This window comes from Myxine glutinosa, chromosome 5, assembly GCF_964187855.1.
Source record: "Myxine glutinosa chromosome 5, kmMyxGlut1.1, whole genome shotgun sequence".
Classification (NCBI taxonomy): domain Eukaryota; kingdom Metazoa; phylum Chordata; class Myxini; order Myxiniformes; family Myxinidae; genus Myxine; species Myxine glutinosa.
This window is the reverse complement of record NC_136265.1, coordinates 183,907,164-184,483,879: the sequence shown is the minus strand read 5'-3', so window position 1 is coordinate 184,483,879 and position 576,716 is coordinate 183,907,164. Positions and strand designations below refer to the sequence as shown.

The window sequence follows — 576,716 nt, the reverse complement described above, 5'->3', positions numbered from 1 at the left end:
TGCTTCCCAGATCTGTAAACAGTTTGACGCTATGACGTCATTTGATGACGTCATGACGAAAAAACGGAATTTTCATGAAAAATTATTTCCTCAGTTCTCATCAAAATCTTTCAATATTTCATGTGCGTTGGTCATGAAGACATACTATTCACCATACGAAATTATTAAGGTCAAGGTCAAATGGCAAGATACGGTTCACCCTGTGGGTGACATATGTTCATTTTTATCTTGCCAAAACGAAGTTTTTGCAAGATGTATTAGTCAGCTTGTATGTTTGTTTTTTATCTTGCCAAAACGAAGTTTTTGCAAGATGTATTAGTCAGCTTGTATGTTTGTTTTTTATCTTGCCAAAACGAAGTTTTTGCAAGATGTATTAGTCAGCTTGTATGTTTGTTTTTTTGTTTGTTTTTTTGTTTTTTTGTTTTTTTGTTTGTGGTTAATCATTTTTTTCCCACGTTTAGATCACTCTGTAGACCACAGTTATTATTGGAAACTCCTGTAACTTCGCATATCAGAGTCCTATAGAGATACCCTTCAGCACACAAAATTTTGAAGGTCAAGGTCAAAGGTCAAGGTCACTTTGTGGTCAATCATGGAGGTCGACGAAACCCTTATTTTTTGAGTAACTTTGATCGGATCGTCTCCAAACTTCATGGGAATCTAGTATATGGTCCGGCGCTCAGCTGATTAGTTTTTGGTGGCGATCGGCCTTGACCTTCATGGTTAGCGCTGGAGGTCGAAAATAATTGACCCCAAGGTCAAATGTTGAAACCCTTATTTTTTGAGTAACTTTGATCGGATCGTCTCCAAACTTCATGGGAATCTAGTATATGGTCCGGCGCTCAGCTGATTAGTTTTTGGTGGCGATCGGCCTTGACCTTCATGGTTAGCGCTGGAGGTCGAAAATTATTGACCCCAAGGTCAAATGTTGAAATCGTAGGTACCATATCTTCGCATGTAACTTCGCATATCAGAGTCCTATAGAGATACCCTTCAGCACACAAAATTTTGAAGGTCAAGGTCAAAGGTCAAGGTCACTTTGTGGTCAATCATGGAGGTCGACGAAACCCTTATTTTTTGAGTAACTTTGATCGGATCGTCTCCAAACTTCATGGGAATCTAGTATATGGTCCGGCGCTCAGCTGATTAGTTTTTGGTGGCGATCGGCCTTGACCTTCATGGTTAGCGCTGGAGGTCGAAAATTATTGACCCCAAGGTCAAATGTTGAAACCCTTATTTTTTGAGTAACTTTGATCGGATCGTCTCCAAACTTCATGGGAATCTAGTATATGGTCCGGCGCTCAGCTGATTAGTTTTTGGTGGCGATCGGCCTTGACCTTCATGGTTAGCGCTGGAGGTCGAAAATTATTGACCCCAAGGTCAAATGTTGAAATCGTAGGTACCATATCGAGTAATACCTCATATGAATGCCCTTGATGAGTGCTTCCCAGATCTGTAAACAGTTTGACGCTATGACGTCATTTGATGACGTCATGACGAAAAAACGGAATTTTCATGAAACAATTATTTCCTCAGTTCTCATCAAAATCTTTCAATATCTCGTGGGCAGACATTCCTCAAAGAGTCGCTTCTAGTGGATAGCAGTTCTGTTCACCTCAGTGTGACCTGAAGCAAGTCACTCATGTTCACATTTTGGCAAGATACGGTTCACCCTGTGGGTGACATATGTTTTTATTATTTTGTTTTTTTGTTTGTGGTTAATCATTTTTTTTTCACGTTTAGATCACTCTGTAAACCACAGTTATTATTGGAAACTCCTGTAACTTCGCATATCAGAGTCCTATAGAGATACCCTTCAGCACACAAAATTTTGAAGGTCAAGGTCAAAGGTCAAGGTCACTTTGCGGTCAATCATGGAGGTCAACGAAACCCTTATTTTTTGAGTAACTTTGATCTTATGATCTCCAAACTTGGTGGGTATATAGGGTGTGGTATGACGCTCAGCTGATTAGTTTTTGGTGTCGATCGGCCTTGACCTTCAAGGTCATTTTGAAGGTCATTCAATTTTGACCAAAAGGTGAAATTTTCAAGTTTCAGTTACCATATCGAGTAGTACCTCAAATTGAAGCCCTTGTTGAGTGCTTTCCAAACATATAACTAGTTTGACAATGTGACGTCATTTGACGGCGTTATGACGAAAAAACTGCACTTTTCATGTATATTGTTACAGACGTGGCTTGGATGTTATTTACCGAGCGGTTTTATGGTATGACCACGTCTGCACAAGTTACCCGATTGTGCCCGAACGTTGACTAGTCGCGCGATGCTGGCTCAATAAGAAAAAGAAGACACCCGGCTGGATTACAATAACACAATACGACACCAAGGTTTCGATTCTCAAGACCTCCGGAGGAGATTATATTCGTACGGAAAGGTCAGATTACAGGGGCTAGAAGTATAATCACAGAAAGACAGGCACTTAGACACACTCTTATATTAACCCCGGACAGACGACAGACAAACGGGACAACGGCTGACTCACACGGGGGTTTGATGGCTAGGAAAGGCAGGTATCGATGGCTCCAGGTCCTCCTGGGCTCGGGGCAGGGTACAGTACGGTCCGGTCCGGTCCAAAGATGCGGGGAGGTATCGTCGCGCTGGGGGTGGCGGTGGCTTCTCTCTCCAAGCTGAGGCGCATCTCACGTCACATCCGGCGCGGGGCCGCGTATATCCGGCGGGGAGTGACACGCCCTCGGCTCGTTAGCTCCGCCCCAGATGGAATCGGCATGTTGCTTCTCATTGGGTGCGTGGGGGGGTTACTGGCTCCGCCCCTGACGAGGAGCTGACAGCCAGCCCCTTCGGGGTAACGCCGTGGAGCGCATGGTCATGGCGGGTAACCGAGCCGGTGTGAGGACGCACACTCCCCGCCCCTCTGTTGTTGTAGTCGTAGTTGTAGTTGTAATTGTTGTTGTAGTTGTTGTTGTAGTTGTAATTGTTGTTGTAGTTGTTGTTATTGTTGTTGTTTGGGGAAGAAGATGGGAGGAGGTATGGGAAAGGTCCTAAACTCACTACTGATGCCATATAATCACATTCTGGTGCAACGAAGAGTCATAATTAATGGAAACGAGGCCTTAACTGACATAGATTAAGAATAACTAGGAAGATGTCCGAAAGTTGTCTACGTGTGGTGCGGTGGACCTGGGCACGACATTTAATGGGGGAATAAGGGGAAGGTCGGCTCTACTGATTGTTATTTACATGCAATGGGACTAGGGAATGGGGGATTGGGGAAAGTTGGGGAGTATTGGAGAAAATAGGGGAATATTTACAAGCGGATATGGAGGCCAAATTCCATATTCGCAACATTGCACCCTTCTCTACCCTCGGGGCGTCCCGACCCGATAAATTTTTACCTACTTTAGTGTGGCACGCAATGTAGTTCCCTCTACTATTAACTCTACCCTGAGTGCGACAGTTTTACAGATATTCACAAATGAGTAAATATGTCCCCCTGCGACGTTGCACCCTTCTCCTCACAGAAACACACCCACAGGATAACCGAATCCGGAAAGAATCCTCAAACTAAACATACAGCCGGTAGGGAGCATTATTTACAAGACTACGCTGCTATTTACACTACGATCCAGGACCTGTTTTTGGAGGAACACATGCAGATGTTATGCATAGAGAGAGAGCGCGCTTGCCAACATCGATACACCAACCCACGAGTGCTCTGTGGCCGACGGCCTTTAATAACGTGCAGAGCACCCTTCCCGAGCATCAACAGCACCACCCCACCACCAATCGGTGCAGTCACCATTGTTCATTGGAATAAAAATAAATTCGACAACCCCTAACCCTGCAGGTGTCTCTTGCTCTTCTTGTGGTGCACTTGGTGGTGTTAACTATTAGTGGTTCACCTGTATGGCATAGGTGCCACGTTGATCCATAGGTCCATCCCCGGGTGGTGCTTGGCCGCAAACGAACTGCGGTCCATTGTGGGTGGCCACAAACATTGCGGTCCATATGGTGTATCGATCCCGGCAGCAAACAGCGAAAGTGCAGGCCCACAACTGCGCAGCCAGCACCTCTCTCTCCTCTCTCTCTACCCCAACGCCAGATCCTCGGAGGTGGGAGACAAAAGAAGCAGACAAGTGAGTAAGGTGGTAAGGGCGCAAAAGTGCACGCAATGTAAGGTGATGCACACTGGGGGCACATGGGAACCAGGTGAGACAGGTACGTTCCTATCGTACGCCCCCCCCCCACCAGGTAACCTACATGGCCCCTCCCTTACCCCTTACTGTATCCACACAACACAACACTACCCATAAACATCTACTTTACAAATCAACAAACATCCCTACTGTCTTCCCCGTTCCTCCCATATACCAAATTCGTCTTCTCTCCCTCCTAACCAATCAAATTTGCCATTTTCAACTCAACATCAAAATTTGCCATTACCAATTCATCATCAGTCCCTCCTAGGGAGGGAGAGATGGAATCACCCCAATGTCTCATCCACGTCGTGATGCGTCTCACAAATCCTCACAGCAATCCTTACTTCTGCACAAAACAAAGGAAACACAGGTGTGGAGTCATCATCATCACCTCAGGTAAGTGGCTGCGTATGGTGCGACAGGTTCATTAATCCTAACTATTTCCTAAATGACTTTAACAACTTTACACTACCCGGGGTCTTTCTCCGGCCAAACCATTGGCCCTCTTACACTATGGGTTCTAAAAACCAATTCCCATTGGCCAAACTGTGGTGCTCTTCAATTTGGGGTTTCACTCCCCCGATTCATCTCCCGGTGCCCTCGTACAATTTCTGGGCTGCGGCGTGTACCTCTCCCAGTGGGTCTACCCACCTGCACACCTCCACCACTGCAGTTGCCTCCGAGCTTACCTGCTCCTTGCCCTAACCTAACTACCTGGGGAAGGCCCTCTGGCGCTCTCCCCACTCGGTGCCCTCTCTGGCACTGGGCTACCCGATCCACACCCGGGATCCTCAGGCACCCACTCACAACTACCGGCTCCCAGAGCCCACCTGCGGCCTCACCTGGCCGACATCCTCACAGTGGTGGAGTGCCCAACCAACTACACACACTAACAGGCTACACGCCCAGCCATTTCCACAACACTAATGCACCCATCCACAACACCATTCTGCAACCGCACCACAAATGCCAATATCCAACCACAATTTACCTGTACCCTCTACCTAACACTTACACTACCCGCCCCGGGTACTCGTGAAAGGGGTCCACTCTTCCCCCATCCACACCTTCGCACCATGCACACCACTCCGTACCACTTACTCCAACTCTCTCCACACACCTGTACTTGCACACCTGTGCTCTCACACCTGGTGCCACCTGCACCCTTCTCTCCCCAACCGCATTCGCGCTGATCCACAACACTCACTACTCATACACTGCTCCACACACCTGTCCAATTGCACACCTGTGCAATCACACCTGTTCCATCCTCACACACACGGCATCATCTCAGCTAACTACTCCCTTCTGAAACTTGCGCTTCCCAGTCGTCCCTTTAAACTATTGCGCTCCCACGTCATTATCATCCATACTAATCTACCTGCGTCCCCACTACAGGTATCAGTCACTAACTAAACTTAACGTCACCTAATGTCATCTTCGCTAGATCCCTACAATATAACCTAACCCACCCGGGCTAGTTTTCACTGCCATACACCCCATAAACTATTGCTCCTTTGCCCCCCACCTGTGAGGGATGGTGGATTTGCCATCCCACCACATCGGGGGTCTCTCACTACCAATTTTTCACATCAAATTTCAACAAATCAAAAAATTTGGCCAATCACTGCCCATCATCTGCCAATCACTACTGCCAATCCTTTGCCAATCCTCAAATTTTGTTTTTCTCTAATTTTGGGTCCAAAACACTAACCTCATCACCCAGTCTACTCACTAATACCTCTCGGTGCGCCAATCCCTGTCCAAAGCCCGGTTTCGTAAAGCCAAGCAATGGATGCTGGTTGTTTTGTGCCAGCGGCTGGATGCGTCCAGCACTCGGTGCAGGGAAGGAGGTTTACCCGGGCCGAGATCCCACGCACCATCTCGGCACGGAGCCATCCAATGTCCCGATCTCGACCTGCCGGCACGTCTCAACAAAACGTGGTCGCCATAACGACCCTTCCTATCGGGCTGCCAGCTCCGCCTAGTGGAGCCTGGACGCGGCCGTTCAAAGCGAGGCCCGGCACGCACCGAGGGCCTGCTTCGGCTAAAAGTCGCTCTAACCTCTAACCCGTGTAACGTCGATGCTTCACCTGGACGCTTACACCCCGCAGCCCGTTCCTTGCTCACACATCCAGCTGTGCCCATGCTCCTCGTACCCTTCCTTACACACCCAGGTACACCCATTCCACTCACAGCCTTGGTCACACACCTGACCACCGAACACTTTGGCACACATCCGTTGGTAGCACACCACACCAACACACCTCTTCGCGCCCCCTCCTCTGTCACCTCCTCTGTGACAATCACAGGTGTGCCCTCATTCGCACACCCATCCACGTGCCTCACCACCAACTCCAGCGTGCATTCCCACTCACGCTCTACCATTCCAGGTGTGCATCCTTCCATCCCAGGTGTACATCCTCGCTCACCTGTCACAACCAACTCACGCTCCTTGTCACTCTCACTACTCTCACTACTCTCACCTCCACTCGTGACAACGCACTCACCCTTACTCTTGACAGCACACTCTTTCTCCATGCACCTGTCCGTCACACACCTTTCTCGCGCACACTCTCCCGTTACACCCTCTGTAACACTCACCACAGGTGGACACTCTTCCTTACTTCTGACAGCGCACTCTTTCCTCATGCACCTGTCGGTCACACACCTTTCTCGCGCACACTCTCCCGTTACACCCTCTGTAACACTCACCACAGGTGGACACTCTTCCTTACTTCTGACAGCGCACTCTTTCCTCATGCACCTGTCGGTCACACACCTTTCTCGCGCACACTCTCCCGTTACACCCTCTGTAACACTCACCACAGGTGGACACTCTTCCTTACTTCTGACAGCGCACTCTTTCCTCATGCACCTGTCCGTCACACACCTTTCTCGCGCACACTCCTGCGCACACTCTCCCGTCACACCCTCTGTAACACTCACCACACCGCGCTCCCATGTGCTCCCTCGCACACACGCTACGACCGACTCACTCTCGCCAGCACACTCACTCCTTGGTACACACTTTTTCCTCACACACCCCAGAGTCGGACTTTCTTGCACACCCCCTTTTTCGCACACCAGACCTTTCGCACACTTCACCAGTGGCCTCTCACGAACACCCGGGTCCATCTCGACCCCCAAGCTCATTAAATCCCCTGGCGCATCATACGCACGACCATATTGGTCACCACTTACACCGGGTCCTCCTTCTCTTCGCTTCTCCTCCATCACCTGCGAATCCCTCATCCGGTTAATGAGCACATCATCACGATCCAAACACAGACTTTGGACCAATTCTTTTATCTCCTCTTTTATCTCTTGCTTATCCCCTCTCCGTCGCTTCTTAATTTCGCTCATCCCTTCTTCCACTTCTTCTAATTTGTGCTTCACCTCTTTTATTCCCCGGTACGTCTCCTCAAGCTCGTCCTCCAAGGCTACCTTGACCGTTTCCATGTGCGTCCTCACCTGCCGGTCCTTCGTCTCCATTACCTCTATCACCTCGTCCAACCTCGTCGTCAGTCCCTCACGTACCATCTGACATTCCCTCTTCGTCGCCACCAAGTCATCTTTTAGTTCTCTCTGTGTCGCTTTTAAACCTCCTATTACCGCAGTGTTCCTTTGAACCTGCTCCACTAACTCCGTCTGTCCCACCGTCAGCTGCTCCACCTCCTGCGTCAGGTCCTCTATGCCCCCTTGCAATTTTACAGTCCCCTTTCTCACCTCCTTCTCCATGTGCTCCTTACAGTGCCTCACCTCCTCGCGCACTCCTCCGACCTCCTCACTCACTCCTCCTCTGATCTGCTCTCCCATCACTTGCATCTCCTTCCCAGATGCCACCCTCATCTGCTCCATTTCCTCCCTGTGAGCATCCAGTTTGGTTTCTACCCCCATTCTGACCCCCTCTATCTGCTGCTCCATTTGTTTAACTTCCCTTTCCGCTTGGTCCCTCATGTCCCTCAATTTGCCTTCCATACTGTTTTCTAACCCCTCTAACCCATTTTTCACTCCCTCTATCTGATTCTCCTGGGCAGCCATTCTATTTTCTACCCCCGTTAACCCATGTTTCACCTCTTTTATCCCGTTGTCTAACCCCTCAAAATTATTGTCTAACTTCCCAAATTTCTTGTCTAACTCCTCAAAATTATTGTCTAACCCCTCACTGGTACCCCTCGCTTCGTCCCTCATTACCCCCATTTGGCCCTCTAATCGCCCACTATCAACCCTCATTTGCTCACTCTGAGCATCCATCCGGTTCCCCATTACCCCCATACTGCTTTTCAAACCTCTAATTTGGTCTCCCAATTGCTCACTATTCTTTTCCATTCGCTCGTTAGTCTGGGCCATAAGGGCCTTTATTTGCAAAAAAAACAAGTCCAAATCCACCAGGGGCGATGTCACGGTCGCCGGCGCGGTGACCAGCGAGGCGCCATTTCGCGCGTCTGCTACTTCGTGCGTGACGGCGCTATTTTGCGAACCTGCCGCCCTCACTGCTTCGCTCTCCTCTTGTCCCTCAATTTGGTCCTGGATCGACCCTACCTCACTCTCCTTTACCGGACCCCAGCCGTCTTGACCCGCCATAGCGCGACTTTCAAAATTCGGTTTTTATTTTTATTTTCGTAAAACAAATTCAAATTTCGCCGTTATAATTTCGCGCGGGAAACGCGCTCCGAATCGATTCTACTTGTTACCAATTTGGGCCTAATAAATTTAGTCCCGGGTTCGAATTCCACTCCTCGACACCAATTGTTACAGACGTGGCTTGGATGTTATTTACCGAGCGGTTTTATGGTATGACCACGTCTGCACAAGTTACCCGATTGTGCCCGAACGTTGACTAGTCGCGCGATGCTGGCTCAATAAGAAAAAGAAGACACCCGGCTGGATTACAATAACACAATACGACACCAAGGTTTCGATTCTCAAGACCTCCGGAGGAGATTATATTCGTACGGAAAGGTCAGATTACAGGGGCTAGAAGTATAATCACAGAAAGACAGGCACTTAGACACACTCTTATATTAACCCCGGACAGACGACAGACAAACGGGACAACGGCTGACTCACACGGGGGTTTGATGGCTAGGAAAGGCAGGTATCGATGGCTCCAGGTCCTCCTGGGCTCGGGGCAGGGTACAGTACGGTCCGGTCCGGTCCAAAGATGCGGGGAGGTATCGTCGCGCTGGGGGTGGCGGTGGCTTCTCTCTCCAAGCTGAGGCGCATCTCACGTCACATCCGGCGCGGGGCCGCGTATATCCGGCGGGGAGTGACACGCCCTCGGCTCGTTAGCTCCGCCCCAGATGGAATCGGCACGTTGCTTCTCATTGGGTGCGTGGGGGGGTTACTGGCTCCGCCCCTGACGAGGAGCTGACAGCCAGCCCCTTCGGGGTAACGCCGTGGAGCGCATGGTCATGGCGGGTAACCGAGCCGGTGTGAGGACGCACACTCCCCGCCCCTCTGTTGTTGTAGTCGTAGTTGTAGTTGTAATTGTTGTTGTAGTTGTTGTTGTAGTTGTAATTGTTGTTGTAGTTGTTGTTATTGTTGTTGTTTGGGGAAGAAGATGGGAGGAGGTATGGGAAAGGTCCTAAACTCACTACTGATGCCATATAATCACATTCTGGTGCAACGAAGAGTCATAATTAATGGAAACGAGGCCTTAACTGACATAGATTAAGAATAACTAGGAAGATGTCCGAAAGTTGTCTACGTGTGGTGCGGTGGACCTGGGCACGACATTTAATGGGGGAATAAGGGGAAGGTCGGCTCTACTGATTGTTATTTACATGCAATGGGACTAGGGAATGGGGGATTGGGGAAAGTTGGGGAGTATTGGAGAAAATAGGGGAATATTTACAAGCGGATATGGAGGCCAAATTCCATATTCGCAACAATATTGTATTGCTTTAGTTCGCATTGTTTAGGTCACTCTGTAGAGCACAGTTCCCTTTGGAAACTCTTGTAAGTTCGCATATCAGAGTCTTTTAGAGATACCCTTTAGCACACAAAATTATGAAGGTCAAGGTCAAAGGTCAAGGTCACTTTGCGGCCAATCATGGAGGTCGACGAAACACTAATTTTTTGAGTAACTTTGATCGGATCGTCTCCAAACTTCATGGGAATCTAGTATATGGTCCGGCGCTCAGCTGATTAGTTTTTGGTGGCGATCGGCCTTGACCTTCATGGTTAGCGCTGGAGGTCGAAAATTATTGACCCCAAGGTCAAATTTTGAAATCGTAGGTACCATATCGAGTAATACCTCATATGAATGCCCTTGATGAGTGCTTCCCAGATCTGTAAACAGTTTGACGCTATGACGTCATTTGATGACGTCATGACGAAAAAACGGAATTTTCATGAAAAAATTATTTCCTCAGTTCTCATCAAAATCTTTCAATATTTCATGTGCGTTGGTCATGAAGACATACTATTCACCATACGAAATTATTAAGGTCAAGGTCAAAGGTCAAGGTCACTTTGCGGTCAATCATGGAGGTCAACAAAACCCTTATTTTTTGAGTAACTTTGATCTTATGATCTCCAACCTTGGTGGGTATATAGGGTGTGGTATGGCGCTCAGCTGATTAGTTTTTGGTGTCGTTCGGCCTTGACCTTCAAGGTCATTTTGAAGGTCATTCAATTTTGACCAAAAGGTAAAATAGACAGATGCAGGGGCAAGATACGGTTCACCCTGTGGGTGACATATGTTTATTTGTTTGTTTTTTTATCTTGCCAAAACGAAGTTTTTGCAAGATGTATTAGTCAGCTTGTATGTTTGTTTTTTTGTTTGTTATCTTGCCAAAACGAAGTTTTTGCAAGATGTATTAGTCAGCTTGTATGTTTGTTTTTTTGTTTGTTTTTTTTTTTGTTTTTTTGTTTGTGGTTAATCATTTTTTTTCCACGTTTAGATCACTCTGTAGACCACAGTTATTATTGGAAACTCCTGTAACTTCGCATATCAGAGTCCTATAGAGATACCCTTCAGCACCCAAAATTTTGAAGGTCAAGGTCAAAGGTCAAGGTCACTTTGTGGTCAATCATGGAGGTCGACGAAACCCTTATTTTTTGAGTAACTTTGATCGGATCGTCTCCAAACTTCATGGGAATCTAGTATATGGTCCGGCGCTCAGCTGATTAGTTTTTGGTGGCGATCGGCCTTGACCTTCATGGTTAGCGCTGGAGGTCGAAAATTATTGACCCCAAGGTCAAATGTTGAAATCGTTATTTTTTGAGTAACTTTGATCGGATCGTCTCCAAACTTCATGGGAATCTAGTATATGGTCCGGCGCTCAGCTGATTAGTTTTTTGTGGCGATCGGCCTTGACCTTCATGGTTAGCGCTGGAGGTCGACCTTGACCTTTGACCTTGACCTTCAGATCACTCTGTAGACCACAGTTATTATTGGAAACTCCTGTAACTTCGCATATCAGAGTCCTATAGAGATACCCTTCAGCACACAAAATTTTGAAGGTCAAGGTCAAAGGTCAAGGTCACTTTGTGGTCAATCATGGAGGTCGACGAAACCCTTATTTTTTGAGTAACTTTGATCGGATCGTCTCCAAACTTCATGGGAATCTAGTATATGGTCCGGCGCTCAGCTGATTAGTTTTTGGTGGCGATCGGCCTTGACCTTCATGGTTAGCGCTGGAGGTCGAAAATTATTGACCCCAAGGTCAAATGTTGAAATCGTTATTTTTTGAGTAACTTTGATCGGATCGTCTCCAAACTTCATGGGAATCTAGTATATGGTCCGGCGCTCAGCTGATTAGTTTTTGGTGGCGATCGGCCTTGACCTTCATGGTTAGCGCTGGAGGTCGAAAATTATTGACCCCAAGGTCAAATTTTGAAATCGTAGGTACCATATCGAGTAATACCTCATATGAATGCCCTTGATGAGTGCTTCCCAGATCTGTAAACAGTTTGACGCTATGACGTCATTTGATGACGTCATGACGAAAAAACGGAATTTTCATGAAAAAATTATTTCCTCAGTTCTCATCAAAATCTTTCAATATCTCGTGGGCAGACATTCCTCAAAGAGTCGCTTCTAGTGGATAGCAGTTCTGTTCACCTCAGTGTGACCTGAAGCAAGTCACTCATGTTCACATTTTGGCAAGATACGGTTCACCCTGTGGGTGACATAGGTTTATTTTTTTGTTTTTTTGTTTTTTTGTTTGTGGTTAATCATTTTTTTTCCACGTTTAGATCACTCTGTAGACCACAGTTATTATTGGAAACTCCTGTAACTTCGCATATCAGAGTCCTATAGAGATACCCTTCAGCACACAAAATTTTGAAGGTCAAGGTCAAAGGTCAAGGTCACTTTGTGGTCAATCATGGAGGTGGACGAAACCCTTATTTTTTGAGTAACTTTGATCGGATCGTCTCCAAACTTCATGGGAATCTAGTATATGGTCCGGCGCTCAGCTGATTAGTTTTTGGTGGCGATCGGCCTTGACCTTCATGGTTAGCGCTGGAGGTCGAAAATTATTGACCCCAAGGTCAAATGTTGAAACCCTTATTTTTTGAGTAACTTTGATCGGATCGTCTCCAAACTTCATGGGAATCTAGTATATGGTCCGGCGCTCAGCTGATTAGTTTTTGGTGGCGATCGGCCTTGACCTTCATGGTTAGCGCTGGAGGTCGAAAATTATTGACCCCAAGGTCAAATGTTGAAATCGTAGGTACCATATCTTCGCATATCTTCGCATGTAACTTCGCATATCAGAGTCCTATAGAGATACCCTTCAGCACACAAAATTTTGAAGGTCAAGGTCAAAGGTCAAGGTCACTTTGTGGTCAATCATGGAGGTCGACGAAACCCTTATTTTTTGAGTAACTTTGATCGGATCGTCTCCAAACTTCATGGGAATCTAGTATATGGTCCGGCGCTCAGCTGATTAGTTTTTGGTGGCGATCGGCCTTGACCTTCATGGTTAGCGCTGGAGGTCGAAAATTATTGACCCCAAGGTCAAATGTTGAAACCCTTATTTTTTTAGTAACTTTGATCGGATCGTCTCCAAACTTCATGGGAATCTAGTATATGGTCCGGCGCTCAGCTGATTAGTTTTTGGTGGCGATCGGCCTTGACCTTCATGGTTAGCGCTGGAGGTCGAAAATTATTGACCCCAAGGTCAAATGTTGAAATCGTTATTTTTTGAGTAACTTTGATCGGATCGTCTCCAAACTTCATGGGAATCTAGTTTATGGTCCGGCGCTCAGCTGATTAGTTTTTGGTGGCGATCGGCCTTGACCTTCATGGTTAGCGCTGGAGGTCGAAAATTATTGACCCCAAGGTCAAATGTTGAAATCGTTATTTTTTGAGTAACTTTGATCGGATCGTCTCCAAACTTCATGGGAATCTAGTATATGGTCCGGCGCTCAGCTGATTAGTTTTTGGTGGCGATCGGCCTTGACCTTCATGGTTAGCGCTGGAGGTCGAAAATTATTGACCCCAAGGTCAAATTTTGAAATCGTAGGTACCATATCGAGTAATACCTCATATGAATGCCCTTGATGAGTGCTTCCCAGATCTGTAAACAGTTTGACGCTATGACGTCATTTGATGACGTCATGACGAAAAAACGGAATTTTCATGAAAAAATTATTTCCTCAGTTCTCATCAAAATCTTTCAATATCTCGTGGGCAGACATTCCTCAAAGAGTCGCTTCTAGTGGATAGCAGTTCTGTTCACCTCAGTGTGACCTGAAGCAAGTCACTCATGTTCACATTTTGGCAAGATACGGTTCACCCTGTGGGTGACATAGGTTTATTTGTTTGTTTTTTTGTTTTTTATCTTGCCAAAACGAAGTTTTTGCTAGATGTATCAGTCAGCTTGTATGTTTGTTTGTTTGTTTGTTTTTTTGTTTGTGGTTAATCATTTTTTTTTCACGTTTAGATCACTCTGTAGACCACAGTTATTATTGGAAACTCCTGTAACTTCGCATATCAGAGTCCTATAGAGATACCCTTCAGCACACAAAATTTTGAAGGTCAAGGTCAAAGGTCAAGGTCACTTTGCGGTCAATCATGGAGGTCAACGAAACCCTTATTTTTTGAGTAACTTTGATCGGATCGTCTCCAAACTTCATGGGAATCTAGTATATGGTCCGGCGCTCAGCTGATTAGTTTTTGGTGGCGATCGGCCTTGACCTTCAAGGTCATTTTGAAGGTCATTCAATTCGGTCAATCATGGAGGTCAACGAAACCCTTATTTTTTGAGTAACTTTGATCTTATGATCTCCAAACTTGGTGGGTATATAGGGTGTGGTATGGCGCTCAGCTGATTAGTTTTTGGTGTCGATCGGCCTTGACCTTCAAGGTCATTTTGAAGGTCATTCAATTTTGACCAAAAGGTAAAATTTTCAAGTTTCAGTTACCATATTTACCACAGTTATTATTGGAAACTCCTGTAACTTCGCATATCAGAGTCCTATAGAGATACCCTTCAGCACACAAAATTTTGAAGGTCAAGGTCAAAGGTCAAGGTCACTTTGCGGTCAATCATGGAGGTCAACGAAACCCTTATTTTTTGAGTAACTTTGATCTTATGATCTCCAAACTTGGTGGGTATATAGGGTGTGGTATGGCGCTCAGCTGATTAGTTTTTGGTGTCGATCGGCCTTGACCTTCAAGGTCATTTTGAAGGTCATTCAATTGGGTCAATCATGGAGGTCAACGAAACCCTTATTTTTTGAGTAACTTTGATCTTATGATCTCCAAACTTGGTGGGTATATAGGGTGTGGTATGGCGCTCAGCTGATTAGTTTTTGGTGTCGATCGGCCTTGACCTTCAAGGTCATTTTGAAGGTCATTCAATTTTGACCAAAAGGTAAAATTTTCAAGTTTCAGTTACCATATCGAGTAGTACCTCAAAGTGAAGCCCTTGTTGAGTGCTTTCCAAACATATAACTAGTTTGACAATGTGACGTCATTTGACGGCGTTATGACGAAAAAACTGCACTTTTCATGTATATTGTATTGCTTTAGTTCGCATTGTTTAGGTCACTCTGTAGAGCACAGTTCCCTTTGGAAACTCTTGTAAGTTTGCATATCAGAGTCTTTTAGAGATACCCTTTAGCACACAAAATTATGAAGGTCAAGGTCAAAGGTCAAGGTCACTTGGCAAGATACGGTTCACCCTGTGGGTGACATATGTTTATTTTGTTTGTTTTTTTGTTTTTTTGTTTGTGGTTAATCATTTTTTTTCACGTTTAGATCACTCTGTAGACCACAGTTATTATTGGAAACTCCTGTAACTTCGCATATCAGAGTCCTATAGAGATACCCTTCAGCACACAAAATTTTGAAGGTCAAGGTCAAAGGTCAAGGTCACTTTGTGGTCAATCATGGAGGTCGACGAAACCCTTATTTTTTGAGTAACTTTGATCGGATCGTCTCCAAACTTCATGGGAATCTAGTATATGGTCCGGCGCTCAGCTGATTAGTTTTTGGTGGCGATCGGCCTTGACCTTCATGGTTAGCGCTGGAGGTCGAAAATTATTGACCCCAAGGTCAAATTACGAAACCCTTATTTTTTGAGTAACTTTGATCTTATGATCTCCAAACTTGGTGGGTATATAGGGTGTGGTATGGCGCTCAGTTGATTAGTTTTTGGTGTCGATCGGCCTTGACCTTCAAGATCATTTTGAAGGTCATTCAATTTTGACCAAAAGGTAAAATTTTCAAGTTTCAGTTACCATATCGAGTCATTGGAAACTCCTGTAACTTCGCATATCAGAGTCCTATAGAGATACCCTTCAGCACACAAAATTTTGAAGGTCAAGGTCAAAGGTCAAGGTCACTTTGTGGTCAATCATGGAGGTCGACGAAACACTAATTTTCTGAGTAACTTTGATCGGATCGTCTCCAAACTTCATGGGTATCTAGTATATGGTCCGGCGCTCAGCTGATTAGTTTTTGGTGGCGATCGGCCTTGACCTTCATGGTTAGCGCTGGAGGTCGAAAATTATTGACCCCAAGGTCAAATTACGAAACCCTTATTTTTTGAGTAACTTTGATCTTATGATCTCCAAACTTGGTGGGTATATAGGGTGTGGTATGGCGCTCAGTTGATTAGTTTTTGGTGTCAATCGGCCTTGACCTTCAAGGTCATTTTGAAGGTCATTCAATTTTGACCAAAAGGTAAAATTTTCAAGTTTCAGTTACCATATCGAGTAGTACCTCAAATTGAAGCCCTTGTTGAGTGCTTTCCAAACATATAACTAGTTTGACAATGTGACGTCATTTGACGGCGTTATGATGAAAAAACTGCACTTTTCATGTATATTGTATTGCTTTAGTTCGCATTGTTTAGGTCACTCTGTAGAGCACAGTTCCCTTCTGGAAACTCTTGTAAGTTCGCATATCAGAGTCTTTTAGAGATACCCTTTAGCACACAAAATTTTGAAGGTCAAGGTCACTTTGCGGTCAATTTGTCAAGGCAAGATACGGTTCACCCTGTGGGTGAGTTTTATTATCTTGCCAAAACGAAGTTTTTGCTAGATGTATCAGTCAGCTTGTATGTTTGTTTGTTTGTTTGTTTTTTTGTTTGTGGTTAATCATTTTTTTTTCACGTTTAGATCACTCTGTAGACCACAGTTATTATTGGAAACTCCTGTAACTTCGCATATCAGAGTCCTATAGAGATACCCTTCAGCACACAAAATTTTGAAGGTCAAGGTCAAAGGTCAAGGTCACTTTGCGGTCAATCATGGAGGTCAACGAAACCCTTATTTTTTGAGTAACTTTGATCGGATCGTCTCCAAACTTCATGGGAATCTAGTATATGGTCCGGCGCTCAGCTGATTAGTTTTTGGTGGCGATCGGCCTTGACCTTCAAGGTCATTTTGAAGGTCATTCAATTGGGTCAATCATGGAGGTCAACGAAACCCTTATTTTTTGAGTAACTTTGATCTTATGATCTCCAAACTTGGTGGGTATATAGGGTGTGGTATGGCGCTCAGCTGATTAGTTTTTGGTGTCGATCGGCCTTGACCTTCAAGGTCATTTTGAAGGTCATTCAATTTTGACCAAAAGGTAAAATTTTCAAGTTTCAGTTACCATATCGAGTAGTACCTCAAATTGAAGCCCTTGTTGAGTGCTTTCCAAACATATAACTAGTTTGACAATGTGACGTCATTTGACGGCGTTATGACGAAAAAACTGCACTTTTCATGTATATTGTATTGCTTTAGTTCGCATTGTTTAGGTCACTCTGTAGAGCACAGTTCCCTTTGGAAACTCTTGTAAGTTCGCATATCAGAGTCTTTTAGAGATACCCTTTAGCACACAAAATTATGAAGGTCAAGGTCAAAGGTCAAGGTCACTTGGCAAGATACGGTTCACCCTGTGGGTGACATATGTTTATTTTGTTTGTTTTTTTGTTTGTGGTTAATCATTTTTTTTTCACGTTTAGATCACTCTGTAGACCACAGTTATTATTGGAAACTCCTGTAACTTCGCATATCAGAGTCCTATAGAGATACCCTTCAGCACACAAAATTTTGAAGGTCAAGGTCAAAGGTCAAGGTCACTTTGCGGTCAATCATGGAGGTCAACGAAACCCTTATTTTTTGAGTAACTTTGATCTTATGATCTCCAAACTTGGTGGGTATATAGGGTGTGGTATGGCGCTCAGCTGATTAGTTTTTGGTGTCGATCGGCCTTGACCTTCAAGGTCATTTTGAAGGTCATTCATTTGTTTGTGGTTAATCATTTTTTTTCACGTTTAGATCACTCTGTAGACCACAGTTATTATTGGAAACTCCTGTAACTTCGCATATCAGAGTCCTATAGAGATACCCTTCAGCACACAAAATTTTGAAGGTCAAGGTCAAAGGTCAAGGTCACTTTGTGGTCAATCATGGAGGTCGACGAAACACTAATTTTTTGAGTAACTTTGATCGGATCGTCTCCAAACTTCATGGGAATCTAGTATATGGTCCGGCGCTCAGCTGATTAGTTTTTGGTGGCGATCGGCCTTGACCTTCATGGTTAGCGCTGGAGGTCGAAAATTATTGACCCCAAGGTCAAATTTTGAAATCGTAGGTACCATATCGAGTAATACCTCATATGAATGCCCTTGATGAGTGCTTCCCAGATCTGTAAACAGTTTGACGCTATGACGTCATTTGATGACGTCATGACGAAAAAACGGAATTTTCATGAAAAAATTATTTCCTCAGTTCTCATCAAAATCTTTCAATATTTCATGTGCGTTGGTCATGAAGACATACTATTCACCATACGAAATTATTAAGGTCAAGGTCAAATGGCAAGATACGGTTCACCCTGTGGGTGACATATGTTCATTTGTTTGTTTTTTTGTTTTTTTGTTTGTGGTTAATCATTTTTTTTCACGTTTAGATCACTCTGAAGACCACAGTTATTATTGGAAACTCCTGTAACTTCGCATATCAGAGTCCTATAGAGATACCCTTCAGCACACAAAAATTTGAAGGTCAAGGTCAAAGGTCAAGGTCACTTTGTGGTCAATCATGGAGGTCGACGAAACCCTTATTTTTTGAGTAACTTTGATCGGATCGTCTCCAAACTTCATGGGAATCTAGTATATGGTCCGGCGCTCAGCTGATTAGTTTTTGGTGGCGATCGGCCTTGACCTTCATGGTTAGCGCTGGAGGTCGAAAATTATTGACCCCAAGGTCAAATGTTGAAACCCTTATTTTTTGAGTAACTTTGATCGGATCGTCTCCAAACTTCATGGGAATCTAGTATATGGTCCGGCGCTCAGCTGATTAGTTTTTGGTGGCGATCGGCCTTGACCTTCATGGTTAGCGCTGGAGGTCGAAAATTATTGACCCCAAGGTCAAATGTTGAAATCGTAGGTACCATATCTTCGCATATCTTCGCATGTAACTTCGCATATCAGAGTCCTATAGAGATACCCTTCAGCACACAAAATTTTGAAGGTCAAGGTCAAAGGTCAAGGTCACTTTGTGGTCAATCATGGAGGTCGACGAAACCCTTATTTTTTGAGTAACTTTGATCGGATCGTCTCCAAACTTCATGGGAATCTAGTATATGGTCCGGCGCTCAGCTGATTAGTTTTTGGTGGCGATCGGCCTTGACCTTCATGGTTAGCGCTGGAGGTCGAAAATTATTGACCCCAAGGTCAAATGTTGAAACCCTTATTTTTTGAGTAACTTTGATCGGATCGTCTCCAAACTTCATGGGAATCTAGTATATGGTCCGGCGCTCAGCTGATTAGTTTTTGGTGGCGATCGGCCTTGACCTTCATGGTTAGCGCTGGAGGTCGAAAATTATTGACCCCAAGGTCAAATGTTGAAATCGTAGGTACCATATCGAGTAATACCTCATATGAATGCCCTTGATGAGTGCTTCCCAGATCTGTAAACAGTTTGACGCTATGACGTCATTTGATGACGTCATGACGAAAAAACGGAATTTTCATGAAACAATTATTTCCTCAGTTCTCATCAAAATCTTTCAATATCTCGTGGGCAGACATTCCTCAAAGAGTCGCTTCTAGTGGATAGCAGTTCTGTTCACCTCAGTGTGACCTGAAGCAAGTCACTCATGTTCACATTTTGGCAAGATACGGTTCACCCTGTGGGTGACATATGTTTTTATTATTTTGTTTTTTTGTTTGTGGTTAATCATTTTTTTTTCACGTTTAGATCACTCTGTAGACCACAGTTATTATTGGAAACTCCTGTAACTTCGCATATCAGAGTCCTATAGAGATACCCTTCAGCACACAAAATTTTGAAGGTCAAGGTCAAAGGTCAAGGTCACTTTGCGGTCAATCATGGAGGTCAACAAAACCCTTATTTTTTGAGTAACTTTGATCTTATGATCTCCAAACTTGGTGGGTATATAGGGTGTGGTATGGCGCTCAGCTGATTAGTTTTTGGTGTCGATCGGCCTTGACCTTCAAGGTCATTTTGAAGGTCATTCAATTTTGACCAAAAGGTAAAATTTTCAAGTTTCAGTTACCATATCGAGTAGTACCTCAAATTGAAGCCCTTGTTGAGTGCTTTCCAAACATATAACTAGTTTGACAATGTGACGTCATTTGACGGCGTTATGACGAAAAAACTGCACTTTTCATGTATATTGTATTGCTTTAGTTCGCATTGTTTAGGTCACTCTGTAGAGCACAGTTCCCTTTGGAAACTCTTGTAAGTTCGCATATCAGAGTCTTTTAGAGATACCCTTTAGCACACAAAATTATGAAGGTCAAGGTCAAAGGTCAAGGTCACTTTGCGGCCAATCATGGAGGTCGACGAAACACTAATTTTTTGAGTAACTTTGATCGGATCGTCTCCAAACTTCATGGGAATCTAGTATATGGTCCGGCGCTCAGCTGATTAGTTTTTGGTGGCGATCGGCCTTGACCTTCATGGTTAGCACTGGAGGTCGAAAATTATTGACCCCAAGGTCAAATTTTGAAATCGTAGGTACCATATCGAGTAATACCTCATATGAATGCCCTTGATGAGTGCTTCCCAGATCTGTAAACAGTTTGACGCTATGACGTCATTTGATGACGTCATGACGAAAAAACGGAATTTTCATGAAAAAATTATTTCCTCAGTTCTCATCAAAATCTTTCAATATTTCATGTGCGTTGGTCATGAAGACATACTATTCACCATACGAAATTATTAAGGTCAAGGTCAAAGGTCAAGGTCACTTTGCGGTCAATCATGGAGTTCAACGAAACCCTTATTTTTTGAGTAACTTTGATCTTATGATCTCCAACCTTGGTGGGTATATAGGGTGTGGTATGGCGCTCAGCTGATTAGTTTTTGGTGTCGATCGGCCTTGACCTTCAAGGTCATTTTGAAGGTCATTCAATTTTGACCAAAAGGTAAAATAGACAGATGCAGGGGCAAGATACGGTTCACCCTGTGGGTGACATATGTTTATTTGTTATCTTGCCAAAACGAAGTTTTTGCTAGATGTATCAGTCAGCTTGTATGTTTGTTTGTTTGTTTGTTTTTTTGTTTGTGGTTAATCATTTTTTTTTCACGTTTAGATCACTCTGTAGACCACAGTTATTATTGGAAACTCCTGTAACTTCGCATATCAGAGTCCTATAGAGATACCCTTCAGCACACAAAATTTTGAAGGTCAAGGTCAAAGGTCAAGGTCACTTTGCGGTCAATCATGGAGGTCAACGAAACCCTTATTTTTTGAGTAACTTTGATCGGATCGTCTCCAAACTTCATGGGAATCTAGTATATGGTCCGGCGCTCAGCTGATTAGTTTTTGGTGGCGATCGGCCTTGACCTTCAAGGTCATTTTGAAGGTCATTCAATTGGGTCAATCATGGAGGTCAACGAAACCCTTATTTTTTGAGTAACTTTGATCTTATGATCTCCAAACTTGGTGGGTATATAGGGTGTGGTATGGCGCTCAGCTGATTAGTTTTTGGTGTCGATCGGCCTTGACCTTCAAGGTCATTTTGAAGGTCATTCAATTTTGACCAAAAGGTAAAATTTTCAAGTTTCAGTTACCATATTTACCACAGTTATTATTGGAAACTCCTGTAACTTCGCATATCAGAGTCCTATAGAGATACCCTTCAGCACACAAAATTTTGAAGGTCAAGGTCAAAGGTCAAGGTCACTTTGCGGTCAATCATGGAGGTCAACGAAACCCTTATTTTTTGAGTAACTTTCATCTTATGATCTCCAACCTTAGTGGGTATATAGGGTGTGGTATGGCGCTCAGCTGATTAGGTTTTGGTGTCGATCGGCCTTGACCTTCAAGGTCATTTTGAAGGTCATTCAATTGGGTCAATCATGGAGGTCAACGAAACCCTTATTTTTTGAGTAACTTTGATCTTATGATCTCCAAACTTGGTGGGTATATAGGGTGTGGTATGGCGCTCAGCTGATTAGTTTTTGGTGTCGATCGGCCTTGACCTTCAAGGTCATTTTGAAGGTCATTCAATTTTGACCAAAAGGTAAAATTTTCAAGTTTCAGTTACCATATCGAGTAGTACCTCAAATTGAAGCCCTTGTTGAGTGCTTTCCAAACATATAACTAGTTTGACAATGTGACGTCATTTGACGGCGTTATGACGAAAAAACTGCACTTTTCATGTATATTGTATTGCTTTAGTTCGCATTGTTTAGGTCACTCTGTAGAGCACAGTTCCCTTTGGAAACTCTTGTAAGTTCGCATATCAGAGTCTTTTAGAGATACCCTTTAGCACACAAAATTATGAAGGTCAAGGTCAAAGGTCAAGGTCACTTGGCAAGATACGGTTCACCCTGTGGGTGACATATGTTTATTTTTTTGTTTGTGGTTAATCATTTTTTTTTCACGTTTAGATCACTCTGTAGACCACAGTTATTATTGGAAACTCCTGTAACTTCGCATATCAGAGTCCTATAGAGATACCCTTCAGCACACAAAATTTTGAAGGTCAAGGTCAAAGGTCAAGGTCACTTTGCGGTCAATCATGGAGGTCAACGAAACCCTTATTTTTTGAGTAACTTTGATCGGATCGTCTCCAAACTTCATGGGAATCTAGTATATGGTCCGGCGCTCAGCTGATTAGTTTTTGGTGGCGATCGGCCTTGACCTTCATGGTTAGCGCTGGAGGTCGAAAATTATTGACCCCAAGGTCAAATTTTGAAATCGTAGGTACCATATCGAGTAATACCTCATATGAATGCCCTTGATGAGTGCTTCCCAGATCTGTAAACAGTTTGACGCTATGACGTCATTTGATGACGTCATGACGAAAAAACGGAATTTTCACATTTTGGCAAGATACGGTTCACCCTGTGGGTGACATATGTTTATTTTATTATTGCTGTGTAATGAATTGTTGTAAAATGTCACCCTCCTTCCTGCAATTGTTGTTGTATAAAGGTCAAAGGGCGTTCCCGTAGTTAATTCCATAAAGCATACACGCAGGACACCATATCTCCCTGTTCAGTAGTTATATCCTTATTATGTGTATTAGTGTAAGGCTGTGTCTTCCATTAATTTGACACTCCATTGCACTGCATTAAATAAAGTAGATCCCTCCGACATGGCATCTTCAAAATGCCAGGTTTGCCAGGTTTGCTGCAATTGCCAACTGCATTTGGGCGGTTTTCTTCATTCGCCATTGCTGCCCTTTGGCTGGGGCTAGCTCGAATCGCCCCAAAACCACCATTGGCCACGAGGTAAGGTCGGGGAAGAAAGGCGTGTCTCCACCTCGTCATAGAGGGGAGGAGTGAACCAGCCCTTGCCGACCAACACAGAACGAGGGGTTGGCTTTAGAGTGCGGAGAAAGAACGTTTGGGGGAGGTTCGCGAAAGGGTCAAGGGTGGGGCTTATATAACCCGAGGAAGACGCCCCCAGAGAGAGTCGAGGAGGGAGGAGATCAGATCACCGACAAGCAAAAAGAGAGTCCTGAGAGTTTGTGAGAGAGGGAGAGAGGACCCGTCACGCCAGACCCCCCACCAGCAGCGTTGGCTCCACCAAGCAGCTCCGACCCGTTACCCCGCGCACACGACAGGATCGGTGGCATCGGCGGCCGTCGAGGTCCAGCCCGACGTCCCGTGCGGGATCAAGCTACAGCCAGCTCCGTGCCTTCCTCCCCCTCCAGCCACCCACCTCATTCCAGCCAATCCACTCTGCAATTCCCCGTGTGAGTCCGTCTTTGTTTGTTCTGTCCAGGGTATAAGTTAAGCCTGTTTAGATAAGCTAGCAAATTTCACTGTGTCACCTTTCCTCTTCTGTATTTTATTTTCTTATCCTTCCTTCTTCCTTGGTTTCTTTCAATTGTGTAAATAGTAAATAAATCATATTTGTATTTCTTACCCTTTGCCTTTCTTTCTTCTTTACATCCTTCGTTTTAGTCTTTTCCCCATTGAATATCTGTGGCGCGATTCGGCCAACGTTCAGGAATCGGGTTAGTCGGGGTAACTGTTCGGGCGCGGCGGCCATCCGCTCGGCAAACAACATCCTCGCCGCGGTCCCGTAACAATATATATATAGAGAATTAGAGAGAGAGAGAGACAGCGAGAGACAGAGAGACAGAGAGAGAGAGACAGAGAGAGAGACAGAGACAGAGAGAAAGAGACAGACAGAGACAGAGACAGAGAGACAGACAGAGACAGAGAGACAGACAGAGACCGATATATATAGAGACAGCGATATATAGAGATAGTAACAATATATATATAGAGAATTAGAGAGAGAGAGAGACAGCGAGAGACAGAGAGACAGAGAGAGAGACAGAGACAGAGAGAAAGAGACAGACAGAGACAGAGACAGAGAGACAGACAGAGACAGAGAGACAGACAGAGACAGAGAGACAGACAGAGACAGAGAGACAGACAGAGACAGAGAGACAGACAGAGACAGAGAGACATACAGAGACAGAGAGAGAGACAGACAGAGAGAGAGACAGACAGAGAGAGAGACAGACAGACAGAGAGGGACAGACAGAGAGAGACAGACAGAGAGAGACAGACAGACAGACAGAGAGAGAGAGACACACACACACAAAGAGGTATGAAGCAATCCTTATAGTTCTTCATCATTTTGAACACTTTTAGCTTGTTCACACGAGGAACACACACTGTTCATCACACCAAATGGAAAAATACTGAAAATATTTCCTCAACCTGCAAATCTTTTAACTAAAAGCATCATAAAACTGTCAGAAAAATCGCAGTTTGGCAGGGTTGGGAAACTGGGGATTCTCAATAATACCCCGTCCAAACTTCAGCTCAAGGAACTGGCGATGGTTGTTGGGCACGTTCGCTTGAATTCCAGCGAATCCGAGCTTGTCAAGGGGCACCAGGAAACTCTCGGGAAAGGCTCGATCTTGGGGATGGCTTTTTATCCAGGACTCTCGGATCATTAGGCCATTGTGGGGGTAGAATGGCCAGAGGTCAACATGGAGACGATTTGTGTGGCTGTAGTGAACACGGTAAAAATCACCCTCTCTTGCCTTCTCCCACAGAAAGCCTTGCTCGTCTTCCACTGCATTCGATGCTAAGGGACAGAGGGAAAAAACAGAGGGCATTGACTTTGGATCATGCTCAGCTGCACCACTGATCAAAAATGTTTAAAGCCCTTTGCACCCACAACTTAATAAAGTTACACATTATCATTTAATTAAACCCACAGAGGAAAAGAGACAGAGAAAAGAGACCATGGGCAAGGTGAGTGAAAGCAGATAAATCAAGTCAGTTAGGAAGGAGAAGATAATCATTCAAGATAATCTTTTCGTTGCCATATTGCAGATGCAATAGGAGATCTTTTTCATATAGGAGATATTTCATATAGTTGCCATATAGGAGATCTTTTTCGGCATTAGATGTAAAGGGGCTTGTACTATTATCCAAAGCCATTGTAAGCCCAACACTGGAGTACTGCAATATAGTTTGCTCACCTTTTTACGAGAAAGATGAAGATTGCCTCGAGAAGGTGCCACAAAGAACTACTAGATGGTTACCAGAACTTCATAAAATGGAGTATCCAGATAGACCTTTTCTAGGTAGTAGGTTGTAGACAGCAACCGCCCAGGGTGGTACTGCCGTCCTGACTTAGGAGCGTTAAAGTGGTGCCCGGAACCATCTTACACTCTCCATATCAGGATTGCTGGTCTTACTTTCTGTCACACATTCTACAGCTACCAGGCTAGCTTCAGTCTCTCTCACAAACAAACATCATACACTTTTCTTCTCTTTTATTTAATTAAGGCCTGGCCTTGATGAGGGCGAAACAGTCCGTGCCTGGAGCCTCCAACATTAAAAAAAATAAAAAAAATATGAGGGCACTTTGTCTATCCACTCTTGCATAAAGATGAAGTAGAGCAAAGATTTTTTATTTTTTTTTCAGAGAATTGGATAATGTGGACTATAAGAGGTTTTTCACAATAGAGGCGTCGACCAGGACAAGAGGGCATTCACTCAAGCTGAATAAGTTTTATTTTAAGACTTAAATCAGAGTGTGCCTTTTCTGTCCTTTGTATAAATAATTGAAATTGTCTCTTCCTAGTCATGTGATCGAGTCTGGCACGTGAAATCAGTTTAAGTCTGCTCTTGAGAAGCATTGGTTTGACCATCCCTTGAAGTTTAACCCCTATATTAGAGTTTAAGACACTGTTAAGTTTAAGACACCAGGGGCACATAAGCTACGCTTTACGTCTCAAAATCCAGTAATCCAGTAAAAGGCAAAATGCTACAAAGCAAACAGGAAATTATTGCACCCTCTGCAACACAACATAAACTAGAGCAGCACTCGATAGAGCACATCCCTCCACCAGGCTGAACAGTTTACGTTTTGTATCCCACCGATAGGCCAGATCTATATTCGGACTTGAACCAAAATATAATCGGCTTGTTATTGTCGCTGAACCAACTCAACCACCTAGTTTTGTTATAATCTGTCCACAACTGTTTGAAATATCATGATGTATATAGTTTTTAGTCCTTTCATTCAATGGTGAAGAATCACTTTAAAATTAATAAGACCGATGTAGTCTAAAAACGGCTTAGCCAGGCTTGGATCTGCTGTCACCCTGTCATGTGACCAGAACCTCAGCTCTGATTGGTGGATGTTTGTGAGGGACATACATACACCGGACGGACAGACGAACACTGTTCCAGACCAAATGGCATTGCCCTACGGGCTACGCCGAAAAAATATGGCTGCCGATCCACGTGACCGATGACTTATCCAATTTTTTTTTCTCAACCAATTTATCGCTAGATAATGCTCAAGAAATTTCATACTGATCGGATCAGGTTTTGTACTTGTCGATTTATGATGTCATAATGAAGGCACCGATGACATCACTAACATACGTCGTTCCCCATGTACTTTAAAATGAGCCACCTTTCAATTTTTCCATGGAGCAATTTTGAAGATAGAGTTGCAAAGTTTTTCGGTTTTTCCAAGATGGCGCCCATACCACGTGACCTATAATGTCATAATTATGATTAAAATTTTCTACAGGAGGAAGTGCTCCTCTGGTGAAACTTTGTGTCAATTAGACCAACGAATATGAAATGAATGAATTATCCTTTTAAGGCCATTTTCCCCGCTAGAGCGGGGGTTAGCCTTGCGGGCCCCATGACAATCATGGTTCCTTGTTTGAGACAATGTTTTTATGGCCGGATGCCCTTCCTGATGCCAAAGCTTGGTCATGCTCTTACGATGCGCAGGGATACGGTGTACCGTTTCTAAATCGGGGTACACACCGGGATCATTCATCCCAGCAAGCTGGTGCTCAATTTGCCGACCTCGGAAGGATGACAGGCTGAGTCAACCCCCCTGGTGTTAATTCAACGGATTGACCGGGATTCGAACTCAGGATCCTGGGATCCCAAGCCGGCACCCTAACCGCTAAGCCAACACCAGTCAATTAGACCAACGGTTGCAGATAAAATGAATTTTAAAGGGAAGAAACCCACAAAATGCCAGTGAAAGGGCCATACATACATACAGTCATGTGAAAAAGTAAGTACACCCCATGTAAAGTTTTGACTTTTTCAACATATTTCAACAAACAGCTATTTGATCTTCATTTCAACATTATTGATAGATAAAGGTGATATAATATAACAAATATCATGAAACATTTACATTTTGTAGTCCATTGTATAATTTAAATAAACATAAATGCAAATTTCGCATGTGGAAAAAGTAAGTACACCCCTACATTTATCACTACTTCAAATACCTAAAATTAGAATCAGGTGCACCAGCTCAGGTGCAAATGATTAGAACATCGTTAGAGAGGATCTTGGAGGAAACTGTCTTATTTAAACCTCAGACATTTAGTTTGGTTTGCTCTTTGTTGTTGAAGTGTGCGGCATCACCATGTCTAGATCAAAACAGCTCTCTGAGGCCTTCAGAAAGAAGGTTATAGATGCCTACGAGTCTGGGGAGGGATTTAAAAAGATCTCCAAACAATTTGAAATCAATCATTCGACTGTCCGGAAGATCACCTACAAGTGGAGAAGATTCCAAACAACTGCCATCTTGTTCAGGCCAGGCTGCCCCAGCAAGTTCAGCCCGAGAGCAGACCGCAAGATGCTGAAAGAGGTCTCTAAGAACCCCAGAATGTCATCACGGGACCTACAGGTAGCTTTTGCCACTGTTGATGTCAAAGTGCACGAGTCTACCATTAGAGAGAGGCTGCACAAATTTGATCTACATGGGAGGTGTGCCAGGAGGAAACCTTTGCTGTCCAGAAAGAACATCAGGGCAAGACTAATGTTTGCCAATGAACACCTAGGCAAAGACCAGCACTTCTGAAACAATGTGCTCTGGACAGATGAGTCAAAGGTAGAGCTATTTGGCCACAGTACCAGAAGACATGTTTGGCGAAAACCAAAGACAACATTTGACCACAAGAACCTGATACCATCTGTAAAGCATGGTGGTGGAAATATTATGGTTTGGGGCAGCTTTGCTGCATCAGGGCCTTGGCAGCTCACCATCATATACTGAAACGCAAAATAAACTTACCACCTTTGAAACCTTTAAATATCAACAATAACACTGCGTGTAGTAAATGTGTGAACTTATTTGTGGACAATAGTGTCCTCACTGTCAGACAAAACGGTCACGGATGGTCACTTGAACCTTCAATGGTCACTTCATAGCACAGCTGTTGAACAGCCGTTTTGACTGTCAGTGATTAGCCAAGGGGTACGGGATGATTTTAATGAGCTGCACGTGATGTCTTGATATTGGCTTTAAAAAGGCCAGTGCAAAATGGGCATTTCAATCAACATGCCACGATTGTCAAGGGATCAACGGCAGCGTGCCCTGGGCATGCTGCAAGGCAGACTGAGCCTTACCACTTGTTTGAAATGTAATAAAATTGTAACAGTTCAAAATAAAACAAACCAACAATTGCTAATTGAAACATTGGCATTTTATTGATGACATGTCAAGTTTTTGACCAAGATACACAATCTCATCAGTTTGTTCTACAGTACAGAACAGCACAGGGTGCAATGTCAGTCCCCTTTCAAAAGCGTGTGTGGCCACCATTGTTTTGGATACAGGCAGTGCATCGTCGGCGTATACTGCCTACCAGTCTTTGGATGGATTGCTGCTGGATTCTGTCACACTCAGTCCTCAATGTCTGAAGCAGCTCTGCCCGTGTCCTGGCCCTGCCAACTTCTACGTGTCTCCCAAGCTCATCCCACAGGTGCTCTATGGGATTCAGGTCAGGGGAGAGCGCAGGCCACTGCATGGTGTTGATGTTCTCGCCTTGGAGAAATGCAGTGGTAAAGCGAGCAGCATGGGGACGAGCGTTGTCATGCTGAAAGGTTCTCAGTTCTGGGTGGTCTAGCAGGAATGGCAGCAGATGAGGTCGCAGGATGTTATCCACATACCGCTGGGTGTTAAGATTCCCATCCACAACCACCAGTGGCGTCCTGTACCGGCCTGATATGGCGGCCCACACCATCACACTTGGGCCACCCCACCTGTTGGCTTGACGCACGCAACAATCGGCATATCGCTCGCCAGTTCTTCTCCAGACACGCTCACGCCCATCAGGACTGTCCACACAGAACCTTGACTCATCGCTGAAAGCGACCTCGTTCCACTGCGCCAAGGTCCACCGCTAATGCTGCTGGCACCATCTCTGTCGGCTGCGGCGACGGGCAGCCGTCATCACGGGGCCTCTGTGTGGTCTTCTGTCAGTCAGACCATAGTCATGCAGTCGTCTTCGTGCAGTATCATTGGAGATCCGTGGGTTTGCACGCCCCGGAGTTTCTGCCGCAGTGCGGGATGCTGGACGGAATCGATCCCGCAGGTGACTTCGGACCATCTGCCTGTCCTGCCTTGCAGTGGTGACTCTTGACCTCCCTGATCGAGGTCTGTCATCTGCAGAGTTGTGGAGGGTGTCTCTGTCCACCAGGGCCGATATCGTCTGGTGTGAACAGCCAAGGCGACGTGCCACCTCACGGTAGCTCAGTCCGCCTTGCAGCATGCCCAGGGCACGCTGCCGTTGATCCCTTGACAATCGTGGCATGTTGATTGAAATGCCCATTTTGCACTGGCCTTTTTAAAGCCAATATCAAGACATCACGTGCAGCTCATTAAAATCATCCCGTACCCCTTGGCTAATCACTGACAGTCAAAACGGCTGTTCAACAGCTGTGCTATGAAGTGACCATTGAAGGTTCAAGTGACCATCCGTGACCGTTTTGTCTGACAGTGAGGACACTATTGTCCAAAAATAAGTTCACACATTTACTACACGCAGTGTTATTGTTGATATTTAAAGGTTTCAAAGGTGGTAAGTTTGTTTTGCGTTTCAGTATAGAATCCACTATGAATTCTTCATTGTACCAGAGGGTGCTTGAGGATAATGTGAGGCCATCTGTCAGAAAGTTGAAGCTCAACCGAAGGTGGACCTTGCAACATGACAATGACGCTAAACATACCAGTAAATCCACCAAGGAATGGCTGAAAAGAAAGAAATGGAGGGTTCTGGAATGGCCAAGTCAAAGCCTGGATCTAAATCCCATCGAGATGTTGTGGGGGGATTTGAAACGAGCTGTGCATGCAAGAAACCCCTCAAACATCGCACAGCTGAAAGAATTCTGCATGGAGGAGTGGGCAAAAATTTCTCCCAGTCGAGGTCAGAGACTGGTAGACAGTTATAAGAAACGCCTACTTGAGGTTGTTTCTGCCAAAGGGGGCAATACCACCTATTAGAGCCAAGGGTGGACTTACTTTTTCCACATGCAAAATTTGCATTTATATTTATTTAAATTATACAATGGACTACAAAATGTAAATGTTTCATGATATTTGTTATATTATATCACCTTTATCTATTAATATTGTTGAAATGAAGATCAAGTAGCTGTATGTTGAAATATGTTGAAAAAGTCAAAACTTTACATGGGGTGCACTTACTTGTACTTACTTTTTCACGTGACTGTACATACATACATACACATACATACATCAGACGGAGAGACAGCCAAACGCTGTTCCAGACAGGCCCGTAGGTAAAAAATTTTTATCGTATCGGGATCTGTATTCATATCTTCCCCAAAATAGAATCAATTTGTCCTCGTCAGATATCCAGCCTGTCCACCAAGTTTTGACCAAATAAATCCACAACTTTGAGATATCCTGCTTTGTATCATTTTTGGCCCTGTTACTCAATGCTGAAGAATCACTTTAAATTATAGTATCCAGATCTGGATCTTCACCAAAATCTAATCATTTCGTCCTTGTTACACACTCAACCTCTCCACCAAATTTCGTCCAAATCCATCCACAACCTTTTGAGATATCCTGTTCACAAACAGACAGACAGACAGACAGCGGTGAAAACAGAATTTCCACCCACCTTTGGTGGTGGAGGTAATTAATAACTGCCCACTACAGTATTGGGGTCTGATAAATGTCAATGTCGACTTAATGTCTTGTTGGGCTGGACCAGTTCACTCCAGGGAGGACCTTCAACTCCTTACTCAAGTCATGAGGACCTACTCCAATTGAGGAGTGGTCTAATTGTATGACCACGCATTCTGACCTTTGGGAGTTAGGATTGTGTTTCATTGACAATGTACTTCAGCCTTTGGGCTGAGGTGTATGTGTATGCTCATGGAACAGACTTGTTGGTCTGTGTACTTTGGCCATGGGGTTGAAGTACACGTCCCAAGTTCTGTTTTAACATTTGTTTTACCTTTTTATATTAAAAAAGGCATCTTAACAAGGGGAACCTACTCCAACTGAGGAGGTCATATTGCATGACCATACAATCTGGCCCTTTGGGGTTAAGATGTTTGTGTTTGATGTGTGTGTTCATGAGGAAGGCCAACAAGCCCGAAAAATGTGTCTTGTAGATGTTCCCTCTGGTCTGGTCTAAATGCGGTGGACTGGTCTAAATTGTCGTCCTGGAATAGGGTACAGTACAATCCTATGGAGACGTAGGGAGCTGTCGCTCTACTAAGCTCATGACTAACTAAGTGGAGCTGCTGATGCAACTGTTTAGCAAGAAGAGCCTTTTTAAAATGGCTGTTCCCAGAATTGTTTTGTGCACCACAGGCAGGTTAAAGTGTGGTAGGTATTTCCTGTTGGTCAATAGTTGGTGTTGTGCTTACTTCCTGGTACCCACTACATGACTACAGTAATAGGGCCTACAGTAATGGGGGCAAAGGCTTTTGAGATATCAAGGCCTACAACAAAGTATTCCCCAAAGTCTCGCAGAGAAGAGGCCCAGACATTCGTAATGTAAGAAAGGATATCACCTGTAGATCTTGCCTTGCGAAAGCCATATTGATGGTCAGATAGAAGACTGTGAGATTCAAGATGCTTGAGGAAATGGGAAATGAGAAGACATTTAAAGACTTTGGAAATAGAAGAAGTCAGAGCAATAGGATGGAAAGTTGGAAGGGTTTGAATGATCACCCTTCTTTAAAATAGGCTGCACTAAGGCACGTTTCCAGGAAAAAGGAAAAGTTTGGGTTTTTAAACAAAAAATAAACAAACAATAAACAAGCAAGCACAGGTACAAGTTCTGAAGCACACTCCTTCAAGACATGAGGAGGAATGCCATCTTGTCTGTACGCCTTGCTTGTGTCCCGAGAGAGGAGTACTTTTGCGACTGCATGGAAAGAGATTATAAGGAGGGGCATAGGATTGGTAAGGGGTGCTTCAGAGGGAGATGGAATGTTAGTCATCCAGTGTGGAATTAGAGGAGAAAAGAGACCAAAAAGAGTTGCTTTATCAGTCGGAGAGACAGCTATAGCATCACCAGAACAGAACAGTGAAGGAAAGGTGGAGTGACAGAAGTTGTTGGAGATACTTTTAGCTGAGGACCAGAAAGATCTTAGTGGAAGAAGATGAGAGGTTGTCGCATTTCTTTTGGACAAAGGAATGCCTCACCTCACGAATAACATATTTGCAATGATTTCTGATGGATATGAAAGCTGAATGCGAGTCAGGAAGAAGAGTATTTCCATATCCGATGTGCCGCATCTCTTGCACAAATCTTTCATATACACACAACACACACACACACACACATATATATATATATATATATATATATATATATATATATATATATATATATGTATATATATATATATATATATATATATATATAAACTTCCATTTTTTTTTGAAGTAAGAAAGGAATGTTAAGAAGTATTTCAGGACAGCGCTGAATTTCATTTATTTCTGCATGGTTATCTATCATCATCCCTCCACAACAATGACAATTCTTTTCATTTACTGCCAGGACTATAACCACAAAGAAAGTAGTTAAAGAATGCATACCTGCACGCTGCAATAGTAAATGCTTCTTCACATCCTCAAGGTAGATGCCTACATCAACATCATAGTCCCAAGGTATGATGTCACCATGTCGTGCGGCACCCAGAAGGCTGCCACCTTCAAGCCAATAACGTACACCAGCTGCTTCAAGCTGTGCAATCACATGATGCGTAGTGCTACGGAGTGCATGCAGGCAACATGGCGGGGTCCATCGCCCAGCATACAAATACGATGGCATGTCGTCCAGCACGGTACCAAAACAGCGTGCCGTCACCTTTGAACAACCATACCAATGTTCACGCCCATCTGCTCCATTCACCTGTGAGAAAGACAGAAGTTCAATGCTATCTTTAATCTTTATCCTCTTGGACACATACTATGACGTGCATTTATACCGAGTCATGAAGCAAAAACACACAAACACACAAAAACACACACACAAACACACAAAAACACACACACACAAACACAAAAACACAAAAACACACACAAACACACACACACAAAAACACACACACTTCTGTGTTTTTGTTGTGCAGTCATTGTTGTGCAGTATGCGCGTAGCTTTTAAAATGTCATGCCTTTGCCCTTTTTTTTGCGGATACATGATCAAGGCCAATGGAAGAGCTCAAGCAGAATCGAAGTGAGAGCGAGATCAAGGGAAGGGAGAGAAGGATACATAGGGTGAGAACAGGCTGCACATAAGCTGAATGAAACACAGCAAGAGGAAGGAGAAAGCGGGGATGAGGCAGAAAAGGAACAAACAAGCGAACAACTAACAAAGAAAAACAAGTGAGGGAGAATGGGGAAAGCACAATAACCTGGAAAAGGAGTACTTGGGAATGGGGTCATTTGGTGGAGAATAAATCATGAGTATCGATGGGGGATGACCCGAGATAATGGTCAACAGTTGTCCTGAAGCCCTGGATAAAGAATGGGACTGAATAGACTCGGGAAGTTGGTTCCACAGACGTTAAAGGTGAGTCTGGATTTTGAGAGATTAACAAGAACAAGAAAGTTACTGGCAAAGGGTTACACCTGAGCTCAATGGAGCAGTTTCCACTGTGGGCTGGTACCTCAGCATCACATCCGTCTCTCCTGGATTATGTTGAATATAAAGCTGACAGAATTATTGGATTATCCCACAATTAAACCGAAGCACAAGGTCCGTCACTCTCACATCGAAGACAGGGCAGTGGTCTCCGTTTTCTACCGCCCATTCTGGGGACCTTTCTTCAATACTGCTGCCTCTGCTCCCTCAGTACTCAGACCCCCCATATATACCCCAGATATCATGCCTTCTTCCAGTACCCCACTCCTGGTTAAATTTCGAAAATTCAGGCTGGCTGAAAACCTCAGATCGATCATATTTTGACTAGGGCCCATTAATCTTCACGTCATACCAGGTATCCAGGGGTCCAAAGTCCCCTGTGCACTCCGACCACCATTTTGTTGTCGGAGACATTAAAATCCCGGCCTATTGTCGGCCACCAAAGTCGCCATCGAAGAGGTTTGACATTGAATCGCTTCTAGATGACTCAAAGGCATCTTTAAAGCCAAGGCCGAGGAAGATCTTGAATGATTTTATTGTATGTTGGCAAATGACACTGAAGAAGGGTTCCTAAATAACAATTTGCATTCAACATATCGGGCAATTAAGCACATGCCCGGCACTTTGCAATATGGATGCAGCGACACACTAATCACAAGGATCGACGGCACTTCATCCAAGACAATGGAATTAACGCTGGTCACTACAATACCGTGCTCAATCATCTGCCAGCAACTCCACGTCCTGATCTCGCCGCACAGGCAACAGCTGCCACTCCAACACTGGCCATTTCCTCAGACACCCCCCACTGTGGTAGAGGTACGTCATACCATCAGGAAGCTTCGGAATGGCCGTGCCTTGGGGTTAGACAGCATTCCCCCAGAGCTACTCAAGTGTGCAGAGGTCCTGATCAGCCTGGCCAGCGATTTCCATGAACTCTTCCAGAAGGTATGGGCCTCAGGTACAGTCCACAATCCTAACAGCTCGGAGGGATGGCCTACTTTTTTCATTGTACAAAAAGAAGAGACCCTGCAATCAATGCAGCAGTTATCGACCCATTTCACTGTTGTCAGTCACTGGAAAGGTGTTTAGTCAAACGTATTCGCCTGGAACCTTTACCCACCCGTCGACACCACCCACAACAGTCTGGCTTCACGAAGGTCTACTTATGGATGCTGTGCTCATTCTCAGGCTTTTGTCTGAACTCTATCGTGACTTTGCAACACCGCTTTACGTTGCCTTTACCTGCATGGCTGAAACTGCAGAACTTTTCAAAAAAACAAAAACTCCTTTCTTTGTAGGGATGTCTGGGGGTATTTTCCCCTGGAATTCTTTTTGATAAATTGATGTCAAAATATGTATTTTGGAGGTTATCTTGTCCAAATTGTAACAAATATACTACGCAAATAAAAAAAGTTATTTTTTTATGTTTCACCTGAGCATCCATTGTTGGGAAAATTATTTTCCGTTAGTACAGCATTTTATTATAATGAATGAAATGAATCCTGAATACCACATACCTTTCCAGGACTTTTGATACACTGGAGGACCCGTTGGTCCAAATTTTCATTGGTCTTCACGGCCTTGGAACATGCCTACCTGCTGTAGTGCTTGAGCATGAGCTCACCTTTCACCAAACCCTGATATGATTGGGCCAAGGTTGGAGGATTATACGTTTGTAATTATTATTGCCAAATGGTACTACTATTATTGTTGTTCATATTATTTGTAACAATTAAAAAATTATTTGTCATAATATTATCATTTTTTTTGGTTTTGTAATCATAATGCCATGCTGTGCTCTATACACCTTAACATGGCGTGGGTTTAGAAACATGGGAATTCTTCCGGAATATTTGTAGTTAATGATCCTAATCAACTCAGGAGATCATGACGATCATTTTGGTGTATCACATTCCACATCAGATATCTCCAATAGAACTCCACAAAAAAACAAAAAACAAACAAAAAAAACAAAAAACAAACAAAAAAAACAACAACATGCCTCCCTCTCCTTCTTCCCCTTAAGTTAAGATGTATTGGTCTCGTATCGATGTGCTCATAAACCAACAGACATTATCGGGTTTTGTATTTGTGTACAGCAGAATTACATCTTTACTTCGTGTGATGTAAAGACGGCACTTTGGTATTTCCCTTGGAGTTCATAAGAGGGAATGGTGATATGAAACTCCAACAATGGACGTTATTTTTGAAATTTACTGACGTGGACAGACATCTGATCACGTACATTGCAAACTTTTGTACCCAGAAAACTGACACAAATTTACAGAGTTAATCAGCACGAAAATACAGAAGCCTCCGTATGGGTCGTACAAAAATACGGAGTTTCATGCCACATGGAAGGAGTTTCACCCATGCATCAAAATCAAGGCCGCCTTTGACCCAATGGATCGGAGCACTCTGTGGAAGGCCCTGGAAGCAGCTGGAACTTTTTCATTTTTGCTCCATCTCATCTGGCACCTGCACGAGAACACTCCATCAAGGGTACACATCGGAAGTGACGTCTCCGGTTCTTTTCCTCACCACTTTGGGTGGCCGCCAAGGCTGCATCCTCGCTCCAGCTCTATTTTGTTGTGCCATCGACTGGATACTGAGCCAGTGTAAAGGAGACCTTGGAATAACTTTTGGCGGTGCACTCTTTACGGATCTTGACTATGCCGATGATGCGGCATTGTTCCTAGGAATGCCCGACCAATGGCCAACGTCGTTAGAGGTTTGAGGAAGAGGTCGGGAAAATGGGAATGCACATTTCCTGGCCAAAAACCAAGGTTGAAAACATAGGTCCCGACCCACCTCTGACACCAGTCATCGTCGCGGGCCAGACCATTGCAGCAGCGGAGTGGTCCAAATACCGTGGATGTGATGTGGACTTTACGGGCTATTCCTCACCTGTCATTCACTGATGTATGGGCCCTGCCTCATCAACTTTTGGTCAGCTGAACCATGTGTGGCGAAATACACGACTTAGTCCATCAACAAATCTCAGAGTAGACACTACTTGTATATTGCAAATGCTCCTGTATGTGTCTGAAACCTGGCCGTTGATCGTAGAGAATGGACAAAAACTCCAGGCCCTCCACATGATGTGCAAGCGTCATCCTTGGAGTCCAATGGTTTGACTTTGTCACCAACACGACAATATCACACAGCACCGGTCTCGATGACATTCGGCAACACCATTCCGCATAGGCGCCACTCCCTTTTTGGGCACCTTCGGAGACTGCTAGACAACACATCCGCACAAATTGCCCTCAAATTAAGCATCGACGTCCACGGAGAAACCAACCCTGGTCCAGACTTGAAAAGGATCAGAGGCCGCCATGGCAGCAACTGGGTACATCACCTTGAGATAGACCACAAGACACATGCACAACAGTTGTGGCAGTATGCATTTGACAGGATAGAGTGGGTGGCTCGATGCCCCTGTGCTGGATTCGGAGTAATGATGATGATTATGCAAACCTCGACTTATATTCCTCGCTTCCTGAGGCTGTACCGTCTCATTCTTCACTCCAGAGCTCGAAGCAAGCAGTACACCGCCAGCTCTGGTCATCACAGATTCTGTCCCATGACCTTTATTATACACCCATTAACATTTGCTAACCCGGCCATCTTACTTGCTAGTTTTAGTGTTTTCTCCCCTACTCCTCATCTTCTTTTTCTGCTTGTTCATTCCCTCGACGTTTGTCCCATTGTCAGTTTTACCTTGCTTTTCCATGAGCCTCACTACTGTAAAGAAAAACAACAAAATAAAGATTTTATGAGAACCTCTGTCACACCATAATTGTTACTCCCAGGAATAAACTAAGCGATTCTGGAAGTGAAGATTTACACTTCAATTTAATAATTATGACGTTCGTTGATGTGAAACAATCGGGCCAATGGGAGTTTGGCAAGCCAGCTGTGTGAAGGCAATATCTGGATGCTCATGTCCATCAGAATAACCTCAATTTACCCATGCATGGACGAACAGAAGTGAGCTAGATGAAACAAATAATTGAAAATACAGAAACACATTTATCAGGGTAGAGGTCATAAAACAAAATCACAAGATCCGAAAAGCAAGTGTGCCAATCTAACGCCCTTCGCACAAACTTTCGCCTATCTTCACTCTATGCCTAATCAGACAAATTGTTACATACAGGGAAAAGAGGGTGAAGGGAAAGGAAAAGTAATTCAGGATGGACACAGATGAATTCTTGGGCAGAACTCAGATGGGCATGACTTGCCAGAGTTTCGCTCTGTCGCACAGCACAAATCCGTTATTCCCGGACTCATGCCGAGCAGTGCGGAGATCAGCACTTTGTGGGTGATATGCACCCAATTGTGGGGACATCTGCACCCAATTGTAGGGAGATCTGCACCCAATTGAACACTGTATGGACCCACAATTGACACGGAGCTCTTTGCTTCTCAAAGTTGCCAGCACAACAACACAGCACACGGAGCTCTTACTCCAGAGAATGCCCAGCTGAACTAAACGCTGGCCAATCAGAGCTGTACAATTAAAACGTCACTGCGTGGCCATCCCTCTTTCTCATTGGTCACCGCACATCGAAGTTAAAGTTCAAAGCTGATTGGGTTCCAGCTGCAGATGAGCATTTAAAACCAATTGAACACATGTGACTGAAGCAACCAATGGGTGTATGACCGAGTCAAAACATCATGAGGAGGTACATGGCTGTTCAAGCCAACCACAACAATTCGGTCAGACATTCGTCCGATTAAAAACTGCCCAATAAGAGTAGGAAGACCTGGATAGGAAGGACAAAGAAAGCAGTTATTGAAGCCTGACTGAATATATTTAACCATGGAAAAACACTATTCATACAGATACAACTAGAACGGCACTCGGTGGAGCGCATACTTCTGCCAGGCTGAACAGTTTACGTTTTGTATCCCACTGATAGGGCGGATTTGGATCCGGATGTGACAAACATCGAATTGGCTTGTTGTCACCTAACCAACTCGTCCACGTCGTTTTGTCATAATCCGTCCACAACTTTGTGAAATATCACCCAATGGTGAATAATCACTTAGAGAAACTTAAAAACTCGTATCCAGATCGTATTCGGATCTTCACCAAAATGGAATCAATTCTTCCTTGTCACACACCCAACCTCTCCACCGAGTTTCGTCCGAATCCGTCCACAAGTTTTTGAGGTAGCCTGATACATCCGCTCAACACATATATATATACACAGTGCGTATCAAAAAAAAAGGTAATCCGAATTCAAGGGGTTAATATGCAAAGGTTATTAATTTTGACAATTTACATGTGGTTTACTAATTAAGAGGAGATCCTCAGCTTTCCATCGATACCTTCCATGCATCATTGCTGTCACACATGACCGAGTACATGTTCATTGAAAATGACAAGTTCAAATCGCATTTTTACAAGTTTAGCTAATCAATGCAAATCAGGATAATTGGTGCAAAATGAACGTCAGATGTGAACTTTTCTCAGGAATGATTGGCCTTTATGCACCCACACCTTCAACATGTCCACCTCCCCTTTCAACACAAAGCTCACAGCGGCGGAGCATGCCCTTAACTGCTCGTCTCACCATAGCCGGGTCATTGCGCAAAGCATCCACTTCATGTCGAATACGGCCCTGCAATTCGTCAAGATCACGGGGAGGAGTTACGAACACCTTGTTCTTTAAATGTCCCCAAAGGAAATAATCACATGGTGTGAGGTCAGGTGATCTTGGTGGCCATTCCACTGCATGGTTGAGGGCGATGACTCGGTCTCCAAAGAGTTCCCTCAGTCGATCTCGGACAGTGATGAGACGATGTGCTGGGGCGCCGTCTTGGGCCCACCAGAGATATCTTTAGACACCACGAACCTGTCGCTCAAAGTTCTCCTCCAGCATTTTCAATGAACATGTACTTGGTCATGTGTGACAGCAATGATGCATGAAAGGCATCAATGGAAAGATGAGGATCTCCTCATAATTGGTAAACCACATGTATATTTCAAACTAAATAACCTTTGCATATTAACCCCTTGAATTCGGATTACCTTTTTATTGATACGGACTGTATGTATATGTATGTATGCATGTATGCATGTATGTATGCATGTATGCATGTATGCATGTATGTATGCATGTATGCATGTATGCATGCATGTATGCATGTGTGTATATATATATATATATATATTTTGGCCCTATTTCGCAATGGTGAAGAATCGTTTTTGAAAATTCTACGAGCCACATCCGAATCCGGATCTTCACCAAAATCAAATAATTTTGTGCTTGTCACACACCCAACCTCTCTGCCAAATTCCATCCGAAACCGTCCACAACTATCTGAGATATCTTGTTCACAGACAGACATGGGTGAAAACATAACCTTCGGTGGCAGAGGTAACGAGTGTTTCAGCAAGAATCAACAGCGATTGGTCCAGAAACCCTCTGCCGTGACCCTCCTTCAGATCGGCAGTCTGCAGCCTCCTCACTCTCTGCAGACCTGGACAAAATCACAGACTGGTCAAACAAGTGGCACATGTCTTTCGATCCTGACAAATCTCACACTCTTACTATGTCTCTCCGAAAAGACCGACTGGACAACCCTCCCATCTACTTTCTGAACAATCCTCTCCAAGACGTTGTGTCACTCAAGCTTTTGGGTCTCACTTTCTGCCATGATCTTTCCTGGGAAAACCACATTTCCAAGCTGGCCTCCAAAGCCAGTCGCCGACTGGGCATCCTTCGTCGTGCGAAGTCCTTCCTTGGCAGGAATACTGTTCAATTGGCTCAATGGAATACTGTTCTCCCCTCTGGGCCGGTGCTCCTGCCTCACACCTAGCTCGGCTTCACCCTGTTGAAACCAAAGCTTTCAGAATTATTGGAATCTCCCGCGATGAAGCTAACTCTGCGGGCCTTTTACTCAGTCATCGCAGGCAGGTTGGTGGTATTTATGTCTTCTACCGACTCCTCTCAGGCCTATCTCCCACAGATCCGTCTGTGCTCTGTCCCCCAAATAGTTCTACAGGTCACACAAGATATTCCTGCAACCCTCTTATGGTTAAACTGCCAAAATCAAGACTCTCTATTCACCTCCACTCTTTAATTCCTCTTTTCTCCTGCCTCTGGAACAAACTCCCTCACTCTCTTCAATCCCACTCCTCCCCCCAGATCTTTAAAACAGCTGTTCACCACCATCTGTTATCTTCCCCCATCCAAAACGTTGGTATTTTCTACCCCCGTTAATTCACCCCAGATCCACTTTTTTGAAATACCGACTTCTTTCCTGGAAGTCCGAGCAGTGTCCATGTGTTTTATACCTCTCCCACCCCTCCCCCCTTCCCATGCCTCCTCCCCCCAAGCCCTCTCCCTCCCACAGATCTCCCGATGTCCCTGCTCTCAAATGTTGTACTTGTGTGTCCTCCCTCTCTCCCCCCCATCTTGTCTCCCACTCCCTTTGTCATATGTTTTATGTGTCAGTTTGTGTTTTTGTGATTAATGTTAGGTCCTACACGAGCCTCGATCTTGTATATAAAGAATAATAAAATTTAAAAAAACATTCTACAGGAGGAGGCGCTCCCATGGTACAAATGTTGTGTCAATCGGGGCAATGTTTGCCGAGAAAATGAATTTTTAGAATGCACACGCATGCAGTATGGGACATATCCGAATGCCTAACCCTGCTTTTTCGCTTCGCGAGCGCAGGGTAATAACCAGTGTGGTTCTAGACCATGCCAAACACTGACTGACCTAACCGCTTCCTGCCAGTACGAGAGTAAAGGTCACCACATGGTTTAATACAACGATTGTTGGTTTGTGTTGGCGGTAATCACCTGGATTGTGGTTACAAACTTCTGGGTGGATATCTCATCCTGAGCCCTATCACATCGATTGCAAACCAAACAGGAAAGAACATATTAGCCTAGGGCAACATTTATTTATGATCCATGAACTCCATTAGGTTTTAAACTCGAGTTGATGTTGGTTTTTGTATTAGCTGAAAAAGATATTTCGATCAAAGCCATTTTGAGGGAAGAAAGCAGAAATCTGAAAACTAGCACAGGTCAGGCACATCTGCCGAACACCACACAGATTTGGTAGAGCATTCCTTTATGATATCCTATTGCACAATTTGCATTATAAATACTTGTTTCCCATTTGTGCTCGAGATTTTATCAGCCACCCTTCATACCAGGTGAATGCCAAGGCGCTGATGCATCTTGTGCAAGCGTTCTCGATGCAGGGCCTCCGCTTTGAAACGAAAATGTGGCACGGTGTTCAGCGCAGATGGAGCCATCGTGAAAGTCACGTCTGGAAGGAGGCGTACACGCATTCCACGCATCGCTGTCTGCAGAAATAGTGCCGAAGAGTGAGGCCGTAGCCAAGGTTGAGTCAGGTTCAACAAATCCTGGGAAAGGGAAGGCAAAAAAGAATGACATCCTTTTATTTAAAGCTGAGATAATTACAAAATACAAATGTAGATTTGTCCAGTGTCCATGTGTTTTATACCTCATCCTTCCCATGCCTCCTCCTCCCAAGCCCTCTCCCTCCCACAGATCTTCCGTTGTCCCTGTTTCTCTGCTATTGTACTTGTGTGCTTCCCTCTCTTGTCTCCCACTCCCTTTATTGTATGTTTTGTGTCTCCGTTTTTTTTTTTGTGATTGATGTTAGCTCTTACAAGAGCCTCGATCTTGTATACAAAAATAATAATAATAATAATAATAACTAGAACGGGCACTCGGTAGAGCGCATACCTTCGCCGCAGCTACTGTTCTGTACTTGGTAAAAAGACGATTTTGACCTTTTCGTGACCTTGACCTTGACCTTTGACCCGATTGCTCCCAAAATCTAAACAAATGTGTCCCGTATAATAACCAATCATCCCACCAAATTTCATGCAATTCGGTTGAATACTTTTTGAGTTATGCGAATAACATACACACACACACACAGACATACAAATAAATACACAGCGATCAAAACATAACCTTCCGCTTTTGCGAAGGTAATAACTAGAACTGCCACTTTAAAACTGCTGGCAGTGATGACCGGTTTACTCGCACCCACTTTTGATGCAACCCCACTGTTGATACAACCCCACTTTTGATACAACCCCACTTGTGATACAACCCCACTTTCATTGGACATGCTTTGACACAACCCCCTTGGATACAACCCCGACACACACACACACACACACACACACACACACACACACACACACACACACACACACACACATACCCTACCCCCTCCCACACACACACCCACACCCCTGCCCCCACACGCACACCCCTCCAAACACACACACACACACACACACACCCACACATCCCTCCCCCCCCCCCCCACACACACACACACCCACACACACACACACACACACACATCCCTCCCCCCCCCACACACACACACATCCCTCCCCCCCCCCACACACACACACATCCCTCCCCCCACACACACACACACATCCCCCCTACACACAACCCCACTTGTGATACAACCCCACTTTCATTGGACATGCTTTGACACAACCCCCTTGGATACAACCCCGACACACACACACACACACACACCCACACACACACACACACACACCCACACCCATCCCCCCACATGCACACCCCTCCACACACACACACACCAATCCCCCCCCCTCCACATACACAAACACACCCCACCCCCAACACACACACACACACACACACACACACACACACACACACACACACACACACACACACACACACACACACACACACACACACACACACACACACACACACACACACACACATCCACACCCCTCCCTCCACACACCCACACATATCCACACAAATTTTGCACACTTGTTACTCTTCATGACTTCTACTAGAGTATGAAGTTTCACGTCGATCAATAAAGCGATTCAAGAGATATCCATAAAATTAAAAAAATTCGTTTCATTAACGATATCTGCCAAACCACGTGACCTATCGCAAATTCTAAAATGACATTTTAGTAGACTGACATGCTGAACAGATCTGTGAAGTTTCTCCTCGATTGGATCAAAAATGAGGGAGGAGCTACGTTTTAAAGGTTCATGCTTTAAACCGTCATAACTCTGAAACCATGTGTCGGATGATGTCGTGCTCGCTGACTTTTTTGTTCGTCATGGGCATGCGATTCTGCTTGCAAAGTTTGGCCTCGATCTGCTCAGCCGTTGCAGAGAAAAAGGGTTTTTCGTGTGTTCACGAAAAACAATATGGCGGCTGAACCACGTGACCTACGACGTCATATTTACCATTAAAATATTCTACAGACCGAGTCCCTCCTATGGTGAAAATTTTATCTCAATCGGCCCTATTATTGCAGAGAAAATGTTTTTTAAAGGAAATTAAAACTTAAAATGGCAATAGCACTCACTGTGAGACGTGGCCTGGCAGGACAAAATGGTGTGTTTCTTCTTCTTTCAACAATAAAGACTTATAGCTTCGCGACCGTACATCCAATCATCTTGAAATTTTGCACACTTGTTACTCTTCATGACTTCTACTACAGTATGAAGTTTCACGTCGATCAATAAAGCGATTCAAGAGATATCCATTAAAAAAGAAAAGTTCGTTTAATTAACGATATCTGCCAAACCACGTGACCTATCGCAAATTCTAAAATGACATTTTAGTAGACTGACATGCTGAACAGATCTGTGAATTTTCTCCTCGATTGGATCAAAAATGAAGGAGCAGCTAGGTTTTAAATGATCATGCTTAAAAACGTCATAACTCTGAAACCATGTGTCGGATGATGTCGTGCTCACTGACTTTTTTGTTCGTCATGAGTATGCGATGCCGCTTGCAAAGTTTGGCCTCGATCTGTTCAGCCGTTGCAGAGAAAAAGCGGTTTTCGTGTTTTCACGAAAAACAATATGGCTGCCGAACCACGTGACCTACGACGTCATATTTACCATTAAAATATTCTACAGACCGAGTCCCTCCTATGGTGAAAATTTTATCTCAATCGGCCCTATTATTGCAGAGAAAATGTTTTTTAAAGGAAATTAAAACTTAAAATGGCAATAGCACTCACTGTGAGACGTGGCCTGGCAGGACAAAATGGTGTGTTTCTTCTTCTTTCAACAATAAAGACTTATAGCTTCGCGACCGTACATCCAATCATCTTGAAATTTTGCACACTTGTTACTCTTCATGACTTCTACTACAGTATGAAGTTTCACGTCGATCAATAAAGCGATTCAAGAGATATCCATAAAAAAAAAAATTCGTTTAATTAACGATATCTGCCAAACCACGTGACCTATCGCAAATTCTAAAATGACATTTTAGTAGACTGACATGCTGAACAGATCTGTGAATTTTCTCCTCGATTGGATCAAAAATGAGGGAGGAGCTCGGTTTTAAAGGTTCATGCTTAAAAACGTCATAACTCTGAAACCATGTGTCGGATGATGTCGTGCTCCCTGACTTTTTTGTTCGTCATGGGTATGCGATTCTGCTTGCAAAGTTTGGCCTCGATCTTTTCACCCGTTGCAGAGAAAAAGGGATTTTCGTGTTTTCACGAAAAACAAGATGGCGGCCGAACCACGTGACCTGCGACGTCATAATTACCATTATAATATTCTACAGACCGAGTCCCTCCTATGGTGAAAATTTTATCTCAATCGGCCCTATTATTGCAGAGAAAATGTTTTTTAAAGGAAATTAAAACTGAAAATGGCAATCGCACTGATGTCGGATGATGTCGTGGCCTGGGAGGACAAAATGGTGTGTTTCTTCTTCTTTCAACAATAAAGACTTTAGCTTCGCGACCGTACATCCAATCATCTTGAAATTTTGCACACTTGTTCCACCCGATGAGAGCTACATTGCATTAAAAATTCAAGTCGATCCATGCGGTGGTTCAAGAGTTACAAGCTTTTTAAAATTTAACTTCCATTATTTATTGCGGCCAAACCATGTGACTTATTAAAACGTCTCAAGTAACGATGAAACAACCCCCCATGAGGAACATTTGTGTAAAGTTTCCACTCGATATCTCCACAAATTATGGAGGTGATTCCATTTCTAGTTTGAAATTTTAAAACGTCATAACTCTGAAACCACGTGTCGGATGACGTCGTGCTCGCTGACATTTTTGTTCGTCATGGGTATGCGAATATGCATGCCAAGTTTGGGCTCGATCCGTTCAGCCGTGCGGAGAAAAAGGGTTTTTTGTGTTTTTTCACGGAAAACAAGATGGCGGCCGAACCATGTGACGTATGACTTCGAAAATTTTCGCATTCTGAGTTTTTTTTAACTAAGCATCTGGGAAAAAAATCCCATTTTCGGGGGAGAAAATTTTTTGTTTGACGAATTCTTACCTCTTAACGTTAGCATTTTTAATATACTCGATACACATGTCTTTTGTTCCCATTGAAGAGTTCTTTAGAATGAGCCATTCCTCAAATTTTTCCATTGAGCCGTTGCGGAGATACAGAGGGGAAAAGTTGAATTTGTTTTACAAGATGGCGCCCACACCACGTGACCTATGACGTCATAATTAGCATGAAAAAATTCGAGGAGCCAAGAGGATCATTTGATGAAAATTTCCTGTCAATCCGACCAGCGGTTGCTGAGAACATTAATTATGAAGTTTTCGGAGGTGCAAAATAGGGCGGAAGAATAATAATAATAAGAAAAACTCTAGCAGTAATAATAGGTTACTCTCCATTTATGGAGAGTAAACCTAATAATAAACAATCCTGATAGCTTCAACATAAAGGATACGTAACATGAACCCGTGACTTTTTATCCGTTTATGGAAATCAATGAAGACACATGTAAAGTATTATGAAACCATTTACATCGATTCCATTGCAATGGCACAAATTGCAATAGCATGAGAAACGGGCTTGAAAATGTGTCAGTAGGAAAAACCCAGAACGAAACACAGTCAAATGCACAGATTCATATTCTATGCTGACAAACTTGCTCAACCAAATGTTAACAGGTGTGTGCTAACTACCGTGAGGATGAAGGTGAAGCGATGTTTCGTGAGCCCTTCGTTATATTCTCTACTTCTCTTCAGATTTTTTCAAGCAGTACCTGAGTTCGTAGGAGGACTACAGCGTCACCATCTATAGCCTCACAATCCAAGACTCCAGCAGCCTCTCTGTATTCGGCTGTCCACTCTCGCACCTTTACCTGGCAGACAAATAATCAAATTCAGTTGCAAAATGTAGGGATTCTAGAAAAGTGAAAGGGGGTAGGTGAAGTTCAGTATCACCCTAAAACACTTTCATGAGGAGGGGAAAGGGAAAAAAAATAATCACACAACTGAAACACAGAGTTTTGGTAAAACAAAATTCGGATACAAGTAGAAAACGAGCTATTAAGATTCACAATGTAACAACATGTATTCCGCAAATGATAAAGTCCTGCAGTGTGATGTGGGGGACCAAATGGATAAGATCAATGTGCGAGGACAAGACCAATCTAATTACCTCCACCACCAAAGGTGGATGGAGGTTGTTTTTTTTTTGTTTTTTTGTATACAGGATCGAGGCTCGTGAACGAACTAACATTTATCACACAAAAAAAATCAGACACACAAAACATATAATAAGGGTAGCAGTAGACAAGATGGGGAGAGAAGGGGAAGCACAAACACAACATTTCAGAGCAGGGACATCGGGATATCTGTGGGAGAAAGAGGGCTTGGGGGGAGGCGGCGTGGGAGGGGGGGGGGGGGGGGGGAGAAGTATAAAACACAAGGACACTGCAAGGACTTCCAGGAAAGAAGTCGGTATTTCAAAAAAGTGGATCTGGGGTGAAATTAGCGGGGGTAGAAAAGATCAAGGTTTTGGATGGGGGAAGATAAGAGATGGTGGTGAACAGCTGTTTTAAAGACCTGGAGGGTGGAGTGGGATTGAAGAGAGTGAGGGAGTTTGTTCCAGAGGCAGGAGAAAAGAGGAATGAAGGAGTGAAGGTGAGCAGAGAGTCTTGATTTTGGCAGATTAACCATAAGAGGGTTGCAGGCAGATCTTGTGCGACTTGTAGGAATATTTTGGTTTTCACCCCTGTCTGCCTGTTTGTCTGTCCGTCCGTTCGTGAACAAGATATCTCAAAAAGTTGTGGACGGATTGAGACGAAATTTGGCAAAGAGGTAGTGTGTGTGACAAGGACGAAATGGTTAGATTTTGGTGAAGATCCAGATGCGGATCCGGCTACTGGAATTTTTTGTGATGCTTCACCATTGAGTGATATGCCCAAAAACGATACATAGCAGGATATCTCAGAGTTGTGGACGGATTTGGACGAAACCTGTTGCACAGGTTGGGTGTGTGACCAGAACTAATCGTTTCGATTTTGGTGAAGATCTGAATATGGATTCGGCTACAAGACTTATTTAATTTCTAAGTGATTCTTCACCATTGAGATCGGATACAACAACAACCACCTTTAGAGGCCATTTTTCCCCGCAAAGCGGGGGTTGGCCTTTTTCGGGAACCGTGGTTGTTGTTGTTTTTCGGTCCCCTTTTTGAAGCAATGTTTTACGGCCGGATGCCCTTCCTGACGCCAACCCTTTCTGCCGCCTTTAACGACAAACAGGGAATTACCAGTGAACTGGTACTCAATTAGCCGACCTCGGAAGGATGACAGGCTGAGTCAACCCCCCTGGCGTTAATTCAGCGATCGACCGGGATTCGAACCCAGGATCCTAGGATCCCAAGCCGGCACCCTAGCCGCTAGCCCAACACCAGGGTCGGATGAAAAGCGATATATAACATGAGGTTTTAAAAAGTTATGGAGGAGTTAGTTCGGTGACAAGAACAACCCGATTAGATTTTGGTTCAGGTCCGAATCCAGATCCGGCCTATCAGTGGGATACAAAACGTAAACTGTTCACCAGGTGGAGGTATATGCTCTCCACTGAGTGCCGTTCTAGTTGACATAATTAATTGAACTATTGTCAGCAGATTGCAGCATATATTTTGTGAAACTAACACAATGAATTGTTGTCCTCAGTAAGGAGAGATTTTCCAAGATTTCATAATTGAGGGAGTTTGGAATTTTAGAAACCTTCCTACCTCAAGCCAGAGTTGTGGCAACAAAAGCTCTCAGCATTTTTGGAATCTCCTAAGACGAGGCCGAAGCACAGTGCCTGTTGCTTTCAAATCGCAGAAAGGTTGGTGGTCCCCCGACCCTCCCCAGCAACAACACAGTGGACGAGTTCTTCCAGTAACACCCTCCGAGTTAATCTTGCAAAATTCAGACCAAGGTAACCTCCCACCTTTGTGCCATTATTTTCCTGTCGTTGGAAACACCAACCAGAAACCATTCTTTCCCACTCTTACCTCCAGGGCTTCAAGCAGGCAGTGCACTATGCTCGTGTCATTCCCCCATACTTACCGATGATCTTTATTTCCCACATTAACCCTTCCGAACCTAACCCTCTTACTTGCCGATTTCAGAGATTCCTCTTCATATATATATCTCCTCTCTCTGGTCTCTGTATTTATTCCCTTACTGGTGATTTCAATTGCTGGTCTGCTGCCAGACTGTCAATTTAACCATGCCCTTCCTACTGAAACTGTCAATTTAACCATGCCTTGCTCTTGAGGAAAAAAAAAAACGCCTAAAAAACAAACAGGTGGAGACTTCTGGCAACTTATTTTAATGGCTGGAAAAACAATGTTTCATAACAGTCAATTCCCACCATCTGAAGCTTTATGCACACTTGATTCAAACTCTGGAACTTTGAAAACCAAATTAGCTTCAGTGACCACCCATAAGCCTTTTTCCAAAGGGTAAAATGATCCCTTGAGGTATATCTTGGCACTTGGCTGTGGCTCCATCCCTTCCTTTCCTCCACTAGTTGTGAGTGTCAGCTGAGTGAAATCATGCTCATGATAACCGTTTACTGCAGCACTCGACAAAAAAGCAGATCCATCAAACATCATTCGCCCATGCCCCGTCCCGACTTATGCCTGCCCTTCCGTTGCTTTCTTGTAGCTGTGTCTCCTTCCTTCTCCTTCCTTCCTTCCTGCTTCTCCTAGCTATGTATGCAAAGCTCCATTTTGTATCTTTTGAACTTCTTTTCAGTATTCATCTTAATGCATAACTGTCTTATTTGTAAGGAGCAAAGGTACCCGGCATTGCTGGGCAACGCAGAGTCGCTTCGTTGACAGGAATATTAACAGAGGGGGAGACAGAGAAGGGGAGGGGGAGAGAAAGGAGGGAGGAAAAGGTGAGTTAAAATGAGGGTGTGAGGCCATCGGGTAATGTACGTAAAAAATATAAACAAAGCGCGGTCTCCTGTATCGCCTTGGCTTGCAAAAGCAGCATGCGGAGTGCACTCCCATTAATCATCTTCAAAAAATGAGCGAGTACATTTACCCAAACATCGCGTTTTCATTCATGCACTTCCTTGGTGTTCCCTTAATGTAAATGCAAAGTTTGGGACCGCTAGTTTTCATGGTTTTGGAGTTATGGAGGAGGCACACTGATACACATTGCCTTTTATTATTGTAGATTTTATCAGCACCAACACCGTCGTGGTTTCCATGTTCCAAACAGCTGAATCCCCACTATCTACCTATCTCGAAGATGGGGATTCATCTCGATACGAGTGTGACAAATTCACTGCGGCTCTCTGCTCATTTGGAATGAAATTAGATGCTGTTCTGACAAATGGAACGCGTCCTTCAACCTTGGCAAATCACTGTCTCACACTGTTGCTCCAGAAGAATCATCACATTAATCCATCCGTTTCCACAGCAAGCCACTGGAAGAGGTTAACCACTGGAGCTGGTGAAGCATCATGAACTTCTACGCTTGAAACATCAGCTAAGCCATTTCCTGTTCTGACCATCTAGCAAAGTTGGCCTCCAAAGCCAGTCACAGATTAGGCACTGTCTGTTGTTCCAAGTCAATCCTTGGAAAAAAAAAATCAGAACTATTCAACATCATACAAAGCCTTTGTCCATAGCTCATTGGAATAATGTTCCTCCCAATGGGCTAATTCTCCCACATCACAACTGCCTCTTGAGGAAGTATTCTGTGCAATTAAAGCTCTCGACAATGTTGGCATCTCCTGCATTAAAGCACAAGCACACAGGTTGTACGCCTCTTTTTCTAGCACCTCTCCACTGGTCTTGCACCCTCTTCAGTCCAGCTCTCAATTATCCCCAGCTCCACCAGCAATCTCTTCCTGGTTATCTCACAAAACCCAGGCCCAACTCCACTCATCTGTTAAACTTTTCTCCTGTTTGCAAACCAGAAATGGTTCAATCCTACCGTCCCCTCCAGGGCTTTAAGCAAGTATAACAGCACCATCCTTCTTACTTACTTGCAGATTGCCGAGTTTCATCCACTCCTCGCCTCGTTTTCTGTTTGTTTATTCCATTGCTTGTATCACCCACCTAATATTTCACTGCCCCACTGTCAGTATGCTGCCTGTTTGCCCTGTCACCTCACTCGTTCATGACCCTAAACTCTGTTTTTAAACAACAAGACCAAAAATCTAAGTGGCGTAGCCTGTCTTGTAAAATATTATAAACCACAAACACACATGATTAGCTTTTTAAACAGTCGCTAATGCTGTTTATAACATTAAATAAATAAATTTGGAGGAATCCCGACATCCATGAGGTAAGTTCTACTTACAGAACCGAGCAAAGATCTACTGCAATTTATATACCCCACAAGGGTTGGAGGTGTGCTCATTTACCAAGCAGCTAGCTAGTGCTTGCCAACCCAGCCGTTCCTTAAGGGTTTTAAATGGAGTTCTTGCTCGAATGCTTTAAACACTTGGCGATCTCTCCACAAGAAACTTGGTAAATGAACACACACCCAATGTTCTTGAGACCCGACCATAGATCGACTGTAATCTACATACCCCAAAGAGGAATGACCTTTCCTGCCACTCTCAAAATGAGCGGGTGTTTACGCCGGCCGTAATGACATCATATACGTAATGACGAAGCATGAAGGCCGGACACAAAACTTCCGCTACTTTAATATATATATAGATAGGATATACATATATTTAACCTCCAGTATCGTTGCAGTCACTACAAAGGGATTAGTGTTACAATTAGATTTACTATAATAATAACGTTACGTTTTACGCATACGTAAACGCATACGTTACGTTATGTAAACGCATATGTTACGCATAACGTTACTATTACGAAAATTATATTATTGTTTAAAAACCAAGGTGAATTCCTTACTTAAATCCATTAACTTTCCATTCATGACATTGGGATTAACGTGTTATGGTTATATTTACTATAATATTATTATTATTACGAAAACGATACTACTGAAACGATACCACTGCATGAAGAAACTTGGATTTAATTTGTCCGAAGCGGACGGTGAGTCATAACGCCTAAGGCCTATACATATCGTATTGTTGGAAGAGCCGTAACGCCGATGCTTTTGATATTTGATGGTCATTTTAACAATCAGTTCGTTTGTGTTTCACACTGAATGAAAACCTTATAGGTAGAGCATGCCGATTGTGATATATGACAGGTTCGACGATATGTTCGAAATATAAATCAAAATGGCGGTGCATGGAGTCAGCTGCAGCACCGCCGTAATGACATCAGACGTAATCACATCACCCTGTCATGTGACCATATTCTCAGCTCTGTTTGGTATACGTTTGAGGGGACATACATGCATACATACAGACCGACCGACAAACACGGTTCTAGACGGCTCTGCCCGATGGACTACGCCGTAAAAATTGAGGTGAAAAGGGTGCATATATAAGAAAGACTGGGGGTAGATCTAGAAATAGATAAAGGGAGTATAAAAGGAAGGAAAAATTCAGACAATGGATAAACAAGGAAGAATTACAGAGGCGTATTACCAAAAAAGAAGTGAGGGTTGAGGTTCATAAGCAAGCAAAATGAGGGGAGGGGGGGGGCAGGGAGGGGTCAATGCATCAGCAAGGAAGGATGACAGGGACAAGAGCATCACAGAAGGAAAGGGACGGTGTACAAGTAAAAAAGAAAGAGAGGTGACAAAAGACGTATGGGAGACATAGAGGCCTACTGGCAAAGTGGCATGGGTGGGGTGGAGTGGGGGGAGAGGGGAAATCATGAGATTGCCAAAGCAAAGCCAAAAATACAAGGACTGACCTTAAGGTGTATGCAGTGTCCTGGCCGCTCAGATAAGACAGGAGCAGCCACAGCAAACACTCTTCCACCTAAGTGTTGTAGCATCTGCTCCATGTATTCCAGCTGTGCAGCTGTGGTGACGTGCACTCCATCTGGAGCTAGCAGCACAAATGCAGAGGTCAACAGCAGTTCTGGCCGTGATTGGCAGCTAGACGTGCCAGGTAAGCCAGCTAGACATGAAAGAGAAGTGCCAGGCTGGGGAAGTCGCAAAGGTGGGTACGGAAGTTTATCCGAGACCACAAGCACAGAGCCTCCAGGACGAGCACGAAGGAAGGAAGCCGCAGTGTCTGGTACACCATTGGCAAAGTCTTCAAATTCACGCAACACAAGAGTAGTTCCAATCGCAGTCTTAGATGGGCCGCAGTATGGAAACCATGCACCTAGAGTTCCAGCATGGCCATCCTTATTGTGCTTTCCACTTATAGAATACATTACAGCAAGGTTTACAGCAATGGCAATCAACAGAATCCATTGCAATCTGGACAGCCTCATGCTTGTAATAGTCTCAGGCCACTCAAGAAATCACACCAATTAAAAAAACAAAAAACATTTCTTCAAGGATTGACCTTTATAGCAGAAAAAAATTGGGGAAAGAGTCATGTGGAATATAACATTACGAGCACAATTCCTTCACTACTTAACGGTGTTGAGACGATCGCACAATAACGTATGAAAGAAAATTGAGATATTATACTGCGATAGAGAAAGTAAGACTTTCAAATGTCAAGAAATTAGATATCTTGACTCCCTTTGTAGATTTCACTAGACATAGTGTCCAATGTTTATAGCACAGGATAATAATTTGTATTTTTAACTTTCAACTGATGGTAATGTAGGCATTTCTGACGCATGTGCAGAATGTCAGATGTTGGTGTGTTTTACGCATGTCACTTCTCTCTCGAGGTTTGATCCATCTGGTGCAATAATGAGAGGATGCGTGCATTGTTCGTTTCCAGCACTTGGCCACCCATCACCGTTTCCTCCAGGATCACGTGCACTTTATCCAAGTGGAATAATATCTTTGGATCATGTCAAGAACTGCACCAGACACCATGAATGTTTTTTTTTTTTTACATACCACCTCCTAGTACGAGAAAGAAGTACCAATTTCTGGCCAACTTGCAAAGCATACTAATTGGAATGGGTGATGACGACAACGACAACAACATATTATTAATACAGTATCTACAAGGTGTTTCTATTGAAGTACAAGGAGCTGATACTCTACGCCCCCCCCCCCCCCGCCTTTTGGGTGGCATTAAGAATAGACCTGTGGAATATGAAAGCGAAATCTTGAATGGGTTTTGAAATATCACGAATACAAGCCAAGTTACCAAGATGGTTGCCCTGGCAACATAATTCAGCCAATCACAGCTGTGATCTAATCAGGTTGAGATAATGTCATGAGGAATAGATATCTGCAATACAAAAGCCAAACGTTCAATGCTTTTTGAAATATCACGTGCAAAGTACATGGACGGATGATCGGTCAGTCTGACCGAGCTCATTTCAATGACCCTTGGATCTTGTTGAATGACCAACCTTGTTGGAGGGGCGGGGGACAATGACTAAATTCATTCCGACAAACACCAAGTTGTATCAACACGTTAAAGGAGCAGACAATAACAGGGCTAAGTAGGTCAAATGTCGTCAGTGACATAATTAATGAAATGGGTCAAATAGATCCAGCTTTACTTAGGTCAGTGTGATCTAGTTTGCACAAAGGCTTCTAGAACAGAACACATTTGAAGGTAAGAACGGAGATGAAAATACTAAGGAAAATCGGATCAGGATAGGTCAGTGCGACCTAGTTTCCAAAAGGATTTGTGTGACAACTAAAGTGTGTTTGCGTGTTAAAAGGCATAAATAGAAAAGGAAAAAAACAAAAACAAGAAACTTGACCGATGTTGCCCGATCTCTCTCTGACTGTTAAAATATGCTTCTCAAGGGTTCTGTGGCTTGATAGCATTTCCAAATTAGCATCCAAATCCTGCAAAGTAGTGGTCATTTTACGTTAGGCATCCCCTACACACCACATCCCATAACTCAAGCTTTATAAACTTTCAACATGTTCTCTTTGCGAACCCACCCCTAACCATCCTTGCTCTTTCTCTTCCTCTTTCCCCCACCTATTTCTCCCTCACCCCTCTCCCTCTCTCCCACCCCTCTCCCTCTCTCCCACCCCTCTCCCTCTCTCCCACCCCTCTCCCCACCTTTTTTTTTCTTTCTTTCTCTTTCTCTCTCTCTCTCTCTCGCCATCTGCTGGCTGTTGGTGTGTTGGGTGCGGTGTCATGGCGGCTGCTCGCTTCGTATTGTGAGTGCTCTGTCTTGGCTGTTTGTCCTACTCCCTCCTCCCCCATTTCGCTCCTTCATGTCCTTGTTTCTATTTGTAAAGCTTCCCTGTGTTTCCCCTTCTATGTTGAGACGAGAGAGAGCGCCATAGAGCACACTTATCGTGCAGGTTAAAGTAATCGTCGTTTTTGGGCGGTTCCCTGTTGTTTTTTTCCGCCGACTTATTTTCTTCACTTCAAACCTTTTTTCTCGCTTATATTTCCTTAGTTTGTTTTTTTAACGCTCCTTTTCCCTAAGCTGGGAAAGTTGGAGTGCATTACTAACTTCCTCTTCCCGAGCTGGGAGGACGGGGTCGAGCCTCGTGTGTTCAAACATGGCGGCTGCTCATTCGCAGCGATATGCAGCGTTTGAGCGATTATCACGCGAGCATGGCATTGCGTGTTCTCCACCGGAGGGTATTACAGTAGAAGCCATTGTTCTCGCAAGCGGGAACATGATCGGATTTGATAAGGTACGTGCGGAGTCGCGTATGAACAAATGGGTTATCGTGTTTGTGTCCGATGTAGAGCACGTTGCTCTCATCGTACAACAAGGTTTGTCCCTCGACTCCGGACACTTTGTTATGGTTTATCCCTTGGATACTCCTGCTCAGGAAGTGGTTATTTCAAATGTACCACCATTCCTGGATAGCGATACCATTCTTGCAGCGCTGCAGTGATATGGGCAATGTGTGTCCCCATTAATAATGCTCCCTCTGGGCTGCAAGGATGAACGTGTCAGTCATGTGATGAGTTTCCGTAAACAGGTTTTTATGGTTCTCAAAAAGGAATATCCCTCCTTGAATGTTGCTTTAAAATTCACTACAAATGGTCACGATTACCAAGCATACATCACCACCGACACCCTAAAGTGCTTTGGTTGTGGTGCAGTGGGACACATGAAACGGTTTTTCCGCCATCAGAAGGAACAGCCTAACATGGTTGAAACGGGTAACAATGACTCACAGATTAATGTTAACGTTTCCTGCTCGACAAATGTGCAGGATAAACCAGGTAAACAAGTGGCCACACCCCCTCCCATTGAACCAATGGACAGCGCAAATGAGGGGTTTGTTACCGTTTCTAAAGTTAAAAAACTTAAATCGGCTTTAAGAAGTGCGTCACCTTCTGGGAAAAGGCAAATCAGTGAAAACTCCATCACTGGAATTCAATGTGATAACAGGTTTGCCTTATTAGAGGAAAAGGATACCTCCACTAGTACAAACATTATCAAGGAAAAAGTGGATTCTAATTTTCTAATTTTCCAATCCCAGTGAGTGTTCCTGATCCCTCAGACAGGGTCATCTCACACGAGGATGTTCATTGTACAGCTTCCTCCTGTCAATCGCAAGAGGAAAAGCACCTAAAATCTCCTCCTAAAAAAGGAATAAATGAGGAAAATAAGGGCACAGAGAGAATAAAAGAGGATAATTGAAATCTACTGAAGGAGAGTGACATCCATGAACCGAGCATCGTGGTCATGTCACAAACATGCTTGGAGTCCCCCACCTCGCATCCCGAAGAAGCTTCAAATGCGACTCCGGCACAAAACGTTCCTGAAGAAGTTTCTTTTATTGAAACTGAGCAATCATGTGATGTGCGCCAGGAAGCTGAAACACCAATTGATTCCCCATATGAGGAATCTGATGGTGAGGGTCAAGAGGAGTCCTCTCAGATTCTAAAGGCTGTAAATAGCCCTTCGGATGACGAGCTTCGGGACTTTATTAGAGATTCCTATCGGAAAAGGAACATTGACCTGAAAGATCATTTCCCCGATCTTCAGGTGTTGATTTTTTAATTGAAGGAAATTGTGCGTAACCCTGACACTCCAAATTTCACTGATGCTCAGAAGCACCAGTTAAGAAAAATGATCCAGAAAGCTCGGCAGGAGCTTCGTAAATGAGGTCCCTATAGGTTTTTTGATCTATTTAGTTATTTATCGTCTTTCTTTTTCCGAAAGAATGAGTGTTAGTTTTGGCAGTCTAAGCATTATATTAACGGTGGTGCTAGTTTAGAACGCAAAGTTCAGGTAAAAGATCTGACCCGGCGTTTGCACCTGGATGTCTTGTTGCTGCAAGAAACGCATGGAGATCTGAATGGCCAAGCCCAGTGGAGAAGACTAATGAAGGGCCAGTGGTTCTTCAGTGATATCAATTGTCTCACTGCTGGAATTGCTTTCTTTATCTCCTCCTCATTAACACTCTCACAAGTTCAATTTAATGAAATAATTCCCGAACATCTGGCTTGTCTTCAATTCACTGCCAATAATCAAACCTTTGTTTTTGTAAACATTTATGCTCCCTGTAAGAATGCTGAAAGGCACAACTTTTTTCTAAAGCTAGAGGATTTTCTGAGTACAATTGACTTAAATTGCTCTTTTATAATGAGTGGCGACTTCAACTGCACTCTTGACCCTGCATTAGATAGAAACAGTGCGGAGCCACATCCTAGATCTGCCAAACCCTTGGAGAAAATCATCAAGTCGACGGGATTAATAGATGTCTGGCGTATTCAACACCCTATGCAACGGCAGTTCACTTGGTCTAGATGTACGTCTCAGATACACACTCTAGCCAGGTTAGACAGAATTTATGTCAATACTGTAATACTTGACAAGATATTGAAATCTGATATCGTGCCTTCTCTTTTCTCTGATCACCTGGCTGTAACTTTGCCCTTTAAGCTTGCTCTGCAGCAACATGGCAGTCCATATTGGAAGTTCAATGTCATGTTGCTGGAAAATGCTGCTTTTTGTGAAGCTTTCAAAGTGTTTTGGATTAGCCTCAAAGAAAGAAAGATTAATTTTAATAACCCGATATTATGGTGGGACTACGCAAAGGCACAGATCGCTGTCTTTTGTCAACAGTTTAATTATTTCTCTTCTTTTAGTGTAAAAAGGGAGAGGTTCACACTAGAAAAGGAAATAATGAAGTTGCAAACGGATGTGGCAAATAGCCCCAATAGAACAAATAATTAATCATTTGCTTATGGAAAAGAAGACTCTACTAAACAACCTAGTCGAATACCAAGCAAAAGGTGCAATAGTCCGTCTACGGATGGATCAGCTATATAATTTAGATGCACCGACCAAATTTTTCTTCCATTTTGATAAAAAGACTACCAATCAAAGGCAAATTGAAACTTTAAAGCTCTCAACTGGGAACACTGTGACGTCACAAGATAATATAAAGAGGGAGGTTTATAACTTATTTTCAGGCTTGTTTATGGCAAATGATGTTGACGATGGCTCAATAAGTTATTTCACATCTGACTTACCCATGCTAAGTGCTGCTCAAAGGGATCAGCCTGGCTCCTTACTTTCCTTGGAAGAGCTTACACTTTCCCTTGCTTCTTTACCTACAGGTAAATCTCCTGGATTGGACGGCCTCCCAATAGAGTTTTATAAATCCTTTTAACCCTTATTAGGCCCAGAACTATTGGAGGTCTTTACTAGTTCATTACGTTGTGGTGACTTGCCGATGAGCTGCCGAAGAGCAGTAATTAGTTTATTACCAAAGAAAGGAGATCCTCAGCTCATTGATAATTGGCGTCCAATCTCTCTTCTAACTTCAGATTATAAAAAAGTTCTAGCTCGACGCATCACCCCACTTCTAGTCATTGATTCAAAGTGATCAGTCTTTTTGTATCCCTAACCGACAGATACACGATAACATTTTTTGATTAAGAGATCTTTGGAATGTGTGCAAAATAAAAAATGACAATCTTGGTTTGATTGTGCTTGACCAAGAGAAGGCTTTTGACCGCGTAAGTCATGTATATCTTTTCAAGGTCCTAGAATGTTTTGGACTTGGTCCTGTTTTTCTCTCCATGGTAAAACTGTTCTATAATGACATTTCCTCAATACTCAGAGTAACCTCTGAACTGACTTCACCTGTAAAGGTTGGAAGGGGTATCCGGCAGGGATGTCCTTTATCCTGTATTCTGTACTCTTTAACCATTGAGCCTCTTTTCATCAAAGTCCGCAGCATCTTAACCGGATGCAGAAATTTGCTCACAAGACTTGTGAAAGTCTCTGCATATGCTGACGATATTTGTGTCATCGTACATAATAGCGATGAGATCAAGAAACTGGTGGACTGCTTGGACTACTATGGTTTAGCTTCTTCAGCTTTGGTAAACTGGAACAAGTGCCAGGCGATGTGGATGGGCCCATGCCAGCTGCCTATGCCTGTACTTCCGAAACACCTCACCTGGTCCCTCAACGGAATGAAGTACCTTGGTGTTTTCATCGGTGATGCAGCAACACAAGCGAAAAATTGGGAGGGTCTCGCTGACTCTCTCGAACAAAAGCTGCGGAAATGGAAAGGGTTGCTGGCTTTGCTTTCATACTGGGGACGAGTCCTGGTCATCAACAATCTAGCAGCATCTATACTGTGGCACAGAATCAAAGCCATTCCACCTCCTGAACACTTTCTGCTGAATATACAGAAGACAATAATAAACTTCTTCTGGAGTGGAAAACATTGGCTTTGTCCAGAGATCTTGAATCTTCCCTTAGAGGAAGGCGGGCATGGTCTTGTGGACATCGTATGCAGGGCAATGGTTTTGGCATTGCCTCAATCTGGCAGCTTCTCTATGGTTCATCAGACCTAGCCTGGAGGTCCACTGCTCTCCTTCTCCTCCGTCAAGCCGGCATGCTAGACTATTCATCTGGTCTATTCATCTTGTCTATTCCTAATGAACATGAAATGTATCGATCTGTCCTTGCTTCCACCATTTTACAATATAATTTTAAATGCTTGGCGTGTTTTCATGGTCGACCGTGATTATGTTTCCTACACCAAAGAGATGTTTTTCAGTGAGCCTCTTTTCTACAACTCTCTTTTCAAAAGAATAAGAACGGAACGCTCCTTTGTTGATTATTTTGTTCAGAATGGTGTCCACAGCGTTGCTGATCTAATGATTGACAACAAGAGATGGTTAAGTGCTGCAGCACTTGCGAATAAAGTTGGCATGCGATCTAACCGCATAATATCTGCTGTACTATGTGAAATACTTAACGTATACCGCAGAGTTAAGGTGCACTGGGAGCAATATCATCGCACTGGTGATGGCCCAAGTGTTTGTGAGCCAAGCCTCTGTTTCCCAAATTTAGAAGTCACCCCCACTGTAATGAATTCTGGTACAATAATAAAATATTTACCAAAAATACGTTTTGGATCTGCAGGTCTGGAAAATCGTGTTATATACCAGGCCTGCGTCAAAGCAATCCGGCCCTCCTTCGGAAGGTGGCAGTTGAGGAAGTGACACAATTGCTTGCCTACAGAATACCCCTTCCAACCTAAATGGAAAGCCTATTATCATGTACTTATTCCGAAGAAAACTGCCGACCTGTCGTGGAGGTTGGCACATTGGATATTACCCACTAATAAGCTCTTACATGTTTTTTCTCCTGAAATATCTGATCATTGTCCCTTCTGTGGTGCTCTTGAGACCTTGTCACATGCTTATGTTGAATGTGCACGCTTGATTCCTTTATTTGTTTTGCTTCATGAAATGTGCACAAAGCTTTCTTTAAACTTTACCATGAATTCTTTTATTTTTGGCTTTGTCTCCAACACACACCCAATAGAAGTGGTTCTAGCGAACTTTCTCGTTGCCACGGCAAATAAATCAATATATCGCATGAGAAAAATGCAAATTGCAAATCCTTTAAGATGTGCAGATAACCACCCGGCCTGTTTCAAAGGACTTGTATTTGCCCGTATTAAAATGGAATTTTGTTTTTACACATCTATGGATAAAGTACTGATCTTTAAAAGCATATGGGCATTGAATAATGTGCTTTGCTCTGTGCAAAATGGTGTGTTGATCACTCCTCGAACATAATATGAATTTTTGTGAGGAGCAAAACACTTAATTATTTTCTTGTTTCTTTTCTTGATGTACTAATGGTCTTCATGTAAATGTTCCCTTTAAAATGGTTTTGCTTGTCTTTTTACATTTGATTTGTGAAATGATTTGTGAAATGGTTTTATTTATACTTTTACAAAATATACTTTTTGATATTTTTGTAATAAAAGGATGTAAAAGTCAAAGTCTCTCTCTCTCTCTTTCTTTCTTTCTTTCTCTAACCCTCTCCCTCTCTAACCCTCTCCCTCTTCCCCACCCCTCTGTCTCTCCTCCAATTTCCCCCTCCACTCCCTCCCCTTCTCTCAATGGTGAATTCTCGTATCTATATCTACATTTCATATTACACAGGTCTATTCAATTTCTCGTATCTATATCTACATCCAGATTTGCCTCTTCACCAAAATCTAATCATTTCATCCTTGTTACACACCCAACCTGTCCACCAAATTTAATCTGAATTAGGCTATGAGCCAAGGGGGTTGGTCGGTACCATACAGATTGAGTAAGGCTCATTGTGATTTTTAGCAAGATATATGTCCCTAGATATGAAAAAAAAGTGATAGCAGTGTATAACTCTCGGCCATCTCTGTGTTATCACCCGAAATATTATTATACGCCCGCTTCGCTTCGCCAAAAAATGTGATATTTGCTAAAATTGGAATAAATATATGTTTTTAAGGACCACAGAGTGCCAATAATTTGCATACTGGATGCCAACTAATATAGCAATAGAAAGTAGAACATTTGTGGGGGTTATTTATCAAAATATTGATATTGTTGCGGATATGAGATTGGCCTCCATCCATATCCGCTTGTAAATATTCCCCTATTTCTCCAATACTTCCCAACTATCCCCAATCCCCCATTCCCTAGTCCCATTGTCTGTAAACAACACTCTGTAGACCCGACCTTCCCCTATTTCCCCCATTAAATGTCGCATCCAGGTCCACCGCATCTCACATAGATAACTATAGGACATCTTGCTAGTTATTCTTCGTCTATGTCAGTTAAGGACTCGTTTCCATTAATTCTGACTCTTCGTTGCACCAGAATGTGATTGTATGGCACCGTTAGAAAGTTTAGGACCTCCCAATACCTCCCCGCAGCTCTTCCTCATGGTACAACAACAACAACAACAACAGCGGCGGCGGCGCGGGGAGTGTGCGTCCTCACTCCAGCTTGGTTAGCCGCCATTGAACATGTGCTCCGACGGGGTTACCACGCAGGGGCTCGCTGTCAGCTCCTCGTCAAGGGCGGAGCCCGGTAACCCCCCGCACCCAATAGAAGCGGCGGACCGATCCCATCTGGGGCGGGGCCAACGAGCCGAGGGCGTGTCACTCCCCGCTGAGCATGCGCAGGAAGAGGGAGGTGACGTCAGATGCGCCCTCAGCTTGGAGAGAGAAGACGCCACCTCCGAGCGCTGAAATACCTCCCCGCATCTCTGGACCGGACCGTGTTGATTCTGCCCCTGAGCCAAGGTGCACCTTGTGCTATCGACTGCCTGTCCTTCCTTGCCATCAATCCCTGTGTAAGTCAGTCTTGTCCCGTTTGTCTGTGGTCTGTCGGGGATAGATAAGACTGTGTCTAAGTGCCCATCTTTTCTGTGCTTTACCTCTTACCCTGTAATCTACCCCTTTTCTGCATCACCAATTATATCCTCCTCCGGAGGTCTTGAGAACTGTACCCCTTGTGTCGTTTCATTTATCCCAGCCGTTGTGTCCTTTCCATCATTGATTTAGCGTAGCGCGATTCGGCCAACGTTCGAGTGGAATCGGGTGAGTTGGGCGGGATCGGGTTCTAATCGGGGAGTAACTGTTCGGACGCGGTAATACACCACCGCTCGGTAAACTAACATCTAAAACCGCGTCTGTAACAATATAATGACAAAAAATATGTTAAATTTAGTGAAAAAGTGGTCGAAATCGCTTCGAGTTCAGAATTCACATTGTACATTTTTGTCAATATTTCAAAAATGAAAACTCCCAGAGTAACATTTGACCCCTCAAAATCTTCGCAAGGAACCACTGCATTGGAATATATCATTACTTTGTAATATGGTGGTTGTTTGGGGCACATATTTTGGCAAAGTTCAAAATATGTTCAACCATACCCCCTAATTTTGATATTTTGGAACGAAACATAGCTTTTGAACATTTTAGGTTTATTCGTCTACTACTTTTGGTATCTCAGTGTAATTTTTGGTATTAGCTAGTATCCTAAAGTAGGTTTGTAACATCAGCTACATTATATTTCACAATGCATGCAAACTTGCTCCACACTCTAGGTTTATCATGATCTCTCGAACAAATACGCCTTGTTATTATACAGTATTATTACCAATCAATTTTTAACACAATTGACACAGATTACAGGCATTTAAAACACATACTAAATAATGCTTATAAATTGAACCTATCCTTTTATGCATCGGGCTGCTTTAAATTACAATGAACGTCATACATATTATACTTAAATCACTTAACAGAAATTAAATGTCTGAAATGACATCACGAAAGTGTCCCTCCCTTTAGATGCGCAGCATATTTGGCTCAGAATCCGTATTCTTGCTCCTCGTCAGATGGATCATCCTCGTCGAGGCTGTCGTCGTCTGGCCCGACAGACAATGGCTGATTGTCGCAGGCGGCAAGTTTACACATGTCTGTACATTTCAGTCCATTGGCAATGCAGACACAACTTGGTAGCTTGCAGCTCCTGGAACAATTACAGGCCAACAAATCCAGAAGAGCCTGAGGTGCTGCCTGTCCACTCATCCAGTCCACAGCCAGAGTTGTTCCATCCTGATCATCCCATTTCCATCCTTTTCCAACAGGACTGGGGGTCATTGGGTGTCTCTGAAGGCTTCGTTTCCAAATTGCTGCCTGGTAATTGGCCCGCTGTACGTGTTTTCGGAAGCAGTCATTGCATGGAGGCAATTGGTGGCTCTCAATCCCGCCCTTCTTTGCACAGAATAGATGGTATCGAAGGCTATTAAGTTCCTTTGTACCAGACTTGGATGCATATAGGAGGCATGTGAAATTCTCCAGCTTATCCATAAGCTCTTCGGCCACATTCCATTCTTTTCCCAACTGGGCGAACGTTTCTTGGACCTCTTTGCTAGACCTAAGCAGTTTAAGCGCTCCGAGTTTGCCTTTGCCGGCAAATGTGCTGACAGTGTCGCAACCTGTGTAAGCATGCATCCCTATAAGTCCATGACAAACATCTGCGCCCACTGAAGCTGCAATTTTGGTAATGTCAATGATTCGTTTCCGTTCTTTGGTGCCACATTTCTGGAACAATTTTGATGCAATTTGAGTATGAAACGCCAACGCCATGATGAATACGTCAGTGTCCTCGGAGCTGATTACAACTGCTGGATATCCAGTCTGTGCAGCATGAGCAGCGTGAAGGAAGAGTCGACCATCTGCTTCCTCATGTGTACTTTGCAGCTCAAGCACCTCCTGGTGTCCTTCCGTGGTGATTTTGTAACACTTGTCTTCAGTTGTTACAAATAAGACCTTTCCATTCAGATGCTTGGTGTAATCTGGTTTCCTCCATTCGCTCACCAGAAATGAAATGAGGCTAGACTTATTCCCAACATGGGCCAAGAAGCTTCTCCATTGCCTTAAAATTTGCAATGCTGTGATGTCCTGAAGCTTAAGTCCAAGTTCCTCTCCTCTGGCGAGCCTTTCACAGTTCTTGATGGATGTATCTTGGTAGGTGTCGAAGACGATGTCGATCCTGTCACTAGTGCTGCCATCTTTCAGTGCCATCGACAAAACAAACTGGGCAATTTCCCCAAAGTTGACGATCCCCTTTCACCTTCTGGATTATGCTCATTCCATCTATTATGGTTGCAGAATGATCAGGAAGTTGGTCAGCAGGGGCTACATTATTTTGTAGATAACTAGCAAGAGCAGCCTTGTTGGTTTTACGGTGGAGACCTTCTGGGGTTGCCAGTGCCCATGGTAACGGACCAAGAGGATGGGATAGTACATCAGCCATCTGCAGATTTCGTCCCTGTGCCATCACAATGATGCGACCAAACAATGCTCTGTCAGCTTGAAGAATCACGGATCTGCCACTCATTTTGACTTGTTTCTTCTTGCATAAATTACTGAAGGTTTTCAGTTTGTTCATTTTCATTGGATCATGAAAGCGTTTGATTGGTGGGTCCGTCTCGAGTCTCTCAGTTTTGAAGTTTGTGTAGCATTCAACTCCAATGTCTCTGGCATTCTTCACATCCGAGCAGATATCTTCGGGGGCTTTTTTTGCTGTCGAGATACTGATAAGTTCGCGAGCTTCTTCAAATGGATTTACCCAGCTCTTCACCAGATGTACGATTGTCGAAACAGCATCCTCATCTTTCCTCACACGCGTTTTGTGCAGGTCAGCATGTGGAAAATTTGATCCCTGTTCTTGTACCATTTCCCTCATCTGACCAAGAAAGGCACTCCTGTGTTCTGCAGTAATGTAATAGCGCTTGACTGCTCCTGATTTCAGACTAAACCTTGTTGTGCCTCCTGGGGTCTGTGTATCCTTGTTCACAGTGACTTCAGTCGTTTGGTCAACGGGAATGCGTCCAAATGTATTGTGACTGGATAGTTCAACAGAGAACGAACCACCCAAGAAGGCCTGGTACACAGCTGGATGATTGGCTGCCAGATTGGTCATCTCAGCATAATACGCTGTTAGGTATCGTGCATAGTTAAATCTGTCGTAGGCAAAACACCAGGGGATCATGTTGTGGATAGCAGAGAGATGCAAGAGCCAATTTCCTTCTCGAGCAGCACGCAGCAGGGCAAGCAAGACGTTTTCAACAATGTCCACATAAGACATCCAAAAGGCTGAGAGTTCTCCATTTTCATTGCGAAGATGGTCTAAGAATTCGTTCCAGGTGGTGACTAACTCCGTGTATTTGACGTTTGCCAGAAGACTGTCAAATTTCTGTTGACACAAATGTTCGACCAAATCACTCACTTCTTCTGACACAGACGCTATGTTGTGCTTTTCTTCTGGTTTGCTTCTCTCAACCCATGGAATGAATACCTCCCATGCTAGTCTCATGAATGCTTCATACACAGACTTGTGCACATACACTGCGCGGTTGTACATCTTCCCAGAAAACACACTGGCAAGTGAGCCTTCCGCTGTGAGGTTTGTTTCTATGCACAGGTCCCGGAGACCAGCATCTTGAAAACGAGCTCCTAGAATTGCGAGTATATTGCCGACTGTATGGAAAGTGCCCAGACGGAGAATGATTCGTGAATACTTGTCAGTGTGTTTCCAGGTGATTTCGGCTGCCTTAGCGTATAAGGCCTGGCCCAACACTACGACAATCTCCCCTAACTGTAGTGCCTTCCTCACAAGTTCTGACTGGTTCAATATTTCAGCGACTGTGGTCAATTCCGTAGCTGGAGCATTGATCGTGGGCATATAACCAACAACATCCTTTGAGACTGTCAGAGAATCTCTGGTGTTGATATTGAAACCTGTCCAGCTTGGTATGCGTTGCTTCTCTGCGTCGGCCATTCGAGCAAGTATCCAGATGAGGTTTTTGTTCGTAGCTGTGTACTCTGTTACTATGCTTGTGTCTGTTGTGAGCAACTGTGGTCCAACGCGCTGTCCAGCAATGTATTGTTACAGACACGACTTTGATGTTAAGGTGGGCCGAGCGGAATGGCCGTCGTGTCCGCACAAATTACCCGATTGTACTCGAACGTCGACGAAGCCGCGCTACGCTGGCTCAATAGGAAAGAGAAGACACCCGGCTGGGTTATAATGACACAATACGACACCAGGGGTTCAGTTCTCAAGACCTCCGGAGGAGGTTATATTAAGGCGGAAGGTTAGATTACAACTACAAGAGGTACATCATAGGAAGACAGGCACTTAGACACAACCTTATATTATTCCCGACAGACCACAGAGAAACAGGACAAAAACTGACTCACACGGGGATTGATGGCAAGGAAAGCGGGTATTCGATGGCCAGCACAAGGTGCACCTTGTGCTCAGGGACAGGATGGCGCGGCCCAAAAGATGCAGGAGGTCTCTCAGCGCTCGAGGTGGCGTCTTGTCGTCTCAAGCTGGGGGCGCATCTGACGTCACGTCTGGCAAGCGGCTGCGTATATCCGGCGGGGAGTGACACGCCCTCGGCTCGTTAGCTCCGCCCTTGACGAGGAGCTGACAGCCAGCCCCTTCGTGGTAACCCCGTGGGGCGCATGGATAATGGCGGCTAACCGAGCCGGAGGGAGGACGCACACTCCCCGCGCGCGCCGTTGTTGTAGTTGTTGTTGTAGCTGTAGTTGTTGTTGTTGTTGTTGTAGCTGTAGTTGTTGTTGCTGTAGTTGTTGTTGTTGTTGTTGTAGCTGTAGTTGTTGTTGTTGTTGTTGTAGCTGTAGTTGTTGTTGTTGTTGTTGTTTGGGGAAGAAGATGGGAGGAGGTATGGGAAGGTCCTAAACTCACTACTGGTGCCATATAATCACATTCTGGTGCAACGAAGAGTCATAATTAATGGAAACGAGGCCTTAACTGACATAGATTAAGAATAACTAGGAAGATGTCCGAAAGTTGTCTACGTGTGGTGCGGTGGACCTGGGCACGACATTTAATGGGGGAATAAGGGGAAGGTCGGCTCTACTGATTGTTATTTACATGCAATGGGACTAGGGAATGGGGGACTGGGGAAAGTTGGGGAGTATTGGAGAAAATAGGGGAATATTTACAAGCGGATATGGAGGCCAAATTCCATATTCGCAACATTGCACCCTTCTCTACCCTCGGGGCGTCCCGACCCGATAAATTTTTACCTACTTTAGTGTGGCACGCAATGTAGTTCCCTCTACTATTAACTCTACCCTGAGTGCGACAGTTTTACAGATATTCACAAATGAGTAAATATGTCCCCCTGCGACGTTGCACCCTTCTCCTCACAGAAACACACCCACAGGATAACCAAATCCGGAAAGAATTCTCAAACTAAACATACAGCCGGTAGGGAGCATTATTTACAAGACTATGCTGCTATTTACACTACGATCCAGGACCTGTTTTTGGAGGAACACATGCAGATGTTATGCATAGAGAGAGCGCGCTTGCCAGCATCGATACACCAACCCACGAGTGCTCTGTGGCCGACGGCCTTTAATAACGTGCAGAGCACCCTTCCCGAGCATCAAAAGCACCACCCCACCACCAATCGGTGCAGTCACCATTGTTCATTGGAATAAAAATAAATTCGACAACCCCTAACCCTGCAGGTGTCTCTTGCTCTTCTTGTGGTGCACTTGGTGTTAATTAACAGTGGTTCACCTTTATGGCATAGGTGCCACGTTGACCCATAGGTCCTTCCACGGGTGGTGCTTGGCCGCAAAAGAGCTGCGGTCCATTGTGGGTGGCCACAAACATTGCGGTCCATATGGTGTATCGATCCCGGCAGCAAACAGCGAAAGTGCAGGCCCACAACTGCGCAGCCAGCACCTCTCTCTCCTCTCTCTCTACCCCAAAGCCAGATCCTCGGAGGTGGGAGACAAAAGAAGAAACAAGTGAGTAAGGTGGTAAGGGCGCAAAAGTGCACGCAATGTAAGGTGATGCACACTGGGGGCACATGGGAACCAGGTGAGACAGGTACGTTCCTATCGTACGCCCCCCCCCCACCAGGTAACCTACATGGCCCCTCCCTTACCCCTTACTGTATCCACACAACACAACACTACCCATAAACATCTACTTTACAAATCAACAAACATCCCTACTGTCTTCCCCGTTCCTCCCATATACCAAATTCGTCTTCTCTCCCTCCTAACCAATCAAATTTGCCATTTTCAACTCAACATCATAATTTGCCATCACCAATTCATCATCAGTCCCTCCTAGGGAGGGAGAGATGGAATCACTCCAATGTCTCATCCACGTCGTGATGCGTCTCACAAATCCACACAGCGATTCATCTCCTGCAACAAAACAAAGAAAACACAGGTGTGGAGTCATCATCATCACCTCAGGTAAGTGGCTGCGTATGGTGCGACAGGTTCATCAATCCTAACTATCTCCTAAATGACTTTAACAACTTTACACTACCCGGGGTCTTTCTCCGGCCAAACCATTGGCCCTCTTACACTATGGGTTCTAAAAACCAATTCCCATTGGCCAAACTGTGGTGCTCTTCAATTTGGGGTCTCACTCCCCCGATTCATCTCCCGGTGCCCTCGTACAATTTCTGGGCTGCGACGTGTACCTCTCCCAGTGGGTCTACCCACCTGCACACCTCCACCACTGCAGTTGCCTCCGAGCTTACCTGCTCCTTACCCTAACCTAACTACCAGGGGAAGGCCCTCTGGCTCTCTCCCCACTCCGTGCCCTCTCTGGCACTGGGCTGCCCGATCCACACCCGGGATCCTCAGGCACCCACTCACAACTACCGGCTCCCAGAGCCCACCTGCGGCCTCACCTGGCCGACATCCTCACAGTGGTGGAGTGCCCAACCAACTACACACACTAACAGGCTACACGCCCAGCCATTTCCACAACACTAATGCACCCATCCACAACACCATTCTGCAACCGCACCACAAATGCCAATATCCAACCACAATTTACCTGTACCCTCTACCTAACACTTACACTACCCGCCCCGGGTACTCGTGAAAGGGGTCCACTCTTCCCCCATCCACACCTTCGCACCATGCACACCACTCCGTACCACTCACTCCAACTCTCTCCACACACCTGTACCTGCACACCTGTGCTCTCACACCTGGTGCCACCTGCACCCTTCTCTCCCCAAGCGCATTCGCGCTGATCCACACACTCACTACTCATACACTGCTCCACACACCTGTCCAATTGCACACCTGTGCAATCACACCTGTTCAATTCTCACAAACACGGCATCATCTCAGCTAACTACTCCCTTCTGAAACTTGCGCTTCCCAGTCGTCCCTTTAAACTATTACGCTCCCTCGTCATTATCATCCACACTAATCTACCTGCGTCCCCACTACAGGTATCAGTCACTACCTAACCTTATCGTCACCTAATGTCAATCCTCGCTAGATCCCTACACACCATATCCTAACCCACCCGGGCTAGTTTTCACTGCCATACACCCCCATAAGCTATAGCGCATTTGCCCCACCTGTGAGGGATGGTGGATTTGCCATCCCACCACATCGGGGGTCTCTCACTACCAATTTTGCACATCAAATTTCAACAAATTAAAAATTTGCCAATCACTGCCCATCATCTGCCAATCACTACTGCCAATCCCTTGCCAATCATCAAATTTTGTTTTTCTCTAATTTTGGGTCCAAAACACTAACCTCATCACCCAGTCGACTCACTAATACCTCTCGGTGCGCCACTCCCTGTCCAAAGCCCGGCTTCGTGAAGCCAAGCAATGGATGCTGGTTGTTTTGTGCCAGCGGCTGGATGCGTCCAGCACTCGGTGCAGGGAAGGAGGTTTACCCGGGCCGAGATCCCACGCACCATCTCGGCACGGAACCATCCAATGTCCCGATCTCGACCTGCCGGCACGTCTCAACAAAACGTGGTCGCCATAACGACCCTTCCTATCGGGCTGCCAGCTCCGCCTAGTGGAGCCTGGACGCGGCCGTTCAAAGCGAGGCCCGGCACGCACCGAGGGCCTGCTTCGGCTAAAAGTCGCTCTAACCTCTAACCCGTGTAACGTCGATGCTTCACCTGGACGCTTACACCCCGCAGCCCGTTCCTTGCTCACACATCCAGCTGTGCCCATGCTCCTCGTACCCTTCCTTACACACCCAGGTACACCCATTCCACTCACAGCCTTGGTCACACACCTGACCACCGAACACTTTGGCACACATTCGTTGCTCGCACACCTCACCAATACACCTCTTCGCGCCCCCTCCTCGGTCACCTCCTCTGTGACAATCACAGGTGTGCCCTCATTCGCACACCCAACCACGTGCCTCACCACCAACTCCAGCGTGCATTCCCACTCACGCTCTACCATTCCAGGTGTGCATCCTTCCATCCCAGGTGTACATCCTCGCTCACCTGTCACAACTAACTCACGCTCCATGTCACTCTCACTACTTTCACCTCCACTCGTGACAACGCACTCACCCTTACTCTTGACAGCACACTCTTTCCTCATGCACCTGTCCGTCACACACCTTTCTCGCGCACACTCTCCCGTCACACCCTCTGCAACACTCACCACACCGCGCTTCCACGTGCTCCCTCGCACACGCGCTACGACCGACTCACTCTCGCCAGCACACTCACTCCTTGGCACACACTTTTTCCTCACACACCCCAGAGTCGGACTTTCTTGCACACCTCCATTTTCGCACACCAGACCTGTCGCACACTTCACCCACGGCCTCTCACGAACACCCGGGTCCATCTCGACCCCCAAGCTCCTTAAATCCCCTGGCGCATCATACGCACGACCATATTGGTCACCACTTACACCGGGTCCTCTTCCTCTTCGCTTCTCCTCCATCACCTGCGAATCCCTCATCCGGTTAATGAGCACATCATCACGATCCAAACACAGACTTTGGACCAATTCTTTTATCTCCTCTTTTATCTCTTTCTTATCCCCTCTCCGTCGCTTCTTAATTTCGCTCATCCCTTCTTCCACTTCTTCTAATTTGTGCTTCACCTCTTTTATTCCCCGGTACGTCTCCTCAAGCTCATCCTCTAAGGCTACCTTGACCGTTTCCAGGTGCGTCCTCACCTGCCGGTCCTTCGTCTCCATTACCTCTATCACCTCGTCCAACCTCGTTGTCAGTCCCTCACGTACCATCTGACATTCCCTCTTTGTCGCTATCAAGTCGTTTTTTATGTCGTTTTGTGTCGCTTTCAACCCTCCTAATACCGCAGTGTTCCTTTGAACCTGCTCCACTAACTCCGTCTGTCCCACCGTCAGCTGCTCCACCTCCTGCGTCAGGTCCTCTATGCCCCCTTGTAACTTTACAGTCCCCTTTCTCACCTCCTTCTCCATGTGCTCCTTACAGTGCCTCACCTCCTCGCGCACTCCTCCGACCTCCTCACTCACTCCTCTTCTGATCTCCTCTCCCATCACTTGCATCTCCTGCCCAGATGCCACCCTCATCTGCTCCATTTCCTCCCTGTGAGCATCCAGTTTGGTTTCTACCCCCATTCTGACCCCCTCTATCTGCTGCTCCATTTGTTTAACTTCCCTTTCCGCTTGGTCCCTCATGTCCCTCAATTTGCCTTCCATACTGTTTTCTAACCCCTCTAACCCATTTTTCACTCCCTCTATCTGATTCTCCTGGGCAGCCATTCTATTTTCTACCCCCTCTAACCCCTTTTGCATCCCTTCCATTTGATTCTCTTGAGCGGCCATTCTGTTTTCTACCCCCATTAACCCATTTCTCACCTCTTTTATCCCATTGTCTAACCCCTCAAAATTTTTGTCTACCTTCTCACCAGTACCCCTCGCTTCGTCCCTCATTACCCCCATTTGGTTTCCCAACCGCTCACTATCAGCCCTCATTCCCACCATTTGTTCCATAAGGGCCCTCATTTGCAGGAGGAAAAGGTTCGAATCCACCAGGGGCGCTGCCGCGGGCGTGGACGCCGTGGCCACCTCGTGCGTGACAACGCTATTTTGCGACCCTGCCGCCCTCACTGCTTCGCTCTCCTCCTGTCCCTCATGTCCCTCAATTTGGTCCTGGACCGACCCTGCTTCACTCTCCCCTACCGGACCCCAGCCGTCTTGATCCGCCATAGCGCGACTTGCAAAATTCGAGTTTCGTAAAACAAATCCAATTTTTTTTTTTTTCGTTATAATTTCGTCGAGCGCAGTACGCGCTCCGAATCGATTTTCCCTCCCAAAATTTGGGCCTAACTAATTTAGTCCCGGGTCCGAATCCAACTCCTCGACACCAATTGTTACAGACACGACTTTGATGTTAAGGTGGGCCGAGCGGAATGGCCGTCGTGTCCGCACAAATTACCCGATTGTACTCGAACGTCGACGAAGCCGCGCTACGCTGGCTCAATAGGAAAGAGAAGACACCCGGCTGGGTTATAATGACACAATACGACACCAGGGGTTCAGTTCTCAAGACCTCCGGAGGAGGTTATATTAAGGCGGAAGGTTAGATTACAACTACAAGAGGTACATCATAGGAAGACAGGCACTTAGACACAACCTTATATTATTCCCGACAGACCACAGAGAAACAGGACAAAAACTGACTCACACGGGGATTGATGGCAAGGAAAGCGGGTATTCGATGGCCAGCACAAGGTGCACCTTGTGCTCAGGGACAGGATGGCGCGGCCCAAAAGATGCAGGAGGTCTCTCAGCGCTCGAGGTGGCGTCTTGTCGTCTCAAGCTGGGGGCGCATCTGACGTCACGTCCGGCAAGCGGCTGCGTATATCCGGCGGGGAGTGACACGCCCTCGGCTCGTTAGCTCCGCCCTTGACGAGGAGCTGACAGCCAGCCCCTTCGTGGTAACCCCGTGGGGCGCATGGATAATGGCGGCTAACCGAGCCGGAGGGAGGACGCACACTCCCCGCGCGCGCCGTTGTTGTAGTTGTTGTTGTAGCTGTAGTTGTTGTTGTTGTTGTTGTTGTAGCTGTAGTTGTTGTTGCTGTAGTTGTTGTTGTTGTTGTTGTAGCTGTAGTTGTTGTTGTTGTTGTTGTAGCTGTAGTTGTTGTTGTTGTTGTTGTTTGGGGAAGAAGATGGGAGGAGGTATGGGAAGGTCCTAAACTCACTACTGGTGCCATATAATCACATTCTGGTGCAACGAAGAGTCATAATTAATGGAAACGAGGCCTTAACTGACATAGATTAAGAATAACTAGGAAGATGTCCGAAAGTTGTCTACGTGTGGTGCGGTGGACCTGGGCACGACATTTAATGGGGGAATAAGGGGAAGGTCGGCTCTACTGATTGTTATTTACATGCAATGGGACTAGGGAATGGGGGACTGGGGAAAGTTGGGGAGTATTGGAGAAAATAGGGGAATATTTACAAGCGGATATGGAGGCCAAATTCCATATTCGCAACAGTATGTTGTCAATTCGTGATCAGAGACATCCAAAGATCTTTGCTTTTTCTTGGCTATCTCAGGAAGCGCTTGTTTCGGAAGATGTGGTCCATAAACTCTGGCCTGTACCACGATACCATTCACACGATGTGTGATGTTCCCTTTCCACTCAATGTTTCTTCCAATCTATCAATGTTGTCCCATGCCAAGTTGGTAAACACGTATGGTTGAATACTTGTTGGTATGAGTGTCTGCTGATTTAGATTAGCTGCGAGCTTCTGTAAGCACAAGGCTGTGTCATTTTCTTCCAACTGAGAGTAAGATATCCCATGGCCTAATCTGTTCAACGTCCGTATCAACTCCGTATTCCCAGTGAGTGTTTTAACCATGGATGGAAGCAGTATATGTTTTGGTGGCTTCTGCATACCACATGTCACTGCATATACCACATCTTGACTGAAGGATTCCGTGAGCATTGTTACTCTCCGTGAAGGGTGTTTGTGTTCTGGATCACCAGTTAGTAGACCGATCAGAAACCGTCGAAGATATTCTGGTGCAGTGAATGATTCCTTCTCCACGTCGGACGGGTGATACGGCCAGGTTGTTGTTTTTTCCTCGTCCTTTATTGTTGCTCTCAAAAATGATGATGACTGATCAATGATCTTCGAGATATTTGTTGATTTATCTTTCCAAGTTTTCAGCTCCCTTTCCATATCGCAATACTCACTTTTTTTTTTTTTTTTTTTTTTTTTTTTGTATACTGAATCGAGGCTCGTGAAAGAGCTAACATTTACTAGACAAACAAAACACACAAAAAGCGGGAGCGGAAAACAAGATGGGGAGAGAAGGTGAAGCACACAAAACATTTGAGAGCAGGGAGATGTGTGGAAGGGAGAGGGCTTGGGGGGAGGAGGCATGGGAAGGGGGGGGGGGTGGGGTGGAGGGAGAAGTATAAAACACAAGGACACCAATGACTTCCAGGACAGAAGTTGGTATTTCAAAAAAGTGGAATTGGGGTGAAATTAGCGGGGGTAGAAAAGATCAAGGATTTGGATGGGGGAAGATAAGAGATGGTGGTGAACAGCTGTTTTAAAGACCTGGAGGGTGGAGTGGGATTGAGGAGAGTGAGGGAGTTTGTTCCAGAGGCGGGAGAAAAGAGGAATGAAAGAGTGAAGGTGAGCAAAGAGTCTTGATTTTGGCAGTTTGACCATAAGAGGGTTGCAGGCAGATCTTGTGCGACCTGTAGGAATATTTGCGGGACAGAGCCCAGAGAGAGCTGGGGGGGGCAAGGCCAGAGAGGAGTCGGTAGAAGATGGAAAGACCACCAACCTGCCTGCGGTGAGTGAGTGAGAGGCCCTTGGAGTTAGCTTCATCGCGGGAGATTCCAATGATTCTGAATGCTTTGGTTTCAACAGCGTGAAGACGAGCTAGGTGTGAGGCAGGAGCACCAGCCCAGAGGGGAGAGCAGTATTCCATTGAGCTGCGGATGAAAGCCTTGTATGTGGTGAGGAGCTCAGGTGTGCCAAGGCAGGACTTCGCACGACGGAGGATGCCCAGTCGGCGACTGGCTTTGGAGGCCAGATTTGAAATGTGGTTTTCCCAGGAAAGATCATGGCAGATAGAGAGACCCAAAAGCTTGAGTGACAGAACTTCTTGGAGAGGATTATTCAGAAAGTGGATGGGAGGGTTGTCCAGTCGGTCTTTTCGGAGAGAAGGGTCAAGTGACGATATATTGCATTGTTATGCAATCAGGTACAACAACAAGTTTTCCTTTTGTGTCAGCAAAAATCTGAATACAGTCTCCCAACTCCTGTTCCAATTTCCGACGGAGATGTTTCTTGGTGGATTCTGTTAGACTATGTATGCCTCTGGCAGACATCATCGTTCGCAGTTTCTCTGTAAGCGTTGTAACTCTGACAATTTGCTTGTTGGGAATGATATCAGTTCGTATATAATGAAACAGTTCTGCATATGATTCGTCTTGCTTTTCGAGATAAATATCATTCTCCTGAGAAGGAGCAGGCTCTGTATCGAGACCAGGTGCTGGCCTTGTGTAGTCCCTGTAGCAGGAAGCATGATAATGTGCTTCAGCAGCAACTATGTCCCTACTCGTTATGGCTAAAATCTTGGTGTCACACCTGCGGATTGCACAAGCTCGAAGCTTCTAGTCCGATCTTAACTCCACAGATTGGACTAGTTTTTCCCGAGTTGACGTTCCCTTGTATCTCTTGACATTTTCGCAGAAAATGCATGTGTAGTCATAGATGCGTGATTCTGATGAGGATCGTCTTGCCGGTCGCTTAACATTGGAACACCCAGCAACAGCTTCCTCTGTTGAGCTTGAATCTGTTTTACGTTTAAGGGCTTCCAGATCTCTCTTCATCGTGAAAATGCTTCTACATTTCCTATGGTAGAAGATCACTGGAATCTCCTTGTCTGTCACCGATTTAGCGATGTCAAGTATAGGGGAGTGATCTCTTACTTGAGCAGCATTTATTAGGGTTTTCCATGATTCAAAACTGTGTGGACTGGTAAGTTGTTCATTTGGATCAATACTCAGTGATTCCTTGTGAATAATACAATGTCTTCCAGTTGGCACTTCGGCCTCATCTCTGGTTTGTTCTTCCATTGCGATTGTACTAGCAATACTGGGCAAGCACTAACACCACCACCACCACCACATTACCTGGAATGACAAAAGGAAATAACAATTTAGTTGGGTAATACAGATGCAAATACAGTAATGTTTAACCCTTTAGCACCTATAATATTGTTACGGACACGACTTATTAAGATGTTATGCTGGGCCGAGCGGAATGGCCGCCGTGTTCGCACAAGTTACCCGATTATACTCGAACGTTGGCCGAATCGCGCTACGCTAGATCAATGAAGGAAAGGACACAACGGCTGGGTTAAATGACACGACACCAGGGGTACAGTTCTCAAGACCTCCGGAGGAGGATATAATATGGGATATGCAGAACGTTTAGATTACACGGCACAAGAGGTACAGCACAGAAAGGTGGGCACTTATACATGGTCTTATCTTATTCCCGACAGACCACAGACAAACGGGACAAGACTGACTCACACAGGGATTGATGGCAAGGAAGGGCAGAATCGATGGCTCAAGGTGCACCTTGGCTCAGGGGCAGAATCGACCCGGTTCGGTCCAAAGATGCGGGTAGGTATCGTCGCGCTGGAGGTGGCGTCCGTTCTTCTTCGTAGCTGAGGCGCATCTGACGTCACCTCCGTCTTCCTGCGCATATCCAGCGGGGAGTGACACGCCCTCGGCTCGTTAGCTCCGCCCCAGATGGAATCGGTCCGCCGCTTCTTATTGGGTGCGGGGGGTTACCGGGCTCCGCCCTTGACGAGGAGCTGACAGTCAGCCCCTGAGTGGTAACCCCGTCGGAGCACATGGTCAATGGCGGCTAACCAAGCCGGAGTGAGGACGCGCACTCCCCGCGCCGCTGTTGTTGTTGTTGGTGTTGTTGTTTCATGAGGAAGAGATGCGGGGAGGTATTGGGAGGTCCTAAACTTACTACTGGTGCCATACAATCACATTATGGTGCAACGAAGAGTCAGAATTAATGGAAACGAGTCCTTAACTGACATAGACTAAGAATAACTAGCAAGATGTCCTATAGTTGTCTACGTGAGATGCGGTGAACCTGGGCACGACATTTAATGGGGGAAAAAGGGGAAGGTCGGGGCTACAGAGTGTTGTTTACAGACAATGGGACTAGGGAATCGGGGATTGGGGATAGTTGGGGAGTATTGGGGAAATAGGGGAATATTTACAAGCGGATATGGATGGAGGCCAAATCCCATATCCGCAACAATATCAAAATTAGGGGGTATGGTTGAACATATTTTGAACTTTACCAAAATATGTGCCCCAAACAACCACCATATTACAAAGTAATGATATATTCCAATGCAGTGGTTCCTTGCGAAGATTTTGAGGGGTCAAATGTTACTCTGGGAGTTTTCATTTTTGAAATATTGACAAAAATGTACAATGTGAATTCTGAACTCGAAGCGATTTCGACCACTTTTTCACTAAATTTAACATATTTTTTGTCATTATATCAAAGATTTGATAAATAACCCCCACAAATGTTCTATATTTCTATTACTATATTAGTTGGCATCCAGTATGCAAATTATTGGCACTCTGTGGTCCTTAAAAACATATCTATCTATAATTCCAGTAATCTCTGTGTGTGTGTGTGTGTCTGTGTGTGTGTATGCGACCGCTGTTTCTCGACAACTACCGGTCCGATATACTTGAAACTTGCCAGGTATATTGCTGGGGACCCGAGGATGTGCCTTTTCAAGGTTTCATATTAATCGGAGAAGTAGTTACCGAGCTATGGCGATTTCTTTACCAAACTCCGCAAGCCGTTCGCTTTGGACCAAACCATTTCATGTAAATAGAGGGGGGGGGGGGGGGGGGATTGTCACCGTACTCGCAAGCCGTTCGCTTTGGACCAAACCATTTCATGTAAATAGAGGGGGGGGGGGGGGTTGTCACCGTACTCGCAAGCCGTCCGCTTTGGCTTTGCGAATGGACCAAACCATTTCATGTAAATAGAGGGGGGGGATATAATTTTGTACGGGCATGCCCTAGTCTATCTATAATTCCAGTAATCTCTGTGTGTCTGTGTGTGTGTCTGTGTGTATGCGACCGCTGTTTCTCCACAACTACCGGTCCGATATACTTGAAACTTGCCAGGTATATTGCTGGGGACCCGAGGATGTGCCTTTTCAAGGTTTCATATTAATCGGAGAAGTAGTTACCGAGCTATGTCCAAAAAACGATTCAACCAATCAGAGAGCAGCGAGTTATCACGTGTGCCGAACGTGGCGAACAGACTCTGCCTCGGACGGCACATTTGAGAGCGTATTCATTTATTTCACGTTGGCAAACTATGTTGCCGCTATGTTGGCGTTAAACTATGTTTTAAAACTAATTAAAACTAATTTGCGATTCTTTCGCATTCCTGCGCGTTTGTGCACGCTATGGCGATTTCTTTACCAAACTCCGCAAGCCGTTCGCTTTGGACCAAACCATTTCATGTAAATAGAGGGGGGGGGGGGATTGTCACCGTACTCGCAAGCCGTTCGCTTTGGACCAAACCATTTCATGTAAATAGAGGGGGGGGGGGGGGGGGATTGTCACCGTACTCGCAAGCCGTTCGCTTTGGACCAAACCATTTCATGTAAATAGAGGGGGGGGATTGTCACCGTACTCGCAAGCCGTTCGCTTTGGCTTTGCGAATGGACCAAACCATTTCATGTAAATAGAGGGGGGGGGGATATAATTTTAGATATATATATAGTACGGGCATGCAGTAGTTTATTCCAATTTTAGCAAATATCACATTTTTTGGCAAAGCGAAGCGGGCGTATAATAATATTTCGGGTGATAACACAGAGATGGCCGAGAGTTATACACTGCTATCACTTTTTTTTCATATCTAGGGACATATATCTTGCTAAAAATCACAATGAGCCTTACTCCATCTGTATGGTACCGACCGGTCAATTTGGGGGGTCTGGCTCATAGCCTAAATCCGTCCACAACTTTTTTGAGATACCAGGCTCACAGATAAACAACAGACACAGACAGGGGTGAAAACATAACCTCCATCCACCTTCGGTGATGGAGGTAATAAACTGCATGAAGTGATGTAGTTTAGAACTTCCTGATCATTGGATACACGTGTAAGCTTACTATATTACTTCACAATAAAGACTTTATTTTCAATGCAACAAATTATCATATAAAACTGTCATCTTGCAAAAGAAAAAAAACTTCAAATCTCTACCATGAAGAAAGCAAATCTTAAATTGCCCACAAATGTTCAAAAGTGTCACGCACACACTATCAAATAAAGTATTACAAATGGCATAAAAAGACAAACTCTTCGAGCCATTCACAGGCAGACAGAGCAGATCCTGCTGCTCACTACAGCCCACAGCATAACAGATTATACTGCAGTGACTTTGGTACGAAAACTTTCCATTACCCTGCAGCGCAGACAACTCAAGAAACAGAAGAATACTAAACACCAATCAGAATGTTGTCTCCTATCTACGTATCCATTATACCTCAGCTTGTAAATAACTTAAGCTATAATGTCCTTCAGAATCAACTGTTAATTACGCAAAAAATATGGATTGCTCACTCTGCCCCTCCCCTTCCCCACCCCACTTCCTGTCCGTTATATGCTTATGCAAGTCTCTTCTCTTCTATCCCCTCAAAGCTCTCTTTCAAAAAAAATTCCTTCCCTTACTTTCCTTCCCTTACTTAATTTATTAAATTACTTAATTTACTTAATTAAATTAATTCCTTCCTTCCCTTACACTTCATCACTCCCTTACTTTCCCAAAATGTGCTCTCCTCCTCCCATTCTCATTTACAATTTTACCAACACCTCTTCCCTCACTTGACTTATAATTAAATGTCTCGTAAATGTATCTCTCTTAGTTAGCATTGTTCTATCAATCCATTTCAAAAACACTCGTCAGTCCTGAAATACATAAGCTGCCAGACCCTCTAGTTTCTCCAGACCAGATTATCTCGATGAAGGATACATCAAGTTCGCACTGCGGGAGGGGAGTAATTTTGGTTGACAAGAAAAGCAGGCAAAATCAATCAATCACAACACACACTACATAGTCAAGGATAACAAGAAAAGTACGCAAATTAATCATTCAGCATGTCCAATTTCAAATCAACCGGAAGGTATCATAACAAACAAGGCAATGCCACAACATCAAAGCACTCACCACACGGTTGAAGTACTTGTCCAGCGTTTCAACAAAGTTTTGAATCAGTTCATAAATTGCCAGTTCATTCTAAAAAAACAAAAATGCATCACAAGTAAAGAAAAGTTTGCATGACAAATAATTAATACATGCAAATCAATGACATCTGAAGAATTGGTTAACTCAATAGTTGTCATTGTTAAAGTGCTAAAACATTAACCCTTCTGCAGTTCCACCAACTTTGAGCCACCTGTCATTATATGACCAACGAGATCAACACTCGGTAGAGCGCATACCTCCACCAGGCTGATTAGTTTACAATTTGCATATCACTGATAGGCCGGATCTAGTTTCGGATCTTCACCAAAATCAAATCAATTCGACCTTGTCACACACCCAATCTGTCCACCAAATTTTGTCCGAATCCATCCATAAACTTTTTGAGATATCGTGCTATATATCGTTTTTAGTCCAATCACTCAATAGTGAATAATCACTCAAAAAATTATAGTTTCTGGATCCGAATTCGGATCTTCACCAAAATTGAATCAATTAGTCTTTGTGACACACCCAACGTGTCCACCAAGTATCGTCCGAATCCGTCCACAATGTTTTGAGATATCCTGCACACAAAGACAAACAGACAGGTGAAAAACCTAACCTCTGTCCAACATCGGTGGGCGGTAGCAATAAGTTACTGTCGTAATACTACTTCATAAGTTGTAATATAACCCATTGAAGCTGAGGACACAGGGTCTCTCTACACTTTTGAAAAGTACCTGTACATTGGGAAAGAAAGAAATGTGCGCATGTGTTTACAATCCAGTAGAGGGAGTCAAGTAACTGAATGAAGGAGCATAGCAAATTTTTTTAAATAAAAGACATATCGGAGTAGGGGGTGTCACACAATGAATGAGTATTGGAGGACAAGATGTACGTACAAAAGAACAATTACAATATAATGAATCGGCCAGTCTATAACATATATCTAGATTCTGTACACTTGTTAAAATCTAAAATAGATTTGTTACAAAAATCTCCATATCATTGTATAATACAAAAACAGCATCATATGAAAACTTTAAACATAGGAGGGACTCCCCATTGAGAATATTTTATTGCTAACTCTGACATCATAGGTCACGTGGTATGGATTAAAGGGAAAAAAAAAAATTCCATGTTGGATTAAAGGAAAAAAATTGGACATTTTCTAATGTCATCAACTCTCCATGGGATACATAGGGTGACGACGATGATGTCATCAGTGAAGTGATATTACAGCCAAACTTGGTTGAATTGAAATCTTTATCCGATAAATCGGAAACGTCATATATCTGATCTATGACCCGATGTGAGTGAAGAATTATATTTATGACGTTCATAACCAATGCCAAGAAACTGACATAATAGTTGATACGGGTATACGGGCCACAATAGCAGTGGCCCATAATAGTAGCGTGCTCAGTTAACGATAGTATTTTTGTTCAGAATGAACACGCAAGGCGAGACTGTGCTCTGCAGGTGCCGTTCCAGTTTTTACAAGCTATATATTTGTTCAGAAAACATCTGCAAAAACTCACCTATCTGGCTCGCTTTATCTTTCTACCACTTAAAATTTGGATCAAGTTTCAGCACAAAAAAGAAAAAATGCTGAAATCTGCTGCACAGATCTGCAATTTTTAAGTTGACAGGATTCCAATTATTAATCTAATGGATCAAAAGTTTTCTCTGGGAAGGGGAGTGGGGGCAGGGAGAAGAAAATCATGGACCTGCTTTGCAATTCATTTTATAAAAATGCATACGAAAGTCTAAATATCTTTTTTCTTCTTCTCTTTAACAGAGCAAAACCAGCCAGCACTGTGTTACTCAGCAGGTTTCGGGAAACAACCAAATGCCGACACTATGGAAACAGTACAGTACACATATACCACTTACTGGACACAATGCAGCGCAGTTTCCAATGGCCTACTCTTACTAATTTTCTTGTGCTACTATCCTAAAATACATCCCCACTCACAGTAGTTTATTTCTAAAGAACACCTTTACAACAAGGAAAACCAGGTTTATTTATGACAGCACCAAGGGGTGTCTTGTGTATTCTTTTGTCAAGACAATTCCACTACCAACTTAATTCTCATGTCAACATTAGAAATAGGCGTTAAAAGGCCTCAACGCCCAAACAGTGAAACTTTGGATTGGCACCTGACCTCTGCTTCCACTTACTTCAAATTTAGTAGTCACATTATTTCCAAAATTTTCCTTTATTCCGTACTAGCTGAAGTATATGGCATTGCCTGGGCAATTCAATGAAATATGTATTTTAAATATTTCCTGCATGACAAATTGGGGAATGTTGGCCTTATGGTTTCGTACGAATTACCGATCGTGAGCGTTCCAAAATGCTATTGGACCGCTTTCCCTTCTTTTTGTTAATTTTATTAAAAATAAAAATAAAAATAACAACTTCAACATACGATCTTCATAAAACATATTAATAGATCGCTCCCAGGAAAAAGCCAGGAAGTGTATAAACAACATACTCACTTGAGGCCTGACCAGGGAGGTGTTATAATAAACCTGTGTCAAGAAATCTTTTTTCACAACAGGCACACGTGTAAACACTATAACAATTAAATTTGTGTTGACAACAAATGACAAAAACCTCAACATACGATCTTCACAATACATATTACTTGATCGCTGCCAGAGAAAAACCCAGGCAGTGTACAAGCACAAGATCCGATCAAGGCTTGAAGGCCAATAATCTAGTTTTATCTGGGATCAATCTTTTTTAAATCAGAATATGGTGCTCAACATTGGGAGCCGTTGGTGAGGTATGTGGATGGACAAAAGGACCACCGAGGCACTCGGAAACATGGTGGTGGGATGATGAAGTTGGAAAGAGGATTGACGAGAAGAGGAAGAAGTTCAAGGAGTGGCAGAAGGCGAAGGGTATGGGAGCAGAAACAGCAGAGCATGAAAGTTATAAGGCAGCCAAGAAGGCTGCAAATAAAGAGGTAGCAAAGGCGCAAGAGGCATGTAGGAAAATGTTCGGAGAACGCTTGGATTCGGAAGAGGGTCAGAGAGCAGTATTCAGGATTGCAAAGCAGATAGCAAAAGAGAGGTGTGATGTGATGGGGGTGAGTTGCTTGAAGGATGAAGTGGGACAAATCGTTGTGGACACAGATGGAATTAAAGGAAGATGGAAAAGATATATGGAAATGCTGTTGAATACAGAGAATGAATGGGATGGCAACATAGAGAGTAACCCAGTTTTAGGACCGGAAAGAGAAGACAACTGAGAAGGAAGTTGAGGAAGCGATAAAAGCAATGAAGAGCAGAAAAGCGGGAGGGCCGATGGGAGTTGTGGGAGATATGTTGAAGGCAGCAGGAAGTTGGGGTGTGAAGAGAATGACAGAGATCTGTAATCTGGCGGTGAAACAAGGCCGCATTCCAGTGGATTGGGAATTGAGTACCCTCGTCCCTCTAACAAGGGGAAAGGTGACCCTCTAGAGCAGGGGTCGGCAACCTTAGGCACGCGTGCCACCATTGGCACGCGGCAGCGTAATAATTGGCACACTGGCGAAAGCAGTGCCCTCTCCGCTGCATGCCAAATCACCTCTTGAACAGCCATTGGCTGTTGCGCGTGTTGCACTATAACAGTATTCCGGTGTGATTGTGCAGGGTGATGAGGTAGATGGATCAGAGCAGAGTCAACATTCCAATTCCAAATTGTTTTAGTGGAATAATAATCAAAGATGAACAACATGAGATGCCGGCCTGGCGCATTCAAACACAATATTCGCGGCAACCGGATGTGCTGTAAGAACAGTGGTGTTGTTCACAGCAGATGGTCCGAGGCTGCATCTCCACTCATTATTATTATTCGGACTGGTTTCTGAGTTTTAATATTAATCTCATCATTATTCCGAATTGTATAATAATCGCAGATGTAAAACAGGAGATGCAGGCTTGGTGCCTCCCGATACGCCGTTCGCGGCAACCTGAGGTGCTGTAAGAGCGACTGTGCGTTAACACCCGGTGGTCAGCGGCTGCATCTCCACTCTTTGTTATCATTCAGGCTGCCTTCTGCGTTTTAATATTAATCTCGTCATTATTTTGAGTTTTTTTATTGGGTGGTCATAATGAAAATGGGGGTAGTAGTTTTTCTCGTAACAGGCGGCCTGACTTATTTAGTTTGATTGACGGTACGGCCTCCCGCTCACATTTCCCACAGGAATTGCAGTGAAGCGGTTCAGGTTCGGTAGATGTTCGGTAAATGTTTCTTTAAAATGTTGTTGCTATGCATGTAGCCTATATGGATGGAATAAAATTCCATGTCTGTTGGAAATATTTTATTGATGTGGTGTCATAATTAAACTTAATGTTAAACTTAATGTTGATATGGCACACTAATTAAGAAGAACATTTCAAACTGGCACTTCATGTCAAAAAGGTTGCCGACCCCTGCTCTAGAGTGTGGCTCGTACCGAGCGATAAAGTTATTGGAGCATGGAATGAAGGTATTGGAAAGGGTGTTGGAGAGGAGGATAAGGAAGAAAGTGAAGATCGACGAAATGCAGTTTGGATTGATGCCAAGAAGAGGAACGACAGACGCGCTTTTTATTGTGAGGCAGTTGCAGGAGAAGTACATGGAGAAGAGGAAGAAGTTGTTTCTTGGGTTTGTTGATCTGGAGAAAGCATTCGATAGGGTTCCACGCAAAGTATTGACATGGGCAATGAGGAAGTTAGGAGTGGAGGAATGGTTGATCAGAGTAGTGATGGCAATGTACAAAAGAGCGCGCACAGCTGTAAGGACGAAGGACGGGAACAGTGGTGAGTTTGAGGTGAAGGTGGGAGTGCATCATGGGTCGGTACTAAGTCCACTACTATTTGTAGCTGTGATGGAGGTGCTGGCTCAGAACGTAAAGGAGGGTTTACCGTGGGAGTTGTTGTATGCAGATGATCTGGTGTTGATTGCAGAAAGTATGGATGGACTGAAGGAAAAGATGAACAAGTGGAAGGAATGCATGGAGACAAAAGGTCTGAAGGTGAATATCGGAAAGACGAAGGTGATGGCAAGTGGTAAAGCATGTGGTGAGGTGGAAAGAACTGGGAAGTGGCCCTATGCTGTGTGCAGGAAGGGTGTCGGAGTGAACTCCATTCAATGTACAATGTGCGTTGAGTGGGTTCATCAAAAATGTAATGGTCTGAGAGGGTCATTAACCAGTGTGGCAGCTACATTCAAATGTAAGGTGTGCACAGAGGGAGCTGCAGATGGAGGAAATGTTGAGTTGGATCTTGGAGACGGCGTGAAGCTGGAAGGTGTGAAAACATTTTGCTACCTCGGAGACATGCTGAATGGAGAAGGTGGATCAGACTCGGCAACGGTTGCTAGAGTGAGATGTGCATGGAAGTTTCGGGAACTGAGTGGCGTGCTGATGAGGAGGGGAGTGTCGTTGAAGCTGAAGGGAAAGGTGTATGCTGCATGTGTGAGAAGTGTTATGATTTATGGGAGCGAGACATGGGTAATGAACGTAGAGCAGCAACGAAGGTTGGAAAGGGTGGAAATGCGAATGGTTCGATTGATGTGCGGAGTATCGTTGAGAGAGAGGAAGACAAATGATGAATTGCGAAAAATGATGGGAATAGTGCCTGTGATTGATGCTGTGAAGAGGAACAGGTTGAGATGGTTTGGTCATGTGTTGAGGAAGGATGAAAGTGACTGGTTGAGAAGAGTGATGGAAATGAATGTAGAAGGAAGTAGAGGACGGGGAAGACTGAGAAAGACTTGGCTAAAGATGGTGGAGGAAGAAATGCGGGCAAGGGGGTTTAACAAGGAGAGATGCAGAAAATAAGGCAAGATGGAGAAGATCGTCATGGGGACCGCAAGGCTAACCCCCGCTCTAGCAGGGAAAATGGCCTTAAAATGCATGTTGTTGTGTTGTTGTTGTATAGTGCTCGACATTTCTCTGGATGAAAGAGGAGGCCATGCAAAGTTAGGTTTCACTGGTTCCTTTGGGTCCAAATGCATAAATGAACAAACAAACATTCTTCTTTGTATATTCGACACAGTATTATAAAAAAAACTGAAAATCTATTTCTTTCCATCTGGATATTATTGCACAAATCCTCTAATGCTTAAATCAAAGGAATACTAAAACTCGGTTAATGTTCTTGTAATGCCACATTTATATGACTGCAATTCACTATTAGCAGATTTATGAATTCATACAACTGAAAGCATCAATTCCCATTTTGTGAAAGGAAAACTGGATTTCAGAATTTTTTGGCAAAATTTGTTTCCAAAAATGAAACTGAATAACACAGAATTGTAACAAAATAATCTTCTATCTATTTACTGATGACTTCACCCTTTGTCACAACATGCCCCATTCTTCAGATAGGCAGGCAGAAGCCTCTTCCCTCTCTTCAGACCTTGGTAGAATCATAAGCTGGTCAAACACTTGGAATAGGTCTTTCAATCCTGATAAATCTTTCTCTTTCTCCAAGGATCGTCTGGCAAAAAGCTCCGTTATACTTCATAAATAATCCTCTTGAAGAAGTTCAATCACTCAAACTCCTGGGTCTCACTATCAGCCATGATCCTTCTTGGGTAAGCCACATTTACAAGTTGGTCTCCAAAGCCATCTGCTGACTGGGCATCCTCGGCCATCCATCCTTGGCACACCTGAACTCGTATCCACCTATAAATCCTTCATCCGCAGCATGATGGGCTACTACTCTCCACTCTGGGCTGGTGCACCTGCCTCACACTTTGCTCAGATTGTTGCCATGGAAACAAAGGCATTCAAGTTAATTTCAATCTCCCATGATAAACTGAGTCTATGGGACTATCACTGCCATCACAGACAAGTTGGTTTTATATCTTGTTGAAGATACTGGATACTAGAATTTTAAAGTGATTCATCCCATTGAGGGAGCAGGCCGAAAACATGTGACTGATAACAAACAAACTGAAGAAGCTCGACGTGAATATTGCAACAAATGTTAGTCCTGTGTGTTGTCAGACCTCGTCTTCATCGATGCCAACAATGCAAACAACAGAGGCGTAGCAGCGAAAAATTAGACGAAAATTTTTGTATTCCACAAACGAACACTGAAAGAGAAGATGTGAAAAACAAAATCATTTCACGGTCCCACCAAAAATTGCACGAATAACAGGCAGGCATCATAATTGGCAAAAAAAAAAACAAAAAAAAAAACAACACAAGGAGTAATTTAACACATTAAATCAGAAAATTAGGCATGGAAAGGAAGGAGAAAAGCGGTGGAGAGGATATCGAAAAAAAATTTGGCTAATATATTCACTACGGTGGATTCGGGCAACTCCCGGGAGTGTTTGTGGGCCCCAAAAAAGTTTTTTTTTAATTTTTTTTTTTATGGGTACATAGATAAATGTGTGAAAACTGCAAATGCCAACACATGACGTGGTTATCCCTGCACAGAGAGCAGGATCTCCCAAAAATCCATTTTTTTTTCTTCCCCCATAGATTAGCCATCGCAGCAAATATTGGTATTTCCATCAGCGAAGATACGGGTCTTATATTCTAGTATATACAGACTTGGCATTTAATATGGAATATTTTTTTCTTCTTGACTTGAATTTACTTTCTGAACTCAGTATATCAATCTGGTGTTTCTTTTACCCTTCGGTGATGTCTTTGTTTATGTCACTGATTGTCTTTCGCAGCAAGAAGTCAATAACAGGATTATATCACAGGTGGCGTGACAAAATGTAAGGACAGGTACATTTGACGATTGGCTTCACAATCGGGTATATAAGGGTTGTTGCGTTCTGTATTAGTGGAAAACAACTGCTGCACGTCTACAAAAGTTATTGCCACTTCCTCTGGAGATGGTCCGTCAACTTGACAATGCTGTTTGTCATGGAGTGGTGGCTTTACGAAATTCTGGCATGAAACAGCGTGCTATTGCTCGGCAGTATGGCATCACTCAAGGTGAGGTGTCAAAGATCCTGAAACGAAATGCTCAGAGGGGTGTCCCTACTCCAATACCGAGGCCAGGACGTCCACGCAGAACCACAAGGAGAGATGATCGCCAGCTGCACCGGTTAGTCCGCAATGGCCGTACCAAGTCAGCTAATCGGCTTAGGGCTGAGTGGCAGCAACTGACAAATGTGCCTGTATCCAGAAGGCTAGTCAACCAACGACTGGTTCAAGCAGGCTATCGTGTCAGGCATCCCCTGGGAAAGCCACGCCTGACCAGACAACACAGCCAGCGCCGATTGCAGTGGGCCAGAGAGCACCGTCAATGGCAGCCAGGACACTGGAATCACGTGACCTTCAGTGACGAGTCTAAATTTCTGGTCTATCGTCAAGATGGCCGCGTCCGAGTGCGCAGACAAGTGCATGAGGCCCACAATGAAGATTGTATAGTGCCAAGAGTCCAAGCTGGAGGTGGTGGGGTGACCGTTTGGGCTGCTTTTCATGCAGGGGGCAAAACTGACCTGGTTGTTCTGAATGGAAACCTGAACCAGTTCAAGGACAGGGTCATTCTGGAAGAAACATTGCTTCCATTTGCTCGTGCAGCCTTTCGAGGAAACTTTGTCTTCCAAGATGACAATGCACGGCTTCATCATGCTCGCATGATCCAACACTTTCTTGCTGACCGTGGTGTAGAGCATATTGAGTGGCCTGCCATGTCCCCGGATATGAATCCGATAGAGAACTTGTGGGCAGAATTAACGCGTCAAATCGACAACTTGGACCAGCAGCCTACCTCTGTGCGGGAATTGCAGCAGACTATTGTCACTGCATGGCAAGCGATTCCTGTCCAAACCTTGGCAAATCTCGTGAACAGCATGCCTCGACGTGTACGTGCTCTCCTGAATGCTTGTGGGGGTTACACGAAGTACTGAACTGTAAGTTTACTGTCCGTAATCCCAGTCATAATTGAGCTTTTGTTTTCGTTGAATTTTTTTTTGGCTAATGTGCAAAATAAAGAGATACTTCTGGAAAACGTACAGGTGTTTAACACAGTACTGTCTGTGAATTGAGTTCGATATCAGTTTACATCACTTTCAAGGATCAATTTATTTGCTTCGAAATGTCAAATGTGGTTTTTGTTTCTTTTAAAGGTCACATTAACAAAATCTAGAATAATTTCAACATAATTCCAATGAACTTTTGGTTCTAAGTCATCTTGAAAAGTAAGTTCACCCCCACAAAAAATATATTCCATATTAAATGCCAAGTCTGTATTAAAGAAGGGTGATCGGTCAAACGCTTCCAACTACCACCCTAATTATCTGACTTCTTCTATTTCCAAATTCTTTGAATGACTTCTCATTTACCATTTCCTCAAGCATCTTGAATCTCAGTCTTCAATCTGACCATCAATATGGCTTTCACAAGGCAAGATCTACCGGTGATATCCTTTCTTACATTCCGAATGTCTGGGTCTCTTCTCTGAGAGACTTTGAGGAATCCTTTGTTGTAGGAATGTAGGCCTTGATATCTGAAAAACCTTTGACAGAGTTTAACATCAGGGTCTGATATCCAAGCTTCCCTCTTTCACTCTACTCTCTCGTATCGACCATTCTCTTCGTCCGCTCTCTCTATGTAATTGTTGATGGTGGGTCATTCCATGTCAAATCATCAAAGAATCTGCCGTCATCTCTCAGATTTTTGTAAAACTTTGGGAACCAATTGGGACCCATGAAAAACAGCTAGAACTCAAATATTTTTGCTAACAGCCTCTTAATTAGTGAGATACAGGTTAACGAACTTTGGACTAATTAGCGCGATGTCGTGAATTCAAATGGCCATATCTCTAAAAGTATAACACCTAGAGAGCTGGTTTTGGTGTCATTTTAAAGGTATTTTCATGCCCTATAAATTTGTCTGGGCAACATTTTCCTACCTCCAATCACAAAAAAGTTATCACAAAATATAAACTTCAATCGTGAATCCAAAAAAAATGTATCCTTCAAATTTCCTCAAATACATCCCAGATGTACCTTATGATGTCAAGAAGCTTCCACATAAGTTTTGTGATGGGCACTCCAATAGTTTCTGAGATATGAGCAATAATGTACATGTACGTATGGCATATAGGTTCGAAAATCAGCATTTGTAATGTATTATACAATCATTCTAACCTAGCCATGACAGGGAACACAGGGAACAACCATCAATTGCTTTGAAGTATCATATACTTTCATTTTCAACTGGGCCTGAGGGGAATTCTCATCTGGGGAATTCCAACTGGGATTTCCCATGTGGGTAATTCGAGGTGATGCAACTTTCACAGTCTAAGATCCCCAGGGAAAGTCCAAGTTGGCTTAGTGTAATGCTTAGGCCTGCCACCAACAGAAATTGGCAGTTCACTTCTGAAGGAGCTGCAGAAAAATGACGACTGCCAAGGAAAAGTTCATCTTGAAGCAGAAATCCTGCTGCAATCCCTTTGGAGCTCATGAAAAACCAAAGTCGTCTGGCTTGAGAGCTGTTAGCCAAAAAGCCATAGCCGCTCATCCAAGCCTCAAACTGCAAAGTGCACAGAAAATCTGTACCCAGTGTCGTAAGAAACTGGCAAAAAGACAACCAGGTGTGGTAGAGACTCAGAGTGAAATACCATTACCAGTGACCAGCAGCGCTATTAGCAGTAGTGAGGACAATGATGGTGGAGGTGAATCACCAATACCAGGCAGGTCAGGGGAGTTTGAATTTCATTCTCCTGAAATGGAACTGAATACACTGAATGAGTCTTTGGGATTGATTGGAGAATCACCTATTCCAAAAAAGAGACTTGCTGCAGATAAATATGTGAAATCCAAAACCAAGAAAATCGGTGACACTGTGAAGAAAAAATTGGAAATCGCGACAGGATTGCCATCTAACAAACTCCAGGATGCAGGACAGGAGATGATAGAACAACTCAAGCACAAGTTTGAATCAACGACCAAGAAAAGTGAACAAGTGCAGGTGCTGACTGTTCTGCCAAAAAGCTGGACAATTGCTGAGATCACAGAGGAGTTTGATGTGTCAAGCTACATGGCTAGGAAAGCAAAGGCATTGGTCAGAGAACAAGGAATTCTCACCATGCCTAACCCAAAGACGGGAAAAGCGATTTCAAAGGAAATTGAGGAAAAGGTCAGGGAATTCTACTTGTCAGAGACCATAAGCAGACAAATGCCTGGCATGAAAGACTTTGTTTCTGTTCTAGTCAATGGGAAAAAGCAACATATGCAAAAACATTTAGTGCTATGTAATCTGAAGGAAGCATATGAGCTTTTCAAGGAGGCCCATCCGAATGTAAAGATTGGATTTTCAAAATTTGCTGAACTCCGTCCAAGGCAGTGTGTTCTAGCAGGATCAAGTGGAACACACTCAGTCTGTGTTTGCACAACACATCAAAATGTAAAGCTCATGTTCGCTGGAGCAAAACTGGATTCTGTGACTGGTGGTGAGTTTAAAGACTACAGTCACTGTCTTGCAGCTATTCAGTGCAACCCACCTCGCATTGAGTGTTTTTTTGGCAAGTGTTCAGAGTGTCCCGGAATGGCGGGTCTTCGAGATAAGCTTGAAACATATATGCAAGACAACATGATCGACCAGGTGCAGTATAAACAGTGGACATCAACTGATCGGTCGAACCTTGAGACGAAAGTTCAGACAGTTGCTGACTTTCTGGATTCTTTCCAAAGCAGCCTTCAGAAACTGTTACCACACAGTTTCATTGCCAAACAGCAGTCGCGTTACCTACAGAATCTGAAGAATACACTTGAGCCTGGTGTGTTCCTGGTCATTGCAGACTTTGCGGAGAACTATAGTTTTGTAGTTCAGGATGCATCTCAGTCATTCCATTGGAACAACCTGCAGGCCACAATCCACCCGTTTGTGTGCTACTATCGGCAAAGCATGCAAGATAAAACTCCTGAACACATAAATTTTGCCATCATATCAGAATGTAACATTCATGATACCGTGGCAGTTCATCTGTTCCAAAAACTGTTCCTTCAATTCCTAACCACCAAATTTGGACAGCGCCCTAAAAAGGTTTGCTACTTCTCCGACGGATGTGCAGCCCAGTACAAGAATCGGAAGAACTTCAGCAATTTATGCCTCCATGAAGAGGATTTCGGTGTCCCAGCTGAATGGCACTTTTTTGCTACGTCGCATGGGAAGGGACCATCTGATGGAGTTGGCGGGACAATTAAGCGGTTAGCAGCTAAAGCCAGTCTCCAACGACCATATGATCAACAGATCATCACTCCTCGCCAACTTTTTGAATTTGCTGATTCAGAGATTGCAAATGTCAACTGCCAGTTTGCAACAGCAGAACAGTATGAACAAGAATCAAAACTACTCAAAGCAAGATTCGAAGAGACCCGCACAATCCCAGGTACACTAAAGCTACATTGCTTTGTTCCTGTGTCTAAGGAAAAAGTCACAGTTCGAGCCTTTTGGTTCTCAGCCGAAGAACGAAAGGAACATGTGAAACTTACACCTGGGATGATCGATCACAATGTCTCAGCCATAACTGGTTATGTTACAGTGGATTATGATGGTCACTGGTGGGTTGCATGTGTCATGGAACATACCCCAGAGAGGCATGAGGTGGATGTTAAGTTCCTCCATCCACATGGACCATCCCCATCATATACATTTCCGGAACCATCAGACCCTCTCACTATTGACTACCAGGATGTGCTTACTACTGTTGAACCAACCACTGCAACTGGAAGGACATATTGTATTTCCAAGAAGGAAAACAAGTGCTGCTGGTGCTGCATTGAAGAGGAAAGTGAAAGCCTAAGTCAGGTTAGTGAACACTGTGTACTTGAACTCACTTATTGATTGTATAATACATTACAAATGCTGATTTTCGAACCTATATGCCATACGTACATGTACATTATTGCTCATATCTCAGAAACTATTGGAGTGCCCATCACAAAATTTATGTGGAAGCTTCTTGACATCATAAGGTACCCCTGGGATGAATTTGAGGAAATTTGAAGGATACATTTTTTGGGGATTCACAATTGAAGTTTATATTTTGTGATAACTTTTTTGTGGTTGGAGGTAGGAAAATGTTGCCCAGACAAATTCATAGGGCATGAAAATACCTTTAAAATGACACCAAAACCAGCTCTCTAGGTGTTATACTTTTAGAGATATGGCCATTTGAATTCGCGACGTCGCGCTAATTAGTCCAAAGTTCGTTAGTCTGTATCTCACTAATTAAGAGGCTGTTAGCAAAAATATTTGAGTTCTTGCCGTTTTTCATGGGTCCCAATTGGTTCCCAAAGTTTTACAAAAATCTGAGAGATGACGGCAGATTCTTTGATGATTTGACATGGAATGAGTATGGTTCAACATCTTCTTCCTTCCCTATCAACAGCGGTGTCCCTCAGCGTTCTGCCCTGTCTCCTGCTGTGCTGCTGATGCAGTGCCACCACTATCAGCCACCTCGTACTCATTTTGCCACCCAAGGAAGGACGACAGGCTGAGTTAAACCACCTGGAGTTAATTCAATGACATGACAGGAGCTCAAACTCAATGATGGAAGGAAGAGGAGCAGGGTGGAAGAAGAGTTGCAGGGTGTAAGAAGAGTTGCAGGGTGGAAGAAGAGTTGCAGGGTGGAAGAAGAGTTGCAGGGTGGAAGAAGAGTTGCAGGGTGGAAGAAGAGTTGCAGGGTTGAAGAAGAGTTGCAGGGTGGAAGAAGAGTTGCAGGGTGGAAGAAGAGTTGCAGGGTGGATGAAGAGTTGCAGGGTGGATGAAGAGTTGCAGGGTGGATGAAGAGTTGCAGGGTGGAAGAAGAGTTGCAGGGTGGATGAAGAGTTGCAGGGTGGATGAAGAGTTGCAGGGTGGATGAAGAGTTGCAGGGTGGATGAAGAGTTGCAGGGTGGATGAAGAGTTGCAGGGTGGATGAAGAGTTGCAGGATGGATGAAGAGTTGCAGGGTGGATGAAGAGTTGCAGGATGGATGAAGAGTTGCAGGGTGGATGAAGAGTTGTAGGGTGGATGAAGAGTTGCAGGGTGGATGAAGAGTTGCAGGGTGGATGAAGAGTTGCAGGGTGGAAGAAGAGTTGCAGGGTGGATGAAGAGTTGCAGGGTGGATGAAGAGTTGCAGGGTGGATGAAGAGTTGCAGGATGGATGAAGAGTTGCAGGGTGGATGAAGAGTTGCAGGGTGGATGAAGAGTTGCAGGGTGGATGAAGAGTTGCAGGGTGGATGAAGAGTTGCAGGGTGGAAGAAGAGTTGCAGGGGGGAAGATCTGCAGGGTGGAAGAAGAGTTGCAGGGTGGAAGAAGAGTTGCAGGGTGGAAGAAGAGTTGCAGGGTGGAAGAGCTGCAGGGTGGAAGAGCTGCAGGGTGGAAGAAGAGTTGCAGGGTGGAAGAAGATCTGCAGGGTGGAAGAAGAGTTGCAGGGTGGAAGAAGAGTTGCAGGGTGGAAGAAGAGTTGCAGGGTGGATGAAGAGTTGCAGGGTGGATGAAGAGTTGCAGGGTGGATGAAGAGTTGCAGGGTGGATGAAGAGTTGCAGGGTGGAAGAAGAGTTGCAGGGGAGAAGATCTGCAGGGTGAAAGAAGAGTTGCAGGGTGGAAGAAGAGTTGCAGGGTGGAAGAAGAGTTGCAGGGTGGAAGAGCTGCAGGGTGGAAGAGGAGCAGTGTTGAAACGTAAGTGAGGAATGAAGAGATTATTTGTCTTGGTTTGGTGTTTAAAACAAAACGTTCAGGTTGTGAAAGGGAAGCAAAGAATAATAAAAGGTATAAACACGAAAGCTGCAAAAACAGGTACTTTCAATGACAGCATTCCACAAGCTTGTTCTACGTTGGACAAAAGTTACGCAAATACAATAACCGTTTCCTTTTACAAAAATAAAGTAACCGTGATTTAAATAAATTAATAAATAACCGAATCAGCGAACAGGTAAACGACGCTTTTTACCTGCCTGGGAGGCCGAGCCAAGCACACAGTGACAACGTCTTTCTCCAAAGCCGCTCGCTTGTTCTCCTCCACAAATTCAAAATACCGAGTCAATCTCGTCTGTCCTTGTCGATTTACTACAAACCAAAACTTCATCATATTAACAAAATCGAGCGCCACTGAAATGGAATTTAGGCCACAAAATCAGCATCACAATTCACAACCCTCACGTGATTATATTCTTCTTCTTCCTCCGCTATTGAGCATGGCTGTTAGGCTCTATATACGCCACGCGCTAAATAAACGCAAGTGCCGGCAGGTTTTGTATCGTTTGAGCCGTTTATTTGACGAATTTTAAAACCTATTTTGCAGAGTCGAGGTCTGAGGGTGCTTATGGTACAGTAGGCATATAAACCAAGTCATCGTACAGTGGAAAATGTCTCTCGAACAGTGATCCAAATGGCGTTGTATAAAGAGGTGTTCCAACTTGCGGGGACCTTACACCGCTCGCAAGGCTCTGCAGGGTGACATTGATACTGATACCCTATCCGATGTAAACAGAGTTTAGACCGAGGTAGGTAGCCTGTCAGATATGACGAAAATGGAGAGAATCAATAAATAATAATTGATTGATTAATTGTGTAATTAAAATAAATAAATAATAATCGTAAAATAATTAATTTCTTAATCAATTGGTTAATAGAATACTTAAACCACCACTGTTTCATCCGAATCTGTAACTTTTTTGAAAATTCAGTAATTAATCGAATAATTAAATAATTAATCGAATAATCAATTAATCAAAAACACCCTTTACAGCCAAGTCATTGGGATGAAAATTTTAAAAATTCCACTTAATTTGTTGACCTTTGGCCTATGTTGGCCTCAATAATAATTGGTGGTTGAATTCATTGACCTGATATGCAAATCGTCTTCAAATTTCAAATCAATTGGATGAAAATTGAGGAATTTAGCAATTCCACCTGTTGTTGACCTTTGGCCTATATTGATCTTTTTGGCTTAATGTGACCTCAAAAATAATTGGTGGTTGAATTCATTGACCTGATGTGCAAATAGTCTTCAAATTGCAAATCAATTGGATGAAAATTGAGGATTTAAAAAAAATTGACAAGTTTATTGACCTTTGGCCTATGTTGGCCTTTTGACCTCAAAATCAATAGGCTTCTTCCTTATGGCCTACTCTACCATTTGGTGAATTTTCGTAAAGATTGGTTTAAAATTGTGACCTGTAGGTGATTGACATACAGACAGACAGACAAAAAGACAAACAGGCAAAACAAACAAACTGAATATCGCACAAGACCAACCAATATACTTGGAAAATCTTCGATTTCCGAAAGTAACAAGAAGGCGTCAGGCAGTAGCCTGTCATGTATGATGAAAATTGTCACTATCACCATAACTTTGACCTATATAGTCAAATAACATTGACAGCCTCACTTTTTACGGCATAGCCCATAGGGCAAAGCCGTCCAGAACAGTGTTTTTCCGTCCATAAGTATGTATGTATGTCCCCTCAAACGTATACCAATCTGAGCTGAGGATCTGGTCACATGACAGGGTGATGTGATGACGGCGGTACGGCAGCTGACTCCGCACACTCCGCCATTTTTATTCCAATTTCGTTCAGGCCGAACATATCGTCGAACCTGTCATATATCACAATTGCCATGCCCTACCTTTACGTTTTTCATTCAGTGTAAAACACAAACAAACCGATTGTTAAAATGACCATGAAGTATCGAAAGCATCGGCGTTACTGCTCTTCCAACAACACGGTTTGATTGATTAATAAATTGATTAATTAACATATAATAATAGATTAATATAATTAACGTATAGGCCTTAGGCTTCATGCCTCACCTTCGGACCGCTTCATACAAATTAAGCCCAGGTTTCTTAATACAGTCGTGTATCGTTTCAGTAGTATCGTTTTCGTAATAATAATAATAATAATATTATAGCAAATATAACCATAACACTTTAATCCCAATGTCGTGAATGGAAGTTTAAAGGATTGAAGCGGTGTATGGTTCATGAATCAAAGATAAGCGGTGTATCCGCGGAAGTAAGGAATTAACCTTGGTTTTTACAGCGTAACGCATCGGGCAGAGCCGTCGAGAACAGTATTTGTCCGTCTGTATGTATCTATGTCCGCTCAAACGTTTAAATCAGAGCTGTCCCCCTGGACATATTTTGTGCCTTCAATACGGTCTGGCACCCCGTCCTGCAAAACAAACTCTCCTCGTATGGTATCCATAGAAACCTCCACGCATGGCTTGCAGACTTCCTTTCTGGTCGCAGTCAACATGTGGCCCTGAATGGAATTCTCTCATCTCCCGTTCCTGTCCAGGCTGGAGTTCCCCAAGCCAGAGTTCTGGGCCCTGTGCTTTTTCTGGTCTTCATCAATGATCTCTCTGACTCTCTTGAAAATCCTCTCTACCTCTTTGCTGACGACTCCACTCTCTGCCGCTCCACACCTCATCCCTCAGATCGGCAGGCCTCTTCCCTCTCTGCAGACCTGGACAATATCACAAACTGGTCAAACAAGTGGAACATGTCTTTCAATCCTGACAGATCTCACATTCTCACTTTGTCTCTCCGAAAAGACCGTCTGGACAACACTCCCATCTACTTTCTGAACAATCCTCTCCAAGAAGTTCTGTCACTCAAGCTTTTGCGTCTCACTATCTGCCATGATCTTTCCTGGGAAAACCACATTTCCAAGCTGGCCTCCAAAGCCAGTCGCCGACTGGGCATCCTCCATTGTGCGAAGTCCTTTCTCGGCACTTCTGAGCTCCTCACCACATACAAAGCTTTCATCCGCAGCCCAATGGAATACTGCTCTCCCCTCTGGGCTGGTGATCCTGCCTCACACTTAGCTCAGCTTCACGCGGTTGAAACCAAAGCATTCAGGATCATTGGAATATCCCGCGATGAATCTTATTCTGAGGGCCTTTGTCTCTCACACTGCAGGCAGGTAGGTGGTCCTTCTGTCTTCTACCGACTCCTCTTCGGCCTTGCCCCCCCTCCCTGTTCTGTCTGTGCCTTGTCCCCCAAATATTCCTGCAGGGCACACAAGATCTGCCAGCAACCCTCTTCTGGTGAAACTGCCAAAATGAAGACTCTTTGCTCACCTTCACTCCTTCATTCCTCTTTTCTCCCGCCTTTGGAACAAACCCCCACACTCTCTTCAATCCCTCTCCCCCTTCCAGGTCTTTAAAACAGCTGTTCACCTCCATCTCTTATCTTCCCCCATCCAAAACCTTGATATTTTCTACCTCCGTTAAAACACCCCAAATCCGCCTCCTTAAATCCCAATTTGGTTTCCCATCTCCATTTGTATGGCTGCCTGTAGCTGCACAATGAGGGCCTGCATATCCATCCCTCCCATTTGCGCAGCGGGCACGGCCCTCGTCGCCATGTGCGAGGCGCCGCCATTTTGTTCGCCTGCAACCCCCACTGCTGCATCCTCATTAATCTCCTCTTCCATTCCCCCCAATTCTTCCCGGGGGTCCTGGGCCATTAATTCTTCATTTATTTCTACCCCCACCGGCATCCGATCGCCTTGGCTATCCATGGCACAATTCAAATTTAGGTGTTAATAAAATTTCGGCCGCTCGTAATTTTGACCAAATTTTGTCCAAAAGATAAGAAAATTTGGTTCGGGTCCCAAATCCCACTCCTGACACCAATTGTTGCGGATCTCAGAAACGTCGGCTCTCCCCTTATCAAGAGGGGGTTAATCCCCTTGTCCTTTATCTGGCCGACGCGATCCTGGAAGTTATAATTATAACGTTCCTTCCGGTCGGTGGTAAATAGGGTTGTTGGTCGAATTTAGTCCTATTACCTAAGTACTACCACCGACCGTGAAGCAAGGAAATATCTCCCGCCCGAATCACGGATATCAGGTGGAAACGCCGAGCGGATAGCGATCCGCGATCCGAGCTGTTAACAAGGACTAACCCGATTATAGCGGTTCCTAATCGTGCCACGTTTACCCAATGGAGAAAAGACTAGGACGATCGGATTAAGAGGAAACCAGAAAGAAGAAGGCAATTTATTAACAATGTACATATTAACAACGGTACGTACTGTTCGCTCCCGTGCGGTGACCGTGCTGTGCACTATGTACGTTAATAGTTGATGTGGGAATCACACCATATACGGATATCGGGTTCCCTCTCCAAGCGCGAACATGAATGAGGCGCCGAATGACATCCTCCAAACACGTTTTCCTGCTCCATCTGGTTGTATATAAATTGTAAACAAACGGACTCCTCGTGACTTTCGGAACTATGTTTTACATTTTGAACTCCGTGCTACGTATTAACGTCATGACGTTTACAAACTGTCCATCCGGTGTAACATTTGTGTAATTACTAATCACCTCACAGTAAATAAATCCGTATTAGTAATTATGCGTCTGCCGGCTGTGTAAATATCTTGTGTTATCAAATTGTTTTGTGAATATTCGAACAAAATGAACATAATGAATATCATGAGGTAATACGGAGATCGCCCATGATTGGCCGAATTTTAACAGATATAACGCAATGACGTAATTACGTATCGGTCAGATCCAGATGTCTCGCGCCCACGAAGGTATATAATGATTCTATTTATAACTCCGTGGGTAGGGTGGACATTGTATTGGTTCTTCAAAAGAATGCTGATTCAGATCTATTCAAAAAAGTTTTTATTGAACAGCCACAAGGCCCAAGTCGCCATTGGTCCGGACCAGACGACTCGAAGGGAAACAAGACCGGAAGTCAAACAGCGGCGTAGCCGGGCTTGTAAAATATTATGAACCACAAACACACATGATTAGCTTTTTAAACACTCTCTAATGCTGTTTATAACATTAAACAAAGAAATTTGGAGGAATCCAGACATCCGTGAGGTAAATTTTACTTGCAAAACTGAGCGAAGATCTACTGTGATCTATGTACACCACATGGGTTGGGTACGTACCGTTTTGTTGGAAAAGATGTAACGCCGATGCTTTCGATATTTTATGGTCATTTTAACAATCGGTTTGTTTGTGTTTCACACTGAATGAAAAACGTAGAGGTAGAGCATGGCGATTGTGATATATGACAGGTTCGACGATATGTTCGGCATGAACGGCATATAAATCAAAATGGCGGTGCCTGGAGAGTCAGCCGCCGTGCAGCCGTAATGACATCACCCATTCATGTGACCAGATTCTCACCTCTGATTGCTATACGTTTTTTTGGATACAGAATCGAGGCTCGTCATGTAAGAGCTAACACATTGTACATCAAAACATGCACAGACACATAAAACATGCAATTAAAGCGCGGCGTTACGCGCGCTGCTTGCGAGCAAGGAGGAAGCGGACAAGCGGTAACTTATAAGCGTCTTTATTTCAGGAGCTCACTGTAACACTGGCGCGCTCCGGGCTGCGCGCCCGGTGTATATCATGAGGCCACGCCTACCCCTCGGGCGTGGCCACCGCCCACTTGGTGCGCAGAATGATGTCACCACGCCAGTGGGCTTTTGTGTCCGCCACACGCGCCCCCCCAGAATTCCCGCGCACCTGGAGGGCCAGTTTGCGGGGCAGACGAATGACCCGGCCGAAGCGCCCCCTGGCGATCGGCGGCGTCCGGGGTGCAGGGATGCCAGGTGGGATGCCCCTGGCTGCCCCTGGGATGGGTGCAGGACCGGGGGGCGGCGTGGCGGCGGGGCTGGGTGGTGCCGGGGGTCCGCCCGCAGGGGGGCGGCCCCGACGTGGGGGTCGGGCCACTGGCGGTGGATGGTCCACGTCGAGGTGGGCCGGCTTGAGGCGGTCTACCGAAACGCGGTCAGGAGTACCGCCGATGTCCAGGGTGAAGTGCTTCGCCCCGGTCTCCAGCACGCGGAAAGGCCCGTCGTACGGGGGCCGCAGTGGTGTCCGGTGGGCATCGTGGCGGACGAAGACGTACTCCGCCGTGCGAAGCTCCGGGGCGACGTGCGTCGGTGGGTGCCCATGGCATGCCGTTGGCACCGGGGCGAACCTCTGGGCGGTCTCTTGCAGAGCGGAGCGCTGCTGTGCCGCGGACCATGGTGCCGTGGAGTCGGGGAGGAACTCGCCCGGCACCCGCAGCGGTTGCCCGAAGACCAACTCCGCCGCGGATGCGCGCAGGTCCTCCTTGGGCGCCGTCCGGAGGCCCAGCAGGACCCAGGGGAGCCTGTCGACCCAGCCGCCGTCGCGGAGGGTGGCCCGGAGAGCGGCCTTCAATGAGCGGTGAAATCGCTCACACAGGCCGTTAGCCTGGGGGTGGTAGGCCGTGGTTCGGTGCAGCCGGACCCCGAGCCCCTGCGCGACCGCCCCCCAGAGCTCCGAGGTGAACTGGGGGACGCGGTCGGACGAGATGTCTGAGGGGGCGCCGAACCGGGCGACCCAGGTGGCGATGAAAGCCTGCGCGACATCGGCCGCCGTTGTCGACGCCAAGGGCACGGCCTCCGGCCACCGGGTGGTGCGGTCCACCATGGTGAGGACGTAGGTGAAACCCCGCGAGGGGGGCAGAGGTCCCACCAGGTCCACGTGGACGTGGTCAAACCGGCGTTCCGGCACCGTGAACGGGGCTAACGGGGCCTGGGTGTGCCGGTGCACCTTGGCGCGCTGGCACGCGAGGCACGTCCTGGCCCAGCCGCAGACGGCCTTCCGGAGGCCATGCCAGACGAACTTGTCGGCGATCAGCCTTTGGGAGGCCCTCGCGCCCGGGTGGGACAGGCCGTGGATGGCGTCAAACACCTGGTGCTGCCAGCCCGCAGGCACGATGGGGCGAGGACGCCCGAGGGAGACGTCGCACAAGAGGGCCGCGCCCGCGCCGTCGATCGCCCCCTCGGTGACGCGGAGGCCCGTGATGGCGGTCCGCAAGGCCTGGACGTCGGGGTCAGCGGCCTGGTCCGCTGCCATCCGGGCATAGTCGATGCCGAGGTGGACTGCGTGGGCGACGGCCCGGGAAAGGCAATCCGCCACCGGGTTGTCCTTCCCCGCGACGTGCTGGATGTCCGTCGTGTACTCAGACACGGCCGAGAGGTGACGCTGCTGCCGGGCCGACCACGGCTCGGTGACCTTGCCCATCGCGAAGATCATCGGCTTGTGGTCGACGAAGGCAGTGAATGCACGGCCCTCGAGCAGATAGCGGAAGTGCCTGACCGCCAAGTGAAGCCCGAGCAACTCGCGGTCGAAGGTACTGTAACGGCGTTCGGGCGGGCGAAGCTGCCGGCTAAAGAACGCCAGCGGTTGCCAAGCTCCACGCACCCATTGCTCGTGCACCGCGCCCACCACGTAGTCCGAGGCATCGGTGGTGAGGGTGATCGGTGCATCGGGCGCCGGGTGCGCGAGCATGGTGGCGTTAGCCAAGGCGAGCTTCGCGCCCGTGAACGCCGTGTCCATCTGGTCGGTCCAGGTAACGTCGCCTTTGCCCGGCTTACCTCGGAGAGCTTCGTGCAGGGGGCGCAGGAGCTGGGCGATACGGGGAAGGAACCGATGGTAAAAGTTCACCATGCCCAGGAACTCCTGCAGCCCTCTGATCGTGCGGGGGTGCGGAAACCCCTTCACCGCCTCCACCTTGGCCGGCAGGGGGACGGCTCCGTGCCTGGTGACACGGTGCCCCAGAAAATCGATTATGGTGGCGCCGAACTGGCACTTTGCGGGGTTCACAATCAGGCCATGCTGGCCCAGGCGTTCGAAGAGCGTGCGGAGGTGGCGTAGGTGCTCTTCGCGGGACGCGCTGGCGACGAGGATATCGTCCAGGTCGACGTAGACAAAATCCAAGTCACGCAGGACGCTGTCCATCAGTCGCTGGAACGCCTGAGCTGCATTCTTCAGACCGAAGGGCATGCGCAGGAACTCGAAGAGTCCGAATGGCGTGATGACCGCCGTCTTCGGGACGTCCTCCGGCCTGACGGGGACCTGATGGTAGCCGCGTATGAGGTCCACCTTCGAGAAGAAGGACATGCCTGCCAAACGGGCGGAAAAGTCCTGAATGTGGGGGACGGGGTAGCGGTCGGGAGTCGTGGCGTCATTGAGACGGCGATAGTCCCCGCACGGTCGCCATCCCCCGCCGGGCTTCGGCACGATGTGCAGCGCCGACGCCCAAGCGCTCTCTGAGCGCCGAACGATGCCGAGTCGCTCCAGGGTAGCGAACCCCGCTTTTGCCACCGCCAGCTTCGTCGGCTCGAGGCGGCGTGCCCGGGCGTAGACCGGTGGCCCGACGGTGGGGATGTGATGGGCCACCCCGTGCTTGACGGCCCCTGCCGAGAAGGTGGGCCGCGTGAGGGCCGGGAAGCCGGCAAGGAGGCGGGTGAATGCGTCCGCTGCCGGAAGCGTACAGACCAACGTGGCCGGAACCGAACCGTTCGGCAAGCCGCTTGGCAAGCCGCTCGTTGAGCTGGGCAACGCACAAGCGAGCGAGCTGAACGTCTCGGCCTGGACAAGACGTCTGCGCTTGACGTCGACCAGGAGCCCATTAGCGCACAGGAAGTCCGCGCCAAGCAGTGCCATGGGCACGTCGGCGGTGACGAACGTCCATCAGAAAACCTGCCCTCCGAACCGCAGAGAGAGGCAGCGTTTTCCGTACGTACGGATGGGCGTCCCGTTCGCAGCAAGCAGCGCGGGGCCCCCACCCGCGGCGTGCTTGTCTGACGTGCCGGCGGGAACGACACTCACCTGCGCTCCCATGTCGCACAGGTAACGGCGCCCGGAGAAGGTGTCCGTTATGAACAGCAGGCTGCTCGAACGGCCGGCGCTCATCGCCACTATTGAGCGCCGGCCCAGGCGTTTCCCGACCTGTTGAAGGAGCATGGCGGATGACACTGCCGAGCTTCGTGGCCGAACTTGGTGTGGAACCAGCACCAGGTGGTGGAGCTGGAGGAGCGCGGCTGGCTCCGCCAGGCCGGTGGAGTTGGCGGGTTTCCCCGCGGTGGCGGTTTTCGCCGCGGCGGTGGGCGGGGCGTGGCGGCGGTCACGAGGTGCGTATCAGCATGCTGCGTATGCTGTATAAGCTGATGCTGTGGATCAGCAGCATCAGCAGCAGCATCAGCAGCATCAGCCACGAGGGCCGTGACGGCCACGCCGACTCTCGCCCGCGTGTCCGAAGCGGCGTAGTACTTGTCCGCCTCGGCTGCTAATGCTCGGGGTTCCGTTAGCCCGGTCCCGGTCAACGCGAGGCGAACCTGCGCTGGAAGTTGCCGACGGAAAAGCGCCCGGAATAGAGAACCGGGGGCTTCGTCGCCCAACAGTGACAGCATATGGTCCATTCGGACCGACGGGCGCGTCTCACCGAGCTCGGGGAGATCCAGGAGGCGGTCGGCCCGTGCGTCGTCCGTGAGGCCGAACGTGGCTAGGAGTAGCCGCTTGAGTGCCTCGTACTTGTGGCCGTCCGGTGGGTGGCGAAGGACGGACACAACTCGAGCGGCCGTGCCGGGCCCGAGGGAGGCGACGACGTGGCAATAGCGCGTGTCATCGCCGGTGAGGCGCCGAAGCTGAAATTGGGCTTCGGCCTGGACGAACCAGACTTCGGCCTGAGCCTCCCAAAATTCGGGAAGTTTGATGAAGTTGGCCATGGCAATGGCGTCGCGTGTGGAAGGTTCGCTCTGGCAGATCCAACGTCAAGGGGGTCACCAGTAAAGCGCGGCGTTACGCGCGCTGCTTGCGAGCAAGGAGGAAGCGGACAAGCAGCAACTTATAAGCGTCTTTATTTCAGGAGCTCACTGTAACACTGGCGCGCTCCGGGCTGCACGCCCGGTGTATATCATGAGGCCACGCCTACCCCTCGGGCGTGGCCACCGCCCACTTGGTGCGTGGAATGATGTCACCACGCCAGTGGGCTTTTGTGTCAGCCACACAATGAAGGGAGCGGGAGACAAGAGGGGAGAGAGGGAAGCACACAAGCAGAACAAAAGAAGAGAACAGGGACGTCGGTAAATCTGTGGAAGGGGGAAGGCTGGGGGAGGAGGGTGGGGTACATGGGATAAAGCAAATGAACACTTCTAGGAATTTCAGGAAAAAGTGTGCGAGAAAGGATTTTTCGCGCGCTTGGGATCCCAGCGTCACCCGGGCGCTTGCGGAAGGTCCGTGGTGCGCTGTATGAAAGGAAATGGCGTGCGTGTGAAAAAAAGTGTGCACCGAAGAGTGAGTGTGAAACAGAGTGTGATAGGGAGAGTGAGTGTGACACAGAGTGTGAGTTGGTTGTGGAGAGTGTTGAGGATGCACACCGGAGATGGATGGAAAGAGTGTGCGAGAGTGCACACCAGAGTTGGTTGTGGAGAGTGTGCGGGGATGCACACCCTAGCAGGTGAGTGGGTATGTGCAAGAGTGCACACCCGTGAGTGTTATGGAGTACGTAACGGGAGAGTGTGCACCGGGATGTGCGCGGGAGGAGTGCATAATGGGGTGTGTGGAAGAAAGGTGTGTAACAGAGTGTGTGAATAGAATGAGTGCGCAAGAATGTGTGCGAGAGAAGTGCGTAACGGAGTGTATGGGATGTGCGAGTGAGATACGGGTCACGTATGGATGTGAGAATGCGACTCGAGCATCGACGCTGACCGGGGTAGCGCTTAGGCAGACGTACAGCCGACGCGAGCTCTCGGGGCGTGGTGTTCTTTGTGTGCTGCGGGGGCCGGCGGGGATCGTTGCCGCGGCGCTTTTGCATAGAGCGCCGTGCACGATTCGGGCCGGGTCCCGCCCTGTATGGTCGGTGCCACGCCTTCGCGGGCAAGGCGATTGGCACGATTCTGGGGGAGGTCGGCCGGGTCGGACCTTCGCCCCCTGGTGGGCGCGGTGCTCCGACCGGGGGAGGTTGGGTCATCGGGCCGGAGACCGAACGGCTCCGCGCCGGGATGGCACCTGGATCCTCGGTCCGAGTATGCCTCCTCCCCAGAATCGAAAATGCCGGACGGACCCAACCAACAGGAGACTGACCATCCGTATACATTGCTCGGCTTTGCGAAGCCGAGCTGAAATGAGAATGCATTTCCACCCCAAGAGGCTCAGAGTAGTGAACGAATAGAAATGGTGATGGCGAATGGTAGTTTTACCATTCACATTACTACGTTGGGGCGCATGAGCAGTAGTTTATGGGGTTTGGCGGTGTGAACTAGCCAGGGAGGGCTAGGATAATGTTGACTAGGCTAGGATAATTTAGAAAGATGACCATAGGTGACTTGAGAGTTAAGTAGTGACTTTGTACAAGTAGCGGGACGTAGAGAGATTAGGTGGATGATAACGACGAGGGATGTGCTCAGTGTAAAGGGAAGACGGGGAGAGCACAAGTGTTAGAGGGAAGGAGTTAGCTAGATGATGCTGTGTGTGTGTAATTGTGGGAACCACCGTTTGCATGGGCTTGAAATGAGGCATTGTGAATGTGAGTCTTGGTGGTGCTGGTGAGCAAATGAGGAATTGAGAGTGTGTGTGTGTGTGTGTGTGTGTGTGTGTGTGTGTGTGTGTGTGTGTGTGTGTGTGTGTGTGTGTGTGTGTGTGAGTGTGGAAGTGTATGAGTGGAGTATTGAGGATGTGTGTAATTGTGTATTAAGTGCATTGGCTTGCATGGTGTGCAAGTGGAGAATGCTTGTATGGAATAAATGGTGTGGAGTGAGTAGTGTGGAATGAGTGGAGTGGGGTGCATGGTGCGAAGGAGTGAATGGGGGGAGGATGGACCCCTTCACGAATACCCGGGGAGGGTAGTTTAAAGTTAGGTAGAGGGAGTAGGTAACATTTGTTGGATATTGACATCTGTGGTGCGGGTGGTGGAAAGTAGTGTTTTTGTTGGGTGCATGAGTATGTGGAATGGCTGGGCGTGTGGCTTAATTGGTACGTATGGTTAAATGAGCACTCCGCCACTGATAGTCTGTCGGCCAGGTGAGGCCGCAGGTAGGCTCTGGGAGCCAGGTAGAGTTCAGTTAGAGTTCAGCGGAGCCCGAGGATCCTAAGGAGAGAACCCAGGTAGCCCAATGCCAGCAGGGGCATTAGGGGGTAAGAGCCAAGGAGGGCCTTCCCCAGTTAGGTCGTGTGAAGGAGCTAGGTAAGCTCGGGTGGAAACTTCAGTGGCGGAGATGCGCAGGTAGGTAGACCTGCTGGTAGAGCCACACGACCCAGCCCCGAAATTGTGCGAGGGCACAGATGGAAAAAATGGGGGAGTGAGACCCCAAATTGGGAGAGCACCACAGTATGGTCAATGGGAATTGGTTGTTAGAACCACATAGAGTAAAGATGGCCAATGGATTGGCAGGGCAAGACCCCGGGTAGAGTAAAGAGTTAATGTCAATTAGAGTATAGTTCGGAGAAAATCTCTTCACACCATCCCCATCCACTCACCGAGGTGATAGGACTCCACACCAGGTTTTGGCAAATATTTGGAAGGTGAAGACGCATCATGATGGAGTTTGACATTGTATGAAATTCCATCCCTTCCTTCTTGGGAGGGATTGGGGACGAATTTGGTTTAGGGGAGATATGGGGGATGAGACAGTAGAGACGGAATTTGTGAATTTGTAAATTGTGTAAATATGGGGAAGGGCAAGGGTAGAGTAGGTGACATGGGGGGTGACGAACGAGTAGGGACGAGCTTTCTCAGCTCGCTCTCCAGCGCCCCTCATGTCACATTACCTTGTTTGATGTGTACCCTTGCGCCCTTGCACCCCGCTAACCTCTGCTTTGTCTTCCTTCCCCACTCATGGACCTATGGTATTTTGTGCGAGGGGAGTGTGCAGGTGCCCTGAGCGGTGCGGCCGCACTTTTGCTGCCTGCACCCTGCCTGCCTGCACTGATACACCATATGGACCACACGTTCTGTGGCCTGGCACCTTTGGACCACACGTTCTGTGGCCTGGCACCTTTGCTGGAGCAGACCATTGCTGCCAGAGGTATCTTGCTTGCGGACCACTGTTCTTAAGTGGCGCACATGCCATGCAGGCGGACCACCTACGCTGGCCCTGCTGGCTATAAATAAAAAAGCGGACGCGGGTTGTGCCCTTTTTTATTAATTAACATCAAGTAAGAAGAAAATGCAACCAGGATCCATCGGCCCAGCAGTCAAGACAAGCACAAGGCGTCATCCAGAATTATTGAAATGTGATGACTGCATTTTTTTTTGATGATGGTGCTTTGTGTGCATTTTATTATTTAGGTGCATATGGGTATATGGTGTATTGGTGCAGTGCATTGCAATTGGCATTTCCTCTTATCAAAATCTCTCTTCTTTTTCCCACAAAAGACAGGTCCTGGGTTGTAGTGTAATTAATTAATTAGTGTCTTGTAAATAACATGCTCCCCACCGGCTTAAATGTTTAGTTTGACAATAATTCCGTAATTCGGTTAATTGTGGGCGTGGGTCGGTTAGATAGGACACAACGCAGCAGGTGGGACATATCTAGTGTTAAAACTGTCGCACTCAGGGTGAGGTTAAATGTAGAGGGAAACTACACCGAAGTGTCACATGTCGTGTAAAAGTCGTCCTGACCCAGGTTTCGGCTCGGGGGGGGGGGGGGGGGGGGGCTGGCAAAAGGAGGGGTGCAGTGTTGCGGTTTTGAGAACCCACACAGATAACATCATTAAAGGTTAAAGGTTGCACGCCATAGATAGGCCACAAGCAACACGTAGGTCACCATAGGACGTGTTATTTCATAGTACGTGTTTAGATAAGGCCATTCCCAATAGTTGCATCTGCATTGCGTCAAACAAATAAGAGTAGGCCCCTTTCATTCATTTTGGCAGCCTCCCTTCATCGACGCCATGAAGTGCTCTCCTGTCTGAGCCCCATCGGCCCTCCCAATTTGGTACGCTCCTTTGCCAGCAGCCTTCGCTGCCCTTGGGCTCGCTCAACCCAGCCAAAAGCCACGAGGTGAAGCCCGGAAAAAGGGGGCGGAGCGCCAGGATGGAGGTGCGGCCACGTCAACCAGCCATCAGGGCGGAGCCGGTAAGCCAACACCAGCCAACCAGGGCTGAGGTGAGGTCGCCTGACCGGGCGTGGTTTGGGCTTCCAGAGCGTTCGCTGGCTTGGGTTATAAAAGCGCGCACGCAAAGCCCTTTGGGAGGACTCGAGAGTATATGCGCTTTACCAAGAGAAGGACTGTGCAGAGAGGACTGCCTGAGCGAACGCGCATAAAAGAGGACTTGTTGGAAGGTTGGCTTATTGAGGACTTATGAGAAGGACTCGCTGGGGGAAAGTTGACATTAATGAAGGACTCGGAGAGCGCGCTAAAGAACTCGTGTTATGAGCTTTGATTGAGGCGGCTGCTTTGGGAGGACGTGTGCGAAAAGCGCTACATATCACCGCCAGTATACCAACCTTTCCCCGTCACTATAATTGTCCGCCACGCGCTTACGCTATGTGGAGAGCTGTCTGCTGTCCACCTTCATCGCCTGGTACGGGTCAAGGACCGGAGCCGGACCGGAGCCTGAATGCCATCGCCGGACCTTCCACCCTACCATCTGCATCCCCGCGTGAGTCTGAAGTCTGAGACCAAATCTGAGAGCGATCGGGCCAGTGTCCAGGGAATAGAATAAGACTGTTTAAGACTGCCCTGTGTACTGTTCCTTCCTCTTCCTTGTACATTCCTTTCTTTTCCTCTTCTTTGTACATTGTTAATAAATTGCCTTGTTCTTTCTGGTTTCCTCTTGTCGTAGTCTTTTCTCCATTGGGTAAATGTGGCACGATTAGGAACCGCTATAATCGGGTTAGTCCTTGTTAACAGCTCGGATCGCAGATCGCTATCCGCTCGGCATTTCCACCTGATATCCGTGATTCGGGCGGGAGATATTTCCTTGCTTCACGGTCGGTGGTAGTACTTAGGTAATAGGACTACATTCGATCAACAACCCTATTTACCACTGACCGGAAGGAACGTTATAACCCCCAGGATCGTGTCAGCCAGATAAAGGACAAGGGGATTAACCCCCTCTTGATAAGGGGAGAGCCGACGTTTCTGAGATCCGCAACAATATTGTTACGGAACCCGACGTCGGCCTATGGTTCCCCTTCGAGGGGGGATTAAGCCCCTCGTCTGTTACTGACCGACGTGGTCCCGGGGGTTTGACGCCACGCCCGGTCGGTGCTGGATAGGGTTTTAGGCCCACAAGTCCTATGACCTAAATACCAGCGCTTCCCGGTATGCGAAGGAACACCCCCCGCTCACGGCCGCAGCGTAATGGATGTTGCGCCGAGCGAAGCGAACCGCGGCGTGAGCCGTTTACCAAGACGAGACCCGATCCTGAAACGTTGGCCAAATCGTGTCACAGATATTCAATGAGGGAAAAGACAATGACGACACGGATGTGAAGAAGAGGAAGACGAAGGCAAAAAGGTTTGAACTACGACTATTATTTATTACTATTTACAGGACCAAAAGAATCCAAGGAAGAAGGAAAGATAATAAAATAATGACAGAAGGAATCAAGGAGACACAGTGAAATGCTAGCTTATCTACACAGGCTTAACTTATACCCCAAGACAGAACAAACAAAGACGGACTCACACGAATGGGGAATTTGGAGGCAGGAATGATTGGAAGGAGGAATGGGAAGGTTCAGCTGGGGCAGATGGTTCGGGCTTGATCCCGCACGGGACGTCGGGCTGGACCTCGACGGCCACCGATGCCACCGCAATCTGGTTCCCGCGGGGTAACGGGTCGAAGCTGCCTGGTGGAGTCAAACTGCTGGTGGAGCCAACTGCTGGTGGAGCCAAACTGCTGGTAGAGCCAAACTGCTGGTGGAGCCAACTTCTTAACGGGCGCAACTCTCCGTGGGGATCCCTTCCTCTGCCTTTACCAAGCTCGTCTGGACTCTTCTCTCAAACGCAACAACCTTGGACTCCCACTCATAACTCAACCACCTTCGACTCCTTGCGCAACTCCTAGGCTTCCGCACGCGCTTATATCGCCCTCGGGCGCTCAAGCCGCCGGCCTCCAGGACACGCCCATCGGTGAGGTCGCCTCGGCCCTGATTGGTGGGCACGGGCTCTCTGGCTCCACCCTTGATGACGATCGGCGGGCCACGCCCTGGATTCGGCGGCTCCTCCCCCTTCTTCTCCGAGCCCACCTCGTGGCTAATGGAGTCGCGGTGAAAACCACCCAGCAGCTGCGGCGAATGCAGTTGGCAATCGAGGCTTTGGGAATGGGGCTTTGGGAATAAAAAGGGGCTCTATCTATTTGAATTCGGTGCAATGGAGTGTCAATTAATGGAAACCAAAGCCTTAGCCTAATTCACAGAATAAGGAAATAACTACCAACAAGCAGGGAATCTATGATTGGCTAAACGTGATTGTATATGACCTAACTACGGGACGCCCTTTGACCTTTATACACAACAACTGGAGGAAGGAGGGTCCACAATAAAAGAATAAAAAAACACAATCCTCATATCCACAACAATATATATTGTTGCGGAGATGAGGACTGTATTTTTTTGATTGTGTGCTGTATTATTATTATTATTGTTTATTCTGCGCCCCCTGCCTCCGGAGCTGTGTAAAGGTGAAAGGGCATCCAATAATTAGTCCACAAGCATACACGTCAGCCAAAGAATAGAATATCCCTGTTTGATAGTTATCTCTTATTCTGTGTTTTAGGGTAAGGCTGTGTCTCCCATTAATTGAAGTACTCCATTGCACCAGTGAAAGAGAATAGATCCCCTTTCATTCCCATCCCCAAAATCTCCATTTCCTTTCACATCCCCTTTCGTCATTGCCAAGCCTCGATTGCCCATATTACCTCCCCTCCAAAACCACCATTGAACATGTGCTCGGCTCGGAGAAGAAAGGCGTGCCCGCCCGTCGTCATCAAGGGCGGAGCCAGAGGGTCGCACGACCAACCAGGGCCGAGGTGAGCACGCCGATGGGCGTGTCCAAAAGGCCGGCGGCTTAATCGCTGGAGGCGCTATAAAGGCGCGCGCGCAAGAAGTTGCGAGCAGAGCTGAGTTGTGTGGTCTTGGTCAGTTGGTTGCGTTGGTTGCGGTGAGGAGTCGGTGGTGGTGGTCAGTTGGTTGCGTTGGTTGCGGTGAGGAGTCGGTGGTAAAGAGTGAGCGGACCAAGAAAGAGTTGGGGGTGTGGACCAGACGAGTCGGACAAGGCCTGGCAAAGCACGCGACGTCCACAGCAGCCACAACAGCAGCTTGGGGGCCTGAACGGCGGTTTGGAGCAGGGCCGTGAAGGAACGGCGGCTGCTAAACACGCCGGTTGTGCTGCAGGACCCCCTTGGACCTTCCTCTCCCTCCAGCCATCCACCTCCTGCCTTTCCACCCTTCTTGTGTACGTGAGTTTGTTTTGTTTGTTCTGTCCCTGGGTTAATTAAGTCTGTATAAGTTAATAATTGCACTGTGTCTCTGATCCTTCTGTATATTATTTTATTATCTTTCCTTCTCCTTGGTTACTTTGAGCATGTAAATAGTAGGAATAAATTTAGTAGTATTTCCAACCTTTTTGTCTTCTTCTTCTTCTTCTTCTTCACATCCGTGTCGCCTTTGTCTTTTCCCTATTGAATAGCCGCGGTGCGATCCGGCCAACGTTTGGGTGAAATCGGGTTCTAATCGGGGAGTAACTGTTCGGTCGCGGTTGGACCATCCGCTCGGCCCATCATAACATCTAAACCGCGATCAGTAACAATTGGTGTCTGGGAGTGAGATTCGGGGCCCGAACCAAATTTTTAAAACATCTAAAAAAAAAAATTTGGTCAAAATTTGGAGCGGTGAAATTTGTTTTGTTTTACAAAAACCCGAATTTTGAAATCGCGCCATGGCTGGTCAAGGCGATCGGATGCCGGTGGGTGAGCTAGAGATAGACGGGGTGGAATCGACCCAGGACCTCGGGGAAATGTATATGGAGGATGTGGTTGAGGGGGTATCAGATGCACAAAATGGCGTCCTCGCGCACGTGGGTGTAGCGGCACCAAATTTAGCCGCGCCCGTGGTCGCGGCAGCCGAGCCAGAGATGCCAATGAATTTGGACCTGTTTATGAAACAGATGATGGCCTTTATGGTAAAAACAGACGATAATTTCAAAGGGATGGAAAACAGGATAGGGGGCCAAATGGGACAAATGGGAAACCGGATGGAGGCTCAGAGTGAGCAATTGGGGGTAATGAGGGACGAAGCGAGGGGTTCCGGTGAGGGATTAAAACATGGGTTAACGGGGGTGGAAAATAGAATGGCTGCCCAGGAGAATCAGTTAGAGGGGGTGAAAAATGGGTTAACGGGGTTAGAAAACAGGATGGAAGGCAAATTGCGGGAGATAGGGGAGCAATCCGCCCGAGAAATTAAACAAATGGGAGAGCAGATAGAGGAGGTAAAAATCGGGGTAGAAACCAAATTGGATGCTCAGAGGGATGAATTGGGACAGATGAGGGTGGCATCTACAAAGGAGATGGAGGAGATGAAAGAGGAGATACGACGAGGTGTGAGTGAGGAGGTCTCGGGGCTACGCGAGGAGGTAAAGCGAGGTGAGAAGCGTATGGAGAAAGAGGTGAGAAATGGGACGGCAAAGTTACAAGGGGGAATAGAAGATCTGACGGAGGAGGTGGAACAGCTGACGGAGGGACAAAAAGAACTAGTGGAGCAGGTTCAAAAGAACACTGCGGTACTAGGAGGGTTAAAGGCGACACAAAAAGAAATTAAAAACGAATTAATAGCGACACAGAAGCAATGTCAGATGGTACGTGAGGAACTGACAATGAGGGTGGACGAGGTGACAGAGATAATGGAGACAAAGGACCGGCAGGTGAGGATGCACATAGAGACGGTCACGGTAGCCTTAGAGGACGAACTTGAGGAGACGCACCGAGAAATAAAAGAGGTTAAACAAAAATTAGAGGAAGTGGAAGAAGAGGTGAGTGAAATTAAGAAGAGACGGACAGAAACTAAGAGAGAAATCCAGGAGGAGGTAATGGAATTGGTACAAGGTCGGTGCTCAACTCATAATGTGCTGCTCACTAACCAAATAAAGAGTTTGCAGGTGGCAAAAGAGGTGCGGAGACGAGGTGCCAAGGTGAGTGGCGAAATATTCGGCAATGTATATGATGTGAGGAAAGCTTCAGTCGGCTTGGGGGTTGATTTAGACCCGGGTGTTCGTGAGAGGCCGTTGGTGAAGTGTGTGACAGGTCAGGTGTGCGAAAAAAGAGGTGTGCAAGAATGTCCGACCATGGGGTGTGTGAGAAAAAAGTGCGCGCCGACTAGAGAGTGTGCCGTCAAGAGTGAGTTGGTCGAAGCGCGTGTGCGAGGGGGTACATGGAAGCGCGGTGTGGTAAGTGTTACGGAGGAAGTAACGAAAAAGTGTGCGCGAGAGGATGCGCGAGAAAGGTGTGTAACGGACAGGTGCATGGGGAAAGAGTGCGCTGTCGAGAGTAAGGGTGAGTGCGCTGTCAAGAATGGAGGTGAAAGTAGTGAGAGTGACAAGGAGCGTGAGTTGGTTGTGACAGGTGAGCGAGGATGTACACCTGGAATGGAAGGATGCACACCTGGAATGGTAGAGCGTGTGTGGGAATGCACACTTGAGTTGGTCGTGAGGCACGTGGTTGGGTGTGCGAGTGAGAACACCCCTGTGATAGTCACAGAGGAGGTGACCGAGGAGGGGGCGCGAAGAGGTGTGTTGGTGAGGTGTGCGAGCGACGAATGTGTGCCAAGGTGTTCGGTGGTCAGGTGTGTGACCAGGTCGGTGAGCGGAATGAGTGTACCGAGGTGTGTAAGGAAAGGTACGAGGAGCATGGGAACAGCTGGAGGTATGAGCAAGAAAGGGGTAGCGTATGCGTGTAAGAATCCAGGTGAGGCATCGACGGTAACCGGGTTCGAGGTTAGAACGACTTATAGCCGAATCGGGCCCTCGGTGCGTGCCGGGCTTCGCGTGCCGCGAGAACCAGCGGGGATCCGAGCCGCGGCGGGTTCGAAAGGACCGCCGTACGCAATCCACGCTGGGCCTCGCTTGGAACGGCCGCGTCCGGGCTCCACTAGACGGAGCGGGCAGCCCGATAGGAAGGGCCGTCATGGCGACCACTTTTTGTTGAGACGTGCCTGCAGGTCGAGATCGGGACATTGGATGGCTCCACGCCGAGGTGGTGCATGGGATCTCGGCCCGGGTAAGCCCCCGTCCCTGCCCCGAATGCGGGACGTATCCAGCCGCTGGCACAAAACAACCCGCGTTCATTGCTCGGCTGTACGAAGCCGGGCTGTAGACGTGAATTGGCGCACCGAGAGGATCTAATAAGTAGACGGGTGATGAGGTTAGTGTTTTGGACCCAAAATTAGAAAAAGGCGAAATTTGATGATTGGTACGGTGATTGGCAGATGATTGGCAGAATTTTTGATTGGTTGGATTTAGGTGTGCGAAATTGATAGTAGGACCTCCCCGATGTGGTGGGATAGCAAATCCACCATCCCTCACGGGTGGTGGGGCAAATGCGCTATAGCTTATGGGGTGTATGGCAGTGGAAACTAGCCCGGGTGGGTTAGGTTATATTGTGTGTAGGGATCTAGCGAAGATGACATTAGGTGACGTTAAGGTTAGTTAGTGACAAGGATACCTGTAGTGGGGACGCAGGTAGATTAGCGTGGATGATAATGACGTGGGAGCGCAATAGTTTAAAGGGACGACTGGGAAGCGCAAGTTTCAGAGGGGAGTAGTTAGCTGAGATGATGCCGTGTGTGTGAGGATTGAACAGGTGTGATTGCACAGGTGTGCAACTGAACAGGTGTATGGAGCAGTGTATGAGGGAGTAGTGGTGATTGCGTGTTGTGCTGACCAAATGGTCTAGGAAGAGGAGGAGGGTGCAGGTGGCACCAGGTATGATTGCACAGGTGTGCAACGACAGGTGAATGGAGGACAGGTGTATGGAATAAATGGTATGGAGTATTGGAATGGATGGTCGTGGAGTGAGTATGGTGGAAATTGTGGAGTGGAGTGGATGGTGCGGAGGTGTGAATGGGGGAAGAGTGGACCCCCATCACGAATACCCGGGGCGGGTAGTGTAAGTGTTAGGTAGAGGGTATAGGTAAATTGTGGTTGGATATTGGCATCTGTGGTGCGGGTGAAAGAATGGTCTTTGGATGGGTGCATTAGTGTTGTGGAAATGGCTGGGCGTGTAGCCTGATAGTGTGTGTCGTTGGTATGGGCACTCCACCACTGTGAGGATGTCGGCCAGGTGAGGCCGCAGGTGGGCTCTGGGAGCCGGTAGTTGTGGATGGGGCCCGAGGATCCGGAGGACGGACCCGGGTAGCCCAGTGCCAGAGGGCACCAAGGGGTGACAGATCCAGGAGGGGCCTTCCCAAAGTAGATAGGTTAGGTTAAGGAGCAGGTAAGCTCGGGTGGCAACTACAGTGGTGGAGGTGTGCAGGTGGGTAGACCTGCTGGGAGAGCTACACGTCACAGCCCAGAAATTGTGCAAGGGCACCGGGAGATGAATCGGGGGAGTGAGACCCCAAATTGAGAACCACCACAGTTTGGTCAATGGGAATTTGGTTTTTAGAACCCATAGTGTAAGTTGGCCAATGGATTGGCAGGGAAAGACCCCGGGTAGTGTAAAGTGTGTTAAAATCATTTAGAGGATAGTTAGGATGAAGGATCTCCTCGCACCATCTGCATCCACTCACCTGAGATGAAGTAACTCCACACCATGCCAGGTTGTTTTTATTATTTTGATGCAAATGTTTGGATTGTGAGATGCATCATGACGTGGGTGTGACATTGTGCTTTGTGTTCCATCTCTTCCTCCTTATGAGGATTGATGATAAATTTGGTGATGGCAAATTTTGGATAGAGGGATTGTGGTGACTAATTTGGTATAGGGGAAATATGGGGAAGACGTGACAGTAGTGACGAATTTGTAAATGGGTAGATTTTGTAAATATGGGGTAAGGGCAAGAGTAGTGTAGGTGACAGGGGGGTGACGTACGGTAGGGACGAGCTTTCTCACTTCGCCCTCCGTACGCATTTCGCCTTGCATTGCCTTATTGATGTGTACCCTTGTGACCTTACCCCTCGCTCATTGGTCTTTCCCCTTTTGTCTCCCACATGACCTGTGCGCCATTGGGTGCCGAGGGGAGCGTGCGTGGGTCGGCCATTGTGCGCCCGAAATTCCCAGAACCAGCTGTCTGCATCGATGCACCACATTATGGACCACATGTCTGTGGCCGAGCACCACCTATGGACCCCATGGGTTGGGGCATGGCCCCTCTGCTGGAACCGGCCATGAGGGCCCGAAATCTTGCTGGCAGACCTTGGCCACAGGGCACCGATGCCCCACAGGTGAACCACACGTAGTCGGCCCCTGTGGGCCATAAATAAAATAAAAACGGACACGTTAGGTGCATTCCTTTATTGCAAATAGGCCGCCAGTAAGAAAATGAAAGAATGACATCTGGAAGAACAAATAATAATAATAACCAGCAGAGGGAGCCGAAGAGCAAGAGATCACCTGCAGGGTTAGGGGTTGTTGATTTATTTTTTATTCTTGAACACTGATGAACTATGGTGACTGCACCGATTGGTGCTTGGGTGTGTATTGGTGCGTTTTTGGGTGCTTTCATGGTGCATTGATGCAGAGCAGACTGTCTCCCCCCCCCAGAAAGAACAATCACAGGTCCTGGGTTAGTCTTGTAAATAAAAGTAGCGTCAAGTGTAAATAATGCTCCCCACCGTCAGTGTATAGTTTGAAGACCATTCCGCAATTCGGTTAACTGTGGCCGTAAGTCTGTTAGGCAGGGTGCAATGGAGCAGCGGGACACATTTATTTATGTTTTAAAACTGTCGCACTCAGGGTCAGGTTAAAAGTAGAGGGAACTACACCTACGTGTCACACTAAATAAAAGTTGTAGGCCCGGCACGTGCCTAAGAGGAGGAGGGTGCAGTGTTGCGGAGATGAGGACTGTATTTTTTTGATTGTGTGCTGTATTATTATTATTATTGTTTATTCTGTGCCCCCTGCCTCCGGAGCTGTGTAAAGGTGAAAGGGCATCCAATAATTAGTCCACAAGCATACACGTCAGCCAAAGAATAGAATATCCCTGTTTGATAGTTATCTCTTATTCTGTGTTTTAGGGTAAGGCTGTGTCTCCCATTAATTGAAGTACTCCATTGCACCAGTGAAAGAGAATAGATCCCCTTTCATTCCCATCCCCAAAATCTCCATTTCCTTTCACATCCCCTTTCGTCATTGCCAAGCCTCGATTGCCCATATTACCTCCCCTCCAAAACCACCATTGAACATGTGCTCGGCTCGGAGAAGAAAGGCGTGCCCGCCCGTCGTCATCAAGGGCGGAGCCAGAGGGTCGCACGACCAACCAGGGCCGAGGTGAGCACCCCGATGGGCGTGTCCAAAAGGCCGGCGGCTTAATCGCTGGAGGCGCTATAAAGGCGCGCGCGCAAGAAGTTGCGAGCAGAGCTGAGTTGTGTGGTCTTGGTCAGTTGGTTGCGTTGGTTGCGGTGAGGAGTCGGTGGTGGTGGTCAGTTGGTTGCGTTGGTTGCGGTGAGGAGTCGGTGGTAAAGAGTGAGCGGACCAAGAAAGAGTTGGGGGTGTGGACCAGACGAGTCGGACAAGGCCTGGCAAAGCACGCGACGTCCACAGCAGCCACAACAGCAGCTTGGGGGCCTGAACGGCGGTTTGGAGCAGGGCCGTGAAGGAACGGCGGCTGCTAAACACGCCGGTTGTGCTGCAGGACCCCCTTGGACCTTCCTCTCCCTCCAGCCATCCACCTCCTGCCTTTCCACCCTTCTTGTGTACGTGAGTTTGTTTTGTTTGTTCTGTCCCTGGGTTAATTAAGTCTGTATAAGTTAATAATTGCACTGTGTCTCTGATCCTTCTGTATATTATTTTATTATCTTTCCTTCTCCTTGGTTACTTTGAGCATGTAAATAGTAGGAATAAATTTAGTAGTATTTCCAACCTTTTTGTCTTCTTCTTCTTCTTCTTCTTCACATCCGTGTCGCCTTTGTCTTTTCCCTATTGAATAGCCGCGGTGCGATCCGGCCAACGTTTGGGTGAAATCGGGTTCTAATCGGGGAGTAACTGTTCGGTCGCGGTTGGACCATCCGCTCGGCCCATCATAACATCTAAACCGCGATCAGTAACAATATATATATATATATATATATATATATATATATATATATATATATATATATATATATATATATATATATATATATATATATATATATATATATATATATGTAAATAAATATATATATATATATATACATATATATATTGTTACGGTCCGCGGATAAGGATGTTGTTTGCCGAGCGGATGGCACCGCGGCCGAACAGTTTTCCCCGACTAAACCCGATTCCCGAACGTTGGCCGGATCGCGCCACAGATATTCAATTTGGAAACCTCTAAAGCGACCGAATGTAAAGAGGAAGAAGAAGACATACAGAAGAGTAACGGGATTTATTATTTACATACACAAACAAAAGGAGCAGTCAAGGTTATATACAGGGAACATGGAAAAAGCAGGTGACACAGTGAAAATACTAGCTTATCTAAACTGGCTTAATTAATACCCCAAGCCAGAACAAACGAAGACGACTCACACGGGGAATGATGATAGGAATGGCGGAGGTGGATGGCTTGGAAGGGGGAGGCCGGTCCACGGATACCGCAGCACAATCGGCGCGTTTGGCAGCCGCCGTTCCTTTTCGGTCCTGCTCAAAACGTCCGTCCAGGCCCCAAGCTGCTGTGGCTGCAGTTTCGGTGGCTCAAGCTGCTGTTGATGCAGCCGCGGTGGCTCAAGCTGCTCTCTTCAGGGATCCCTTACTCAACTCTCTTCTCGGTGATCTCTTCGCCGCAACTCTTGTCATGGATCTCTCTCACGGCTTCCGCGCGCGCTCTTTTATATCGCCGCGGGCAAATCAAGCCGCCGGCCTCCCGGACACGCCCATCGGTGAGCTCCTTCGGCCCTGATTGGTGGGCACAGCCCTCTGGCTCCGCCCTTGATGACGAGGTCCAGACCCGCCCTTCTTCCCCAACCTTGCCTCGTGGCCAATGGTGGTTGAAGAAAACCGCCCAAAATGCAGTTGGCCATTGAAATGAAATGAAAGGGGATCTACTCTTATTTCACTTGGTGCAATGGAGTATTTAAATTAATGGGAGACACAGCCTTACCCTAACACACATAATAAGGATATAAGCTACTGAACAAGGGTATTATAGTGTCCTTCAATGTATGCTTTATGGAATTAACTACCGGAACGCCCTTTGACCTTTATACAACAGACTGGAGGCAGGAAGGCGATATTTTACAACAATTTACGATACAATAAAAACACAATAAAAAAAACACAATCCTCATATCCACAACAATATATATATATATATATATATATATATATATATATATATATATATATATACACATATATATATATGTAATTTTTGTAAAGCCTAAGAAATTGTAAAATATGAGCATAAAAGTATTATGGTAAACAAAATGTCTAAGAGTTAAGGTATATGTGAGCAAAATTCCATGATTGTACAAATGTTTTGTAAGATTGATTTATATATATATATATATATATATATATATATATATATATATATATATATATATATATATATATATATATATATATATATTTGTGGTTTTTAGAACCCTCACTTTGTAAATAGTTCTTGTAAATATCCCATCATTTAAAAGGTTAAAGGTTGCACCCTTAATTAGTCCATATGCAACACGTAGGCCACCATAGGAACTTTAGTTATTTCCTTATTATGTGTTTTAGTTAAGGCCGTGTTTCCAATAGTTGAATCTGCGTTGCATCAATCAAATAAGGAGTAGGCCCTTTCGTTCATTTTGCAGCCGCTCTCTCCAAGCTACGCCATTATGCACCCCTTCAGTCGAGGCTTGTCTCTCCCCAAATTGTCACGTGGTTTGATTAGCAGCGTTCGCTGCATTGAGCCTTCGTCGCCGCCTTAGCGCTCGCTCCAAACGCCATTGGACATGCGGTCTCAGGCCGAGGAAAAAGGGGGCGGGACACAAGAACGAGGTGTGGCCACGTCAACTCACCATCAAGGGCGGAGCCGGTGAGCCCTCACCAACCAACCAGGGGAGAGGTGAGCTCACTGGCGGGCGTGGTTTGATGAAGCGCGCATTGATCTGTGAGCGCATTATGTAAGCACATGCGCCAAGCCCTTTGAAGGATTGCGCCACGGACTGCTGATTGTATAGGACTGTGCCACGGACTGCTGATTGTATAGGACTGCGTGGAGAGAGCTCGATTACCACGGACTTGGGGACTTGAGGAACTGCGTGAGGGAGCTCGTTTGATACGAACTGCCTTTGATACGAACTGCCCTTTTATACGAACTGCCTTTGATAAGAACATTGATCGGGAGAGAGAGAGAGAGCGTTGGCACAAAATACGTATTACGTACGCCGCATCCCAGTTCCCCCGATATCTGTAAGGTCCGCTCGCGGTGAACGACAACGACGCGCTGCCGGCCTGCTGCCTTTGTCCATCACGGCACGAGTCGAGACCGGACGAGGAGCCTGGACATCTGCTTGGACCTTCCTCCCCTACCAGCTACCATCCCGTGTGAGTGTGTCTGTTTGTCCTGGGGTTGTTAAGTTAAGACTGTATCGGTAAGCCTGCCCTGTGTCCTGCTTCTTCTTCTGCCTCATGTATATTCCTTTCGTTTCCTCTTGTTTCGCTTGTAAATAATTAATAAACCCACTCTTTGTTCTTCCTATTTTCTGGGTTTCCTCTTATTCGATCGCTTTCGTCTTTTCCCAATTGAGTACCTGTGGCACGATTTGGAAACCGCTCAGAATCGGGTTTAGTCATTTGTTAACGGCTCGGACCGCGGATTGCTAACCGCTCGGCATTTACCATCACGTCCGTGGTTCGGGCAGGAGTTATTTCCCTGCTTTACGGCCGGGTTAGTAAGTAGGTATTTGGGACTTAATTGACCAATGACCCTAGCTAATACCAACCGGAAGGAGCGTTATAACTTCTAAGGACTCGGGTCGGTCAGTCACGGACAAGGGGATTAACCCCCCCTTGATAAGGGGAGCGCCGACCCCCGATTCTGCAACAATATATATATATATATATATTTGGAAAAGTAACAGCTAAGATACTTGAATATCTGTTTATTGAATTGAAAATTGAGAAAGCAATAATCATGATGTAAATAATACAGACACCCATATGGTGGCTTGCTTAAAAGCTTTGGTGACAGTGTGTCTGAACAAAATAACTAACCATGAAATGGTGCTGAGAGAGGAACCAAAGGGGAACTCAGATGAGGAAGACCTCTATGGTGACTTGGATAAAGAGATAATACAACTGAATCAAATAATGATACAGATAGATGGCACAGATTCAGAATGATAAGATAAAAGGATGTTATGTATTGTGCCGGTCTTATAAGATCAGTGAACTAATATCACCAATGTTTGAAACCAGGAAAACTGATGTAACTTCAGGCACCATTAAATTAATTTTTTTAAAACACGATTGTAGAAATTGTTGAATAACCCCGAAGTTAAAAAAAAAAAAAAAGTGGGGAATATCTATGATAATGAATACATTATGCATAGTTGATTGGAGCTAGGTATTCCTGTTTGTGATTTTAACCATTATTAATGAATTATTTTAAACTACAAACGGTACCCGCCTTACGGGCGGGGCTTCAATTGGGAAGCCCAAATGAAAAGGAAAAATATCAGAAATTGAAGGCTTTTATTTAAAACGATTCACATAAACATCCGTTAAATCATATCACACGCAAATCATCAAAATCTAAACAGTACATGGCGCCCATTTTGATAAAAGATTGAATTCTGCAAAACGGAGGCGGCCGCTACACGTCTTTCTCAGTCGCACGATTATGTGTGAAGAGTGCGCGCCGAATCTGTAACACAGAAGCGGCCGCTACACCTGTTTCTCAGTCGCTTTGCACACGCTGCCGTGTTACTTCGGAGCTGCACGTTTATATACAGACTTGGCATTTAATATGGAATATTTTTTTTTGTGGGGGTGAACTTACTTTTCAAGATGACTTAGAACCAAAAGTTCATTGGAATTATGTTGAAATTATTCTAGATCTTGTTAATGTGACCTTTAAAAGAAACAAAAACCACATTTGACATTTCGAAGCATATAAATTGATCCTTGAAAGTGATGTAAATTGATATCGAACTCAATTCACGGACAGTACTGTGTTAAACTTCTGTGCGTTTTTCAGAAGTATCTCTTTATTTTGCACATTAACCAATAATTTTTTAAAATTAAAACCAAAGTTAAATTACGACTGGGATTACGGACAGTAAAATTACAGTTCAGTACTTCGTGTAACCCCCACGAGCATTCAGGAGAGCACGTACACGTTGACGCATGCTGTTCACGAGATTTGCCAAGGTTTGGACAGGAATCGCTTGCCATGCAGTTGCAATAGCCTGCTGCAATTCACGCACAGAGGCAGGCTGCTGGTCCAAGTTGTCGATTTGACGCGTTAATTCTGCCCACAAGTTCTCTATCGGATTCATATCCGGGGACATGTCAGGCCACTCCATATGCTCTACACCACGGTCAGCAAGAAAGTGTTGGATCATGCGAGCACGATGAGGCCGTGCATTGTCATCTTGGAAGACAAAGTTTCCTCGAAAGGCTGCACGAACAAATGGAAGCAATATTTCTTCCAGAATGGCCCTGTGCTTGAACTGGTTCAGGTTTCCATTCAGAACAACTAGGTCAGTTTTCCCCCCTGCATGAAAAGCAGCCCAAACGGTCACCCCACCACCTCCAGCTTGGACTCTTGGCAGTATACAATCTTCGTTGTAGGCTTCATGCACTTGTCTGCACACTCGGACGCGGCCATATTGACGATAGACCAGAAATCTAGATTCGTCACTGAAGATCACGTGATTCCAGTGTCCTGGCTGCCATTGACGGTGCTCTCTGGCCCACTGCAATCGGCGCTGGCGGTGTTGTCTGGTCAGACGTGGCTTTCTTAGGGGACGCCTTGCACAATAGCCTGCTTGAACCAGTCATTGGTTGACTCGCCTTCTGAATACAGGCACATTTGTCAGTTGCTGCCACTCAGCCCTAAGCCGATTAGCTGACTTGGTACGGCCATTGCGGACTAACCGGTGCAGCTGGCGATCATCCCTCCTTGTGGTTCTGCGGGGACGTCCTCACCTCGGTACTGCGGGGACACCCCTCTGAGCATTTCGTTTCAGGATCTTTGACATCTGACCTTGAGTGATGCCATACTGCCGAGCAATAGCACGCTGTTTCATGCCGGAATTTCGTAAAGCCACCACTAAATGACAAACAGCATTGTCGAGTTGACGGACCATCTCCAGGGGAAGCGGCAATAACCTTTGTAGACGTGCAGCAGTTGTTTTCCACTAATACAGAACACAACAACCCTTATATACCCGATTGTGAAGCCAATCGTCAAATGTACCTGTCCGTACATTTTGTCAAGCCACCTGTGATATAATCCTGTTATTGACTTCTTGCTGCGACAGACAATCAGTGACATGGTTCTTTTAACAAAGAAATCACCGAAGCGTAAAAGAAACTCACCAGATTGATATACCGAGTTCAGAAAGTAAACCCAAGTCAAGAAAAAAAAAAAAATTCCATATTAAATGCCAAGTCTGTAGAAAGAGTTCGTCAGGAGTAGATATACTCTCTCCTGGTACTTAGAATTTCAACAAAAGCCACATCACTGTTCATATCGTTAAATATAATTCCATCGTGTTTGGAAAAACTGGAAAATTGGAAAACCTGGAAAAATTGGAAAAACAACATAGCCTATTTTACTCCAGGGGGTCTGAGGATTACCCACCCAAAATATCGTTGCGATCGGTTCAGCCATTTTTGGGGTACCTTCGAACGGACGGACAGACAGACAGACGGACGGATGGACATTTGGTGAATTATAGAAAGATGCATGAGTTAAGCATTTGTGAGATATATGAAGGACTCATTTTATACCTGTTTGGTAATAATAAAAGGAAAATTGTTGATATAGAAGGTAAGATAGTGATTACATTCCTCATTGATTTGTATGACAAGGACCACATAATTTTAAATTGTCAAATAATGAATCAGAAGGTTGGAGATATCTGAGTTAAACACATCTGGTGTTTTGTCATTATAAATATACATTTGATGTTGGACCTTATGTCTTTGTGATATATATGAAACTATAATCTTTGAATGTGTCAAAGGAAAACAGCAAACTGTTGAATATGAAGCTGTAATAACATAAACATGATCAGTTAGAGCACGGTAAGTTAATGTTAAGGTGTACTCACTCTATCTGATTCAGAGTGTATCGAGAGCAGATTCAGATATGGAAATGGAAAGACCAGCTTAAATGAAGTGATACCTGCATTGGGAAGAGCTACGAGCAGTAAATCTGGCCAAAGAAGGGGTTAATTTGGCATACACATCCCTCCGAAGTATGGCAAAGGTACCATCCTCTGGAAGATTTGGAGAAATGATGTTCACCATCACCACGGGGGTCATGTGACCTTTCGTCTGAACCACACTGTTATGCATGAGCTAAGAGTGACCACCTGCTTCAGTTCAGTGCCTGGAAGACCCATTGAGGCAGCTGCCAAATGGGAATTCATGTCAACAGTCAAGGGCATTTCTACTCCTACTGGATGCTTGGGCTGGATGTCATTACTCCATCGACGACCAAGGAACCAAGTCCTTGCTTTCCCTTGTCCTTGCTTAGCTCTTTCACGAGCCTCGATTCAGTATACAAAAAATCAGGCCCACACCTGGCATCGTTTGCATGACCAAGCAACATCTCATCTGCACCATCTGCCCACTCACGCTGTGTGAAAAGGCAGATCAACTGCAATTGGATGACAGCCTTGGTCAAGGTAATTGTTGTTTAAATTAATTGCTTCATTCAAACAAAAACAAAAAATGAGAAAATGTAGAAATATCAAGACTTCTACAAGCCAGGAGTAGGCGAGTTATCACAGGCATTCAAATTCAAACCTGTCCCTGGTCCTCTTAATTCATAAAATGTATTGCAATGACAATAAACTTGAATGAATTGTTAATGAGATAGAAATAGTTTAGTTCTTTGATGAATCTTAATAATACTATGCTGTAGTTCATAATGATCTTGTAGAGAAGGAGTAATTATATTATCAAGATGTGTGTATTTCTGTGTATTACAAACTTCGGAATTCAAGAGTATAACTCAGACTTTGGTGTGACTCGACGATTGACTCGTGATGGAAATATATACATATCTTTCATGAGCAAACACTAAGTTAGGGATAAGGTTTGTGAAACAACGACAAAACTTCTTCTCTCATCAAGTTACCACTGAGAAGATAATGGCTGTCAAGGTTTCTGAGCCCCCGATCAATTCCCTCCCGACTTCTTGCTTCCTAATCAGTGATCCCCGTCCCCAAGATCTACCCCTCCCTAATCCCTTATCAGAATCCCGCGCCCCCCGATTTCCTCCCCCTTACCCCCTCCTACTGTGAAGACCCAATCATCATTCCCCTATTGTTCTGAATGATATAAATTGAGCTAAGTTCGCTCAATCGGGGAAGAATGCTCATTTCGACCCGGGTCCTGTGCTGTGAGAGTTTGATATATATACACAAAGAATTAAGTTAAGCACCCCTACACAACGAATTAAGGTAAGCACCCCCTAATATATATTCTTTGTGTATATGTATACATTGGCATATATTCTAAGGTATGTGAGATCAAATAATGATTGGTATGACATTAGCAATTATCCATTGATGAAATTGAGTGATCAAAGTGAAAAAAAGTGATTGGTTGAGTCAGTGATCCGATCACGTGGGTCCTACACACGTTATTGACGCAAAGATCGCTAGAGGTCTTCTCAGAACAATGACTGTACGTTAGAAAACATAAACGTCATCCACACTGTCCGTGATGGACCTATAGCTCCATACTTAAATTGAGGTGAGAATATGCCTAAAATTCCCAAAAAATTTCACCTTAAATTATTCAGAATAAAATATTGAAAACGGCATGATTGTTATGTTTTTATGTGACCATAATATCACTTCTCCAGAAAATATAGCAATATCATGGGTATATTACACTGTTTTGACGACAACAAACTTGTAATGTGCGAGGTTGTAAAAAAACGGGGGGGGGGGGGGGGGGTGCTTAACTTAATTCTTTGTGTATATATAATGTATTTCTGTTGTAACCGAATGAGTATTTTCCCAGTGTTATTAAAATATTTACAAGTGTTCATGGCTTTGTTTATGCACACAAACCTGTTCTTCAACAACATCTTGGACCCCTGAGTGTTTTTAGACCATTTGCACATCCTTCAGAGATTAGACCCTTTCAATCCCTTCGGACTACTATGGTGTGGACTATCTTTGGAACATACTCTTTTGAGTTCAGACCTTGCGATCATCTAAAACATTTGAGGTGCACACCACGCAAGTATATAGTGTCTCCTTGCAAAATACAGACCATGCTTTTTTCAGCAAGCAATTCGCAAACGTGACCCAGCCAATGGGTGAGTCGAGTAATCTGCTCGGTTTTCACTTAAAGGGTGCAAAGCTTCATTTTGTAAACATTGTCATAAAATCATGCTTTTCAATCCAAGTAATTTGCACTCGTCAATGGCTCGGATTGGTGCTGCCCTGCCGAGAGATCTTTTATTTTTTCGACAAACTTCATAGTTTTTGGTAAACCCTCATGGTTTGTCAATGACAAATTTTTCAATAAGCTTACATTATTACAGATCATCAATGATCTCTCTGACTCTCTTGAAAATCCTCTCTATCTCTTTGCTGATGACTCTACTCTCTGTCGCTCCATTCTTCATCCCTCAGATCGGCAGTCTGCAGCCTCCTCGCTCTCTGCAGACCTGGACAAAATCACAGACTGGGCAAACAAGTGGAACGTGTCTTTCAATCCTGACAAATCTCACACTCTTACGATGTCTCTCCGAAAAGACCGACTGGACAACCCTCCCATCCACTTTCTGAATAATCCTCTCCAAGAAGTTCTGTCACTCAAGCTTTTGGGTCTCACTATCTGCCATGATCTTTCCTGTGAAAATCACATTTCAAATCTGGCCTCCAAAGCCAGTCGCCGACTGGGCATCCTCCGTCGTGCGAAGTCCTTCCTCGGCACACCTGAGCTCCTCACCACATACAAGGCTTTCATCCGCAGCTCAATGGAATACTGCTCTCCCCTCTGGGCTGGTGCACCTGCCTCACACATAGCTCGTCTTCACGCTGTTGAAACCAAAACGTTCAGAATCATTGGAATCTCCCGCGATGAAGCTAACTCCAAGGGCCTTTCACTCACTCACCGCAGGCAGGTTGGTGGTCTTTCCGTCTTCTACCGACTCCTCTCTGGCCTTGCCCCCCCAGCTCTCTCTGGGCTCTGTCCAGCAAATATTCCTACAGGTCGCACAAGATCTGCCTGCAACCCTCTTATGGTTAAACTGCCAAAATCAACTCTCTGCTCACCTTCACTCCTTCATTCCTCTTTTCTCCCGCCTCTGGAACAAACTCCCTCACTCTCTTCAATCCCACTCCACCCTCCCGGTCTTTAAAACAGCTGATCACCACCATCTCTTATCTTCCCCCATCCAAAACCTTGATCTTTTCTATCCCCGCTAATTTCACCCCAATTCCACTTTTTTGAAATACCAACTTCTGTCCTGGAAGTCCTTGGTGTCCTTGTGTTTGATACTTCTGCCACCCCCCTCCCCCCAAGCCCTCTCCCTCCCACACATCTCCCTGCTCTTAAATGTTGTGTGCCCTCAAATGTTTGTGTGCTTCCCCTTCTCTTGTCTTCCACTCCCTCTTTTTATATATTTTGTTTGTCTGGTTGATTTGTTTGTGAAATAAATGTCAGCTCTTTCACGAGCCTCGATTCAGTATACAAAAAAAAAAAAAAAAAAAAAAATTTTCTTTTTGTATCTCATGCCTGGATATATAGACTTAGAATGACTCATACCCAAATAAGAATATTTTGTGGCAACTCAGCTACAGGCATTCTCTAAAATTGTTGCCTTGTGTTGTTGCAGCAAGGGCTCATGATCAAATCACAAACACACTACAAGTTAACAATTGAAGGACATGTGGCTTTATTGTCCGTTTATACGCACCTTGACGGGTATTCAGGGGAATGCACACCACGTGCTATCAAACATACAGATCACACACACAGCAATGTGTGTGTATAAGGCAGGATATGGCCAGCAGCCATTCAACAACATTCTCATTGCAAAAAATCAGGATCCCCAAAATGCAAACAGCCACTTCATGTTTGTCATATTTATGATGCAAAAACAAAACAGGACAAAATTGTGCATCAAGTTCAAATATATTTCCACAATCATGTACATGGTTCCATGAATAGGTAACTTCAAACTTCATCCTAGGAAACATTTGGGGTATGGGAGCGGGGAGGAGGGAGGGGGAAAAGGGGGAGGGGGCGAGTGAGAAAGTGGGAGAGAAGATCAAAGTTTCATCGCAAAAAAAAAAGCTCTTAGGTGAGAATGCAACTGCTTCGCTGAAATATTCACAGAAGATGTGCATTTGGTGATAAAATGACCAAATTTTGTGGGCAACTTGAGTCATGTGTAATACCTAATGTATAGTCATGTATACTTAAAGGGTTGCCCTACACCTCGCAAATAAAATATATTTACTTCTGCATGCAGCTGTATGAATCAAATTGACACCCCTTTATTTGAACTTTTCTAGAGCATTACTTGGTTCCTCCGAAGAACACAAGGGTAGTCCAGCATGCCCAGGAGATTTTTTGAATGTCCCTTATTTTATATTGTTTGGCATTTTCTACAAGCTATGGATTGTCCCTTCTTTGTTATAGTTTGCAACATGGCACATAGCATATAAAGGGGCTTTTTCTATGTCCCTGGCATTTTTCTGAAGAAGATATATATATATAAATAATTTTAAAGGAAAAACTATGACACTTAGGTGGAATTTGTTTTGAAAGCCATTAATTAGGTGTATTAACCAATGTATATGCCAAGTTTGAGCTAGTTTCAATGTATAGCCTTTGAGATATGAGCACCAACACATTTTGGGCGGATGGACGGACAGACACAATCGTGAATCCGAGGATTTTCTTAATAAAACTCAAGAATGCGGAAGCAGACGTTGCTGAAATTTGGAACATATTACCTCGACGTACAAAGTATTTACTGGTGAAATTTGCAGCTGATTTCATCCAGTAGAAGCTGAGAAACGTATTTTCACTTCCCATGTTAAAGCTGCATACAGAGAAACGATCCCTTATACACGACATGACCAAAAGTATGTGGACAACCAAACATCACACATCTCATTCCAAAATCATGGGAATTAATATGAAGTTGGTCCACCCCTTTGCTGCGATAACAGCCTCCACTCTTCTCGGAAGGCTTTCCACTAGATGTTGGAACATTGCTGCGGGGATTTGCTTCCATTCAGCCACAAGAGCATTCGTGAGGTCGGGCACTGATGTTGGGCGATTAGGCCTGGCTCGCTTTCAGCGTTCCAATTCATCCCAAAGGTGATTGATGGGGTTGAGCTCAGGGCTCTGTGCAGGCCAGTCAAGTTCTTGCACACTGATCTCGACAAACCATTTCTGTATGGACCTCACTTTGTGCACGGGGGCATTGTAATGCGGAAACAGGAAAGGGCCGTCCCCAAACTGTTGCCACAAAGTTGGAAGCACACAGTCGTCTAGAATGTCATTGTATGCTGTAGCGTTAGGATTTCCCTTCACTGGAACTAAGGGGACGAGCCCAAACCATGAAAAACAGCCCCAGACCATTATTCCTCCTCCACCAAACTTTACAGTCGGCACTCTGCATTCAGGCAGGTGGCGTTCTCCTGGCATCCGCCAAACCCAGATTCGTGCATTGGACTGCCAGATGGTGAAGCGTGATTCATCACTCCAGAGAACGCATTTCCACTGCTCCAGAGTCCAATGGCAGAGAGCTTTACACCACTCTAGCCGACGCTTGGCATTGCGCATGGTGATCTTAGGCTTGTGTGCGGCTGCTCAGCCATGAAAACCCATTTCATGAAGCTCCCGACGAACAGTTGTTGTGCTGACGTTGCTTCCAGAGGCAGTTTGGAACTCAGTAGTGAGTGTTGCAACCGAGGACAGACGATTTTTACATGCTTCAGCACTCAGCAGTGCCGTTCTGTGAGCTTGTGGGGCCTACCACTTAGCGGCTGAGCTGTTGTTGCTCCCAGACGTTTGCATTTCACAATAATATCACTTACAGTTGACCGAGTCAGCTCTAGCAGGGCAGAAATTTGACGAACTGACTTGTTGGAAAGGTGGCATCCTATGACGGTGCCACGTTGAAAGTCACTGAGCTATTAAGTACAGCCCATTCTCCTGCCAATGTTTGTCTATGGAGATGGCATGGCTGTTTGCTTGATTATATATACCTGTCAGCAATGGGTGTGGTTGAAACAGCTGAATCCACTAATTAGAAGGGGTGTCCGCATACTTTTGGTCATGTAGTTTATAAAGGGAGGAACGCTTTGTGCCTCTTTTAATTACAAATTGTTTTTTTTTCTTATTCTTGTATTACAACTTTATTTTGCTGGCTCTTATTGAAATTTGGGATATTTTATGAAATTATGCTATTTGAGACAATCTCTAAAAATATTTATAATTTCCTTTTGAAGTCTTTGTTGATTTCAACATTAAAATATTCGATATAATATTTTATGTGGGTTTATAAAATGCAAACTCATCAACATAGCTTATTTTTCCTCATGTGCATCTAAAATTATTAATTGCATCTTCAAAACCTCAAAAAATAACATTCCCAAGAAAACAACAAATTGATATAATAAATACACAAACATACCTCATCTAGATAAGATACATTTGGATCTTCACCGTCGTGATCATCATCATCATCATCATCATCATGATCATCATCATCATCATCATCAACATCTTCACTGCCATCTTCACTTTCCTCCTCGTATTCACACTCCGCCGTCCAAGTGGCATCACTCTCACATGCCTCCCGCTCCTCCAGCCCATTAGATCTGCAAATAAATAAAATTCCACTTTCCACTTCTCCGACTAATGTTTCAATTAATGATAAAAAGCTTAATAGATGGGTGAAAATGTAAACTGCCATGACGTTTTAAAATGCATTTTGCAAGGAAAAAGGATTTACAAAAAAAAAAAAAAAAATTGGACAGGGACTGAAACTGAGCAAAGTTAGCAGCATCCAGATTTCCTTCCACTCACAGCTGCCTGACTACCTCCAAGCATGCACAAAGAGGAAGGTGCAGGTTTTTTTCTTTTTTTGCGTATGAGAAATTACATATAGCTCACAGATCTAAGACTAAGTGGGTAGAGGAGTGGCAGCTGAAACCTGAATAACATGCAGGTTCCTCTTGATTCCATCTTTGCTCTTTACTTATTCGGGTTCCTTCTGATGACTCCACTGTAGTATTTGGTCTTCTGTTTGATTAAGTCGGTCTTTTGAGTTTTATTACGCAAAATCCAATGAATAAAAAAAGACAGAGGTTACGGGTCTTTGGCAGTCCAACTGAGTGTTACTTGAATTTGTCCTCTATAAATGTCCCCACTTCGTCCGTACCAGTTACCAGCGCACTCCTGCAATGCTAGTTTTTAGTACAATAAACTTATACTCTCCTCCTTTAGCCTGAGATAATGCATAAAACAAATGCACAATGTTATGGCAGTTGGCAGTTATTACAGGTAAGGTGACACATCTTGGCCTTTGTCATGCATGAAATGATCAAACAGTGTGCCAGAATTATCACATGACATGTATTTTATCCTGGCCTGCAGTTGGTGCCGTTCAGTTCTTTTTTCTCATTGCCGTCCTGTTGCTCCAAAATATCTCCATTGGCTTGTACACCGATGCGGAAGTCCTGTGGAAAACCGAAGGTGAAATCAGCATCAGATAAAAGATCACAATTGACACCAATGATAGGAAAATTGGACAGGGACTGAAAGAGCTCATCTCTCATGTTGAACATGCTTGCCTCTGAGCTCATCTCTTGGGTTTGACTTTCAATTTTTTGGGGATTTTTCATGAAAGTTATGATCAGTTTCATGAATGCAAAATAAATTGTAATAAATACGTACAAATACAACATTTCGAGACACAATAACATTTAAATAACTACACATCTGCGATCACAAAGCGATTGCCCTAGGGTAAGCCTCTCCTGGCTTACCTTTGGCGATTACCTGTGACTTAGCCTTGGCCCACAATCCAATGATGGCATATTTTGTTTGGACTGCCCTGTGACCTTGACCTTCGACATTAAGGGATGGAGTGTAAATGAAGAAAATTGTGTAGTCATCTACAATCTATCCATAAAACTCAACATCATGAAAATCGGTGGAAAATTATTCAGGTGGTTTTTATTAATTAGGTCACAATCTGAAAAAAAAAGGTCAAGGACACCAATCAAATATCAGGTGCACAACTTCAGTGCAAGAACACTATTATGATGCAAGAACATCTTCAAAGCCTAAGAGGTCTTTGAGAGTCCATATTGGCAATATTGAGCGATGACAAATAATTTGTTATTTTTTCAGGCCGCTATTTGACTTTGACCTTTAACTCGGAGGGAATAGGAGGTTGGGGGGAGGGGAGGGAGGTGACATGACAACTGACCTAATCGTAGTTCACCCTGCAAGGCTTTTAATCACCCGACGGGTTATCATTCTGGAATTCTCCGAGTAAAGATATACGTTACTACATTTTGCGATGCTCTTTGTGGTTGTGAGATATTCATACCCCTTCTGCAACTGCGGTACCCCGAATGCCTGTGCTACTGGTATTTTCCAACTGAATGTGGAGGGATTGACTCCACCTAAAAGGAAGTGCTGCTTAAAATAGCCTCATCTCGTGATATGCTCATCATCCTCCTTCAAGGAGTGCACACATGTGATGAAAGTAAAGATACTCTCTCAGGCTACCAACTGGCTGCTTTCACCCCCAGTTGACATCATGTCATGGCCTCGCAACCTATGTAAAGTATACCGTCACTGATGTCAAAGTTGTGTCTGCGTCACACCGTGATGCTCAACTCCATTGGCACACAATCTACGTTCAGGGCTTTAATGTTTCCAACATGTATAAGCCACCCCGACTCCTCCTCCACATCAAGCATTTGCACCTCGTTACTTCTCCAATATTCATTGCTAGTGATTTAAATTGCCCACATACTGAATGGGGATATAACTACTCATCAACTGACGGTGAAACCTTGTGTGATTGGGACTCCCAATCTGACCTCCAGTTGCTTTTTATAGATGATAACCTACGACTTTCTACTCAAGCTGCTGCGGAAGCCACACCAACCCTGATCTTGCCTGGTAGAAGGGTAACTCCTCACCCACCTCTCAAAGGACCGTGTTTCTCAAACCCTCACCACCGGCGGTTCACATCAAGTATGCTCCCACTTCTACTACTTTACCTGCTAAGCATCGGAACTTCAGAAAAGCTGATTGGGGAATGTAATACAATCTAACAACAAAAGCAGTAGTCACCCTCCCTGCTCCTGACTCTGAGGACGTTGATGTGTACTTGTCTGCCTTTTGCCAATCGATCCTGGCAATTTCCAAGAGGTGCATCTTCACGGCCATTGAAAGTATGTATACATTCCTGGATGGGATCCTGAATGTGAGCATTTGCACAACGCTGTCAAGACTGCTACACGAACAATGAAGAGGTGAGCGCTGCTGCTTCCTAACTTAGGTCTAGACTAGATGACGCCTGCAGATCCAGATGGCAGGAAGCAGTATCAACCATTGACTTGACTCACTCCAGTGGATCTAGTGGCCGTGGATTTGCTGTGGACTTCAGTACAGAGGAATTCAAGTTTGCCCTGGAAAGGCTGAAACGTGGGAAAAGCAACCAGACATGATTACATTAATGTAGAGCAGTTGAAGAATTCCAGGTCTTGCTGATTACTCTGGCATAAGTGCTTCACGTCTTACTGCCTTTCCTCACTCAGGATTCCAAAGCTCTGGAAGAGGGCCAAAGTTGCAGCCTCCCAAAAAGCCAATAAGCCCAGAGACATCCTAAAGAGTTGCAGGCCTATATTAAACGTTGTTCATTCATTGTTTAAGGTACTTGGGAGGCTTATCCTTATCAGGATAGAACCACTTGTTGAGGTAGAAAAGAATCATAGCACTGAAGATCGGATTGAGCTGGAATTGACATTATGGAGACCGACTTTGATTCAAACCAGAAATGTGGGGTGTCTTCTTCGCCTCGTCTTCAGCATATGACACTATGACAGTCTGGCGCCGTGATCTGCTGCTAAACCTACACGAGATACGACGGGACCACCACCTAGTCCACTTTAGCCAGTCTTGATCTCCAACCGCTGCTTCAGTGTCAACCTTAAAGGACAAAGCAGCAGAACCCGCAACCTCGAGGATGGAGTTACACAAGGCTCGGTCTCAGCGCCCTTGTTGTCTGGCCTGGACAATATCTCAGGCACCTTTTGAGTTCGGAAGCTGATATTTGGACAGGACAGTGACCAAGTGATTTGGCTGTAAAGGGTATTTTAGATTTATTGATTAATCGATTAGTTATTTATTTTTCGATTAATTAGTTAACTAATTGATTTTCAAAAAGTTGCAGATTCGGATGAAACGGTGGTGGTTTAGATATGCTATTAGCCAATTGATTAATAAATTAATTATTTAGCGATTATTTATTTATTTCCATTATGCAATTAATCAATAAATTTATTGAACACTGCTCCCTCCCAATTCCGTCTCCATGTGCTGCGCTGCGGCATCGCCGGTGCTGAAGGCGCCTCAGTGAAGCCACGTGCTGGAGGACACGTTATTTATTGTCCCCCGTCGCACCGCGGAGGGAAAGGGGGACTATGGTTTTCACCTCCGTCCGTGTGTGTGTCCGTCCATCCGTGCGGACGTGCGTAAGCGAAGGACCGAATTCTAATTTGGTGTGAGGGTGCAACTCGGCATATGGAAGAACCCTATTGAAAATTAGGTCGCCACGTCAAAATCCAAGATGGCCACCGCGATGTATGTCTGAACATTGTGAGCGGAATATCTTGAAAAATAAATGAACTACTAACCTCTAATCTGTTGTGTGGGTGTATCTCGGCATAAGGAAGAACGCTATTGAAAATGGGGTCGCCACGTCACAATCCAAGATGGCCGTCACCATATACATGTCTGAACCTTGTGAGCGAAATATCTTAAAAAATAAACTAACTACTAACGTCTGATCTGGTGTGTGGGTGTATCTACGCATAAGAAAGAACGCTATTGAAAATGGGGTCGCCACGTCAAAATCCAAGATGGCCGCCACCATATATATGTCTGAACCTTGTGAGCACTATCTTGGAAAAATGAACGAACTACTAACTTCTAATTTGGTGTGTGGGTGCAACTAGGCATATGGAAGAACCCTATTGAAAATTGCGTCGCCACGTCAAAATCCAAGATGGCCGCCGCCATGTATGTCTGAACCTTGTGAGCGGAATATCTTGAAAAATAAATGAACTACTAACTTCTAATCTGGTGTGTGGGTGTATTTACGCATAAGGAAGAACGCTATTGAAAATTGGGTCGCCATGTCAAAATCCAAGATGGCGGCCTTGCGTCTTCCACTTTGTCAACTCACATCACTTCACCGACGGGGGACCTAGGCGTAAGGCTTGTTTATTTGGCATGGGGCAGTGTACTTTGAATGTATCTGCACTTGTTCCGTCTTCCTTCACTTCTCCATCTGTGCAGTTCTTTTATTTAAGGCCTGGCCTCTATGACGACTCATAGTCTGTGACTGGAGCCTTTAACTTGAAAGGGAAAAAGAAAAAACATGACATGGGTGAAAACACAACCTTCGCCCACCTACAGTGGCAGAGCGAATAAATTGGAAGACTACATCTCCAATCTCCATGTAAGTGCGCAAAATATCAATTTATGGGCTCACCTTAGTCCTACTTCACCACATTATTGTATTTCATGAGTAAAGCTTCTCCATCCAAAAACTTTACTTTCTCTCCTCGCCTGTGACATTCCCTTTGCTTTTCCCTTTCTCCCATCTGACAACCTTTTACTTTTATCATTTATAAATGATAATATTGCTTGATTCGATTTTGAACTGTAATAGCTGAACCAAAACTGCCGGTGATGCACGTGGAGAGGCCAGAAACGGCAATGTCCAATGTAGTGAAAGCGTCTCCATTTTTCAAGACAAAGAATACCCGCCTGACATCAGCAGCACGATTGCAGTGCAACATCACAGTGAAATGCTCCATTGGGTAAATATGTAGATTAGTCACGTGTGTTAGCTGTGCAACATTGAGGGACGAACATTAGCAACTGACCACCAGTAATGTGCTCCAAGCAAAATGGCCAGCACACCGTGCTTTGGGCACAGGAGACAGAAAACGTTCGATCCCCTTCGTTTTCCTCTTCAAGCCTTTCTATTCGAATAAATCCTTCAACCATACCAACACGAACAGCACTTCCTTTCCACATTCTCCAGACTCGCCTTTATATCATCCCTCCTCTCACGTTTCCAAACGTTTATCCGACTTGGGCATTTTAAGATCCCAACTTGCATGGATGTTTGTATTTAATTAATCGTTCATTTTATAAAACACACCTGCCTCCCACTCCATATCCCCTCCCTTCCTACCCCCATTCCATCACTACCTTCACCTCAACTCCCCCCCCCCCTTCCAAACTCCCTCCTCATCCCTCCCTTTGAAATCTCATCCTCACCCCTCCCCTTCAAAACTCCCTACTATCCCCTCCCCTTCAAATCTCACCCTCACCCCTCCCCTTCAAAACTCCCGACTATCCCCTCCCCTTCAAATCTCATCCTCACCCCTCCCCTTCAAAACTCCCTACTATCCCCTCCCCTTCAAAACTCCCCACTATCCCCTCCCCTTCAAAACTCCCCACTAACCCCTCCCCTTCAAATCTCACCCTCACCCTCCCCTTCAAAACTCCCTACTATCCCCTCCTCTTCAAATCTCACCCTCACCCCTCCCCTTCAAAACTCCCTACTATCCCCTCCCCTTCAAATCTCACCCTCACCCCTCCCCTTCAAAACTCCCGACTATCCCCTCCCCTTCAAATCTCATCCTCACCCCTCCCCTTCAAAACTCCCTACTATCCCCTCCCCTTCAAAACTCCCCACTATCCCCTCCCCTTCAAAACTCCCCACTATCCCCTCCCCTTCAAATCTCACCCTCACCCCTCCCCTTCAAAACTCCCTACTATCCCCTCCCCTTCAAAACTCCCCACTATCCCCTCCCCTTCAAAACTCCCGACTATCCCATCCCCTTCAAATCTCTCCCTCACCCCTCCCCTTCAAAACTCCCCACTATCCCCTCCCCTTCAAATCTCACCCCTCCCCTTCAAAACTCCCAAATCTCACCCCTCCCCTTCAAAACTCCCAAATCTCCCCTCCTCTTCAAAACTCCCTACTATCCCCTCCCCTTCAAATGTCTCCCTCACCCCTCCCCTTCAAAACTCCCTACTATCCCCTCCCCTTCAAATCTCACCCCTCCTCTTCAAAACTCCGAAATCTCCCCTCCTCTTCAAAACTCCCAACTATCCCCTCCCCTTCAAATCTCACCCCTCCCCTTCAAAACTCCCAAATCTCTCCTCCTCTTCAAAACTCCCAAATCTCACCTCCTCTTCAAAACTCCCTACTATCCCCTCCCCTTCAAATCTCTCCCTCACCCCTTCCCTTCAAATCTCCCTACTATCCCCTCCCCTTCAAATCTCTCCCTCACCCCTCCCCTTCAAATCTCCCCTCACCCCTCCCCTTCAAAACTCCCTACTATCCCCTCCCCTTCAAAACTCCATACTATCCCCTCCCCTTCAAAACTCCTACATCACCCCTCCCCTTCAAAATTCCATACTATCCCCTCCCCTTCAAAACTCCTACATCACCCCTCCCCTTCAAAATTCCATACTATCCCCTCCCCTTCAAAACTCCGACATCACCCCTCCCCTTCAAAACTCCATACTATCCCCTCCCCTTCAAAACTCCACCCTTGCCCCTCCCCTTCAAAATTCCCTTCACCCCTCCCCTTCAAAATTCCCACCTCACCCCTCCCCTTCAAAATTCCCACTCACCCCTCCCCTTCAAAAATTTCCCCTCACCCCTCCCCTTCAAATCTCTGCCATCACCCCACCCCTTCAAAACTCCCTTCTCACCCCTCCCCTACAAATCTGCCTCATCACCCCTTCCCCTCAAACCTCCCCCCTCACCAATCTTCTTCAAATTTCCCCTCTCACCCATCCACAAAGCTGCCTCCTCCCCAGTTCCTCTCTCTTCTCCTAGCTCTCCTGCAATCTCCAACACACCATCAACAGCTCTCCCTACCTTCCCCTCTCACCCCTCATCTGACCCTACCCCTCTCCTCTCCTGTATCTGATGCTCCCCACCCTCCTCCTTAACTGTATGGACCTCAAACATCTGAGGTCTTCCCTCAAACCTGATTGATCTCTCCATACAGGTTGCTTCTGACAATCCAGACGTAATCTGCTTAACATAAACTTTCCTCCTTCAAGATGTCTCTGATTCCTTAATATCTCTTCCTGGTTACTCCCTCCTCTGGTATGATAGACCTGAGCCTCGTCCTGGTGGTGGGGTTGCTATCTTTATCAAAAACTCTCTTCCTCACTCTCCTTGCACTGCCCTCTCTCCACCCCAACCCCAGGAGTACCTCTGGCTACGACTTCACCTTCGCTCCCCCGTTTTGTTCCTATGTGTTCTGTACCGTCCTTCAAACAGGGATGACTCCATTTACATGTCGCTGTCTGACAACATGGACCAACTTCTATCCATTCATCCCAACTCTCTCTTCCTCATATGTGGCAACTTCAACTGTCATCATGCCAGCTGGCTGGGTGTGGGTTCCTCTCTCACCAGCCATGGCATCTCAGCAAAGGACTTCTGCGACTCATTTGGACTGACACAATCTGTAAATTTCCCGACCCGGATCCCATACAACGGAGCATCTTCTCTTCTAGACCTGGTTATGACAAACTTCCCTGAAAATGTATGCTGCTCTTCTTCTGCTCCAATCGGTTCTTCTGATCATGTGCTTGTTAAAGTGGACATCTCTCTGGCCATTCACAGAGAGCCTCGTCAGCGTCGACGAGTCTGGCATTTCACTCAGGCCAACTGGCACGGTCTTCAAGCAGCCATCAATCATCTGGACTGGTCTCCCATCTCTACTGCCTCTGACATCAATTCTTCCTGGGAATTCTTCCAAAGTAAACTGCTCTCTCTCATGCACAGATTTATCCCAACTCGTCTTCAGTTGTCTTACCCTTCCTCCCGTCCATGGTACACGGAATCTTGTGGTGAGGCAGTTGCCCAGAAACAACTCGCTGTCGCCTCATGAAATGAAAATCCAACTGAAGGAAATCTCAGTTCCTTACAAAAAGCTCGGAAAAAGGGTGTGTGTACCCTCAAGAGAGCCAGGAAACAATATCTCTCCACTCTCAAGACTGAACTCTCAAACCTGTCTCCCTCCTCCAAATCCTGGTGGCGTCTGGTCACATCTGTTTCTGATGTTTGTTCCCCCTCCATCCCCTCCCTTACCTCAAATGGCGACACAGGCGACACCGCACATGAAAAAGCTGAATGCCTCAACTCTGTGTTTGCTTCAAAATATTGTGTCCCAACAGCGTCTCTCTCTGTACCCACCATACCCAGTTGAACCCAGCTGATCCTGGACTCTGTGTCCTTCGCTCCCGACAAGGTGGAGAAGTTTCTGTCAATCCTCGACTCTGATTCTGCAACTGGACCAGATGGCATCAGCCCACGGGTCCTAAAATCCTGCTCTACCACACACACCCTCGCTCTGTTCTCTTCACCCTCTAATATGCCCAACGTCATCTTCCATCAGCTTGGAAATCAGCAAACATTACCACTTTACACAAAAAAGATGCAAAAACAGATCCTTGCTACTACAGACCAATCAGCCTGCTTCCAATAATCAGCTAGGTCATGGAATCCATCATTGCTACGGATATAAAATCTTTCCTCTTCTCCAATGGCTTGATCTCGGATCATCAATTTGGTTTCAGATCAGGTCACTCTACTCTGGACATGTTGCTTCTGCTGTCTCAACAATAGATGGAAATCCTCAGTGCCAAACAGGAAATCAGAGCTCTCTCCCTTGACATATCTCATGCCTTTGATACGGTCTGGCACCCCGCTCTGCTCACCAAACTCTCCTCCTATGGTCGATGGTATCCATGGAAACCTCCGTGCATGGCTTGCGGACTTCCTCTCTGGTCGTAGTGAACGTGTGGCCCTGAATGGATTTCTCTCATCTCCCCTTCCTGCTCAGGCTGGAGTTCCCCAAGGCAGTGTTCTGGGTCCCATGTTTTTTTGGTCTTCATCGATGATCTCTCCGACTCTCTGGAAAATCCTCTCTATCTCTTTGCTGATGACTCCACTCTCTGCTGCTCCATACCTCATCCCTCAGATCGGCAGTCTGCAGCCTCCTCACCCGTTGCAGACATGGACAAAATCACAGACTGGTCAAACAAGTGGAACATGTCTTTCAATCCTGACAAATCTCACACTCTCACTTTGTCTCTCCGAAAAGACCGTTTGGACAACCCTCCCATCCACCCACTTTCTGAACAATCCTCTCCAAGAAGTTCTGTCACTCAAGATTTTGGGTTGCCATGAGCTTGCCATGATCTCACTATCTGCCACGATCTTTCCTGGGAAAACCACATTTCCAAGCTGGCCTCCAAAGCCAGTCGTCGACTGGGCATCCTCCATCATACGAAGTCCTTCCTTGGCACACCTGAGCTCCTCACCACATACACAACTTTCATCCGCAGCTCAATGGAATACTGCTCTCCCCTCTGGGCCGGTGCTCCTGCCTCACACCTGGCTCGGCTTCACGCTGTTGAAACCAAAGCTTTCAGAATCATTGGAATCTCCCGCGATGAAGCTAACTCTCAGGGCCTTTCGCTCCCTCACCGCAGGCAGTTTGGTGGTCTTTCTGTCTTCTACCGACTCCTCTCTGCCCTAGCCCCCCCAGTTATGTCTGTGCTCTGTCCCACAAATATTCCAGCAGGTCGCACAAGATCTGCCAGCAACCCTCTTCTGCTGAAATTGCCAAAATCAAGACTCTCTGCTCACCTTCACTCCTTCATTTCTCTTTTCTCCCGCCTCTGGAACAAACTCCCTCACTCTCTTCAATCCCACTCCTCCCTCCAGCTCTTTAAAACAGCTGTTCACAACCATCTCTTGTCTTCCCAGATCCAAAACCATGATATTGTTGTGGATTTGAGAATTGTGTTTTTATTTATTGTTGTGTCATGAGAATTGTTGTAAATATCACCCTCCGTGTTGCGTGTAAAAGTCAAAGGTCGTCCTCCTTAGTTACTCCATATACATACACGAAGCCAATCATATACCCTCTTAAATAGTTATCTCCTTATTCTATGGAGTTGAAGGCTCTGTGGTCCACTAATTCATTGCGTTGCATCAATTAAATAAGCTAGAATCCCCTTTTATATCCCAAAGCTTTCATTGCCAACTGCATTGGGCGGTTGTCTGCATTTGCCGCCATTGCCACATGCTCTGTTTCGGAGAAGAAAGGCGTGTCTCCGCCCTCGTCATCGAAAGGAGGAGTGAGCCAGCCCTTGCCGACCAACCAAGGATGAGGGGTTTGGCTTTGAGAGGGCGTGGAGAGAACCATCGAGGAGGTTCGCGAAGGTTTGAGGGTGTGGCATATATAACCCGCGGTGGGACGCCCCAAAGAGACGGAGGGAGATGAGAGATGAGCCCTTGGGGAGCACGTGGCGGATGAGCAATAATAAACCTTTGGAGAGCACGCGACGCAGCGGTACGCAGGAGCAGCTTGAATCAGCGGAGCTCGAACAGCAGCAGCAGCTTGAACCGGCGGAGCTCGTACCGCGGCAGCTTGCACGACCGCAGCTTGGGCGTTGACGGCGGTGCCGACCGTGGCCGCGGAGGAACGGCGGCTGCCCGCTCCCGGCCTGCCCGTGACCCAGTTCCCGTTGGACCTTCCTCTCCCTCCAGCCATCCACCTCCAGCATTCGTTCCTGCCATCATCCCCCGTGTAAGTGTGCTCGTAGTCTGTCTTTTGTCTTGTCCCTGGGGTTAAGTAAGACTGCAATAGGTAAGCTAACATTTGCACTGTGTCTCCTTGCTTCTTTCTGTCCAGTTATTTTCGTTTATTTCCTTCTCCTTGGTTCTTTTGATGACTTGTAAATAATTAGTTAGTAATAAATATTTGTTCTTCCTACGTTCTTCTTCCTCTTCATGCTCGTTCGGTCGCTTTAGAGGTTTCCATATTGAGGGTACGTGGCGCGATTCGGCCAACGCATATGGATCGGGTTAGTCTTTGCTAAACGACTCGAACTTCGGGTTGCTAAAACCGCTCGGCAATTATAACATCTAAAACCGGGGTTCGAGCGGTACTTGCCTCCCTGTTCTGCGGCGGTACGGATAAAGGTATTCGGGGTAAACCCTGGACCCATAACCCTGATCCGTTCCATCCCGCGGGAGAGCGTTACAAGTGCCAGGAGTGGAGACGGTCAGCTTAACAAGACAAGGGACTAACCACCTCTTGCTAAGGGGGAAGAGCCGTACTCCGTATCCGTAACAATTGGTGTCAGGAGCGAGATTCGGACCTGAAGCGAGAATAGCGCGCTCAAAATCTCGAGCGGCCAAAATGTAATTTTAAAATCCGAAATTTGAAAATCGCGCCATGGATGATCAAGGCAACAGGATGCCGGTGGGGGAATTAGAAGAGGGGTTAGGTGTAACCCAGGACCAGAGGGAGGAAATGGAGGAGGCGAGAAATGAGGATGTGGTTGAGGGGGCTTCAGGTGCACAAAATGGCGCTCTCGCGCACGTGGTTGTAGAAACGCAAAATGGCGCCTCGCACATGGCTACGGCGGCCGCGGCCGCTGCACAAGTGGGAGGGATTGACATGCAGGCCCTCATTGCGCAGCTGCAGGCCGCCGTGCAAATGGGGATAGGAGAACAATTGGTACGAATGGAAAACAATATGGGAAATAAATTTGAGGGTTTAGACAATTTTGTCGTAAAACTTGCGTAAAACTTTTCCGACTGTTTGTCGTAAAAGGCGACAAAAAGGGTTGGCGGCAGGAAGGGCATCCGGCCGTAAAACATTGCTTCAAAAAGGGGACCAACAACAAAAAAAAAACAACAACCACGGTGCCCGAAAAAGGCCAACCCCCGCTTCGCGGGGGAAAATGGCCTCGAAAGGTGTTTTTTTTTTTTTTTTTTAAGACAACAAATTTGGGGGATTAGAAAATCAAATAGGGGAATTGAGGAATGATATGGGAAGCCAAATCGGGGGGCTTGAAGGTAAACTGGGGGGCCAACTAGAAGACATGGGTAATCAGATTTGGGAAATGAAGGAGGGGTTAATGGGGTTGGAAAATAGAATGGCTGCCCAGGAGAACCAGATGGAAGGGGTGAAGAATGGGTTAATGGGGTTAGAAAATACTACGGACGGCAAATTGAGGGAAATAGGGGAGCAATCCGCCCGGGAAATTCAGCAGATGGGAGATCAGATAGAGCAGGTGAAAATCGGGTTAGAAACTAAATTGGATGCTCAAAGTAATGAATTGGAACAGATGAGGACGGCATCTACCAAAGAGATGGGAGAAATGGGGGAGGAGATCAGACGAGGTGTGGGCGAGGATGTCTCGAGGGTACGCGAGGAGGTAAAGCGAGGTGAGGAGCGTATGGAGAAAGAGGTGAGAAAGGGGACGGCAAAGTTACAAGGGGGCATAGAGGAGGTGACGCAGGGGGTGGGGCAGCTGACAGTGGGACAAAGGGAGTTGAAGGAACAGGTAAAAAAGAATACGGCTGTGATCGAGGGGTTGAAGGCGACCCAGAAGGAAATAAAGAGGGACGTAGCAGTCATAAAGAAGGAGTGTCAGACGGTACATGAGGGACTGACCACGAGGTTGGACGAGGTGACAGAGGCAGTGGAGACGAAGGACCGGGAGGTGAGGACGCATATAGAAACGGTCAAGGTGGCATTAGAGGAAGAGATCGAGGGGGCGCACCGGGAAATGAAGGAGGTAAAGGAGAAATTAGAGGAAGTGGAAGAGGGGGTGAGTGAAATTAAGAAGAGACGGAGGGAAACTAAGAAGGAGATAAAGGAGGAAGTGATGGAATATGTGCAAGGTCTGTGCTCAAATCGTGATGGTGTGCTTGCTAACCAAATAAAGAGTTTGCAGGTGGCGGAGGAGATGCGGAGACGAGGTGCCGAGGTGAGTGGCGATATACTCGGAAATGTATATGGTGTGAGGGGAGATTCAGTCGGCTTGGGCGTTGATTTAGACCCGGGTGTTCGTGAGAGGCCGCGGGTAAGGTGTGCGACAGGTACAGAGTGTGAAGGAGGAGGTGTGCGAGGATGTCAGACAATGGGGTGTGTGAGGAAAAAGTGCGCGCCGAGGAGTGAGTGTGCTGTCGAGAGTGAGGGTGAATGCGCGACCGAGTGTGGTGGTGAAAGTAGTGAGAGTGACACGGAGCATGAGTTGGTTGTAGCAGGTGAGAGAGGATGCACACCTGGAATGGAAGGATGTACACCTGGAATGAAAGGATGCACACCTGGAATGGTCGAGCGCGTGTGGGAATGCACGCTTGAGTTGGTAGTGGAGCACATGATTGGGTGTGCGGAGGAGAGCACACCCGTGGTTGTCGCAGAGGATGTGACCGAGGAGGGGGCGCGAAGAGGTGTGTTGGTGAGGTGTGCGAACGACGAGTGTGTGCGAGGGTGTGCGGTGGTCAGGTGTGTAATGAAGTCTATGAGTGTACAGGGGGGGTGTGTAAGAGAAGGTGCAATGACGGAGAGCATGGAGACAGCTGGATGTGTGAGCAAGGAACGGAATGCGGGGTGTGAGCATGCAAGTGGAGCATCGACGTTAACCAGGTTAGCGGTTAGATCGACTTGTAGCCGAAGCGAGCCCTCGGTTCGTGCCGGGCGTTGTGCGCCGCGGGAACCAGCGGGGATCGTAACCACGGCGGTTTCGAAAGAACCGCCGTACGCGATCCATGCCGGGCCGCGCTCTGAACGGCCGCGTCCGTGCTCCGCTAGGCGGAACGGGCGGCCCGGTAAGAAGGGTCGGGACGGCGACCCCTTTTGGTTGCGGCGTTCCGGCAGGGCGAGATCGGGTCATCAGGCGGGAGACCGAAAGGCTCTGCGCCGAGGTGGACCTTGGGATCTCGGCCTGAGCGAACCCCCTTCCCTGCACCGAATGCCGGACGGATCCAACCGCCGGCAACGAACCACCCGCATTCATTGCTCGACTTGGCGAAGCCAAGTTCTGAGCATGTAAAGACGCACCGAGGCTCCAGTTAAAGGACATTTGGTAGGGATAGGGAATTTGTGATTGGAAAATTTTGATTGGTTGGAATTTGATGAGCGAAATTGATAGTGAGACATGCCCGGTGTGGTGGGATGGCAACTTTGCCATCTCTCACATACACGGGGGCAAAGGAGCTATAGTTTTATGGGGTTTGGCAGTGAAAACTAGCCCGGGAGGGTTAGGATAAAATGATAGGGATCTAGAGAAGATGACCATAGGTAACTAGATTTAAGTAGCGACATTGGACAGGTAGTGGGGACATAGAGAGGGTAGTTGGATGACAATGACGAGGGAGCGCAATAATGTAAGGGGCGACGGGGAAGCGCGAGTTTTAGCAGGGCACCAGGTAGAGCAGATGATGCCGTGTGTGTGAGAATCAGAAGTGTATTGTGAAAAGAGTAAGGTGATTAATTGTGGATAGTATTGAGCGTGAACAGGTGTATGGAACAGTGTATGAGTGAGTAATGGTGATTGTGTGTTGTGCTGAGCAAATGGCTTTGGAGGAAGGAGGGTGCAGGAAGCACCAGGTGTGATGGCACAGGTGTGCAACTACAGGTGTGCAAATTATATGGAGAATGGTTGTATGGAGTATATGGAGTATGGAATGGATGGTATGGAGTGAGTATGGTAAAAACTGTGGAGTGGAGTGGATGGTGCGAAGGTGTGAATGGGGGAAAAGTGGACCCCTATCACGAATACCCGGGGAGGGTAGTTTAAGAGTTAGATAGAGGGAGTAGGTAAATTGTGGTTGGATATTGGCATCTGTGGTGCGTGGTGGATGAATGGTGTTGGATGGGTGCATTGGTGACGTGGAAATGGCTGGGCGTGTGGCCTGTTAGTATGTGTAGTTGAATGGGCACTCCGCCACTGTTAGGATGTCGGCCAGGTGAGGCCGCAGGTAGGCTCTGGGAGCCGGTAGAGTTGTGGATGGGGCCCGAGGATCCGGAGGACGGACCCAGGTAGCCCAGTGCGAGAGAGGGCACCGAGTGGGGTAAGCGCCAAGGAGGGCCTTCCCCAGTTAGATAGGTTAGGTTAAGGAGCAGGTAAGCTCAGAGGCAACTGCAGTGGTAGAGGTGTGCAGGTGGGTAGACCTGCTGGGAGAGCCACACGACCCAGTCCTGAAATTGTGCAGAGGCACAGGGAGTTGAATCGGGGGAGTGAGACCCCAAATTGATGAAGCACCACAGTTTGGTCAATGGGAATTTGGTTCTTAAAACGGCATAGAGTAAGATTGCCAATGGCTTGGCAGGGAAAGACCCCGGGTAGTGTAAAGTGTATTAAAGTCATTTAGAGGATAGTTAGGATTGAAATCTCCTCGCACCATCTACATCCACTCACCAGAGGTAACAGAACTCCACACCATGCCAGGTTTTGATTATTTTTGTTGTGCAAATGTTTCAATTGTGAGACGCATCATGACGTGGGTGTGACATTGTGCTTTGTTGTGTTCCATCTCTCCCTCCTTATGAGGATTGATGATGAATTGGTGATGGCAAATTTTGGTCAGGGGGATTGTGGTGACGAATTTGGTATAGGGGAAATATGGGGAAGACGTGACGGTAGCAACGAATTTGTAAATGTGTAGATTTTTGTAAATATGGGGTAAGGGCAAGGGTAGAGTAGGTAACAGGGGGGGGGGGGGGGGGGGTGGGTGACGTACGGTAGGGACGAGCTTTTCTCCGCTCAGTCTCCAGACGCACCTCACCTTGCATTGCCTTAGTTGATGTGTACCCTTGTGACCTTACCCCTCACTCACCTGTCTTCTGTTCCCCTGTCTCCCACCCGAGGACTGTGCTCTCTGGGCACCGAGAGGAGCATGCGGGAGTCCGCCATTGTGTGCCAGAACTCTCGCAACCAGCATGCATTGCATTGATGCACCACTTATGGACCGCCGTTCTGCGGCCAAGAACCACTTTATGGACCCCACGTTTTGGGGCCTGGCACCTCTGCTGGAGCCGGCCACGATGGCCCAGGGTCTTGCTTGCGGACCTCGGCAAGGTGGCACCTATGCCACACAGGTGGACCACCCTTAGTTGGCCCCTGTGGCCCTAAATAAAAATGGACACGTTTTGTGCACTTCATTTTTTATTTCCAAATAGGCCACATGAAGAAAAGAATTGAAAGACGACACCAGGAAGAACATTGGCCCAGCAGAGAAGAGGAAGACCACCAGTGTTGTTTTTATTACGAACTGTGATGACTGTTGCACCAAATGGTGCTTTTGGCGAATGGTGCTTTTGGGTATTTATTGGTGCTGACGGCTGGTGCGCCGATGCAATGCGTGCTGTCTCCTCCCTCCCAACAGGAATTTCTTTTTGTCTCCCCAAAAGAAAAATCACAGGTCCTGGGTTGCGTTTTGTAAATAGTCAAATAATGTCACTGTAAATAATGCTCCCCCATCGTTCATGTTTTAGTTTGAAAATAATTCCGCAATTCGGTTAGCTGTGGGTGTGAAACTGTTAGGCAGGGTGCAACGCAATTAGCGGGACATATTTATTGGTGTTTTAAAATTGTCGCACTCAGGGTCAGGTTAATTGTAGAGGGTTACTACACCTACGTGTCACACTAAAGTAAAAGTTTTATAGGCCCGAGAAAGTGCCTAGAGGATGAGGGTGCAGTGTTGTGGATTTGAGAATTGTGTTTTTTTATTTATTGTTGTGTCATGAGAATTGTTGTAAATATCACCCTCCGTGTTGTGTGTAAAAGTCAAAGGTCGTCCTCCTTAGTTACTCCATATACATACACGTAGCAAATCATATACCCTCTTAAATAGTTATCTCCTTATTCTATGTAGTTGAAGGCTCTGTGGTCCACTAATTCATTGCGTTGCATCAATTAAATAAGATAGAATCCCCTTTTATATCCCAAAGCTTTCATTGCCAACTGCATTGGGCGGTTGTCTGCATTTACCGCCATTGCCACGTGCTCTGTGTCGGAGAAGAGGGGCGTGTCTCCGCCCTCGTCATCGAAAGGAGGAGTGAGCCAGCCCTTGCCGACCAACCAAGGATGAGGGGTTTGGCTTTGAGAGGGCATGGCGAGAACCATCGAGGAGGTTCGCGAAGGTTTGAGGGTGTGGCATATATAACCCGCGGTGGGACGCCCCAAAGAGACGGAGGGAGATGAGAGATAAGCCCTTGGGGAGCACGCGGCGGATGAGCAATAATAAGCCTTTGGAGAGCACGCGACGCAGCAGTACGCAGGAGCAGCTTGAACCAGCGGAGCTCGAACAGCAGCAGCAGCTTGAACCGGCGGAGCTCGTACCGCGGCAGCTTGCACGACCGCAGCTTGGGCGTTGACGGCGGTGCCGACCATGGCCGTGGAGGAACGGCAGCTGCCCGCTCCCGGCCCGACCGTGACCCAGTTCCCGTTGGACCTTCCTCTCCCTCCAGCCATCCACCTCCAGCATTCGTTCCTGCCATCATCCCCCGTGTAAGTGTGCTCGTAGTCTGTCTTTTGTCTTGTCCCTGGGGTTAAGTAAGACTGCAATAGGTAAGCTAACATTTGCACTGTGTCTCCTTGCTTCTTTCTGTCCAGTTATTTTCGTTTATTTCCTTCTCCTTGGTTCTTTTGATGACTTGTAAATAATTAGTTAGTAATAAATATTTGTTCTTCCTACGTTCTTCTTCCTCTTCCTGCTCGTTCGGTCGCTTTAGAGGTTTCCATATTGAGGGTACGTGGCGCGATTCGGCTAACGAATATAAATCGGGTCTAGTCTTGGTAAACGGCTCACGCCGCAGTTCGCTTCGCTCGGTGCAAATCATCCATTACGCTGCGGCCGTGAGCGGGTGAGTATTTCCTCGCGTGCCGGGAAGCGCTGGTAATTAGGTCATAGGACGTTTGGGCCTACTACCCTACCCAGCGCCGTGCGGGCGTGGCGTCATACCCCCGGGACCACGTCGGTCAGTCATAAGCGAGGGGATTAATCCCCCCTTGGTAAGGGGAAGGGGCCGACGTTGGGGTTCCGTAACAATATTTTCTACCCCCGTTAATTCACCCCAGATCCACTTTTTTGAAATTCTGTTGTGTTCATTCATTGTGTTGTTCCGTCCAAATTCTGTTGTGTTCGTTCATTGTGTTGTTCCGTCCAAATTCCGTTGTATTCATTTGTTTTATACCGTATACTCCCCCCTCCCCACCCCTCCCCACTCTCCCTTCCACAGATCTACCGATGTCCTTGTTCTCTACTGTTGTGCTTGTGTGCTTCCCTCTCTCTCCCCCTCTTGTCTCCCACTCCCTTTATTATGTTTTACATGGGTTTCTGTTTCTGTTTTTAAGTGTTAGCTCTTACACGAACTTCGACTTTGTATGCAAAAAAAGGTCACATCCTCAACCAGGCACATATGATCCTTAAATACACTATGAACCTGTGCTGAAGCCTGAAGAATAGCCAGAAGGCGATCCTGCAGATGGTGCATTAGTTTTGGTCCCTCTTCCAGGTGATGAGCTTTGAGTAAACGGATACCTGCTGCCAAGTCTGAGTTCCGCAGCAAGATCCCCTCTTTGGAGACGAGAGAAACAAGAGGAATGAGAAATATATACATGTCTGGCATCCGCTTTCCATCAGCAAACCACGAAAGCTAAACAGTTGAACTTAAAGTGAGATAATGATTTGTGATAATGCACAAAATCTCCACAGATACACAGGGAGGGATGATGAGAAACATATGTATAAAGTAGGAAGGAGTTCATGTTGAATTGTAAAATTATTATGATTATAAATCTTTTTTAACCCAAAGAAATACCTGCAGCCACTTGGTGCAACGCATTAAATGACAGTGATTACAGTACCTGAACCTGTATGCTATTGCCAGTAAACCAATATTTTGACAGAAGAGACACAGCAATCTTTACCCAAATTTCTGATCAACGAACAACATGAACGATCCAATAACAGTTCTAAAAAGTCACATCCTCACCGAGGTACACAGGTTCCTTAGAGACCACAATAACATTGCATTTGCTTACAAATAATGAAGAAAAAGCGTTTTCCATCGCTCCTCAAAATCTATTTCCTGACAGGTACAACATTTGCAAGGGATTAAAATATGCAGAGAGCCAGAACCAATGTGCTTGAAGCTGACTGTGTGAAAGTCAGCAGATTTGAGGCACTGTGGACCAAAGGGAAGAAGCAATTTAAATAAAGCAAATGCCTTACTTCACACAGACCTGCAAGTGGGAAGCAAAAGGAAAAGACGCAAAAAACAAAATAATGAAAACTGCGAGTGCATGGAAAAACAATTACACATGCATGTGTACATACGTGAATGCATGAAAAACAACAACATGAGACAGGTGAGTGTGTGAGAAACAACAAAACAAGAAATATGTCGTGCATAGCACGACACTTGCAAAATCGCTAAAATAAGTTGTTGGCCTATGATGACCTCAAAAATAATTTTGGTGGTTGAATTCAGTGATCTGATATGCAAATCCTCTTTAAATTTCAAGTCAATTGGATGAAAATTGAGGATTTTAGAAATTTTAAAATTAAAAGATTTTTGAAATTTGAGATTAAAGGTTGTTCACCTTTAGCCAATGTTGACCTTTACACCTCAAAATTAATAGGCTTCTTCCTTATGAACCACTCTGCCATTTGATGAAGTTTCGTGAACATCTGTTTAAAATTGTGACCTGTAGGCAATTGACATAAGAAACAAACAGACAAACAGACTTCCTCTCTTCTTCTTCCCTTTATAAGGGGTGAGGTTTAATGGCACCAAGCTCCTGCCCTGCCTTGACCACGACACTCCCCCACTCCCCTCTGTCCTCAGGCAACTCTCTCGACCCTCCAAACACCCCCACCTTAGTTATGTCACTCTTCACACATTCCTCCTATCTCAACCTCAGTCTACCTCTTTGCCTCCCAGCTTGCTCCCTCAACCTATCCACTCTCTTTGCCATTCTTTCTTCACCCATCCGCACCAAATATCCAGACCATCTCAGCCGTAATTTCACCAATCTCCCCGTCAAGCTCATCTGCACACCAACAACCACCTTCAGTTGATCCATTCTCCCTCTATCCACCCTATTCATTCTCACAGTCCTCCTGATACAGTTGTTCTCGCAAACCTGCAGCCTCTATTGTTCTCTCTCTCTCTGTCAGTGGCACCAACTCCAGCCCGTAAAAATAGGTCGGAGTTGTGCAGGACATGCAGAGCCTTCCATTTCAATTTCCCTGCAATCCTTCTGTCTGCCATCACTCCCTCCACCCTCTTCCACACATTCACACCCACCTGAATGCTCCTCCACACCTCTGCCTCTGACTTATCAACCCCGGTCACTGTTCCACACAGATACTCAAACTTATTTCCTTGTCTCATCTCCTTCCCCTCCAACCTGATATTCATATATTTTCTCTGCTGCCCGACCCACATCACCTCCATGCTACTTTTCAGCCCATGTTTCTCAAATGTCTCCTTCCACTCCCCCAGTACTTCCTGCATCTCCCGCCCACTCCCCACCACAACAGCCAGATCGTCCACATACAATATCCTCCCCAGAATATCTTTCATGTTCACCTTCCTGCTTACCAACTCCATCACCATGATAAACAGGAGTGGGTCTAGAGCACTTCTCTACCTCAAACCGATGTTCACACTGAACTCCTCTGACATCCCATGACCAAGCAAAACTCTTTTTTTCCCTTCTACATCCCCTCCACCAACATAACTTTTGCTTCCGGAACTCCCATCCAGCTCAGTGTTGCCATCATCATCTCTCTCAGGATATTGTTGCAGGCCTTCTCCAGATCCACAAATCCCAATGTTATTTCACCTTGCACCTGCAACCTCTTCTCCACCAGCTGTCTCAGCGTCTCTGTCTGCGATGTCTCAGCGAGCATCCCATCTGTCATTCCCCTACCCTTTATAAACCACTGCTGCTCTTCTCCGATCTCCATCTCCACAGTCTTCCTTATCATCCTGTCCAGAACACTCTCCAGCACCTTCATGACATGACAAAGGTGTGTAATGCCCCTGTACCTCCCAAGATCTTTAACGTCCACCTTCCATTTCCACATCGGCACAATTAATCCTTTCCTCCAATCCTCCAGACGGTAACCCTCTCTCATACATACAGTACATTCAACAACCTCCAAGTCCAACTGACTCCGACTTCTCCCACTGCAATTTCCATCTCTGTACACACCTCATCAATGCCTAGCACCATGCCCATCTTCACCCTCTTCCATGCTGTCCACACTTCATCTTCTGCGATGTCCCATCACCTTGGGGTGGAGAAGATCCTCCAGCTCACCGTTGCTTCCTTCCGGGTTCAACAGCTCTTTGTTGAAAAATCCTTCCCATACCTTCAACACTGCACCCCTCTGTGTGATTAGCCACCTTCCGACCCCTGCTCTTAACCTACCTCCTTTTCTTCATCCTCACTACAAACAACACTGGCTTGTGCTGCGTGGTAACATGCTCTCCCACCACTGCCTTGAAATCCTAACATCTCCACAACTATCGCTTCCTTACCACCACCAAATCCAGTTCTGTTCTGTGCTGTCCACTCCTATAAGTAATATTGTGGCTTTCCAGCTTATGAAAGAATGAACCAGCTATGGCCATCCCATTCGTTGCCACCAGCTCCACCAGCCCAACCAAAATTACCAACACAGTCTTCTTCACCCGGCTCCGCTACTCCTACATGCTCGTTAACGTTCCCCACAATGCACATCATCACCTCCATCTCAACCATTCCCATCATCCTCTCCAGTGCATCCCTGAATTCCTGCTTCTCCACCCCAGATCTTCCCTTTTGTGGCCCATATACCGACACAACACACGGCATTTGCCTCCTATCTTTTCACTCTGTTCACCTGCTTGCTCATCTCTTCTGATACAATTCTTCCTGCGCCAAACAGGCAGGGGCAGAGGTCAAAAGTTGAAAAAACTGATCCCCTTAACTACAGACCTATCAGTTTACTTCCAATCATCAGCAAGGTCATATAATTATTGATTATTTATAATCAATCATCGCAGTTGATGTCACATCCTTCTTTTTCTCCAACAACGTCATCTCAGATCATTAATTTGGATTCAGACCAGGTCACCCCCTTCCTTCCATGTAAGTGTTGCTTCATCAGGATGAAGATTACCGCACTCCACCTTGGACTTGCTGTTTCTACTCACCCAACAATGGATGGAGGACCTCAATGTCAGACATGAGATCAGCGCCATCTCTCGGGACATATCTCGTGCTTTGGATACAGCGTCAATCTTGCCTTACTCTCCAAACTCTCTGCTTATGGCATCCAAGGATAGCTCCACGCAATGGCCTATTGACTTCCTCTGCTCTCATAGCCAATGTATGAACTCAACAGAAAAGTTTCATCTCCTCTCCCTGTAAAGGCTGGAGTGCCCCAAGACAGAGTTATGGCCTAGTCCTATTCCTGATCTTCCCAGATGAACTCTCTGAATCACTGGAAAATCCCCTTTATCAATTTGCTGATGACTCCACCCTTTGCAGTGACATCCCTCATCCTTCAGGCAGGAAGGCTACAGCCTCTTCCCTCTCTTCAGACCTTGACAAAATCACAATATGGTCAAACACTTTTAATATGTCTTTAAATTCTGATAAATCTCCCACTCTCACAATCTCTCTCTGAAAGGAATGTCTGGCTAATGTAGACATTATGTTATTTTATTAGCCTTCTTAACCTCTGTGTTTCATTAGTTGTGTACGTTATCTAGTGAATTTAGTCAATATTGTACAGTACAAGTACACTGCAATATTCCACATACACGTAGGTATAAATACAAAGTTCATAATGTGATGTTCGGACAACGTCCAATTCGGTTAACGTCACGTTTCCAAGAACGTATCTAGGACGTTAAGCGACGCATGACTGTACTTAATAAATCGATAATAATTAAGGAATTAATTAATTAATTGATTAATCAAAAAACAAAAAATACCATTTTGCCAAAGCACTTGCTCACTCTTGTGCAGAAATTTCAGCTTCCTAGCTCAAAGGATGGCTGAGATATCGCCCAGACAAACAAACAAACAAACAAGAAACCGGAGTAAAAACTGAGTACTCCCTTTCAGTGGGCTCATCGCCGGGCCCCCATTGGTGCCTGGCGATGACGCCATGCAGCGTGTGGAGATGGCATAGAAAAGGAGCAGTGTACAACAAACAAGAAAGAAACCGGAGTGAAAACTCAGTACTCCATTTCATGCATAGGAAAAGAGCGGTGTAGAATATTATAAACCACAAACACGTTTGATTACCTTTTGAAACGGTCGCCACTGCTGTTTAACACAAAACTGAAAGGGAGGAAATCTGGAATGTGTTCACTGATGTAGCAGCTTGCTAGCGCTTGCCAAGCCGGCTGTACCTTGTCAAAGGTTTTGAATGAGGTTCTTGCTCGAATGCTTAAGCCACTTGGCGAGCTCTCCATAAGAAGCTTGGGAAATGAAGGCACCCCCCTCGCCTCAATGTTCTTAAGGCCCAACCATACATCTACTGTAATCTATATATCCTAGAGAGGAATGACCCTTCCTGCTGCTCCCGTAGGGAACGGGCATACTAGTATAATCAAATCGTCCTCGTCACACAGCCAACCTTTCAGAACTCGTCCTTAACTTTTTGAGATATTCTGCTCAGAGACAGACAGACAATCAGGGTAAAAACATAACCTCCGTCCACCTTGGGTGGTGGAGGTAACAACAAGATAGTGATGCAAGTGAGCACGCACAAGTTAAATTTTTTTAAAAAATCAAAATTATTATGAATAATTAACACCTGCAACTTAGTCAGGTTCACTATGTTAATAAATATAATTTCGTTCAAAATTTTGGGAGATTAGCAAACCTATACATTTTTGGAATCATCAGAGCATGGAGAATCCAAAAATCAATGTTGGCATTTGCACAGACACAGATTTTGGATTTTCAAAATGGCCGCCATAAAATACATATTTTGCACTATCTCGGCTTCTAGTCAACCTAGAAACTTAATTAAATATGCTAATCCTATGTTTTCTGTGTCAAGGAATCCAATAAAGGCCTCAAAATAGTGCTCAGGATTATAGAAAAGCCACAAACAAAGGTAGTTGAAAATCATTGTCTTTATATTTGTGATATAACTGTATTACATAATACATGATATTGCAAGTCCTTTGAAGTTATAGGTTGTTATAGGAAGTTATAGGTAGTATCAGATTGAACTATAAGTCCTATACACAGGATCTACGAGGTCTATACCGTTCAGGAATATGTTTTTACAGATCTTCATCACTGTGCTGAGTGTCATTTTCGCAAAGGTGTCTACGCAAATGCCAACATTAATTTTTGGATTCCTCATGTCCTGAATATTCCAAAAATGTATAGTTTTGCTAATCTCCAAAAATTTTGAACGAAAAAACATAGTGAACCTGACTAACTTCAATTTTACTGTGATACTCATGTAGGTTTGTACACCTCGTCAACATAAACTGAAAAATGTTCTATTTGTTTTAAAATAAATGGCTCGACAATTCTGCTGATCATGTTCAGAGGTGAAAATGTTCTAGCTCCGATCTAATTATCCAGTGATGAACATGTAGTTTCATCATACCAAAGGATGCACTTTGGTGTCTGTCTGTCTTACCGTGATATATACACAAAGAATTAAGTTAAGCACCCCCCCCGTTTTTTTACAACCTCGCACATTACAAGTTTGTTGTCGTCAAAACAGTGTAATATACCCATGTTATTGCTATATTTTCTGGAGAAGTGATATTATGGTCACATAAAAACATAACAATCATGCCGTTTTCAATATTTTATTCTGAATAATTTAAGGTGAAATTTTTTGGGAATTTTAGGCATATTTTCACCTCAATTTAAGTATGGAGCTATAGGTCCATCACGGACAGTGTGGATGACGTTTATGTTTTCTAACGTACAGTCATTGTTCTGAGAAGACCTCTAGCGATCTTTGCGTCAATAACGTGTGTAGGACCCACGTGATCGGATCACTGACTCAACCCTACGTCTCATAGACCCTGTAAGCCGTCGTATGCGTTGCTGTGGCAGGTTGTTCCATTCCCGATGTAATGCACGTTCCAATTCATCCAGATTGGCTATTGGAGGGACCATCTTCGCAATTTGTCGTCCCAACATGTCCCGAACGTGCATTACATCGGGAATGGAACAACCTGCCACAGCAACGCATACGACGGCTTACAGGGTCTATGAGACGTAGGGTTGAGTCAGTGATCCGATCACGTGGGTCCTACACACGTTATTGACGCAAAGATGGCTAGAGGTCTTCTCAGAACAATGACTGTACGTTAGAAAACATAAACGTCATCCACACTGTCCGTGATGGACCTATAGCTCCATACTTAAATTGAGGTGAAAATATGCCTAAAATTCCCAAAAAATTTCACCTTAAATTATTCAGAATAAAATATTGAAAACGGCATGATTGTTATGTTTTTATGTGACCATAATATCACTTCTCCAGAAAATATAGCAATAACATGGGTATATTACACTGTTTTGACGACAACAAACTTGTAATGTGCGAGGTTGTAAAAAAACGGGGGGGGTGCTTAACTTAATTCTTTGTGTATATTTGGTCATTACTTCAAACTCAACCAAATTTGACAGGAGGACTAAGGGTCACATGATGGAGGCTGCAGCGATTTCATTTGCCCCCATCCACAAGGGGGTTGACCACCTTGTGCAACGTATGTGTTAATGTGTATATCCGTGTTAAGATAGTTAATCATATCGTTTTTCCAAGGCTGCATCTAATAACAAAAGAAATAACAACACTGATGACAATAGCATAATATTAATGTTATTACAAAACAATATTAAAACTAATAATATTCCCTCCTTGGACAATGGCCGTGTTAACGTGAATATATAGCTTATTGTGGGGCAATCCTATGCCAGAAATAAAACATTATAACTAGGACAATGTGACTGTGTCACCAATATGCCTCCGCATAGTCCCACAACAGGTAGATGCCATCACTCTGCTTATCTTTGGGTAGTGGATCACGTTTGTGAAGTTTCGTGTTGATCGGATAAGGTTCGTTTTTCTATAAAAGATGGCTGCCAAACCACGTGACCTATGACATCATCATTTTCAAACTATATGCAACAGTGCTGTTAGATATTTGTAAAATTTGGCATTGATAGGGTGAGCGGTTTCATAGATATAATTATTTAATATTTTCCTTCAATCCAATATGGCTGCCAAACCATGGGACCTATGATGTCATAAATTTAATATTTCAATACAAATGGGTCATAGATCATGTGCATGCAATTTCAGATTTTTAGGATAAGAAATTCGATTAAAACATTTTTGGCTGGTATACCACTTCACCCATGATGTCATCATTATCATGCATTACCAAATTAGAATTCGGTCCTTTGCTTATGCATGCACGTTCGCACGCACGCCCAGACGCACGCACACACGGACGGAGGGGAAAACCATAGTCCCCCTTTCACTCCGCGATGCGACGGGGGACAAAAAGTGCCTTTAAAATGGCGGAACTGGCAACTAATTTCCTACCAGCTACTTTTGGTATTTTTATAAAGTAGGGGCTTTGACAAGTTCACAAACCAAAAATACCCAGAACACCTCTCGGGGAACATGCTTAAATGACATCAAAATGGCTGCCAAAATTGTAAAGTTTGGCATTGTGTATGGGTGCTGACGTGGTACCTAACCGTTTATATAGTAGTTTTACTGTCAAGAGAAAAAACATCAGCCTTTTCCTGGGATGAGCACCGTTTCATTTGTGGAGAACCACAGAATAAAAAGAAAGGAATAAAACTTACAGCAGCGAATATGAAGCCAGCAGAAGTTCATGAGAATGTGCTTACAACAATGGTTCTGATTACAAAAATGATTCCCAAATACTTCACCGTGCAGTTAGTATTATTTGCAGAGACATAGAAAAATTACAACCAACAACTGAATACCCTCATACCCAAGAAATTGATCTTAATGCATCAGCTGCGTTTAATTTAATATTATTTAAATATTTAAATTAAATTATTAAATTAATTTAAATGCATTTAAATGCATTGCATGCATGCATGCATTTGCGATGCATGCATTTAAATTAATATATTATTTAAATATTATTAAATATAATTAATAATATTATTTTAAATATTATTAAATATTAATATTATTAAATAGAATATTTTAATCAGATGCTGGTATCATTTTATTACAGATCAGGACACAGGGACACTCAATGTAAAAATAAAATACAAAAACTTAATAAAAATGGAGGCCATCTTGATGACGTCACTTGAACATGTTCCCCCAAGGGGATTCTGGGTATTTTTGGTGTGTGAAGTAGCCAGGGCCCATACTTTATAAAAATATCAAAATTAGCTGATAGAAAGCTTGTTGCCACTTCACCCTCATTTTCATGCTCAATCTGCAGCCCTAATATACCCCAAAGAAGAAAATAACATGACCCTTCCTGCCTCTCCCATATGGAGTGGGTGTACTCGTTTATGTAAAGGAGCAAAATAATAAAAAATAAATCAGTGTACAGTTATTTTCACGTGACTCCCCATTTATGTCAGTGTTCCCAATGCAATTACCTAGTAGCTGCTGTAGTTCGTTCGAGATCAGTTCCAGATGCTCTGTCTGAAGCTCCAAGCAGCGCATTTTGTCCACATCATGGCTGTAATAACTGTACACACAGCTGTAAGCAAGGACCTGTCGAGGAAACGTGAAAAAAACAAATTCTCAAGCAAAGATGAGAAAAAATAGATATATGCAATCACAAAGCGATCGTCAAGGGTAAGGCTTAACTGGGAGGCTTAACCTTGGCAATCGCCCGCAACTTACCCTTGGCCCACGATCCAATTATGGCCAGATTTTTTTTCGGACCATCATATGACCATGATATTCAACATTTATGGATAGAGTGTAAATTAAGAAAATATGTCCCATCGACAATCTATCCACAAGGCTCAACATCATGAAAATTGGAGACAAATTATTCAAGTTATGATCAAAAAGGTGTTTTGTGTTAATTCGGTCACAATCTGAAAAAAGTAGGTCAGGGACATGAATCAAATATAAGATGCACAAATTCAGTGCATAATATAATATTGCTACGTTTGTGGGGGGTAGGTAATTACATACCATAGTGAAGATAGAAATGTATAGTTTAGTGTGGACCGTGTGACACGAAGAGGAAGAACTTTTGATGTAACCAAGTAGGGAATCTGTATAGGATAAGATTGTATATGTGTCTCCATACAAGGGGTAGAGCTATGCTAATTAGGTAGGTCTATAAGGTTAATTTCCCCAGGGTGTAATTGCCCCTGTGATTTTCCCTACGTTTTTTTATTTCATCTAAAAAGGGCTGCCATTCACCCACAACACCGTCATGCCGAAAGAGACCTGAACATTTGCCAATAGGCAAGTAAACCCCACCCGGCGGAACATTCCCGAACGACAGCTAGACGGCCCTGAACCGCTCTTGCTCAGTCTTTTTCCACAGGCGCACACGAGCCAAAATTGCGCCACCGTCCATGACCAAGCCCAGAACCGGAGAGCGATGAAATGCGACCGCTCGCCACGAAGCCCAGGACTGAGAGAGAGAGAAAGATAACGGATTCTTCCTCTTGTCGAACCTTCCAGCTCTCTGATATCATACGACCAATCCTGACGTCCCATCGACTCATCCCATCTCTAAGATTCCGCATTGGCAATTTTTGGGATTAAAAAAAAAAATTTTCAAACCACCATTTGACCTTGACCTTTACTTCAGAGGGGTATGATGTAAATTTAAAGGTAAATGTGACTTGCTCGAGGCTATCGAGAGAGGGCATTTCTTCCGATCGAACAAATATTCATCTGGTTATCGTGAAAGATATTAAATGTCTATAATTGTGTCATGACTAAAATTAGTTTAAAGTCAAAAACGATGTCAAACCTTCATACCTTCCATTCACATTATTGATGCAAAATTTCATTCAAAAGTCCCAGCCGGTATCGAGATACAGATCAGAAATTGATACAGCTCGGAAATTGAGAGTGTTGGAAGTGCAGGAAGATTTTTTTTCTAAATGGGGGTTTAATACTCCAAGGCATCTACTCTATGGTACCATTAAGTACGTTTAATACTCTATGGTACCATTAAACATTGGGGGTGCTAATTGTAGAAACAAACCCCACAACAGTAATAAACCTTCCGCCGATCATATGGGGGGAGACTTTTTAAATCACATGGTAAAATTGTGTCAAACATCAATGGCCAAAATCTATCTATCTATCTATCTATCCATCTATCTATCGAACTATCTATGTGTCTAACTATCTATCGATGTAACTATCTATCTATCTAACTGACTATCTATCCAACGATCTATCTAAGGTGTCGACACAAGAGCAGCGACTGATGCTCCCTGTCCTGCCAACCGTTCCATAATGATGATCCGTGGCCATGCACTTCCATCTTGAGCCAATGTTTGTACCTATTTGTCTGGCCCTGCAATCTACTTTGATGCAGTACATGCACCTTTGTGGTGGACCTCCTCTTGGTCTGGTGCCCTTTACTCTTCCTTGTGTGAGGATTTTTGGAAGTCTCTTCATGCTTTGAATGTGCCCAAATAATGTAGGCCTTCTTTGTGTTATATTCTCTATTATTGTGTGTTTTTATTCCAAGGGTTTCCCTTATTTTACAATAATATTCCTTATTTTGTCCAGCTTTGTCGCTCCCATTATTTTTCAGAGGCATACCATTTCAAAAACAAGGAGTCAATGTTCATCTTCTTGCTTTAATGTCCAGGTTTCTGACCCATACATCAAGATTGTGAGAACAAGGACTCTTTAGTGTCACGTTGGATGTCTTTCACCATCCAAATACTTTGTAGCTGCTCAAATGCTCCCAGGTCTTTCCCAATTCTATGTTTAATGTCTTCGGTGCTTATTCTATCCTGTGATATGGTACTCCCCAGATAAGTAAATTCCCGAGCTTGTTTTAAAACAATGCCGTTTATATTGATGTTAATTTGGTTTGGGTGGTGCCCACTGATGACTTGTGTCTGTTTTTGTGATGTTGATCTTCATTCCCTGAGCACGACTGCTGCTGTAAACACAATCTTTGAGGATTGGCAGGTCTTCTTCTTCCGTCTCTGTCAGCAAGACAATGTCGTCTGCGAATCAAAGGTTTGATATTTAACTTTCCCTTGGATGTTAATTCCTTGCGGCATATCATGTGTTGCATGCAGCAAGTTGAAGTGCTGGCGCGATATCACACATCCCTGACAGACCCCAACTTAAATACTGAAACAATCAGTGAGATCTCCAATCACTGTGACAACCCCCTGACTTGCTGTAGAGACCCTGAAGTAGCTTGGTGATTTTAATAGGGATCTTCAATCATTGTTAGTATCCTCTTTGACTTGGTGATTTTAATAGGGATCTCCAATCACTGTTACTACCCTGTTTGACTTTGTGATTTTAAAAGGGATCTTCAATCACTGTTACTACCCTCTTTGACTTGGTGATTTTAATAGGGATCTCCAATCATTGTTACTACCGTCTTTGACTTGGTGATTTTAATAGGGATCTCCAATCATTGTTACTACCGTCTTTGACTTGGTGATTTTAATAGGGATCTCCAATCACTGTTACTATCCTCTTTGACTTGGTGATTTTAAAAGGGATCTCCAATCACTGTTTCTACCCCCTCTAACTTCGTGATTTTAATAGGGATCTCCAATCACTGTTACTACCCTCTTTGACTTGGTTATTTTAATATGAATCTCCAATCACTGTTACTACCCTCTCTAACGTCGTGATTTTAATATGAATCTCCAATCACTGTTGCTACCCTCTCTAACTTGGTGATTTTAATAGGGATATTCAATCACTGTTACTACCCTCTTTGACTTGGTGATTTTAAAAGGGATCTCCAATCATTGTTGCCACCCCCTCTAACTTGGTGATTTTAATAGGGATCTCCAATCACTGTTACTACCCTCTGACTTGCTGTGGAGAGTCTGAAGTAACTTGGTGATTTTAATAGGGATCTCCAATCACTGTTACTACCATCTGACTTGCTGCGGAGAGCCTGAAGTAACTTGGTGATTTTAATAGGGATCTCAAATCACTGTTACTACCCTCTGACTTGCTGTGGAGAGCCTGAAGTAACTTGGTGATTTTAATTAGGGATCTCCAATCACTGTTACTACCCTCTGACTTGCTGTGGAGAGGCTGAAGTAACTTGGTGATTTTAATAGGGATCTCCAATCACTGTTACTACCCTCTTTGACCATATTGGCACTTGCCTGAAGTAGCTTCATGATTTTAATGAATATATAATATGAATGATCGTTTTAAGGCCATTTTCCCCGCTAGAGCGGGGGTTAGCCTTGCGGGCCCCATGACAATCATGGTTCCCTGTTTGAGGCAATGTTTTTTTTATGGCCGGATGCCCTTCCTGACGCCAACCCTTGGTCGCCTCTTACGATGCGCAGGGATACGGTGTACCTATTCTAAACCGGGGTACACACCGGGATCATTCATCCCAGCAAGCTGGTACTCAATTTGCCGACCTCGGAAGGATGACAGGCTGAGTCAACCACCCTGGCGTTAATTCAGCGATCGACCGAGATTCGAACCCAGGATCCTAGGATCCCAAGCCAGCACCCTAACCGCAAAGGCAACACCAGGCTTCACCAGGCAACACCATATTTTAATGTGGAAGCCAAATTATTTAAGTGACCTCCATAAGCATCTTGCACACAGAGTCAAACGCTTTTTCAAAGTCTATATAACAGCAATATTCCGCCTTGTGCATTTCAGGTATTTTTCTATTATTTGTCTTAATGTCAATAACAGATTCGCTTTTGTTATTCCTGGGCAAAATCCAGCTGGTGCTCCATCTTCTAACCTCTTCATCATTCTTCGTTGGGTAATAGTTAAGATTTTCCCTGTGTAACTCGGCAAGCTAACGCCCTGTAGTTCTCACAGTTCAACTTGTCCTTTTTGTATTTGGGGGTAATGATGGCTTTTCCCCAGTCGTCTGGAAATACTTCGCTCTTCCAAACCAACTTGCACAAATGGTTGATTATGTCAATACCTATTTGACCGGGAGCTTTTAGTTCATCAGCTGTGACACTATCGTCGCCTGGTGCTCTTCCTTCAGTCAGCCTCTTTATAGCACTGGCAACCTATTCTCGAATAATTTTTGGTTTCTCGTCTGTACTAAGCATTTGTGGGATGTTATTTATCATCTCTTTATTGGAAACGTTTTGTTTATTGTACAAGTCTTCATAGTTTTCCTTCCAGCGGTTTTTAACATCCTGCAAGTCTATCAGTGCTTCCCCTTTCTTACTCTTTACTGTTTGCATTCTGGTTTTTGACTTGGTGGTAATTCTCTTGATGGGCAAGTACACTTCTTTGGACTTGGTGGTTTGGTGTGCCTTCTCCACATTCGCACACAGATCTTTTAGCCACTTGTTTTTACATTCTTTAACTTTCCATTTTATATCTCTTGTAACAAGCTTTCAGCATTCATACGGGGAGAGGCTTTTAAAATAACCTGGTAAATTGTGTCAAACATCAATGGTCGAAATAATTTACGTAAAATAAACCTTTTTTTCTCAAACATCAGCCAAACATGATTTGCAGAAAAACACTCTGGGACCAGTTGCCTCTCAACACACTTACCTTCCATGCCTGCATGAGCCTCTTGCATGCATTAGTCACAAAGAGCACGGATGATAAAGGGAGGCTTTCATTAATGGTGGCTGTTTTAGTGACGAGTTTCATGGCAAATTCCTGCAGGTCACAAGAATCAAAATTACAAAGATCAAAGAAACAATCTTGGCCACTGCACACATTATCCTTGAAGAGCTATCCATATTATCATGTGTCAAATTATCTCATGATAAAATCAATTAAAAGCAAATACAAATGTGAATTTTATTACCTCTATCACCGAAGATGCATGGAGATGATGTATTCACTCCTGTCTGTCTATGAGCAGAATATGTTAAAGCGTTGTGGACGGATTCGGACAAAATTTGATGCACAGGCTGGGCATTTGACAAGGACCAAATGATCAAATTTTGGTGAAGATCTGGATCCAGATACTATAATTCTTAAGTAATTATTCACCATTGAGAGATGGGGCCAAAAAGGATATACAAGACAATATTTCAAAATGTTGTTGACAGATTATGACAAAACTTGGTGGATGAGTTGGAAAGGTGACAGGAACAAGCCAATTAGATTTTGGTTACGGTCCAGATTCTGATCCAGCCTATTTCCAGAGAGTGGGATACAAAACGTCAACCGTTCAGCCTGGAAGAGATATCCACTCTACCAAGTGCCGTTGTAGTTACCTCCACCACAAGAGGTGGAAGGTGTTTATGTTTTTGCCCTGTTATGCCTGTTTGTTACTTGCGAAAATCGAAGATTTTTCAAGTATATTGCTTGGTTGTGTACGTTATTACTTGGCGAATATTTTTTTTTGGGAGAAGTATGTTGATCACTCCAGTTTGTGTGTTTGTTACTTGGCAAATTATTATTTTTGGACAAGTATGTTGATCACTCCGGTTTGTGTGTGTGTTTGTTTGTTTGTGTTTGTCCGCTCACTTATACTTGCCTACAAGTCACAATTTTAAACCGATCTTCACGAAACTTCACGAAATGGTAGAGTTCGTGGTCCGACAAAATCCTATATATTTTTGAGGTCAAAAGGTCAACATAGGCCAAAGGTCAACAACAATATCAAATTTCTAAAATCCTTAATTTTAATCCGATTGACTTGAAATTTGAATGGGATTTACATATCAGTTAACTGAATTCAACCAACAACTATTTTTTGATCAACATATGTCACAAGGTCAACATAGGCCAAAGGTCAACCACTTTTTTCAAATTTCTAAAATCCTCAATTTTCATCCGATTGGCTTGAAATTTGAAAAGGATTTTCATATCAGCGAACTGAATTCAACCACCAACTATTTTTGAGATCAGCATAGGACAAAAGGTCAACATAGGCCAAAGGTCAACCACTTTGTTTTACAAATGCCTAAAATCCTCAATTTTCATCCGATTGACTTGAAATCTGAATAGGATTTGCATATCAGCTTACTGAAACCAACCACCAACTATTTTTGAGGTCAACAAAGGCCAGATTTCTAAAATTGTCAATTTCCGTCCGATTAACTTAAAATTTGAAGACGATTTGGAAATCATGTCACTGAATTCAACCACCAATTATTTTTGAGGTCAAAACGATGCTCTACTGAGTGCCATTCTACTTTGTTCTCTTTTGCCAAGTGTCACTCTTTGAGTGATTTTTCGTTCTGTCTGTTTGTCTGATTGTTATCCTGCGCCCATGAAGCTAAAAGGGAGGTTACGCGATCGCTTGCATACGCGTGTAAGCGCGTAAGTACGTACGTGTCTGCATTTTAAAAAGTAATTTCCTCTACTTCCATTGGGCCGATTGACACGAAATGTTCACCATAGTACGTCTACTCATGAAGATTTTTTTTAGTGATAATGATTATGTCATAGGTACGGTACGGCACCATCTTGGAAAACCAAAAAACTTTGGACCTCTATATGTCAGAAACTGCTAAGTGGGAAAAAAATTGAAAAATGGCTCATTGTAAGGAACTCCACATGGGGAATAAGTGCTGTTCACAATGACATAATTGGTGCCTTCATTATGACATCATAATTAAACTACAACACTTGATCCAATCAGAATGAAAACTTTTCAGGGTCACCAAGGGAGAATCTGGTGGACAGAATTGACATCATAGCGGTTGTGGTTCAGCAGGCATGTTGGAATGAACATAAAAATATTTTAAAAAATTAAAAAATCTATTTCTCCAAAACTTCATTCACATTATCTACTCGCCTTGGGAATATAGGGTGTCCATGAATAAATCACAAGTCACATGGTCTGGCAGCCATATTGGATTTAACCTAAAACCTTCAAAAACCTTCTCCAGAACGGTTGGACACATTGAGGGGAGCTTTCACACACATGTTCCGCAAGCCTTGGAGATACCATGGTGTTCATGAATAAATCATAGGTCACATGGTGTGGAAGCCATGTTGGATCAAAGAATTTATTTGATCTGAAACAGCTGAACCTATCAAAGTGAAACTTTCCAAATCTCCAACACCATTGCTGCATATAGTGTGAAAATGATGATGTCATAGGTCACATGGTTTGCCAGCCATCTTGGATAGAAAAACAAACTTTTTCCAATCAACACAAAACTTCACACACCTTATCCCCTATCCAGTTGGAGTCAGAGTGTAAATTTATGATTTCAAAGGTCACGTGGTTGGGCAGCCATATTTGATCAAAGTGAAAATCTTTGAAAATCTTCTTCTCTGAAACTGCTTAACCAATCAATGTGAAACTTTAACTCTATTGATCAAATACCCATGGGAAATATAGTATGATAAAAGTGACATCGGTCACTTGTCTGGCAGCCATATTAGATCAAAGAAGAAAAAAAACCACCTTTAGAGGCCATTTTTCCCCGCAAGCGGGGGTTCAAAGAAAGATCCTAAAGAAAGATTAGATCAAAGAAAAAAAACCTAAAAAAGAAAAGAAGAGTTGGCTCGCACCAAGTCCTTCTCAAGACTGCGCAGGGTAGGTATAAGAATACCATCTAGTTGATTTATTGATTAATCAACTTGTTGATTAATTATTAAATTTTTTGATTAATTACTAAATTTTCAAAAGGTTACAGATTCGGACGAAGCAGGGGTGTTTTAGGTATGCTATTAGCCAATTGTTGAAGAAATTAATTATTTTACAATTATTATTTACTTATTTTAATTACACAATTAATCAATTAATCAATCAATTATTGATTCTCTCGATTTTCATCATACCAGTCAGGCTACCGCCTGATGCCGTCTTTGTCTGTTTGTGAACAGGATACCTCAAAAAGTTGTGGGCTGATTCGGATGAAATTTGGTGGAGAGGTTAGGTATGTGACACGGACAAAAATATTACATTTTAGTGAAGATCCGGATCCGGCTCTGAGAAATTTTAAAAGTGATTCTTCACCATTGAGTGATAGGGCTAAAACTGATATATAGCACATTTCAAAAAGATGTGAATGACTTCAGGCAAAACTTTGTGGACGCGTTGGGTCAATTTGGTCGATTGAGTGACATTGGTCGATTGGTCGAGTGACAATAACAGGTTGATTCGATTTTGGTTCAGACCCAAATCAAGATTTGACCTATCAGTGGGATACAAGACGTAAACCGTTCAGCCTCGCAGTGGTATGCTCTCTAGTGAGTGCCGTTCTAGTTGCATATGCAAACGGATGACACAGACATGTAGACAAGTTTTGCATGCACTAGAGAATCAACAACTGAATAAAAGCAACAACTGAATAGTGAAAGTGAAAGAAAAATGAAAAGGATATTGAAGCCGTTTAAATAATAAAAATAAATGAGCATGGAGGAAATGGAGGTGATGTGGGTCGGACAGCAGAGAAAATAAATGAATATCATAAGAAGATCAGACAAGGAAATAGGTTTGAGTATCTGGGGGAAACAGTGACCGGGGATGGTAAGTCAGAGGCAGAGGTGCGGAGGAGGATTTAGGTGGGTGCAAATGTGTGGAGGAGGGTGGGGGGAGTAATGACAGACGGAAATATTTCAGGGAGATTGAAGGGGAAGGTTCTGATGTCGTGTGTAATGCCAGTCAACCTTTACAGTCTGGAGATAATGTCACTGACAGCAAGACAACTACAAGGGCTGCATTTGGAATGAATGGGGGAAGAGATAATGACAAAGGGAGCAGACAGGTTGAGGCAACAAGGGAGGAGGTAAAGGAATAGACCGCGGTTGAGATGGGAGGATTGTGTAAAGAGGGATATAAGTAAAGTGTGGGTGATTGGAGGGTGGAGAGAGATGGCTAAGTACAGTGGGGAGTGGAGCAGTATCGTGGTCAAGGCAGGGCAGGAGCTTGGTATTGTTGAACTTCACCCCTTATAAAGGGAAGAGGAGGAGAACAACATTAAAAAGGATAGACATGGACATATGGAGAGGGGAGAGGTGAGTAGGGGAAGGAGAGGAGAGAGATGGAGAGAAGGGAGTGGGGGAGAGACTGGGGAGGGGGAGAGAGAAAGTGGGCATGGGAGGGGAGAGAGAGGAGGGGAAAGAGAGAGTGGGGGAGGGAGGATTTGGGGGGGGGGGGGGGCAGGGACGAAGTTTCCTTTTGTATCCATCCTGTCCACCCTAGGGGGGAGGGGGGGAAAAGGAGGGGGAGGGGAGGGGGGAGGGGAGGGGGGAGTGGAGGGGGAGGGGGGAACGGCTAGCTTCGCAAGCGATAGCAGGCTTTTTACTTTTATTTTTACCTCAATGAGGGCTATATATTGTTGCGAATATGGAATTTGGCCTCCATATCCGCTTGTAAATATTCCCCTATTTTCTCCAATACTCCCCAACTTTCCCCAATCCCCCATTCCCTAGTCCCATTGCATGTAAACAACAATCAGTAGAGCCGACCTTCCCCTTATTCCCCCATTAAATGTCGTGCCCAGGTCCACCGCACCACACGTAGACAACTTTCGGACATCTTCCTAGTTATTCTTAATCTATGTCAGTTAAGGCCTCGTTTCCATTAATTAATGACTCTTCGTTGCACCAGAATGTGATTATATGGCATCAGTAGTGAGTTTAGGACCTTTCCCATACCTCCTCCCATCTTCTTCCCCAAACAACAACAATAACAACAACTACAACAACAATTACAACTACAACTACGACTACAACAACAATTACAACTACAACTACGACTACAACAACAGAGGGGCGGGGAGTGTGCGTCCTCACACCGGCTCGGTTACCCGCCATGACCATGCGCTCCACGGCGTTACCCCGAAGGGGCTGGCTGTCAGCTCCTCGTCAGGGGCGGAGCCTGGTAAACCCCCCGCACGCACCCAATGAGAAGCAACGTGCCGATTCCACGAGGCGGAGCTAACGAGCCGAGGGCGTGTCACTCCCCGCCGGATATACGCGGCCACGCGCCGGATGTGACGAGAGATGCGCCCCGAGCTGGAGAAAGAAGGACCTGCGAGCGCTGAGAGAGAAAGGCCCGCCTGTGAAAGAACGTCCCCTCCGAGCGCTGTGAAACCTCCCGCATCTCTGGACCGGACCGGGTCGATTCTAACCTTTGAGCACAGGTGCACCTGGAGCCATCGACAACCGCTTTCCTGCCATCAACCCCCGTGTGAGTCAGCTTTGTCCCGTTTATCTGTCGTCTGTTGGGAATAATATAAGATTGTGTCTAAGTGCCTGTCTTCCTATGATGTACCTCTCGTCCTTGTAATCTAACCTTTCCGTACGAATATAATCTCCTCCGGAGGTCTTGAGAATTGAAACATTGGTGTCGTATTGTGTTATTGTAATCCAGCCGGGTGTCTTCTTTTCCTTATTGAGCCAGCATCGCGCGACTAGTCAACGTTCGGGTATAATATCGAGCATAATCTTGTGCAGACGTGGTCATCCCAAAACCGCTCGGTGAATAACATCCAAGCCACGTCAGTAACAATATATAGTCCGTGCTTGGAGCCTTCAAGTTCAACATAAAGGTTTTTTATGAAAAATAATGCAGATGTATAACAATCCACCAATGCAAGTTCAGAAATGAATGCAGATCCTTTACTTTGCGATACAAACGCAATTCCCGCCATTTCCACTCACGATCGAGGCCTCCACAGTGACCGAGCCTCTTCTTCCTCCTACAACTTCGTCTCACTTCTTTCACTCAAAATGCACGAAATTCTGCCGCATGAAATTATGTAGAGGCCTCGTCGGGGGGATATAAGGTAGATAAGGAAGGCGTTGTCACAGAAGAATCAAAATAAAAGTGGAAGAACATAAGGAAATGGGAGCTATTCTGGACCCACAGCCAAACCCAACAAACCATTGCAATACACCCCGAACGTCTAGCGCCACCACAAACTACACCATAGAATTGCAGCTGGAGCGGTTTTTTTAAACCATTCATATTAAAATAAAACGTAGCCTAAAACCACCGGGATTTTATGCTGATTCCGAATCTGTGTCTAAAACTTTTCTCCGATGTGTAGTTCTTGAGTTATAAGCGGACATCCAGACAGACACACACACACAGACACTCCTCCTTTATATATAGAGATTTATAAAAAAGAAAGTTTTTGTTTGTTTGTTTGTTTGTTGTCTGCGCAAGCTAATCTCCTGAACGGTGAAAGATAGGAGGAAACCTCCAATACAAAAAATGTCGGGACGGGCCCCGGGAAGGTTTTCGGCTAGGTGGCGAGACCGGATGATGCCCTTTTCGGCTAGGTGGCGAGACCGGACGAGGCCCACCTTGGCCGGGCCGGGCCCATTTCACAATTAAAAGCTGACCTGAATTATAGTAGTCAATCTTCTACGGCCACGAGGAAAAGCTGAATTATGGTAGTAAATTCATTCAAAAAGAACCAAAAATGTCGGGACGGGCTTTCCAGCTAGTATATATACAGTGCGTATCAAAAAAGGTAATCCGAATTCAAGGGGTTAATATGCAAAGGTTATTTATTTTGACAATTTACATGTGATTTACTAATTAAGAGTAGATCCTCAGCTTTCCATCGATACCTTCCATGCATCATTGCTGTCACACATGACCGAGTACATGTTCATTGAAAATGAAAAGTTCAAATCGCATTTTTACAAGTTTGGCTAATCGATGCAGGTCAGGATAATTGGTGCAAAATGAACGTCAGATGTGAACTTTTCTCAGGAATGATTGGCCTTTATGCACCCACACTTTCAACATGTCCACCTCCCCTTTCAACACAAAGCTCACAGCGGCGGAGCATGCCCTTAACTGCTCGTCTCACCATAGCCGGGTAATTGCGCAAAGCATCCACTTCATGTCGAATACGGCCCTGCAATTCGTCAAGATCACAGGGAGGAGTTACGAACACCTTGTTCTTTAAATATCCCCAAAGGAAATAATCACATGGTGTGAGGTCAGGTGATCTTGGCGGCCATTTCACTGCATGGTTGAGGGCAATGACTCGGTCTCCAACGAGTTCCCTCAGTCGATCTCGGACAGCGATAAGACGATGTGCTGAGGCGCCGTCTTAGGCCCACCAGAGATATCTGAAGACACCACAAACCTGTCGCTCAAAGTTCTCCTCCAGCTGCGGTAAAACTTAATCATTGATCATCTGCAGATACCTGTTACCATTGACATTCCTTTGAAAGAAAAATGGTCCGATCACCTGACCACTTCCACAAAGTCCCAACCAAACAGTCCACTTTTGTCGATTCATGTTGGTGTCAAAATTAAATTCCGGGGGTTGTCCTGTCTGTGCATATTCAAGAACATTATGGGTATTGAACTTGCCGTCCATGGCGAAAGCAGCTTCGTCGCCGATAACGAGATACCGCAGGAAATTGACATCTGCTTCACAACGTGCTATCAAACATCTGGCAAGCACCAGCCTCCTGGCAAAGTCCCCTGGCGTAAGTTGAAGCCGGATGTGAATCCAATATGGACGTTGGTGGAGGTCCACTCTTGTGATTCGTTTGAATGTTGCCGAAGGCAATCCCGTCCCATTTCGTCTTGCGCTGTTATCCCTAGGATGCTCCAAAACTTGCTGCCTTACTGCTGCAATGTTCATTTCCGATCGCCCAGTGCGCCTCCTACCAGAATTCTCCTTGTTGCGGTTGAGGCTAGTGCCATGTGTTACAGATTTGTCACTTCCGTTGTTGTGGTTTTCATCCACTGTAAACATTGTTGATTCCATGTACTATTATTGTTTTCAAAAGGTTTATTGTGTATGAGCTGTTTTCAAAAGGTAGAAAAGTTAGAGTTAAAAGAAACAGGAAACCGGATCGGGAACCGGACGACGACGAAGAGGAAGAAGAGAAAAGAAGGCAGAACGAGTGGAGTCGGACAAGAAGCCTAGTTGCTTTGTGGTCCGGAGCGAACGTTGGCGAGCAAGAGTCACGAGTGAACTTTGGGTTTCCCAGGAAAGGGATTCCTGCGATGGAGTTGTTATCGCTGTGACAGATTAACCTGCGTGTCAGGTTATGCGGTGGATTCTGAAGAGAATCATCGTCATCATCGTCGTGCCGTTACGCCACGAGACCGGGCCGTCGGCCATTTTGACTCGTGCAGGACTTGCGCTTCGCTCATTGTTTCATCTCGTTTCGACCATTTTCACTGCATTCAGACGTCGATCTGGGGTGTGTGTGTGTAACGTGGCTTTTGAGGGGAAAGTCTGCGTGTCGCCGATTTGGAGCCGTGGAACGTCTATACCCGAGGGTGTGATTTCCCAGTCACCTGGAGGGCGCCTTTGGATTTCCCAGTCGCCTTGAGGGCGCCTTTGCACAGCTTAGGCAGCAGGACTGTAACTGCCAACCCAACGGGATTCTGGTCTCGATTGGACATTGATCTGTCGATCGCTGGAGCGGATCGACTTTGGCTTGAAGCCGGGGAATAGAGACATTGGGAATCTTCTTCATTTCGTTCACTTGGAGCACAGTGAAGTTATATTGTACGAACCCGATGGTACCATCATAGGAATGATATACTATTTGTTGTACAATTGATTACTATTGTTTTTGTACTGTTATTCTTGTGTGATCTTAATACAATACTTGTTGGTTTGTAACAATTGGTGTGGCTTCACCATTGATCTTTGACATACAGAATAACACATTTTTTCTGCCGTGACTCCTCTCGGGGCTCGGAGGTACACCGTGACCAGGGGGTCGGGGAGGAGCACGTAACACATGCTCTTGGTATCTTCTAACATTCGCCCAGATGGTTTTGGCTGCTGGAGGCTCCCGTTCTGGGAAACGTTCCCTGAACGCATCACGAGTTCGCTGCAAACTTCCAGTTTGGTGAAAGGTTGAAACCACGAAGGTCCGCTGTTCAGTCGTAAGTTGAACCATCTTTTCAATGACTCAGACTGTCTCGAAACCCATACACTGTAGGCCCATCTTAAATACCCATCTTCAACAAAGGATGACGCAACCGACGATTACCAGACCAGCTTAACAATTTTACATAATCAACTTGGCAGTCGACAAGTAATGCGTCCATTTTAAACTGTCTTTCACCAATTAGGCAAACTTGTAAAAATGCGATTTGAACTTGTCATTTTCAATTTTTTTTTTTTTTTTTTTTTTTTTTTTTTTCTATACAAGATCGAGGCTCGTGAAAGAGCGAACATTAATCACACAGAAAGACAAACCGACACATAAAACATATAACATAGGGAGCGGTAGACAAGATGGGGAGAGAGGGGGAAGGACACAAACACAACATTTGAGAGCAGGGACCGAGAGACATGGAGACATCGAGAGATCTGAGAGAGGGCGAGGGCTTTGGGGGGGGGGGGGGGGCGTGGGAAGGGGGCGGTGGGAGAGGTATAAAACATATGGACACTGCCAGGACTTCCAGGAAAGAAGTTGGAATTTCAAACAACGTGGATCTGGGGTGAATTAGCGGGGGTAGAAAAGATCAAGGTTTTGGATGGGGGAAGATAAGAGATGGTGGTGAACAGCTGTTTTAAAGACCTGGAGGGAGGAGTGGGATTGAAGGGAGTGAGGGAGTTTGTTCCAGAGGCGGGAGAAAAGAGGAATGAAAGAGTGAAGGTGAGCAGAGAGCCGAGATTTCGGCAGTTTAACCATCAGAGGGTTGCTGGCAGATCTTGTGCGACCTGTAGGAATATTTGGGGGACAGAGCACAGAGAGAGCTGGGGGTGCAAGGCCGGAGAGGAGTCGGTAGAAGACAGAAAGACCACCTACCTGCCTGCGGTGAGTGAGTGAAAGGCCCTCAGAGATAGCTTCATCGCGGGAGATTCCAATAATTCTGAAAGCTTTGGTTTCAACAGCGTGAAGCCGAGCTAGGTGTGAGGCAGGAGCACCGGCCCATAGGGGAGAACAGTATTCCATTGAGCTGCGGATGAAAGCCTTGTATGTGGTGAGGAGCTCAGGTGTGCCGAGGAAGGACTTCGCACGACGGAGGATGCCCAGTCGGCGACTGGCTTTGGAGGCCAGCTTGGAAATGTGGTTTTCCCAAGAAAGATCATGGCAGATAGTGAGACCCAAAATCTTGAGCGACAGAACTTCTTGGAGAGGATTGTTGAGAAAGTAGATGGGAGGGTTGTCCAGTCGATCTTTTCGGAGAGACATAGTAAGAGTGTGAGATTTGTCAGGATTGAAAGACATGTTCCACTTGTTTGACCAGTCTGTGATTTTGTCCAGGTCTTCAGAGAGTGAGGAGGCAGCAGACTGCCGATCTGAGGGAAGAGGAATGGAGCGGCAGAGAGTGGAGTCATCAGCAAAGAGATAGAGAGGATTTTCGAGAGAGTCAGAGAGATCATTGATGAAGACCAGAAAAAGCACGGGGCCCAGAACACTGCCTTGGGGAACTCCAGCCTGAACAGGAAGAGGAGATGAGAGAAACCCATTCAGGGCCACACGTTGACGACGACTAGAGAGGAAGTCCGCCAGCCATGCGTGGAGATTTCCATGGATACCAAAGGAGGAGAGTTTGGTGAGCAGAGCGGGGTGCCAGACCGTGTCGAAGGCACGTGATATGTCGAGGGAGACAGCTCTAATTTCCTGTTTGGCATTGAGGACCTCCATCCATTGTTGAGACAGCAGAAGCAGCATGTCCAGAGTAGAGTGACCTGGTCTGAAACCAAATTGATGATCAGAGATCAAGCCATTGAGAAGAGGAAAGATTTCATATCCGAAGCAATGATGGATTCCATGACTTTGCTGATAATTGGGAGAAGGCTGATTGGTCTGTAGTTTCTAGGATCTGTTTTTGCACCTTTTTTGTGCAAAGCGGTGATGTTGGCTGATTTCCAAGCAGATGGCAGTTGACCTTGAGCAAAAGAGAGGGTGAAGAGAACAGAGAGAGGGTGAGATAGAGCAGCAGAGCAGGATTTTAGGACCCGTGGGCTGATGCCGTCGGGTCCAGTTGCAGAATCAGAGTCAAGGGTTGACAGAAATTTTTCCACCTTGTCAGGAGGAAAGGACACGGAGTCCAGGAGCAGCAGGGTACGACTGGGTATGGTGGGTACAGAGAGGGATGGGTTTGGGACACAAGATTTAGAGGCAAACACAGAGTTGAGGCATTCAGCTTTTTCACGTGCGGAGTCAGCTGTGTAGCCTTTTGAGGTAAGGGAGGGGATGGAGGGGGAACAAACACCAGAAACGGATTTGACCAGACGCCACCAGGATTTGGAAGAGGGAGACAGATAAATGTAGACAGACAATGAACATGTACTCGGTCATGTGTGACAACAATGATGCATGAAAGGCATCAATGGAAAGCTGAGGATCTCCTCATAATTGGAAAACCACATGTAAATTGTCAAACTAAATAACCTTTGCATATTAACCCCTTGAATTCGGATTACCTTTTTTTTGATATGCACTGTGTGTGTGTGTGTGTGTGTGTGTGTGTGTGTGTGTGTGTGTGTGTGTGTATGTATATATATGTGGCGGACACAAAAGCCCACTGGCGTGGTGACATCATTCCGCGCACCAAGTGGGCGGTGGCCACGCCCGAGGGGTAGGCGTGGCCTGAGGAGATACACGGGGCGCGCAGCCCGCAGCGCGCTAGTGTTACAGTGAGCTCCTGAAATAAAGACGCTTATAAGTTACCGCTTGTCCGCTTCCTCCTTGCTCGCAAGCAGCGCGCGTAACGCCTCGCTTTATATATATATATATATATATATATATATATATATATATATATATATATATATATATATATAGTAATGACTTGCGGTTGGGATTAAAATCAAATGAATCCATCTTGAGTTCTCCAACCTTCCAACCTTTAATGAGCAAAATAAACAACTGCTCGACGTTTCGATCAGCAACACGGATAAACGTGCATCCACTGACCTTTCTCAAGAGTAAAGAAAAACAATTCTGTACCTTCCCTTATATAAGGGAAAGGGGGGGGGGGGGGGGGGGTTGTGACACTGAAATCACCAATCAATACCATTCTGGAACAACTCGTGCCATTCAAATTTAAACCGTAAATCAAAAGAAAACCGTTGAACCAACTGAAACCACACATTGGGGTGTTACATCAAAACAACTGTTAAATAACACAAAACGTAGCATAATTCAAATAAATCGATGAAAAAACAAACAAACATGATTATTTGCTTCAAGTGATGGTGGTAACTCAAGCTAATTAAAAACTAAACGGATATATTGCAACCTAAGGTAAGAATATATACCCAAGTGACAGCAACCGAGGTAATAACTTACATGATTTGTGACACAGTTTCTCTGGTACGTTTCTGCATGAGAGGGACAAACGCTCGTGGTAAGTCAAGCACTTCCTCTGTGAGAGACACAACACAACTGCCTCATGCCATGCCTCCAAAATCCTCCTTCGTTTACTGGGGGTTGCACCCAAAATGCTGGCACTATCCCATCGGGGAACATGGCCAGCCTTCAGACCATGTTTGGCAATGGCAGATCTCTTTGGATAGTTGCACTCGAAGGCCTTGCGATGCTCATTGCCCCGTTGTGTTAATGGTCTTCCTCTCTCTCCAATATATTCAGCCCCACAAACACAGGGAACCCTGTATACCACCCCTGCCCAGTCATTCCTGGGAAGCTTATCCTTGACATGCATAAGTGCCTGTTTCATGGTGAGCATAGGTTAGTAACTTACCCTCACAACTGCCAATTTTAAAACTCTGCCAATCCTTTGGGACACACGCGGCACAAAAGGCAAAACACAATAACCTTTTGGTTGTTGCTGTGGGAAAGACCTGTTGCGAGGCTTCGCCAAGTTCGCATCCCTTTTTGGTCGTAATCTGTCCGGGTAGCCATTGGTTTTCAGCACATCTTGTAGATGTTTTACCTCTCTCCTTTTTTATTTGATTGTCGATGGTAAATCAAGTGACCATCAGGTAGGTGGTCTTTCTGTCTTCTACCGACTCCTCTCCGACATTGCACCCCCTGCTCTGTCTGTGCTCTGTCCCCCAAATATTCCTGCAGGACGCACAAGATCTGCCAGCATCCCTTTTCTGGTGATACTGCCAAAATCAAGATTCTCTGCTCACCTTCACTCTTTCATTCCTCTTTTCTCCCGTCTCTGGAACAAACCCCACACTCTCTTCAATCCCTCTCCTCCCCCCAGGTCTTCAAAACAGCTGTTCACCACCATCTCTGATCTTCCCCCATCCAAAACCTTGATCTTTACTACCCCCGTTAAAACACCCCAAATCCGCCTCTTTCAATCCCCAACTTCTTTCCTGAAATTCCTAGTAGTGAAATTCCGAGAAGTGTTCATTTGCTTCATACCGTGTACCCCTTCCTCCTCCCCAGCCCTCCCCATTCCACAGATCTACTGACGTCCTTGTTCTCTGCTGTTGTTGTGCTTGTGTGCTTTCCTCTCCCACCCCCTCTTGTCTCCTGCTCCCTTCATTGTATGTTTTATGTGCCTGTGCATGTTTTCATGTTCAATGTGTTAGCTTTTACATGAGCCTCGATTCTGTATACAAAAAAAACAAAAAAACAAAGTTGACACAAACTAGGAAAAGGTAGGGTTCAAATAATCCGGTATGAAAAATTTGAAGAATACACACAAATTAGCACAAATTTAAAAACAAAACCAAACTCGGAGCACAAAGCAAACAAGGAGACAACAAAATAAACAGCAAAAACGCAACAAAAATGACCAGGAAAGACTTATCTTTGACAAAGTTGGCAGAGGCGAAAATCAGACATCCATAGCTCAGAGACCGGAAGCGGGAATACACACAAAACACACTGACAGATCTCCTATAGATCTCTGTGATCGATACCAGAGTCCAGACTGGGTTGTGTCATGGTTAGCGCATCTGCGATCGATACCAGACTGGGTGGTGTAATGGTTAGTGTGTCCACTTCGCATTTAGGAGTTTGGCGGTTTGAACCCCGACCGATTCATACCAAAGACTTCAATAAATAGCCCCAAGTGGGCTGACAGTCATCTCTTGAGGTTGTAGTTCAGACCACTGCTGATTTTGGGGGGGACTCCCCTGGAAACATCCCTGATCCTCTATGAGGCACACTGATAGGTAATCGAAGCATCGAAGCCTGAATGATTGTGAGGGCCTTCGAGTAGAAGGTCTGTATCAGGTTTCAGAGCAATTGGTTGGCAAATGAGGAACGAGTCGAGATCCGATGGTTGGAGGGTAACGTAAAATCGAAGCACGAGTGCAGGCTCCTGTCTTTGTTATTCATGTGTCTAGTTTCAGAACAACCAGCTGGGTAATAAGGGAGGAGTAGCAAAATAGCAAAAAGTTAACGGATGGACGGACAGACATCCGAACATCACAACTTATATTGTAAGTTCAAGTTCATCTCTTTGTGAATTGAGATGAGACGACCTAAAAATAGTACGTGCTGCTCATTTGCTTAATGCTCTGCATTTGAAAGGATACAGCACAAACAAACAACGCTGGGAAGGCAATGGCAAACCACCCAGTATACAGTACATTCAGAAAGTATTCAGACCCCTTCACTTTTTCACATTTTGTTATGTTGCAGCCTGATGCTGAAATCGTTTAAATTCATTTTCCCCTCATCAATCTACACTCAATGCCCCATAATGACAAAGAGAAAACAGGATTTTAGAAAGTTTTGCAAATTTATTAAAAAGAAAAAACTGAAATATCATATTGACATAAGTATTCAGACCCTTAACTCAGTACGAGGCACCTTTGGCAGCGATTACAGCCTCGAGTCTTCTTGGGTATGACGCGCCAAACTTTGCACACCTGGATTTGGGGATTTTCTGCCATTCTTCTCTGCAGATCCTCTCAAGCTCTGTCAGGTTGGATGGGGACCGTTGGTGGACAGCCATTTTCAGGTCTCTCCAGAGATGTTCGATTGGGTTCAAGTCAGGGCTTTGGCTGGGCCACTCAAGGACCTTCACAGAGTTGTCCCAAAGCCACTCCTGCATTGTCTTGGCTGAGTGCTTTGGGTCATTGTCCTGTTGGAAGGTGAACCTTCGGCCCAGTCTGAGGTCCTCAGCGCTCTGTTTCAGGTTTTCATTAAGGATATCTCTGTGCTTTGCTCCGTTCATTGTTCCCTTAACCCTGACCAGTCCCCCAGTCCCTGCTGCTGAAAAACACCCCCACAGCATGATGCTGCCACCACAATGCTTCACTGTTGGGATGGTATTGGGCAGGTGATGAGCGGTGCCTGGTTTCCTCCAGACATGACGTTTACAATTGAAACCAAACAGTTCAATCTTGGTTTCATCAGACCACAGAATCTTGTTTCTCACATTCTGAGAGTCCTTTAGGTGCTTTTTTGCAAACTCAAAGCGGGCTTTCATGTGTTTTTCACTGAGGAGAGGCTTCCGTCTGGCCACTCTGCCATGAAGCCCAGATCGGTGGAGTGTTGCAGTGATGGTTGTCCTTCTGGAAGTTTCTCCCATCTCCACACAGGATCTCTGGAGCTCAGCCAGAGTGACCATCGGGTTCTTGGTCACCTCTCTTACCAAGGCCCTTCTCCCCCGATTGCTCAGCTTGGCCGGGCGGCCAGGAAGAGTCCTGGTTGTTCCAAACTTCTTCCATTTAAGAATTATGGAGGCCACTGTGCTCTTGGGAACCTTCAATGCAGCAGAATTTTTTTTGTAGGCTTCCCCAGATCTGTGCCTCGACACAATCCTGTCTCTGAGCTCTGCAGACAGTTCCTTCGACCTCATGGCTTGGTTTTTGCTCTGATATGCATTGTCAGCTGTGAGACCTTATATGGACAGGTGTGTGCCTTTCCAAATCATGCCCAATCAATTGAATTTACCACAGGTGGACTCCAATCAAGGTGTAGAAACATCTCAAAGATGATCAAGATAAATGGGAGGCACCTGAGATAAATTTCAAGTGTCATAGCAAAGGGTATGAATACTTATGTAAATGTGATATTTCAGTTTTTTATTTTTAATAAATTTGCAAAACTTTCTAAAATCCTGTTTTCTCTTTGTCATTATGGGGTATTGAGTGTAGATTGATGAGGGAAAAAATGAATTTAAACGATTTCAGCATAAGGCTGCAACATAACGAAATGTGAAAAAGTGAAGGGATCTCAATATTTTCTGAATGCACTGTAACTGGTGAGAAAAGCGGCACCATTTTTGTGACGTCACTGAGTTAGCCCAAGTATCTAGGGATGCGATGCCACTTCACCGAAACTCAGTGGCTATTTTTTCCTCATTTAATAGTCCTGTGTTGTGTCTCATCCATCTGTATGTCCATGTGTGCAACATGTGAGTGACAGCTCCATTACGAGCTGTAGATCGTAAAAAAAAATTGTGTTTCGGTGAACCGAACTTCCAAGTTCCATGTTTCAGTGTATTTGCATTGTATTTTTCATCTTCTGTATGCTCATTACTATTGTCTGCTCCGATTTGGATTGAGTTTTCAAATCTTCAAATTCGACTCGGTTTTCAGTGTGAGCGTAAACTTTAAATTTGACGGAGCGAGATTTTAATGAATCACTTGAGAAAACGAGATGGTATTCATAGAATACATACCCTGCGCAGTCAACTTGGTGTGAGCCAACTCGTCTGTTTTTAAAGGCTTTTTTTCTCTTTGATCCAATATGGCTGCCAGACCACGTGCTATGACATCATAAGTTTATATTCTCTAATATAATTTCTGCATAGATCACGCTCAATAAATTTAAAACTGATCAGACTAAGCGTTGTCCGTGTTGAATTTTGACATCATAATTGAGGCACCAATGAGTCATCGTTAAAAACACCTATTCCCCATGCGGAGTCCTTCACAATGAACCATGTTTCAATTTTTCCATGGAGCGGTTTTGGAGATATAGAGGTGCAACGTTTTTCGGTTTGCATTTGACGTCATAATTAAGGCACCAATGAGTCATCGTTAAAAACACCTATTCCCCATGTGGAGTCCTTCACAATGAACCATGTTTCAATTTTTCCATGGAGCGGTTTTGGAGATATAGAGGTGCAACGTTTTTCGGTTTGCATTTGACGTCATAATTAAGGCACCAATGAGTCATCGTTAAAAACACCTACCGTATTTTCCGGTGTATCAACCGCACCCTCGATTTTCGACTTCCAAAAAAATAAATAAAAATAAATCAGATTTTCGAGGGGAAAAAAAAAAAATCAGGAAAATTTAAAAAAGAGAAGAGAATAAATAAATAAAATGGAAAGCGAAATATGATGAAAGGAAAGAGAAACTGAAGACAGAGAAAGAGTGAAATTACATGAAATGAGTTGAAAGAGAATAAAAAAAACATAATTATTCTTTCTTGCCAATGTGGGGCCCTGAAAAGGGCCGTTGGGTTTAGTCTCTAAAATCCGAAGAAGTCCTCGTCATCCGTTTCTTCAGTCCAATCCGAGTCGGGGTAGGCGAGATCATCGTCGTCGTTATCCTCTTCTCCATCGTCGGTCACTGCCACTTCATCCTCCCAGATGATGTCATCTTGAGTGCCATCAAGGGCATTAGATATGCAGCACTTGAGGAAGGCCCGCTCGATGATGGCTGCCGGTAACTCCTCCCAGACCTTCAGTATCCAGCTACAGATCGTCGGGAGGTCCACCTTCCTCATCCTCCCAGTCTTGGTGAAGGTCTTGTCCCCCGACAGCATCCACTCCGACCAACAGCGCCACAGACCGTCTTTGAACGGCTTGTTGACTGAAACGTCTAGCGGCTGCAGCAGCGACGTCATGCCACCCGGGATCAACACCAGATCAGTGTTGAGCCCCCTCAGCGTTGACTTGGTCTCCTCTGTCTTGTGACAATGGAAGGCGTCGAGGACGAGCATGCTCCGTCGCCGCGAAAGCCCACCAACTCGTCTCCCCCACACGACGCGGAGCCAGTCATCTACCAGCGCTTGGTCCATCCACCCCTTGGCCTGGGCACGAACGATTACACCCGGAGGAAATTTATCCTTTGGTAGTGTCTTCCTCTTGAAGATGATATACGGCGGCAGCTTTCCACCATCAGCGGTGCACGCTAGCATAACCGTAAAACGATCTTTCTCATGACCCATTGTAGTGATGGACACCGACTTGTCACCTTTGGCCGAGATGGTGGTCCCTCGAGGCACATCGAAAGTCAGCGGCGTCTGATCTGCGTTGCCGATGTGGCTTAGGGGATAGTCGTGCTGCTTGCGGAACTTGATCACGAACTTCTGAAAATTAGCAGTCTTCTCTGCTATGTCATCAGTGAGACTCTGTGCGATGTGGGTTCGCCGGCGAATGGAAAGGCCAAGACGACCCATGAACCTGTACGCCCAAGACGTACTGGCCGTGAAGTCATCAACCCCTGTTTCCCTGGCGATGAGTCGGGCCTGGAGTCGCAACGCTCGTGTCGCGATGGTGTGTCCCTCGGCTCGCTTCTCTCTCACCCACATTAGCAGTCTCTCCTCCAAGGCTGGCCACTGGGCTGCTTTGCCCCTCATCGCCTTCTTCTTCTTCGGCATCGTCTCCAGCGTCTGCTTGTTAGTCCGCCAGCGTCTAATGACGGACTCGTCGATTCCGAAGTGTCTGAAATGTCCATTCCGAAGTGTCCATTCCGAAGTGTCGGCTGGCCGCCCGATTACTAAACTCTTCTGCAAACCTGCAGGCACGGAGCTTGAAAGCTGCTGTGAATGATCGCGGTGCCATCTCGTGGTCTTGGTCAGGATAGAAGCGAATGGTGAAGCTTGGTCTTGGTCAGGATAGAAGCGAATGGTGAAGCTTGGTCTTGATAGCTCAAACAGGATAGAACGAATGTTGAAACTCCCCGTTGACCTCTCCGTTTTATACATTCGCCCAGCCCATGCGGCGGCATCAAAGCCGACTTCAATAGGTATACCGCGGCGTTGGTTGGACAATAGGTACGTCATAATGTCCCATGCAAAACATCCTGTTTACCATGTTGACGCTTTTGTTTTGTGACTTAATCCTGTCTTTATTTAGCACACTCTATTCACTATGTGACCTGTCATTCAAAGAGGACTAGTGAAAGTACACATTTTCACAAACACGCATAGAAAAATCAAATATTACAAACTTCAAACTTTCTTGTATTTTGACTGGCAGCAGTAATCGGCGTTGAACCTACCTTAGTAACGTAATTGACGATCATTCATCATTGTATCCCCGCAACCCCAAAGTAATATAAAGATTACGTCCCTTTGATATGATAGTTTTTCAATGCACAAATTTTTCTGTTACTGTGTATCAACCGCACCCCCTTTTTTAGGGTTTTCCCGTCGGTAAAAAACCGCGGTTGATACACCGGAAAATACGGTATTCCCCATGCGGAGTACTTGACAATGACCCATGTTTCAATTCTTTCAATGGAGTGGTTTCAGATACATAGGGGTGCAAAGTTTTTCCAAGATGGCGCCATGTGTCCTGTGACGTAGTAATCATCATTAAAATATTCTACAGGAGGAGGCGCTCCTATGGTAAAAATTTTGTCTCAATCGGACCAAGAATTTCAAAGTGTTACATATTGTTATGAATTTTGGGTAGGGGAGAATATATAGATCCAGGTAGATCTGCATAGGTAGGTGCTCCGATGATCGTGATAGAGGAACCATCTTGATGTACAGTAAGTCAGGGACCTGTAGCCTGGAGGTCGGATAAGTTGGATATTTGTCCCTGTTACGAGGGGGTGGGGCATGGTAATTAGTTCAGGGATTATGGGTAAAATTCCCTTGTATGTCATCCCCCCTGTCGCCATCCCGTTGTCCCTTTTGGCACCGCACCATAGACATATAGCTAGGCCCTTAGCTGCACACATTAATTAAATCCCCCCTTACAATGACTGACGATAAAATTGACCGGAAGAAACAAGCAGGAAGCGGCCGCGTACAACGGCGCCATAGAAGACAAACATCGTGCAAGGCAGGCAATAGCCACGCTCAGGAGGACACTTGATTGACAGGGGGGAGGGGCGAACAAAGAGCAGAGCGCCGATTGGCAGGGTAAGGAAGAGCTCGTGATTGGCCACCGACCAATGACACCAAAGGCGCTAGACGCTCGGCCAATCAGTGCGGAGGGCGCGAGGCACTGCCAGCAAGCGACGCAGGGATTGGTAGGGAGGACGAGACGGCCAGTAAAACGACTCGCTGGCAGACATTTTCTCTCTCTCGTTCTGGCTTTCTCTCTGTCTGGACCTTCTTCTGCCCCCTTGCCTTCTTGCGCTTGTACCCCTTTGTGCGCATGCATCTCCTGCCTGCCCTAAACTTCCCTTGCGGTCGGCGAACACCGCTGCTGTGCGACGGACGTTGGAGAGGCGTTGGGGCGCCGTCGAGTTCTCTCTCCTGGTGCCTGCGTGCGAGTGCTGTGTGGCATGGGACGGATCGAGCCGTGGGGCCGGTGTTCTCGCCAGCAGACGGACCGTGCGCTTCGTGCCAACCGGAGCGCGTTGGACGACGGAGCTGCACAACCTGACGGTTCCTGACTGAACCACAAAGATAAGACGAGCATTCACCACACAATGGTTTCTTTATTTATCCTCCCCATCTGTGTGTATTTGAAATCTGTGCGGGGACGTCCTGATATAGGGGTTTAGTTATTTATCGGTTTCGTTATTTATCGGTTCTTTTGTTCTCAGAGTCCGGCAATAAAGCCACATGTACTTCTTGTACATAAACTCCATTTTCGTGTGACTTAATTGATTTCAGGTTGAAGACGCCTGCGACCGTGAAGGTAAGTCGACATTCTCCCCCAACCCCCTTCTCGTGGACGATCCGCCATCAATTGGAAAGGCCTCAAAGTAAGCTCCAATCCATCTGTGGACGCTCTGTCTTAACTGAGAGCGTCCGCACGACAATATTAGCTCCCTAAACCCAGGTTACGGTGCATCTCAGAGTCTGGTGCGGGAACACGGCAGAAAGATTTGTTATTTTGCGTTTTCTAATAAATCATGGTAAAACCACACCAATGCAATTGTAGAACAAAACAAGTAATTGTATTAACAACTCTCACATACACAATAATAACACTATTAAAGAAAGTACAATGAAAATGTCACTTGCATCAAATGAACAATACAAATGATGGTACCATCATTCTCCAATGCTCTCAAAGCAATGAACTCACGATACGCCAAACATGAGTGGGATGTAACATTCCCCAAAGTCCGTGCACGAATCTCCACGCTGGTTGAAGATCGAGGTCGTGCAGAACGGCAAATCAATAGGCAGGTATTGGCGCGACTGTGGATGGGGAGTTACGCGGTGAGAGGTCGATATGGGAATTGAGCCGACAGGGAAAACCAACGGCAATCAACACGATGAGGTCGATACAGAAATCCCAACGGCAAAACCAGCTGCACCGAGCGGACAGCCTCTTCTTCTTCGAGGACGAAATGGCGTATAGGCCCGTAATGGAGGCGTTTGATTTCTCCAACGATGACTCACACTTGGTGATAAAACCTGAGACTCAGGTTTAATTGCACTCGCAATATATGACGATGTCGCGCAATCCCTTTCACGGGAAGCCTCAACTCATTCGCGACCAACATATAAAAACAAGTCCGCTCGCAGCCTCGACGTGACTCACAGCTCTCTCCTCCTCTCTCTGCCCATATTGATCTCTCTTCTTCCGGTCTTTTTGCCGCGTTTTCCTTTTTCCTTCACAAACATTTATTTTTACCTTTTACTAAAGTCATCTCCATTTCACACAAAAATCTTAACAACAACATTACCTGAAACTAAAAATCCTTCAAGTATATAACAACAACAAAGGTGGAAGTGACGGATCCGTAACAGTCCCCACCTTCAAGGAAGAAAGTTTGAACACGGTGAAAACTTTCTTTCCATACCAAAAGTATCTTTAACACCCAACACTACAAATCAAAGCTATGGCTGATCAAATCCCGTATGCCAAATTTTTTTCCAAACAACGCACAGGAACCCTCAAGGTTAATTCAATCTGGATGAACATCCTGCTGGAGATATTCCATCTTAACAGGGTTCATCCGGTAGGGGTGTTGTTTCACGGGAGTGGCCTTCCCCACATCAATATCATGACATACCAGATCGGTACGACCAGGTACATCTGTGAACAAATGCGCAAACTCAGAAATGAGGTTGGATAATTGTCCTTGTTGTTCCGTCGTCAAATGACCATATTTCTGGTCGAGGTTCCTAAACACTTCAGTGTTCGTCAATCTGGGGCAAGCCTGGTCATCAATGCTATCGAACTTCACACTGGCCTCAAACTCTGGATTATCTTGCACACCGACTACAGGTACGATAGGGTGAGACAGGAGCCATTTTTTCCACAGGCTTCATTTCATAATATTTCTTAAGTCGGTTAACGTGACACAGCTGCCGCTTTTTCAGTTGGACTGGAGTTGTCACGACATAATCCGTTTCATTGACCCTCCTTTCGATGGCATAGGGACCAAAATACCTAGCCTGGAGCGGATGACCTGGAACTGGAAGCAACACTCGCACTCGATCCTCAGGACTGAAATTTCTTATCTGAGAAGTCTAGTCATGTCTCACTTTCATTTTGTCCTGTGCTGCTTTCAAGTTTCCTCTCGCTACTTCACAGGCCTTAGCCAATCTGTGCCTAACAGTTGTCACATACTCTAACACAGTTGACTGCGACTCCTGTAGCCACTGTTCCTTCACCAGTTTCAAAGGTCCTTGAATTGTGTGTCCAAACACGAGTTCAAAAGGACGGAATCCCAATGACTCCTGAACAGACTCCCTTGCAGCAAACAGCAATTAGGGTATTCCCTCGTCCCAATCCTTGTCACATTCAAAGCAATACGTTCTGATCATATTCTTTAATGTCTGGTGAAACATTTCCAAGGCCCCTTGGCTCTCGGGATGGTAAGTACTTGACCTCACTTGCTTCACTCCCAACAGGTGTACCACTTGCTGAAAAAGCTTTGACGAAGTTGGAACCCTGATTAGACTGGATGACCTCAGGTAGGCCAACCAGGGTGAAAAAATTAATCAAGGTCTTTGCAATAACAGTCGCAGTAATTTTCCTAAGAGGCACCACTTCTGGGAACCTAGTGGAAGTGCACATGATGCTCAGAATATACTGATGTCCAGCCTGAATTTAAGGTAAAGGACCTACACAGTCAATAATGACCTGGCTGAATGGTTCTTCAAAAGCTGAAATCGGTTTTAAAGGTACTGAAGGAGTTTTCTGATTAGGCTTGCCCACCAGCTGACAAGAATGACAAGATTTACAGAATTCCGCCACATCACATCGCAATCCTGGCCAGAAAAAAATGTGCCAGAATTCTTTCACACGTCTTGTTCACTCCAAGGTGCCCGGCCAAAGGTGTCTCATGTGTCAAACTCAATATCTCCTTCCGGTATGGTTGTGGCACAACAATTTGGGAAAGGGCTTTCCACTCGTCATTCACTGGTACCTCCGGTGGTCTCCATTTTCTCATCAGTATTTCCCTTTTCATGAAGTAACCAACAGGTATCTTCATAGCCTCTTCCTCTGTAATGGCTTTACCAATCAAACTCCGGAGTTCAGAATCTCTGTGTTGCTCTTCAACAAGTCTCTTTCGGACAAGCACCGTTTGTTCAACCTCGTTCCCAGATGTCTCCGACGGACACTCCATTTTATCCTTTAATCCAGATGAAACCTTATCATTAGGTTTCTTGGTGTCACTCGCTTTACTACCGTGTCTCCCAGACCTTTCCTCCAATACCTCTATGGAATCCAAATCCACATCACCTTCCTTCTCATTCTCTTCAGAGCACTCCCGATCCATAGCACGAGTCACTGCACATGATGGAAAGATACCCGGAATCTCCTGCTCTAACTGTGCTGTGTTATTTTCCATACTGGGCTTTTCCACCAACATCGGAATTACCTGAAACTCGACCACTGGCCAAATCGTTCCCGATATTAAAAGAAATTCCCTCCACAGGAAGAGTGGCTTGTAATCCTATGGTGACCGGTCCTGACACCAACTCAGACTTTAAATGGATCACATGAAGAGGAGCTTTAACGAAGCCACCAACCCCCTGTAAAAGGACACTAATCCCAGTTGCAGTTTTTTCAGACAATGACAAAATGCCCTCGAGCAACAAAGATTGATGTGCTCTGGTGTCCCTCAATACCCTAACAGGTCTCTGGTTAGTTAAGTCCAGTGACACAAACCCCTCGGAAACTTAAGGTTTGTAACCCTCTTGGACAAGGTCGTTCTATGATGCAGTAAGTGTGGCATGGGGACCTTCACAGGTCACTGTCCTCCAAGGACGATTTCTCACACTGGCCAACACATTCGAGTTGAACTCGCCTGACTCCGATCCTGATTTCTCCTTTTCAGGGCGTAACATTGGGACATAAAATGCCCAGGTTTCTTGCAAAAAGCGCACGTAGTCCCGGAGGAAAAGCCCATGGTCTGCATCAGGTCCCCTGGAAGATAGGTCTGCCTTGGACAGTCAGTCTTTTGATCTTACTATAATTCACCAAATCTCTGTCTGTCTGTTCGAAGGTACCGTAAAAACTGCTGAACCGATCGCAAAGATATTTTGGGTGGGTAATCCTGGGATCTCCAGGAGTAAAATAGGCTATTTAGTTTTCCCAATTTCAGCTTTGGTCTCCAGCATTCTCAGGTTTGGACTCCCGCATAACATTCGCGTTCGCATAACATTCATTGTGACGATGTTCTCATTGTGACGATGTATGTATTCACGGTAGTGTTTGACGTGACGGTGTGAACGGTGAAACATTTGAACTCGTAATGTTTTTCGTTTCATAATCCTTTAATGAACGTTTAATGTTTAAAGAACGTTTAATGTTTAATGAACATTTAATGTTTAATGAACGTTTAATGCCCTTCGATGTCCGGGGCCGCACGCGTGCTACACTGGACAGGCCAGCGTGTGCCTTGCCCTTTGCCGTCAGGCTCGGGTAAACCGCTGAGCCCCATCCGTGATGGGGACTGGGGCTTGAGACAGTGTCCTTCATTAAAAGTATAATAAACGCTGTCTCCATCGATCTTGCCAAGGCCGTACAGCCGTAACGTTTAATCTCTACATGAGAGAATTCCACATAGCTATTTGAGCGGTGAATACGCTAACAGATCGCTGTCTCCATCAATCTTACCAAGGCCATAACAGCTATCGGCTCAAAATCCTTTTAACTGTTTTGGTACAGTTACATGCATCGGGAATTTGGTACATGTATCGGGAGTACATACGACATAGCGATCGTGAACACGATTATCGATCACAGTCATCACGATCATAGTGTATTGATCACAATTTGAAACACGATGGAATAATATTTACCGATATGAACAGTGATGTGGCTTTTATTGAAATTCTAAAGATACTGTTTAGATTTGATGATTTGCGTGTGATATGATTCAACGGATGTTTATATGAATCGTTTAAAATAAAAAAAACCTTCAATTTCTGATATTTTGCCTTTTAATTTGGGCTTCCCAATTGAAGCCCCGCCCATAGGGCGGGTACCGTTGCTAGTCACTAAAATTTGAGGTTCCAGATTTTGCTCGATACTCCTCTCTGGGCCGCCTCCATGACGGTCTCTCCATGACGGTCGATCCATTATGGTCTCTCCATGACGGTCTGGGCCTCCATGACGGTCGTCTCCATGAGAATTTGCTCTCCAAACCTGATTTAATGCAACTCCCTTGGCTACCTCTCGGCGGGAAATTAGGTTTGTGAAACCCCATCCTGTGGGTCAAGGCATAGTCATCTGCCACTGTTGCTGCCTCATACAACTCAGGTACTTTTCTTTCATCCAAATGATCTTTAATGTCCGCGTGGACGCACTGTTTAAATTCTTCCACCAAAATCAATTGTCATAAACGGTTAAAGTCTTCCCCAATCTCTTTAGAGTCACACCACCGATCAAACATCGTTTCCTTCTCTCTGGCAAACTCCACATGGGTCTCATTCTCCCGCTTCCTGGCATTCCTAAATTTTTGGCGGTAAGCTTCAGGGACCAATTCATCGGCTTTGAGAATGGCTTTATTGACTGTCTCATAATCTGCACATTGGTCAATCGGTAAAGCCGAATAGATATCTTGAGCTTTACCCACCAGAACACTTTGTACTAACATAGTCCATGACTCCACAGACCATTTTAACATCTGAGCCACCTTTTCAAAGCGTCTTTTTCATTAAAGGGTGGAACCAGTCTTACATGCCTACCAATATCCCAAGAGTTCTGACTTGTCGATCTATCCGGCACGGATAAGATTTCTCTCCGTTCTCCCAGTAATTCAAGCCCCTAGAGCTTAATTTCCCTCTGATACTCCATGTCCCGTTCCTTTAAGTCTCTTTGATACTACATGTCCCATTCCTTGAAGTCCCTTTCAGCTCTCCATTCCTCTGCTCTTTTCTCCTCGAGTTCTCATTCCTTTTCCGCTCTTTTCTCGTTCCTTTTCTGCTTTCCTTTCCTCTCGTTGCTGCCTCTTCTCTTCCAATTCCAACTCTTTTAATCTTTCCTGGCTCTGCAGTTGCATCTCCATTTTCCGGAGCTCCATTTTTCCTTTTTCCCCTGGTAACCAATCCAATGCTACCTCTTCCCACTTTTCCTCTCCCACTAAATATTCAACCACCAACGTCTGAATCTCTGCCTTCTTCATATTAACTCGGACCGCCAAGTTACAGTATTTGGCCAACGTCCTAAGTTCTGATCTTTTTAACGCCTGGAACTGTGCCTCATTAGGGGACGTCACAAAATTTTCCACGTCAAACACCATTGTGACTATTAGTTAGCAAGCTTGTTAACCTTCACACAAAAATTATCAAATTTGGGAATGTTAGGGAATGTCAAATTTGGGAATGTTACGGAATGTCAAATTTGGGAATGTTAGGGAATGTCAAATTTGGGAATGTTAAATTTGGGAATGTTAGGGAATTCAATCCCAGATGAGAATGTTAGGGAATTCAATCCTGGACGAGTCCCGATTTCTGTTACGTATTACCTCCCCAAACGCCGGTGCATCTCAGAGTCTGGAGCGGGAACACGGCAGAAAGATTTGTTATTTTGCGTTTTCTAATAAACCATGGTAAAACCACACCACTGCAATTGTAGAACAAAACAAGTAATTGTATTAACAACACTCACATACACAATAATAACACTATTAAAGAAAGTACAATGAAAATGTCACTTGCATCAAATGAACAATACAAATGATGGTACCACCATTCTCCAATGCTCTCAAAGCAATGAACTCACGATACGCCAAACGTGAGTGGGATGTAACACTACCCAAAGTCCGTGCACGGATCTCCATGCTGGTTGAAGGTGGAGGTCATGCAGAACGGCAAATCAATAGGCAGGTATTGGCGCGACTGTGGATGAGGAGTTACGAGGTGAGAGGGCGATATGGGAATTGAGCCGACAGGGAAAACCAACGGCAATCAACACGATTAGGTCGATACAGAAATCCCAACGGCAAAACAAGATGCACCGAGCGGACAGCCTCTTCTTCTTCGAGGACAAAATGGCGTGTAGGCCCATAATGGAGGTGCTTGATTTCTCCAACGATGACTCACACTTGGTGATAAAACCTGAGACAGGTTTAATTGCACTTGCAATATATGATGATGTCGCGCAATCCGTTTCATGGGAAACCTCAACTCATTCGCCACCAACATATAAAAACAAGTCCGCTCGCAGCTTCGACGTGACTCACAGCTCTCTCCTCCTCTCTCTGACTGTATCTATCTCTCTTCTTCCAGTCTCGTTGCCGCGTTTTCCTTTTTCCTTCACAAACATTTATTTTTACCTTTCACTAAAGTCATTTCCATGTCACACAAAAATCTTAACAACGATATTACCTGAAACTAAAAATTCTACAAGTATGTAATAACAACAAAGGCGGAAGTGACGGATCTGTAACAAAAGAAAAAACAATTTATACTGCTCGAATCAAGCGTTGTACTTGTCAAATTATGACGTCATAATTAAGGTACCGATGGCATCATCATTAACATATATTATTCCCCGTGGGGAATAATTGACAACACACCATGTTTCAACTTTTTCCATGGAAGGGTTTCGGAGATATAGAGGTGCAATGTTTTTCGATTTTTCCAAGATGGCGCCTGTACCACGTGACATATGATGTCATAATTGTGAATAAAAATTTGTACAGGCGGAGGCGCTCCTATGGTGAAAATGTTGTGTCCCCCAAAAGTACCTCCGCCATCTTATTTGCCAAACAGCACGTACTATTTTGTGTCAATCAATCCTATGGTGAAAAAACGGTTGCCGAGAAAATGGATTTTAAAAATACAGACACGCACGTACACATGTATGCAACCGAATGCTTAACCGTGCTTTTCGCTTTGCGAGCACAGGGTAACTAGGAAAAATACACAGAAGCAATAGTTCACCAAAATCAGTTAGCAAAATCTCAACATTCTGGAAAGTAGGGCAGTTGTTATAGTATTACCTATCTCACCGATAACGGAAACATTGGTCAACTAGAATGGCAATTGTCGAGCTCATCATAGTCATAGTGTTCCCACACACGTTACCTGAACACGCTACTATTGTGGCCCACTGCTATTATACACCCTATTATCCAGGCACCCTATTATATCAGCTAGTTTCTTGGCATTGGTTATGAACGTCGTAAATTAAATTCTTCACTCACATTCGGGACATATGAAGATCAGATATGATCACATACATCACACATATGAAGTTTCAGATTTTTCGGATAATGGTTTAAATTCAACCAATTAATAGCTGGACCACTTCACCAATGATGTCATCATTATCATCCTATATACCCCGTGGGGAGTTGATCACATGCGCCAAGACCCATTGTTTTTCGTTGAGTGGTTTCAGAGAAAATAATGCCCAATTTTTTCCCTTTAATACAATATGGTTGCCACAACATTTGACCTATGATGTCAGAGTTAGCAATAAAATATTATCCATGGGGAGTCCATCCTATGTTTAAAGTTTCACATCGATCGGACAAGCAGTTGCAGAGAAAACAATTTTTACAGCGAAAATATATAGGCGCAGGCGCAGACACACACACGCGCACGCACGCACGCACACACACACACACACACACACACACACACACACACACACACACACACACACACACACACACACACACACACACACACACACACACACACACACACACACACACACACACACACACCAAGGCTCAGTGACGATCTTGAAAAGAGCCATTGGAACAAAACTCTGAGAGCAACACAACTTCACAACTTAGGCCATGAATCACGGTCTTTCATCGAAGTGGAGGTGGATACTTACCCGTGCCTTGTGGTAATACTTGCAGAGCTCGTTGGCATCATGGAACTTCTTCTCCTGCTTTGCCGCCTTACTTACCTGCCAGATTGATTTTCAAGAATTAGGACAACAAAGACTTTTGAGGCAAAGAAGGGTCCATTAAAATCGTTTTCAAAACAAGACTCGTCCAGGTATATTTTTCAAGACACAAGTATAACAGCACTCGGTAGAGCGCATACCTCCAGCAAGCTGAACACTTTACACTTTGTATCCCACTGATAGGCCGGATCTGGATTTGGACCTAAACCAAAATCAAATCGGCTTGTTCTTGTCACCTACCCAACTCATCCACCAATTTTAGTCATAACTCGTCCATAACTTTTTGAAATATCTTGTTATTTATCGTTTTTCCCCCTATCTCTCAATGGTGAAGAATCACTTTTAAAATTAAAATTCACGTATCTGGATTCCGATCTTCACCAAATTCGAAATAGGTCTCCCTTGTCACACACACAAGCTGTCCACCAAGTTTCGGCTGAATGTGTTCGTAAATTTTTGAGATATCCTGTTCACAAACAAACAGACAGGGGTGAAAACATAACCTGCATTCACCTTCGGTAATTAAATTGCAGCGTTGGATGGTTGTATTTCACTCGTAGTGTTGAAACTATCTTGGCCTTCAAGTCTACCGTTGGTGTTTTTCCCTTTCCTCAAGTGTTCCATCTGTCCTGTTGTGTCCTGATTCAGCGTACTAATACCAGCGCTTCCACGAGCCTCGACTATGTATACAAAAAAGTACAATTAACTTCTATTTTCTTACAAACATTTTATCGTTCCTTTCACTAAATACAACACAACAACAACAGGCATTTTAAGGCCATTTTCCCTGATAGAGCGGGGGTTAGCCTTGCGGTCCCCATGACAATGTTCTCCATTTTGCCCTATTTTCTGCATCTCCCCTTGTTAACCCCCTTGCCCGCATTTCTTCTTCGACCATCTTTAGCCAAGTCTTTCTCGGTCTTCCCCGTCCTCTACTTCCTTCTACATTCATTTCCATCACTCTTCTCAACCAGTCACTTTCATCCTTCCTCAACACATGACCAAACCATCTCAAACTGTTCCTCTTCACAGCATCAATCACAGACTCTATTCCCATCATCTTTCGCAATTCATAATTTGTCTTCCTCTCTCTCAACGATACTCCACACATCTATCGAACCATTCGCATTTCCACCCTTTCCAGCCTTCGTTGCTGCTCTACGTTCATTACCCATGTCTCACTCCCATAAATCATAACACTTCTCACACATGCAGCATACACCTTTCTCTTCAGCTTCAACGACACTCCCCTCCTCGTCAGCACGCCACTCAGTTCCCGAAACTTCTTCCATGCACATCTCACTCGAGCAACCGTTGCTGAGTCTGATCCACCTTCTCCATTCAGCATGTCTCCAAGGTAACAAAATGTTTTCACACCTTCCAGCTTCACGCAGTCTCCAAGATCCAACTCAACATTTCCTCCATCTGCAGCTCCCTCTGTGCACACCTTACACTTGAATGTAGCTGCCACACTGGTTAATGACCTTCTCAAACCACTACATTTTTGATGAACCCACTCAGTGCACATTGCACATTTGTACATTGTACAGCGCACATTGTGTACATTGAATGGAATTCACTCCGACACCCTACCTGCACACAGCACAGTTCACTAAATAGTGAACTAAATAGTAAATAGTGAAAATAGTTCCTTTCACCAAATAAGAACTGGTAACTCTAAAAGAGAAAAAGAAATCAAAGCAGAGTAAATAAAGAACTCCAGTTCCATTCATATGAGGGTCTTATATGTTGTAAGAGAACTTCAGGTGTGATGCTGTATATTAGAAATACTCACTTGTGCAGAGCAATTGTAGAAATCATTGTGTGTTGGTTTCCATGGTTTCAAACAGCGCCAGCAGAACCCATAGTTGCAATTACCGCAGGTCATGCTGTAACCATCAGATGCAAAAACAAAAACAAATGAGCTTTTATCAGGAGGTGGCAGCTGTGAACTAAGAGTAAATGGGAGGAAGTGATCAGGTGGTACTTACTGCAAACAACCCTCGTTTTTCTCGATCTGTGTTTGACAACTGGGACAACGCTTTGATATGAGCTTTGCCACATGTTTACTCAAAGCTTCAAGAGTCATCCCTTCGTAGAATCCTCCATCGTCCATCCACTGAGACATGTGGCTGCAGCTGGCTGGGTAGTGCGCCTGACAAGAACAAGATCAAGTTTGATGCAGAAGATGGACAAGCACAAGCAATAAATCAAACATTTCACTCTGACCTGCAAATACCACCTGTTCAGGCAACGACTACATTCCATTTCTGCTGTTGTGTTGTCTTGCAACATTCAAGCAGAAAAACTGAATGAACACGTTGATAGAGCCCAGGAAACACAAATAGGAGCAACTGTCGATAATTCGCTCAAACAATCAATAAAGTACCATGCATAGGTCCTGTTTTTCTTCTGTTTATTTTATACTTGGAATTCTGCCACACTTTTGCACTTTTTTCCCCTTTTAAGTTAACTTTCTCGGCAACTGTTGGTCCGATTGACACAAAATTTTCACTGCAGTATGCGTAGACGCATGTATAATTTTTAAAATGATAATTATAATGCCATAGGTCACGTGGTATGGGCGTGTGGTCTTGGAAAAGATGAACTTGGAAAAGATAATCTTCTCCAAAAAAACTTTGGCCATTATCTTCTCTGGAACCAGTGCACAAAAAAAATTGAAACTTGGCACACGTTAGGAACGCACCATGGGGAACAACATTTGATAACGATGACTTTATCGGTGCCTTCATTATGACCGTCATAATTGGATGCGTCTAATTCTTTATCCGATCAGCATGAAGTTTTTTGAGGGTCATCTAAGAAGAAACTTAATGACAAAACATAATCGGTGTCATGGATTGGCAGCCATATTGGATTGAACATAAAAACTTTAAAAACCTGCTTCTGCAGAATGACCAAATAAAATTGATGCAAAACTTCATGCACATGATCCACTGAATATAGTGTGTAATTGTTAACCTCATAAGTCACATGGTCTGGCAGCCATATTTTAAAATTGGAAACTTTTTAAAATCCTCTTCTCTGAAATGGCTGGACAGATGGAGGGGAAACTTCACACACATGTTCTCCAAGCCTTGGGGATAGCAGTGTGTTGACGACTAAATCATAAGTCACATGGTCTGTGGCAACGATATTGGATTGAACAAAAATATTTTAAAAAATTCTCTCTTGAACTGCTACATCGACAGACATGAACCTTCACAATTATGATCTAGTCGTCAAGGGGAATATGTTTTCAACATGATCTCATGTAAAAACATAAATTTCAACATGATCGGTCGCACGGTCTGGCAGCCAGAATTTTTTTTATACATTTGAAGAAGAAAAAAAAAACCTTAACATTTTATTTTCACCAGCCATGTAACTATTTCTATTAATTACATACTGTTTCAACTCAGTGGCATCCTGCCTATTAATTACGTACGCCTATTATTTACATACTATTGGAATGTTCCTTTAGACACTTTAGACTGCTGAGACCCCTAAGATCTTTGTAGACCCTTTAAGACCCTCAAGACCCCAGAAGACCTGTCGTGGTCAAATTCAATTGGAATTGATCAAAACTTGTGCAATTCGATTGGCGGCACAGAAATCCAGTTCAAGTGGTTGTTCACATCCCAGCTTGGTTGAAAATACTCCCATGCTCGCCGGGTGGATGAGACACGGGATGGGAGGGGGAAATCTCTCCGAGTGACTTTGAAGTAGGATGGGCCCTCCCCCCCTGTCCTGCACACAAGAGGCCACTCCCCTATTTGTAAAAGGAATGATGAGGGGGGGTTTTTTTTTTTTTTGTATACAAGATCGAGGCTCCTGTAAGAGCAAACATTAATCACAAAAAAAACAACCTGACACATAAAAAACATATAATAAAGGGAGCGGGAGACAAGATGGGTAGGGAGAGGGAAGCACACACGTACAACAGGAGAGAACAGAGACATCGGGAGATCTGTGGAAGGGAGAGGGCTTGGGAGGAGGACGCATGGAAGGGGAGGTGGGGAGTGGGAGAAGTATAAAAGACGTGGACACTGCTAGGACGACCAAGAAAGGAGTCGGTATTTCAAAAAAAGTGGGTCTGGGGTGTAATTAACGGGGGTAGAAAAGATGGGGGAAGACAAGAGAGGGTGGTGAACAGCTGTTTTAAAGACCTGGAGGAAGGAGTGGGATTGAAGAGAGTGAGGGAGTTTGTTCCAGAGGATGGAGAAAAGAGGAATGGAGGAGTGAAGGTGAGCAGATTCTTGATTTTGGCAGTTTAACCATAAGAGGGTTGCTGGCAGATCTTGTGCGACCTGCAGGAATATTTGTGGGATAGAGCCCAGAGAGAGCAGGGGGAGCAAGGCCGGAGAGGAGTCGGTAGAAGACAGAAAGTCCACCAACCTGCCTGCGGTGAGTGAGTGAAAGGCCCTCAGAGTTAGCTTCATCGCGGGAGATTCCAATGATTCTGACAGCTTTGGTTTCAAAAGCGTGAAGCTGAGCTAGGTGTGAGGCAGGAGCACTAGCCCAGAGGGGAGAGCAGTATTCCATTGAGCTGCTGATGAAAGCTTTGCATGTGGTAAGGAGCTCAGGTGTGTCAAGGAAGGACTTCGCACAACGGAGGATGCCCAGTCGGCGACTGGCTTTAGAGGCCAGCTTGGAAATGTGGTTTTCCCAGGAAAGATCATGGCAGATAGTGAGACCCAAAAGCTTGAGTGACAGAACTTCTTGGAGAGGATTGTTGAGAACGTAGATGGGAGGGTTGTCCAGTCGGTCTTTTCGGAGAGACATAGTAAGAGTGTGAGATTTGTCAGGATTGAAAGACACGTTCCACTTGTTTGACCAGTCTATGATTTTGTCCAGGTCTGCAGGTAGTGAGGAGGCTGCAGATTGCCGATCTGAGGGATGAGGTATGGAGCGGCAGAGAGTGGAGTCATCAGCAAAACGATAGAGAGGATTTTCCAGAGAGTCGGAGAGATCATTGATGAAGACCAGAAAAAGCACAGGGCCCAGAACACTGCCTTGGGGAACTCCAGCCTGAACAGGAAGGGGAGATGAGAGAAATCCATTCAGGGCCACACGTTGACTACGACCAGAGAGGAAGTCCACAAGCCATGCGTGGAGATTTCCATGGATACCATAGGAGAGTTTGGTGAGCAGTGTGGGGTGCCAGACCGTATCGAAGGCACATGATATGTCAAGGGAGACGGCTCTGATTTCCTGTTTGGCATTGAGGACCTCCATCCATTGTTGAGACAGCAGAAGCAGCATGTCCAGAATAGAGTGACCTGGTCTCAAACCAAATTGATGATCAGAGATCAAGCCATTGGAGAAGAGGAAGGATTTGATATCCAAAGCAATGATGGATTCCATGACTTTGTAGATAATTGGGAGCAGGCTGATTGGTCTGTAGTTGCAAGGATTTGTTTTTGCACCTTTTTGGTGTGAAGCGGTAATGTTCGCTGATTTCCCAGCTAATGGCAGATGACCTTGAGCAAAAAAGAGGGTGAAGAGAACAGAGAGAGGGTGAGTTTGAGCGGAAGAGCAGGATTTTAGGACCCGTGGGCTGATGCCGTCTGATCCAGTTGCAGAATCGGAGTCGAGGCTTGACAGAATCTTCTCCACCCTGTCAAGAGAGAAGGACACAGAGTCCAGGAGCAGTGGGGTTCAACTGGGTACGGTGGGTACAGAGAGAGACGCTGTTGGGACACAATATTTTGAAGCAAACACAGAGTTGAGGCATTCAGCTTTTTCATGTGCGGTGCCAACTGTGCAGCCATTTGAGGTAGGGGAGGGGATGGAGGGGGGAACAAACACCAGAAACGGATTTGACCAGATGCCACCAGGATTTGGAAGAGGGAGACAGGTTTGAGAGTTCAGTCTTGAGAGTATAGAGACAGTGTTTCCTGGCTCTCCTGAGGGTAGACACATACTTGTTCCAGGCTTTGTGAAAGGAAATGAGATTGCCTTCCGTTGGATTTGCCTTCCAGGAGACTAAGGCTAGTTGTTTCAGGGAAACTGCCTCACCACCAGATTCCGTGTACCATGGACGGGAGGAAGGGTATGACAACTGAAGATGAGATGGGATAAATCTGTGCATCAGAGAGAGCAATTTACATTGGAAGAATTCCCAGGATGAGTTGATGTCAGAGGCAGTAGAGATGGGAGACCAGTCCAGATGATTGATGGCTGCTTGAAGACCGTGCCAGTTGGCCTGATTGAAATGCCAGACTCGTCGACGCTGAGGAGACTCTCTGAGAATGGCCAGAGAGATGTCCACTTTAACAAGCAAATGATCAGATGAACCGAATGGAGCAGAAGAGAAGCAGACATTTGCAGGGAGGTTAGTCATAACCAAGTCGAGAAGATAAGATGCTCCGTTGACTGAGATCTGGGTCGGGAAATTGACAGATTGTGTCAGTCCCAGTTCGTCGCAGAAGTCCTTTGCTGAGGTGCTATGGCTGGTGAGAGAGGTACCCACACCCAGCCATCTGGCATGGTGACAACTGAAATCACCACATATGAGGAAGAGAGAGTTGGGATGAGTAGATAGATAGAAGTTGGTCCATGTTGTCAGACAGTGAAATGTAAATGGAGTCATCACTGTTTGGTGGACGGTACAGAACACATATGAACAAAAGGTGGGAGCGGAGAGGAAGCCGTAGCCAGAGGTACTCCTGGGGGTGAGGAGGAGAGAGGGCAGTGCAAGGAGAGTGAGGAAGAGAGTTTTTGATAAAGATAGCCACCCCACCACCAGGACGAGGCTCAGGTCGATCATACCGGAGGAGGGAGTAACCAGGAAGAGATATTAAGGAATCAGAGACATCTTGAAGGAGGAAAGTCTCTGTTAAGCAGATCAAGTCTGGATTGTCAGAAGCAACCTGTATGGAGAGATCAGTCAGGTTTGAGCAAAGGCCCCGGATGTTTGAGGTCCATACCGTTAATGAAGAGAGAGGGGGAGCATCGGGTACAGTACAGGGGAGGGGAGGAGTCGGGTAAGATGAAGGATGAGAGGGGGAGGTAGGAAGAGCAGTTGATAGTGTGTCAGAGATTACAGAAGAGTTCCAAGAAAGGGAAGGATGAGGAGGAGGAAAGGTTTGATGGTGAAGGGATGAGGCACAGTGAGGGGTTGTTTGAGGGGGGGGCAGAGGAAAGTAGAAGGTTGGGGGGGGGGGGGTGGTGGAGGTATGAGATAGAAGGGAGACGAAGTGGGGAGGAGGCAGCTTTGAGGAGGAGGGGGGAGGAGGGAGAATTGGAGAGGAATGGTATGGGGGGAGATTTGAATGGGAGGGGTTTGGGGAGAGTTTTGAAGGGGAGGAGTGAGGGGGGAGTTTAGGAGGGGAGGGGAAAAGGGGGAGTTTAGGAGTGGAGGGGCAAGGGGGGAGTTTAGGAGTGTAGGGGAAAGGGGGGGATTTGGAGGGGAGGGGCAAGGGGGGAGTTTAGGAGGGGAAGGGCAAGGAGGGAGTTCAGGAGTGGAGGAGCAAGGGGGGAGTTTAGGGGTGGAGGGGCAAGGGGGGAGTTTTGGAGTGGAGGGGCAAGGGGGGAGTTTAGGAGTGTAGGGGCAAGGGGGGAGTTTCGGAGTGTAGGTGCAAGGGGGGGGATTTGGAGGGGAGGGGCAAGAGGGGAGTTTCGAAAGTGGATGATTAATGAAAGACGAACATTGATAACAAATTGGGTTTGTTATGATTTTCAAGTTAGCAATCCGATTCAGAACGATGGAGGAGGGGTGGAATGAATGTGAATTTAGACCATGTAGTGAGGGAGACGTATAAGAGATTGAATTTCTTTTTTTTGACGTGGAATGAGATGGAGAGGAATTGGAAAAAAGCCTTTTAAATAGGAAGAAAAACAGCGTGTTGTAATATACCACTGAATAAAACACTGAAGGGGAAAGGTTAAACATATTTAAATAATATTAAAACAGAACCGTGAAACCCTGGTGTTGGGCTAGCGGCTAGGGTGTCAGCTTAGGATCCTAGGATCCTGGGTTCGAATCCCGGTCGATCACTGAATTAACGCCAGGGGGGTTGACTCAGCCTGTCATCCTTCCGAGGTCGGCTAATTGAGGACCAGTTCACTGGTAATTCCCTGTTTGTCGTTAAAGGCGGCAAAAAGAGTTGGCGTCAGGAAGGGCATCCGGCCGTAAAACATTGCTTCAAAAAGGGGACCGAAAAACAACAACAACCACGGTTCCCGAAAAAGGCCAACCCCCGCTTGCGGGGAAAAATGGTCTCTAAAGGTGGTTTATAACCGTGAACAATCTTTTATGCACAAAGTACCAACGGGGGGGAGAGCTGAGAGGGACCACCACGAGTCACGTGGACAGGGCAAAAGGTGGATGGCAAGGAGATAATGGGGGCGGGGCGAACAGCACACCTGAACAGAAAGTACAGGATGAGACAAAGCACACGTGGAGAAAGGAAAATAAATGTTTTTTTTTTTTTTTTTTTTTTGGGGGGGGGGTGGGGGTATTTTAAATAAACGTATTTAAAACATTAGACAAAGAGTATTTTGTTCGGGGTAGAAGGGAAAAAACTAAGAGCCAAGCAAAACACGATGTAGGGGACTTAAGTAAACAAACACCGATGGGGGTACAAGGCCGCACACGCGGAGCAGAACACGATTAATTAATTACGAGTTACAGGAAATTCAAACCAAAACTAACGATAAACAAACAAAAACGCATGGACGATAAAATAACGAGTTGAAATTTGACAAACACACGAATGAAAAAATAACCACTTTGGATGCCCGGAGAGATATTAAGGAATCAGAGACATCTTGAAGGAGGAAAGTTTCTGTTAAGCAGATGAAGTCTGGTTTGTCAGAAGCAACCTGTGTGGAGAGATAAATCAGGTTTTAGCAAAGGCTCCGGATGTTTGAGGTCCATACCGTCAAAGAAGAGGAAGGGGGCGCATCAGATACAAGACAGAGGAGGGGAGCGGTATGGTATGATGAGGGAGAGGAGGAGGAGGTAGGGAGAGCTGTTGATAGTATGTCGGAGATTTCAGAAGAGCTAGAAGAAAGGGAAGATGAGGAGGACAAAACGTTTGATGGTGATTGGATGAGGTACAGTGAGGTGTTGTTTGAGGGGGCAACAGAGTGAGGAAGAGCATTGAAGTAGATGGAGGTAAGAGTTGGAAGGGAGAGGAAGTGGGCAGGAGGAGGAGGGAGAGGGAAGAATTGGAGAAAAATGGAGGGTGGGGGGGATTTGTAGGGGAGGGTGAGAGGGGAATTTAGGAGGGGAGGGGCAAGGGGGTAGTTTAGGAGGGGAGGGGCAAGGGGGGAGTTTAGGAGGGGAGGGGTTAGGGGGAGTAGAGTCCCTGTATAGAGAGAATTACGACAACCCGGAATTAGAAGCCATTTTGTTTCCATTGTGTGCGCCATGCACCAGTGCACTGCCCGCTAGTGTGTATACATTGTGCGTAACCTAGTACAAAATTTGAGTGCCTACATTGTGTAATTTGTGATTTGCATCGTGCCCCTCGCTTTTGATATGATTTTCTCTTAGTCCAAGATAAGAATCGGTTTTGTTTATTGCAATAATCTTTGTTCAGAAATGTAGTTTTATGTGGGGAGGAGAGGGGGAAAAGGAATAAAAGGGAAAGAGGGGACAGGAAGTGCCTATCATTTTCTGGACTACCTTGCTCTCTTGCGTCTTACTTTCTTGACTAGCATGCATGCACACAAAGCTGACAATGTGAACATTTTCAAATCTCTGTTAAAGACTCATTTATTTGAAAATGCCTACATCTGATTATATCTTAGGTTTTCTTCTTGTATAATTTGTATTTGTATATTCATCTCGTTGGCTTTCTTCTCTTTTCTAAGCGCTTAGAGGCTCCTGCAATTTACGCTGTATAAATTCCTATTATTATAACAAGATTGCCTTAAAACCATCTTGACAAATGACAGAAATGTTGATTTTAAATGTGAAAATTAAAAAGTAATTTAACTTTTCATGTAGGTGCACCAGGAGAAATACATATGCACAATTAAATTGTAATTATATAAAAGGCCCAGAAATTGTAATCCAGACTTGCGATGGAAGAGTATGCTTGTAAAACATACCCGTTTTTCATAGCAATGTACAATTAGTTGTATGGTGTACATCTAAACTATTCCAAATTACATACATGTACATAATAATAATAACAATAATAACAGTATTTATATAGCGCCTTAGCATGAAATGAACAAAGCGCTTCACAACATATCTTGAAGACTACAACTTACATTACACAATCTTAGAAGAATACGACTTAAATGCTCTACTTTTCAAAAAATACAATTAAGTTACTTTGGAAATAAATGTTTTTTTTTTTTTTTTTTTTTTTTTTGTTTGTTTTGTTTTGTATACTGAATCGAGGCTCGTGAAAGAGCTAACATTTATTTCACAAACAAATCAAACAGACAAACAAAATATATAAAAAGAGGGAGCGGAAGACAAGATGGGGAGAGAAGGGGAAGCACACAAGCACAACATTTGAGAGCAGGGAGATGTGTGGAAGGGAGAGGGCTTGGGGGGAGGAGGCGTGGGAAGGGGGGGGGGGGGGGGGAGGGAGAAGTATAAAACACAAGGACACCAAGGACTTCCAGGACAGAAGTTGGTATTTCAAAAAAGTGGAATTGGGGTGAGATTAGCGGGAGTAGAAAAGATCAAGGTTTTGGATGGGGGAAGATAAGAGATGGTGGTGAACAGCTGTTTTAAAGACCTGGAGGGTGGAGTGGGATTGAACAGAGTGAGGGAGTTTGTTCCAGAGGCAGGAGAAAAGAGGAATGAAGGAGTGAAGGTGAGCAGAGAGTCTTGATTTTGGCAGTTTAACCATAAGAGGGTTACAGGCAGATCTTGTGCGACCTGTAGGAATATTGGGGGACAGAGCCAGAGAGAGCTGGGGGAGCAAGGCCGGAGAGGAGTCGGTAGAAGACGGAAAGACCACCAACCTGCCTGCGGTGAGTGAGTGAAAGGCCCTTGGAGCTAGCTTCATCGCAGGAGATTCCAATGATTCTGAATGCTTTGGTTTTAACAGCGTGAAGACGAGCTAGGTGTGAGGCAGGAGCACCAGCCCAGAGGGGAGAGCAGTATTCCATTGAGCTGCGGATGAAAGCCTTGATTGTGGTGAGGAGCTCAGGTGTGCCAAGGAAGGACTTCGCACGACGGAGGATGCCCAGTCGGCGACTGGCTTTGGAGGCCAGATTTGAAATGTGGTTTTCCCAGGAAAGATCATGGCAGATAGTGAGACCCAAAAGCTTGAGTGACAGAACTTCTTGGAGAGGATTATTCAGAAAGTGGATGGGAGGGTTGTCCAGTCGGTCTTTTCGGAGAGACATCGTAAGAGTGTGAGATTTGTCAGGATTGAAAGACATGTTCCACTTGTTTGCCCAGTCTGTGATTTTGTCCAGGTCTGCAGAGAGTGAGGAGGCTGCAGACTGCCGATCTGAGGGATGAAGAATGGAGCGACAGAGAGTAGAGTCATCAGCAAAGAGATAGAGAGGATTTTCAAGAGAGTCAGAGAGATCATTGATGAAGACCAGAAAAAGCACAGGGCCCAGAACACTGCCTTGGGGAACTCCAGCCTGAACAGGAAGAGGCGATGCGAGAAACCCATTCAGGGCCACACGTTGACTATGACTAGAGAGGAAGTCCGCCAGCCATGCGTGGAGATTTCCATGGATACCAAAAGAGGAGAGTTTGGTGGAGTTTTGATTTGAAAGTTTTTATGTTGTGTGAGGTCCGAATAGTTATAGGTAGTTTGTTCCAGAGGGCAGGTACTGAGTTGCAAAAGGCTTTGTCCCTACATGGCAATGAGTTCTATTACAGACAAGGAGAGTCTTATCAGCGTGTGATCTTAAGTATTTGGCGTCATTAGAATGAGTGTGAATATTAAAGACAATACTCACATTATTAAGTATTATTAAAGACAACAAACAAAGCCAGGCAATAAAATAGAGCGTTCCTCGTATGTATTCACATACGGATAGGATTGGACAACACCTTCGATGAGATTGATTAGACCTTCGATCAACACCTTGATCGATTAGACCTTCGCTGGTGAGGCACAACAGTGATGTCCCCATAGCCAGCCTCAGACATGACAGTACAGAAATATCTTGATTTACGAACATATAAGAATGTCTTGAAATGTAGTTCTTGAATTGAAAGTTCGTAAATCGGGAGTGATACCCCCATTGATATAATCAAGGGAGGCGCAAAGCGGTCCAGAAACAACGCTTTGTACAAGGCCAGAAACACGCGAAGATCGGACAGGAAACATCATGGCATCCACAGACCACGTGACCAATTTTTTTCGGACTCTTCATGTCGCAACTCTCTCTATACAGGGACTCTAAGGGGGAGTTGAGGAGGGGAGGCGTGAGGGGAGAGTTTAGGAGGGGAGGGGTGAGGGGGGAGTTTTGGAGGGGAGGAGAAAGGGAGGAGATTTGAAAGGGATGGGTGAGGGGTGTGTTTAGGAGGGGAAGCATGAGTTTGGATTTTAGAAAGTGTTGGATGATTAATGGAAAACGAACATTTATTGCAAAATGAGTTTCTTGTGATTTTCGAGTCAGAGATCCCTTTGAAAACGTTGGAGGAGGAGTGGAATGCAAGTGAGTTTCGGGAATGTAGAAAAGCAGAACTGTAAGAGATTGAATTTTTATTGGAAATGAAGAGATTTGGTGAGCAAATCGAAGACAACCTTTTCAAGAAGAAGAAGAAAAGTGTGTTTATAATATACAACAGAATGCAGGGGAATGTTTAAACATTTAAAAACGAATCGGTGAAAACTATCTGGTGAAATTCCCTAAATGAGGGCATGAAGGATTCATAAGGGGGCTTACTGATTCCAGCACACGTTCAGAAGCAGGAACAGAAGAATAGGAGATTGACAGCCAGGAGAGCAGATAACAAAGGAACAGGGAGGTGTATAAGCAAATGTGTTAGCACAGGAGGAGGGGCCTACTTTTTAAATTATTCGTGAATATATATATATTTTTTGAAGTTTAGGTGAAATTGGATCAGAGGAAGAAGGAGAAAGTTGAAGGAGTATGGTGAAAACTAGAATTGGAAAGGTGTCGGCTGGAGAGGATCGAGTTATGAAGGAAGGAGAGAAAAAAAACGGGTGGAGCGAAACACGTGGTCACGATCGGTGGAGAGGAAGCCACTGGGAGAGAAGGAAATAAACATTATTTTTTTTGGAGTTTATTTTTTTTTGGGAAGTATGGAAATATGTCTGAAAAGACAGACAGAGGAAAAAGCAATACAGTGAGAGAACGAAAGTAAATGGACAACAAAAGACCGCCGAGGAGACAGAAAAGCCTCGAGGGACAAGGGCTGAAAACGCGGTAGGAACAACCGACTATTACACACAGGTATGCACGACTTACACCGAGATCTTACTCGAAACACACAGCAGACAGAAACACAGTAAAATAAAAATACAGTTTTGACCAAAATACAAACGGGCAAAATACTTTACTCTGATGGCGTGGGGAGCTTGGAAAAACACAGCCTCGCCAGCAGAACTGGAGATAAACTTGGTCAAGGGGGGTAAATATCACAAGGTAAATATCATAATAAGGTAAATTTAAGGTAAATAATGGTTTTACAGTATATATAATAATAATCTATATCATCTTATAATCATTAAATATTAAAGCACATCTATCGAGTATCTTCTATATTCTTAGTAAACTTGAATGAATAAACCTAGTCACGTCAGTAGTTCCAATTCCATAATTAAATATACAGTGCCAGTTATATGAAAAACATTAGACGAAGCGAGAATGAGCTGGAACAATTCCTTTTCATCTCGGACTAAGAAAATTAAATAAGCCTACATGGTTTATGCGGGTTTCCCAACTTCACACACACCCCTGTGTCAATATATCTTGTCTCAGCTCATAACAGCACTGCCTGGCTGTGGTGAGGCGAGGCAGATCAGACATTCTGCAACACAAACACCCTATCTCCTCAAGGCCTCCTGGCTTCTTTCCACCCCCCCCCTCTCCCCCCAAATCCTGCTCCCTGGTATGCTGCTTCTCGGTGGAGAGCGGTATTTAAGGGGTCGTTCATAGAGGAATGGGGAGAAATATGTGCTGGTGACTCGTTGTCCTGTAATTGTTGATTGGGTTTGAGTATCCGTGTATTTCTGCTGTAATTAAAGTCAGGCTATGCTTCTCCCCCCTGAAGGAAATAAATGCTTCATATTAAACCACAACAAAGTGGAGGACATTAAATTATTCTACTACAGACCCCAAAGACCCTTAAAATACCCCAAAGATCCTGAAAACCCAAGAGTACCCAAAAAACCCAAAATACCACCAAAGACCTGAAAGACACCGAAGACCAAAAAGACCGGAGGACCAAAAAGACCCTTAAGACCAAAAAGACCCTTAGGACTGAAAGGACCTTGAGGACTCAAAATGCCCCACAGGACCCAAAAGACCCCAAGGACCCAAAAGACCCCAAGGACCCAAAAGACCCCAAGGACCCAAAAGACCCCAAGGACCCAAAATACCCCGAACACTCAAACGACTCTGAGGATTCAAAAGACCCTAATGACTTAAAAGACCCAAAAAGACCCCAACAACTCAAAATACCTAAAAGACCCAAAGGACCCAAAAGACCCGAATGATACAAAATACCCAACAGACCTCAAAGACCCAAAATACCCTGAGGATCCAAAAGACCATGAGGACTTAAAAGACCCCAAGGACTCCGAAAATCCAAAAGACTCTGAGGACCCAAAAGACCCCAAGGAATCTGAACACCCAAAATACCCCTCGTATTTTTTTTGAAATATAAAAAAAACAATTCTGAATTCAGTTTTATAAAGAGGGCGTCATGGGTCACGTGTCCAATGAAAGTGGGGTTATATCAAAGCGGGGCAGAATGGATCCCAGTCATAACTGCCCACAGTTAGAAAGTGGCCTGTATAGTTATTATTATTATCAATGTATCTTTTATATTGTTTTCCTTATTGTTATTGAATTTTGGGGTATGATTCTCTTTGGGGGAACACATCCCCCACCATATCATTTTTAGTCCCCATGTTAAAGTTGCATACAGATAAACGATCCCATATAAAGGGAGGACCGCTTTGCACCTCCCTTGATTATATCAATGGGGATATCACTCCCGATTTACGAACTTTCAATTCAAGAACTACATTTCAAGACATTCTTATATGTTCGTAAATCAAGATATTTATGTACTGTCATGCCTGAGGCTGGCTATGGACACATCACTGTTGTGCCTCACCAGCGAAGGTCTAATCAATCAAGGTGTTGATCGAAGGTCTAATCAATCTAATCGAAGGTGTTGTCCAATCCTATCCAGGTTCCTCCTGATGACTATCTTTGCTCTCTACTTTTTCTGGTTCCTTCTGAGACTCCAATGCAGTATTTGGTTTTCTGTTTCATTATGTATGCCTCCACAAATTTCCGAAATGGTCCTGTTCTGCGTTCAGTTATTCGACAACTTTACTGTTCCCCAAGGTTGCCCAAATTAACCAGATTTGGAGGGTAGCGTTACGCATAGGAAGAAGATGGATCAAACACGTTTCTTACCTTTTGAAAGGTTTATTTAGGATGAATATGGGGGAAAAGGTGGATGGGACGAGCAGTTCGGAACAAACCATGCGAATCAAAAGACACAAACAGGGAAATAGGAAGACACAAGCGTATGTACAAGGATGCTAAATAAATAAAAACCAAATCATAACCCACACTGGGTGCCACAGATCGCACTTGTACAAAAAATAGAATAATGTCAAAAGACGAGGACTTCCTTTAACTATGTGTGAAGTGTAGATGCAGAACTCCATGCAGTCCGTTTTTGGTGCAGGAGTAAGACGACGACAGCCAGCTATGAAGAGTGTCAAAAATGACGAAAGCCAATTGTTACGGTTTGTGACCTTTTTCTTCTTCCTTCCCCCACACCCCCCTGTGAGTTAGACCAAGTGGTTTGGTCCAGGTGTATAAAGCCTATGATTGGCTGTGGGGTGGGGAAGTGGCCAGGAAGGTGATTCAGAGGAGTGAGTGGCCATTTTGGAGGAGGGCTTGTGGCAGAGTGCTTTTTCGGGGGTTGTAGAGTGTCCAGCTGCAATCTCTCCACCTGAAGGGTGACGTTGATCGAACTCTGGCTGCCTACCATTGGGGCCTGCCTTGGGGCCTACTCGTGGACTTGCCTACTCCTACTCTCTCGTGCTGGGCCTGCCTTTGGGCCTACTGTTCGGCCTGCCCTGGAGCCTACTGTTGGGCCTGCCTTGGATCGGCCTACTCTTGGACCGGCTTACTCTTGGACCGGCCTACTCTTGGACCTGCCTACTCATGGACTGGCCTATTCGGGGTTTTCCCTCTTTTCTCCCTTCTTGGTTTTATGTGTAGGAAGAGATTTTCGTGTGATAATCCATAAATAAAGACAGTGTGATTGAAGGCTTGGCTTGGTGTGCTTCAGGCCGTAACACAATGATGAAAAAAGAGACAGAGACAGAGCCAAAGGCGAGGTAAGCCAGTCACGAGAAGTGCTCACGACGAGCAGCACCCAAGATGATGAGAGCCAATGATAAAAACAGAGACACAGACAGAGGTAAGTCAGTCACGAGAAGTGCTCACGACGAGCAGCACCCAAGATGATGAGAGCCAATGATGAGAGGTGCAAGAGAACAGCGAGTGATCTTCTTTGTTCCTAAAAGGTTCCACTCACTCGGGATGTGCACCGAGAACCAGCCCTCATGACCCTCTGTCCTTTTTCGCCCGCCGCTTCTTGGGGGCCCTCCAAGAAGCAAGAATGCTTCCCACTCATCCTATGACCTCCATCAAAAGAGGATATTACATTTAAACCCATATGATTGTCTGTCTGCACAGAACAATTTTGGTTTGCTCTACATTTGTTGATATGAATAACAGAAAACTGCCATCACAGGTGCAACACCACCTACCTGTGCAAGTATATAAAATCTTACGAGATTGTTGAAACCAACAATGTGCTTGTCTGGAAATGGATAGTTTCATGTGGATGGGATCGCATATCTAGAGAATTCGTAAAATAAAATAGAACTATAATTTGATTATGAAAATTATCTCTTTTGTTAAGGGAGATGGAATATGACGATTTGATGTGCTGGGTTATGAGCAGCCATTAATTAATACTAAAATTGTGCGTAATTTTGGGATTCCATTTTGATAGAATTTATATTAGAATAAAAGCTATTTATGGATATCAGCTTCATAAAAAATGAGGGAGTACAAAATTAGCCAAATTTGGAAGAGATCTTATACTGACTTCACAGAGTACTCTGCTCATGGATTTTGACATGTATAAACTGGCTTTTTATCAGCATATAAATTGTGCTGTATGTATGGATGTGTCTTAGGCATAGATGATATGGGCAGATAGTCAAGAAAATTTTGCTGAATTGAACTATTGTGAGTTTTAAAACGGAATGCATTGTGCATCTTAAAACCAAGGGGCAGACATGAATGCGCTGTTACGTTATTTACACTCAGAACGCGATGTTACGTGTACCTGCAACATATTTGTTAATCTGGCACACCTATATTGGCATACAGGTGTTAGTAGTATTCACTAGTTGCATAGAAATGGATGAGCAACAGTTAAGGGGGCGTAAAACCACTTATTTGGATATTTTCTACAAAAATAGGGGTTTCAATAAGTGGTAGCTGTACACATGGGATTCATCAAATTAAGTTATGGAGTTTAAACAAAGTTACTGGTAAACAGAAGGGAAAAGGATAGTAAATAAATTCTTCAATGCTGGGTAAATTAAGTGAGATATTACAAAGACTTATAAGAGCTATTGTTCTTCCTTATAGCAGTAGGGGAGAAAATTAGATCTGTTTATAAAATGAATTTGTTGACCCTTTGAAGTTAATTCTTTGAATTGATTGTTTCACTAGTATTTTGAGTTCACATTGGAAATAGTTTGGTCAAGCTTTGGTCGAAACCTTTGGTTGCAGTGTTTTGGAATGGATTGACAGACCATAGGAAGTTGATAAGAATAGAAACAAATATGGACCCCGGGAGATAGGGGGAGCAGGGTAAGGCAGGTAATCAGATTTATGTTACATATTAAGGGATTTTTCTTTATTTACCTTTTAGGAAGCTTGTTAGTTTGGTATATAATGTTGAATGTCATTGATATATAATTATGTTATAGGTATGAACATATACAAGGGGTAGCTCACATGTTTTGCAGATGGATACAGGGGGGGGGACAAAGGGAAAGACCTTATCAAGACAAGCCGACAAATCAGGGGAAAACAAAGACTTCTACTTCGGATACTCCTTGAAAATGGTGATATTCATCCTAGGAATGAGTTCTCTAGTAGTGGGGACTCTGTGCTGCATGCATTACTTCGGGGTAATGAGAGAACAAAATGCAACATTGGTGGCCGACATACAGATATATGATTATGCAGTACGACATAAACAAAGGAGAAGTTTGATGGAAGATAGGGACACACCTTTAGAACCCGATGGATTACACGGGATTAATACTTTTTACATTTAGCCCACACAAGGGCTGATATAGCAAATGAAAGTAATTGTTGGATATGCACACAAATGCCACATTCTAGTGAGAACGGAGTACCATTGGAGGCAGTTCCTTTTGGTTGGGATGAATTATGTAGTCACTTCCCAAAGAGGTTGGTGGCAACAATACCTTATTTACCAATGGCGATGAAGCTAGGGAATGTTGGTTGGGAAAAAGGGGGATATCAATGTGAGGAATTTGCAGACAGTTATAGGCCTAAATATGACAATGAAGTTATGCCCCCTTCCGTCACTATTCAACAACAAATTAAAGGGCTCCTATGTTTCATCCAACATCGAACCAAAGAGAATAATAAGTTTATGGGAAACTCCACCTGCCACCATTATAGTTACGAGTTGGGCTATATGAGATTGCTTGTCCCAGTAAGGGACACTAGCTTAAAAATGATATCTTTGTATTGGGAAGGAACTTGGACAACAGATACTACATGGACCTATAATAATACATATTTTATATGTGGACACAAGGCGTATGCGTATCTCCCACTGACATGGTCAGGATCATGCTTTCTTGGTTTTGTACTTCCACACATGCGCTTGTTAACAGAGTCACCAATGCGCATCCTGCATTCTAGGCAGAAAATAACTGTTAGTATGGGCGAATGGGTTGGAATGGTGGTATTTCCATTTTATGGAACCTGGAAGGCAGGACATGAACTACGGCAAATGGCATTGGCTATAGAAACATTGGCAAATAAAACAGCTAGTGGATTGACACAACTTACAAGTGAGCTGGCAGCAACAAGAACCATGGCATTACAAAATCGTATGGCATTAGATATGCTGTTAGCGGAAAAAGGAGGTACATGCGCAGTGATTGGTACAGATTGTTGTACATATATACCTGATAATTCGGGAGACGTTTATAACATAGCCGACACAATAAGACAAGAGGGAGCAAGATATCACGATTATGTGAAAGGGGGTGCCTTTGCATGGTTGGAAAACACATTCGGAGGAGTGGCAGCTAAGATAATCCAATACTTGTTTGTTGGATTAGTAGTTATATTGGCAATAGTTTTAGTGGTGGCTTGCTTGAAAACCTTAGTGACGGTGGGTTTAAATAAGATAACAAATAACACTATGATAGTGCATGAAGCACCACGTGCAGAAATAAATGAAGCAACAAATGAGGACATAAATGTGGAACCGCAAGAGGAAGACTTTTATGGCGACATAAATGTTGAGATTAAAAGATTGAATCAAGTAATGTTGCAAATGAATACAGTAGAGCTAAGATAAGAGCATAACAAACCATTGTGAATTGTGTAGTGAACTCATATCACCATAAGTTACACTATTAAAAGAAAAAGTGGGAGGACTATGCTAATAATACATTATGCATAGTTTGCTGTTAGCAAGATTTGTTGGGAATTAGATATTCCTGTTTGTGATTTTACTTATATACACTCAACTAATAATGCATTTATTTTCTTTGAGTAGTGTTAAAATAACTGCATGAGTTTAATTTTTGAATTATATGAACCTGAAAGCAATTGTGGATGTTATTCTTAGTTTCGTAGTATAAAACACATACCCGATTTGAATATTATTCGTGTGAAGCTGTTATAAGATATACATGAATAGGTAAAATATAGTGATTTCATGTTACAATGTACCCCATCTGATTCAATCTGTGTGGCGAGCAGATATAAATGCGGCTGAGTAAAGGAAAGACCAGGTCCCATTTCAAATGGAGTGATAACGACATCTGGAAAGAAGTTCGAAAAAGAAAATTTGTGGCTAAAAATGAAGTTAATCTTAATTAATATAATAAGAGGCATACACCCTCCTTCTCAAAGAATGATGAAGACATTCTCCTTTGTAACTTGGAGATGGATGCTTACCTTCACCAAGGGAGATTTATGTGACCATTGGCCTGGATCACACTGCAACATATGAAAGAAGGGCGATCACCTATTTTTGTTTGAATGCCTCGAACATTCAACACGTCAGCAATTGCAGGACGATGACATTTTACCTGCAACTTCCACGGGATGCGGTGACGTGTGTTATTACTTCACCAACTTCCGGGGAGTCAGCATGGAGCTACAAGCGAACGGCTGTGCCTTTTCTTCACAACAGCTGTGCACGATTCTGCTGGGTGCTCCTGGTATGGACCATGGACAACGTGAGTACCATGGTCCCAACATCATCATTGCGGATGCATCCGGCATCCCTGTTCCACATCTTGCTGGCCAATCAACATCACATCAACACTTGCTCCATACTCATGATGAGTGAGGAGGCAAGTCGACGACAATTGGATGAAGGCCTTGTTCAAATCTACTATGGCTCACAGCAAGAGTGGCAAGAATGTTACATGCAAAGCAGGGTCAGTTTGTGACTCTGCCCAGCTATCAAAACAGTAGAAAATCCTACGCAATAGTGTAGGTGCCATGAATACATCAGAAGAAAATGTTTCATACTTGAATTTCAAATGCGAGTGATCAGCCCCTTCTTTTCAATAAAAAAAGTCAACATTTGTGTCAAAACAAACGTATTGCCAAATGTTGCAGATGTTTTATTATTTTAATGGTGAACTGAAATTATTGTGTTTTGGTAAAGATGAAGTGTTGTATGCTTTATGCAAATGAAGTGAATTGCATTATTAATATGGAAAGAGAAATGTTTTGTGATCATATTCTTCCAGAATGACGGTGTATGCCTTATGAATGGGAAAATTGGATTACCAACTTTATGGGTCGAATATTAAATAGGTTGATGTTTAGATTAATGATTAATATAAACAAAAAGAAAAAAATGAGGAATTGTGGAGGCATATAATTATTTATATTCTCCTCTCCTGTTAAAATGTGTTTTTCTCTGTGAAATGGAACTTGGAAAGGAACATTCCTTTTCTGATGGGTCAGAGAAGGAATGACCTGTGGAGAATAGATAAAGGTGTTTTATCATTTTAACAGATAATAACTGTCTAAATGGCCCTTAGAATTCTCCAAGATATAAACCAGACTGTTTCACTGTCTGAGCCGGGAGAGTCTGTGCGGAGTCTTGAATTCCATGCCCTTATAAGGAACTAGGCATTTTATGATATAAGAAAGAGGGACTTCGAGGAGCTGCGCTGACCGAGGGGGACAAAGGAACGAATGAGAGATCTGCGCAGAGGAGAAGATTGTGCCATGCCACGACCGGCTGAACAAGGCTTCGTTAAAAGTTCAGTTCGTTTCTTAGTATAGTGATTATCTTGAGTTAGTTCGTTTATGCCCTACCCCTTTTTGAGTTTTAATAAACCGAACAAGGAACAAAAGTGGAGTCTTCCTTTATCATAGGATTAGGAACTCTTCAGCACCACCATGCTTCTTCTTCACACCATTCCTCTCTCAAATGCTTCTTTTTCACATGAATCCTCCTGGTCTGCCCTGCATCCTCTCTCAAGGCACTTCTTCTTCACACTCCCTCAGCATGCTGGGAGATCTGGTGTGCCCTTTCTTTCTGTGTCTCCTTCATCCTTCTAGGTGGAGTCCTCCTCCAGGCTCTTCCACCCATGCTGCGGCCCCAATACAAATAAATGCACATTTCCTCTTCTGGGTTCCACAGTGCACCACACCGTCATGGTTAGCCAGACAGATCATGACCAGCATTTTTGGAGCGTATGACACTTTCCCGTGTGCCATTTTGCGACGGCCTCAACTGGCCCCACCCGCAAACAATAGTGTTGTTTTGCAATAGTGTTGTTGACCTGACAGGTCTGACAGGTCCCTGAATATTCTGTCTAGAAATTACATATGCTGCCACCTTAGCATCACATGCAACAAAACTACTTATTCTGACAGGTCCCTATTACATGGCAATCTAACCTATTCAAATCATATGGATAATGCTACATTTACCACAGTCTAGCTATGGACCTCCCCCTTCCACATAACAATACTGTTATAGATGGAAATATCTTGCAACGTGAAAGGCAAACATTGCAAACACAATATGCACAACAATAACAGGGGAAAGCAGTATGGGAAGAGCATCAAGCATACTTCAAGGAAGTTGCAGGAGAAACAAGAACTCCAGTGGCATCTGGCACAGGTACCCAGGTCACCGAGACCATCTTTGCAAAGAACCCGATCACAGCCCTGAGGGTTGGTGCACCACGTGAGATTGGTGCAACTTTCCACGTAACACCGAAGCATCGCATTGTTGTACTGCAACAAACAAGTGCATGTCAGTGAGTTTTCGTCACAAAATAGAACATTACCTTCAAAAATATGAAGCACAAAGCACTTTTTGGTAATTTGCACATCAACACTGGTTAAAATCCATTCTCTTCTGATTCATGCAGCCTTCCTATTGCTGTCTGAAAGTATTCATCAATTCGAATGTTAAAAGAATACTGTTGCGGATATGAGGACTGTATTTTTTGGATTGTGTGTATTATTATTATTGCTCGAGTCTGGCCCCTCCTGCCTCTAGTGTGTATAAAGGTCAAAAGGGCGTCCCGGTAGTTAATTCCATAACGCATCCATTGAAGGACACTATAATACCCTTGTTCAGTAGCTTATATCCTTATTATGTGTTTTAGGGTAAGGCCTCGTCTTCCATTAAAATGACACTCCATTGCACCAAGTGAAAAAGATAGATTCCCTTCATTCTTCATTCCCATTCCCAAAAACCTCCATTTCCCCTTTCGTCAATTGCCATTCGCATTGCCAACTACAATTGCCGCCATTGAACATGTGCTTGGGTTGGGAAAGAAAGGCGTGCCCGCCCGTCGTCATCAAGGGCGGAGCCAGAGGGTCGCGCGACCAACCATGGCCGAGGTGAGCACACCAATGGGCGTGTCCTGAAGGCCGGCGGCTTAATCGCCGGAGGCGTTATAAAAGCGCGCGCGCAAGGTCCTACGAGAGAGAGAGGAGGGAGATCATCCAGCAGCGATTCTTGTCCAAGAGAAGAGATCATCCAGCAGCGATTCTTGTTCAAAGGAGATCATCCAGGGAAGCACAAAGCCTGCTATTCGTCGCCTTGCTCGCCAGCAGCAGCGTCCACAGCAGCAACAACACTCAACAGCAGCAACAACACTCAACAGCCGCTTGGGGCCTGGACGGCAGTTTTGAGCAGGGCCGCGAAGGAACGGCAGCTGCCCAACGCGCCGATCGTGCTGCCGGACCCGTTGGACCTCCCTCTCCTTCCAGCCAATCCACTCTGCAATTCCCCGTGTGAGTCCGTTTCTGTTTGTTCTGTCCTGGGTAGTTAATTAAGTTTGTATAAGCTAGTAATTTTCACTGTGTCACCTGCTTTTTTCATGTCCCCTGTAAATAACCGTGACTGCTCCTTTTTGCTTGTGTGAGTAAATAATAAATCCCGTTACTCTTCTGTACGTCTTCTTCTTCCACTTTACATTCGGTCGCTTTAGAGTTTTCCCTCATTGAATATCTGTGGCGCGATACGGCCAACGTTCGAGTGAATTGGGTGAATCGGGGAAACTGTTAGGTCACGGGGCCTCCGCTCGGCAAACATACCATCCTTAACCGCGGACCGTAACAATACGATTGCTGTCTGTGTTCCCATTTCACTCAAAATCCACAAACCTCTTCTCTAACTTGCTGATTAAGCAATGGTAACTATAGTGTTTTATTGAAGGGATAATTACATCCAACAACCAATTCACGGAGTGAAGGAACATGTTGTATCGTTATCGCAGGTGCACCATCTTTTGAAGGGGATTTCACTCCGTCTGGGAGGTATTTGAAATACCATGCTACATATCGTTTTTGGTGCAATCTCTCAATGGTGAAGAATCACTTTAAAATTATAGTATCTGGATGCAGATCTGGATCTTCACCCAAATCTAAACATTTGATCCTTGTCACACGTCCAACCTTTCCACCAAATTTCGGCTGAATCCATCTACAACGTTTTGAGATATCCTGTTCACAGACAGACAGTCAGACACAGCAAGAGAGACACAGACAGAAAGACAGACAGGTGTGAAAACATAACCTCCACCCACCTTCGGTTAGATCTTGATCAAACCTTTGGTGGTGGAGGTAATTAAGGATCATATTAACAAGAGGCTAAAGTCAGACGAAAATATTAATTCGATTTCTTGTCATTATTGTATTTGCATTCATTTTATCTTACCGTGCTCCAACTTTGAGTTTAAAATAAAAACATTGTGAGTTACACATTGTTCATATAAAGGTTTATCTTAACATGTTCCAATGTTGTGTGTTTAAAACAAAAAAAACATTGTGAGTTACACATTGTTAATATGCAGGTTTATCTTAACATGTTCAAATGTTGTGTGTTTAAAATAAAAAAACATTGAGAGTTACACATTGTTAATATGCAGGTTAATCTTAACATGTTCCAATGTTGTGTGTTTATAATTTAAAAAAACATTGAGAGTTACACACATTGTTAATATGCAGGTTTATCTTAACATGTTCCAATGTTGTGTGTTTAAAAGAAAATAAAAACCATTGTGAGTTACACACATTGTTAATACTAGGGCATGCCCGTACTATATATATATCTAAAAGTATATCCCCCCCCCCCCCCCCCTCTATTTACATGCAATGGTTTGGTCCAAAGCTAACGGCTTGCGAGTACGGTGACAATCCCCCCCCTCTATTTACATGAAATGGTTTGGTCCAAAGCTAACGGCTAGCGGAGTTTGGTAAAGAAATCGCCATAGCGTGCACAAATGCGCAGGAAAGCGAAAGAATCGCAAATTAGTTTTAATTAGTTGTAAAACATAGTTTAACGCCAACATAGCGGCAACATAGTTTGCCAACGTGAAATAAATGAATACGCTCTCAAATGTGCCAAAAAAAAAAAAAAACGCTACCCGTACGCTCTACCCCGCCCGTACGCCCGTAAACAAAAAAAACAACGCTCTTCGCTTCCGCCCTTCGCTCTGACTGAATTGGGAGAAATAATGCGCATAAGAAATCGAGAAATTATTATTTTCTCCGGAAGAAATCGAATTACGTACCGTAATGGCGCACGCGCTGGGCTCAGCATCAGCTCGCTCTCACATCGGCCACGCCTACGCAATAACGCGTTCTGTGATTGGATGCCGGAAGTGCAGTCCTCACTGTCCGGAAGGTCGTATATCGCAGTTACGATGAATCGCAAATTAGTTTTTATTAGTTTTATAATTAGTTTTAAAACATAGTTTAACGGCAACATAGTTTGCCGACGGGAAATAAATGAATACGCTCTCAAATGTGCCATCCGAGGCAGAGTGTGTTCGCCACGTTCGGCACACGTGATAGCTCGCTGCTCTCTGATTGGTTGAATCGTTTTTTGGACATAGCTCGGTAAGTACTTCTGCGATTAATTTAAAACCTTGAAAAGGCACATCCTCGGGTCCCCGGCAATATACCTGGCAAGTTTCAAGTATATCGGACCGGTAGTTGTCGAGAAACAGCGGTCACAGACATACAAACAAACAAACGTACAAACAAACATACACACAGAGATTAGTGGAATTATAGATAGATGCAGGTTTATCTTAACATGTTCCAATGTTGTGTGTTTAAAATAAGAACAACATTGAGAGTTACACACATTGTTAATATGCAGGTTTATCTTAACATGTTCCAATGTTGTGTGTTTAAAATAAAAAAACACTGAGTTACACATTGTTAATATGCAGGCTTATCTTAACATGTTCCAATGTTGTGTGTTTAAAATAAAAAAAACATTGAGAGTTACACACATTGTTAATATGCAGGTTTATCCTAACATGTTCCAATGTTGTGTGTTTAAAATATAAAAAAAACAGTGAGTTACACACATTGTTAATATGCAGGTTTATCTTACCATGTTCCAATGTTGTGTGTTTATAATAAAATAAAAATTGAGAGTTACACATTGTTAATATATAGGTTTATCTTAACATGTTCCAATGTTGTGTGTTTAAAATTAAAAAAACATTGAGAGTTACACACATCGTTAATAAGCAGGTTTATCTTAACATGTTCCAATGTTGTGTGTTTAAAATAAAAAAAACCATTGAGAGTTACACATTGTTAATATGTAGGTTTATCTTAACATGTTCCAATGTTGTGTGTTTAAAATAAAAAAAACATTGAGTTACACACATTGTTAATAAGCAGGTTTATCTTAACATGTTCCAATGTTGTGTGTATAAAAAATAATAATAATGAGTTAGACCGTTAATATGCAGGTTTATCTTAACATGTTCCAATGTTGTGTGTTTAAAATTTTAAAAAAACATTGTGAGTTACACACTTCGTAAATATGCAGGTTTATCTTAACATGTTCCAATGTTATGTGTTAAAAAAAAGAAAAACATTGAGAGTTACACATTGTTAATATGCAGGTTTATCTTAACATGTTCCAATGTTTTGTGTTTAAAATTAAAAAAAACATTGAGAGTTACACATTGTTAATATGCAAGTTTATCTTAACATGTTTATCCGCAACCTGCGAACTTAACATGTTCCAATGTTGTGTGTTTAAAATAAAAAAAATATTGAGAGTTACACACGTCGTTAATATGCAGGTTTATCTTAACATGTTCCAATGTTGTGTGTTTAAAATAAAAAAGCATTGAGAGTTACACATCGTTAATATGCAGGTTTATCTTAACATGTTCCAATGTTGTGTGTTTATAATAAATAAATAATGAGAGTTACACACATCGATAATATGCAGGTTTATCTTAACATGTTCCAATGTTGTGTGTTTAAAATAAAAAAACATTGGGAGTTACACACATCATTAATATGCAGGTTTATCTTAACATGTTCCAATGTTGTGTGTTTAAAATATAAAAAAACATTGAGAGTTACACATCGTTAATATGCAGGTTTATCTTAACATGTTCCAATGTTTTGTGTTTAAAATAAAAAAAACATTGAGAGTTACACATTGTTAATATGCAAGTTTATCTTAACATGTTCCAATGTTGTGTGTTTAAAATTAAAAAAAATATTGAGAGTTACACACATCGTTAATATGCAGGTTTATCTTAACATGTTCCAATGTTGTGTGTTCAAAATTAAAAAAAACATTGAGAGTTACACACATTGTTAATATGCAGGTTTATCTTAACATGTTCCATTTTTGTGAGTTTAAAATAAAAACATTGTGAGTTACACATTGTTAATATGCAGGTTTATCTTAACATGTTCCAATGTTGTGTATTTAAAATTAAAAAAAACATTGAGAGTTACACACATCGTTAATATTCAGGTTTATCTTAACATGTTCCAATGTTGTGTGTTCAAAATATAAAAAACATTGAGAGTTACACACATCGTTAATATGCAGGTTTATCTTAACATGTTCCATTTTTGTGAGTTTAAACTAAAAACATTGTGAGTTACACATTGTTAATATGCAGGTTTATCTTAACATGTTCCAATGTTGTGTATTTAAAATTAAAAAAAACATTGAGAGTTACACACATCGTTAATATTCAGGTTTATCTTAACATGTTCCAATGTTGTGTGTTTAAAATTTTAAAAAAACATTGAGAGTTACACATTGTCAATATGCAGATTTATCTTCACATGTTCCAATGTTGTGTGTTAAAAATATATATATATTTGAGAGTTACACATTGTTAACCCTTTGAGTATGGATGACGTCCAGTGCCGCAACCCGCGAAAAAGATTTGTGTACGGATGATGTTACTACACGTCATCGACTATACCTATAAATAGATCGTCAGTACATGGTTGCATTGACGTAATGCCAAATTAATCACGTACCGGGGGTATTTTTATCAAAAAAAAATCCTGTACTCAAGGGGGTTAATATGAAGGTTTATCTTAACATGTCCAAATGTTGTATGTATAAAATAAAAAAAACATTGAGAGTTACACACATTGTTAATATGCATGTTTATCTTAACATGTCCAAATGTTGTGTTTAAAATAAAAAAAACATTGTGAGTTACACTGTTAATATGCAGGTTTATCTTAACATGTTCCAATGTTGTGTGTTTAAAATAAAAAAAACTTTGAGAGTTACACACATTGTTAATATGCAGGCTTATCTTAACATGTTCCAATGTTGTGTGTTTAAAATTTAAAAAAACTGAGAGTTACACATCGTTAATATGCAGGTTTATCTTAACATGTCCAAATTTTGTGTGTTTAAAATAAAAACATTGTGAGTTACAGATTGTTAATCCTAGCGTGACTCGGCGTGCTCAGCGCGCCTCACCACACGTCATTTCAGAGGGATAGGTATCTTTGACCATTTCAGTGTCTTTTGGGTCTTCATGGTGTTTTGTGTCTTCAGGGCCATTTGGTTCTTCAGGGTCTTTTGGATCCTCTGGACCTACAAGGGTATTTTGGTTCTTCGGGGTATTTCAGGGTATTTGGGGCCTAAAGGGTCTTTGAGGTCTTCAGGGTGTTTGGGTCTTCGGGGTCTTTTGTATCTTCGGGGTGTTTTGGGTCTTCAGGGTCCTTTGGGTCTTCTGCGTCTATGAGGTATGTCGGGTCTTCAGGGTGTTTTGGGTCTTCGGGGCCATTTGGGTCTTTGGGTCTTCAGGTCTTTAAGGGTATTTTGGGTCTTCAGGGGTCTTGGTGGTCTTAAGGGTAATGGGGGACTTAAAGGGTCGTCAAAGGTCTGGGGGGTCTCAGCAGTCTAAACCTAATTAAGAGTTCACGGACTGTGTTTTGGGTGTTAATTTTATTTTAAGAAGAAGAAGAAGAAGACGTAGTGGTCACAAAAAAATTAACATAACCATAAACGTTTGCTCTATTACAATAAGATGCAGGTTTATCTTACCATGTTCCAGTGTTGTGAGTTTAACATAAAAACATTGTGAATTACACATTGTTAATATGCAGGTTTATCTTTGCGTCTTCTAATTTTCTGAGTTTAAAATAAAAACAATACATTGCGAATTACATATTGTTAATATACAGGTGTGTTTTCAGAAAAAAAGTATGAAAAAAATAGATGGTATTTATTCACAGAATACTTACACTGCACAGTCTTGAGAAGGACTAGGTGTGACAATGCTTGTGGTGGTTTTAGGTTAAATCCAATATGACTGCCAGACCATGTGACCTGTGATTTATTCATGGCCGACCTATATTCCCCAAGGCTAGTAGATCATGTGCATGAAGTTTTGCATCAATCTAGTCAGCAGTTCTGGAGAAGATTTTAATAGATTTATGTTCAATCCAACATGGCTGCTGAACCACGTGACCTATGATGTCATCAATTTAATTTTGTCTTAAATTCTCCCTTGTTAACCCTGCAATTTTTTTCATACTTATTGAATCAAGCGCTGTAATTGTCGAATTACGATGACATCATCATTAACATATGTTATTCCCCAAGGGGAGTACTTGACAACGAGCTACAGTGCATTCAGAAAGTATTCAGACCCCTTCACTTTTTCACATTTCGTTATGTTGCAGCCTGATGCTGAAATCGTTTAAATTCATTTTTTCCCTCATCAATCTACACTCAATACCCCATAATGACAGAGAGAAAACAGTATTTCAGAAAGTTTTGCAAATTTATTAAAAAGAAAAAACTGAAATATCATATTGACATAAGTATTCAGACCCTTTGCTATGACACTTGAAATTTAGCTCAGGTGCCTCCCATTTCTCTTGATCATCTTTGAGATGTTTCTACACCTTGATTGGAGTCCACCTGTGGTAAATTCAATTGATTGGACATGATTTGGAAAGGCACACACCTGTCTATATAAGGTCTCACAGTTGACAATGCATATCAGAGAAAAAAACCAAACCATGAGGTCGAAGGAACTGCCTGCAGAGCTCAGAGACAGGATTGTGTCGAGGCACAGATCTGGGGAAACCTACAAAAAAATTTCTGCTGCATTGAAGGTTCCCAAGAGCACAGTGGCCTCCATAATTCTTAAATGGAAGAAGTTTGGAACAACCAGGACTCTTCCTAGAGCTGGTCGCCCGGCCAAACTGAGCAATCGGGGGAGAAGGGCGACTCTGAATTGCCCAGCAATGCTGGGTACTTTTGCTAGTATTACAATAAGTATCTCCATACAACAAACCAACAAGAAAATTAACCATTGCCTCATAAAAAGCAAGCAACCAGCAGAGCACAACAGACATTTGAAACACGAGTTCAGAAAATATAATACAATATTATTTTTAAAAAGCAATTAAAAAAAACAGGTTATTCATGAAGGTAGTAGGCAATCAGCAAATGAGAAAGCCTCTTTTTTAGCTCACCTGGAACGTAGTTCTGGGGAACTTGTGCAATGGCGCGTCGTCAGTCCGTCAGTCTGTCAGTCCGTAAATACTTGCAACTTCTTCTCCGAAACCGCTGAAGGGATTGTGACCAAACTTGGCACTAGTGATATTTGTTATGTTATGACTAAAGTTTGTTCACGGAATGAAAAAAATCTGGGGTTTAAGGGGGTCTACCGGGGGTCAAAGTGGATCCTGGTTTGACCCCCCAAAATAGGTAATTGCTTTCTTCTCAGAAACTACACACACAATTTCGATGATACTTGACCACAACCTTCACCACCTGTGATGTACAAAAGTTTGTTCATGGCATTAAAAAAAAAATCTAGCGCTATGGGGGTCTACAGGTGGGGGAGGGCGTAGTTTCCCCCCTAAAATAGGTATTAGCCTTCTTCTCAGAAACTACACATACAATTCCAAAGAAACTTTACCACAACATTCCCTTAATCATCAGTGCTGTACCAAAGTTTGTTCATGACATTAAAAAATATCAGGGTCTGAGGGGGCTTGTGGGGGGTTTGAGTGACTTGCTCCTGATCCAGGTGAGCTTCAGGACCAATGTCCTATTTTCCTGGATTCTGTTGAATCTAAAGCTCAACGTTACTGGAGTCTCCCAAGAAAAAGGCCGAAACACAAGGTGTGCTGCTCTCATTGCTGACAGGTATGTGGCCTGTTTTTTCGGGGGTTTATTTTTTTAAAGCAAGTCTCCTGTCATACTCACTCTGCTGTCTCAGTCTTCAGACTATCCCCAGCTCCTTGAGGACACACACACTTTCTTAAATAACCACCATCCTGGTTAAACTCCAAAAATACAACACCTCAACTCTTTTGCTTCTCTTTCTCCTGTTAGTGGAGAAGGCAGTTCAATATTGCTTCTGGAGGCAGTTCAATAGCACTCTTCACTCCAGGGGTTCAAAAGCATGGGGGAGAGAAAATGGGCACAATCTCATGTCATCTCCAAAATGCGCCCTTGATATTGTTGGGGTTTTGAGAACCCTGCACTTTGTAAATTGTTGTAAATATACCCTTTGTAAATAATTCTCTTTGTAAATACCTCCATTTCATTGTTAAGATCAAAGGTCGTCCCCTAGTTAGTCCATGAACAACACGTAGCGAACCATAGGCCCTCTTCATAGTTATTTCATTATTATGTGTTTCAGGTAAGGCTGTGTTTCCAATAGTTTGACTTTACGTTGCATTAATCAAATAAGGCTGTGTTTTTCATCCGCAGCTCAATGGAATACTGCTCTCCCCTCTGGGCTGGTGCTCCTGCCTCACACCTAGCTCGTCTTCACGCTGTTGAAACCAAAGCATTCAGGATCATTGGAATCTCCCGCGATGAAGCTAACTCCAAGGGCCTCTCACTCACTCACCGCAGGCAGGTTGGTGGTCTTTCCGTCTTCTACCGACTCCTCTCTGGCCTTGCCCCCCCAGCTCTCTCTGGGCTCTGTCCCGCAAATATTCCGACAGGTCGCACAAGATCTGCCTGCAACCCTCTTATGGTCAAACTGCCAAAATCAAGACTCTCTGCTCACCTTCACTCCTTCATTCCTCTTTTCTCCCACCTCTGGAACAAACTCCCTCACTCTCTTCAATCCCACTCCACCCTCCAGGTCTTTAAAACAGCTGTTCACCACCATCTCTTATCTTCCCCCATCCAAAACCTTGATCTTTTCTACCCCCGCTAATTTCACCCCAATTCCACTTTTTTGAAATACCAACTTCTGTCCTGGAAGTCCTTGGTGTCCTTGTGTTTTATACTTCTCCCTCCCCCCCCCCCTTCCCACGCCTCCTCCCCCCAAGCCCTCTCCTTTCCACACAGCTCCCTGCTCTCAAATGTTGTGTTTGTGTGCTTCCCCTTCTCTCCCCATCTTGTTTTCCGCTCCCTCATTTTATATATTTTGTTTGGCTGGTTGATTTGTTTGTGAAGTAAATGTTAGCTCTTTCACAAGCCTCGATTCAGTATACAAAAAAGAAAAAAGAAAAAAAAAAGAAAAAAGATAGGCCCCATTCGGTCCATTTGCTCTCCCTCTCCCAATTGTGGTACGCGCCTCTGCCAGCCGCAGTCGCCCCAGACGGCATTGCCCATGTGCTCCATCTCGGAGAAGAAGGGGGGAGGAGCCGCCAAATCATGGGCGTGGCACGTCGTCGTCATCATCGGAGGTGGAGTCAGCCAGCCCTAACCACCAACCAGCACCGCGGTGAGCGAACCGGTAGGCGTGCCCTCGCAGCCCGCGGCTTGATACGGCGACGAGTAATAAAAGCGATTGGAAGGGACTGCTTCGAGAGGGTTGGTGGAGAGTCAGTTGAGTGAGGGAGCTGGAGTGAGGGGTTCCGAAGAAAGTTGAGTGAGTGGGACGAACAAGTACGTGGGCTGGTGAGAAGGCATGAGAGACGAGCTGCGCGGAGCTGTTTCAGAAAGCCCTGCAGTGTGAAATCGACTACGTGGAGCTGCCGGCTGCTGTTCGCTTCGAGCCCGGAGCGTGAACCTGGGGTGAACCTCAACGCTTACCGCTGCCTGGACCTTTCTCTCCCTGGTGCATCCTTACCATCGGCCTGGACCATTCGCTCCCCGGCGCATCCCTGCCTACAATTCCCTTTGTCGTGTAAGTCCGTGGTCTATCCTTTGTGTTGTCTGGGGTTCCATAATTAAGACTGTTTAAGACTTGCCCTGTGTATCTGCTTTCTCTTCTGTAAATTACTTTCGTTTCTCTTTCTTTGGTTTTGTGTAAATAATTAATAAATACCTGTTCCTCCTTATTCTTTGGTTTCATTCTCATCCGATCGCTTTAGTCCCTTCTTTCGATTGAGTACCTGTGGTGTGATTTTGGCCAAACTGCTTTATAATCGGGTTTAGTCTCTTGGTAACGGCCCGAGTCGCAGCTCGCTTCGCTCGGCGCAATCCAACCACGCTGCGGCCCGGGTGGGACTATTTCCTTGCTTACGGCCGGTGGTAGTACTTAGGTATTAAGACAAATTGGGCTTACAACCCAATTACCATCGACCAGAAGTGACGTCATACCCCCAGGACCGGTCGGACGGCCAGGTTAACAGGACAAGGGGATTAACCCACCCCCTTGCTAACGGGAGTGCCATCCCCCGGATCCGCAACAATTGGTGTCGGGGAGTGGGATTTGAGGCCCGAACCAAATTTTTAAAACAACTAAAAATTTGGTCAAAATTTGGAGCGGCCGAAATTTTGTTTAACATCCAAATTGAGTCGTGCCATGGATGGTCAAGGTGATCGGATGCCTGTAGGGGAGGTAGAAGAGGGTTAGAGGCAACCCAGGACCCCAGGGAGGAATTGAGAGAGAGGGAGGAGGAGAGCGATGAGGATGCGGTAGAGGGGGTTGCAGGCGCACAAGATGGCGGCGCCGCGCACGAGGTTGGAGGCGCACAAGATGGCGCCTCGCACGTGGCCGCGGTAGCCGCGCCCGCTGCACAAATCGGGGGAATGAATGTGCAGGACCTCATAGCGCAGATCTATGCAGCCATACGAATGGGGAGTGAGGAATTAAAATATGACATGGGAAACCAAATTGAAGGATTGGAAAGTAGAATGGGGGGGGGGGGGGGGGCGATTAGAAAGCAAAATAGAGAAGTTAGACAATAGAATAGAAGGGTTAGACAATAGATGTGAGGGATTAAACAGCAAATTGGGAGGAGTAGGAAACAAGTTAGGAAGCAAATTGGAGGGATTCTGAAGCAGATTAGGGGACAAATTGGGGGGCATAATTGGCCAAGCCAAATAAATTAATGAGGGGTTGGCGAGGGGGCAAGCCACGTATGAAGAGAAGGAATTGGAGAGGGAGGTTAACCGCAGGTTGAGCGAAAAGGTTGCGGGGGTAGGCGACGAGGTAACGCGGTGTGAGAAGCGCGGAGAAAGCGAGTTGGAGCAAAGCGCAGGTAACTGGACCGGGGTAGAGATCGCGACCCGGGGTATGGGGAAGCCGGCGACCGCCGAGGTAGAAAAGGAAATTTTATTCGAGCCAGCGATCGTCGAGGGAAAAGAAGATATAGGAAAATAATTAATTCAAATTGGCAAAGGAACGACCGAAGCAATAGTGGAAATTGGGCTTGTAGAGACCGCAGATGTAGAAAAGCACTCGCGGCGGGGAGAAATGGAAAATGCACAGAGTCTGTGCTCACATCATGATGCTGTACTTCCTAACCCGAATAAAGATTTGCAGGTGGTGTTGGAGCGAAGAAGAAGAAGCGCCCAGGTGAGTCAGCCTATATATTGTGCGGGGAGATTCTGCAGGAGGATGTTTGGCGCGAAAAGATTTTCATGCGCTTGGGATCGAGAAAGCACCTGGGCGTTGGTGGAGGGTCCCTTGTGAGTGGTGTGAGTGGAAATGGTGCGCTTGTGAGGAAAAAGTGTGTGTCGGAGAGTGAGTGTGTGACAGAGTATGGATGATACCGGGTGCGAGAGCGAATGCACGTCGGAGGGTATGTGTGAAACAGCGTGTACGGAGTGTGACACGGAGAGTGAGTTGGTGGTGGCACGGGTGCGGGCGAGCACATCGGAGCGCGTGATGGGGAGTGTTACAGAGGATGTAACCGGAGAGTGTGCGCAAGAGTTGGCACGAGAGTGTGCGGTGATGATTGGGTGTGCAGAAGAGTGCACACTCGTGGTGAGTGTTACGGAGGACGTAACGGGGGAAGAAAGGTGTGGAACGAAGTGTGTGAACGACGAGTGTGCGCAAGAAGGTGCGAGAGAGGAGTGGTGTGTAACAGGGTGTGCGAATAGTGGAATGGATGCGCAAGAAGGTGCGCAAGAAAGGTGTGTAACAGAGGAGTGCATGATAACAGAGTGTGCTGTCGAAAGTGAGGATGAGTGCACAAAGAGTATGTGAGCGTTATGAGTAGACCTGAGTTTGTGTGAGGAGAGAACGCACAAGCGAGTACAGTGGTAGAATGTGTGGGACGTATGAGCAACGAACGGAACGAGTGGTGTGAGCATGTCCGGGGAGCATCGACGTTAAATGGGATAGCGGATAGACCGACGTTTAACCGACGCGAGCTCTCGGTCCGTGCCGGGCTGTGTGTATTGCGGGAGCCGGCGGGGATCGGTGCAGCGTCGCTTCTCTTTGGAGCGTCGTGCACGATCCGGGCCGGGCCCCGCCCCACACGGTCGAGTCCGGACTTTGCCGGGCAAGGCGACCGGCCCGGTTCGAGGGCAGGTAGGAGGGATCGGAACGGCGTCCCCTTGTGGTGGCGGCGTTCCACCCGGGCAAGGTTGGCCCATCGTGCTTGGGAGCGAGAGGCCCTGCGTAGGGATGGTGCTTTAAACCTTGGCCCAACCAAACCTCCTCCCCGAACGAAATGCCGGACGGACCCAACCTGCAGGCGACCAAACCACCCGAATTCATTGCTCGGCTTTGCGAAGCCAAGTTTTAATGATGTAACGATGCACCGAGAGGCTCAAGTGAGTGGACATGTGATGGTGATACATCAGTGAAATGACAGCATCAGCATCAGGTGTATGGACAGCAGTGAAATTTGATTGGCAAAATTTGATGGGTAAATTGATTGGTAGATGTGATTGGCAAAATTGGATGGGCGAATTTGGTTGAAATTTGATGCCTTTGATTGGCGAATGGTATATGGGTAAAGGGATGGTAACTCTGCCATCCCTCCCATCAACCCCGGGCACATGAGCATTAGTTATGGGGTTTTGGCAGTGTAAGCTCGCCGAGGACGGGCTTGGATAAATGTATAGGGACCTAGAGATGACAATAGGTAACTGTAGGATTAAGTAGTGACATTGTACAAGTAGTGGGGACGTAGAATAGATTAGTGGATTATAAGGACGTGGTATGTGCAATAGTGTAAGGGATGACTGGGGATGCACTAAGTTAGAAAGGCACCAGGTAGTTTAGATGATGAAGTTGTGTTTGTGGTGAGAGTGATGAAATGAGGAATTGCTCGTGAGTGATGTGTGTGGGTGCAGAGAGCGTATTGAGCAGAGTATTGTGAAAGGGTGTGATTGTGCATTGTATGGAGTGAATGGTCCCAGAGGAAGGAGGGTGCAGGGAGCACCAGGTGCAATGGAACAGGTGTGCAAGTGAACAGGTGTATGGAGAATGGTTGAATGGAATAACTGGTCTGGAGTAAATGGAGTATGGAATGGATGGTGTGGAGTGAGTAGTGTGGAATATGTGGAGTGGAGTGTTTGGTGCGGAAGGAGTGGATGGACCCCCTTCACGAATACCCAGGGAGGGTAGTTTAAGAGTAGGTAGAGGGTATAGGTAAATTGTGGTGGATATTGGCATCTGTGGTGCGTGTGGTAGAATGGTATTTGGATGGGTGCATTAGTGACGTGGAAATGGCTGGGCGTGTGGCCTGTTAGTAAGAGTAATTGAATGGGCACTCCGCCACTGTGAGGATGTCGGCCAGGTGAGGCCACAGGTGGGCTCTGGGAGCCGGTCGAGTTGTGAATGGGGCCCGAGGATCCGGAGGACAGACCCAGGTAGCCCAGTGCCAGAGAGGGCACCGAGTGGGGAGAGCGCCAGAGGACCTTCCCCAGGTAGATAGGTTAGGGTAAGGAGCAGGTAAGCTCGGAGGCAACTGCAGTGGTGGAGGTGTGCAGGTGAGCGGACCTGCTGGGAGCGCCACACGACCCAGTCCTGAAATTGTGCAAAGGCACAGGGAGTTGAATCGGGGGAGTGAGACCCCAAATTGATGAGCACAACAGTTTGGTCAATGGGAGTTTGGTTTTTAGAACCGCATAGAGTAAAGTGGCCAATGGTTTGGCAGGGAAAGACCCCGGGTAGAGTAAAGGTGTTAAAGTCATTTAGAGGATAGTTAGGACTGAAATCTCCTCTCACCATCTACATCCACTCACCTGAGGTGATAACAGGACTTCACACAAGGTGATTTGTTGCGGTTGTTTTTGGGAATGTGAGACGCATCATGACATGGGTGTGACATTGTGTTGTTGTTCCATCTGTTCCTCCTTAAGGGTGTAGTACTGGTGAACAGGTGATTTTTTTTATTTGTTTATTTTTTTTTTAAGCTGAACACTTTCCTTATAGTCTTATAAACAAGATTATGCTATTAGAGGTCATAGAAGTACCCCTAAATATTGAAAAATTCAAATTTCAATTCAATTCAATATAATATTTTGCATTTTGCATGCATGAAATTTGTTATAACTTTAATTTGCATCATTCTTTTGGGCTGAAATTTGGACAGGATATTCAGAATATCACTTCCTTTAAAATGATGAAGGCTTTTGTTTATAGGAGTAGCCATTGTGGATTTATTGAAGGACAACCAAGTTTTATCTGGTAATTGGCATAATTAGCTAATTAGTGAACATTTGACATAATTTCACAAAATCCTCTCATCAGGTAGTAGAGTAACACATGTATAATACATGTACCAAGTTTTGTGTGAAAAGAATGATAGGTGACATAGAAGATAGAAGTAGAAATGTGTTCTTTGTTTTTCCTTGTTTTTTATTGACGGTCTAATTTATGCAAATTATATGCATGTGATATGACAAAGAAGCGTTGAAACTGGTCTGAGTTAAAGCCAAGATTATATTTCAAGAAAAACTGAAAATTAGATATTAACTTGACTTTGTTTTTGTGTAAAGGCCTCTCAAAGGTACCTATGTAGTTTTCTCAATTTTTCACCAGTACTACACCCTTAAGAGGGATTGATGATGAATTGGGTGATGGCAAATTTGGTTAGAAATTGGGATTGTGGATGAATTTGGTATTAGGGGAGATATGGAGAGGACGAGACGTAGTGTAGTGACGAATTTGTAAATGTGTAAATTTGGTAAATATGGGGTATGGGGCAAGGGTAGATGAGGTGACGGGGGGGGGGGGGGGGGGGTGACGTACGGTAGGGACGGGCTTTCTCCGCTCGCTCCCCATGCGCACCTCACTCTGCATTGTCTTGTTTTAATGTGTACCCTTGCAGTACCCATCGCTGACTCTGCTTTGTCTTCCTCTCCACCCATGGACCGTGCTCTCTGAGCACTGAGGGGAAAGCGTGCGGGAGCCACATCTGTGTGCCCGAGCCGCCGCTACACAGCCTGCCTGGATCGGTACACCACCTTATAGACCGCACGACTTGCAGCCTAAGCACCACTTTATGGACCGCACGTTTCTGCGGCCTAGCACCACCATATGGACCACACATTTGAGGCCTGGCCCCTCTGCTGGGACCGACCATGATGGCCAGGGAAGAGTTGGCTTGCGGACCACGGTGAGGTGGCCCCTTTTGCCCTACAGGTGGACCACCCATAGTTGGCCCCTGTGGGCCATAAATAAAAATGGACGCATTTTGTGCCTTTTTATTATGTGCAAATAGGCAGCAAGCCACAAGAAGGACAACACCAGAAAGAAACATCGGCCAGCAGAGGGAGCAGCAAGAAGACCCGGCCAACCGTTTGTTGCTTTTTGTTATTTGAAATGTGTGTGCAATGAGCACTGGATGGTGCTTTGTGTGGTTTTTCTGGTGTTCATTGGTGCTGATGGTGCTTTGGTGCTTGTGATGCTCTTGTGCTCGGGGGTGCACTGCAATATCAATTGTGCATCCCTGGGCACTTGGGTATGGTGTATCGGTGCAGTGCAGTGCATGCTTTTCCTCCCTCCCGCAGGATTCTTTTTGCTTCCCAAAATGACAGGTCCTGGGTTTGCCATGTAAATACAAATAGTGTCTTGTAAATAATGCTCCCCACCGTAAATGTGTAGTTTGAAAATAATTCCGCAATTCGGTTATCCTGTGGGTGTGAATCTGTTAGGTAGGATGCAACGTAGCAGGGGGACATACTTAATTGTTTAAAACTGTCGCACTCAAGGGTGAGGTTAATCGTAGAGGGTAACTACATCTGAGTGTCACATTAAGTTAAAGTTTTTTCGGCCCGGGACGTGCCTGGAGGAATGAGGGTGCTGTGTTGGGGTTTTGAGAACCCTGCACTTTGTAAATTGTTGTAAATATGCCTTTTGTAAATAATTCTCTTTTTAAATACCTCCATTTCATTGTTAAGATCAAAGGTCGTCCCCTAGTTAGTCCATGAACAACATGTAGCGAACCATAGGCCCTCTTCATAGTTATTTCATTATTATGTGTTTCAGGTAAGGCTGTGTTTCCAATAGTTTGACTCTATGTTGCATTTATCAAATAAGATAGGCCCCATTCGGTCCATTTTCTCCCCCTCTCCCAATTGTGGTACGCGCCTCTGCCAGCCGCAGTCGCCTCAGCGCTCGCCCCAGACGCCATTGCCCATGTGCTCCATCTCGGAGAAGGGGGGAGGAGCTGCCAAATCACGGGCGTGGCACGTCGTCATCATCAGAGGTGGAGTCAGCCAGCCCTATCCACCAACCAGCACCGCGGTGAGCGAACCGGTAGGCGTGCCCTCGCAGCCCGCGGCTTGATACGGCGACGAGTAATAAAAGCGATTGGAAGGGACTGCTTCGAGAGGGTTGGTGGAGAGTCAGTTGAGTGAGGGAGCTGGAGTGAGGGGTTCCGAAGAAAGTTGAGTGAGTGGGACGAACAAGTACGAGGGCCGGTGAGAAAGCATGAGAGACGAGCTGCGCGGAGCTGTTTCAGAAAGCCCGGCCGTGTGAAACCGACTACGTGGAGCTGCCGGCTGCTGTTCGCTTCGAGCCTGGGGTCACGGAGCGTGAACCTGGGGTGAACCTCAACGCTTACCGCTGCCTGGACCTTTCTCTCCCTGGCGCATACTTACCATCGGCCTGGACCATTCGCTCCCTGGCGCATCCCTGCCTCCAATTCCCTTTGTCGTGTAAGTCTGTGGTCTGTCCTTTGTGTTGTCTGGGGTTCCATAATTAAGACTGTTTAAGACTTGCCCTGTGTATCTGCTTTCTCTTCTGTAAATTACTTTCGTTTCTCTTTCTTTGGTTTTGTGTAAATAATTAATAAATACCTGTTCCTCCTTATTCTTTGGTTTCATTCTCATCCGATCGCTTTAGTCCCTTCTTTCGATTGAGTACCTGTGGCGCGATTTTGGCCAAACTGCTTTATAATCGGGTTTAGTCTCTTGGTAACGGCCCGAGTCGCAGCTCGCTTCGCTCGGCGCAATCCAACCACGCTGCGGCCCGGGTGGGAGTATTTCCCCGCTTACGGCCGGTGGTAGTACTTAGGTATTAAGACAAATTGGGCTTACAACCCTACTTACCATCGGCCGGAAGTGACATCATACCCCCAGGACCGGTCGGACGGCCAGGTTAACAGGACAAGGGGATTAACGCCCCCTTGCTAACGGGAGTGCCGTCCCCCGGATCCGTAACAATATTTTGCACCCCCAATCAGTGATGTATAAAGTATTTTCAGTTGCCGGGCGAGGATCCTACCACATCAGCCAGTCTGGGTCGGGGGCCCTAAGGTGGTCCCCCAAATGCCGGGGGGTTCTGCATTCTCAGCCATTTTGGACCATAAAATGACATTTAATCATGCGAACTTTGTGCTTTTTCGGCATAATCTAATTTTTAAAATCAAAATTTGTTTGACCAACACTAATTAATAACACGTCTTGGAATATGACATGAAAACAATGAAAATAATGTTTGCTTTATCTTGTGTGCCCTTCACTTGACAGCATCACAGGGAATTTTGGCGATTTCCCGGAACTTCCAGGCTGCCTTGTACTTGCCAAATGCTTCTGATTGGATAAATTTCCCTTTGGGACTTGGCGCAACGATAATTATGAAAGGGGGTGTCATAGACGGACAATTGGGAAAAGGGAAGTTGTGAATTATTGTCCACTACATTTTGAAGGAGGTGTCAAGTAAATCGTATAATTGGAGAATAGGTCGGTTTTTTTTTCATTTTACATTAGGGAAAAAAAAATCTTAAATTTTTTTCTTTTTGGTTAAAAGATTTTTCCTGTCAAAGTTTCCGTTCGAAAATGAAAACTTGACTGGTAAAAAGAGTGGTGACCGGCACCTGAATACATCCTTGCCCATTCATCAAACCCCACTGACCTCTCGAGGATTGCAGATTGCTGTTTATTCCACTGTTCTCTCCTCTTTTCTTTCCGTTCATTCATCCCCTTGCTTGTTGAGTCCAACTGTGGGCCCACTATCTGACTGACAGATTGTTGCCTTTTTACCCTCTGTCACATCACTATTCCATAAGCTTACATCTTGCATACAAAAGAGGCAGCACAAATTAGAAATGTCCTAAAACACCACATGCGTGGAGGAAAACAAAAGCGGATTTAACAAAACCTGGTTATGAACCAACCATGTCCAATGCTTCCTTATCCCCATCAATGAGGCTGAATATGACATCAGTGGTGTGCTGTGCTTGGCAGTCTGAGATGGGACAGCCACACCGAACAATCCTGTTCTGCTCAATACGTGTTGTCAAATACTCCTTCCAACAAGTCTGTCATCGGACACAATGAATAAAAACAGTGGACATTAGCATCATCGCTGACACCACCACCAACGCAAAAACAAGCACTGCCACAAACACGATTGATTCTCAACATATGATATTTCCCATGGGGAGTTCTTTACAATGAGCCATGTCTCAATTTGTTCTACACAGTACTTTCAGAGATATAGAGGTGCAAGGTTTTCGGTTTTTCCAAGATGGCGCCCATACCACGTGATCTATGATGTCATAATTATCATTAAAAATTATACAAGGGGAGGTGAAAAATGGTGAAAATGGTTAAAACTTATGGTGAAAGTTTCCTCTCAATCGGACCAAAGGTTGCAAAGAAAATCAAATTTATTCTGTGTGGACAAAGAAACAGACAGACAGACAAACAAAGAAACAAACAAACAAACAGACAAATGAAAAATCGGTCAGAGAACCGCCGGACTTGCCGGAATTTACTTTTTTATCGGCCATTTCGGACAAATATGGCGGCGAACCACGTGACTGATGATGTCATCATTAACATATTTTATTCCCCATGGAGAGTTCTTTACAATGAGCCATGTCTCAATTTTTTCTATTCAGCACTTTTGGAGATATAGTGGCGCAACGTTTTTCGGTTTTTCCAAGATGGCGGCCGAACCACGTGACTGATGACGTCAGCATTAACATACTTTTTTCCCCATGGATAGTTCTTTACAATGAGCCAGGTCTGAATTTTTTTTTGTTCAGCACTTTCAGAGATATGGAGGTGCAAAGTTTTTCCAAGATGGCGGCCGAACCACGTGACCGATGACGTCATCCTTTGGGCACAGTATATTAGAGGGCAAGACAAATACGTGTGCAAAGTTTGGCGATTCTACGTGCAATGGTGTAGACGTAGTGCTGCAAAAAGACAGACAGACAAACGAACAGATCAACATACTTGCCGGAATCTTTTCCGGCAAGTAATGAAAAATCACTGATAGAGCAACACTTGGCAAAACGGAACAAAGTAGAATGGCACTCGGTAGACTGTAGAGCATCCTTTTGACCTCTTAAACAATTGGTGGTTGAATTATGTGATCTGATATGCAAATCTTATTCAAATGAAGTTCATCAAATGAAAATTGTCAATTTTAGAAAATTGGCTTTTGTTGACCTTTTGGCCTTTGTTGACCTTTTGGCCTTTGTTGACCTCAAAAATAATTGGTGGTTGGTTTCATTTAGCTGATATGCAAATCCGATTCAGATTTCAAGTCAATCGGATGAAAATTGAGGCTTTTAGAAAATTGAAAAGGTTGTTGACCTTTTGGCCTATGTTGACCTTTTGGCCTATGTTGATCTCTAAAATAGTTTGTGGTTGAATTGAGTTAGCTGATAGGTAAATCATATTCAAATTTGAAGTCAATCGGATGAAAATTGTGGATTTTAGAAATTCGGAAAAAAGTGGTTGACCTTTGGCTTATGTTGACCTTTTGACCTCAAAAATATGTAGGATTTTGTCAAGCCACGAACTGTACCGTTTGTTGAAGTTTCGTGAAGATCTTGTGAGCTGTAGGGTCACAAGATCTTGTGTAATTACCCTGTGCTCGCGAAGCGAAAAGCAGGGTTAGGCATTCGGTTGTGTACGTGTACCATATGTGGGTCTGCATTTTTTAAAATTCATTTTCTCGGCAACCATTGGACCGATTGACATGAAATTTTTACCGTAGGAGCGCCTCTGCCTGTCGATTTTTTTGCTGATAATTATGGCGTCATAGGACACGTGGTACGGACGCCATCTTGGAAAAACTTTACACCTCTATATCTCACAAACCGCTTCATTGAAAAAAATTGAAACATGGCTCATTGTCAAGTACTCCCTTTGGGGAATAAGATATGTTAATGATGATGTCATAGGTGCCTCCATTATAACGTCATAATTCGACTAGTACAACGCATGATGTGATCAGTATGAAAAAAAAAAAATCATCTGCAACTGTTCGTCCGATGACCACAACATTTTCAGAATATGTGTCCCCTCCTGTAGAATTGTTCTAATGATAATTATGACGCCATTGGTCACGTGGTACAGGCGCCATCTTGGAAAAATCGAAAAATGTTGCACCTCTATCTCCGAAACCACTCAATGGAAAAAATTTAAATATGGCTCAATATCAAGCATTCCCCTTGGGGAATAAGATATGTTAATGATGGTGTCATCAGTACCGTAATAATGACGTCATAATTCGGCAAGTACAACGCTTGATTCGATCAGTATAATTTTTTTTCTCTGCAATTCTTGGACCGATTGACACAAAATTTTCACCATAGGAGCGCCTCCTGCTGTAGAATATTTTAATGACAATTATGACGTCAAAGCCTGGTGTTGGCTCAGCAGTTAGGGTGCCGGCTTGGGATCCTAGGATCCTGGGTTCAAATCCCGGTCGATCGCTGAATTAACGCCAGGGGGGTTGAAGCAGCCTGTCATCCTTCGGAGGTCGGCAATTTGAGTACCAGTTCACTGGTAATTCCCTCGCAAGAGGCGACTAACAGGGTTGGTGACAGGAAGAGCCTCCGGCCGTAAAACATTGCTTCAAAAAGGGGACCACGGTGCCCGAAAAAGGAGAAGGTAGATGGAGATTGGCAAACCAGGGATACAGCTACCAATGAGGGGCAGGGAAGAACGCAAAGGGAGGACAAGATGGATACACAAGCAACATTTTGGGAGAGCTGGTGGGTGATTTAACAGGTGCAGAAAATATCTGCTTTGGATTGGGGACAACTATATATGGTGGTGAACAGCTGTCTTGAAGACATAGCGGGAAGAGTGAGATTGAAGAGAGTGCGGAAGTTGGTTCCACAGGCAGGAAAAAAGAGGAACGAATGAGGGGAAGAGAGCCGAACTAATAAAGCCTGACTCGCATCGACGAATCAAATCTAAACGATATCTACACCTCGACATTCCACGTGAACTCATGCTCACAGGTAATGCAGAGCTAGACAAGTAATAGTTACAGTGTCCAATTATGGTAACATTTTGCTTTGAGACTCATCAAGAGAAACAACTTATCATTCAATGCACATCCGAATCATATGCAGTCAACCCTCGTTAATCCGACCCCGTTTATTCTGGAAATCTCGCTATCTGACCAAAACATTCAGGAACAGATTTCTGCCATTCATTTTATCTCTCTGATCTGCAAAATCGTTTCTCCGACAATCTCGCCAATTTGACAATGAGTGCTGGGAACAAAGTGGTCCGGATTAATGAGGGTTGACTGTACTCATGTGTATTTATAGTACACATACTTGCAAAATACCGCAATGACTTCATTTCATCTGACAGAAAAATATCCGAGTTATTTTCCAGGTTGACAGCCAAATCCGGCTCGATTCGGAAGCGCAATTCTTGGAGTTTGAGTTCAGGAGCTCGGATAGGGTAGAGAATTCGTGTGGGACCTACTGCACCCATTCAACCCCTACTCCCACCATTATCACTGGACTGTCATGTCTGTTCAATACTCTCCATTATCTCTGTATTGTCGCCACGTACAATCAACCTTCAATCCTCAAATATTAACGTACGGTATTTTGTTTCACCCTTTTTATGTTGTAGTGCCTACCTGACAACATGCATGGCGACAGCTCAAGGGAGCGATGCTGGCGGGATTAGTCAGACAGATCGGACATAGTTGATTGGGCGAAACACCGGTACCAGCAGCAGTTTTCACGAGTAGCCCGGCCTCTCGAAGAACATCATCGGCTTCTTCAGAATAACGATGGACCACCAAATCTCTGTCCCATTGGCAGTGCAGGAGCAGATGTTTTGCCACGTCTTGTTCCAGGTCCAAGGTGTTGGCTACCATTAATACATTCTCTTCCATCATGTGCCTCAAATCATCTGGAGAGAGGGTTCGACCTTCTGCAGGAAGTCCCGAACCAAGAAGGACCTCCGAGTGGCAATGATCTGCTTCATTAACCTGAAGAAACATCACAAAATGGAAAAAAAAAGCAACTTTGAGCGGTGCACGAAGGTATCAAAAAGTACAGGTTCAAGTGGTACACAAAGGCATCAATAAGTGCAAATAATAATATCACTTCATTGCTCCCAGTGTGACATAGATCAAAATTTCTAATGTTTTGATCTTATGACATAATTAAAAACAAAGTTTATTCCGAGCAAATAGGTTAGACTGTATGATAATTTCACCATAACTCGTGCAACTACAGAGTTCATAAAACACGATACCATGCGCAGTGTTTAAATACTAGGGCATGCCCGTACTATATATATGCCCGTACTATATATCTATCTAAAATTATATCCCCCCCCTCTATTTACATGAAATGGTTTGGTCCATTCGCAACGCCAAAGCGAACGGCGAACGGCTTGCGAGTACAGTGACAATCCCCCCCCTCTATTTACATGAAATGGTTTCGTCCATTCGCAACGACCACAGAACCCCCCCCTCTATTTACATGGAATGGTTTGGTCCATTCGCAACGCCGGCACACGCGATCGTTCGCTGCTCTCTGATTGGTTGAATCGTTTTTTGGACATAGCTCGGTAAGTAATTGTCCGATTAATATGAAACCTTGAAAAGGCACATCCTCGGGTCCCCAGCAATATACCTGGCAAGTTTCAAGTATATCGGACCGGTAGTTGTCGAGAAACAGCGGTCACAGACAAACAAACAAACGTACAGACGTACAGACAGACAGACAGAGATTACTGGAATTATAGATAGATGTAAAGGAAGGTCTTGCCATTCATGGGGGTTACATTCTTCAACATCCCCGTGAACCACAAATCTGCAAACTTAGGGGGTAATGGGGAAAATAGGGCGAGAGACTTCATCTTTAAAATTTGTCCAAGCGGCGAGGAGGGGTGGGGGGTGGGGGGGATTGGAAGGAGGAGGAGGAGGGGAAGGGGAGAGGAGGAGAGGAGGGATGAGGGAAGGGGACGGGGAGGGAAGGGGGGAATAGGAGGGAGGGTGAGCGATTAGGAGGGATGAAGGGAGAGGGGGGAGGGAAGGGGAGAAGAGGGAGTGGTAGAGGAAGAGGGAGGGGGAAGGTAAGGAAAGGGATTGGGAAGGGAGGGATTGGGAAGGGATGGGGAGGGGTAAAGGGTGAAGGAAGGGGAAGGGGAGAAGGGAGGGTCTTTACCAGGGTCTTTACAACACGACGTACGGAGCATGGTAATCTATGCAATCTACCTGGGCTAAGGTATTACATAGGTCTACCCCTATAAGCGTAACAATATTATCTTATTCCTCTCTGCACATGTGCGATCATGGATGGATTCAAAGCCCAAGTACGGTAACATGAAAGACTCGTCTTCCAATTCATCTTCAAAATGTAATATTCTATTTAAATAGCTTGTTCCTGGATCATAAACTGATAAGACCGACAGAGACATGAAACAATTCCTCGATCCTGCTTTTCGCATCGCGAGAGTATAAAAGGCTCACACATAGGGTTTTTTTTTTTTTTTTTTTAATTTGGAAATTTACCCCAAAAAAGGTTCATAAAGACTTTGGGAATTCATTGCAAAGTAATTATTTGGAAAGATATCACGCAAACGATGTTTTAATTTGTGTAATGCCACACGTAACGTCTTCATAAAACATCTACCGTGGCGTCACGAGTAGGCCTCGGTGCGTCCCGAGTCTCCGTGGTGTCACGAGTAGGCCTCGGAGCGGCCCGTGTCTCCGTGGCGTCACGAGTAGGCCTCGGTGCGGCCCGTGTCCCCGTGGCGTCACGAGTAGGCCTCGGTGCGGCCCGTGTCCCCGTGGCGTCACGAGTAGGCCTCGGTGTGGCCCGTGTCTCCGTGGCGAGTTCTAGACCACGCCAGTCGGTGTAAGCATGGCGTCGTCCGGGCACGATGCTTTCGGCCGGACAGTACTGCACAATGTGGGGACTGTCATCACCGCGGCCTACATAGCCCTGCTGCTGCAGCTGCACCACACAGGTGTTCACGTCCATGGCACAACAAAGCAGGGGAAGAGATGTTCTCCCAGAGCTTGTGCTGCCCTTCTGGCATGCTTCGATCACCTGCACACGCAACACAATCATCCACAAACAGACGTGGAATCATAAACAAGAATGCAGGTAGTAAAACCTTAACACAGTATGAAATGGTTTTTCATTCAACTCATTGCAAGCAATACAATACAACACACCTGAGATTGCATTAGCAGCTCCCTTAATATCCCTTGAAAAACATCATGATGAAACTGTGAATAAAATGATTCTTAAGGGAATAGAGATTATTTTTAGTCAATTAATAAGAACATTTCCATGAAAGGTTGTGCATGATGAAATCATTGGTGGTCAAAAAGAATGGGCACACTCGCACTAACAGACGCACACACACAGACACGTAGAAAGGAAAAAGCATTAGCCACACCTTAAAGATGAGTTTGTCAATGTGCATGTGCTTTTCCGCCTTGAGGATGCGCATCACAGCACATGAAATGATCTGCTTCTTGCGCTCCAGCAGGTGGGCTAAGGCTGTACCACTGTGGGATGGCAAATGCCTGGGCAGCAGTGACATGTTCTGTAGCTGCCCCTCAAGGCGTTCCAAAACAACCTCGTTTAACTGCAAGACACCTGGAAGAGACAAAATTGGAGGGAATGCTTGTCAAACAGAACACAGGTGTACCGAATGGAAGCGTGACGGCAAAATTCAAAATGTTGGGCGATAAGCAAAGCTTCAGACAGGCAAATGGCGTCATCTCCATGTGTTCACTTCTGAAGGATGAGCTGGGGACGAAATCACCATGTATCTGAACAAATCCAATTATTTTCTCATGTTTTCGACTAGCAGGGCAAAAACAACAACAACAACAACAACAACGGGACACAAGAAAGACCTCACTCAACCTGGATCTGGATCTGGATCCGGACCTGATCCAAAACCAAATCAGCTTGTTCTCCTCACCTTTCCAACTCATATCCACCTCGTTTTGTCACAAGTATTCCACAACTTTTTGAAATATCATGCTATATAATTATTGTTTTGGTCCTATCAATCAACGGTGAAGAATCAATTACGATTTCAAAAAAATATCGTATCCGGATACAGATTCGGATCTTCACCAAAATCAAATTAATTCGTCCATGTCACACACACACACACACACCTGTCCAGTGTCCACCAAGTTTCGTCCGAATCCGTCCAGAACGTTATGAGATATCGTGCTATATATTTGTTTTGTACCTCCCAGTGTGTACCCTGGTTAGAATAGGTACACCGTATCCCTGCGTGTCGGACGAGGCGACAAAGAGGGTTGGTGTCAGGAAGGGCATCCGGCCATAAAAACATTGCCTCAAAAAGAGAACAATGACAATTACAACTACATATGGGCAGGGTACAGCCCAAAGTGGAGATCGGTTTCTGAGGTTTGGGACATGGAATGTAGGGACAATGACAGGGAGAACAGGAGAAGTGGTGGAAGTATTGGTCAGAAGAAGAGTGGACATATGTTGTGTGCAAGAGACGAGATGGAAGGGAAGTGGTGCGAGAATGGTGAAGGGTAGGCAGGGACAGAAATACAAGTTTGTGTGGCAAGGGTGCCCGGAGGGCGTGAATGGTGTTGGTGTCCTGTTTTCTGAGGAGTTTGTAGACAGTGTGGTGAGTGTGACTAGAGTTAGTGATAGGTTGATGATGGTGAAAATGATGATTGGAAAGCTCTTGGTGAACGTCATCTCCGGATATGCTCCGCAGGTTGGTCGGAGCAATGAAGAGAAGGACAAGTTCTGGTGTGCAATAGAGAAGCTGATGGAAAACGTGAAAGATGAGGAAGTTGTTGTGGTAAGAGGAGACCTAAATGGACATGTGGGTAGGAGTATGGATGGTTTTGAGGGAGTTCATGGGGGTTACGGATATGGTGTGAGAAATGGAGAAGGTGAAAGGATTTTGGAGTTTGCTGATGGAGCTGATTTGTTGATTTGTAACACTCAGTTCCAGAAAGGGGATAATAAGCTTGTTACATACACGTCAGGTGGGTCGACGACAACCGTTGACTACCTGATGGTGCGTAGGCGAGATAGGGGGCACCTCCGGGACACAAAGGTGATCCCGGAGGAGGAGGCTGTTTCACAGCACCACTTGGTTGTCTGCGACATAAGGGTGAAAGGTGCGAGGAGAGCTCGGCGGGTGAAGTACCAACCGAGAATGAAGGTGTGGAGGTTGAAAGAGGTGACAGTAAGGGAGGCATTAAAAGAGAGGCTGAGTAGGGTAGAGGATGATGTGGTTGAGCTTGAACATGGTTGGATGTCAATGAAAGATAGTCTGTTGGGAGCCGTTGGTGAGGTATGTGGATGGACAAAAGGACCACCGAGGCATTCGGAAACATGGTGGTGGGATGATGAAGTTGGAAAGAGGATTGACGAGAAGAGGAAAAGTTCAAGGAGTGGCAGAAGGCGAAGGGTACGGGAGCAGAAAAAGCAGAGCATGAAAGTTATAAGGCAACCAAGAAGGCTGCAAAGAAAGAGGTAGCAAAGGCGCAGGAGGCATGTAGGAGAATGTTCGGAGAACGCTTGGATTCGGAAGAGGGTCAGAGAGCGGTATTCAGGATTGCAAAGCAGATAGCGAAAGAGATGTGTGATGTGATGGGGGTGAGTTGCTTGAAGGATGAAGTGGGACAAATCGTTGTGGACCCAGATGGAATTAAAGGAAGATGGAAAAGATATATGGAAATTCTGTTGAATATAGAGAATAGCAATATGGAAAAGCAGAGCATTAACCCTGGTGTTGGGCTAGCGGCTCGGGTGCCGGCTTAGGATCCTCGGATCCTGGGTTCGAATCTCGGTCGATCGCTGAATTAACGCCAGGGGGGTTGACTCAGCCTGTCATCCTTCCGAGGTCGGCTAATTGAGTACCAGTTCACTGGTAATTCCCTGTTTGTCGTTAAAGGCGGCAAAAAGGGTTGGCGTCAGGAAGGGCATCCGGCCGTAAAACATTGCTTCAAAAAGGGGACCGAAAAACAACAACAACCACGGTCCCCGAAAAAGGCCAACCCCCGCTTGCGGGGAAAAATGGCCTCTAAAGGTGCTTTTTTTTTTTTAAATAGAGAATGAATGGGATGGCAACATAGAGAGTAACCCAGTTTTAGGACCGGCAGAGAAGATAACTGAGGAGGAAGTTGAGGAAGCGACAAAAGCAATGAAGATCTCGCGAGATCTTGGAGACAGTGGTCAGGGGTTTTCGACGGTCCACACGGTCTCCACGTTTTTCAAAGTTAAGTCTGTTCACAATTGTATTTTGTCGAAACTGTATTTATCGTTCGGTGTGTGAACTTATAGTGTCCCCCTTGGAAGTTTCTCGGTGTTTATCTTTCATATATTAATCGTTTGTTTGCGGCGTCGCGAGCAAGGCCTTGCAGCCTCAGGCTTCCCCCGTCAAAGGTTGTTCCTTCCTTCGCTGTTTTGCTAGCTTTTTTGATTTCCCCTTCTCCACCAAGCTTCACCAAACATCTACTATTTGTCTAACGTTGTAACCCCAACACCCCCCCCCCCAAAACAAACAAAAAAACAAACAAAAAAAACTTTTATTTCCCTTTCTCCTCGTGTGCTTTTGCCCCTGCCCACGTGCGCTGTCTCGCCCCGCCCCCATTTTCCCCTTGCCTTCCACCTTTTGCCCTGTTCAAGTGACTCGTGGTCGTCGCTCTCGGCTTCCTCTCCCCATTTGTATTTTTGTGAATATAAGATTGTTCTTCACAGTTCTGTTTAAATATGTTTCAACTATCCCCTTCAGTGTTTTATTCAGTGGTTTATTACAACACGCTGTTTTTCTTCTTATTTAAAAGGCTCCTTTCAATTTCCTCTTCAACTCATTCCATTTCAAAAAAATATTCAATCTCTTATGATTCCAAATCACTCCATGCTCTAAATTCTCATTCATTCCATCCCTCCTCCATCGTTCTTAAACGAATCGCTAACTTGAAAATCACAACAAACCCAATTTGTTATACATGTTCATCTTTCATGAATCATCCACTTTCTAAACTCCCCCCTTGCCCCTCCCCTTCAAATCTCCCCCCCAAACATCCCTCCCAAATTCTCCCTACTCCCACCTCCTTCTCAAAGCTGCCTCCTCCCCACTTCCTCTCCCTCCTATGTCATACCTCCACCTCCCCCAACCTTCTACTTTCCTCTGCCCCCTCTCAAACAAACTCTCACTGTGCCTCATTCCATCACCATCAAACCTTTCGTCCTCCTCATCCTTCCCTTTCTTGTAACTCTTCTGTAATCTCTGACACACTATCAACTGCTCTTCCTACATCCCCCTCTCACCCTTCATCTGACCCTACCCCTCCCCTGTCCTGCACCCGATGCTCCCCCTCTCTCCTCACTAACGGTATGGACCTCAAACATCTGGGGCCTTCGCTCAAACCTGATTGATCTCTCCATTCAGGTTGCTTCTGAAAATCCAGACTTGACCTGCTTAACAGAAACTTTCCTCCTTCAAGATGTCTCCGATTCCTTAATATCTCTTCCTGGTTACTCCCTCCTCCGGTACGATAGACCTGATCCTCGTCCTGGTGGTGGGGTGGCTATCTTTATCAAAAACTCTCTTCCTCACACTCCCTGCACTGCCCTCTCTCCACCCCACCCACAGGAGTACCTCTGGCTACGGCTTCCTCTCTGCTCCCACCTTTTGTTCATATGTGTTCTGTACCGTCCTCCAAACAGTGATGACTCCATTTACATTTCTCTGTCGGACAACATGGACCAACTTCTATCAACTCATCCAAACTGTCTCTTCCTCATATGTGGCGACTTCAACTGTCATCATGCCAGCTGGCTGGGTGTGGGTTCATCTCTCACCAGCCATGGCACCTCAGCAAAGGACTTCTGCAACTCATTGGGACTGACACAATCTGTCAATTTCCCGACCCGGATCTCAGTCAATGGAGTATCTTCTCTTCTGGACTTGGTTATGACTAACTTCCCTGCAAATGTCTGCTGCTCTTCTTCTGCTCCAATCGGTTCTTCTGATCATGTGCTTGTTAAAGTGGACATCTCACTGGCCATTCTCAGAGAGCCTCCTCAGCGCCGACGAGTCTGGCATTTCACTCAGGCCGACTGGCACGGTCTGCAAGCAGCCATCAATCAACTGGACTGGTCTCCCATCTCTAATGCCTCTGACATCAATTCTTCCTGGGAATTCTTCCAAAGCAAACTGCTCTCTCTCATGCACAGATTTATCCCATCTCGTCTTCAGTTGTCTTACCCTTCTTCCCGTCCATGGTACACCGAATCTTGTGGTGAGGCAGTTGCCCTGAAACAACTTGCCTTTGAGTCTTGGAAGGCAAATCCAACTGAAGGCAATCTCAGTTTCTTCCACCAAGCTCGAAATAAGTGTTTCTACCCTCAGGAGTGCCAGGAAGCACTATCTCTCCATACTCAAGATTGAACTCTCAAACCTGTCTCCTTCCTCCAAATCCTGGTGGCGTCTGGTCAAATCCGTTTCTGGTGTTTGTTCCCCCTCCATCCCCTCCCTTACCTCAAATGGCTAAACAGTTGACACCGCACGTGACAAAGCCGAATGCCTCAACTCTGTGTTTGCCTCAAAATCTTGTGTCCCAAACCCATCTCTCTCTGTTCCCACCTTTCCCAGTCGAACCCAACTGCTCCTGGACTCTGTGTCCTTCTCTCCTGACAAGGTGGAGAAGTTTTTATCAAACCTCGACTCTGATTCTGCAACTGGACCAGATGGCATCAGCCCTCGTGTCCTAAAATCCTGCTCTGCCGCTCTATCTCACCCTCTCTCTGTTCTTTTCACCCTCTCTTTTGCTCAAGGTCATCTGCCAGCATCTTGGAAATCAGCAAACATTACCGCTTTATACAAAAAAGGTGCAAAAACAGATCCTTGCAACTACAGACCAATCAGCCTGCTCCCAATTATCAGCAAAGTCATGGAATCCATCATTGCTTCAGATATCAAATCCTTCCTCTTCTCCAATGGCTTGATCTCTGATCATCAATTTGGATTCAGACCAGGTCATTCTACTCTGGACATGTTGCTTCTGCTGTCTCAACAATGGATGGAGGTCATCAATGCCAAACAGGAAATCAGAGCTGTCTCACTTGACATATCACGTGTCTTCGATACGGTCTGGCACCCAGCTCTGCTCACCAAACTCACCTCCTATGGTATTCAGGGAAATCTCCACTCATGGCTTGCAGATTTCCTCTCTGGTCGTAGGCAACGTGTGGCCCTGAATGGATTTCTCTCATCTTCCCTTCCTGTTCTGGCTGGAGTTCCCCAAGGCAGTGTTCTGGGCCCTGTGCTATTTCTGGTCTTCATCAATGACCTCTCCGACTCTCTGGAAAATCCTCTCTATCTCTTTGCTGATGACTCCACTATCTGCCGCTCCATTCCTCAACCCTCAGATCGGCAGTCTGCAGCCTCCTCACTCTCTGCAGACCTGGACAAAATCACAGACTGGTCAAACAAGTGGAACATGTCTTTCAATCCTGACAAATCTCACACTCTTACAATGTCTCTCCTAAAGGACCGACTGGACAACCCTCCCATCTACTTTCTCAACAATCCTCTCCAAGAAGTTCTGTCGCTCAAGCTTTTGGGTCTCACTATCTGCCATGATCTTTCTTGGGAAAACCACATTTTCAAGCTGGCCTCCAAAGCCAGTCGCCGACTGGGCATCCTCCGTCGTGCGAAGTCCTTCCTTGGCACACCTGAGCTCCTCACCACATACAAGGTTTTCATCCGCAGCTCAATGGAATACTGTTCCCCCCTCTGGGCCGGTGCTCCTGCCTCACACCTTGCTCGGCTTCACGCTGTTGAGGCCAAAGCTTTCAGAATCATTGGAATCTCCTGCGATGTAGTCAACTCCGAGGGCCTTTCACTCACTCACCGCAGGCAGGTTGGTGGTCTTTCTGTCTTCTACCGACTCCTCTCCGGCCTTGCTCCCCCAGCTCTCTCTGTGCTCTGTCCCCCCAATATTCCTTCAGGTCGCACAAGATCTGCCTGCAACCCTCTTATGGTTAAACTCCCAAAGTCTAGGCTCTCTGCTCACCTTCACTCTTTCATTCCCCTTTTCTCCCGCCTCTGGAACAAACTCCCCCACTCCCTTCAATCCCACTCCTCCCTCCAGGTCTTTAAAACAGCTGTTCACCACCATCTCTTATCTTCCCCCATCGAAAACCTTGATCTTTTCTACCCCTGGTAATCCACCCCAGAGTCCTTGCAGTGTTCATATGTTTTATTCCTCTCCCACCTCCCCCCAAGTCCTCCCGATGTCCCTGCTCTCAAATGTTGTGTTTGTGTCCTTCCCCCTCTCTCCCCATCTTGTCTGCCGCTCCCCTTGTTTTTTGTGTTTTGTGTGTCGGTTTGTCTTTTTGTGTGATTAATGTTAGTGCTCTTTGTGTGTGATTAATGTGCTCTTTCACGAGCCTCGATCTTGTATACGAAAAAAAAAGAAAAAAAAAAAAAGTAGAAAAGCGGGAGGGCCGATGGGAGTTGTGGGAGATATGTTGAAGGCAGGAGAAGTTAGGGTGTGAAAAGAATGACAGAGATCTGTAATCTGGTGTTGAAAGAAGGCCGCATTCTGGTGGATTGGGAACTGAGTACCCTCACCCCTCTATACAAGGGGAAAGGTGACCCTCTGGAGTGTGGCTCGTACCGAGCGATAAAGTTATTGGAGCATGGAATGAAGGTATTGGAAAGGGTGTTGGAGAGGAGGATAAGGAAGAAGGTGAAGATCGACGAAATGCAGTTTGGATTTATGCCAGGAAGAAGAACGACAGACGCGCTCTTTATTGTGAGGCAGTTGCAGGAGAAGTACATGGAGAAGAGGAAGAAGTTGTTTCTTGGGTTTGTTGATCTGGAGAAAGCATTCAATAGGGTTCCACGCGAAGTATTGACATTGGCATTGAGGAAGTTAGAAGTGGAGGAATGGTTGATCAGAGTAGTGATGGCAATGTACAAAAGAGCGCGCACAGCTGTAAGGACGAAGGACGGGAACAGTGGTGAGTTTGAGGTGAAGGTGGGAGTGCATCAGGGGTCGGTACTAAGTCCACTACTATTTGCAGCTGTGATGGAGGTGCTGGCTCAGAACGTAAAGGAGGGTTTACCGTGGGAGTTGTTGTATGCAGATGATCTGGTGTTGATTGCGGAAAGTATGGATGGACTGAAGGAAAAGATGAACAAGTGGAAGGAATGTATGGAGACAAAAGGTCTGAAGGTGAATATAGGAAAGGCAAAGGTGATGGCAAGTGGTAAAGCATGTGGTGAGGTGGAAAGAACTGGGAAGTGGCCATGTGCAGGAAGGGTGTCGGAGTGAACTCCATTCAATGTACAATGTGCGCTGAGTGGGTTCATCAAAAATGTAGTGGTCTGAGAGGGTCATTAACCAGTGTGGCAGCTACATTCAAATGTAAGGTGTGCACAGAGGGAGCTACAGATGGAGGAAATGTTGAGTTGGATCTTGGAGACGGCGTGAAGCTGGAAGGTGTGAAAACATTTTGCTACCTCGGAGACTTGCTGAATGGAGAAGGTGGATCAGACACGGCAACGGTTGCGAGAGTGAGATGTGCATGGAAGAAGTTTCGGGAACTGAGTGGCGTGCTGATGAGGAGGGGAGTGCCGTTGAAGCTGAAGGGAAAGGTGTATGCTGCATGTGTGAGAAGTGTTATGATTTATGGAAGCGAGACATGGGTCATGAATGTAGAGCAGCAACGAAGGCTGGAAAGGGTGGAAATGCAAATGGTTCGGTGGATGTGCGGAGTATCGTTGAGAGAGAGGAAGACAAATGATGAATTGCGAAAGATGATGGGAATAGAGCCTGTGATTGATGCTGTGAAGAGGAACAGGTTGAGATGGTTTGGTCATGTGTTGAGGAAGTATGAAAGGGACTGGTTGAGAAGAGTGACGGAAATGAATGTAGAAGGAAGTATAGGACGGGGAGACCGAGAAAGACTTGGCTAAAAATGGTGGAAGAAGAAATGCGGGCAAGGGGGTTAACAAGGAGAGATGCAGAAAATATGGCAAAATGGAAAAGATTGTCATGGGCACCGCAAGGCTCACCCCCGCTCTAGCAGGGAAAATGGCCTTAAAATGCATGTTGTTTGTTGTTGTGCTATATATTTGTTTTAGCCATGTCACTCAATGATGAAGAATCACTTTATAAAATTCTCGGATCCAGATTCGGATCTGGATTTTCCCCAAAATCTAACCATTGCGTCCTTGTCGCATACCTAACCTCTCCACGAAATTTCGACCGAATCAGTCCACAACTTTTTAAGATATCCTGTTCACAAACAGATAAACAGACAGACGGGTGAAAGCGTAACCTTATCCGGAATTTGATCTTCACCAAAAACGAATCAATTCATCCTTGATACACACCCAACCTGTCCACCAAGATTTGTCCAAATCCGTCCATAACCTTTTGAGATATCGCGCTTTTATTGGAATTGTTTTTTACTGTGTACATAGTCGAGGTTCGTGGAAGACCTAGAATTGGTACACTGAACAGATCAGGAAACAACAGGACAAAAGGAACAGTAGAGAGAGGAGGGAAACACCAAAGCAGAGTTGAAGGCCAAGATAGTGGCAGATTTGCACAAACAATGGGTGTGGGGAGGAAAGAGGGGCAGGAGAGAATGCATGGGGTGGACAAGATGGATGCGGATGGAAACTCTCAACAGAGAGAACTGGAAATTTGGAAGGAGGAGTTGGGATGGGTTGTGGGATGATTAACATGGGTAAAAACAAATCATGGTTTTGGATTGGGGAAGATCTGAGATGGTTGTGAGAAGATGTGTTGAAAACCTGGAGGGAAGAATGAGATTGAAGAGAATGTGGAAGTTGATTCCACACGAGAGAAAAAAAAGAGGATTGAATGAGTGGAGGTAAGCAGTGATCCTGCATTTAGGTAGTTTTAGTAGAAGTGGGTTGATGGTGGACCACGTGAGCCCTGCAGAAACCAGGAGGGGGGGCATTGCACAGAACAAGCAGCGGGCACAATTTCAGAAATGAAGTGGGAGAAGACACATAGACCACAGACTTATCTGTGATGGCGAAGTGATGGACCCATAGACTCAGCTTCACTATCGGAAATTCTAATAATCTTGAAGGCCTTCGTTTCCACAGCGTCAAGCTGAGCAACATGGTGAGCGGAGGAGCCAGTCCAGAGGCGAGAGCAGTACTCCATCAAGCTACAGATGAACGTCTTGTAGGTGGATAGGAGTTCAGGTGAGCCAATGAAGGACTTGGTACGACGAGGATGGCCACCGGCCAGTCAGCTGCTGCTTTTGGAGCCCAACTTTGAAATGTGGTTTGCCCAAGAAAGATCATGGCTGACAGTGAGACCCAAGAATTTGAGGTGACCGGAATTGCTCAAGAGGATCCATTTAATATTTGTTTCTCCAATGACGGGTGCTTTCACTCCAACTTTTCTGCTTTGCAATCTTTTGTTAAGCTTAACTCACCTGACCTGCTGCCTCTGTCCGTTGGACAGTGGCATCTCCTCTGTTTCTTTCAAGTTACCTGGTTACATTTTTCACCGACTTGATCACCCTCCTTCTCATGATGTTGGCATCCATGTTAAGGATTCTCTACCTTTAGCTCGTGAAGATTCTCTTGAAAGGGGCTTTCACGAGTTTATGTGTTTCCGCCTTGCTCTCCTGCATTCAACAACCTATCTCTTCTTTCTGTATCGCTCATCTTCTTATGCCGCGCTCGATGCAATCTCAGACAGCATTGACAGGTCTATTTTACTCCACCCTTCTGCACACATCATGGTATTTGGTGACTTCAACGTTCACCACAAGGAGTGGTTGGTCCTCTCACAATACCGACCCTCCTGGTCTCGATGCCTATAATTTCTCAAAACCTCACCCAAATTGTTTCCTCTCCCACTCGTATTCCTGACCATGCTTTTGATGGAAGATACCTGCTCAATCTCTCAAAACCTCACCCAAATTATTTCCTCTCCCACTCATATTCCTGACCGTGCTTCTGATGGAAGACACCTGCTTGATCTCTTTTTATGTTCTAACCCAGGTGATTGTGTTACCGATGTCCTGCCTCCAATCGGTAACTCGGATCATTCCACTGTTTCTGTTTTTGTCTCTTACTCCTCATTCTCAACTCCAGTGCATCCTTTTCACCGCACTGCGTTTCAGTTTGGGAAAGCTGATTGGGATGGATTCCGTTCATTTCTTGCTGATCTTTCAGTCTTGGTCCTGATATGGCTGCCGAGGAAATATCCCAATGGATTTGCACTGGTATGGGCATTCATATTCCCTCACGTACCTATCAAGTGAAGGTCCATTCCCATCCATGGTTCACTCCGGCTTGTGGATCTTCCAATTGTTCATCGCAACGACTATTTCAAGCAGTACCAGGTGCAAGGGTCTCTGGAGTCCAAATGCCTGTTCCGCAAAGCAAGTAACCATTGTAAAAGAGTTCTTGAGGATGCCAAGAAACAATGTGCTGCTTCTGTAGCCAATTCCATTGTGACTCAGCGGCTTGGCTCTCGGGAATTTTGGCGGATTGCCAACAGTGTACTCAACCACAATAAATCTTCTATACCTCCTCTCTTTCATGGACCTGAGGTTGTTACTTTCCCTTCACAACTTCAAGTTGTTACTTCAAATAACTCTGCTGCTCTCGCCACATTAACAGCTTTTTTCATGCCAAAAGTGAACGTTATCTTCGAACAATATAAGTTTCGTCAGCGAGCACAAAGTCCGGGTGAATCGACGGCTCAGTTGGTTGCTGCTTTACGTGAGATCGCGGTTAATTGTGAGTTTAGAGATCTCTCTGATGAAATGATACGAGATCTGCTCGTGGAAAAAACCATTACAGCTCACATGTGAACATTTCCTTTTGGAACCGGAGCTTACACTGCAGAAAGCCCTTGTAATGGCGGACAAATCGAATTGGCCATGGCGGAAGTGAAAGCGATTACAGACCGCACATCAACGTCCTTTCAGGATGAAAATACAATACCTGCACGAACCAGAGTGGAGCAATACCGAAGCGACCCCATACACAGGGACACATCAAATGAATCTGGAAACCCAAAATTTTCACAGGCTCAACAGGTATGCCAAGAGAGTACCTGTTATCGTTGTGGATCTGCAATGCACGTAGCCAATTACCCCAAATGCCCTGCAAAAGACGTAAATTGCAGGCAGTGTGGTAAACTGGACATTTTGCTAAAGTATGTCACAGTAAAGACCACAAATACCAAGTGCGTGAAGTGACTGTACCAGATGTGACTGTTTTTAGCATAAACAAACATGCAGCTGAACAAATTGGAGGAACCCTATTTTGTGATGTTCGTCTTTGCACACCTGATGGACAGGCATGCTCAACTAAAACAGGCATGCCCAACTAAATTACTGGTGGACACAGGTTCAGTCGTTTAAATACTTCCAGTCTACCTACCTGGAGCATTTCAAGAGTGTACTTTTTGCAGAACCAACATTACACTTGGTGACTTACCTGAAAAAAATCAATCACTGTGGTTGGTTGTCTTCACGTACAGGTGTGACAGAACTATGTTTCTGTGCCTGCTGATTTCTTCATTGTGCCTTCTGGAACACCTATACTTGGCAAGGACCTTTCACTGCTCTCAGACTGAATATTGTTAATGGATGTGTTACTCCTGCACCAGTGCGAAGTACCTCTGTTCATCAAACATCGGCTTGTCAGACATCTAATCCTAACTCCATGGGAACTCTGGGCTATGCAAAAGGATTTGTACACAGAGTAAAGACAAAGCCTGATGTGGTGCCAATCCAGCAGAAGCTTCGTCGCTTACCTTTTGCTGTCTGTGATGCTGTCTCACAAGAAGTGAAAACCCTTGAAGTGTCATTTGAAGTCTCAACTATCATTGAGAGAATTGACTCTTCTGAATGGGGTTCACCAATTGTCCTTATGCATAAGAAAACAGGAGGTATACGACTGTGCGCAGATCTTCATGAACCCAATAAGGTGATCGTAATAGACAGACATCAACTCCCACATAATGAGGAGTGATTCGCAGAACTTTGTGGAGCGAGAATGTTCTCTACTCTTGATCTTCAGAGTGCATATCATCAAGTGCTCTTGCATGAGGAAAGCAGAGACCTTGCGGTTTTCATAACACACGAGGGACTTTTCCGCTATTACCGTGTACCATATGGTCTTGCTTCTGCTCCCAGGTCATTTCAGCGAATGATGTCACAGATCTTAGCTGGACAGGAGGGTGTACAGTATTACCTAGATGACATAATTGTGTATGCTTTGTCCCCTGGGAAACATGAGGAACGCCTCCAAGCTGTTTTGAATCATATTGAACTAGCAGGCTTAAAACTGGATTATGAGAAATGCCATTTCAGGAAGGTTGAACTTCCTTTTCTGAGTCACTTGATTTCAGGAAAGGACATGAGTCCAAACACAGAACATGTGGTGGCAATAACACAAGCACCATCCCCAAAGGATGCATCTGCTCTGCGTTCTTTTCTGGGTTTGACTTCTTGGTACTCCAAATGAATTCCAAATTATGTGGAAGTCGTGGAGCCACTCCATGCCATACTGCGCAAGAATGCTGACTTCTCCTGGACTGATGCTGCACACACTCAACTTGAAAGGGTAAAAAAAAAAAACAATTGCTAACAGCCCCGCATTTGCTTTGTTTGACCCTACTCTGACCACCATTGTGACCACAGACGCGTCTGATTATGGACTCGTAGCAGTCTCACTCAACTTCATGAGGACTCTACAGAGGAAACAGTAGCATTCGCCTCACGAACACTCACAGAATGCGAACGCAAGTACTCTACAGTGGAGAAGGAAGCACTTGCCTGCGTCTGGGAAACTGAGAAATGGCGTACTTACCTGTGGGGTCGGAAATTTATCCTGTGTACAGACCATATTCCACTGACCACACTACTGTCTTCGAAAGGTCTTGGTCGAGCTGGAATGGGAATCCTAAAGCACTACTCAAAGCCTTTAAAACATACCCTTATGAAGGGACACACACACACACACACACACACACACACACACACACACACACACACACACACACACACACACACACACACACACACACACACACACACACACACACACACACACACACACACACACACACACACACAGTGTTTTATATGGTAGATAATGTGGAGAGTATATTAAATAATGTAGAGAGTGTGGAAGTATTTTGAGTATTGAACATAATTATGTTGCAACAACAACAACAACAACATGCATTTTAAGGCCGTTTTCCCTGCTAGAGCGGGGGTTAGCCTTATAATTAAATAATTATGTTAATCGTGAATAATTGGTAAACACATTAATGCCGAGGGACCCCGCTGTTCGTGGGGGATATGTTCCAGGAAAATGCAGCGAATTGCGAAACCACGAATAGGGGGGCATTGTTTCAATGGAAAAATGGGGATAGGTTCCCGAGTTGCGAAAATCCACGAATAGAGGACCAAACCGTGAATAGAGAGGCAAAATCCGCGAATGGTGAGGCAAATTCCGAGAATGTCGACCATAATCCGAAAAGGTCAATGAAAACGCAAAGCATAGGGCAGCGAATCTAGAAGCAGGTCATGCTCGTTCGCGGCTCGTAGAAAATGTTTTTTGCGTAAGTCGAGCTGCTTTGTGCATGGCTGGTGAAAAATAGGTTTTATAAATGTCAAGATAGCGGCTCGTGAATTTCTTTTTTTTGCGCCCCTGAAAAACCACGAATTTGTGGAACACAGTCGCGAATAGGAAAAAACAAAACCACGAGTTTGCGGGACACTTTTCCGCGAATAAACAGGTCACATTTTATCAACCGCGAGCGAATACGCGAAACCCGCGAATAGCGGAACCGCGAATAGCGGGGTCCGAATGTACTGTGGATGTATGCTTTTTAATTTTGTTCAAATTGTACTTGAGACAAAATGGCGAGACAAAATGCACACATTATTTTGTTGTTAACTGAAAGCTGTACTATTTCTTGTCCGAAGGACATATTCTTAGTTTATAGTCTTGAAGAATGCACACCGTAACGAGCCTGGCCCTATGAAATCATAAACTCACCCTCCCATCGGTTCCACGTCTGCTGGGAACTGACTCCCCATATGGTTCTCTTTGCTTTAATACGTGTTCTTATCTCAAATATGTTTTTCTCTAGCACATTAATTTTCTTGGCTGTCAAACTTGTTTTTCCAATATCCCTGGAAATTAGTCACTCGTATGTTATCTGATCAGAATTCTACATCTGTGCCACATTTTCGCCCCCCACACCCCACACCCTACCCATTTGAAATGAGTATATATTCTGAAGGCTCCGAGAGCCCTATTAGGAGTGACTTCATGCGACTGAGCGCATGTAGCACCCCTCTGTGCATGTATCTGTTTCCTTTTTGATGCTGTCAACTCTATAGACAAATAAATTGTACTTTGAGCCCAACTAAAGTGTTTATTCTTTGACAAGAGTATATTAAATAATGTAGAGTATATTAAACAATGTGTGGAGCATATTAAATAATGTAGAGAGTATATTAAATAATGTAGAGTATATTAAATAATGTGTGGAGCATATTAAATAATGTGTAGAGTATATTAAATAATGTAGAGAGTATATTAAATAATGTAGAGAGTATATTAAATAATGTAGAGAGTATATTAAATAATGTAGAGAGTATATTAAATAATGTGGGGAGCATATTAAATAATGTAGAGAGTATCTATCTATAATTCCACTAATCTCTGTACGTTTGTACGTTTGTCTGTGACCGCTGTTTCTCGACAACCACGGGTCCGATATACTTTTAACTTGCCAGGTATATTGCTGGGGACCCGAGGATGTGCCTTTTCAAGGTTTCATATTAATCGGACAATTACTTACCGAGCTATGTCCAAAAAACGATTCAACCAATCAGAGAGCAGCGAACTATCGCGTGTGCCGAACGTGGCGGACACACTCTGCCTCGGATGGCACATTTGAGAGCGTATTCATTTATTTCACGTTTGCAAACTATGTTGGCGTTAAACTATGTTTTAAAACTAATAAAAACGAATTTGCGATTCATTCGCTTTCCTGCGCGTTTGTGCACGCGATGGCGATTTCTTTACCAAACTCCGGAAGCCGTTCGCTTTGGACCAAACCATTTCATGTAAATAGAGGGGGGGGATTGTCACCACTCGCAAGCCGTTCGCTTTGGACCAAACCATTTCATGTAAATAGAGGGGGGGGATATAATTTTAGATATATATATAGTACGGGCATGCCCTAGTATTAAATAATGTAGAGAGTATATTAAATAATATAGAGAGTATATTAAATAATGTAGAGAGTATATTAAATAATGTGGGGAGAATCTATCTATAATTCCAGTAATCTCTGTGTGTTTGTTTGTACGTTTGTTTGTCTGTGACCGCTGTTTCTCGACAACCACGGGTCCGATATACTTTAAACTTGCCAGGTATATTGCTGGGGACCCGAGGATGTGCCTTTTCAAGGTTTCATATTAATCGGACAATTACTTACCGAGCTATGTCCAAAAAACGATTCAACCAATCAGAGAGCAGCGAGCTATCACGTGTGCCGAACGTGGCGAACACACTCTGCCTCGGATGGCACATTTGAGAGCGTATTCATTTATTTCACGTTTGCAAACTATGTTGCCGCTATGTTGGCGTTAAACTATGTTTTAAAACTAATAAAAACCATTTCATGTAAATAGAGGGGGGGGGGGGGGGGTTGTCACTGTACTCGCAAGCCGTTCGCCGTTCGCTTTGGCGTTGCGAATGGACCAAAACATTTCATGAACCAAACCATTTCATGTAAAGCGTTCGCCGTTCGCTTTGGCGTTGCGAATGGACCAAAACATTTCATGCACCAAACCATTTCATGTAAATAGAGGGGGGGGGATATAATTTTAGATATATATATAGTACGGGCATGCCCTAGTATTAAATAATGTAGAGAGTATATTAAATAATGTGTGGAGCATATTAAATAATGTAGAGAGTATATTAAACAAGAAGAAAAAGACATAAAATGTCATAGCCCCCGTGGTTTCAGCAATTTTGCTTTACGGAGTTAAAGTCTGTCACTCGGCGATCTTTGGTCAGATTACAAAACAAAATATTCTGCATATATGATGTGTTGTCTTTGTGCCAAGTTTGAACAAATCAGATCATGCATGTCTGAGAAATGGTCGGGGACACGTTTCAGTAACAAAATGGCCACCACTCAGCCATCATGGATCTGATCTGGAAAGAAAATGACGTGAATATGTATACCATTATGTATTGTCTTTGTGCCAAGTCTGAAAAAAATTGGTCCATACATCTCCGAGATATGGTTGTGGATGGACAGACGGACGGACGAGACCCACTAAATCCAACGGGGGCTAATAACGTAGGGAGCATATTAAATATTATGAGGATCCACTCCATGGGTTCCACTAACCTTTGGTGGACTCGTCTTTGTTCCTCTTACAAACCAGGACCTTGCTTTCATCCACGAGCATTTGTAGGTGTGGCACAAACAAAGCCGGAGAGATTCCGCTATTTGTTAGAAAGTCATCCACAGAAAGTTTCTGTTAAAATTGCAAAAAACAAGACAACAAACAGAGAGCCATAACTGTCAGGATGAATGATTAATGTGATTGAGGGCAATGATTTAAGATAAGTTGCATGGGTTGTTAAGTGAATCATGGCCAATTTGGCCTGTTCAAGTACAAACCGAGTCGTTAACATCGTTGAAGTGTAGTAAGATGATCATTTGCAGGGTGGATACGTGCAAAACAAGCCCTTTGTTTGTAATGAGTTCTCCATGACCAAGCCAGGTCCACTGCAGTTTCCGTGGTTGCTGATGGATCGATACGTGGTGCTGTGCTGCAACGCACATCCAGCCAAAGAGAGCGTGAGCTCATGAACGAGTCAGCTTGAAAATAAGCACAATATTAATGTGAACAGGTACAGCAAATATCCCAAAATATCAAGCAACTCGAACCTGGTTAATACCGAACTTGAGTGACAATTTATGTGCAAGTTATTCCACAATGGGATACTTTCCACAATTATATCTAACATACAGGTGAATGTATGACTAGATATAATAAGCTTGCCTCTCAATGAAAGACCGAATTTAGCAATCCAATGCATATCCTCAACTGGATATTCAGTGCAAGTTGGACAATGGATGTGATCCGAACACAGCAATACAAACGTCAGACCATCAAAAGAAAGGCCATGTCAAACATGGAATTAACTTGTCACGCTTTACCATCACAATGTTCATCGTCAGCAACCACTGCAAGATGACATCCAGAAACAACAAACAACAGCTCAGGACCATTTGCATGAGGAAACGAAGCGTAAAAATGTTGCCATTCACTGTGCTCAAATGCTTGTCCAGTCCCTTTCGGATTCTGCCTCGTCCTGGCCCCTCTCAGCTTCCCACTCGTCCCGCACACTCTCGGCTTACCTGTTGTCCCGCCTCTCCCATCCTCACCCCCGGCACGCCCACTCCCATATCCCCCTCGTCCTGCTGCTGCTGACGGCTTGGATATCATCTGTTTAACAGAATCATTCATCCCACAGGATGTCCCTAACTCTTTTGTGTGTCTTCCTGGCTTTGCCTCCTCTGAACTGTTCGACATGAACCATGAAGAGTTGGACTGTACATCCAACTTGTACATCAAGAACTCCATTTCTCACCATGCTTGACAATTTACCTCCCAACCCTAAGGAGTACCTTTGGCTGCAACTTCCCTCGTTGCCACCTCTTGTTTGTCTGTGTGGTGCACAGTCCTCCAAACTGGGACAACTCCAACTCCATCTATCTCTACCTCTACCTCTATCTCTACCTCTACCTCTCTCTACCTATCTCTATCTCTATCTCTCTCTCACTCAGACAACACGGACAAACTTTTAACCACTCATCCCAACCCTCTTTTCCTCATATGTGGTGCTTCGATTGTGACCATGCCAATTAGGCTGGATGTTGGTACCTCTCTCACCAGCCAAGACACTTCAGCAAAGGACTTCTGTGACTCCATGGGACTGACTCAGTCTGAAAACTTTCCAACCCAGATTTCTCAAAATGGCAAATCCTCTCTTTTGGACTTGGTGTTGACAAACTTCCCCACATAAGGGGTGTTGCAAAACATTTTACCCTTTTTTCCCCCCGAATGCGTGCACAACCGTAACGGGTTCTCAGGGGGAAAAAAGGTAAAATGTTTTGCAACACCCCTTATGCCTGCTGCTCTTCCTCTGCCTCAAATGGTTCATCTGATCATATTCTTGTGAGAGTCAACATCTCTGGCAATTCTCAGAGACCTGCCTCAACGCTGGCAAGTCTGGCAGTTCATTCAAGCAAATTGGCAAGGACTGCAAACAGGCATCTATCTTCAGGACTGGTCTCCTATATCTACTGCTGTTAACTAAGCCTGGGAATTCTTCCACAGAATCACGCTCTCTGTCATGCACAGATTCATCCCATCTCATCTTAAATGATCATACCCTTCTTCCTGCTGCCCATGGTACTAATAATACTGAATCCTGTGGTGAGGCAGTTGCTCTGAAACAACATGCCTTCTCTTCCTGGAAGGCATATCCAAATGAAGGCAATCTTAGTGCATTCCACAAAGACCACAACAAATGTGTGTCCATTCTCAGTAGAGCCAGAAAACAACATCTTTCCAACCTCAATAATGACCTTTCAAACTTGTCTCCCTCCTCTAAAACCTGGTGCCACCTTTTTAAGCCTGTCTGTGGTGTACGCTTCCCTTCCATCCCTTGCATCTCTTCAAATGGCACCACAGTCAACTCCAATCGTGAGAAGGCTGAATGCCCCAAATGTGTATGTGCTTCCAAAGATTGTTTCCCCAACCGCTTACTCTCTGTACCCACTATTCCCAGCCGTACCCAACTGCTCCTCAACTCTATCTTTAGCACCTGAGAAGGAAGAGAATGGTCTTTCAACCCTCGACTCTGACTCTGCTAATGGACAGGTTGGCATCAGTTCAGGTGTCCGAAAGAACTGCTCTGCTGCTCTTTCTCATCCGCTCTCTGCCCTTTTCACCCTATCATTTGTGCTCGGTCATCTTCCATCTGCGAGGAAATCCGCCAACATCACTGCATTGCATAAAAAGGTGCAAACACTGATCTCCTTTACGACAGCTCTTTCTTCCTCAAAAACTCTTCGACTGTGCTCTCTCTTTCCTCACTTTTCCCTCTATGCAGTTATTTTAATTAAGGCCTGGCCTTGATGAAGACTATATAGTCTGTGAATGGAGCAATCACCATTACAAATAATAAAGACCCATCATCTCACTTCCAATCATCAGTAAGGTCATGGAATCCTTCATCTCATCACAGTTGATATGAAATCCTTCCTTTTCTATAATGACCTCATCTCAGATCATCAACTTGGATTCAGACAAGGTCACTCTACTTTGGACATACTGCTTCTATTCACCCAACAATGGAAAGAAGAGCTCAATGCCAGACAGAATCAGGGCCGTTCTCTCTGAAAGGACCGCCTGGCAACTCCCGTCCCCTCCCTATCTTCAATCCTCTTGAGGAAGTCCAGACACTCAAACTCTTGGGTCTCACTATTAAAACCATGATCATTGGTGGACAAACCATATTTGAAAGCTAGCCTCCAAAGCTAGTCGCCAACTGGGCATCATCCATGGTACGAAATCCTTCCTTGGCACACCTGAGCTCCTATCCACCTTCATCTGCAGCTTGATGGAGTACTGCTCTCCTCTTTGGTCTGGCTCCCCTGCCTCGCTCAGCTTAACGCCATGGAAACCAAAGCCATCAAGATCATTGGAATCTCCTGTGCTGAAGCTGAGTCTATGGACCTATCACTTTGCCATCTTGGACAGGTCGGTCAGCTGTCTTCTATCACCTCCTTTCTGATCTTGCACACAGAAAAGAATCCTTGCACCCTTCTGGTCTTGCACCCCTGCTCTTTCTGTGCTTTGTCCTCTCCCCTAGGTTTCTGCAGGGTTCACGTGGTCCACAATCCAGCCTCTTCTGGTGAAACTCAATAAATTCAGGATCACTCCTCACCTCCAGTCATTTACTCCTCTTTTCTCTAACTCATAGAAACAATTTCCACATTCTCATCAATCTCGTTCTCCCCTCCAGGTATGTAAAACAGCTGCTCACCACCATCACAGATAATCCCCAATCCAAAACTTTGATCTTTTCTACCCTCGCTAACCCCACCGCAAACCCTCCGCCTTACAAATTTCCAGTTGTTCCATCTGTATTCATCTTGTCCACCGCTATATGTCCTTCCCTGACCCCCATTCCTCCCCACACACATTGTTGTCCAACTCTCCCTCTCTCTTGGCCTTCAACTCTGCTGTTGGTGTTCCCCTCACCACTCCCATTTCTGCTGCTTATTTTTTCCTGTTATGTCTTCTTCTTTTTGTATACTAAGTCGAGGCTCGAGTAAGAGCTAACACATAAAACATATAATAAAGGGAACAGGACAAGAGTGGGAGAGAAAGGAAAGCACAACAGTAGACCAGGCCGTGGTCTTGATCCGTTCAATGTACGAGCTCTTCCACAAGCATCGACTATGTACTGCGTCATACATATTAAATACGCAATTTGGTGTCTGCCGATTTTTGACTGCGATACATTCGGTCGTTACTTATCCAATCTCAACCAAACGACAGGAGGAATAAGGGGCACACAATGAAGGTTGTAGCGAATTTGTTTGCGCCCCCCCCCCCCCCTTACCCAAGGGGGGTTTTCCCTGCAAATGGGGATGCGTGTTGAGGTGTATATCCGTGTTAAGATAGCTTTATCGTGACGTTTTTCCAAGGCCGCTTCTAATAACAACACTAATGATAATAGCATAATATGAGTGTTGTGACAAAACAATACTAATACTAATACTATCCAGAATCCCCAAGGGGTTCCTTTCTCCTCCTTGAACAAACGCAGTGTTAACGTACGTGTTAACAGCTTATTGTGCCGTTTCATGGGGGCAACAACCCCTATCAGAAGTAAACATAGGGGCAATACCCCTGGCGCTCACCTGGAAGAATAAACAGTATACTGCACTGACTAAAGGTACTTTAAACCAATTTCAATAGTTGCTAGGAAACAGGGCAGCATGTAGAATCATACTAACATAATCATAAGACGTTAAACAAACAAACAAAAAATACCTATTTTGGTACATCACGGATGATGAAGGTTGTGGTGAAGTTTCATCGAAATTGCATGTGCAGTTTCTGAAAAGAAAGCAAATACCTATTTTGGGGGGCAACCCCTCCCCCCAAAAGGCTCACTCAGGACATGATTTTTTTTAATGCCGTGAATAAACTTTGGTACATCACGGGTGATGAAGGTTGTGCTCAAGTTTCATCGAAATATTGTGTGTAGTTTTGGAGAAAAAAGCAAATTCCTATTTTGGGAAGGGGGAGGGGGGGAGTGGGTCAAGCCTGGATCCACTTTGACCCCCATTAGACCCTGATTTTTTTTAATGCCGTGAACAAACTTTAGTCACAACACAACAACCATAATTTGTGCCAAATTTGGTCGCAATCTCATCTGCGGTTTCTGAGAAGTTTCAAGTGTTTACAAACTGAAGGACCGACGGACGAACTGACTGACGACGTGTCATCGCATAAGCTCCCCTGAACTTCTTTCCAGGTGAGCTAAAATATTATAAACCACAAACATGTATGATTACCTTTTGAAACAGTCGCTACTGCTGTTTAACATGAAGCTAAAAGGGAGGAAACCCGGATGTACGATCAGTTACCATGCAGCTAGCTAGTGCTTGCCAAGCCTGCTGCTCCTTATCAACGCTTTTGAATTGAGTGCTTGCTCAAATGCTTCACCCACTTGGTGAGCGCTCGACAAAAAAAACAACTTGATAAATGAACACTCTCCCCCCCTCCCACTCCAATGTTCTGGAGGCCTGACGCTAGAACTACTGGTCTATATGTCCCAGAGAGGAATGACCCTTCCTGCCACCCCCATAGTGAGCGGGTGTACCAGTACAAAAAAGGTGGGTTTAAAAAGGTACCAGTCAGTGCATACCCATGCTGTAGAAGTTGTAATACTCCTGCACAAAATCATTCATTACTGGTGGTAGTTTTGAGATTGAAGAAACGGCCATTTTGCTCCCCTTCGGGAAGGCCCAGACGCCGGGAGATGCAACTATGACAGAAAATCCTTCCCAGCCATGAAGATTCCAGTCTTGCTCTTCAATCTCCATCACCGTTTCCTGTTAACGGCATGGTGTTACCTCACCATACTCCACTAACAATGGCATGTCGTGCCACATTTAGAGCTTTTCAGGTACCTCAGATGCTGTCAGGCAACAATCGACCTTCTCCAGGCAGTACTGCATAAAGTCTCTCGTGGACTTCTGAGAGTTGGAAACGTCCTTCAGCATTGCAAGTGGGAGACGTGCAGGAAAGCAGTCCTGCAGCTGAACTGCGACGAGATGCTCCAGGAACATGCAGTCCATTGTGAGAAGTCGCTCGGACAGGTACAGCCTAAACAAAAGAGAACGAGCCATTGACGAGTGCTTTCTCCACCAGCTCACATTCTTTCACTTGTTCCACAAACTCCAATCACTTTTACACGACATATGCAGGATACAATTTCATTTACGTGAAAATAAACAGTGTTGAGAGTCTTTAGCGTACTTTACAATGTATTAGCCTTCAGAAAGTATTCACAACCCTCGACGTTTTTCACATTTTGTCGTGTTTTAGTCAGAATTTTTGAAATGGATTAAATTGAGATTTTTTGTCACTGATCTACACAAAATACCACATCATGTCAAAGTGGATTAAATGATTAAAAATGAAAATCTGAAATGTCTTGAGTTAATAAGTATTCAACCCCTTTGGCTATGACACTTCAAATTGAGCTCGGGTGCATCCAATTTCCTTTGATCATCCTTGAGATGTCTCTGCAATTTGATTGGAGTCCACCTGTGGCCAATTCAATTGATTGGACATGATTTATAAAGGAACACACCTTTCTATATAGAGTCCCACAGGTGACTCTGAGATAGAAATTGTGAATTCTAGAGTGTTGAAAGTTCCCAAGAGCACAGTGAGCTCCATTGTTAGGAAATGGAAAGAATATGGAACTACCCAGAGTCTTCCTAGAGTTGGCCGTCCGACCAAACTGAGCAACCGGGCAAGAGAGACCTTGATCAGGGAGGTGACCAAGAACCCAACGACCACTCTGACAGAACTAGAAAATTCCTTGGCTGAGATGGGAGAACCTTCCTGAAGGCCAACAGTCTCTGCAGCACTTCACAAATCTAGGCTTTATGGAAGAGTGGCCAGATGAAGCTACTCCTGAGAAAAAGGCGTATGACAGCACACCTGGAGTTTACAAAAGACACGTGAAACACTGAGAGAATGAGGCAAAATATTCTGTGGTTATGAGGAGATGAAGATTGAATTATTTGGCCTGAATTCAAAGTGCTACATCTGGCGGAAGCCAAGCACAGATCATCACCCATCTAACACCATCCCTACGGTGAAGCCTGGTGGTGGCAGCATCATGCGGTGGAGATATTTTTCAGTGGCAGGGACTGGGAGACTTGTAAGGATAGAGGGAACAAGCGTTACGCCTAGGTCCTCCGTCGGTGAAGTGATGAGTTGACAAAGTGGAAGACGCAAGGTGGCCATCTTGGATTTTGACGTGGCGACCCAATTTTCAATAACATTCTTCCTTATGCGTAGATACACCCACACACCAGATTAGAAGTTAGTAGTTCGTTTATATTTCAAGATATTTCGCTCACAGGGTTCAGACATATATATGGTGGCGGCCATCTTGGATTTTGACATGGCGAACCAATATGCAACAGCGTTCTTCCTTATGCGTAGATACACCCACACACCAGATTAGAAGTTAGTAGTTCGTTTATTGTTCAAGATATTTGACTCACAAGGTTCAGACATATATATGGTGGTGGCCATCTTGGATTTTGACGTGGCGACCCAATTTTCAATAGCGTTCTTCCTTATGCGTAGATACACCTACACACCAGATTCGAAGTTAGTAGTTCGTTTATGTTTCAAGATATTTCACTCACAAGGTTCAGACATATATATGGTGGCGGCCATCTTGGAGTTTGACGTGGCGACCCAATTTTCAATAGCGTTCTTCCTTATGCCTAGATACACCCACACAGCAGATTAGAAGTTGGTACTTCGCTTATTTTTCAAGATATTCCACTCACAAGGTTCAGACATACATGGCGGTGGCCATCTTGGATTTTGACGTGGCGACCCAATTTTCAATAGCGTTCTTCCTTATACCTAGATACACCCATACACCAGATTAGAAGTTAGTAGTTCGTTTATGTTTCCAAGATATTTCGCTCACAAGGTTCAGACATATATATGGTGGCGGCCATCTTGGATTTTGACGTGGCGGCCCAATTTTCAATAGCGTTCTTCCTTATGCCTAGATACACCCACACAGCAGATTAGAAGTTGGTACTTCGCTTATTTTTCAAGATATTCCGCTCACAAGGTTCAGACATACATGGCGTCAGACATACATGGCGGTGGCCATATTGGATTTTGACGTGTGTTGCACCCACACAGCAAATTAGAATTCGGTCCTTCGCTTACGCACGCATGCACGTACGCACGCACACATGCACGGACGAATGGACGCACACACGCACGGACGGACGCACGGAATTGACGCACACACAGACGGAGGGGAAAACCATAGTCCCCCTTTCGCTCTGTGGTGCGACGGGGGACAAAAATGAATGGATCCAAATACAGGCAAATTATTGAGGAGAACCTGCTTCAGAGTGAAAAAGAAATCTTCGACTGCGGCAAAGATTTACGTTCCAACAGGACAATGACCCCAAGCATACAGCAAAAGCAACACTGGAATGGTTTCAGAACAAAAACGTGAAAGTCCTTGAGTGGCCCAGCCAAAGCCCAGACTTGAATCCCATTGCTAATCTGTGGAAAGACTTGAAGATTGCTGTTCACTGACGCTCCCCATCCCACTTGACAGAGCTTGAGCAAATCTGCAACAAAGAAAGGAGAAACTTTCCAAATCCAGATGTGCAAACCTGATACACACATACCCAAGAAGACTTGAACCCATAATCACTGCTAGAGACTCTTCCATGAAGTATTCACTCAGGGGGCTGAATACTTATATCAATTTAAAAATTCAGGCTGCAACACAACAAAATGTGAAAAAAGTCATGGGGTGTGAATACTTTCTTAAGGCACTGTACATGTGCACAACTCAGTGAGTATTAGTTACGTAAAAATAACACAACTTAACCAACAACAGAATAAAAAGTTGAGGAATAGAACATGCAGGACCTGTAGTAGTGCTCAAAGGTGCTGGCCATGTCAAGGCCAGAAAGGAAGGTGAATGGCTCCAAGAAGCCCAGCTGTTCAAGTTGAACACAACTTAAACGCTCATTGCACATCGACCTGATGCGCTGATCTATGGCTTGAACAAACAATTCTGCTACCTGCATAGTCAAACAAAAGCCAAACAACTTGGGAAGGTTGAAAATATGGGTCTGGGTGTTGGGGCAACTAGAGGAGGGAGCGGGCACAGCCTGGGGGGGGGGGGGGGGGGGGGAGGGGGGTGTCGAAGAGGGAGCCCAGTTCATTGCATTCACATGAGAAAATGCATCAAAGGAGAGGAGAGAGATCATGGTTCATTGCAGTTACCTTAATTGCACGGACATGAGAGAATGTGAGCAGAACTGCTTTGAAACCATCATGCAATGCAAGAGCAAATGCGGCATGTCCAGCAAACAATTCTTGCAGGTCTTTGCAAAGCTGTGTGAAGCAAGTGCAGTACAACTCTGCAAGATCACCACGAGAGCAGTTCTTCTCCAAGAATTCAATCAACTGCAGAAGGAGACAACTGACAGATCAATGGGTTGGGAAAGAGGTGGAGTGGAAGGGGAGAGGGTGAGAAAAGAAACCTGCAGAAAGTAGCTACCTGTGTTGCAGGTAGACTTATCAGCAAGATGGAAGAGTTGTGAACCACTCAGTAATATGGTGGTGCAGAATAGGTGCAGCATGCACACACACACACAGCCACACACACCTGTTTCTGTGCTACATCACCCCAGCAGGTTGCCAATAGAGCTGTACTGGGTGATGTTTGCATTGGCTTTGACTCCTTTCCCCCATCTTTGGATTTTACTTTTCCTTTCCCAGTTTTCAGATCTGCAAAAAGCAGTGTGTGTTCTTTTATTGTGACCAAGGGTCATTGATTATATTGTGTTTGTTGTACAGTACAATAAAATTACAATACGAGATGTATATATATATATATATATAAATAATTAAACACACTACAATTTCACAAAAAGAACAAAGACATTGGGAGACAAAAATATCAAGAGCATTAAATTGTGAACCTGGCTGTGCAGTTTGCACCTGTATCCAGCTTGTTCACCCCATGTGCTCTTCCCCTAGCCCTTGCTCTCATTCTTCCCCATGCCCTTTATTCCTCCAATTTTGTTCTGTTATGTCCGGGTTGGCTCTGTGTTTCAGCTCCTCCATGAGTCTCGACTGTACAAAAACAACATTACCACACATCAATCCTTTTGCTACAATCGAGTATCTCATACATAATGCAAATGATTGGGTGAAATTGTGAGATCTACATGCATGTGTTGCACATGTTTAACACACCTGGCTTGCTGGGGGCCTTTAATTCAATGTTGCTGGAAGCAAGATCCATATGCACCAGGAGGCGGCAGAGTCTCCGCACACGGGAGCGAAATAGACCAACCCGGTGTCTGCAACGCGTTCCTTCCTCGCTGCTCCGTACGTAGCCTTGTAGCAGCTTGGACAGCAAACTATTTCCAGATTCTCACACGGAAAGACACAAGATGCATATTAATGTACATATTCGTGTTTGTGTTTGGTTAGGGATTGAGGCATCAATCTTATTTTGTGCACACCGAGGTCAATTTGATGTTCTTATCAATACTATAAAAAGATTGATCTGATACAGTCCTGTTGTCGAAGTACAAAAGGCAATGTAATGGATGTCGATGTACAAAAAAGTGCAATGACACCCTGAAAAATCTGCAATTGTTTATTAGAGTGAACTTAACTTGCACTAGATACATTCAAACAAAAATGAAACCAACTGTGGCTCGACTCCTGAAGACACAGAAAAACAAGGGATGAGGATGAAAGAGTTTCCATAAGTTTCGAACACCGAATATTGAAGCGACAAGGCCTCAATAGCAGAGCAGTATCATTAGTAGGCCTGACGGGCCGATTCTTGGTGACTGTGAGTGGCAAACGATCCTGAATCACCTTATGAATTTGGATCTCTGTGTCCATAGGCTCGAAAGAAGAATGACCAAAAGAATGAGTATGGCACAACAAAAATGTGTTATGGAGCATGTGCATTGGACAGAAAATCAGTGGAAACGTATTCTCAGAGGAGTGGAAGTTCAAGCAGATCAAAGGAAAGGAGAGCGCACCGCCAGCTCATTTGTCGAGGCACTGAACAATCATTCATCCTGAACGCATGAGGCCTTCTGTCTGATATTGGCAGGACCAGGTGGTGTGGGCATGCAGTGTCAGCCAAGGTGTGAGTTGTCTTCACCTTTGTTTCTGGTAAATGTCAAAGTTCAAAACTATTTGAGTTTCCAAGTCTTGGAAAAGCCGTTCAAGTCGACCATTTATGATCACTTTGGAAGGAATGAAACTGCATTTACACACAGATTTTATTATAATAAATGGCACCTTCAGTGTCAGGGTATCTCAAACCCCTGGCGATGTCACCAACCATGTCCAAAGTCCTGCCGCACTAACCGAGGGTTAAATGCTACAATGGTCAACGGTAACTGCAGGTGAAACAAGATGTGGGTGATGCTTGAACAGTGTGTCCCACTCAAACACCCGCAATGTTTGAGATGCCCATTAATTACTTGTGAAATCGAAAACTCGCAATTATAGTGCCTATAGAAAGTCTACACCCCCTTTCCAAAAGTTCACCTTTTGTTACCTTGCATCCTGGAATTAAATTGCATTAAACAGACTTTTTCCACCGTTATTTACACATTGTAACCCACAACTTCCAAGTGAAAAACATATTCTACAAATTTCAGAAAATTGATTAAAAATACAAAACTAGAATATTGTTATGTTTGTGGGGGTAGGCATGAAATACCTGAGGAAAGTTCAGAATGTGTAGGTTTTAGTATGGGCCGTGTGACGCGAAGAAGAAGAAGCATCTCAATGTACATAAGCAGGGTAAATGTTCATGTTAAGAGTGTTTGCATATCACCATAAGGGATGTGGCTTCTGTGTTGACTAATTCTAGGGCTTAAAGATCAATTCCCCACTGTGTAATTTGTACCTTGTGATCTTCCCTCCGTCTTTATTACAATTAAAAGCCCGCCAAACAACATAGGCGATGTAATGGACTCATTCGCCCACAACGCCGCTAGGGCTAACTAACAAACAGCCATAAAAGCCGGACATAAACCCAGCACATTTTCCAATCGGCAAGTATACCCCGACGCCATCCAAACATTCCCGAACAGAGATTAGACTCCCTTCCTCCCCCACCCTCCCCCCCTCCCCCCCCCCCCCGACGACGACTCGTGACGGGGAGGCCACACCCCGAGCTTCGTGACTGGTTAAGAAGCCATGGAGTGATGAACAGAGCTCGGTGATTGGAGGGAGTGTGAAGTCAGCGGTGGAACATTCAAGAGCTAGGAGAGCAAAAAGAAGCCGGCTCGCCATCTTGGTCTCTTCTGGTCCTGGCGTTCGTTGGAGGCGGTCTTATTCTCTCTCTCTCTCTTGTGCTGGCTTTTGCAGAAAATGGCTGCGTCTTGTCCTGGCTTCGCGTGAGGGATGGAAGCCTCGATCGCTCTTTCTCTTTGTCGTGGTCACACTAGAGAACGGCTGCGCTTCGTGCCGTGTCCGCTGGTGGAGCGAGTTCGGAGCTTTGGTGGACGTGGAAAGATCGTGCAGACCGAAGGAGGCGCTCTTGCCTGCTTGCGTCGCACTCACGGCTGGCAGTGGGCGTGACTTCATGCCAACGCGTGTTTTACCGCACAGTGACCCGAGACCCGTTTGACGACCACCAGGCTTTTGAGGGCCGATTGGGGACGCCAGGCTGAGTACAGGCCAACGCACCACACAAACACATTTTATTTTATTTGTCTTCCCTTGTCGTGTCTCTGTGTCCGTGTGGAGGGTCCCTCAGTTATAATTTAGTTTTATCACACCATTTATTTCGTTTTTATTATCCTTGCATTTATTTTCATTAATCCTATATTTTTGCATTTCATCCTTGTATTGTGGACAATACAAGACTTCTGCGAGATAAGGGTGAAGTACCAACCGAGAATGAAGGTGTGGAGGTTGAAAGAGGTGACAGTGAGGGAGGCATTAAAAGAGAGGCTGAGTATGGTCGAGGATGATGTGGTTGCGCTTGAAAGTGGTTGGATGTCAATGAAAGATAGACTGTTGGGAGCCGTTGGTGAGGAATGTGGATGGACAAAAGGACCACCGAGGCACTCAGAAACATGGTGGTGGGATGATGAAGTTGGAAAGAGGGTAGATGAGAAGAGGAAGAAGTTCAAGGCGTGGCAGAAGGCGAAGGTACGGGGGCAGAAGGCGAAGGGTACGGGAGCAGAAAAAGCAGAACATAAAAGTTATAAGGCAGCCAAGAAGGCTGCAAAGAAAGAGGTAGCAAAGGCGCAGGAGGCATGTAGGAAAATGTTCGGAGAACGCTTGGATTCGGAAAAGGGTCAGAGAGCGGTATTCAGGATTGCAAAGCAGATAGCGAAAGAGAGGTGTGATGTGATGGGGGTGAGTTGCTTGAAGGATGAAGTGGGGCAAATCGTTGTGGACCCAGATGGAATTAAAGGAAGATGGAAGAGATATATGGAAATACTGTTGAATGCAGATAATGGATGGGACGGAAACATAGAGAGTAACCCAGTTTTAGGACCGGAAAGAGAAGATAACCGAGAAGGAAGTTGAGGAAGCGATAAAAGCAATGAAGAGCAGAAAAGCGGGAGGGCCGACGGGAGTTGTGGGAGATATGTTGAAGGCAGCAGGAAGTTGGGGTGTGAAGAGAATGACAGATCTGTAATCTGGTGGTGAAAGAAAGCCGCATTCCAGTGGATTGGGAATTGAGTACCCTCGTCCCTCTATACATGGAAAAAGTGACCCTCTGGACTGTGGCTCGTATCGAGCAATAAAGTAATTGGAGCATGGAATGAAGGTATTGGAAAGGGTGTTGGCGAGGAGGATAAGGAAGAAAGTGAAGATCGACGAAATGCAGTTTGGATTTATGCCAGGAAGAGGAACGACAGACGCACTTTTTATGGTAAGGCAGTTGCAGGAGAAGTACATGGAGAAGAGGAAGAAGTTGTTTCTTGGGTTTGTTGATACTAGGGCATGCCCGTACGTGGGTGCCCGTTCCTTGCCAAAAAAAACAAAAAACGCTACCCGTACGCTCTACCCCGCCCGTACGCCCGTACGCCCGTAAACAAAAAAAACAACGCTCTTCGCTTCCGCCCTTCGCTCTGGGAGAAATAATGCGCATAAGAAATCGAGAAATTATTATTTTCTCCGGAAGAAATCGAATTACGAACCGTAATGGCGCACGCGCTCGTCTCGGCTCGCAACAACGCGTTCTGTGATTGGCTGCCGGAAGTGAAGTCTTCACTGTCCGGAAGGTCGCAAATCGCAGTTACGATGAATCGCAAATTAGTTTTAATTAGTTTTAAAACATAGTTTAATGGCAACATAGTTTGCCAACGTGAAATAAATGAATACGCTCTCAAATGTGCCGTCCGAGGCAGAGTCTGTTCGGCACGTTCGGCACACGTGATAGCTCGCTGCTCTCTGATTGGTTGAATCGTTTTTTGGACATAGCTCGGTAACTACTTGTCCGATTAATGTCAAACCTTGAAAAGGCACATCCTCGGGTCCCCAGCAATATACCTGGCAAGTTTAAAGTATATCGGACCCGTGGTTGTCGAGAAACAGCGGTCACAGACAAACAAACAAACACACACACACACAGACACACAGACACACACACACACACACACACACACACACAGAGATTACTGGAATTATAGATAGATGTTTTTATGTTTTTAATTGAATTACTATCCGTAATGGCGCACGCTCTCACAGGAGCTCCGGAAGGTCGCAAATCGCAGTTACGATGAATCGCAAATTAGTTTTAATTAGTTTTAAAACATAGTTTAACGGCAACATAGTTTGCCAACGTGAAATAAATGAATACGCTCTCAAATGTGCCGTCCGAGGCAGAGTCTGTTCGGCACGTTCGGCACACGTGATAGCTCGCTGCTCTCTGATTGGTTGAATCGTTTTTTGGACATAGCTCGGTAACTACTTGTCCGATTAATGTCAAACCTTGAAAAGGCACATCCTCGGGTCCCCAGCAATATACCTGGCAAGTTTAAAGTATATCGGACCCGTGGTTGTCGAGAAACAGCGGTCACAGACAAACAAACAAACACACACACAGACACACAGACACACAGACACACAGACACACACACACACACACACACACACACAGAGATTACTGGAATTATAGATAGATGGAGAAAGCATTCGATAGGGTTCCACGCGAAGTAGTGACATGGGCATTGAGGAAGTTAGGAGTGGAGGAATGATTGATCAGAGTAGTGATGGCAATGTACGAGAGAGAGCGCACAGCTGTAAGGACAAAGGACGGGAACAGTGGTGAGTTTGAGGTGAAGGTGGGAGTGCATCAGCGGTCGGTACTAAATCCACTACGATTTGTAGCTGTGATGGAGGTGCTGGCTCAGAACGTAAAGGAGGGTTTACCGTGGGAGTTGTTGTATGCAGATGATCTGGTGTTGATTGGGGAGAGTATGGATGGACTGAAGGAGAAGATGAACAAGTGGAAGGAATGTATGGAGGCAAAAGGTCTGAAGGTGAATATCGGAAAGACAAAGGTGATGGCAAGTGGTAAAGCATGTGGTGAGGTGGAAAGAACTTGGAAGTGGCCGTGTGCTGTGTGCAGGAAGGGTGTCGGAGTGAATTCCATTCAATGTTCAATGTGCGCTGAGTGGGTTCATCAAAAATGTAGTGGTCTGAGAGGGTCATTAATCAGTGTGGCAACTACATTCAAGTGTAAGGTGTGCACAGAGGGAGCTGCAGATGGAGGAAATGTTGACTTGGATCTTGGAGATGGCGTGAAGCTGAAAGGTGTGAAAACATTTTGCTAACTAGGAGACATGCTGAATGGAGGAGGTGGATCAGACATGGCGATGGTTGCTCGAGTGAGATGTGCATGGAAGAAGTTTCGGGAACCGAGTGGCATACTGACGAGGAGGGGAGTGTCGTTGAAGCTGAAGGGAAAGGTGTATGCTGCATGTGAGAAGTGCTACGATTTATGGGAGCGAAACATGGGTAATGAACGTAGAGCAGCAACAAAGGCTGTAAAGATTGGAAATGCTAATGGCTCGGTGGATGTGTGGAGTATCGTTGAGAGAGAGGAAGACAAATGATGAATTGCGAAAGATGATGGGAATAGAGCCTGTGATGGATGCTGTGAAGAGAAACAGGTTGAGATGGTTTGGTCATGTGTGGAGGAAGGATTAAATGACTGGTTGAGAAGAGTGATAGGAATGAATGTCAAAGGAAGTAGAGGACGGGGAAGACCGAGAAAGACTTGGCTAAAGATGGTGGAAGAAGAAATGCGGGCAAGGGGGTTAACAAGGGGAGATGCAGAAAATAGGGCAAAATGGAGAAGATTGTCATGGGGCCCGCAAGGCTAACCCCCGCTGTAGCAGGGAAAATGGCCTTAAAATGCCTGTTGTTGTTGTTGTGTCCTTGTATTGTGGATTTTTCTTGTCCCGTATTTGTGTTTGTGGGTTGTATTTGTATTTGTTTGTTGTATTTGTATTTGTGTTAACCCAGTGTCGGCCGTTCGATCAAATAAGGCCTTTCCCGCGCGCGCCAAGTTCGAAATACGCCTCGGAGTTAAAAGCTCGTTTTGGTCATCTGTCACCCAGAGGTCTTAACCCTGGAGACGCGGCAATACCTTGGTTGGAGAAGTGTGCACCCGTCCACCCCTCCTCCCTCTCTCACCCCCTCCCTCCCCACCCATTGCCCCCAAGTTAATACTTGGTGGAAGCACCTTTAACATCAATTACAGCTGTGAGTCTGTTGGGATAGAACTCTACCAACTTTGCACAACTTGATTGGGTAATATTTGCCCATTCTTCTGTAAAAAAAACTGTTCAAGCTCAGTCAAGTTGCCTAGGGAGCATTTTCCAAAAAATCCAAAAATTCCCAAAAAATGATGGACGGCAATCTTCAAGTCAGGCCACAGATTTTCAATTGGATTTAGGTCGGGGCTCTGACTGGGCCACTCAAGGACATTTATCTTTATGTTCCTTAGCTACTCCAGTGTAGCTTTGGCTGTGCGATTCAGGTCATTGTTATGCTGAAAGGTGAACTTCCGTCCCATTTTGGTCGTGAACTTCCATCCCAATTTCAGCTTTCTTGCAGAGGGCAGCAGGTTTTCCTCTAGGACGTTTCTGTATTTTGCTCCATACATTTTCCCTTCCATCCTGACAAGTGCCCCAGTTCCTGCTGATGAGAAACATGCCCACAACATGATGCTGCCACCACTATGCTTCACAGGAGGGATGGTGTTCTTTGGGTGATATTAGTCAGGTTCACTATGTCAATAAATTATATTTCGTTCAAAATCATGGTAGATTAGATTTAATAATTATTATGGAACCCGAGAACAATGGAACGCAACGATAAAACTTAAACCCTAAATTGGGACGTCCCCACACCAGACTTAAAAAACGAAACAATGGGAGAATGATTCAAATAAAATGTTGTGTTCATTCGTGGGGACGTAACTCTGTCTGTGGTGAGTCAGGACTCGTCAGCTTCAAGCGCCGTCGTCCGATGCGGCTCCGTGCTTGGCGGGAAGTAGGCCTCGATGCCCCTCGCGCGCTGGTCCAAAGCACGCCGCCCGGCAGGCCCCGCTTGCACGATCGTCGCTCCACCGTCCGTCTTTCGTCCAGCAGGCAAATTTGGATCGTAATGGAAGAGGTTCAACCGGGAACGAGAGGCGAACAGGGAAGAGGTCCAAACGAATACGAAAATTACGGGCAGAAGGGAGGTTCGGGCAGGACGAATCCAGGAACGAGAAGGCCAAGGGAAGAGAGCTCCGGGCAGGAAGGAACCAGGGACGAGAGAGGCAAGGGAAGAACTCAAAATGCCAGCCAGCAAGCGGTTTTACTGGCGGTCTTCTGACATCAGCTCCTTCCCCTCCAACCAGTGCGTCGCTTCTAAGTTCTAACATTCCCAAATCTTCTGAGCTCCTCCGTCCCTTCCCATTGGCTGAGCGCTTGGCGCTCTGCTCCTTACCATTGGTCGGTGGCCAACCACGAGTCCTTCTTTACTCTCCAATCACGGGGAAGCTCTCTGCCCTTCCTTTGACCAATCGCACGTCCTCCCCTTCTCTGCCAATCGGTGCCCTGCTTATTGCTCGCCCCTCCACTGGCCAATCACAAGTTCTCCTGGGCGTGGCTCCCAGCCTGCCCGGCACGATGTTCGTCTTCCATGGTGTACCACTGCGCGGCTGCTGCCTGCTTGCCTTTCCGGTCAGTTCTTATGGTCAGTCATTGTAAGGGGGGAATTTAATTAATGTGTGCACTAAGGGCCTATCTAATGTCTACAAGAGTGCGTTGCCATAAGGGACACCGGGATGTTCTCAGAGGGAACGACACACAATGAAGTCAGCATATTCCCTAACTCTCGTTACCAAGCCCCGTCCCCTAGTGGCGGGGACACAAATACGCAGCTTACTCCGACATTTGGGCTACAGGTCCCGAACTTAATGTACATCGAGATGGTTCTTCCATCACACCAGACGAAGCATAATACCAACACAGATCTACCTAGATCTAGATATTCCCCTACCTCAAAATTCATAACAATATAAAGGCGAGTCTAGAGAATGGAGAAAGGAAGTGCTGTATGTGTTGGTATGGTTGAAGGATTTATTCGAAAACAAAGGTTTGAAGTGGAAAACGAAGAGTGAATTACAGTCACGTGAAAAAGTAAGTACACCCCATGTAAAGTTTTGACTTTTTCAACATATTTCAACATACAGCTATTTGATCTTCATTTCAACAATATTGATAGATAAAGGTGAAATAATATAACAAATATCATGAAACATTTACATTTTGTAGTCCATTGTATAATTTAAATAAACATAAATGCAAATTTCACATGTGGAAAAGGTAAGTACACCCTTGGCTCCAATAGGTGGTGTTGCCCCCTTTGGCAGAAACAACCTCAAGTAGGCGTTTCTTATAACTGTCTACCAGTCTCTGACATCGACGAGAAGAAAATTTTGCCCACTCCTCCATGCAGAATTCTTTCAGCTGTGCGATGTTCGAGGGGTTTCTTGCATGCACAGCTCGTTTCAAATCCCCCCACAACATCTCGATGGGATTTAGATCCGGGATTTGACTTGGCCATTCCAGAACGGTCCATTTCTTTCTTTTCAGCCATTCCTTGGTGGATTTACTAGTATGTTTAGGGTCATTGTCATGTCGCAAGGTCCACCTTCGGTTGAGCTTCAACTTTCCGACAGATGGCCTCACATTATCCTCAAGCACCCTCTGGTACAATGAAGAATTTATAGTGGATTCTGTGATGGTGAGCTGCCCAGGCCCTGATGCAGCAAAGCTGCCCCAAACCATAATATTTCCACCACCATGCTTTACAGTTGGTATCAGGTTCTTGTGGTCAAATGCTGTCTTTGGTTTTCACCAAACATGTCTTCTGTTACTGTGGCCAAATAGCTCTACCTTTGACTCATCTGTTCAGAGCACATTGTTCCAGAAGTGCTGGTCTTTGCCAAGGTGTTCATTGGCAAACTTTAGTCTTGCCCTGATATTCTTCCTGGACAGCAAAGGTTTCCTCCTGGCACACCTCCCATGTAGATCAAATTTGTGCAGCCTCTTTCTAATGGTAGACTCGTTCACTTTGACATCAACAGTGGCAAGAGCTACCTGTAGGTCCTGTGATGAAATTCTGGGGTTCTTTGAGACTTCTTTCAGCATCTTGCGGTCTGCTCTCGGGCTGAACTTGCTGGGGCGGCCTGGCCTGAACAAGTTGGCAGTTGTTTGGAATCTTCTCCACTTGTAGATGATCTTCCGGACAGTCGAATGATTGATTTCAAATTGTTTGGAGATCTTTTTAAATCCCTTCCCAGACTCGGCGGCATCCATAACCTTCTTTCTGAAGGCCTCAGAGAGCTATTTTGATCTAAGCATGGTGATGCCACACACTTCAACAACAAAGAGCAAACCAAACTAAATGTCTGAGGTTTAAATAAGACAGATTTATTCATAAATAAATAAGACTCCAAGATCGTCTCTAACGATATTCTAATCATTTGCACCTGAGCTGGTGCACCTGATTCTAATTTTAGGTATTTGAAGTAGTGATAAATGTAGGATTGTGGGGATGTACTTACTTTTTCCACATGCGAAATTTGCATTTATGCTTATTTAAATTATATAATGGACTACAAAATGTAAATGTTTCATGATATTTGTTATATTATATCACCTTTATCTATTAATATTGTTGAAATGAACATCAAATAGCTGTATGTTGAAATATGTTGAAAAATTCAAAACTTTACATGGGGTGTACTTAATTTTTCATGTGACTGTATAATAGAATAGAGAATTAAAAACCGGAGAAAGAGGAAATTGAAACATTTTAAATGGCACCGTGAAGATCATCAGGGTAAGATGTGGAGGTGTATACAGTCTTGGCCAAAAATATTGGCACCCTTGCACTTTTTTCAAATAACTCTCAATTTTCTCAAAAATAAGTTGAAATTGACAAAAGTATTTGGTCTCCACAATTCTTTATTTGACTGTTAAAATTACAGAAATGTTGTTTTTGATTCAGAACTTAATATATCCTTTTAAATCAGAAAATAAAAAGAAATGGCATTGACAAAATTATTGACACCTGCGACTTAATATTTGGTAGCACGGCCTTGGGACAAAATAACTGCAGTGAAGTATAGCTTCCTGTAGCCATCAATGAGCTTTATACACCTCTTTACTGTCAGTTTGGCCCACTCTTCTTGTGCAAACTGCTCCAGTTCTCCCAGATTTGAAGGGTGCCTTCTCCCAACTGCTGTTTTCAGATCTCCCCACAGGTGTTCAATGGGATATAGATCAGGACTCATTGCTGGCCACTTCAGAACAGTCCAGCGTTTTGTCTTGAACCATTCCTGGGTGCTTTTTGAAGTGTTTGGGGTCATTGTCCTGCTGCAACACCCATGACCTTCGACGGAGACCCAGCTTTTTAACACTGGGTTGAACATTGCGCTCCAAAATGCCTTGGTAATCTCCTGATTTCATGATCCCATGCACACATTCAAGGTACCCAGTGCTAGAGGCAGCACAGCAACCCCAAAACCTCACTGAACCTCCTCCATGTTTGACTGTAGGGGAAGGTGTTCTTTTCTTTGAAGGCTTCATTTTGTTTTCTGTAAACATAGAGATGATGTGCTTTACAAAAATGCTCCAATTTGGTCTCATCTGTCCACAGGATATTCTCCCAGAACGATTTTAGCTTGTTCAGGCGTGTTTTGGTAAAACTCCAGTTGGGCTTTCTTATGTCTCTCTCTCAGCAGTGGGGTCCTCCTGGGCCTCCTACCATAGAACCCACTTTCATCAAGTTGGCGACAGATGGTGCGAGTTGAAACTGTTGTATCTTGTGTCTGAAGATCAGCTCGAATCTGTTTGGCAGTTGATCGAGGTGCTTTCTCCACCATTCGATCAATCCTTCTGTTCAATCTTCGATCCAGTTTTCTCTTGCAGCCACTTCCAGGGAGGTTGGCTACAGTGCCATGGACCTTAAACTTCCTGATAACATTGCGTATGGTGGACACAGGAACATCAAGATCTCTGGAGATGGACTTGTAGCCTTGAGATTGTCCATGTTTGGCTACAATCTTGTGTCTGACCTCCTCAGACAATTCCCTGGTTTTCTTTCTTTTCTCCATGCTCATTGCGGTACACACAGTGACACAAAACAGCAGAATGACCCCTTTTCTCTATTCAAACTGGATGAATGAGTGATTTAAAAAAATATTGCAGGCAATATAAAAATTTTATATATTTTTTATTGAGGGAGGTGAAATATTTGGAGGTGATAAAGAATTTTTTAATTTTTTTGAGACACTAAACAGGGGTTATAATTGAGATTAATTTAAGGAGAAATAAAGGGACTGGGGAGAAAAAGACAATAAAAATACCATTGTCGACTCGAAATAGGAAAATGTAGACCTCAAAAACCATGAAAAATCCGAAGAATACTTACAAATTTGCACAAGTTTTAAAACAAAAACCGAACTAGAAGCATGCAGGAAACAAAGAGACAGCAAAATAAACAGCAAAAACTTAACAAAACTACCGGAAGTACTTATCTTTGAGGAATTTGGCAGAGTCCAAAAACGGCATGACCAAGCTCAAGGAACCGGAACCGGAAGTCAGACCGGAACCTTTTTTCACTTTTGACCTCTTAAGAGCCTTTACACCATTTCAACCTTTACACCCTTCGTCCCATACAACTCATGAGAATTACAAGACCCCCTAAGAATCCTGATAACCATTAGACCTTTAAGACCCTGAACTCCTTACAACACCGCTAGACCTTCTCTCTGAGGGCCTTCTGCAATAACCTTTGAGGGTCACTCGTCATAAACAAAACGTCCCCCCCCACCCATTGGTAAACCACCTCCGCACCAAGCTGAGAGGGCGCACAATATTATTGATTTGCAAATTTTATCTTTCTTTTTTTTCCAGGTTCTGCTCTTCTTGGTTATGAGCATAATGAAAATTTCCACATGGCATGAAAAGACCATGTGGCAAAGAGAAAAGTCCCACGTGGCAAAGAGAAAAGTCCCACGTGGCAAAAAGAAAAGGCCCACGTGGAAAAGAGAAAAGTCCCACGTGGCAAAGGGAAAAGTCCCATGTGGCAAAGGGAAAAGTCCCACGTGGCAAAGGGAAAAGTCCCACGTGGCAAAGGGAAAAGTCCCACGTGGCAAAGGGAAAAGTCCCACGTGGCAAACTGAAAAGTCCTACGTGGCAAAGGGAAAAGTCCCACGTTGCAAAGGGAAAAGTCCCACGTGGCAAAGGGAAAAGTCCCACGTGGCAAAGGGAAAAGTTCCACGTGGCAAAGAGAAAAGTCCCGTGTGGCAAACAGAAAAGTCCCGTGTAGAAAACAGAAAAGTTCTGTGTGGAAAACAGAAAAGTCTCAAGTGGAAAAGAGAAATGTCCCATCTGCAAACAGAAAAGTCCCACATGGCAAATAGAAAAGCCCCACGTGGCAAATAGAGAGGTCTCACATGGCAAAGAGAAAAGTCCCACGTGGCAAAGAGAAACCCTCCCTCGTGGCAAAGAGAAACGTCCTACGTGGCAACGAGAAATGTCCTACATGGCAACGAGAAATGTCCTACATGGCAATGAGAAATGTCCCACGTGGCAAACAGAAAAGTCCCGTGTAGAAAAGAGAAAAGTCGCGTATGGCAAACAGAAAAGCCCCTCATGGAAAAGAGAAACATCCCGTGTGGCAAATATAATTTCACTCCATTATAATATAATGGCATATTTTTCTGATTTTATTATTGCCAATCCTCAGGAATGTTTCGACGGTCCACTGCTCATTCTATGCTACCCAGTCCACTCCTCTTTCAGGACTACCCGTGGTCTGCTCCACTTTCAGAGCTACTGGCGTTTTGCACCGCTTTTAGAGCTCCTACCAGTCTGCTCCACTTTCAAAGCTCCTTGTGAATCACTTCCCTTTCAGAGCTCTGTGCGGTCCGCACCGCTTTCAGAGCTCTCTGCAGTTTGCTTCACTTTCAGAGCTATTTGTGGATCACTTCCTTTTCATAGCTCCTCGTGGTTTGCTTCCTTTTCACAGCTTGCTGCAGGTTCCCATTCGAATAAACCACCGTTTAGAGGCCATTTTTCCCCGCAAGCGGGGGTTGGCCTTTTTCGGGAACTGTGGTTGTTGTTGTTTTTTGGTCCCCTTTTTGAAGCAATGTTTTACGGCCGGATGCCCTTCCTGACGCCAACCCTTTTTGCCGCCTTTAACGACAAGCAGGGAATTACCAGTGAACTGGTGCTCAATTTGCCGACCTCGGAAGGATGACAGGCTGAGTCAACCCCCCTGGCGTTAATTCAGCGATTGACCACCGGGATTCGAACCCAGGATCCTAGGATCCTAAGCCGGCACCCTGGCCGCTAGCCCACACCAGGGCCAGTTTCCCATTCGAATAAAGCCTGAAATCACCCTCAGATGGAAATTTAATGAAAACCCTTTTTGAAGTAGACTAGATGGAATTATTCACATCCATCAAAGGGGAAAACATTGGTGGTGATGTGAACGAAAACACCAAGAGACTTTTGTGTTCACTGGTCACCAATAAATATACAGCTATTGGACAAAAAATGGAAACAACATGGTACATGGGCCATACAACATCTATGCAAATTATGGGGCCACTGCAGGTATGTGACCGGTGCAAGTCAATATGAAAATCTATCCCCAGGAGGCCTTTCATTGTGTACGTATAAGCGGGCTACACCTCGAGTCCGGTATCAAGAGCCAGCATGGTCACAAGAGGAGACCTGAGTGACCATGAACGGGGTGTAATTATTGTTGGTGCACGTTTGGCACAAACTTCAGTGATAAATGCTGCGGGGAGATTTCTAATGTGTCACAAATAATTGTCTCAAACGTGATGTCAGCCTGCAAAAAAGGAGGAAAGATGTCATCATTGAAGGGCAATAGTGGGCAGAAGCACATACTCGACAAGTGTGATGCCATTAGTACAGACTGTGAGGCAAAACAGAAGAGCAATGGCAGGGAAACTGTGTGCGGAGTTCAACGTGGGTCTTGAGCATCCTGTATCATCGAAAATCTTAGAAGGGAACTCCACATAGCCAGGTTGCAATGCATAAACCGCTCGTAACACCTGATAATGCCAGTTTGCGGATCCAGTGGTGCAAGGAACATAGGCAATGCCGAGCAGTGGAGAAATGTGACACAGTTTGTTGAGTCGCCCATCAGTATGTTCCGGACCTCAATCCCATAAAGCATTTATGGGACTGGCTGGAGAGGCGCTGAAGACAGCGGTTTCCGCCTCCATCAAACAGACATGAATTGGAGGACTTCATTGTGGAAGAATGGTGTCACATTTCTACAGACAGTTCCAGGCCCTTGTTGACATGCCACATCATATCCATGCCATCCTGGATGCACATGGTCACCCAACAACCTAATAAGTGACATCCTTTTGGCGTTTCCATTTTTTGTCCACTACCTGTATGTGAGTGTTTGGGAAAAAGTTAATTTCTCATTGGTCAATGGTGTTCAATAAGTACTTGCACATGAGCTAAGGGTTGTGGGAATGGTGACAGGAAGTGGGTAGGGCATATTGAGACAAATAACAAGGAAAAGAGAGCTTGGTATTGTATGTTGTTGTTAAGTTTAATCGGAATTGTATGTGTAGTTTCTGAGAAGAATGCAAATACCTATTTTCGAACCAACATACAACCCTGGACCCACTTTGACCCCCCCATAAACTCCCTTATACCCTGATTGTTTTAATACCACAAACAAACTTCGGTATATCACGTTGGTGAGAGTTGTGGTCAAGCTGCATCGAAATAGTGTGTGTAGCTTCAGTGGAAAAAGCAAATACCTATTTTGGGAGAGGTCAAACCTGGATCCACTTTGACCCCCAGTAGACCCCCGTAGACCCCGATATTTTGAATGTCATGAACAAACTTTCGTCACAACATACCAAATATCATTTGTGCCGAGTTTGGTCACAATCCCATCAGCGGTTTCGGAGAAGAAGTTGCAAGTGTTTACGGACTGACGTACGGACAACGCGCCATCGCATAAGCTCCCCTGAACTTCATTCCAAGTGAGCTAAAAACAACAACAAAAGGTCTGTTTTCTACAATCACTCGTAATCCCGGCATCAACCGGCTCTGTGACTGGGTGTGGTCAGCATCTTTTATACATGATCATGCGATTACGACCTATGGGTAGTCACAACCCCCCAACTTGTGACAATATATCAATATACAACTAATAAAGGGAGTTATATGAAACAGTTTTTTTTTTTGTTTTTTTTTTGTATACTGAATCGAGGCTCGTGAAAGAGCTAAAGAGCTAAAGCTAAACTAAAACTAAAGCTAAAGCTAAAGCTAAAGAGCTAAAGAGCTTAGCCTCATAGGTAGACATAAAATGACAGTCTTTTTAGTATTGCAGTGGTAGTTTGGGTGATGCTGTGGTATGGAGTGCAGGGTATGTGGGAATTACCAACTCCTGTGATCTTCTGTATGATGGGCACAGCCAAAGCCTCCCAGCACGTCTGGCCCAAAGCACGTGCTGCCTCCACATCAGGCAGAAACCTTTGTGCAAACTGTTGTTCATGTCGCATGACGGTACTGAGCCTAAACAACACAAGAGCAAAATAGCATGGCAATGGGAAAACCGACGTGCACACGTCACAGTACAACGCATGCTGGCCCGTGCGCAAGGTCCATACTTCAAGTAGAGCTGCAAAGTCGTATCTTCATCGATGTTCTGGGTCCAAGTATGAGCTTTCATTTTGTAAAACAAAAATGTGCGGCGACAAAGCTGGTCCCGAAAAACTGGCCAAAACGTTGGCTTGGGGCCCAAGATCTCCAAACCTCGCACACGCGTGTCTATCCCTCCCTGCAACACATGATCCACACAAATGTCCAGGGTACCATGTCATGAATTTCCACAACCACCTCAAAAATAAACGAACACAAAAAATCTTCATCACGTAACATTCATTTCTCCAAAATGATGTGATATAAACACAAATGTTCGTAATCACTTGTGTATAAACCGCACTTTTCCCCCCATAAATATCTGATTGAAATTTTGGGTGAATGTTATCCACGAAAACGAAAGTGAAAACTCTATTTCTCCAGATATCTCGCATCGACAGAAGACCAACCTTCGTTACTGGGTGCCCTCATCAATCGCAGTGCATTGTGGGATATATCATGGAACTTTTTTCTGAAGAATAATTATTTTGATAAAACAAGAAAAAAAATTCCGTTATAAATATCAGTTTGCCTTTCGAATCCTTTATCTTAATTTTAAAAAAATATGCACCACCTCGCAGCAAAATAACCTTGGGTATTAGCATGTGTGTTGCAGCACAACAGACTGCTTGAGAGATAGCGTTAGCTAACGACTCGCTAAAGACTTGAGAGATACTGTCATCTCATGGCTTCCTAAAGACTTGAGAGATACTGTTAGCTCATAGCTCGCCAAAGACTTGAGAGATACTGTTAGCTCATAGCTCGCCAAAGACTTGAGAGATACTGTTAGCTCATAGCTCGCCAAAGACTTGAGAGATACTGTTAGCTCATAGCTCGCTAAAGACTTGAGAGATACTGCTAGCTCATAGCTCGCTAAAGACTTGAGAGATACTGTTAGCTCATAGCTCGCCAAAGACTTGAGAGATACTGTTAGCTCATAGCTCACTAAAGACTTGAGAGATACTGTTAGCTCATAGGTCGCCAAAGACTTGAGAGATACTGTTAGCTCATAGCTCGCCAAAGACTTGAGAGATACTGTTAGCTCATAGCTCACTAAAGACTTGAGAGATACTGTTAGCTCATAGCTCGCCAAAGACTTGAGAGATACTGTTAGCTCATAGCTCGCCAAAGACTTGAGAGATACTGTTAGCTCATAGCTCGCCAAAGACTTGAGAGATACTGTGAGCTCATAGCTCGCTAAAGACTTGAGAGATACTGTTAGCTCATAGCTCGCCAAAGACTTGAGAGATACTGTTAGCTCATAGCTCACTAAAGACTTGAGAGATACTGTTAGCTCATAGGTCGCCAAAGACTTGAGAGATACTGTTAGCTCATAGCTCGCCAAAGACTTGAGAGATACTGTTAGCTCATAGCTCACTAAAGACTTGAGAGATACTGTTAGCTCATAGCTCGCTAAAGACTTGAGAGATACTGTTAGCTCATAGCTCGCCAAAGACTTGAGAGATACTGTTAGCTCATAGCTCGCTAAAGACTTGAGAGATACTGTTAGCTCATAGCTCGCTAAAGACTTGAGAGATACTGTTTGCTCATACCTCGCCAAAGACTTGAGAGATACTGTTAGCTCATACCTCGCTAAAGACTTGAGAGATACTGTTAGCTCATACCTCACTAAAGACTTGAGAGATACTATCAGCTCATAGCTCACTAAAGACTTGAGAGATACTGTTAGCTCATAGCTCGCGAAGGACTTGAGAGATACTGTTAGCTCATAGCTCGCTAAAGACTTGAGAGATACTGTTAGCTCATAGCTCGCTAAAGACTTGAGAGATACTGTTAGCTCATAGCTCGCTAAAGACTTGAGAGATACTGTTAGCTCATAGCTCGCTAAAGACTTGAGAGATACTGTTAGCTCATAGCTCGCCAAAGACTTGAGAGGTACTGTTAGCTCAAACCTCGCCAAAGACTTGAGAGATAATGTTAGCTCATACCTCGCCAAAGACTTGAGAGATACTGTTAGCTCATACCTTGCCAAAGACTTGAGAGATACTGTTAGCTCATAGCTCGCTAAAGACTTCAGAGTTACTGTTAGCTCATGACTCGTGAAAGACTTGAGAGTTACTGTGAGCTCATAGCTCGCTAAAGACTTGAGAGTTACTGTCAGCTCATAGCTTGCTAAAGACTTGGAAGTTACTGTGAGCTCATGACTCGCTCAAGACTTGAGAGTTACTGTTAGCTCATAGCTCGCTAAAGACTTGAGAGTTACTGTGAGCTCATGACTCGCTCAAGACTTGAGAGTTACTGTTAGCTCATAGCTCGCTAAAGACTTGAGAGTTCCTGTTAGCTTATGATTCGCTGAAGACCTGAGAGTTACTGTCACCTCATAGCTCACTAAAACTTGAGAGGTAGTCACCTCATAGCTGGCTGAAGACTTGAGAGTTACTGTTAGCTCATGGCTCACTAAAGACTTGAGAGTTACTGTTAGTTCATGACTCGCTAAAGACTTGAGAATGCAGTTAACTCTTGACTCGCTAAAGACTTGAGAGTGCAGTTAACTCATGACTCACTGAAGACTTGAGAATTACTGTTAGCTCATGGCTCGCTAAAGACTTGAGAGTTATTGTAAGCTCATGGCTCGCTAAAGACTTGAGAGTTACTGTTAGCTCATGACTCGCTAAAGACTTGAGAGTGCAGTTATCTCATGACTCGCTAAAGACTTGAGAGTTACTGTTAGCTCAAAGCTCGCTAAAGACTAAAGACTAGAGACTTGAGAGTCTGGGACCAGTATCGTGAACCAAAATTGTTCTATAGGCCCTTACCTTCAAATTGGTACTGAAAACGAAACTTTTGCATCAATTTGAAATGAAAATAAAAAATTACCCATGCATGGCCACCCACTATTCGACAAGAGATCGTTATCAAGAATCCGTTATCTTTTTCTCTTTGTCCTGGGCTTCGTGGCGAGCGATCGCATTTCCTCTCTCTCTCTGGTACCGTCTGTGTGGCTGACGGTCGCAGAATTGTTGGCTCTCTCTCTGGCGGTCACATTTTGGATCCCTCTCTCTTCTTCTGTTCTGGATTGGAAAAAGACGGTTGTGATTTGTGTCGTGTGCGCCTTAGAGACTAATCGGAGCCTTGTGGAGCGTGGAACGACCGGAGGAGGGCGGTGTTCCCGAGCAGTGGTGCTCTCCGGACACGTTTTCCCGCCTCGCGGCTAAGGCGCCATGTGGCGATTCACGCAATCTTGTGCGTTTTCTGCGCGGTGGTTCGAGGCGACCCCACCAAGTGTTTGTCGAGACCAGAGCTGAGTGCCAACTAAAAGGGCGCATTTTCTTTTTATTTTATTTTATTTCTCCTTGTGTCGTGTAATTGTGTCCGAGTGGAGGGTCCCTCACCTTCGCCTTATAGTTACCTCAACTTTCATTTTCATTGCTTCACGTATATTTTCATTAAACCATTATTTGTTGCATTTTACTTTTGTGTCGTGTTCGTTTACTCGTTTGTGGGTTCGAGGGAAAACCCCGTGGCGGCAGTCCATCAGGGAGGCTTCATCTTTTCCCGCGCACGCGAAAAGATAATCCCGCCAAGTTCGGGTATATACCTCAGAGTTAAAGCAATGTTTGGCTTTCTGTCCAAGGCTGGTCTTCATCAGCCACGGACTTGACAATATTAAAAGTGCGAACATTACGAGGTTAGAATTCGACAAATAACACCCTTGATACCACGAATATGATATTTTTTGGGCATGACCTAAGTGAAAAATAAATTCAGGATCCCAAAAAATTTGACATCATCGGTCCCATGGTTTGGCCGCCATATTGTTTTCCGTGAGAAACACCAAAACCCCTTTTTCTCCGCAACGGCTGAACAGATCGAGCCCAAACTTTGCATGCATAATCGCATACCCATGACGAACAAAAAGATCTGGAGTCATAACGTCGCAGGTCAAATGGTTTAGGAGCTATGATGTTTTGAAGCATAAACCTTTAAAACCTAGCTCCTCCCTCATTTTTGATCATACAAAATGGAAACTTCACAATTATGTTCCCCATGTCAGCTTGCTAAAAGGCCCTTTTGGAATTTGCGATAGCTCACATGGATTGGCAGCGATGAATCTTGGAAAAACACCATCTTGGAAAAACCGAAAAAAATTGCACCTCTATATCTCCAAAAGCACTTTGTAGAAAAGATTGAGACAAGGCACATTGCAAGGAACCCTCCATGGGGAATAACATATGTTAATGATGATGTCATAGGGGCCTCCATTATGATGTCATAATTCGACAAGTACAAAACTTCATCCGCTCAAGATGAAATTTCTTGAGCGTCATCTTGGGATAAATCGGTGGAGAAAAAAACCAGATGATATCATCGGTCACATGGTTCGGCCGCCATATTTGTTTCAACACAAAAGCCTTAAAAAAACACCAAAAACATATCGCAGCGACAGTCTGCAATCTCTGATTGCTCTTTCTTGTTTTGGTAATTGTCATTTTGTTAAGGTTATCAAAAATGTAAATGTACAAGGTATTTTTTTAAACCGCCTAGAAGGTTATTTTCCTTGATCACTTGTTCATTTATTTTGTCATAATGCTCTGCAAGAACAAACTACTATTGTTTTTCTTCATCTTTCTACTTCGACAAAATTAGTCAGAAAAGGATAAAGAACAAGTCACCTGTTGACATCGCTTTATTCGAATCTGGATAACAGGCCAGAACTTTGTTAGATTCTCCACCAGAACCACCCGTGATGCAGAGTTGGAGATATTCACCTGCAAAAGGAAAGAAATACTCTAAGATACACAGACAACCATTAATCTTATTCAAATCAAGCACAATAAGGTAGTAAGCATTGTGCACAATCAGACCTGACATTCTCAGAATTAACACAAAGCAATATTTCAAAATGTTTTTTCTTTAATAAGAATGAAAAAAAACAAAAAACAAACAAAGAAAATGGATTGGAGTTTAAAACGTTTAAAACTAGAGATGTCATAGAACACATTACCTGTGCAGTCTTGAGAAAAAAGTACATGCAATGGGTCTGCGAGCGGCAATTTTACCAAGTTTTTCAGCAGTCGAAAAGTCAATGTGGGGTACAAGTCTAATTGGCCAATGTTCCCATTTTTCTTGCCTTCATTCATAGACAAATGTATTTGGAGTACAAGACAAAGCAAAAACTGTCACTTAGAACAATAGAGGTGTTAATGCCTCCCTGGCACTCACGCCGCATTCATCGCTGGCTGTGGTTCTTCCATGGTCATGAATAATGAGCTGTTTTGTGCAAATTATTTGTATTACTTTGTGGGACACATTTCGGATATATTAGGTATGTAAATCGTTTTTCAACATGTTTGTTATCATATCGAGGTAAAGTATTTAAATCAAGCTACGGAATCAATGTCAACACTGACTGGCTCATAGTACATTACGTTTTTCCATTCTCGAACACATTTCTTGCTGACAAGGTATTTCCTGTGTGCAGCAATATTCCCGCCATTTTCCACAAGGAACTGAACAACTTCCAACTTATAAGTTGACATGTACGACTTGCATGACTTTACGGGAGGCATTGTGATATGATGCAGTAACGATGGACAAATATTGTCACGTCCGAAGCTCCCGTATAACAGGAACCTCAGTGCCGAGTTAGACTCGGAAGATGGACCGAACGATCTTTAATTAGTCCCCTACCGGTGTACACTGGAGGGGACTATAGGTTTGCACGCCGTCCATCAGTCCGTCCGTCCGTCAGTCAGTCTGTCCGTCCGTCATGCAAAGAACAGTTTTCTGGACTTTTTTTCTAAACTCTTAATGCTAATGATTTCAAACTTGGCACATGGTTTCCTCATGATAAGTTACAGATCGAGTTCGAACTTCACGACGTTTCGATCATTTTTGACAAAGTTATGGCACTTTGAACTTTGGGAATTCTGATAATTCTGATGATCCTTAACTCAGTGCCATTTTACATTTTAATTTCCTTTAAAAAAGATTTTCTCTGCAATAATAGGACCGATTGAGATAAAATTTTCACTGAAGGGGGACTCGGTCTGTAGAATATTTTAATGGTAATTATGACGTCACAGGTCACGTGGTTCGGCCGCCATATTGTTTTTCGTGAAAACACGAAAACCCCTTTTTCTCTGCAACGGCTGAACAGATCTAGGCCAAACTTTGCAGGCAGAATCGCAAACCCATGACGAACGGAAAAGTCAGCGAGCATGACATCATGCGTCACATGGTTTCAGAGTTATGACGTTTTTAAGCATGAACTTTTAAAACTGAGCCGCTCCCTCATTTTTGATCCAATCGAGGGGAAACTTCACAGATCTGTTCAGCATGCCAGTCTACTAAAATGTCCTTTTGGAATTTGTGATAGGTCACGTGGTTTGACAGATATCGTTAATTAAACGAAAAAAATAAAAAATAAATAGATATCTCTTGTTTATTCTAGAGTTCTCCTCAAGCCGCACCGCGCGCCCTCAGCCTCGTCTGTGAACGTCAAAAGCGCGACAGCGCGAGCTTTCGAGAGGGGTGGAGCCAAGCCGAGCAACATATATATACACATTGATCGTGAACCAGAAAATATAATAAATTACTGATATTTAGTGACTCGAAAGGTTCTTTATCAACAGCTTTTTTGTCGTGCTTCTGCTGACCTGTCTGCAAGGTGTATAAATCGAAGTCCCGAGTGCGAATCACAGGTGAGCCCGTCCTGAGGTAATTAGCGATTGGGAACGATTCAGAACCTGTGGGTAAATAACCCTTGATAATTTCCCCAACAGTTTTCCGGACGACAGACTGCCAGTAGGGGACATGTATTGCAGCGCAATACTCAGAATGCTTGGTAGTTATTGCACTGTGTTAATTTAATTAATTCTAACTTTACTGTTCTCCAAGAAGCTTCAATTGGGCCAACATAATGGTGGCTCACAGACATGGAAACAGATAGCTGAAACATGTTTTCTTACCTTTTTGAAAGGATTTATTTGTAAAGTGAACAGGGAAAATGGTAACAAGATGCTATAAACAAAAACGGAACGAAACAAACCAGTCAAAAGGACACAAAGAGGTAAATGGAAATATTCAAACTTATGAACAATTATTGAAAATAAAACAATTCCTAACCCACTAGGCGCCACAGATCAAACTCGTGCAAAGAAACAATAATTGTAGGCGAGACTTCCCTTGTCTGATGCACAAGGTAGACACCAGACTCAAAATAGATCGCTGTGGGAGCCAGCTGCAAGATGATAGTGACCAAAAGCCAAAACAAGCACAATGAAGATTGTGCTTGGTGTGGAATACCAGCGATGATCCACCTCCTCCACCGAACAACGTGGGCTCCTTTGTCCTTTAAGCAAAGCCTCCTGGGGGTGCCCTCCGTCCTCTTCCTCCCCACTCCACCAACACAGGGTGAACCCAGCTTTGGTCAATCCAAGAGTTAAAGACACACTTGGTCCACTCTAAATCTCCGTGATCAGTTTGCCTGTTCTTCTTTCACATGAGCCTTTTGTGATCTCTCTGAACAACGAGGCCACTTCTTCGTCTCCAGGTATCTCCTTGTGTCTTTCCTCAAGCGTGGTCTCTCTCATTCTTTTCCTCCTGGACAGAGTTCAATGCTCTGGCCATCCTGCCCACGGGGATGGCGCATATAAAAAATAATTGCAGGATGGCACTCCCATCTCCAGATCACATGACACCATCATGGCTGACACACACTGGCCAGAAAGATGTGTGCCTCCCTCAGAAGAAGTTTTCGCCTACTAGTCCCACCTACCATGAGTGGTTTATGCCCACATATTAAGATCTAACCTGTCTATAAATTACGTACATTGCCTCCTCAGTGACATGTAACAAACAACTTAACCTGACAGCTCCCTGCTACGTGTCAATCTAAACACGATTCGAAACACACAGACCATGCTACACCTACAATAGGCTAGCTATGGATCACACGTCCCTTTCCACATAACAATATGATCAGGATTTAAAGGGATGGATCAAACAAAGTGGGTGAGTGCGTGCTTGCTGGATAATTTTGCATGCCTCAGTGAGAGGACTAACATTTAATTGCTCATCAAATCGGCAAACGCTCTGGGCAATGATTGCTGTAGTCTATTTTAAATGAGCAATTAACAAATTGATTTCAGAAAATATCACACTGCAAAAAAAAAATTCGTTTATGCAGTGTATGCAAGCCTGGTGTCGGCTTAGCAGTTAGGGTGCAGGCTTGAGATCCGAGGATACCGAGTTCGAATCACGGTCAATCGCTGAATTAATGCCAGGGGGGTTGACTCAGCCTGTCATCCTTCCGAGGTCGGCAAATTGAGTACCAGCTTGCTGGGATGAATGATCCCGGTGTGTACCCCGATTTAGAATAGGTACACCGTATCCCTGCACATCGTAAGCGGTGACTAAGGGTTGGCGTCAGGAAGGGCATCCGGCCATAAAAATATTGCCTCAAACAGGGAACCATGATTGTCATGGGACCCGCAAGGCTAACCCCTGCTCTGGTGGGGGCCTTAAAATGGCCTTAAAAAGATTATTCATGCAATTCAATGTCATAAAACACAGAAGCCTAAAGAAAGTATTCACACAGCTTGACTTTTTCACATTTTGTTGTGTTACAGCCTGAATTTATAATGGCATAAATTTAAATTTTTTGTCACCGATCTACACAATACCACATAATGACAAAATCAAAACGTGTTTTTAGAAAATTTTCCAAATTTATTGAAAATGAAATACAGAAATATCGAATCGAATAAGCATTCCTGCAATATAAGCAATAAGCTATAAGCAATATAATAAGCAATAAGAATAAGCATTCACCTCCTGAGTCAATACTTCAGAGAAGCACCTTTGGCAGTGATTACAGCTTTGAGTCTTCTTGGGTATGTGTATAATAGCTTTGCACATCTGGATTTGGGAAGTTATTCCCATTCTTCGTTGCAGATTTGCTCAAGCTCTATCAATTGGATGAGGAGCGTCTGTGAACAGCAATCTTCAAGTCTTTCCACAGATTATCAATGGGATTCAGGTCTTGACTTTGGCTGGGCCTCAAGGACTTCAACGTTCTTGTTCTGAAGCTATTCCAGTGTTGCTAAGGCTCTATGCTTGGTGTCATTGTCCTGTTGAAACGTAAATATTTGCCACAGTCTTAAGATATTTTGTCCTCTGAAGCAGATTCTCCTCAATAATTTGCCTGTATTTGGCTCCATTCATTGTTCCCTCTATCCTTACAAGTCCCCCAGTTTGAGACTTACGTTTCCGGTTTTGCCAGCGAGGTTGTGTGTTTTTCCAAGCTCTCCACGCTACGAAAGTTAAGAAAGTTTCCCATTTGTATTTCGTATTTTTATTTTACGGTGTGAGTGCATACTGTGTGTTTCTAGTTATTTCTCGGTGTAAATCGTGCATACCTGTATTTAATCATAGGTTAGTTCCTGCCGCATTTTTCAGGCCTGGCTTTCCAGGCTTCGAGGCTTTGTCGTCTCCTCTCGGCGGTCGTTTGTGGTCCATTTAATTCGTTCTCTCACTGTTTTTTTCAGTCTTTTTTTCACTCCATACTTCCCCGAACATCTTACCCTTTTTTAAAGTCTTAATCCAAAAAAAAGAGAAAAAGAACTAATTTCCTTCTCTTCCCGTGTTCGTTTGTTCTTCGACCACATGTTTCGCTCCACCCGTTTTTTTTTTTCTCTCCTTCCTTCATAACTCAATCCTCTGCAGCCGACACCTTTCCAATTCCAGTTCTCACCATACTTCTTCAACTTTATCCTTCTTCCTCTGATCCACTTTCATCTAACCTTCAAAAAAACATATTAACGAAGAATTTAAAAAGTAAGCCTCTCCTCCCGTACCAACACATTTGCTTGTACACCTCCCTGTTCCTTTGTTCTCTGCTCTCCTGGCTGTCAATCTCCTATTCTTCTGTTCCTTCTTCTGAACCTGTGCTGGAATCATTAATCCCCCTTATGAATCCTTCATGCCCTCATTTAGGGAATTTCCCCAAGTTTTCACGGTTTAGTTTTAAAATGTTTAAACTTTCCCCTGAAGTGTTGCATTCTGGTGTATATTATAACACACTTTTCTTCTTCTTCTTGAAAAGGTTGTCTTCGATTTGCTCACCAAATCTCTTCATTTCAAATAAAAATTCAATCTCTTACAGTTCTGCCTTTATACATTCCCTAAACTCACCTGCATTCGACCCCTCCTCCAACGTTTTCAAATGGATCTCTGACTCGAAAATCACAAGAAACTCATTTTGCAATAAATATTCGTTTTCCATTAATCGTCCAACACTTTCTAAAATCCAAACTCATTCTTCCTCTCCTAAACTCACCCCTCACCCATCCCATTCAAATCTCCCCCCTTGCCCTCCCCTCCAAAACTCCTTCCTCACCCGTCCCCTCCTAAACTCCCCCTGGCCCCTCCCCTCCCAAACTCCCCCCTTCACCTCTCCCCTCCTAAATTCCCTCCTCACCCCTCCATTTCAAAATGGAGGGGTGAGGAGGGAGGGAAAAGACACATGAAAGCCCACAGAATCTTGTTTCTCACAGTCTGAGTGTCCTTTATGTGCTTTTTTGCAAACTCCAAGCGGGCTTTCATGTGTCTTTCACTGAGGAGAGGCTTCCATCTTGCCACTCTACCATAAAGCCCAGATCGGTGGAGTGTTGCAGTGATGGTTGTCCTTCTGGAAGTTTCTCCCATCTCCACACAGGATCTCTGGAGCTCAGCCAGTGACCATTGGGTTCTTGGTCACCTCTATTACCAAGGCCCATCTCCCCCGATTGCTCAGTTTGGCTGGGCGGCCAGCTCTAGGAAGAGTCCTGGTTGTTCCAATCTTCTTCCATTTAAGAATTATGGAGGCCACTGTGCTCTTGGGAACCGTCAATGCAGCAGAAATGTTTTTGTAGGCTTCCCCAGATCTGTGCCTCGACACAATCCTATCTCTGAGCTCTGCAGGCAATTCCTTCGACCTCATGGCTTGGTTTTTGCTCTGATATGCATTGTCAGCTGTGAGACCTTAAATAGACAGGTGTGTGCCTTTCCAAATCATGTCCAATCAATTGAATTTACCACAGGTGGACTCCAATCAAGGTGTAGAAACATCTCAAAGATGATCAAGAGAAATGGGAGGCACCTGAGCTAAATTTCAAGTGTCATAGCAATGGGTATGAATACTCCCCCCTTCTTGACTTCTTCTTGACTTCTTGACTTAATAAATTTGCAAAACTTTCTAAAATCCTGTTTTCTCTTTGTCATTTTGGGGTATTGAGTGTAGATTGATGAGGGAAAAAATGAATTGAAACGATTTCAGCATAAGGCTGCAACACAACAAAATGTGAAAAAAGTGAAGGGATCGAATACTTTTTGAATGCACTGCATGTGGTGATTTCAACTGTCATCATGTCAGCTGGCTGGGTGTGGGTTCCTCTCTCACCAGTCATGGCACCTCAGCAAAGGACTTCTGTGACTCATTGGGACTGACACAATCTGTCAATTTCCCGACCCGGATCTCAGTCAACGGAGTATCTTCTCTTCTAGACTTGGTTATGACTAACTTACCGGAAAATATCAGCTGCTCTTCTTCTGATTCAATCGGTTCTTCTGATCATTTCCTTGTTAAAGTGGACATCTCTCTGGCCATTCTCAGAGAGCCTCCTCAGCGTCGACGAGTCTGGCATTTCAATCAGGCCAAATGGCATGGTCTTCAAGCAGCCATCAATCATCTGGACTGCTCTCCCATCTCTACTGCCTCTGACATCAATTCTTCCTGGGAATTCTTCCAAAGCAAACTGCTCTCTCTCTCTCATGCACAGATTTATCCCATCCCATCTTCAGTTGTCATTCCCTTCCTCCCGTCCATGGTACATGGAATCTTGTGGTGAGGCAGTTGCCCTGAAACAACTTGCCTTCGCCTACTGGAAGGCAAATCCAACTGTAGGCAATCTCAGTTCCTTCCACCAAGCCCGGAACAAGTGTATGTCTACCCTCAGGAGAGCCAGGAAGCACTATCTCTCCACTCTCAAGACTGAACTCTCAAACCTGTCCCCTACCTCCAAATCCTGGTGGAGTCTGGTCAAATCTGTTTCTGGTGTTTGTTCTCCCTCCACCCCCTCCCTTACCTCAAACTGCTACACAGCTGACTCACACATGAAAAAGCTGAATGCCTCAACTCTGTGTTTGCCTCAAAATCTTGTGCCCCAAACCCATCTCTCTCTGTACCCACCATACCCAGTTGTACCCGGCTGCTCCTGGACTCTGTCATTCTCTCCTGACAAGGTGGAGAGGTTTCTGCCAATCCTCGACTCTGATTCTGCAACTGGACCAGACGGCATCAGCCCACAGGTCCAAAAAATCCTGCTCTACCGCTCTTTCACACCCTCTCTCTGTTCTCTTCACCCTCCCTTTTGCTCAAGATCATCTTCCATCAGTTTGGAAATCAGCCAACATTACCGCCTCACACAAAAAAGGTGCAAAAACAGATCCTTGCAACTACAGAACAATCAACCTGCTCCCAATTATCAGCAAAGTCATGGAATCTATCATTGCTTCGGATATCAAACCTTCCTCTTCTCCAATGGCTTGATCTCTGATCATCAATTTGGATTCAGATGAGGTCATTCTACTCTGGACATGCTGCTTCTGCTGTCTCAACAATGGATGGGGGTCCTCAATGTCAAACAGGAAATTATAGCTGTCTCCCTTGACATATCACATGCCTTCGATACGGTCTGGCACGGGGGTTTCAACCATGAAGCTCCATCACCTCGCTCTGATCACCAAAACTCTCCTCCTATGGTATCCATGGAAATCTCCACGCATGGCTTGCGGACTTCCTCTCTGGTCGTAGTCAACGTGTAGCCCTGAATGGATTTCTTTCCTCTCCCCTTAATGTTCAGGCTGGAGTTCCCCAAGGCAGTGTTCTGGGCCCTGTGCTTTTTCTGGTCTTCATCAATGATCTCTCCGACTCTCTGGAAAATCCTCTCTATCTCCTTGCTGATGTCTCCACTCTCTCCCGCTCCATGCCTCATCCCTATGATCGGCAGTCTGCAGTCTCCTAACTCTCTGCAGACCTGGACAAAATCACAGACTGGTCAAACAAGTGGAACATGTCTTTCAATCCTGACAAATCTCACACTCTTACTATGTCTCTCCGAAACGACCGACTGGAAAACCCTCCCATCTACTTTCTCAACAATCCTCTCCAAGAAGTTCTGTCACTCAAGCCTTTGGGTTCTGTCACTCAATCTGCAATGATATTTCCTAGGAAAACCACATTTCCAAGCTGGCCTCCAAAGCCAGTCGCCGACTGGACATCGTCCGTCGTGCAGTCCTTCCTTGGCACACCTGAGCTCCTCACCACATACAAGGCTTTCATCCACAGCTCAATGGAATACTGCTCTCCCCTCTGGGCTGGTGCTCCTGCCTCACACTGAGCTCGGCTTCACGCTGTTGAAACCAAAGCTTTCAGAATCATTGGAATCTCCCACGATGAGGCTGATTGTGAGGGCCTTTAACCCACTCCCCGCAGGCAGGTAGGTGGTCTTTCTGTCTTCTACCGACTCCTCTCTGGCCTAGCCCCCCCCCCCAACCCTGTCTGTGCTCTGTCCCCCAAATACTCCGACAGGCCACACAAGATCTGCCAGCAACCCTCTTCTGGTGAAACTGCCAAAATCAAGACTCTCTGCTCACCTTCACTCTTTCATCCTCTTTTCTCCCGCCTCTGAAACAAACTCCCTCAATCTCTTAAATCCCTCTCCTCCCTCCAGATCTTTAAAACAGCTGTTCACCACCATCTCTTATCTTCCCCCATCCAAAACCTTGATCTTTTCTACCCCCGTTAATTCACCCCAGATCCACTTTTCTGAAATACCGACTTCTTTCCTGGAAGTCCTCGCAGTATCCCTGTTTTTGCCTTTTTTTCTTCTTTTTTTTAACCTCTCCCTCTGTTTTTAAGTCCCTGCCGCTGAAAAAAATCCACTGATGTTGAAACCTGATGTTGAAACCCCCATGCTTTATGATAGGGATGGTGTTAGATGGGTGATGAGCTGTGCTTGGTTTCCGCCAGATGTAGCGCTTGAATTCAGGCCAAAAAGTTCAATCTTCATCTCATCATAACCACAGAATCTTTTGCCTCATTCTCTCAATCATTCACCTGTCTTTTTGCAAACTCCAAGTGTGCTGTCATACTCCTTTTTCTCAGGAGTAGCATACGTCTGGCAACTCTCCCATAAAGCTTAGATTTGTGATGTGCTGCAGACACTGTTGGCCTTCAGGAAGGTTCTCCTCTCTCAGCCAAGGAACTCTGTAGTTCTGTCAGAGTGGTCATCGGGTTCTTGGTCACCTCTCCGATCAAAGTCTCTCTTGCCCAGTTGCTCAATTTGGTCCGACGACCAACTCTAGGAAGAGTCTGGGTCGTTCCTTATTATTTCCATTTCCTAATGATGGAGCTCACTGTGCTCTTTATAACTTTCAACACTCCACAAATTGTTTTATCCCCTTCCCCAGATCTAGGCCTCCTCACAATTTTATCGCACAGTTCCATGGAAAGTTCCTTGGACTTCATGGTAGAGTTTCTGCTTTGACATGCACTGTCAACTGTGGGACCTTGTATAGAAAGGAGTGTTTGTTTATGCGGATGCCAAGCTCTGCGGCTCTGCCATCTGAGCTACCTGGGCAACCCTGACTGAGCATGCAAATTTCCCACACATGTTAAGGTAGCTTATTGTGGCGTTCTTCCAAGGCTGCTTGTAACAACAAAAGTAACACGAGAGAAAATTGCTTTGCAATACCTGTCCCCTACCGGTCCCAATGAATGTTCTTGTTCTAAACAAAAAGAGCACACGTCTGAAAAAATGCAAAGTGTCCCAAAACTCAAACCTGTTTTGTAACCTATCATAATAAAGCCATGTACAAAGTTTCAGTTGAATATGTTAAAAGGTATTGGAAAAAAGTGCAGAAAACCAGATGGACGGACGGACAGAGGGCAAACCTATAGTTCCCCTCCACCCCCTCGCCCCACGCCCCACCCCTCCACCTCCCTCCTGGGTAGGGGACGAATAACAACTCTGGTGATAATAGCATAATATTAATGTTATTGCAAAACAAAATTAATACGAATAAATCCCCTTCCCCAAGGTTTTCCTCCTTGGACAAGGGCTGTGTTAATGTGAATAAATATTACTTATCGTAGTGTTTCGTGAGGCACCACAAAAAAAAAATTAGAAACCATCAACACGTACGATTACCTTTTGAAACAGCCACTACTGCAGTTTAACCCGAAACTGAAAGGGAGGAAACACGGTGTGTGTTCAGTTACCAAGCAGCTAGCTAGCGCTTACCAAGCAGCTCGCTAGCCCTTGCCAAGCAGGCCCGTCCTTATCAACGGTTTTAAATTGAGTGCTTGCTCGAATGCTTAAAGCACTTGGCGAGCGCTGCACAAGAAACTTGGGAACTGAACACATCCTCGGTGTTCTTGAGGCCTGAGGCTAGATGTACTGTAATCTATATACACCAAAAAACAATACCATGGCCCTTCCTGCCACTTCCATATGGAAAGGATGCACTAGCTTATATAATTGAAGATACTGAAACAGTAAGTCTTCTTATTTTGTCTTTTCTAATTTCTTTTCTAAGGTGAAGGTGGGAGTGCATCAGGGATCGGTACTAAGTCCACTACTATTTGTAGCTGTGATGGAGGTGCTGGCTCAGAACGTAAAGGAGGGTTTACCGTGAGAGTTGTTGTATGCAGATGATCTGGTGTTGATTGCGGAAAGTATGGATGGACTGAAGGAAAAGATGAACAAGTGGAAGGAATGTATGGAGACAAAAGGTCTGAAGGTGAATATCGGAAAGACGAAGGTGATGGCAAGTGGTAAAGCATGTGGTGAGGTGGAAAGAACTGGGAAGTGGCCATGTGCTGTGTGCAGGAAGGGTGTCGGAGTGAACTCCATTCAATGTGCAATGTGCGCTGAGTGGGTTCATCAAAAATGTAGTGGTCTGAGAGGATCATTAACCAGTGTGGCAGCTACATTCAAATGTAAGGTGTGCACAGAGGGAGCTGCAGATGGAGGAAATGTTGAGTTGGATCTTGGAGATGGCGTGAAGATGGAAGGTGTGAAAACATTTTGCTACCTCGGAAACATGCTGAATGGAGAAGGTGGATCAGACTCGGCAACGGTTGCTAGAGTGAGATGTGCATGGAAGAAGTTTTGGGAACTGAGTGGCGTGCTGATGAGGAGGGGAGTGTCGTTGAAGCTGAAGGGAAAGGTGAATACTGCATGTGTGAGAAGTGTTCTGATTTATGGGAGCGAGACATGGGTAATGAACGTAGAGCAGCAACGAAGGCTGGAAAGGGTGGAAATGCGAATGGATCGGTGGATGTGCGGTGTATCATTGAGAGAGAGGAAGACAAATGATGAATTGCAAAAGATGATGGGAATAGAGCCTGTGATGGATGCTGTGAAGAGAAACAGGTTGAGATGGTTTGGTCATGTGTTGAGGAAGGATGAAAGTGACTGGTTGAGAAGAGTGATGGAAATGAATGTAGAAGGAAGTGGAGGACGGGGAAGACCGAGAAAGACTTGGCTAAAGATGGTGGAAGAAGAAATGCGGGCAAGGGGGTTAACAAGGAGAGATGCAGAAAATAGGGCAAGATGGAGAAGATTGTCATGGGGACCGCAAGGCTAACCCCCGCTCTAGCAGGGAAAATGGCGTTAAAATGCATGTTGTAACAGATGCCCCAGCTGCAGATGGAGGAAATGTTGAGTTGGATCTTGGAGACGGCTTGAAGCTGGAAGGTGTGAAAACATTTTGCTACCGAGGAGACATGCTGAATGGAGGAGGTGGAACAGAATCGGCGACGGTTGCTCGAGTGAGATGTGCATGGAAGAAGTTTCGGGAACTGAGTGGTGTGCTGACGACGAGGGGAGTGTCGTTGAAGCTGAAGGGAAAGGTGTATGCTGCATGTGTGAGAAGTGTTATGATTTATGGGAGCGGGACATGGGCAATGAACGTAAAGCAGCAACGAAGGCTGGAAAGGGTGGAAATGCGAATGGTTCAGTGGATGTGTGGAGTATCGTTGAGAGAGAGGAAGCCAAATGATGAATTGAGAAAGATGATGGGAATAGAGCCTGTGATGGATGCTGTGAAGAGAAACAGTTTGAGATGGTTTGGTCATGTGTTGAGGAAGGATGAAAGTGACTGGTTGAGAAGAGTGATGGAAATGAATGTGGAAGGAAGTAGAGGACGGGGAAGACCGAGAAAGACTTGGCTAAAGGTGGTGGAAGAAGAAATGCGGGCAAGGGGGTTATAACAAGGGGAGATGCAGAAGATAGGGCAAAATGGAGAAGATTGTCATGGGGACTGCAAGGCTAACCCCCACTCTAGCAGGGAAAATGGCCTTAAAATGCCTGTTGTTGTTGTTGTTGTTGTTGTTGTAACAACAGTTCAGAAAGGTATTTTGCATTTAAAAAAAAAAATTTTTGTATACGGAATCGGGGCTCATGTAAGAGCTAACAAATTAAACATGAAAACATGCACAAACACATAAAACATACAATGAAGGGAACAGGAGACAAGAGGGGGAGAGAGAGGGAAACACACAAGCACAACAACAGAAGAGAACAGTGACATCGGTAGGTTTGTGGAAGGGGGAAGGCTGGGGAGTGCTGGGGAGGAGGGACGGGTATGCGGTATTAAGCAAATGAACACTTCTCGGAATTTCAGGAAAGGGTTGGAGATTGAAAGAGGCAGATTTGGGGTGTTGCACAACGGCAACAAAAAACCTTCTGTTCCTGTAGCTCCTGCTGTCGCCATGAAGGAGACGTACGAGTCCATGAAAATCCTTCTGAAAGTGATTAATTACTCAGATCATGAGTGGAACATTTGTGGTGATCTAAAGGTGATTTGTCTCCTCCGAGGACTGCAGCTGCGGTACTCAAAATACAGGTGCTTCTTGTGCCTATGGAACAGCCGTGATCACAGCAATCATTATGTTGTAAAAGACTGGCATGAAAGGCATGAACACATAGTTGGCAGGTACAATGTGCATCCTAAGCCATTGGTAGACTCACATAAAGTCTACCTTCCACCGCTTCACGTCAAACTTGGCCTTATGAAAACCTTTGTAAAGGCATTGGATCACGACGGTAATGGCTTCCAATATCTCAGAGAGAAGTTTGGCGCAGAGAAAACTGATGCTAAACTCAAAACAGGCATCTTCGTTGGGCCCCAGATCCGAGAACTGATGGGTGATCCCGAGTTCAAAAATAAACTGAACCCACTTGAGTTTGCAGCAAGGCAAGCATTTGTGTTGGTTGTGCAGAACTTTCTTGGGAACCATAGAGCTGAATTAGTGGACAACATGCTGAAGGCCTAACAGCGAATGGGCTGTAGGATGTCTCTTAAAATGCACTTCTTGCATTCTCATCTTGATTTCTTCCCACCTAATCTGGGTGAGGTCAGCGATGAGCATGGCGAAAGGTTCCACCAAGACATTCCGGTCAGGGAAACTAGGTATCAAGGCCGGTTCAACCCAAACATGATGGGTGATTACTGCTGGTTCCTACAACGGGAGACCAATTCCACACACAAGCGCAAGAGCAAGTGTCTCACACTTCTGAACACGTCTGAACTGTGCCTACGCTGACTATATTGCAAGGAAGAGTGTAAACTTGGAGTGCTGTTTCTGAATCACTCACAATGGGGCAGATTTCCCGATCAAGTTTACACCCTTCCTAAGATTACCATGTTCTCATGTTTTATTAACTTCTTTTTCTGCAACTTGTTTATGTTCTTGGTTTGTATACTACACATTATACACGGAGATCAATCATCGTTATTTAAATATGACGTGAAAGTAATTAATAAGCACTGATATTAGATATAAAATGTGCCGATCCGCAATAATAAAGTATCTAATATAGCATGCCGGGTATCATTAATACATATTTTGAAAACCTGACGTGCTTCGTGCTAAATGCTGACGACAGATTTGAAATGAGCGGCCCAGATTTAGCCAAGAACACCTGCATTTTCCTTCATAGCAGATGAAAAGTTCTTTTTTTTGTTGCCCAGTGTTATCACTGGATAAAGGTTCTTGGCAAAAACAAACTTTTTATGCTCATTGTCTTGGTTAAAACTCGGAATAACAAACGTTTCGCAAAAATTGACAGATATACACTATTTTTATTCCTACCCACTTGAGGGTGCCGAACAAACAGTGGAACACTTACTGTGCCAAGTTCGGTGCCGAGGTTTTCGGAATCTTCACCAGCTGTAACCACAACACGTGATGGCATGTAACTCGAGTCTTCACTTGCGACCAGAACAGTTAGCTTCCTGTCACAGCCAAGGTAACACACAACAACCCGTGTCACAGCAACCCAAACACCGCTGAACTCATCACAAAGAACCCTCAAATTAACCTGGTTAACAAAAGCAGGCTGGATGTTCTGTGATTAACTGGTTAACAAACACAGACTGGATGTTCCGTGATTATTAACTGGTTAACAAATGCAGACTGGATGTTCCGTGATTAACTGGTTAACAAATCCAGACTGGATGTTCCGTGATCATTAACTGGTTAACAAATGCAGACTGGATGTTCCGTGATGATTAACTGGTTAACAATTGCAGACTGGATGTTCTGTGATTAACTGGTTAACTAATCCACACTGGATGTTCCGTGATCATTAACTGGTTAACAAATGCAGACTGGATGTTCCGAGATTATTAACTGGTTAACAAATGCAGACTGGATGTTCCGTGATTAACTGGTTAACAAACACAGACTGGATGTTCCGTGATTAACTGGTTAACAAATGCAGACTGGATGTTCCGTGATGATTAACTGGTTAACAAATGCAGACTGGATGTTCCGTGATTATTAACTGGTTAACAAATGCAGATTGGATGTTCCATGATTATTAACTGGTTAAAAAATGCAGGCTGGATGTTCTGTGATTAACTGGTTAACAAATGCAGACTGGATGTTCCATCATTATTATCTGGTTAACAAATGCGGACTGGATGTTCCGTGATTATTAACTGGTTAACAAGCGTTACGCCTATGTCCCCCGTCGGTGAAGTGATGCGAGTTGACAAAGTGGAAGAAGCAAGGCGGCCATCTTGGAGTTTGACGTGGCGACCCAATTTTCAAGGCATTCTTCCTTATGCGTAGATACACCCACACACCGGAGTAGAAGTTGGGAGTTCATTTATTTTTCAAGATATTTCGCTCACAAGGTTCATACATATTTATGGTGGCGGCCATCTTGGATTTTGACGTGGCGACCCAATTTTCAATAGCGTTCTTCCTTATGCCTCGATACACCTACACACCGGAGTAGAAGTTGGGAGTTCATTTATTTTTCAAGATATACCGTTCACAAGGTTCAGACATTTACTTTTCAAGATATCGCGCTCACAATGTTTAGATATGGTGACAGCCATCTTGGATTTTGACGTGGCGACCTAATTTTCAATAGGGTTCTTCCATATGCCTAGTTGCACCCACACACCAAATTAGAATTCGGTCCTTCGCTTACGCACGTCAGCACGCACGGACGCACGCACGCACACACGCACGCACGCAAGCACGCATTCACGGACGGCCGCACACACGGACGGAGGGGAAAACCATAGTCCCCCTTTCGCCCCGCGGTGCGACGGGGGACAACAAATGCAGGCTGGATGTTCCGTGATTATTAACTGGTTAACAAATGCAGACTGGATGTTCCGTGATTATTAACTGGTTAACAAATGCAGGCTGGATGTTCCGTGATTATTAACTGGTTAACAAATGCAGGCTGGATGTTCCGTGATTATTAACTGGTTAACAAATGCAGACTGGATGTTCCGTGATTATTAACTGGTTAACAAATGCAGGCTGGATGTTCCGTGATTATTAACTGGTTAACAAATGCAGGCTGGATGTTCCGTGATTATTAACTGGTTAAGAAATGCAGACTGGATGTTCCGTGATTATTAACTGGTTAACAAATGCAGACTGGATGTTCTGTGATTATTAACTGGTTAACAAATGCAGACTGGATGTTCCGTGATTATTAACTGGTTAACAAATGCAGGCTGGATGTTCCGTGATTATTAACTGGTTAACAAATGCAGACTGGATGTTCCGTGATTATTAACTGGTTAACAAATGCAGGCTGGATGTTCCGTGATTATTAACTGGTTAACAAATTCAGGCTGGATGTTCCGTGATTATTAACTGGTTAACAAATGCAGGCTGGATGTTCCGTGATTATTAACTGGTTAACAAATGCAGACTGGATGTTCCGTGATTATTAACTGGTTAACAAATGCAGGCTGGATGTTCCGTGATTATTAACTGGTTAACAAATTCAGGCTGGATGTTCCGTGATTATTAACTGGTTAACAAACGCAGACTGGATGTTCCGTGATTAACTGGTTAACAAATGCAGGCTGGATGTTCTGTGATTAACTGGTTAAAAAATGCAGGCTGGATGTTCCATGATTATTAACTGGTTAACAAATCCAGGCTGGATGTTCCGTGATTAACTGGTTAACAAATGCAGACTGGATGCTCCGTGATTATTAACTGGTTAACTACTGCAGACTGGATGTTCCGTGATTATTAACTGGTTAACTACTGCAGACTGGATGTTCCGTGATTATTAACTGGTTAACTACTGCAGACTGGATGTTCCGTGATTATTAACTGGTTAATAAATGCAGGCTGGATGTTCCGTGATTAACTGGTTAAAAAATTCAGGCTGGATGTTCTGTGATTAACTGGTTAACAAATGCAGACTGGATGTTCCATGATTATTAACTGGTTAACAAATGCAGACTGGATGTTCCGTGATCAACTGATTAACAAATCCAGACTGGATGTTCCGTGATTATTAACTGGTTAACAAATGCGGACTGGACGTTCCGTGATTTTGTGAGTCCTGCCCCAATTCTCCCTCGCTGTGAGTCCTGCCCCCAACTCTCCTTCGCTGTGAGTCCTGCCCCACCTCTCCTTCGCTGTGAGTCCTGCCCCACCTCTCCATCGCTGTGAGTCCTGCCCCAACTCTCAATCGCTTTGAGTCCTGACCCAACTCTCCCTTGCTGTGAGTCCTACCCCAACTCTCCCTCGCTGTGAGTCCTGCCCCAACTCTCCCTCGCAGTGAGTCCTGCCGCAACTCTCCCTCGCTGTGAGTCCTACCCCAACTCTCCAGTGCTGTGAGTCCTACCCCAACTCTCCCTCGCTGTGAGTCCTGCCCCACCTCTCCCTCGCTGTGAGTCCTGCCCCACCTCTCCCTCGCTGTGAGTCCTGCCCCACCTCTCCCTCACTGTGAGTCCTGCCCCACCTCTCCCTCGCTGTGAGTCCTGCCCCACCTCTCCCTCGCTGTGAGTCCTGCTCCACCTCTCCATCGATGTGAGTCCTGCCCAACTGTCCCTCGCTGTGAGTCCTGCACCACCTCTCCCCTGTCACAATTCCCACTCCAACTCCCGCCTAACTGTAACTCTGCTTCCCCAACACCCTGCCATTTTCCGTTTCCCCAACACACTGCCATTCTCCGTGTCCACCAAAAACTGCCATTCTCCGTTTTCCCAACACCCTGCCATTCTCCATTTCCCCCAACACACTGCCATTCTCCGTTTCCCCAACAAACTGCCATTCTCCGTTTCCCCAACACCCTGCCATTCTCCGTTTCCCCCAACACACTGCCATTCTCCGTTTCCCCAACACACTGCCATTCTCCGTGTCCACAAAAAACTGCCATTCTCCGTTTCCCCAACACCCCGCCATTCTCCGTTTCCCAAACAAACTGCCATTCTCCGTTTTCCCAACACCCTGCCATTCTCCATTTCCCCCAACACACTGCCATTCTCCGTTTCCCCAACAAACTGCCATTCTCCGTTTCCCCAACACCCTGCCATTCTCCGTTTCCCCCAACAAACTGCCATTCTCCGTTTCCCCAACACACTGCCATTCTCCGTTTCCCCAACAAACTGCCATTCTCCGTTTCCCCAACACCCTGCCATTCTCCGTTTCCCAAACAAACTGCCATTCTCCATTTCCCCCAACACACTGCCATTCTCCGTGTTCACCAAAAACTGCCATTCTCCGTTTCCCCAACACCCCGCCATTCTCCGTTTCCCAAACAAACTGCCATTCTCTGTTTTCCCAACACGCTGCCATTCTCCATTTCCCCCAACACACTGCCATTCTCCGTTTCCCCAACAAACTGCCATTCTCCGTTTCCCCAACACCCTGCCATTCTCCGTTTCCCCCAACAAACTGCCATTCTCCGTTTCCCCAACACACTGCCATTCTCCGTTTCCCCAACAAACTGCCATTCTCCGTTTCCCCAACACCCTGCCATTCTCCGTTTCCCAAACAAACTGCCATTCTTCATTTCCCCCAACACACTGCCATTCTCCGTGTCCACCAAAACTGCCATTCTCCGTTTCCCCAACACCCAGCCATTCTCCGTTTCCCAAACAAACTGCCATTCTCCGTTTCCCCAACACCCTGCCATTCTCCATTTCCCCCAACACACTGCCATTCTCCGTTTCCCCAACAAACTGCCATCCTCCGTTTCCCAAACAAACTGCCATTCTCCGTTTTCCCAACACCCTGCCATTCTCCATTTCCCCCAACACCCTGCCATTCTCCGTTTCCCCAACAAACTGCCATTCTCCGTTTCCCCAACATCCTGCCATTCTCCGTTTCCCAAACAAACTGCCATTCTCCATTTCCCCCAACACCCTGCCATTCTCCATTTCCCCCAACAAACTGCCATTCTCCGTTTCCCCAACACCCTGCCATTCTCAGTTTCCCCAACAAACTGCCATTCTCCGTTTCCCCAACAAACTGCCATTCTCCGTTCCCCCAACACCCTGCCATTCTCCATTTCCCCCAACAAACTGCCATTCTCCGTTTCCCCAACACCCTGCCATTCTCAGTTTCCCCAACAAACTGCCATTCTCCGTTTCCCCAACAAACTGCCATTCTCCATTCCCCCAACACACTGCCATTCTCCGTTACCCCAACAAACTGCCATTCTCCGTTTCCCCAACACCCTGCCATTCTCCGTTTCCCAAACAAACTGCCATTCTCCATTTCCCCCAACACACTGCCATTCTCCGTGTCCACCAAAAACTGCCATTCTCCGTTTCCCCAACACCCTGCCATTCTCTGTTTCCCAAACAAACTGCCATTCTCCGTTTTCCCAACACCCTGCCATTCTCCATTTCCCCCAACACACTGCCATTCTCCGTTTCCCCAACAAACTGCCATTCTCCGTTTCCCAAACAAACTGCCATTCTCCGTTTTCCCAACACCCTGCCATTCTCCATTTCCCCCAACACCCTGCCATTCTCCGTTTCCCCAACACCCTGCCATTCTCCGTTTCCCAAACAAACTGCCATTCTCCATTTCCCCCAACACCCTGCCATTCTCCATTTCCCCCAACACACTGCCATTCTCCGTTTCCTCAACAAACTGCCATTCTCTGTTTCCACAACACCCTGCCATTCTCCGTTTCCCAAACAAACTGCCATTCTCCATTTCCCCCAACACACTGCCATTCTCCATTTCCCCCAACACACTGCCAAACTCTGTTTCCCCCAACACACTGCCAAACTCTGTTTCCCCCAACACACTGCCATTCTCCGTTTCCCCAAACACACTGCCATTCTCCGTTTTCCCCACACACTGTCATTCGCTGTTTGGCCAACATTCTGCGTCCCCACACCACACCCTATCTCTTTGTTTCCTGCACCCCATTCCCTCTCCACTTCCCTCATGCCACGTTTCTCCACGCTCACTCTACACTCCCCAATGCACTGCCCCACATCTCCACATTCCCACATCCTCCGACATTGTCCCCAATTGTACGGACCTCCAACATCTGAGGCCTGACAAATCTCTCAATCCAGGCTACCACTGCTAAACCTGACATTATCTGCTCCAACGAATCTTTCCTCCCATTAATCTGTGCCTTTCCGTGGTGGAGATGCAATTTTCATCGAGAACTCCATTTCTCTATGTCCGTGTGCTGCTCTCACCCCTCCAACACTCGAGGAGCAACTTTGGCTGCATTTTCCCCTCTGTAACCAACTCATGCTCATCTGTAACCAACTCATGCCACCAACTCATGTTTGCTATATCATCCTCCAAAATATGACAACTCAATTTACATCTTTCTGCCAACATGTACAATTTATAAACACCCATCCCAACTCTATCTTCCTCATATGTGGTGATTCCAATCCTAACTATGGCAATTAGCTGGGTGTTGTCAGCTATTCAACCAGCCATGGCACTGCAGAAAAGGACTTTTCCAATTTCATGGGCCCGATTCAAGCTGTGAACTTTCCAACCTGAATTTCTGCTGATGGCAAGTCCTCCCTTCTGGAATTTGTAATGACAAATTTGTCTGCCAAAGTGTCCTTTTCTTCCACTGCTCTATTTGGTTTATCTGAAGATTAAAATTCATGATCTTGATCAAAGCTCGGGTCTATAGGATGAACAGTGACGATTTTTGAGATGAAAATTGATGATTTTAGAAGTTTGACCTGGAGTTGACCTTTGACCTTTTGACCACAAAAATAGTTGGTTTCCCAATTTAGTGATTCAATGTGCAAATGCTGTTAAATTGCCAAGTCAATCGGATGAAAATTGACGGGTTTTTAGATGAAAATTGAGGATTTCGGAATTTGACCTTGACTTGATCTTTGACCTTTTGACCTCAAACAGAGTTGATTCCCCAATTTAGTGATTCAATATACAAATGCTGTTCAATTTTCAATTCAATCGGATGAAAAATGGCGATTTTAGAAATATCGCCGATGTTGACCTTTTGGCCCATGTGATCTCAAAAATAGATGGTGCTTGAAATCAGTTATTTGATATGCAAATCCTATTTAAATTTCAAGTCAATCGGATGAAAATTGAAGATTTTTGAAATTTGAAAAGGTTTTTGTCCTTTTGGCCAATGTTGACCTCAAAAATAGTTGGTGGTTTAATTCAGTGTCCAGATATACAAATTCTCTTGAAATTTCAAGTCAATCAGATGAAAATTGAGGATTTAAAAAATTTGAAAAGGTTGTTGACCTTTTGGCCTACGTTAATCTCAAAAATAGTTGGTGGCTGAATTCAGTTAGCAGATATGTAAATCCTATTCAAATTTCAACGAATCGGTTGAAAATTGAGGATTTTAGAAATCTGGAAGAAGCGGTTGACCTTTGGCCTATGTTGACCTTTTGACTTCAAAAGTAAATAGGATTATGTAGGACCACAAACTCTACCATTTGGTGAAGTTTCGTGAAGATCGATTTAAAATTGTGTCCTGTAGGCAAGTACAAGCGAGCGAGCGAACGAACACGAACACACGAACACACAAACACACACACACACACACACAGTGATCAACATACTTGTCAAAAAAAAAAAATTGCCAAGTAATAACAAACGCAATCGACCAATATACTTGAAAAATCTTTGATTTTGCAAGTAATAAATAAAAACAAAGATTTAGCAAAATACACATTTAAAAAACCGAGTAAATTCACAGCTCAGACCAAAAACAGTACCTGACAATGATGCCTCTGACAATGTGTATGTTGATGTAGTGAGAGCCAGTGCTGCCATTGGACTCCCAGTAAGTGCGAGGGTTCCCGTCAAATATCTTGCTGAGGCGGTTAGGATTGGATGAAACCTCCACCTTCTCCCAGCACTTATCCTCATGTAGCTCAACCTTAGATCCTGAATAATTAACAATGGCAGATATTTACTTACATACGTCTTGAAACTTAGAACATAAGCTGGAAGGAACATTGTTGGAACAATGAGTCATCTAGTGAATCTGAGCGGATGGTTGCCAAAAGCTTTTCTATCTTTTCAGTTGAGAAAGACACAAAGAGCAGAAGCAGTTGGGTGTGTGTGGCTAGGGTAGGTACAGGGAGCAAACGGTTAGGTATGCAAAATTTGGAAGCATATACTGAATTAAGGCGTTCGGCCCTCTCACAAGTGGAGTTGCCTGTGGTGCAAATTAAAGAGGAGGAAGGCATGGAGGAGGATACTCCAAAGACAGCATTGAAAAGACAGCACCAGGTCTTTGAGGAAGATGACTGGTTCGAAATTTAAGCCTTGAGGGGAGGCCAATGCTGTTTTCCTGGCTCTCCTGAGAGTAAACACACTTGTTGCGGGCTTTGTAGAATGGTTGGTCGGGTTTTCCTTGCAGGAAGAGAAGGCAAGTTGTTTGAAAGCAAATGCTTCACCTCTCCTCACCACAGCTACCTTCAATATATTCATCCTCCCACACCTCCCATATCAAAGGTTCAATCACGTATTGACAAATATCAGGAAAACTCAAGGTGTGCAGATGGCATCTGCAGAGCATAAGGGCCTTCTCCACTTCAGCAGCACTCCATCTTGTGAGTTGTCAAAATATCGCAAGTCACGGGTCTTCAATAAAGGTCGTGCAGCCGGGCGGTTTAGAGACGAGAGGCCTCTGCTTCTGCTCGTTACTTTGGGCTTATACACGAAGACAGATGCACACACGATGAAAGACAAATTAAATATACGCAAAGACAGATACCACCGAGTCGGTGTTTAAAAGCACATGACGGCGGCGAATTTGCCGACAGAAATAGCCAAACAGAGCTTTTGACAGTGATTCCCGTCTTGTAACGCCTTCATTGCGCAGATCCTAACTGCCCCCCGACTAACGGATTATCTACAAATTCTCTACGTGCTCTGGAGTTCCCAATTACCGGTGAACACAGGTTCTCATTAACAAGGAAAATTTATTACATGAGAAAATGAGCAAGAAAAGACCAAGAAAACACAACCGTAAGCAGCAATACAAAACTAACGTATGAATCCGAAAAGAACCCCAGGCACCCATGGATCCATGACGGCTTCAATAAATAATGCCTTATTTCATTCATTCAGGGTGACAAGAAGTACAGAGAAAGGGGACAAGACGGGGATGAGAGAAAACCTGTCCCACATCACCATGCTTGCTGCGCAGTTGGGGGCTTTGCTCGGCCTCATGGTGCTGTGCCATCTCTGAGCTGTGCTCGCCCCACGCCACTGATTTGCTAAGGACCGGGCGGAAATCACGGTTGCAGCAGGCAGGAATCAACAGGTGGCACTACCAAGGACCTGACCAGGAGACATAACCGAAACCAACCAGAGCTCAATAACCAGCAGCCAGAACGCACAAAGAGCCTCTCGCCCGTGCTGTGCTGTGAATTTTATTGGTTCTCTCGGGACGGCCCCAGACCCTTGCGGCGCGTGTAGATAGGGATCCTCGGACATCACATGAGGCTCATCAACCGGCTCTGATTGCCAGGGAATGCAGAAAACTTTCCGATCATGCGCCACCCACAGTTCTTGGGCATGATGGAATGTCCCAAAACTGCCACGTCCCCAGTCATGACCTTTCACACAGTCCTGATGGTGTCGTGGTGGGGGTGGGGGAGCTTGTGCAAGTCAAAGAGTGGAAATATACAGATACACAACAGGGAACGTTTCACACTGTAGGGAGGGAAGATACGGGACTTTAGAAACTGACATCGAGGGGGTCAGTTTGGTCCTTTCATAAAAAAAGAAAATTGTTTTATGTACAGAAAACTTGAGAGCATGGTCTTGGGCTAGCGGCTAGGGTGCCAGCTTAGGATCCTAGGATCCTGGGATCCTGGGTTCGAATCCCGGTCAATCGCTGAATTAACGCCAGGGGGGTTGACTCAGCCTGTCATCCTTCCGAGGTCGGCTAATTTGAGTACCAGTTCACTGGTAATTCCCTGCTTGTCGTAAAAGGCGACAAAAAGGGTTGGCGGCAGGAAGGGCATCCGGCCATAAAACATTGCTTCAAAAAGGGGACAAAAAAACAACAACAACCACGGTGCCCGAAAAAGGCCAACCCCCGTTTTGCGGGGAAAATTGGCCTCTAAAGGTGGTTTTTAAAATTTTTATACAGTGCATTCAGAAAGTATTCATACCCCTTCACTTTTTACACATTTTGTTATGTTGCAGCCTTATGCTGAAACGTATAAATTCATTTTTTCCCTCATCAATCTACACTCAATACCCCATAATGACAAAGAGAAAACAGTATTTCAGAAAGTTTTGCAAATTTAATAAAAAGAATAAACTGAAATATCAGATTGACATAAGTATTCAGACCCTTTGCTATGATACTTGAAATTTAGCTCAGGTGCCTCCCATTTCTCTTGATAATCTTTGAGATGTTTCTACAACTTGATTGGAGTCCACCTGGGGTAAATTCAATTGATTGGACATGATTTGGAAAGGCACACACCTGTCTATATGAGGTCTCACAGCTGACAATGCATATCAGAGAAAAACCAAGCCATGAGGTCGAAGGACGATTTAAACGATTTCAGCATAAGGCTGCAACATAACAAAATGTGAAAAAAGTGAAGGGGTCTGAATACTTTCTGAATGCACTGTGTGTGTGTGTGTGTGTGTGTGTGTGTGTGTTATATATATATATTTATATATCTATATATATATATATATATATATATATATATATATATATATATATATTTCTACAGACTTGGCATTTAATTCGGAATTATTTTTTTTCTTGACTTGGGTTTCCTTTCAACTCAGTATATCAATCTGGTGAGTTTCTTTTACACTTTGGTGATTTATTTGTTAAAAGAACCATGTCACTGATTGTCTATCGCAGCAAGAAGTCAACAACAGGATTATATCACAGGTGGCGTGACAAAATGTACGGACAGGTGCATTTGATGATTGGCTTCACAGTCGGGTATACAAGGGTTGTTGCGTTCTGTATTAGTGGAAAACAACTGCTGCACGTCTCCAAAAGTGATTGCCACTTCCTCTGGAGATGGTTTGTCAACTCGACAATGCTGTTTGTCATGGAGGGGTGACGTTACGAAATTACGGCATGAAACAGCGTGCTATTGCTCGGCAGTATGGCATCACTCAAGGTCAGGTGTCAAAGATCCTGAAACGAAATGCTCAGAGGGGTGTCCCTACTCCAATACCGAGGACAGGATGTCCACGCAGAACCACAAGGAGAGATGATCGCCAGCTGCACCGGTTAGTCTGCAATGGCCGTACCAAGTCAGCTAATCGGCTTAGGGCTGAGTGGCAGCAACTGACAAATGTGCCTGTATCCAGAAGGCTAGTCAACCAACGACTGGTTCAAGCAGGCTATCGTGTCAGGCGTCCCCTGGGAAAGCCACGCCTGACCAGACAACACAGCCAGCGCCGATTGCAGTGGGCCAGAGAGCACCGTCAATAGCAGCCAGGACACTGGAATCACGTGATCTTCAGTGACGAGTCTAGATTTCTGGGCTATCGTCAAGATGGCCACGTCCGAGTGCGCAGACAAGTGCATGAAGCCTACAACAAAGATTGTATAGTGCCAAGAGTCCAAGCTGGAGGTGGTGGGGTGACCGTTTGGGCTGCTTTTCATGCAGGGGGCAAAACTGACCTGGTTGTTCTGAATGGAAACCTGCACCAGTTCAAGTACAGGGCAATTCTGGAAGAAACATTGCTTCCATTTGCTCGTGCAGCCTTTCGAGGAAACTTGTCTTCCAAGATGACAATGCACGGCCTCATCGTGCTCGCATGATCCAACACTTTCTTGCTGACCGTGGTGTAGAGCATATGGAGTGGCCTGCCATGTCCCCGGATATGAATCCGATAGAGAACTTGTGGGCAGAATTAACGCGTCAAATCGACCACTTGGACCAGCAGCCGACCTCTGTGCGTGAATTGCAGCAGGCTATTGTCACTGCATGGCAAGCGATTCCTGTCCAAACCTTGGCAAATCTCGTGAACAGCATGCCTCAACGTGTACGTGCTCTCCTGAATGCTCGTGGGGGTTACACGAAGTGCTGAACTGTAATTTTACTGTCCGTAATCCCAGTCGTAATTTAACTTTTGTTTTTGTTAAAAAAAATTTTGGCTAATGTGCAAAATAAAGAGATACTTCTGGAAAACGTGCAGAAGTTTAACACAGTACTGTCCATGAATTGAGTTCGATATCAGTTTACATCACTTTCAAGGATCAATTTATTTGTTTCAAAATGGCAGGTGTGCTTTTATCATCTTTATTTATTAAACATCAAACAGACGTAAATGAACACTCGTTTTACTCTGCGCACATTGCATATCACGTGCAGCAAATTTCACCTTCCTGTGCCTTGTATTTATTGTGATTTTAATAATACCACTTCTGTACACCGACCTTGTGGCTCAGTTTGCAAGCTACCATCTACAATTCCAATGTGAGAGGCATAATTACTCTACTTTTGCATCTTCGGAGTCCTTGGTGTCTTTTGTGTCCATGGGGTATTTTGTGTCCTTGGGGTCTTGTGAGTCATTTGAGTATTTTGGATCCTCAATCTGGATCTTTGGGGTATTTAAAGGTTTTTGGGGTATGTTGGTTCTTTGGGGTATTGAGGGTCTTCAGGGTCTTCAGGGTCTTTTCAGTCTTTTGGATTGTTTGAGTCTTTAGCGTCTTTCAGATATTTAAGGGTCTTCGGGGTATTTTGGGCCTTTGGGGTCTTTTCGATCTTTTGGGTCTTCGGGGTTTTTTTTTAGGTCTTCGGGGTCTTTGGGATATTTGGGGGGTATTGGGGTATTTTGGGTCTTTTCGGTCGTCTCGATCCTTTCAGTAACTGGGATATTTGGGGTATTTTCGGTCTTTGGGTCCTTTGGGCCTTTTCGGTCTTTGGGTCCTTTGGGCCTTTTCGGTCTTCAGGGTCTTTTCAATCTTTTCAGTTTTTAGGGTCTTTAAGTCTGAGATATTTTGGGTCTTTTCAGTCTTCAGGGTATTTTGGGTCTTTAACAGTCTTCAGGGTATTTTGGGTATTTCAGGTGTTTGGGGTCCATTGGGTCTTCAGGATATTTTTGGTCTTTTGGGTATTTTGGGGTATTTTGGGTCTTCAGAGCCTTTGGGTGTCTTCTGGGTCCTTGGGGTATTTTTTGGTCCTCTGGGTATTTTGTATCCTGAGGCTCTTTTGGGTCTTTGGGGTCTTTTGGGTCTTTTTTGGGGATATTTTGAGTCTTTATTTAGGATATTTTGGGTCTTTCTTTGAGATATTTTGGGTATTTTGGGTCTTTCTTCAGGATATTTTAGGTCTTTGAGATTTTTTGGGTCTTTATTTGGGATCTTTTGGTTCTTCAGGGTCTTTTCAATCGTTTGTGTCTTCAGTGTATTTTGGGTCTTCCGAGTCCTTGGGGGTCTTCTGTGTCCTTGGGTTATTTTGGGTCCTCTGAGTCATTTGGGTCCTCTGGGTTGGTGGGTCCTTGGGGTTGTTTGGGTCTTTTGGATACTCAGGATAGTTTGGATCCTTGGAGTCTTTTGGGTCTTCAGGGACTTTTGGGTCTTTGGGGTCTATTGGGTGTTTCAGGTATTTTCAGTCTTCAGGGTCTTTTGCATCTTCGGGATCCATAAGGGTATTTTGGGTCTTTAACAGTCTTCAGGGTATTTTGGTTTTTCAGGGTCTTTGGGGTATTTTAGGTGTTTGGGGTCCATTGGGTCTTCAGGATATTTTGGGTATTTTGTATCTTAAGAGTGCTTGGGGGTCTTCTAAGTCCTTGGGGGTATTTTGGGTCCTCTGAGTCATTTGGGTCTTCAGGGTTGTTTGGGTCTTTTGGATCCTGTGGATCTTTTGGATCTTCGGGGTCTTTTGGGTCTTTGGCCCATTGGGTTTGAAGGCCTAAGTCCTTTGGGTATTTAGGGTATTCGGTGTTTTTGGGGTATTTGGGGTCTTCATGGTCTTTTGGGTCTCACAGTCTTCAGGGTCATCAGAGTATTTTGGATGTTTGGGATCCATTGGATCTCCAGGGTCTTTTTTTGTTTGTTTGTTTTTGTATACAAGATCGAGGCTCGTGGAAGAGCTAACATCAATCACAAAAAACAACAACGAACGGACACACAAAACATCCAAAAAAGGGAGCGGGAGACAAGATGGAGAGAGAGAGGGAGGCACACAAGTACAACAGCAGAGAACAGGGACAACGGAAGATCTGTGGGAGGGAGAGGGCTTGGGGAGGGGGAGGAGTCATGGGAAGGAGGAGGGGGGGGGGGTGGGAAAGTATAAAACGCATGGACACTGCTGGAACTTCCAGGAAAGAAAAAAGTCGGAATTTCAAAAAAGTGGGTCTGCGGTGAATTAACGGGGACAGAAAAGATCAAGGTTTTGGATGGGGGAAGATAAGAGATGGTGGTGAACAGCTGTTTTGAGTACCTGGAGGGAGGAGTGGGATTGAACAGAGTGAGGGAGTTTGTTCAAAAGGCAGGAGAAAAGGGAATGAAAGAGTGAAGGTGAATAGAAAGTCTTGATTTTGGCAGTTTAACCATAAGAGGGTTGCAGGCAGATCTTGTGCGTCCTGCAGGAAAATTTGGGGGACAGAGCACAGACAGAGCAGGTGGGGCAAGGCCAGAGAGGAGTCGGTAGAAGACAGAATGACAACCAACCTGCCTGCGGTGAGCAAGTGAAAGGCCCTCGGTTAGCTTAAGGTTAGCTTAATCACGGTAGATTCCAATGGTTCTGAAAGCTTTGGTTTCAACAGCGTGAACCTGAGCTATGTGTGAGACAGGAGCACCAGCCCAGAGGGGAGGGAAGTATTCCATTGAGCTACTGATGAAAGCTTTGTATGTGGTGAGGAGCTCAGAAGTGCCCAGCAAGGACTTCGCACGATGGAGGATGCCCAGTCGGCGACTGGCTTTGGAGGCCAGCTTGGAAAGGTGGTTTTCCCAGGACAGATCATGGCAGATTGTGAGACCCAAAAGCTTGAGTGACATAACTTCTTCAAGAGGATTGTTCAGAAAGTAGAAGGGAGGGTTGTCCAGACGGTCTTTACGGAGAGACAAAGTGAGAGTGTGAGAATTCTCAGGATTGAAAGACATGTTCCACTTGTTTGGCCAGTTTGTGATATTGTCCAGCTATGCAGAGAGTAAAGAGGATGCTGCCTGCCGATCTGAGGGTTGAGATATGGAGCGGCAGAGAGTGTAGTCATCAACAAAGAGATAGAGAGGATTTTCCAGAGAGTCGGAGCGATCATTGGGGAACTCCAGCCTGAAAGAGCACAAGCCTGAAGGGGGGAGCCTGAGGAAGGGGAGATGAGAGAATTCCATTCAGGGCCACACGTTCAGGGCCATTCTGAGACCAGAGTGGAAGTCGGCAAGCCATGTTTGGAGGTTTCCATGGATACCATAAGAGGAGAGTTTGGTGAGCAGGGTGTTGTGCCAGACCGTATCAAAGGCACGTGATATGTCAAAGGAGACAGCTCTGATTTCCTGTTTGGCGTTGAGGACCTCCATCCATTGTTGAGACAGCAGAATCAGCATGTCCAGAGTCGAATGACCTGGTCTGAAACCAAATTGATGATCCGAGATCGAAAATAAATAGCGTTGTTTGTGGCACTTAGCTCAAATCGGCGGGGGCGTCTCGTCAGGGGTCATCAAAATCGTCTCGGGCCTTCGCGGTAAAATGCGCTCGCTCTTCCACACGGCAAGTGGGTGGCAAAACCAGGCCTCGCTGTGTGTCGCGCTCACTCCGGGCCTCGCGCGCAAATCAAACGGGCGCACCTGTCCACTCGCCGTTCCCGTCCTGAAATCCGCAGCTTTTCGTTCTGCAGCTCTGCCTCTTCACAACCACCAGCAAGATCCCAGAACATGGCCGCCCGCGATGAAGCCTCCACAACGAGAGTAGACAAGAGCAAGCAAGAGGGAAGGAAGAGAATATGCCGGCACACAACCGTCCACCACCAGACCCAAACTGAGAAGGGAAAATGTCCGCCACTCCAACTATCTTGTACACGCTGCTCTGACATCATCCGTGCCTGCTTCACCAATCAGCATGTGCCACCTCTTTATAGTCCATCTCTGCTCCTATCAGCAAGTCCCATCTTACCCAGGCTTGTGCCATTCAAATGCTGTCTTTGGTTTTCGCCAAACATGTCCTCTGGTACTGTGGCCAAATAGCTCTACCTTTGACTCATCTGTCCAGAGCACATTGTTCCAGAAGTGCTGGTCTTTGCCTCGGTGTTCATTGGCAAACTTTAGTCTTGCCCTGATGTTCTTTCTGGACAGCAAAGGTTTCCTCCTGGCACACCTCCCATGTAGTTCAAATTTGTGCAGCCTCTTTCTAAAGGTAGACTTGTGCACTTTGACATCAAAGTCAAACCAATGGCACAATCACCGCTCTTCTGGGCGTGGCTCTCGGCCTGCCTGTCCTTGTGGTGATGTAGCGGCTGCGGCGCCAGCGGTATTGTTCGATCTGAGTTTCCGGTTAGTTTTATTCATACTTAGTGTAGTTTAATGGGCGAATTTGGCTAATGTCTAGTGCGGTGTCATAAGAAACAACGGTATTGACTATAGATTAAAGAGGTATTTACACACGGGATAAATTACCCATAATCCCTCACTAATTAACACAAGAGCCACCCTCCGTATGGCCACCACGGAGGTATATAATATGGAGAGCCAATTGGCCACCTCGCAGCATTAGCCGCCGTGAAGCCACCGGAAATAGTCTGGCGGCCATATTGGGAAGCCGATCGTAAGCCTGTCAAAGCAAAGGCGTGGCGCACTGATGATGCAGCTGGAGCGAATTTTAGGACCGCCGACTATTTAATTAATATAGAATACTAATATTTGAACTGATATTCGGGCTCAGAATCCCGTTCTTTAAGGAAATGGTGTTCATTAAGTTTGAAGTTGATTCTCGACGCATTTTTCCTGGGGAATCCAATGGTTTAGAGCTTGTTTGAAAAAAAAGTGCCCAAAATTACCGCTCGGTGTTCTTTATCGTCCTTCTCATGACCCAATCACCCACTAGTAGGAATAAGAATCCTGACATGTTACACCCCTGTTTAACTCCTGTCTTCACCTTGAACCATTCTGTTGTTTCACCTTGGTCGACGACCGCACATTGAAAGTCTTGGTAAAGGGCTTTTACAAGGTTCACTAATTTTCCAGGTATGCTGTATTTCTTCATTATGACCCAGACTTTCTCTGGGCAAGGAGTCGAAAGCTTTCTAGAAATCTATAAAATTGAGGTACATCGTCGTTTGCCATTCTTTGGCTTGTTCTATAATATTCCTCAATATAAAGATCTGATTTGTTGTCATGTTATATGATGTTACTTAATTCAGTCATTATATTGTAACTAAGATGTGTATGTTTCTATTACCGAGATGTTAGAAACCACGCAGATATAATGATAACCAGAGTTTATTCTACACTGACATGGGTCAGCAACACATCAACAGTGAGTCAGTCACATAAATGACATGAAACGCTGTCATGTAGTTAACCCACACAATTCACAGTTAACCCACAAAACACACCCACACCATGTAGAGATGAGGTCGCTCTTATATTTCAGCTTGCTCTGGTGTTGCCTCACTGGTGAGCAAACAGGACCAGTTTGCAATATTTTTTCCTGATGCGCTCTTCCTTCATGTCATCATCGAGTGTTCTCACAACATGATGGAAACGTATCTTGCTGTATGATTGTGATACAGAATGTATTAAAGCAAACACATGGTTGCTGTCTGCCTCACAGTCAAACATGTGCCGATCCAAGGAAGCAAATGTAGACCGACCGACCTCAGAAAGGACAGAAGTGGAAATTGCCACTCTTATCCCACTTTCACGAGGCATTTTGCCATTGCTTACAGCCAGGAGCCTCTTGACACAGCGTTCAGTCGCCTCACAGACACGAACAACACTGTGCGAGGGAACTATGAGGCCACCCCTGTTCTTGGTAACAATCAGGCTGTACATTGGTGTGGTTTGCCATTCTTCGTTGTTACTGGTCAATGCAGAAAGACATTGGCTACACTTCAGAGTCTTCCTCACCATCCTCACCACATAGCCGGCAATATAGCCAACACATGACTCTGTAAAGATGGAAAGTTGCTCAAAATTTGGAATATCCGCATAGTCGTGGTCCTCTTTTGCCGGCGATCTCAGCTCCAGGTCGTATCGTCTGGCCACCAACATGTCGTGACTCTCGTCAGGCACAGCCTGCTTTGCAACGCACTTGAAGGAAGCCGCATTCAGGATTCTGGTTGAGTCCTGTGCAGAACAGTTCCCACTTGCAGACTTGATGTCATGTCGCATCAAGAGGCGCTTATATGCGGCAACAAACTGCCGGGCCGTTGGGTTATTCCCACTTCCACATGCAATGCGGACCGCTCCAAAGAAAAGTTCAATGTGGTCTTGGCTCATTTTGTACGTGAGCAGGTATCGCAGGGGAGATGAGGCAGGTTTGACATATGTGAAATACAAAATTTTGACACTCTCTATGCAGATCATGAAACCAATGAAGGGGGTTTTCAAACGCGTATTGGTCATAACTTGACCATTCATGTTTTTGATGTTGGACAAGTAACTGTAGGCAGTATCCAGGAATGGCAGGAAAAGTCCTTCTCGTGATGTCATGAGTGGTGCCTTGTAGTTTCGTGCCAATGGATTGCGAGAATTTAGAATGTCAAACAGTTTGTCCAATGTTTCAATGTATTGGCAGGTAGCCTCACTGCCCTGAAATTCTGATAGTTGCAAAGTGTCCCTGCAAAACCGAATTGCATCTGCCACACTAGTGCTCAATGTCTGAGCAGCTGTGTCCACCTTCATGACATTGCTCTTCCACTCGATGTGTTTCCGGGAGAGCTTATTTCCCAGACGCAAGCCTTCCCTCTTCTGCAGATCAAAGAGTGCCTGGATGTATTTCCACGCGATGACTTTTTTGTTGCCATCCTCCATCATTTTCATGGATCCAAGACAGTTTCTTGCAAGTTTAAGCATGTGACATGCATCGAGTACAACACAAATGTTCTTTTCGGGATTTGCTGGGTGGGGAAATGTTGGTTTCACATTCTGCGGCGTGATGCCCCACCACCGTGACCACGCCAAAAACTGAAAAAGCAGAACACCCGCGATCGCGGTTTGTCACTTACTTGTGAAATGTGCATGTGGAGGCCTTCCCTGAGGTATTTGTGCAGTCAAATGCAACACACTGTGGCATTTTGAAACAGCGCGTTCACAAATAAGACACGTTCACAAACACGGACGCAGACACAATCGGCTTCCCAATATGGCCGCCAAGCAACTTCCGCTAGCTTCAGCCGACAGCCGTCATTGGCTCTCCAGTTTATTATATACCTCCGTGATGGCCACACGTAACACTTAATCCAAACACCCGGAGCTGACTTATTTACATCAAGATGGCTACACAACATTCGGAGCATATTGATCTATACATTCTACCTGATTTATAAGGTAATCATTGTCTACCCCTACAAACGTAACAATATTAAACCCAATTTGCCTCGTCCCTCGGATCGGACTCAAAGCCATAGGTCCCCTGCTTACTTCCCCACAAGTATTTATTTTCTTTCTTAGCATCCCAGGTTGAATAAACCAAAGCAAAGCACAAAACAACAAAATGAAAGATATCTCACATTAAACTTACAACGTGGATCCTATTTTCTCCATGATTACACACAGTAAAAAGGAGCTTAACGTGAGTTACCGATCCTTACATGTTCAAATGGCAATAACTAATAACATACCAGCCTAAATTCCTTAATTCATTGCACAGCTGTAGTCTGCAATCCAATCATAATCTCGCATGAAAATTATCTTCCGAATTCCACAGGGACATGAAATATCTGTGTGCAATCAAGTACCCTGATTTTTGGTCTCCTTTATGTGTAACGTCAGTTACCCTGGAGCTTTCACCCATTGCTGGAGAAGAGATACAGTCAGTGTGAAAAGCCTACAACCCTGCCCTTCCTGACACACAACTTTAATAACCATCATGAGGTAATAGCCCTGTCAGTCTCAATTACTGCTTTGTATTGGCTTGAACTATGCAAGAATCCTGCATTTGTAACGTCAGTTGCCATGGAATCACCCTGTTGCTAGGTCCCCGCCTTCCTCCCGCCCCCGATCGGTCAACTCAACACGTTATTTCATGATAATTTGCAATAAGTCATTTCTTTCCCACAAAAATGTGTGACCAAAAGGGTTCTTCTCCTTTCTCGACCAGGAAGTATAAATAAAAGTAGTTTATTGATCGATTGGGATATTAATGCTTTCGGCCTCTCGGTGTTCAGTTTCCTGAGATGTCTGCCTGGCCTAGTCGCTAGTATTGTGCCATTGCCGGCGGAGTGTATCGTGCTAGAAACAGGCGAGAGTTACATGTTTATTTGAAGCCAGGCCCAAGTAAGCAAAGCTCAGTGCTAGTCCTCAAGAACCCCAACCTCCCTCCCACAACCCGTTCACCCCAGCCCCCCCCTCCCCGACCAACCGTTCACCCCAACCTCTCCTCCAACCACCGGTTCACCCCAACCTCCCTCCCACAACCCACTCACCCCAACCTCCCTCCCACAACCCGTTCACTCCAACCCCCCTCCGACCACCCTTTCACCCCAACCTCCCTCCCACAACCCGTTCACCCCAGCCCCCTCCCCCACCAACCGTTCACCCCAACCCCTCCTCCAACCACCGGTTCACCCCTACCTCCCTCCTACAACCCACTCACCGCAACCTCCCTCCCACAAACCGTTCACCCCAACCTCCCTCCCACAACCCGTTCACTCCAACCCCCCTCATACCACCCTTTCACCCCAACCTCCCTCCCACAAACCGTTCACCACAACCCCCCTCCCACCACCCATTCACCCCAACTCCTCCTCCCACCACCCGTTCACCTCAACCCCTCCTCCCACCACCCGTTCACCCCCAACCCCCCGTCACTGCCCTTCCCCCTCGCCTACACCTCCTTCCCCTCACTTAGGTTGGTTGTTTCTAGGCTTTTTCAACCACAAAGTACAACGTTGGCAATCATTTGGTGGTTCAGTGATGTAAAAAAAAAAAAGCGACTTCACTGGGCAAATTTCTCGACGATTTGAACAGTTGAAAAAGCTTGGCACTTTGGCATCTTGAACGTGAGAATATTACTTGTGATGATTCTGATGAAACGCAGACCTATGTGTCCATGAATGAGTTGTGCACCCATGCCGTCAGGTGAATAGACTGAAGTAGTTCATTTGCATTATGGAAGTGAACATAGTCCGATTTTAAAACACGATTATCCGGCTTATTTATCTCCTAACTTTTTTTGTGCTGTTATCGAAAACATATCAACATTCATCCTCTAAAACATATCTCTTCAAATAATTTAATGATTGATCCCAACCCCATTCTTTAGTGGGCGCACGAAAGTGCTTTCAGCTTCCACAAAGAAGTGGAAAAAAAATTAATGGTATCAAAATGCCAACAGGATTAAAAGAGCACCCAGAAAGGCCGGATACCTGTCCTGGCAGATGATAAAAGATGGAGACAAACTCAGCAATCTTATGCCGAGCATCTTATTTTACCTTTGCCACTTTGTCTTAGGTCAAGAAGAATTTCTACATCCGCTCCATTAGGAGACATCAATTGAACACATGGCATTTGAACCTGCATTGAGAATCATGAGTTGTCTGGTAAGGTGGAAACACAAAATATACCAAAGCCATAATGTCATTTTGGGGTTTTGAACCAAAAGTACCTTTTGTACCAAATTATTGGGAAAATAAAATGTCAAATAAACAAAAGTTTGCGATTTCAAGTACAAGGAGAATTTCACATTTCAATATCCACAAATTCCATACACTGAATATGAAGTCAAACTTCGTTTTTTTTTTTTTTCGTTTTTTTTGTATACAACAAGATCGATGCTCGTGAAAGAGCTAACATTAATCACACAAAAAGTCAACCGACACATAAAACACAAAATAAGGGGAGCGGAACACAAGATAGGGAGAGAGGGGGAAGGACACAAACACAACATTTGAGAGCAAGGACATCGAGAGAAATGTGGGAGGGGGAGGGCTTGGAGGGAGGTGGGAGAGGTATAAAACATATGGACACTGCAAGGACTTCCAGCAAAAAAGTTGGAATTTCAAAAAAAGTGTATCTGGGGTGAAGTAGTGGGGGTAGAAAAGATCAAGGTTTTGGATGGGGGAAGATAAGAGATGGTGGTGAACAGCTGTTTTAAAGACCTGGAGAGAGGAGTGGGATTGAAGGGAGTGGGGGAGTTTGTTCCAGAGGCGGGAGAAAAGGGTATTGAAAGAGTGAAGGTGAGCAGAGAGCCTAGATTTTGGCAGTTTAACCATAAGAGGGTTGCTGGCAGATCTTGTGCGACCTGTAGGAATATTAGGAGGACAGAGCACAGAGAGAGCTGGGGGAACAAGGCCAGAGAGGAGTCGGTAAAAGACAGAAAGACCACCAACCTGCCTGCGGTGAGTGAGTGAAAGGCCCTCGGAGTTAGCTTCATCACAGGAGATTCCAATGATTCTGAAAGCTTTGGTTTCAACAGCGTGAAGCCGAGCTAGGTGTGAGGCAGGAGCACCAGCCCAGAGGGGGGTTACAGTATTCTATTGAGCTGTGGATGAAAGCCTTGTATGTGGTGCGGAGCTCAGGTGTGCCAAGGAAGGACTTCGCACGACGGAGGATGCCCAGTCGGCGACTGGCTTTGGAGGCCAGCTTGGAAATGTGGTTATCCCAAGAAATATCATGGCAGATAGTGAGACCCAAAAGCTTGAGCGACAGAACTTCTTGGAGAGGATTGTTGAGAAAGTAGATGGGAGGGTTTTCCAGTCGGTCTTTTTGGAGAGACATAGTAAGAGTGTGGGATTTGTCAGGATTGAAAGACATGTTCCACTTGTTTGACCAGTCTGTGATTTTGTCCAGGTCTGCAGAGAGTGAGGAGGCTGCAGACTGCCGATCTGAGGGATGAGGAATGGAGCAGCAGATAGAGGAGTCATCAGCAAAGAGATAGAGAGGATTTTCCAGAGAGTCGGAGAGATCATTGATGAAGACCAGAAATAGCACAGGGCCCAGAACACTACCTTGGGGAACTCCAGCCAGAACAGGAAGGGGAGATGAGAGAAATCCATTCAGGGCCACACGTTGCCCAAGACCAGAGAGGAAGTCCGCAAGCCATGAGTGGAGATTTCCATGGATACCATAGGGGAGAGTTTGGTGAGCAGAGCTGGGTGCCAGACCATATCGAAGGCACGTGATATGTCAAGGGAGACAGCTCTGATCTCCTGTTTGGCATTGAGGACCTCCATCCATTGTTGAGACAGCAGAAGCAGCATATCCAGAGTAGAATGGCCTGGTCTGAATCCAAATTGATGATCAGAGATCAAGCCATTGGAGAAGAGGAAGGATTTGAGATCCGAAGCAATGATGGATTCCATGACTTTGCTGATAATTCGGAGCAGGCTGATTGGTCTGTTGTTGCAAGGATCTGTTTTTGCACCTTTTTTGTGTAAAGCGGTAATGTTCGCTGATTTCCAAGATGCTGGCAGATGACCTTGAGCAAAAGAGAGGGTGAAAAGAACAGAGAGAGGGTGAGATAGAGTGGCAGATCAGGATTTTAGGACCCGTGGGCTGATGCCGTCTGGTCCAGTTGCAGAATCAGAGTCGAGGTTTGACAAAAACTTCTCCACCTTGTCAGGAGAGAAGGACACAGAGTCCAGGAACAGTTGGGTTCGACTGGGAAAGGTGGGAACAGAGAGAGATGGGTTTGGGACACAATATTTTGAGGCAAACACAGAGTTGAGGCATTCGGCTTTGTCACGTGCGGTGTCAACTGTGTCGCCATTTGAGGTAAGGGAGGGGATGGAGGCGGAACAAACACCAGAAACGGATTTGACCAGATGCCACCAGGATTTGGAGGAAGGAGACAGGTTTGAGAGTTCAATCTTGAGTGTGGAGAGATAGTGCTTCCTGGCACTCCTGAGGGTAGACACACACTTGTTCCGAGCTTGGTGAAAGGAACTGAGGTTGCCTTCAGTTGGATTTGCCTTCCATGAGGCAAAGGCAAGTTGTTTCAGGGCAACTGCCGCACCACAAGATTCAGTGTACCATGGACGGGAGGAAGGGTAAGACAACTGAAGACGAGATGGGATAAATCTGTGCATGAGAGAGAGCAGTTTGCTTTGGAAGAATTCCCAGGAAGAATTGATGTCAGAGGCAGTAGAGATGGGAGACCAGTCCAGATGATTGATGGCTGCTTGCAGACCGTGCCAGTCAGCCTGAGTGAAATGCCAGACTCGTCGGCGCTGAGGAGGCTCTCTTTAATTGGAACTTGGTTGGAATTGGAACTTGGAAAGGAACTTGCTTTTTAACAGTTTGCATTTCTTCCTTAATGAGCTCACAATGCGGTACCTTGTCGAGGAGTCGATATTCATGACGTTTCGGTGCAAAGAACAATGGTCTCTTATAACAATGGTCTCTTATAACAATGGTCTCTTATAACAATGGTCTCTTATAACAATGGTCTCTTATAACAATGGTCTCTTAAAACAATGGGCTCTTCGAACAATGGTCTCTTCGAACAATGGTCTCTTTGAACAATGGTCTCTTGTAGCAATAGTCTCTTAGAACAATGGTCAATTATGCTTTGTACCAAATTGTAAATTAATAAAAATAACTAATTAGCATTTGATGATGACAAACCGCCTTTAGAGGCCACATTTCCCCGCAGAGTGGGCGTTGGCCTTTTTGGGCACCGTGGTCCCCTTTTTTAAGCAATGTTTTATGGCCGGATTAGCATTTGATGACGACGATGCATTTCAAATAATTAATCAATGCAAAATTCAAGGAAAAAACACTTAAATAAAGGCAACAACTTCAATCCCATGAAAAGCAATGTAAATGGCAGGAATTACAAGTGTGTATGCTACAGTCAAAAACAAATAACTAGTACGTGTTGATGGACAAAAGTAAAATGAAGTTTAGCGATGTCCGAATAGGGTCCTCACGGTGTTCGTTAATCATGGTGACAAACCTCGGCACAAGTTGTGCAGAAAGATGTCGAAGAAAGGGATGTGGATGTGTTTGTGACTCCTGCGTGCTTCTTCAATCTGGCAAAGGACCATCTATACACACAGAACAGGACAAAATAAGGGGATTCCAAAATGATCGACCACCTTGAAAAATATCTAAACTCTGCATGAGCATCTACGAAATCCAAGATCACCTCCCTCTCAACTAATTTTGAAGAAAAATACTTCCCAAACTTTGTGATAAACTTTCACAACCCCGTTTTATGGCGAGTGTCATATTATTGTGGTGGTAAACACCTTTACTTCAGTACTTCACTTCATCCCCACATCGTCCTGTGAATGCCCAAGTTCACACCACATCATCCGGCCCCCATTCTGGGTCACCCAACCCACACCTCTGCTTCATCCCCCACATCACATCTTCCTGCCCCCACTCTGGGTCACCCAACCCACACCCCTGCTTCACCCCCCACATCACATCTTCCTGCCTCCACTCTGGGTCACCCAACCCACACCCACACTTCATCCCCCACATCACATCTTCCTGCCCCCACCCTGGGTCACCCAACCCACACCCACACCCACACTTAATCCCCCACATCAGATCTTGCTGCCCCCACTCTGGGTCACCCAACCCACACCCACACTTCATCCCCCACATCACATCTTCCTGCCCCCACCCTGGGTCACCCAACCCACACCCACACCCACACTTAATCCCCCACATCACATCTTGCTGCCCCCACTCTGGGTCACCCAACCCACACCCATACTTCATCCCCCACATCACATCTTCCTGCCTCCACTCTGGGTCACCCAACCCACACCCCTGCTTCATCCCCCACATCACATCTCCCTACCCCACCTTTGGTTGCACTTTCCCCGTTGCACACAAACTCTTGGTTTTTGCATGCTGTATGGTCCTCCGAACAGTGAATACACTGTTTGCATCTTTCTCTGCGATCATGGACCAAAGTCTAACCCTACATCCTAAACCTCTCTTCCTTATATTTCAACATGCCAGTTGGCTGGTAGTCGCCACCCCTTCAACCAGCCACGGCATGCGGCAAAGGACTTCCATGACTCCATGATTTGTTTTTTTGGACACATAATCAAAGCTCATGGAAGAGCTAGAACAAAGAACGGGTCAGGACACAACATAACAAAAGGAACAGCAGAATAATATGGGGAAAGACAAAAAACAGGGAAGGAGAAAATAGACAAACAAGGCATGCAGGTAACGATGAAGGATAGGGAGAATGTAAGGGGTGGACAAGGTAAATACAGAAGAAAAAATTGGGTGGGTTTGGGGGTGGTGTAACGGGTGTAGAAAAGTTCATGATTTTGGATAGGGGATGATATGAGATGGTGGTGAACAGCTGTCTTGAAGACCTGAAGGGAAAATGAAATTGAAGAGAATATTAAAGGTGGTTCCACAGGCAGGAAAAAAGAAGAGTAAACGGGTGGAGGTGAGTAGTGGTTCTGGATTTAGGCAGTTTCATTAGGAGGGGGTTTCTGGTGGACCGCTTGTGTCCTGCAGATACCTGAGGAGGACAAAGCACGAAGAAGGCAGAGGGTGCGAGTCTTGACAAGGCACCACCAGGTTTTGGAGGAGGGAGACAAGTTTGAAAGCTCATTCTTGAGATTGGATAGATGTTGTTTTCTGGCTCTCTAGAGAGCAGATGCACTTGGTGCGAGCTTTGTGGAATGCTCTGAAGTTGTCTGCAGTTGGATTTGCCTTCCATGAGGAGAATGCAAGTTGAGGTAGCAACTGCCTCACCACAGGATTCAGAGTACCAAGAGTGGGAGGATGTGTAAGACAGTTGAAGATGAGATGGGATGAATCTGTGCACAAGAGAGAGCAGGTTTCTGTGGAAGAATTCCCAGGATGAATTAATATCAGCAGTGGTGGACAAAGGAGATCAGTCCTGAATTTTTTTTTTTTTTTTGTAAACCGCGAATACGCGAAGCGTGAATTTCGAAGCAGGTCACATGTAATGAACCGTGAATGTTGGGACCACGAATGTCGAGGTCAACATACTGTCGGACCTCAACAAACGCTGTCTCAACACTCGCGGACCCCGCATATTCACAGTTGATAAAATGTGACCTGCTTCTACATTTACAGCCCTGTGCTTCACATATTTGTGGTTCTTTACTTGCAAAATCGGAATAAACCCATGTGTTCGTGAAGGGATTTAAATCAAACTTGTTTATTTTAGGACAGTGAACGAGGGCATCTACCCGTTGTGGGACTATACGGAGACATTTTGGCGACACAGCCGCATTGTTCTAGTTTCATCTAGAACTATCCAGAATATGCACACAAACAAAATCAAACTGGTGAACTTAAAATAGATTTAAACCAGAACTGCACTTTTCGACGTCACAATGTCGACTGATAGGCATTCACCCACATTATTACATCATTATTGTACTTGTACCAAGTTTGATTGAAATCTCTTCAGCTGTTCTCAAGTATCACATTTTTACCTGACATGACCATGATTTTTACCTTTGATTTCTGCCAAAATCTAATCAGTTCACCTTCGTATCATAATACATACCAAGTTTGGTCAAAATCCCATCACTGGTTCATAAGTTAGTTTGGTAACAGAAGTTTTCCCGAACGGGACCTCTGACCTCATGACTCCAAAATCTAATCAGTTCATCTTTGCATCATTATTAATACTTGTACGAAGTTTGACTTAGATCCCAACAACTGTTCTTAAGTTATCGCGGTGACAAAAAGCTAGCACCGATGGACAGACACAATAACGGACAGACAGCCGGTCGAACAACACGAAAACATACATAATGCCTCCGGCAACTTTATCGGCCGGGGAATAAAAACAAAACCTTTCCCTTATAACAACGGATAACTTCCACATGCTACTAACTCCTTCAATGAGCCATGACTTTGTATCCAAGGAAAGAAAAAATAAAACCACCTAGAGAGTTCATACAACGCCTTACCTCACTCGGTCTTGGGAAAAAGGACATGGGAAGGGTCTTTTCAACTCTTGCTTTGTGTATCCAAGCACGATCTATGTTTCCTAGGAGCCGTCATTTTGTCTGAATCTCGCTATTCGCCAACGTTGAAAGCGCGCCCGCATATTAGGCAAATATCATCGTAGGTCACGTAGTTTGGCAGCCATCTTGGATCGAATTACCAGGTCAGCATATTTGATTGGTCGAGATGGTGTAAAATGGTGTAATCCTTTGTCCAAGTACTGCTAAACGGAATGTTTTTGGGATTGCCAAGAACATGCTTTGTGTTCTAAGGTGCTCAAGTATATTATTCAATTCAAATACAATATAGGTTTTACAGGTTGTAGAAAAACAACAAAATAAAGTATTTTTGGAAGTTTATGCCATTTTACCCAGTGGCTTTTACACAACTTTATCCAACACATTACATTAGCTCTTCATGCCTGTTATTTAAGTTCTTTATGATGTCCCTAAAACAGTAAGTTTCCTGTTTGCAATGATTTCCAATTTTGTTTCACAGACAGACAGACATAATAAAAAAATTACTTCGCTCTGTGCACATGCGCGATCAGGACGAGATTCCGTACAAGTTGCCAAATTCAGAGCCAAAGTACTGATAAACAGCAGGTTCGCGTCCCGATTAGTGTTCCGATCTGTGTTCAAATATATAACATTTAATTGAAATTAAGTAGTTCCTCGATCTTATACTGATGTCTGTAGACAGACAGACAGACAATGATTCAGTTGATTAACCCCACATTGCACTTTGTGCAGGGTAATGATCACCTAGGTGAATGAAGTACAGTTTGGTTGAGACATTTTCCTTAATCACACAAGTTCACAACAATGATGCCCCCATAAATCAGATACAGTAACACCAATCCTTCTGTACCTGGATACAACCAGCCAAGATACTAGTGGTGAGTTGCTTGTAGAGAGCCACAAAACGCTCGCAGTCGTTAATGGTGTCCCTCAGATCACTGGCCAGTAGAAGACCCGGACCGTGCTTGTCGATCGCACGTGTAAGAGCATCTCGTGTGCCGAGCTGGCACATCATAATAGCGTAATCTTTATCATGTGTCGCAAGTCGGTGTAGAAGGTTCACAAATTCTTGAGTAGCCTGCAAAGCCAGAGACATGGGTTGCTTGACACGTTACTAAATGGAGACAATATTTTGGACAAAAGAAATGCATGCACACAACACATGTGTAAAACCAACCCTAATAGAATCCCATAATTATGAGCTACATGCTCAGAAAGGAACACATAAGATTCCCAGATACTAGGCATACCTCGCTTCGCTGAAGGATTGAATCAAAAGACAGCAGCATATTGTATTTCACAAACATAGTATATCTCTGTACGAGTCTCAACGAGGATGTAAAGGGAAGTGAAACATGAAGAAAATGACATTTTAAAAACAAGTGGCTGCTGCCATTGTGTGCTTTTCCATGTACTTTTATATTGTATTGGTCCCACTGGCCTGACCAAGTTTCCAAGGTTCAAATCCAGCAAGTAGCTGAGTGACCAGGTCAGGCCCCCGCCTCAGAGACCCCCTGCTAGATCCTCATGTCCAAAGACCGCATTGCCATGCAGATTGAGATCGTTGGGCAAGTGCTGTGCCAACGGTAATCACAAGACAGATCTTATCTTTGGCCGAGCAACCAAAACCTAAGTGATGCCGGGAACTCTAATGGTACAAACCCACACAAATCTCCACCTTCAACAGTATTATATTCAATCCAATAGGTGAAACCTTCGGAGAAAGCAGGATAAGTCGGAGACCATGTCAGGTTGCCACAAAATGCTCCACAAAAGTTGGAGACCACAAAATGTATTGAATAAATGACACAAGAACAGGATTAGTACATGCAATGATTTGCCTAAGCACTACGTGACACTCGTACCCACGGAACGGATCCGCTGTATACAGTCAACTGAACAAAATAATTATGGGCCCACATTTTCTCAACAGAGACACAATTAGGGGAAGAGATGATGCCCTGACATGGTGTGTCAGGTCCTGCGGACTACCCGCATCTCTCTTGAAGGTTGCACAAGCTTGAAAGGATGCAGCTCCTAGATGGGTGGAGGTACCCCATGGACGACAGTAGTGGATGGTACCCCATGTGCTCTGCTCTATTGTTGATGCTCAGTCTGGTAGCAACCACCAACGGTCACGAGGTTCGCTCCAACCCCATGTGTACTGAGATGTTCAGGACAGCATGGCACGCCCAGAACGCCCACACCAGGTCCATCCGGAAGAGCACAGCACACCCAGCATTCCAGCACAGAAATCAGTGCCGGGTTTAGCACAGCAGGTAGTCTCCAGTAAAGTGACGACAACGAGCCAGCCAACCATGATGAAACATTCAGCAGTCACCAGTGAGCCCGCTCCTAATTGCCTGGCTCATGACACGTAGACCCACCGACAGTCACTTGGATCGCACTTGATTGGTGGCATTATCAAGGGGGCGGGATCGTAATCTGAAAAAATTTACACTCACACAGATTGGTGGAATTATCAAATGGGCATGAACACATTATGATGCGAAGTTTTGCCAGAAACAGCGTTAAGCTTTGGGACCGGTTTGAGGCCATTACAGCCGCTCTTGCCAGCAAGAGGTATTGGTGTATAGGAGGGTGGGTGCAGGGGGGCAGGAGGGGGGGGGGGGGGGGAGCAAAGACCAAAGACAGATGGGAAAGAGAACACATAACACGATGGAAATTGGGTCTAAATAAGAAACAATAGGTGAGGCAGATATCAATATATTACTTGAGCAACGTGTGTCCACTCACATGAAGTATGATATGCTTAACGACACGAATACTTACAAAACTAGAAAGCATCTCAAAATGCAAAGCCGTTTGCATTGTACAATCAACTAAATGACAAAAAACACAGTTAAAAAACTAGGACTGTGGGTCCTGAAGCTCATCTGGATCAGGAGCACCAGTCACTCAAACCACATGCAAACCCCATTAGACCCTGATATTTTTTATACCATGAACAAACTTTGGTACATCACGGGTGATGAAGGTTGCAGTCAAGTTTAGTAAAAATAGTGTGGGTCGTTTTAGAAAAGCAAGCAAATACCTATTTTGGGGGTCAAACCTGGACCAAATATGTCCCCCGACACAGCCCCTTAGACCCCGATTTTCTTTACGCTGTGAAAAATCTTTAGTCACAACATACCAAATATCATTTGTGCCAAGTTTGGTCACAATACCATCAGCGGTTTCAGAGAAGTTGCAAGGATTTACAGACTGACAACGCGCCATCGCATAAGCTCCCCGGAACTACGTTCCAGGTGAGCTAATGATGAAACGCCCTGAAACTCAAAATTGTTCTGTAACTCATCATAATAAAGCCATGTACGAAGTTTCAGTTCAATATGTTTCAGAATTAAGGTGAAAAGGTAAAGAAAACTGACCCATGTATAAATATGTGATATACAAGTTCACAAAGGTCACAACTGCATGGCAAATTGGCGAAACGTGCCGAAACTTGAACGTGCCTTTCTGGTTCCAGTTCCTCGAGCTTAGGTCGTGCCGATTTTCATCCCTGCCGTTTTCCTCAAAGGTAAGTACTTCCGGTCGTTTTGTCGTGTTTATACTGTCTATTTTGCTGTCCCTGTGTTTACTGTGTACTAGTCTAGTTCGTTTTGTATTACAAATTTATTTAAATTTATGAGTATTCGTTGGACTTTTTGTACCGGGTTATTTGAGGCCTACCCATTTGCCTTGTTTTAAACAACCCTTTTCCTTGAAACTACCGTTTGCCTTGGTCGTTTTTAATTTTTCCTTTCTTGTACCTCAGTCCCTTTATTTCACTACTATCCCCTTCTTCCTCCCTCAATTTCCCCTATATGCCCCTAACTTCTACAATTCCCCTAAATACCTCTCCATACTTCTTCCACTCCTCAAAACCTGAATCTTCTTCACCAAGTTGCTCATACCTGGTCATCATCATCTCCTTGTACTCTATGGCGACGTTTCCCCAACACTTCCCCCACAAATAACCTTCCGACCCCTGCTCTTAACCTCCCTCCTTTTCTTCATTCTCGCCACAAACAACACAGGCTTGTGCTGCGTGGTAACATGCTCTCCCACCACTGCCTTACAATCCTAACATCTCCACAACTATCGCTTCCTTACCACCACCAAATCCAGTTCTGTTCTGTGCTGTCCACTCCTATAAGTAATATTGTGGCTTTCCAGCTTTTGAAAGAATGAACCAGCTAAGCCCATTTCTCATTCCTCGCCAGCAGCTCCACCCGCTCTTGACACTCTCTATTCCTCATTCCCCATCCAAATTTACCAACACAGTCCTCTTCACCCGGCTCCACTACTCCAACATGCTCGTTAAAGCCCCCCGCAACACACATCATCACCTCCATCTCAACCATTCCTATCATCCTCTCCAGTGTGTCTCTGAATTCCTGCTTCTCCATCCTAAATCTTCCCCGTTTGTGTCCCATATACCGACATAAAACACGCCATTTGCCTCTGCATCACCATCCATGCCATAACTGTCCGTTCATCCCATATTTCTCCTCTGACTACTAAGTAGTACTTGCTTGCTCATCTCTTCCAATATCATAATTCCTACACCATTACTCCTTCCATCCTCACCCGTGTGAAACATTGTCCTCCTACCAACCTTCTCACCCTGTCCCCTTTCCATCTGCTGTCCTGTACACATAACACTTGCAACCTCCTCCTCTGCATCATCTGCATCATCTCCACCACCTCAACCCTCCCTCCCCCCCTCCCCCCACATTCAAACTACCGAGCCAAATCTCACTTCTGAACGCTGCCCGCCTGGCATAGCCAGTACCATATTGATTAGTTTGGGACACTCAGGACATCAATCAGCAGTGCTGCCTTGGCAGACCTGCTGGATCTCCTACCCTAAGCCGTTATCATAATCCTGTGTGCACGTGCATACACACGGCTCTTTCTCCACTCACTCCCCTCCTCTCTCCCCACCCTCAAGACACTCAAGACAAAGTAAAAAAGTAGCATTTCAAAGTAAATACAGAAAATGCTTTTCACACTCGATTCAACCACTCAAATCCAGTTTGACCCTCGTCTCCCTCTCGCAATCTTCCCTATTCAGAATCTCTACCAAGCCATACAGGGCCGACCCGCAAAGGAAAACTGAGCCGAGAACACGTGCCCAATGGCAAAACACAATCCGATCCACCAAACCACTGCACCTCACTGCGGACAGAACTGAGTCCAAAGGCACAAACAAAAACCCGGCAACATCTGCAAAACCACTGCACCCCACCGAGAGTCGAGTCGTGTCCACAGGCACAAGGATGAAACCAGGCCAAATACGACGAACCACTACAACTCACAGCATGTCGAGCCTTGTCCACAGGCACAAAGACGAAATCAGGCCCAATACGACGAACCACTGCACCTCACAGCATGTCGAGCCGTGTCGAAAGGCACAAACATGAAACCTGGCCCGATATTTTGACACTACAATGACACTACAACACTACGAAGACCAATGCCGGAAGCCTCTCCTCAGTGAAAGACACATGAAAGCCCGCTTGGAGTTTGCAAAAAAGCACCAAAAGGACTCTCAGACTGTGAGAAACAAGATGCTGTGGTCTGATGAAACCAAGATTGAACTGTTTGGCTTCCGTCTGGCCACTCTGCCATAAAGCCCAGATCAGTGGAGTGTTGCAGTGATGGTTGTCCTTCTGGAAGTTTCTCCCATCTCCACACAGGATCTCTGGAGCTCAGCCAGAGTGACCATCGGGTTCTTGGTCACCTCTCTTACCAAGGCCCTTCTCCCCCGATTGCTCAGTTTGGCCGGGCGGCCAGCTCTAGGAAGAGACCTGGTTGTTCCAAACTTCTTCCATTTAAGAATTATGGAGGCCACTGTGCTCTTGGGAACCTTCAATGCAGCAGAATTTGTTTTTGTAGGCTTCCCCAGATCTGTGCCTCAACACAATCCTGTCTCTGAGCTCTGCAGGCAGTTCCTTCGACCTCATGGCTTGGTTTTTGCTCTGATATGCATCGTCAGCTGTGAGACCTTGTATAGACAGGTGTGTGCCTTTCCAAATAATGTCCAATCAATTGAATTTACCACAGGTGGACTCCAATCAAGGTGTAGAAACATCTCAAAGATGATCAAGAGAAACGGGAGGCACCTGAGCTAAATTTCAAGTGTCATAGCAAAGGGTCTGAATACTTACGTCAAAGTGATATTTCAGTTTGTTTTTTTAAAATAAATTTGCAAAACTTTCTAAAATCCTTTTTTCTTTTTGTCATTATGGGGTATTGAGTGCAGCTTGATGAGGGAAAAAATGAATTTCAACGATTTCAGCATAAGGCTGCAACATAACAAAATGTGAAAAAACGTGAAGGGGTCTGAATACTTTCTGAATGCACTGTATATGAAAACCCACAAGAAGAAATTTCATGGGGTGAGGTGTCTGGCGAACGAGGGGGCCAGGGCATATTGGGTTAACCGCGACTCATCTACCAGTCAGGAAAAGTCTTGTTGAGCCATTCATGAACTGGAGACCCCAGTGGGCACGTGAAATTTCTTCTTGTGGGGCTTTCTTAAGGGCAAAGTTTAAGCAACTTGACCAGCAAACATTCAAGACGTGAAAGAGCGCATTGAAGCATCTTTGGGAGAAATTACAGTCAGAATGCGATGGAAAATTGTCTTGGATTATCACAAAAGGATGCACACTGCTTGAAAATTTATGGAAATCATGTCGAAATTCATAGCTGTTTTTGTAAACTTTCAGGATTCGATCATTTTTTAACCACAAAAACTTGAAATATGTAATTGTATCCTGTAAATATTTTGTTTTTTAGCAACATAATTACACGGGTTCAAAACCGAGAATAGATAAATGGCCCACCCTGTACGTCCAAAAATGGCTTCCTCCTGCTGAGGCTTAACAAAAAATAGACTCAACATTGTCTATCAATCTATAATAGTCAACAGTGTGAAATCCCTCTTATCAGAGCAAGGGAGTGAGTGAAAAGTACTGGCTGAACACATCCTTTTCAAAAGAACAAATATATTACCAACAGAAAATAAAAACAGAGGAGGAAAATAACTAAAACCCACTCACCTCCTGCTCAGAAATGTTACTTCTCAATGCTATGTGGATTGATTCAATGCACTCGTGCCATGAGTAAGTCTCCAACAGGAGGTATTTGCTGAGTACTCTGCACACAGTTCACACCCTTGGTTTCAATGACACACCTCGACTGAATTTTTGATTTTTAAAAACAGAAATTGGTTCATAATTGAGGACTTGTAAAAACGTGAAAGGGGGAAAGAGGTGGGGGGGAGGAAGGAGGCAGTGGGGGGAAGTGAGGAGGCAGGGACGTGGGGGGAAGCATAAGTGGGGTGGAGGAGGCAATAGTGTGACGAAGGTGCGGCTGGGGCGGCGAGGACCCGGCGGGTAGAGGGCGTGTTTGGAGGTCTATGGTGGGGCTGGGGACGAGGGCAGGGCCAGGTAGAGGACATGGGAATGGGTCGAGGATCAGTATGGTGGGAGAGTCGACAACTGGCAGGGGGGCTCAAGGAAATGGGGGAAGGGTCGAGGACCGGCACGGTGGAGAAGTCTAAGATGGTGGGGGAGTCGAGTACTGGCATGGTTGGAGAGTCAAAGACCAGCGCGATGAAGCAGTCGAGGACTGGCATGGGATGGAGTCATGGACGGGGCAGAGGAAGGCTGGGCCGAGAAAGGGCAGGGTCGAGGAAGGGCATGGTCGAAGATGGGGAAGGGCGGGGGGGGGGTGGGAGGTCGATGACGGGGGTGGGGTCGAGTCTAGGATGGCGGGGGAGTCTAGGTCAGAGGGGAGAGTCTATGTCAGGGGAGTAGAAGGGAAATGGGGGGTTCTAAAACACACCCAATTTTACATTGAAGTGAATGGGAAAAATGCATAAAAACTTATGGGCCATCCAGCAAAAACCCAAAAAACATCCGTCTATTTCTCCCTTTCCTATCTAAACCATTAACAAAGGTTAAATCCTCAATAGACCCCAAAACGCTTTGTTGATTCAAAAACACACCCAATTTTACAATGAGGTCAAAGGGGAAAAAGGAAAAACTATTTCTAAACACAACAACAACAACAACAACAACAACAACAGGCATTTTAAGGCCATTTTCCCTGCTAGAGCGGGGGTTCGCCTTGGTTCTAAAACACCCCTTAATGCTTAAAAATTCCTCCTGTTTCTCAATCTTCCCCTAGCATACCAACGAATATTTATTCACGATAAACCTATCAACGTTTTCTCTCAACTTTGGATTTCGTATCAAAGATAAATTATACAATATTTCTCTGTCAGATTTGTGTTTTTCATCCACCGTAGTGCTATTCCCACAATCAATATTGTGTTTCATACACACTTCATCAACCCTATTTAGAGGTTTAGACTAAGGTTTAGGATTGTCAGCCTCATCTAATCTTTTTTTAAATCAAGTTTGTCTCTGGAATACAGAAAGAATACCCCGGTAGGTGTAATTCCCCTGGAATTCCAGTTGTTGTAAATTTAATGCCCGACAAAAACGTTTGTATATCTCCCCCACTTTTATTCTTAGAAATGAATTGGAACTTTTTAGAGCCACACACTAAACATGTCCCCTTTTGATAAACTCAATTATTTTTACTTTTAACATACGAGATATTTTTAGTGTTCGTTTCTTTTTTTACACTTAAAACAATAACTCATTTACTTATGAGAAAAATTAATACAGAGTGCGAAAACCTTTTTAGTTTGCAACATATACATTTCTATCTTGATTTTTAAAACACAAAGAATCCTGAGGAATGCCTTCACTCTCTCCTCCATTTATTAAATGGAAAAAATATACATGTAAAACTTTAACTTTCGTCAATAACACCAACATCAACATCATATTTTTCTTCTTCTTTATCCCCACTTTCTCGTTTAAATCTCCTCCCTGAAATTGAAGGTATTGATGAAGTTATTCTTGAAAATAATATTTTCATTTTATTTTTAATTTCATTATTTTCCTCCTCAGTGTGTTGAGTTTGATTTATTTTCTGTAATACCTCCAATCTTTTATTAATCTCACTGGTTTCCATATTTTTATATTTTTCCTCCGTCTCCTCCCGCTCTCTTTTCTCCCTTTCCTCCCTCTCGCTCCTTTCTCTCTCTTCCCTCTCTCTTTTTCGCACTCTCTCCTTCAACTCCTTCCTCATCCCTTGCTACCCTTGAACCATCTCCCCATACAATATCAAACATATTGTTGTGGTTCTGACAAAGTGTACATATTTGATTAATAAAGGTTAAAGGTTTTGCCCCCATAGTTAGTCCACATGCAACACGTAGGCCACCTTAGAACGTTAGTTATTTCATAGTATATGTGAGATAAGGACATTTCCAATAGTGATACCTGCGTTGTGTAAAATAAATAAATAAGAGTAGGCCCCATTCATTTTGCAGCCCACCCTCCAATCGACCTCGTTGGGCACCATCCAGTCTGCGCCCCATTCCTCATTGCGCCCCATTCCCCATTGCGCACCATCCAGTCTGCGCCCTATTGCCCCTCACATTAGGATGCTGAAACCAGCCAAATGCCATGAGGTAAGGCCTGAAAAGGGGGGCGGAGCGCAAAGTCGGGGGTGTGGCCACATCAAGCAGACGTCAGGGCGGAGCCGGTAAGAGCCAACAAACCAACTAGGGCTCGGGTGGCATGGCTTAAGGTGCGTGGTGAGAACGTGGCTGGCAAATTCGAGGGGGTTCGCTGGGTGGCGCGATATAATTTCGCACGCAAAGCCCTTCGACAGGACTGGAGAGTATATGCGCTTTACCCGAGGACTGGCACGATTGGTGCATTGTAAAAGGATTATTGAGAGGACTTGCACAATTTGCGCTTTGCATGAGGATTGTCACGTTTGGCATTGGTGAGAGGACTCGCTGGGGGGGACTTTGATTGTGCAAGGGCTCGAGGACTTCGTGTGGGAAAGCACCATTGTTGAGGACTGGTTGGGAGAGGCGCTGTTATACTGACTGATTGCAAGGACTCATTGAGGATTTGGCTTTGGGTTTGCTGGGAGCGCATATAAAGCGCCGGTATTTCTATTACGTACGTGGCCGTGAGCCGCGCAGTAACCGCCAGCCCAGCTTACCAATCCCCCCATATAATTGTCCGATCCGCGTCAACGACACGCGAGGATGCCGCCGGTTGCTCAACCCTCTTCGTCCTACCATCTTCTTCGCGGGGCGACTCGGGGACCGGAGCGAGCTGTGGACGCCATTCCTTGGACCATCGCCTGACCACCTACAAACCCTGTGTGAGTGAGTGTGAAGCGGGCCCGTGTCCAGGGATAAGTTAAGACTGTTATTAAGGCTGCCCTGTGTATTCTGTTCTTCTTCTTCAGCAACAAAGTGTAATCAATCCTGTGTTATTCCTTTTCCTCTTGATTCGACCGTTTTAGTGATTTCTCCATTGGGTAAACGTGGCACGATTAGGAACCGCTTAGAATCGGGTCTAGTCATTGTTAACGGCTCGGATCACGGATCGCTACCGCTCGGCATTTCCATCTGTATCCGTGATTCGGGCGGGAGTTATTTCCTTGCTTCCTGGGCGGCGTTAGTAAGTAGGTAATAAGAATTCGGCTTACAACCCTAGTTAACGCCGTCCGGAAGGAACGTCATAGCTCCGGATCCCGTCGGCTAGTCAAAGACAAGGGGACTAACCCCTCTTGGTAAGGGGAAGGCCGACGTTTGAGATCCGCAACATTTGGTGTCAGGGAAGTGGGATTTGACCCGAAGTGCGCTTAACGCACTCGAAATTACGAGCGACCCAAATTTGGTACTAACATCTAAATTTGAATCGAGCCATGGATAACCAAGGCAGTTGGATGCCGGTGGGGGTAAATGAGGAGGTCGAGGAATTAGAAATATCCCAGGACCCCCGGGAAGAATGGGAAGAAGAGGAGAGCATTGTTGAGGGTGCAGCAGTAGGGGTGGCAGGCGAAGAAAATGGCGGCGCCTCGCACATGGCGACGAGGGCCGCGCCCGCTGTGCCGATGGGGGTGATAGATGTGCAGGCCTTCATGGCGCAGATACAGGCAGCCATAAAAATGGGGGGGGGGGGGGGGGGAGGGACAAATTAGAGGGCCAAATGAAAGAAATGAAAGAAGGGTTAAGTAATTTGGAAAACAAAATGGTGGCCAAATGAAGGAAATGGGTGGCCAAATGAAAGATGGGTTAAATAATTTGGAAAACAAAATGGTGGAGCAATTGGGAAATCAAATTGGGAGATTAGAAAGCAAATTGGGGGGCCAATTGAAGGACATGGGGGGCCAAATGAAAGAAATGAAAGAGGGGTTAACGGGGTTGGAAAACAGGATGGGCACCCAAGAGAATCGAATGAAAGGGATGAAAGACGGGTTAAAAGGGTGTGGTAACAGAATAGGTGGCCAAATAAAAAAAGATGGGGAAAGACATAGATCGCAGGTCAAGCGGGAGGGTCGCATTGGTACGCGATGAGGTAGCGCGACTTGAGGAACGCGGGGAAAGCGAGGTTGAGCCAAGCACAGCCAGGTGGACCGGGGTAGAAATCGCGACACGGGGTATAGAAAAGCCGACAGCCGCTGAATTGGAAAATTTTATTTTATGTGCGCCAGCCGTCGTCGAGCTTGATAAGGAAAAAGGAATTGTAGCTGAAATTGGGGTTGAGGAGACGGCAGAGCTAGTACATGAATTGAAGAAAGAAATGGAATGTACTCAAAGTCTGGATTCACATTGTGATGTCGTGCTGTATAACCCCAATGAGAAATTCTAGGCGCTGCTGCGGAAAAGGGTCCCGAAGGTAAGTAGGGTTGTATATGGCGCGAAAAGGTTTGGCGCGAAAGTGTTTGGGATCTTGGGATCGCGACGTCACCCGGGCGCTTGTGGAAGGTCCGTGGTGCGCTGTGTGAGAGTGAATGGCGCGCGTGTGCGAACGGCGCGCCGGAGCGCGAGTATGAACCTGAGAGTGAGAGTGAGTGCACAACGGAGTGTATGTGTGAAACCGAGTGTGTTGAAACGGAGTGTGGAACAGAGTGCGGAACAGAGTAAGCGATGGATGTGGATAGTATGCAGTAGTGCCCACCGGAGCGGGTGTTTGGGTGTGCAATAGAGTGCACATCCGTGAGTGTTACGGAGTACGTAACAAAAGAGAGTGTGCCAGGATGTGCGCGAGAAGAGTGCACAACAGAGTGTGTGGAAAGCGCATGTGCGCCTGGTTGTGCGGTAAGGGAGTGCGTAATGAAGTGTGTGAACGGTGTGAGTGCGTCTGAGTGGTGTGCACCTGAGTGTGCGAGAGAAGAGTGTGCACGAGAGCGTGCGGTAATAGAGTGCAGGGAGTGTATGGGATGTGTGAGTATGGAAAGGGTCGCGTGTGGATGTGAGAATGCGACTCGGGCATCGACGCAGACAGGGGCAGCGTTTAGGCCGACGTATAGCCGACGCGAGCTCTCGGGGCGTGGTGTTCTTTGAGTGCTGCGGGGGCCGGCGGGGATCGTTGCCGCGGCGGCGTGCACGATTCGGGCCAGGCCCCACCCTGTATGGTCGGTGCCGTGCCGTGGCGCAAGGGGAAAACGGCATGATTCCAGGGGTAGGCCAGGTCGGACCTTCACCCCCTGGCGGGCGCGGTGCTCCGGCCGGGGGAGGTTGGGCCACCGTGCATGGGGCCGCAAAGCCTCATGCAGGGATGGTGCCTGGAACCTCGGTCCAAGTATGCCCCCTCCCCAGAATCGAAAATGCCGGACGGACCCAACCAACAGGAGACCAAACCACCCGTATGCATTGCTCGGCTTTGCGAACCTGAGCTGCGAAAATGTATTTCCACCCCGAGAGGCTCAAGTTTAGTGGACAAATGGTGATAGTGATGGCAAATGGTATCCGGTGTAGGGGGATGGTAGATCTACCATCCCTCACATCATTTTCATTGGGGCAGAGGAGCAGTAGTTTATGGGGTTTGGCAGTGAAAGCTAGCCGAGGGCGGGCTAGGATAATGTTAGGGATTTAGAAAGATGACCATAGGTGACCAAGATTTAAATAGAGACATTGATACAAGTAGTGGGGACGTAGTCAGATTAGGTGGATGATAGTGACGAGGGATGTGCTTAGTGTAAAGGGAAGACGGGGAAAGCACGAGTATTAGGGGAAATAGTGAGTTCAATGATGCTGTGTGTGTGGAGAAATTGTGTGTGAGTATGAGGATGCGCTTTAAGCCGCTGTCACACCTTGACGTTTTAGCCAGCGTATGCCGACGTATGAAAAATTTGGGGAATACGCTGGCACACGTCGAATACGTTATGGGTAAGTTTTGTATACGTTAAGAGCACGCTGAAGCACGCTGGCATACGTCGTAGTACGCCGAGCTCATCGACAAATTTTGTGCATGCACAAAATTTGTCGACGTATGCCAGCATATGACTCACACGTTCCGCATATGCTGGCCATAAGTTGGAGGCACGTTAGGCGATCGTTGACACACGTCGACACACGTTACTTGTAAGTTACTCATAAGTTGAAATACGTCGAGATAATGTCTAGCGTACCCGAAACCTATTTCTAACCTATGAGTAACGTGCTTTGAACCTATGTGTAACGTATCTCCAATGCATATTGACGTATGTAGACGTATTTGACGTCTTCCGGACGACCACAGAACTTACTGAACGTGTTTCTAACTTACAGCTACCGTATAATGGCGTATTGGCAGCGTTGAGGGGAATTGGTATAAATGGGGTTCACAGGAGGAACCCGTCAGTGTTCCAGACTCCATGGTGAGCAGATGTCCATGTCATCCGAGAGATGGAGGATCCGGCAAGGCTGAGACGAGAATACCTACTAGCTGTCCTCCAACATCAACATGACCTCATCGATTTGACACTGTACCAGTTGCATGCCAATAGAGCCAGGAGAAGAAGAGGTGAACGGAGGAGAAGGAACTGGGTGAGACCATGGATCGGGAGGCGACGGAAGTTTGGCATGTATGACCAGCTCATTACATTGCATATATTATACAGTATACAATGCAATTTAACTTTTAGCCTATGCTTATAAACATTATATGATTTACCTTAAATGTTATATGTATCATTATATTACTTTTTATTGTACAGCGCATTAGAATATATGTTTTTATTATAGGTGCGCTTTATAAGTAAATAAAATCAAATTCAAATTCCAGGTACCCAGGACTACAGAACCAGCAGCTTGACCGGGCAGAGAATGAGAACCGCGACCTTGTTCCAGGAGCATGGCGAGAGGGACATCACTTGGAGGATACACAGACAGCTACTGGCCCCAACACTGCCTCCAAGGACGGAAAGAAACAGAGGAATCTCCTCAAGCACTGGGTTAACTCCCCAGCTGGCGCAGTTCCATGGCAAGATAGGATGCTTTAGATATTTGTATTACTGCATTGTTCAGGCAATAAAGGACCTCAGAGACAGTAAGATTCCTCTTGAAATGAACATCATATAAAAAGCTTTTTTTCAATTATGCACTTTGCAATATACATGTACCTAAACAAAAAAAAAAAAAAAAAAAAAAAAAAAAACTTTGCAATATACATGTACAATTCAACAAATAAAAAATGTTCTTGAATGTTGAAAAATGTTGAATCGTCGAGCGGCAGCCTTTTAATAGGCTACGCCACGTGATCGTCGGCGATACGCTGCCGCGCGCTATGCATAAGTTAGACTATCGTTGGGCATAAGTTGTGAACGCCGACAACACGCTAAGCATTCGTTGGTATAAGTTATCTATAAGTTATCGAAACGTTCTGTGTACGTTACTAATACGTTATGCATACGTCCAACTCGTTATGAATATGCTATTATACGCCCAAAACTGAAAAAAAACATCGATAGTTCAGCGAACGCCAGCGTTTTAGATAAATTTTGATACGTCGGCATACGCTGGCTAAATCGTCAAGGTGTGACAGGGGCTTTAGGCGCAAATGAGGAATTGAATGGGAATCTTTGTGGTGAGCGTGAGCAAATGAGGCATTGGTCGAGCATGGTTGTGTGTGTGAGTATGGGAAGGAACTTGGTGAAATGAGGCAATGGAACTTGGTGAAATGAGGCAATGGTCTGGGATGACCGAAGAAAGTGTATGGCTGGAGTATTGTGGACAAGTGTAAGTGTATTGAGTGATTGGCTTGTATGGGGTGCAAGTGAGAATACTGAGTGGTGTGGAATAAATGGTGTGGTGTGGAATAAATGGTGTGGTGTGGAATAAATGGTGTGGAGTGAGTAGTGTGGAATGAGTGGTGTGGAGTGCATGGTGCTAAGGAGTGGATGGGGGAAGACGGACCCCTTCACAAATACCCGGGGAGGGTAGTTTGAAGTTAGGTAGAGGGTTTAGGTAAATTGCTTGGATATTGACATCTGTGGTGCAGGGAGTAGCAAGTTGTTGCTTTGAGGGGTGCATAAGTGAGTGGAATAGCTGGGCGTGTGGGCTTAATTGGTAAGTATGGTTAAATGGGCACTCCGCCACTGGTAGTCTGTCGGGCAGGTGAGGCCACAGGTAGGCTCCTGGAGCCAGGTAGTGTTCAGTGTAGAGTTCAGCGGAGCCCGAGGATCCGAGAGAAGGACCCGGGTAGCCCAATGCCAGAGAGGGCATCAGCGGGGTGAGAGAGCCTGGAGAGCCTTCCCCAGTGTAGGGTAGTTGAGGAGCTAGGCAAGCTCGGGTGGCGACTTCAGAGGAGGAGGTGCGCAGGTAAGTATGACCTGCTGATAGAGCCACACGACCCAGCCCCGAAATTGTGCGAAGGCACAGTATTGAAAAATGGGGGGAGTGAGACCCCAAATTTGGAAGAGCACCACACGGAGGGTCAATGGGAATTGGTTTTTAGAACCACATAGTGTAAAGATGCCAAGTGGCAGGGCATGACCACGGGTAGTGTAAAGTGAGTTAATGTTATTAGAGGATAGCTAGGATCAGAATCTCTTCGCACCATTCACATCCACTCACCGAGGTGACAGGACTCCACACCAGGTTTTGTGAACTATTTGGAATGAAAGACGCATCATGACGTGGGTGAGACGTTGTGTGTATTCCATCTCTTCCTTCATGGGAGGGATTGGGAACGAATTTGGCATAGATGGGGGGTAGAAAGGACAAAACGGTAGAGATGGAATTTGTAAATTGTAAATACGGGGAAGGGCAAGGGTAGTGTAGATTGACATGGGGGGGTGACGAACGGCTCGGGACGAGCTTTCTCTGCTCGCTCTCCCGCGCCCCTCATATTGCATTGCCTTGCATGACGTGTACCCTTGCGCCCTTGCCCCCGCTAACCTCTGCTTTGTCTTTCCTCCCCACCCATGGACCCATTATCTTTTGTTGAGGGGAGTGTGCAGGTGCCCTGAGCTGTGCGGCTGCACTCTTGCGCTGCACCCTGCTGCCTATTGCCTGCACCGGTACACCATATGGACCACACGTTCTGTGGCCTGGCACCTTTGCTTGGGCAGACAATCGCTGCAAGCGTTATCTTGCTCCGGTGGACCACTGTTTTAAGTGGCATCAATGCCATGCGGTCGGACCACCTAAGTTGGCCCTGCTGGCCGAAATAAAGAGCGGACACGGTTTGTGCACTTTTTATTATTCCGGTGTGCCAGGAAAAGAAGATCTCCAAGTTATTACAGCACACCGAAGAAGAAGATGCAGCCAAGATACAATGGCCCAGCAGCCAAGCAAGCACAAGACATCACTGATTTATTATTGAAATGTGATGATTGTGCATTTTGGTGCTTTTTGTGCATTTTTTATATTTTGGTGCATATGGTGTATGGAGTATTGGTGCAGTGCATTCAGTGTTTCCTCTTCTCAAAATTTCTTTTCTCTTCCCACAAAAGAACAGGTCCTGGGTTGTAGTGTTGTAAATAATTAGTAGTCTTGTAAATAACATGCTCCCCACCGGCTTTATGTGTAGTTTGAGGATTGTTTCCGGTTCGGTTAATTGTGGGCGTGAGTCTGATAGTTCGTACAAAACGCAGTAGGTGGGACATATCTAGTGTTTAAAACTGTCGCACACAGGGTGTTAGAGTAAATGTAGAGGGAAACTACACCTAAGTGTCACACTAATTGCTAAAAAGTAGTCCTGACCCTTGCATCAGAACCAGTCGGGCTCACTGGTGTGTGGGTTCGACTCGGGGACGAGCCTGGCGAAGGAGGGGTGCAGTGTTGCGGTTCTGAGAAAGTGTACATATTTGATTAATAAAGGTTAAAGGTTTTGCCCCCATAGTTAGTCCACATGCAACACGTAGGCCACCTTAGAACGTTAGTTATTTCATAGTATATGTGAGATAAGGACATTTCCAATAGTGATACCTGCGTTGTGTAAAAGAAATAAATAAGAGTAGGCCCCGTTCATTTTGCAGCCCATCCTCCAATCGACCTCGTTGGGCACCACCCAGTCTGCGCCCCATTCCTCATTGTGCACCATCCAGTCTGCGCCCCATTCCCCATTGCGCACCATCCAGTCTGCGCCCTATTGCCCCTCGCATTAGGATGCTGAAACCAGCCAAATGCCACGAGGTAAGGCCTGAAAAGGGGGGTAGAGCGCGAGGTCGGGGGTGTGGCCACGTCAAGCAGACGTCAGGGCGGAGCCGGTAAGAGCCAACAAACCAACCAGGGCTCGGGTGGCATGGCTTAAGGGGCGTGGCGAGAACGTGGCTGGCAGATTCGAGAGGGTTCGCTGGGCGGCGCTATATAAACGCGCACGCAAAGCCCTTCGACAGGACTGGAGAGTATATGCGCTTTACCAGAGGACTTGCACAATTTGCGCTTTGCATGAGGATTGTCACGTTTGGCATTGGTGAAGGACTCGCTGGGGGGGACTTTGATTGTGCAAGGGCTCGAGGACTTCGTGTGGGAAAGCGCCATTGTTGAGGACTGGTTGGGTGAGGCGCTGTTATACTGACTGATTGCAAGGACTCGTTGAGGATTTGGCTTTGGGTTTTCTGGGAGCGCATATAAAGCGCCGGTATTTCTATTACGTATGTGGCCGTGAGCCGCGCAGTAACCGCCAGCCCAGCTTACCGATCCCCCCCATATAATTGTCCGATCTGCGTCAACGACACACGAGGACGCCGCCCGTTGCTCAACCCTCTTCGTCCTACCATCTTCTTCGCGGGGCGAGTCGGGAACCGGAGCGAGCTGTGGACGCCATTCCTTGGACCATCGCCTGACCACCTACAAACCCCGTGTGAGTGAGTCTGAGAGTGTGACTGAGTGTGAAGCGGGCCCGTGTCCAGGGATAAGTTAAGACTGTTATTAAGGCTGCCCTGTGTATTCTGTTCTTCTTCTTCATTGTACAAAGTGTACTAAATCCTGTGTTATTCCTTTTCGTCTTAATTCGACAGTTTTAATGATTTCTCCATTGGGTAAACCTGGCACGATTAGGAACCGCTTAGAATCGGGTCTAGTCATTGTTAACGGCTCGGATCACGGATCGCTACCGCTCGGCATTTCCATCTGTATCCGTGATTCGGGCGGAAGTTATTTCCTTGCTTCCTGGGCGGCGTTAGTAAGTAGGTAATAAGAATTCGGCTTACAACCCTAATTAACGCAACAGGGACGTTTGTCATAACCAAGTCGAGAAGAGAGGATGCTCCCTTGACTGAGATCCGGGTCAGGAAATTGACAGATTGTGTCAGTCCCAATGAGTCGCAGAAGTCCTTTGCTGAGGTGCTATGGCTGGTGAGAGAGGTAACCACACCCAGCCATCTGGCATGATGACAGTTGAAATCACCACATATGAGGAAGAGAGAGTTGGGATGAGTCGATAGAAGTTGGTGCATGCTATCAAACAGCAAGATGGAGATGGAGTCATCACTGTTTGGTGGACAGTAAAAAAGTAAAAAGTTATTTAGTAAAAAAAGTTGTTTAAACTTTTGAAACCCTGACCCTTTGAATGATTTTTTTGTCATTTTTGTGGAGATAGTTGAGTTTTTCCTTTCTTAATTTCCTTGAATATGAATGAATATGAATGATCGTTTTAAGGTCATTTTCCCCGCTAGAGCAGGGGTTAGCCTTGCGGGCCCCATGACAATCATGGTTCCCTGTTTGAGGCAATGTTTTTACGGCCGGATGCCCTTCCTGACGCCAACCCTTGGTCGCCTCTTACGATGCGCAGGGATACGGTGTACCTATTCTAAACCGGGTTACACAAGCAAATGATTTACATTAAAAGGCAAAATCCAGCTCTCCGTGTACTGTACACTTTTAAAATAACTTACATGTCAAAATTGCTACAAGGATACAAATCAGCAACGGTAATGGTTTGTGAAATTTGGACAGCAAAAGATTAAATATGATCAATACAAGTGTAACAGATGCTGTAAGCAAAGTGTGCGAAACTGCAATAAACATTGTGGACAAATTTCAATGTTGACATTCGTAGGCTGGTACACTACTCAAGGTTCTACCTAGAACCTTTGGAACGGAAAGATGGATTTCAGAATAAAATAAAAGAAAAGCAACAACAACATGGCTTTGACAGACAACTCCTCTATGGACAGCAAGACATGTCTACCAACGACATCTCCACCAGCGCGACAGCCCACTGACGAGACGAGACGATACCACACGTCCACCGACGCGACGCGACGCGTCCACCGATAACGCGACGCGACGCGACACGACACATCCACCGACGAGACGCCACGACGCGACACGTCCACCGACGAGACGCCACGACGCGACACGTCCACCGACGAGACGCCGCGACGTGACACGTCCACCGATGACGCCACGACGTGACACGTCCACCGACGAGATGCCGCGACACGACACGTCCACCGACGAGACGCCGCGACGCGACACGTCCACCGACGAGACGCCGCGACGCGACACGTCCACCGACGAGACGCCGCGACGCGACACGTCCACCGACGAGACGCCGCGACGCGACACGTCCACCGACGAGACGCCGCGACGCGTCACGTCCACCGACGAGACGCCGCGACGCGTCACGTCCACCGACGAGACGCCGCGACGCGACACGTCCACCGACGAGACGCCGCGACGCGACACGTCCACCGACGAGACGCCGCGACGCGACGCAACACGTCCACCGACGACACGCCGCAATGCGACACGTCCACCAAAAACGTGCCGCGACGCGACACGTCCACCGACGACGCGCCGCGACACGACACGTCCACCGACGACGCGCCGCGACGCATCCACCGACGACGCGACGCCACACATCCACCAACGACGCAACGCGACACGACACGTCCACCGACGACGCGACACGACATGCCCACCGACGACGCGACGCGACGTGACATGTACACCGACGACGCGACGCGGCGCGACACGTCCACCTACGCGACACGACACATCCACCTACAAGATGACGTGACACGTCCACCGACGAGACGACGCGACGCGACACGTCCACCGACGAGACGACGCGACGTGACACGTCCACCGACGAGACGACGCAACGCGACACGCCCACCGACGAGACGCGACGCGACACGTCCACCGACAAGACGACGCGACGTGACACGTCCACCGACAAGACGACGCGACGCGACACGTCCACCGACAAGACGACGCGACACGTCCACCGACGAGACACGTCCACTGACGAGACGACGCAACGCGACACGTCCCTAACCCTAAACCTAACCCTTTCTTAATTTCCTTGATTGATTGTAATTCATGAGACTCCTTTTAAGCATCTTTTATACTTTTTATAGCACCTGCTACATTTCCCATGACAGAAGCAGTTGAACCAATTCGGTCTTTATGTTTAAGAATAGTTGAACCAATACCCATTAGAGTATCAATTATCCCATCTCCTTTATTTCTAAATTGATGTCCTACACACTACTAAATTGATGTCTCTTAGGTTTGTCGTATCCTCCACCAAGAAACATTCCTTCACTCTTATAGTATGGTGAAAGGAACATCCAATCCCCATCTTTTGTAATTATTTTATATTTTCCCAACTCGTGTTTCCTCACAATAACTACTGTATTTATTTATTGAAAAACTTCACGTAGATGAATTCTGATGGATACAATTTCTCCAATGAAGGAAATCATATGATTATCTTGGTCCGTTATCCTAAAATTCACTCTACATATGTTTTTTTCCTGAAACAGGTAGATAAACCAAATTTTTCGGTTCCATATTGAATTTATAACCAATCGGGGTCGAGTATGCGCTGAATGAAACTATTGTATTTGTTCTTATTCAATTGTTATAAGCACCATCAATCAATTCACAGTGAATTAATGCCGAATTTATACCTGAGGATATTTGAATAACATTGTCCCTTTAAAACGTCCCGTGAGTTTCAATCTTTTTTGAGGAGAAACCCGATAACTCTCTAAATGAATTACCAATCGTGAAATCAACTTTATAATTATTTTTAAATATAATAGTTGATTTTGAAGTATATTTTTGAACATCTATAACAATCTTTTTTAGTTGATCACCTGGTTCTCTCATCAGGCGAGCAATTTCAGAAGATATTTGGGAAATCTCATCTGCTCCGGGTGAAACTGTTATCGTTTTGTATCCGCTTCCTGGATTATAACTAAACTTGTTGTTTTTCTCCGTGATATTAAAAAGGGTATTGTAGGTTTTCATAGACCATAATGATGCCTCATATTCTTTTGTGGAGTCAAGTTGTAGTGGGTATGGGAATGAAGACGTGTGATCACTTGTTGTGAAATTAAAACAAAGGATTGTGCTTCTCATCTTATTTAATATCGGATAAAATATCTTTGTATTGACATTTATTAATTATTTCAATATTCACCAACTGATCGAAAATGGCTGAGGCTTCATTAAAACAATTGTTGTTTCCAGCCTTCTTACTACCTAACAGCAATAATAGCCTATTAACCAATTGTGATGGATCATTTGGAAGAAAACTAACACCTGAACAAGCTTACTTGAAGCCTTAATAATGTTTCTCCTTTTCATTCTTCAAACCAGATTTCCCAGCAACATAAACTCCATAATCAAGTGAGTTTAGTAAATCAATATATACCATATCATCTTCACTTTGTGTATTCAACAGTTCATCAAAATAACTTGAACTATGGTATCCATCTTTTGTGAGATGAAACATTAATGTAGATGTTAATTTAATAGGTGGTCGGGCAGAACTTAAGAACATCAATTTATCATTAAATATCAATACCTGAATTGTAAAGGTCAATAGGGAAATTTTCCTTTTCTTCATCATTAAAGTAGATGTGTTCAAATAAATCCTTTTCTTTAAATATTTTATCAAATTATTTATTAGCATTAATACGAGTTGTAATTTCTTCTTCACCAATACTAGTATCTCTCCTTTTCATACGTTGGCGTTGAGTCTCTTCATCAACATCAAAACCAAATGTTAAAACCTCAACTCCATTATCACTCAGATGTTTCATAATTTGTCTCATTCCTTCTGGATTAGTTTCTAAAATCCCAAGACCACCAGATTTTAGTTTCTTAAACTCGCTCTTTCAATGTGAATATTTTGTCGTGCCAAGAGAGACCTTCTCAAATATTTGACCTTCGTTCCTCAAACGCATATGTTCCTCTGTTGAAATGTAGTAATAATCTTCAGCTTCTACTTCTCCTGGTCACATTGCTCTGGTTGTTGTAGATACAACACGACTCATGGGGTGTTTTTTTTTTTTTTAACTTGCAATCTTTTCATTTTTACTATTCAAGAGCTTCGATTTATGAAAGTGTATTTCCTGAAGCAGATTTACCCACAAGATTAATAATAATAGTTGTCATTTATGCATGTAATTATTTATAAAATAAAATAAATATCATTTAGTATCTCATCTTGTTTCACAACAATATATTTATATTTTCCAATCGTGTGTTTCATGTTATCCTCAAATTCCTTTTTACTACATAACATAAAACAATTGTCTCTCCAAAAATTATTTACATCTATTGAATTTAACTTGAATAAAATAAAAGTATTGGCATTGTTTCTTATTGAGCGACGAGAGAGTTGAAAGTATGATTGACTGAGATAAATACAATTACAACAAGAATGTCTCCCTCTTGTGTAGAAGCTATCCATACAACAACAACAACATGCATTTTAAAGGCCATTTTCCCTGCTAGAGCGGGGGGTTAGCCTTGCGGTCCCCATGACAATCTTCTCCATTTTGCCCTATTTTCTGCATCTCTCCTTGTTAACCCCCTTGCCCGCATTTCTTCTCCCACCATCTTTAGCCAAGTCTTTCTCGGTCTTCCCCGTCCTCGACTTCCTTCTACATTCATTTCCTTCACTCTTCTCAACCAGTCACTTTCATCCTTCCTCAACACATGACCAAACCATCTCAACCTGTTCCTCTTCACAGCATCAATCACAGGCTCTATTCCCATCATCTTTCGCAATTCATCATTTGTCTTCCTCTCTCTCAACGATACTCCGCACATCCGTCGAACCATTCGCATTTCCACCCTTTCCAACCTTCGTTGCTGCTCTACGTTCATTACCCATGTCTCGCTCCCATAAATCATAACACTTCTCACACATGCAGCATACACCTTTCCCTTCAGCTTCAACGACACTCCCCTCATCATCAGCACGCCACTCAGTTTTTTTTTTTTTTTTTTTTTTTTTTTTGTATACAAGATCGAGGCTCGTGAAAGAGCTAACATTAATCACACAAAAAGACAAACCGACACACAAAACCGACACACAAAACACAAAAAACAAGGGGAGCGGCAGACAAGATGGGGAGAGAGGGGGAAGGACACAAAAGAGAGGGGGAAGAGGGGGAAGGACACAAACACAACATTTGAGAGCAGGGACATCGGGAGGACTTGGGGGGAGGTCGGAGAGGAATAAAACATATGAACACTGCAAGGACTCTGGGGTGAATTACCGGGGGTAGAAAAGATCAAGGTTTTCGATGGGGGAAGATAAGAGATGGTGGTGAACAGCTGTTTTAAAGACCTGGAGGGAGGAGTGGGATTGAAGGGAGTGGGGGAGTTTGTTCCAGAGGCGGGAGAAAAGGGGAATGAAAGAGTGAAGGTGAGCAGAGAGCCTAGACTTTGGCAGTTTAACCATAAGAGGGTTGCAGGCAGATCTTGTGCGACCTGAAGGAATATTGGGGGGACAGAGCACAGAGAGAGCTGGGGGAGCAAGGCCGGAGAGGAGTCGGTAGAAGACAGAAAGACCACCAACCTGCCTGCGGTGAGTGAGTGAAAGGCCCTGGGTGTTGACTACATCGCAGGAGATTCCAATGATTCTGAAAGCTTTGGCCTCAACAGCGTGAAGCCGAGCAAGGTGTGAGGCAGGAGCACCAGCCCAGAGGGGGGAACAGTATTCAGTTCAGAACAGTTCCCGAAACTTCTTCCATGCACATCTCACTCAAGCAACCGTTGCCGAGTCTGATCCACCTTCTCCATTCAGCATGTCTCCGAGGTAGCAAAATGTTTTCACACCTTCCAGCTTCACGCCGTCTCCAAGATCCAACTCAACATCTCCTCCATCTGCAGCTCCCTCTGTGCACACCTTACACTTGACTGTAGCTGCCACACTGGTTAATGACCCTCTCAGACCACTACATTTTTTATGAACCCACTCAGCGCACATTGTACATTGAATGGAGTTCACTCCGACACCCTTCCTACACACAGCACAGGGCCACTTCCCAGTTCCTTCCACCTCACCACATGCTTTCCCACTTGCCATCACCTTCGTCTTTCCGATATTCACCTTCAGACCTTTTGTCTCCATACATTCCTTCCACGTGTTCATCTTTTCCTTCAGTCCATCCATACTTTCCGCAATCAACACCAGATCATCTGCATACAACAACTCCCACGGTAAACCCTCCTTTACGTTCTGAGCCAGCACCTCCATCACAGCTACAAATAGTAGTGGACTTAGTACCGACCCCTGATGCACTCCCACCTTCACCTCAAACTCACCACTGTTCCCGTCCTTCGTCCTTACAGCTGTGCGCGCTCTTTTGTACATTGCCATCACAACTCTGATCAACCATTCCTCCACTCCTAACTTCCTCAATGCCCATGTCAATACTTTGCATGGTACCCTATCGAATGCTTTCTCCAGATCAACAAACCCAAGAAACAACTTCTTCCTCTTCTCCATGTACTTCTCCTGCAACTGCCTCACAATGAAAAGCGCGTCTGTCGTTCCTCTTCCTGGCATGAATCCAAACTGCATTTCGTCGATCTTCACTTTCTTCCTTATCCTCCTCTCCAACACCCTTTCCAATACCTTCATTCCATGCTCCAATAACTTTATCGCTCGGTACGAGCCACACTCCAGAGGGTCACCTTTCCCCTTGTATAGAGGGACGAGGGTACTCAGTCCCCAATCCACTGGAATGCGGCCTTCTTTCACCACCAGATTACAGATCTCTGTCATTCTCTTCACACCCCAACTTCCTGCTGCCTTCAACATATCTCCCACAACTCCCGTCGGCCCTCCCGCTTTTCTACCCTTCATTGCTTTTATCGCTTCCTCAACTTCCTTCTCAGTTATCTTCTCTGCCGGTCCTAAAACTGGGTTACTCTCTATGTTGCCATCCCATTCATTCTCTGTATTCAACAGCATTTCCATATATCTTTTCCATCTTCCTTTAATTTTCCCATGAACTTCTTCCTCTTCTCGTCAATCCTCTTTCCAACTTCATCATCCCACCACCATCTTTCCGAGTGCCTCGGTGGTCCTTTTGTCCATCCACATACCTCACCAACGGCTCCCAACAGACTAGCTTTCATTGACATCCAACCACTTTCAAGCTCAACCACATCATCCTCGACCCTACTCAGCCTCTCTTTTAATGCCTCCCTTACTGTCACCTCTTTCAACCTCCACACCTTCATTCTCGGTTGGTACTTCACCCGCTGAGCTCTCCTCGCACCTTTCACCCTTACGTTGCAGACAACCAAGTGGTGCTGTGAAACAGCCTCCTCCCCCGGGATCACCTTTGTGTCCCGGAGGTGCCCATATATCTTCGTAGAAGCTATCCATAACCGTTTAGTTTCTCTCATTAACACAAGCATCAAAGATAACGAGGTTCTCTTTTGATTTATCTAAATCTTGGGGTGAAGGTATATCATCCGTATTATCACGGAGAATACAAGTTATGGGTTTTGGTTTTGATTTCTGTGTATCACAAAATAGTTGTACTATATCCTCAATGTTATAATCATTTAGTTTGTTTTGAAGTTTAAATAAACTGATTATATCTTCGTTTTGAAGGCCCACATTAAAACCTTGTGATAGTAGTTGATACTCGGGTTGAAAACTTGACTTTGTGAAAATTATTAAATTATCATAATCTAAAAAGTTGGGGGTAAAGAGCATCTTTAAAAGCAAACCGGTTTTTCCACATCCGCTTGAACCAACTATTACACATCGTAATGAATTTGGGAGATTTTTATGGTTGTTAAATTTTATCTTGTTTTCCCAAACGGGTAAAAAATCATTCATTTATATATTTGGAAAACAATTCATCTAATTTTTTATGAGCCTTTTTTCGAAACTCTATATTTTATCCTGAGTTCAGGTTTAATTTCAAGATAATTCATTATTTTATTTATGTCATATCTTGCGTTGACATTTCCCTGAAAATGACTCGTGAATAGCAAATAACATCAAACCATTAAACATTATCGTAATTTTATCAATCTCTTCCGATGTAAGGAAAGGAGCTTATTCAACATCATAAATACCAACAGCAGTGTGAAAGTCTTCTTTAAATAAATGTTTGACTTCATCAGAAAAATAAATATTCATCTCTCTTATTAATCTTGTAAAGTAATTCATTTTTGGTGTAATTTTGAAACAGTTATGTTCCTTTAAAAAAAAAATTCATCATTAATTAGAAGATAATCACAAAATATACTTTTTTATTGGCTTTTGATATAGGATTTAGGATATAGGATTTAGGATACGATATAGGCTTTTGATATAGGATTTTTTTATAGGCCTCTGTTTAATCCCACCCTATCACAAGCCGGACAATTCTCTAATTTATCGTCGGGCATATCGGGGAATTCAAGAGGTTCAACATCTGGTATATCATATAGATTCATCATATTTATATCGTAAAACTTTACTTGAAATAAATTTCATCTTCACTATAAATCAGTGCTTTCATAATCATCATCATCTATAAAACTACTTTCATAACTTTTGTTTGAACACAAACTCTCAGTATCATAACAGTCTTCTGTTTCAATCGAGATACTATCATCACTATCATAATCCTCAAAATCTTCAACTGAATAATGACTCATTTATTAAGGAAAAAAAAAATCTTGAAGTACTCCAATCAAAGATATTTAAACCAAGAACCAAGTTCAAGCATACTATTCATCAATATACTTGATGGTGATGAGTTCCAGAAGAAAATAAAGTTATTCCCTAAAATAAAAAGATAGTCAAATATTCATTGGCTCTCTATATGAGTTCAAAGAAAATATGAGAGAAAATGGAGTGGCATGAGTGTTTTAGAATCAACAAAGGGCTTGGAGGAAGTGAGATAAATAGGAGGATTTTTTGGGGGTATGGGTGTTTTGGAAATAGTGGTTGTGGTTTATCAAAAAGTGGGTGTGGTTTGTAATAGTTGGTCTATTGAGGATTTAATATTTAATAATAGGTTTATTTGAAAGTGGAAGAAATAGATGAATTTTTTAGGGTTTGATCAATGGAACAATGGAAAAAGTGGGCGTGGCTTGTGAATAAATATTCGTTGGTATGCTCGAGGAAGATGGAGAAATAGGAGGATTTTTTAAGGGTTAAGGGGGTGTTTTATGAATCGTTTTTCCCTTTTTCCCATTCACTTACATTTAAATTTGGGTGTGTTTTACAATCAACAAAGGGTTTGGGGGTCTATTTAGGATTCAACCTTTGTTAATGGTTTCGATGGGAAAGGGAGAAATAGGCGGATGTTTTTTGGGTTTTCGGTGGGTGGCCCATAAGTTCCTACGCATTTTCCCCATTCACTTACATGTAAAATTGGGTGTGTTTTATAACCCCCATTTCCCTACTACTCAGGGGGGGGGGGAGTCTAGGTCGGGGGTGGGGTTGAGAGTCTAAGTTGGGGGGAAGGGGGGAGGCGGGGAGTCGAGGACGGAATCAGAATATGGGGAAGGAGAGTGTGGGGTAGGAGAGTAGGGGGAAGGAGATTGTGGTGTCGGAGTGTATGGGGAAGGAGAGTTGGGTGAAGGAGAGTGGAAAGGGTAACACGGAGGATAAAAATGGGGAGGGGGGGAGGGGGTAAAAGTGGAGGGTAGTATATCACTTAACAGTCCTTGCCTTGCAAGGGCCAATTGTGCAGGCCTCTCAGTTCGCAAGAAGCGCATTGCTTGCACTAAGGAACGGAACACGTCAGGCTCCAACATGGCGGGTGGAAGGACACCACCCTCCTGCTTCACCAGCCGTTCCAATGCCATAGACTGGTCCTTGCCAAATGCACCAAGTTGCAGCCGTGTCAGCAACACCTTCAACTCGAGCTCCTTCAGGTTCTCCCCTTCATCCTCTGTAAATAAAGGTTGATATGCAGAAATAATCAAATGCCACTCAGGGGGGGGGGGGGGGGGGGCGGGGGGGGGTCAGCTGCTGATGCCAGAAGAAAGCAGGAGCGAACACCTTACAAGGCTTCACATCTCACCACCTTCCCCCTCTCCCTCCCTCCAAGCACGTTAGAAACAGATCATGCCAAATACATCATATTATTGAAGAAATATTTCACGTAATGGTGTTTTCCTTTTATTGATTTTTCCTTTTTCATTTTGAAGTTTTTATTTTTCATTTTAAGGCTGAAAGCATTGGATTATTGGGACAGACCTTGCAAATTGATGCTGTCCGCAAGGCCGAGGTGAGAGAGGTGCAGCAAAGCCGTTGTGGCAAGAGTGCAAGCATGTTGCATGCTTGGGATTGTGTCTCGGACACAGATGAACAGTATCTGCAGTGTCCCACAGTGAAGCAAGCGCTCTGCCATCGGGCAATTGTCCTTTATGAGCATCAGCAAAATCAAAAGGCCGTTTTCCACTGCACCTACACAACTGGTACACCGGTTGAATGCAAGATGTTGTCAACAAAGTCTGAATGATGATGCTCCAGTAAAGTGGGATGTGCAATGTGTACAAGTCTACATCCCAAATTATTCCAAAATCAAACAAATGGTGGTGAAATAGCAAATTATATCTCAGCAGAGGAAATAAAACTTGCAGCTTGCACAACCATATTATCAACACTGATGCAGGTGATCTCTCATTGACACATTTCCCCTGGCATATCTTCATTTTGTGCATTTTCCTTTCCATGCATTCTCTCCTTCTAAAGTATGGAGTTATTCTTGGGAAAAATGCCAGGGGCATAGAAAAGGCCCCTTTATATGGTATGTGCCATGTGGCCAACTACAGACTCAGCATTTAATATGGAATTTTTTTTTTGTGGGGGTGAACTTACTTTTCAAGATGACTTAGAACCAAAAGTTCATTGGAATTATGTTGAAATTATTCTAGATTTTGTCAATGTGACCTTTAAAAGAAACAAAAACCACACTTGACATTTCGAAGCAAATAAATTTATCCTTGAAAGTGATGTAAACTGATATCGAACTCAATTCACGGACAGCACTGTGTTAAACTTCTGTGCGTTTTCCAGAAGTATCTCTTTATTTTGCACATTAGCCAAAAATTTTTTTTAACAAAAACAAAAGTTAAATTACGACTGGGATTACGGACAGTAAAATTACAGTTCAGTACTTCGTGTAACCCCCACGAGCATTCAGGAGAGCACGTACACGTTGAGGCATGCTGTTCACGAGATTTGCCAAGGTTTGGACAGGAATCGCCTGCCATGCAGTTACAATAGCCTGCTGCAATTCACGCACAGAGGCAGGCTGCTGGTCCAAGTTGTCGATTTGATGCGTTAATTCTGCCCACAAGTTCTCTATCGGATTCATATCCGGGGACATGGCAGGCCACTCCATATGCTCTACACCACGGTCAGCAAGAAAGTGTTGGATCATGTGAGCACGATGAGGCCGTGCATTGTCATCTTGGAAGACAAAGATTCCTTGAAAGGCTGCACAAACAAATGGAAGCAATGTTTCTTCCAGAATGGCCCTGTGCTTGAACTGGTTCAGGTTTCCATTCAGAACAACCAGGTCAGTTTTGCCCCCTGCATGAAAAGCAGCCCAAACGGTCACCCCACCACCTCCAGCTTGGACTATTGGCACTATACAATCTTCGTTGTAGGCTTCATGCACTTGTCTGCGCACTCGGACGCGGCCATATTGACGATAGACCAGAAATCTAGACTTGTCACTGAAGATCACGTGATTCCAGTGTCCTGGCTGCCATTGACGGTGCTCTCTGGCCCACTGCAATCGGCGCTGGTGGTGTTGTCTGGTCAGACGTGGCTTTCTCAGGGGACGTCTGGCACGATAGCCTGCTTGAACCAGTCGTTGGTTGACTACCCTTCTGGATACAGGCACATTTGTCAGTTGCTGCCACTCAGCCCTAAGCCGATTAGCTGACTTGGTTCGGCCATTGTGCACTAACCGGTGCACACTTCGGCCACTTAGTTCGGCCACTAACCGAACTAAAGTTCGGTCACTAACGGCCACTAACTAAAGTTCGGCCACTAACCGGTGCAGCTGGCGATCATCCCTCCTTGTGGTTCTGCGGGGACGTCCTGGCCTCGGTATTGGAGTAGGGACACCCCTCTGAGCATTTCGTTTCAGGATCTTTGACACCTGACCTTGAGTGATGCCATACTGCCGAGCAATAGCACGCTGTTTCTTGCCGGAATTTCGCAAAGCCACCACTAAATGACAAACAGCATTGTCGAGTTGACGGACCATCTCCAGGGGAAGCGGCAATAACTTTTATAAACGTGCAGCAGTTGTTTTCCACGAATACAGAACGCAACAACCCTTATATACCCGATTGTGAAACCAATCGTCAAATGTACCTGTCCGTACATTTTGTTACGCCACCTGTGATATAATCCTGTTATTGACTTCTTGCTGCAACAGACAATCAGTGACATGGTTCTTTTAACAAAGAAATCAGCAAAGCGTAAAAGAAACTCACCAGATTGATATACCGAGTTCAGAAAGTAAACCCAAGTCAAGAAAAAAAATATATTCCATATTAAATGCCAAGTCTGTATAACAAAGAAGGGACATTCCATAGCTTGTAGAAACTGCCAAAGACTAGGAAGTAAGGGACATTCAAAAAATCTCCTGGGCATGCTGGTCTACCCTTGTGTTCTTAGGAGGAATCAAGTAATGCTCCAGAAAAGTTCATATAAAGGGGCACCCTACATCTGGCAAATAAAATACATTTACTTCTTCATGCAGGTGTATGAATCATAGATGGCAACATAGAGAGTGACCCCGTTTTAGGACCGGCAGAGAAGACGACTGAGAAGGAAGTTGAGGAAGCGATAAAAACAATGAAGAGTAGAAAAGCGGGAGGGCCGACGGGAGTTGTGGGAGATATGTTGAAAGCAGCAGGAAGGTGGGGTGTGAAGAGAATGACAGAGATCTGTAATCTGGTGGTGAAAGAAGGCCGCATTCCAGTGGATTGGGAACTGAGTACTGAGAACTGAGTTCCTCTATACAAAGGGGAAAGGTGACCCTCTGGAGTGTGGCTCGTACCGAGCGATAAAGTGATTGGAGCATGGAATGAAGGTATTTGAAAGGGTGTTGGAGAGAAGGATAAGGCAGAAGGTGAAGATCGACAAAATGCAGTTTGGATTTCTGCCCGGAAGAGGAACGACAGACGCGCTCTTTATTGTGAGGCAGTTGCAGAAGTACATGGAGAAGAGGAAGAAGTTGTTTCTTGGGTTTGTTGATCTGGAGAAAGCATTCGATAGGGTTCCACGCGAAGTATTGACATGGGCATTGAGGAAGTTAGGAGTGGAGGAATGGTTGATCAGAGTCGTGATGGCAATGTACAAAAGAGCGCGTACAGCTGTAAGGACGAAGGACGGGAACAGTGGTGAGTTTGAGGTGAAGGTGGGAGTGCATCAGGGGTCGGTACTAAGTCCACGACTATTTGGAGCTGTGATGGAGGTGCTGGCTCAGAACGTAAAGGAGGGTTTACCGTGGGAGTTGTTGTATGCAGATGATCTGGTGTTGATTGCGGAAAGTATGGATGGACTGAAGGAAAAGATGAACAAGTGGAAGGAATGTCTGGAGACAAAAGGTCTGAAGGTGAATATAGGAAAGATGAAGGTGATGGCAAGTGGTAAGCATGTGGTGAGGTGGAAAGAACTGGGAAGTGGCCATGTGCTGTGTGCAGGAAGGGTGTCGGAGTGAACTCCATTCAATGTACAATGTGCGCTGAGTGGGTTCATCAAAAATATAGTGGTCTGAGAGGGTCATTAACCAGTGTGGCAGCTACATTCAAGTATAAGGCGTGCATTGAGGGAGCTACAGATGGAGGAAATGTTGAGTTGGATCTTGGAGACGGAAGCTGGAAGGTGTGAAAACATTTTGCTACCTCGGAGACATGCTGAATGGAGAAGGTGGATCAGACTCGGCAACGGTTGCTGGAGTGAGATGTGCATGGAAGAGGTTTCGGGAACTGAGTGGCGTGCTGACGAGGAGGGGAGTGTCGTTGAAGCTGAAGGGAAAGGTGTATGCTGCATGTGTGAGAAGTGTTATGATTTATGGGAGCGAGACATGGGTAATGAACGTAGAGCAGCAACGAAGGCTGGAAAGGGTGGAAATGCGAAGGGTAAGGTGGATGTGCGGAGTATCGTTGAGAGAGAGGAAGACAAATGATGAATTGCGAAAGATGATCGGAATAGAGCCTGTGATTGATGCTGTGAAGAGGAACAGTTTGAGATGGTTTGGTCATGTGTTGAGGAAGGATGAAAGTGACTGGTTGAGAAGAGTGATGGAAATGAATGTAGAAGGAAGTAGAGGACGGGGAAGACTGAGAAAGACTTGGCTAAAGATGGTGGAAGAAGAAATGCGGGCAAGGGGGTTATAACAAACAGAGATGCAGAAAATAGGGCTAAATGGAGAAGATTGTCATGGGGACCGCAAGGCTAACCCCCGCTCTAGCAGGGAAAATGGCCTTAAAATGCATGTTGTTTGTTGTTGTATGCAGGTGTATGAATCAAACAAGCGTTACGCCTAGGTCTCCCGTCGTTGAAGTGATGTGAGTTGACAAAGTGGAAGACGCAAGGCGGCCATCTTGGATTTTGATGTGGCGACCCAATTTTCAATAGCGTTCTTCCTTATGCCTAGATACACCCACACACCAGATTAGAAGTTGGTACCGGTACTTCGCTTATTTTTCAAGATATTCCGCTCACAAGGTTCAGACATACATGGCGGTGGCCATCTTGGATTTTGACGTGGCGACCCAATTTTCAATAGCGTTCTTCCTTATGCGTAGATACACCCGCACACCAGATTAGAAGTTAGTAGTTCGTTTATTAGCCCCCCACCGGTGTACACCGGAGGGGACTATAGGTTTGCACACCGTCTGTCAGTCCGTCAGTCCGTCAGTCAGTCAGTCCGTCAGTCCGTCAGTCAGTCAGTCAGTCAGTCCGTCAGTCCGTCAGTCAGTCCGTCAGTCCATCAGTCAGTCCGTCAGTCAGTCAGTCAGTCCGTCCGTCCGTCCGTCAGTCAGTCCGTCAGTCAGTCCGTCAGTCAGTCAGTCAGTCCGTCAGTCAGTCCGTCAGTCCGTCAGTCCGTCAGTCAGTCAGTCAGTCCGTCAGTCAGTCCGTCAGTCCGTCAGTCAGTCCGTCAGTCCGTCAGTCCGTCAGTCAGTCAGTCCGTCAGTCAGTCCGTCAGTCCGTCAGTCAGTCCGTCCGTCCGTCCGTCAGTCAGTCCGTCCGTCCGTCCGTCAGTCCGTCAGTCAGTCCGTCAGTCCGTCAGTCAGTCCGTCAGTCCGTCAGTCCGTCAGTCAGTCCGTCAGTCAGTCCGTCAGTCAGTCCGTCAGTCCGTCAGTCCGTCAGTCCGTCAGTCCATCAGTCCGTCAGTCCATCAGTCTGTCAGTCCATCAGTCTGTCAGTCCATCAGTCTGTCAGTCCATCAGTCTGTCAGTCCGTCAGTTCGTCACGCAAAGAACAGTTTTCCGGACTTTTTTTCTAAACGCTTAATGCTAATGATTTCAAACTTGGCACATGGTTTCCTCATGATAAGTTACAGGTCAAGTTCGAACTTCACGACGTTTCGATCATTTCTAACAAAGTTATGGCACTTTGAACTTTGGTAATTCTGATAATTCTGATGATCCTCAACTCAGTGCCATTTTAAGTTTTAATTTCCTTTAAAAAACAATTTCTCTGCAATAATAGGACCGATTGAGATCAAATTTTCACCATATCATGGACTCGGTCTTTCGAATATTTTAATGGTAATTATGACGTGACAGGTCACGTGGTTCGGTCGCCATATTGTTTTTCGTGAAAACACGAAAACCCCTTTTTCTCTGCAACGGCTGAAAAGATCAAGGCCAAACTTTGCAGGCAGAATCGCATACCCATGACTAACAAAAAAAGTCAGCGAGCATGACGTCATGCGTCACATGGTTTCAGAGTTATGACGTTTTTAAGCATGAACCTTTAAAACCGAGCTCCTCCCTCATTTTTGATCCAATCGAGGGGAAACTTCACAGATCTGGTCAGCACTAAAATGTCCTTTTGGAATTTGCGATAGGACACGTGGTTTGGCAGATATCGTTAATTAAACGAAAATATTTTTTTTAATGGATATCTCTTGTTTATTCTTGAGTTCTCCTGAAGCCGCACTGCGCGTCCTCAGCCTCGTCTCGTGAACGTCGACAGCGCGCGCTTTCGGGAGGGGCGGAGCCAAGCCGAGCAACATATATATACACATTGATCATTGATCGTGAACCGAAAAATATAATAAATTACTGATGGTTTCAGAGTTATGACGTTTTTAAGCATGAACCTTTAAAACCGAGCCCCTCCCTCATTTTTGATCCAATCGAGGGGAAACTTCACAAATCTGTTCAGCATGTCAGTCTACTAGAATGTCCTTTTGGAATTTGCGATAGGGCACGTGGTTTGGCAGATATCGTTAATTAAACGAAAATATTTTAAAAATGGATATCTCTTGAATCGCGAGTACCTCAGACCGTGAGTTGGTAATAATTATTTATATAATTCACACAGTGCAATACGTGCAGGCCGCTCCACGGAGCGACCTTGCGGGCTTATCAATGAGGCAAGGCGTGACACACATGTGTCTCAGCATACCTCACATCAAGTTTGAAAACCAGCATCAACCGTGCATAAATTTGCATATTCGATCATTTTTGACAACGTTATGGCACTTTGAACTTTGGTAGGGGACATGTATTGCGGCGCAATACTCAGAATGCTTGTTTTTCAAGATATTTCGCTCACAAGGTTCAGACATATATATGGTGGTGGCCAACTTGGAATTTGACATGGCGACCCAATTTTCCATAGCGTTCTTCCTTATGCCTAGATACACCCACACACCAGATTAGAAGTTGGTACTTCGCTTATTTTTGAAGATATTCCGCTCACAAAGTTCAGACATACTGTTACGGATTCGGCCCTAATTATTGTTGGTATTATTCTTATTGTTGGTTCTCAGTAAGGGTTATTGTGGTTAAAAGGTTTAAAAGCGCTCCTGGTAAAATGTGGCCGGAAATCGGATGGTGACCCGGAAGGCAAAAGGGAGCGAGGAAGAAGAGCGCGTAAGGGGGAGAAAACACGAGGCATTTGGGAACAGCTCCGCACCCAGCTGGGTCGAGCGTCCATGTAGAGGGAACTTTGAGTCCTGGAAAGGAATCTCGTGCGATCGTTGATACCGCTGGTGTCGTGGAGAAGCCTGTGAAGCCAGGTACAGGTGGGAGATTCCGGAGAATCTTCGCCTAGCGGCTGCGACCCAAGGAAGAAGATACCACCATTTCGGGGACCTCGCACGTCGTTCGCGGACCCTTGATTAGTCGTGTCTGCTGGTCCAGCACTCCGGTGGTTTGCCGAGGATGTGGGTGCGCGACAGCGGCCTTTGAAGAATACGGTGCGGTTCGCGACTGCCCGGTGTGGATGCAGGTTTGGATAGCGTCTTTGGGGATTCCTCTTTCCACCGCCAATTGGGGTTGGCTGGGACAACATGACGGTCCCCGCCTTACCTACATCTCCATTCCCGCCTCCTCGCCATTGCCTCTACACCGGGAGCACCGTTGTGTGCTAGAGACCTTGAAAAGGGCTCTGCTTCAGTCCCTGGCGGGTGCCGTGAGTCTGAGCTGGGGTACGATCTTAAGATTGGATTGCAGGGGTGATTGCCCCCTTGTTGTAGGGTGCTTTTTGGTATGCTTTTAATATAATATTTGTTCATAACCCTTGGTGTGGTTTCATTATTGATTTGATTGTTTCATTTGATGGTTTCATTGAGAGTTTCCTTGTTGATTAATTTCAACAAAGGATAACATATTTTTCTGCCGGGGACGCTCTCGGGGTTCGGAGGTTTACCGAGACCAGGGGATAGGGGAGGACCCCGTAACACATACATGGCTGTGGCCATCCTGGATTTTGACGTGGCGACCCAATTTCCAATAGCATTCTTCCTTATGCGTAGATACACCCACACACCAGATTAGAAGTTAGTAGTTCGTGATATGTTTTGTCAGCAAAGTGAGACCCCGACCTCGGTCTCATCTCTAAAGATTATGAAGTCGGCCATCTTGGATCTGATCTTGAAACAAAATGATTTGCATATGTACACCATTTTAGCGGTTGCCGAAGACGATAAGAAGAGGCCATTTCGTTGGGTACAAAAGGTAGTTCATTGTACAGAAATCTCCAGTAACTGCTCGCGAACGAAAGTCGTTAACGGCTTATATAAAACAAGCACCCTCTTCGGAGGGCGTGGCTCCAACAGCCGCGCATGCGTCATGACGACACAACCAAACGCCCGTGTGCGTGGGTTATACCAAACCCATCGTAATGGTAACCGTCACATGCGGATAAGTGAATAAGGTAACCGCGACATGTGCATCAGGTAACCACTACATGCGCCCCCCCAGAAGGCACGCCACGGGCGTGTACGTAGTTCGCGGGTGGAACAGAGCCGGGGGTAGCAGTTGTAGTTGCAGCAGTAGGAAATGCAGGAGCGGCGAGCAGCAGTGCGTGCGAAGACAACGAGGCTCCAGTGCGCGCGAAGGTAAAGCAGCCGTGCGTGCGCAAGAGATGAGCAGCATCAGCCTCGGGATCCGCCGGAGCAGTAGTAGGAGTGGCGAGCAGCAGTACTCGGCCTATGTGCACAGAGGCGACGAAGTAGCAGTACTCGGCCTGTGTGCGCGAAGGCGACGGGCAGCAGTACTCGGCCTGTGTGCGCGGAGGCGACGAGCAGCGGTGCCCAGCCTGTGTGCGCGAAGGCGACGAAGTAGCCGTGCCCAGCCTGTGAGCGCGGAGGCGACGAAGTAGCAGTACTCGGCCTGTGTGCGCGAAGGCGACGAAGTAGCCGTGCCCGGCCTGTGAGCGCGGAGGCGACGAAGTAGCAGTACTCGGCCTGTGTGCGCGAAGGCGACGAAGTAGCCGTGCCGCCAACGCCCCGTAACGGCGTCCTTCGGAGGGTCCCGGAGCTGGTTCGCCCCTCCAGTGTGGAAGAAATTGCGGTCGCAATCCTGCCGTGTTCATTCGGCCCCCGAATACGTTCGGGGGCAACGGGGTCACCAGTTTAGCGGTTGCCGAAGACGATAAGAAGAGGCCATTTCGTTGGGTACAAAAGGTAGTTTATTGTACAGAAATCTCCAGCAACTGCTCGCGAACGGAAGTCGTAACGGCTTATATAAAACAAGCACCCTCTTCGGAGGGCGTGGCTCCAGCAGCCGTGCGTGCGTCACGACGACACAACCAAACGCCCGTGTGTGTGGGTTATACCAAACCCATCGTAATGGTAACCGTCACATGCGGATAAGTGAATAAGGTAACCGCGACATGTGCATCAGGTAACCACTACACCATCATGGATTATCTTTGTACCAAGTATGAACAAAATCGGTCAATACATCTTCGAGACGTGCTTGCTGATGCACACACGCATGTGCACACGGACGGACAGACAAGACCAAATCCATAAGCCCCTAATAATCCAATCCATAAGCTAACAATATGAACCCCCCAACCCAGCCACTCCCATAGATATATTTCAAATTAGTTTATGCGATTATAATAACGGTAGACTCGGATCAGAGAAGCATCGGTGGAGAAAGTGTATCAGACTCGGCAACGGTTGCTCGAGTGAGATGTGCATGGAAGAAGTTTCGGGAACTGAGTGGCGTGCCGACAAGGAGGGGAGCGTCGTTGAAGCTGAAGGGAAAGGTGTATGCTGCATGCGTGAGAAGTGTTATGATTTATGGGAGCGAGACATGGGTAATGAACGAAGAGCAGCAACGAAGGCTGGAAAGGCTGGAAATGCAAATGGTTCGGTGGATGTGTGGAGTATCGTTGAGAGAGAGGAAGACAAATGATGAATTGCGAAAGATCATGGGAATAGAGCCTGCGATTGATGCTGTGAAGAGGAACAGGTTGAGATGGTTTGGTCATGTGTTGAGAAAGGATGAAAGTGGCTGGTTGAGAAGAGTGATGGAAATGAATGTCGAAGAAAGTCGAGGACGGGGAAGGCCGGGAAAGACTTGGCTGAAGGTGGTGGAAGAATAAATGCAGGCAAGGGGGTCACCAAGGGGAGATGCAAAAAATAGGGCAAAATGGAGAAGATTGTCATGGGGCCTGCAAGGCTGACCCCCGCTCTAGCAGGAAAAATGGCCTTAAAATGACTGTTGTTGTTTTTGATTATAATAACGGTAACATCCAAATATCACCTGACACCACCAGCCGTAAACACAAACTCACGCAAAAAGCTGATCCAGGAGTGTTCCATTACCAATCAGCTTGCTATCGCTTGCTAAGCCAACTGTCACTTATCAACAATGTCGTTTAAATGTTTGAGTGTTTAAGCCACTTGGCGAGCGCTCTACAAGCTGCTTAGTAATGGAACACATCTGAGTACATGTGCTAGACCGAGTTTGGTTTGCATGCCCTTATTGCCGCCTCTGAATAGGCCGCGAGGCCGCGAGCTTGCAAAAGGCACGCATCCCAGCGTTAGCCGCATGCAAGAATGATCTAAGATTCTAAAGCATGCATGCGTCGCTGGCACGCAATTGCACAATGTCAAAATGTACAGCAATATCGTGCCGGAGATCAGTGTACAGTGCGCAACTTCTGATTGGCTGACAAATTTTAGGAGACTGGAATGACCCATTTGATCATGTGGTGCTGCTCTAATGATCACATGGTGCTGATAATCCATCTGAGAAGACGTGCACTTCAGTTTTCTATCATGTGGTTTATATATTTAAAAAAAGACCAAAAGTCTAACAGCGGCGTAGTCGTTGTAAAATATTATAAACCACAAACACACATGATTAGCTTTTTAAACAGTCGCTAATGCTGCTTATAACATTAAACAAAGAAATTTGGAGGAATCCAGGTATCCGTGAAGTAAGTTTTACTTACAGAACTGAGGGAAGATCGACTGTAATCGAGATCATACCCCACAAGGGTTGGGTACGTACCGTTTTGTTGGAAGAGACGTAACGCCGATGTTTTCGATACTTGATGGTCATTTTAACAATCGGTTTGTTTGTTTTCACACTGAATGAAAAACGTGAAGGTAGAGCATGGCGATTGTGATATATGACAGGTTCGACAATATGTTTGTCATAAACGGCATATAAATCAAAATGGCGGTGCGTGGAGTGTCAGCTGCAGCACCGCAGTAATGACATCAGACGTAATCACATCACCCTGTCATGTGACCAGATCCTCAGCTCCGATTGGTATACGTTTGAGGGGACATACATACATACATTCATACATACATACATACAGACAGACAAACACTGTTCTAGACGGCTTTGCCCTATGGGCTACGGCGTAAAAATAGGGACAATACCCCTGGGTGCTCACCTGGTCGAATAAGGCAGTACACTACACCGACTAGAGGTATTTTAAACCTTATCACAGTATTTTAAACCAATTCCAATGGTTGCTAGAAGACAAGACAGCATGTAAAATTATACTAATGTAATCATAAGACTTTAAACATACAGACAAAAAAATACCTATTTTGGGGGGCAACCACCCCCCTCTTCCACAGGCATCCTTCGACCCAAATTTTTCTAATGCCGTGACCAACCATTGGTACATCATGGGTGATGAACGTTGTGGTCAAGTTTCATCTAAATAGAATTTGTAGTTTCAGAGGAAAAAGCAAATTCCTATTTTGGGAGGTCAAACCTGGATCCACTTTGACCCCCGGTACACCCCCTTAAACCCCCAGCTATTTCATGCAGTGAACGAACTTTAGTCACAACATAACAAGTGTCATTTTGGCTAAGTTTGGTCACAATCCCATCAGCAGTTTTGGAGAAGAAGTTGCGCGTGTTTATGGACTGACGGACGGACGACGCTCCATCGCATAAACTCCCCTGAACTACGTTTCAGGTGAGCTCAAAATGTATCGGATCCAAAAAGTGAACAAGCAGAAAAAAGGAAGCTGATCGAAAAGGAATATGAACTTGGGAAAAGGACTGGGAAGTATCGACCGGAATAGGAGAGCGAGCTTACGTGGCTTAATTACAAGGAATATTGTGATGTGATGTTCTGCAAGGTGTGTAGGGAGGAAGACGTGAGAGGAACGGAGGCGGGAAGTTTTTGAAACCGACTTCATCAAATACAAATACTCAAATTTTACAGTGACACGTGTTTTAGTTCTATTCTCGAGATTTAATGACGACAATTATCTTGGCAATGGCTGAACATTGTGTAGAGCGAAAAAAAACGTTTGGGAAAATGCAATAAATGAATTAATATACAGACTTGGCATTTAATATGGATTTTTTTTTTCTTGACTTGGGTTTACTTTCTTAACTCAGTATATCAATCTGGTGAGTTTATTTTACGCTTCGGTGATTTCTTTGTTAAAAGAACCATGTCACTTATTGTCTGTCGCAGCAAGAAGTCAAAAACAGGATTATATCACAGGTGGCGTGACAAAATGTACAGACAGGTACATTTGACGATTGGCTTCACAATCGGGTATATAAGGGTTGTTGCGTTCTGTATTGAGTACGAGTGGAAAACAACTGCTGCACGTATACAAAAGTTATTCCCGCTTCCTCTGGAGATGGTCCATCAACTCGACAATGCTGTTTGTCATGGAGTGGTGGCTTTACGAAATTCCGGCATGAAACAGTGTGCTATTGCTCGGCAGTATGGCATCACTCAAGGTCAGGTGTCAAAGATCCCGAAACGAAATGCTCGGAGGGGTGTTCCTCCTCCAATATCGAGGCCAGGATGTCCCCGCAGAACCACAAGGAGGGATGATCGCCAGCTGCACCGGTTAGTCCGCAATGGCCGTACCAAGTCAGCTAATCGGCTTAGGGCTGAGTGGCAGCAACGGACAAATGTGCCTGTATCCAGAAGGCTAGTCAACCAACGACTGGTTCAAGCAGGCTATCGTGCCAGGCGTCCCCTGAGAAAGCTACGCCTGACAAGACAACACTGCCAGCGCCGATTGCAGTGGGCCAGAGAGCAGTGTCAATGGCAGCCAGGACACTGGAATCAAGTGATCTTCAGTGACGAGTCTTGATTTCTGGTCTATCGTAAAGATGGCCACGTCCGAGTGCGCAGACAAGTGCATGAAGCCTACAACGAAGATTGTATAGTGCCAAGAGTCCAAGCTGGAGGTGGTGGGGTGACCGTTTGGGCTGCTTTTCATGCAGGGGGCAAAACTGACCTGGTTGTTCTGAATGGAAACCTGAACCAGTTCAAGTACAGGGCCATTCTGGAAGAAACATTGCTTCCATTTGCTCGTGTAGCCTTTCGACGAAACTTTGTCTTCCAAGATGACAATGCATGGCCTCATCGTGCTCGCATGATCCAACACTTTCTTGCTGACCGTGGTGTAGAGCATATGGAGTGGCCTGCCATGTCCCCGGATATGAATCCGATAGAGAACTTGTGGGCAGAATTAACGCGTCAAATCGACCACTTGGACCAGCAGCCGACCTCTGTGCGTGAATTGCAGCAGGCTATTGTCAATGCGTGGCAAGCGATTCCTGTCCAAACCTTGGCAAATTTCGTGAACAGCATGCCTCAACATGTACGTGCTCTCCTGAATGCTCGTGGGGGTTACACGACGTACTGAACCATAATTGTACTGTCCGTAATCCCAGTTGTAATTTAACTTTTGTTTTTGTTAAAAAAAATTTGGCTAATGTGCAAAATAAAGAAATACTTCTGGAAAACGTACAGAAGTTTAACACAGTACTGTCCGTGAATTTAGTTCAATATCAGTTTACATCACTTTCAAGGATCAATTTATTTGCTTCGAAATGTCAAATGTGGTTTTGTTTTTTTTAAAGGTCACATTAACAAAATCTAGAATAATTTCAACATAATTCCAATGAACTTTTGGTTCTGAGTCAACTTGAAAAGTAAGTTCACCCCCACAAAAAAAATATTCCATATTAAATGCCAAGTCTGTATGACGTGAATAAATATTTCTTCAACACACATTAAAATTGTCCTTGTATTATTTTGCTGGAAGTTAGTAGGTATATGATTGAACAGCTGAAGGGCGTATTCTGTGATTACGAGTTGTGAGGTTGCTCGTATGAAAAGCTCTGAAATTTGATCTGTAGGTGTCCTAAGAAATAATAATTTCAACGTGGACACTGATTTTTATGAAGTTTGATTCACCAGGAAATAATATACGGTATACGGACCACCACAAAATATACGGACCACCAAAAATATTCTTTTGGTGGCCCAGTGGAGCACAAAAAAATAAATAAAAAGATTTAAGCATGACCCCTGGTCATGCAAATAAACATTTCTCGAACAAAGTTGCAGTACAACAATAATCATGCCGGGTCTCCCTGACCCATCTTATGCCACTTGGGTTAAAATTTTATGTTCTGAACGTCACACAGTTGGCCTGTAGGTCACATTTCTAAATATGATTATGTAACTACTGTCGAAGTAATTGGTTCACGAGTTATCAAGTGACCACTATATTCGTCATGTGTGTGCGTCTGTCTGTGTGTGTGTGTGTGTGTGTGTGTCTGTCTGTCTGTCTGTCCGCAGCATAACTACCCGATGATATCATCCGATCTTGATGAAACTTGGGTGGGAGGTTGATATCATGATCTAGTTGTGTCTTGCGTAGAGTGGCGTATTGCGCCCATTGTGGGCGGAGCCACACCCGAAAAAGATGTCTTTTTATGGGGTAATCGATTTCAAGCTACATCTTCTCCGAGGGGTTTGGTGGAATCTGACAGGGGTTTCGATATTTGGTTAGGCCAATGTCATGTGTCTAGCTCCACGGAGCTCGATTTTTCATTTTCGCCCCAAGGTCACAAAATTTAGAAAAGTCGATTTTTGATGGTTTTATTACATTGTTCGCTTCCTGATTGGGTGAAATGTCGTACATATTATATTATCACATACATCATGAAATACAAGTTTTCCAACAAATTTCAGAATCCTCAACCTTTGACCTTTGAAGGTCACAAAGGTCAAAGTTTCAAAGTTGTCGGAATCGAACCCAATTTTCGGTATTGTGTAGCTAACTAACCTCATAACTGATTATACATTATTTTCTATCTTATTTCAAGGTCAGTAACCTTCGTTTTGACATTTCAAGGTCACAAAGGTCAAATTTTCAAAGTTGTCAGAATCGAACCGAATTTTCGGTATTGTGTAGCTAACGAACCTCATAACTGATTATACATTATTTTCTATCTCATTTCAAGGTCAGTAACCTTCGTTTTGACATTTCAAGGTCACAAAGGTCAAATTTTCAAAGTTGTCGGAATCTAACCGAATTTTCGGTATTGTGGAGCCAACTAGTCTCATATAACAGATAATACATTCCTATTTATATTTTTTCAATGTCGGTTTTGACCTTTGTCATTGAATACCGCTCGCTCAAGAACCATCGTCGTCTCCTGACTTGTTTCATTTTACTTCCATTTGAATTTGGCCTTGCAGCCTTTTAGAACAGAATGTTGGTCTATGTTCTCTCAAGTGTGTTGTTGTTGTTATTGTTGTCTGCAAAGCCAACTTGCATTTTATCACTTTCCCCATTGTGAATTGAACACAGGAATGCTCGTCTCTCCCTCCCCTTTTAGAGTAATGGCCTCCACAACTAATAAGGGTGAGCCTTAGGGAATTGGTGTGATGCTATGGGCATGTGACTAAACCCTCTGGGGAAGCTCCCAGCGGAGATGTCTTGTCTTTTTTTGCGTTAACCCCTGTGTATATAAACAGGATGCGCTGATGATTAAATTTTGAGAAAGGAACCGGCCAGATTCGTGCCATCCTATTTTCCTGCATGTGTAACGGCTCCGTAATAAAACGGCTCATATTCTCAAGGTGTTTGTCCCAAGTTCTTCTCGGACAAGCGGACATCGAGCCACGATACTACCATGGAAATAAAAATTCCTTTTTTATGCTTTTTTTGTTTGACACAACAATAAATTCGAATTTCATGTAATATTAAAAAACCCTCAACCATTTCCTCGATGGATTGAAAGAAAACATATGTGAAAATTTGACATACGGGACACCACATATTGGACATGGCCTAATTAGCACAATTAATTATTTTTCAAACTCAAAATACAACAACACAACAACATGCATTTTAAGGCCATTTTCCCTGCTAGAGCGGGGGTTAGCCTTGCGGTCCCCATGACAATCTTCTCCATCTTGCCCTATTTTCTGCATCTCTCCTTGTTAACCCCCTTGCCCGCATTTCTTCTTCCACCATCTTTGGCCAAGTCTTTCTCGGTCTTCCCCATTCTCTACTTCCTTCTACATTCATTTCCATCACTCTTCTCAACCAGTCACTTTCATCCTTCCTCAACACATGACTAAACCATCTCAACCTGTTCCTCTTCACAGCATCAATCACAGGCTCTATTCCCATCATTTTTCGCAATTCATCATTTGTCTTCCTCTCTCTCAACTATACTCCACACATCCATCGAACCATTCGCATTTCCACCCTTTCCAACCTTCGTTGCTGCTCTACGTTCATTACCCATGTCTCGCTCCCATAAATCATAACACTTCTCACACATGCAGCATACACCTTTCCCTTCAGCTTAAATGACACTCCCCTCCTCATCAGCACGCCACTCAGTTCCCGAAACTTCTTCCATGCACATCTCACTCGAGCAACCGTTGCCGAGTCTGATCCACCTTCTCCATTCAGCATGTCTCCGAGGTAGCAAAATGTTTTCACACCTTCCAGCTTCACGCCGTCTCCAAGATCCAACTCAACATTTCCTCCATTTGCAGCTCCCTCTGTGCACACCTTACATTTGAATGTAGCTGCCACACTGGTCAATGACCCTCTCAGACCACTACATTTTTGATGAACCCACTCAGTGCACATTGTACATTGAATGTAGTTCACTCCGACACCCTTCCTACACACAGCACAGGGCCACTTCCCAGTTCTTTCCACCTCACCACATGCTTTACCACTTGCCATCACCTTCGTCTTTCCGATATTCACCTTCAGACCTTTTGTCTCCATACATTCCTTCCACTTGTTCATCTTTTCCTTCAGTCCATCCATACTTTCCGCAATCAACACCAGATCATCTGCATACAACAACTCCCACGTTGCAGGCAGCAGATTCAAACTCAAAATGTTTGTTCAAAATATTTCATTGCTTGGTGTTGTATGTCCTCACATAACAAATTTCAAATAAATGATTTCAATAAATCACAGATCAAGAAAGACAATGTCCCATACTTTGCTCATTAATTATTTATATAAAATATTACCTTCGACATTCATTCATTTCACATTTTATGTACTTTATTATTTAAGGATAAACAACTTCCGTAGAAATCTTCCATAGAATGTTATCTTCAAACTGACATATTTTGCTATATTTCAATCAAGATAAATTTTTGCTTCAGAGGGGACGTCATCTTGGATGTGCCCAAAACATAACACAATACAAATTCATCAAAACAGTTAGTCATTTCCATGCACGTTTTATTCAAAAATAATAATTAAAAACAGAGTGTGAGGGCAGTTTCAAGTTTGAAAGCTTCAAGTCCCTCCATTTTTTCACTCTACCCGCTGTTGGTGTTCGACCCGACTTTGCCATCCGTTTCTACTGATTTTTACTTGCGAAAATCAAAGATTTTTCAAGCAGATTGGTTGGTCTTGTGCGTTATTCTGTCTGTCTGTCTGTCTGTCTGTCTGTCTGTATGTCAGTAGCCTACAGGTCACAATTTTCAACTGATCTTCACCTTACTTCACCAAATGGTAAAGTTAGTCGGTTATAAGCAAGAAGCCTATTGTTTTTGGGCTCAAAAGGTCAATAGGTTAACATAGACCAAAGGTCACCAACTTTGTCAAATTTATAAACTCCTTAGTTTTCATCCGATTGACTTGAAATTTGAAGAGGATTTGCAGATCTGGTCACTGAATTCAACCACCAAGTATTTTTGAGGTCAACATAAGCCAAAAGGTCAACATAGGCCAAATTTCTAAAATCCTCTATTTTCTTCTGATTGACTTGAAATTTCAAGAGGATTTGCATTCTAGGTCACTAAATTCAAGCACCAATTATTTTTGAGGTCAACATAGGCCAACAACTTATTTGAGGGATTTCAAAAGTATCGTGCTATGCACGACATATTTCTTGTTTTTTCGTTGTTACATCCGGGTCCCTTGTGGGTTCTAGCTCCTCCATGAGCCACGACTCTGTATTATAACCAACCAAACAAAAAAGGCATAGGTTGGGTGTGCCTGTACTCACTCACCCGGGTGTATCCAGCATTCGCTGCATGGTCTGTGGAATGACGGCCAGAAGCCCATCTGGTGTATCAGAGCTCAGTGCCAAGAACGTTCTATGCACCAAGTCCTTGTACAACCAAAAGCTGCTCGACTTTGGAGGCACATCAAACTCGTCTGCATGTGTCATCACCTTCAGAACCTGCCACATGCATGACAAAATGCACGATCAATTATACATCAAGGGAGGGAGGCATCACCAATGGAGGGAGATGGATTTCCTCAAGCCAACCAGGTTTGCATACAAGAAATATTATGTTGCACCTGACATACACAACACAACCACAACACAAAAAAACAACAACACACCCACAACACACAACACACCCACCCACAAGACAACCACAGCACCCACAACACAACACCCACAGCACAACACAACACCCATGACACAACAACAGCCACAACACCCAACACAACCAACACATCCACCCACAAGACAACACAACATCCACAACACAACAACACACCCACCCATAAGATAGCAACATAACAACAACCACATCACAACAACACACCCACATCACCCAACACACCCAGCCATATGATAAGGACAACACAACAACCACACCACACCACAACACACCCACAACACCCAACACACCCACCCACAAGACAACAACAGCACAACAAAAAACCACAACACAACAACAACCAAAACACAACAATACCCAGAACACTGGAAAAGCACTCGGTAGGTAGAGATCACACCTCCGCCAGACTGAACAGTTTACGTTTTGTATCCCACCGTTAGGTCAGATCTGGATTCGGACCTGAAACAAAATCTAATTGGCTTGTTCTTGACACTTACCCCACGCATCCACCAACTTTTGTCACTAGTCATCCACAACGTTTTGAAATATCATGCTATATGTTTATCGTTTTTGGCCCTATCTCAGAATGGTGAAGAATCACTTTAAAAAATTAAATGTCTCGTATCCGGATCCGTATTCAGATCTTCACGAAAATCAAGTCGATTCGTCCTTATCACATACACAACCTGTCCACCAAGTTCCGTCCGAATCTGTCCATAACTTTTTGAGATATCGTGCTTTTTCAGTTTTAGCCCAATCACTCAATGGTGAAGAATCACTTAAAAAAAATTCATGGATCCGGATCCGGATCCGGATTCAAATCTTTACCAAAATCTAATCAATTCTTCCTTGTCACACACACAACCTGTCCACCAAGTTTCGTCCGAATCCATCCACAACTTTTTGAGATATCTCGTTCACAAACAGACAGGAACAAACAAGATGTCATGCAGAGCAAGATACTTGCAAAATCCACACTGCCCCCCCCCCCCCCCCCTCAAAAAAAGGTTGCCATTGCTCCATCAAATTGTGCATTTCATAAAGGTTAAAATTGACAATCTTGATCAAAGCTCGGGTTAATAGGATGTAAAGTGATGATTTTTCAGATGAAAATTGATGATTTTAGGAGTTTGACCTTGAGTTGACCTTTGACCATTTAACCTCAAAATAGTTTGTTTCCCAATTCAGTGAGGCATTATGCAAATGCTATTAAATTTTCAAGTCAATCGGATGAAAATTGATGCAATTTCAGAAGAAAATTGATGATTTTGGAAGTTTGACCCTGAGTTGACCTTTGACCTCAAAATAGTTGGTTTCCCAATTTAGTGACTCAATATGCAAATGCTGTTGAATGATCAAGTCAATCAGATGAAAAATGCCAATTTTAGAAATTTAACCTCCAGATGACCTTCGACCTTAATATCAACAGGCTTCTCAGTCGTGACTACCTCGGCAACTTGGTAGAGTTTCATGATGATCGGTTTCGAATTGTGACTGGTAGGCGATAGAGACAGACAGACAAAAGGGACAGGATAACAAAGTCGACCGACCAATATGCTTGAAAAATCTTCGATTTTGCAAGTAACAAACAGACAAACAATGGTGAAACATTACCTCCATCCATCTTTGGTGGCGGAGGTAATAAAGTTCATTGCATAGTGCGTACCACACAGAAAAATCAATGAATTCACAAGATGTAAGATGAAGGAATGAACAAAACAAAATGAATGATCCACAAAAAAGCGAAGTGCAGGGAAGAAAAGTCAAACCTTCAGGCCCTGGTGCTGTATGGAGGGAAAGTGAGTATTTTTCTGCAAACATTGTAGCAATGCACTGATTCCGGCCTCCATGATGAACGCCTCCCGATAGTCAAATTCCTCAAAAGTGGACTCGATGAGGAGCAGGCAGGCGTACAAGACCTCCTTGTCCCTGCCAAACGTATTCATTTCTTCAACAAGCGAGCGCATGTAGGACTCTCGAAGATCAATGCTGTCATCGGGTACTGGACCGTCCTGCAACATGCTTCTCATAATATTGAGGCCTCCTACTTGCAGAGCCTTGCAGTCTGGCTGTTGCCTCATGGCTTCCCAAATATCCTTTGACTTTTCCAAGAACGTCTTATGCCCAGCTTTCACAATGGCGTTTAACTGCCTCTGCTTTTCCTCCTGACCTTCCACAGAGCCTGGTTCTTCGTTCATGCTGGGAACACCATTTACTTCCCGAAGTGAACAAGACGTGACAACCTCCTTCCTTTGCTCCTTTCCCAGTGGCAAGTGGGAAGCGAGCAAAGCATCCAAATGTTCATCGGTCTTTGGCCTCTTGGAGCAAGACTGCTGAAACGCCACTTGAATCGAGGTCAAGCTTTCCTTAGGTCGACACACGAAGCACAGCGTGGCGTCCACGTCACGAATTTTTGATTCATTTTTTTTGAAGACCCGTGAACCGATGATGTCTCTGCGGATTGTCGGGTGGATGTCGAGCAAGAAAACGAGCAATCGAACGATAAGGTCGGCAGATGGGTGGAGAACGTCCAAGGCACAGTCATCTAGGGAATCAACCTGAAGAACAAAAAAGAAGTAAAAGTCAGCATCAGCAAAAACAAAACATGTAAAAAATAATAAAATAAATAAACTAGAGAGTTTAAAGAACACCTTACCCCACGCAGTGTTCAACTATATAATTTGACCAAAATTAAATAATGATTGTAACGGTCATATAAAAGAAAAATCTGGAAGTTCAGAGCTGTTGATGCAGTCTTATACACCACCTTGTATAACATGCACTGCAAAACTGGAGGTTCTTGGAAGTGATAAAAGAGTGATGTGTGTTCTACAGTGTTCAAGTGTATAAATAAATTAATTCCGGTAGTTTTCCACCAGTGTCAATTACATCACCCTATCTCATACGTCACATGAGTTCTTCGTGCATGTTGTTTGTGTCCTTTATAACAGTCGCTAAAACAATAGGTTTCCTGTTTGGAATGATGTTTTATTTTGCTTGACCGCCAGGCAGGCAGATAGATTTAAAAAAATAGGATTGCGGGTCCTGAAGCTCACCTGGAACAGGAGCTACAGTCACTCAAGCCCCCTCAGACCTTGATATTTTTAATGCCATGAACAAACTTTTGTACATCATGGGCGACGAAGGTTGTGAGCAAGTTTCATTGAAATAGTGCGTGTCGTTTCAGAGAAGAGAGGAAATACCTATTTTGGGGGGGGGGGGGGGGGGGGGGCAAACAAACTCCCACCCCCGTAGACACCCTTAATGAGCGCAGATTTTGAAGCGGTAAATAAACCTTCATTGGGCATCAGATATGAAGCTTGTGGCCAAGTTTCATCAACATCCTTTGGTTCAAGCGTTAATGATTGAAGTGTTTACAGGACTCATGACTGACTGGTTGACTGACTTATCTATGGACACGGATCGATCACATAAGCTCACAGGACAAAAGTCCAGGTGAGCTAAAAATCTTACTCCTCTCTGTACATGTGAGATCGGGACAAATTCAGAGCCAAAGTAAACCTCCAAAGTAAACCAAAGTAAACCTCCAAAGTGAACCTCCAAAGTATACCTCCAAAGTATACCTCCAAAGTATACCTCCAAAGTATACCTCCAAAGTATACCTCCAAAGTATTCCTCCAAAGTAAACCTCCAAAGTAAACCAAAGTAACCCTCCAAAGTAAACCTCCAAAGTATACCTCCAAAGTATACCTCCAAAGTAAACCAAAGTAAACCTCCAAAGTAAACCTCCAAAGTAAACCTCCAAAGTAAACCAAAGTAAACCTCCAAAGTAAACCTCCAAAGTAAACCTCCAAAGTAAACCAAAGTAAACCTCCAAAGTAAACCTCCAAAGTAAACCTCCAAAGTATACCTCCAAAGTAAACCTCCAAAGTAAACCTCCAAAGTAAACCTCCAAAGTAAACCAAAGTAACCCTCCAAAGTAAACCTCCAAAGTAAACCTCCAAAGTAAACCTCCAAAGTAAGCCTCCAAAGTAAACCTCCAAAGTAAACCTCCAAAGTAAACCTCCAAAGTAAACCTCCAAAGTAAACCTCCAAAGTAAACCTCCAAAGTAAACCTCCAAAGTAAACCTCTGAAGTAAACCTCCAAAGTGAACCTCCAAAGTGAACCTCCAGGGTAAACCTCCAAAGTAAACCTCCAAAGTAAACCTCCAAAGTATACGAAAGTAAACCTCTTAAGTAAACCTCCAAACAAACTCCCACCCCCGTAGACACCCTTAATGAGCGCAGATTTTGAAGCGGTAAATAAACCTTCATTGGGCATCAGATATGAAGCTTGTGGCCAAGTTTCATCAACATCCTTTGGTTCAAGCGTTAATGATTGAAGTGTTTACAGGACTCATGACTGACTGGTTGACTGACTTATCTATGGACACGGATCGATCACATAAGCTCACAGGACAAAAGTCCAGGTGAGCTAAAAATCTTACTCCTCTCTGTACATGTGAGATCGGGACAAATTCAGAGCCAAAGTAAACCTCCAAAGTAAACCAAAGTAAACCTCCAAAGTGAACCTCCAAAGTATACCTCCAAAGTATACCTCCAAAGTATACCTCCAAAGTATACCTCCAAAGTATACCTCCAAAGTATTCCTCCAAAGTAAACCTCCAAAGTAAACCAAAGTAACCCTCCAAAGTAAACCTCCAAAGTATACCTCCAAAGTATACCTCCAAAGTAAACCAAAGTAAACCTCCAAAGTAAACCTCCAAAGTAAACCTCCAAAGTAAACCAAAGTAAACCTCCAAAGTAAACCTCCAAAGTAAACCTCCAAAGTAAACCAAAGTAAACCTCCAAAGTAAACCTCCAAAGTAAACCTCCAAAGTATACCTCCAAAGTAAACCTCCAAAGTAAACCTCCAAAGTAAACCTCCAAAGTAAACCAAAGTAACCCTCCAAAGTAAACCTCCAAAGTAAACCTCCAAAGTAAACCTCCAAAGTAAACCAAAGTAAGCCTCCAAAGTAAACCTCCAAAGTAAACCTCCAAAGTAAACCTCCAAAGTAAACCTCCAAAGTAAACCTCTGAAGTAAACCTCCAAAGTGAACCTCCAAAGTGAACCTCCAGGGTAAACCTCCAAAGTAAACCTCCAAAGTAAACCTCCAAAGTATACGAAAGTAAACCTCTTAAGTAAACCTCCAAAGTATACGAAAGTAAACCTCTTAAGTAAACCTCCAAAGTAAACCTCCAAAGTATACGAAAGTAAACCTCTTAAGTAAACCTCCAAAGTAAACCTCCAAAGTAAACCAAAGTAAACCTCCAAAGTAAACCTCCAAAGTAAACCTCTAAAGTGAACCTCCAAAGTATACCTCCAAAGTAAACCTCCAAAGTAAACCTCCAAAGTAAACCTCCAAAGTAAACCTCCAAAGTATACGAAAGTAAACCTCTTAAGTAAACCTCCAAAGTATACGAAAGTAAACCTCTTAAGTAAACCTCCAAAGTAAACCAAAGTAAACCTCCAAAGTAAACCTCTAAAGTGAACCTCCAAAGTATACCTCCAAAGTAAACCAAAGTAAACCTCCAAAGTAAACCTCCAAAGTAAACCTCCATCAGGTAAAACAGCAGACTTGCCTTCCAATTCAAGTTCAAAATATCACGCTCAATTAAATCACGTTGTTCGATCATAAACTGACCGATGGACAAACATAAGTGAACCAAGTTCGTAGGTCCACATTTTCGCTTCGTGTACGCAGGGTAACAACAAGCAGGTCATAACAAGGAAATGTAGCCTGATGCAATAAAGACAAAAAATGAGAAACTTTCAAAAGCTCCGAATATCCACATCTGATCATGGATGTTCTTTTTTTTTCTCCCTTTAGATCCCTGTGTGTAGGAACATTCCATTCAGCAGCAAATATCATCTCAGCGAACTCAGCACAACCTATAGACTTCGATATATTGTGGAACTGCTTGGCACGTTTGCTGCGTCCATCACACAATTGGATGCTCGTTATTACCTTCGCCACCAAAGGTGGATGGAGGTTATGTGTTCACCCCTGTCTGTTTGTTTGTCTGTCTGTGAACAAAATATCTCAAAAATTTGTTGACGGATTCAGACGAAATTTGGCAGAGATGTAGAGTATGTGACAAGGACAAGATGATTCGATTTTGGTGAAGATCCGGATACTATAATTTTTTTTAATGATTCTTCACCATTGAGTGATATGGCCAACCAGGTGGTGGTATACTCTCTACTGAGTGCCGTTCTAGTTCATTCAGTTTTAGCTCATCTGTGACAAAGTCGACACGACCTATCAAAGCCATAACAATGTCCTTCAGTCTGTGGATCCGTTTAACATTTTTTTAGTTTTTTCCCCTCCTACTTCAAGATGGCTCAACGGATCATTTTGAAACTCGGCATGATGATTCATGACGTCAATGTGCAAAAAATAATGGAGCTCTTTAGTAAATTTTCCATCCAGGTGGTGACATAATTAGCTAATCAACTCAAAATGTAATCTATATTAGTTTGTATGTCCAACACATATTTCAAGTTTCCATCATCTGGAGATGTTTCATTGTTGTTTAATTTAAACCTCTTAATTTAATTTGATCTTATTCGTAATTTATCCTCTACATTAATTTTTTACCTCTTAATGTCGTTAACAACCTCTTGCTTTGAAGAATAGGAACAAAGGGGAGGGGGAGGGGATGGGGTTGAAGGACGGAAAGTTGGGTGGGGAAGAGGGAGGGGGTGGAGGACGGGGAGTTGGGCAGAGGGGGGGGGGTGGAGGATGGAGGGTCGGGCGGGGAGGGGGAGGTTGGAGGACGGAGAGTTGAACAGGGGTGAGGGAGGAGGACAGAGAGTTGGGTGGAGGGGGGGGGGGGGGGTGGATGTGTGTCATCCCTCGGATGGACGTTAAACTGGGCATCCTGTCTGCTGGCATTTGACGGTGGACGATAAGGATCCCATGGTGTCCTTCGTAAAGAGTAAAGGGCTATCGCCGGCACCATGGCCAAATTGCAAATTCCTGCCCTCACCAGCAGAGGATGTCAGTGGCACAGCCACACCCTTCGCAAGTGATGCTATCCCTCGCATTCTTGTGCTGCATACGGACAAATAAGAAGTCCTCTCAAGACTCTTTCAAAACTTTAGACTCATTTAGGCCCTTGCACCCTTTAAACCTCGTAGACCCCTTCGGATCTAAAAGGGTTTAAGGGTCATTTCACCAGACAAAAACGAATGGAATGTTCTTCAACAATTCAGGATGCACTCAGTTCTTCAACAATCAGGATGCACTCAATCCTACATAGTTTGCAAGGTTGCAAATACAACCTTGTTATCAGGCCTTTCAGACCCCCTCCCCTCCCCCCACAATCTGACAATGACCAAGTGATTTGCCTGTAAAGGATATTTTTGGTTTATTAATTAATCAATTAATCGATTAATTATTTAATGATTCGAGTAATTACTTCTTTTTTTTCTTCTTTTTTTTTTTACAGATTCAGGTGAAACGGTGGTGGTTTAGGTATTCTATTAGCCAATTGATTAAGAAAATATTATATAATCATTATTTATTGATTTTAATTATGCAATTAATCAATCAATTATTGTACACCTCTCCCACCCAATGCCGTCTCTATGAGCTGCACGGTGGCAGTGGGAAGGAGAAAAACCACCGTTTAGAGGCCATTTTTCCCCGCAAAGCGGGGGTTGGCCTTTTCGGGGACCGTGGTAGTTGTTGTTTTTTGGTCCCCTTTTTGAAGCAATGTTTTACGGCCGGATGCCCTTCCTGACGCCAACCCTTTTTGCCGCCTTCAACGACAAGCAGGGAATTACCAGTGAACTGGTACTCAAATTAGCCGACCTCGGAAGGATGACAGGTTGAGTCAACCCCCCTGGCATTAATTCGGCGATCGACCGAGATTCGAACCCAGGATCCTAGGATCCTAAGCCGGCACTACTAGCTAGCCGCTAGCCCAACACCAGGGATGCAGTGGGAAGGAGAGATGTACAATAAATTGATTGATTAATTGCATAATTAAAATCAATAAATAATAATCATAAAATATTTTCTTAATCAATTGGCTAATAGTATACCTAAACCACCAGTGCTTCATCCAAAGGTGTAACTTTTTGAAAATTAATTAAATAAGCCATTAATCAAATCGAACAGAACAGTATAAAAAAATTACGTTTCATGCTTTGGCAATTTCACACTTTTTTGTGTATAAATGGAGAATGAGGGAGCCTTGCTCAAAGCTTAGTTCGAAGAATCGATAATTTCTTTAAAATGTTCAGATTTCACTCCAGATTTTAACACTTATTTAGTGCACCAGCTCCGATCCTCAAATCTGAAGACAGATTTTGATTATATACTTCAATTAGTTCGTGAGAGGTCTTTGTGGTTTCAATACAAGGAATTTGTCATTGTGCTGAAACAAAATGACAGATTAAGACCCCTGTGAGGTGAATGCAGGCTGACCAAGGGTAAGCCTGTTTTTGGTTTTAATTTAATAAGCCTGTTAATTGTGTTCAAAAGGGGTGTACCTTGTTTTCATTCATGCACTCCCTTGGAATCCCCTTCATTTGCATGCAACCTTTGGGCCGCTAGATTTCATGGTTTTTGAGTTATGGAGGAGACACACTGACTGACTAACTGATACACACTCACATGTATTATCATAGATTGAGCTTCAGTTCTATCATAGATTTCATAGATTGGGCCATAACAATTTTACCATTCGAGCTTTTGTCATCAAATCTTCAACAAACCTTTATTACTAGCGGGGTCACCCGTGGGAATCCCACGGGCATGGATGTGTGTGACATTTCGACATATTGAGTTAGATGCTGCACCTGCACATTCAGTTATATAAAATGGTTACTGGCAATTGATCACATCCACAAATGATGTAATCCACACAATTTATGTACTTTACATAACGTTAATAGGAATACATGCCCGTGTAGATGGGAAATACAGTTTGTTTGAAATAAATCACAAATATCAGAAGAAAGTTTTTAAAATTTAGAACTATTCTCACTCAGAGTTAAACATCACCGTAATATTATGCGGTTGCTTCAACGTTTTCGGTGAATTATATGTCATTCCCATCTACACGGGCATGTATTCCTATTAACGTTATGTAAAGTACATAAATTGTGTGGATTACATCATTTGTGGATGTGATCAATTGCCAGTAACCATTTTATATAACTGAATGTGCAGGCGCAGCATCTAATTCAATATGTCGAAATGTCACACACATCCATGCCCGTGGGATTCCCACCCGTGGGAATCCCACGGGCATGGATGTGTGTGACGAATTTTAAATATATGTCGACTGTTATTTTAGGCGGTGTATTTTCGTTTATCATCATGGCGCGATTTTAAAAAATATATCTCTGCATTTTCCTCTCCAATACCTCCTCACACTTTACACACACACCGGCCCATGTTTACACACACACACACACACACACACACACACACACACACACACACACACACACACACACACACACACACACACACACACACACACACACACACACACATACACCCACACACATATATACACATACACACACACGTACATCGACACACATGCACACACACACACACACACACACACACACACACACACACACACACACACACACACACACACACACACACGCAAATATGTATACACATATGTATACACATATACACATATATGCACATTATACACATATATACATCTAACCCTGGTGTTGGGCTAGCGGCTAGGGTGCCGGCTTAGGATCCTAGGATCCTGGGTTCGAATCCCGGTCGATCGCTGAATTAACGCCAGGGGGGTTGACTCAGCCTGTCATCCTTCCGAGGTCGGCTAATTGAGTACCAGTTCACTGGTAATTCCCTGTTTGTCGTTAAAGGCGGCAAAAAGGGTTGGCGTCAGGAAGGGCATCCGGCCGTAAAACATTGCTTCAAAAAGGGGACCGAAAAACAACAACAACCACGGCTCCCGAAAAAGGCCAACCCCCGCTTTGCGGGGAAAAATGGCCTCTAAAGGTGTTTTTTTTTTTTTTATACACATATATACATCTCCACACACACACACACACACACACACACACACACACACACACACACACACACACACACACACACACACACACACACACACACACACACACACACACACACAAACAGACACACACACACGTACAGACACATATACACACATACACACACACAGACACACACACAGACACATATATATACACATACAACAACAACATGCATTTTAAGGCCATTTTCCCTGCTAGAGCGGGGGTTAGCCTACATACACATATATACACACACACACACATATGCACACGCGCACACACACACACACACACACACACACACACACACACACACACACACACACACACACACACACACACACACACACACACACACACGTACACATGTCCCACATGTATATATCCCACATCCCACATGTATATACATGTTTAAAGTGTACGTGCCCTTCCCCCCTCCCCCGCCCGGCAACGCTGGGTACTTCTGCTGGTAACGAATAAAATAAAAACGAAGAAATATCTCTCGGTAATTTCATGAAACTCGGTGGAATTGGATGAAATTCGCTCGGTGAATTCACTCGGTGTATTCGGTTCGGCTCGGTTCACTCGGTTTAAAGAAAAAGCGATAATGTCGACATGTTGCCGTCTGTGTCATGTTGGGCGGTGTATGATACTTGTTGGCTGTTGGGCGGTGTATGATACTTTTTTTTTTTTTTTTTTTTGTATACAAGATCGAGGCTCGTGAAAGAGCGAACATTAATCACACAGAAAGACAAACAGACACATAAAACAAATAACATCGGGAGCGGTAGACAAGATGGGGAGAGAGGGGGAAGGACACAAACACAACATTTGAGAGCAGGGACCGAGAGACATGGAGACATCGTTGTTGGGCGGTGATATGGTGTATTTTTAAAAATATATCTCTGCATTTTCCCGCGTTGCTGACATCGAGTCGTTCTTCATCGACTGTGTCATTCATTTTGGAAATAGAAGCTTCCACACAACGCATGAATTGTCACGAGTCAAGAGGAAGTGTCTCGTCATCATCAAATGACAAATATATTACATTGTGAAAATTAAAGATTTCAAATAAACCTATTTAAAGTGTATGCACAAATAACTAATAAATAAAGAAACGAAGAAATATCTCTCGGTAATTTCCTGAACCATATTTTACTTCCGGCTAATAATGTTGAATGAAATAAAAACGAAGAAATATATGTCGTTTTGTGACGACTGTCATCAAAAGTAAACGGTGAATTCATTCGGTTCGGCTCGGTTCACTCGGTTTAAAGAAAAAGCGACAATGTCGACATTTTTCCGTCTGTCATGTTGGGCGGTGTATGATACATATTGGATGGTTGTTGGCGGTTGGGCGGTGGGCGGTGATATGGTGTATTTTTAAAAATATATCTCTGCATTTTCCCGTGTTGCTGACACCGAGTCCAAAACCATCGATAAAAATGAAATCAGATGGTGAGTTAGATTGGAGATAAAGGCGTGAGAGAGACTCAATGGCCTTGAAGTTACAGGCCTTTGAGAATTCATTTCGTTCTATAAAGGGCAACTTTCATTGGATTTTCTTCCCGTTTTTTTTCAACCGAGTCTAAAACTATGTTAGCGACTGTGAAAAATGAAATGATATATCGAATTTGATTTGAAATAAAACTGGGAGAGAGAGCAAGACACCACGGGCCTACAAAACAGGCCTCAAAGCTATGCGAGTTAATAAAATGGTGGATATTTGTTTATATGAAGCGAAGGCTCTCCCAGAATGGGTGGAGCTATGGGTGGAGCTACTCTGCAAACCGAGTAAGCCACACCCCGGACAGACGCCCAACAGACAGACAGACAGAATCATCTACGGCTATTATAATATAGATGAGAGTATGGAGAAAACAAATGAATGAAATGTACAATTTTTACCTCTGCCACTGAAGGTGGACAGAGGTTGTATTTTCTCTCACGCTGTCTGTTTGTTACTTTAAAAAATCTAAGATTTTTCAAGTATATTGGTCGGTTGCGTTTGTGGTTCTGTCTGTCTGTTTGTCTGTTTGTTTGTCACCGGCCTACAGGTCACAGTTCTAAACCGATCGTCACGAAACTTCACCAAGTTGAATAGGTCGTCCCAATTGAGAAGCCTATCGTTTTTGGGGTCAAAAGGTCAACATAGGCCAAAGGTCACCAACTTTGCCAAATTTCTAAAATCCTCAATTTTCATCCGATTGACTTGAAATTTGAAGAGGACTTGCATATCTGGTCTCTGAATTCAACCACCAAGTATATTTGAGGTCAACATCGGCCAAAAGGTCAACATAGGCCAAATTTCTAAAATCCTCAATTTTCATCTAATTGACTTGAAATTTGAAGAGGACTTGCATATCTGGTCACTGAATTCAACCACAAATTATATTTTAGGTAAACAGGCCAAAAGGTCAACATAGGCCGAATTTCTAAAATGACCAATTTTCATTTGATTGACTTGAAATTCGAAGAGGATTTACATAATATATGGTCACTGAATTCAAGCATTGGTCACATATATGGTCACAATTCATTCACATATATGGTCATAATATATGGTCACAATTCACTATTTTTGAGGTCAGCATAGGCCAAAAGGTCAACATAGGCCAAGTTTTTTAAATCCTCAATTTTCATCCGACTGACTTGAAAATTGAACAGCATTTGCACATTGAATCACTAAATATGGAAACTAACTATTTTTGAGGTCACAAGGTCAAAAGGTCAACTCAAGGTCAACCTTCCAAATTCATCATTTTTCATCTGAAAAATCGTCACTTTTCTTCCTATTGACCCAAGCTTTGATCAAGATTGTCAATCTTAATCTTGATGAAATGGACAATTTGCTGTATCAATGGAATTTTTTTTCTTGGGGGTGGGGGGCGGATTTTGCAAGTATCGTGCTCCGCATGACGTCTTCTTGTTTGTTTGTCTGTGAGCAGGATATCGCAAAAGGTTATGGATTTTGACAAAATTTGGTGGACAGGTTGGGTGTGTGCCAAGTATGAATCAATTAAATTTTGGTGAAGATCCGGTTTCTGGATCCGAGAATAATTTTAATCTATCAAATAATTCTTCACCATTGAGAGGGGAGCAAAATGATATACAACACGAAATCTAAAACGTTGTGGACGAGTTATGACTAAACTTGGTGGATGAGTTAGGTAGGTGACAAGAACAAGCCAATATGATTTTAGTTCAAGTCCGGATTCATATCCCGCCTATCGGTGGGATACAAAACGTAAACTGTTCAGCCTGACGGAGACACGCACTCCACCGAGTGCCGTTCTACTTTTAACTGTTTTCATCAAGTTTAGGACAAAGCGGACGAGGACGGAATTTACATTTTGAGATGCTTTATTGAACTATATTTTTATTACAATGAAATACCCAATGATACTGAAGTAAGTGTAATGATGGGGGTTTCTATGACATCGTGAAGACAGTTGAAATTTCCTCAACATTCAACTGAAACAGTACTCACGGCTCAGTGAGAAAATTGCACAAACTGACAAATGGTAAACAATCATTGTGGCCTGAGCACTGATCAGGTGTAAGCTCTTCATCATACCCACCTGCACATTCATGGCAATCTGTATGATGTCACAAGCTTCCTGCTGCTGCTTTCCTTCCAGTTTCTTCAAAAAGAAGAGGAGTTCCCACCACTCACTTTTCGCAGGATCCGTTTCGTCAAGTGCTTCATCGATGGAACTCGATGCATAAAAGTTTCCGAGTGCATGGTTAAGCACACCTGGTCTTCTTGACCCTGCATAAAATCATAAACAGACAAGTCATTCTGAAAAATCCCCAATGACGTCACAAGTAACAATTACTGAAGAGATGCCTCAGTATAAATACCAAATTAATATCTTCATTCAATCAACTAGCATGACTCGGCGCGCTCCACATGCCTCACCGCACGTGGTTTCAGAGGGATACGTAACTTTGACCATTTTGGTGTATTTTGGGTCTTCAGGTTATTTTGGGTCTTCAGGGTATTTGGGGTTTGCAGTGTCTTTGGGGTCTGCAGGGTCTTTGGGGGCTGCAGGGCCTTTTGGGTATTCAGGGTCTTTGGGGCATTTTGGGTCTTCGGGATATTTTGGGTCTTCGGCACCATTTCGGTCTTCAGGGTCTTTGTGGTCTTCAGGGTGTTTTGGGTCTTCTGGGTTTTTGGGGTCTTCCGGGTTTTTGGGGTCTTCAGGGTGTTTTGGGTCTTCGGGGCCATTTGAGCCTTCAGGGTCTTTTTGGGCCTCAGGGCCTTCAAGGGTATTTTGGGTCTTTGGGATGTTTTGGGTGTTTTGGGTCTTTAATGGCATTTTGGGTCTTTAATGGCATTTTGGGTCTTCAGGGGTCTTGGTGGTCTTAAGGGTCTTGGGGGACTTAAAGGGTCAAAGGTCTGAGGGGTCTCAGCAGTCTAAACGTAAGAGGGTGTTAATTTTATTTGCAGAAGAAGAAGACGTTTTGGTCGCATATAAACACACATACAAACAAACATACATACATACAAACCGACATAACCATATACGTTTGCTCTATTATAATAAGAAGATGATGACGATGAAAGCCAACGTTGCCTTCGTCGATCTAAATAATAACGATCGCCATTAACGTGAGATTGAAAAAGGCTCACGTTTCATTTTCAAATTATTCTATTTTGCCAAATCCCTTTTAGCTTCACGCATCTTGCAATTACTATCTAATGTTTTGTACGTGTTTCAAAATAACATGGGCAAAAACTTATGAAAGTTGTAAGTCAAAGGTAAACATGATGCGGGGTGGATATACCTGGTGAAAAATATATATAATTAAAGGATTAGGAAAGCTAAAGTTATTTTGCAAGAGATCAAGATCATCCTCAAATTATTCTCCTAAGCATGAGCTTGCTCCGACACTTACCTGAGCTTTTTAATAGTCCACCTGTACCGATAGTGCTTCGACCAAGAGGGGGCGTTATCTTCTGAGAGACCGTCACGGGAGGATGGCCGTCTGCATCGTAACCGATAACTTGAATCATGGTCCAGCTCACCCAATACCTGCGTTGGATGGAGTCCCAGTCAACCTACAAATGGCAAAACAGAATTGTTTACCCTGTGGAAAAGTAACCACAACAAAAGCAATTGAAAAATCAGTAAGGAAGAAAAAAAACTGAAAAATTTACATTTTTTAAAAAAAATGGCAAATCCATTCTCAAATCAAACATTGTGTTGTCATTGAAATGTTTGACCATCGATATGAATGAATGAATGATCGTTTTTAAGGCCATTTTCCCCGCTAGAGCGGGGGTTAGCCTTGCGGGCCCCATGACAATCATGGTTCCCTGTTTGAGGCAATGTTTTTATGGCCGGATGCCCTTCCTGACGCCAACCCTTAGTCGCCTCTTACGATGCGCAGGGATACGGGTGTACCTATTCTAAACCGGGGTACACACCGGGGTACAACCGGGGTACACACACCCATATGATGTATGTTATGGTGAAGAGATATTAGCAGAGCTAAGATAAAACATATTGGTATTTAATCAATTAACTACATACCTGCACAGGTGGGTAACAAGTATTGGATTGCACAAACTTCCCTTCGTCACCACTGCACACCTCCTCATAGTCCTCAAGCATACGGACACGCATGCCCGGCTGCAGCGTCTTTTCAAGGTATTCCTTGTAGGCCGATGGGCTGGTGAAGTCTCCGCGAGATTGAAACGATGCTCCGTGGGAGCTGGACTGCTGTACGCCTGGTTCCAGGACATCTTTCTCAGGAGTGACAGCTGATTGGAAGATGGACTGTGGGTCCTGGAAAGGAAATGCAACTTGTGATGAACTTTGGTGCAACTCACAGTGAAAAAGAGAAGCTGCTTTAACAATGATCAAATTATCAAAACATAACGGCAGAAATACAAGCGACTTCGTTCCTCTCTGACCTTGTTCTCATCAAAACTGTTACTTTGGCAATCTCGGTCCCAACCCAGAACTTTGACAAGATCAACGATGAGGTTTGCCATCACCATGGCAAATTCAAACTCGTGTTGCTTCCGTTGACGATCCGTGAAGCCGCTCGTTACGCCCGCCTCTTCGCTGTTGCCTTGACCGCTACCGCTCAGACTGTCCATGAGCTTGGTAGCGCATAGGTATCGCTTCACCAGTGAAAAGAGCAACCGTCCAGGAATCTGCAAAACGTATCAACAAACTGCCCTTGTCTGTCGACCAAGCAATCCATCAATGTGCATCAAACTTATCAAAAGTCACAAAATGACAACCAATGACAAATCTGGGCAAGCTTCCAAGCTTCTCTTTCATGATGCTGGCATCTCTGATTCATACCACCTGCACAGTGTTGATGGTCGACAAATGTACTCTTTTGCAAGTGTGGTGAAATCTGAGCTCCTTCTTTCCACCTCAAAACTGAGTTTTCCAAACCAGAGTTTTTATGTTTTCATGTTGTGTCTTTATCTCGGTGTTTCTGTTGTATCTCGTGCAATAGAACCGCCTTTAGAGGCCATTTTCCCCGCAGAGTGGGGGTTGGCCTTTTTCGGGCACCGTGGTCCCCTTTTTGGAGCAATGTTTTATGGCCGGATGCCCTTCCTGTCACCAACCCTCTTAGTCGCCTCTTGCGACACACAGGGAATTACCAGTGAACTGGTACTCAATTTGCCGACCTCAGATGGATGACAGGCTGAGTCAACCCCCCCTGGTGTTAATTCAGCGATCGACCGGGGTTCCAACCCAGGATCCTCGGATCCCAAGCCGGCACCCTAACCGCTAAGCCAACACCAGGCTATATTTCAGGTAAATCACTTCATTGTTTTGTGCTATTCATTTCGTATTATTCAAGGAAGGACTGATATGGTCTTCCCTCAGATACAAAGTGTCTCTTGCTATCCTACTTACACTGCATTCAAAAAGTATTCAGACCCCTTCACTTTTTTCACATTTTGTTATGTTGCAGCCTTATGCTGAAATCGATTAAATTCATTTTTTCCCTCATCAATCATATCAATACGAAATCTTCTCTGCAGATCCTCTCAAGCTCTGTCAGGTTGGATGGGGACCGTCGGTGGACAGCCATTTTCACGTCTCTCCAGAGATGTTCGATTTGGGTTCAAGTCAGGGCTCTGGCTGGGCCACTCAAATACCTTCACAGAGTTGTCCCTCAACCACTCCTACGTTGTCTTGGCTGTGTGCTTAGGGTCATTGTCCTGGTGGAAGGTGAACCTTTGGCCCAGTCTGAGGTCCTGAGCGCTCTCTTTCAGGTTTTCATTAAGGATATCTCTGTACTTTGCTCCGTTCATTGTTGTTGGATACTTGCGAACTTGCGAAGTTTGATACTTCTTGCCGACTTGCAAATTTTGGAATTTGCTTGACGACTTCCTCTCTGGTCGTAGTCAACATGTGGCCCTGAATGGGTTTCTCTCATCTCCCCTTCCTGTTCAGGCTGGAGTTCCCCAAGACAGTGTTCAGGCACTGTCCTTTTTCTGGTCTTCATCAATGATCTCTCCAGATCTTCTCCGATCTCTTGGCTAACCCCCACTCGATGGGGAAAATGGCCTTAAAACGATAATTCATTCATTCATTCATCAATGATCTCTCCGACTCTCTGGAAAATCCTCTCTATCTCTTTGCTGATGACTCCACTCTCTGCCGCTCTATTCCTCATCCCTCAGATCGGCAGTCTGCAGCCTCCTCACTCTCTGCAGACCTGGACAAAAATCACAGACTGGTCAAACAAGTGGAACATGTCTTTCAATCCTGACAAATCGCACACTCTTACTATGTCTCTCTGAAAAGACCGACTGGATAACCCTTCCATCTACTTTCTCAACACTCCTCTCCAAGAAGTTCTCTCACTCAAGCTTTGGGTCTCACTATCTGCCATGACCTTTCTTGGGAAAACCACATTTCCAATCTGGCCTCCAAAGCCAGTCGCCGACTGGGCATCCTCCGTCGTGCGAAGTCCTTCCTTGGCACACCTGAGCACCTCACCACATACAAGCCTTTCATCCGCAGCTCAATGGATTACTGTTCTCCCCTCTGTGCTGGTGCTCTTGCCTCACACCTAGCTCGGCTTCACGAGGTTGAAACCAAAACTGCCAGAATCATTGGAATCTCCCGCGATGAAGCTAACTCCGAGGGCCTTTCACTCCCTCACCGCAGGCAGGTTGGTGGTCTTTCTGTCTTCTACCGACTCCCCTCCGGCCTTGCTCCTCCAGCTCTGTCTGTGCTCTGTCCCCCAAATATTCTTACAGGTCGCACAAGATCTGCCAGCAACCCTCTTCTGGTGAAATTTCTCTGCCAAGAATCAAGTGAAACCAAGAATCTCTGCTCACCTTAACTCCTTCATTCCTCTTTACTCCCACTTCTGGAAAAAACTCCCTCAATCTCTTCAATCTCACTCCTCCCTCCAGGTCTTTAAAACAGCTGTTCACCACCATCTCTTATCTTCCCCCCATCCAAAACCTTGATCTTTTCTACCCCCGTTAATTCACCGCAGATACACTTTTTTGAAATACCGACTTCTTTCCTTGAAGTCCTAGCAGTGTCCATTTGTGTTTACCTCTCCACACAATGGCTTACTGACTTCCTCCATTATTGTAGCCAACGTGTGGCTCTCCATGTAATCTTTTCATTTTCTCTCCCCGTCAAGGCTTGAGTGCGCCCAAGGCAGTATTCTGGGCCCAGTCCTATTCCTGATCTTTTTCAGATATTGTGCTGTATATCAGTTTTAGCCTTATCACTCAGTGGTGAAGAATCACTTCATAAATTAAATAATTCTCACATCCGAATCCATATTCAGATCTTAATCAAAATCAAAACGATTCGGTCTTGTCACACACCCAACCTGTCCACCAAGTTTCGTCCAAATCCGTCCATAACTTTTTCAGATATTGTGCTATATATCAGTTTTAGCCCCATCACTCAATGGTGAAGAATGACTTACAAAATTAAATAATTCTCACATCCGAATCCATATTCAGATCTTAATCAAAATCAAAACGATTCGGTCTTGCCACACACCCAACCTGTCCACCAAGTTTCGTCCAAATCCGTCCATACCTTTTTGAGATATCCTGTTATATATCACTTTTGGTGCTATCTCCCAATGATGAAGAATCACTTTAAAATTCTAATAGCCGGATCTAGATCCGGATCTTCACTAAAATCTGATCATTTCGTCGTTGTCACACACCCAAACTCTCCGCCAAATTTTGTCCCAATCTGTCCACAACTTTTTGAGATATCTTGTTCACAAACAAACAGACAGACAGAGGTGAAAACATAGCTTCCATCCACCTTGTGCCGGAAGCAACAACGAGCAATTAACACATGTTTGCAACAACATGCATGGAGCACATTCGTAACAACCTGAAAGCAACATGTTTGTCACAACGTGCAAGTAACACGTTTGTAACAATGTGCAATTAACACGTTTGTAACATACAAGTTGACATAACCTTTCAATTAACAAATGCTTGTAACATACAAGTTGACATAACCTTTCAATTAACACATGTTTGTAACATACAAGTTGACAAAACCTTTCAATTAACACGTTTGTAACATACAAGTTGACATAACTTTTCAATTAACACTTTTGTAACATACAAGTTGACATAACTTTACAATTAACATGTTTATAACATAGAAGTTGACCTTACTTTTCAATTAACATGTTTGTAACATACAAGTTGACATAACTTTTCAATTAACATGTTTGTAACATAGAAGTTGACCTAACTTTTCAAATAACACGTTTGCAACAACGTGCAATTAACACGTGTTTGTAACAACGTGAAATTAACACGTTTGTAACATATAAGTTGACATAACCCTTCAATTAACACATGTTTGTAACATACAAGTTGACATAACCTTTCAACTAACACATGTTTGCAACATACAAGTTGACATAACCTTTCAATTAACACATGTTTGTAACATACAAGTTGACCTAACTTTTCAATAAACACGTTTGTAACATACAAGTTGACATAACTTTTCAATTAACATGTTTGTAACATAGAAGTTGACCTAACTTTTCAATTAACATGTTTGTAACATAGAAGTTGACCTAACTTTTCAAATTAACATGTTTGAAACATACAAGTTGACCTAACTTTTCAATTAACATGTTTGTAACATACAAGTTGACATAACTTTTCAATTAACATGTTTGTAACATAGAAGCTGATATAACTTTTCAATTAACATGTTTGTAACATGGAAGATGACCTAACTTTTCAATTAACACGTTTGCAACAATGTGCATTTAACACGTGTTTATAACAACGTGAAATTAACACATGTTTGTAACATACAAGTTGACATAACCTTTCAATTAACACATGTTTGTAACATACAAGTTGACATAACCTTTCAATTAACACATGTTTGTAACATACAAGTTGACATAACCTTTCAATTAACACATGTTTGTAACATACAAGTTGACATAACCTTTCAATGAACAGCCTGAAAGCAGCAGGTTTACATTTCATGGGTCTCAGGTATTAATAATCACATTCATGGAGTTGTCAGGAGGTAAATCCAAATCCTTTATGGTGGTACCTGAGGGAGTTGGATGCCATCAAAAGACATCCCATGCTCCACTGAGGAAGTCGTCTCTGCAAACAGCTCGAGCAAAGTGTAACAGCTGTCAAAATCCATACGTCGCTCTATGCCATCCTGTTGACTCAGAGCGAGTAGAACATATGCCCGACTTCCTGGAGCAACAAATCACATTGAGAAAAAATATCATGGCGGAAACTTTTTCTCCACTTTGTCGAAACAGAAAACGAGGCGATTAAAAAACAAGTACAAAAAGTTTCAAATTAAAACAAAAGCCGCGTCGATGTTACACAATGCCTAGATGCAGCTGTGCCTATAACGTCGATGTTATAGGCACAGGACATTCCTATTGATTCGATAACTTGATGTTATTTTTGTGCAAAGTGAAAATATATCTCGGCAATTTCCCGTGTGTGGCGACGAATTTTTAATATATCTCGGCATTTTCCCGTCTGTTATTTCAGGCGGTGTATGACTGACCATGCCGCGATTAAAAATATATATATATCTCGGCAATTTCCCGTGTGTGGCGACACGTGAACGAAGCTATGCTCCTCTCTCCACATTATTGTGATGACGTATAAATTAAATATTTCATCGTGACGATTGTCATCAAATGGACGAATTTTTAATATATCTCGGCATTTTCCCGTCTGTTATTTCGGGCGGTGTATGACTAACCATGCCGCGATTTAAAAAAAAAATCTCAATGGACTTGAAGTTACAGGCCTTTGAGAATTCATTTCGTTCTATAAAGGGCAACTTTCATCGGAATTTCTTCCCGTTTTTTTTCAACCGAGTCTAAAACTATGTTAGCGACTGTGAAAAATGAAATGATATATCGAATTTGATTTGAAATAAAACTGTGTGAGAGAGGAAGACACCACGGGCCTACAAAACAGGCCTCAAAGCTATGCGAGTTAATAAAATGGTGGATATTTGTTTATATGAAGCCTCTCCCACAATGGGTGGAGCTATGGTTCCCAGAATGGGTGGAGCTTTGAGGTTTTGTCTTCTCTGCAAGAAGAACAAGAAGAACAAGAACAACAGCAGAGAGCACTCTATGACCAGCGTCTTGCGACGCGGCTAAAAAAAAATAAAAAATCGTAGTTATTTAAATCTTCGAATTCCTCATTCTCTCCAGGAATAATCCATGCAATGGCCTTCCAGGTTCGAGTCTATCTCCGGAGATCTACACACCATGAAATCATATTGTTTCCAAGGATCCAGCATCCCCACTCTTTGCAAGTGGCGATTCAGCCTTTTGGTGGCCTGATATTATTGATGATGGGCTGAACAACAGGTAAACTTCAATTGATCCCTCACACCGCTACCCCACAAGTTTAAACACCGTTTTAAACTATCTGTGTTGACATTACTAGGGCATGCCCGTACTATATCTATATCTAAAATTATATCCCCCCCCTCTATTTACATGAAATGGTTTGGTCCAAAGCGAACGGCTTGCGAGTGGTGACAATCCCCCCCCTCTATTTACATGCAATGGTTTGGTCCAAAGCGAACGGCTTCCGGAGTTTGGTAAAGAAATCGCCATCGCGTGCACAAACGCGCAGGAAAGCGAATGAATCGCAAATTCGTTTTTATTAGTTGTAAAACATAGTTTAACGCCAACATAGTTTGCAAACGTGAAATAAATGAATACGCTCTCAAATGTGCCATCCGAGGCAGAGTGTGCCCGCCACGTTCGGCACACGCGATCGTTCGCTGCTCTCTGATTGGTTGAATCGTTTTTTGGACATAGCTCGGTAAGTAATTGTCCGATTAATATGAAACCTTGAAAAGGCACATCCTCGGGTCCCCAGCAATATACCTGGCAAGTTAAAAGTATATCGGACCCGTGGTTGTCGAGAAACAGCGGTCACAGACAAACGTACAGACAGACAGAGATTACTGGAATTATAGATAGACTAGGGCATGCCCGTACTATATATATGCCCGTACTATATATCTATCTAAAATTATATCCCCCCCCTCTATTTACATGAAATGGTTTGGTCCATTCGCAACGCCAAAGCGAACGGCGAACGGCTTGCGAGTACAGTGACAATCCCCCCCCCCTCTATTTACATGAAATGGTTTCGTCCATTCGCAACGACCACAGAACCCCCCCCCTCTATTTACATGGAATGGTTTGGTCCATTCGCAACGCCGGCACACGCGATCGTTCGCTGCTCTCTGATTGGTTGAATCGTTTTTTGGACATAGCTCGGTAAGTAATTGTCCGATTAATATGAAACCTTGAAAAGGCACATCCTCGGGTCCCCAGCAATATACCTGGCAAGTTAAAAGTATATCGGACCCGTGGTTGTCGAGAAACAGCGGTCACAGACAGACAAACGTACAAACGTACAGACAGAGATTACTGGAATTATAGATAGATGATCATCGATGGGCTCAGAGGCAAAAGTAGCAACGGTCGGAAGCACTTGGGGCTGCGGCTCGATACCTGCGGTTCTCCTATTGAAGCCTCGTCAAAGTCTCTCCTCGGCAGACTCTCTGTTTCAGTTCAGCTATTCAAATGTACACAGATTAAAGAGCAATACTGTACCAAGGTAACAATCCCACACCCTGGACAGGTACGAAGAGTTGCATTAATGGGGATGGGGACGGCGACAGCACTTGATGTGTATTATTATTTACGACAAGCAGAGTACCTGCCCTCTGGGTGGGTCAAGTTTTCGCATTATTTGCTGAAATAAGTATCGTGTGTTTTGCTAAAAGACTACAGATGTTTGTGTGGTGTGCGTCTAAAAGGTTACATAATCTTGATGGTCTAGAGGGTAATAGTTTGGTCTAAGGGGTCGAAAGGGTCTCATCTTAAAAATATGTAAATATCTTTTAAGGGGTCTAAAGGCATCGAAAGGGATCTAAAGTCTCCATAAAGTTCTAAGTGGTCTAAATGTCTAAAGCTCGAGATGGGCAAAGGCCTAAGCAGTCTAAAGGGTCTAAAGGGAGTGACAGAATATAAGGATGTGGAGGACCAATGGGTCTGTGGGATCTAAAGGGTCTAAAAGGTGAAGGGGTCCAAAAGGTGAAGGGGGATAAATGGTGAAGGGGTCTAAAAGATGAAGGGGTCTAAAAGATGAAGGGGTCTAAAGGGTGAAGGGGTCTAAAGGGTGAAGGGGTCTAAAGGGTGAAGGAGTCTAAAGGGTGAAGGGGTCTAAAGGGTGAAGGGGTCTAAAGGGTGAAGGGGTTTAAAGGGTGAAGGGGTCTAAAGGGTGAAGGGGTCTAAAGGGTGAAGGGGTCTAAAGGGTGAAGGGGTCTAAAGGGTGAAGGGGTCTAAAAGATGAAGGGGTCTAAAAGATGAAGGGGTCTAAAGGGTGAAGGGGTCTAAAGGGTAAAGGGGTCTAAAGGGTGAAGGGGTCTAAAGGGTGAAGGGGTCTAAAGGGTGAAGGGGTCTAAAGGGTGAAGGGGTCTAAAGGGTGAAGGGGTCTAAAGGGTGAAGGGGTCTAAAGGGTGAAGGGGTCTAAACGGTGAAAGGGTCTAAAAGGTGAAGGGGGCTAAAGGGTGAAGGAAACTTAAAGGTGAAGGAAACTTAAAGGTGAAGGGGGCTAAAGGGTGAAAGGGTCTAAACGGTGAAAGGGTCTAAAAGGTGAAGGGGGCTAAAGGGTGAAGGAAACTTAAAGGTGAAGGGGGCTAAAGGGTGAAAGGGTCTAAACGGTGAAAGGGTCTAAAAGGTGAAGGGGGCTAAAGGGTGAAGGAAACTTAAAGGTGAAGGGGGCTAAAGGGTGAAAGAGTCTAAAGGATGAAGGGGTCGAAAAGGTAAAGGGGTCTAAAGGGTCTCAAAGGACTTGAGGGTGAAGGGGGTCTAAAGGGTCTTGATGTTCCAATGGAGTCTATAGGGTCTACAAGGTTATCAAGGGTATTAGCAGTCTATGGGTTCTAAAAGGTCTAACAGGGTCTGTATAGTCTTAAGTGTCCAGATCATTCTTAGGGGTCCAAATGTTCTTCGAGGTCTGAAGGGTCTCAAGGGGTCTTCAAGGGTCTCAATGTCTAAAGGGTCTTCTCTTCTACCCCCATTAATTTAACCCAGATCCACTTTTTTTTGAAATCCCGACTTCTCTCCTTCCTGGAAGTTCAAGCAGTGTCCATGTGTTTTATACCTTTCCCGCCCCCACCTTCCCCTCCCCCGCCTTCCCATGCCACCTCCCCCAAGCCCTCTCCCTCCCACGGATCTTCCGTTGTGCCTGTCCTCTGCTGTTGTACTTCTGTGCTTCTCTCTCTCTCTCTCTCTCCCCATCTTGTCTCCCGCTCCCTTTATTGTATGTTTTGTGTGTCCGTTTGTTTTTTGTTGTGATTGATGTTAGCTCTTTCACGAGCCTCGATGTTGCATACAAAAAAAGAAAAAAAAAGAAGAGTTATTACACTGCAAATTAAAGAAACCACCCACTTTACCTGCATCATGAGAAGCAAGTGCACGCAACATGCGACCAGCACTGCTCCGTATTGCCCCCTCATTGTTTCCCAGTAGCTCCATGAGAAGGTCTAAAGCACCAGTTTCCTTGAAGACCCCAGCCAGCGAACCAATACTGGCATAGGCACTCAACACGTGGATGATGTAAGAGATGCTGAGTGTCGTTACAGACTGCGTTGATCTCCTGAGCAACAGCTGTGCACGTTCTACCAGCTGGTGTATGTCCGTCTTCATACTCGCAAACACTCCTTTCTCTAGGTCCAACTCACACTGTTATACAAACATACACACAACACCTGGGAATAAACAACAATTGTTTGTCCAAAATCGAAGCAAAGTCAAAACTTCGTGCATTACATAGGATGACAAATCATAGCAGAGCAAGGCCAAAGATTTGGATAACATTTCATTTCAATTTTTCATGAAGTATACGGTGTAGTTGTGACGGGCTGCTCACCGAGTTTTGCCGGGACAATCCATCACTCTTCCCTTGTGTCCGGGACTCATCGGACTTGCTCTTCCAAAGGAGTGCAGGACAGCATGCCCGCACTTCCTCCTTACTCATCCACATGAGGATACTCTCGCTCTTAATTCCTGGATCCACGGTACTTGATGGAGTAAGCGCGCCGCCGTTCGCAGACGTGATGTTCCATCGTACAAGGTACTCGTCATGTTGTCGGTGACGGAGAACTTCTACAGGTGTTGCTGGCATGCCCTCCGCGAGGTTCACACGTAAAGCACCATTACTACTATGGGCCATGACCTGAACACACAAAGTGCACAAACAAGCACAACAATCAAGATCATTTAACAAACGGAAATTGATCAAGCAACAACATTATCAAAGACCAGAATCACATTTAGTGGTTCACAATAGGCACAGAGTGCACTGGACAAGAACAAGGAGGTAGCAAGATGAACAATGCATCGTGTCCTGTCTTCAAATATCGGCCTAGTTTCATGCGACTTGATGAAGACTTAACGCTTCCACTACTGCCAGAGGGGTATCATGCTTCTAGGGAACATCTGTTGTTGAACACAAGCAAATGCCACCCTAATCATCAATGACTACTACTACTACTACTACTACTACTACTACTACTACTACAACAACAACAACAACAACATGCATTTTAAGGCCATTTTCCCTGCTAGAGCAGGGGTTAGCCTTGCGGTCCCCATGACAATCTTCCACATTTTGCCCTATTTTCTGCATCTCTCCTTGTTAACCCCCTTGCCCGCATTTCTTCTTCGACCATCTTCAGCCAAGTCTTTCTCAGTCTTCCCCGTCTGCTACTTCCTTCGACATTCATTTCCATCACTCTTCTCAACCAGTCACTTTCATCCTCCCTCAACACATGACCAAACCATCTCAACCTGTTTCTCTTCACAGCATCAATCACAGGCTCTATTCCCATCATCTTTCGCAATTCATCATTTGTCTTCCTCTCTCTCAACGATACTCCGCACATCCACCGAACCATTCGCATTTCCACCCTTTCCAGCCTTCGTTGCTGCTCTACGTTCATTACCCATGTCTTGCTCCCATAAATCATAACACTTCTCACACATGCAGCATACACCTTTCCCTTCAGCTTCAACGACACTCCCCTCCTCGTCAGCACGCCACTCAGGTTCCCGAAACTTCTTCCATGCACATCTCACTCTAGCAACCGTTGCCGAGGCTGATCCACCTTCTCCATTCAGCATGTCTCATAGGTAACAAAATGTTTTCACACCTTCCAGCTTCACGCCGTCTCCAAGATCCAACTCAACATTCCTCCATCTGCAGCTCCCTCTGTGCACACCTGACACTTGAATGTTGCTGCCACACTGGTTAATGACCCTCTCAAACCACTACATTTTTGATGAACCCACTCAGCGCACATTGTACATTGAATGGAGTTCACTCCGACACCCTTCCTGCACAAAGCACCGCCCACTTCCCAGTTCTTTCCACCTCACCACATGCTTTACCACTTGCCATCACCTTCGTTTTCCCGATATTCACCTTCAGACCTATTGTCTCCATACATTCCTTCCACTTGTTTATCTTCTCCTTCAGTCCATCCATACTTTCTGCAATCAACACCAGATCATCTGCATACAACTCCCATGGTAATCCCTCCTTTACGTTCCGAGCCAGCACCTCCATCACAGCTACAAATAGTAGTGGACGTAGTACCGACTCCTGTGCACTCCCACCATCACCTCAAACTCACCACTGTTCCCGACCTTCGTCCTTACAGCTGTGCGCGCTCTTTTGTACATTGCTATCACTACTCTGATCAACCATTCCTCCACTCCTAACTTCCTCAATGCCCATGACACTACTTCACGTGGAACCCTATCGAATGCTTTCTCCAGATCAACAAACCCAAGAAACAACTTCTTCCTCTTCTCCATGTAGTTCTCCTGCAACTGCCTCACAATAAAAAGCGCGTCTGTTGTTCCTCTTCCTGGCATAAATCCAAACTGCATTTCGTCAATCTTCACTTTCTTCCTTATCCTCCTCTCCAACACCCTTTCCAATACCTTCATTCCATGCTCCAATAACTTTATCGCTTGATACGAGCCACAGTCCAGAGGGTCACCTTTCCCCTTGTATAGAGGGACGAGGGTACTCAGTTCTCAATACACTGGAATGCGGCCTTCTTTCACCACCAGATTGCAGATCTCTGTCATTCTCTTCACACCCCAACTTCCCTGTCCCTTAAACTACCCAAAATGACACGCATGGTTGTTACAGGATCGAGGCTCGTGTAAGAACTAACATTAATAACAATAAAAACAAACAGACACATAAGACGAAATAAAGGGAGTGGGAGACAAGATGGGGAGAGAGGGGGAAGCACGCAAGTACAACATTTGAGAGCTGGGACATCGGGAGATCTGTGGGAGGGAGAGGGCTTAGGGGGAGGAGGCGTGGGAAGGGGTGGGGCGTGGGTGAGGTAAAAAACACAAGGACACTGCTCGGACGTCCAGGAAAGAAAAAAGTCGGTATTTCAAAATACTTGTGGCAAACATCACATGTCCTGCTTATTGAGGCCCATTTGGCTCATTAGAACTCATTTAGCTGTGGATAAACATGGAGCTCATGTACCCCTCACATGCTCATCTATCCAATTCATTAACATAATGAACAAATTAAATGAAGGGACATAAATTCTCTGACGAGTTTGGTCCTTTTCAACATTTCCCATTTGCATGACATGCATCTACTGACAGTATGTGACAAACCCTTAATAATGTAAGAAATATGTCATGTCAAAAATATGTCAATAATGTCAACCGGAAGATTCTCACCGACAGATATGCTCGATACTCTGACCAATGGCAAACAACGACCCCTTCACATGCTCCCTCGGGCCATGCCTTACTTTTGTGGCCCCCACAAACATGATGAGGCAATGATTACAAATTTAATACATGGACATAAAGGGGATGAACATACCGTGAATTACAACTAATAAAGTCATTGTTAGTGGAAAAACAAGTGTTCATTTACCCGTTTGTGGTTCTTAAGAAACACAGGAAAACTATTTTCAATTATTTGTGAAAGAAAGAAACCTGTCAAGTCAAGGTTTCTCATTTACAAGGTAGAAAAATAATTTCTGTGATGAAAGCATTTACACGTAAAAATAATCACCGAAATCTATAATACACTCTCCAACATTAAAAAACAACATGTAGAGAGATGATTATGTCATAAAAAAACAACATGTAGAGAGATGATTAGGTCATAAAAAACAAGATGTAGAGAGAAGATTATGTCATAAAAAAACAACATGTGGCGAGATGATTATGTCATTAAAAAAAAAAACATGTAGAGAGATGATTATGTCATTTAAAAAACAACATGTAGAGAGATGATTATGTCATAAAAAACAAGATGTAGAGAGAAGATTATGTCATAAAAAAAACAACATGTGGAGAGATGATTATGTCATAAAAAAAACATGTAGAGAGATGATTATGTCATAAAAAACAACATGTAGAGAGATGATTATGTCATAAAAAAAACAACATGTAGAGAGATGATTATGTCATTAAAAAAACAACATGTAGAGAGATGATTATGTCATAAAAAACAACATGTGGAGAGATGATTATGTCATAAAAAAAACATGTAGAGAGAAGATTATGTCATTAAAAAAAACAACATGTAGAGAGATGATTATGTCATTAAAAAAACAACATGTCGAGAGATTATTATGTCATAAAAAACAACATGGAGATGGTTATGTCATAAAAAACAACATGTAGAGAGATTATTATGTCATAAAAAACAACATGTAGAGAGATGATTATGTCATAAAAAAAACACCATGTAGTGAGATGATTATGTCATAAAAAGATTATGTCATAAACATGTAGAGAGATTATTATGTCATAAAAAACAACATTTAGAGAGATGATTATGTCATAAAAAAACAACATGTAGAGAGATGATTATGTCATTAAAAAAACAACATGTAGAGAGATGATTATGTCATAAAAAAACAACATGTAGAGAGATGATTATGTCATAAAAAAACATGTAGAGAGAAGATTGTCATAAAAAACAACATGTAGAAAGATGATTATGTCATAAAAAAAACAACATGTAGAGAGATGATTATGTCATAAAAACAACAACATGTAGAGAGATGATTATGTCATAAAAAAACACCATGTAGTGAGATGATTATGTCATAAAAAAAACATGTACAGAGATGAGAGAGAGACCAACTTTAGAGGCCATTTCTCCCCGCAGAGCAGGTCTGTTAACAGGATATCTCAAAACGTTGTTGTCGGATTCAGACGAAATTTGGTGGAGAGTTTGGGTGTATGACAAGGACGAAATGACCACATTTTGGAGACGATCCGGATCCAGACACTAGAATTTTGAAAAGTGATTCGTCACCATTTAGAGACAAGGCCAAAAATTATATATAGCAGGATACCTCAAGAAGTTGTGGACATATTCGGACGAAAATTGGGGGACAGGTTGGGTATGTGACAAGGAATAAATTGATTCAATTTTGGTGAAGATTCAAATTTTGATCCAGATCAGAGAATTTTTAAGTAATTCTTCACCATTGAGTGATAGGGCTACAACCCATCTCCGATATAGTGATGTAGTATATATAGTGACATCTACTCTATAGAAACATCTACTATACAGTGCCTATAGAATGTCTACACCCCCGTTCAAAAAGTTCACCTTTTGTTACCTTGTAGGCTGGAATTACATTGCATTAAATCAGACTTTTTCCACCGTTATTTACACATTGTAACCCACAACTTCCAAGTGAAAAACAAATTCTACGAATTTCAGAAAAATTAAGTAAAATACAAAACTAGATTATGTTAGTTGGATAAGTGTCCACCCCACTGAGTTAACACCTGGTGGAAGCACCTTTGACAGCAATTACAGCTGTGAGTCTGTTAGGATAGGTATTGTTACGTGCTCCTCCCTGACCCCCTGGTCACGGTATACCTCCGAGCCCCGAGAGGAGTCACGGCAGAAAAATGTGTTATTCTGTATGTCAAAGATCAATGGAGAAGCCGCCACAATTGTTACTCACAAACAAATATTGTATTAAGATCACACAAGAGTAACAGTACAACAATAATAGTAATCAAAAGTACAATCAATATGTCCTATAATGGCACCATCAGTTTTGTAATATATAACTCACTGTGCTCCAAGTGAGTGAAACAAAAACATCCCCAATGTCTCTTATTCCGGGCTTCAAGCCAAAGTTGTTTCGCTCCAGCGATCGCCAGAACGATGTCCAATCGAGACCAGAATCCCGTTCGGATGGCAAGAACAGTCCCGCTGCCAAAGCGGGGCAAAGGCGCCCTCAAGGCGACTGAGAAATCCAAAGTCGCCCTCCAGGCGACTGAGAGATCACACCCTCGGGTATGGACGTTCCACAGCTCACAGTCGGCGACACGCAGACTTTCCACTCAAAAGCCATGTCACACACACACACCCCCAGATCGACGTCCGAATGCGGTGAAAATGGTCGAAACGAGACGAAACTGTGAGCGAAGGGCAAATCCTGCGCGAGTCAAAATGGCTGACGGCCCGGTCTGGTGGCGCAACGGCACGACGATGATTCTCTCCTGAATCGATTGCAAAACCTGGCACGCATGTTAATCTGTCACAGGGATAACCACTCTGTCGCAGGAATCTCTTTCCTGGGAAACCCGAAAGTTCGCTAGTGACTGTTGTTCACCAACGTTCGCTCCAGACCGCAAATAGCTCAGCTCCTTCTTGTCCGACACCACTCGCTCTGCCTTCTTTTCTTCTTCTTCCTCTTCGTCTTCGTCTTCCGGTTCCCGATCCGGTTTTCGGTTTATTTTAACTCTAACTTTTTTACCTTTTGAAAACAGTTCATGAACAATAAACCTTTTGAAAACAGTTCATGAACAATAAACCTTTTGAAAACAATAATAGTACATGGAATCAGAAATATTTACAGTGGATGAAAACCCCAACACCGGAAGTGACGAATCCGTAACACTTCGTCCCCTCAAGAAAGAAAGTTTGAACATAGTGAAAACTTTCTTTGCAGGAAAAAAAACTCTTTTAACAAATAAGAGTAAAACTCACACCCAATTCATCAATTCAAGTGAGCAACAATAATGAATATTTCCCAAAAATAAAGCAACAACTTCCAAACAACCTACAGAAATTTCCAAAGTTAGTTCACTCTGGACAAAGCATCAGCAACGACATTGTCCCTGCCCTTTACATGCTCAATTTACAAGTTGAACTCCTGCAAAGCCAAACTCCATCTCATCAACCTCTGGTTTTTATTTTTCATTTTTTGAATGAAGGTTAAAGGGTTGTGATCAGTGAATCCAAAGCAAAACAAATCTGTAGCACTTTTTGAAGGAGGCCAAGCTGAGAGCCAGGTTTCATGGTGGTTGGGTGGTGAGGCCTGGACGTATTCACAACATGGACGCCTTTAGCAACGTGGAGTTCACGGTTAATCTGTGTAGGAATCTTGGCTCGGCTGCTCGGCAGCATTCAGTGCTTCAAACTCTTCCTAACTTTCATAATAATCACGGTTGGAGCGCTTGTCGCTGTATTCACGTGAATAGCGGTCTCCTTCTCGGCCACTACCCTGATACTCATCCCTTCGGGAGCTGCCGTAACTCTGGGAGCCTCCATAGTAATCACGACTGCGGCCACCACCAAAACTACTACTCCCACCCCGGGAGCCATAGCCACCCCTGAAACTACCTCCACGTTTTCCTCCTCTGTAGCCCCCTCGACGCCCATGGCCTGCCTTCCCTACTGTTATGGTCCGACCATCCAAATCCTTGCCATTCAAATCCTTTTCTGCATCTTTGGCGTCCTTTGTGTTTTCAAACGTGACAAAGCCAAACCCTCTCGACTTTTGCATCTCCCTGTCTATTAACAGCAACACTTCCAAGAGTGGTCCATATTTGCCGAAGACAGAGTCCAGAACATCTTCCCTTGTGTTGAAGTTCAGCCCACCTACAAAGAGCTTGCCAACATTGCCTCCATCCATGACTTGTGTGTGTTGACACTTAGTTTCAGGGTACTTGACAAGAAGTGTCTGTGCAAAGCGTGACGTCAGTACCTTCCACTTCTCTTCAGAGCGCTTCCTACCCATAGCACGAGTCGCGGTACAGGATGGAAAGATACCCGGAATCTCCTGCTCTAACTGTGCAGTGTTATTTTCCATACTAGGCTTTTCAACAAACATCGGGTTACCAGAAACTTGACTACCGGCCAAATCATTCCCGATAACAAAAGATATTCCCTCTCCAGGAAGAGTGGCTTGTAACCCTACAGTGACAGGTCCTGACACCAAATCAAACTTTAAATGAATGACATGAAGTGGAGCTTTAACATAGCTACCAACCCCCTGTAAAAGAACACTAACACCAGTTGCCGTCTTCTCTGACAATGGCAAAATGCCCTCAAGCATCAAAGATTGATGTGCTCCTGTGTCCCTCAATACCCTAACAGGTCTCTGGTTAGTCAAGTCTCCATCCAGTGACACAAGCCCCTCTGAAATAAAAAGGTTTGTAACCCTCTTGAACAAGGTCGTTCTGTGATGCCGTAACTTTGACATAGGAACCTTCACAAGGCACTGTCCTCCAAGGACGATTTCTCGTATTTGCCAATGCATTCGGATTTGTACTAGTCTGACTCCGCTCCTGATTTTTCCTTTCAGGGCTTAACATTGGGACATAAAATGCCCAGGTTTCTTGCAAAAAGCGCAAGTAGGCCCGGAAGAAAAACTCGAGGTCTGCCTCGGGCCCCCCGGAAGATAAGCCTGTCTTGGAACTGCAGTCTTCTGATCCCCTAAAGTCGCGGTATCAGATTTGTCCTCATAGTCATCTCTAGGCCACCTCCATGAATATTTGTTCTCTGCACCTGATTTACCATAACTCCCCTGGCTAACTCTAGGCGGGAAGTTAGGTTTGTGGAACCCCATCCTGTGTGTCAAGGCATAGTCATATGCCACGGTTGCTGCCTCATACAACTCTGGTACCTTCTTTTCTTCCAGATGTACTTTAATGTCCGCATGGACACACTGTTTGAATTCCTCCACCAAGATCAATTGTCGCAACAGTTTGAAGTCTTTCCCAATCCCCTTTGAATCACACCACCGATCAAACATGGCTTCCTTCATTCTGGCAAGCTCCACACGGGTCTCACTCTCCCTCTTCCTGGCATTCCGGAATTTTTGCCGGTAAGCTTCAGAGACCAATTCATAGGCTTTGAGAATGGCTTTCTTCACTTCCTCATAATCTGTACATTTGTCAATCGGTAAAGCTGAAAATATATCTTGAGCTTTACCCACCAGAACACTTTGCACCAACATAGTCCAGGACCCCACAGGCCATTTTAGCATTTGAGCTACTTTCTCAAAGTGTAAAAAAAACTTGGCTACCTCCTTTTCATTGAAGGGTGGATGGAACCAGCCTCACATGCCTACCAACATCCCAGGTGTTCTGACTAGTTGTCGAACTAGCCGGCATGGATACGACTTCTCTCTGTTCTCCCATTAATTCCAGCTCCTTGAGTTTAACTTCCTTCTGATACTCCATATTACGTTCCTTTAACTCCCTTTAGGCTCTCCTCTCCTCTGCTCTTTCCTTTTCTCTTCTTTCTTCGAGTTCTCTTTCAGCTCTCCTTTCCTCTGCTCTTCTCTCCTCGGCTTTCTATTCCAACTCTTTTAACCTTTCCTGGCTCTGCAGTTGCATCTCCATTTTCCGGAGCTCCACATTTTCTTTTTGCTCGGGTAACCAATCCAAGGCTACCTCTGCCCATGTTCCTTGTCCCACCAGAGATTCTACCACCAATGTCTGCATCTCTGCTTTCTTCATATGAGCTCGGACCTCCAATTTACAATGTTTGGCCAATATCAAGAGTTCCGATATTTTTAACGCTTGGAACTGTGCCTCATTAGGGGACACCGCAAACTGTTCTGCGTCAAACACCATGGTGACTATTAGTTACCACCTGTTAACCTTCACACAATTTTTTTTCCAATTTTTTGAAAAATTTGGGAATGGTAGAAAAATTCCAAATTTGGGAATTTTGGGAATGTTGGGGAATTCTATCCCGGACGAATGTTATTAGGGAATTTAATCCCTGACGAGGACCCCAATTTCAATTTGGGCCAATTTTGGACGAGTTCCCAATTTCTCGGACGAGCCCCCAATTTCTGTTACGTGCTCCTCCCCGACCCCCTGGTCACGGTGTACCTCCGAGCCCCGAGAGGAGTCACGGCAGAAAAATGTGTTATTCTGTATGTCAAAGATCAATGGAGAAGAAGCCACCCCAATTGTTACTCACAAACAAATATTGTATTAAGATCACACAAGAATAACAGTACAACAATAATAGTAATCAAAAGTACAATCAATATGTCCTATGATGGTACCATCAGTTTTGTAATATATAACTCACTGTGCTCCAAGTGAGTGAAACAAGAACATCCCCAATGTCTCTTATTCCCGGCTTCAAGCCAAAGTTGCTTCGCTCCATCGATCGCCAGAACGATGTCCAATCGAGACCAGAATCCCGTTCGGATGGCAAGAACAGTCCCGCTGCCAAAGCGGGGCAAAGGCACCCTCAAGGCGACTGGGAAATCCAAAGGCGCCCTCCAGGCGACTGAGAGATCACACCCTCGGGTATGGACGTTCCACAGCTCACAGTTGGCGACACGAAGAAAACGTCACACACACACACCCCAGATCGACGTATGAATGCGGTGAAAATGGTCGAAACAAGACGAAACCGTGAGCGAAGCGCAAATCCTGCGCGAGTCAAAATGGCCGACGGCCTGGTCTCGTGGCACAACGGCACGACGATGATTCTCTCCTGAATCGATCGCAAAACCTGACACGCAGGTTAATCTGTCACAGCGATAACCACTCTGTCGCAGGAATCCCTTTCCTAGTGACTGTTGTTCGCCAACGTTTGCTCCAGACCACAAATAGCTCGGCTCCTTCTTGTCCGACTCCACTCACTCCGCCTTCTTTTCCTCCTCTTCCTCTTCCTCGTCCGGTTCCCGATCCGGTTTCCGGTTTATTTTAACTCTAACTTTTTTACCTTTTGAAAACAGTTCATGAACAATAAATCTTTTGAAAACAATAATAGTACATGGAATCAGAAATATTTACAGTGGATGAAAACCCCAACACCGGAAGTGTCGAATCCGTAACAGTATCTACCAACTTTGCACACCTTGATTGGACAATATTTGCCCATTCTTCTGTACAAAACTGCTCAAGCTCAGTAAAGTCAAGTTGGTGGCAGAATCATGCTAAGGGGACGCTTTTCAGCAACAGGGACTGGGAGACTAGTAAGGATAGAGGGAACAACGAATGGAGCCAAATACAGGTAAATCCTTGAGGAGAACCTGCTTAAGAGTGCAAAAGACCTTAGACTGCAGCAAAGATTTACGTCCAAACAGAACAATGACCCCAAGCATACAGCCAAAGCAACAGTGGAATGGCTTCAGAACAAGAACGTTCAAGTCCTTGAGTGGCCCATCCAAAGCCCAGACTTGAATCCCATTGAGAATCTGTGGAAAGACTTGAAATTTGCTGTTCACCGACGCTCCCCATCCAACTTGACAGAGCTTGAGCATATCTGCAAGGAAGAATGGGAGAAACTCCCCAAATCCAGATGTGCAAAGCTGATATAGACATACCCAAGACTCGAAGCTGTACAATACTAATTATTGACTCAGGGGGTTGAATACTTATGCAAATTAGATATTTCTGCCTTTCATTCTTAATTATTTTGTGATAATTTCTAAAAACAAAATTCCATTTTGACATAATGGGGTGTTTTGTGTAGATCAGTGACCAAAAAAATCTCAATTTAATGCATTTTGAATTCAGGATGTAACAACAAAATGTGAAAAAGTCATTGGGTGTGAATACTTTCTGAAGGCCCTGTAGATATAGAAGAAGATATAGATTCCTCCACTATTTTCCAGTTTATTCCCTTTTAAATTCATTTTCTCTGTAACCGCTTGGCCGATTGCTACAAAATTTTCACCTTAGGAGCGACTACTCATGTACAATTTTTGAAATGATAATTATGACATCATAGGTCACATGGTATGGGCCCAATTTTGGAAAAGAAAAAATGCACCTCCATATCTGTCAAAAAAGTTGAAACTTCGCACATTGTCAAGAACTCCTCATGGGGAATAACATATGGAAATGATTATGTCATCAGTGCCTTCATTATGACATCATAATTTAATATGTAGACTGCTTTATCCGATCAGTAAGAAAAAATTTTAGGGTTTTAAACTTCATGCACATGATGTACTAGCCTTCGGGATACCATGGTGATTTTTTTTTGCATACAATGTTGAGGCTCCGAACACAAAACCTAAGACTTAAGAGCTCAACTAAAGAGCTAACACAAATAACATATAATAAAGGGAGTGGGAGACGAGATGGGGAGACAGAAGGAAGCACAACAACAGTAAGGAACAAGTGTCATCGGGAAATCTGTAGAAGGGAGAGGGCTGTGTCGGGTACATGGGATAAACAAGATGGACAACACAAGGACTTTTAGGAAAGAAAACAAAATTTTAAGGAAGTAGATTTGGGATGGATCAACGGTGGTAGAAAAGATCAAGGTTTTGGATGGGGGAAGACAAGAGATGAGATGGTGGTGAACAGCTGTTTTAAAGACCGAGAGGGATGAGTGGGATTGAAGAGAGTGTGGGAGATTGTTCCAGGGGTGGTAAAAAGAGGAATAAAGGAGTAAACATGAGCAGAGAGTCTTGATGTTGGCAGTTTCAACAGAAGAGAGTTGCTGGCAGATATTGTGTGTCCTGCAGGAATATTTGGGGGACTGAGCACAGACAGAGCAGGGGGAGCTAGGCCGTAGAGGAGTCGGTAGAAGACAGAAAGGCCACCAAACTGCCTGCGGTGAGCGAGTGAAATTCCCTTGGAGTTAGCTTCATTGCGGGAGATTCCAATGTTTCTGAAAGATTTGGTTTCAACAGCGTGAAGCCGAGCTAGGTGTGAGGCAGGAGCACCAGCCCAGAGGGGAGAACAGTATTCCATTGAGCTGCGGATGAAAGCCTTGTATGTGGTGAGGAGCTCAGGATGCCAAAGAAGGACTTCACACGGCGGAGGATGCCCAGTCGGCGACTGGCTTTGGAGGCCAGATTTTTAATGTGGTTTTCCCTGGAAAGATCATGGCAGATAGTTGGACCCAAAAGCATGAGTGACAGAAATTCTTGGAGAGGAATGTTCAGAAAGTATATGGGAGGGTTGTCCAGTCAGACATTTCGGAGAGACATAGTGAGAGTGTGAGATTTGTCAGGATTGAAAGACATGTCCCACTTCTTTGACCAGTCTGATTTTGTCCAGGTCTGCAGAGAGTGAGGACGCTTCAGACTGCCGATCTGAGATATGCGGAATGGAGCGGCAGAGTGTGGAGTCGTCAGCAAAGAGATAGAGAATATTTTCAAGAGTCAGAGAGATCATTGATGAAGACCAGAAAAAGCACAGGGCCCAGAACACTGTCTTGAGGAACTTCAGCCTGAACAGGAAGGGGGATGAGAGAAACCCATTCAGGGCCACACGTTGACTACGACCAGAGAGGAAGCCCGCCTGCCATGCATGCACATTTCCATGGATACCATAGGAGGAGAGTTTGGTGAGCAGAGCGGGGTGCCAGATGGTATCGAAGGCACGTAATATGTCAAGGGAGACAGCTCTAATTTCCTGTTTGGCATTGAGAACCTCCATCCATTGTAGAGACAGCAGAAGCAGCATGTCCAGAGTAGAGTGACCTGGTCTGAAACCAAATTGATGATCAGAGATGAAGCCATTGGAGAAGAGGAAAGATTTGATATATATATATATTATTTTTTTTTTATTTTTTATTTTTTTTGTATACAAGATCGAGGCTCGTGAAAGAGCGAACATTAATCACACAGAAAGACAAACCGACACATAAAACATATAACATAGGGAGCGGTAGACAAGATGGGGAGAGAGGGGGAAGGACACAAACACAACATTTGAGAGCAGGGACCGAGAGACATGGAGACATCGACAGATCTGAGAGAGGGCGAGGGCTTTGGGGGGGGGGGGCGTGGGAAGGGGGCAGTAGGAGAGGTATAAAACATATGGACACTGCCAGGACTTCCAGGAAAGAAGTTGGAATTCAACTGCCATGGAAGTCCTGCCAGGACTTCCAGGAAAGCAAAAACCGGAGGCGTGGCATAGGAGTTGGCGGATCATCGCGCCATGCGCGATATAAGCGTGGACACAAGCCTTTTCAAAGCAATGATGGATTCCATGACTTTGCTGATAATTGGGAGAAGGCTGATTGGTCTGTAGTTGCAAGGATCTGTTTTTGTACCTTTTTTGTGTAAGGCGGTAATGTTGGCTGATTTTCAAGCTGATGGCAGATGACCTTGAGCAAAAGAGAGGGTGACGAGGACAGAGAGAGGGCGAGACAGAGCGGCAGAGCAGGATTTTAGGACCCGTGGGCTGACGGCTCACGGGGCAGGCTGACGGGGCAGGAGCCGCCGGATCACGGGCATGGCACCACCTCGTCATCAAAGGTGGAGCCAAAGAGCCTTGCCCACCAATCAGTGCCGAGGTGAGCAAAAACCGGAGGCGTGGCATAGGAGTTGGCGGATCATTGCGCCATGCGCGATATAAGCGTGGACACAAGCCTTTTCGCGGCAGATGCGTGACCCAGCTGAAGCAGCCAAGAGAGGACGAGACGTGAGGGGGTGCTCATATTGCAGCAATAGGCCGAGACCCTCTCGGCCCTATTGCCGGTTGTCGAGACGCGGAGCTGCCAGCTGCTGTTCGCTTCGAACCCGGAACGTGGACCTCGACAGGGTACATTTGCCCGGACCTTCCCGCCCTGCCATCGGCTTGGACCTTCTCCTCCCTCCAGTGATTCCTGCTTACAAATTCCCCATTCGTGTACGTGAGTTTGTTTTGTGTCTTGTCCCTGGGTATAAGTTAAGACTGCATAGATAAGCTAATAATTGCACTGTGTCTTCTGCTCCTTCCATTTCCCTGTATATTACCTTGATTGCTCGCTTTTCTTTGGGTTGTGTAAATAATTGTGGCGCCGTCTGGTCCAGTTGCAGAGTCATAGCCGAGGATTGACAGAAACTTCTCCACCTTGTCCGGAGAGAAGGACACAGAGTCCAGGAGCAGCTGGGTTTGACTGGGTAAGGTGGGTACAAAGAGAGATGGGTTTGGGACAAAAGATTTTGAGGCAAACACAGAGTTGAGGCATTCAGCTTTTTCACGTGCGGAGTCAGCTGTTTAGCCGTTTGAGGTAAGGGAGGGGATGGAAGGGGAACAAACACCAGAGACAGATTTGACCAGACGCCATCAATATTTGGAGGAGGGAGACAGGTTTGAGAGTTCAGTCTTGAGAGTGGAGATATATTGTTTCCTGGCTCTCCTGAGGGTGGACACACACTTGTTCCGAGCTTTGTGAAAGGAACTGAGATTTCCTTCAGTTGGATTAGCCTTCCATGAGGTGAAGGCAAGTTGCTTCATGGCAACTGCCTCACCACAAGCTTCAGTGTACCATGGACGGGAGGAAGGGTATGACAACTGAAGACAAGATGGGATAAATCTGTGCATGAGAGAGAGAGAGCAATTTACTTTGGAAGAATTCCCAGGATGAGTTGATGTCAGAGGCGGTAGAGATGGGAGACCAGTCCAGATGATTGATGGCTGCTTGAAGACCATGCCAGTCAGCCTGAGTGAAATGCCAGACTCTATCATACCAGAGGAGGGAGTGACCAGGAAGAGATATTAAAGAATCAGTTCAGAGACATCTTGAAGGAGGAAAGTTTCTGTTAGGGTAAGCAGATTACGTCTGGTTTGTCAGAAGCAATCTGTATGGAGAGATCAGCGAGGTTTGAGCGAAGGCCCCGGATGTTTGAGGTCCATACCATTAAGGAAGATGGATGGGGAGCATCGGGTAGATGACAGGGGAGGGGAAGGATAGAGTAAGATGCGGGGTGAGAGGGGGAGGTAGGGAGAGCTGTTGATAGTGTGTCGGAGATTGCAGAAGAGTTAGGAGAAAGGGAAGGATGAGGAGGACAAAAGGTTTGATTGTGATGGGAAGAGGCACTGTGAGGTGTTGTTTGAGGGGGGGGGCAGAGCATAGTCGAAGGTTGGAGGAGGTGGAGGTATGTGATGGAAGGGAGAGGAAGTGGAGAGGAGGCAGCTTTGAGAAGGAGGTGGTCGTGGGGAGATTTGGAGAGAGATTGTAGGGGAGGAGATTAGAAGAGGAGGGGTGAGGGGGGAGTTTTGAAGGGGAGGGGTGAGGGGGGAGTTTTGAAGGGGAGGGGTGAGGGGGGAATTTTGAAGGGGAGGGGTGAGGGGGGAGTTTTGAAGGGGAGGGGTGAGGGGGGAGTTTGAAGGGGAGGGGTGAGGGGGGAGTTTTGAAGGGGATGGGTGAGGGGGGAGTTTAGGAGGGGAGAGGTGAGGAGGGAGTTTTGAAGGGGAGGGGTGAGGCGGGAGTTTAGGAGGGGCGAGGTGAGGGGGGAGTTTAAGAGGGGAGGGGTGAGGAGGGGGGGGAAGTTTAGAAAGTGGACGATTGATGAAAAACGAACATTTATTACAACCTGGGTTTATTGTGATTTTCAAGTCAGAGATCCGTTTAAGAACGATAGAGGAGGGGTGGAATGAAGGTGAGTTTAGAGAATGTACGGAGGAATGACTGAAAGAGATTTAATTTTTTTTTTGTCGTGGAATGATTTGAAGAGGAAATTGAAAAAAGCCTTTTAAATAGGAAGAAAAACAGCGCGTTGTAATAAACCACTGAATGAAACTGCAGGGGAAAGTTTAAACATATTTAAACAAAACCGTGAAAACCAATCTGGGAAAAGTCCTTGACGTGAGGGTGTAAATCAGAGAAAGGAGAAAGGGTTAAATGAGATGAAGGAAACTAGAATTGGAAGGGTGAGTTACGGCTGGAGATGGATGGAAGAGGTGGACGAGAAGGAGATAAAGGGGGCGGGCGAGGAGAGGAGGAGATAATATATAAATATTGTTTTTTGTATATAAAACGTTAAACAAAGGATAGATGTTCGGGGAAGTTAGGGGGAGAAAAGAAAATCGAAGAAATAAGCAATACAGCGAAGGAAATACCTTAAATACACAAAATACCGATGGGGGGGGGGGGGGGGGGGAACAAGTTACCAGGCCGCGCACACGGTGCGAGCAAAAAAGGATTTAATTATACACAAGTTTGCACGAATTGCAAACCAAGGTCAACTCGAAACATACAGTGTCACATACACAATAAAATAACAAGCTGAAATTTGACAAAGACACAAATGGGAAAATACTTAAACTTTGATGTCGTGCAGGCGTCGAAGTTGCAACCTTGCTCAATGGACCGGATTCCACGAAAAGTAGGTGTAAATACATATTTATGCATTGAGCAATGAAGTGCCAAGAGGGGTGGGTGAAAAGACTGTCAATCAGCCTGGTGGGGGCGGGACCACAACACATTTGACTGTATGTACTATTTATAATGTTGGATATGTAAAGTATGTATATAAAGTACGCACAGTACTCTATCATTACAATGTAAGTACGTCCAGAAAGTTTGGAGTACAACATGCATAAAACATGCATAAACCAGAACGACAGTCGGTAGACAGCATACCTCTACCAGGCTGAACAGTTTACGTTTTGATTCCCACTGTTAGGTCATATCTGGATCCATAGCTTAATCAAAATATAAACAGCCCTGTGCAATATTATATTTGATCAAAATATACAGACCTTCATCAAAATCTAATCAGCTTTGTGCGATATTATATTTAATCAAAACTAGGGCATGCCCGTACTATATATAAGCTAGGACGTGCCCGTACGTGGGTGCCCGTTCCTTGCCAAAAAAAAAAAAAAAAAAAAATTTGTGTAGGGGTGTGTGTGTGTAAACATCCTAGGGCGTGCCCGTACGTGGGTGCAAAAAAACATGCGTGCAAACAACAACAAAAAAAAACTTTGAAACCACGTGGCAGTAACGACCACAGAACCCCCCCCCCCCCTCTATTTACATGAATGGTTTGGTCCATTCGCAACGACCACAGAACCCCCCCCTCTATTTACATGCAATGGTTTGGTCCATTCGCAACGCCAAAGCGAACGGCGAACGGCTAAATCGCCATAGCTCGGTAAGTACTTGTCCGATTAATTTCAAACCTTGAAAAGGCACATCCTCGGGTCCCCAGCAATATACCTGGCAAGTTTAAAGTATATCGGACCCGTGGTTGTCGAGAAACAGCGGTCACAGACAAACATACAAACACACACACACATACACACATACACACAGAGATTAATGGAATTATAGATAGATATACAAACCTTAACCAGCTTTGTGCAATATCATATTTAATCAAAATATGCAGACCTTCATCAAAATGTAATATGCTTTATGCAATATCATATTTAACCAAAATATACAAACCTTCATCAAAATCTAATCAGCTTTGTGCGATATTATATTTAATCAAAATATAGAAACCTTCATTCAAATGTAATCTGCTTTATGCAATATCATATTTAACTAAAATATACAAACCTTCATCAAAATGTAATCAGCTTTGTGCTATATTATATTTAATCAAAATATACAAACCTTCGTCAAAATGTAATCAGCTTTGTGAAATATTATATTTTATCAAAATATACAAACCTTAATCAAATCTATTCGGCTTTGTGCAATATTATATTTAATCAAAATATACAAACCTTAATCAAAATATAATCAGCTTTGTGCTATATTATATTTAATCAAAATATACAAACCTCAATCAAAATCTAATCGGCTTTGTGCTATATTATATTTAATCAAAATATACAAACCTCAATCAAAATCTAATCGGCTTTGTGCTATATTATATTTAATCAAAATATACAAACCTTAATCAAAGTCTAATCAGCTTTGTGCTATATTATATTTAATCAAAATATACAAACCTCAATCAAAATCTAATCGGCTTTGTGCTATATTATATTTAATCAAAATATACAAACCTCAATCAAAATCTAATCGGCTTTGTGCTATATTATATTTAATCAAAATATACAAACCTCAATCAAAATCTAATCAGCTTTGTGCTATATTATATTTAATCAAAATATACAAACCTCAATCAAAATCTAATCGGCTTTGTGCAATATTATATTTCATCAAAATATACAAACCTTAATCAAAATCTATTCGGCTTTGTGCAATATTATATTTAATCAAAATATACAAACCTTAATCAAAATCTAATCAGCTTTGTGCAATATTATATTTCATCAAAATATACAAACCTGAATCAAAATCTAATCAGCTTTGTGCAATATTATATTTAACCAAAATATACAAACCTTCATCAAAATGTCATCAGCGTTGTGCAATATTATATTTAATCAAAATATACAAACCTTCATCAAAATGTAATCAGCGTTGTGCAATATTATATTTTATCAAAATATACAAACCTTCATCAAAATGTAATCAGCTTTGTGCAATATTATATTTAATCAAAATATACAAACCTCAATCAAAATCTAATCAGCTTTGTGCAATATTATATTTAATCAAAATATACAAACCTTAATCAAAATGTAATCAGCTTTGTGCAATATTATATTCAATCAAAATATACAAACTTAATCAAAATGTAATCAGCTTTGTGCAATATTAACTTTAATCAAAATATACAGACCTTCATCAAAATCAAATCGGCTTGTTCTTGTCACTTCCCCAACTCATCCACCAAGTTGTCATAATCCGTCCACAAGTTTTGAGATATTGTGCTAAATATTGTCCCCCTGTACTGTCTTTCCCTCGTGGCCCCCTGTACTGTCTTTCCCTCGTGGTCCCCGTGTGCTGTCTTTCCCTCGCGGTCCCCGTGTGCTGTCTTTCCCTCGTGGTCCCCGTGTGCTGTCTTTCCCTCATGGTCCCCGTGTGCTGTCTTTCCCTCGCGGTCCCCGTGTGCTGTCTTTCCCTCGTGGTCCCCGTGTGCTGTCTTTCCCTCGTGGTCCCCGTGTGCTGTCTTTCCCCCGTGGTCCCCCTGTGCTGTCTTTCCCTCGCGGTTGTCAGCTCTTTCACGAGCCTCGATTCAGAATACAAAACAAAAAAAAAAAAAAAAAAAAAATTGTTTTGGCCCAAACACTCAATGTGAAAGAATCACTTGATATAAATATAATATGTATTATATTTATAATATATATTATATTTAATATAATATATATAAATATAATATATATTATATTAATATCAAGTATTATTTTATTTAATATAATACATATTTAATATACACATATTTAATATAATATATATAATATATATAAATATAATATATATATTATATTTATATCAAGTGATTCTTTCACATTGAGTGTTTGGGCCAAAACAATACTTAGCACAATATCTCAAAACTTGTGGACGGATTATGACAACTTGGTGGATGAGTTGGGGAAGTGACAAGAACAAGCCGATTTGATTTTGATGAAGGTCTGTATATTTTGATTAAATATAATATAGCACAAAGCTGATTAGATTTTGATTAAATATAATATTGCACATTAAATATAATATAATATTTATATTTGAAAGAATCACTTGAAAGAACGAAAAATTGTTTCATCCACATCTGGATTTCGATCTTCACCAAAATAGAATCGATTCGTCCTTGTCACACAACCAACATATCCACCAAGTTTTGTCTAAATCCGTCTCTAACTTTTTGAGATATTGGTATCGGTTTTAGCCCTATCATTCAATGGTGAAGAATCATTAAAAAAATTATTCGATCCGTATCCAGATCTGGATTTGAATCGACACCAAAATTGAATCAATTATTCCTTGTCTGCACAACCAACCTGTCCAACATGTTTCATCTGAATCTTTCCACGTTTTGAAATATCATGCTATATATCGTTTTTTGCCCCATCTCTCAACGGTGAAGAATCACTTTTTAAAATCTTAGATCCAGATCCAGATCCGGATCGTCACTAAAATCTAATCATTTCGTCCTTGTCACATACCCGATGACGATAACTCAACATTGGTTTAAGCTCAGTACTTTGTTCAAACTGAATCTACTGTATTTTACAGTGCGCAGGTCCATGGCACCTCAAATTTTGCATAACTTGAAAGGATTCCAAGAAAAGTAGGTGTAACTGAATATTTACACTTTGGGCAATGATGTGCCAAGTGGGGCGGGCGGGACAACGGCTGTCAATTAGCCTGATGGGGACGGGACCACAAGACACATTTCACCATATATACTATTTATAATGTTAGATTGTCGAGAAAGTAAATATAAATTATCCAAATCTGATCCAAAGATAAAATTACAAACGAGTCAAACAAGTGGAACATGTCTTTCAATCCTGACAAATCTCACATTCTCACTATGTCTCAACGAAAAGGCCATCTGGAAAACCCACGCATCTACTTTCTCAACAATCTTCTTGAAGAAGCGTGTGTGTCTGTGTGTGTGTATGTATGTGTGTATGCGTGTATGCATATGTGTGTGTTTATGTGTGTATGTGTGTGTGTGTGTGTGTGTGTATGTATGTGTGCATGTATGTGTGCATGTATGTGTGTGTGCATGTGTGTGTGTGTGCATGCATGTGGGTTTGCTTGTACCCACTCAATATAATCAGAGAGTATGCTCGTACTCTCTATGTAGGGATGGTGCGGAAAAAATGTCACTCCCATCTGCAACATACATAACTAAAGTTGGATCATCTTAAAAAACTAGCTTAGGCTACATATGAGAGCCTACCTGGTCTGTTCAGCTGATTGTCGAGGCAGGGATCCCTTTTCAGTTCTCCAGACCAAGGCAAAAGCAAAATAAAGCAAAATAACGAGATGGCTCAAACCCGGGAATTAATCTTCTTCTTCTTCTTCTTCATAATAATAATAATAATAATAATAATAATAATAATAACTAGCCGAAACCCGTGGAACATTCACGGAAGGGAGGATGTGGTGTATGGATAGAGTGTACCATTATGGATGGCAAAGGGGATTTGCCTGTCCGAGTAAGAGTTAGGAAGAAAGATGAGAATGAAGAGTGCGTATATGAACAACGTATTTACTTCGCCTTTACCCAGCAGATGCCAATAAGATGGCGTCGTATCGGCAGTTAATCGGATGCTTTTGGGCCCCAAAGTCGACTAATTCAGATTTTTCGAGTATGGCTGTACGTGATAAACAAAGAGCGCGGTTGGAAGAAATTATGGTAAACCCACCTGATGAGGTTAGCGTACACCGCGATCGACGACACCAGCACAAATGCATGCTCTGGATTGTCCACTCATTGGACGGCTTACTGTCGCCTTCGACTGTCCAATCAGCGGACGGCTTGCTTCGCCTTCACCCAGCAGACGCCAATACGATGGCATCGTATCGGCAGTTAATCGGATGCTTTTGGGCCCCAACGTCGGCTAATTCCGATTTTTCGAGTCTGGCTGTACGTGATAAACAAAGAGCGCGGTTCGTAGATCGTAAATCCATTAGTGCCGTGGGCATCGGGTCACTGGGTGCGGCGTAAAAGGGATAACACAAGTCGAGTCCTTACGCTATTATTATATAGACTAGCCGAAACCCGTGGAACATCCACGGAAGGGAGGATGTGGTGTATGGATAGAGTGTACCATTATGGATGGCATAGGGGAGCGCTCATGGGATCTTCTTCTTCCGTTAAGCTCCAATTTTTTCTCTTTAAGTTAAGTCCAATCAGTCCTCTCTGCTCGAACTGCTCAGGCCATGCCTTCCCGCTCTCATACTTTTATTGCCGTTCGGTGTAGAAAGGGATTGACATATCGTTCGTCTGTTTTCAGCTCGTTATCTTTAAGCTTCCTTACGTCTCACCACCTGCTACACCTCTCTGAGTTACGAGGATTTATGCAACGCACCCCGAGTATCGCAACGTCACTCCATTTAACTTTATTAAAATGACGATAAAGACGTGAAACCCGTGGAACATCCACGGAAGGGAGGATGCGGTGTATGGATAGAGTGTACCATTATGGATGGCATAGGGGAGCGCTCATGGGATCTTCTTCTTCCGGTAAGCTCCAATTTTTTCTCTTTAAGTTAAGTCCAATCAGTCCTCTCTGCTCGAAGTGCTCAGGCCATGCCTTCCCGCTCTCATACTTTTATTTCCGTTCGGTGTAGAAAGAAATTGACATATCATTCGTCTGTTTCAGCTCGTTATCTTTAAGCTTCCTTACGTCTCGCCACCTGCTACACCTCTCTGAGTTACGAGGATTTATGCAACGCACCCCGAGTATCGCAACGTCACTCCATTTAGCTTTATTAAAATGACGATAAAGACGTTTCCTTATATATCCTAATTTAAAATGTTCAAGGGAATAAAAAGACCATTTGGTTCACACCACCCATGTTCACACCACTCGACTGTCCAATCAGCGGACGGCTCGCTTCGCCTTCGCCCAGCAGACGCCAATACGATGGCGTCGTATCGGCAGTTAATGGGATGCTTTTGGGCCCCAACGTCGGCGAATTCAGATTTTTCGAGTATGGCTGTACGTGATAAACAAAGAGCGCGGTTCGTAGATCGTAAATCCATTAGTGCCATGGGCATCGGGTCACTGGGTGCGGCGTAAAAGGGATAACAAAGTCGAGTCCTTACGCTATTATTATATAGATAATAATAAAAAGAAAAAGAGCAATCAGAGATTGCAAACCCTTGCCAGGATGTATTTTCAGTGGTTTTTAAGGCTTTTGTGTTGAACCAAATATGGCGGCCGAACCAGGTGACCGATGACATCATCATTAAAAAAAAAATCTCCACCAGTTTATGCCGACATGGTGCTCAAGAAATTTCATCTTGATTGGATGAAGTTTTGTACTTGTCGAATTATGACATCATAATGGAGGCACCTATGACATCATCATTGACATATTTTATTCCCCATGGAGAGTTCTTTACAATGAGCCATGTCTCAATTTTTTTCTATTCAGCGCTTTCCAAGATATAGAGGTGCAAATATGTTCGATTTTTCCAAGATGGCGGGCAAACCACGTGACCTATGACGTCATAATTATCATTAAAAAATTCTGCAGGTGGAGTTGCACCTATGGTGAAAATTTCCTGTCAATCGGACCAACGGTTGCAGAGAAAATCATATTTATTCTGTGCGGACAAACAGACAAACAAACGGACTCAAATGCAATACCCTCTGCTCTGGCGACGGTAATCATAATCTATCTATAATTCCAGTAATCTCTGTGTGTATGTTTGTATGTTTGTATGTTTGTATGTTTGTCTGTGACCGCTGTTTCTCGACAACCACGGGTCCGATATACTTGAAACTTGCCAGGTATATTGCTGGGGACCTGAGGATGTGCCTTTTCAAGGTTTCATATTAATCGGACAAGTAGTTACCGAGCTATGGCGATTTCTTTACCAAACTCCGCAAGCCGTTCGCTTTGGACCAAACCATTTCATGTAAATAGAGGGGGGGGATTGTCACCGTACTCGCAAGCCGTTCGCTTTGGACCAAACCATTTCATGTAAATAGAGGGGGGGGATTGTCACCGTACTCGCAAGCCGTTCGCTTTGGACCAAACCATTTCATGTAAATAGAGGGGGGGGATTGTCACCGTACTCGCAAGCCGTTCGCTTTGGACCAAACCATTTCATGTAAATAGAGGGGGGGGGATATAATTTTAGATATATATATAGTACGGGCATGCCCTAGTAATAATAATAATAATAATAATAATAATAATAATAATAATAATAATCTTCAGACGGCATATTTCCGAGCTGCAATGATTCTGCTACCATTCGACAGAGTTTTAGTTCCTGCATTATCCTTTGGTATTATTATTCTCGTAGCTTGAAAGGATTCCACGAAAAGTACGGAAAACTACAATCCTATGTAAAAGAATAGGGCTGGGGTAGGCGTGGCTATGACTGTCAATCAGCTTGATGGGGGCGGAGCCGCTAGACACATTTGCCTCAGTGTCGGCGTTATGCGTGATAATGTTATGTGGCATCAAATACTATCAGCAGAAATATAATGTCTCGGGAAATGCCTTGTTTTTCATTGTTAAATTTATGAAAATAAAATAATAGCGAGGTACGAGTGCTATACACCGCACACGGGACACGTGATCACTAACCCTCCAGTCGCAGGTCAAGGTAAAAGCAAACCACGTGATCAATAAACCTTCTCGAGTCACGGTTTCTCGGCGCCAGTTTCGCTACGTCAGCACATCACTTTTGCCGTCGTATAAAACCACCTGAACAAGGAATCCACTCAAATTGAATCTAATATAAATGGAGGTGTGTGTGTGTGTGTGTGTTTGTGTGCGTGCAGGTGTTTTCAGGTGTGTGTGTGGTGTGTGTGTGTGTGTGTGTGTGTGTGTGTGTGTGTGTGTGTGTGTGCCATACTTTTTCATGCCTGTTAATTAATTACGTACTATTCAAATGTGCCTTTTAACCCTTCAGACTGCTGAGACCCCTTAGACTTTGGCAGACCCTTTAACACTTGACCCAAAATATCCCCCCGAGGACCCAAAAGACTCAGATGACCCAAAAGTCCCTGAGGACCCAAATCACCCAAAAGTCCCCGATGACCCAAATCACCCAAAAGTCTCCAAGGACCCAAAAGTCCTTGATGACCCAAAAGTCCCCAAAGACCCTTGAGGACCCAAAAGTCCTTGATGACCCAAAAGACCCAGATCACCCAAAAGTCCACGAGGACCGAATAGTCCCCAAGGACCCAGATGACCAAAAAGTCCCGATGACCCAAAAGTACCCGAGTACCCAAAAAACCCAGATGACTCAAAACTCCCCAAACACCCAAAAGTCCCTGAAGATCCAAAAGTCCCCAATTAAAATTTGGTCCAATGGACCAACGGGCCCCCGAGTTTATAAATATTTGAACTGACATTTAGTGTTCCTTTCATCTTTGTTTTGCAATACTGCATCGCCTGGAGTGGTCAATGGTCAATTAATTGATATAGGCTCCGCCCCTTCCCTCTGTCCCCACCCATTGGTTAAAGGGAAACCATATCAGTTATTTTGGGCATTTGTAAGTGCAGGTCCTTGTGTGGCCTGAGGCTGGATGAAGACATTACTCTGAGTAACGAGCAATAAGACAGAGCTGCAAGATACAGTCAGGGTTACGTAAGACAATATAGGAACACATGTGCAGTGTTTAACATTGCTGACCAAGATATCTTGGCACTTTTGCACCAAGATTGGGTATCTTCTGAGTACCATTGTGTTATTCCACATTGTAAAAAAATTACAGAAACAAGTGAATAAAAAAATTTCTGCTAAATTAAAAAGGCAATGTAGGGATGACAAACTACAGTCTAAAAAAGGTCCTACACAAGATAGGGATGATGTTGGTTTAGAGCCGTGGTTCTTAACCTGGGTTCGACCGAACCCCAGGGGTTCAGTGAGCCAGTCTCAGGGGTTCGTCGGAGGTCCTCCGAAACGCATTGCAATTTGTTTTTTTTGTTTTTTTTAGTTTTGTATCAATTTTGAATCTATGTGTAATTACGCTTATTATTATTTTGCTATGTATTGTTGCGGATATGGGATTTGCATCCATCCATATCCGCTTGTAAATATTCCCCTATTTCCTCAATACTTCCCAACTATCCCCAATCCCCCATTCCCTAGTCCCATTTTCTGTAAACAACACTCTGTAGACCCGACCTCCCCCTATTTCCCCCATTAAATGTCGTGCCCAGGTTCACCGCATCTCATGTAAGACAACTATAGGACATCTTGCTAGTTATTCTTAGTCTATGTCAGTTAAGGACTCATTTCCATTAATTCTGACCCTTCGTTGCACCAGAATGTGATTGTATGGCACCGTTAGGAAGTTTAGGACCTCCCAATACCTCCCCGCAGCTCTTCCTCACGGTTCAACAACAACAGCAACGGTGGCGGCGTGCACAGGGAGTGCGCGTCCTCACTCCGGCTTGGTTGGTAGGGGGTGTTGGGAGGGCATGAGGCCTTCCCAGCGAGCCGCCATCGAACATGTGCTCGACGGGGTTACCAAATAGGGGCTCCCTGTCAGCTCCTCGTCAAGGGCGGAGCCCGGTAACCCCCGCACCCAATGGAAGCGGCGGACCGGCCCCAGGGGTGCGGAGCCAACCAGCCGAGGGCGTGTCACTCCCCGCTGAGCATGCGCAGGAAGAGGGAGGTGACGTCAGATGCGCGCTGAGCTTGGAGCAAGCAAGATGTACCCTCCGAGCGCTGTGAGGCCTCCCCGCATCTCTGGACTGGACCGTGCTTTATCCTGTCCCCGAGCCGAGGTGCACCTTGTGCTATCGACTACCTGTCCCTTCCTGCCATCAATCCCTGTGTAAGTCAGCCTTGTTCCGTTTGTCTGTGGTCTGTCTGGAATAAGATAAGACTGTAATTAAGTGCCTATCTCTTCTGTGTCTTTACCTCACTACCGTGTAATCTACCCCCTTTTCTCCACCACTGTAATTATACCCTCCTCCGGAGGTCTTGAGAGCTGTACCCCTTGCGTCGTTTCATCTATCCCCGTCGTTGTGTCCTTTCCATCATTGATTTAGCATAGCGCGATTTGGTCAACGTCTGGGTGGAATCGGGGTCTAGTCGGGGAATAACTGTTCGGTCGCGGTCATACCAACCGCTCGGTCAAAAATAACATCTAAACCGCGTCCGTAACAATTGGTGTCAGGAGTGGGATTCGAACCTGGGACTAAATTTATTTAGCCCAAATTTTGGACACCAATTGTGTTATTCCCGTAACAATTGGTGTCAGAAGTGTCGGATTCGGACCTGAAGCGTTTAACGCGCTCAAAATTATAAAGTACCGAAATTTGCTTTTGTTTTACAAAAACCCGAATTTTGAAAGTCGCGCTATGGCAGATCAAGACGGCTGCGTTCCGGTAGAGGAGAGTGGGGTAGAATCGACCCAGGACCCCAGGGAAGAAGTGGGGAAAATGGTGGAGGAGAGTAAAGAAGGTGTGGTTGAGGGGGTATCAGGTGCACAAAATGGCGCTCTCGCGCAAGTGGTTACAGCGGCACCAAATTTTGCCACGCCCGTGACCGTAGCAGCGGGCTTTGATGTGGGGGACTTCATGACGCAATTCACCGAGATGCTGAGAATAGAGGGGGAGAAATTGAGTAATAAAATGGAAGCAATAACGAACGGATTGGGAAACCAAATTGAAGCAATAACCAACAGAATGGGTGACCGCATGCAAAAATGTGGGGAGACCATGGATCGCATGGTGGGCGAAAGGGTCCCAGGGGTGCACGAGGAGGTAACGCGGGTCGAGAGGCGCCGGTTGAGCGAAGCGGAGGAAAGCGCGGGTACAATGACGGGGGTAGAAATCGCGACACGGGGTTTGGAAAAGCCGGCGACCGATGAGGTAGAGGGAATTTTATTAAAGCCAACGGTCGTCGAGGGGAACAAAGACAAAGCAGTGCTGGGAATTAAAATTGAAGAGATGACGGAGGTAGCCCGGGAATTGCAGGGAGAAATGGAAAATGTGCAAAGTCCCTGCTCACATCACGATGCTGTGCTTAACCCGAATGGAAGTTTGCAGGTTTTGGTGCAGGGAGGAAGAAGAACCCCGAAGGTGAGACGTGCTGTGTATTGTGCTGGGAGATTTTGTAAAAGGATGTTTAGCGCCAAAAGAATTGTCGCGCGATTGGGATCGATATGGCACCCGGGCGTTGGTGAAGGGTCCCGTGTGAGTAAAAATGGCACGCGTGTGAGGAAAAAGTGTGCGTCGACGAGTGGGTGTGTTATAAAGTGTGGGAGTGAAACCGAGTGCGAGCGAGAATGCACGTCGGTGTGTACGGGGTGTGACACAGGGAGTGAGAGCAATACGGAGTGTACGTGCGAGGGTGAGTGTGACACGGAGAGTAAGGTGGTGGTGGAACGTGTGCGAGAAAGCACACCTGAATTGGTGGTAGCGTGAGTGTGGGAGAGCCCATGTGAACGCGTTGGTGGGTGGATGCCAGAGTGCACGCCCATGGTGAGTGTTACGGAGGACGTAACGGAGGAGAGGTGTGGACCGAGGTGTGCGAACGGCGAGTGTGCGCGAGAGGTGTGGTTTGTAACAGGGAGTGCGTTGGTGGAATGTACGGACGGCGTTGGAACGCCGGGTTTTGTGAGGGTGAAAGGGGTAGCGTATGCATGTGAGCATGCAAGTGAAGCATCGACGGTAACCGGGTTAGCGGTTAGGGCGACGGATAGCCGATGCGAGCACTCGGGGCGTGGCGTGCTTTGTTGGATGCAGGGCCCGGCGCGGATCGAAGCTGCGTCGTTTCTCTTCGAAGCGTCGTTGCCGATTCGGGCTTGGCCCCGCCCTGCACGGTCGAGTCCGGGCCTTGGCGGGCGAGGCGACCGGTACGGTTCAAGGGCGAGTGGGAGGAAGCGGAACGGTGCCCCCTCGTGGGGACGGGGTTCCGACCGGGGGAGATTGAGCCATCGGGCCCGGGACCGCAAGGTGCCGCGCCGAGATGGTGCGTGGAACCTCGGCCCAACCAAACCACCTCCCTTGAACCGAAAGCCGGACGGATTCAACCTGCAGGCGACCAAATCACCCGAATTCATTGCTCGGCTTTACGAACCGAGTTTAATGATGTCATGACGCACCGAGGCTAGGATATAGCGGACTGTGATGATGATGGTAGTGATTTGATACGAAATTTATAATAGTGGGTAGAATTGGCAGTAAATGGAAAATTTTTGAATTGGTTGGAATTTGATGAGCAAAATTGGTAGTGGGAGATGCCCGATGCGGTGGGATGGCAACTCTGTCATCCCTCACAAACGGGGGGCAAAGGAGCACTAGCTTATGGGGTGTATGGCAGTGAGAACTAGCCCGGGTGGGTTAGGATATTGTGTGTAGGGCCCTAGAAGATGACATTAGGCAACGTTAAGGTTAGTTAGTGACAAGGATACCTGTAGAGGGGACGCAGGTAGATTAGAGTGGATGATAATGACGAGGGAGCGCAATAGTTTAAAGGGACGACTGGGAAGCACAAGTTTCAGAAGGGAGTAGACAGAGTAGATGATGCAGTGTGAATAGAAGTGCTGGTGAGCAGCTTCAAATGAGGCATCGGTGAGGCAATGCTCCGAGGTGTGTGTGAGTGTACAAGTGATGAATGAGAGAGCATTGCGGATGAGTGTCATGGTGAGTAGTGAGTGTTGTGGATCAGCGCGAATGCGCTTGGGGGAGAGAAGGGTGCAGGCGGCACTAAGTATGAGAGCACAGGTATGCAAGTACAGGTGTGTGGAATATATGGAGCAGAGAATGAGTGGTGTGGAGAGAGTTGGAGTAAGTGGTACGGAGTGGTGTGCATGGTGCGAAGGTGTGGATGGGGGAAGAGTGGACCCCTTTTCACGAGTACCCGGGGAGGGTAGTTTAAAGAATAGTTAGAAGGTATAGGTAAATTGTGGTTGGATATTGGCATTTGTGGTGCGGTTGCAGAATGGTATTGTGGATGGGTGCATTGGTGTGGTGAAATTGGCTGGTCGTGTGGCCTGTTAGTATGAGTGTGAATGGTTGGGCACTCCGCCACTGTTAGATGTCGGCCAGGTGAGGCCGCAGGTGGGCTCTGGGAGCCGTTAGTGTCAGTGGGTGCCTGAGGATCCCGGGTGTGGATCGGGCAGCCGGTGCCAGAGAGGGCACTGAGGGGGTGAGAGTGCGAGAGGGCCTTCCCCAGTTAGTTAGGTTAGGGGGAGGAGCAGGTGAGCTCGGTAGGCAACAACAGTGGTGGAGGTGTGCAGGTGGGCAGACCAGCTGGGAGCGTCACACGACCCAGCCACCGAAATTGTGCGGGGGCACCGAGTGTTGAATCGGGGGAGTGAGACCCCAAATTGAGAAGCACCACAGTTTGGTCAATGGGAATTGGTTTTTAGAACCCATAGTGTAAGTTGGCCAATGGATTGGCAGGGAAAGACCCTGGGTAATGTAAAGTTGTTAAAGTCATTTAGGAAATAGTTAGGATTGATGAACCTGTCGCACCATACGCAGCCACTTACCTGAGGTGATGATGATGACTCCATACCTGTGTTTTCTTTGTTTTGTGTTGCAGGAAAGGAGAATTGCTGGGTGGATTTGTGAGACGCATCACGACGTGGATGAGACATTGGGGTGATTCCATCTCTCCCTCCTTAGGAGGGACTGATGATGAATTGGTGATGGCAAATTTTGATGTTGAGTTGGAGATGGCAGATTTTGATGAGAGTTGGAAATGGCAAATTTGATTGGTTAGGAGGGAGAGAAGACGAATTTGGTTTATGGGAGGAACGGGGAAGACAGTAGGGACGTTGTTGATGTGTAAAGTAGATGTTTATGGGTAGTGTTGTGTTTTGTGGATACAGTAAGGGGTAAGGGAGGGGCAATGTAGGTTACCTGGTGGGGGGGGGGGGCGTACGGTAGGAACGTACCTGTCTCACCTGGTTCCCATGTGCCCCCAGTGTGCATTACCTTGAATTGCGTGCACTTTTGCGCCCTTACCACCTTACTCACTTGTCTTCTTTTGTCTCCCACCTCCGAGGATCTGGCTTTGGGGCAGAGAGAGAGGAGAGAGAGGTGCTGGCTCCGCAGTTGTGGGCCTGTACTTCCGCTGCTTGCTGCCTGGATCGATACACCATATGGACCGCAATTTTTGTGGCCGCCCACAATGGACCGCAGTTCTTTTGCGGTCAAGCACCACCCGTGGATGGACCTCTGGGTCAACGTGGCACCTATGCCATACAGGTGAACCACTTTTAGTTGGCCCCCCTGACGGCCACAATTTAGAAATGGTCGCGGTTGGCGCCTTTCTTTATTTCTAAAGAAGCCAGAAGGCCAAGTGCACTCCATGAAGGCAAGACCAGCGGCAGAACATCGGCCGGCTGCAACACCACCGGTGACCATGGACACTTGATTGTGCATTGTTATTGAACACTTTATTGGTGCACCGGATGGTGCTGACTGTGCGTATGGGGTGGTGCTTTTGGTGCTTGGACGGGGTGCTCTGCACATTATTAAAGGCCGTAGGGCCACAGGGCACTCGTGGGTTGGTGTATCGATGCTGGCATGCATGCTCTCCCTATGCATAACATCTGCATGTGTTCCTCAAAGAACAGGTCCTGGATCGTAGTGTAAATATCAGTGTAGTCTTGTATAAATGATGCTCCCTACCGGCTGTATGTTTAGTTTGAGAATGCTTTCCGCGATTCGGTTATTCTGTGGGTGTGTTTCTGTTAGGAGAAGGGTGCAACGTCGCAGGGGGATATATTTACTCATTTGTGAACATCTGTAAAACTGTCGCACTCAGGGTTGAGTTAATAGTAGAGGGAACTACATCTGAGTGCCACACTAAAGTAGGTAAAAATTTATCGGGTCGGGCCGCCCCGAGGTAGAGAAGGGTGCAATGTTGCGGATATGGGATTTGCATCCATCCATATCCGCTTGTAAATATTCCCCTATTTCCTCAATACTTCCCAACTATCCCCAATCCCCCATTCCCTAGTCCCATTTTCTGTAAACAACACTCTGTAGACCCGACCTCCCCCTATTTCCCCCATTAAATGTCGTGCCCAGGTTCACCGCATCTCATGTAAGACAACTATAGGACATCTTGCTAGTTATTCTTAGTCTATGTCAGTTAAGGACTCGTTTCCATTAATTCTGACCCTTCGTTGCACCAGAATGTGATTGTATGGCACCGTTAGGAAGTTTAGGACCTCCCAATACCTCCCCGCAGCTCTTCCTCACGGTTCAACAACAACAGCAACGGCGGCGGCGTGCACAGGGAGTGCGCGTCCTCACTCCGGCTTGGTTGGTAGGGGGTGTTGGGAGGGCATGAGGCCTTCCCAGCGAGCCGCCATCGAACATGTGCTCGACGGGGTTACCAAATAGGGGCTCCCTGTCAGCTCCTCGTCAAGGGCGGAGCCCGGTAACCCCCGCACCCAATGGAAGCGGCGGACCGGCCCCAGGGGGGCGGAGCCAACCAGCCGAGGGCGTGTCACTCCCCGCTGAGCATGCGCAGGAAGAGGGAGGTGACGTCAGATGCGCGCTGAGCTTGGAGCAAGCAAGACGTACCCTCCGAGCGCTGTGAGGCCTCCCCGCATCTCTGGACTGGACCGTGCTTTATCCTGTCCCCGAGCCAAGGTGCACCTTGTGCTATCGACTACCTGTCCCTTCCTGCCATCAATCCCTGTGTAAGTCAGCCTTGTTCCGTTTGTCTGTGGTCTGTCTGGAATAAGATAAGACTGTAATTAAGTGCCTATCTCTTCTGTGTCTTTACCTCACTACCGTGTAATCTACCCCCTTTTCTCCACCACTGTAATTATACCCTCCTCCGGAGGTCTTGAGAACTGTACCCCTTGCGTCGTTTCATCTATCCCCGTCGTTGTGTCCTTTCCATCATTGATTTAGCATAGCGCGATTTGGTCAACGTCTGGGTGGAATCGGGGTCTAGTCAGGGAATAACTGTTCGGTCGCGGTCATACCAACCGCTCGGTCAAAAATAACATCTAAACCGCGTCCGTAACAGTATGTTACGAACGAATGGAAATGTTATTTGTAATTGTATTCCGATCCCATTCATGGTTTCTCTGGTCTGTGTTTAAGATAAGTTGTTTCACACTGACTGTAGTAAGTTGAATCAATGAGCAACTTGCTAATTATTCTGTTGATGGTGCTTACTTGCTTACTTACTTACTGGATTTTGGACTTTGCAGGTGTTCGGAAATTCCAGTGAATAGCCTCGATTAGCTTGCCGTGTGCCGTGCGTCATTGGTCGCGCCTTACTTTGGAGTTACTGATTAATTGAAAAGTAAGTTGGAAATGTTTGTGGATATGCAGGGCGGGTTCAGAGTTATATTAAAGTCAAAAGTGGATGGTGATTATAAAATATGATTGAATTACTCAGAAAATTAGGTGGAGGTGATATAACTCCTTTGGTCTCAATTCAAAACTAACAATTCGCAGTTTGCTATGTAATATTATAATGGGATTTGAGGTGACATAGAGTTGAGTAGATAATAAATCCCGTTATGTTTTCTTCATTAAAATTTCTCAGTTTTCAGAGGGGTACTGATTATATTTAAGCATGTTCCTTTTTTAATTTTTGTCATATAATTATTTGCCCGAACTCAATTAAGATCAGTTACTTTTTTTTTTTTTTTTTTGATGTCGAGCAAAAAAAGGAAGTGGTCGGAGGATTACGTGCGGTATGGGTTCACGTGTTTGACGGATGGAACGGAAGTCAGCGTCCTCAATGCATGCTTTGCAATGTCAAATTGAGCAACTCCAGCCGAGCACCAGCAAAACTACGGGAACACTTCAAAAAACTGCACGGCGAGGGGCAGTACAAAGACGCAATGCTGGATGAATTCAAATTGAAGAGTCCGATTCGACGCAAGTGCTACCTTGCCCACTCTCGGCTTCTTTCCAATTGACAAACCCATCCTCAACGCGTCGTATGAAGTTGCGTACCTGATCGCAAAGCAGGGCAAACCGCACACCGTTGGCGAGACACTCATCAAACCAGCCACGTTGAAGATGGCCAACACCATGCTGGGAAAAGCTACTGAAAACAAGTTGTCTCTCGTTCCACTCTCAAATGACACCATCAGATGCAGAATCGACGACACGAGCGACGAAATCCTCGCCCAGGTAGTTGCAGATTCAGTCGCGAGCCCGACGAAATTCAGCCTTTAACTCGACGAGACCATCGATGTTTCAAATTTGAGCCATCTCATCTTATTTGTGCGTTATGTCAAAGGAGACAAGATCAAGGAAGACTTTCTGTTCTGCAAGCCTCTCACAACGACGAAGGCAGCTGACGTGAAGAAGCATGTGGACGACTTCTTCAGAAGCAACGGCCTCTTGTGGAACATGGTGTCTGCAGTTTGCTCGGACGGAGCTCCAGCCATGCTGGGATGCAACTCCGGTTTTGGAGCTGAAACAACTGGCCAATGTTCTGAAAATCGTCGTTGAAACTGTGAATTACGTGTGAAGCAGTGCTCTGAATCATCGCATCTTCAAAGAGCTGTGCAATGAAATCGGCTCGGAATTCAAAGTCCTTCTCTACCACTCTAACGTTCGATGGTTATCACGAGGGAAGGTAGTGAGCCGTGTTTTTGCCTTGCGTGTAGAATTAGCCCTGTTTTTGCGAGAACACCAGCATTGCCATGCAACGCACTTCCAAGAGTCAGAGTTGATCCTCGCCTTGGCGTACTTAGCTGACATCTTCGACGCACTCAATCATCTAAATTGCCAGATGCAGGGCGGTGGAGTGAATGTCATCGAATCTGAAGAAAAGCTGAGTGCTTTCCGAAAGAAGTTACCGTTGTGGAGGCGGCAAACAGAGAACGACAACTTCACGAACTTTTCGCTACTGGATGAGTGCGTGAGCGGGATCAAAGATGAGTCTGAAGTTGGAGGCACTGCTGTATCGGGGGAGCTGAAGCAAGCGATTGCCACGCACTTGGATGAGCTGCGAAAATCATTCGACGGCTACTTCCCCGGCCAAGAGCAATATCCAGCATGGGTGCGGCAGCCGTTTACTTTCGACGTTGCAACGGCAGATGTCAACGACCAATACCTCGACGACCTCATCGAATTTCAGCAGAGCCAGACTCAACAACAACTCTTCGGCACGACGCTCTCAACGTTTTGGTGCCGCCAAATGGAAGGGTATCCTCACATCGCTAAAATTGCCCTTGAGATCCTCATGCCGTTCGTTACAACGTATCTCTGCGAGCATGCGTTTTCAAAACTGGTGGACACAAAAACAAAGAAAAGGAGCAGGCTTGCATGCGAAAATGATTTGAGGGTGGCCCTTGCCAAAACAAAACCACAAAACCACAAAACCACGCATTTCTTCTTCCACCACCTTTAGCCAAGTCTTTCTCGGTCTTCCCCATCCTCTACTTCCTTCTACATTCATTTCCATCACTCTTCTCAACCAGTCACTTTCATCCTTCCTCAACACATGACCAAACCATCTCAACCTGTTCCTCTTCACAGCATCCATCACAGGCTCTATTCCCATCATCTTTCGCAATTCATCATTTGTCTTACTCTCTCTCAACAATACTCCGCACATCCGTCGAACCATTCGCATTTCCACCCTTTCCAACCTTTGTTGCTGCTCCACGTTCATTACCCATGTCTCGCTCCCATAAATCATAACACTTCTCACACATGCAGCATACAGAGTAACCAATCACAAATGGAGATAATTATAGAATGCTGTTATTGGACATGTCCATGCAGTTTGTAAGAAGTTGATGATCATGTATCGATATTATAACATTGTACTCGACTGCTAATTTGTACAGTCTCAGTGTGTGGCTACACTATGGGAGTAATCAAATACTGTTGTAACCAGTGAAATGTTTGTAGAAGCTTGAAGCAACAACTTATGAAGTGTAAATGAGGCAGTGATGTAGGGATTGTTATGTGATGGCAATACTGTTAGCTACTTTCTTAACCAACATCATCCCTATCTTGTTTAGGACCATTTTTAGACTGTAGTTTGTCATCCCTACAGTGCCTTTTTAATTTAGCATAAATTTTTTTATTCACTTGTTGTCTTTTCTCGTGACAACCATTATCTTCTTATTACAATAGAGCAAACGTATATGGTTATGTTTACATGCGACCAAAACGTTTTCTTCTTCTCCCCTGAGGACACCAAACATCCAAAACACAATCCGTGAACTCTTAATTACGTTTAGACTGCCGAGACCCTTCAGACCTTTGATGACCCATTAAGTCCCCGAAGACCCTTAAGACCACCAAGACCCCTGAAGGCGCAAAATACCCCGAAGACCCAAAAGACCATGAAGACCCAAAAGACACTGATGACCCAAAAGACACTGAAGACCCCAAAGACCCCAAAATACCCATAAAGGCCCAGAGGATCCAAAAATACCCTGAAGACCCAAAATACCGTGAAGACCCAAAAGACCCTGAAGACCCAAAATACCCTGAAGACCCAAAAGACACCAAAATGGTCAGAAATGACGATCCCTCTGAAACGACGTGGTGGGGCGTGCAGAGCACGCAGTCACGCAAGTTCAAATAAAGATGTAGGGATGGTTTTTTTTCCATGATCATTTCTTGTGATCATCCTGACCTTGTTTCCATACTTTCTGGAATAAAATCCCTCCATACTTTTGCATTTTTAACACTTAGATGCAGGGATTGGGCCTCGGAGGCCCACAACGTTTTATTTTGTTGCAAACTCCCTTTGTCCGAGGTCCACCACAAAAATCCTACCCCACACACACACACACACACACACACACACACACACACACACACACACACACACACACACACACACACACACACACACACACACACACACACACACACACACACACACACACACACACACACACACACCCAACACGCTCGCACACCAACACGCTCGCACACCAACACACACACACAACTTCACTGATGATGAATTGCTGATGAATCGCAATCAAGCACCGAAGTGGGGGTGCATACTTCGAGTCCTGGAAAAACTCCGTCCCACCTGCTAAAACTCAAATTATGGAGATAACTAACGACACACACTCCTACCTGCCAGGCCTCACACTCTCGGTCCGCGCACACCCACCTGCCAGACTTCACACACTCGGTCCGCCAGTTCTTTGCCGTGCAGGGACGACCCGCAAAGGAAAACCGAGCCCAGTCCACAAAAACACGAGGACCAACTGAGCTCGAACCGCTGAGTCACTCGACTGTAGCGCGGGAAGATTTGGGTGCGGTCGCCGGTCGTGTCGGGTAGGATCGGGTTTGACCGGATAGCATATAGTAATCGGGTAGAAGAGGATACCTGTGGATGGACTAGGACAAGATAGAACAACTCGTTCAGTTTAGGGAGAACGAGAATCGAGCTCCACACCAAGCTACACACAAAGGTACACACCGAAGCTACACACCGAAGCTACACACCAATCTCCACACCCAGCTACACACCAATCTCCACACCCAGCTACACACCCAGCTACACACCAATCTCCACACCCAGCTACACACCCAGCTACACACCAATCTCCACACCCAGCTACACACCCAGCTACACACCGAAGCTACACACCAAGCTACACACCAAGCTACACACCAAGCTCTACACCAATCTCCACACCAGGCTCCACCCAAAGCTCTACACCAAGCTACACACCAAGCTCCACACCAATCTCCACACCAAGCTCTACACCAGGCTCTACACCAAGCTACACACCAAGCAACACACCAAGCTCCACACCAAGCTACACACCGAAGCTACACCCAAAGCTCCACACCAAGCTACACACCCATCTCCACACCAATCTTCACACCAAGCTCCACACCAAGCTACACACCAAGCTACACACCAAGATCCACACCAAGATCCACACCAAGCTACCCACCCAGCTACACACCAATCTCCACCCCAAGCTACACACCAATCTCCACCCCAAGCTCCACACCAAGCTACACACCAATCTCTACACCGAAGCTACAGACCAAGCTCTGCACCAATCTCTACACCGAAGCTACACACCAAGCTCTACACCGAAGCTACACACCAAGCTACACACCAAGCTCCACACCAAGCTCTACACCAAGCTACACACCAAGGTACACACCAAGGTACACACCCGGAAATGAACCCACTCCGCTCACTTGAGCGATAACAATAACGACAAACAAGTTCCGCTCCCGGAAAAGTGAAACCACGAGAAACCGGAACTTTGGACTAAGGACAAGAGTTTTCCCTGGAACGGAACATTTGGAATCGCTGGTTCATTTTAAAATCCTGATCGTTCTCTCTTTGTACTCATTTCATGTCTGTTATGTTAAGTGTTTCAATTTTTAAAAAGTTCGTCATAAACCTGGTTATATTTATAATAATAACAACCGCTAACACTATGACGTGACTGGCTCCCTCCAACCTCCATACAGGAGGCCCAGCCCCAGAGGGAGGTACTCGCATATGGGGGGGGGGGGGGGGGGGAGGTACTCGCATATGGGGGGGGGGGGGGGGGGAGGTACTCGCATATGGGGGGGGGGGAGGTACTCGCATATGGGGGGGGGGAGGTACTCGCATATGGGGGGGGGGGGGTACTCGCATATGGGGGGGGGGGGTACTCGCATATGGGGGGGGGGGGGTACTCGCATATGGGGGGGGGGTACTCGCATATGGGGGGGGGGGGTACTCGCATATGGGGGGGGGGTACTCGCATATGGGGGGGGGGGGGTACTCGCATATGGGGGGGGGTACTCGCATATGGGGGGGGGGTACTCGCATATGGGGGGGTACTCGCATATGGGGGGGGTACTCGCATATGGGGGGGGGTACTCGCATATGGGGGGGGGGGGTACTCGCATATGGGGGGGGGGGGGTACTCGCATATGGGGGGGGGTACTCGCATATGGGGGGGGGGGGTACTCGCATATGGGGGGGGGGGGGTACTCGCATATGGGGGGGGGGGGTACTCGCATATGGGGGGGGGGGGTACTCGCATATGGGGGGGGGTACTCGCATATGGGGGGGGTACTCGCATATGGGGGGGGTACTCGCATATGGGGGGGGGGTACTCGCATATGGGGGGGGGGGGTACTCGCATATGGGGGGGGGGGTACTCGCATATGGGGGGGGGGGGGTACTCGCATATGGGGGGGGTACTCGCATATGGGGGGGGGGGGTACTCGCATATGGGGGGGGGTACTCGCATATGGGGGGGGGTACTCGCATATGGGGGGGGTACTCGCATATGGGGGGGGTACTCGCATATGGGGGGGGTACTCGCATATGGGGGGGGGTACTCGCATATGGGGGGGTACTCGCATATGGGGGGGGTACTCGCATATGGGGGGGGTACTAGCATATGGGGGGGGGTACTCGCATATGGGGGGGGTACTCGCATATGGGGGGGGTGGGGGTACTCGCATATGGGGGGGGTACTCGCATATGGGGGGGTACTCGCATATGGGGGGGGGTACTCGCATATGGGGGGGTACTCGCATATGGGGGGGTACTCGCATATGGGGGGGGGGGGTACTCGCATATGGGGGGGTACTCGCATATGGGGGGGTACTCGCATATGGGGGGGGTACTCGCATATGGGGGGGGGGGGGGGGTACTCGCATATGGGGGGGGGTACTCGCATATGGGGGGGTACTCGCATATGGGGGGGTACTCGCATGTGGGGGGGGGCTCGCATATGGGGGGGGTACTCGCATATGGGGGGGGTACTCGCATATGGGGGGGGGTACTCGCATATGGGGGGGGGGTACTCGCATGGGGGGGTACTCGCATATGGGGGGGGTACTCGCATATGGGGGGGAGTGCTCGCATATGGGGGGGTACTCGCATATGGGGGGGGTACTCGCATATGGGGGGGGGTACTCGCATATGGGGGGGTACTCGCATATGGGGGGGGGTACTCGCATATGGGGGGGTACTCGCATATGGGGGGGGTACTCGCATATGGGGGGGGGGGTACTCGCATATGGGGGGGTACTCGCATATGGGGGGGGGTACTCGCATATGGGGGGGGTACTCGCATATGGGGGGGGTTACTCGCATATGGGGGGGGTACTCGCATATGGGGGGGGGTACTCGCATATGGGGGAGGGGGGTACTCGCATATGGGGGGGGTACTCGCATATGGGGGGGGTACTCGCATATGGGGGGGTACTCGCATATGGGGGGGTACTCGCATATGGGGGGGTACTCGCATATGGGGGGGTACTCGCATATGGGGGGGGGGAACTCGCATATGGGGGGGGTACTCGCGTATGGGGGGGGTACTCGCATATGGGGGGTACTCGCATATGGGGGGGTACTCGCATATGGGGGGGTACTCGCATATGGGGGGGTACTCGCATATGGGGGCGGGGGGGTACTCGCATATGGGGGGGGGGGGGTACTCGCATATGGGGGGGGGGGTACTCGCATATGGGGGGGTACTCGCATATGGGGGGGGGGGTACTCGCATATGGGGGGGTACTCGCATATTGGGGGGGTACTCGCATATGGGGGGGGGGGGTACTCGCATATGGGGGGGTACTCGCATATGGGGGGGTACTCGCATATGGGGGGGTACTCGCATATGGGAGGGGGGTACTCGCATATGGGGGGGTACTCGCATATGGGGGGGTACTCGCATATGGGGGCGGGGGTACTCGCATATGGGGGGGGGTACTCGCATATGGGTGGGGGGGTACTCGCATATGGTGGGGTACTCGCATATGGGGGGGTCCTCGCATATGGGGGGGGGGTGTACTCGCATATGGGGGGGTACTCACATATGGGGGGGTACTCGCATATGGGGGGTACTCGCATATGGGGGGGTACTCGCATATGGGGGGGTACTCGCATATGGGGGGGGGTACTCGCATATGGGGGGGGGGGGTACTCGCATATGGGGGCGGGGGTACTCGCATATGGGGGGGTACTCGCATATGGGGGGTACTCGCATATGGGGGGGTACTCGCATATGGGGGGTACTCGCATATGGGGGGGGGTACTCGCATATGGGGGCGGGGGTACTCGCATATGGGGGGGTACTCGCATATGGGGGGGGTACTCGCATATGGGGGGGTACTCGCATATGGGGGGGGTACTCGCATATGGGGGGTACTCGCATATGGGGGGTACTCGCATATGGGGGGGGTACTCGCATATGGGGGGTACTCGCATATGGGGGGGTGGTACTCGCATATGGGGGGTACTCGCATATGGGGGGGGTACTCGCATATGGGGGGTACTCGCATATGGGGGGTACTCGCATATGGGGGGGTACTCGCATATGGGGGGTACTCGCATATGGGGGGTACTCGCATATGGGGGGGTACTCGCATATGGGGCGGGTACTCGCATATGGGGGGGGTACTCGCATATGGGGGGGGTACTCGCATATGGGGGGGGTACTCGCATATGGGGGGGGGTACTCGCATATGGGGGGGGGTACTCGCATATGGGTGGGGTACTCGCATATGGGTGGGGTACTCGCATATGGGTGGGGTACTCGCATATGGGGGGGGTACTCGCATATGGGGGGGTACTCGCATATGGGGGGGGGGTACTCGCATATGGGGGGGGTACTCGCATATGGGGGGGGTACTCGCATATGGGGGGGGTACTCGCATATGGGGGGTACTCGCATATGGGGAGGGGGGCGGTACTCGCATATGGGGGGGGGAGGGCGGTACTCGCATATGGGGGGGGAGGGCGGTACTCGCATATGGGGGGGGAGGGCGGTACTCGCATATGGGGGGGGGGGAGGGCGGTACTCGCATATGGGGGGGGGAGGGCGGTACTCGCATATGGGGGGGGGAGGGCGGTACTCGCATATGGGGGGGGCGGTACTCGCATATGGGGGGGGGGAGGGCGGTACTCGCATATGGGAGGGGGGGAGGGCGGTACTCGCATATGGGGGGGGAGGGCAGTATTCGCATATGGGGGGGGGGGAGGGCGGTACTCGGATATGGGGGGGGCGGTACTCGGATATTGGCGGGAGGGCGGTACTCGGATATGGGCGGGAGGGCGGTACTCGGATATGGGGGGGAGGGCGGAACTCGGATATGGGGGGGAGGGAGGTACTCGGATATGGGGGGGAGGGCGGTACTCGGATATGGGGGGGGGGGAGGGCGGTACTCGGATATGGGGGGAGGGCGGTACTCGGATATGGGGGGAGGGCGGTACTCGGATATGGGGGGGGGAGGGAGGTACTCGGATATGGGGGGAGGGGGTACTCGGATATGGGGGGGAGGGAGGTACTCGGATATGGGGGGGAGGGAGGTACTCGGATATGGGGGGGAGGGCGGTACTCGGATATGGGGGGGAGGTACTCGGATATGGGGGGGGGAGGGGAGGGAGGGACGGTTATGGGGCAGAGGGAGGAGCAGAAATGGGGAAGGAGGTGCAGTAGCAGAAATGGGGGAGGGGTGCAGTAGCAAAATGGGGGGGGGGGTGCAGCAGCAGAAATGGGGTGGAGGTGCGGTAATGGGGGGCGGAAATGGGGGCAAGGAGGCATGGAAATGGGGGGTGTAAATATGGGGGCAGGCATGGATATGGGGGCAGGTGTGGATATTGGGGGCAAGTGCAGAAATGGTAGGGGCAGGTGTGTATATGGGAGGGGCAGGTGTGGGTTTGGGGAGGCTGCCTGCTGCAGATATGGGAGCAGCTGCAGCTATAGGGGGCAGCTGTAGATATAGGGGGAGGGGCAGCTGCAGATAGGGGGTGAGGCAGGAGTGGAAATGGGGGATGGGGGGACGCAGGCTCGGATATTGGGGCAAGTGCGGAGATGGGAGGGTTCGGCACGGATATGGCGGGCAAGCGCAGAAATTGGAGGAGCAGGCGTGGCTATGGGAGGGGCAGGCGTGGCTATGGGAGGGGCAGGCGTGGCTATGGGAGGGGCAGGCGTGGATATGGGAGGGGCAGGCGTGGATATGGGAGGGGCAGGCATGGATATGGGAGGGGCAGGCATGGATATGGGAGGGGCAGGCATGGATATGGGAGGGGCAGGCGTGGATATGGGAGGGGCAGGCATGGATATGGGAGGGGCATGCGTGGATATGGGAGGGGCAGGCATATATAATGGGAGGGGCAGGCATATATATGGGAGGGGCAGGCATGTATATGGGAGGGGCAGGCATGTATATGGGAGGGGCAGGCATGTATATGGGAGGGGCAGGCGTGTTTTTGGGAGGGGCAGGCATGAATATGGGAGGGGCTGGCATTGAAATGGGGAGACAGGCACGGAAATGGGAGGGGCAGGCGTGGATACAGGAGGGAGGCATGGAAATGGGGGTACAGGCGTGGATATGGGGGGGTACAGGCGTGGATATGGGGGGGTACAGGCGTGGATATGGGGGGGTACAGGCGTGGATATGGGGGGGGTACAGGCGTGGATATGGGGGGGGTACAAGCGTGGATATGGGGGGGGGGTACAGGCGTGGATATGGGGGGGGCAGGCGTGGATACAGGAGGGAGGCATGGAAATGGGGGTACAGGCGTGGATATGGGGGGGGCAGGCACTGATCCATGTGCCGGGAAATGGGACGCATGCCTGCGGATATGGGTGCTGGTGTAGAAATGTGAGCAGGAACGGGTATGGGCGAGCAGGTACGGACCAATGATTTTACTTTTAGGTTATGGGGGTGGGGTGGCACAAATATTTACATTGCACTGAAAAATACAATTTCGATTTCAATTTTCCCATTGAAAAATCAACAACTATTGTTAGTTGTTGTTGTTGTTAATTGTTTAATTTGTAAATTTAAATGACAATAACGGAAACTACAGCCGAAAATACCTATCGATCTTTTTTTTAACAACATTTAGTGACGACCACTAAGTTCCATTTTTGACACTATGTATTAGTACACCTCAGAAATGTAAGCATAAGTTAACCCTTGAAGCATTTTCTATGTAAATGTAATAGTTGCAGATTTTACGTTTACATTTTTGAAACGCTATGCAATATTATTTTTAGGTAGACTTACCTACCTTATTATATATTTCGTTTTTACAAGGGAAATAAAAAAGATTACTGCACGAGACACTTTACCACATTCCGAGACCACATCTTCAGGTACGTACACAGTGATCCTCTTCCTCCGCGGGTTCCTCTTCTTCTTCCGCAACTTCCTCTTCTGCCCTCGCTTCATCTTCTTCCTCAATACCGCTAGATTTTAATGCTGTTTTCTGAGCCACGAAGCTCTACATACGCCACGTACCTATATAAACACTTTGGCTGAAGCAAATTAGTACGGTGCGAGGGACTTGATATTGATTGATACGTCTATGTTATTAAATTTTAAACTATTGGAAAAGTCGAGGGTGCTTTTACGTTTTCGCTTCATCGGTACAATGCATCCGGTAAACCTATAGCCGCCGATTTATGTTCGTGGGTGTTACATCGAAATAGATGAATCAAAGGACAAGGAGACGGGTTTATTCCAAGGTCGGTATATTAAATCCAGAACCGTACAGAGTAATAAATTACCCCAAGCGAGCGCAGCACCACCAACAGTTCAAGCACCTCAAGGTCCCACGTTCTTCTTCTTCTTCGCTTGAGGTTTAATGGCGCTTTTCGAGCCACGAGGTTCTATATACGCCACACATCAAAACTCGGACCTCCTAATCAAGAGAGAAGCTATTAGCACCTATTACGAGTATTAGGTTTCCAGAACATTTTATAGGGCTTTAACTTTTCTCCTTTCAAAATCTTAGCATGGCTTTCCAGAGTCGGTGGTGCTTCTGGTTCCACATGCTTAAGATTTCCAGCAGGTCTGATACTTTGACCCCCATCTCTCTAATATTCTGGATAAACCAGTCTACCTTCCTCATAAAGTGGGCATTTAACAAATAGATACACCAAATCCTCTGGTTCCTATAATGCTCACAATGCCCTGTAGAGGGACATCCTATTCAATGAAGGTAAGAATTTAGACAACTTACAGAAAGACACCTGATCTCTTAGGCTCAGGGCAAGCCGGGGAAGCTTTACTGGAGGCATCACATCCGGGTACACATCATATCTGGGTACACATCATATCTAGGGACACATCATATCCGTGTGCACATCACATCTGGGTGCACATCACATCCTTGTGTACATCACATCCTTGTGCACATCACATCCTTGTGCACATCACATCCTTGTGCACATCACATCCTTGTGCACATCACACCCGGGTACACATCATATCTAGGGACACATCACATCCTTGTGCACATCACATCCTTGTGCACATCACACCCGGGTACACATCATATCTAGGGACACATCACATCCGTGTGCACATCACATCTGGGTGCACATCACATCCTTGTGCACATCACATCCTTGTGCACATCACATCTGGGTACACATCATATCTAGGTACACATCATATCCGTGTGCACATCACATCTGGGTGCACATCACATCCTTGTGCACATCACATCCTTGTACACATCATATCTGGGTACACATCATATCTAGGTACACATCATATCCGTGTGCACATCACATCTGGGTGCACATCACATCCTTGTGCACATCACATCCTTGTGTACATCACATCCTTGTGCACATCACATCCTTGTGCACATCACATCCTTGTGCACATCATATCCTTGTGCACATCACATCCTTGTGCACATCACATCCTTGTGCACATCACATCCTTGTGCACATCATATCCTTGTGCACATCACATCCTTGTGCACATCACACCCGGGTACACATCATATCTAGGGACACATCACATCCTTGTGCACATCACATCCTTGTGCACATCACACCCGGGTACACATCATATCTAGGGACACATCACATCCTTGTGCACATCACATCTGGGTGCACATCACATCCTTGTGCACATCACATCCTTGTGCACATCATATCCGTGTGCACATCATATCCTTGTGCACATCACATCCTTGTGCACATCACACCCGGGTACACATCATATCTAGGGACACATCACATCCTTGTGCACACCACATCTGGGTGCACATCACATCCTTATGCACATCACACCCGGGTACACATCATATCTAGGGACACATCACATCCTTGTGCACATCACATCTGGGTGCACATCACATCCTTGTGCACATCACATCCTTGTGCACATCACATCCTTGTGCACATCACACCCGGGTACACATCATATCTAGGGACACATCACATCCTTGTGCACATCACATCCTTGTGCACATCACATCCTTGTGCACATCACACCCGGGTACACATCATATCTAGGGACACATCACATCCTTGTGCACACCACATCTGGGTGCACATCACATCCTTGTGCACATCACACCCGGGTACACATCATATCTAGGGACACATCACATCCTTGTGCACATCACATCTGGGTGCACATCACATCCTTGTGCACATCACATCCTTGTGCACATCACATCCTTGTGCACATCACACCCGGGTACACATCATATCTAGGGACACATCACATCCTTGTGCACATCACATCTGGATACACAACTGCGGAGGAAATCAGGAGTCAGCCCCAAAGACCACCGGCTCAAATGTTCATTGAATCGTTTTATTAAAAACATCTATTTAACAGAACAAAACTATCATAATATGCACACTGTGATAGGAGAGACGAACATGCTGCCTGCCCGACACCATAGCTCGCTCTACTGATAGTCTCAAGAATCAGTCCTTATATACCTTCATGTCCTCAAACAGAGGGAAGGGATATTTGCATTGCTGCCTGAACATAAGGGCAGCAAGTTGCTTGATATAATGGAAGTCTGTTTCACCGCATGTTTGCAAGGAAAGATATGCAGATTGTAAAACAATATCAGAGTGAGGTTGCATTTCAAGTTAATTGTCTTTCAAAAGTTAACAGTGGTCAATTTGACCTCCAGAGGAGACACAGAGGATGTGCGAACATTGCAATCAGTTTCAAGAATGCAGAGTGTTGTTTATGCAGATTAGACAAGCAGATTAGGTCTCAAGTCCGACATTTCAGTGCCATTCAGAGTCGAATGTCCTTCAAAATAATTCATTTGAAAATATTCATTCGATATATATAAATATTGTTATGTTTGTGGGGCAGTGATATGCAGAGTCAGGTAGGATGTATAAATTAACATGCTCCGGATGTCGGGTAGAATCACCCCATGTAATAAGTACTGTATTTGTTTCGCCAGAATGTCGGAGAAAGTTGTATATCTGTCCCCGTCACGAGGGGGCGGGCATGTTATTTAGTTTCGGGGAAAAGGATAAATTATCCCTGATTTATCCTTTGTCCCTTATTGCACCACAATAGACACCAGCGCAAGAAGTGCCCATTGGAATTTCACTAAATAATAACAATAAAACCAACCGGAAGCCAGTTCTGAACACGGCCATTTATTTGGACGCACCAGCTACATCGCCACGGAAGACAGGCAGGCCAAAGACATGCCCCAAGAAGCCGTGATTGGCCAGGGCGGAGCAAGAAGCAACTCGCTATTGGGCGGGAGTTGACCAACAGGAAGGCAGGAGCAAGAAGCTACTCGTTGATTGGTGGAAGGAAGGCCGAGGAGGAAGCAGAGCGCCGATTGACAAGGACCACCGATGACGTCAGAGGCGGACTGCGTGCTGATAGGTGGAAAGCTGGACAAGGTAGTGGTGACCTGTGGGCATTGGTGAGAGGGCCGATGACATCATGACCCGACGTTAAAAGAACTCTCTGGCCGGCATTTTGTCCTCTCTTGCTCTCTTTGGATCCTTTGTGTCTGCATTCCCCGTCACAGGCAGCTTTACCAGCAAAAGCGATTGTGTGCTGGCATCGTCACACCATTCTCCTGTTCGCCTGGCGTCTGGGCATTGAGAGCGACAGTTGACAGGCAGAGACGACGTGTGGAGACTCCACTCTCTGCTGCTCCATTCCTCATCCCTCAGATCGGCAGTCTGCAGCCTCCTCACTCTCTGCAGACCTGGACAAAATCACAGACTGGGCAAACAAATGGAACATGTCTTTCAATTCTGACAAATCTCACACTCTTACTCGGTCTATCTGAAAAGACCACCTGGACAACCCTCCCATGTACTTTCTAAACAATCCTCCCATGTACTTTCTAAACAATCCTCTCCAAAAAGTTCTGTCACTCAAGCTTTTGGGTCTCACTATCTGCCATGATCTTTCCTGGGAAAACCTCATTTCCAATCTGGCCTCCAAAGCCAGTCGCCGACTAGGCATCCTCCGTCGTACGAAGTCCTTCCTTGGCACACCTGAGCTCCTCACCACATACAAGGCTTTCATCCGCAGCTCAATGGAATACTGTTCTCCCCTATGGGCTGGTGCTCCTGCCTCACACCTAGCTCGTCTTCACGCTGTTGAAAGCAAAGCTTTCAGAATCATTGGAATCTCCCGCGACGAAGTTAACTCCGAGGGCCTTTCACTCACTCACCGCAGGCAGGTTGGTGGTCTTTCTGTCTTCTACCGACTCCTCTCCGGCCTTGTTCCCCCAACTCTCTCTGGGCTCTGTCCCCCAAATATTCCTACAGGTCGCACAAGATCTGCCAGCAACCCTCTTATGGTTAAACCGCCAAAATCAAGACTCTCTGCTCACCTTCACTCTTTCATTTCTCTTTTCTCCCGCCTCTGGGACAAACTCCCTCACTCTCTTCAATCCCACTCCACTCTCCAAGTCTTTAAAACAGCTGTTCACCACCATCTCTTATCTTCCCCCATCCAAAACCTTGATCTTTTCTACCCCCGTTAATTCACCCCAGTTCCACTTTTTTTAAATTGACTTCTTTACTGGAAGTCCGAGCAGTGTCCATGTGTTTTATAGCTCTCCCATCCCACCCTCCCCCCCTTCCAATGCCTGCTCCCCCCAAGCCCTCTCCCTCCCACAGATCTCCCGATGTCCCTGCTCTCAAATGTTGTGCTTGTGTGCTTCCCTCTCTCTCCCCATCTTGTCTACCGCTCCCCTTATTATATGTTTTATGTGTCTATTTGATTTTTTTTGTGTGATTAATGTTAGCTCTTTCACGAGCCTCGATCTTGCATCCAAAAAAATAATAATAATAATATTAATAATCTCAAGGTTTCCAAAGTATTCAATTGAAAGTGTCTTTAAGGTAAAAGTGGTTTTAAGGGTCTTGGGGTCTTCAGGATCTTGGAGTCTTAAGGGTCAAAAGGCTTTTCATGATATTTTGGGTCTTCAGGGTCTTTTAAGCCTTTGGGGTATTTTGGGCCCTCTGGCTCTTTAAGATCTTTGGGGGGTCTTTGGGGTCTTCAGAATCTTTTGAGTCTTTAAGGGTCTTCGTGGTATTTTGGGGTATTGGTGGACTTAAGGGTCTTGGGAGACTTAAAGGGTCTTCAATGGTCGAAGTGATCTCAGCAGTCTAAAGAATGGAAAGTTATATATTAAAAGTACGTAATTAATAGACGTACATAATTAACAGGCAGGATGCAACCGGCGTTCAAACCGTACGTAATTAATATACATATAATAACGACTTCACGGACCGTGTTTTTCGGTTTTATACGTATATATAGATACGTCACAAGGTTGGGCCGCCATCTTTGTCACGTGACTGTTTCAGTCGCTTGTACAAAAGGAGACGGAGCCGATGCTAGTTCAGGTAAGCCATGTTGCACGTCCGACCTGAAGGTTTCTCCGGAAGTACATGCAACAGTATTGCCATGCATGCCATCGTTATCCACTAGGTGGTGTTATTCAACAAGCTAACACCTGGAATACCTCCTTTTTAACATTACTAATATGTTGTCATGCAATTTGTTCCACTGACATTTTGGAGATAGAAGCAGGTAACAAACCAATTATTGCAAAGAGATGTAAACAGGTAACACAACAATTATTGCAAAGAGATGTAAACAGGTAACACACCAATTATTGCAAAGAGATGTAAACAGGTAACACACCAATTATTGGAAAGAGCTGTAAACAGGCAACCCATCAATTATTGCAAAGAGATGTAAACAGGTAACACACCAATTATTGCAAAGATATGTAAACAGGTAACACACCAATTATTGCAAAGAGATGTAAACAGGTAACACAACAATTATTGAAAAGAGATGTAAACAGGCAACACACCAATTATTGCAAAGAGATGTAAACAGGTAACACACCAATTATTGAAAAGAGATGTAAACAGGCAACACACCAATTATTGCAAAGAGATGTAAACAGGCAACACACCAATTATTGCAAAGAGATGTAAACAGGCAACACAACAATTATTGCAAAGAGATGTAAACAGGCAACACACCAATTAATTATTGCAAAGAGATGTAAACAGGCAACACACCAATTATTGCAAAGAGATGTAAACAGGCAACACACCAATTATTGCAAAGAGATGTAAACAGGCAACACACCAATTATTGCAAAGAGATGTAAACAGGCAGCACACCAATTATTGCAAAGAGATGTAAACAGGCAACACACCAATTATTGCAAAGAGATGTAAACAGGCAACACACCAATTATTGCAAAGAGATGTAAACAGGCAACACACCAATTATTGCAAAGAGATGTAAACAGGCAACACACCAATTATTGCAAAGAGATGTAAACAGGTAACACAACAATTATTGCAAAGAGATGTAAACAGGCAACACACCAATTATTGCAAAGAGATGTAAACAGATAACACACCAATTATTGCAAAGAGATGTAAACAGGTAACACACCAATTATTGCAAAGAGATGTAAACAGGTAACACACCAATTATTGCAAAGAGATGTAAACAGGCAACACACCAATTATTGCAAAGAGATGTAAACAGGTAACACAACAATTATTGCAAAGAGATGTAAACAGGTAACACACCAATTATTGCAAAGAGATGTAAACAGGCAACACACCAATTATTGCAAAGAGATGTAAACAGGTAACACACCAATTATTGCAAAGAGATGTAAACAGGTAACACACCAATTATTGCAAAGAGATGTAAACAGGTAACACACCAATTATTGCAAAGAGATGTAAACAGGCAACACACCAATTATTGCAAAGAGATGTAAACAGGCAACACAACAATTATTGCAAAGAGATGTAAACAGGTAACACACCAATTATTGCAAAGAGATGTAAACAGGTAACACAACAATTATTGCAAAGAGATGTAAACAGGTAACACACCAATTATTGCAAAGAGATGTAAACAGGCAACACACCAATTATTGCAAAGAGATGTAAACAGGCAACACACCAATCATTGCAAAGAGAGGTAAACAGGTAACACAACAATTATTGCAAAGAGATGTAAACAGGCAACACACCAATTATTGCAAAGAGATGTAAACAGGCAACACACCAATTATTGCAAAGAGATGTAAACAGGTAACACACCAATTATTGAAAAGAGATGTAAACAGGCAACACACCAATTATTGCAAAGAGATGTAAACAGGCAACACACCAATTATTGCAAAGAGATGTAAACAGGCAACACAACAATTATTGCAAAGAGATGTAAACAGGCAACACACCAATTATTGCAAAGAGATGTAAACAGGCAACACACCAATTATTGCAAAGAGATGTAAACAGGCAACACACCAATTATTGCAAAGAGATGTAAACAGGCAACACACCAATTATTGCAAAGAGATGTAAACAGGCAGCACACCAATTATTGCAAAGAGATGTAAACAGGCAACACACCAATTATTGCAAAGAGATGTAAACAGGCAACACACCAATTATTGCAAAGAGATGTAAACAGGCAACACACCAATTATTGCAAAGAGATGTAAACAGGCAACACACCAATTATTGCAAAGAGATGTAAACAGGTAACACAACAATTATTGCAAAGAGATGTAAACAGGCAACACACCAATTATTGCAAAGAGATGTAAACAGGTAACACACCAATTATTGCAAAGAGATGTAAACAGGTAACACACCAATTATTGCAAAGAGATGTAAACAGGTAACACACCAATTATTGCAAAGAGATGTAAACAGGCAACACACCATTTATTGCAAAGAGATGTAAACAGGTAACACAACAATTATTGCAAAGAGATGTAAACAGGTAACACACCAATTATTGCAAAGAGATGTAAACAGGCAACACACCAATTATTGCAAAGAGATGTAAACAGGTAACACACCAATTATTGCAAAGAGATGTAAATAGGTAACACACCAATTATTGCAAAGAGATGTAAACAGGTAACACACCAATTATTGCAAAGAGATGTAAACAGGTAACACACCAATTATTGCAAAGAGATGTAAACAGGCAACACACCAATTATTGCAAAGAGATGTAAACAGGCAACACACCAATTATTGCAAAGAGATGTAAACAGGTAACACAACAATTATTGCAAAGAGATGTAAACAGGTAACACAACAATTATTGCAAAGAGATGTAAACAGACAACACACCAATTATTGCAAAGAGATGTAAACAGGTAACACAACAATTATTTCAAAGAGATGTAAACAGGTAACACACCAATTATTGCAAAGAGATGTAAACAGGTAACACACCAATTATTGCAAAGAGATGTAAACAGGTAACACACCAATTATTGAAAAGAGATGTAAACAGGGAACACACCAATTATTGAAAAGAGATGTAAACAGGCAACACACCAATTATTGCAAAGAGATGTAAACAGGCAACACACCAATTATTGCAAAGAGATGTAAACAGGTAACACAACAATTATTGCAAAGAGATGTAAACAGGCAACACACCAATTATTGCATAGGGATGTAAACAGGCAACACAACAATTATTGCAAAGAGATGTAAACAGGTAACACACCAATTATTGCAAAGGGATGTAAACAGGTAACACACCAATTATTGCAAAGCGATGTAAACAGGCAACACACCAATTATTGCAAAGGGATGTAAACAGGCAACACAACAATTATTGCAAAGAGATGTAAACAGGTAACACAACAATTATTGAAAAGAGATGTAAACAGGCAACACACCAATTATTGCAAAGAGATGTAAACAGGTAACACACCAATTATTGCAAAGAGATGTAAACAGGTAACACAACAATTATTGCAAAGAGATGTAAACAGGTAACACAACAATTATTGAAAAAGATGTAAACAGGTAACACAACAATTATTGCAAAGAGGTGTAAACAGGTAACACAACAATTATTGAAAAGAGATGTAAACAGGTAACACAACAATTATTGCAAAGAGATGTAAACAGGCAGCACACCAATTATTGCAAAGAGATGTAAACAGGCAACACACCAATTATTGCAAAGAGATGTAAACAGGCAACACAACAATTATTGCAAAGGGATGTAAACAGGCAACACACCAATTATTGCAAAGAGATGTAAACAGGCAACACACCAATTATTGCAAAAAGATGTAAACAGGCAACACACCAATTATTGCAAAGAGATGTAAACAGGCAACACACCAATTATTCCAAAGAGATGTAAACAGGCAAGACACCAATTATTGCAAAGAGATGTAAACAGGCAACACACCAATTATTGCAAAAAGATGTAAACAGGCAACACACCAATTATTGCAAAGAGATGTAAACAGGCAACACACCAATTATTGCAAAGAGATGTAAACAGGTAACACAACAATTATTGCAAAGAGATGTAAACAGGTAACACACCAATTATTGCAAAGAGATGTAAACAGGTGACACAACAATTATTGCAAAGAGATGTAAACAGGTAACACACCAATTATTGCAAAGAGATGTAAACAGGTAACACACCAATTATTGCAAAAGGATGTAAACAGGCAACACACCAATTATTGCAAAAGGATGTAAACAGGTAACACACCAATTATTGCAAAAGGATGTAAACAGCCAACACACCAATTATTGAACAGAGATGTAAACAGGTGACACACCAATTATTGCAAAGAGATGTAAACAGGTGACACACCAATTATTGCAAAGAGATGTAAACAGGTGACACACCAATTATTGCAAAGAGATGTAAACAGGTAACACACCAATTATTGAAAAGAGATGTCACATCAGTCACATCAAACGAATAAATGTTATTGCTGTTACTTGTATGAGTCACATCAAACTAATAAATGTTGTTGCTGTTACTTGTATCAGTCACATCAAACTAATAAATGTTGTTGCTGTTACTTGTATCAGTCACATCAAACTAATAAATGTTGTTGCTGTTACTTGTATCAGGCACATCAAACTAATAAATGTTGTTGCTGTTACTTGTATCAGTCACATCAAACTAATAAATGTTGTTGCTGTTACTTGTATCAGGCACGTCAAACTAATAAATGTTGTTGCTGTTACTTGTATCAGTCACATCAAACTAATAAATGTTGTTGCTGTTACTTGTATGAGTCACATCAAACTAATAAATGTTGTTGCTGCTACTTGTATCAGTCACATCAAACTAATAAATGTTGTTGCTGCTACTTGTATCAGTCACATTAAACTAATAAATGTTGTTGCTGTTACTTGTATCAGTCACATTAAACTAATATATCTTGTTGCTGTTACTTGTATCAGTCACATTAAACTAATAAATGTTGTTGCTGTTACTTGTATCAGTCACATTAAACTAATATATCTTGTTGCTGTTACTTGTATCAGTCACATCAAACTAATAAATGTTGTTGCTGTTACTTGTATCAGTCACATCAAACTAATAAATGTTGTTGCTGTTACTTGTATCAGTCACATCAAACTAATAAATGTTGTTGCTGCTACTTGTATCAGTCACATCAAACTAATAAATGTTGTTGCTGTTACTTGTATCAATCACATCAAACTAATAAATGTTGTTGCTGTTACTTGTTTCAGTCACATCAAACTAATAAATGTTGTTGCTGTTACTTGTATCAGTCACATTAAGCTAATAAATGTTGTTGCTGTTACTTGTATCAGTCACATTAAGCTAATAAATGTTGTTGCTGTTACTTGTGTCAGTCACATCAAACTAATAAATGTTGTTGCAGTTACTTGTTTCAGTCACATCAAACGAATAAATGTTGTTGCTGTTACTTGTATCAGTCACATTAAGCTAATAAATGTTGTTGCTGTTACTTGTATCAGTCACATCAAACTAATAAATGTTGTTGCTGTTACTTGTATCAGTCACATTAAGCTAATAAATGTTGTTGCTGTTACTTGCATCAGTCACATCAAACTAATAAATGTTGTTGCTGTTGTTTGCATCAGTCACATCAAACTAATAAATGTTGTTGCTGTTGTTTGCATCAGTCACATCAAACTAATAAATGTTGTTGCTGTTACTTGTTTCAGTCACATCAAACTAATAAATGTTGTTGCTGTTACTTGTATCAGTCACATCAAACTCATAAATGTTGTTGCTGTTACTTATTTCAGTCACATCAAACGAATAAATGTTGTTGCTGTTACTTGTATCAGTCACATCAAACGAATAAATGTTGTTGCTGTTACTTGTTTCAGTCACATCAAACTAATAAATGTTGTTGCTGTTACTTGTATCAGTCACATCAAACTCATAAATGTTGTTGCTGTTACTTATTTCAGTCACATCAAACGAATAAATGTTGTTGCTGTTACTTGTATCAGTCACATCAAACGAATAAATGTTGTTGCTGTTACTTGTATCAGTCACATTAAGCTAATAAATGTTGTTGCTGTTACATGTGTCAGTCACATCAAACTAATAAATGTTGTTGCTGTTACATGTGTCAGTCACATCAAACTAATAAATGTTGTTGCTGTTACTTGTATCAGTCACATCAAACTAATAAATGTTGTTGCTGTTACTTGTATCAGTCACATTAAGCTAATAAATGTTGTTGCTGTTACTTGTATCAGTCACATCAAACTAATAAATGTTGTTGCTGTTACTTGTATCAGTCACATCAAACTAATAAATGTTGTTGCTGTTGTTTGCATCAGTCACATCAAACTAATAAATGTTGTTGCTGTTGTTTGCATCAGTCACATCAAACTAATAAATGTTGTTGCTGTTGTTTGCATCAGTCACATCAAACTAATAAATGTTGTTGCTGTTACTTGTTTCAGTCACATCAAACTAATAAATGTTGTTGCTGTTACTTGTATCAGTCACATCAAACTAATAAATGTTGTTGCTGTTACTTGTTTCAGTCACATTAAGCTAATAAATGTTGTTGCTGTTACTTGTGTCAGTCACATCAAACTAATAAATGTTGTTGCTGTTACTTGTATCAGTCACATCAAACTAATAAATGTTGTTGCTGTTACTTGTATCAGTCACATTAAGCTAATAAATGTTGTTGCTGTTACTTGTGTCAGTCACATCAAACTAATAAATGTTGTTGCTGTTACTTGTATCAGTCACATTAAGCTAATAAATGTTGTTGCTGTTACTTGTTTCAGTCACATTAAGCTAATAAATGTTGTTGCTGTTACTTGTGTCAGTTACATCAAACTAATAAATGTTGTTGCTGTTACTTGTATCAGTCACATTAAGGTAATAAATGTTGTTGCTGTTACTTGTTTCAGTCACATCAAACTAATAAATGTTGTTGCTGTTACTTGTATCAGTCACATTAAGCTAATAAATGTTGTTGCTGTTACTTGTATCAGTCACATCAAACTAATAAATGTTGTTGCTGTTACTTGTATCAGTCACATCAAACTAATAAATGTTGTTGCTGTTACTTGTATCAGTCACATCAAACTAATAAATGTTGTTGCTGTTACTTGTATCAGTCACATCAAACTAATAAATGTTGTTGCTGTTACTTGTATTAGTCACATCAAACTAATAAATGTTGTTGCTGTTACTTGTATCAGTCACATTAAGCTAATAAATGTTGTTGCTGTTACTTGTATCAGTCACATCAAACTAATAAATGTTGTTGCTGTTACTTGTATCAGTCACATCAAACTAATAAATGTTGTTGCTGTTACTTGTATCAGTCACATCAAACTAATAAATGTTGTTGCTGTTACTTGTATCAGTCACATTAAGCTAATAAATGTTGTTGCTGTTACTTGTATCAGTCACATCAAACTAATAAATGTTGTTGCTGTTACTTGTATCAGTCACATCAAACTAATAAATGTTGTTGCTGTTACTTGTATCAGTCACATCAAACTAATAAATGTTGTTGCTGTTACTTGTATCAGTCACATCAAACTAATATATGTTGTTGCTGTTACTTGTTTCAGTCACATCAAACGAATAAATGTTGTTGCTGTTACTTGTATCAGTCACATCAAACTAATAAATGTTGTTGCTGTTACTTGTATCAGTCACATCAAACTAATAAATGTTGTTGCTGTTACTTGTATCAGTCACATCAAACTAATAAATGTTGTTGCTGTTACTTGTATCAGTCACATCAAACTAATAAATGTTGTTGCTGTTACTTGTATCAGTCACATCAAATTAATAAATGTTGTTGCTGTTACTTGTATCAGTCACATCAAACTAATAAATGTTGTTGCTGTTACTTGTATCAGTCACATCAAACGAATAAATGTTGTTGCTGTTACTTGTATCAGTCACATCAAACTAATAAATGTTGTTGCTGTTACTTGTATCAGTCACATCAAACTAATAAATGTTGTTGCTGTTACTTGTATCAGTCACATCAAACTAATAAATGTTGTTGCTGTTACTTGTATCAGTCACATCAAACTAATAAATGTTGTTGCTGTTACTTGTATCAGTCACATCAAACTAATAAATGTTGTTGCTGTTACTTGTATCAGTCACATTAAGCTAATAAATGTTGTTGCTGTTACTTGTATCAGTCACATCAAACTAATAAATGTTGTTGCTGTTACTTGTATCAGTCACATCAAACTAATAAATGTTGTTGCTGTTACTTGTATCAGTCACATCAAACTAATAAATGTTGTTGCTGTTACTTGTATCAGTCACATTAAGCTAATAAATGTTGTTGCTGTTACTTGTATCAGTCACATCAAACTAATAAATGTTGTTGCTGTTACTTGTATCAGTCACATCAAACTAATAAATGTCGTTGCTGTTGTTTGCATCAGTCACATCAAACTAATAAATGTTGTTGCTGTTACTTGTTTCAGTCACATCAAACTAATAAATGTTGTTGCTGTTGTTTGCATCAGTCACATCAAACTAATAAATGTTGTTGCTGTTGTTTGCATCAGTCACATCAAACTAATAAATGTTGTTGCTGTTACTTGTATCAGTCACATTAAGCTAATAAATGTTGTTGCTGTTACTTGTATCAGTCACATCAAACTAATAAATGTTGTTGCTGTTGTTTGTATCAGTCACATCAAACTAATAAATGTTGTTGCTGTTACTTGTATCAGTCACATCAAACTAATAAATGTTGTTGCTGTTGTTTGTATCAGTCACATCAAACTAATAAATGTTGTTGCTGTTGTTTGCATCAGTCACATCAAACTAATAAATGTTGTTGCTGTTACTTGTATCAGTCACATCAAACTAATAAATGTTGTTGCTGTTACTTGTATCAGTCACATCAAACTAATAAATGTTGTTGCTGTTACTTGTATCAGTCACATTAAGCTAATAAATGTTGTTGCTGTTACTTGTATCAGGCACGTCAAACTAATAAATGTTGTTGCTGCTACTTGTATCAGTCACATCAAACTAATAAATGTTGTTGCTGCTACTTGTATCAGTCACATCAAACTAATAAATGTTGTTGCTGTTACTTGTATCAGTCACATCAAACTAATAAATGTTGTTGCTGCTACTTGTATCAGTCACATCAAACTAATAAATGTTGTTGCTGCTACTTGTATCAGTCACATCAAACTAATAAATGTTGTTGCTGCTACTTGTATCAGTCACATCAAACTAATAAATGTTGTTGCTGTTACTTGTATGAGTCACATCAAACTAATAAATGTTGTTGCTGCTACTTGTATCAGTCACATCAAACTAATAAATGTTGTTGCTGCTACTTGTATCAGTCACATTAAGCTAATAAATGTTGTTGCTGTTACTTGTATCAGTCACATCAAACTAATAAATGTTGTTGCTGCTACTTGTATCAGTCACATCAAACTAATAAATGTTGTTGCTGCTACTTGTATCAGTCACATCAAACTAATAAATGTTGTTGCTGTTACTTGTATCAGTCACATCAAACTAATAAATGTTGTTGCTGTTACTTGTATCAGTCACATCAAACTAATAAATGTTGTTGCTGTTACTTGTATCAGTCACATCAAACTAATAAATGTTGTTGCTGTTACTTGTATCAGTCACATCAAACTAATAAATGTTGTTGCTGTTACTTGTATCAGTCACATCAAACTAATAAATGTTGTTGCTGTTACTTGCATGCATGACTTTGGAGCCAAGGCATCTGGTGGAGCAGCCCCCTCCATCGATTACATCTTGTACTACATTGGTTGGTTTTCCTTGAACGGCTTCAACTAATGTGGGCCAAATAACATCTGCCAGACCTGATTTCTGGGCTTTTCTCACAATTGAGATCATGAAACAGAGCAGATGGGTCGAGACATTCCTCAAACTTAAACATATCTGTAGCATTTTCAGATGCCTTCGCTGCAACAACCAACCACTGGAGGAGCAGCTGGGTATCAGATGCCTTGGCTGCAACCACCAACCACTGGAAGAGCAGCTGGGTATCAGATGCCTTGGCTGCAACCACCAACCACTGGAAGAGCTGCTGGGGATCAGATGCCTTGGCTGCAACCACCAACCACTGGAGGAGCAGCCGGGTATCAGATGCCTTGGCTGCAACCACCAACCACTGGAAGAGCTGCTGGGGATCAGATGCCTTGGCTGCAACCACCAACCACTGGAGGAGCAGCTGGGTATCAGATGCCTTGGCTGCAACAACCAACCACTGGAAGAGCAGCTGGCGATCAGATGCCTTGGCAGCAACAACCAACCAATGGAAGAGCTGCTGGGGATCAGATGCCTTGGCTGCAACAACCAACCACTGGAAGAGCAGCCGGGGATCAGATGCCTTGACTGCAACCACCAACCACTGGAAAGGCAGCTGGGGATCAGATGCTTTGGCTGCAACAACCAACCACTGGAAGAGCAGCCGGGGATCAGATGCCTTGGCTGCAACAACCAACCACTGGAAGAGCAGCTGGGGATCAGATGTCTTGGCTGCAACCACCAACCACTGGAAGAGCAGCTGGGGATCAGATGCCTTGGCTGCAACAACCAACCACTGGAAGAGCAGCTGGGGATCAGATGCCTTGGCTGCAACAACCAACCACTGGAAGAGCAGCTGGCGATCAGATGCCTTGGCAGCAACAACCAACCAATGGAAGAGCTGCTGGGGATCAGATGCCTTGGCAGCAACAACCAACCACTGGAAGAGCAGCCGGGGATCAGATGCCTTGGCAGCAACAACCAACCACTGGAAGAGCAGCCAGGGATCAGATGCCTTGACTGCAACCACCAACAGCTGGAAGAGCAGCTGGGGATCAGATGCCTTGGCAGCAACAACCAACCACTGGAAGAGCAGCCGGGGATCAGATGCCTTGACTGCAACCACCAACAGCTGGAAGAGCAGCTGGGGATCAGATGCCTTGGCAGCAACAACCAACCACTGGAAGAGCAGCTGGGGATCAGATGCCTTGGCTGCAACAACCAACCACTGGAAGAGCAGCTGGCGATCAGATGCCTTGGCTGCAACCACCAATAGCTGGAAGTGCAGCCCCCCAAGAATGTACCTGCCTGTAATTTTTTGGGGTGCTCCAGAGTGATTGGTCAATAAGTTTCCTTAATTTTCCCCATTGACTTCAATGTTAAATTTTAAGGTGAACCAGACCCCAAGCTAAGTTAATCGGGAAAACTCAATAAAGGTCATTCAAAGGTCATCTTTAGGTCATCTCCAGGTCATCCAGTCATCCAGTTTAATCCCACCAGCGGAAAGGTTGTTGAGGTGGTCCATAAGTTCTAAGGCAAGAGAGTGTAATTTTTTGAGGTATCCCACAACCAACATTATGCTCCTACTGATGTTTGTAACTTTTTGTTGTATTCATTTTTCTATACTCTTCTTTCTTAAAGGTTAAACAGTTGTAATAATGTTCAAAGTTTATTGTTTCTTTGATTACATTTTTCTTTACCCTGTTATGTGTTACCTCCCTAAACTCTGGTTATGGTGCCCCTCAGAGTCTCAAGAGTGACCGCGGCAGAAATATCTGTTATTTTGAGTGTTTTTAGCCATGGTAAAACCACACCAATACAATTGTGTAGAACAAAGTAAGTAATTATATTAGGAAAACTCACATACACAATAATAACACTCTTAATGAAGGTAACATGAAAGTATCACTTGCATCTCATGAATGATACACATGATGGTACCATAATTCCCCAATACTCTCAAATCAAGAAACTCACGATACGCCAAATGTGAGTGGAATGTAACAATCCCGATGTCTGTGCACGAATCCCCACACTGGGCGAAGGTCAAATCATGCGGAATGGCAAGACCAACAGGCAGGTATTGGTCGGCGGCTGCGGATGAGGAGTTACGAGGTTAGAGGTGGGGAATATGGTGGCATGGGGTAACGATCCCCCAATATGTGAGCGCAATTCACACATCCACATCCACCAACGATTAAGGCGATATGGAAACCAACGGCGATCAACACGATGAGGTCGATATTGGTATCCCAACAACAAAACAAGATGCACCAGGTGGACGGCCTCCTCGAGGAAAAATATGATGGATCGGCCTGTAATGGAGGCGCTTGCTTTTCCACCAAAAATAGTTCACTCTTGGTACAAAACTTGAGACGCAGGTTTAATTGCAATTGCAGAATGGGACGATGTCGCGGACAATCCCTTTCATGGGAAGCCTCAATTCCCTCGCAACCAATATCGAGGAAGTCAGCTCGCAGCCTCGATGTTTGTCGAAGGACACAAACACAACATTTGAGAGCAGGGACATCGGGAGAAATGTGAGAGGGGGAGGGCTTGGGGGGAGGTGGGAGAGGTATAAAACATATGAACACTGCAAGAACTTCCAGGAAAGAAGTTGGAATTTCAAAAAAGTGTATCTGGGGTGAATTAGTGGGGGTAGAAATGATCGAGGTTTTGGATGGGGGAAGATAAGAGATGGTGGTGAACAGCTGTTTTAAAGACTTGGAGGGAGGAGTGGGATTGAAGGGAGTGGGGGAGTTTGTTTCAGAGGCGGGAGAAAAGGGGAATGAAAGAGTGAAGGTGAGCAGAGAGTCTTGATTTTGGCAGTTTACCCATAAGAGGGTTGCAGGCAGATCTTGTGCGACCTGAAGGAATATTGGGGGGACAGAGCACAGACAGAGCTGGGGGAGCAAGGCTGGAGAGGAGTCGGTAGAAGACAGAAAGACCACCAAACTGCCTGCAGTGAGTGAGTGAAAGGCCCTCGGAGTCAGCTTCATTGCAGGTGATTCCAATGATTCTGAATGCTTTGGTTTCAACAGCGTGAAGCCGAGCTAGGTGTGAGGCAGGAGCACTGGCCCAGAGGGGGGGAACAGTATTCCATTGAGCTGCGGATGAAAGCCTTGTATGTGGTGAGGAGCTCAGGTGTGCCAAGGAAGGACTTCGCACGACGGAGGATGCCCAGTCGGCGACTGGCTTTGGAGGCCAGCTTGGAAATGTGGTTTTCCCAAGAAAGATCATGGCAGATTGTGAGACCCAAAAGCTTGAGCGACAGAACTGCTTGGAGAGGATTGTTGAGAAAGTAGTTGGGAGGGTTTTCCAGTCGGTCTTTTCGGAGAGATATAGAAAAAGTGTGAGATTTGTCAGGATTGAAAGACATGTTCCACTTGTTTGACCAGTCTGTGATTTTGTCCAGGTCTGCAGAGAGTGAGGAGGCTGCAGACTGCCGATCTGAGGGATGAGGAGTGGAGCGGCAGAGAGTGGAGTCATCAGCAAAGAGATAGAGAGGATCTTCCAGAGAGTGGGAGGGATCATTGATGAAGACCAGAAAATGCACAGGGCCCAGAACACTGCCTTGGGGAACTCCAGCCTGAACAAGAAGGGGAGATGACAGAAATCCATTCAGGGCCACACGTTGCAATTAAATCGGTTTCTGAGATAAAATACGCGCGGGGAAGCTACCTCTTCTTAACGGATGGAAGAGGTATGCGATATGGAAGAAGGAATGAAAGGTGCGGATAGCCTTGGGGGTGAGTCAGAGGTAGTTTGGGGTGGAGCATAGTGATGAAGCTGCCCCCGCTATCAAGACGGCCCCGACAGGTTTCCAAGCCATGTATAAAAAAATAATGAAGGGAATGAGTGAGCAGATAGGGGGATTGAATGCTAAAATGGATGCTCAGAGTGAGCGGATGGAGGGAATGAGTAATGACATGGGAGAACTTAATAAAAAAATGGATTCCCAAAGGAATGAATTGAAGGGCGAAATTCGGGGAATGAGGGGGATAATAAGGGGATGTAGTGAAAGATTGGATGCGCAGATTAAAGAAACGAAAACCCCATGTGGAATGAACGAACGAATGAGTGAGTTGGAGGAGGAACGATAGAATGGTGCCGAGGGGGCTCAGGATCCGGGAATGGCAAATGAAGTAAATGGGGAAGGTGGGGAAGGAAATGGGGAAGGTAGAAATTTAATTGGGGAATGTTTCCAACATGGTGGCCTGGAGGTTTATCGTGGCCGGGTGGATGTCACAACACTTCAACAGGGGGACGAATTTGGAATGGTGCAGCACAAGGGCGGTTGTGCAGTGCAACAGAGGGTAGAGGTATTGGGGGTCCGTGTGGCGGAACCGGACCAGGTGTGTAATGAGGATGGCCTGATGGGGCCAGAAATGATTGGTAATGATGATGTAAACGATGTGACACAGCGGCTGTGGACCTGGGACAATACCAGCGAGGTAGAGGTCCAGTCTCAAAGGAGTTTGGGGGAGGAGGTGAGTCGGTCCGAGGAGGAGGTTGAGGTGACAGAGGGGACCCTCACCATGCATAACAATTGGGTACAAGAGGCTCCGAAATTGGATAACCAGTTGGGGGAGTGTGTTGGCTCCGTACTGGATTTGGACCTTGGAGAGTCGGGAGATCGAGCCTCTGACTATTTGGTCCCCGTAGGGAATTTGGAACAGCTGCGGGGAGGGGCAGAACAACCTGTAGGAGTTGTTACCTGCAGCTGCAGTTTGGAACTGGGGATGAAAATTTTTAAGAGGAAAATAAATTTATGGTTAGATGGGATTTTGATTTGGAGCAGCCATGGGGAGAGTTGGTCCCCGGGCTGCGGAATTTGGATTGGGAGAGGTCATTGTGGATGGCCTTGGGGAAAATTTGCCCCTTTCAAAATTTGGTGATGCCAGCCAGCCGGGGGGCTGGGCTGGCAGGATTTGGACGTGGGGTCCAGCCATGGGTGTTGTGGTACGACCTGGGCCCCACAGGGGGTCTGGTGGAGTGTGGCGTCCCTTCTCCATTGGGGCACCGCCCGAGTGTGTGGCTCGGGCTGGCAGGGTCACCGGACACTGGTGGGGGTTAAGACCTCCAGGGGGGTCCGAGGTGGTTCCTCAGGCCTGGGATGGCGTATATTGAGGACCACTAGGGGGAGGTGTTGTGGGTCGCGCTTTGGTGGTGGCATCGCGGATGGCCAACATGGGCCTGATGTGGTGACCACCCGGGCATGCGGCCTGACACCCTCTCCCTGAGACTCTGGGACAGCCAGCATGTGGTGACCTGCCATGCTGTGCTGGTCTATGGATGCGGGTTGACCGAATGGACAGGGATGGACATAGCCTACTGGACAACCAGGGGCATCTGTGGAGCATGATGGTGAGAATGATCTTCCACAGATGTTCCGTTGTGATTTGTGGACTCTCGGTTTGGGAAGAGAGCCATGGGATTGTTGAATCGGGAGTTTGTAACGTGCCAAGCATATGGGCCATGCTTGGCTGGCATGTGTATGGCAAAGCATCTTTCTTTGGTGAAATTAGGAAATCGTGACAAATATTTGACATGGGTAATCTGAGGGGAGATGCAAATTTAAGGGTGAATTTTGAAATGTCATTGTGGTCACTGACAGCAGTGACACCATTATTGATCCAGGTGTGTTAGACCAAAGTGTTGGAGGCTGTGATAAAATTGATAGATTAGCAAGGCACAGCATTCAACTGGTTATGGGGGCGACTGTGCCAATATTTGGGATGCGGGGCTATGGGGATGGAGTTGTGTAGTTGCGGGTCAACGTGTGGCCTTGGGTGTCCGAGGTGTGTGGACCATGTCTTCTGGAGGAGTCTCCTGGTGGAGCATGGCTGTCGACTGGACCTTGGTGTGGTCAAGTGTGGGTGGGCACTGGGGGGCTGCAGTTCTGTGGACTGGGGGACGAGGGCGGCAAAGGTGACGTGAAGGGAATGCCACGCACTGTGACCATCTCCCCCAGGGCCGAGGTTGTGGGTATGGTGGTGTTTGTTGGCAGCAGGTGCTCAACCCATTGGCCAGCTGGGGCTAGTGGAGTCGTGGTCCTCGCAGGGGACCGAGGTATTGATGGTGGTTCACACCCTCGTAGACACCCGTGGGCCTATGTTGGCAGTTAGGCTGCTCAACTTGTCCGATGGCCCTCGCACTGTAAAGGGTGGAGCCATCGTAGCCAAATGCAGTAGTGTAGTAGAGGTCACCAGAGGAAGTGGATCCACATGCTTGCCACTATAGCCGGAAGGAGGGGAAAATTTGGGGAAATGTGATTGGCCAGAGGGAGTGCGGGACATGATGACACGCTCTGAAGAGGGCCTAACATCGGAGCAGGTAGAGACATTGCACAATTTGGTTGGTAAGAACTTGGATGTTTTTTCTCTCTCTCCCGTGGATGTTGGATGCACGAGTCTCATCAGGCACCAAATTAGTACTGGCGAGGCTCGACCTGTTCGCCAACCGCCCAGGCGGCTCCCTTTTGCTAAGAAAGAGGAGGCAAAAGAACAGGTGAGCAAAATGGAAAAAGCCGGACTTATCGAGCTCTCGGTGAGTCCTTGGGTGTCACCCATTGTGCTGGTGAAAAGAAGGATGGGACCACTCGGTTCTGTGTGGACTACCGCCAGCTCAATCATGTGACACTCTAAGACTCGTATCCCCTGCCAAAGATTGATGACACCCTCGATGCCGTTTCAGGCTCAAAATGGTTTTCTTCACTGGATTTGTAGAGTGGTTATTGGCAGGTGGAGATGGATAAATAGGCGAGACAGAAAACAGCGTTCACCACAGGAAAGGGTCTCTGGCAGTTTGTTGTCATGCCTTTTGGATTGTGCAATGCCCCTGCCACGTTTGAGCGTCTGATGGAACGTGTTTTAATTGGCTTACCATGGCAGACTTGCCTTGTCTATCTAGATGACGTATTGGTCCACACTCCCACATTTGAACATGCTGCTAAAAATTTGTCAAAGGTATTTGAGAGGTTAAGGGGTGCTGGGTTGAAATTGAATCCGAGCAAGTGTGAAATTTTCAGGAGAGAGGTGACTTACCTGGGTCACGTGATTAGCGAGAGCGGCGTGGCCACTGACCCTGGAAAAGTAAAATCAGTTAAAGAGTGGCCCGCCCCCAAAAATGGAAGGGAAGTCAGAGGATTTTTGGGCCTCTGCTCTTACTACTACAGGAGATTTGTGGCAAATTTCGCAAAAATTGCAAGACCCTTGCACAAATTGACGGAGAAAGGAGCCCAATTTATATGGTCAGAGAGCTGCATCGAGGCATTCAGTCACTTAAAACAACGTCTGGTAGAGGCCCCAGTTTTGGCATACAAGACGGATGATGGCAATTACATCCTGGACACAGATGCGAGCCAGGAAGGATTGGGAGCTGTGTTGTCACAAATGCAAAAGGGAGTCAAGAGGGTTATTGTGTATTACAGTCGAGCACTTTAGAGGCCCGAGCGAAATTATTGCATTACCCGCAAAGAACTATTGGCCCAACTGTCTGCAGTTGGACACTTTCACCTTTACCTTTATGGGAGGGATTTGTGATTCGAGTGGATCATGCCTCCTTGCAATGGCTTCTTCGGTTCAAAGAACCAAATTGCAAGGAGTGTGTTGCAAGGTGGCTTGAGAGGCGGCAGCAGTATAATTTCACTGTGCAACATCGGCCTGGCAAAGCACATGCCAATGCAGACGCTCTCTCTCTCTCGGCGCCCCTGTTGGGAGGCACAGTGCAAATTTTGTGACAGACAGGAAGCCAAGGATCCAATTGGGCAGGATCAAATTGATGCATGCCTATATGCAGCGAGAGTGACCAGGCGAACGTTGCCACAACCTCCACCTGAATTGGGCGATGTGAATTGGCGAGAGAGTCAAAGGGAGGGTCCTGTTTTGGGGCCCCTTTTTCATTGGCTAGAGGAGGACAAAAGACCTTCTTGGGAGGAGATTGCTCCACATGGGGCCCAGGTAAAGGCCTATTGGGCACAGTGGCAGATGTTGGGGTTGAAAGATGGCTATTTGTTTAGAAAGTGGGTGACACCAACGGGCGATGTAGCTTCCTGGTTAATAATTGTACCTAACAAATTGAAGGAAGTGGTTGTCATGAAATTCTGTCTAACGTCTGAACCCAGGTGTCATGCGGCTTTTGCCCGCTACGCGGCCGTTATAAGAACTCGGTCATTCAGTGCTATGATCATACCTGAGACATTAACTGTATGCTATGCTGGTGGATAACTAAATGGTACGTATCGCCACTTTGTTATGGCTTGCTTGCTTGTGCTCATCTTTAAACTCAATACTAGTTCAGATGTATGCTGATTAATTGATACTAGCCGAAACCCGTGGAACATCCACGGAAGGGAGGATGTGGTGTATGGATAGAGTGTAAAATTATGGATGGCATAGGGGATTTGCTTGTCCGAGTAAGAGTTAGGAAGAAAGATGAGAATGAAGAGTGCGTATATGAACAACGATCGCCGACACCAGCACAAATGCATGCTCTGGATTGTCCACTCAGTGGACGGCTTGCTTTCGCCTTCGCCTGTCCAATCAGCGGACGGCTTGCTTCGCCTTCACCCAGCAGATGCCAATACGATGGCGTCGTAAGATGGCGTCGTATTGGCAGTTAATCGGACGCTTTTGGGCCCCAACGTCGGCTAATTCAGATTTTTCGAGTATGGCTGTACGTGATAAACAAAGAGCGCGGTTCGTAGATCGTAAATCCATTAGTGCCGTGGGCATCGGGTCACTGGGTGCGGCGTAAAAGGGATAACAAAGTCGAGTCCTTACGCTATTATTATATAGATGATGTTCGATGGTTCTCTTTACAGGTGTTGTTAGGGATCGAATGATATTAAATTCATGATCTGAGCCAATGTTGTAACTCTGATTCTTACAACACTGGTTATGGGGCACGTACATGGGACTTGGAAAATGGGACAATTGGGCGTGGCCAAAACTTTGTCCAAATTGCGGCAGAGGTTCTACTGGGTGAATTCGTGCAGGGACATTCAAAATTGGGTGAGATCCTGCGACCTCTGCCGCGGTAAGAAGGGACCCCGACGTGCGCGCAAGGCCCCACTCCAGGTGTACAACGTAGGAACACCACTTGAGCGGATGGCAGTAGATGTGGTGGGGCCCCTGCCAGCCACCCACCGAGGGAACCGGTACATTATGGTGGCAATGGACTACTTCACCAAGTGGCCAGAAGCCTACCCATTTCCCAACCAGGAAGCCCGGCTGGTAGCTCAAGTTTTAGTTGAGGGATTCTTCTCCCGATTTGGCGTTCCAAGGGAGCTACACACCGACCAGGGCCGGAACTTTGAATCCACGCTCCTGCGGTCGGTGTGCGAGCTCCTCCAAATTCACAAGACCAGGACGACCCCCCTTCGGCCTCAATCGGATGGGATGGTGGAGAGGTTTAACCGCACATTGTTGACCCAATTGGCCCTCTTTACATCCGAAAACCAACAGGATTGGGACGAGCACCACCCCTTTATACTAATGGCATACCGGACCGCACAGCATGTGATCACTCGGTGCACCCCCGCCTTGTTGATGTTCGGTATGGAGATGCGAGTCTCCACAGATTTGTTGATGGGACTGTCACCAGAGGAACCGGGTGAAGCATCTGTGGAAAGTTATGCAACCAATTTGAAAAGGAGCATGGAAAAGGCTCACAAATTTGCAAGGAGGCAAATTGGCTTGGCTTCCTCGCATATGCAAGTGTGGTATGACGCTCGGGCACACACACCTCGGTTCCTTCCCGGAGACCTTATTTGGCTCTACTGGCCCCAGAGGAGAAAGGGGGTGTGTCCAAAACTCACCTTACCCTGGAAGGGCCCCGGGGTGGTGCTTCGGCAGGTGACTGATGTGGTGTTCAAAATTCAGATGGGCCCACATACCCTTCCACAGATAGTTCACGGGGAGAGATTGAGCTCCTACATGGATCGGGAGGCTCCTGGGTGGATTGGAAGGGTGAGGGGGAAATTAGGTGTGGTGGATGGCACTCTTGGACCCGACCAACCTGCAACTACTTGCGCTTGAGGTGAGTGTTTGGATGTGTACTGTCCCAGGCTTCAGGACTTGCTTATGTAAATTGGGGACATGTAATTTGGAGTTGGGGGTGGGTGAGAGTGATGACATGGCCAGTGAGGGGGTTGGAATGTGTGCCACACAGAGTCTTCTGGGTGGCGTTTGTTCTTGTGTTGTGGTTATGTGTTTTTATGTGGTGGTTCGGTTGGAGATAATGGATGAATGATGATTATTGTGTAATGGTAAAATGTGAACCGGGGATTTCACAATGGCAGGCCATGGCAACCTTTTGTAACATCTTCTCTGGAAATGTGTGAGAATTGAATGGCAGCGGGGGAGGAAATGTGTTTTGGGGATTTTGTGGGTGGGGAAGGTGTGTGTGTCCGCAGGTACAGATCAAGCTCTGAGGAGCGATGCCTGCGGCCCCTCTCTGCGGCAATTACCCCTGGCAGCCAGTGGTATCTGGAAATTGGAGCTCGTCGGTGGAGGGTCTGTTTGGGCGCCTTGGGGTAAGGGACTGTTTTGGCGCCTTGGTGTAAGGGAGACTCCCGGCGACCCGCGTAGCTGCGCTGAAGCAGGAGGCCATGGGGCCTGGTGTGTGGAGACCCTCACCGGCGGGGTAACGGCGGAAAGGGCTGTTTGGCTGTCATGGGGCCAAGAGGTAAAGGGGGGGGGGGGGGGGGCAATGAACTTGTGAGTCAAGTGACTTGTTTTTGGGATTGCGGGCACCACAGCCTGAAGCAACCCCACCATCTTACTTGTGCGGTACCTCACCGCTGCCTATTTGAGAGAAATGAACGCACACACAAATGACATCTATGCCATGGTCATGTAGGGGGGGGTGAAATAAGTGCTTTGTTGACTTTTGAAATGCCTTGATGATTTATGGAATGTGTATGAGTGGTTAAGGGGTTGTGGTGAATGAATGAGGGCGAAATCAACCGAGCCATGTCACTCACCTGTAACACCTGGACAGGGCCGCTGGAAATTTAGGGGTGCATTGGGATGGCCCCACGGTTAAGGTTGCGTCTTGTGGCATCCCCCGGGGGACGCGGTCTGTAGACTGGGGTTGTACAAATGTTTATTAGAGTTTTGGGAGTTTGAATTTTTGGTTTAGGTTAAGGTTTGTGGTGAAGTTAGATTTTGAATGTTGTTGTTTCCTCCCACCACAGGAGCTGCCAACGAAATAATTGTACATATTTGCATGATGGTTAAGGGGATTAGCATGTTAAGGAGAACAGGTAGGAAGCTCCGGCTCACTTCCCACGGCCCTCCTGATTTATTTCATAGGCTGATTAAGTGTGAGACAGTAAGTGTTAAGACTGGAATGGTAGCGCATGCAGTGAACTTAGCAGGAGCTATGGTTCCAGGGGGGCGGGGGGCTGTTATGAATTTGGGTAGAGGAATATCTAGAGCCAGATAGATCTGTATAGGTAGGTATTCGACTGTCGTGATAGGGAATCTACCTGTAATACGTTCTATGTTTAGCCCGGTTTGTCGGTATAAGCTGTATTGGTGTCCCCACCAAGAGGGGGCGGAGCGTGCTAAATAATGCAGGGATTATGGATAAAGTTCCCTGGTTCGTCGTTTCCCTCTGTCACCGATCCTTTGTCCATTATGGCAACGCACTCATGTAAACACTTCGATTGGTCCTTAGTGCACACATTGAATAATTCCCCTCCCTTACCACAACGACTTTGGGAAACAGGCAGGAAGCCAGATCGGGGCACCGCCGCATGGGCCGCAGCCAGCCACACCCCCAGCTGGCCTAGCAACGTGCCTCGTGGCAGGCTATAGCCACGCCCAGGAGGACTGTGATTGTTCTGTGGAAGGGACAGAGAACTGCCCCATGATTGGAGGGAAGGGAAGGACTGGTGGTTGGCCACGAGGGTGGCGTGACATGGTGGGCGGGAAGCACTCGGCCAATGGGAGGAAGCCAGCGGAGTGGGAAGATTTTGGAAGACGGGGGTCACCGCGCTGGTTGGAAGGGAGAAAGAACTGACGTCACAGGGCGAGTGATAAAACTGCCTACTCGCTGGCGTTTCGCTCTCTTCCCTCCTCCCGCGCTCTTCCCTGGCCCTTTCCGTTCCTGTCTCTCTCTGTGCTTCCCTGAAGTTCTCTTCGTGCCTCGTGTTGGAGATCGGCTTCGTGTTGGAGATCGGCTTCGTGTGGAGATCGCTAGTCCTGCGTTGGACTTTTGGTGCTTTTGGTTCGTCATGGTGCTCGGTGCTTTTTGGTGCTTTTGGTGCTGCGAGCGGATAGGACCTCGGGTGCGACTGACGAGGAGCTTGCAGCAAGGTGCTCGGTGATGCCTGATGGCGCACGAACAGGCGCGCATCGAGGCCTGTTTCCCGCCGACATCAAAGCCGCGGCGGGCTTGCGCGCTTGGAGCCGACGATTCCTTGACTACAGACAGTTAAGATGCACCACATTTCACAAATCCACGCCATAACGTTTTATTTTCCTTAATTCATTCCTTTGTCTCGTTTCTGAAGTGAGTTGTGGGGACGTCCCAATTTAGAAGTAGGTTTTATCGTCACGTTTCCTTGTTCTCGGGTTCCGAAATAAACCGGTTCTTTTTGTACATTTTACCCTGGATTCCCGTTTGAGTTCATTCCCTCTAAAGGTACGTGCTTGCGCTTCTTCCCATTCATTCTTCGTCCCGTGCTTTTATAGCCGAATCCGTATTTGATCGTCGCCTCCATTAAAGCCATTCGGTCTTCCGTGGTCCTACGGTGTTAACCGAAGGGATCGCGCGACAATATATAAGATGTGTGTGAGTAAAGGTGATACATGTGTAAGATGTGTGTGAGTAGAGGTGGTACATGTGTAAGATGTGTGTGAGTAGCAGTGGTACATATGTAAGATGTGTGTGAGTAGAGGTGGTGCATGTGTAAGATGTGTGTGAGTGGAGGTGGTACATATTGTCGCGTGACTCCCCCTCGGTTAAGACCGGGGAAATAACGAATGGCAATCGAGCATTAATGAGGTGACGATCAATGGCGGACTTCACTCTATATGCGCTGGAGGAAGAAAGGAAAGAAGAAGAAGCGGGATTTACCTGACGGTCCACACGCAGTCTTCAACCTGCGAAAAGTAACTCACAAAAACGACGGATTTTATGGTACAAAAATAAAAGCAGTTTTATTGCCGAACCCCGATACAAAGAAACACGCCGGTAAAAATGAAACCCCTCTAATGGAGCGCTCCCACACAGACTTCAACTATAGGACAAATGGAAGAATAAATAAAGCAATCGTTGTGTTCTGTGTGGTGCGTCTTATCTCTGTCTGGATGCAGCGTCCGTCAGGAATCGTCGGGCTTGTGCACTGTCCCCCAAGCAGGCCTCCCCGCGCCCCCGTTCACCAGGCCTCGATGCGTCCTTGTTTGCGCTCCATTAGGCCCACCGAGCCACCCGCTCGCCCTGGTCTCGACTGCTGGCATGCCACAGGCCCTCCGCGCGACTCGAATGGTCGCATGCAGCTCGCTCCTCCGGCCGTGCTTGGCTCCTTTCACGTGAAATCGCTCGCTTGTCCGGCACCAAGATGCGAGCCTCGACGGCCGAGGAATGCACAAAGGCAACAGGAGAAGAAGGGAAGAGCGTCCAAATCAAACGTCCGGCCACAAAGGGATCGAGAAACCGAGAGAGAAAATGTCCGCCTGCAAGACATTTTACCGGCCGTCTCGTGGCGTCAACTCCCCCCCCCCCCCCCTCCTTCTCCAACCAGTGCGTCGCTTCTTGTTCACCCCTCACGTCCTCCACTCCCATTGGCCGAGCGCTTCGTGCCCTTGGTGTCATCCCATCGGTCGGTGGCCAATCAGTGTCTCGCTTCCTTCACCTTCCTTCCACTAATCACGGCGAAGCTTCTTGGAGTGGCTCTCGGCCTGCCTGTTCGGTGTTTCATCGCCATGGTGTCGTAATGCGCGGCCGCTTCCGGTCAGGTTTTATTAAATGCTGTGTGTGGTGCTTTTAATGGTGGGATTCCTAACCTACGTGTCTATTGTGTTGCCATACGGGACACCGGAATGATCACAGGTTTGACACACCGGGGAATTAGCATAATCCCTACTCTACCTATCACACGATCATCCTTGTATGATCACAGCTATACAGTTATCCGACAAACCGCCTCAACAGATCCCTGACTTACTGTGCATTGAAATGGTTCTTCTTCTTCACGACTCTGGGCACATACCGATGCAGATCTACCTGGATCTATATATGCCCTACCCAAAATTCATCAATATGTAAGAGGTGAGAGTTGAACTGGTGCAAGTGCAAGAGGTGTAAGTGGAAGAAGTGTAACTTTAAGAGGTGTAAGTTGAAGAGGTGTAAGTTGAAGAGGTGTAAGTGGAAGAGGTGTAAGTGGAAGAAGTGTGGTTCTAAATGGAGGGATAGAAGGTGTGTGAGTATAAGTGATCCAAGTGGAAAAGCTTTAAGTGGAAAAAGCTTTAAGTGTAAGAGGTTTGGGTGTAAATGGAGTGGATAAAAGAGGTGTGTGCATAAAATAATTGCCTGAGCGAGTGGTTCTATTGTAAGAGGTCGAAATAGTGGATAGATCATAGAAGAGGTGTTGCTGGAGAGTGAAGGGTGTGTGCGTATGTAATATTGTTGTTGAAGCCATTTTTGTTGCTGGCGCCACCTTGCGATCCGAGGAGGCGTGCTGACCGATTTCCGCAGGTGGGCGCACATTGAAGAGGTGCCAAACAAGCCAAGATGGACAGTAAAGAGGAACATTGGGAGTGTCGACAGATTGAAATGGATGTTCAAAACGTAAACAATGGTGTTTATCAAACCCAAGTCCACTTTACCATCAATTGTACATCATGTTGGGAACAGGAGGACCGACGCACGCGGGTCAAAGGGCGAAGGTCGGACTGTGACCCCCCTGGCCTTATCCTGCCCCCCCCCGGTCCCCATCGGAATGAGTAAATAAAACAAGGTGGAAACGACATGCAGAAGAGAACGCGAGTATCGCACTCGCCGGAACCGTGAACCCGACGTCACAATGCGTGGCGCGAGGTCGGTGATGGAGGATGAAGGACGAGGGAAGAAAACGTGGAGCGGAGATCATTAGGAGAACAAACAAACAACAAGAAGAACACGGCGGCGGATTGTGCTGCCTCGGAGCGGGTCTCGCCGGGTCTTGCCGACGACCGCGCCGCGCTTTCATTATTCACGAACCGTGCTCGCCTCTCCGACAATGATTTCCTTCGTGATTACGTACAGTGCCGTTCCCGGCGGGAACGATCCCCCGCGGAGCGCTCCTGATGGGCTCGGGGCCTCGCTTGATTTTTTTCGCCTTATTATGCGGCCTCGGAGCGTCCGCGGAGCGCACACGGAGCGCGCGCCCGCGCCTCGAGCCCGCGCTCCCGCCGCTCGTGCCGATCCGAGCCGGGGTCTCTTTCGAGCCGGGAACGCGGCCACCGACCGGGGTCTCGTCCGAGCCGGGAACGCGGCCACCAAACGGGGTCTCGTCCGAGCCGGGAACGCGGCCACCAAACGGGGTCTCGTCCGAGCCGGGAACGCGGCCACCGACCGGGGTCTCCGAGCCGGGAACGCGGCCACCGACCGGGGTCTCCGAGCCGGAAACGCGGCCACCAAACGGGGTCTCGTCCGAGCCGGGAACGCGGCCACCAAACGGGGTCTCGTCTGAGCCGGGAACGCGGCCACCGACCGGGGTCTCCGAGCCGGGAACGCGGCCACCAAACGAGGTCTCGTCCGAGCCGGAAACGCAGCCACCGACCGGGGTCTCCGAGCCGGGAGCGCGGCCACCGACCGGGGTCTCCGAGCCGGGAACGCGGCCACCGACCTGGGTCTCCGAGCCGGGAACGCAGCCACCACACGGGGTCTCGTCCGAGCCGGGAACGCGGCCACCGACCGGGGTCTCCGAGCCGGGAACGCGGCCACCGACCGGCGTCTCCGAGTCGGGAGCGCGGCCACCGACCGGGGTCTCCCAGCCGGGAACGCGGCCACCGACCGGGGTCTCCGAGCCGGGAACGCGGCCACCGCCCGGGGTCTACGAACGCGGCACAGCGAGTGGGCTGTCCGAGTGAGACGAGGCGTTGGGTCCGTTCTTCCCGAGTATCCCGTCCGTCCCTGTGTCCCCGCTCGATCCTGTTTCGCCCTCCTCCATTACCCTGACTCGCTGCGCAAGATCCCGCCCCGCAAGACTCGCTTCTGATGCGACCACTTTGGGTCCATTTTTTATTCCCTACTTCGCGATTACTATTCCACTTGCAGGTATCGGACGAGTAGAGCACTCGCTGTGCAGGGAGGAAGGGGAGGGGCTGAGGGTATTAAAGGGTGGGGGGAAGGGAGTTGGGCAGGGTTTGGGGGTGGGGGGGGGGGGCGAGTTGGGCAGGGTTTGGGGGTGGGGGGGGGTCGAGTTGGGCAGGGTTTGTGGGTGGGGGGGGGGGAGCGAGTTGGGCAGGGTTTGTGGGTGGGGGGGGGGGGGGGAGCGAGTTGGGCAGGGTTTGTGGGTGGGGGGGGGGGGAGCGAGTTGGGCAGGGTTTGTGGGTGGGGGGGGGAGCTTGTTGGGCAGGGTTTGGGGAGTGGGGGGGGGGGGGGGAGCGAGTTGGGCAGGGTTTGGGGGGGTGGTGGCGAGTTGGGCAGGGTTTGGGGGGAGGGGGCGAGTTGGGCAGGGTTTGTGAGAGGGGGGGGGGAGTTGGGCAGGGTTTGGGGGTGGGGGGGGGGGGTAGTTGGGCAGGGTTTGGGGGTGGGGAGGGAAAGGGGGAAAGGGGAGTGGGAGTTGGGCTGGCTTGGGGGGGGGGGAGTTGGGCAGGGTTTGGGGGTGGGGGGAAGGGGAGGGGGTATGAACTTGTTTCTTTTCCCCACTTTGGTTGCTACCAACTTTTTGTTTGATTTTCCACCAAACTTAGGACGTCCCCAAATCACCATTTGTAGAAGGAATCACGGGACCTCCGCACTCTCTACCTTGAGGTATCAAGTTGTGGGTCTGCACACCCGACCTAGAGGTACCAAGGTGTGGGTCTGCACACCCTACCTAGAGGTATCAAGGTGCGGGTACGCACTCTCTACCTGGAGGTATCAAGGTGCGGGTTCGCATTCTCTACCTAGAGGTATCAAGGTGTGGGTCTGCACACCCTACCTAGAGGTATCAAGGTGCGGGTCCGTGCTCGCTACCTAGAGGTATCAAGGTGTGGGTACGCACTCTCTACCTGGAGGTATCAAGGTGTGGGTCTGCACACCCTACCTAGAGGTATCAAGGTGCGGGTCCGTGCTCGCTACCTAGAGGTATCAAGGTGTGGGTATGCACTCTCTACCTGAAGGTATCAAGGTGCGGGTTCGCGCTCCCTACCTAGAGGTATCAACGTGCGGGTCCGCGCTCTCTACATAGAGGTATCAAGGTGCGGGTCCGGGCTCGCTCCCTAAATGTATCAAGGTGTGTGTCCAGGCTCGCTACCTAGAGGTATCAAAGTGCGGGCCCAAGCACTCTACCTCGAGGTATCAAGGTGTGGGCCCGCGCTCGCTGCCTAGAGGTATCAAGGTGCGGGTTCGCACTCTCTACCTAGAGGTATCAAGCCTCAAGGTGCGGGTTCGCACTCTCTACCTAGACGTATCAAGGTGCAGGGCCGCGCCCACTACCTAGAGGTATCAAGGTGCGGGCCCGGGCTCTCTACCTAGAGGTATCAAGGTGCGGGCCTGGCTCACTACCTCGAGGTATCAAGGTGCAGGTCCGGGCTCGCTACCTAAAGGTATCAAGGTGCGGGCCTGGCTCGCTACCTCGAGTAGAGGTATCAAGGTGCATCTTGTTTGGTTTGTTTACATTTGGAAATACCTGCCTTTGTTTTGTAATGCGTGCGTTACATCGCTTATGTGTGTAACATCCATCATCCCACACTCCCTTCCTTGCCAATTTCGGCGACTGCGCAGTCGGACAACAACTCGCTCTTTTTGACACCATGTCGCGGCGGAAGCAAGCGAAGCCACGAGCATTGAAAGGTGAGCTCAGGTCGTCCGGTTTCCTCCCAACTCTCCCGGTCTCTCCCTCTCCCCGAAGGCTCCGCTTTTCAATCATTTTGCCATTCATTCCGACAGAGCGTATCATTCCGATCATGATCCGTCCCGGGATTTTCAGCGACCGGCTTCGTGGTGACGTCACGTCATGTGCGCTGCTTGGGCCAAACAAGTTGACAAAACCCGGAGTGGATGAAGCACTTTTGGCCTAATGAAATCGATGTGTTTCGGGTGCTGTGCGCGTTCGTACCGGGTACTGTGCGCGTTCGCACCGACGCAACCTCTACGACGCACACCGCTACTACGCACACCGCTATGACGCACACTGCTACTGTTTACGCACACCGCTACTGTTTACACACACAGCTACTACGCACATCTCTTCGACGCACACCGCTACGACGCACACCGCTACTACGCATACCGCTACTACGCACACCGCGACTGTTTACACACACCGCTACTACGCACATCTCGATGACGCACACCACTACTACGCACACCGCTACTGTTTATGCACACCGCTACTGTTTATGCACACCGCTACTGTTTACGCACACCGCTACGATGCACACCGCTACGATGCACACCGCTATGATGCACACCACTACTGTCTACGCACACCACTACTGTCTACGCACACCACTACTGTCTACACACACCGCTACTACACACACCGCTACTACGCACACCGCTACGACGCACACCGCTACTGTTTATGCACACTGCTACTACGCAAACCGCTACTGTTTATGCACACCACTACTACACACACCGCTACTATGCACACCGCTACTACGCACATCACTACTGTTTACGCACACCGCTACTGTTTACGCACATCGCTACTATGCACACCGCTACTGTTTACGCACACTGCTACTGTTTATGCACACCACTAATAAGCACATCGCTACGACGCTCACCGCTACTACGCACACCTCTACTGTTTACGCACACTGCTACTGTTTACGCACACCGCTACTGTTTACTCACACCGCTACTGTTTATGCACACCGCTACTCTTTACGCACCCCACTACGACACGCACCGCTACACTACCGATAGTAATCGTCGTGTAAGGGTGGAGGCGCTTGGTCTTTGTCTAGATTGTGCTTGAACTTGATAAACGGTCCGAAAATGTCCCTTTTGTTCAAGACTTATTGTGACAGGTTAGACACTTATTATGTTTATGTGCTTCAAGTTTTGTCAATGACCCCCCCCCCCCCCTCCCCGTCCTCCATCCACAATAACATAATTAGTGATCATCTTAAATGAGTCCCTACAGCAGCAGATCATGTGTGAGACCATTCCATCCCAAACAAGCACGTGAGTGACACCACCTCCTGAAGTGGGTTCGTGTCAGATGTCACCTCCTTCAGACAACTGTGATTACATGGGTTGGGGTCGAGTGGGGGAGGAGGGGCGGGAGGACAGGGGGAGGAGGGGCGGGAGGTGGTGAGGGGAAGGGGAAGAGGGAGGAGGGGCGGGTGGTGGTGAGGGGAAGGGGGAGGGGCAAAGAGGGGCGTTTATGGTTTGCTTTATCGTTTGGGAATTGCTTTGGATTATACAGACTTGGCATTTAATATGGAATATTTTTTTTGTGGGGGTGAACTTACTTTTCAAGATGACTTAGAACCAAAAGTTCATTAGAATTATGTTGAAATTATTCGAGATGTTGTTAATGCGACCTTTAAAAGAAACAAAAACCACATTTGACATTTTGAAGCAAATAAATTGATCCATGAAAGTGATGCAAACTGATATCGAACTCAATTCACGGACAGTACTGTTTTAAACTTCTGTGCGTTTTCCAGAAATATCTCTTTATTTTGCACATTAGCCAAATTTTTTTTCAACAAAAACAAAAGTTAAATTACGACTGGGATTACGGACAGTAAAATTACAGTTCAGTACTTCGTGTAACCCCCACGAGCATTCAGGAGAGCACGTACACGTCGAGGTATGCTGTTCACGAGATTTGACAAGGTTTGGACAGGAATCGCTTGCCATGCAGTTACAATAGCCTGCTGCAATTCACGCACAGAGGTAGGCTGCTGGTCCAAGTTGTCGATTTGATGCGTTAATTCTGACCACAAGTTCTCTATCGGATTCATATCTGGGGACATGGCAGGTCACTCCATATGCTCGACACCACGGTCAGCAAGAAAGTGTTGGATCATGCGAGCACGTTGAGGCCGTGCATTGTCATCTTGGAAGACAAAGTTTCCTCGAAAGGCTGCAAGCAAATGGAAGCAATGTTTCTTCCAGAATGGCCCTGTACTTGAACTGGTTCAGGTTTCCATTCAGAACAACCAGGTCAGTTTTGCCCCCTGCATGAAAAGCAGCCCAAACGGTCACCCCACCATCTCCAGCTTGGACTCTTGGCACAATACAATCTTCATTGCAGGCTTCATGCACTTGTCTGCGCACTCGGTTGCGGCCAACTTGACGATAGACCAGAAATCTAGACTCGTCACTGAAGGTCACGTGATTCCAGTGTCCTGGCTGCCATTGACGGTGCTCTCTGGCCCACTGCAATCGGCGCTGGCGGTATTGTCTGGTCAGACGTGGCTTTCTCAGGGGACGCCTGGCATGATAGCCTGCTTGAACCAGTCGTTGGTTGACTAGCCTTCTGGATACAGGCACCTTTGTCAGTTGCTGCCACTCAGCCCGAAGCCGATTATCTGACTTGGTACGGCCATTGCAGACTAACCGGTGCAGCTGACGATCATCTCTCCTTGTGGTTCTGCGGGGACGTCCTGGCCTCGGTATTGGAGTAGGGACATCCCTCTGAGCATTTCGTTTCAGGATCTTTGACACCTGACCTTGAGTGATGCCATACTGCCGAGCAATAGCACGCTGTTTCATGCCGGAATTTCGTAAAGTCACCACTCCATGACAAACAGCATTGTCAAGTTGACGAAGCATCTCCAGAGAAAGCGGCATTAACTTTTGTAGACGTGCAGCAGTTTTCCACTAATACAGAACGCAACAACCCTTATACACCCGATTGTGAAGCCAATCGTCAAATGTACCTGTCCTTACATTTTGTCACGCCACCTGTGATATCATCCTGTTATTGACTTCTTGCTGCTAAAGACAATCAGTGACATGGTTCTTTTAACAAAGAAATCACCGAAGCATAAAAGAAACTCACCAGATTGATATACTGAGTTCAGAAAGTAAACCCAAGTCAAGAAAAAATATATATTCCATATTAAATGCCAAGTCTGTAGTTTGGGTTTTGGATTAAATCATGTTGTATGGTTTGAGTTATTGTAATGGATTATAGTGTGGGTTTTGGGGTTAGATTATGTTTTATGGTTTGAGTTACAGCAATGGATTATGGTTTGGGTTTTGTGGTTGGATTATGTTTTATGGTTTGAGTTACAGCAATGGATTGTCGTTTGGGTTTTGGGGTTAAATTATGTTTTTGGGTTGGATTATGGTTTGAGTTATAGTCATGGATTATGTTTTGAGTTTTATGGTTACGTTATGTTTTGGGTTTGGATTATTTGTTTGAGTTATAGTAATGGATTATGGTTTGGGTTTTGGGGTTTGATTATGTTTTGGCGTTGGATTATGGTTTGGTTTATAGTAATGGATTATGGTTTGGGTTTTTGGGTTGGATTATATTTTGGGTTTGGATTATGGGTTGGGTTATAGTAATGGATTATGCCTTGTGTTTTGGACTATGGTTTGGGTTATAGTAATGGATTATGGTTTGGGTTTGGATTATGTCTTGGGTTATCGTAATGGATTATGGATTGGGTTATCGTGATGGATTATGCTTTGGGTTTTGGGGTTTGATCATGCTTTGGGTTTTGGGGTTGGATTATTGTTTGGGTTTGGATTATGCTTTGGGTTCGCGGTTGGATTATGTTTGGGTTTTGGGTTTGGATTATGGATTTGGTTATAGTTATAGTTCGGGGTTATATTTTGGTTTTGGGGTTGCGTTATGGTTTGGGTTATACTTGTGCATTATGGTTTGAATTATAATTGTGGGTTATGGTTTGGGTTGAGTTTGGTTTATTGTTTGGATTTTGGGTTTGGGTTATGGTTTGGTTTGTAGTTATGGATTATGTTTATGGATGATAGTTATCATCGATTTTATTTTGAGTTTGGGTTTTGGGTTTGGGTTATGGTTTGGTTTATAGTTTTGGATTATGTTTATGGATAATAGTTATCATCGATTTTGGTTTGGGTTTTGGGTTTGGGTTATGGTTTGGTTTATAATTATGGATTATGTTTAAGGATGATAGTTATCATCGATTTTGTTTTGAGTTTGGGTTTGGGTTATGGTTTGATTTATAGTGTCATGCGAATTCCTCCGGTTAACACCGTAGGACCGCGGATGACCGAACGGCTTTACTTGAGGCGACGATCAATGGCGGATTTGACAAACAAGCAAGGGAGGAAGAAGAAAGAAGAAGAAGCGGCAAGCACGTACCTGTAGCCCCCAAGGCAGCTCCGATCCTGGAGGAAAGTAACTCAAAACGAAACCCAAATTCAATGTACAAAAACAATCGATTTATTGAACGGAACCCGATACAAAGAAACACGATGATAAAATCTAATTCTAAATTGGGACGTCCCCACACAGACTTCAAATACGAGACAAAGGAAATGAATTAATAAAATAAAACGTTCGTCGTGCATTTGTGTGAGATGTGGTGCGTGCTTGTCTGTCTGTAGTCTGCAGTCAAGGATGGTCCGGCTCCAAGCGTAGTCGTCAGACCGCGGCTCAGGTCAGCGGGAAGTAGGCCTCGTTCCGCCCCCGCTCACGCTCCACCAGGCCCCCTGTGCGACCCGCTCAGCCGCACGGCTCGCTCCAAGCTCCGAGCACCGAGCACCGCTCCAAGCACCATGAAGATGACGAACCAACAGGGAAGAAGAAGCAACAGATCTCCAAAGCGAAGCACGAAGGGTCCAACACGAAGCATGAAGGAGTACAGCGCAGAGCTAGCGATCTCCAACACGAAGGGTCCAACACCAAGCACGAAGGGTCCAACGCGAAGCACGAAGGGTCCAACACGAAGCACGAAGGGTCCAACGCGAAGCACGAAGGGTCCAACACGAAGCCACACAAGCACGAAGGGGTGGTCCCCAACATGAAGGGTGATCTCCAAGGCGAAGGGGCAGAGCCACACAAGCACGAAGGCTGATCTCCAACACGAAGCACGAACACGAAGCCAACACGAAGGGCCGAAGGGCCGAAATGCCCGTGAACCAGAGGTTTTGTCATGCGCGGTGTGACGTCAGTTCTGGCGTGCCTTCAACCAGAGCCTCGATTCTTCGTGGTGTTTCCCGCCTTCCGACGTCAGCGGCCCTCTTCCTCCAATTAGCGACCCCCTTCTAAATGGACGTTTGGCGCCTTCTGCGCTGATTGGCTGAAGGTTCGCGCCTTCCGCACCAACCAATCACACGTTCCTTGGGCGTGGCTATAGCTTGCCTTGCACAATGTTTGGCGCCTACGCCGGCGTTGTACGCGGCCGCTTCCTGCTTGTCTTTCCGGTGCGTCTTTTTGTAAGGGAGGGGATTTAAATAATGTGTGCACTAAGGGACCTATCTCAGTGTCTAAATGAGTGCGTTGCCATAATGGACACTGGATTGGTGACAGAGGGAATGACAAACAAAGGAATTTTATCCATAATCCCTGTACTACTTAGCACGCCCCGCCCCCTCGTGGCGGGGACACAGATACACCTTATACCGACATCCGGGCTACACACAGAACTTATTACATAAAGATTCCCTATCACGACAGTCGAGTACCTACCTATGCAGATCTATCTGGCTCGAGATATTTCTCAACCCGAATTCATAACAATAGTTATGGATTATATTTATGGATGATAGTTATCATCAATTTTGTTTTGAGTTTGGTTTTTGGGTTTGGGTTAGGGTTTGATTTATAGTTATGGATTATGTTTATGGATGATAGTTATCATCGATTTTGTTTTGAGTTTGCGTTTGGGTTCGGGTTTGATTCATAGTTTTGGATTTTGTTAATGGATGATAGTTATCATCGATTTTGTTTTGAGATTGGGTTTGGGTTTGGGTTATGGTTTGATTGAAAGTTATGGATTATGTTTATGGATGATAGTTATCATCGATTTTGTTTTGAGTTTGGGTTATGGTTTGATTTATAGTTATGGATTATGTTTATGGATGATAGTTATCATCGATTTTGTTTTGAGTTTGGGTTATGGTTTGATTTATAGTTATGGATTATGTTTATGGATGACAGTTATCATCGATTTTGTTTTGAGTTTGGGTTTGGGTTATGGTTTGATTTATAGTTATGGATTATGTTTATGGATGATAGTTATCATCGATTTTGTTTTGAGTTTGGGTTATGGTTTGATTTATAGTTATGGATTATGTTTATAGATGACAGTTATCATCGATTTTGTTTTGAGTTTGGGTTATGGTTTGATTTATAGTTATGGATTATGTTTATGGATGATAGTTATCATCGATTTTGTTTTGAGTTTGGGTTATGGTTTGATTTATCGTTATGGATTATGTTGATGGATGATAGTTATCATCGATTTTGTTTTGAGTTTGGGTTATGGTTTGGTTTATAGTTATGGATTATGTTTATGGATGATAGTTATCATCGATTTTGTTTTGAGTTTGTGTTTGGGTTATGGTTTGATTTATAGTTTTGGATTATGTTTATGGATGATAGTTGTCATCGATTTTGATTTTGATTTTGGGTTTGGGTTATGGTTTGATTTGTAGTTATGGATTATGTTTATGGATGATAGTTATCATCGATTTTGTTTTGAGTTTGGGATTTGGTTTGAATTTTGTTGTGGATTATGTTTATGGATGATAGTTGGCATCGATTTTGTTTTGAGTTTGGGTTTTGGTTTGATTTATAGTTAGGAATTATGTTTATGGATGATTGTTATCATCGATTTTGTTTTGAGTTTTGGTTATGGTTTGGTTTATAGTTATGGATTATGTTTATGGATGATAGTAATCATCGATTTTGTTTGGAGTTTGGGTTTTGAGTTTGGGATTTGGTTTGATTTATAGTTATGGATTATGTTGATGGATGATAGTTATCGACGATTTTGTTTTGAGTTTGGGTTTTGGTTTGATTTATAGTTATGGATTATGTTTATGGATGATAGTTATCATCGATTTTGTTTTGAGTTTGGGTTTGGGTTTGGGTTGTGGCTTGATTTATAGTTATGGATTATGTTTATGGATGATAGTTATCATCGATTTTGTTTTGAGTTTGGGTTTTGAGTTTGGGTTTTGGTTTGATTTATAGTTATGGATTATGTTGATGGATGATAGTTATCATCGATTTTGTTTTGAGTTTGGGTTTGGGTTATGGTTTGATTTATAGTTATGGATTATGTTTATGGATGATAGTTATCATCGATTTTGTTTTGAGTTTGGGTTATGGTTTGATTTATAGTTATGGATTATGTTTATGGATGACAGTTATCATCGATTTTGTTTTGAGTTTGGGTTATGTTTTTTTTTTTTTTTTTTTTTTTTTTTGTATACTGAATCGAGGCTCGTGAAAGAGGTAACATTTACTTCACAAACAAATCAACCAGACAAACAAAATATATAAAAAGAGGGAGCGGAAGACAAGATGGGGAGAGAAGGGGCAGCACACAAACACAACATCCGAGAGCAGGGAGATGTGTGGAAGGTAGAGGGACTGGGGGGAGGAGGCATGGGAAGGGGGGGGGGGGGGGGGTTGGGAGAAGTATAAAATACAAGGACACCAAGGACTTCCAGGACAGAAGTTGGTATTTCAAAAAAGTGGAATTGGGGTGAAATTAGCGGGGGTAGAAAAGATCAAGGGTTTGGATGGGGGATGGTTTGGTTTATAGTTATGGATTATGTTTATGGGTGATAGTTATCATCGATTTTCTTTTGAGTTTGGGTTTTGGTTTGATTTATTGTTATGGATTATGTTTATGGATGATAATTATCATTGATTTTGCTTTGAGTTTGAGTTTGGGTTATGGTTTGATTTCTAGTTATGGATTATGTTGATGGATGATCGTTATTATCGATTTTGTTTTGAGTTTGGGTTTTGGTTTGATTTATAGTTATGGATTATGTTTATGGATGATAGTTATCATCGATTTTATTTTGAGTTTTGGTTTGAATTATAGTTATGGATTATGTATATGGATGATAATTATCATCGATTTTGCTTTGAGTTTGGGTTATGGTTTGATTTTTTTTTTATTACTGAATCGAGGCTCGTGAAAGAGCTAACATTTACTTCACAAACAAATCAACCAGACAAACAAAATACCCCAAAAGAGGGAGCGGAAGACAAGATGGGGAGAGAAGGGGAAGCACACAAATACAACATCCGAGAACAGGGAGACGTGCGGAAGGGAAAGGGCCCGGGGGGAGGAGGCATGGGAAGGGGGGGGGGGGGGGGAGGAGGGAGAAGTATAAAACACAAGGACACCAAGGACTTCCTGGACAGAAGTTGGTATTTCAAAAAAGTGGAACTGGGGTGAAATTAGTGGGGGTAGAAAAGATCAAGGTTTTGGATGGGGGAAGATAAGAGATGGTGGTGAACAGCTGTTTTAAAGACTTGGAGAGTGGAGTGGGATTGAAGAGAGTGAGGGAGTTTGTTCCAGAGGCGGGAGAAAAGAGGAATGAAGGAGTGAAGGTGAGCAGAGAGTCTTGATTTTGGCAGTTTAACCATAAGAGGGTTGCAGGCAGATCTTGTGCGACCTGTAGGAATATTTGCGGGACAGAGCCCAGAGAGAGCTGGGGGGGCAAGGCCAGAGAGGAGTCGGTAGAAGACGGAAAGACCACCAACCTGCCTGCGGTGAGTGAGTGAGTGGCCCTTGGAGTTAGCTTCATCGCTGGAGATTCCAATGATTCTGAATGCTTTGGTTTCAACAGCGTGAAGGCGAGCTAGGTGTGAGGCAGGAGCACCAGCCCAGAGGGGAGTGCAGTATTCCATTGAGCTGCGGATGAAAGCCTTGTATTTGGTGAGGAGCTCAGGTGTGCCAAGGAAGGACTTCGCACGACGGAGGATGCCCATTCGGCGACTGGCTTTGGAGGCCAGATTTGAAATGTGGTTTTCCCAGGAAAGATCATGGCAGATAGTGAGACCCAAAAGCTTGAGTGACAGAACTTCTTGGAGAGGATTATTCAGAAAGTGGATGGGAGGGTTGTCCAGTCGGTCTTTTCGGAGAGACATCGTAAGAGTGTGAGATTTGTCAGGATTGAAAGACATGTTCCACTTGTTTGCCCAGTCTGTGATTTTGTCAAGGTCTGCAGAGAGTGAGGAGGCTGCAGACTGCCGATCTGAGGGATGAAGAATGGAGCGACAGAGAGTAGAGTCGTCAGAAAAGAGATAGAGAGGATTTTCAAGAGAGTCAGAGAGATCATTGATGAAGACCAGAAAAAGCACAGTGCCCAGAACACTGCCTTGGGGAACTCCAGCCTGAACAGGAAGAGAGATGAGAGAAACCCATTCAGGGCCACACGTTGACTATGACTAGAGAGGAAGTCCGCCAGCCATGCGTGGAGATTTCCATGGATACCAAAAGAGGAGAGTTTGGTGAGCATAGCGGGGTGCCAGACCGTATCGAAGGCACGTGATATGTCAAGGGAGACTGCTCTAATTTCCTGTTTGGCATTGAGGACCTCCATCCAATGTTGAGAAAGCAGAAGCAGCATGTCCAGAGGGGAGTGTCCAGGTCTGAAACCAAATTGATGATCAGAGATCAAGCCATTGGAGAAGAGGAAAGATTTCATTTCTGAAGCAATGATGGATTCCATGACTTTGTTGATAATTGGGAGAAGGCTGATTGGTCTGTCGTTGCTGGGATCTGTTTTTGCACCTTTTTTGTGCAAAGCGGTGATGTCACCGTCACCGCAAAGCGGTGATTTATAGTTATGGATTATGTTTATGAATGATAGTTATCATCGATTTTATTTTGAGTTTGGGTTTTGGTTTGATTTATAGTTATGGATTATGTTTATGGATGATAGTTATCATCGATTTTGTTTTGAGTTTGTGTTTGGGTTATGGTTTGGTTTATAGTTATGGATTATGTTGATGGATGATAGTTATCATCGATTTTGTTTTGGGTTATGGTTTGGTTTGTAGTTATGGATTATGTTGATGGATGATAGTTATCATCGATTTTGTTTTGAGTTTAGGTTATGGTTTGGATTATCGTTATCATCGATTTTTTTTTGAGTTTGGGTTTTGGTTTGATTTATAGTTATGGTTTATGTTGATGGATGATCGTTATCATCGATTTTGTTTTGTTTGGGTTTTGGGTTTGTATTACTGTTTGGTTTATAGTTATGGATTATGTTTGTGGATGATAGTTATCATCGATTTTGTTTTGAGTTTGGGTTATGGTTTGATTTATACTAATGGATTATGTAGATGGATGATAGTTATCATCGATTTTATTTTGTTTGGGTTTTGGGTTTGTATTACTGTTTGATTTATAGTTATGGATTATGTTTATGGATGATAGTTATCATCGATGTTGTTTTGAGTTTGGGCTTTGAGTTTGGGTTTGGGTTTGATTTATTGTTATGGATTATGTTTATGGATGATAGTTATCATCGATTTTGTTTTGAGTTTGGGTTTTGGTTTGATTTATAGTTATGGATTATGTTTATGGATGATAGTTATCATCGATTTTATTTTGAGTTTGGGTTTTGGTTTGATTTATAGTTATGGATTATGTTTATGGATGATAGTTATCGATTTTGTTTTGAGTTTGGGTTATGGTTTGATTTATAGTTATGGATTATGTTTATGGATGATGGTTATCATCGATTTTATTTTGAGTTTGGGTTTTGGTTTGATTTATAGTTATGGATTATGTTTATGGATGATAATTATCATTGATTTTGCTTTGAGTTTGAGTTTGGGTTATGGTTTGATTTCTAGTTATGGATTATGTTGATGGATGATCGTTATCATCGATTTTGGTTTGGGTTTGGGTTATGGTTTGGTTTGTAGTTATGCATTATGTTAATGGGTGATAGTTATCATCGATTTTTTTTTGAGTTTGGGTTTGGGTTATGGTTTGATTTATAGTTATGGATTACGTTGATGGATGATAATTATCATCGATTTTGTTTTGGGTTTGGGTTATGGTTTGGTTTATAGTTATGGATTATGTTAATGGATCATAGTTATCATCGATTTTGTTTTGAGTTTGGGTTTGGGTTATGGTTTGGTTTATAGTTATGGATTATGTTTATGGATGATAGTTATCATCGATTTTGTTTTGAGTTTGGGTTTGGGTTATGGTTTGGTTTATAGTTATGGATTATGTTTACGGATGATAGTTATCATCGATTTTGTTTTGAGTTTGGGTTTTGTTTTGGTTTATAGTTATGGATTATGTTTACGGATGATAGTTATCATCGATTTTGTTTTGAGTTTGGGTTTTGTTTTGGTTTATAGTTATGGATTATGTTTATGGATGATAGTTATCATCGATTTTGTTTTGGGTTTTGGGTTTGGGTTGAGGTTTGATTTGTAGTTATGGATTATGTTTATGGATGATAGTTATCATCGATTTTGGTTTGGGTTTTGGGTTTGGGTTATGGCTTGATTTGTAGTTATGGATTATGTTTATGGATGATAGTTATCATCGATTTTGTTTGGAGTTTGGGTTTTGAGTTTGGGATTTGGTTTGATTTATAGTTATGGATTATGTTGATGGATGATAGTTATCGTCGATTTTGTTTTGAGTTTGGGTTTTGGTTTGATTTATAGTTATGGATTATGTTGATGGATGATAGTTATCATCGATTTTGTTTTGAGTTTGGGTTTGGGTTGTGGCTTGATTTATCGTTATGGATTATGTTTATGGATGATAGTTATCATCGATTTTGTTTTGAGTTTGGGTTTTGGTTTGATTTATAGTTATGGATTATGTTGATGGATGATAGTTATCATCGATTTTGTTTTGAGCTTGGGTTTGGGTTGTGGTTTGGTTTATAGTTATGGATTATGTTTATGAATGATAGTTATCATCGATTTTGTTTCGAGTTTGGGTTTGGGTTGTGGTTTGGTTTATAGTTATGGATTATGTTTATGGATGATAGTTATCATCGATTTTGTTTTGAGTTTGGGTTTGGGTTGTGGTTTGGTTTATAGTTATGGATTATGTTGATGGATGATAGTTATCGATTTTGTTTTGAGTTTGGGTTATGGTTTGATTTATAGTTATGGATTATGTTTATGGATGATGGTTATCATCGACTTTGTTTTGAGTTTGGGTTCGGGTTTGATTTATAGTTATGGATTATGTTTATGGATGATAGTTATCATCGATTTTGTTTTGAGTTTGGGTTTTTTTTAATTTGTTTTTTTTTGTATACTGAATCGAGGCTCATGAAAGAGGTAACATTTACTTCACAAACAAATCAACCAGACAAACAAAATATATAACAAGACAAGTACACATACATTCAAAGTACACCGCCCCATGCCAAATAATTAAATATGCTGCAGCGCGGCATTGCCGGGGCGCCTCCGGCGCCCGGCAATACCGCAGTGCAGCTCATTGAGGCTGCATTGGGAGGGAGAGGTGTACACTAATTGATTGATTAATTGTATAATTAAAATCAATAAAAGATTATCACAAAATATTTTCATAATCAATTGGCTAATCGCATAACTAAACCAGTAGTGCTTCATCCGAAGATGTATCTTTTAGAAATTTAATTAAATAAGTCATTTATAAAAAATTAAATAATTAATTGATTACTCAATAAATAATTAATCGATTAATCAATAAATACTTAATAGATGAAATGATTAATCAATAAATCAAAAATATCCTTGATAGCCACATCACTTGGTCACTCATGTCCAAATATTAGCTTCCCAGCTCAAAAGGTGCCTGAGATATTGGCCAAATGAGAAAGAAAATAAATAAATGATTAATAATGAAAATAAATAAATAATAATCATAAAAAAATTAAATTATTAATCAATTTGGTCAGAGAACACATAAACTACCACTATTTCATCAGAATCTGTAACTTAAAAAAAAAAAATTTTTTTGTCATTAATCGAATAATTAAATAATTAATCGATTAATTGATTAATTAATAAATCAAAAATATCCTTTGCAGCCAAATCACCTGGTCATTGGCATGTCCAAATATCAGCTTCCTAACTCAAAAGGTGCCTGAGTTAATAATGGTCAGAAGATAAATGAAATTTAATTAATTAAATAAGTACTTAATTAAACGCTAATAATTAAATAACTCCTCAATTAATTGATTATTCAAAAAACAAAAAATACCGTATTTGACAAAGGACTTGCTCACTACTGTGCCGAAATTTCAGCTTCCTAGCTCAAAGGATGGCTGAGATATCGTCCGGACAACCAAGAAAGAAAACAAACAAGTACACATACATTCAAAGTACACCGCCCCATGCCAAATAATTAAATATGCTGCAGCGCGGCATTGCCGGGGCGCCTTCGGCGCCCGGCAATACCGCAGTGCAGTTCATTGAGGCTGCATTGGGAGGGAGAGGTGTACACTAATTGATTGATTAATTGTATAATGAAAATCAATAAAAGATTATCACAAAATATTTTCATAATCAATTGGCTAATCGCATAAGTAAACCACTAGTGCTTCATCCGAAGATGTATCTTTTAGAAATTTAATTAAATAAGTCATTTATAAAAAATTAAATAATTAATTGATTACTCAATAAATAATTAATCGATTAATCAATAAATACTTAATAGATGAAATGATTAATCAATAAATCAAAAATATCCTTGATAGCCACATCACTTGGTCACTCATGTCCAAATATTAGCTTCCCAGCTCAAAAGGTGCCTGAGATATTGGCCAAATGAGAAAGAAAATAAATAAATGATTAATAATGAAAATAAATAAATAATAATCATAAAAAAATTAAATTATTAATCAATTTGGTCAGAGAACACATGAACTACCACTATTTCATCAGAATCTGTAACAAAAAAAAAAAAATTTTTTTTGTCATTAATGGAATAATTAAATAATTAATCGATTAATTGATTAATTAATAAATCAAAAATATCCTTTGCAGCCAAATCACCTGGTCATTGGCATGTCCAAATATCAGCTTCCTAACTCAAAAGGTGCCTGAGTTAATAATGGTCAGAAGAGAAATGAAATTTAATTAATTAAATAAGTACTTAATTAAACGCTAATAATTAAATAACTCCTCAATTAATTGATTATTCAAAAAACAAAAAATACCGTATTTGACAAAGGACTTGCTCACTACTGTGCCGAAATCTCAGCTTCCTAGCTCAAAGGATGGCTGAGATATCGCCCGGACAACCAAGAAAGCAAGAAAACAAACAAGAAAGAAACCAGAGTGAAAACTGAGTACTCTCTTTCAGCGTGCGTCACTGCCGAGCCCCCTTTGGTGCCCGGCAATGACGATTTGCAATGCCTGGAGATGGCATAGGAAAGGAGCGGTGTACAACAAACAACCAGAGTGAAAACTGAGTACTCTCTTTCAGCGTGCGTCACTGCCGAGCCCCCTTTGGTGCCCGGCAATGACGATTTGCAATGCCTGGAGATGGCATAGGAAAGGAGCGGTGTACAAAAAGAGGGAGCGGACGACAAGATGGGGAGAGAAGGGGCAGCACACAAACACAACATCCGAGAGCAGGGAGATGTGTGGAAGGTAGAGGGACTGGGGGGAGGAGGCATGGGGAGGGGGGGGGGTTGGGAGAAGTATAAAATACAAGGACACCAAGGACTTCCAGGACAGAAGTTGGTATTTCAAAAAAGTGGAATTGGGGTGAAATTAGCGGGGGTAGAAAAGATCAAGGGTTTGGATGGGGGATGGTTTGGTTTATAGTTATGGATTATGTTTATTGGTGATAGTTATCATCGATTTTCTTTTGAGTTTGGGTTATGGTTTGATTTATAGTTATGGATTCTGTTATGTATGATAGTTATCATCGATTTTATTTTGAGTTTGGGTTTTGGTTTGATTTATTGTTATGGATTATGTTTATGGATGATAATTATCATCGATTTTGCTATGAGTTTGAGTTTGGGTTATGGTTTGATTTCTAGTTATGGATTATGTTGATGGATGATCGTTATCATCGATTTTGTTTTGAGTTTGGGTTTTGGTTTGATTTATAGTTATGGATTATGTTTATGGATGATAGTTATCATCGATGTTGTTTTGAGTTTGGGCTTTGAGTTTGGGTTATGGTTTGATTTCTAGTTATGGATTATGTTGATGGATGATCGTTATCATCGATTTTGTTTGGAGTTTGGGTTTTGGTTTGATTTATAGTTATGGATTATGTTTATGGATGATAGTTATCATCGATTTTATTTTGAGTTTTGGTTTGAATTATAGTTATGGATTATGTATATGGATGATAATTATCATCGATTTTGCTTTGAGTTTAGGTTATGGTTTGATTTTTTTTTTTTTTTTTTTTTTTTTTTTTTTTACTGAATCGAGGCTCGTGAAAGAGCGAACATTTACTTCACAAACAAATCAACCAGCCAAACAAAATACCCCAAAAGAGGGAGCGGAAGACAAGATGGGGAGAGAAGGGGAAGCACACAAATACAACATCCGAGAACAGGGAGACGTGCGGAAGGGAGAGGGCCCGGGGGGAGGAGGCATGGGAAGGGGGGGGGGGGGGGGAGGGAGAAGTATAAAACACAAGGACACCAAGGACTTCCAGGACAGAAGTTGGTATTTCAAAAAAGTGGAACTGGGGTGAAATTAGCGGGGGTAGAAAAGATCAAGGTTTTGGATGGGGGAAGATAAGAGATGGTGGTGAACAGCTGTTTTAAAGACTTGGAGAGTGGAGTGGGTTTGAAGAGAGTGAGGGAGTTTGTTCCAGAGGTGGGAGAAAAGAGGAATGAAGGAGTGAAGGTGAGCAGAGAGTCTTGATTTTGGCAGTTTAACCATAAGAGGGTTGCAGGCAGATCTTGTGCGACCTGTAGGAATATTTGCGGGACAGAGCCCAGAGAGAGCTGGGGGGGCAAGGCCAGAGAGGAGTCGGTAGAAGACGGAAAGACCACCAACCTGCCTGCGGTGAGTGAGTGAGTGGCCCTTGGAGTTAGCTTCATCGCGGGAGATTCCAATGATTCTGAATGCTTTGGTTTCAACAGCGTGAAGGCGAGCTAGGTGTGAGGCAGGAGCACCAGCCGAGAGGGGAGAGCAGTATTCCATTGAGCTGCGGATGAAAGCCTTGTATTTGGTGAGGAGCTCAGGTGTGCCAAGGAAGGACTTCGCACGACGGAGGATGCCCATTCGGCGACTGGCTTTGGAGGCCAGATTTGAAATGTGGTTTTCCCAGGAAAGATCATGGCAGATAGTGAGACCCAAAAGCTTGAGTGACAGAACTTCTTGGAGAGGATTATTCAGAAAGTGGATGGGAGGGTTGTCCAGTCGGTCTTTTCGGAGAGACATCGTAAGAGTGTGAGATTTGTCAGGATTGAAAGACATGTTCCACTTGTTTGCCCAGTCTGTGATTTTGTCCAGGTCTGCAGAGAGTGAGGAGGCTGCAGACTGCCGATCTGAGGGATGAAGAATGGAGCGACAGAGAGTAAAGTCGTCAGCAAAGAGATAGAGAGGATTTTCAAGAGAGTCAGAGAGATCATTGATGAAGACCAGAAAAAGCACAGTGCCCAGAACACTGCCTTGGGGAACTCCAGCCTGAACAGGAAGAGAGATGAGAGAAACCCATTCAGGGCCACACGTTGACTATGACTAGAGAGGAAGTCCGCCAGCCATGCGTGGAGATTTCCATGGATACCAAAAGAGGAGAGTTTGGTGAGCATAGCGGGGTGCCAGACCGTATCGAAGGCACGGGATATGTCAAGGGAGACTGCTCTAATTTCCTGTTTGGCATTGAGGACCTCCATCCATTGTTGAGAAAGCAGAAGCAGCATGTCCAGAGGGGAGTGTCCAGGTCTGAAACCAAATTGATGATCAGAGATCAAGCCATTGGAGAAGAGGAAAGATTTCATTTCTGAAGCAATGATGGATTCCATGACTGTTGATAATTGGGAGAAGGCTGATTGGTCTGTAGTTGCTGGGATCTGTTTTTGCACCTTTTTTGTGCAAAGCGGTGATGTCACCGTCACCGCAAAGCGGTGATTTATAGTTATGGATTATGTTTATGAATGATAGTTATCATCGATTTTATTTTGAGTTTGGGTTTTGGTTTGATTTATGGTTATGGATTATGTTTATGGATGATAGTTATCATCGATTTTGGTTTGAGTTTGTGTTTGGGTTATGGTTTGGTTTATAGTTATGGATTATGTTGATGGATGATAGTTATCATCGATTTTGTTTTGGGTTATGGTTTGGTTTGTAGTTATGGATTATGTTGATGGATGATAGTTATCATCGATTTTCTTTTGAGTTTAGGTTATGGTTTGGATTATCGTTATCATCGATTTTTTTTTGAGTTTGGGTTTTGGTTTGATTTCTAGTTATGGTTTATGTTGATGGATGATCGTTATCATTGATTTTGTTTTGTTTGGGTTTGGGTTTGGGTTGTGGTTTGGTTTATAGTTATGGATTATGTTTGTGGATGATAGTTATCATCGATTTTGTTTTGAGTTTGGGTTTTGGGTTTGTATTACTGTTTGGTTTATAGTTATGGATTATGTTTGTGGATGATAGTTATCATCGATTTTGTTTTGAGTTTGGGTTATGGTTTGATTTATACTAATGGATTATGTAGATGGATGATAGTTATCATCGATTTTGTTTTGAGTTTGGGTTAAGGTTTGGTTTATAGTTGTGGATTATGTTTATGGATGATAGTTATCATCGATTTTGTTTTGAGTTTGTGTTTGGGTGAGGGTTTGATTTTCAGTTATGGATTATGTTGATGGATGATCGTTATCATCGATTTTGTTTTGCGTTTGGGTTATGGTTTGATTTATAGTTACGGATTATGTTTATGGATGATAGTTATCATCGATTTTGTTTTGAGTTTCGGTTTGGGTTCGTGTTTGATTTATAGTTATGGATTATGTTTGCGGATGATAGTCATCATCGATTTTGTTTTGAGTTTGGTTTATAGTTATGGATTATGTTTATGGATGATAGTTATCATCGATTTTGTTTTGAGTTTGGGTTATGGTTTGATTTATAGTTATGGATTATGTTTATGGATGATAGTTATCATCGATTTTGTTTTGCGTTTGGTTTTGGGTTATGGTTTGATTTATAGTTATGGATTATGTTGATGGATGATAGTTATCATCGATTTTGTTTTGAGTTTGGGTTTGGGTTGTGGTTTGGTTTGTATTAGGTGTACCGGGAAGTAAAGTCGTTTTCAAAGAGGAATACACAGCTTAACTGGAACGCACTCAGTTCAGAGCATACGTCCACTAGGTGAATAGTTTATGTTTTGTATCCCTGAGTAGACCAGAAAATCACAATACAGAATCGCATTTAATCAAAATCATCCGTCCACAACTTTTTGAGATATCCTGCTATGTATCGTTTTTGGCCCTATCTCCCAATGGTGAAGAATCACTTCAAAAATTCTACCAGCCGGATCTGAATCCGGATCTTCACCAAAATCGAATCGAAACCTCCTTGTCACACACACATCCTCTCCACCAAGTTTTGTCCAAATCCATCCATAACTTATTGAGATATCCTGCTATACGTTGGTTTTAGCCCTATCACTCAATGGTGAAGAATCACTTTCAAAAAAAAAAAAATTCTCATATCCGAATCCATATTCAAATCTTCACCAAAATCGAATCGATTAGTCCTTGTCACACACACAACCTGTCCACCAAGGTTTGTCCAAATCAGTCCACAACTTTTTGAGATATCCTGCTTTTTTTTTTGGCCCTATCTCTCAATGGTGAAGATTCACTTAAAAATCGAGTAGCCGAATCCGGATCTTCACCAAAATCGAATCATTTTTTCCTTGTCACATACAGTACATCTCTGCCAAATTTCTTCGGAATCAGTTTACATCTTTTTGAGATATTTTGTTCACAAATGGACAGAAAAACAAACAGACAGGGGTGAAAACATAACATCCATTCATTCACCTTTGGTAGCGGAGGTAACAAACGATATTACCTTCTGGTACACCTCATAGTTATGGATTATGGTTTGCATTTGTGTTTTGGTTTGGGTTCTCTGATGGACACAAAATTTTCACCATAGGAGGGCCTCCGCCTGTAGAATATTTTAATGATAATTATGATGTCATAGGTCACGTGGTACGGGCGCCAACTTGGAAAAACTGAAAAACGTTGCACCTCTATATCTCCAAAACCGCTCCATGGAAAAAATTGAAACATGGCTCATTGTAAATAACTCCATATGGGGAATAGGTGTTGTTAACGATGATGTCATAATTCGACAGGGACAATGCTTAGTCTGCTCAGTTTAAAATTTATTGAGTGTGATCTATGCAGCAATTATATTAGAGAATATAAATTTATGATGTCATCGCTCACGTGGTCTGGCAGCCATATTGGATCAAAGAAAAAAACCCCAACAAAAACAAAAGAGTTGGCTCGCACCGAGTTGACTGCACAGGATAAGTATTCCATGAATACCATCTAGTTACCCTTGCCAGAGGAGTGGGTATTGCATTTGAGTCCGTTTGTCTGTCTGTACGCAAATAATAATATGTACTTTTCTCTGCAACCGTTAGTCCGATTGAAAGGAAATTTCACCATATGTGCACCACCTCCTGTCGAATTTTTTGATGATAATTATGACGTCATAGGTCACGTGATATGGGCGCCATCTTGGAAAAACCAAAAAACTTTGCACATCTATATCTCCGAAAGTGCTGCATAGAAAAAATTGAGACATGGCTCGTTTGTAAGGAACTCCATGGGGAATAAAATATTTTAATATTATGTCCATTATGATGTCATAATTTGGCAGTTATAAAACTTAATCCGATCAAGATGAAATTTGTTGAGTGTCATCTTGGGATAAACTGATAGAGAAAAAATACAATGATGATGTATCATGATGATATATCAAATACAACGGTCATGTGGTTCGGCCGCCAATTTTATTCTAATACAAAAGCCTTAAAAATCACTAAAACACGTCCTGATGAGGATCTGTAACCTCTGATTGCTCTTTCTTGTTTTGGCTTTGGATTATAGTTATGGATTTTGTTTTTATGCCTCTGTTCCCAAAGGGATGTTATTACCCATTACGTTTTTGGATAATGGTTTCGGTTATAGCTATGGATTGTGGTTTGGTTTGGTTTATTGTTTGGATTATGTTTATGAATTATCAGAGAGGCGCCCTACATCTGGCAATTAAAATACATTTACGTCTTCATGCAGGTGTATGAATCATATTGGCGCCCCTTTATGAACTTTTCTATAGCATTACTTGGTTCCTCCTAAGAACACAAGGGTAGTCCAGCATGCACACGACATTTTTTGGATGCCCCTTATTTTCTATTGTTGGACATTTTCTATAAGCTATTGGAATGTTCCTTCTTTTCTCTACTTTGCCACATGGCAAATGTCCCTCTTATATAAAGGGGCCTTTTCTATGCCCCAGGCATTTTACCCAAGAAAGGATTATGTTTTGAGTTTGAATCGTGGTTTGGGTTTTGGGTTTTGGGTTATTGTTTGGATTTTGGGTTTGGATTATGGTTTGGGTTATAGTTATAGTTCTGGATTATGTGTATGGATTATGTTTTGGGTTTGGGTTATGGTTTGGGTTTGGATTATTATTTGGGTTATAGTTATGGATTATATTTTGGGATTTGATTTTGGTTTGGGTTATGGTTATAAATGGATTATGGTTTGGATTTGGGTTTGGTTTATGGTTTGGCTGAGTAATAGTTATGGAATCTGTTTATGTATTATTTTTTGGTTTTGGGTTTGGTTTATTGTTTGGGTTGTGGCTATTGTTTTGATTTTCAGTTTGGACAATGATTTTGGTTATAGTTATGGATTATGGTCATGGATTATGGTTTTGGTTTGGGTTATGATTCGAGTTTTGATTTGGATTACGGTTTGGGTTATAATTATGGTTTGGGATCATGGGTTATGATTACGATTTGGGTTTGGGTTATGATTATGGTTTGGGGTTAGGGTTATACAGTTTGGGTTTGTGTTATGATTATGGTTTAGGATTGGGTTATGGTCGCAGTTTGTGTTTGGGTTGTGATTACGGTGTGGGTTTGGATTATGATTACAGTTTGGGTTTGGGTTTGGGTTATGATTATGGTTTGAGGTTATCATTACAGTTTGTGGTGGTTATTTTTATAGCTTGGGTTTGGGTTATGATTACACTTTGGGGTTCGGGTTATACAGTTTGGGTTTGGGTTATGATTTTGGTTTAAGGTTATCATTACGGTTTAGGATTGGGTTATTTTTATAGCTTGGGTTTGGGTTATGATTATGGTTTGGGATTGGGTTATTTTTATAGCTTGGGTTTGGGTTATGATTATGGTTTAGATTGGGTTATGTTTATAGTTTGGGTTTGGGTTATGATTATGGTTTGGGTTATGATTATGGTTTGAGTTATGATTATGGTTTGGGTTATGATTATGGTTTGGGATTGGGTTATTTTTGTAGCTTGGGTTAAGTTTATAGCTTGGGTTGGGTTTTGATTATGATTATGGTTTGGGTTTTGATTATGGTTATGGTTTGCGTTTGCGTTTGGGTTATTTTTATAGCATGGGTTTGACTTATGATTATGGTTTGGGATTGGATTATTTTATATCTTGGGTTTTGGGTTATGATTGTGGTTTGGATTGGGTTATGTTTGTAGTTTGGGTTTGGGTTATGATTATGATTTTGGTTTGGGATTGAGTTATTTTTATAGCTTGGGTTTGGGTGATGATTATAGTTTGGGTAAGGATTATGGTTTGGGATTGGGTTATTTTTATTGTCTTGGTTTGGGTTATGATTTATGATTATGATTATGGTTTGGGATTGGGTTAGGATTATGGTTTGGGATTGGGTTGTGATTATGATTATGATTATGGTTTGGGTTTGGGTTATGCTTATGGTTTGGGATTGGGTTATGTTTGGGATTGGATTGGGTTTGGGATTGGGTTTTGGTTATTGGGATTGGCTTATGGTTGTGGTTGTGTCTAACAACTCGGTTATGATTACGGTTTGGGATTGGGTTGTGTTTATAGTTTGGGTTTGGGTTATGATTTTGTTTATGGTTTGGGATTGGGTTATTTTTATAGCTTGGTTTTGAGTTATGATTATGGTTTGGGATTGGGTTATTTTTATAGCTTGGTTTTGGATTATGATTATGGTTTGGGATTGGGTTTTGTTTATTGTTTGGGTTTGGGTTATGATTATGATTTTGTTTTGGGTGTGGGTTATGATTATGATTGGTATTGGATTGGGTTTGGGATAGGGTTTTGGTTATTGGGATTGGCTTATGGTTATGGTTGTATCTAACAACTCAGTTATGATTACAGTTTGGGATTGGGTTATGTTTATAGTTTGGGTTTGGGTTATGATTTGGATTATGGTTTGGGATTGGATTCTTTTTATAGCTTGGGTTTGAGTTACGATTATGGTTTGGGATTGGGTTATTTTTATAGCTTGGTTTTGGAATATGATTATGGTTTGGGATTGGGTTATGTTTATTGTTTGGGTTTGGGTTATGATTATGATTTTGGTTTGGGATTGGGTTATTTTTGCAGCTTGGGTTTGGGTTATGATTATGATCTGGCTTATGATTATGGTTTGTGTTAGGGTTATGATCATGAATATGGTTTGTGTTATGATTATGGTTTGTGTTTGGGCTCTGATTATGGTTTGGGATTGGGTTATTTTTGTAGCTTGAGTTTGGGTTATGATTATGGTTTGGGATTTGGTTATGTTTGCAGTTTGGGTTTTGATTAGGATTATTGTTTGGGATTGGGTTATGCTTATGGTTTGGGATTTGGTTATTTTATAGCTTGGGTTTGGGTTATGATTATAATTATGGTTTGGGTTTGGGTTATGATTATGGTTTGGGATTGGGTTATTTTTATAGCTTGGGTTTGGTTTATGATTATTGTTTGGGATTGGTTTATTTTTATAGCTTTGGTTTGGGTTATGATTATAGTTTGTGTTTGGGTTATGATTATGGTTTGCGTTAGGACTACGGTTTGGGTTTTGTTATGCTTAAGGTTTATGTATTAAAGTGTTTCGTTCATATGACTGCCAAGTTGAAATATCGTGGCATGGTCATCATGCAAAGGAAGACCCTCGCAATTGCATTTGCATGTTATCCTTTGAAGATTTGTAATTGTGAAAGAATTTTGTAATTATGCAAGGTTTCTGTTTGTGGAAGTTTTTTTGTGTATATTGAAGAGTTTGTTTTGAGATTTGTGATATTGGAAACGTTTTTTGATTGAACAATAGTTTTTGAGTTTTTTTATTAAGGAAGATTTTAATCACATTTCTCATTATGGAAGTGTTGTCAAAGTTTTATAATTGTCTAAGTCTTTGTGAGAGTTCCTTGTTTCGGGAAGAGTTTTGTGATTATGGAAGAATTTTGTGATTTTGGAGAAGTTTTGTGATTATGGAAGAGTTTTGTGAGTTTTGTGATTCTTGGAAGAGTTTTGAGATTATGGAAGTTTTTGTTGTCTTTGTCACTTGTGTACTCACTCATGTTTATCCAATACAATGTAATTGTATTTGTAATTGTAATTGTTTGTAGGCAATGTAATTGTTTGTAGGCAATACTTGTGTATCAGTATCGATCGATGGCACTCAAAGACATTTCTGTAACAACCTCCAGAGCAATAATTGCAGTTGGATTCGCCACTGATACACAAGTATTGCCTACAAACAATTACATTTTTGGAGTTATCGTTGTATGGCCCATTGTTTTGCCACATTTGCTCCCGAAACTTTTTCTCTCAAAATTGTTTTTCTTTTCCCTTTTCATCATTCTCTCTCCTCTGCCTCGTCTCTGCTCAAACAGCCTCGTATCCTCAAACGTCCTCTCTCTTGTCAGAGTAAAAATTAGCACCTCCTGGAGAGGCGGCACCATTCGCGAGTCCCACCGTTTGGCAAATGTGCACAAATAGGACAAGACATCCGAGTGGGGCGTTGGGGTGTGGAAGGGGAGGGTGGGCGGTGGGTGGTTCTTTAAGGTGGAATATTTTTTGCCAAAGTTGGTGTCGGAGTCTGAGTGCTTTTCCTAGAATGCTGTGACCCCAATTTTTAAACTTTCATGGTATGAGGATGTTTTTGGTAATTGTTCGCGAAACATACACTTTGAATCTATTGGCAACTTTAATATGATTGTGGAGGAGAATGTTTTTTGCTTTCCATCTCCCCACATTGACACACCTGCTTGAACTCAAATTCTCTCACAAAGCTCATTCCCAACATCTACTGAACATTTTCCGCATTTTCATATTTATTTTTGTTTTGCGGGCGATAAACGTATTAGATGAGTTGGAAGCCATTATTGGTGATCGAGCACTATTTGGTTGAGCAGTCATTCGAAAATTCTCAGCTTTAAAAGAGAATTTAGTATTGTTGGAATTAGGGGTGGTTTATTAGTGCCCGTGTCTTGGTCACATTCCCAATGAAACAGAGTCTGACTACAAACTGTCATCCTGGTGATCCACAGGCAGGGCATTGCTTATTACAGGGTACAGTATCTTTTGAGTGCGATGTAAGCCAGCTGTCCTGTCTGCTTGACGATGGTACCTTTTGAAAAAGATTAGGCTGTTGTGTGGCATTCATTGTCCCAATTTCATTTCTTGACCTCAGATGGAAATTTGCAAACCACCCATTGTATTTCTTCTGTATGAAACCTCTTTGGCAATTATTCTCTATCAGTGAATGATACAGGCTCCTCCATCATAGGAGACTTAAGTTGATCTTCAAGAAAGTTGAGGTCATGTGGAAGTACATTTGAAGCTTGTAGTATTTACTGTTTATCTGCAAATGGTTGTTTTTTGTTTGTTTTGTTTTTTAATGGGATTTTGCCTGCCACGAAGCCTACAATGCCACTCGAGGTGAGGACTACAATGATTAAAAGTAAAATAAAGACATGAACCTAGGTTTGTTATAGTTTTCAGCTTTGGTAAATGGCATGTTTTATAGGGAAGTTAATGGTGATAAAGAGGTGAAAAACAATGACGGAAGCACTGCACAACTGAGGAGGTTAAGTTAGGACCCACAGCTGGTGATGCTTCTGACCCAAACATTCTCAACAGGACTATCATTTGCTTTATCCGTCATTGTAAAATGTTTCAGTTGCCTGTGATGTCTGTGCGTTTGGAGTAGAAACAGAGAAAGCACTAAGGTAGAGGTGAGAACGAAGGGACAGGATATCATACATGACGGGCAAAGGCACAAAGAGAATGCTGCTGAGTTTCTATACTTGTAGTCATGGGAAGGTGATGGTGAGGCTTAGTTCTTGTCGCTTGACTTTATCGATCCATGCGATCCCTCTGCAGTGTCATCGATGGGGCAGTGCGGCATGGAGCTCTGGGGGAGTGAAGCAGAATGGTGGAGGGCGGGGGGTAGGAATGGCAACCCGATTGGTTTTGCTCGACTTGGGGGACGAGGAGCTGATGGGTTTCCACTATCCCAGACAAGTGGGGGTTTTGCTTCACTGTTGCTGATGGTTCACCCATTGTTGATGTTGAAAACATTCTGAAAATTCTATAAGGAGAGCCTTCAGTTTTGGTCCAGCATGTGCTTCTAACTACCAGATCCATGGCAGGGGCGTGTGGTTTGTGTAGGATGCAGACTCCTGGAGAGGCCGCTGTAATTACGAGGCATAGCGTTCCGGAGACCAAAGGCACGCGCAGCGCTCCCCGCGTGTCGCTGCGTCACTGCGGTGATGTCGTCCTGCCAGCCGACCCTGGCACCGGCAGCGAGGCGAGCCCTTTGATATCTCTATGGCTGAGACACAAGATGGGGAAACAGGCTTACTTAGTTCTGAAATAGACATCATAACTGAGAAACAAAGCTGTGCAGTAGAGTTAGATCGATGTGATGTAACAGAGCAGAATGGAATGGAACAGAGTAGAAGTAGGATCAGGACCAAGCGGGACCAGGGGAGCAGAGCCGAGCCAGGGTGGGGCAGTAGAGCCGAGCCTGGCTGGGGGAGGGTGGGGAGGGAGTTCAACCAAGCTGGGCCCACTGGGGGAGCCGGACTGAACTCGTCCCGGGAAGCAGGTCCAAGCTTAAACTGGTGAGCAGGACCGAGCTTGACCTTGTGAGCTGGATCGAGGAGTGCTGTAAATAATGCAAACACACATGCAAAGCAATTTTGAGTGTGACCCTTTTATTATTTTTTTTCCTGTCGTTTTGCCATGATAATTGTGACCATTTGTCTGGGCTTTGGGGTCGTGTCATTGAGGTGTATTTGAACAAGGTGTCTCCAGGTCACTGTCCCCAGAACAGATTTGGATAACTCTAATTACCGTTCATCGAACAGAAAGCCATACCATTAGAACGATGAAGTCAATATAGCATGAAGTATATAGCGGTGCTTGCAGGTATTCCGGTCATCGGTCTTATCTCAGCAGGATGATGGTTCAAGCTTGGACTTAAATCCACACAGATGGAACCACAACGATGAGTGAATCGTGGAAATAAGCCATCTGTGTTGAAGGCGAACAGGATATAGATGAGAAAGGAACAGAAACAGGAAGAGCTAAAGATGGAGACTGTCGAGGTAGGAAGGGATGGTTGCTAGGATGGAATAGATGCATGCTGGGCCTCTATGGGTTCCAGCTCTACCCACCCCCATTCCCTTGGCTGAAACCAACCATTCCTCCTTTGTTGTACTTTCCCTCGCCGCATTGGTCTCTCTGGGGAGTGGCGGGTATCGATGGCAAGGGTAGCGTACATTGAGTCTCTGCTCGACTCCGCAACCATTATCACGATTAACTATTTAATCCCCTTTCTACATTCCCCTTTTTACTTTCCTGTTATCTTCCTTCTACAATTCTACTTCTTTCGGTTTCCTGTTTTTGCAATCATCTTGATGTTTTTTCCCATCCAGTTATTTCAAATTACCATATATCGCTTTTCACTCACCCATCATATATCGGTTTTTACTCACCCATCATATATCGGTTTTTACTCACCAATCATATATCGCTTTTTACTCACCAATCATATATCGGTTTTTACTTGCTTTTTATATGTCAGTTTTTACTCACCTTTCATATATCGTTTTTTACTCACCCATCATATATCGGTTTTTACTCACCCATCATATATCGGTTTTTACTCACCAATCATATATCGCTTTTTACTCACTCATCATATATCGGTTTATACTCACCCATCATGTATCGGTTTTTACTCACCCATCATATATCGCTTTTTACTCACCAATCATATATCGGTTTTTACTTGCTTTTTATATGTCAGTTTTTACTCACCTTTCATATATCGTTTTTTACTCACCTTTCATATTTTGTTTTTTACTCGCCTTTCATATATCGGTTTTTACTCACCTTTCATATAACGGTTTTTACTCACCTTTCATATATCGGTTTTTACTCACCTTTCATATATCGGTTTTTACTCACCTTTCATATATCGGTTTTTACTCACCTTTCATATATCGGTTTTTACTCACCTTTCATATATCGCTTTTCACTCACCTTTCATATATCGGTTTTTACTCACCTTTCATATATCGGTTTTTACTCACCTTTCATATATCGGTTTTTACTCACCTTTCATATATCGGTTTTTACTCACCTTTCATATATCGGTTTTTACTCACCTTTCATATATCGGTTTTTACTCACCTTTCATATATCGGTTTTTACTCACCTTTCATATATCGGTTTTTACTCACCTTTCATATATCGGTTTTTACTCACCTTTCATATATCGCTTTTCACTCACCCATCATATATCGGTTTTTACTCACCTTTCATATATCGGTTTTTACTCACCCTTCATATATCGGTTTTTACTCACCTTTCATATATCGGTTTTTACTCACCTTTCATATATCGGTTTTTACTCGCCTTTCATATATCGGTTTTTACTCACCTTTCATATATCGGTTTTTACTCACCTTTCATATATCGGTTTTTACTCACCTTTCATATATCGTTTTTTACTCACCTTTCATATATCGGTTTTTACTCACCTTTCATATATCGGTTTTTACTCACCTTTCATATATCGGTTTTTACTCACCTTTCATATATCGGTTTTTACTCACCTTTCATATATCGGTTTTTACTCACCTTTCATATATCGGTTTTTACTCACCTTTCATATATCGGTTTTTACTCACCTTTCATATATCGGTTTTTACTCACTCATCATATATCGCTTTTCACTCACCCATCATATATCGGGTTTTACTCACCTTTCATATATCGGTTTTTACTCACCTTTCATATATCGCTTTTCACTCACCCATCATATATCGGTTTTTACTCACCTTTCATATATCGGTTTTTACTCACCTTTCATATATCGCTTTTCACTCACCCATCATATATCGGTTTTTACTCACCTTTCATATATCGGTTTTTACTCACCTTTCATATGTCGGTTTTTACTCACCTTTCATATATCGCTTTTCACTCACCCATCATATTTCGGTTTTTACTCACTCATCATATATCTATTTTTACTCACTCATCATATATCGGTTTTTACTCACCCATCATATATCGGTTTTTATTCACCCATCATATATCAGTTTTTACTCACCCATCATATATCGATTTTTACTCACCCATCATATATCGGTTTTTACTCATCCATCATATATCAGTTTTTACTCACCCATCATATATCGGTTTTTACTCACCCCTCATATATCGGTTTTTACTCACCCATCATCTATCGGTTTTTACTCACCCATCATATATCGGTTTGTACTCACCCATCATGTATCGGTTTTTACTCACTCATCATATATCGGTTTTTACTCACCCATCATCTATCGGTTTTTACTCACCCATCATATATCGGTTTGTACTCACCCATCATGTATCGGTTTTTACTCACCCATCATATTTCGGTTTTTACTCACCAATCATATATCGGTTTTTACTCACCAATCATATGTCGGTTTTTACTCACCCATAATATATCGGTTTTTACTCACCCATCATATATCGGTTTTTACTCGCCCATCATATATCGGTTTTTACTCACCAATCATATCGGTTTTTACTCACTCATCATATATCGGTTTTTATTCACCCATCATATATCGGTTTTTATTCACCCATCATATATCGGTTTTTATTCACCCATCATATATCGGTTTTTACTCACCTTTCATATATCGGTTTTTACTCACCCATCATATATCGATTTTTACTCACCCATCATATATCGGTTTTTACTCACCCATCATATATCGGTTTTTACTCACCCATCATATATCGGTATATATCGGATTCCATCATATATCGGTTTTTACTCACCAATAATATATCGGTTTTTACTCACGCATCATATATCGGTTTTTACTCACTCATCATATGTCGGTTTTTACTCACCCATCATGTATCAGTATATATCAGATTCCATCATATATCGGTTTTTACTCACCAATCATATATCGGTTTTTACTCACCCATCATATATCGGTTTTTACTCACTCATCATATATCGGTTTTTACTCACCCATCATGTATCGGTTTTTACTCACCCATCATGTATCGGTTTTTACTCACCCATCATGTATCGGTTTTTCTCACCAATCATATATCGGTTTTTACTCACTCATCATATATCGGTTTTTACTCACCCATCATGTATCGGTTTTTACTCACCCATCATGTATCGGTTTTTACTCACCCATCATGTATCGGTTTTTCTCACCAATCATATATCGGTTTTTACTCACCAATCATATATTGGTTTTTACTCACCCATCATATATCGGTTTTTACTCACCCATCATATATCGGTTTTTACTCACCAATCATATATCGGTTTATACTCATCCATCATGTATCGGTTTTTACTCGCTCATCATATCTCGGTTTTTACTCACCCATCATATGTCGTTTTTTACTCACCCATCATATATCGCTTTTTACTCACCAATCATATATCGGTTTTTACTCGCTCATCATATCTCGGTTTTTTACTCACCCATCATATGTCGTTTTTTACTCACCCATCATATATCGCTTTTTACTCACCAATCATATATCGGTTTTTACTTGCTTTTTATATGTCAGTTTTTACTCACCTTTCATATATCGTTTTTTACTCACCTTTCATATTTTGTTTTTTACTCATCTTTCAAATATCTGTTTTTACTCACCTTTCATATATTGGTTTTTACTCACCTTTCATATATCGGTTTTTACCCACCTTTCATATTTTGTTTTTTACTCATCTTTCAAATATCTGTTTTTACTCACCTTTCATATATTGGTTTTTACTCACCTTTCATATATCGGTTTTTACTCACCTTTCATATATCGTTTTTTACTCACCTTTCATATTTTGTTTTTTACTCATCTTTCATATATCGGTTTTTACCCACCTTTCATATTTTGTTTTTTACTCATCTTTCAAATATCTGTTTTTACTCACCTTTCATATATTGGTTTTTACTCACCTTTCATATATCGGTTTTTACTCACCTTTCATATATCGTTTTTTACTCACCTTTCATATTTTGTTTTTTACTCATCTTTCAAATATCTGTTTTTACTCACCTTTCATATATTGGTTTTTACTCACCTTTCAAATATCTGTTTTTACTCACCTTTCATATTTTGTTTTTTACTCATCTTTCAAATATCTGTTTTTACTCACCTTTCATATTTTGTTTTTTACTCATCTTTCAAATATCTGTTTTTACTCACCTTTCATATATTGGTTTTTACTCACCTTTCATATATCGGTTTTTACTCACCTTTCATATATCGTTTTTTACTCACCTTTCATATTTTGTTTTTTACTCACCTTTCAAATATCTGTTTTTACTCACCTTTCATATTTTGTTTTTTACTCATCTTTCAAATATCTGTTTTTACTCACCTTTCATATTTTGTTTTTTACTCATCTTTCAAATATCTGTTTTTACTCACCTTTCATATATTGGTTTTTACTCACCCATCATATATCGGTTTTTACTCGCCCTTCATATATTTTATTTTACTCACCCATCATATATTGTTTTTTACTCACCCTTCATATAATGTATTTTACTCACCTTTCATATATTGGTTTTTACTCACCCATCATATATCGGTTTTTACTCGCCCTTCATATATTTTATTTTACTCACCCATCATATAATGTATTTTACTCACCCTTAATATGATTTCTTTTTCTTTCATGTAATCCCTCCACTTACTTGTTACCTTGCTCCCCATCTTAACATCCTTTTTATTTGAATGAACAAATGTTTTATCTGAAGGTTTACCCTTCGTTTTTGTCTTTTCTCCAACATAAACAAGTTGTTGACATAAATTAGTTCAAAACAGTGCAATCACTTTATTTTCCTTTTTTATTTAAGCTATGCATTTATTCCCACCGAATAGTTCAACAGGCCTTGTTAACTTTGTGCTCGGACTCTATCGATGCACAGACCCTGCTGTGCGCTTGGAAAACGAGGCAAAGTTTAATGTGAGCCTTTTGTTTTTCATCGATCACACATGATGGTGTGTCTAGTTACCAGAGAACTCCACCGTGCATTGCACTCTACACTCCACCATGCATTCCACTCTACACTCCACTGTGCATTCTACTCTACACTCCACTGTGCGTTCCACACCACCCTGTGTTCCACTCCACAATGCATTCCACTCCACTGTGTATTCTACTCCACACTCCACTGTGCATTCTACTCTACACTCCACTGTGCATTCTACTCTACACTCCACTGTGCATTCTACTCTACACTCCACTGTGCATTCTACTCTACACTCCACAATGCATTCCACTCCACTGTGTATTGCACCACACACTCCAGTGTGTGTTCCACTCCACTGTGTGTTCCACTCCACTGTGTGTTCCACTCCACCCTGTGTTCCACTCCGCCATGCGTTCTACTCCACCATGCATTCTACTCCACCATGCGTTCCACTCCACCATGTGTTTCACTTCACACTGCGTTCCACACCACCGTGCATTGCACTCTACACTCCACCATGCATTGCACTCGACACTCCACCATGCATTCCACTCTACACTCCACCATGCATTCCACTCTACACTCCACTGTGCGTTCCACTCCATACTCCACCATGCATTCCACTCCACCCTGTGTTCCATTCCACAATGCATTCCACTCCACTGTGTATTCCACCACACACTCCAGTGTGCGTTCCACTCCACTGTGCATTCTACTCCACCCTGTGTTCCACTCCACCATGCATTCTACTCCACCATGCATTCTACTCCACCATGCGTTCCACTCCACCATGTGTTCCACTCCACCATGTGTTCCACTCCACCATGCATTCCACTCCACCCTGCGTTCCACTCTTCCATGCATTCCACTCCACTGTGTATTCCACCACACACTCCACTGTGCGTTACTCCAGTGTGTGTTCCACTCCAGTGTGTGTTCCACTCCAGTGTGTGTTCCACTCCAGTGTGTGTTCCACGCCAGTGTGCATTCCACTCTACTGTGCGTTCCACACTCCACTGTGCGTTCCACTCCACTGTGCGTTCCACACTCCACTGTGCATTCCACTCCACCCTGTGTTCCACTCCACCATGCATTCTACTCCACCATGCGTTCCACTCCACCATGCGTTCCACTCCACCATGCGTTCCACTCCACCATGCGTTCCACTCTACCATGCATTCCACTCCACACTACCATGCATTCAACTCCACCATGTGTTCCACTCCACCATGCGTTCCACTCCACCCTGCGTTCCACTCTTCCATGCATTCCACTCCACTGTGTATTCCACCACACACTCCACTGTGCGTTACTCCAGTGTGTGTTCCACTCCAGTGTGTGTTCCACTCCAGTGTGTGTTCCACTCCAGTGTGTGTTCCACTCCAGTGTGTGTTCCACTCCAGTGTGTGTTCCACTCCAGTGTGTGTTCCACTCCAGTGTGTGTTCCACGCCAGTGTGCATTCCACTCTACTGTGCGTTCCACACTCCACTGTGCGTTCCACTCCACTGTGCGTTCCACACTCCACTGTGCATTCCACTCCACCCTGTGTTCCACTCCACCATGCATTCTACTCCACCATGCGTTCCACTCCACCATGCGTTCCACTCCACCATGCGTTCCACTCCACCATGCGTTCCACTCTACCATGCATTCCACTCCACTGTGTATTCCACCACACACACCACTGTGCGTTCCACTCCACCATACATTCTACTCCACACTACCGTGCATTCAACTCCACCATGAGTTCCACTCCACACTCCCCCATGTGTTCCACTCCACACTCCACCGTTCGTTCCATTCCACACTCCACCATACATTGCACTCCATCGTGTGTCACACTTCACACTCAACTGTGCATTACACTCCACCGTGTATGTGCACCGAGCCACCTGATTCACTCACAGTACCTGATATTGAAGTACCATTTTATTTCATTCGTTCATTAATTATCTTAACGCTCCATGCTGAGGTCACAAGGTTATTCAATGCTCACCGTGTAAAATGCTGCTCAGGTTGAATCCCTGTCCCTCACTGACCACCTCTTACAACTTTCTTCATTTCTCACCAGCTTGTTGTCACGCCCCCCCATCCCCTTCCCTTTCCCCTTCGCGTACACTTCTCTCACCCACCTTCCCATGCATACAATGCACTCACACCCGTACCGCCCCCCTTTGTGTACACTGCTCTCAAACACTCCCCCCCCCCCATTTCTGTACACTTCTCTCAAACACCCCCCTTTTGTGTACACTGCTCTCAAATGCCCCCCATTTGTGGAAACGGATCTCACACGCCCCCCTTGTGTACACTGCTCTCACACGCCCCCCTTTTGTGTGCACTGCTCTCAAACACCCCCCCCCCTTTGTGTACACTGCTCTCACATGCCTCCCTTTGTGTTCAATGCTCTCACACGTCCCCCCCTTTTGTGTACACTGCTCTCACACACCCTGCTCCCCCTTTGTGTACACTGCTCTCACACACCCCACCCCCTTTGTGTACACTGCTATCACATGCCCCCCCCTTTGTGTACACTGTTCTCACACGCCCCCCCCCCACTTTGTGTACACTGCTCTCACACGCCTCCCACCCTTTGTGTACACTGCTCTCACACTCCCCCCACCCTTTGTGTACACTGCTCTCACACGCCCCCCCCCTTTGTGTGCAGTGTTCTCACATGCCGCCCCTTTTGTGTGCACTGCTCACACGCCCCCCTTTTGTGTACACTGCTCACACGCCCCCCCCCTTTGTGTACACTGCTCTCACACGCCCCCCTGCTCTGTGTACACTACTCTAACATGCCCCCCCCTTTGTGTGCACTGCTTTAACATGCCCCCCCCCCTTTGTGTACACTGCTCACATGCCCTCCCCCCCTTTGTGTACACTGCCCTAACATGGACCCCCCCCCCCCCCCCTTTCTGTACACTGCCCCCTCAAAACCTATGTGCATTCACCACATGTTTACCATGTTTTCACTCCCCTCCTGTGTGTACTCACTGTCTGTGTGCATTTACCATGTTTCCACCTGTTCCCTATTATTGCAGTGGAGGATAAAGATCATGATGAGATGGAATCGTCATGGAATCCAGAAGATACAACCCTGGGTAGAGTCTGCCATTTCATCATATTTATACATTGTTGATGGAGACATGTTATGTATGTTATGTATGTTCCCGCCATGACGATCGAGGAGAAGCTCACGTTTCGGCAGTTAACCATGTTTTGATCTGATGAAGGATTAATGGCCGAAACGTAGGTTCTCTCAGTTCCCACAGCGGTTACCATCCCTCCATCAAGGTCCTGTTGATTGAATCCATTGTTCTACCTGTCTGCTGACCTTGCTTTTTCCACAGGCCTGGAATCGGTAGAGCAGCAAGCGGTGGAGGCCGATGATGGAAGGAGCTCGAGTCAAGATGAGGAGGAACCTGAGGAAGAGTCGCTGCTTACCTGCGATGCCTGTGGTCGCGATTTTGAGTCTCTTTCCTCACTCGCCGATCATCGAGAGCACCAATGTCCTGAAGGTGAGAGTTGTTGAGGAATGAAAGTGGATACCTTGGTCCAGTGTTGTCACACAGACATACTTTCTCTTTCTTTTGATGACAATTAATCTTCTTAAATGACATTACTCTATTTTGTGTTTACCTTTTGATCATATATACATATATACATATATGCAGGGTCTGTCCTGTGTTGAGGTGTTTGTTACTGAACTACTCCCTCAAACTTTTGTGAAATTGTACAAAACTTCCGGTATGCACCTACCTCTCCTGTGTGTGTCCACGGGGGTTATTTTTATTAGAAACTCCCAACTTAAATCAACTTAAATCTTTCAACTTAAATTGTTTATAAAAATGTAATGTCACATATATTACAAATATATTTGTACAAAATAATTGTTTATACGATGATTGGTGTAAATCATGACAACACAGCAACTCAAGTTCAGTCAGATCATTATCCTCAGGTAAAACAAGCCCGTGCCTCTGCAGCGACGTGTGATGAGGTGTTTTTGATAACGTGAGGTGTATGTGGTGTGAGGTGTTTTTGATAATGTGAGGTGTATGTGGTGGTGAGGTTTTATTGATAATGTGAGGTGTATGTGGTGGTGAGGTGTTATTGATAATGTGAGGTGTATGTGATGGTGAGGTGTTATTGATAATGTGAGGTGTATGTGGTGTGAGGTGTTTTTGATAATGTGAGGTGTATGTGGTGGTGAGGTGTTTTTGATAATGTGAGGTGTATATGGTGGTGAGGTGTTATTGATGACATGAGGTGTATGTGGTGATGAGGTGTTTTTGATAACATGAGGTGTATATTGTGGTGAGGTGTTTTGAATTACGTGTTGTTTATGTGGTGGTGAGCTGTTTTGAATTACGTGTTGTTTACGTGGGGGTGAGTTGCTTGATGTAATGTATCTCTCATAAAGGGGGAATAAGTGTTTAAAATTTCAACATGATTGGTTGTACGGTCTGGAAGCTAGAAGTTATTGTTGGAAGAAGAAGAAACACAACCCTTTTTTTTCTCAGGGTACCGGTATGTAATTGATTGGTTTCCTGTGTTTTCGCCTTGCATACATACTCTTGGTGATTTCAAAAGATAAAAACACATCCTGAAGAAGAAGGTAATTGGAAGTTTGTGGGATTTGTAGTTTTTAAGTTATCGTCGAATAAAGAAATCGTGCTTTTGCCGAGGGCTGTGCCTTACTTTTCACTTGGTGTGATTTGTGCAGGCTGTGGCCGTACGGGATTGTTTCAGCACGGATTTGAATTCGGTTTTCGGATTTGGTAGTGGCTTGGCGGTGTTAACACCTGATCACCACAAACCCGGTGCAAATCGGATACATTTTGGTCGAGTTACCTCAGATAGAGAGTGGGGAATTAATTAATTAACACACTGTACTGGTGTTGGTGGTGTGAGGTGTTGCTAGCCTGGTGTTGGCTTAGCGGTTAGGGTGCCGGCTTGGGATCCTAGGATCCTGGGTTCAAATCCCGGTCGATCGCTGAATTAACGCCAGGGGGGTTGATTCAGCCTGTCATCCTTCCGAGGTTGGCAAATTGAGTACCAGCTTGCTGGGATGAATGATCCCGGTGTGTACCCCAATTTAGAATAGGTACACCGTATCCCTGCGCATCGTAAGAGGCGACTGAGGGTTGGCGCCAGGAAGGGCATCCGGCCATAAAAAAAACATTTCCTCAAAACAGGGAACCATGATTGTCATGGGGCCCGCAAGGCTAACCCCCGCTCTAGCGGGGAAAATGGCCTTAAAACGATCATTCATTCATTCATTCATTTTCACTGTACACGACGTGCAGGCTGCGCACGGATCAACCTCACTGACTCATTTCAATCTCAAATTAAATTATTATTTCAGATTTGGTAGTCCCTTGGGGATACTTACACTCGACCAAAACAAATTTGGCAAAATTCCAACTATTTTGACGAAAATATGACACTATCGCATTTTATATGGAGAACCCCCAAGTAAGCTTATCGGGACCGGGACACTAGGCGGCCTCACAGATTTATCTTAGCTCCAATCTTAGCTCCAATGCTTCCACTTTTAGTGAAAAGTGGGACTCTGTGCAGCTCTAGTGGTAAACTTTACCTGGACAAAATCGGACAAATATCCACTGATATACCCCAACGGTACTCTAACCATGCGGTGTACTATGCATCATGACAGTTGTAGGAGCACTTTACTCATGTCATATAAGTCACTGTAGAGCTGTTGTGAATTTTTTCAAGGTATCACCATGTTTGTAGCATGCTTGGGGAAGCAAGTGTGGCGGCTGCTGCGGGTCAAAGGCGAGTTTAGTGCTCTGAATGTCCTCCTGAGGTCACGTTAGCTTGAATCTGACATCTGTTGGCATTTTATGTCATCGTTTATACAGCGCCAGACTTGACTGCATCAAAATCTTGTGAAATCTATCTATAATTCCAGTAATCTCTGTGTGTTTGTTTGTTTGTACGTTTGTCTGTGACCGCTGTTTCTCGACAACCACGGGTCCGATATACTTTAAACTTGCCAGGTATATTGCTGGGGACCCGAGGATGTGCCTTTTCAAGGTTTTGGACAATCGGACAATTACTTACCGAGCTATGTCCAAAAAACGATTCAACCAATCAGAGAGCAGCGAGCTATCGCGTGTGCCGAACGTGGCGGACACACTCTGCCTCGGATGGCACATTTGAGAGCGTATTCATTTATTTCACGTTTGCAAACTATGTTGGCGCTATGTTGGCGTTAAACGATGTTTTAAAACTAATTAAAACCCCGGGGGGATTGTCACTGTACTCGCAAGCCGTTCGCCGTTCGCTTTGGCGTTGCGAATGAACCAAAACATTTCATGCACCAAACCATTTCATGTAAAGCGTTCGCCGTTCGCTTTGGCGTTGCGAATGGACCAAAACATTTCATGGACCAAACCATTTCATGTAAATAGAGGGGGGGATATAATTTTAGATATAGATATAGTACGGGCATGCCCTAGTTTGATAAATTCCAATAAAATCGCCTTGTTTTGGGTTCATGCGGTAGGATAGAGGCTCCGGGCTAGCTGAGGCCTTGCCTAGCCTAGGCGGGGTGACATAGTACGCACAGCCATGATGACGCAGCGCGTAGGTAATTACTTATTCAGCACGGTGCATTACGTGCAGGCTTGGCACATTGAGACACCTCACGGGCCCATTTTAACTCGAATTGTAATTCTGTTTCCATATTTGGTAGTCGCTAGAGTGTCTCAAAACTCAACCAAAACAAATTTGGTGAAATTGAGATAATATTTGGCAAAGTTACAGCCAATTGCGTTTTTCATAGGGAATTTGCATGTAAGCTGATGAAGACCGGGACACGAGGCGGACTCACGGTTTTATTGTAGCTCTGATTTTCATTCTGATTTCACTTTTGAAGAGAAATAGGGGATCTATGCATCGAGTGAATGAATGAATGAATGATCGTTTTTAAGGCCATTTTCCCCGCTGGAGTGGGGGTTAGCCTTGCGGGCCCCAATGACAATCATGGTTCCCTGTTTGAGGCAATGTTTTTATGGCCAGATGCCCTTCCTGACGCCAACCCTTGGTCACGCTTTTACGATGCGCAGGGATACGGTGTACCTATTCTAAACAGGGGTACACACCGGGATCATTCATCCCAGCAAGCTGGTACTCAATTTTCCGACCTCGGAAGGATGACAGGCTGAGTCAACCCCCCTGGCATTAATTCAGCGATCGATCGGGATTCGAACCCAGGATCCTAGGATCCCAGGACCCAGGATCTATGCATCGAGTGATAAACTTTATTTGACCCCGCGACGATACATTCTGGCCCCGCGATGAAAATCCGATACATTTTGGCCTCGCGACGGGAGAAACTGTTTTAATTTATGGTGCACTTGGCGCGATTCGTGCAGGCTGGCCGTACAAGCTTGTTTCACCTTGGATTTGAATTCGGTTTTCGGATTTGGGTGTTGGGTTCTCAGGGGTGTTAACACCTGACCACCAAAACCAGGTGCAAATTGGATACATTACCGCAGGCGCGAGTGGGTCTTTGTTTTCATTTTTCACTTGGCGCAATTCCTGCAGGCTGATTCGTGCGGGCTGATTCGTGCAGGCCGATCCGTGCAGGACGATTCGTGCAGGATGATTAGTGCAGGCCGATTTGTGCAGGCTCATTCGTGCAGGCTGGCCAATTCGTGCAGGCTCATGCAGGCTCATTCGTGCAGGCCGATCCATGCAGGCCGATTCGTGCAGGCTGGCCGATTCGTGCAAGCTCGTGCAAGCTGGCCGTATGGGTTTGTTTCAGCTCGGATTTGAATTCTGTTTTCGCTTTTCATGGAATGTTGGGGGTTGTGCGACCTCTGCTAACTTTTAATTGGTCAAACACCCACTGAAATACCCCGACGGTACTCGAAGCATGCATGCCATGTGCTGTGAATGTGTGTGTGTGGCCTGTGTGTGTGTGGCCTGTGTGTGTGTGGCCTGTGTGTGTGTGGCCTGTGTGTGTGTGGCCTGTGTGTGTGTGGCCTGTGTGTGTGTGTGTCACCTGTGGGTGTGTGTGGCCTGTGGGTGTGTGTGGCCTGTGGGTGTGTGTGGCCTGTGGGTGTGTGTGGCCTGTGGGTGGGTGTGTGTGGGTGGGTGTGTGTTTGTGTGGATGTGTGTGTGTGTATGGCCTGTGGGTGTGTGTGTGGGGAGGGGAGGTGCGCATTTGTCCCCTCCCCATTCCCCACACATCGACCCCCGTGGGCCACATTCACGCTTGCACGGCAAATATATAAATGTGTAATATTTTACTGTGTTGACAAAGAAATTTGATGGAAAGTTTTATCCTTTTTAATTAATGTTGAGAAATGTATTAATCCCAAACGTATACCAGAGATAAAAACGTTTTATGGGAAGCCCTTTCGGTTAAGGTATGTAGGTAGGTAAGGTGATCTGGCTGTCCCTTCTGTCTGCATTAGTTGATTGATGTTAAGCTGACTGTCCCTTCTGTCTGCATTAGTTGATCGATGTTAAGCTGGCTGTCCCTCCTGTCTGCAATAGTTGATTGACATTAAGCTGGCTGTCCCTTCTATCTGCATTAGTTGATCGATGTTAAGCTGGTTGTCCCTTCTGTCTGCAATTGTTGATCGATGTTAAGCTGGCTGTCCCTTGTGTCTGCATTCATTGATCGATTGTTAAGCTGGCTGTCCCTTCTGTCTGCATTAGTTGATCGATGTTAAGCTGGCTGTCCCTTCTATCTGCATTAGTTGATCAATGTTAAGCTGGCTGTCCCTTCTGTCTGCATTAGTTGATCGATGTTAAGTTGGCTGTCCCTTCTGTCTGCATTAGTTGGTCAAGGTTAAGCTGGCTGTCCCTTCTGTCTGCATTAGTTGATCGATGTTAAGCTGGCTGTCCCCTCTGCCTGCATTAGTTGATCGACGTTAAGCTGGCTGTCCCTTCTGTCTGCATTAGTTGATCGATGTTAGGCTGGCTGTCCCTTCTTTCTGCAATAGTTGATCGATGTTAAGCTGGCTGTCCCTTCTGTCTGCAATAGTTGATCGATGTTAAGCTGGCTGTCCCTTGTGTCTGCATTCATTGATCGATGTTAAGCTGGCTGTCCCTTCTGTCTGCATTAATTTGTTCGACGTTGAGCTGGCTGTCCCTTGTGTCTGCATTCGTTGATCGATGTTAAGCTGGCTGTCCCTTCTGTCTGTATTAGTTGATCTTTGTTAATCTGGCTGTCCCTTCTGTCTGCATTCGTTGATCGATGTTAATCTAGCTGTCCCTTCTGTCTGCATTAGTTGATCGATGTTAAGGTGGCTGTCCCTTGTGTCTGCATTCGTTGATCGACGTTAAGCTGGCTGTCCCTTGTGTGTGCATTAGTTGATTGACGTTGAGCTGGCTGTCCCTTCTATCTGCAATCGTTAATCGATGTTAAGCTGGCTGTCCCTTCTGTCTGCAATAGTTGATCGATGTTAAGCTGGCTGTCCCGGTGTCTGCATTCAATGATCGATGTTAAGCTGGCTGTCCCTTCTGTCTGCATTAGTTGATTGATGTTAAGCTGGCTGTCCCTTGTGTCTGCATTCATTGATCGACGTTAAGCTGACTGTCCCTTCTGTCTGCATTAGTTGATCGATGTTAAGCTGGCTGTCCCTTCTGTCTGCAATAGTTGATCGATGTTAAGCTGGCTGTCTCTTGTGTCTGCATTCAATGATCGACGTTAAGCTGGCTGTCCCTTCTGTCTGCATTAGTTGATTGATGTTAAGCTGTGTGTCCCTTGTGTCTGCATTCATTGATTGACGTTAAGCTGGCTGTCCCTTCTGTCTGTATTGGTTGATTGATGTTAAGCTGTCTGTCCCTTGTGTCTGCATTCATTGATCGACGTTAAGCTGGCTGTCCCTACTGTCTGCATTATTTGATCGACGTTAAGCTGGCTGTCCTTTCTGTCTGCATTAGTTGATCGACGTTCAGTTAGCTGTCCCTTTTGTCTGCATTATTTGATCGATGTTAAGCTGGATGTCCCTTCTGTCTGCATTAGTTGATCGACGTTAAGCTGGCTGTCCCTTCTGTCTGCATTAGTTGATCGACGTTAAGCTGGCTGTCCCTTGTGTCTGCATTAGTTGATGGATGTTAAGCTGGCTGTCCCTTGTGTCTGCATTCGTTGATGGATGTTAAGCTGGCTGTCTCCTGTGTCTGCATTCGTTGATCGATGTTAATCTGGCTGTCCCTTGTGTCTGCCTCAGTTGATTGATGTAAAGCTGGCTGTCCTTTGTGTCAGCATTAGTTGATCAATGTTAAGCTGGCTGTCCCTTCTGTCTGCATTGGTTGATTGACGTTAAGCTGGCTGTCCTTTGTGTCAGCATTAGTTGATCAATGTTAAGCTGGCTGTCCCTTGGGTCTGCATTCGTTGATCGATGTTAAGCTGGCTGTCCCTTCTGTCTGCATTATTTGATCAATGTTAAGCTGGCTGTCCCTTGTGTCTGCATTAGTTGATTGATGTTAAGCTGGCTGTCTTTTGTGACAGCATTAGTTGATCAATCTTAAGCTGGCTGTCCCTTGTGTCTGCATTTGCTGATTGATGTTAAGGTGGCTATCCTGGGCAGACGATCCACGATGAGGTTGTTGAGGTGGTCGACATCAGTGTTTTTGGTTGTGCGGATTGTATGTGTGGACAGACAGTGACGGTTTGTAAGATTTTCCAGCTCCTCTCGGTCAGAGTAGATGTGCGTGATCAGTTCTTCCTTGGAGTTGATGCAATGTTCGAGACACAATTGCATGACTTTGGAGTAGTGAGTTCCGACGACATTGGGCAAGCAACTCTCTCCCGTCTGCAGGAGCATATTCATATTCTTTCCTTTTTCTGTTGGCATATTCCTGTTGTCTCTGGCGGATGTCCTCATCTCCATAGTTCCGGAAGGTTGAGGACATGCGTGTTGGTATGGTTGTGATCTCCGCAATGGAGACTTGTTGAGACAGGTGCCCGCAATGTTAGGCCGCTGCCCTCGGTGAACCGGAAGGATTTGATGGAAATTACTCCCAAAGATGAGTAGCTTTCTGCCAAATGGTAAATCATTCTTCATTAGGCCATTGAGCGAACGATCGAGGACTTCAAAAAGAGGACGATGGCTCATGGGCGCCTCGTCCCACACCAGAGGGACCGCAGCCTTGCGAAGTGGCCCGGTTTTGTCTCGCGGCGTCAAGTTGCAGATTGAAGTATGTTCCGGTGGGATGGGTAGCTTGAAGCGTGAATGGACAGTGTGGCCGAGTCGCAAAAGGAAAGGAGCAATTCTATAAGAAGCCGTGGCGACCACAATGCGGTTTTTCATCTGGACAGATGTTAAAATTATATTGAGGAGGAAAGTCTTGCCGGTGCTACCAGGTGCATCCAGGATCCAGGATGATAGCGCCTTGAAGATGCGTCCTTCTCAACTGTCAATATTCTCTCTGATTATGTTAAAGATAGCTACCTGTTCAGCATTAAGGAGGTTAAAATATTCACCGAAGAAGACGTTTGCTCCACAGTCTGAAGCTTCTTCAGCCATGTCCAGTTGAATGCGGTGACAATGATCTGAATAGTCTAGGCCGTGTATTCCATTTTGGGGAAGAATTGTGCACTTTTGAGGACAAAAATGCCCTTTTACAACTACTTTGAACTTTGCTCTTTCATATATGATCCGGAATCATTGCGTCTGGCCCATGTAAGCATGTCAAATTGATCAGTAACCATGGCAACCATTTTTTCTGTTTAAAGCAAATAAAAACCAATCATTCATGAAAATCTTATTTTATTAGATAAGGAATAAATTTTTGAGATGACAATTGAAATAGTTTATGGGTAGAATCCTTCCATTCCAGTATTTACTTCGCTTATAGATTGTGGCTAAGGAATCTAAGGTATAAATTGATGAGAATAATGGATACTTGCTTGTTTTAAACAGTGTATGCATCATATTCCCATTGCTATAAAATATGGAGTGAGGCTGCTGTAACTTGGTGCATATACCTTGCCCAGGTGACATTACCACCTTTCACAGCACCACAGCATTGTCAGCTCTTCCATGGCTCGTTACTCCAGATTGGGACAGCAGACTGTGCCACACAGAGCCCCTCTACCCATTGACGCAACATCCTCATGACTGACATCTCCAAGTGTAACCCACAAGTAACATGAAATACTTCGCTTCTCCATCGCTTCGCTTCGCTTTACCCCTGGTGTTGGCTTAGCGGTTAGGGTGCCGGCTTGATCCTGGGTTCAAATCCCGGTCGATCGCTGAATTAACGTCAGGGGGGTTGACTCAGCCTGTCATCCTTCCGAGGTCGGCAAATTGAGTACCAGCTTGCTGGGATGAATGATCCCGGTGTGTACCCCGGCTTAGAATAGGTACACCATATCCTTGCGCATCGTAAGAGCGTGACCAAGGGTTGGCGTCAGGAAGGGCATCCGGCCATAAAAACATTGCCTCAAACAGGGAACCATGATTGTCATTGGGCCCGCAAGGCTAACCACCGCTCTAGCGGGGAAAAATGGCCTTAAAACGATCATTCAATTCATATTCATTCATTCATATTCCATCATCATTGTGCCACTGCCACCGGCATTGCTTCACGATAGCATAAAGCGGTTGGTCTCCCGCCCAAGGAGTTTGATCGGAGTTGAGCTACTCAGTTGCACTTCTTAACGCATGTAAGATCATTGCTACCGAGTGGGTATTTTCATTAAAAAGTGGCATCAAACAGCAATGGCCACTTCGTGTACGCTGTCTTCAGAAAGTATTCACACCCCTTGACTTTTCCACATTTTGTTGTTCCAGAATCAATTTTAAATGGTTTAAATTGAGATATTTTGTCAATAATCTACATATAATACCCCATAATGTGAAAGTGGAATTGTTTTTTTACAAAGTAATGAAAATCTGAAATGTCTCGAGGCAATAAGTATTCAACCCCTTTGCTAGGACACCCCAAATTTAGCTCAGGTGCATCCAATTTCCTTTGAACATCTGTGAGATGTCTCTACTACTTGATTGGAGTCCACCTGTGGCAAATTCAATTGATTGGACATGATTTATAAAACACACCTTTCTCCATAAGTTCCCACAGTTGCCAGTGCATGTCAGAGCAGAAACTCTACCATGAAGTCCAAGGAACTGTCCATAGAACTCCAAGATAGAATTGTGAGGAGGCAAATATCTGCGGAAGGGAATAAAACAATTTCTAGATTATTGAAAATTCTCAAGAGCTGGATCATTATTATGAAATTAGTGAGCTCCATCATTATTAGTGAGCTCCATCATTAGAAAATGAAAAGAATATGGAATTATCCAGACTCTTCCTAGAGTTGGCCATCCAACCAAACTGAGCAACCGGGCAAGAGAGACCTTGATCAGAGAGGTGACCAAGAACCCAATGACCACACTGACAGAACTACAGAGTTCCTTGGCTGAGATGGGAGAACCTGCCTGAAGGACAACAGTCTCTGTAGCACTTCACAAATCTAGGCTTTATGGGGGAGTGGCCAGATGAAGCTACTCCTGAGAAAAGTCACATGACAGCACACCTGGAGTTTACAAAAAGACATGTGAAAGAATCTCAGAGCATGAGGAAAAAGATTCTGTGGTCTGATGAGACGAAAATTGAATTATTTGGCCTGAATTCAAAACGTGACGGCTGGCGGAAACCGAGCACAGCTCATCACCCATCGAACACCATCCCTACTGTGAAGCATGGTGGTGGCAGCATCATGCTACGGGGGTGCTTTTCAGCAGCAGGGACAAGGAGACTTGTAAGGATCGAGGGAACAATGAGTGGAGCCAAATACAGGCAAATCCTTGAGGAGAACCTGCTTCAGAGTGCAAAACACGTTAGACTGCGGCAAAGATTTATGTTCTAAAAGCACAATGACCCCAAGCATACAGCAAAAGCAACACTGGAATGGTTTCAGAACAAAAACGTGAAAGTCCTTGAGTGGCCCAGCCAAAGCCCAGACTTGAATTCCATTGCTAATCTGTGGAAAGACTTGAAGATTGCTGTTCACCGACGCTCCCCATCCCACTTGACAGAGCTTGAGCAAATGCGCAACAAAGAAAGGAGAAACTTTCCAAATCCAGGTGTGCAAAGCTGATACAGACAAACCCAAGAAGACTCGAAGCTGTAATCGCCACCAATGGCGTTTCTACGAAGTATTGACTCAGGGGGTTGAATACTTATGTAAATTAGATATTTCTCTATTTCATTTTAAATAATTTTGTAAAAAATTCTAAAAACAAAAATTCCACTTTGACATTATGTGGTATTTATTATATGTAGATTATTGACCAAAAAAATCTCAATTTAATCCATTTTAAATTCAGGCTGTAACAACAAATTATGAAAAAGTCAAGAGGTGTGAATACTTTCTGGAGGCCCTGTACCTAGGATGGCAATTCTGAGGCATGAAAAGCTGCCGAGCATCTGAGCTCTTTGTCATCTAAGTCCACCTTTCTGATGAACCAGTTAACCGCATGGATTCACTCGTAATCCTGTTTCTAGCTTTTCTCACTCGGTCGCTTTCGGGATTACCTCACTTGACATATTGGGTACTCTTGTTTCTGAGTTTGTTAAAGTTACAGCTGCAACCAAGGCATAGGCACCTGGGTGTGCACCTGGGATGATTGATGGTGGTTTTGGTTCAGTGTCGATGAGGGTTCTCTTTCTCTCAACTCTGAGGTTTCCGGAGGCTGCTGACTAGATAATGGATAGGCCTGTTCCATGGAATGCTCCCTGAGCTATCCTTGATTTGAAATCGGTATCAATGTTGTTAATCGTACCTCCAGTTGTTGTACCCATTTTAGCCTTTCAAGGGCAAACGACTTGCTCTTCATTGTATCTGTCAACTACTCTTTCAACTACTCTGGCTTACACATACAAGCATGGAAACGGCCGTAAAACAACAATGATGGTGATGTTGGTGATGGTGGTGGTGATGATGATGATGGTGGTGATGATGGTGGTGAGGATGGTGATGATGGTGGTGAGGATGGTGATGATGGTGATGATGGTGATGGTGATGATGGTGATGATGGTGATGGTGATAATGGTGGTGAGGATGGTGATGATGGTGATGGTGGTGATGGTGGTGATGGTGGTGATGGTGATTGTGGTGATGGTGATGATGGTGATGGTGATAATGGTGGTGAGGATGGTGATGATGGTGATGGTGGTGATGGTGGTGATGGTGATTGTGGTGATGATGGTGAGGATGGTGATGGTGGTGATGGTGGTGAGGATGGTGGTGATGGTGATGATGGTGGTGATGATGGTGATGATGGTGGTGATGATGGTGAGGATGGTGGTGAGGATGGTGATGGTGGTGAGGATGGTGATGGTGGTGAGGATGGTGATGATGGTGATGATGGTGATGATGGTGATGGTGGTGATGGTGGTGATGGTGGTGATGATGGTGATAATGGTGGTGAGGATGGTGATGATGGTGATGGTGGTGATTGTGGTGATTGTGGTGATGATGGTGATGATGGTGATGATGGTGGTGATGATGGTGATAATGGTGGTGATGGTGATGATGGTGATGATGATGATGGTGATGGTGATGATGATGGTGATGATTGTGATGGTGATGATTGTGATGGTGATGATGGTGATGATTGTGATGGTGATGGTGATGATGGTGATGATGATGATTGTGATTGTGATGATTGTGATGGTGATGATGGTGATGATGGTGATGGTGATGATGATGATGGTGATGATGGTGATGATGGTGATGATGATGATTGTGATGGTGATTGTGATGGTGATGATGATGATTGTGATGATGGTGGTGGTGATGATGGTGGTGATGATGACTCCTTAGCCACAAGCTGTTGATATTTCCATAGCATGATGATAGCTGATGTCAAGGCCATGGTCGATTGGTCGTACCATTTTTCTATCAGATCCCTATTTCTCATTTTGGTGCGGACATGGAAAGACAAGAACATTGGAAATGGAGCTTCACTGGCTGTGGGGAGCTCACTTGATTTTTTTCACAGAATTATATATCAAGAGGGATTTTTGTTCTTGTTTTTGTCTCTTACCATTTCGTGGAATTTGTTGTTTGATATTCGGTGCATCAATGATCATGTTCACCAACTGCATGAGACAAGCAGGAAACGCCTCTTTCTCAGATTCTTTTGGAAATGGTCCATTGATCTGATATAGTTCCTGTCGGAAATATCTCTTCCAACAATATGGGCTCTGCCCTCATAAGATGACCTGCATCACGGTCCCCATTGTTTTATATGCTTGAAATAGAGTTTCTCCAACATGATTTTGAAATCCAAGATATGTGTATCTCTTCCTTTGGTTTCACAACGAAGCCCTGGTGGAGCAAGCAGCATCCTGTTTTTGAATCATGTTGAATGATCATGTTGAATGAACGCTTCTGTGTTCCATCGAACTGGCAAAGTCTCTTGTTATAAAGCTCTGCGAGGTCGGTTCGTTTAAATATAGGAACATTATCATCCGCCCTCGGATCTTCTATATATGATATTACTTCAGCAAGAATGGCTCCTTCTGCTGACCCTTCACTCCTGGCCTGCATATCTTATTGTATCTGAAGAACTGCAGCTGATTTCCTGTAGTATTTGTTGAGGCATGTTAAATGATAGGTGGCCTCCTGTGCTGGTCAGTCTTTATCGGCCATTTTGGCTAAAATCTTTTTGTCTTGCATGTTTGTAGCACACTGAATAAAGACCAATTACTGCACCGTAGTCACAAGAAGGAAGCCGGACATTAGCAACACACACACACACACACACACACACACACACACACACACACACACACACACACACACACACACACACACACACACACACACACACACACACACACACAGACACACACACACACACACTTAATTAATTGTACAGTATCGGTTGTTCCTAAACTTAAATAATTTAAAGGGTTGTTGTAAATGATGTTAATTTCACAACATCCCACATTCAACTTTATTTAAATTGTAAACCTCAAACATAGTTCCTCCACCTAAAGCAAGAACCTTAACCCGTAAGCAACTGACTCGTTTCCCGACTGCATGGATCATCAGCTGGGCACCGTTCTTCCTCGAGGTTTCAATCCTTTCAGCCCAGGACCTCTCCAAACGGCGGATCCACAACCTCGATCATGGATCCACATCAATAGATGGTACATCAGTAGATCCACAACCTCAGTTGCGTCCAGGCAGTCAGTCAACCCATCAATGCAACATCACTTAGTCCAACTTTACTTGCAATAGGATTTAATGTGTTATCATATTAACACACACACACACACACACACACACACACACACACACACACACACACACACACACACACACACACACACACACACACACATATATATATATATATATATATATATATATATATATATATACACACACACACACATACGCACACACACACACACACACACACACACACACATACACACACACCATATATGCATATATATTTACATAAACACATACATACATACATATATGCAATATACATCCATTGTGTTACATTTGTGGGGGTAGGCATGGAATACTGTAGGAAAGTTAGAATCGTGTAGATTAGAATGCTCCGTATGCAGCGAAGAACCCATCTCTATGTATATAAGTAGGCCGTCTGTCCAGGTAAGAGCGTTTGCATGTCGCCATAAGTGGCGTGGCTTTGTGCTAATTAATTCTAGGGCTTAAAGATTAATTCCCCAGTGTGTAATTTGACTCCTGTGATCTTCCCTCCATCTTTACTACAATTAAAAGCCCCCTAAACAAATAACAAATGACTCAATTCGCTCACAATGCCCCAGTGCTGACAGAAACAGCATTTGCCGATCGGCAAGGAAACCCCGACGTCATCCGAACATTCCCCAACAGAGATTAGACTCCACCCCCCGATGACGCATGGCGAAGAGGCCATGCCCCGGCTTTCGTGATTGGTGGAGGCATGATGGGGTGATGGGCAAGGCTCAGGCGATTGGTAGAGAGTAAAGCCATCGTCGAACATTCAAGAGCTAAGAGAGCAAAAATAAGCCGTCTCGCCACCTTGGTCTATCTTCTTCTAGTCCTGGCGTTCGTTGGAGGCGGTCGCATTTTCTCTCGTTCTAGCTCTCGGCTTGAGTGTTGGTGTTGTCTCGTTGTCTCGGGTGTGCTGGTGAGATGTGTCGTAGCTTTTGGATCTTTTGCAACGTCGGAGGAGGATGTGTTGTTGACTGTGGTGCTTTTCGGGGGAGGAGAGAGCCACGTCTCGCTTGGCGGTGGAAGCCAGGAAGGGCCGGTTGGCCGCTTGTTTACGCCTGAGCGTTTTCGGCGCCATTTGTTGGTACACTTCCCGCACGGTGGTTTGGAGGCGACGAACGCCAAGCCCCCTCGTTAAGACCAGAGTTAAGTGCTGGCTGGCAGGAACATCATTTATTTTTATATAATCTTTCCCTTTGTTTGTATACGAGTCTGAATGGAGACATCTCAATTCGCAATTATAGTTTTTACCTCGCCTTTCATTTTTGTCTCTTGCATTTATTTTCATTAAATCCTTTATTTTTACATTTCATTCTTGTATTGTGGATTTTGCCTGTCCTGTATTTGTGTTTGTGGGTTCGGATTGACCCAGTGTCGGCTATCCGATCAGACAAGGCTTCGGCCCTTTCCCGCGCGCGCCAAAGACAATCCCGCCAAGGTTCGAATTACACCTCTGAGTTAAAGCTCGTTTTGATCATCCGCCACCCAGGGGTCTCAACTCCGGGGATGCGACAATATACATACACATGTACATACAAACACACCTCTACAAACACATACATAGATATATTATGTTCAGTGCATTCAGAAAGTATTCAGACCCCTTCAATTTTTCCACATTTTGTTATGTTGCAGCCTCATGCTGAAATCGTTTAAATAAATTTTTTCCCTCATCAATCTTCACTCAATACCCCATAATGACAAAGAGAAAACAGGATTTTAGAAAGTTTTGCAAATTTATTAAAAAGAAAAAACTGAAATATCACATTGACATAAGTATTCATACCCTTTGCTATGACACTTGAAATTTAGCTCAGGTGCCTCCCATTCCTCTTGATCATCTTTGAGATGTTTCTACACCTTGATTGGAGTCCAACTGTGGTAAATTCAATTGATTGGACATGATTTGGAAAGGCACACACCTGTCTAAATAAGGTCTCACAGCTGACGATGCATATGAGAGCAAAACCCAAGCCATGAGGTCGAAGGAACTGCCTGCAGAGTTCAGAGACAGGATTATGTCGAGGCACAGATCTGGGGAAGCCTACAAAAAAGCTCTGCTGCATTGAAGGTTCCCAAGAGCACAGTGGCCTCCATAATTCTTAAATGGAAGAAGTTTGGAACAACCAGGACTCTTCCTAGAGCTGGCCGCCCGGCCAAGCTGAGCAATCGGGTGAGAAGGGCCTTGGTAAGAGAGGTGACCAAGAACCCGATGGTCACTCTGGCTGAGCTCCAGAGATCCTTTGTGTAGATGGGAGAAACTTCCAGAAGGACAACCATCACTGCAACACTCCACCGATCTGGGCTTTATGGCAGAGTGGCCAGACGGAAGTCTCTCCTCAGTGAAAGACACATGAAAGCCCGCTTGGAGTTTGCAAAAAAGCACCTAAAGGACTCTCAGACTGTGAGAAACAAGATTCTGTGGTCTGATGAAACCAAGATTGAACTGTTTGGCATGTCACACACATGTTCCAGTCCGTTGATGGTGGTGGTGTTTCTCTTGCTCTTGTCCGTCCACTTGGTCCGAAGTCAAATAGCTTCAAATATGTCAAATGCCTTGTATGACATGACAGCGGGCAGGCTAGCAGGTAGGCAGGCACACCGATTGCTATACAAATAAAATGAATTTTTTAAATAAAAAATATACTAGAATGTCCAAAATAGTAAAAGGCATTGTCAAGTTTCATAGTGATGCATGAAACGGTTCAGCAATATTGTGACCTGGAAAGGAAAATATTCGCACACGGACGGACAGACACGAAGCATCAGACAGACAACAGACCGGCAGATTGTTTCCTGATCTTATAATGAAGAAAACGTTTCAATTTACATTTGTGCGAATGGGCATATTTGTTCTCTGAAGTGCGAGATTTTTCCGATTACGGCCTAGACCAGAACCTGGACGGTGACACTTGACTGTTGTGCTGTCATGCTGCTTCAGGTGATCATCAATGTCGAGATGCTTGATGCTGCTTCAGGTGATCATCAATGTCGAGATGCTTGATGCTGCTTCAGGTGATCATCAATGTCGAGATGCTTGATGCTGCTTCAGGTGATTAATCAATGTCGAGATGCTTGATGCTGCTTCAGGTGATCATCAATGTCGAGATGCTTGATGCTGCTTCAGGTGATCATCAATGTCGAGATGCTTGATGCTGCTTCAGGTGATCATCAATGTCGAGATGCTTGATGCTGCTTCAGGTGATCATCAATGTCGAGATGCTTGATGCTGCTTCAGGTGATCATCAATGTCGAGATGTTTGATGCTGCTTCAGGTGATCATCAATGTCGAGACGCTTGATGCTCCTTCAGATGATCATCAATGTCGAGACGCTTGATGCTGCTTCAGGTGATCATCAATGTCGAGATGCTTGATGCTGCTTCAGGTGATCATCAATGTCGAGACGCTTGATGCTCCTTCAGGTGATCATCAATGTCGAGATGCTTGATGCTGCTTCAGGTGATCATCAATGTCGAGATGCTTGATGCTGCTTCAGGTGATCATCAATGTCGAGATGCTTGATGCTGCTTCAGGTGATCATCAATGTCGAGATGCTTGATGCTGCTCCAGGTGATCATCAATGTCGAGATGCTTGATGCTGCTTCAGGTGATAATCAATGTCGAGATGCTTGATGCTGCTTCAGGTGATCATCAATGTCGAGATGCTTGATGCTGCTTCAGGTGATCATCAATGTCGAGATGCTTGATGCTGCTTCAGGTGATCATCAATGTCGAGATGCTTGATGCTGCTTCAGGTGATCATCAATGTCGAAATGCTTGATGCTGCTTCAGGTGATCATCAATGTCGAGATGCTTGATGCTGCTTCAGGTGATCATCAATGTCGAGATGCTTGATGCTGCTTCAGGTGATCATCAATGTCGAGATGCTTAATGCTGCTTCAGGTGATCATCAATGTCGAGATTCTTGATGCTGCTTCAGGTGATCATCAATGTCGAGATGCTTGATGCTGCTTCAGGTGATCATCAATGTCGAGATGCTTGATGCTGCTTCAGGTGATCATCAATGTCGAGATGCTTGATGCTGCTTCAGGTGATCATCAATGTCAAGGTGCTTGATGCTGCTTCAGGTGATCATCAATGTCGAGATGCTTGATGCTGCTTCAGGTGATCATCAATGTCAAGATGCTTGATGCTGCTTTAGGTGATCATCAATGTCGAGATGCTTGATGCTGCTCCAGGTGATCATCAATGTCGAGATGCTTGATGCTGCTTCAGGTGATCATCAATTTCGAGATGCTTGATGCTGCTTCAGGTGATCATCAATGTCGAGATGCTTGATGCTGCTTCAGGTGATCATCAATGTCGAGATGCTTGATGCTGCTTCAGGTGATCATCAATGTCGAGATGCTTGATGCTGCTTCAGGTGATCATCATTGTCGAGATGCTTGATGCTGCTCCAGGTGATCATCAATGTCGAAATGCTTGATGCTGCTTCAGGTGATCATCAATGTCGAGATGCTTGATGCTGCTTCAGGTGATCATCAATGTCGAGATGCTTGATGCTGCTTCAGGTGATCATCAATGTCGAGATGCTTGATGCTGCTTCAGGTGATCATCAATGTCGAGATGCTTGATGCTGCTTCAGGTGATCATCAATGTCGAGACGCTTGATGCTCCTTCAGGTGATCATCAATGTCGAGACGCTTGATGCTCCTTCAGGTGATCATCAATGTCGAGATGCTTGATGCTGCTTCAGGTGATCATCAATGTCGAGATGCTTGATGCTGCTTCAGGTGATCATCAATGTCGAGATGCTTGATGCTGCTTCAGGTGATCATCAATGTCGAGATGCTTGATGCTGCTTCAGGTGATCATCAATGTCGAGACGCTTGATGCTCCTTCAGATGATCATCAATGTCGAGATGCTTGATGCTGCTTCAGGTGATCATCAATGTCGAGATGCTTGATGCTGCTTCAGCTGATCATCAATGTCGAGATGCTTGATGCTGCTTCAGGTGATCATCAATGTCGAGATGCTTGATGCTGCTTCAGGTGATCATCAATGTCGAGATGCTTGATGCTCCTTCAGGTGATCATCAATGTCGAGATGCTTGATGCTGCTTCAGGTGATCATCAATGTCGAGATGCTTGATGCTGCTTCAGGTGATCATCAATGTCGAGATGCTTGATGCTGCTTCAGGTGATCATCAATGTCGAGATGCTTGATGCTGCTTCAGGTGATCATCAATGTCGAGATGCTTGATGCTGCTTCAGGTGATCATCAATGTCGAGATGCTTGATGCTGCTTCAGGTGATCATCAATGTCGAGATTCTTGATGCTGCTTCAGGTGATCATCAATGTCGAGATGCTTGATGCTGCTTCAGGTGATCATCAATGTCGAGATGCTTGATGCTGCTTCAGGTGATCATCAATGTCGAGATGCTTGATGCTGCTTCAGGTGATCATCAATGTCGAGATGCTTGATGCTGCTTCAGGTGATCATCAATGTCGAGATGCTTGATGCTGCTCCAGGTGATCATCAATGTCGAGATGCTTGATGCTGCTTCAGGTGATCATCAATGTCGAGATGCTTGATGCTCCTTCAGGTGATCATCAATGTCGAGATGCTTGATGCTGCTCCAGGTGATCATCAATGTCGAAATGCTTGATGCTGCTTCAGGTGATCATCAATGTCGAGATGCTTGATGCTGCTTCAGGTGATCATCAATGTCGAGATGCTTGATGCTGCTTCAGGTGATCATCAATGTCGAGATGCTTGATGCTGCTTCAGGTGATCATCAATGTCGAGATGCTTGATGCTGCTTCAGGTGATCATCAATGTCGAGATGCTTGTTGCTGCTTCAGGTGATCATCAATGTCGAGATGCTTGATGCTGCTCCAGGTGATCATCAATGTCGAGATGCTTGATGCTGCTCCAGGTGATCATCAATGTCGAGATGCTTGATGCTGCTCCAGGTGATCATCAATGTAGAGATGCTTGATGCTGCTTCAGGTGATCATCGATGTCGAGATGCTTGATGCTGCTTCAGGTGATCATCAAGGTCGAGATGCTTGATGCTACTTCAGGTGATCATCAATGTCGAGATGCTTGATGCTGCTTCAGGTGATCATCAAGGTCGAGATGCTTGATGCTACTTCAGGTGATCATCAATGTCGAGATGCTTGATGCTGCTTCAGGTGATCATCAATGTCGAGATGCTTGTTGCTGCTTCAGGTGATCATCAATGTCGAGACGCTTGATGCTGCTTCAGGTTATCATCAATGTCGAGATGGTTGATGCTGCTTCAGGTGATCATCAATGTCGAGATGCTTGATGCTGCTTCAGGTGATCATCAATGTCGAGATGCTGATGCTGCTTCAGGTGATCATCAATGTCGAGATGCTTGATGCTGCTTCAGGTGATCATCAATGTCGAGATGCTTGATGCTGCTCCAGGTGATCATCAATGTCGAGATGCTTGATGCTGCTTCAGGTGATCATCAATGTCGAGATGCTTAATGCTGTTTCAGGTGATCATCAATGTCGAGAATGTCATTTTCAGATGCAGATTCCAGTTCCTCGGCATTCAAGCCTTGTTGCCGTTGGTGGAAGCAGAAGTATTCTGAAAGCGGCACCAGATTGGTCTGAAAGAAGCTCAGTGGATCGGCAGGCTCACAGAACAGCAACACAGTGACAAACGGGTGTCTGAGGATTGACGGCAGGTTGGTCTCTGCAATGTCCACCTGACACCGCATCCACTTCTCATCTTTGAGGAGATTCAAATTTTGGCAGGGGTATTTTAATGTTGCAAACACCTGTCCATCTATTATCCATTGATCCAGGAAGCTGGTGAGACCAGCCTTGTGGTGCCGGAGGCAGAGGTAAAAAAAAGAAAACCTCATCTTGGTGTGGGTGAACCATGTTTACCCTACCTATCGTCTGCGGTCTGGGCCCAGGTGGCCTAACACACCACTGCCAAATTTTGTGGGCGGTCTGCCAAGTGAAGTGCTTTGGCAAGCCGCAGATGTCACATGCACTTGGGTCTTCTGCATTCTTTGCAAAGAAGTAATTAACTTCATAGTTTCTGTGCAGCGAGTGTGCGTTGCGTGTTGGTTGCGTCAAACATGGCATGCTGGTTGAGATGCACTTGCACTTGCATTAGGGTTAGGGTTAGGGTTAGGAAAAATCCTCCAGTCAGCTTAGGAAGCTCTGATGGGGCCGAAATTCACGTAATGAGCGATCTCATTTCTGGCATAAATGGAAACTCTGACACGATATTCTCCTGCTTGAAATGTCACTGTGGCTTGGTCAGCACGGTCTTGAAAAATGCACTTCTAAAGGTATTTGATGGTGTTGACACAGTACTGAGCACGATACTTTTGGAGTATCGCAGCCTAAACGCAGCTTAATCTTATCAGATCCTAAACGCAGCTTAATCTTATCAGATCCAAAACGAAGCTTAATCTTATCAGATCCAAAACGAAGCTTAATCTTATCAGATCCTAAACGCAGCTTAATCTTATCAGATCCAAAACGAAGCTTAATCTTATCAGATCCAAAATGAAGCTTAATCTTATCAGATCCAAAACGAAGCTTCATCTTTTCAGATCCTAAACAAAGCTTTATCTTTTCAGATCCTAAACGAAGCTTTATCTTTTCAGATCCTAAACAAAGCTTTATCTTTTCAGATCCTAAACGAAGCTTTATCTTTTCAGATCATAAACAAAGCTTTATCTTTTCAGATCCTAAACAAAGCTTTATCTTTTCAGATCCTAAACAAAGCTTTATCTTTTCAGATGCTAAACAAAGCTTTATATTTTCAGATCTAAAACAAAGCTTTATCTTTCCAGATCCTAAACGAAGCTTTACCTTTTCATATCCTAAACAAACCTTTATCTTTTCAGATCCTAAACAAACCTTTATCTTTTCAGATCCTAAACAAACCTTTATCTTTTCAGATCCTAAACGAAGCTTTATCTTTTCAGATTATAAACGAACCTTTATCTTCTCAGATCCTAAACGAAGCTTTATCTTTTCAGATTATAAACGAAGCTTAATCTTTTCGGATCCTAAACGAAGCTTTATCTTTTCAGATCCCAAACGAAGCTTTATCTTTTCAGATCCTAAACGAACCTTTATCTTTTCAGATTATAAACGAAGCTTTATCTTTTCAGATCCTAAACGAAGCTTTATCTTTTCAGATCCCAAACGAACCTTTATCTTTTCAGATTATAAATGAAGCTTTATCTTTTCAGATCCTAAACGAACCTTTATCTTTTCAGATTATAAATGAACCTTTATCTTTTCAGATCCTAAACGAAGCTTTATCTTTTCAGATTATAAACGAACCTTTATCTTTTCAGATTATAAACGAAGCTTTATCTTTTCAGATCCCAAACGAACCTTTATCTTTTCAGATTATAAATGAAGCTTTATCTTTTCAGATCCTAAACGAACCTTTATCTTTTCAGATTATAAATGAAGCTTTATCTTTTCAGATCCTAAACGAAGCTTTATCTTTTCAGATTATAAACGAACCTTTATCTTTTCAGATTATAAACGAAGCTTTATCTTTTCAGATCCCAAACGAAGCTTTATCTTTTCAGATCCTAAACGAAGCTTTATCTTTTCAGATCCCAAACGAACCTTTATCTTTTCAGATTATAAACGAAGCTTTATCTTTTCAGATCCCAAACGAACCTTTATCTTTTCAGATTATAAACGAAGCTTTATCTTTTCAGATCCTAAACGAAGCTTTATCTTTTCAGATCCCAAACGAACCTTTATCTTTTCAGATTATAAATGAAGCTTTATCTTTTCAGATCCCAAACGAACCTTTATCTTTTCAGATTATAAACTAAGCTTTATCTTTTCAGATCCTAAACGAGCTTTATCTTTTCAGATTATAAACGAAGCTTTATCTTTTCAGATCCTAAACGAAGCTTTATCTTTTCAGATCCTAAACGAAGCTTTATCTTTTCAGATTATAAACGAAGCTTTATCTTTTCAGATTGTAAATGAAGGTTTATCTTTTCAGATCCTAAACGAAGCTTTATCTTTTCAGATTATAAACGAACCTTTATCTTTTCAGATCCTAAACGAAGCTTTATCTTTTCAGATTGTAAATGAAGGTTTATCTTTTCAGATCCTAAACGAAGCTTTATCTTTTCAGATTATAAACGAACATTTATCTTTTCAGATTATAAACGAAGCTTTATCTTTTCAGATCCTAAACGAAGCTTTATCTTTTCAGATTATAAACGAAGCTTTATCTTTTCAGATCCTAAACGAAGCTTTATCTTTTCAGATCCTAAACGAAGCTTTATCTTTTCAGATTATAAACGAAGCTTTATCTTTTCAGATCCTAAACGAAGCTTTATCTTTTCAGATTATAAACGAAGCTTAATCTTTTCAGATCCGAAACGAAGCTTTATCTTTTCAGATTATATACGAAGCTTAATCTTCTCAGATCCTAAACGAAGCTTTATCTTTTCAGATTATAAACGAAGCTTAATCTTTTCAGATCCTAAACAAAGCTTTATCTTTTCAGATCCTAAACGAAGTTTTATTTTTTGAGATTACAAACGAAGCTTTATCTTTTCAGATCCTAAACAAAGCTTATCTTTTCAGATCCTAAAGGAACCTTTATCTTTTCAGATTATAAACGAAGCTTTATCTTTTCAGATCCTAAACGAAGCTTAATCTTTTCAGATCCTAAACGAAGCTTAATCTTTTCAGATCCTAAACGAAGCTTAATCTTTTCAGATCCTAAACGAAGCTTTATCTTTTCAGATACTAAACGAAGCTTTATCTTTTCAGATCCTAAACGAAGCTTTATCTTTTCAGATCCTAAACGAAGCTTTATCTTTTCAGATCCTAAACGAAGCTTAATCTTTTCAGATCCTAAACGAAGCATTATCTTTTCAGATCCTAAACGAAGCTTAATCTTTTCAGATCCTAAACGAAGCTTAATCTTTTCAGATACTAAACGAAGCTTTATCTTTTCAGATACTAAACGAAGCTTTATCTTTTCAGATACTAAACGAAGCATTATCTTTTCAGATCCTAAACGAAGCTTAATCTTTTCAGATCCTAAACGAAGCTTAATCTTTTCAGATACTAAACGAAGCTTAATATTTTCAGATCCTAAACGAAGCTTTATCTTTTCAGATCCTAAACGAAGCTTAATCTTTTCAGATACTAAACGAAGCTTTATCTTTTCAGATACTAAACGAAGCTTTATCTTTTCAGATACTAAACGAAGCGTTATCTTTTCAGATAAAAAACGAAGCTTAATCTTTTCAGATCCTAAACGAAACTTTATCTTTTCAGATTATAAACGAAACTTTATCTTTTCAGATCCTAAACGAAGCTTTATCTTTTCAGATTATAAACGAAGCTTAATCTTTTCGGATCCTAAACGAAACGTTATCTTTTCAGATTATAAACGAACCTTTATCTTTTCAGATCCTAAACGAAGCTTTATCTTTTCAGATTATAAACGAAGCTTAATCTTTTCGGATCCTAAACGAAACTTTATCTTTCAGATTATAAATGAAGCTTAATCTTTTCAGATCCTAAACGAAGCTTTATCTTTTCAGATACTAAACGAACCTTTATCTTTTCAGATCCTAAACGAAGCTTTATCTTTTCAGATTATAAACGAAGCTTAATCTTTTCAGATCCTAAACGAAGCTTTATCTTTTCAGATTATAAACGAAGCTTAATCTTTTCAGATCCGAAACGAAGCTTTATCTTTTCAGATTATAAACGAAGCTTAATCTTCTCAGATCCTAAACGAAGCTTTATCTTTTCAGATTATAAACGAAGCTTAATCTTTTCAGATCCTAAACGAAGTTTTATTTTTTGAGATTACAAACGAAGCTTTATCTTTTCAGATCCTAAACAAAGCTTATCTTTTCAGATCCTGAATGAAGCTTTATCTTTTTAAGATTATCAACGAAGCTTTATCTTCTTTTTTTTTGTATACAAGATCGAGGCTTGTGAAAGAGCTAACATTAATCACACAAAAAATCAAACAGACACATAAAACATATAATAAGGGGAGCGGTAGACAATATGGGGAGAGAAGGGGAAGCACACAAACACAACATTTGAGAGCAGGGACATCGGGAGATCTGTGGGAGGGAGGGGGCTTGGGGGGACGAGGCATGGGAAGGGGGTGGGGGGGTGGGAGAAGTATAAAACACATAGACACTGCAAGGACTTCCACGAAAGAAGTTGGTATTTCAAAAAAGTGGATCTGGGGTGAATTAGCGGGAGCAGAAAAGATCAAGGTTTTGAATGGGGAAAGATAAGAAATGGTGGTGATCAGTTGTTTTAAAAACCTGGAGCGAGGTTTGGGATTGAAGAGAGTGGGGGAGTTTGCTCCAGAGGCGGGAGAAATGAGGAATGAAAGAGTGAAGGTGAGCAGAGAGTCTTGATTTCGGCAGTTTAACCATAAGAGGGTTGCAGGCAGATCTTGTGCGACCTGCAGGAATATTTGGGGGACAGAGCACAGAGAGAGCTGGGAGAGCAAGGCCGGAGAGGAGTCGGTAGAAGACAGAAAGACCACCAACCTGCCTGCGGTGAGTGAGTGAAAGGCCCTCGGTGATAGCGTCATCGCGGGAGATTCCAATGATTCTGAAAGCTTTGGTTTCAACAACGTGAAGCCGAGCTAGGTGTGAGGCAGGAGCAGGAGCACCGCCCCAGAGGGGAGAACAGTATTCGATTGAGCTGCGGATGAAAGCCTTGTATGTGGTGAGGAGCTCAGGTGTGCCAAGGAAGGACTTCGCACGACGGAGGATGCCCAGTCGGCGACTGGCTTTGGAGGCCAGCTTGGAAATGTGGTTTTCCCAGGAAAGATCATGGCAGATAGTGGGACCCAAAAGCGTGAGTGACAGACCGACTTTGAGAGCATTGTTGAGAAAGTAAATGGGAGGGTTGTCCAGTCGGTCTTTATCTTTTCAGATCCTAAATGAAGCTTTATTTTTTTAAGATCCCAAACGAAGCTTTATCTTTTTAGATTATAAACGAGCTTTATTTTTTATGATTATAAACGAAGCTTTATCTTTTCAGATCCTAAACAAAGCTTTATATTTTTAGATTATAAACGAAGCTTTATCTTTTCAGATCCTAAACAAAGCTTTATATTTTTAGACCCCAACAGAAGCTTTATCTTTTTAGATCCCAAATGAATTATTATTTTTTGGGTACCATCTAGTATTTGAGCCTGGATTCTGTAAATCATGAGCCATGGTTCAGATGGGCCCATCAACATGTCAACCAAAGGCTTCAGGAGATTCATAACAGTTTTGTCACATGAGACCTTCCCAAAGCAATTGTGGGTAATGTGTATAGGAAATGGGAGGCAACAGGTCATGCCAAAGTTGAAAATAAGACAGGCAGGACAAAATTAATGATTAATGGGCCAGAAGATCCTTGAAATGTTTCATGGCGCAATGTTCCACCTGATATCTCCCAATATCTGGCATGGTGTTGTGATGGTCCAACATGTACTTGCTTCCAATGATGGACCAACATCCTAAAGGAAATTGAACAAGCATTCTGAGTATTGCGCTGCAATACATGTCCCCTACCGGCAGTCTGTCGTCCGGAAAACTGTTGGGGAAATTCCCAAAGTTCAAAGTGCCATAACTTTGTCAAAAATGATCGAAACGTCGTGAAGTTCGAACTTGATCTGTAACTTATCATGAGGAAACCATGTGCCAAGTTTGAAGTCATTAGCATTAAGAGTTTAGAAAAAAGGTCCGGAAAACTGTTCTTTGCGTGACGGACTGACGGACTGACGGACTGACGGACTGACGGACTGACGGACTGACGGACTGACGGACTGACGGACTGACGGACTGACTGACGGACTGACGGACGGCGTGCAAACCTATAGTCCCCTCCGGTGTACACCGGTAGGGGACTAATAAACGGTTGTAACTTCAAAACCCTGAATCCTTCCATGCTGCGTCGTACTTTTGGCAATATGTTGTGGTGTACTCTCATGCTTTGCTTTTCATGGGCCTTAGGCTATTGATGAAACCAGCTGTACAAAATCAGCACTTTTACTAAGGAATACAACTGAGTCTTGTGATAATTAGTAAATGAGCATAAATATTGACTTTAGGAGGGCTTCGGCCTATTTAAGGTTGAGATGGGTATCTAAGGTTGAGAGATCCAGAATCCTCTTCTGATGATGCCAGGTTTTCCAAGTGGTTTTACTGCATGCCTGGTTCAAGCTTGAAACCCTTTCCTCCATCCCCTCCCTTCCTTCCACACAGTCTCAAGGGGGTTTCTCCTATCCCCAGGCCACTATGTAGCCTCACTGCATCGCATTACCTCTGTTCTAGTACCTGTCAGCCATTGGGTCTCTTCTGTCCATATCTTTGCAAATGTGCCCAGTATAATCAGCCATGTAGCTCACCGCCATATTTAGAATCTCTTCCTCTTTCTGAAGTAAAAAGTGTCCTGGCATTCTTTTACTCTTTTAGTGTCCTTTTGCCCTTGTCTGCCCGCCTGCCTGCTTGCTTGTCTGTATATATCTGTTTATCAAACAAAACTCTGATGCTTATTCTGACAGTTGTTTTGGAAGCAAAACTAAACGATAATCAATGGTCTTTGGGAAAATATTTGTTAAATACCCGGGAAGTATGGAACTGAGAATGGGACATAAGGATGAATGAGTTATTTCGGGAACGTGTTGGTTTCTGCTGTCTCTCCCTAGAGAAGCAGAGTTGAGATGCTCTCACTGCTGCCAGTTATCTCTTCATAGCCGGACTTGTGCTGTGGAAAATTCCTTTAGTCCTGGGGTCCTGGGAGGCTCCCTTGGGATGAAGGGGGGGGGGGGGGGGGGAGGGTCTTTAGGCCAGTGGGGCTGCCCTCAGTATTGCCTGTGTGTGTGTGTGTGTGTGTGTGTGTGTGTGTGTGTGTGTGTGTGTGTGTGTGTGTGTGTGTGTGGTGTGTGTACGTGTGTGTGTTTCATAGCAAACAGTTTTATTGATTTTATATAATTAAATGTTCCTAGTGCTGCAGTTTTGGGTGCACAGTGCTGGATGTGGTCCGTTAGGTTCGGAAGGGTTCGATTGAGACAAAGACCACAGTTTTCATGCCAGATACCCTCCCATGTTGGATATTGCAAGGGCCTCTGGCATCAGTCTCTTAACACCCCCCAAACCCATCTAGAATCTTTATTTCGATCAATTTGAAGCCCCCCACCAACCACGACCCTTTCCCCCCTCTTTTTCACCCTCAAAGACCAATCTCTGATTTTTGAATCCTTCCCTCAAATCCAAACCTACTGCCTGTGGCTGCTAGCACCACATGTTAGCTCTGTAGGCCTCCTGGGATGCTGAGGATCAGCAGGGGTTGGGGAATAAGGTGGGGGGCTTCCCGAGCCTTTATAGGAAACGCTTTTGACTCCAGAAGATTTTTCCATGGCTCTCTGCCCACCCGCCAACCTTCACTCCCCCATCTCCTTCCAGCTCCCATGGGCCCTGCGCCCGGCCACGGCGCCTGCGCGCCGAAGAAATAGAGCTTTGCAGGACCCCCTGGGGAGAGTTGGGGGAGGGAGGAGGTGGAAGGGGAGAGGAAAGGGGTGGAGATCTGGCCTGCCCACCCTTCCCCCAACCATGCTCTTGCTCCCCATGCCTCTTTCATAAGCGGGCAGGAAGATGTGAGCTCCATTGTTTTGGCGAGCTGTCTCAAAGGGCAGAATTTTTATTAATACCTGGGGCTGGGCTGACCAAAATCGTTGGGTGACTCCACAGCTTTAAAAAGAAAAAGAAGAGAGAAAATGAATAGGAGTTTGAGAATGTGCTTACTTACTGAATTAAGAATTTGCCAGAGACAAAATTCATTTTAGAATCTCATGAGAAGACTATTCACATCATCTTTGGAATCGAAGAAGATAAAGCTTCATTTGAGGTCAAAATGATAAAGCTTCATTTGGGATCTAAAAAGATACAAGTTCATTTAAAGTCAAAAAGATGCAAGCCTCATTTGGGATTTACGAAGATAAAGCTTCATTTGGGATCTAAAAAGATACAAGTTCATTTAGAGTCAAAAAGTTGCAAGCCTCATTTGGGATTTACAAAGATAAAGCCTCATTTGGGATTTACGAAGATAAAGCTTCATTTGGGATCTAAAAAGATACAAGTTCATTTAGAGTCAAAAAGATGCAAGCCTCATTTGGGATTTACAAAGATAAAGCCTCATTTGGGATTTACGAAGATAAAGCTTCATTTGGGATCTAAAAAGATAAAGCTTCATTTGGGATCTAAAAAGATACAAGTTCATTTAGAGGCAAAAATATGCAAGCCTCATTTGGGATTAAGAAGATAAAGCCTCATTTGGGATTAAGAAGATAAAGCCTCATTTGGGATTTACAAAGATAAAGCTTCATTTGGGATCTAAAATATAAAGATTCATTTGGGATCTAAAAGATAAAGATTCATTTGGGATCTAAAAAGATAAAGATTCATTTGGGATCTAAAATATAAAGATTCATTTGGGATCTAAAAAGATAAAGATTCATTTGGGATCTAAAAAGATAAAGATTCATTTGGGATCTAAAATATAAAGATTCATTTGGGATTTTAAAAGATAAAGATTCATTTGGGATCGAAAAGATAAAGATTCATTTGGGATCTAAAAAGATAAAGATTCATTTGGGATTTTAAAAGATAAAGATTCATTTGGGATCTAAAAAGATAAAGATTCATTTGGGATTTTAAAAGATAAAGATTCATTTGGGATCGAAAAGATAAAGATTCATTTGGGATCTAAAAAGATAAAGATTCATTTGGGATCTAAAAAGATAAAGATTCATTTGGGATCTAAAAAGATAAAGATTCATTTGGGATTTTAAAAGATAAAGATTCATTTGGGATCGAAAAGATAAAGATTCATTTGGGATCTAAAAAGATAAAGATTCATTTGGGATCTAAAAAGATAAAGATTCATTTGGGATCGAAAAGATAAAGATTCATTTGGGATCTAAAATATAAAGATTCATTTGGGATCTAAAAGATAAAGATTCATTTGGGATCTAAAAGATAAAGATTCATTTGGGATCTAAAAAGATAAAGATTCATTTGGGATCTAAAATATAAAGATTCATTTGGGATCTAAAAAGATAAAGATTCATTTGGGATCTAAAAAGATAAAGATTCATTTGGGATCTGAAATATAAAGATTCATTTGGGATTTTAAAAGATAAAGATTCATTTGGGATCGAAAAGATAAAGATTCATTTGGGATCTAAAAAGATAAAGATTCATTTGGGATTTTAAAAGATAAAGATTCATTTGGGATCGAAAAGATAAAGATTCATTTGGGATCTAAAAAGATAAAGATTCATTTGGGATCTAAAAAGATAAAGATTCATTTGGGATTTTAAAAGATAAAGATTCATTTGGGATCGAAAAGATAAAGATTCATTTGGGATCTAAAAAGATAAAGATTCATTTGGGATCTAAAAAGATAAAGATTCATTTGGGATCGAAAAGATAAAGATTCATTTGGGATCTAAAAGATAAAGATTCATTTGGGATCTAAAATATAAAGATTCATTTGGGATCTAAAAGATAAAGATTCATTTGGGATTTAAAAGATAAAGATTCATTTGGGATCTAAAAGATAAAGATTCATTTGGGATCGAAAAGATAAAGATTCATTTGGGATCTAAAAGATAAAGATTCATTTGGGATCTAAAATATAAAGATTCATTTGGGATCTAAAAGATAAAGATTCATTTGGGATTTTAAAAGATAAAGATTCATTTGGGATCGAAAAGATAAAGATTCATTTGGGATCTAAAAAGATAAAGATTCATTTGGGATTTTAAAAGATAAAGATTCATTTGGGATCGAAAAGATAAAGATTCATTTGGGATCTAAAAAGATAAAGATTCATTCGGGATCTAAAAAGATAAAGATTCATTTGGGATTTTAAAAGATAAAGATTCATTTGGGATCGAAAAGATAAAGATTCATTTGGGATCTAAAAAGATAAAGATTCATTTGGGATCTAAAAGATAAAGATTCATTTGGGATCTAAAAGATAAAGATTCATTTGGGATCTAAAAGATAAAGATTCATTTGGGATCTCAAAAGATAAAGATTCATTTGGGATCTAAAATATAAAGATTCATTTGGGATCTAAAAAGATAAAGATTCATTTGGGATCTAAAAAGATAAAGATTAATTTGGGATCTAAAAAGATAAACATTAATTTGGGATCTAAAAAGATAAAGATTCATTTGGGATCTAAAAGATAAAGATTCATTTGGGATCTAAAAAGATAAAGATTCATTTGGGATCTAAAAGATAAAGATTCATTTGGGATCTAAAAAGATAAAGATTCATTTGCGATCTAAAAAGATAAAGATTCATTTGCGATCTAAAACGATAAAGATTCATTTGGGATCTAAAATATAAAGATTCATTTGGGATCTAAAAGATAAAGATTCATTTGGGATCTAAAAAGATAAAGATTCATTTGGGATCTAAAAGATAAAGATTCATTTGGGATCTAAAAAGATAAAGATTCATTTGCGATCTAAAAAGATAAAGATTCATTTGCGATCTAAAAAGATAAAGATTCATTTGGGATCTAAAAGATAACGATTCATTTGGGATCTAAAAAGATAAAGATTCATTTTGGATCTAAAATATAAAGATTCATTTGGGATCTAAAAAGATAAACATTCATTTGGGATCTAAAAGATAAAGATTCATTTGGGATCGAAATAGATAAAGATTCATTTGGGATCTAAAAGATAAAGATTCATTTGGGATCTAAAAAGATAAAGATTCATTTGGGATCTAAAAAGATAAAGATTAATTTGTGATCTAAAAGATAAAGATTCATTTGGGATCTAAAAAGATAAAGATTCATTTGGGATCTAAAAAGATAAAGATTCATTTGCGATCTAAAAAGATAAAGATTCATTTGCGATCTAAAAAGATAAAGATTCATTTGGGATCTAAAATATAAAGATTCATTTGGGATCTAAAAAGATAAACATTCATTTTGGATCTAAAAAGATAAAGATTCATTTGGGATCTAAAAAGATGAAGATTCATTTGGGATCTAAAAAGATAAAGATTCATTTGGGATTTTAAAAGATAAAGATTCATTTGGGATCGAAAAGATAAAGATTCATTTGGGATCTAAAAAGATAAAGATTCATTTGGGATCGAAAAAGATAAAGATTCATTTGGGATCGAAAAAGATAAAGATTCATTTGGGATCTAAAATATAAAGATTCATTTGGGATCTAAAAAGATAAAGATTCATTTGGGATCTAAAAAGATAAAGATTCATTTGGGATCTAAAATATAAAGATTCATTTGGGATTTTAAAAGATAAAGATTCATTTGGGATCGAAAAGATAAAGATTCATTTGGGATCTAAAAAGATAAAGATTCATTTGGGATTTTAAAAGATAAAGATTCATTTGGGATCGAAAAGATAAAGATTCATTTGGGATTTTAAAAGATAAAGATTCATTTGGGATCGAAAAGATAAAGATTCATTTGGGATCTAAAAAGATAAAGATTCATTTGGGATCTAAAAAGATAAAGATTCATTTGGGATCGAAAAGATAAAGATTCATTTGGGATCTAAAAGATAAAGATTCATTTGGGATCTAAAATATAAAGATTCATTTGGGATCTAAAAGATAAAGATTCATTTGGGATCTAAAAGATAAAGATTCATTTGGGATCTAAAAAGATAAAGATTCATTTGGGATCTAAAAAGATAAAGATTCATTTGGGATCTAAAATATAAAGATTCATTTGGGATCTAAAAAGATAAAGATTCATTTGGGATCTAAAAAGATAAAGATTCATTTGGGATCTAAAAAGATAAAGATTCATTTGGGATCTAAAAAGATAAAGATTCATTTGGGATCTAAAATATAAAGATTCATTTGCGATCTAAAAAGATAAAGATTCATTTTGGATCTAAAAAGATAAAGATTCATTTGGGATCTAAAAAGATGAAGATTCATTTGGGATCTAAAAAGATAAAGATTCATTTGGGATCTAAAATATAAAGATTCATTTGCGATCTAAAAAGATAAAGATTCATTTTGGATCTAAAAAGATAAAGATTCATTTGGGATCTAAAAAGATGAAGATTCATTTGGGATCTAAAAAGATAAAGATTCATTTGGGATTTTAAAAGATAAAGATTCATTTGGGATCGAAAAGATAAAGATTCATTTGGGATCTAAAAGATAAAGATTCATTTGGGATCTAAAATATAAAGATTCATTTGGGATCGAAAATATAAAGATTCATTTGGGATTTAAAAGATAAAGTTTCATTTGGGATCTAAAAGATAAAGATTCATTTGGGATCCAAAAGATAAAGATTAATTTGGGATCTAAAAGATAACGATTCAGTTGGGATCTAAAAGATAACGATTCATTTGGGATCGAAAAGATAACGATTCATTTGGGATCTAAAAGATAAAGATTCATTTGGGATCGAAAAGATAACGATTCATTTGGGATCTAAAAGATAAAGATTCATTTGGGATCTAAAAGATAACGATTCATTTGGGATCTAAAAAGATAAAGATTCATTTGGGATTTAAAAAGATAAAGATTAATTTGGGATCGAAAAGATAAAGCCTAATTTGGGATTTACAAAGATAAAGCTGATTTATTTATTTATTTTGTTTACCAAGTTAAGGCCCATATAGCAGCTACAGTAACACATAGAACATATAACAAAGGGATCAGCAGACAAGCGGAGCGAGTGAGGGAAGCACATTAGCAGGGAGCAGGGACGTCAGGACATCTGTGGAAGAGAGACACAAGCGATAAACATGATGGATGACACAGGGAATATATGGAAAGAAAACGGGAAATTTGAAGAGATGGATTTGGGGTGTATTAACTGGGATAGAAAAGATCAAGGGATTGGATGGGGGAAGATAAGAGATGGTGGTGACCAGCTGTTTTGAAGACTTGGTGGGAGGAGAGGGATTGAAGAGAGTGAGGGAGTTTGTTCCAGAGGCGGGAGAAAAGAGGAATGAAAGAGTGAAGGTGAGCAGAGAGTCTTGATTTTGGCAGTTTCACCAGAAGAGGGTTTCTGGCAGATCTTGTGCGTCCTGAAGGAATATTTGGAGGGTAGAGCACAGACAAAGCAGGAGTAGCAACGCTGGAGAGGAGTTTTTTTTTTTTTTTTTTTTTTTGTATACAAGATCGAGGCTCGTGAAAGAGCGAACATTAATCACACAGAAAGACAAACCGACACATAAAACATATAACATCGGGAGCGGTAGACAAGATGGGGAGAGAGGGGGAAGGACACAAACACAACATTTGAGAGCAGGGACCGAGAGACATGGAGACATCGAGAGATCTGAGAGAGGGCGAGGGCTTTGGGGGGGGGGGCATGGGAAGGGGGCGGTGGGAGAGGTATAAAACATATGGACACTGCCAGGACTTCCAGGAAAGAAGTTGGAATTTCAAACAAGGTGGATCTGGGGTGAATTAGCGGGGGTAGAAAAGATCAAGGTTTTGGATGGGGGAAGATAAGAGATGGTGGTGAACAGCTGTTTTAAAGACCTGGAGGGAGGAGTGGGATTGAAGGGAGTGAGGGAGTTTGTTCCAGAGGCGGGATAAAAGAGGAATGAAAGAGTGAAGGTGAGCAGAGAGCCGAGATTTCGGCAGTTTAACCATCAGAGGGTTGCTGGCAGATCTTGTGCGACCTGTAGGAATATTTGGGGGACAGAGCACAGAGAGAGCTGGGGGTGCAAGGCCGGAGAGGAGTCGGTAGAAGACAGAAAGACCACCTACCTGCCTGCGGTGAGTGAGTGTAAGGCCCTCAGAATCAGCTTCATTGCAGGAGATTCCAATGGTTCTGAAAGCTTTGGTTTTTACAGCGTGAAGCCAAGCTAGGTGTGAGGCTGGTGCACCAGCCCAAAGGGGAGAGCAGTATTCCATTGTGCTGTGGATGAAAGCCTTGTATGTGGTGAGTAGCTCAGGTGTGCCAAGGAAGGACTTTGCACGACGGAGGATGCCCAGTCGGCGACTGGCTTTGGAGGCCAGCTTGGAAATGTGGTTTTCCCAGGAAAGATCATGGCAGATAGCGAGACCCAAAAGTTTGAGTGACAGAACTTCTTTGAGAGGATTGTGAGGCTGGTGCACCAGCCCAATGTGTGCATAAATCTGGGCATGAGAGAGAGCAGTTTACTTTGGAAGAATTCCCAGGATGAGTTGATGTCAGAGGCAGTGGATATGGGAGACAATTCCAGATGATAGATGGCTTCTTGAAGACCGTGCCGGCGTGCCAGTCAGCTTGAGAGAAATGCCAGACGTCGACGCTGAGGAGGCTCTCTGAGAATGGTCGGAGAGATGTCCACACAGAGATGCATTTGGGATCTAAAAGACAAAGCCTCATTTGGGATTTACAAAGATAAAGCTGATTTATTTATTTATTTTGTTTTCCAAGTTAAGGCCCGTACAGCAGCTACAGTAACACATAGAACATATAACAAAGGGATCAGTAGACAAGCGGAGCGAGGTGAAGGCAAGTTTACTTGATGGGGGCTTGATGGGGGCTTCCCTGTGGGGAGGGCTTGTTTATGATTAACAAGCAAATGATCAGATGAACCGAATGGAGCAGAAGAAGAGCAGCAGACATTTGCAGGGAAGTTTGTCATAACCAAGTCTAGACGAGAAGATGCTCCGTTGACTGAGATCCTGGTCGCGATCTCGAGCAAATGAGAGGGATGTACAAGAGCTTAATTTGGGTTGTGAAAGATAAAGCTTCATTTCAATTCGAGTCAGGTCTGTCTCTTTCTTGACTGCCACTGGCAGCATGTAATCCAGTGCTACCTGCTGCATCGTCGGGTTGTCGGCGACTAAACAGACACCCCACACTAACTTGTCTGTGGGGAGGGTGACTGTGCCACCCTGCAGGACTAAAAACAATACCTGTTAAAGGGTGGATGAGCTCCCTTCGGGAGCCAACAGCAATCGAGTAAGGAGATGGTGTCTCCTAAAAAAACACCCATCTGGTTGGACCGTTTCTTCTTAGGTTGTTTAGGTAGTTTGTAGACAGCAACCGCTCAGGGTTGTACTACTGTTCGGACTTGGGAGTGTTAAAGTGGTGCCCGGAACCATCTTACACTCTCCGTGTCAGGATTGCTGGTCTTACTTTCTGTCTCGCTCAAACTAGAGCTATAGGCCGGCAGCCCAGAGCATTTTGGTCAAACGAACAAGGTACCAATATCCGAGTACAGAAACATTTATTGTGTAACCTAACATATTCAGATATGGATGTCTGCCGGGGACCCCCTGCTGCGTGGGGCCCCTGGGGCCCAAAGAGGGGGGCCAAATAATGGGCTGGATCAAACATTGGGGGTACCACATGAAACCAAGTGGAAATCAACAGGTACATCTCACAGAGCACAGAGTGACCACCGCCAGACAAATTTGCCTCTACATAGGCCCCCCCAGACCCCCCTCAAAGGGTCCCAAAATTTGGGCTGGATTAAGCATAGGAGGTACCACATGAAACCAAGTCAAAATGAACAATTACACTCTACTAAGTATAAAAAACCCATCGCCAGACAGATTATCTGCTGCATAAGGCCCGCCAGACACACCCCAAAAGTTGACCCTGGGGGCACTGTGGTAGAATTGGCCTACAACATATATCAAAAGTACCACATGAAACCAAGTGGAAATCAACAGGTACATCTCACAGAGTGACCACCGCCAGACAAATTTGCCTCTGTATAGGCCCCCCCAGACCCCCCTCAAAGGGTCCCAAAATTTGGGCTGGATTAAACATGGGAGATACCACATGAAACCAAGTTAAAATGAACAATTACACTGCACTAAGTATAAAAAAACCCATCGCCAGACAGATTGTCTGCTGCATAAGGCCCGCCAGACACCCCCAAAAGTTGATCCCGTGGACACGATGGTAGTGTGGTATGGTATCATTGCAAGTAAGTTTAAATCAACAGGTACATCTCACAGAGTACAGAATGACCACTACCAGACAAATTTTCCTCTGCATAGAGAGAGTACCAGACAATCTGAGTCTGCATAAGGCCTGCCAGACACCTCCAAAAAGTTGACCCCGTGGACACTTTGGTAGAGTTGGCCTAGAACATATATTAAAAGTACCACATGAAACCAAATGGAAATCAACAGGTACATCTCACAGAGCACAGAATGACCACTGCAAGAGACCCCCTAAAAAGGGTCCACAAATTTGGGATGGATTAAACATTGGAGCTACCACATAATATATAACCAAGTTAAAATGATCAATTACAATCTACTATTAAGTACAATATATCTTTCGATTGTCTGCCACATAAGGCCCGCCGGATCCCCCCCCCCCCCAAAAAGGGTCCCAAAATTTGGGCTAGATTAAACATACCACGTGAAATCTATTTTACATGACATCCAACAGAATTTACAATATATATGCTTAATGCATCCAATGAGTAGATCACTATCAGAAAATCCTTATGATTCTTGAGAGGGTTAGATCTCTGTTGCACTTTCCGAGTCATCACTCCAAGCATTTTCGGAATTTGAATCATCGTCAGACACATTAGCAATATCTTGTTGGTCACTCTCGAGATCCTCTATACTGTCCTCCTCTTGTTCCCCTTCCTGGAAAAGATAATCTGGCAGGGCAGGTCCCAAGAACCAGTCTGGGGTATAGCACCCGTTCTTTTCCTTCCATCCGTAGTTCACAGGATCCAAACCATGTCCTGGATGTGCCGAGTCAGCATTTCCCCAAAGGATGCTAATGAAGTGTGCCCGTTGCAATTTGTTGTGTACAGTCTTTGCACAAGATGGAAAAAGTGCGCAGTCAACCTTCTTCACATTTGACATCGGGTTTTCCTGAAACAAGATATGTATGGATTCAAATTTAGTTATCCACAATCAATTTCAATTCATGCTGAACTATTTGTATTCAAGATGCCCTTTCGTTTTTCAAAGTCAGTGTTTCCTCAAGTCACCACTTGGATAACACTTAGCTATTTTCTGAAAATTTACTCTCTTCAAAAAGCTCCCTTTGTGGGCATATCTGCTGTCGGGTGCATCGAAAGAAGATTTCACCATAATGCTAAAATATAGCCCCAGAACAAATTAGTGATGAAATAATATACTAGTTTAGTTTTCTGAAGTTATGTCGATTCATTCCCCTTCCCTCAATGAAATTATTTCTTGGTGAAAGACTACTTAAACAATAGAAATAGCATAGGTATACTAGTACCTTATCCATTTTCCCAGTCATCTGACACAGTTTTATGTGTCTGGCCTCATTGACATCCTTCACGTCACCCTTCATGCCATACAAGCAACAGACAAACTCTTCTGCTCTACTCTGGTCTGGTTGATCTTCAGAAGCTCGTCTGCCGAAGAACTGGATGAGTGTTCCTTCTATGTCTTTCTCAAGAACTTCTAGAGGCTTCTTTTTACCCTTCCTGTAGAATGCAGTGGTGAAGTCAGAGCCGGTAAATGCATGAAGACCTGGCATGGCTGCAGCTAGTCCCTTCTGCTTTGACTCCAGGGTGGTGGCAATACTGCTGACATCAATATGTCGACGACTATTCCCCGATCCACAATCCATAATAATGCGATTGTATGTCGTAGGTCTGTGACTTGTCAGGTGCCTTCCTATCATTCCTAGGATAATAACTAAGACATCAGTATCGGAGGCTCTGATCACTGCATTTCCAGTAACGCTGGATGCATGGAATGCAAGGAGAGTGTCAGCTTCCTCATGACTACCCTGGAGATGGGCTGGGTGTACAACAGACATCTTCAAATCAAGCTGATTGAATGTGAGGTGAATACAGTTGCCACCATGGGACACAATAAGCGTCTTGTTTGCTAGAATGGGACCATAATGATCTTCTTGCCATTCTTTAAGGAGAAATATCGCCAACTGATCCTTGAAGATCCCATTTTGGAGTAACTTCTGACAGCCCTGTCTGGGTGCTTGCTCTGGACCAGAAATGAGGAATGGACGATCATTGGCTCCACGTAGTTTTCTCTCGCTCCCCTTCAGGGACATGGGACGATAAGTATCAAACAATACGTGAACCTCATTCCCTTGGCTGCCACATACATACGCTAGAAGTGTCCTTGCGAGATTTCCATAAGATTTAATCTTCCCAATGGCAGATAAGAAAGAGTGGATCAATAGTCCACCATCGATCAAGGTCACATCAATCAGTGGGAGTGGTGTTTCCGTGAACCCATCCTGTAGTTCCTCTAGCTTATTGAGTAACTTGCTCTTTTCTGTCTTGAGCCCTGATCCATCCGAGTGTGTGATAGAAAGTGGGTATTCAGTTATTGGAAATGTCATGACATGTCTCAGATTGAAGGTCGTCCTCTCCGAAAGGCTGACAAGTATGCGAATGAAAACATCTCTGAGACTCTCAGCAGCAGGTTTTCCCTTGGCTGTGGGGCGCCTCTTCTTGGAATTTTCCTGTGCGAAATTGCATACCTTTCTCCTTTGGATGGGCTTCATTAATCTTTCTTCGTCTGCTGCGCATTCCTCTTTGAACTTCGCATGACGTTTGTGTCCAGACACAAGGCTCCCCGTCAAATACTCCTGAGTTTGCTAAGATACTGCTCGTCCTGTAGCGATGTTCAAGAGGCAAGCAGATGTTGATGCTGGTGATGAGAAGGGGTCACACGATTCTGTGACTGCATTGAACAAGGCATCCCTTTGGCGACTGTCTTTCTCAATTACTGATAACAGCTGATAGGAGTCAGAATGAAACTGGTGTTTAGAATTCAGAATTTTTGGCTCATGGGAGTTTCATGTATTGCTAACCTATGAGACTTGATGACACATAAATGGCATTGGGACCTCCATCCACTCTCCAAATTATCATGAACCTATGAGAAAACCTGTTGTACAGTGTAACTTGCAAAGCTGATAATACCGCCCTGTCTTGGTTCATATTGTTTAGTCTTGTTGTTTGTTACAAAATGGCTGCTGTTGAGTTTCAGTCACAAGCAGAATAAAAGAGTGTTGTGTTCCTGGAATATTTTGTCCAAGACTGGTTAAACAACCTATGTCGATCAGGTAGCCTAATTGTGCAAAAGTGCACATGCCTAGCTGAGCATAGCCTAGCCTAGGCCTATATTATATAGTAGACCTGCTTTCATTATCTGATCAGATACATTTAGTCACAAGAAACAGTTCCATGCCATTTCCATGACTTTTTAACAGTAGGCCTAATCTATTATGCCATTATTCTATTTTACATGTAAGCTCATAAGCCTCAATTTACTTACATTCATCTCGAAGAAGATCCTTCTATCTTTAACAACAAGACATGACCTTGACCATTGTTGACTCTCAAAGCAGACGTTAAAAGCTCTGCTGCCACCTATGTTTCATTACACATGCTGTGGCGCCCTCTTTGGAAGTGCAGACTCTGGTACTCTCTATGTACTCTGGTACTGGATTGTCTGGTACTCTCTATGCAGAGGAAAATTTGTCTGGTAGTGATCATTCTGTACTCTGTGAGATGTACCTGTTTATTTAAACTTACTTGCAATTATACCATACCATAGTGTCCACGGGGTCAACTTTTGGAGGTGTCTGGCGGGCCTTATGCAGCAGACAATCTGTCTGGCAATGGTTTTTTATACTTAGTACAGTGTAATTGTTCATTTTAACTTGGTTTCATGTGGTACCTCCCATGTTTAATCCAGCCCAAATTTCGGGACCCTTTGAGGGGGGTCTAGGGGGCCTATGCAGAGGCAAATTTGTCTGGCGGTGGTCACTCTGTGCTCCGTGAGATGTACCTGTTGATTTCCACTTGGTTTCATGTGGTACCCCCAATGTTTGATCCAGCCCATTATTTGCCCCCCCCCCCCTCTTTGGGCTCCAGGGGCCCCACGCAGCAGGGGGTCCCCGGCAGACATCCATATCTGAATATGTTAGGTTACACAATAAATGTTTCTGTACTCGGATATTGGTACCTTGTTCGTTTGACCAAAATGCTCTGGGCTGCCGGCATACTACCAGCCGAGCTTCAATCTCTTTCCTACAAACAAACTTCATGCAGTTTTCATCATACACTTTTCTAACTCATTTTCACTCCTCACCTTTACATTATTTCTTTTATTTCTCTTTCCTCACATTTATCAATGCAGTTATTTTATTTGAGGCCTGGCCTCGATGAGGACTATATAGTCCATGACCTTCATCATTAAAAAAAAAAAGGATTAATCAAATTTGAGATGTAAAAAATACAGTTTAATATGGGATTTAAAATCCATGATTGTGATTTATGATTAATAAAGATATGGGTAATACAACAACACACAACAACATGCATTTTAAGGCCATGTTCCCTGCTAGAGCGGGGGTTAGCCTTGCGGTCCCCATGACAATCTTCTCCATTTTGCCCTATTTTCTGCATCTCTCCTTGTTAACCCCCTTGCCCGCATTTCTTCTTCCACCATCTTTAGCCAAGTCTTTCTCGGTCTTCCCCGTCCTCTACTTCCTTCTACATTAACTTCCATCACTCTTCTCAACCAGTCACTTTCATCCTTCCTCAATACATGACCAAACCATCTCAACCTGTTCCTCTTCACAGCATCAATCACAGGCAATATTCCCATCATCTTTCGCAATTCATCATTTGTCTTCCTCTCTCTCAACGATACTCCGCACATCCATCGAACCATTCGCATTTCCACCCTTTCCAGCCTTCGTTGCTGCTCTACGTTCATTACCCATGTCTCGCTCCCATAAATCATAACACTTCTCACACATGCAGCATACACCTTTCCCTTCAGCTTCAGCGACACTCTCCTCCTCATCAGCACGCCACTCAGTTCCCGAAACTTCTTCCATGCACATCTCACTCGAGCAACCGTTGCCAAGTCTGATCCACCTTCTCCATTCAGCATGTCTCCGAGGTAGCAAAATGTTTTCACACCTTCCAGCTTCACGCCGTCTCCAAGATCCAACTCAACATTTCCTCCATCTGCAGCTCCCTCTGTGCACACCTTACATTTGAATGTCGCTGCCACACTGGTTAATGATCCTCTCAGACCACTACATTTTTGATGAACCCACTCAGCACACATTGTACATTGAATGGAGTTCACTCCGACACCCTTCCTGCACACAGCACACGGCCACTTCCCAGTTCTTTCCACCTCACCACATGCTTTACCACTTGCCATCACCTTTATCTTTCCGATATTCACCTTCAGACCTTTTGTCTCCATACATTCCTTCCACTTGTTCATCTTTTCCTTCAGTCCATCCATACTTTCCGCAATCAACACCAGATCATCTGCATACAACAACTCCCACGGTAAACCCTCCTTTACGGTCTGAGCCAGCACCTCCATCACAGCTACAAAGAGTAGTGGACTTAGTACTGACCCCTGATGCACTCCCACCTTCACCTCAAACTCACCACTGTTCCCGTCCTTCGTCCTTACAGCTGTGCGTGCTTTTTTGTACATTGCCATCACTACTCTGATCAACCATTCCTCCACTCCTAACTTCCTCAATGCCCATGTCAATACTTTGCGTGGAACCCTATCGAATGCTTTCTCCAGATCAACAAACCCAAAAAACAACTTCTTCCTCTTATCCATGTACTTCTCCTGCAACTGCCTCACAATGAAAAGCGCATCTGTCGTTCCTCTTCCTGGCATAAATCCAAACTGCATTTCGTCGATCTTCACTTTCTTCCTTATCCTCCTCTCCAACACCCTTTCCAATACCTTCATTCCATGCTCCAATAACTTTATCGCTCGGTACGAGCCACACTCCAGAGGGTCACCTTTCCCCTTGTTTTGAGGGACGAGGGTACTCAGTTCCCAAACCACTGGAATGCGGCCTTCTTTCACCACCAGATTACAGATCTCTGTCATTCTCTTCACACCCCAACTTCCTGCTGCCTTCAACATATCTCCCACAACTCCCGTCGGCCCTCCCGCTTTTCCACTCTTCATTGCTTTTATCGCTTCCTCAACTTCCTTCTCAGTTATCTTCTCTGCCGGTCCTAAAACTGGGTTACTCTCTATGTTGCCATCCCATTCATTCTCTGTATTCAACAGCATTTCCAAACATCTTTTCCATCTTCCTTTAATTCCATCTGGGTCCACAACGATTTGTCCCACTTCATCCTTCAAGCAACTCACCCCCATCACATCACACCTCTCTTTCGCTATCTGCTTTGCAATCCTGAATACTGCTTTCTGACCCTCTTCCGAATCCAAGCATTCTCCGAACATTTTCCTACATGCCTCCTGCGCCTTTGCTACCTCTTTCTTTGCAGCCTTCCTGGCTGCCTTATAACTTTCATGCTCTGCTGTTTCTGCTCCCGTACCCTTCGCCTTCTGCCACTCTTTGAACTTCTTCCTCTTCTCGTCAATCCTCTTTCCAACCTCAACATCCCACCACCATGTTTCCGAGTGCCTCGGTGGTCCTTTTGTCCATCCACATACCTCACCAACGGCTCCCAACAGACTAGCTTTCATTGACATCCAACCACTTTCAAGCTCAACCACATCATCCTCTACCCTACTCAGCCTCTCTTTTAATGCCTCCCTTACTCCCTTACTCCCTTACATTAATACTCCCTTACATCCATATGGGCAATAAAGATATGGGTAATGTGGGATGTAAAAATAAAATAGTATGATGATTTGTCATTGAAACAAGATTTGTTTTGAAACATTGAAACAACGACCCTGATTTGGGATTAAAAATAGATAAGAGCCTAATTTGGAATTATAAAATAGATATGAGCGTGATTTGGATTTCAAAATAGAAACAAGCCTGATTTCCCCCCCAAAAAATAGCTTGATTTTGGGTCAAAAAATCACCCTGGTTTGGAATTTTAAAAAGATACGTCTTCCTTGGGATTAAAAATAAAGATGCACCCTGGTTTGGGTTTTAAAAATATGAGCCACAATTAGGAATATCTGTCTCAAGGCTACAAGTCCATCTCTAGAGACCTTGATGTACCTGTGTCCACCGTACGCAATGTTATCAGGAAGTTTAAGGCCCATGGCACTGCAGCCAACCTCCTTGGACGTGGCCGCAAGAGAAAGCTTGATCGAAGATTGCAGCGAAGGATTGTTCGAATGGTGGAGAAAGCACCTCAATCAACTGCCAAACATATTCAAGCTGACCTTCAGACACAAGGTTTGACAGTTTCAACTCACACCATCTGATGCCAACTCAATGAAAGGGGGTTCGATGGAGGACCCCACTGCTGAGGGAGAGAGACATAAGAAAGCCCGAATGGAGTTTGCCAAAACACACCTGAACAAGCCAAAATCCCTCTGGGAGAATGTCCTGTGGATCGATGAGACCAAATTAGAGCTTTGTGGTGAAACACATCATCTCTATGTTTACAGAAAACAAAATGAAGCATTGAAAGGAAAGAACACTTTCCCGACAGTCAAACATGGAGGAGGTTCACTGATATTTTAGGATTGCTGTGCTGCCTCCAGCACTGGGTACCTTGAATGTGTGCATGGCATCATGAAATCAGGAGATTACCAAGGCATTTTGGGGTGCAATGTTCAACCCAGTGTCAGAAAGCTGGGTCTCCGTCGAAGGTCATGGGTCTTACAGTAGGACAATGACCCCAAACACACTTCAAAAAGCACCCAGGAATGTTCAAGACAAAATGCTGGACTGTTCTGAAGTGGCCAGCAATGAGTCCAGATCTAAATCCCATTGAACACCTGTAGGGAGATCTGAAAACAGCAGTTGGGAGAAGGCACCCTTCAAATCTGGGAGAACTGGAGAAGCTTGCACAACAAGAGTGGGCCAAACTGCCAGTAGAGAGGTGTAGGAAGCTCATTCATGGCTATAGGAAGCGCTTGACTGCAGTTATTTGGTCCAAAGTCCGTGTTACCAAATATTAAGTCGAGGGTGTCAATAATTTTGTCAAGGCCATTTCTTTTTATTTTCTGATTTAAAAGGATATATTAAGTTCTGAATAAAAAACAAAGGTTCTGTAATATGATCAGTGAAATAAAGAATTGTGGTGACAAAATACTTTTGTCAATTTCAACTTATTTTTCGAGAAAATTGTGAGTTATTTTGAAAAAAGTTCAAGGGTGTCAATATTTTTGGCCACGACTGGATATGTCTTATTTGAATATGAGCTTGAATTAATAAAATATATGGGACTGATTTGTGATTTGATGAAGATACGAACCTCATTTGGGATTTAAATATATATACGAGCCTTATTTGGAATTAAAAAAGCTATATGAGCCTTATTTGGAATTTATAAAGCTATATGAGCCTTATTTGGAATTTAAAAAGCTATATCTACCTTATTTGGAATTAATAAGCTATATGAGCCTTATTTGGAATTCAAAAGGCTACATGAACCTTATTTGGAATTTATGAAGCTATATGAGCACTATTTGGAATTAAAAAGCTATATCAGCTTTATTTGGAATAAAAAAAGCTATATGAGCCTTATTTGGAGAAAAAAAAAGCTATATGAGCCTTATTTGGAATTTAAAAAGCTGTATGAGCCTTATATTTGGAATTTAAAAAGCTATATGAGCCTTATTTGGCCCGGTGTGTACCCTGGTTTAGAATAGGTACACCGTATCCCTGCGTGTCGTAAGAGGCGACTAAGAGGGTTGGCTTCAGGAAGGGCATCCGGCCATAAAAACATTGCCTCAAAAAGAGAACCATGACAATTACAACTACATATAATATGAGCAGGGTACAGCCAGAAGTGGAGATCGGTTTCTGAGGTTTGGGACATGGAATGTCGGGACAATGACGGGGAGATCAGGAGAAGTGGTGGAAGTATTGATCAGAAGAAGAGTGGACATATGTTGTGTGCAGGAGACGAGATGGAAGGGAAGTGGTGTGAGAATGGTGAAGGGAAGGCAGGGACAGAAATACAAGTTTGTGTGGCAAGGGTGCCCGGAGGGCGTGAATGGTGTTGGTGTCATGTTTTCTGAGGAGTTTGTAGACAGTGTGGTGAGTGTGACTAGAGTGAGTGAAAGGTTGATGATGGTGAAAATGATGATTGGAAAGCTCTTCGTGAACGTCATCTTGGGATATGCTCCACAGGTTGGTCGGAGCGATGAAGAGAAGGACAAGTTCTGGTGTGCGATAGAGAAGTTGATGGAAAATGTGAAAGATGAGGAAGTTGTTGTGGTAAGAGGAGACCTAAATGGACATGTGGGAAGGAGTATGGACGGTTTTGAGGGAGTTCATGGGTGTTACGGATATGGTGTGAGAAATGGAGAAGGTGAAAGGATTTTGGAGTTTGCTGATGGAGCTGATTTGTTGATTTGTAATACTCAGTTCCAGAAAGAGGATAATAAGCTTGTTACATACACGTCAGCTGGGTCGACGACAACCGTTGACTACCTGATGGTGCGTAGGCGAGATATGGGGCACCTCCAGGACACAAAGGTGATCCCGGGGGAGAAGGCTGTTTCACAGCACCACTTGGTTGTCTGCGACATAAGGGTGAAAGGTGCGAGGAGAGCACGGTGGGTGAAGTACCAACCGAGAATGAAGGTGTGGTGGTTGAAAGAGGTGACGGTAAGGGAGGCATTAAAAGAGAGGCTGAGTAGGGTAGAGGATGATGTGGTTGAGCTTGAAAGTGGTTGGATGTCAATGAAAGATAGTTGTTGGGAGCCGTTGGTGAGGTATGTGGATGGACAAAAGGGCCACCGAGGCACTCGGAAACATGGTGGTGGGATGATGAAGTTGGAAAGAGGATTGACGAGAAGAGGAAGAAGTTCAAGGAGTGGCAGAAGGCGAAGGGTATGGGAGCACAAAAAGCAGAGCATAAAAGTTATAAGGCAGCCAAGAAGGCTGCAAAGAAAGAGGTAGCAAAGGCGCAGGAGGCATGTAGGAAAATGTTCGGAGAACGCTTGGATTCAGAAGAGGGTCAGAGAGCGGTATTCAGGATTGCAAAGCAGATAGCGAAAGAGAGGTGTGATGTGATGGGGGTGAGTTGCTTGAAGGACGAAGTGGGACAAATCGTTGTGGACCCAGATGGAATTAAAGGAAGATGGAAAAGATATATGGAAATGCTGTTGAATGCAGAGAATGAATGCGTTGGCAAAATAGAGAGTAACCCAGTTTTAGGACCGGCAGAGAAGATAACTGAGAAGGAAGTTGAGGAAGCGATAAAAGCAATAAAGAGTAGAAAAGCAGGAGGGCTGACGGGAGTTGTGGGAGATTTGTTGAAGGCAGCAGGAAGTTGGGGTGTGAAGAGAATGACAGAGATCTGTAATCTGGTGGTGAAAGAAGGCCGCATTCCTTTGGTTTGGGAACTGAGTACCCTCGTCCCTCTATACAAGGGGAAAGGTGACCCTCTGGAGTGTGGCTCGTACCGAGTGATAAAGTCATTGGAGCATGGAATGAAGGTATTGGAAAGGGTGTTGAAGAGGAGGATAAGGAAGAAGGTGAAGATCGACGAAATGCAGTTTGGATTTATGCCAGGAAGAGGAACGACAGATGCGCTCTTTATTGTGAGGCAGTTGCAGGAGAAGTACATGGAGAAGAGGAAGAAGTTGTTTCTTGGGTTTGTTGATCTGGAGAAAGCATTCGATAGGGTTCCATGCCAAGTATTGACATGGGCATTGAGGAAGTTAGGAGTGGAGGAATGGTTGATCATCGTCGTGATGGCAATGTACAAAAGAGCGCGCACAGCTGTAAGGACGAAGGATGGGAACAGTGGTGAGTTTGAGGTGAAGGTGGGAGTGCATCAGGGGTCGGAACTAAGTCCACTACTATTTGTAGCTGTGATGGAGGTGCTGGCTCAGAACGTAAAGGAGGATTTACCGTGGGAGTTGTTGTATGTAGATGATCTGGTGTTGATTGCGGAAAGTATGGATGGACTGAAGGAAAATATGAACAAGTGGAAGGAATGTATTGAGACAAAAGCTCTGAAGGTGAATATCGGAAAGAGTAATGTGATGGCAAGTGGTAAAGCATGTGGTGAGGTGGAAAGAACTGGTAAGTGGCCATGTGCTGTGTGCAGGAAGGGTGTCGGAGTGAACTCCATTCAATGTACAATGTGCGCTGAGTGGGTTCATCAAAAATGCAGTGGTCTGAGAGGGTCATTAACCAGTGTGGTAGCTACATTTAAATGTAAGGTGTGCACATAGGGAGCTGCAGATGGAGGAAATGTTGAGTTGGATCTTGGAGACGGCGTGAAGCTGGAAGGTGTGAAAACATTTTGCTGCCTCGGAGACATGCTGAATGGAGAAGGTGGATCAGACTCGGCAACGGTTGCTCGAGTGAGATGTGCATGGAAGAAGTTTCGGGAACTGAGTCGCGTGCTGATGAGGAGGGGAGTGTCGTTGAAGCTGAAGGGAAAGGTATATGCTGCATGTGTGAGAAGTGTTATGATTTATGGGAGCGAGACATGGGTAATGAACGTAGAGCAGCAACGAAGGCTGGAAAAGGTGGAAATGCGAATGGTTCGGTGGATGTGCGGAGTATCGTTGAGAGAGAGGAAGACAAATGATGAATTGCGAAAGATGATGGGAATGGGAAAGATGATGATGGGAAAGAAAGCCTGTGATTGATGCTGTGAAGAGGAACAGGTTGAGATGGTTTGGTCATGTGTTGAGGAAGGATGAAAGTGACTGGTTGAGAAGAGTGATGGAAATGAATGTAGAAGGAAGTAGAGGACGGGGAAGACCGAGAAAGACTTGGCGAAAGATGGTGGAAGAAGAAATGCGGGCAAGGGGGTTAACAAGGGGAGATGCAGAAAATAGGGCAAAATGGAGAAGATTGTCATGGGGACCGCAAGGCTAACCCCCGCTCTCGCAGGTAAAATGGCCTTAAAATGCATGTTGTGTTGTTGTTGTGTATGAGCCTTATTTGGAATTAAAATTTCACAAGCCTTATTTATGATTATAAAATGGATACGAGCCTGATTTGTGATTATAAAGTAGATATCAGCCTTAAATGGGATTAAATAGAGATGAGCATCATTTGAGATTGACCAAGACTGATAATCTAACAACGGTATAGCCAGGCTTGACCTGCTGAGTGGAGGATCTACTGTCCCCTTGTCATGTGAACAGATCCTCAGCTTAGTTTGGTGGATGTTTGTGAGGGACATACATCCACCGGACGGACAGATAAATGCTGTTCCAGGTGGCATTGCCCTTTGGGCTACGCCGTAAAAATATGGCTGCTGAAACGCGTGATCGATGACATCATCCTAAAAAAATTATTGGCCAATTTATCCCTAGATCACGTTTAATAAATTTCATACTAATCGTATCAAGTGTTCCACTTGTCGATTTATGACGTCATCATGAAGGCACCTATGGCATCATCATGAACCGATGTTATTCCCCATGTGCAGTACTTTACAAAGAGCCACCTTTCAATTTTTTCCAGGGAGCTGGTTCCGAGATATAGAGGTGCAAAGTTTTTGTTTTGTTTTCTCAAGATGGCGTCCGTGCCAAGTGACATATGACATCACAATTATCATTAAAAATTCCACGAGAGGAGACGCTCCTTTGGTGAAAATTTTATGTCAATCGGACCAACGGTTGCAGAGAAAGCGAATTTTAACGGGAATAAACACGCAAAATGCCGGTGGAAGGGACATACGTACGTACATCCAGGCAACCCTCTTTAATCCGACCCTGTTAAATCTGGAAATCTCGCAATCTGACGAAAACATCCAGGAACAGATTTCCACCATTCATTTTATCCCTTTTATCCGCAAAAGCGTTCATCCGACAATCCCGCTAATCCAACATTGGGTGCTGGGAACAAAGGAGTCCGAATTAACGATGGTTGACTGCACATAATACATACATACATACATACATACAATCATACATACATACATATACAGATACATACATACATAAATACATACACACATACACACAGTACATATATATATATATATAAAATATATATATATATATATATATATATATATATATATATATATATATATATATTATATATATATATATATATATTGTTACTGATCGCGGTTTAGATGTTATGATGGGCCGAGCGAAGGCTCCGCGACCGAACAGTTACTCCCCGATTAGAACCCAAACGTTGGCCGGATCGCACCGCAGCTAGTCAATAGGGAAAAGACAAAGGCGACACGGATGTGAAGAAGGAGAAGAAGAAGACAAAAAGGTTGGAAATACCACTAAATTTATTCCTACTATTTACATGCTCAAAGTAACCAAGGAGAAGGAAAGATAATAAAATAATATACAGAAGGATCAGAGACACAGTGCAATTATTAGCTTACCTACAGACTTAATTAAATACCCAGGGACAGAACAAACAAAACAAACTCACGTATACAAGAAGGATGGAATGGAATGAATGTTGGAAGGAGGAATGGGAAGGTTCAGCTGGGGCAGATGGTTCGGGCTTGATCCCGCACGGGACGTCGGCTGGACCTCGACGGCCACCGATGCCACCGCTATTTGGTCCCCGCGGGGTAACGGGTTGAAGCTGCCTGGTGGAGTCAACGCTGCTTGTGGAGCCAAAGCTGCTTCTCTGGCTCAGCTCAGGGCGCGTCTGCCGTCTCTGGCGCAACTGCTGGTAATGGCCCTTGGCACCTTCTCTCTCTTGGCCCTGGTGTCTCCTCACCATCGACAACTCAACGCAACCAACGCAACCACTGACCACTCGACGCCACCACTTCTCACCACCGACTTCTTACCACCGCAACCAACGCAACCACTGACCCTCCTCTGACGACCAACTCCTCTGGCAACCGACTCCTCTGGCAACCGACTCCTCTGGCAACCGACTCCTCTGGCAACCGACTCACTTGCTTCCTGCGTGCACGCCTTTATAACGCCTCCGGCGATTAAGCCGCCGGCCTTCAGGACACGCCCATCGGGGTGCTCACCTCGGCCCTGGTTGGTCATGCGACCCTCTGGCTCCGCCCTTGATGACGACGGGCGGGCACGCCTTTCTTCCCCTCTATGACGAGGTGGAGACACACCTTTCTTCTCCGACCCTGCCTCGTGGTCAATGGCGGTTATTGGAGGGGAGGTAATATGGGCAATCGAGGCTCGGCAATGACGAAAGGGGATGTGAAGGAAATGGGGATTTTGGGGATGGGAATGAAAGGGGATCTATTCTCTTTCACTGGTGCAATGGAGTACTTCAATTAATGGGAGACACAGCCTTACCCTAAAACACAGAATAAGAGATAACTATCAACAGGGGTATTCTATTACTTGGCTGATGTGTATGCTTGTGGACTAATTATGGGATGCCCTTTCACCTTTACACAGCTCCGGAGGTAGGGGGGCGCAGAATAAACAATAATAATAATAATACAGCACACAATCAAAAAAAAATACAGTCCTCATCTCCGCAACAATATATATTGTTACAGACGCGGTTGTGGATGTTGGTTTACCGAGCGGTTTGGTATGACCGCGTCTGCACAGTTTACCCGATTATACTCGAACGTTGGCCGAGTCGCGCTACGCTAAATCAATTGAGGAAAGGACACAACGGCTGGGTTAAATGACACGACACCAGGGGTACAGTTCTCAAGACCTCCGGAGGAGGTTATAATATTTCGGAACGTTGAGATTACAAGGACAAGAGGGACAGCATAGGAAGGTAGGCACTTAATCACGGTCTTATAGTAACCCCGACAGACCACAGATAAACAGGACAAGACTGACTCACACCGGGATTGATGGCAAGGAAGGGCAGGTAGTCGGTGGATAGCACAAGGTGCACCTTGTGCTCAGGGACAGGATAGCGCGGCCCAAAAGATGCAGGGAGGTCTCTCAGCGCTCGGAGGTGGCGTCTGGTTCTCTTCACTTCAAGCTCGGGGCGCATCTGACGTCACGTCCGGTAAGTGGCTGCGTATATCCAGCGGGGAGTGACACGCCCTCGGCTCGTTAGCTCCGCCCCAGATGGAATCGGCCCGTTGCTTCTTATTGGGTGCGGGGGGTTACCGGGCTCCGCCCTTGACGAGGGGCCGACAGTCAGCCCCTTCGTGGTAACCCAGTCGGCGCACATGGGCAATGGCGGCTAACCAAGCCGGAGTGAGGACGCACACTCCCCGCGCGCTGTTGTTGTAGTTGTTGTTGTTGTTGTTGTTTCATGAGGAAGATGGGAGGAGGTATGGGGAGGTCCTAAACTCACTACTGGTGCCATACAATCACATTCTGGTGCAACGAAGAGTCAGAATTAATGGAAACGAGTCCTTAACTGACATAGACTAAGAATAACTAGCAAGAGGTCCTATAGTTGTCTACGTGAGATGCGGTGAACCTGGGCATGACAGTTAATGGGGGAAACAGGGGAAGGTCGGTTCTACAGAGTGTTGTTTACAGACAATGGGACTAGGGAATGGGGGATTGGGGATAGTTGGGGAGTATTGGGGAAATAGGGGAATATTTACAAGCGGATATGGATGGAGGCCAAATCCCATATCCGCAACATTGCACCCTTCTCTACCCTCGGGGCGTCCCGACCCGATAAATTTTTACCTACGTTAGTGTGGCACTCAGATGTAGTTCCCTCTACTATTAACTCTACCCTGAGTGCGACAGTTTTACAGATGTTCACAAATGAGTAAATATGTCCCCCTGCGACGTTGCACCCTTCTCCTCACAGAAACACACCCACAGGATAACCGAATCGCGGAAAGAATTCGCAAACTAAACATACAGCCGGTAGGGAGCATTATTTACACAAGACTACGCTGATATTTACACTACGATCCAGGACCTGTTTTTGGAGGAACACATGCAGATGTTATGCATAGAGAGAGCACGCATGCCAGCATCGATACACCAACCCACGAGTGCTCTGTGGCCTTATGGCCTTTAATAATGTGCAGAGCACCCCTTCCAAGCACCAAAAGCACCACCCCATCATGTACAGTCAGCACCATCCGGTGCACCAATAAAGTGTTTATAAATCACCGGTGGTGTCGCAGCCGGCCGATGTTCTGCCGCTGGTCTTGCCTTCGTGTGGTGCACTTGGTGTTCTGGCTTCCTTCAAAAATAAAGAAAGGCGCCAACCGCGTCCATTTCTAGATTGTGGCCGTCTGGTGGCCAACTATTAGTGGTTCACCTGTATGGCATAGGTGCCACGTTGACCCATAGGTCCATCCACGGGTGGTGCTTGGCCGCAAAAGAACTGCGGTCCATTGTGGGTGGCCACCAAAATTGCGGTCCATATGGTGTATCGATCCCGGCAGCAAGCAGCGAAAGTGCAGGCCCACAACTGCGGAGCCAGCACCTCTCTCTCCTCTCTCTCTGCCCCAAAGCCAGATCCTCGGAGGTGGGAGACAAAAGAAGAAGACAAGTGAGTAAGGTGGTAAGGGCGCAAAAGTGCACGCAATTCAAGATGATGCACACTGGGGGCACATGGGAACCAGGTGAGACAGGTACGTTCCTACCGTACGCCCCCCCCCCCCCACCAGGTAACCTACATTGCCCCTCCCTTACCCCTTAATGTATCCACAAAACACAACACTACCCATAAACATCTACTTTACCAATCAACAAACGTCCCTACTGTCTTCCCCGTTTCTCCCATAAACCAAATTCGTCTTCTCTCCCCCCTAACCAATCAAATTTGCCATTTTCAACTCTCATCAAAATTTGCCATCTCCAACTCAACATCATAATTTGCCATCACCAATTCATCATCAGTCCCTCCTAAGGAGGGAGAGATGGAATCACCCCAATGTCTCATCCACGTCGTGATGCGTCTCACAAATCCAACAGCAATTCTCCTTCCTGCAACACAAACAAAGAAAACACAGGTGTGGAGTCATCATCACCACAGGTAAGTGGCTGCGTATGGTGCGACAGGTTCATCAATCCTAACTATTTCCTAAATGACTTTAACAACTTTACATTACCCGGGGTCTTTCCCTGCCAAACCATTGGCCCTCTTACACTATGGGTTCTAAAAACCAATTCCCATTGACCAAACTGTGGTGCTTTTCAATTTGGGGTCTCACTCCCCCGATTCATCTCCCGGTGCCCTCGCACAATTTCTGGGCTGTGGCGTGTACCTCTCCCAGCGGGTCTACCCACCTGCACACCTCCACCACTGCAGTTGCCTCCGAGCTTACCTGCTCCGCACCCTAACCTAACTACCTGGGGAAGGCCCTCTGGCGCTCTCCCCACTCGGTGCCCTCTCTGGCACTGGGCTACCCGGGTCCGTCCTCCGGATCCTCGGGCCCCACTGACACTAACGGCTCCCAGAGCCCACCTGCGGCCTCACCTGGCCGACATCCTCACAGTGGTGGAGTGCCCAACCAACTACACATACTAACAGGCTACACGCCCAGCCATTTCCACAACACTAATGCACCCATCCACAATACCATTCTGCAACCGCACCACAAATGCCAATATCCAACCACAATTTACCTATACCCTCTACCTAACACTTACACTACCCGCCCCGGGTACTCGTGAAAGGGGTCCACTCTTCCCCCATCCACACCTTCGCACCATGCACACCACTCCGTACCACTTACTCCAACTCTCTCCACACACCTGTACTTGCACACCTGTGCTCTCACTCTTGGTGCCGCCTGCACCCTTCTCTCCCCAAGCGCATTCGCGCTGATCCACACACTCACTACTCACACACTGCTCCACACACCTGTCCAGTTCTCACACACACGGCATCATCTCATCTAACTACTCCCCTCTGAAACTTGCGCTTCCCAGTCGTCCCTTTAAACTATTGCGCTCCCACGTCATTATCATCCACTCTAATCTACCTGCGTCCCCACTACAGGTATCAGTCACTATCTAATCTTAACGTTACCTACTGTCATCTTCGCTAGATCCCTATCAATATCCTAACCCACCCGGGCTAGTTTTCACTGCCATACACCCCATAAGCTATTGCGCATTTGCCCCCCCATGGGAAGGGTGGCAGGGATGCCACCCTTACCCACCGGGCCCATCGCTCATCAATCCCCCAGTCCTCTGGCACTAATAAGCCCCCCTTATTCAGAGGTACTGGGTCCCGCCTCGGCATCTAAAGCCGAGGCAATCCACGGGGGCGCCTGCTCGCCGATGTAAGGCCTTATCCGGTCGGCGTGGACGATCCGAGGGAGGGCTCGTGGCCCCATTTTGATCTTAATGACCACGTCACAGATTTGCGACAGGACGACTCCTGGGCCTTGCCAGGGGGAGGTGAGTTTTGGGCACCTTCCCTTCCGCCTCCGGGGATTAAAGAACCAAATCTTCATCCCCGGAGCGTATTGACTCCCCTGGCTCCGGTCGTCGTACCTGCACTTCATCTTTTCCCCCGCCAGATGGAGTTGGCGGCGGGCGAAGGCATGGACTAGCTCCATGCCTTCCTCTAGGTGACGTGCGTACCCCTCCCTCGGCGGGTTAACCACTGTGTCTGGCACGGGACCGCATAGCAAGTCGGCGGGAGCCCGTAACTCCCGCCCATACATAAGCAACGCTGGACTGCATGCGGTGGCCCCGTGCTGGCTGGTTCGGTAGGCCATGAGCAAATAAGGGAGATGTTCGTCCCAGTCATCCTGACGGGTGGCGGTGAACAGTGCCAGTTGTTGGATTAGAGTTCGGTTGAATCTTTCCACCATCCCGTCAGATTGAGGTCTTAAAGGCGTTGTTCTGGTTTTCCGAATTGACAGGAGACTGCACACATCTTTTAGCAATTTGCTCTCAAAATTTCGTCCCTGGTCGGTGTGCAACTCCTGTGGAATCCCATGCCGGCACACAAATCCTTCCACGAAGGCCTGCGCTACCACCCCTGCTTCTTGGTTGGGGAGGGCGTAGGCCTCCGGCCACTTGGTGAAGTAGTCCATCTCAACGAGGATGTACTTATTACCTAGGCGGGTGCGGGGTAGTGGGCCTAGGATATCCATGGCCACCCGCTCTAGGGGGGCCCCCACCTGGTGTAATTGAAGGGGGGCCCTCGTCCTCCGTGCTGGTCCCTTTTTGGCAGAACAGGCGTCGCATCTCCGACACCAGTCCTGTATGTCGCGCCCCATATTCACCCAATAGAACCTCCGGCGGACCCGAGATATTGTCTTTGTCCTGCCCAAATGGCCGCCGGAGCGGGTACCATGCACCTGTTGCAATATGACGTTCTTGAATTTGTCAGGGACTATCACCAGCCAGGAAGTTCTATCAGAGGGAACCTCCACCCACTTGCGATACAAGATGTTGCCTTTCAATTCCAGGGTCTGCCACTGAGCCCAATACGCCTTTGTTTGCGCCCCGAGAGGGGTAACCTCTTCCCCCTTTGGTCTTTGCCCCAATTTGACCCAATTGAACACTGGCCCCAGGACAGGATCCTCCTGCTGGGCCGTGCTCCATGCCAAAGTTCCGAATTCCTCATCTGCGGTTAGTGGCAAAATTGGCCCTCTCACCCGGGTTGCCCGGACAACGAGGGTCGGGTCCGAATCGCCCAATTGTTCCCTCTCCTCGTGTCTCGCACAAAATTTGCAGTTTTCCCCCAGACAAGGACGCCGAGAGAGTGCGTCCGCATTACCATGGGCCTTCCCGGCCCTATGGGCCACATCAAAATCGTACTGCTGCAACTTTTCCAACCACCTTGCAATTTGGCCCTCTGGTTCCTTGAACCGAAGGAGCCATTGCAAGGAGGAATGGTCAGTTCTAACCAAAAATTTCCGCCCGTACAAGTCAAACTGCGCCAGGAACGCGCGTAGATCACTCTTGCCGTCATACGGCGCGAGTGGGACCTTGTGGGACCACCTCGTATGCGAGTCGTTGCCCGCCTGCCGGACCCCGTGCATCGCCCCTTGCGGGGTCAGCGCGGGGCCGAACCGGCCGGGCCCCCACAGTACATTACCCCCAAGGGGCTCTCGTGCCTCCCCGGTCCTTCCAACAACTACCCCTGTTGGTGTCGATGCATGGGTCACACCTCCGCAACCCGCTACCCATTCCATACCACCACAACCTTGCTCACCCACACCTTGCACCTCTCGTTCCATACCCTCCGGACCAGCCATACACCTCACTCTTGGCCTCTCACGAACATCCGGGTCTATCTCGACCCCCAAGCTTATTAAATCACCTGGCGCATCATACGCACGACCATATTGGTCACCACTTACACCGGGTCCTCTTTCTCTTCGCTTCTCCTCCATCACCTGCGAATCCCTCATCCGGTTAATGAGCACATCATCACGATCCGAACACAGACTTTGGACCAATTCTTTTACCTCCTCCTTTATCTCTTTCTTATCCTCTCTCCGTCGCTTCTTAATTTCGCTCACCCCTTCTT

The 576,716-nt window shown here is 44.7% G+C and overlaps 4 protein-coding genes across 15 annotated transcripts in view; 1 reads left to right on the top strand and 3 right to left on the bottom strand.

Annotated features, from left to right (window-relative positions):
* Positions 1-23,895: 23,895 nt before the first annotated feature.
* LOC137426605 (ribitol 5-phosphate transferase FKRP) lies at positions 23,896-54,172 on the bottom strand. Of its 2 annotated transcripts, none has more exons than XM_068115279.2 (5): positions 53,636-54,172; positions 47,583-47,681; positions 42,692-42,907; positions 33,457-33,772; positions 23,896-25,176 (listed from the first exon to the last, which is right to left on the bottom strand). In XM_068115279.2, the coding sequence occupies exons 1-5, from the start codon at positions 54,164-54,166 to the stop codon at positions 24,839-24,841; spliced, it is 1,500 nt and encodes a 499-aa protein (XP_067971380.2). In that variant the 5' UTR covers positions 54,167-54,172; the 3' UTR covers positions 23,896-24,838. The 2 variants fall into 2 exon arrangements, with proteins under 2 accessions (XP_067971380.2, XP_067971382.2); XM_068115281.2 differs by having other exon boundaries at positions 42,692-42,847.
* Positions 54,173-54,552: 380 nt separating this feature from the next.
* LOC137426606 (AP-4 complex subunit sigma-1-like) lies at positions 54,553-96,838 on the bottom strand. Its single transcript, XM_068115282.2, has 5 exons — positions 96,602-96,838; positions 88,702-88,788; positions 81,690-81,758; positions 81,495-81,506; positions 54,553-54,693 (listed from the first exon to the last, which is right to left on the bottom strand). The coding sequence occupies exons 1-5, from the start codon at positions 96,737-96,739 to the stop codon at positions 54,562-54,564; spliced, it is 438 nt and encodes a 145-aa protein (XP_067971383.2). The 5' UTR covers positions 96,740-96,838; the 3' UTR covers positions 54,553-54,561.
* A 33,814-nt stretch (positions 96,839-130,652) lies between these two features.
* Positions 130,653-451,814, bottom strand: CUL9 (cullin 9). 8 transcript variants are annotated; one of them, XM_068115284.2, is made up of 43 exons: positions 445,390-445,536; positions 444,375-444,604; positions 407,678-407,983; positions 407,202-407,490; positions 402,786-402,940; positions 398,144-398,389; positions 397,761-398,015; positions 397,123-397,285; positions 395,802-395,992; positions 383,942-384,730; positions 381,828-382,000; positions 363,780-363,997; positions 363,249-363,471; positions 342,048-342,144; positions 335,828-336,055; positions 331,947-332,037; positions 314,661-314,832; positions 307,322-307,427; positions 292,754-292,849; positions 288,089-288,258; positions 287,860-287,993; positions 272,101-272,280; positions 271,508-271,629; positions 271,123-271,305; positions 270,763-270,917; positions 267,735-267,930; positions 267,470-267,656; positions 262,134-262,285; positions 261,858-261,987; positions 244,826-245,028; positions 244,051-244,470; positions 242,040-242,396; positions 238,309-238,452; positions 218,887-219,051; positions 198,312-198,475; positions 198,116-198,209; positions 196,246-196,320; positions 166,647-166,757; positions 161,558-161,675; positions 152,347-152,480; positions 134,393-134,481; positions 133,434-133,620; positions 130,653-130,969 (listed from the first exon to the last, which is right to left on the bottom strand). In XM_068115284.2, exons 3-43 carry the CDS (start codon positions 407,978-407,980, stop codon positions 130,958-130,960), a joined length of 7,677 nt encoding a protein of 2,558 aa, XP_067971385.2. In that variant the 5' UTR covers positions 407,981-407,983; positions 444,375-444,604; positions 445,390-445,536; the 3' UTR covers positions 130,653-130,957. The 8 variants fall into 8 exon arrangements, 6 of the variants coding, with proteins under 6 accessions (XP_067971385.2, XP_067971384.2, XP_067971387.2 ...); XM_068115283.2 differs by having other exon boundaries at positions 445,402-445,536; XR_013623648.1 differs by lacking the exon at positions 152,347-152,480 and having other exon boundaries at positions 445,402-445,495.
* Positions 451,815-481,679: 29,865 nt separating this feature from the next.
* The window catches only part of ZNF423 (zinc finger protein 423), a 348,147-nt gene continuing 253,110 nt past the window's right edge, over positions 481,680-576,716 (top strand). Inside the window, exons 1-5 of one of the 4 annotated variants that reach the window (XM_068115293.2) lie at positions 481,680-482,878; positions 484,532-484,600; positions 484,697-484,868; positions 519,258-519,317; positions 519,567-519,734. In XM_068115293.2, the coding sequence (XP_067971394.1) occupies positions 484,808-484,868; positions 519,258-519,317; positions 519,567-519,734 (289 nt within the window). In that variant the 5' untranslated portion in view covers positions 481,680-482,878; positions 484,532-484,600; positions 484,697-484,807. The remainder of the gene's footprint in view (positions 482,879-484,531; positions 484,601-484,696; positions 484,869-519,257; positions 519,318-519,566; positions 519,735-576,716) is intronic. The other 3 variants (XM_068115290.2, XM_068115291.2, XM_068115292.2) reach the window with 3 other exon arrangements.

Coding starts and splice junctions, on each gene's coding strand:
- LOC137426605 (XM_068115279.2), bottom strand. CDS start 54,166: ATGAGGCTGTCCAGATTGCAATGGATTCTGTTGATTGCCATTGCTGTA. Junction 42,908..47,582: donor TAGTCCTCCTACGAACTCAG/GTACTGCTTGAA, acceptor TCCCTTTCCCAG/GATTTGTTGAACCTGACTCA. Junction 25,177..33,456: donor TTTACTATTGCAGCGTGCAG/GTATGCATTCTT, acceptor TCTGTCCCTTAG/CATCGAATGCAGTGGAAGAC.
- LOC137426606 (XM_068115282.2), bottom strand. CDS start 96,739: ATGATGAAGTTTTGGTTTGTAGTAAATCGACAAGGACAGACGAGATTG. Junction 88,789..96,601: donor TGGCTCGGCCTCCCAGGCAG/GTAAAAAGCGTC, acceptor CTTCTCTTTCAG/TGTTCGTTTGTGGAATACAA. Junction 81,759..88,701: donor TTGGCATCGATGAAGACGAG/GTCTGACAACAC, acceptor TTGTTTTTTTAG/AATGAACTGGCAATTTATGA.
- CUL9 (XM_068115286.2), bottom strand. CDS start 407,980: ATGGCCCATAGTAGTAATGGTGCTTTACGTGTGAACCTCGCGGAGGGC. Junction 332,038..335,827: donor TCTTGGCTGGTTGTATCCAG/GTACAGAAGGAT, acceptor CTGTGTGTATAG/ATGGTCCTTTGCCAGATTGA. Junction 198,210..198,311: donor AAAAACGAGGGTTGTTTGCA/GTAAGTACCACC, acceptor TGATGGTTACAG/CATGACCTGCGGTAATTGCA.